The sequence below is a fragment of the Manis javanica genome, chromosome 3, assembly GCF_040802235.1.
Source record: "Manis javanica isolate MJ-LG chromosome 3, MJ_LKY, whole genome shotgun sequence".
NCBI lineage: Eukaryota > Metazoa > Chordata > Mammalia > Pholidota > Manidae > Manis > Manis javanica.
In genome coordinates this window covers 54,856,063-55,268,078 of record NC_133158.1, presented here as the reverse complement: position 1 = coordinate 55,268,078, position 412,016 = coordinate 54,856,063, and the positions used below count along the sequence as shown (strand labels likewise).

Genomic DNA, 412,016 nt, shown 5'->3' with positions numbered 1-412,016 from the left:
GATAATTAAAAGGACTATGAGTGGGCTTTATGATGCCCAACTTCTCCAACTCCTGTAGAGTTTCTCCAATTTCCTTGTGTCCCCCAGGCAACTTATACTGCTTAGTATTTGTCACCCACCAAGGTACAGGCATAGCTATAGGCAAGTGCTTAGCCCCGCAGAACTGCCTTTACCACATGTACCCTCAGTCTGAACTCACCTGCAGTGGTCTGTAACCACAGGCCCTACAGGATATCAATCCCAAATATATTCAGGGATGGGAGAAATGTACACAGTATACTCCTTTGGGTTAAACGCCCTATCCCCAATGGGATTTGGGCTTTCTTCACTCTGGTTGCCTTACTCCCATGGCCATGCATCACAGCAGGGGTCCCAGGGAAATGCTCAGGGTTGCCATGAATCAGAGGACACTCAGCTCCTGTGTCCAGGACACATTGTGCATTCATGGAAGACCAATGAATTGCTAAATCTATATGTGGCCTTTGGTACCCAGCACATCCCCCACAGTGGGGGCCTTGATCCGCCCTCAGTCCAACCACAATGCCCAGTTGTCTTCCTGTGGGGGTGAAGGCTGGAGTGGAGCCTGAGTTCTGTCCCCCAGGAAGTCCTGGAGAGACACAAGCTGGACATGGGGCTTTGCCTCCAGCTTTCGTGTCCTGGACCTCAGCGGTTGCAGCTTCTGCTCTGTCTTTAATTGGTTGACTTATTATCTCACCTAATCTAAATAAGTCATCTTAATGAGGACTATCCACTTACATGCTTTTCTGCTGTTTTTGGAAATTTTATGACCCTAGACAGTTATAAGCAAATTAGTATTATGATAGGAGACTCCTCACGTCTAAGAAATGCTGAAAATGTTGAATGTTTATGTTGTCTTTTGCTGTGCTATGTAAAGGATCATTAATCTGATTAATAATACAACTAATACTATGACCATTTCTTATCCTTAGGCACCTATACTCTTATACAGTAACAAAATTTTGTAATGTTGCTGTTTCCTGATATTGGGCCCCAAATTCAGAAGAATAAAATCAATTTGTGTCTTTTTGACTGCCAAATAACACTAAAGGCTTGCTCTGCCCCGTCATAACCCATGAGGGTTTTGCATGATCACCTCCCAAACAGTAGGTTGCTGTTTTCTTCTGTTGATGGTATCCTTTGCTGTGCACTCTCAAGCCCCTAAGATGTTAAAACATAGAGATATAACTAACATGCTCCATATTTTCTTCACCTGTTCAGCAGCATTGTAAGAGCTGTCCTATTTATTGGGCCCAGGTTGCAAGGTAAGCTGATAAATAAAACAGAGGATTTAATTTAGGTGTTATATAGGTAAAGGGATACCAGTAGGAATAGGGGTGGGGACAGTGAATAAGTTTTCCAGTGATTTCAATGCTTTTTGAGAGTGGGTAAAAGCACACTAGGATTCAAGTACAAGGCCGAACACAGACCGTCAACAGATTGACTTCCAGGAATATTTTATTCTTTGGTTTAAAACACTTCTGTCAGTTGGCAGCAATGGAGGCACACACTTTACATATCAGATGCATCATTGTTTTCACTGTCCATTAATACATTTTCTCCTCAGGTAAATTCCCTATTTCTACATACAGTTGTCTTCTTAATTTTAATTTAATTTAAATGATCTAATAAGGGGACTACATCAAACTAAATAGCTTCTGCACAGAAAAAGATACCATCAACAGAAGAAAACAGCAACCTACTGTTTGGGAGAATATTTTTGCAAATGATTTTTTTGATAAGGGGCTAATATCCAAAATACATAAAGAACTCATACAACTCAACACCAAAAAAAAAAAACAATTAAAAAATGAGCAGAAGACCTGAATAGACATTTTTCCAAAGAAGACATACAGATGACTAACAGACACATGAAAAGATGCTCCACATCACTAATTATCAGGGAAATGCAAATCAAAACTACAGTGAAATATGTCACACCTGTCAGAATAGCTTCTCGCCAAGAGACAACAAATAACAAATGTTGGTGAGGATGTGGGGAAAAGGGAACCCTCCTACACTGTTGGTGGGAATGTAAACTGGTCAAGTCAATGTAGAATACAATATGTAGGTTCCTCAAAAAACTAGAAATAGAAATATCATACCACCCAGCAATTACACTTCTGGGAATTTACCCAAAGAAAACAAAATCACTAATTCAATAAGGTATATGCACACCTATGTTCACTGCGGCACTATTTACAGCAGCTAAGATATGGAAGCAACCCAAGTGCCTGTCAACAGAGGAATAGATAAAGAAGATGTGGTACATATACACAACGGAATATTACTCAGCCATAAAAAAAGGAAATCTTGCCATTTGTGACAATGTGAATGGACCTAGGGGTTATCATGCTAAGCAGTAAGTCAGAAGAAGACAAATACCATATGATTTCACTTACATGCGGAACCTAAAGAACAAAACAAAACATAACAAGCAAACAAAAAGTAAACAAACCCATAAATACTGACAACAGACTGTTGGTTAGCATAAGGAAGGGGTGGGAGAATGGGTGAAATAGGTGAAGGGGATAAAGAGGTACAAACTCCAAATTATAAACGAAATTAGCCGTAGGAATGGAAGTACAACAGAGAGTATAACCAATAATATGGTAATACCTTGGTATGATAATGGGGTAACTACACATCCAACAGAGAGCATTTAGTAATATATTTAATTACCAAGTCACCATATCGTACATCTAAAACCAATATAACATTGTATATCAACCATATTCCAATAAAAAAATGAAAATGAATGACCTATTAAGCCTTCATGGAATTATGGGGACCCACGCACACATGTACCTCTCTCCCCTACATTCTGATAATGTTATTAGCTACTGTAATCAGTTAACCTGTCTTATCATCAACACATGGTTTCTCTGCTCCCTTCATTTTTGTGTGAAAGAGGTCCAGTTCATGAACTGTCTTTAAGCAACAAAATTCTCCCTAATTAAATTTCCTGTTTTCAGAGAGATTTGTTAACACAACCCATCAGCTCTACCTTCAAAATCGAATCTCAGGAGTCTAAGTCATCACCTCTCTTGCCTGGGCATTGCGATACCCTTCCAGCTGGCCCATGCTGTTACCAAGTCTAAGCTGGTAACTCACTACATGACAGGCGAATAAATCAAGGGACCAACTGTGGGGACAAGGAAAACAACTTTATTCAGAGAGCCAGCAGACTGAAAAGATGGTGGACTCAAATCCTAAAGAACCATAGAACCATATTAACTTTGGGTTGATTTCAAGCTTTTTTTTTATGCTAGGGAAGGGGGGACAGGAGAGGGAGCAGGTTAGGGGGTGACTCATTGCAGACATGTGGGCACCAGCTAGGTGCCAAGGAGAGCTGAGGAGTTCGGTGTCCTTGGGTAGTTGGTGCTCATAGACTTAGGTCTGATCATAATGTTCCTATAAATATTTGGCAGGGCAATCATTATTTTTATATGTATTTTCCTATCTCCTTGGGGGAGGCAAGCTTCAGGTAAAGGGCTGTTTGCAGAAATCTCAAACTGTAAGCAAAATTCCTTTTGATGACTAACAAGCCTGTGTGCAGGGCTGCAGGGCTAAGCAGAAGACTTTTACCTTTTTTTTTTTTAATACTTTCCTTTTGGCCCAAAGGTTAAAGCAGCAAAGAAGACAAATACAGTAAGGAGGTGAGCTAGGGCAGGTAAATGGGACAAGGGTCATGCCACTGTAAAATCTACTTAGCCTGTGAAAAAAGCCCAGTTTCTTCTTCTTTTTTTCTTTTAATTTTTTAAAATTTCGGTATCATTGATATACAATTACACGAGCAACATTGTGGTTACTAGATTCCCCCCATTATCAAGTCCCCACCACAGTCACTGTCCATTAGTGTAGTAAGATGCTATAGAATCACTACTTGTCTTCTCTGTGCTATACTGTTCCCCGTGTTCCCCACCCCAACATTATGTGTGCTGATCATAATGCCCCCTTTCTTTTTCCCCGCCCTTATCCCTCCCTTCCCACCCGTCCTCCCCAGTCCCTTTCCCTTTGGTAACTTAGTCCATTCTTGGGTTCTGTGAGTCTGCTGCTGTTTTGTTCCTTCAGTTTTTTCTTTTTTCTTATATTCCTCAGATGAGTGAAATCATTTGGTACTTGTTTTTCTCCACCTGGCTAATTTCACTGAGCCTAATACTCTCAATTATTTTTTATGATAAAGACAAGAACTCACTAACCTCCACTTCCGGTTCAGTGTCTTTGTCGCTTTGCTATTTCATTCAGCTTTCTAGTCTTAACACAATCCTTTTACTCTCTCCCTGTTTTCTCTCCCAGAAGGCAGCAGCAGCGGGAACCTCTGAGTCAGGAGGAGCTTGCATGTTCCCATCACCTGGGTGACCCAGACAGACTGCAGTCATCAGTCACATTCTTTAGCAGCCTGCCCCAAAATCTCCTTTCCTCGCTTTGCAAAGTTCTCAAAACAAAAACTCACTCCATCCAGTGCTCAGGAGCTCCCCCAAATTCTGGGGTGGCAGGATTATAATTCCTATGCTGTGCAGATCAAGTAGACACTGGACTCAGGTGTTGGCATAGGAGGTGCCCCATGCACAGCAGGAGTTCAGTGAACTTTCCCTTGCTCCCTCTGTTCTCCTTGCTCCTACTGCCTGCACAGCTGCTGACATTCCTACTATTTTCCTTTCTTGCTGGGACTCGTTTGACCTGACTGCAAATTCTTTCACAATCAGAGTCAAGAGCGCTCCCTCCTCAGGTCTGGGTTGAAGTTTTGCCCAGACTTCAGGGAGAGACCTCCCCAGATGCAGCTGCCCAGCAACAGAGGCAGGGACACCAAGCTTTTTCTGTTACAGTACCTCTTCTGCCCTTGACCTCAAATAGATTCTGCTTCAAATAGTAGCCAATAGAGCTCCCTTTAAAACTCAGATCACGGCTCTGCTCAGAACCCTCCATGTACTTCCCAGAGCAGAGGCCAAAGTCCTTCCTGTGGCCTTCAAGGCCCTCCCTGATCTGGACCCCCTAACCTTCTGACCACATTTCCTAATACCCAGCCCTTGCTCACTCCACGCCAGCCAGGCACCCCAGCCTCCTCGCTGTTCCTCTGACACACCTGCGACATTCTCGTCCTGGTTCTTGCTGCTTGCTGTTGTCTTTCCCGGGAATTCCCTGCCACAAATAGTCGCAGAGCTTGCTCCCTCCCTTCAAGGAGGCTTTTTTCCGTGGGTGCCCTCTGCCATTATCTAGGTGCCTGCAACTCCAACTGTCTCCTTAGGATAGATTCTTAACAGTTGGATTTTGGGTCAATGAATGTGAATATTTAAAACATCTTTTGCATAATTCACAAGATGCTTTCCAGGAAGTTTGTACATAAGTATACCACTGTTATGAGCATATCCATATTACAATACTAACACTATAATAAAATAGTAACAAAATAATTTATCCAATTTTATAGATGACAAATGATACCTTGACCTTTTAGTTTACATCTCCTTATTTTACTTATAAAATTATTTTTATACACCTTCAGTTCATTTTATTGTAGTTGCTTTGGGAATTGTCTTTTTACATCCTGCGCTTGTTGACATTTGATCCCGCAGGTTAAGGCCTCCACGCTCTGCCCTCCACCCCTCCTCCAGATGCCAGTCCCAAGGCCCAGGCTGTCCTTGTGCTCCTGACTCGCAGGCTGCAGACTGGAGGTTTCAACAAGCTTCCCTTTAGGTTTGATTGATTTGCTAGAGTGGCAGCCGGGTGAAGAGATACATAAGGCCAGCTCTCCTGGTGGAGCTTGGGGTCTGGCTCTGGGGTACCTGGAAGCATTCTGGTTTCCCCAAGGGTGGAAGTTCTCCCTGTCAAGACAGAGAGAGCCTGAGGCAGCAAGGTGCTCTTCTCCTGGGTTTTTGTGAGGGCTTCGCTGCATAGTCATGATTGACTAAGTCACTGGCCATTGGCTGATTCAACCTCCAGCTTCTTTGCCCTCTTCCCTCCCAGAGGGTGGGGACTGGGAGTTGGGGTGACAACCAGCCCCTACTCTTGGGTGGGGTCCAAGTGTCTTTATTAACAAAACAAGTACCCATTTGATTTTTTTTTTTTGAGATGGCATCTCTCGTATTTATTGATCAAATGGTTGTTAACAACAATAAAATTCTGTATAGGGGAGTCGATGCTCAATGCACAATCATTAATCCACCCCCAGCCTAATTTTCATCAGTCTCCAATCTTCTGAAGCATAACGAACAAGTTCTTACATGGTGAACAAATTCTTACATAGTGAATAAGTTCTTACATGGTGAACAGTACAGGGGCAGTCATCACAAAAACTTTCGTTTTTTTTTTTTTTGTAGATAATTATTTTTTATTGAAGGGTAGTTGACACACAGTATTACATTAGTTTCAGGTGTGCAACACAGTGATTCAACATTTATATATGATAATTCTAGGTACCAGCTACCACCATACCAAGTCGTTACAATATTTTGACTATGTTCCTTATGCTATACATTACATCCCGGTTACTTATTTATTTTACAATTGGAAGTGTGTACTTTTTATTTTTATTTTTTTTTGTGAGGGCATCTCTCCTATTTATTGATCAAATGGTTGTTAATGACAATAAAATTCTGTATAGGGAAGTCAATGCTCAATGCACAATCATTAATCCACCCCAAGCCTAATTCTCGTCAGTCTCCAATCTTCTGAAGCATAACAAACAAGTTCTTACATGGAGAACAAATTCTTACATAGTGAATAAGTTACATGGTGAACAGTACAAGGGCATTCATCACAGAAACTTTCGGTTTTGATCATGCATTATGAACTATAAACAATCAGTCCAAATATGAATATTCGTTTGATTTTTATACTTGATTTATATGTGAATCCCACATTTCTCCCTTTATTATTATTATTATTATTTTTTAATAAAATGCTGAAGTGGTAGGTAGATGCAAGATAAAGGTAGAAGACATAGTTTAGTGTTGTAAGACAGCAAATGTAGATGATCAGGTGTGTGCCTGTAGACTATGTGTTAATCCAAGCTAGACATGGGCAATAATACATCCATGGATGTAGAAGATTTCTCTCAAAACAGGCAGGGTGAGGTTCTAAGCCTCACCTCTGTTGATCACCAATTTCTCACCTGATGGCCCCCCTGCGACTGTGCCTGTCTTAGGTTGTTCCTCCCTTGAGGAATCTTACCCATCTCTGGCTAACCAGTCATCTTCCCGGGCCATACAGGGAGATGTAAAGTTGGTAAGTGAGAGAGAAGCCATATTGTTTGAAAAGCTTAGCTTTTTACTTCTTTGCATATTTATGCCCTGTGGCTTCTATGCCCAGCATTTGTCTTGAGGTATCTTTACCACTTGGAGGAGTTATGATACTTGGTGAATTCGATATGAGGCACGAATTCTATTTAAGGGTTGTAATTAGTAAGGAAGAAGAAAAGCTATAGAGGTAGCAGATGGAAGAAAACATGGGAAGATTGATTATTTCTTTGATATATCTTCTTGTAGAGTAACTTAAGCATGTATAGGTTTTAAACTCCTAATTAAATTGCACACACACAGTAACATAATAGGAATACAGTTACATAACCAAAGCAGATCTATAATTACCAGCTATCTCCAGTGAAGCCAAGAAAACTAGTTAGGCACCCTAGGCATTTGTGAAAATTTGTTTGTGATATAATGGATATTGTCTAACTGTACTTGAACAGTCTGAGAGAAATCAGACAAATTAAAACAACCCATTCCTGGGAACTGTTCACATCCCATATGTTCTTTTAACAGTAGATAGTCTGTAGTTGTAAGATTTTGGAGCGCTACAACTTGCACTTCTCCTAATTCTCGGTTGAGTTCCAACAGTATAGATCCAGTCAAATTTGTTGTTTTACTGTATGCACAGACCAGCTTAGATATCTCCTTCTTCATTCCCATGGCAAGTCCAGGAACCGGTGGGATGAATGCAGCTACAACTGCAGCATCACCTGGATCTTTGTTGAGGTTTTTTGATGATCATCTTCTGGTATGTCTCTTCCAGAGAGTGCTGAAGTTGGAAGTTCTTCTTCATATCGTATCTTAGTTCATTTTCTGGGTAGCCAAATTAGGCTTTGATCCTCTGTATAAACACAAACAGACCCTTTGCCCACACTTTGATATGCCCTTTATACCATTGTGTAGAACTCATTGGAGGTCACTGCACAGGAACTGCTGTTAGTCCATTTTTGGGTTCTGTAAATCCGCTGCTGTTTTGTTCCTTCAGTTTTTCCTTTGTTCTTATACTCCACAGATGAGTGAAATCATTTGGTATTTCTCTTTCTCCGCTTGGCTTACTTCACTGAGCATAATACCCTCCAGGTCCATCCATGTTGCTGCAAATGGTAGGATTTGCCCTCTTCTTATGGCTGAGTAGTATTCCATTGTGTATATGTACCACATCTTCTTTATCCATTCATCTACCGATGGACATTTAGGTTGCTTCCAATTCGTGACTATTGTAAATAGTGCTGCGATAAACATAGGGGTGCATCTGTCTTTCTCAAACTTGATTTCTGCGTTCTTAGGGTAAATTCTTAGGAGTGGAATTCTGGGGTCAAATGGTAAGTCTGTTTTGAGCATTTTGATGAACCTCCATACTGCTTTCCACAATGGTTGAACTAATTTACGTTCCCACCAGCATGTAGGAGGGTTCCCTTTTCTCCACAGCCTCGCCAACATTTGTTGTTTGTCTTTTGGATGGCAACCATCCTTTCTGGTGCAAGGTGATACCTCATTGTAGTTTTAATTTGCATTTCTCTGATAATTAGCGATGTGGAGCATCTTTTCATGTGTCTGTGGCCATCTGTATTTCTTTTTTGGAGAACTGTTCAGTTCCTCTGCCCATTTTTTAATTGGATTATTTGTTTTTTGTTTGTTGAGGCGTGTGAGCTCTTTATATATTTTGGACATCAAGCCTTTATCGGATCTGTCATTTACAAATATATTCTCCCATACTGTAGGGTTCCTTTTTGTTCTATTGATGGTGTCTTTTGCTGTACAGAAGCTTTTCAGCTTAATATAGTCCCACTTGTTCATTTTTGCTGTTGTTTTCCTTGCCTGGGGAGATATGTTCAAGAAGAGGTCACCCATGTTTATGTCTAAGAGGTTTTTGCCTATGTTTTTTTCCACGAGTTTAATGGTTTCATGACTTACATTCAGGTCTTTGATCCATTTTGAATTTACTTTTCCCATTTGATTTTTATGGCTCTAAAGCTTTTTCAGAGCTGTGGATGAAGACCAAATACAGCTGAGAAATATAACTCAGTCACCTGAATTATCAAATCTATATTTCTTATAGCTCATTATATCACAATACATAAACAAAATTTATTCTTTTAATCATTTTAAGGGTACAGTTCTGTGGCTTGTGAATTAAATACATTCATATGGTTATGCAACCTTTGCTACTATCCATTCCAGAACTTTTTCATCATCTCAAACAGCACCTGTTACCATTAGACAATAACTCCTCATTTCCCCGCTACAGAATATCAACCTGACTGACTTTTTGCTGCCTTTCTGCTCTTCCACCCTGCTTTCCTGCTCCCCACTGCCCAGTTCTGTGCTGGAGAAGTTTGGGACACCCTCAGCACCATGTTATACACTCTGTAAAGTCTAAAGTTCAGGGCTTTGGGCAATTAAGCTCAAGGCCTGTCTCTGGACTAGAGATGAACGCCCTGGAGGGCTCTTGTGGAAATAGCTTCAGGAAGCTGAGTCAGCCTCTGGGAGGCCGTTGCCCTCTGGGGGTCAGTGCCCTTCCCTCCACCTTAGGAGGTATGGGGCCCTGAGATTGCTGGATGTCTCATTGTCCTGTTCAAAGAATTGTACTTTAGGAGGAGCGTAAAACATGAAGAGGAATCTGCTTGACCCTTGGAAAATATTCTGAGGTATTTTGGGAGAAGAGGCGGGAGCCGCCTTGGAGGTGCTGTCAGGCCAGCCCGTCCAGGGAGATCCCCCACGTGCTAGGTGAGGCCTCAGCCTGGGAGAGGGTTCCTGGCTCTGGTGGGGAGCAAAGTCACCAGCCGGTGGAGAAGGTACAGAGAGTAGTTCAATGAATCAAAAGGAGGGCGGCTGGCCGGCGGGCTCCAGAGGTGGGCGGCCCGTGGGGCTCCGGTTGGTGGTCGTGTAGCTGGAGGTTAAGCAGGGGTGGAATGTTCATTAGGTTAGGTGACGTTTTCTCAAAATAGGGAGGGGATTTCAGGGGAGAAATAGGGCGTCACTTTCTTTTGTCCTTAGATGTCTGCCTTGGACCTGTTATGGCCCAGGGGGGTGATTTTGGTGTGCTAATGAGCATGTGATGGACTTTGAGGTGAAGTCAGGGTCATTTTCTCCTCCATGTTGGAACCAGCCAATTTTGACAGGTCTACAGCACTCCCCACATCCTGAAAGAACAGTTTACATGGAATGTTTAGAACATAAACAGGCATCAAATGAATGTACACACCAGCCGGAGTCTGCACCCCCCTCCCTGCTCGCGTCTGGCTGTCCACCCCCAAGAGCAGGACCGCATCACTGACCACTTCCCCTGGTTGTATCTACTCACTGGCCCAAATGAGGGAGCCTCCTCTGCCCTCTTGGAATTGACTCTCTTGGCCCTCTCATGGGCTCTTTTCTTACTATCAAAATTCTTCACCTAAACTTCAACAAAACTCCAACCCAGGTCTCTTCTGCCTCTCTCCACCTCCGTGGTGTTCTATCTGACCTAGTGTCATAACCCCTCTGAGCCTCAATTTCCTTATCTGTAAAATGAGAATAAAGATAGTATTTGCCTTAAAAAAGTGTCTGTGAGGTTTAAATGGATAAGAAACAGACTGCATTTCCTACAGCACGTCGTGCATCATAAATGCTCCATAAACACTTGTTGTTGCTATTGCTGGGATTTTCTTTAATCAGTCACGCAACCAACTCTCAGGAGCCCTTAGTATGTGTCAGGCTCTTTGCCAGGAACCTAGAGGCACTGTGCTTGGCCTCACATAGGTTTAAATCTATCTGGAGAGAGAAGAAATCACCAATCAACAAAACAGGTCATATAATTTGACACAGTTTTTCAACATCTGTCAAAATGCGCAGAAATCTCACTCAGCAACTCTGCCTCTTAAAAACAACTTCTCTCCCATTTGCTGCATCTTGGGATGCTCTGTGGCTGGATAAGCCTGTCATCATGATGTGGTGGCCTGGGCCCTGGGAGACCCACATCACCTCGTCTGGCTTTTCCAGCTAATCCTCCCTTCCACGCACCAAGCCAACAGCAATGACACAGTCAAGGTCTCAGCCCTGACTCTCATCTCCAAGGGCCAGAGCCTGAAATCCAGCCAGGTTCTGGGTGAGAGGGGACTGCTGATCAGGGGAACTGCCGAAGGATGTAGAACTTTGTCCCTGCCATTGCTCTCGAAGGCTCCCTGAGGGCCAGGGACAAGGGGTGGCCAAAGGCATTTGTGGGAGGGAGGCAGGAGAGACCACACCTAGGGACGGGAGGAGTCGGGAGCCAGGGAACTCAGCCAACCAAGAAGATCAAATTCCTCCAGGCTGAACTGTGAGGTAGGGTATAGGAACCTGTGGGTGCGGGAGTCCAGAGGAGAGAGACGCAGAGGGGAAGACAAAGCCACTCTGCCTACGCTGGCCTGCGTCCTCTAGGAAGGCTAGCAGGAAGCAGGGCCAGCGGGAGCTGCCACCTGCCTGCTCCTCAGTGCCTGCTGGCAAGGCCAGAGAGGAAGAGAAGACGATGGAGCCAGACAGGACTCAGATAAAGCTTGACCCCAGGTGAGTAGCAGCGCCATGCCCTGAGCCCAGAGCCTGTCACTAAGCAGCTGTGGCCCCTATCACTCTGGCCTGTCCCTTCCTCCCTCCCTGGGCCCTTTGGCTCCAGCATACAGAATGACATGGGACTGATAATGGCCTGGCTGTCCCCAAGGACCTCAGGGACTCCCTCAGAGACTTGGCTTTACTCCTGAACTGGGGAGATAAAGATCCCAAAGTTGGGGGATTCGGGGGATACACATAGAACCCTGACCAGCTGGGGCCCATCCCTGGGGCTAAGGGTCCACCCTGCTCTTCCTCCATGGCCAGCCCTTGGTGTTGCCCTAGTGGAAGTGGAGAAAATGGACTGCTTTTTAGGCCCTGCAGCCAGACCTCTCATGGCCTAAGTGGCAGCCTGCCTTATGCACTGGCCTGGGCCTAAGAATCAGGGCCTTGAGGGGAAATGGACAAGCTATTTGAACCCAGGAGTGTTTGAAGGCGTGTCCAGTAACTGGTGTCCAAACTGGTACCACCCCCTGCCCCAGGTTCCCATATTCTGAATGCAGGCTGGTGTCTTTCCAGGTACACAGCAGATCTTCTGGAGTTACTGAAAACCAATTACAACATCCCCTCTGCCTGCTTCTCTCATGCCCCCACTGCAGCTCAGCTTCTGAGAGGTGAGTCAGGGACCCTCCCCAGAGGGAACTAAAAGGAGGAAATGAGCATCCAAGCAGGAAGTCAGGAGAGCTGAGAGCATTGCCCAGCAATCCAATCCTGGCAGAGCTCTGTGGTGCTCCATGAGACCTCAACCCAGGAAAGGGTTCTTGACTCTGATGGAGAAAGAATTTGCCACCGGTGGAACACGTACAAGCAAAGAGTAGTTTAGCACAGCAAAGTGCACACTCAAGGAGGGAGTGTGGGCGTGCTCCAGAGGTGAGCAGCGGTGAGGTTCAGGTTGGGTGGTCTTATAACTAGAATTTAAGCAGGAGTGGAATATTCACTGGGTCAGGAGGCATTTTTCTGGCATAGGGAGGGGATTTCTGGGAAACAGGGTGCCACCCTCTTTTTGTCATTAGGTGGTCTGCCTTGGAACTGTCACGGTGCCAAGGGGTGTGATTTTTGGTATGCCAATGAATGTAATGTACTTCAAAGTGAAGTCAGGGTCTGCTTCTCCTCCGTGTGGTAACCAGTCAATCTTGATAGGTCTGTTATCTATACCCTCCCTCCCCACATCCTGAAAGAACAGTTTATCCTGAAACGAGTGTTTAGAACATAAAGAAGCATCTAACTGAATGTAAACACCGACCAAAGTCACCAGCCACCTCCCTGCACGTGTCTGGGGGTCCACCCACTGTAACAGAGCAGCTGAGGAGAGGTGGTCCTGAGCTGGCCAGCCTGCACAGCCTGGGAGGATGGCTGGCACAGTTTCTGTCTTTCATAGTCAAAGTGCTGGAGAAGAGAAACTCCTAGAGGAGCCAGGTGGCCAGCAGAGAAGCGTGACAAGCCAGCTTGGGAGACAAACGTCTTGTTGGGTTCCCACATAGCTTAGCCTCCAAGCCCATTCAAACTGGCCACACTGGCCGGGAGCATTTTTCAGCCAGAGCCACACAGAGACTCCAGATGGAGCCCAAGTGATCCATGCCCCACAGAAGCCCCTTGAAGCCTGCATAACAGCCTCCTTGAGAAAGGGTCTAGATCTTTCTAGAGGGCTGGTTATTATGAATAATGTTCTTAGAACTTAGGTGAAACAGTAAAAGTATTCTGACAGTGTTGACCACTAGAACTTATTACTGAGTTGCTTTTGAAAGTGAAAGGCAGCAATGGGATTCGGTTTATTCCCTGGACGTGTAAAACAGGGCCATCAAATGACTCTAGCATCTTCAAGCAAAAGCGGCTCACATCCACATTTTATTTTGTTTTCCAACTGGATGATTCGCATCCCAGACACTGATGGGCAGGAGGAGTCTGTGTGTCTGTGGTAGCCTCCTTCCTGACGCCGTCACCTCCAGCGCACGCTCTTCCTGAATGACAGGATGCAGTTAACGTGCATTAGGAGGCAGGCATGGGGATGTCCTGGGTGCAATGCTCGGTCTCTGAACCAAAGCGAATGCCAGCTGCCAGAGTGTCCAGAGAGGCCCTCTGTGCTTCACACCAGCAGGCAGCTGCCCCATCCAGTCCAAGAACATCTTGTTCAGAGAGTACAGTGGGTGGTACACATCTTCCCTTCTACCAGTGGTTGTCACTCAGAGGCAATTTTGTCCCCCAGGGGACTTTTGGCAGTGTCGAGAAGATGGTTTCAGTTGCCACAACAGAAAGTGCTACTGGCATCTCGTGGGTAGAGGCCAGGAACACTGGCCTGGAAACAAAGGGCGCCCCTGTAATAAAAAGCCATCTGGGCCAAAGCGTCACTTGCGCCTATGGAGGATCTGGTAGAACCCCATCCTCCTTTCTCAGAGACTGAGAAACCCTAGCTGACACAGTGAAAATGGGTCCCACGTTGCTTTGCTACAAAATGTGCAAATAGAAGTGGAAGGAGGTTCAAAGTAAGGAGACCATTCTGGGCCTGGGTCTGGGGAGCTGCCGTGGTCCAGGTGGAACTGTTGGAGATGGAGGCCAAAGGAGAGCGGAAGCAGCCGTTGGGCACCGTGGGGGTGGGGATGGAGACCGAAGGAGTGGAGGGTCCCCAGATGCTGAGGAGCTCAATGGGCAGGATTCAAGGTTACCGGTGGGAGGCACGGGCAACTGAGCGGGCGGGCGGGCGGGCAGTTGGGCAGGTGAGGTGGGGCGAGATCAGCGGCAGGCAGGGGAGCTGTCCTCAGTGCTGCAGACAGGAGCGCAGTTGAGCGCCCTGATCCTGGGAGAGGCTGCATGGTGCTTCAGGGATGTTAATCAGTAATCAGGATGGAGTCTTGAGAAGCAGGGACATAAATGGGAGGTTATTGCTCCAGCCCAGCATGAGTGACAGGCGACTGAGCCGCAGCAGTGTCAGGGAAAGGAAGGGAAGGTTGGGAAACAGAGGCAACCCAAAGAAGGAGCAGGCGAAAGTGTAAGTGAAGGAAAAAGAGACTCTAATACTGATGCTGGGAACCTGGGGAATTGGTGACACCAATAAATCAGGAGAGTCAGGAAGAGGCGCCTATGGAGGATCTGGTGGAACCCCATCCTCCTTCATCAACAAACGCTGTTGTTCCTTAATGTAAATGCCATTTAAGAAAGAGCAATCTTGGAAGAACTACTGAATCTTTCGATAATCTGTTTCTTAAATGCATGTGATATGACTGCAATTATAATCCCTACAGGATTTGCTTTTAATGGACTGATCCAAACATTTACATTCAAGAGTCAAGGGTCAAGAAAAGCCAAGACAATTTTGAAAAACTTTAAGGGGGTATTTGCTCTACCAGAGATTAAGGCTTATAATTAGACTGTAATAATTAAAGCAATGAATAATAACTTCAAGGGGCCTAGCAAGTAGAAAAATGGAATAGGACAGAGGGCCCAGAAATAGACCCAGCCTTTGTGGAGACTTGCTCTGTGAAAGGATGCTCCATACGTCAGAGGGGCAGGAGGGACTCTTTCAGAAGTGATGGATGCCGGACAACTGCCTGTGCCTGTGGCAAATAAATAAACATGAATGTAGCTCCAGCATAACTTTAATTCAGACAGATTAAACACCTAAATGTGAAACACAAACATTTTTACAAAAGAAAATATGGAAAGATATCTTTACCATTAGGAGTAGAGGATAATTTCTTTAATAAAACTCAAGAAAGCACAAATGATCATGGAGATTGACTATGGAAAGCAAACAGACTTCCATACAACTAAAAACACTATAAACAATGTCCAAAGCCAAACAATAGACCAGGAGAAGATATTTCCAAGCCTGTAACCAACAAAGGATGGGTAGTGAGGATAAAAAAAACTACCCAATAAAAATTGGATAAAATATAGGAATAGACAATTCATAAAAGAGGAAACCAAAGTGGCCAATAGATATACAAGATGACCTCTTTTTTAGGAATTAGGAAGCTGTGAATTAAACAATGAGATATTCACTAATCTCTTGTGGGCAAGAAGACAAACCCAGTAACCACCAAGGACAGTGAATTTGGGGTGGCTGTGAACTCTTTGAGGTTGCTGGTGGGGGTATAAATTGGTATAACCATTATGGAGAGTAATTACATATCTGTAACACTGAGGAGTCTCATTTCCTACAATCCAGCAATTCTAATTCTAGGTGTATGAATAGAGGACCTCTCCTAGGTGTGCCAAGGACACCTGCCCAAGCATGCTTATTGCAGCATTTGCTTGCCATAATAAAAATGAAAACAGTCAGGAAAACTTTTTGTGGGATGATGCCATTTATATTGTTTTTAAAAATGCAAAGCAGTACAGTTTGTTGAGTCTGTACATATGCTGTGAAAAATTAAAACATAAATGGGAAAGAAACACACCAACTTTGGAATAGTAGTTAGGCCTGGAGGTGAGGGAGAGAAGAGAAACAAAATTCAGGAGATACAGACAGGGGCCTTCAGATACATCTTTAATGTTTTATTCTTCTAAAAGTAACTTTTAGTATACATGTCAAAATTTATCAAGCTGTATACTAAGATTTGTGCATTTTATTGCATGCCCTTCAATCTAAAAGTAATTTTTGAAGCAAAATTGGCAACATTCTAATGCTGTATAAAATCGGTTATGGGGAGTGGGAGGGGCCAGAAAAATGGGTTTTGGGTATATGAATGTTTCCTCTATTATTCTCTTTATTTTTGGAATTTTTATAATTGTAAAAATAATTATAAAAAGGATTTTTGATAGAACGTGATGAAATGTTAGGTGAAGAACAGGATACAGTATTTATAGTAACTGTAGTAATATAATACGTATGCATTTTAACCAGGATATTTTTAAAGCTACTCTTTATTGAGCAAATACTACATGCCCCACATAGTGCTAAGAGGTTTAATGAGAGCATAAATAACCTGTCCAAGGTCATGCAGTAAGCAGTAAGTAGAATTTTACTTGGAACTCAGGAACCAAAGCCTATGCTCTCAACCTCTTAACCTCCATGGAAACAAACTGCAGAAATGAAAATAATTTTTGGTTAGGAACTTGCTAGGATTTTGGGTGATACTCTTTTTTCAAATTTTTAATGTTCTTATATTGTTTTCCTTATTTAAAAAAGCAATCTTTACTATTTTAGAGACAGCAGGAAACTTGCTAATTGCTAAAGGTATAAGTATTCAAAATGGTCACTTAGATAAGCATTTCCCAAAGTGGGTTCCTAGGCATACTATCAAGGAGCACTTCATGAAAACAGACTCTATAGAAAAATAAGCTTTATATTCTATAACTCCCTTTAGGAAATTAGCAATATAAATCAGATTAAAAACTTCAGAATGCTCTGCAGGAAGAAATATGTTTAACTTTATTTTTTTGTATTTAGAACATTATATTTTCTAAAATTTTGTCATCTTCACTTACAAGTGTAGGTCTATGATATATATATATTTTTAATTTTTAATTTTTAATTTTTAACTTTTTTTGAGAGGGTATCTCTCATATTTATTGATCAAATGGTTGTTAACTACAATAAAATTCTGTATAGGGGCCTCAATGCACAATCATTAATCAACCCCAAGCCTAATTCTCAACAGTCTCCAATCTTCTGAAGCATAACGAACAAGTTCTTACATGGTGAACAAGTTCTTACATAGTGAATAAGTTCTTACATGGTGAACAGTGCAAGGGCAGTCATATCACAGAAACTTTCAGTTTTGATCACGCATCATGAACTATAAATAATCAAGTCAGATGTGATTATTCATTTGATTTTTATACTTGATTTATATGTGAATCCCACATTTCTCCCTTATTATTATTATTATTATTATTTTTAAATAAAATGCTGAAGTGGTAGGTAGATGCAAGATAAAGGTAGAAAACATAATTTAGTGCCGTAAGAGGGCAAATGTAGATGATCAGGTCTGTGCCTATAGACTAAGTATTAATCCAAGCTAGACAAGGGTAACAAAACATCCACGGATGCAGAAGATTTCTCTCAAAACAGGGGGGGTGAGGTTCTAAGCCTCACCTCTGTTGATCCCCAGAAATATGTTTAACTTTTAATGCATCTTCAAAAATCCTTTGGCAATAGGACAGTTTTGTCTGTGATATCTATTAAGATGCAGAAAGATAAGGTAGGGGACAATTTTGAAGATAAATGAATTGGATGGAAAGCAGCAATGTCAGGCATGGATGCTAAGGAACTTCTCTTTTGGCTCTTGCCCTGTAGAAGTGGATACAAGAACCTCTAGATACTGCAAGTGTGACAAAGAATAGAACTGCAAGGCCTGTGGTTACAAGAAACTGCAAAAGCATTTCTGTATTGAATAGTTAGGATGTATTCCACTCCACCTTCATAAACGTAAACAACCTTTTAGGGTTGCATTTGATGATGTATATCACTCCACCTCCCTCCTGTGTCTATGTGAACACATACCAAGAGTCAGAGTGACTAATGGTTAAGAGTGTGGGCTTCACAGGGTTTAAATCCTAGTTCCTTCACTTCCAGGCTGTGACTGTGGACAAAGTTCTTAGCTCTCTCAGCCTAGTCTCCTGAAAAAGCCTAGAACCTCCTGCGGGTCACGCTTAGCCAGTCCAGCCTCTACTGGGAACCGGCGTGTTCTTGCACTGGTCACCCTGTAGCTGAATTACTTCTCCATATTCTGGATGCTCAGTTACAGTACCATGGCAGGCGAATTTCTTCTTAAATGCCTTCACTGGTTTCTTTTTATCATCACCATCAGCCATTCCCTGGACAGTGGCAAGGGTCTTCCTGCCGTTTCTCTGTTGAATTCTTTTTTTTTTTTTTTAGATAATTATTTTTTATTGAAGGGTAGTTGACACACAGTATTACATTAGTTTCAGGTGTACAACACAGTGATTGAACATTTATATACATGATAATTCTAGGTACCAGCTATCACCATACCAAGTTGTTACAATATTTTGACTATATTCCTTATGCTATACATTACATCCCAGTTACTTATTTATTTTACAATTGGAAGTGTGTACTTTTTTTTTTTTTTTTTTTTTTTGGTGAGGGCATCTCTCCTATTTATTGATCAAATGGTTGTTAACAACAATAAAATTCTGTATAGGGGAGTCAATGCTCAATGCACAATCATTAATCCACCCCAAGCCTAATTTTCGTTAGTCTCCAATCTTCTGAAGCATAACGAACAGGTTCTTACATGGAGAACAAATTCTTACATAGTGACTAAGTTACATGGTGAACAGTACAAGGGCAATCTTCACAGAAACTTTCAGTTTTGATTATGCATTATGAACTATAAACAGTTCAAATATGAATATTCGTTTGATTTTTATACTTGATTTATATGTGGATACTACATTTCCCTCTTTATTATTACTATTTTTAATAAAATGCTGAAGTGGTAGGTAGATACAAGATAAAGGTAGAAAACATAGTTTAGTGCTTTAAGAGGGCAAATGCAAATGATCAGGTGTGTGCCTATAGACTAAGTATTAATCCAAGCTAGACAAGGGCAACAAAACATCCATGGATGCAGAAGATTTCTCTCAGAACAGGGGGGGAGAGGTTCTAAGCCTCACCTCTGTTGATCCCCAATTTCTCACCTGATGGCCCCCCTGCGACTGTGCCTGTCTTAGGTTGTTCCTCCCTTGAGGAATCTTACCCGTCTCTGGCTAACCAGTCATCTTCCGGGGCCATACAGGGAAATGTAAAGTTGGTAAGTGAGAGAGAAGCCATATTGTTTGAAAAGGTTAGCTTTTTACTTCTTTGCAGATTTATGCCCTGTGGCTTCTATGCCCAGCACTTGTCTGGAGGTATCTTTACCGCTTGGTCTCTGTTGAATTCTTATATGAATATAATTCTCAATGCCAGCAAGAAGCAGATCATCACCTTTATTTGCATCAGCAGAGGGGCCAAAAGAGTGGAAGTTCTGGACCCCGGACATACCATATGATTCCTTTTTAGGGGGGATGAGGGGGCTCGAGGGAGAGGTGCTGAGTCCTCGGCAGCAGCTCACTGACTGGGCCCCCTGGTTTGATTTTTAAAGACTTCTCTCTTTAATCTATCTTGAATCATTTTGATATATGGAAGCGTTTATGTGGATTGTTTTGAATACTCATTTTTGTTATATAAGGGCAAGATTGTGTAAAAAAAAATTCTCTGTGATGTTATATTTTTAAATTTTCATGGAGGAAAAGTAAAGTCTCTTTTAAAGAAAGAACTGCAACCAGTTTTTTTCATGTTCCTAACTTGTCGGGCCTACCAGAGCAATACTTGGAGAGGTAATTGATGAATGGGTCATGGCTGCACTGATGGATCACATGTTCAGAAACACTTAGTGTGACTATGTTAACTTCTTCCTGTTAGCAATGGTGAGGCCAGAGTTGCTTCACCAGTGTTTGTCCAAATGTTTGTTAGCCTCAGTCAGCTAAACAGTAACAGCAATGCCCTGTCAGCCGAGGGCTGCATCCTAAGTGGAGGTGGGTAGGTGGGAAGAAAAATAGCAAGTCCTGCCTTCTGTGGCCTGTGGTAGAAAAGGTTTCTCTCTGACTTCTAAAGTCCAGCCTGGGAGCCGGAACCCAAGGGCCACCTTCCGCAGGTGGACCTAACTGAGGCCAGAGATGAGGGTCTTCCACTGGAGAAAGCAAACAGAAATAAACGTGTGCCATGACATAAGAGGAAGTAGGATCAACGGGACAGTTTTTGACTGATTTACATTTGTCCTGGCTGCTCTTGTGATGCCACCAGGTATGACCAATCCAGATGCCAGCAACTCAAGTCATTACTGTGGTTTGGTTTCTAGCTCTGCAGTACTAGCCCTGGGACTGGGCTAGTCACCAAAGCCTAGGGCGGGCCAGCCGGTCCCTCTTCCTACCTGACCGCCAGGGTTCTAGGGCCATGCACGGCCCCCACAGGCTCCTCTCCCCCTTCTTCCTCTAGCCGTCAGGAAGTGGGAAGGAAAGAGTCTGCCAACCAGCGAAGGCCTTAGATAAACGAGGGTCCAGGCTTAGTCCTTAAGGACACATAACCTTTTGTTTAAAACTAATTGTTGCACTGATGAATCACATGTCCAGAAACACATAGTGTGACTACGTCAACTTTTTTCTGTTAGCAGTGGTGAGGCCAGAGTCACTTGACGGGTGTTTGTCCAAGTGTTTGTTATCTCTGACTTTTACTAGGGGAGTTTGTTAAAAATGCAGATCACCGCCTGCTACTTCCATAGCTTTTCTTCTTTCTTCCTAATTACAACCCCTAAATAGAATTCGTGCCTCATATCGAATTTACCATGTATCACAATTCTTCCAAGTGGTAACCCGAAAGTTTCTGTGAAGACTGCCCTTGTACTGTTCACCATGTAACTTATTCACTATGTAAGAATTTGTTCTCCATGTAAGAACTTGTTCGTTATGCTTCAGAAGATTGGAGACTAACGAAAATTAGGCTTGGGGTGGATTAATGATTGTGCATTGAGCATTGACTCCCCTATACAGAATTTTATTGTTGTTAACAACCATTTGATCAGTAAATAGGAGAGATGCCCTCACAAAAAAAAAAAAAAAAAGTACACACTTCCAATTGTAAAATAAATAAGTAACTGGGATGTAATGTATAGCATAAGGAATATAGTCAAAATATTGTAACAACTTGGTATGGTGATAGGTGGTACCTAGAATTATCATGTATATAAATGTTCAATCACTGTGTTGTACACCTGAAACTAATGTAATACTGTGTGTCAACTACCCTTCAATAAAAAACAATAATCTAAAAAAAAAAAAAAATGCAGATCACTGGGCCCAGCCCGGAAATGCTGAAGCAGCTACTTTTTAACAACTTCTCAAATGATTCCAGTCAACACTAAGGAGAGTTACTGGACCACACTTAATGTAAGACTGAGTGTGAGGCCAACATGGGTCCAGTGCCCAGGGAATCTGTTTGTATCCATTTCTTTTTTGTTAAAATCCCTTTCTAATGTCCCAGTTTCATGACATACTTTTTGAAATCAAATTTAAACAGCTTCTAAAATATACCTTTAACTACATTCTGCTTCAATTATAATGTTAATTGGCCCATGTCTGCTACCAGGACATCAGGCACTGGAGGTAGACAAGTAGACAGGCCCTGCTGACCTCCTAATTCAGAATGTTTGCTAATTATTTACATTAGATACAAACTTGTTCGTTGTCTATACCCTGCTCTGGGTAAGCCTTACCATATCTAGAATTACCTGGTCTAGGCACCCATCCATGCAGAGGAAGGACTACTTCTTAGCCACATGTTAGATATTCTAGGTCTAGGAAAAAGCCATTCTTCTGCATGGCTAGAAGCCTAGACCAGATAATTCTAGACATGATTAAACCATTCAGATCTCAGCGAGGACGTTCACGTCTGCCCCTCAGTCCTGGGCTTCAGCTCCCTGGAGTCTGCCCTCTCTTCCCACCCCAGCCCTGGGCCCTGCGGAAGTCGCTCTCACAGTCCTCATGAGTTTGCTCGCGCTGGGCTCAGTCGCCATCTTCCTGGAGGATGCCGTCTACCTGTACAAGAACACCCGCTGCCCCATCAAGAGGAAGACTCTGCTCTGGAGCAGCTCTGCACCCACGGTGAGGAGGCAGCGGCCTTTCTGAGAAGTCCTCAAGGGCAACAACACAAGTCAGCAAAGGGTTGCCGGCCTCTACCACCTCAGGGTGTGTGCTTGCAATCTGACCTCCATTTACAGTGAGGACTCCATGTGTGGGAGGCCAACGGGCAGTGGGATGGAGTGTGTGAGCCACAGAGACAGCTGGAGAAACTGCACGGCCCTCCAGCAGCCCCACTCCCTACTCCCTGCATGGTTTTGCTGTTAAAAGCAAGCTCCCCGCCAAGCCCCCACTGTACAGGCAGGCAGCAGCTCCTTGGCATAGGAGGCAAGAATTTCCCCCCACCCAAAGGTCATGCAGCTCTCCCCTTACATTGTAGGCCATTGAAACTCATGCCCACAGTCGCTGTATGGGTCTTTGGCTTGCTCTCAGGCTGTACGATTGGACTTGTTTCCTTGTGGTGAGCTGTGTGTGTCTGTCAGGAGTGGAGAAGATAGCTCTGAGGTTCTTTCCTGCGGGACGACATCTGCCTGGGCCATCTCAAGTCATCAGAGATACTTTAATAATATGGGGTGTTGAAAAGGAAGGGATGGATCTTGATCTACTTACCGCTAAGGATGAACTTACCCACTCCTACCACAGGGCATAGGATGAGACAGTTTTCAAAAGAGCCCTGGACTCAAGGGGTCTCCCTGTCTTTAATCCTAGATATAGAAGAACTGACAGATGAATTTTAAAAAGTTTTTTTAGTTAATCATTTTTCTAGCTGGCCACTTTTAAGTCATGGCACCTCAAATGCTTGGGTTTCGCTTCCAGAGGGCAAGTAGCCTCCCTCCCTGCCTTCAGCTTCTTGCTCCTCTCCAAGCAGGTAGTGTCCGTGTTCTGCTGCTTTGGTCTCTGGATCCCGCGTTCCCTCCTGCTGGTGGAGATGGCCATAACCTCGTGAGCGTCCTGCCCTGCCCCCAGAGCTGGTATCCTCCTGGGGCCCCCTTCTGTTCCCCATGCACCCAGGACTCCAGCGTCCATGTCTCCTTCTATCCCCTGTCCCTCCCCAGCTTGCAAACCACATGATCAGGAATCTGGCCCTTTCCAACCTGTGCTAACTAACCTGGGTCTTTTGAGCTTCTGGTTCTGCTCATCCTCAGTCACCATTTTGTCCCCACAGCTCGAAAGTCCCCTCTTCCCAGGGCCCTGGACCCTGTCCCCCTCCCTCTCCCCCAGGGTCACACCTGTGGATGGTTGTCGGGGGTGGGCCCTGCACCTTCTGCCTCTCACCCCCCTCCACTGCCCCACAGGTTTTACGCGGCCTGCTTCTGCCTGCTGATGCAGGTCATGGTGAAGGGCTTCGGGGGACCGGAGGCCGTGCTGAGGGTGCTGGGGGGGGCAGCGCTGCCCACGGGCACAGGCCCCTGCTGCTGCTGCTGCCCCTGCTGCCCCCCACTCAGGCTCTCCAGGTGAGGGGGGGCAATAGGGGGAGCACTGGGGGGACTGGGGGGACAGCTTTATGGAGCAAAGCCAGTGGTGAAGGGTGGCGTTCCCCAGTCAGGACCCACATGGGGCACCCCCCGGGGTGAGAGGAGCAGAGGGAGGTGAGCCCCTGTGAACTCCAGCTCCACAGAGCAAACTGGACCTTGGGCTATTTACTTGCCCCTTCTGCCCGTTTTGGTTAATGAGATTGGGGTCAACATGCTGATGGTTCTTGCTCAAAAGGTAGCATTCTGGTCTGGGACTGAGGGGAAGGCAAAAAGGGGGGCTCCCAATGTTCTCAACACTCTGGCTTCTTCCTATGTCCCCATCTGTTCATCCACGCTGGTGTGTATCAGGGCAGCCAGGCCTCAGCCCAGGAGCCCCGTGAGGGAGCTGGAGGGAGTTTGTGGGGTGGGTAGTTTGTATATCCCAAGTCCTGCCCCTTTCTCCCCTCAGGAAGAAGCTTCAGCTGCTGATGTTGGGCCCATTCCAGTTTGCCTTCTTTAAGATAACCCTGAGCCTGGCGGGCCTGTTTCTCATCCCTGATGGCATCTATGACCCGGCAGATGTAAGCCAGGACTAAGGGGCAGCAAAGTCCAGGACTCGCTTGGGACTGCTGAGCTCTGGAAGAAATACCTGGAGCCAACGGCCCCCGGTTCAGGGCCCCAGGGCCCGGGGGCTACTGAAAAGTAGCGGCTTGGAGACTCTGGTGGGGAAAGGGAGACCAGCACAGACTATGGCTTTGGGGCTTTTTACTACCTTTCCCACAGTGGGAGAGGAGAAATAATGAGGATAGGGCTCCCTCCCTCACTGCCTACTTTCTGGTCTGCCCCAGATCTCCGAGGAGAGCACAGCTCTGTGGATCAACACGCTCCTTGGGGTGTCCACCCTGCTTGCCCTCTGGGCTCTGGCCATCGTCTTCCGTCAAGCCAAGCAGCACCTGGGCGAACAGAACATAGGAGCCAAATTTGCTCTGTTCCAGGTAACTATACCCTGGGAGAGAAAAGATGACTAATAACAGAGCTACAAATAATTTGGGTCAGGAGGTAAGAATAAAGGCTAAAAGCAGGTCTGAGAATTTTCTTTAGCCTTGGAAGCTTTGAGAAATGACTCTGCCCCTCCCCAGTTTCTCCTTTTCTGTGCTCTAATAGTTCCTAGAGCTGCTCTCACCAAATGCCACAAACTGGGTGGATGAAAACAACAGAAATTTATTGTCTCATAGTTCTGGAGGCTGGAAGTCCAAAACCAGGGTGTCAGCCGAGCCATGCTCCCTCTAAATCCTTTGGGGAGAATTCTTCCTTGCCTCTTCCTAGTGTCTGATGCTTTGCCAGCAACCCTTGGCACGCCCTGGCCTGCAGCCCCATTTCTGCCTGTCTTGCCCATGGCATTCTCTCATCTTATGTCTGTACCTTGCGTTTCTTTTCCTCTTCTTCTAAGGACACCCATCACATTGGAACAGGGACCCACCCTACTCCAGTGTGACCTCATCCTAGATAATCTCATCGAATTAACCAAAACCATGACACTCTTTCCCAGAGGCACATTCTGAGGCACTGGTGGTTAGGATTTCAATGTATCTTTTGGAGGGGACACAATTCAACCCCTCTCACATGTATTACCAAACCTTAAATTCTTCTACCTTTGCTTTTCTTTCCATTACTTCCTAAACCTTATAATTCATCACCACCAAAGCAGAAGCATGCTCATAGCTGTAACCATGAACTACCTACACTGTGTGCTAGGCTCTTATCATACATTTAATTTTCATAATTATCTCAGAAGTCATTATTATTTCTATTTTAGAAATGAGGAAACAGAGCCAGAGATGTTACAGGACTTCCTCAAAGGCACATAACCTAGGGGGCTAGAATATAAACCCAGATCTAACTGTTCATCCCTTATCACAGTGCCTCTTTATCTGCATACCTCTTCTGCAAATTCTCTCAAAGGCACATCTGTTCCTTTTCCATGTTCCTTTCTCTAAACCCAGAGATAACTTTTCCACCAAAAGCAATGACTTCTAGCCCAGTCTTGTTTTCCTTCACTCTCCATTCTATCTGTCTCCTTGCGGGGGCCTTCTCCTACCCTCAAGGCATAATGACTGCTTTACAGTTAGATGGATTTCACATAAATTCTCACTTGGTCTAAGCAGATGCCTCTGAAATGTGACTATCTAGGCACATGGTAAGTAGAATTGAAGGGACAACAGGAAGAGAGAAGAAGAGCTGAAATGGAGTCAGGGAGTGAAGGGGAAGACAGGGCCTGGGCCCGAGAAGCACTTAGGGTCAGGCCACAGGGAAAGAGCTGTGACTGCTGATCCTGTCCATGGCTACTGTGGGGAAGCCTGGACAAGCCCAGTCTGTCCTGAAGAGGCTGATGCCTCAGAAAGCACACCCAGGGCAGGCAAGTACCAAGAAGAATGCTGCTCCTGGGGCCTCTGGGCAGAGATTGTCTTAAAACTGTATGTAAAATATACATAAACTCTACCATTTTAACCATTTTTAAGTGTATAGTTCGGTGCATTCACATTGTTGTACAACCATCACCACTGTCCGTCTCCAGAACCTTTTCTCTTCCACACAGAAACTCCGTCCCCACTGAACACTAATTCCCCTTCCCCCAGCCACTGGCTTGGCAGAGATTTTTCAAAGGGTACCTTAATGGTTAATTGTCCATCATTCTAGAGGCAGGGATCCCAGGTACTTGAGCAAGATGGAATTACTCTTAATCATCCACCCTTCTCATCCATTAAGCACTCACGAGTAGCCATGGCTGAGAAAGGGAAATAAATGTGAATCCCCAATCACTTCCTTGTCAGAACTCAGAAAACACTGGGCAGAGGATGAGATTATAACTTTCTTAAAGATTAAAACCCCACAAAATTTTAGTCTAGTGTGTGAGTCCACCCTCTGTAGCTGCACACATCAAAGGTAAGTTGAGCGCATGGTGCAAGGACGAGCACAGCCGGGGCTCTCCTGGCCTCAGTGCCACAGACATCGGGCCCCCTGCCCTCACATCTCTTTTCTGTTCTGCAGGTGCTTCTCATCCTGACTGCCCTGCAGCCATCCATCTTTTCAGTCTTGGCCAATGGCGGGCAGATTGCTTGTTCACCTCCCTTTTCCTCTAAAGTCAGGTCTCAAGGTGAGCACACAGGGGCTCCTGTCCCATTCCAGGATGGGTGCGAGAGGGCCAGGGAAGGGAGGCCCTAAGAACAGAGGTTGGGCCGACCTGGTTTCTGCTCAGGATATTCAGAAAGGGATCGCCCAGAAATCCCAGCAAAGGTTTTAAGGAGACTATGACTTCTCTGAACACACAGAGGAGAGTTGCAATCCCACAGCCTGAGGCCAGCCCTGATGGCCAACCCAGGGAGTCATGCGCCTAGTCCTCAGCTACTGGGAGAGGAACAGGTGTGGTTAGGAAGCAGAAGGTCATACTCATAAATGCACAAAAGGAAGGGGGTTTAATGCTAACCTCAGACTGCAGAAGATAGAGAGCCAAGTTCTGTTCTGGCTCTGCCATTAACCTGCTATGTTACTTGTGACAACTTAGCATCTCTAGGTCTTGGTTTGATGATAAATTAGAGAAAATGCTGTTCTACTCCCTGGCAGGGCTGCTAATGGGATACGGACTCTCTAACTTAGCATAACCTCCATTACATTTCATCCCATGCTGCAGTGATGAATTGTCACCTCCTCATACTGGAGACTTTTCTCCTAACTGTGCTGACACGAATGTACTACCGAAAGAAAGACGACAAGGCTGGGTATGAACCTTTTCCTTCTCCAGACCTGGATCTGAGCCTCAAAACCTGAGCTGGATGGCTTGGACAATGAATGAGAGACACTGCACTCATTAGATGGGCACACGATTCCCTCACTGTCACTCAAACTTGACCTAGTAGAAATGGAGTCCATTGTCAGCATAAGCTGGCAGATTACATTTGACTATAAAGATGAAGGTGAATCATGCAGTAGGATGAAATTGTTTTGGACCTTGCCTGGGTAAGGTATTTTAGGTTTTATAATAAACAAACAGGATGAAATCTGAAATTCTGACTGGGCACATTGCCTCTGTGAGGGCCACCATTAGCTCTTAAAGTTGTATATTGAAAGCTCACACTGGGCTTTCCCAAAGTAAATGAAGAGTATATGGTAGTTTGTCTGCTATAAAAATGGGCAGAACTCAAGCCAGGTAAAATAGTCTGAGCCCAAAGTCTCAAAGAACAGATGGAAGATGTTTCCTTACAGATGATGTGTCATTAGGGCACTGAGGGCATCAGACCTAGGATCTGGACCAGCTTCACTTTGTGGGACAATGGTTTTCTGAGTTTTCTGTGCCAAGCTGCAAAAGGACTCCCCTGAGAATATGGTCATGGAGAGATTTTGAAGCGACAAATTAGAATGCAAAAGCAAAGGAACTGAGAGTACACGTAAAAGCCCCAAGTTCATAAAACATATCGTACATGTCTGCCAGGTCAAAAACAGCAAATGGGACATTAGGTAAAACCACTTTGCCTTTATTTGGCTAAAGGACAAAAGCCAATATAACTCTGAACAAATTAATAAAACTCATACAGGAAAATGATGTACTGAACAGCGATTGTGGGCACGGGCCCTGGCGTGGGGCTCCTGTGCATGCCACCACTCGCATTCCTTTCCAACACTGTTTCTTCTCAGGATCTTCAGCACAAAACAACCCAACCAATCAAGTCTCTGTGTTCAAAACAGTCAGTGCCTTCTTAAGAAAGGTGGGAAAGACCACTTTAAACCTAAAGGAACACTACCTGAGTCACCCTAATATTAAACCTAGCCCTTTTGTTTTCTATCCCAATCTGAGTACTAACATAAAACTTTGGCAGACAGAAAATGTTCCTTTTTTCTTTTGAAGAAAATGAATATTTAATATTATAATACCAAGAAAATGTTTTACTTATTTGGAAAAATAGAAGGTAGGGACCACTTTCTATCCCATGACAATCTATTCTGTGACAGGAAACAAGAACAATCATTATGTGACTTTGAAAAACATAACATTTAAAAATACTTATATTGGTAAGCTTAAAAAAAATACCATTAATCAAAAGCATTGTTAAGGGCTTTTTTTTCTTTTTCCTACCTGTACTGGTTCAACTTCTGATGACAGAGTGTGCTGACAGAATACAGGGAAGTTATGGCTTTTAGGGAATGAAAGAAAAGCAGCAAAATAGAATTTATTTGGGACGACTGTAAATACGGGATCTGGAACAGGGCTAAAAAGGCAATGAGCTCCAGAAAAGCAAAAGCTACCCTCGAATCAAGAAAACCCAGAAAGGGCAACGTCATGGAAGTGCTGGGGAGAGCCACAGCAGAGGAACACCCAGGGGCTGTGGGCCAGCTGTGTGCACACAGAGAGAAAAGACAGCTGTGACACAGGGGCTGCCTCAGAGCCACCACAGATCAGAAAAATCTCCTATTCAGGGTTTTCAACCTCTTCACATCCCCAACCTTCTCACCCAAACCTCAGCAAAATAATGGTCTCTGCTGATCGGAAGTAGCTGCAGCAGGGCAAATACTCCATTTCTATTCCTCTGAAGTTCTGACCTTTATTCATCACTATTACGCTGCTGAATGTAATGTAAAAAAAGAGCAAACCTGCCCAGCCCGCAGCAGGGCACCTGCTGGGTCAGCACCCCCTCAGCGCCAGCCACGGGGCATCTGTCTCCATTATCCGAGGCCCTGAGGCCAATCAGCTCTTAAGGCTCTCCTCTCATCTCTGCACATTTGGCCTATTAAGGCTGACTGCTTCGTGTATGGGGTTGAGGGAAACACCTAAGGAACATTAACATTAATATTAGATTTACAGAGCAAAGCTTGGTTGTGGTATGCAAACCTTTAGCCTCATTTAAGGAGCACAAATGACCAAACTGAGTCACCCCAATAGCTCCCTCCATCCACCCATCCTTGTTCAGCATCTAGGATCATATTTATCCCAAAGTATCTGACATCATTTAGTATCTAACTGAAGTATCAAAGTATTCCAAAGTACCTAATACACCACACCATGGAGTTTGTGATTTCACTCAATTCTCTGAAGATACACCAGTGTTAGGAGACAGGCCAAAAGGGGCGAGAGCTTATCAAGAACACGTGTGCACACTGGCCCGAGCAGCCTCACAGAGCTCGTCAGCCTGGAGGTCACATGCCAAGGGCATGGACAGAGCCGAGGAGCGCTCAAGTGTTTGGGACCCAGACAACATACTTGAGAGGCGTGACTGCAAGGAGGCAGACCACATTCTGGGCTTCTCCTTTTCCAAATGCACTTCGGTAACATGTGGGAACAAGTAGGTGGGCTTCAGTGGTGACTTCATTGTCTTTCTGTACCAGGGAGAATGAAAGAACTAGGCAGAATTCCCCAAGAGGGAAGACAAAGCAGAAAAGTTGACGTATATGATCACAGGAAGCTCAGTAATGTAGGAAAACATTAACTGTTTCAAAAAAGGATTCCAAGCCAAAGCTTTTGTAAACCAGATTTGACAGTAAAAATAGCACTTCATGAGAAGAATGTAGTTTTCAAAGGACATCAGGACAAAAAGAGGTTTTGCCCTCTTTGTGTCCCTACTCTGCCATGCTCTGCCTCTCTGGGTGATGTGAGTTTTAAGAACCTAGGCAATCCTGTGTGCAGGCAGGCAGTGATTCCAGCCTCTGCCCCTCAGGCAGGAGAGCAGGTTTTACAGACAGTGTTTCAGGTGGGGACTATGAGATACTCACAGCCCTAGCAGAGAGGCAAGAAAAGATAAAAATATGGTTTTCTTAGCTGAAAACACTAAAAGTCCACCCCCACAAGGGGTATTTATGAGTGACAGGGGGGCTGCAAGGGGCCTGCATATAAGCAATTTCCCCTGAACCCAACTACAGGATTACTGCTGAGGGCTGATCTGCTGGATCATGGAGCTGTTGGAGCTGGAGGTGTCAATGAGCTCAGTTCAACAGCAAGTGCTAAGGTTCAGCATCTCTGATGTGAAAGAAGTGGTGAATCTCCCCCGCCACCCCCAGCAACCTAACTGGGGAGGTGGGACCACAGCTACCAGGCACACTGGGGAGGAAGAAAACCTGCCCCACTCGGGCTCCATGAGCCTGTGCTCTGGCCTGGGGGAGGGAAGTCCCTGCAACTCTCAGAGGAAAAGAAACGCTATGTGGAGCAGTGGTTCTAGTTAAGAACATTCTTAAAAAGGGCAGAGGTCAAGATAAGGCTTAGAAAGGGGGGGTGTTTCCTTATGCTTTTGCACCTAGGTTCTATGCAATTCTCTCTAAATATTCAGTATAGCTATGAGCAACATGGATTAATATCATGGTCAAACTGTAGATGTTTACAAAATATCCTGTGTAAAAAGCTACGCAATAAGCACTGAAATAGGAGTAGCAGGCCAGGGACTTATTCTCAGAGGGAAAATACACCTAAATTGACTATGTATAGGATTGAACATTGTCCCGCTCCCCTCCTTAATCACAGTAAACCTGAAAATGATCCTTCTTTTTAGGGTAGATTACAGGAAAGAGACCAACAAGAGCTCCCAAATAACTGGGCAACAGAGTTTTCTGAGATGAACACAGCAGCAAAACCGCAGCTAATGCCATGTGGTCTGCTTCCATCCCCATCAGTGTCTTCATGGGCCCCACTGGGTCCAACAAGAAGCTCCTCAGGGAGTAAGAAGAGTTAGGCTCAGATCTCCTTCTTCTCACATGGACACATGTGCCAGCAGTACATTTAGATATTTGCAACTGTTACCCAGCTTTTAGCATTTTTTAAGGAAGCCAAAATTATGACATTTCCCCCCAAATCACCCATCAGCATGGGTCACTGCTTGAAGGACTTGGCAAGCTAGTTTGCCTCAGGACAGAGGGCAAACATCATAGTGTATCAGGAAGAAAAGTTCTCTGGGTATTATATATTTCCTTCTGCCCACTCCTCAGGGGCAAAAAAATTAGTTCTACTTATTACAATTGAAAGACTAACTTTTAGAAAATTAATAAAAATGACAATTTCCATGTAAAGAGCACATGAACATAAACAGTAAAGCAAAGTCTGTGGGGAGGGTAAATGGATGCAGAACAGGCCTCTAAGGTGTAGTCAGCGTCCTCCTAGGAGGGGCTGGGTGATGCCTCCTGGAGGACGGGCTGTCTGGTCCCATCCTAGGTCCTCTTGCCCCCAACTGTCTTTCCTTGGTAGCTGTCCTTAGGCTTAGTGTTGGCATCACAATTTAGAATTCAACAGACAGCTTCTTGAAGGTAACAGGACAGAGAGCGGGGAGAGGAAAAGAGGGATGAAAAATTAGTCGTCTTCATCCTCACTGATGTCATAGGCTGCAGCCTTGCGCCTATTGAGGTTTGCTGGGGAGGAAGGCGGGGATGTCTTGCCAGAGAAAGGCCATCGGAAAGATGGGGATGGGGAGCGTTCCCGAGTGGGGCTGCTGCTGGGACTCTGCTTTGGACTGATGGCCTGCAGCATCCGGCCTTTCCCCTCTTTCAGCATATGTTTCTGGAGAGACCGAAAGGAAGAGTTAGAAGAAACCTATGGATCCTACTAAATCACCACTAGAGGAACTGAGACTTCAAATTGCAATGAATGCACTTTGTAATGTCAAAGTGATCAAGTAAGTCAGAGGAGAGACATAACTTTAATTCTAAGCAATTTTCTCCCTAAAGTGGTCTTTGCTCCACTATTTATTTAAAGGCTCCCATCTGCTACCCACAGTCACCCAATCCTTGACTTCTATGTCAACGGTTTCCTAAAAAGGCTACTTGGTCTATAGTCAAAACTTGAGGCAGAAACAGAGGAACTGACTCTGACAAAAGGGTCCCTTATCCTAGTTTAGAGTTCTCTAAAAATGAAATCCCAGGTTCTCTCTGAATAATCTATTATGGTACCCAAACACCTCACAGCCAGATTCTCCCTGATATCCTAGGGCTCATTTACTGAACAGCTATGCATACACCTTTTATTTGGCTGGGAAAGGCCTTGCTATTCCTCAAAGACAGAATCCCCAACTAATCCAGCGATCCTGCAGCAGCTGTCAGTAGTGGAGGCAGCTTTCTTTTCACTGTTCCTTGTTCTTTCCTTTCCTTCTATCTAAAACTGCAAACTGGGCAAGGCTGCTTGCTTATCTTGTCACCAGATTTGGAGGTTTGATGGAGACCTGGCAAATTTAGCAGAATGTGTAATCTCTTTCTGTAGACTTCAAAGAACTTTTGGGGGACAGTTGAAATAGAGTTCTGCCCAATAAGAGGAAGAGATTTGATAACTTCTTTACATCAATGCCCCTTTCTGCTCAAGCATTCTATAATTCTTTCCACAGCATGAGAATCGCCTAAATTTTCCTGAAATTCCCTAAATTGTCCAGCAGGAAAGAACATACCAGTGCTCCTTCTGGACCAAACATCTCCAGGAAACTTCCAATGAATTCTCGGGATTTCTCTTCCCATTTCTGGATGAGGTCAATGCTTTTTTCCTCTACCTTCTGCACGAATTCCTTTGACTTTTCCTCCACATCTTTCACTTTCTTCTTTACTTTGTCAACCCGCTCCTGCAAGTGGTATTTCTTCTCCTAGGTAAAGAAATAACTGTTTTCAGAAATAATACTCACTCTGAACTTCCAAACCAAAAGGGAAGGAAAAAACATGGTGTGGCACTCTATTGACACTTTTCAGTCTTTAGAATTTCACTTTGCTTTAAACTATCCCACATTTCTAATATAATATTAGATAAGCTAAGCTCTGGATGGTTGTCTTATACAAAAGTATGATAAATTCTAACACTGTGGAAGCCTGGGACTAAATTGAATATATAGAGTAAGCCTAGTAACAGACTGGCATGGAGTTAAGTAAAGTCAAATTTTTTAAGACAAAACATAAACTTGGAACACAAACATAAACAGCCAAGAATAAGCCTACTATAATAGGGTGAAAATGGAATTAGCGGAACATTTACTTAATTTATTGTACTGCATTTTTTTCTCTCCATCACTGGTTTATTTTATGATTTTAGAATAGTTGTGTTATTTTTTAGTATTTGCAGGTCTGCTCATTCACAAAATTAAGACGATACTCTTTGATCCTGCAAGCTTTCCTAAAGGTAAGGGAAAATAGTATGAACCCTCTGGGTTAGGGGAGTCTTCGGCCCAATGAAAAGTATTCCCATAATTTCCAGATCATAAAGGGAAAAGGGAATATGTTTAGAATTTTAAAAACACTTAGGGAAAAAAAACACCTGAAAATAAAGATTCTGTATTTGGTGGCTAATAACAGCTAGGGTTTATCTGCATAGATACATCATGTTTAGATGAAACCACCGCACCTATTCATAATTTACAGAGCTAGGTGAACAGGTAAGGGAGTCTGGTTAACTACTTGTGTAGAAGATATAGTTAGCAGCTTTCTTTATTTTTCTTTCTCCTTCTTTTTAAAACAACTTTATTGAGGTATCATTTATATACAAAATGTGTAGCAGTTTGTTTCTAAAAGGCAATAAATGTTGCTTTCATAAACCAAATTTTAAAATGCAGGTCCATGTGCCCTGAGAAACTGCATGCAAATTGTGTGGCACTATTCCACACAGCTTTCACCAGATTTTACAAAAGACAATACAATAAAAAAAAAAAAGATTAAGAACCACTGCTTTAAATGTGCTTGATATAAATACTATACTATGTAAGTTACACATTCTTATTTGATGGTGGTGTGTCCTTACATCATTACATTGCTATTAGACCATAAAGACATAAAATGCCTCTGTTTTATTCTCTTTGTAAAGAGCTTGGCCTGGTGTTATTTGCAAAGAGGCATTCATTGAGCTTTTGGGGGGGATCATTACAGCAGACTGAAAAGCAAGTTCAACTCAGATGAAGTGGGAGGCACATGTGTCTTAACAGGCCAGGAAACTGGGATGGGGTTGGAACTCACGTTGATAAAGCTGACATTAAGCTCCTTTGCTGTGTAGCCCCTCTGTAGGTTCCGTCTGGCATACACATCATAGTCCCGGACAATTCGGGTGATGATGTCTGATGTGGAGATACCTTCCGTCCTCTGTGTCGGAGCAAACATGCCTAACCCAAGAGCACATACGAACACTGTGACATTCTGGTTAGCTCAGGCAGGAGGACTACATGGGACCTGGGAGCAGCACTTCTTTCCTTTCCTCAAAAAGCAAAATCTCTATTACTAAGTGAAGTCTAGAGACACTAATGTATAAAAGAAGGACTGAACCAAAGGCTAGAGCCTAAGAAATTAAGAGAAATATGAGGCTGAGGAAGGGGTTTCTGAAATTAAAAGAGATATCAAAAGCAGGTGTTTAGACTGAGATTTGATGGATGTCAGTACTATCCTCACCTTACCCTGTTATCCACCGTGTGACCTGAAAGTGGACGAATTTCTTATGTATCAGTTCTTCTGTGTAAAGCAGTGATGTGGTGGGATCTCCATCACTGCTTCTGAGATTCCATAAAGTGAGAATGCACATCAACTTACTCACCTGCTTCCTTGATGTGCTTATAAACATCATCACTCCCGGCAGATGAATAAGGGATGTCATCATGGGCTACAAAATCAATCTGAAAAAAAGGGCACATCATTTAAAACCCAGGATAGTTGCCATTCAGAAGGAACCAGTAAATAACTCTCAGGCCCAGAAAAAGGACAACAAGGAAAGGTCAGACGACCAATGACTTTTTCTTTTTATCTCTCTTTGGTTTGCTCATAAATTCCACAAGTCATTCACAAGTCCCCCAGTCTAATTAGTCATGGGTCATAAATGTGAAGTCAGCCAGTTTCTTTTTGTAGCTATTTCTCCTGGTCTAATGGGAGTGCTACCCTCACCCTGTATACCAGTCACCATGCTGTGGAAAACAGGGCTGGAGGATTTGCTGGTGTGCTAGTTAGTGAGTGCAGCTAACAAGGGAAGAGGAAAGGAAATTTCACCTTCCTCCTGGGTCTATCGAGACTGGTTCAATAAAAGTTCCCAGAAGTATGAGAAAGAGGTCACTTCTTTGTTAACTGGGTTCTCTCTCATTCCATAAGATGAGTGGGAATATAAAATTAGCACCCAAGAGCCCTTTCACTAGAGTAGATACTAGTACATCTGTACTCCTAAGAAATGTAGAACCTGAAGCCAAAAAAGACCTTTAGGTCTTAGGTACTATTTTACTACTATCAATACCTCTTGCAGCAATAGGAAGAAAGCAATGGTCCTGGGATCAATAATCTTTCTGAGACATGCTAACCCTCACTTATTTACTCCTTTGTGAATAGGCCATATGCCCTTTGCTAATGTAACCGCTAACACCACCATACCAAACTCCCAGAAGTCACTGTAGTGTGAAGCATGATCAGAACTGTGTCTGAGACTCATAGGCAGCAAACTGAGAATAGGAACCCTGGGCAAGCCAAACTTGCAATTGAGGATATACTCCTAACAAGGATAAAAGAGAAGTTACAAGTTCCTCTGACCTCTTCTGCCTGGGCCTGCCTGGCTGGGTTGCTGAGAATAATCTTATCACCTTTGGTACTACTGGCTGCTAAGTGTTGATGCAGAAGAGCTAGAGAACCGTAAATGGTCTGTCCTCATCCTAAATAGTTATAACAAATACCCCTTAGCTTCAGGCCTTCCTAAGCATTGCTTTTGAAGCTCTTTGGCTACCTTTGTTCTTTCCTACCTCATTGAACTATTCACCTTCAACACTCCACACACCCCTGTACAGAAATACAATATACTTTCTGGTTCCTAAAGCTTAAAGACCTCCAACCTGACCTAATAAATGCTTCTCTTACACATTTTTTGTAGGGAACTTGTTGCTTTAACATTGGAGAATTAAAAGGAAGTAGGACTGATGGACAGTGACTGCAGTGGGGTATGGAGCAGGACTCAAAAATATGGGTGAATGTAGTAACCACATTGTTTTTCATGTGAAACCTTCATAAAAGAAGGTGTATATCAATAATACCTTAATAAAACAAAAACTCAACAACTTACTTTAAAACTTCAAAAAAAAAAAAAGGAAGTAGGGTTTTATAAGACTCACTCACTGATAAAAGTGAGAAATCTCCCTGGTTTCTGATCCCACACAACTTCTGGCTAAAATCAAAGCCCTAAAATGAAATCTAAGTCAACACAAGAGAAATCTATGTTTACTGGTCTTATTTCTGGAATGTGAGCTCCTTGAGAGCATGGCTGGGGCTGTGTATTTCTAAAGCAACTGGTATGCTATAAGGATGGACACATCACAGTGCAGGAGGAAAATCACATAACTGAAGAGTTCCATTTCTTCCTGCCACAGCATGCTGAGGACTGGGTTGTTTGATATCTCTGGCCCTCTTCTCATATGTAAAGTAGAAGTAATAACCCCCCAGTGGCATTGCTAGGGAAGCAAATGAAATGCAATGGGTGTAAAAGTGTTTGTAAACCATCAAAGCCCCCCAGGTGTCAGGGATGACTGCTGTTTGTTAGGAATATCACTATCATCACTGCTGTGTGATATCTACATGAAGGCAGAAGTGAAGTAATGCTAGTGGAGAACAAGTCCAGTACCAGAAGCCTTGAGAGTTGAGGGAACTCCAAGCGGGGAATGGGGACAGACTCCTACCCGGTGCTCAGCCAGAAACTCCGGTGTCAGGGTCCAGGGGGCGTTCCTCACCACTTCGTCCACATAGCGGCAGTGCTGTACTGCATCATAGCGCTCGTTTTCATTCATCACCGTGAAGCCTTTGAAGTTGTGCGTCAGCTCATCACTGCAAACTGAGTTCACCACATCGTACAGGTGTGAGGCAGACGCCCCTTGGCTTAACCACTCGTCAGTCACCAACCTCTCCCATTTCCTACTACTGTAACCAAACTCCCCACCTGCAGAAGCTTCTGGTTGCAGCTTAGTCTGGGTTTCCTAATCCCAATTCCAGTACACCTTCAGGAGCAACACTCACTAAATATATTCACACTTTGGAGCAGAGGGGATACAACAGGGAACTAAGATCTTTGTCTCTGAACTAAAGCTGCTGTGCATTTCTGTATCAATTAAGGTTTTTAAAAATGTTTTTCTATTATATTTTTAAAACACTTGACAGGACCACATAACATTTGCTTACCGGACCTTTGCATTTCAGTTGATTCAAATGATAAACTGAAATCTAGAGTAAATGCTATTCTTAATTAGGCAGTAGGGGTCATTGTTGTTCCCAAGATGACAGAAACTCAGCTAAAACAGTAACATAAACAATGGACATCTCAGGTCAATGAGCTTGGAGCTTCTCTCTCCAGGTTTATATACTTCATGTGTTATACGTTTCATGTACTTCATATATGTCATGTGTTAGAGCACTGTACTATATTTCTCACTTAAAAACCAAAACAAAGCAAAACAGAAGGAACAAAATGGCAGTGGACTCATAGACAATGAGAAAGGTCTAGTGGTTACCAAGGGGGAAGGGGACAAAGGGGCACAATTAATTCGCTATCACAACATAACATAAATTGGTCATAAGGACGGTAGTACAGCATGGAGAATATAACCAATCGTTCTGTAACATCTTACTACATTGACAGAGAGTGACCACACTAGAGGGGGTGAGCATTGATAAGACTGTTATCAATGATACTTAAAAAAAAAAAAAAAAAAAAAGAGCCAATATACTCAGATTATAAAGACAGAAGAAAACGTTGTATTTTTTCCTGGACAGTACCTAAAGTTATCAGATGTTTTCTTACCTCCCACAATGAGGTATGTATTAGGGAAAAGGTTCTTTGCTTGCATCAGAGCCCGGGCATGTCCACAGTGAAATAAGTCAAATATGCCATCTGCATAAACTCTCACAGGCCGTTCGTCTAAATCCAAAGGAAAGAATTTATCACAGAAAAATATTGATTTAATTGATTCAGTACCACATATTTGACAAGTGGAAGTGGCACTGTGTAACTATTCCATCACTGCATATGCCTCTTAAGGTGTTCTCTGGATATCCACCCTAGTTTGGGTGTGAGTAGGGGTTGTGAGGAGTAACATCATTGACTTCCTGGGCTACAGAGACCCTCTTGACATCAGATACACTAAGTTTTTTTGCTAGCCTCATTATAACAAACTGCTCAGGAAATTGGATTTTATGATTGCTTTTTTCTTAAAGTTACTGTAGAAGTGGAAAGGAAGAGCTATATCTCTTTAACTTAAAAAAATCCTCACTGTCAGCCAATGTTTAAACGTTAGTTATGTTTAAATAGTATAAGTTCAGCCCTACTGTGACTGCTTGCTCTCTTGTTTTCAAGCTGGTAACGACTAAAGCTTTCCTTCAAAAATAAACCTCCCTACTGTTGCTCAGAAAGTAAGGAGTAATCCATAGGGGTGACATTTAGAAAGAGGGAAGGTAAGTGCCAGTCATCAGTTCATGGCTGCTCAGTTCCACATTCACCCTCACTACCCGCACTGTGATAACAGCAGGATTTCCTTCAAGCATTTCTCCTGCTAGTGAGCACAATGCTGCACTTTCTCAGTAGAGGGTGGTACACTAAGTGTTTGAAAAATCAAATATAAGTATTTTAGGACTTTTTTTAGAGCTTTTTCTCTTCTCCTCTCCACTCATGAGAATGATAGAGAATTGTTGTTCATTTGTTTTTAGTGGCAGTGGATCCTATGAAAGAAATGATCTTTTGGGGAACAGGTCTAATTCCAAAGCCAAATAAACATACTGAGAATGAAATCGATATAATGGTTCATCGTGCTTCAGATGATAAATCTAATGAGTTCTAGTAACATATTCCCATTATGTGAATATAGGAAGAGCTATTTTACTATATGACCAGCAGAAAATAACAGCAGGACAGCTACATTATTCTGGAAAAGAAGGGTCAGATCCTCATCAGATACACCATACTAAAGGTGGGGGGAGCGGGTAACATACATCTCTCTCTTGAAGACAGGAATCAAGGCAGAAGCAGCTAGTTTTCAGGAGGTTTATGGACTTTTCTTTCCAGATAGCTTTATCCACAAAAAGTAGCTTTTAAACTGAGCAGTCATAACATTGCTGATAGAAATCTAAACTGGCACAACTTGCAAGAAGGGTAATTAGGCAGTATCTATCAAAGGACTCACGACAAATGCTTTATACCCTTTGGCCCAGCTGTTCCAGGTCTAGGAAATTACCTCACAGATATATTTGTAAATATATATGTTACACATTACAGCACTGTTTATAATAGTGAAAGTTTAGAAACGATCTAAATTTCAATGGAAGACTGAATATAGCATGATACACCCACTAAAAGGGTGGGAGGATATGTACATTATTTGCTTAGAGAGCCCCAAGAAATTGGTGATACTGGTTGCCTGTAAGAGGGATACTGGATGGTGTGAGACAGTGGTGAGAGGAAGACATTCCACTCTATACCTTTTTGCATTTATGTACAACACATGGGAATGTGTTAATTTTATAATACAAGAAATCAAAATTTTAAATAAAATAAATACACCAATACAATGAAAAAAATATGAAGGGTTTAAGAGTCAGAAAGGTTATAGCTCAGGCTTGCCAACCAGCCTCCTTTCTTTGTAATCTTAACCTCTTTAGCCTCAGTTTCCTCATCTTTAAAACCAAGTCAACCAAAACAAAGTCTGAGGAGTATAATCTCTCTTCCACAGCCTTGACATTGTGACCATGAAGTAACTAGCATACTTCCATCTTTCCTAAAAAAGTCCAGAGTGGCTATGATTCCACCTTATTTGATCCTAAAAGACAACAGATAGAATACAAAAATTAAGAATATTTTGTCATTGTTTCTTTGCCATTAGTGTACAGCAAGGGCAAAGTGAGATGGGGAAATTTAGCTCAGCAAACATATTTCCTGTATGGTAGCAAGAGCATAGAATGCTGTTGATTGAGTTTGCCAGAATTAATCCTCCCCTATTAGGCCAAGTCACCACTGAACCCTTTCTCCAGCCAACCCCAGATGTGCCTCCCGCCCTCTTCAGTGTTTCCTCAGCCTCCCAACCTTTCAGCTCCCTGACTTAACCCCCAGTCTTTGGTTATATACTCAGGCTGCTATGTAACCAAATGGCCAGAGGGGACCACTGTTGAACTAGAAAATCTGGGGAGAAAGCACAAGTCATTGATTCTTTTACTAAGTGGTTATTGGCTAGGATACCCATTCCCTCTGATTTACATCTGTTGTCTCAACGTATGATTAAGAGCACCTGCTCCTTCATTTTCAAAATGGTCCTGATTTGGATTATAAATTACAGCTCTTGCACTATTGCTGGCTAAGTAACTAGGTGTTCTCCTTGAGGTAGAACAGAACTGGGCTTCAGTTTATTGTCTTTTGATATGTTCTCTCAAATACATATCACTGGAACATTTTGTCCCTAACACATTTCCACTGCCCTTCACACTCTGCCTTTTTCTTCCTTTCTCCAGGAGAGCATATTGGTGATTTTTTTTCATCTTCCAAAACAGATGATCTCTCTCAAGTCATATTTGTTTTTTTCTTTGGATAGCAAGTTTCTCTTAGATCATGAAACTTTTCCCTCTTTTACACCTTAACCTCCTTAGTGAAAACCTGGGGGCAGTGGGAGGGATGGGACCTTGTAACAGTTATTGGTTTAAAATTCACTATGGCATGTGTAGATTCTTTATTGATTTATTCCATGTTGGGCACTGGCATGAATATAGTCAGTTACTTGGTTATTTAACATAAAATTGAACAGAGTTAATTAAATATAGGAGAAAAACCAGAAGTCAAATTAGACTGGCAAACTTTGTTAACTTGTGACTATTTGTTCCACCTAAAATGCAATCAGTTTGCCAAAGGATTTTATTGTTTATAACTAGTGTCTACAAAGAGCAGCACTACTCAGGGGTGAAAAGAACATAAAGACAGAAAATCTAGATTTGAGCTTCAATTCTATCATAAACTATTTGTTTTACTGTAGGGGTGCTTTCACTTCTTCATTTCTAGGAACCTTGACTTCTTTGTGTATATAATCAAGAGACTGTAAACTAGGTAGTATCAAAAATGACTTGTAAAATTCTATTACCCCCAAATTTTTAAAAATTAGATTAGTGTTTAATAGTTATAAACTTCAACACTGAGGAATAATACGCTTATACATACATACATACATACATTTTATGTACCACAGATGGTATGTGGATAGGTTAGCAACAAGCTGGGTAATATAAGCCGCGTGATCAGATCTGAGTGTGTGCCATTAGAGTACGTGAAAAGTTCTTGCCCTCAACAGCCTCTACATCTGAATATGACCCTTGATCTGTAAGGTGGCACCTTGAAGTCTGACCTACCACCAGTACACCTATTACATATTGCCTGTTTCCCCTTGTCATTTTACCTTGCCTCACCTCCTCAAGTAAAAGGGAGCCAAACCCAGGTAAGTCACAGCATGAGTGAGAGGGGCTATGATCAACATTAGCTATATCTAAGCCCTTTTGCAAAAGAAAAGCATTCTCTGGAGTTTTGAGGACCCCAAACCATGCCCCATATAGCCGAGGGGTATAGGGATCCCTAGCCTCACACTGGCCAGCATTCATTTCTATTTGTATTTTGCTACTCCTCAGTTACAACAGAAAGCAACCATACTAACACAATTTAGAAGTAACCACAAATATCTTCTATATACTGGTAATGTACAGATGTGTGGCTATAATTGCCTCTTGTTCCCTAGTATTTGTCTGAATTTGAGTCCTATATTTAGAAAGAACACTTACCATAGTATTTGACAGAACTTAAAAAGGATTGTAAAACAAAGAATTGGAGAGTTTACAAGGTACTAAGGGCACCGCCTATAGGACTTTGTATTCATAACAACTCTCATGGAAGTTTCTATTTATGATGATCCCTAAACCCAATTACCCAGAGTATCTAGAATACATATTGACAATTATGTGGTCAAAAATTGCTAATTACTAATATCAGCTGGGCATACAAATAGAGTATGGGCTTTGAAAATAGTAAAGCCAAATTTTTTTTAAAAACCTGGAAAATTATTATATCAGTAAGTGGTGAGTATCTTCCTACTTAGGGTATTTTTGTCCTCCATCAATCAGCATCATAGCTAGAGTACTGAGTGACAGGAAGGAAGATTTGGGAGACAATTCTGAAGGGTATTAAAAATGTGATAGCCACACATTTTACTTGGACCTTCATAAAAATAGACAGATTATAACCTAGCTCAGGCTAATATCTTATCCTCTCTGCTCTGCTATATCTCATAGCTATGACAACATCCTGGGTAACAAGTGTATAACAAGAAGAAGTAATAAGAAAATAATAAGTTAGGAAATTTTGTGGAGTCAATTATCCTCCCAAATGGAACAACAAGGGAGATGGGAGGAGCCCTTCCCCTGACTAGCCTTTACAGGTAAATTGAGGGAAGAATGGCGAGAGTAGGTGTATATTTGATAAATACAATTGAATGCTAAAAACAACAGTAAAACAAAATAATTGAGCATTTACTTACAAGGAGTTCCTCTGCTGGCTTCTTCCATAGTTACCCTGACATAGGGCTTACTAAAGTCCACTTCAATTTCATCAGAAAAAGGAGCTGGCTGCTGTAAGCCCTTAACAAGAGGAAAGTGAAGGAAAAAGGTAACTTCAATGGCGCAAACTAAAATATTCAAAATATGTCAGCTTTAAAGAACTATCAGTTATTCAATATGCCATGACTAAAATTCCTCCTAAAATTTCATAACATAAAAAGGACAGAATATTTAAAAAATGACAAGTGGAAATTGTAACCTATTACTAAATGGGTAAATTGCTGGTGACTTCATGAACAAGGTGGCTGGGAATCTAAGCAGAATCCCAACTAACTGGGTCCAGAATAATGGCTCCTCTGTCCCATGGCAGAGCAGCTAACCCTGTTTATGTGGCAAAATTGCCAAGATTCATAAGTGGATTTTCATACCACTTCAACTAGGAGGCTGGAGAGGCAAACATATGTGTGCTTTATTAAGTATGATTATCTCTGTATAATGCTTTTACTGTAAATATGTTCTAATGCTCATAACAGCCCTATCAAGCAAGAAGTGGAAAATGAGGTTCAGAGAAGTTATATGAATTGTCTATAATTACTCAGAAGCAAAACTGAAATAAGAATGCATGTGTGCTCGTCTTCTATCCGTGAAATACTTACTTAATGGTTTTTGTTAAATTTATTCCTTAGTGTTTCATTCTATTTGTTGCTATTGTGAATGGACCTGTTTTCTTTATTTTATTTTGGATTATTCCTTGCCAGTATATTGAAATGCAATTGATTCGTAGATGTCTACTTCTGGAATTTCAGTTTGATTTTATACATTGATCTTATGTCCTCTAACTTTACTAAATTCAATTATTAGTTCTACCAGAATGTTTGATAGACTGGTAGATTCCTCAACCTTTTCTACATATGAGATCATGTTGTCTATGAATTAAGACAGTTTACTCCTTTCCAATCTGGATGTCTTTAACTTCATTATCCCTTATTGCACTAGCTGGAAGCTCTAGAACAATGGTGAATAGCAGTGGCAAGGCCAAATGTCCTTGCTTTGTTCGCAATCTTAGTGGGGAAGCATATAATCTTTTACCATTAACTATTATGTTAGCTGTAGGTTTTTAATAGATGCCCTCTATCAGGCTGAATATTCTCCCTTCTTTTTGTAGTTTGTTGAGTTTTTATAATGAATGGGTGTTGGATTTTGTCACATGATTTTTCTGCATTTATAAAACAATTACATTTTGGTTTTGTCTTTTATTTTATTAACTATGGTGTGTTAGATTAATTGGTTTTAGGACATTAAACCAAACTTGCATCCTGAGGGAAATCCCTCTTGGTCATGTTGTATAAATCATTTTATACATTCCTGGATTGAATTTGTCAAGGATTTTTGCTTTTAAGTTTGTGAGGGATTTTGAACTATAGTTTTCTTTTCTTGTGCTGTTTACGCCTGGCTTTGATATCTAGCCTCATAAAATGGGTTAGGAAGTGTTTCTTCTCCTCTATTTTCTTAAAATGTTGTATAGCATTGGTATTAATTCTTCCTTAAAGTATTTGCTAGAATTCACCAATGAAGCCATCTGAGCCTGAACTTGTCTTTGCAGAAGATTTTTTAAAACTAATTCAATTTTTTTACTTGGGATAGGTCTATTGGGATTTTCTATTTCATATTGGGTTAGTTTTAGTAATTTGTCTCTTTCTGGGAAATTGTTTGGAGTGAAGTTTTTCAAAATGTTCCCTTAAAATATTTTAAATTTATTTTGGCTGTAGTAATGTTCACTTAGAATTTTACATTCTAAACAGATCACATCATGATTGGGCTGCGACCAGAAACTGGGAAGACATTATTTTATAATCAGATAATGTAGATTTTTAACATTAGGTTTTTAAATGAAAACACTTACTTTTTAAAAAATACCTTATATAAAGTTAAGCTTAGTTTAAGATATGCTAAAGCTATAGATAAGCAAAAATATTCACTTTTAGGATGTGTGTGTGTGTTGTCCTTTTTTAGAACATTATTTTATAGAGAAGACTAGACCTAGGACCCAAATATACAATTTTCTGAAGTTATTAGACATTTCCCTACAGATTAAAGAAAACTTGTCCTCTAGAAGTTAGTACTCAAAGAGTTGCTTATCGGTAATTTGTGTTTTTAAAAGTACATGTTATTCACAAAATAATATATCTTTTATGATTCCATCTACATGAAGGTCAAAAACAGGCAAAGTCAATCTGTGGTGAAGTGAATAGAAGCCAGAGGACAAGGAGGAAAGCTGCAGAGAGAGGACACTGACAGCAGGGGCATGAGGGAGTCCTCTCCAAGTACTGGTGATTACATGGATGCATACATATGCAAACATGTGTTGAGCTGCATACTTAAGTCTTCTGCATTCTACTGTATGTAAGTTATACCTCATGAAACAAATGCCATTTGACCATAAAGTACTCACACATACTACAATGTGGATGAACCCTGAAAACATGCTAAGTGAAAGAAGCTAATCTCAAAAGACTACTTACTGTCTGATCTATTTATATGTAATGTTCAGAATAGGAAAATTTATAGACAGAAACTAGACTAGTAGTTATGTTGGGTTAGGAGGGTTGGGGAAAAAATGGGGAGTGACTGCTAATGGCTACAGGGTTTCTCTTTGGGACGGTGAAAATGTCCTAAAATGGGTTATGATGACGGTTGCACAAGTCTGTGAATATTCTAAAACCACTGAATTGTAAATGGATATGTGTCATTTGAATGTCCAAATGTCACTTTAAATGGATATATGAATTATAATGGTATCTGAGTTATATCTCAATAAAATCATTTATATACATATTTTATATTCATAAAATATTTTAAAAATATGAAACACATAGAAAAAATTATACTTAGTAACAATAGTACATGTAGATAAAAGACCAGCTTTACTGTCTGGTCTTAGAGTTATTATCAATGGTGTGCTGGAGTTGGTTGTTAAATATTCAGGAATTTTGTGGCCTGGTTATTAGATCATTGGTAGCTTGAAATCAGCCACGACATCAGCAAATACTATATATCAGAGTTTTTCCCCCCCTCAGTGAGCCAGTTTACCAGGACACCACTGGTTATTTTGCATAGTCAGAAAAATATCAGTTCAGAGGTTATTATGGGAAGAAAATATGGACTTAAGGATTTTTCCATTTAATGTTGCAGCAGGAATACAGTGACAGATTTTGTAAAGGAAGTACAGGTAAGACATGAAAAAGAAAAAAATATTGTCACTTGAGAAAGAGGAGTTTACAACTGAGTTTTTGAAGAAAATAAGATTGTGGTACCATTAGCAGGAATAGAGAAGTTTTTTAAAACAAGGAATTGAAATAGAAGAAAATGAGATCTGAGAAAAGCCTTCAAATCTGGACATTCAAATGACTATTAGAGACCTTCTGGAATATATTAGTAAAAGTTAGAACAACAGTGCCTGTAAGAAAATTGGAAGACAAGGAAACAGATTAGTGATAATGTCTCATTAGAGATGTGTGGCTATAAAAGGGAGTGAGAAAAACAGAAAGGTACTTAGAGGGAACAGAGGGATCAAGTGGCAGTTTTTTAAAAAAGTTGAGGCGATATGAACATATCTAAGACGGAGGAAAAGGAGCCAAAGAGAAGGAAAGTACTGAAAAAGGGAAGAACAGATAACTAAGGAGGGAACAGTCCAGAAGAATGTCAGGGAATGGCCTCAAAGGAGAGCAGGCAGAAGGTAGTAGCCCTAAAATAAGTAGGATCACATTTTTCTAAAAGCAGAAGAAAGGAAAAGTAGTAAAAGGGCAATGTTAGGTGTAAAGGAAGGAAGAAGTACGAACTTACATCTGATGCCCTCACTTTTCTCAGTTTAGCGGTGTTACCTATGAAGAACAGGAGGTTGGAATGACACTGAAAGCTTGAGGGAAGTAGAAAATATTTCGGATAGCTGTTGTGGGAAATGTACTAGACCATTAGCAAATAACTAACAGAACTACTGAGTACTATATTCAGCCCAGATCAAGCTAGAAACTTTTATCTTTAGAAGGCCAAGTTAATAGGTCCAGGCAGGGAATCAAAGATTTAACAGAAACTATGAAAGATTCAGGGTTAGGGCCTGGTGAATGGAAGGGAGGCAGAAGAGGGAAGTGAAGAGTTAAGGGGACAAAGGAATCTAGAAATTTCTCCAAATAAGATATACTAATGGGCAAAAAGCATATGAAAAGATGCTCAACAATATTAATATCAAAACCATGATGAGATACCATTTCACACCACTAGGATGGCTATAAGCAAAAAGGCCATAACAGTGATGGCAAGGATGTGGAGAAGCAGGCATTTTATACACTGCTGCTGTGGATGTAAACTGGTACACTGCTTTGGAAAACAGTTCTTCAAGATGTTAAACACAGAATACCATATGAACCACCTTGTTAGTCATGGGGGCACTGCAAATTACATGACAGTGTAAGAGTTCTTCACACGAATGAGAGTAGCTAAAATTGAGGGTAACAATAAAAGCTAAAATAAGAGAAAAATGACAATACCAAGTATTACAGAAGTTACACTACTAGGTATATAATCAAGAGAATGAAAAATTATTTTTTAAAAAAGTGTTCATGAATAATGTCCATACCAGAGCATTATTCATAATAGCCAAAAACAACCCAAATGTCTACCAAATGATGAACAGATAAACAAAATTATATGCCCATGTGAAATATTTCGAATATAAGAAGGAATGAAGTATTGATACATGCTACTGCCTGGACAGACCTTGAAAACATGCTAAATAAAAGACGCCAAACATAAAAGGTCACATATTGCATGATCCCATTTATAAGAAATGTCCAGAACAGGCAAATCCCTGGAGACAGAAAGCAGACTAGCAGCTGCCAGGGAGTAGAGGAAGAGGGTAATGTGGTATGATTGCTAATGGATGCAGAGTTCCTTTTGCAGTGATGAAAATGTTCTGGAATTAGATTGTGGTGACAGTTGCACAACATTGTAAATATACTAAAAATCAGTGAACTTTACACTTTAAAATGGTGAATTTTATGTTATGAGAATTTTATCTTAATTTGAAAAGATACATTAAGTTTCCTATCTTTCATAACTCTGTTTCTTCAGTCTTCCTTGCATACTGTGTATATTCCAAGGTAGAAGGCAAATGCAGCTGTCCCTTCTGGCTAGGGTTTATACTGAATCAATTCTTCCTAGTTATAGAGAATGAAACCCAAGGTTCTTCAGCTACAACAGATCAGCAAAATCTTTATCTAAGGTTGCCTCCAGTTAGATTAAGTAGTATTTTTTCAAATGCTCTCTTATTTTCTTCTCAATTAGGGAGCAGTGTCTCTAGGAGCTGAGGTTTATAAAAGTAGGACTAAGTATTTCTACCTGTAGCATACCTCCTTCATTTTAACATCAAGGGAATCCCACAGCATAATACTGCTTTCAAGTCTTTTGACTATCTGGTAGTGGTGTATAAATGAAAAGGCATGGGTTTAGGACTTGAAGAAACTTAGATCTAAATCCCAGCTCTCTTATTTAACAGTTGTAAAATCATAGCAAGCTTCTAAAGCTTTCATTTCATCTTCTATAACATGAAAGATAATAACATCTGCCCTACAAGGTTACTATGAAGATTAAATAAAGTAACATATATGAAGTAACCAGGACATTATTTCATACATAGTAGGCACTCAACAAATTCAGTTCATCAACAACATTAGCCTCATTTTCTCTTCCATTCTGTGGAACACAGGTTTCCTCATGCCAACAAAATGAACCAAATTGTATTAATATAAGAGGTGAGCTTCTAAATGCTATATAAAGTCTCTAAATCTATACAAATTATAATACCAAAAAATATAACTAATAATGATCTTCATCCCCCAAATTATAAATGACCTAAATGAAATACTACTTTCATAAAAACTTTTTTTCTGATTACATTCACATCATTAAGTCACTATTCTTCAAAGTTCTGGAGAAAGAGAAGAGATTTTGGTATCCTTATAATAGAGAAATGGAGATAATTCATATAATCTAAGACCAGAAATTAATATTGGCCTCCCAGTACTCTATTTCCAAGTATTCTTAATATTTTTCATCAAAAAGTTTCAGAATGCCACAGAGAAACATTTCACTTTTACCCAAACATTCTACACAAATGGTAACAGGTTCTCCTGAGATCCAAATTATTTCAGTAATGCCAGGGGAAAGGCTATACAGTCAAGAAGAAAACCATGTGGTGTGAGAAAGTAGGGAGAAGGAACAGGGCAGAAAGATTCCACCTACTGAGGATCTGTTAAAGAAAAGGAATTATTCTCCCTGACTCTTCCTGTCATTTCAATGCATCTAAACAATGAGCTTATCTACCCAACTACCACTTGGATGCCTACAGACCTTCTAAGCTGGGCTTGTACTAAATTAAACTTAGGACAGTCTTCCTTCTAAACCAGCTGTTCCTCCTGTATTTCTTAACTGAGTGTGAAGCGCTACATCTACACTAAGACTGAAACCAAGGAGTCATCTTTTTTTTTTCTCTGAAAGTTTAATTTTGCCATTAGCTTATGTTTTTTTTTAAATTTTTTATTAAGGTATGATTGATATACACTCTTATGAAGGTTTCACATGAAAAAACAATGTGGTTACTTTGTTATCAAGTCCCCACCCATACCCTAATGCAGTCACTGTCCATCAGTGCAGCAAGTTGCCAGAGATCCACTATGTCCCTCTCTGTGATACACTATTCTCCCCGTGATCCCCCACACCATGTGTACTAAACATAATACCCCTCAATCCCCTTCTCCCTCCCTCCCCACCCACCCTCCCACACCCCTCCCCTTTGGTAACCACTAGTTTGTTCTTGGAGTCTCTGAGTCTGCTACCATTTTGTTCCTTCACTTTTGCTTTATTGTTATACTCCAAAAATGAGGGAAATCATTTGGCATTTGTCTTTCTCCACCTGGCTTATTTCACGGAGCATAATGTCCTCCAGCTCCATCCATGTTGTTGCAAATGGTAGGATTTGTTTCTTTCTTATGGCTGAATAATATTCCATTGTGTATATGTACCACAGCTTCTTTATCCATTCATCTACTGATGGACACTTAGGTTGCTTCCATATCTTGGCTATTGTAAAAAGTGCTGCGATAAACATTGGGGTGCATATGTCTTTTTGAATCTGAGAAGTTGTATTCTTTGGGTATATTCCAAGGAGTGGGATTCCAGGGTCAAATGGTATTTCTATTTTTAGTTTTTTGAGGAACCTCCATATTGCTTTCCACAATGGTTGAACTAGCTTACATTCCAACCAGCAGTGTAGGAGGGTTCCTCTTTCCAAGGAGTCATCTTTAATACTTGTCATATCAGTATCCTGATAATTTCCAAAATTGTCTATTTGCCTCTTAAAAACTTAAAGTTTCTTCTAATCTGTGTATTTACTGTTTTGCCCTCATTAACTCCAACCTGGATCATTTGAACAATCTTACAACTAGTCCTTTGGCTTCTGTCTATTCCTACCCCACCCTTCCCAAAGCAAAAAGGACAACTGTCTAAATTGTAAATCTGGTTATACTACCTACAGAATAAAGTTCAAACTCAAACTTAGCACAGTATACAAGATCTGTGGTGATCAGGACCTTTTTTACCTTATCTATCATAGATTCTTATTCTGAATTTTAAACTCCATAACATTATGTACAGTTTGCTAACCACACTATTATTTCACACTTCTGAACTTGTACTCTTTCTCTTGTCCATTTCTTGAATTCCTATTTATCCTTCAAAGTTCAGCTGAGAAATAATCTCAGTGAAGCTTTTCCAAAACCACTGTCCCCCACCTCAGGTCAAATTATCTGGTGCTCCTCTAGATAGCCATTGTACCTCTAACTTCCTTCTATTTGGTCCTTTTTATTTTGTATTTTAATTATTTGTCTCTTTCCCCTATTTTAAGTTTCTTAAGGGCAAAGTCATCTTTTCATCTTTGCTGGTATCATAATAACTAGCACACAGAGATTCTCAATATATGCTAGATGAAATACGATTGTGAGATCTATCTCTATAGCAGAACATGGCCAATTTTCCCCAGAGTTCAGGTGCTTTGTGACTTACTCATACATATGATAAATATTAAGATAGACTACCTTATCCTTTGTAAATGTTTTTGTGGTCCTTTTGATTGTACCTTTAGGAACATTTGTATCAGTCAATTGCTTTTATTTATGGACAAACTAGCCATAAAGTTATCCCTTAATTTTTCCTCAACTCTTGTCTTCTATTCATTTCATTCTGACCCACAAACTCAGTTACCTAGTATTTGGTGGACCTTTCCTTTTCCTTACCCCACTTACAAGGAAAGCACTTTTGTAAGACAATGAATTCTGAGCTATAAGGCTATACATTATGCTCATTTCTCCCCAAGGGAAGATCTTGTTTATCTTTACACTCCTATTACCTACTGGCATGCTAGCACACTGTAAGAGTGTAATAAAATCTCATTTGCTCAATCCAAGTGTCAACAAATGAATGGACAAATAAAATCTGGGACGTGGTATATGATGGAATGCTATTTGTCCATAAAAAGAAATGAAGTACTGATACATACTACAACATTAATGAATCTTGAAAACATTGTCAGTGAAAAAAAGCTAGCCATGGAAGGCCACTTATTGTATGATGCCATTTGTATGTAATGTCCAGAATAGGCAAATCTATACAAACTGAAAATAGATTAGTGGTTTCCAGAGGCCAGGGAGGTTAGGAGGAAATGGAGAGTAATGGCTAATGCGTATGGGGCTTCTTTTTGGGGTGATAATATTCTAAAATTGGAAATCCTGCCATTTGTGACAACATGGATGTACCCAGATGGTATTATGCTCAGTGAAATAAGCCAGATGGAGAAAGATAAATACCATATGACTTTACTTATTTGTGGAATATAAAAACAAAACAAAACAAAATGGACAAAATAGCAGTAGACTCATAGACACTAGTAAGTGACTGGTGGTTGCCAAGGGGGAGGGGCTGGGGTGGATAAAGGGGCACAAAAATTCTCAATCATAGTATAAGTTGATCACAGGGATGATAGTATACCATGGAGAATTTAGCTAATGATCCTGTAACATCTTCCTATATTGACAGTAACTGCACTATTGGGGATAAGGACTTAATAATATGGGTAAACTGTTGAACCATTGTGTTGTATACTTGAAACTAATATGAGATTGTATATCAATTACCCCGAATAGCCAAAGCAATCCTGAGAAGGAAGAATAAAGCTGGGGGGATTATACTCCCCGACTTCAAGCTCTACTACAAAGCTACAGTAATCAAGACAATTTGGTACTGGCACAAGAATACACCCATAGACCAATGGAACTGACTAGAGAGCCCTGATATAAACTCAATCATATATGGTCAATTAATATATGATAAAGGAGCCATGGACATACAATGGGGAAATGACAGCCTCTTTAACAACTGGTGTTGGCAAAACTGGACAGCTACATGCAAGAGAATGAAACTGGATTATTGTCTATCCCCACACACAAAAGTAAACTCAAAATGGATCAAAGACCTGAATGTAAGTCATGAAACCATAAAACTCTTAGAAGACAACATAGGAAAAAATCTCCTGAATATAAACATTAGCAACTTCTTCCTGAATGCATCTCCTCAAGAAAGGAAAACAAAAGCAAAAATGAACACATGGGACTACATCAAATTAAAAAGCTTCTGTACAGAAAAGGACACTATCATCAGAACACAAAGGCATCCTACATCCCTGTATGGCCCCGGAAGATGACTGGTTAGCCAGAGACGGGTAAGATTCCTCAAGGGAGGAACAACCTAAGACAGGCACAGTCGCAGGGGGGCCATCAGGTGAGAAACTGGGGATCAACAGAGGTGAGGCTTAGAATCTCACCACCCCTGTTTTGAGAGAAATCTTCTGCATCCGTGGATGTTTTGTTGCCCTTGTCTAGCTTGGATTAATACTTAGTCTATAGGCACACACCTGATCATCTACATTTGCGCTCTTACAGCACTAAACTATGTTTTCTACCTTTATCTTGCATCTACCTACCACTTCAGCATTTTATTTAAAAATAATAATAATAATAATAATAAGGGAGAAATGTGGGATTCACATATAAATCAAGTATAAAAATCAAACGAATAATTATATTCGACCTGATTGTTTATAGTTCATGATGCGTGATCAAAACTGAAAGTTTCTGTGATATGACTGCCCTTACACTGTTCACCATGTAAGAACTTATTCACTATGTAAGAACTTGTTCACCATGTAAGAACTTGTTTGTTATGCTTCAGAAGATTGGAGACTGTTGAGAATTAGGCTTGGGGTTGATTAATGATTGTGCATTGAGTCCCCTATACAGAATTTTATTGTTGTTAACAACCGTTTGATCAATAAATATGAGAGATGCCCTCTCAAAAAAAAAAAATGCATCCTACAATATGGGAGAATATGTTTGTAAATGACATATCTGACAAGGGGTTAACATCCAAAATATATAAAGAACTCACATGCCTCAACACCCAAAAAGCAAATAACCTGATTAAAAAATGGGTGGAGGATATGAACAGACACTTCTCCAAAGAAGAAATTCAGATGGCCAACAGGCACATGAAAAGATGCTCCACATCACTAATTATCAGGGAAATGCAAATAAAAACCACAACAAGATATCACCTCACACCAGTTAGGATGGCCAGTATCAAAAAGGCTAAGAACAACAAATGCTGGCGAGGATGTGGAGAAAGGGGAACCCTCCTACACTGCTGATGGGAATGTAAGCTAGTTCAACCACTGTGGAAAGCAATATGGAGGTTCCTCTAAAAACTAAAAATAGAAATACCATTTGACCTGGGAATTCCATTCCTAGGAATTTACCCAAAGAATATAATTTCTCAGATTCAGAAAGACATATGCATCCTTATGTTTACTGCAGCACTATTTACAATAGCGAAGATATGGAAGCAACCTAAGTGTCCATCAGTAGATGAATGGATAAAGAAGATGTGGTACATATACACAATGGAATACTATTCAGCCATAAGAAAAAAACAAATACTATCATTTGCAACAACATGGATGGAGCCAGAGGACATTATGCTCAGTGAAATAAGCCAGGCAGAGAAAGACAAGTGCCAAATAATTTCCCTCATTTGTGGAGTATAACAATGAAGCAAAACTGAAGGAACAAAACAGCAACAGACTCAGACTCCGAGAAGGGACTAGCGGTTACCAAATGGGATGGTTATGGGAGGGCGGGTGGGCAGGGAGGGAGAAGGGGATTGAGGGGCATTATGATTGGCACACATGGTGTAGGGGAGATCCTGGGGAAGACAGTGTAGCACAGAAAAGGCAAATAGTGACTCTGTGGCATCTTACTATACTAATGGGCAGTGACTGCAATGGGGTATGGGGGGGACATAATAATATGGGTTAATATAGTAACCACATTGTTTTTTCATGTGAAACCTTCATAAGAGTGTACATCAATAATACCTTAATAAAAAAAATAAAAAATGATTGTCTATCACCTGTACTTCGATTAAAAGTTAATTAATTAAAAAATTCTAAAATTGGTTGTGGTGATGCTTGCACAACTCTGTGAATATATTAAAAACCACTGGATTGTACAGTTTAAATTGACTGATTATATAATAATAATAAAGCTGTTATAAAGAAAAAATCTTATTTGCTTTTGCTACAGACTTTAAAGGGGTTCAGACGTAGAAAGTACAGGTATACAGCAGAGATGACATTAGTAGATGCTCTACATTAGGGTCAGTCCAGCTTGTTGGGTGAGTGAATCTGTGACTATTAGCCCATGCTAAATAGCCAGTGTGTTCCAAAGAGGAATGTGAAATAGGCAGCAAGTCGCTCAACTGATTTGAAAACATGAAGCAAAATAATTTAAAGCATTGAGTTTCCTCAGCTCCCAAGACCAAGAAATTTAGGTCTACTCAGAACCCACTCCACTAAGACTGGCCTCCTTTGCTTATTCCTGGCTATGGTGACTGGCTGAGAGCATCACAGACTTGGTTATAACTTGTCCCTGCTCCAAGTGAGACTGCTGATTTGATGCCCACCACCATCTCTTTAACCTGAATTCTCTAAGAGACATTCAGAAAAGAATGAGGCCCTGTTTTGTTGACTGCTGAGTCATTACCTGAGTTTACTGGCTGTGGTATGCAAAGTAATGGACCCCTAAAGATGTCTGCATCTTATTCTCCAGAACCTGTCACTGTGTTGCCTAATAGGGCAAGAGAGGCTTTGCAGTTGTGATTAAATTAAAGGATTCTGAGATGGGGGGATTATCCTGTATTATTCAGGTATGTCCAGTGTAATCACAAGGGTCTTTAAAAGTGACTGAGAGAAGCAAGAGAAGCAGATCCAAGAGATGTGATGACAGAAGCAGCAGAGTGATGCAATTACTGGCTGGCACCATGAGCAAAGCAATGTGGGCTGCTTCTAGAAGCTGGAAAAGACAAGGAAACAGATTCTACCCTACAATCTCCAGTTGTGCCAACACTGTGATTTTAGCCCTCTGAGACCCACTTCAGACTTCTGGTCTTCAAAAATCTAATATAATTTATCTGTAGTGTTTTTAGGCCACTAAATTTGTGGTAATTTGTTACAACCACAGTAGGAAACTAATACCCTTGCCCTCACCAATATCATTAATATCAGGGCTGGAGCATATGCCTTCTATTTGTGAAGTCCAATTGCTTTTACTGCTGAAGATAGAGCAGTGGTTTGGAACAATTATTAGTTGTGTCAGAGTACAAATAAATGCTTTCCCCTTTGGGCTATGAGGCTCCAGAACTAACCAGTGGAAACTACAATTAAAGACTAAAGGTCAACATAGGCAAAGAAAATACAGAAGCCCACATTTCTGTCACTGGGATTTTAAAACATGGATTTCATAATACTATATATCAATAGCAACTTCAGTTGTGTACTAGTGTTCTTTGATGTGTTTTTTTAGGAGAAGCTTTAAGATGGGTACCAACCTGAGATAGGTGACCAGTCTGAAATGAGGTATTTCATCAACGGCTTGGCAGTAGTTAGAAAATACAAAGATAACATCCCAGAGATAAAGGAATGAAAGATAGGCTGTAATAGCAAAAGGTTTCCACCTAACACATAACCAGTAACAGAGTGGAAGAATGATAAAGGACAAAAGACATTAAGACATGGAAAACATGAGATAATAGCAAGATTGGATCACTCACTGCCTAGAGCCTCAATTTCTTTTTCTTTAGTTTGAATTTGATCTTTAGCCTAATATACACACAAACTCCAAATTTTCCTAACATTCTTTTTCTAATCTTAATACAAAGCTCTTACAACTGAGCTATGAACTATAATCTCAGAAGAAAGTATAAGATTTCTAGCAACTGTAAAAATAGTTACTAGTCACACTATTCTTTCTTTCCATGATTTAAAGAAGAATTGTAACACTGATATCATCAATTATGTATCAGTTTCTACCCTCCCCTTGCCAGGTTTAAGTGTTCAACAAATAAAACATTTCCTTACAACTGCACAGCGTGGCATTTTGGAATGAATTCCATCTTCCTCTGTTGCCCCATTAGGTCCAGGTGCCTCTTTCCTCCTCTTCCTTGTGTTGACTTTGGCTGAACTCTGTGCATCCATCTTCTTTCAACTGGCCATAGAAAGTGAAAAAGATTTTTTTTCTCACTGGGGGCAGGAAAAAAATCTGTCACCAGTATTTCAGAGATGTTAACAACAATGCACTCAACAAAAGATAGATTCTGTACGACACCTCTCACAAAGATGAGCCAGCTGAATCTGGCAAAAACAACAATAAACCACAAGTTCTAGTAGGAACACTGAAATGCTTCTTTGTGGAACAATGGCCACAATCAATCACCTGCCCTTGGAGATTACCCCTGACCAATGCAGCCTGTATTCTAACTGTTAATTCCATGTCTTGACCGCATGCAAAAGACTGGAATAACTTGGCAGAGAAAGTTAGTCATACAGACTTTACCACTACCCCTTGTGTCATGGGACACCCTGGAGGTATGACAGGTACAAGGAAATGTGAAAGGAATGTCTTCATTGCAAAATGAGACTTTGGGGAAAAAAGACTTTTTTATAGGGATGGCTATCACCAATTCCTGATTAAACCAAGCATGGATTCCTTAACTCTAAATATTCTGTTGATTTCAGAGATCACTTCACTAGGTTAAATTCATGAAAATTGTAAAGTGACTGCATCTTTTAAATGTCCTTCCTTATTTTTTCCAATACTCATTCCCCCTTTCTCTTTCAGAGTTGTAGCACCTTAAGCTTGTTCAGTCACCAACTGTCAAAACGCCACCCAAGCTTCTCCTACCCCAAAGAAAACTTAAAACTGTCTCATTTAGCAGAGTGCTTCTAGCAACTAGCTACCACAGGAAAGTTCTGAATATTTGTGATGTTAATGTTTAGATGTTGGTTTGTGCTACCCTGCAACCCCCCTCAAGGATATCTGCATTTTCCTAGGATAGCATAATTAGCACAAATAAATTTTTGATAATGATGAAATTTTAGGCATCAGCCAGAAACTGGGGTTAGTGGAACTTTAGTGATCAACTGCCATCTCTGTCCAAGATATGGTACAGTGAAAGGTGTAAAAAAGATCCTCAGAGAAGAGGTAGAAAACAAAACAAATGCCAGACAGATTGAGGACATTCTACTCTGTCTCACTGCCTCTAATAAGCCCTTCTGAATAAATGTTCATCTAAACTGCAATTGTGCCTTACTTTCTTCCCTCCAGCTAAATTCCAAGTGAGAATGTGACAAGATCTACAAGAAACATGTCCTAATTCTTAGAGAATGCAGGTGACACCCCATGAGTCATGGCTAAGTATTAGGCTGATATGAAAAAATGTCAGAATCTAAAGTGAAAGATGAATACTACCTAGAAATTCCCTTTCATCACAAATGCAAATTAAAATGGAAAAAGGGTACTATACATTTTAACCAAGTTTTTCCAGTGATGATCAGAGCTTTTCTTCATTATTATTATGAATTATTCTTTCAAAATATCTAGAGGTCAGTATTACTACTCTTATCTCACTGGTCTGAGAGGCCTGCTAAGAATGCCTAATCAATCCAACTAATTTATGACTGTTTCTAATTTGCATAAAACAGGACTTTGCTCTAAGTATCTGTTAAATTCTTCTAAGGACAGGAAGAAAAAATCCATTCCAAGAAATGTAATCATTTATCTGATGTCAGGCAGCTTAAGGTCAGGTTGTCAATAATATTGAGTACTTACTGTGTACAAAGTACTGTAACATAATTTTTAAAGGAAAAACTATTTTCCCAAGAAGGCTTCAATCAAGGTGAGGAAAGCACATGTTTTCAATATAAAAATGTTCCTGAGGTTCTAAAACCACTGGGGGAAAGTATATTTATGATATAAAAATGCTCTTAGGATTCTAAAATGATTGGGATTTTAAGTTTGTTGAGGAACAGGATATTTACACAGTTTTAAAATCTTTATAGATTACTTACTAATTACAAAGGGTAAAGAGTTACCTTTACAGTGAAAAACTCTCTAAGCTAAATTATCGAAGTTAATTAATATCATCAATGATGCCCCCTGATGAAAGGCACTGAGGATACATTACTTGCCAAAAATGCTTAACTGTGTGGATTTATAAGGAACACAGATAAACCTCATTTAAAGGACATTATACAAAACAACAGATCTGTATTCTTCAAAAAATGTCAATTATGAAAAGCAATGATCTGAGGGACTGTTGTTCTAGGTTAAAAAAGACCAAAGAAATGACAACTAAATGTAATACACAATTCTAGATTGGGGGAATATTTGTTATAAAGCATAGGCATTAGGACAATCAGTAAAATATGACTATGGATGATGTATCAGATAATAATAACCATCAATGTTAAAATAAACTTCCCAAATTTGATAATTACTCTGTTACGTAAAAGACTGTCCTTGTCTTTAGTAGATAAATGCTGAAGTATCTAGGGATAAAGGGTCCTGATCTCTGCAACTTTTGTTCAGGAAAAAAAAAATAATGTATATTATATTACATACAAAAAAGGTAAAGCAAATATGACAAAATATTACCAATGTATGAATCTAGGTAGGGCAAAAAGAAGTCATTTTAATATTCTTACAACTTTTCTATAGGTTTTTTTCTAAATAGAAACTTAAATTATTAAAATGCTCTGTAACAATTTTCTATACACTTAGGCCCTCATGTAAGATTGTTTTTTGGGGTCTCTAGAAATTTATATACATGATAAAAAACAAGAGTTTTAAGGACGTCATAATACAAAATCTCCTTCCTAACTCTTTGAATCAGTGTACATGATACATAAATTCCAGGAAGTATATTGTAGTAATCTCAATATCTTGCAAGGAAGTAAGTCATAGTAATGGCTATCCTTTTTGAATATTTACTATGTGCCAGACCAGTACCAGGCCCTTTATATACATTTTTCTCATTTAACCCACATAACTTGGGAAGCAGGTGTTATTAGTCTCAATTTACAAGTGAGAAAACTAAGGATCAAGAAGGTTAAGCAACCTACAAAAGAGATCATGTAGCAGTTAAGTGGGAGAACCAGGATTTAAATTCAAACTTATCTAATTCCAAAGTCCTTACCACTATAATCCTGCTGTCTTCCCAAAATCCAAGATTTTTAAACAGAAATTATCTCATCATGATCACTGTTGCTTCCTTCTGTCATGTGCATTCTCTCCATGGGATGGGTCCCTTAAGGTTTTGCAGGCTTTAGTCAGACCAGACTAACTCAACAATGGAATGAAAGGTCACAGTTATTTAAAGGTAAACAAGGTCCAAAGACCAATTAAATAGAATTGACGTGGCTATTGGCTTGATTTAGAGGATGCGAGATTTACCAGCTGTACAAATATGTAGATTTTCCTATCAGACAGTTTTTCCTATCAGATAGGATTTCCTGATAAGCTTTCAATTTAAGCAATAAAGAATTCTTTAATCTCTGCTTCTTCCTCTTCTGACATTACAAATAGGTGGTATTTTAAAGGCACCTCTACTTTTCATTCATGATATAAAACAGAATTTTAAGGGTGCCATAATAAATCAAGGGGATATCGTCATATCTTTACCAGTTATTTTCCATAACTTCAAGTTAAAACTCCTTGACGTTTAATGAAAAATACTTAACACATCCAAAGATATGTTTATAGGAACTTCTCAGAAGTCTGGGCTCTGCATATGTGGGGTATGTGTGCTATATTTTTACAGCTTTACAGAAGTACAGTTGACATACAGTAAATTATACATACTTAAAGTGTATAATTTAATGAGTTTTAACATCTCTGTATAACTGTGAAATCATCAAAATTAAGATAATGAATATATATATCACTCTCAAGTTCTCTCCCCATCCAACTTTGCTTTGCTTTTTTTTTTATGTTGTGGTAAAAAATATATAACATAAAATTTGCCTTGCCTTTTAACTGCTTACTTCTTGAAGTATGGAACCATCTTGTCATATAATTCTACCTAACCTACCAAACACATGGTGGATATTGTCATACTAAAAAGAAGCAAAGGCTCTCCTCCTAAGAGTTAAAATACTGCCAGTGTGGTTTTAAAATGTATTTTAAAGCCAAATTGATGTCTGGAGTCAACAGATTTTGTGACACTGGATCTATTCCACTACATTAAGAAATTATACAAAAAACATAAAATATCACAATGAGGACTCAAAGCAAGAGAAAGTTATCTGACTAGCTATTTAAAGCTAAAGTAAAATTCACAAACAGAAAGAATCAAGGCAACTTTTATTATCATTAACATGTTACAAAGCCCTTTCATAAATAATAGTAATACTAATATATTTTTTATCTGCATTTCAGATGAATATAACACTTTTCAACAAAATCTCTCCATTTGCCTTATATAAATACCTCTAATCAAATGTCTAAGGCAGCATTTCTAAATATTTTTATCCATGCTCCACTTTGAGAAATGTAAAAATCTTTAACCTCACTCCATCAGCATAGTGTAATAATAGGCCAGGTCCTAAAATGTGATTACCTACATATGAATCCCATCTCTACCACTAATTAGCTATGAGAACTTGGACAAATTCTTTAATCTCTCTAACTAGTAGTTGCATCTTCTAACAAATGAGGCTTAAATAGGGTAATCCATGTAAAGCCTTAGCTCAGTGCCTGTCACATTGAAAGTGTTCCTAAGTATTAGCTACTATTATTTTTAGTAACAGTAGTTGTCATCATCTGCCTTAAGCCTGTCTCCTGTGTTATGCACTTACCTAACACCTTTTTGCCCAAACACTGTAAATATATGAAAGCTCTTAACATTCACAACCCTTTAACATGTGTATTATTTTTATCACTATTTTACAGATGAGGAAACTGAAGCACAGAAGATAAGGTGACACTACTAGTAAGTGGTGAAGCTAAGAATCCAATTCAGTCTGCTTGGCTGCAGACTACACTCTCTTAACTACTATAGTATACAATACAGTACAGTACATTCTGCATTGTACAAGAAGGTACCTGATAACTATCTCTCAGTATTTGAATGCCTGTCATGTTGGATAAGGCAGACACTTTTTCTGTGAAAGTCTAGACAATAGAATATGGATCACTGCTTGAAGATGCAGACACAAATTTCAACTACATATAATAAAAACCTTTTCAGGAATAAGAGTTACCTGAAAAGGGACTAGGTTTCCTCAGAAGGCATTTCATTTTGGCACAGACAGGATATTCAATCAGTGGTTGTGTAGAGATACATTTATTAATTTTATTGGTTATAATGCTGTTACATCCTGTTATATAGTCCTGGGTGATCTTTTTGTTCTTATCTATTAAAATTATTTCAAATCTTGAATGCCATATATCATATTAGCTTTGAATCAAAATATTACACAATTTACAAACTTGAAAAGCATGGTTTTTATATCTCCATCCAAATCACTGCTGACAATATGAATCAGGATAGATATATGGCACCATACACTAATGTGACATACCACTAGAGATCTCTCTCCTCACTGAGATCCACCCTTAATACTCTTTAGATTAGTAAAATGTGAAACACAGTAGGGTTCATCTTTAGAAAGCAGAACAGAGAATATTATCTAGAATTCTTAATGAGTAGGGTCTTCAACCAGCTGTAAACCAGTTGCACTGCACTATCATACCACCCACATTTCTCTAACGTAGTTCAGTCTCAAAGATTATAATACTAATAATGCTAATAATTAGAGCTAACAGTTACACTACTTCCTATGTGCCAAGAAGTTATGTCTTTTGCATATATTAAATAATTTAATCCTCACAACATGAATTGTGTATGTTGAGTTAGGTAATACTATTATCCCTATTTTGCAGATGAGAAATTGAGGCACAGCTAGGTTAAATGATTTGACTAAGGTCACATACCTAAGACAGGGAAAAACAGGACCTGAACCCAGGCATTCTGGCTCTAGGATCTGTGTGCTCAATGACAACACTGTACTACCTTATATATAAAATGGTCAGATGTGAATTTAACCAAAACCACTAATTGCACTCTGGCCATGTGGTACACAGTGCCAGGCAGGAATAAAGATTGGGCTCCCTTCCCACAGGGCAAGTCAATGGCAGGCTCAGGGATTCCAGGGGCTTGTTCTAGTTTGGTCCAGAGCAGAGAGGGCCCTAGGCCAGGAATCATCATATAAACTGATTTAATTCTAGCTCTTCCCAGTACCCTAAGTCCCTTGCCCTTAAGAGTTTCTTCATGTGATTAAGGAAGGTCTTAATGAAATGTACTTAATTTCTAAGTCACAGTAAGGCTGAATTGAGAAATCAGACTATAACCTCCTTGATGCAGGGGATATTTGCTGTTTGTCTTCCTACTGTTCAATCTTCCTGCTGAAAAGAGGCCATTTTTTTTTTTGAGAGGGCATCTCTCATATTTATTGATCAAATGGTTGTTAACAACAATAAAATTCTGTATGGGGGGGTCAATGCTCAATGCACAATCATTAATCCATCTCAAGCCTAATTCTCGTCAGTCTCCAATCTTCTGAAGCATAATGTACAAGTTCTTACATGGTGAACGAATTCTTACATAGTGAATAAATTCTTACATGGTGAACAGTACAAGGGCATTCATCACAGAAACTTTCGGTTTTGATCACGCATTATGAACTATAAACAATCAGGTCAAACATGAATATTCGTTTGATTTTTATACTTGATTTATATGTGGATCCCACATTTCTCCCTTTATCATTATTATTTTTATTTTTCATAAAATGCTGAAGTGGTAGGTAGATGCAAGATAAAGGTAGAAAACATAGTTTAGTCCTGTAAGAGGGCAAATGTAGATGATCAGGTGTGTGCCTATAGACTAAGTATTAATCCAAGCTAGACAAGGGCAGCAAAACATCCACGGATGCAGAAGATTTCTTTCAAAACAGGGGGGCGGTGAGGTTCTGAGCCTCACCTCTGTTGATCCCCAATTTCTCACCTGATGGCCCCCCTGCGACTGTGCCTGTCTTAGGTTGTTCCTCCCTTGAGGAATATTACCCGTCTCTGGCTAACCAGTCATCTTCCGGGGCCATACAGGGAAATGTAAAGTTGGTAAGTGAGAGAGAAGCCATATTGTTTGAAAAGGTTAGCTTTTTACTTCTTTGCAGATTTATGCCCTGTGGCTTCTATGCCCAGCACTTGTCTCGAGGTATCTTTACCACCTGGAGGAATTATGATACTCGGTAAATTCGATATGAGGCACGAATTCTATTTAAGGGTTGTAATTAGGAAGGAAGAAGAAAAGCTATAGAGGTAGCATATGGAAGAAAACATGGGAGGATTAATTATTTCTTTGACATATCTTCTTGTAGAGTACCTTAAGCATGTATAGGTTTTAAACTAACTAACTTGCGTTCACATATTAACATAATAGGAATACGGTGACATAAACAAAGCAAATCTATAATTACCATCCATCTCCAGTGAAGCCAAGAAAACCATTTAGGCACCCTAGGCATTTGTGAAAATTTGTCTATGATATGATGGATATTGTCCAACTGTACTTGAACAGTCTGAGAGAAATCAGACAAATTAAAGCAACCCATTTCTGGGATCTGTTCACATCCCATATGTTCCTTTAACCGTAGATAGTCTATAGTCATAAGATTTTGGAGTGCTACAACTTGCACCCCTCCCAACTCCTGGTTGAGTTCCAACAGTACAGATCCGGTCAAATTCGTTGTCTCATTGTATGCACAAGCCAGCCTAGACATCTCCCTCTTCATTCCAATGGCACGGCCAGGAAATGGTGGGGTGGATGCAGCCACAACTGCACCATCGTCCGGATCCCTGTGGAGGCTTTTTGATGATCATCCCCCGAGGCCATTTTTATTTTAAGATTCACTTTCATTCGGTCTGTGTGAGTTCACTCTCAGCCCTATCATCAGGTTGAATGTGCCAAACCTAAACCAATCAGCATGTCACTCTCCCCTGGTCACGGACTGGGGAACGCGGGAGGAGGGAAGGACCGTGCTGGTAACCTAAGCTTGTCCAGTCAGCGAATCTCAGGACTGGCCAGATAGGAATGCTTGAGCAAAGGTTATCACTTCTTTCTTTGAATGGAGACATTGTTCTAGAAACCATCCAGTAACAACCTAGTGGCAATCCTATAATTAGGAGAATCTTTTTCAAAACAGTCAACAGAGAAAACAAAACCAATGATAGACAGAAACCAGATCCTGAGCTGTCTAACTGTGCCAACTAATACATTCCTCTTTTGGCTTAAGTCAGTTAAGACGGGTTTCTTATTACTTGCAACCACAAAAATCATAATTGATGGATCCAATACCTATCTAGAGCCCTGACACACAGTAGGCACTAAATCACAATTTGAATAAAAGTATTAAGTATAGAAAACTGCTTTAAAATTTGGAAATGCCCTATATACATTACTATTTGTTTTGATGGAAAGGGGTCAAGTACTTGTCAATTTGTAAGTATATCAAAGATAGGGCAACAAAGTGCCAATTCTATCAAAAGTATTTTTCCTTATCTTCTTATACAGTTCTTTTATTTTCTAAAGATGACTTTGTGTCTTACATTATACTTTACATTTTTATTTTAAACTGAACTTAATACATTAAACTTAAACTGAAGTCTTAAGATCTTTTGGATTTAAAACAAACACACCTAATAGTTTTTGGTTTTTAATGTAAAACACTTCTGTATCTTATCTACTTTCTTAGGAGATACAAAACACCAAGGTCAGAAACTCCATAATGATAATCCTGAAAGAATTGAGAAATCAGAAATTAACCCCCATGTCTTTCCTCTAGAACTACTACTAATTTTCAGTACCAATTTAAAAATTTTCACTTTACAGGTCTTTCAAGTTTTTTCATTTTTCACTGGCTCTTAGACTATCCATCCCCACATTCCCTCACACATACTAACTTATGCACCATGAAACATATAGATGAATTTTAACAATTAATGTCTAAAATGATGGAAAAATCACCCCCAGTTTCCCTAAAGTTCCAACAGATGCCTGCCAGGACACATCAGCTTTGCTACCAAGAAAAGCATGTGGGAGGATGAGAACATACTGAGGATATAAATGCATTTTCATTATACTGAAACTTGGCTGTACCTAAAACTGTACCACCTTTATAACATTCACAGTTGCCCAGTAACCACTGAATACCTCCAATGCTGAAGAACACCACTTCCCAAACCTCTCCTTTATGACAGCTGCACCAGTGTAATCAACCACCATTCAAGCAAAGGTGCAATGATGGATCTGGAAAAGGAGGTGGCTTTACATGCCTACACTCCAGAGGAGACAAAACCTACACACACAGGCTGCCTTAATATCTGTTTGTCCAGCAGGTGATGGGGCTGGGAAGGTGGAGGTGGGGAATCTGCCTTATACTTTGCAGACAGATCCTGGCTTCCACCAGAGCACCCACAGTAAGTAAGCTGAAATGAGTCAGAATGAAAGTAGTTGACAGAATAGCGAGCCCTCCTCATGAGCCTGTTAGCAAGAGCCAAAACTTCTTGTTTCTTTATGAGTTTATCCTCTAAAAAAGTTTGTCAAAAGAAGTTATAACAAGAGACAATGGGAGCTGGCAGCCAGAATGCAGCATGTGTAAGGCCTGACCTTCCCAACACTACCTATTCAGTCCCTGGTCAGTCATCTTAGTCACTCCAATTTCCCATTCAAGCACAGATTCTAAATATGGACATAACTGCCCACACCACTACCACCCCCACCCCCAACTGCCTATTTAATACACTATCAAGTATCTCCAAGTTGCTTGCAAGATACAGAATGTAGTGTCTGTGACTTTTACTCAGATTCACAAAATCTGACTCCGTTTCTACTGACTCACCTCCCAGTACACACTGCTTGCTTTGTTCTTCAGTGTCCCAATAGATGCTTACTTGGATGTATCAATTTTGCTACTAACGAAGTACAGAGAAGAGGTGGAAATGTGTGTGAGCAGGGAGAGGTGGTGATGAGGAGATACTGAGCATAAATCTAGTCAGGTGTTTTTCCAATATGACTGTCCTGAAGGAGACAGAAGCTGGGCACTGACATGCACATGCTTGTATTTTAAAGATGAGTGTCTCCTTTAAGAGACAAGAAATAACAAGTGTTAGTGAGGATATCCTTAAATAGACAGAATCTGGGCATTGGCATGCACATGCTTGTGTCTTAAAGATGGAAGTCTCCTTTAAAAGACAAGAAATAACAAGTGTTGGTGAAGATACAGAGAAAAGGGAACCCTCTACACTGCTGGTGGGAATGTAAATTGGTGCAGTCACTGTGGAAAGCAGTTTGGAGGTGCTAAAAATAGAAATACCATACAACCTAGTAATTTCACTTCTAGGAATTTACCTGAAGAAAACAAAATCCCTGATTCAAAAAGATATGCACCCCTATGTTTATCACCACATTATTTACAACAGCCAAGATATGGAAGCAATGAAAATGTCCATCAAGAGATGAATGGACAAAGAAGATGTGGTACACATACACATGAAATATTATTCAGCTGTAAAAAAGAAAGAAGTTCTGCAATTGCAACAACATGGATGGACCTAGAGGGTATTATGCTCAGTGAAATAAGCCAGGTGGAGAAAGACAAATACCAAATGATTTTACTTTTTTGCGGGATCTAAAAACAAAACAAAACGAATAAAATAGCAGTAGACCCACAGACCCTGAGAAGTGACTGGTGGTTACCATGGGGGTGGGGGTGGGGTGAGTGGGTGGAGCGGGTGAGGGGGATAACAAAAATTCTCAATCACAATACAAGTTGGGGATGGTAGTACAGCATGGAGAACATCTTTCTGTCTTGACAGACAGTAACTGCACTAGTTGGGGTGAGGATTTAATAATGTGGGTAACCATTGAACCACTGTGTTATATACTTGAAACTAGTATAAGATTGTATATTAACTATACTTTGATATGAAAAAAAAGAATAGAGAATATTGTCAATATTGTTATTAAATATTCACTCATTCTTCAATAAGATAGCTGTTTTAAAAAATATATTTTAAAAAAGAGAAAGAAAGGCTCCTTCAAGAGTAATTTGAGGGACTATTACCCAAATCCCTCTATTCTACTTCTTTATGGCTAGTATATCTTAGTAAGCACTCCAGGGTGAAAATGGAGATGGATTGCTTCCTAAACTAGACAACAACCTAAACAGTAGCAAGCTGCAGGCACATATACATTTAAGTTTCAAAAATCTAGTTCAAATTTCACTGAATACTATAGGAAGCTATCTGCAGAAAGTAGAGACGTGAGTGTTTCCTTTGCATTCTGTTCCTGCTTCCCCCATCTCTGGGCCTACATGATCTTCCTCAGTAGAATCATATGTTCAGTAATTCTTTCTTTTTTTTCATCTTAATTTTTAAAAAATATTATTTTGGTATCATTAATCTACAATTACATGAGGAACATTATGTTTACTAGATTCCCCCCTTCACCAAGTGCCCCCCACAACCCCTATTACAGTCACTGTCCATCAGTGTAGTAAGATGCTGTAGAATCACTACTTGTCTTCTCTGTGTTGCGCAGCCCTCCCTGTGCCTCCCCCCACATTATACATGCTAATCATAAGGCCCCCTTTCTTCCCCACCCCCCTTATCCCTCCCTTCCCACCCATCCTCCCCAGTCCCTTTCCCTTTGGTAACTGTTAGTCCATTCTTGGGTTCTGTGATTCTGCTGCTGTGTTGTTCCTTCAGTTTTTTCTTTGTTCTTATACTCCACATATGAATGAAATCATTTGGTACTTGTCTTTCTCCACCCGGCTTATTTCACTGAGCATAATACCCTCTAGCTCCATCCACGTTGTTGCAAATGGTAGGATTTGTTTTCATCTTATGGCTGAATAACATTCCATTGTGTATATGTACCACATCTTCTTCATCCATTCATCTACTGATGGACACTTAGGTTGCTTCCATTTCTTGGCTATTGTAAATAGTGCTGCGATAAACATAGAGGTGCATCTATCTTTTTCAAACTGGGCTGCTGTATTCTTAGGGTAAATTCGTAGAAGTGGAATTCCTGGGTCAAATGGTGGTGGGAGCCATGCTACTCAAGCTGTGTAGCGAAGCTCAGGCTGGAGGAAGACCCCTGCAAAGCAGGGGCCTTCACAGCTGGCTCCCCCTATTACCCACCTTGATTTTGTTATTCTCCATTATACTATTGGCTTCGCTTTTGCTTGCATTTTTGCCAAAGACTAAGCTAACCTTTGCTAAGCAGCACGGAAAGGAGGAGAACATAAACTTCTCAAAAGCTTTTCAGGACAGTGCTCCTGAAGAATAGAACACGCAGGGGTCAGATGGCGATCTTGGCATAGAATACCAAAACCTGCAGGTAGCTAGTCAAACATTGACTACCCCATCTCCACCTAAGTGGGAATGCCCCCTTTTTTGCAATGCTAGTGAAATTAGTGATGGAGAGTTTTATAGGAATAGAATTATGAGAGAATATTGAATAGAAAGCCCTTTCTGACACTTAATCAATCTTCTCATGTTTTCTTCCCTCTGCTACTTCTATAGTTTTTCTTCTTCCTTCCTAATTACAGCCCTTTACTAGAATTTGTGCCTTATATGTGAAATTACCAAATACCATAATTTTTCAAGAAGCAAAGATACCTCAAGACAAGTGCTGGGCCTGGAAGCCACAGGGCATAAATCTGCAAAGAAGTAAAAAACTAACATTTTCAAAGAATATTACTTCTCTCTCACTTAGCAGCTTTACATCTCCCTGTATGGCCCTGGAAGATGGCTGGTTAGCCAGAGATGGGTAAGATTCCTCACAGGAGGAACAACCTAAGACAGGCACAGTCACAGGGGGGCCATCAGGTGAGAAAATGGGGGCCAACAGAGGTGAGGCTTAGAACCTCACCCCCCAAGTTTTGAGAGAAATTGTCTACACCCGTGGATGTTTTGTTGCCCTTGTCCAGCTTGGATTAATACCTAGTCTATAGGCACAGACCTGATCATCTACACTTGCTCTCTTACAGCATTAAATCATGCTTTCTATCTTTATCTTGCATCTACCTATGATAGAATTAATATTATGAGAAAATAAAATGTACCCATTGCATTAGAAATATAGATGATGATACCTGCCTAGCTAATTGTGGTAGTGAGTGACCTGTATTTCACCCTGAGCTGACAGACTCTATAGTCACTGCTACATGCTGCACGTTTCTGTGGTCACATGCATTACTTAGAAACCGCTTTACATAGAAACAAGAAATACAATAGAGTACATGTTGCTAGGAAAAGTTTCAGTCAAGGAACAGAAAAAGATCACCAGTCTAACACTTGACCAACCATGAACAGATTAGAAAGAAAAAGAAAGAAAAAAGCTTGCCTATACCTATTAATCAACAGCCTATACCAATTAATCAACAGAATAAAAAAATTATCATAATTTCCCTGTATGGCCCCGGAAGATGACTGGTTAGCCAGAGACGGGTAAGATTCCTCAAGGGAGGAACAACCTAAGACAGGCACAGTCGCAGGGGGGCCATCAGGTGAGAATTTGGGGATCAACAGAGGTGAGGCTCAGAACCTCACCCCCCCTGCTTTGAGAGAAATCTTCTGCATCCGTGGATGTCTTGCTGCCCTTGTCTAGCCTGGATTAATACTTAGTCCATAGGCACACACCTGATCATCTGATCATCTACATTTGCCTTCTTACAGCACTAAACTATGTTTTCTACCTTTATCTTGCATCTACCTACCACTTCAGCATTTTATTAAAAATAAAAATAAAAATAATAATAGGAGAAATGTGGGATCAACATATAAATCAAGTACAAAAATCAAATGAATATTCATATTTGACCTGATGGTTTATAGGTCATATTGCATGATCAAAACCGAAAGTTTCTGTGATGAATGCCCTTGTACTGTTCACCATGTAAGAATTTATTCACTCTGTAAGAATTCGTTCACCATGTAAGAACTTGTTCGTTATGCTTCAGAAGATTGGAGACTGACGAGAATTAGGCTTGAGATGGATTAATGATTGTACATTGAGCATTGACCCCCCTATACTGAATTTTATTGTTGTTAACAACCATTTGATCAATAAATATGAGAGATGCCCTCTCAAAAAAAAAAAAAAAAAAAAAAGAATTAACTGACACAACTTGGATGGAGCCAGAGTCAAGGCACACAGGGCAATGGGCAGAGAAATGGGAGAGGATAACAGGGCCAAGAAAGCCAAGACTGCAGAAATGTTTTCTGAATGTATGAAAGGAAAAAAATCAAATATTTACATTTATGTATATTTAAATACATGGTTATAGTGTTTTATGTGAGCAGTAGCCTTGTTTCTTTTATACTTACTTGCTTACTCAAGTGTGTGTGTATGTAAAATAAATATTGGCTTTATTTTGTAAAAAAAAAAAAAAAAAAATATCCTTGTGCAAAATGGTATAAATAAAGCTGTCATCGGCACTTTGTCAAGAGACCACCTCCAACTGACTCCATGTCCTGTCTCTCTGTGCACCGACTCTCTCTCATCCTTTTGGGCTTCACCCCCCCCACCACCACCACTGAAGCTGGACTCCAGCAAAATGGTATGTCTATTTTGAGCTTTTTGAGGAACCTCCATACTGCTTTCCACAATGGTTGAACTAATTTACATTCCCACCAGCAGTGTAGGAGGGTTCCCTTTTCTCCACAACCTCACCAACATTTGTTGTTGTTTGTCTTTTCGATGGTGGCAATCCTTACTGGTGTGAGGTGATATCTCATTGTGGTTTTAATTTGCATTTCTCTGATAACTACCGAAGTGGAGCATCTTTTCATGTGTCTGTTGGCCATCTGAATTTCTTCTTTGGCGAACTGTTCAACTCCTCTGCCCATTTTTTAATTGGATTATTTGCTTTTTGTTTGTTGAGGTGTGTGAGCTCTTTATATATTTTGTATGTTCAGTAATTTTCTACTGGCATAGCAGTTAAGTGAGCAAGCATACTTAATATTTGGGATCTTTATTTGCTTCTTTCATTGTGGAGCTTAATAAAGTGGTGCTCTAAGAGGCAAGCTCTGTGAACTCCTAGATTAAAATGCATCTAATTCTCTTGACATTAATCATGTCATTTGCTGAACATTCAGGCCTTTTCCCAGAATACAGTGCATCACATTACCCCTTTTGTAAAGGCCTTTAAAGGTTGAGGGAGGATATGTCTAACCCACAGTGGTTAGGAGGGGCTGGATTCAAGAAGGAGCAGACCCCTTAGATCAGCATATAGCTCAGAGACCAAAAATGGCCCGCTACTTGTTTTTATAATTAGTTTTATTGAAACACAGCCATGCTCATTCATTCATGTATTGTCTATGGCTGCTTTTGTTCTACAATGCAAAGTTGAGTAGTTGCAACAGAGACTGTATGCCCTGAAAAGCTTAATATTTACTGTGTGGTCCTTTACAAAAAGCTTGTCAACTCCCAACCTAGATGAAGTTAAATCAATAATTTGGTAGCAAATTCTACCTAGACTATGCCAACAGTTCTAAAGTGGAAGACAGTGCTATGAATATGATTATTTCAAGAAACTGTATCATAATTTTTTGATATAGGATTACTGTAGTTCATGTCACCAGCTTGTATGTATCACCATACTATATAGAATATAAAAGAATGCCTGATTTGGAAATTATATATGTAAAGGCGATTTTCACATGACCTTCTCTGACAGATTGGTTTTAAACCAGAGCTCAATATACCCATCAATATATGAGGCCAGTAAGTTGCCACATCTAAGATCTTAGCTTTGAACTTCATCTCTTCCCTCTAATTTCTTCAGAAAAACTCTTATTCAACAAACACTGAGTGGGCACTTACTCTGTGTCAGACCCTGGGTTAGCCGTGGAACAAAATAAAGCTTATACTTGGGTCTAGCCACACAGTAGTAGGATATTTCAGGAAAAATACTAGCCTAAAATTCACAAAGGACACTTGTAATAGTTCTTACAGTTGAATGATTTTGCTCTACACTTTTTTACTAGAAGATCCAGTGAGTAAACCCTGTATTTAGCTTGCGCTCTTCCTAGTGTGGTTACGGAACTTACGCCTGTAAGGCAGGATCTATGATAGATTCATGGAGTCTTGGATTTGAAGAAAAAAATTGTATCTTTATTTTTACTAACCTCTGGCAAATTCACCATTTAAAAAAAATTATGAACATAAGCCACAATAGTAATAGTAGTCTTAGTAGAAAAACAGATTTTGTCACCAATAGGAACCATAGATATTTTCATTCATATTATACTTGTTACAAATATCTTGAAATGCTGTTTAAACACACGATCATTTAAAAATTATTAGTTTTAAGACCACTGATAATAAACACTATCTACTCTGCTAATAAAAGGCACATAGTGCTGTATCATACATTTAAAAAATATTTTGATAACTGCATTTCAACAATTTTTTTTCCTTTATAATTCTGTATATTTTACTTTTTGCATATACAAATACTATTCCAAAAAGTCCAAAGGAGTCCATGGCACAAAAAAGATTAAGATATCTGCTTTAGGGACAAAAAATAAACAAACAAACAATAATCACATCTAAGGTAATTCTCTGTAAATAAAAAACTACATGTTTTCTGTTAAGTGTCATACACTCATTTTGTTCTCTAGCATAAAGCAAAGACCATTTGTCACTGTGTTTAGCAGCCCTTACTTCAAAACTGGTTTGCAAATAGTTATGTGATATAACAGCCTAGCAGATCCATGGGTTCTCTTGGTTCACTGGAAGTCATTCTAGTCCAAACACAGAAAGCTTCAAATAGATATAATTTTCAACTTTCAGCAAGAGGATAACCAAAAAGGGAGAAAAAAAGAAAAAGAAAAGAAAAAGAGCTCTCATAGATCTATCTACTAACCTGGTTTTCAAACAGTAAAATACAGGCAATTCAATTATTTATATGAGATGATGTATGTAAACAAATCTAACACAGTGCCAAGTATAAATGAGAGACTCACAAATGGTTTCTTGTTTTTCTTCTGAATTATAGCTTTGGCATACTGAAAAACAGAGTATGTAAAAATATATATTCCCAGAATTTACTGACTAAATTGTACAAAGAGTTAGGATTTAAATTTTACCACAAATCATTCATAAAATAACAGATCACACTTCAAACACATATCCAGGTACCCATCTGACAGAAACGTTGTGAAAAAAGAAGTTTACGACTAGAAACAGAAAGGTTTAAGCTTGGGAAAGCGGAGGTGTTAGAAGTCACCCTCTGAGCAGATAAGCAGGAGGGTTGAGTGTAGAGCCCTAATCTCTTCACTCTGTCTTTCCTAAGTCATTTCCTAGACTGTTTTTTCTAATGTGACTGATGTCATGATAACATAAAGTATGTAGAAACAGTCACAATCTTGAGCAAAAAGGAATTCTCACAGTCCGCTGATGATTAGGAAGTTCTCTGACTTCAGGGTTTCCCTAACTGAAAAAATTCACCCCCAAATCATCTATTTTAGGGCAACACAAATGTTGGTATAAGAGAGACCTATTTCTGCTTGATTCAGAAGGGAGAATTATCTCTATTAATAATCTGACTCCAGAAGATCTGAATTCAGATCAGAGTTATGCAAATACTTGGGAAGAAAAGCATAAGAAAATTACAATTGTTACTAGCTAATTTGTTGTTAACCATCAGTAATAACAACAGCAAATTATTATGCTTTTCTATGAACATTTCACAAATTAATTCTTATCAGCATTTGTAACATGGAGAGGTTATTCAGCTTCCTAGGGAAATCATGTCTAACCTAGAGGTTAGACAGTTCCCTAAGGGAATCATGAATGGGTGGTGGTTTATAAACTCCATGAGACAGTATACAAAATCTGGTGAGTATGCATATATTCTAGATAATTAATGGGAAAGCAGAAAAGCAGTTACCTCTGCCATAGTTAGAAAATCTAGGACAGGAGAAAGCAACAATTCTTCCCATAGTCACAGAGTGAATCAGTACTAACATCAGATAAAGTAACCTGGGACTTCGGAATCCAAGGCTCTATGTGACTAGCTCATTCTCCTTGAGGGATCACATATCAAAAGGGGAGGTCCCCAAGAAAAATAAAACTTCATCTGCTTATGGGAGGTAAAAGTTGTAGGCTGAGGAAGGAATTAAGTTCATTCTTTATCAATCCATCCATTATACTGGTTTTTGAAGGGAATTTGCAAATCCAGGTAAGACAAAAAGAATCATTTCATTCAGGAAATACAAAGGACCCCAGAGGCAGTGCTGCAATCACAAGCCTACAAGTCTTCTCTCTACGTAAGCTACCTTGAAACATGTAGTCTGTTCTAGAAATAAATTCTTGAGTAGCTCCTTTTAGTTATGCAGAATGTTAGTAAATATCTAATGGTCTAGAAAAAGGTACAACTAGCCATTTTCTAGCTAAACAAAAACTATTACCATTCCCAACTCATTCCAATTCCATAATATTTCTGAACTCTCTTCCCCTATCACAAAGTGTATATGTGTGTGAGAGGTGGGGCTATTAGGTTAACTGATAAATACAGTGTCTGCTATGTTGTTTCTTCTATTAGATATCCTAAAAAATACATTGGGTGGCAAAATCAAGAGCACCTTCTACAAATGGCTGTAAGAGAAGAGGAGGTAGTGAGACTCACTTTAGTTCATTTCATCTGCATGGCTATCAGCTCTCATGAAAGGGAATTGGCAGGAAATAAAACCAGCAGCTAAAACATCATTTGAATTACCCACGGCATGGCATCAATCCCAATATGCCAGTATGGCCTCCAATGTACCTATAACTGAGCTGGTTAGTACACTACATGAAAGCTTCTCCCATGTGGCATTCTAGTTACCATTGTTGACTTTCCCAGGGTCATCCTTTCTTTCCCAAGATGGTCATCATCTGTTTACCCCTGATTACTGCACCAAATTGCATTCTCAAATATCTTTTTACTAGCAATTTTCTGTATTTTCAGGATCACTAAATATCAAGACTGAAAAAGATCCTGAAGGTCTATCTCTCTACTCCCATTTTATTCCTGGCAGAATATTTTCTGTCTCTATCTTCAGTTCCTTTCCGAAGTCTAGTTCCTACCCTTCTCAAAATCTTCCCCTTCCATAGTATCTATTCCTAGCAGCGGTTCCTATATAAACCCCTATATTCTCATCACCTCTCTAAGTATTACTGTCCTTATTTCAATATATAAGTTCTGGTTCTTCCAACTGAGATTCTGATTTTCAATTCTCAGTCACAAGAAGTCACCTGAGTTGTGTTTGGGAAGCCTTCTCCAGTTAAGTCCATCAGATAGAGCCTGTGCCCCATCCACAGATCCAGTCTTCCCAACTGCATCTTTGTACTTCCAAACAGTCCCCTAATCATAGAATCATGGCATTTTAAACACAAAAGAAAACTCAGAAGCAATCTGGTCCAGTGTTTCTCAAACTTTTTTACTACATTTTATTTGATATGTTTTAAGACACACGAAATCCATCTTACAGCTTAGTCTCATATACATAAAACTGAAACAAGTTTCACGAAACAATACTTACCCTTGCTATGTGAACACACTGAAAATTCTAATCTACTCCTTTTTTTCCCCCCAGTGCCATCTTCTAAACGGATTTCACAACCCAATTAACAGAATGGAACCCATAGTTTAGGAAACAGTAAGAACAAACTTCTCGTTCACTGAAGAAACTGTAGCTCAGTGATAACGTAAGTTTCCCAGCCACAAGAAGTTTGTCCACTTAATTAAACTCAGGTCTGTCGGGTAAGTCCCAGACCCGTGTTCTTTCCCCTAATAGACCTTCTCTGCCCAGTCACGGACTCTGAATCACACCCCATGCCCAAACACAGTCCTACAGTACCATGTCCGCCCACTGATCCCAGGCTCTTCTCCAGTTCAGACACTCGAAGTTACTAGTCATTGGTCAGAGTGCCCACGCAGCTGCTGCTTCATGTTCCCTTAGGTCAGAATCCCTCACTGTCACTATCCATAGAACAGAGTCTCCTCCGGGTCCCTGGCTCTCGATCAAGTCGCCTCGTGCTCTCCGAGGTCAGCGTCCTTTCGCATTCACGGCCCCTGCGTGGCAGTCTCCTCGTAAGCAGTTACGTTCTCTGTCACAGTCCCCTCACTGTCATCACCCCGGGTCACAGTAGTCTCGCAGCCTCTACCTCACACTCCCCTCGCTGTCACTGACCCACCTTTCTTTTCGTCAGACTCCTCGCGGCCCCAGCCCCACAGCTTCTTCTCTCAAAGACAGCCGCAAGGACTTGCACACACCCGGTCCTTACCTTCAGAGCTCTCCTTCCCCTGGCCCCTGGCCCGTAGGATTTCTTTTGGGCGCAGTCACAGACTACGGAAGTTGAAGAGGTTGCAGGGAGACGCCCGGGTAAGGCAGCTGACGGAACAGCGGGCCGGAAGTCCCGCCTACTACCCTCCCACTTGTCAATCCTACCACGACTTTTCCCTGAACACCGTGACCCCTGACACAGTAGTTCCGCCTCCACAGAGGCCCCGGGGGAAAGAGTAACTGAGCAGGAAATGCCGGAGGCAGGTGAAGTGGCTCAGGGAACTGAGTCCCAGGCGGAGCTGGACTGTACAGTGAAGACGCCTCCTCAAAACGAGTTCCGGAGTGCTCGCTGGCAGCTGGCACGACGCGTTAACCCCGCGGCTCCGCTTTGGCCCGTCCCGGCCTAAGTTCCTCTCTTGGGCGTTTGCCCGTGTCGGTCCTTTCCGCCCGGTCCCCGGCGCCTGGTGTGTGCCGGGAACTCGTACCAGGAGTGCCCCACACGGACGGCCGCGACGCGTTCCGCCGGAGGCCCTGGGTCGGCTTCTCTAGCGCCAACTTTTCCCTACTTGGTGACGCAGAGAATTCACGACCGTCAACCAAGTCCTGTGAAAACCTGCAGGGGCCCCAAACCCTCTTTCATCCTGGTTATTTCCGACCCAGGTTTATTTCTGGCCATAAAATATGATCACTAGGAGTCAAGTGGAGGTTAGCTGAGCCGGAGCGGACTCAAGGGAGGCCATGGGGAGGAAATCACATGTGGGGCAGGGTGTCTGCTGAAGAGAAACGCCGCCCTTTGCTGGAATGAAACTTTGAAGCGGTCCCTTTTGATTCCATTGATGTCAGGCAAGTAGATACCGATATTATGGAAGAAGTATGTAAAATAACTGTTTAGTGTATTTATTATTTTTTGTCTACATGCTTAACTTCAAACTGGATGAGAATGGGTGGACACACGCCTCCGCTGTGGAGCCTCCAGGGAGGAAAGGGATTTAAATCGCGACATTTTTCCTTTTGAGTTTCAAAGAGATACTTGAACACGGCAGATAGACTTAAGGTAATGGAGAAGCCATCCAGGACCCTAACGGGGAACATCACTGCTGAGATAGTGCGAGTAGGGATAGTAACCGAAATAATCTCAGAGCCTTAAGGGAGGGCTAATTTCATGAACAGCTTCGAAAGTCTCAGAACCCAGACACTGTAGACAAACCCTGGAAAAAATGAATGTGTGTTTAAGCTAATAAGCGGTGTAAGGTGTAGGGTGGCAATTTCTGAGCAAAAAGACTGGTGAGAGATGAAGGCAATTCAAAATACAGGAAAATATGAATTAATCAATGCACGAATGAATTCATATTAGTAATGGTGAAAAATTAGAAATAATCTGTCCTTCCAGGAAATGGCAAAAATAACCAATGGAATAAATACAGCTGTTAAATTATAGTTATAAAAATCATAATACAAATCAAATGACATAAAAACTGCACATGACATGAGAAGTGAAAAATTGGGGTACAAAACTGTATACATACTTTTTTTAACCTTGCAAATAAAAACACTGGTAGAAAATACACCAAAATATTTACAGTTGGTTATGTTTGAACAATTGAAATATGGATTTCCCCCAATTTCCAAATGTAAAAAGAACATATTATAACAAAATCAGAACACTTAAATAGAAGGCCTAACACTAACTCAACAGACTCAGTTGCCAAACTGCCAACTTATCTTTATTTTGTTAAGATATTTAACAATATAAAAAAGTTCATATTTCTTCAGGGTCATATCTTTTCCCAGCTTTTCAAAGATTCAATAGTAGAAACAGCCAAATGCTGCTACAACACAGAATAAACTGTCCTAAAAAATAAACAAAACCAACAACACAAATGCAGAGTGTTAGTACTAATAAACAACTAAGGCAGTACAGGCATTTGAAATTATCATCTCAGCCAATTTTCAATCTTAAAAGCTTTTTCCTTCTTCAACTAAAGGGTTTTCAGGGTCTGGCTATAAAGTTGCTTGCCTTGGGGTAACTACAAAATTGCTTGCTGAAGGGCAGGATAGGTAAAGAATTACGATGGGTAAAGAATTAGCTTTTCTTAATGCAGAAATAAAGATAAATGTAGAAATAAAATGCAAACTAATTAATTTTATATAATTCATATTCATAAAGTATTCTCATTTTTCCTGATTTATCACAGAAATAATGTAATATATGAAATGCTTTGAGTTTCTTGGAATAAATGCATTACCCAACCTAAGGAACTATATTACAGTATTACAAATAAAAGCAATAGCACCTTGTCATAAATTCTGGATAAGGGCAATGGTCTCTGGATGTGTATTAATTGATAAAATTCATTTATCCATTTTTTAGCCCAGAATCTCAAAAAGTTTTCCAGATCCCAGTTAAACTTATTAAAATACTTCTTAGGTACTTATTACAGGGCATCCACCTGCTTCAGCCCCTAACCCACCAACTTCACCTCCAGCCTGGTACAGTTGGAGAAAGACAATCTAAACTCAAGTACCTAATTATTAGCCAAAAACAAAATTCTTTGGTTAGCCCAGTTCCCTGGCCCCTTGGATGGTATAACTGTGAGCTGTATTCTATAGCAGTGCTATCTGTGGTGAGGAACTTGTTTTTGTTTTTATTTTAATTTCCATCCCTCATGGACTTCTGTAAAAATAAGTAGGAAAATTAAATGAAAAAAGAAATATACAAAATACAGCCTAAACATTTTACTATTAGATGTAATGGACATAAAATTACTCTGACAAATTCCTGTAAGAGCTTCTAAACCCTTACATTCAATTTATTTGTTTAACCTCGTCGAGGACCTGTAACAAGCAGCTCAGGGACTGGCATTTATCTTCGGATTCCCCTTTGATTGTCACCGCTCTACAGCGCCGCCCAATGTTCTCCGGCAGGATTAAGCCCTGGTTAGCGACAGCAATCATCAGCTCAATAGCATATGCTTTTCTCTCCCCTCTCATTTCCTCATCCTCTACTAGTGCTTTCTGGGATCTTCTCCCAAATAAATAAAGTGCTTTCAGCTCTGAAAGTAAAACCTAAGTAAACACTCCACTCAACAGTCTGAATTAACATACAGTAGACTGAGACAGCAACCTAGACCAGGCTCTCAAAAATGATTTTTACTAGATCTAATATCTGAATTCAGCAAAGTTGTGGGATACAAAATTAATACACAGAAATCTGTTGCATTCCTATACACTAACGATGAACTAGCAGAAAGAGAAATCAGGAAAACACTTCCATTCACAATTGCATCAAAAAGAATAAAATACCTAGGAATAAACCTAACCAAGGAAGTGAGAGACCTATACGCTGAAAACTATGGGACACTCTTAAAAGAAATTAAAGAGGATGCTAATAAATGGAAATTCATCCCATGCTCTTGGCTAGGAAGAATTAACATTGTCAAAATAACCATCCTGCCTAAAGCAATCGACAGATTCAATGCAATCCCTATCAAATACCTACAGCATTCTTCAATGAACTAGAGCAAATAGTTCTAAAATTCATATGGAACCTCAAAAGACCTTGAATAGCCAAAACAATCCTGAGAAGGAAGAATAAAGCAGGGGGAATTACACTCCTTGACTTCAAGCTCTACTACAAAGCCACAGTAATCAAGAAAGTTTGGTCCTGGCACAAGAACAGATCCACAGACCAGTGGAACAGACTAGAGAGTCCAGATATAAATTCAAGCATATATGGTCAATTAATATATGATAAAGGACCCATGGATATACAGTGGGGAAGTCACAGCCTCTTCAACAGCTGGTGTTGCCAAAACTGGACAGCTACATGTAAGAGAATGAAACTGGATTATTGTCTAACCCCATACACAAAAGTAAACTCAAAATGGATCAAAGACCTGAATGTAAGTCATGAAACCATAAAACTCTTAGAAAAAAATATAGGCAAAAATCTCTTGGACATAAACATGAGCAACTTCTTCATGAACATATCTCCCCAGGCAAGGGAAACAAAAGCAAAAATGAACAAGTGGGACTATTTCAAACTAAAAAGCTTCTGTACAGCAAAGGATACCATCAGTAGAACAAAAAGACATCCTACAGTATGGGAGAATATATTCATAAATGACAGATCCAATAAAGGGTTGACACCCAAAATATATAAAGAGCTCACACACCTCAACAAACAAAAAGCAAATAATCCAATAAAAAAAATGGGCAGAGGATCTGAACAGACACTTCTCCAAAGAAGAAATTCAGATGGCCAACAGACACATGAAAAGATGCTTCCCATTGCTAATCATCAGGGAAATGCAAGTTAAAACCACAATGAGATATCACCTCACACCAGTTAGGATGGTCACCATCCAAAAGACAACAACAAATGTTGGCGAGGATGTGGAGAAAGGGGAACCCTCCTACACTGCTGGTGGGAATGTAAATTAGCTCAACCATTGTGGGAAGCAGTATGGAGATTCCTCAAAAAACTCAAAATAGAAATACCATTTGACCCAGGAATTCCACTTCTAGGAATTTACTCTAAGAATGCAGGAGCCCAGTTTGAAAAAGACATATGCACCCCTATGTTTATTGCAACACTATTTACAGTAGCCAAGAAATGGAAGCAACCTAAGTCCATCAGTAGATGAATGGATAAAGAAGATGTGGTACATATACACAATGGAATATTGTTCAGCCATAAGAAAACATATCCTAACCATTTACAACAACATGGATGGAGCTAGAGGGTATTATGCTCAGTGAAATAAGCCAGGCAGAGAAAGACAAGTATCAAATGATTTCACTCATCTGTGGAGTATAACAACAATGAAAAAACTGAAGGAACAAAAAAACAGCTGACTCACAGAACCCAAGAATGGACTAACAGTTACCAAAGGGAAAGGGACTGGGGAGGATGGGTGGAAACGGAGGGATAAGGGGGAGTATGGGGCATTACAATTAGCACACATAATGTAGGGGGGTGGGGACATGGGGAAGGCAGTGTATACAGAGAAGACAAGTAATGATTCTATAGCATCTTACTATGCTGATGGACAGTGACTGTAATGGGGTATGTGAGGGGGACTTGGTAATAAGGGAGTCTAGTAACCATAATGTTGTTCAAGTAATTGTACATTAACAATATCAAAATAAAAAATAATAATAAAAAACAAAAGGTCCAAGAGAAAAAACCCCCACCAATCCTGTGTTCTCAAACTCGATCCTGATAAGTTTATTAATTAATAATTGGTAACTTAAATTTTAAATTATATTTGTTAATGTATTGTCCAGCCCTACTGATTTTATAAGCTCTCTGTAAAACCAGAAACCATGCCTGTCTTATTCATCATTTTATCCCTAGCACCTCTAGTACAGAGGCTGGCACATAATAGAAGCTCAGAATTAATTGTTGAATGAATGAATTATATTGTATAAGAACTCAGGGAATTTGCATTTTAACTCCAAAAAGCAGGAGAAACCATCACCTTAGCTAGTCCCTTCCCCTGAGAAAAGGAGATTTACATAGTTCTCACTGTTCGTCCCTTGATCCCTAGGGTAGTTGAGCAGAAAATGAAAGTTTGGTAGGACCACAGAATTTTAGGACTAAAAGGTATCTTAAGATCATCTGCCCAAACAGCTTCCAAACCTGGGAGTAAGGATATCATGTGGTGAACTTTTAAAAAAATTCAGAATCACTGATCCAACCTCTGACCTACTTGATCAGAATCTATTTGAACAGAGTCCCAGTTTCTGTACTTTAATCAAGTTTCCCAAATTATTCATAGGCAGCCACAATCAGTCTTTGGGAAAATCTAGTACAGCTTCCTCATGTTACTGATATAATCAGAGAAAAACCCAGTGACTTACCTAAGGTCATTCAGTTAAAAAGTTTCAGAACGGGAAATGGATCCCCTCTCCTAAATCATTCAATCCAGTTTCTGTGCTACTCTAATTCTGACTCTACTAAGAAAGGACTCACTTCTGGAAGTAAGTATAACATAGTAACATGCAATTAAAATATACAAAACATTTGTGCCAATAAGCTACCAATGTTTAAAGGAAACCTTAAGAAATTTTTCTCTTTATTTTTGCTTACTTTTGAGAAATAGCTTTAAGATAAAGTAAGTAATTTATTACTGAAAGAAAAATCACCTTTGCTCATGAAATCCCTGCCACCCAAATTTCTTTGCAGCTTAACAAAGTGCTCTATGTCTATTAGCATTAAACAATATGATATTCCCCAAATCAAACTTGTGAATAGTTACATCATCTGTACACAGACAAGTCTCTTTGCCTATAATCAGTACACTAGGTTTCACTTTAGGAACACAAGAAGGAATAGTAAAGTCATCTCAATCAGAAGGAGTATAAAAGACAAATGTCTAAAACTGAAGTGTCCTCACATCTTAGTAAATATTAAGTAATTTGATTTGGAGGGCGTACATGTCTTAAGAAAGGGAAAAAAAGGTTCCAAACATACTTACATTCATGAAAACATCATGTGTGTAGTTGTCAGTGTCAGCATCCCAGAAACAGCGAGCAGCCATGCTTTAAAGGCAAAGAATGAAAAATTATCAACAATATAACAAGAATTTGAACTATATATATCTGCCATGATGATGAAAGTTTTCCTTGATACACTATTATAGATCAGTGCTTCCAAACTTTTACAGGTTGGCACATAGAAAATCGTATTCACACAGCAGAGAATACTGGGTAAACTAAAATGGACTGGACTCAGGTGCTGCTTACAGCTGGAAGTGACCAGACAAGGGGCTTTCAGAGGAAATGATACCTGAGAGTTACAACTGAAACGGGAGTGATTCCTGTATAATAATATGGAAAAGCAGGTCTGGAAAGGATCCAATAGATTATTTAGTGCCACCAGATCATTTTGTGGAGGCCCAGGAAAGAAAGGGGCAAACTCTGAACTAGAATTCAATCTTCTAACAAGTTCTACAGCTAGTATTACCTCTACAGGATGTTATGCTACTCAAAACCCTCAGATTAGCCACCCTCCTTTCCCTAATTCTTCAGTAGGAAAAAAAGTCAAAATAAAAGCCATCTAAAAGATGGATACAACTTAAAGGCAAAATAGTACTGTATTGGTATATGAAGTTATGGCATTTCCTGGTAATAAAATTCTATGCAGCCTTTAAAGAGATTTTTTTTTAAGATTCAAGAATGTGCAAAGAGGTTCACAATACTGTTAAGTGAAAAAACTAATTATAAATGTTTTACATTTGTATTAAATATGCACATATGATTCATCATTAACATTTGTTGGGCACTTACTCAGCCAGGCCCTAGTCTAAGTGCTTTACGTGTATTAATTCACTTAACTCTATGAAATAGGTACTATTATTATACTCATTTAATAAACATGGAAACTGAGAGAAATTAAGTAAACTTAGTCAAGATCATAAAAATAGTAAGTGACAAAGCTTGGATTTGAACCTATGCAGTTCAGCTTCAAGTCTCTAGATACCTGGGAAAAAGTGCCTGGCACATGGTAGGTTTTCCCCTCAAGAAATGCTAAATTCTGAAGCTAAAAGCCAAGAGTGGTAGCAGGCAAAACAATGCACACCCCCACCCACAACAAATACATCTATGTTCTAATCTCCAGAACCTGTGAATATGTTACAATACTTGGCAAAAGGGGTTTCACAGATACATTATTAAATTAAGGATCCTGAGATGGATTACCCAGTTGGGCTCAATGTAACCTTAAGGGTCCTTATAAAAGAAAGAGGGAGGCAGGAGGGTCACGGTCAGAGAGAGATGTGAAGATGCCATGCTGGTGGCTTTGAAGATGGAGGAAGGGTTTCTGAGTTAAGGAATGCAGGCAGCCTCTGGACGCTGGAGCAGGCAAGGAAATGGATTCTCCCCTACAGCCTCCATACAAATGCGGCTGTGCCAACACCTTAATTTTAGCTCAGTGAAATGCATTTTGGACTTATGATCTCCAGAACTGTAAAATAATGTATTTGTGCTGTTTTAGGCCACTGTGTTTGTGATAATTTATTAGAGCAGCAATAGGAAATGAATACACTAAGGAAAAAGCCTCCGAAGAACAGTAGTTTTATGCTGAGGAGACAAGGACTAAAAGTCAGTCCCTGATGGGGTGGGGTCCTAATGAACACTCCAGGTTCTTAGCTGAAAGGTCCAGAGGGCTACATTTAAGAAATAAAAGTGAACTGAAGATAGAATCTAGAGCCTTATTAAAACTGCAACCCAACCTCAACTCTGCTTAGCACCTCATTGGGTTAAAGATTAGCAGCAGCCCACATTCTAACTTGAAGAGCAAAGGAAAGCTAAACCCTCCTGGAAGAAAACAGTATTACCTGGAGGCTCTATAGTTTTTTAATACAATGTGCAGGATTCAAACTGGGTATGCTGAGAGACAGATTATATGAAGGAGTATCAAGGAAAAATAATCAATGGTAGCAGATTCACATGATCCACATACTAGACTAAGCAGGCAATGACTAAAAAAATTGCTGTGACCAAGATGTAAAAAAGGAAAGAGAGAGGTGGGTTGGAGGACATAGATAAAAAAGTAAAGAATAGAAAAAAAATAGAGAATTGGAATCTGTAAAAAACAATTAAATGAAATTCTAGACCTGAAAATACAATAACTGATAATAAGAATTCAGTAGGTGGGTTAAACATTAGGCTACACCCAACAGGAAGAGGACTAGTCAACAGAAACAACAATAGAAAAATATCCAAACTGAAGCTTAGAAAAAACAAATTCAGAAAAGAGCATAAGAGACATATTGGAAGACCGTAAAAAGAACATCTAAATTCAAATACATGTAACTGGAGTCCAAAAAGGAGAGAAGAGAATAGAGCATAAGCAATATTTTAAAAGTTATTGGCCACACCTAGCACCCAGATATTAGTCCTGGGTGCCATGCTCCAGTGACATGAACCAAGGCTCCTTGGAGAAACTACTGCTTCAAGGGCTGGGGCAGGGAATGAACAAGATGGAACATGTTACAGTGCCAGTGGGTAAGGGAGTGCCCATAAACTCCACAGCAGTAGGGTATGTGAAAGGGACACAGGAATCAACTGAAAGGGCTCCTAATGCCAAAGCTGGAACAATTTGAATAATAAAGTAAGTAAGGTAGTACTAGATAATTATCCAAAGCATAAAAGTCTGTAAGTCCACACTGGAATAAATAAGTGACTGAATAAATAAATAAAGGGGATACAAACAGCAAATGCCAGAATGTAGGGAATTCTATAGAACAAACAACCCAATTTCTTCAACAAATCAATGGCAAGATGGGAAAAAAAAAGGAGAAAAGAGGAGGTGAAATGATAGATTACAAGAAATTTAAGAGATATATCAGCCAAATGTAATGCTATGTGTGGATTTGTGTGGATCCTGATCTGAACAAATCATAGAAAAAAAAATACATATATATACATACACACAATCGCAAATACATATATATACACACACATATGAAACAAGTGGGAATATTTGAACAGTGAATATAATATTAAGGATTGACAATATTTTAGATGTGAAGATATTATGTTAAAAAGAGTCCTTATAGGACAAGTACTAAATGATTTAACTCATATGTGGAGTATAAGAACAAAGGAAAACTGAAGGAACAAAGCAGCAGCAGAATCATAGAACCCAAGAATGGACTAATAGTTACCAAAGGGAAAGGGACTGGGGACAATGGGTGGGAAGGGAGGGATAAGGGTGGGGAAAAAGAAAGAGGGCGTTACGATTAGCATGTATAGTGCGTGGGGGGCATGGGGAGGGCTGTGCAACAGAGAAGACAAGTAGTGATTTTACAGCATCTTACTACGCAGATGGACAGTGACTGTGAAGGGGTATGTGGGGGGGACTTGGTGAAGGGGGAACCTAGTAAACATAATGTTCTTTCTGTAACTGTAGATTAATGATACAAAAAAAAAAAGAGTCCTTATATTTTAGAGGTAAATACTGTTGTATTTACAGATTAAATGGTATGATGACTGGAATTTGCTTCAAAATCTGGTGGGGGCAGGGGCAATAGGTAGTGGTATAAATGAAATATCAGTATATGTCAATAACTCTTGAAGCTAAGTAACAGAAGTATGAGAATTCCTTAGTCTCTGCACTTTTGCATGTGTTTGAAATTTTAGATGATTACAGTTTTAAAAAAGGAGAGCGGTGGTCTTGTATGCTGTGCTTTAGAGTTTGGCCCTGATCATGTTTAACAAAATCAATCAGAAGTATTTATACTTGATAGGGTTTGAAGTAAATTCTCTAGAGTACATGGAAATTAAGTGAGGTGTACTTCTGGAAGGTTGGTCTGGTATGCACGATGAATTGTAAAGGAGAGAGATCAGAGTCAGGAAATGCTGAAAAGGGCTGCTAAGTAACTCTGGCATCCAGATTACGGTGCATGCACTGGGAGAGAGTAATGGCTAAATAACATAAAAGAGGACTCTAAGGTTTTAAGCCTGAGTCAATGGAAACTTGGGAATGCTATAAGAGACAGATTAAATGGTTTTATCATGTAAAATGGCAGGCTGATTTAAGGAGAAGATGGGAAAAGAAATTCGGAACTCTTATTTGAACGTGTTGAATCTGAGGTGATAGAATCGTGAAGTGTTTCTTATAGTCTGAGGTGGGAGAATCTCCTGATGCTCTACCCATGGTAGAGGGCCAGTACTGTGCTGGGAGTCAGAGGTTGAGTTCTATTAGTAATCCTGACACCAGTCACACATCTAATTTGGGGCAAATCATGGTGATCCTCCTAAGCGTCATCTCCAAAATAAGGGAGCTGGACACTAGAAAACCTCTATAAGTCCCTCCAAATCTAACATTCTACAGTGCATTCTCAGTGATAATAAATACAAGGTATTTTTTAATTCACTCAACAAATATTTTAGTACTTTCTTACAAAATGCTGGTTTCTTACTAAGCACTGTTTGTATAAAAGGAAACAGGAGATTGACACTTGGGCATGGGAAAAAAACAGGAAATACAGATTGTAAACTCAACAATACATGAGTGAGTTTGAGGTCATGAGAATGAATGAGTTAATCATTGACAAAGCACTAAGAAGAGCAGGACAAGAACTAAGCCTTGAAGAAAACTCACAAGTGGGGATGTAGGGGAGAAAGAGGAACCAGTAAAGAGAACAGAATGATCAGTTAGCAAAACAGGAGAGAAACAAGTTAGGTAAGTAACATTAAGGTAAAATAAAAAAAGAGTGAATTTAAGAAAAGAAGCTCAGGCCAAGAACAAGAGTGAAGGGCTATTAGATATGCTAATAAGGTCTCAGACAATCTTAAAGAAATTAATTTATGAGAATAAGAGCAAAAACTGGGCAGCAAGGAATGTGGGAGTAAACATACATACATGATCCCACTCCCTCTTTGGGAGCATATATACATAAACCCTAAAAGACTTACTAGCCCACAGATACTTTGAAAAGTGAGTTACCTCATAGAGACACCCAGACTGTCAACCTTTCTGCTGAGAATCAGGATCTTTTTGGTTCACAGCTGCATTTGTTATACTGTCCTTTCCTCTTGCTTAAGCAAAGACACAATCTTAATGAATTGTCAAGAGGACAAATGAATACCAATAAGAAACATATAATAATAAAAACAAGAAGGAAAAACCAAACACTCACAGTACTCCTTCACCTCTTTGCTCTCCAATCACTACTTGCACCACCATTTTATATCGGTCAAAGCCCATTTCTAGGAAGAAAAAAATAAGAAAGTTATATATAAGCTAACATGTAGTAAAATTGCTTACTAAAGGCAAATTTGCCTAGATATTGACACAAGCACTTACTGAGTATGATGATCAGCTTGGGGTCAGAGACACCTGAAGACAAATCCTAGCAATTAAGCTTATTAAGTGTATAAGTTCAGACAAGTTATTTAACTTTGCAGTGTTAGTACCCTCTCATCTGTTATATGGGAGTATCATTACCTACCTCCTGCGGGGTTGGGAGTTGGTGAGGTTAGATGAGGAAAGACGTAGGAATATATAAAGCATCTATAAGAATAGTCTCTCAGCAGATCTTAGCTCCCTTTCTCCCCTCCTCTAAGTCAGGTGTTGAAATAGGCCCTCAAGATAGATAAATAAGACACTCTTCTTGCCTAAAAGTATTCATAGTAGTTGGGAAGGCAAACATGAAAAGTAAAATGAAAATGCAATATACTAATAATTCAAAAAGTGGGTGTATAAGAGCGCAGAGCTGGCAGCTCTTCCCTTTTGGCAGTGAGGAAGGGATTACCAGAGAAGACTTCTTGGAGGATGTGATATATATGAGCCTAGTGGTTACATACAATGTTTTATTTCACATCTTTATACTTCTCCACCATCTGCAAAAACTTAAATGAGTGAGAATTACCAAATAATTGAAAAGACTGGACATTGACAAAAAATTTGTCTTTAATGGAATCTACAGTTTATGGCTCTTGTTTAAGGATGGGGAAGGAGGCAAATGGGTAAAAGTAAATGAAGGGAACATGTTGTTTCTAGTTATCACCACGGTTACCTTTTAATTTATCTTTAATGTTTTCTGATAAACGTTTTGTGAGCTGGGGTATTTCTTCTGGAGAGTATTCAGCATTTGCCAGCTCCTCCTTGAGCACAGCATGGATGCAGTCTTTGACCAGAGAGGGTCTGAACCTAAATGAAGCAGTTTGAAACATCTAATTGGTAACTCCAAAACCCCAGCTTACCTTCACACATCAACCTCTCTCTGCTTTTGGTCATTAAAACCACTTAATTCTTCTTTTTCATATTTTTATTATAAAAGCAATATAAAGAAATTAAAAAAACAAGTCATACTCCAAATTTATATCTCCAGATAAGAGGTGACTGGATGTCTCCCTTAACTTCATATCACATATTCAACATATATATTCCGTCTGGATGTCTAGTAAGCAACTCAAGTTTCATTCAGCACTGACATTCTGCTCGCCTTATCTCCCCAAAACGAAGTCCTCCGGTAGCTGTCCCCATCTCAGTCAACTGCATCCTCCCATTTGCTCAAGCCAGAGGACGCCCGTCACGTCGTTTTAGTTCTGCCTTCCAGATAATCCGCCTCCAGGCCCGGCCCTCCCTCCCAGCTCTTCCCTCTAACTTTAGCATGGCCCCGCCCCCTCCCCGGACCCTCCTAGCCCCGCCTCTCCCCCCGCCGGTGCCCCATCCCACCCCCTCCACCCCGGGCGCTCCTTCCTGACGCCCCAGCTTCTAGGTGACTTCTGCCTGCCAGATCCAGCATTTCCCGAGTCGGCCCGGCACAACCCGTCCGCTACTCGCCTTTGCTGAAAAATGGGCCGCAGAATGTAGGTATTCTCGGTCTCCTCTGGATTCTTCTCGGTCTCAGGCAACCCGTCGGCCGCAGAGAAGGACGCACGGGTCGACGAGGCCATGGCTAGGGCTTCTCTGCCCGATGTACACCTTGCGATGAAGGCCTGGACAGTGACTGCCCAGAGCTGGGAACGGTCGCCAGGGCAACAGGGCCGCCCTGAACCCTGACGTCAGGCGGCCGCGCGCTCCGGAGAGCGCTCGTCCTCCTCTGCGGGTTCTTGCGGGCTTCCCGCGCGTGCGCACCCGCGGCTGGGCGGGACCTGGCTTCGCGGGGAGATGATAGTTTTCTGTGGTGTATAGCACCCCCACGCGCGTCCACACTTAATTAACCGCGCTACAATCTTAGGAAATTAACTGGAACCTGGACCTATAGAGGTCTAAGGACGCATAGCTATTGAGCGGCAGGGCCCTTCCACCTGTGGCCTACACCTCATCCAGCTTTCATTGTGTTTTGTACGACTTGTAAACAGGTTTTATATTTTTTAATTGAAAAAATCACCCACACCACTGCTTTAGTGCAAAAGTCAGAAAGGAACAGACTTTGGGGGCATTCCGTGCTTATAAACACCAGTCTCTGGTCCTGTTTTAGAAGGCTACAGTATCCTGGCCTCTGCCAGCTTCAAGAACTAAGAAAAGAAATTTCCTCAACATCAGCCCAGGCTTCCTTTGGTAACCTTCAATCTATTGGTTGGATTAACAAGTTCCCAAACTTGCTTCTGTAAGATGCAAAGTGGGTAGTTCTCTAAAAGCATACCTTTGCAAATTCCACTTGAATTTTCCAGGTTTTGGTTTACAAAGTGTTTTCTTGATATTAGACCTAGACTGGTCTCCCTGACTTCAGTAAATTACCCTCAATGTCACCTTCCCAGTCCACCCTTCACACTGTCCCCAGAATGGCTTGCCTTTTGTCACTGATCTGTTTGAAATCTTTTGATGGCACTTTATGGCTGTCCCCCACTACCAATCATACTTCTTTGCTTCAAATAAGAGCCTTGTGTTCTGGCTGGGTTGCTGAACCTTCCTCCTGGTACTGGCCAGCAGATTTGGCTCTGTGCAAGGGCTGCAGGGCCAGGTGTGCACCCAGTACTGCTCAGAGCTGCCTCACTGGTGCCTTCTTGAACTGCCCCTTGGCTAAGCAGCACCAGCCAGCCCCATCTTTGGAGGGGGTAGGGGTCATGCATCCACAGCATACTGTTCCCTGATGGCACAGAAGTTCAGTGTCTCCTAGGGACAGACTGTGTTTTCTCTCTGTTGTTTCACCACCCTTGAGAAATCATACCCCTAGGGTGCAGACTTTCCCTCAACTTTTCTGATTTCTTCACCTATGTTTCACCCTATCTACTGCAGTCCAATTAAAAATAAAACAGGAACATTCAGCATATGATTAAATTCAATAAACATTTTATTAGGTCATCTGTGCTAGGGGCTGGAGAAGTAAAAACAAGTAAAAGCTGGGCCTTGTGCTAAAAAGCGAACAGATTTGGCTGGGGAGCAGTGGGCTAAACTACTTATCACTAAATAGAGTGCCACTTGCTATTAAAAAAAGTCTGAAGGACAGCCCATTTCAAAGATGGGCCTCCTGTTCTCTGAGTGGGATTAGAAACAAGGCAGCATCCTCTTCATTCCAGGAAGATAGTCAATAAGGCACACAGGAAGAAAGGGACTTTTTTCTTAATAATGTTTATTTAACACTATCCTGATAAACAGATTAACATCCGTCCCTCTGCCCAAACCCTGAATGGAAGCTAAGCCAAGAGCCAGGTGTAGCTTTGGTTTGGGGAGCAAAAAACCAGGGTGGAAGCCTATTCTGGGTGTGAGTGTCCTGGGAGGCAGGTAGAAGGAAGGGGTGCAGATGCCCTCTGGAATCCCACAGAGGCAGCCAGAAGCCAAGTGTGGAGGACAATGAGGCTCATGGTAGAATGAACTCAGAACTCCTTCTTGCCCCTTCCTTCTCTCCCCTCCTGCCTTCTCTCCTCTCCTTTTCTTTCCCCATTGCCTCTCCAAGGTCCTTCTCCCTTTCCCCCACTTCTATGGCCCTAAATTGAATTGTGAAGAGAGAAGGTAAGTGTCACCTAGTTTATCTGTGGAATCAGGTACATTACACCTTCACCTGATGGGACGGACTGCACTTCATACTTGGAGAAGGGGCTGTGTTTGATTCCCAACTTCTGTTTTTGACCTTGAGTACCTTGAGATCTAGGAATGTCAGCAGGCAGCTGTAGGAGGGGCCACTCAAAATGCACAGAATTTGAAGAGACGATTGGCCTAGCTGAGGCAGAGGTTGGAGATGTCATCCTCTGAGGGCCTGTCAAGTTCTACAGTAATTTCAGTCTAGAGAACCTGAAGGATGGAGGAGGTGCAGGCAAGAAAGCCAGCTCTCCAGTGTTAATTGTCTTGGTGCCAAAGACTCACCTGTCTCACCTGCAGAGCCATCAAGGTAGGGCTTATCCAGGATGGGGACTGTGAGGGAGTGTGCATGCAGGCATATGAGTGTGTGCCTGACATGTCCAACAGTAGACAAAAAGTATCTTTTAATTCACCATTAATTATGTGGAGGTATCAGTGCTCTTGCTGGAGAAGCTTCTAGAGATGAGGCACATCCTAGCCATGACCCTAGCATTAGATCAGCAACGGGGAAGTGTGAGACAGACATGGCTGATGCTTCTCAGGTGCTGTATGTGGGTGTACGATGTGGTGTCTGCACCTTAGATCTTTCTGTCTGCTTCAGAGGCTGTGCCTCTTTCTGTCCTTGGCAGTTCTGTCTGTCCACCTGCCCTACCCTGGGCAGGCCTGTTGGGCTACAGCTCCCCAGAGGAAAGGGTGAGGTGGGGTTTGGAGAGATCTGACTCCCATGAGCTCTGCTCGTTTGGCTGCTGGCAGACAGAACCACGTGCCGAGTGCTGCTCATTAGCCTGGGAACCAAGGCATCGCTGTGCTCTGGAGGCTCCAGAGCATCAACGGCTCCTCCCTGGCCTGAGACAGTGCTGGGAAAGGACTGGGGCCCAGGGACAGTGGAAGGGATTCAGTAATCTTGGACCCCCAAATTCCCTTCCTGCCTTTGTCTAATCTGTGGCCCCAGAGTTCTCCAACTTGTTTCCTGGACCTGCACACGACCCCATCTCTCGCCTGTACCCATCTTCCCGGTGCTTCCCAGGCTGCTTCTGCCTGCTTCATCCTCCTCCCTGCTCATCAGACTCTCCCACCAGGATCTCCTTTGTCCCACTCCTGATTCTTCTCCCCGCCCAGCACCGCCCTTGGCCGAAGATGCAACGGCAGCAGACAGGGAGGTGCTCTGCTTCCATGCTCCACGTTTGAAGCAGCTGGGGCATCACTATTCTCCAGGCACGCCACCCCAGGTCCCCCTCCATGCCTTTGGGTGTGTTATTTCCTCTCCTGGGAAAGCCCTTCCTCTTTGCTGGGCTATTACAAGAAACAGCTCAGATACAACCGCAGCCTTCCTTGGTCTCTCAAGATCCTCTCCTTGGAGGTTCACTATTCCTCTGAGCTCTCCTTGCACCCAGAGTCGGTCTCTAACATGGCTCTTACTGTATGATTCTGAAATTAGTGGTAGATGTGTTTGTTTCCTTGATCTGACCATGAGCTCTTCATGGAACGGGCAGGTCCAAGATCATCTTTGGCTCTTTGGCATGCACAGCAGTGCCAGGCACACAGTAGGTACCCAGCATATACCACTTATTGAGCTGCACTGAACACTGGTGGATTCACCCACTCAGGATGCCGTAACAAAACAATAACAGATAGGATGGCAACAAATTTATTTTCTGGAGGCTGAAAGTCCAAGACAAGATGCCAATAAGATTGCTTTCTACTGAGGCCTCTCTCAAACATGGCTGGCCACCTTCTGGCCGTGTCCTCACATGCCCTTGTCCTTTATGCTCATGTAGAGAGAGAAATCTCATCCTCTTCTTATAAGAGTCCTACCCATGTGACCTCATTTAACCTTGATTAGCTTCTTAAAGACTCTATCTCCAAATAAAGTCACATTGGGGGTCAGGGCTTCATCCTATGAGTTCTGGAGGCACACGATTAGTCTGTAACAATTGATGAACTTGGATTTAGGAGACAGGGGCTCATGGACTAATTTTAACCTAGCTGAGAGCCTTTGGGCAGCAAGCCCTTATCCTGCAGGAGCCTCAGCTTCTCCATCTGTAACATGTGGCCAGTACATGGGGTGTTGAGAAGCTGAAATGAGATCATGGCTGGAGGGCATTTTATGGACTATAAGTTCCTACATGATAATAATGCCTTAATTATTCCTTTATCTTACAAGTATATCATCTTGCAGTTCACAATGTGATTTTAAATGTCTATCATTCAACATATGTGCAAGAAATCATTATTGTTATTATTGCTGAAGGAATACCTAAAGGGGAAGTTGGTTTATAATCCATACCCACTGCACTGCTTGCAGAAAGGATTTGAAGCAGCTGCTGATGCAAACTCCTGTGCATGAAAGGGCATTATCTCTCACTTCTCACAGAGGCTGCAGAAAAGGCCCAGGAAGGTGTTGATGAAAGAGATGACCACCAGGAGAATCTGGAGGAGGCTGATGCACAGAAGGGCAGTGAAGAAGGACACATGCCAAACAACAGCTTTAGAAGGCTCCAGGCAGACAGAGTTCCAGAGTGAATGATCATGCAAATAATTCCTATCCCAAAAAATAAAGAGACCAGAAGTTGAGGAGTAAGTAAGAAAAACCAAATAAGCAACCTCAGTAGAAAGCTGGGGCCTCCCTCAGCTCGGGTCATAGGCTCAGACTCCTGAGGGTGACCACTGTTGCTGCATTTGCAATTTTTTTTTTCTGAGCATCTAAGGAGTGAGATTCTAGAATGCATGACCAAAAGGAGTTTGTAGTCCACCCGTGCTTCTTTCTGTCTCTCCCTCTTTTGCTCTCTGAAAAGATTGCACATCCAAGTCTCCATCCATTTACCTGTTAGGAAGGTCTTTGAATGGGTACCCATGTTTCCAAGCTTGAGTCTGATTGAAGGATGCAACATCGAACATGCAAAAAGGACCATCTTTCAGGGCTACTCCAGAAGTGATAAAGCAAATCAAGGCTCCAAGCAAAGCCAGGCCACTTGACAACAGAGCAGTAAGCATCTGCAGAGGGAGAGAGGAAACAACCTGAGATGGGGTCATGATGGGGTGACTTGTGAGGCAATCTGGACGAGTCTAACTTCCCTGGTGCTCAGCCTTTGCCCATCACATCACATGGGAATAATCCTACCCATGGCACCTCCTTTAAAGCACATCCTGCTGGGTGGCTGATGTGGGGTCATTGGCTAAAACCAGGAAGAGATGGGAGAGAGAGAACTGAGTAGGGGAAACACTGGCACTTTACCCAGATCTCCCTGACTTGGCAGGCCCTTCGGAGTGTCTCAGCAGGTGGGCATCAAAACTATTAGGCTAAGACTGCAGTCACCCAGCTCTGGGTTAAAGAGTCAGACTGGTTATTGCATGCCCAAATCTAAGTCTTTTAAGGGAAAGTTGTACTTTCAAAAGTTCCAAGCTCCCATCCTTGCTTCTTTCTCAAATCAAGCATGGAAGGATGGAAGAGAGGAAGGATGGAAGGAGGTAGGGAAGGAGGGAGGGAGACGGAGACAGAGATTACAGTCAGCTCTGAAATGTAATGCTTTTCTAGTTTGTGCACCACTCACTTCCCTCCCAAAAGGTAATGAGTGTGTTTCCTTGGCGGGATTCTAGCTTGCTTCCCAGTTGGCTTCTTTCTCAGGATGCTAGATTTCCCCCTACACCCTTATCACATAAGAATACATATTTTTAAAATTTAAATATAATATGCATAAAGTTTTTATACAAATCATAGAGTCATTTTCCCAGTGATGTCAAGCCTGTTTGGAACTTGGAAGGGGCCAGAGAAAGGTGACTAGGAAGTCTTGACTCTAAACTGAAAGATTCAAGATGAGTAAGTCTGACGGAAGTCTAGGACACTGGTTCTCAAAATGAGGTTCCAGTCCCGGAGCATCAAATCACCTGGAAACTTGTTAGCAATGCCAATTTTCCTGCTTTACCCCAGACTGACTGAATCAGAAACTCTGAGGGTGGGGGCCCAGCAATCTGCATTTTTAACAAACCCTTCAGGGAATCTGACACACACTCAGGTCTGAGAAGCAGTGTCCAGATTTAATTTTTTAACATAATTCTGAATTAGTGGGGTTCCCAATACAGGGGCTGCAGAGATCAAAACAGGCTGCTGAGTTACTGTAAGGAGGCCACAATTCATGTGTCTGAGGCTGAATAAGCAGTATATCTGATACATATAGGTACTGAGATTTTTTTCAAATATATATAGATGCTGCTGTAATTAAATATAAATTTATTCTGGGCCTCAGTTTCATTATCTGTAAAATGGGGGAGTTGCACTAGAATCTAGTCATTAGATGATCTCTGGAAAAATCTTCCAGCTGTAAGGAGATTACGCAAAACAGCCAGGAAATTTTCCATCAATGACACCTGATTACAATGTAGATAACTCATGTTCATATTGTTCAATAGGGTAAAAAAATAAAAACAATTCTTCACATTTGTATAGACATTTCTGGTTCAATAAGGACTTATTCCCTTGACTTGATCCTGTTAACTCCCATTTTACAGATGAGGACCTGAGGCTTAGAAAGGTTAAGCAACTTGCCCAAGAGTTTAGGGTCATTAAGGGATATGATCAGGACCCGACTTCAAACCTGAGGACTGAAATTGCCTCTTTACCACTTTGCCTCTAAAGTAATAGAATGTGGGGACATTGTAGGATTAGAAGAGTGGAATCCCTTGCTTACGCTTCGGCAGGGCCCACTCTTACTGAAGCAGCCATATCTCCAGCCCATCAAGGAGATGAGGAGACCTGCAGTGAATACCTGGGAGAGGAGAGAAGAATGTTAAGAAGATGAATGGGCCAGTTACATTTCTAGCTTCCACCTGTGGCTGCTGAAATAGAGCGGTTGGCACCTCACACAGAGTTGATTATCCTGTCTTTCTCAGAGGGTTTCGCTTTGACTGCCAGGATCCAATTGTAGATGACTAGCTGATCTCTGTGGAAGGCAATGTTCACACCCTAGTCCCAAGCCAAATTCCAGCAACCCTTGACAAGTCTTAGAGTATTCTCCTATCCCTTTGAATTGCTATAGACCCAAGACCAGCTTATTAGATCAAACTTTTTTGCAAGGAATCAAAACAGTTCTCCCCTCACACATCCCTGCTCCATCTCTGGTGGGAGTTCATATCCAGGGAACCCCCAGACACTTACCATGAGGCCTCCTCCCCAGAGCCCAGAGCCCAGCATGGCATGCCTGCCAATGAGGCCCCTCAATAGGTAGGTCACATCCCAGTTAGGAAAGAGGAGCATCATGTTGGTCCCAGCAGCACACAGGGCTGTAGTCCCCAGGCTTAGCCCCAGGATGCGGGAGCAGGTACGTGAGCATGCCATCACACAGGGAGGGACAGTGGGCAGTGTCCTGCAACCAATGGAAGGAGGGTCATGGCAGGACCTGCTGGGAACATGGGGTGGGGAACCCCCATAGCATCACATAGGTGATACTGCCACCTCCCAGGGTCAGATCAAGAAGAGCCAAGGAACTTGCTTAGAAACTCTACCTCTTGTAAATATTCCACAATGGATAGGATCTATTTGCTCCATTTTCTGCCATTCCCCATTCACATACACACACATACTTCCCAACCCATCATATTTTGCTTGTACCTCTATTACAGCCAGTGATTATTTCTATCTGGTACAGAAAAACACAATTTTTAAAGGCATTATCCTTTCCCTTTAAAAGATATCATTTTAAAGATGTCCATTGTTACCACTCCCATTCAACATTGTACAGGAGTCCTATCCAGTGCAAAAAGAAAACAAAAGAAGCAAAAGCCATACACGCAGGAAAGAAAGAGGTAAGAATTGTCATTATTCACAGGTAACGTGATTATTTATGTAGAAAATACTAAGGAATCTATGAAAAAGTTACTAGAACTAATAGATAAGTTTTAAAAGGTAATTAAAAATTTAATATACAAAAATTCTATTGTATTTCTATATACAGGCAGTGGTAAATTATAAAAGTTAAAAACAATACACTTGCAATATAATAAAAACAGAAAATACTTTTGATAAATTTAGCAAAGTGTATGCAAGATATGTACACTCAAAATTATAAAACATTACTGAGAAAAACTGAAGAAGACCTAAATAAATGTTGAGATATGCCACATTGTTCATGGATCAAAAGACTCAATATCATTAACACATCATTGTCTTAAATTGGTGCATGGATTCAATGCAATCTCAGTCAAAACCTTAGCATGGTTTTGTGGTATAAATTGACCAGCTGAGTCTAAATTTATATGGAAATGCAAAGAACCTAGATTAACCAAAACAATTTTGAAAAAGAACAACAAAGTTGGAGGATTTACACCATGTGATTTCAAGACATTATAAAGTTACAGTAATACAGAAGTGAAGTAATGACATATAAAGTCATATAGACCACTGGAACAGACTAGAGAGTTCTGAAATAGACACATATATATGACCAGATGATTTTTGAAAAAGGTGTTCAGTGAGAAAAGGATAATCTCTTTAACAAATGGTGCTGAAACAATACATATGCAAAATGAAAAATACATACTTTGACTATTACTGAAAACCATATTCAATTAATTTGAAAGGGACCATAGGTCTAAACTTAATAAAAATGTCTAAAAGAAAGCAAAGAAAATCACTGGGATCTTGGGTTAGAAAAATATTTATTAACTGAAATACAAAAAGTACAACCCATAAAAATGGTAAATTAAGTTATTTCAGAATTGAAAATGTGCTCTTCAAAAGACACTATTAAGGAAAGAGGCAAACAACAGAGTGGGAGAAAATATTCACAGTATATATTTTGTGAATGTGAATACACAAACATCTGACAGATTTGGATCTAGAATATATAAAGAACTCTTAAATTAACTCTGTAATAAGAAGACAACTTGATGAAAAAATGGAAAAAAGATTAGAACAGACACCTCATTTCATCTAGCCAAAGGTTTGTGGATGATATCTAAGAACATGAAAACACCAGATATAAGGAAGTGCAAATTAAAACAAAAATAAGAGCCTACTATACACCCACTGGAATTGTTACAATGAAAAAATTGGACTATACCAAGTGTCGGTGAGGATGTGGAGCAACTGGAACTCTCATAGATAGCTGGTGGGAATGCAAACAGCACAACTTTGAAATCAACTTTGCAGGTTCTTGTAAAATTACACATTCATTTATTAAATAATCAAGTAATTCCACTTCTAGATATTTATTGAAGAGAAATGAAAACACATGGTCACACAAAGACTAGTACTTGAATGTCCACAACAGCTTTGTTCATAATAACTGAAAATTAGAAATATGGAACCAACCTAAGTGTCCACTAAGAGATGAATAGATAAATGTTGTCATAAATACATGTAATGGAATATTATTCAGCCATAAAAAGGAATGTAGTTCTAATATATGCTAAAACATGGATGAAACTTGAAAACATACTATATGAAATAAACGAGACACTAAAAGGACAAATATTGTGATTCCACTTATATGAAATATCCAGGCTGGGAAAATTCATAGAGAAAGGGGATGGGGAAATGGGGAATTACTATTAATGGTTACAGAGTTTCTATTTGGGGTGATGAAAAAGTTTTAGAAATAGATTGTGACAATGGTTACACACATTGTAAATTTAATTAATGCCTCTGTATTATACTCATTGAAAGTTAAAAATAATAAATTTTGTTATACATATTTTACCAAAATAGAAAATCAATTAAAAAATGAGAAAATGTTCATTAAAAGGTGAATAAATTGTGGTATATCTGTACCATTGAGTACTCCTACTACTAAGCAATACAAAAGGATAAACAACTGAGACATGCAGCAACATGGATGAATCTGAAAAGCACTATGCTATGTGAAAGAAGCCAGAAACAAAAACAACTCATTGTATGATTTTGTTCATATGAAATTCTAGAAAAACCAAAACTAGTGACAGAAAGCTGATCAGTGGTTACCAGGGGCTTGGAATGCGAGAGGGGATTAATATAAGGAGCATTAGGAAACTTCCTGAGGTGATGGGAATGTTCTATATCTAGATTCTAGTGGTGAATATACAACTGTATGTATTGACAAAATGCATTAAACTGTACTCTTTAAACTGGTGATTTTTTACTGTATCTTAATTGCATATAAATGAAATCATTAAAAAATTAAATATCATGTCTAGATAAGTTATAAAATGCCTCCTCCACTCCTTTACTTACAGTCATTTTTCCTTTTTGCATTTTAACTGATATATGAACTTATTATTTTTAAAAATATGAATTAGAACAGGATTAGTGAAATTTGGATAGACCATGTCAATATAAATCTGAAAAAAAAAATATCAGTGCCCTGACATCCTCAAGAAGTTGTTTCTTGCCACTTTGCAATTCAGTTACATATCTGTCTCACCTTAAGGCTCTTGACACCCCTGCTATACATTGCTTTCCACGCAATCAGAAAATATGTATGAATCAGAGCCACCCCCCTTACATCTAAGCGTACACATACATACATAATGAAATATTTCAGAGTTTAAAGAATTAAACAATGTGCAAAATAGATGTGTACTTGTAAGTTGTACGGAATAATTAAACAACACCCATGTAAATACAACCAGTTTACAAAATCCTCCTAACATTACTGAAACCCTAGATATGCCCTCTCTAATCCTACCACCTTCCTGGATTCCTTCCGAGGAATGACTATCCAAAAGTTTTATCTCTTTGTACCTTTTTAAAAAGCTTTATAACTTATAAACTCAATTTAAAAAAAACTTGATTAACCTAGCATTTTACATGTCCAGACTGGAGCTTATGGTAGAGACTGCTGCCAGACACACCACTGAGTAGGCCATTTGATTGGGGGTACTTTCTTGCCCCCCTCTCTCATTCCCCAGTCCCTGAAGACCTTGGTGACCTTTGCTTCCCCCACTCTCAGAGCCCATGTTCATCTCCTGTTCCTTCCGAAGATCCTGCTGCAATTGCTAATATTTTAGTGCGATGAGCTGCCTTCACTTTGTGTACTCTGCACACAGGGTACTGGCTCTCTAAGCAGTGTATCTCACAGTGAATAAAATTTGTGCCTTGGTGAAAGGAAGTTCAAGTCTTGGCGGGGGGGTGTACATGTTGGGGAGTTGGGGGGTAGGATATGAAGGAACAGCAGCCCTTCCCCCCAGGGTACAAGTGGCCTGGGGTAAGGGTGGGGATGGGGGATTAGGAGGGATGGTGTGTTCCCACCCCTCCTCTGCGCTCCCCAGGCTGACCCACCACAGGAGGCCTCTTTTTCTGAAGTAGGGTCCCTAGCAGGGCAGCTTCCTCCTCAGGTCCTCAGGGCAAGGAGCCTACCCTGCTGTTGGGAGGCAGGACATCTCTAGGAAAACAGCCCTCCCCCTACCTCCCCAGCTGGTCGGTAGTACTGACCTACCGTTGTGATGTCCTGATGCCAAGTGTGCAGTCTGGGCAGCCTCCCTCCCAAGACCAACCAACCACGTGCGCCTCTGTCTTGGAGCAAATTAACCAATTCGGGGTGTGAGCAACTAAATGACTTTCATCTGCACCCCTCCCAATGACTGATATTTTGTAAGGATTGGTGTGTGGTTGGACTTTGAAGCACATGCTCTAGACCACAGGCTAGTTTTTGTTCAGAAATGCTTTCAACCACTTTTGAATCATTCCACCCATGAGTAAGGCCTGTCTAGACACAGATCACCAAAATAATAATCTTTTCTATGGAAATTTTTCCTCTCAGGAAAGTTTAGAAGGGCAACTAAAAAATATGGACAGAGGGAAAACAGAAGTTGAGCATGGCTGTTGGATGAGTGGAATCAGAGAATCCTGGCTGTCCCACTCATCTACTAAAGGCACTTGCTGTGCTGCTCCATCTGGGAGAGCTGGAGCTTAACATGAATTTCACTTCCTCTCCCTGACTTTGTTCCCTAGAAATCACAGCATTCTGACCAATGTTTCCACAAATGTGAGCCAGGATATTAGCAAGTATCTAATTTGCTAATTGACATCTGAACAGACAAGCAGGGTCATAAGGCAAAACCATAAAACCAAGCTTCAGGCAAAGCTGTGTTCTCACCAGAGATCCTGGGTAGGTAAACATATCATTGGCTAGAAGTCTGGACAACAATCAAGTGATCTGCTAAGTCATATGGAAGAGATTGTGTCTACTTCACACCTCACCTAGTCAGGCTTTTCTTTCATTCCTTCTTCAAATATTTATTCAGTGATCACTTTCTGCCAGTCACTACACTAGGGGCTGGGGATGCAATGGTGAATCAGCGACAGTCTCTTCTCTTGAGGGATTTAAAGTTTAGTGGGGACAGGACAGGCAATAAGCAAGTGCCCTGCAGAGGTGTCTGACATGAGGTGTCATGGAAACACACAGAGGGTCACTTGATTGTGCTGTGTGGGAGAAGGCAAAACGACCCTGGTAAAGTGCTGTCCATGCTAAGAATTGACAAGAAGGCATTAGGCAAGTTGGGAAGACTGGAAGTTGACAGACTGAGGCAACGATTGGTTAAATGAATCGTCTTAAGTCAACACAGCTGCTCAGTGGCAGAGCCAGGGCTCAGTTTGAATTGGAACTTTGTGCTCTTAATTGTTAGACTAAACTCTTCCCTGGCCATCACCTCACTGGGTCCCTTTGCCTCTGCTTACCTGAATCTGGTGTAAGAGTCAGGATGGGAGAGAAAGGAGCTGGGGAAGGGCTCGTCTTCAGTGGGCCTGTGCTCCTGCAGCCTCAGCTGAGACTCCAGCAGGGCTGGACCTGAGGCTCCCCGCTCAGGACTCTGAGAGCCCAGGGAGGGTCTGTATATACGTAGAGGTCACCCAGGCGAGGCTGCGCGTGCCCCCACCCACTGCCCATGAGCCTCCATTGAAGGAGCTTTCCTCTTCCTGGAGAGCCCTCTCCTGATGACCCAACCTCTGCTCATTTTCATGTGACCCTAAGGAAGGAACTAGGAGGCAAGGCCTCGTGAGCTAAAATGTCTTCATGAGTCAGAGGACTGCCCATGAGAAATACCTTCTCCCCTCTTCTTTCCTGAGCAGCCACATTTTTTCCCTTTTTCTAAGCTGCCCGTATCTGTTTCACTCACTGCAGAATTTGGGCCTTTTAGCTTTTGGCTGTTCTTTTTATGTAATTTGTATAAATGGATCTTATCGTGTAAATGGAATTTTATGTAATTAGATCATACAGTGTGCACATTTTTATGTCTTGCTTTCTTCACTCAATATTATACTTGCAAGATTCATCCACCATGTAATGCATTTTTTAAGGCTGTTATGCCCTTGTTTGACTATATTACAACTTATTCTACTATTGATAGACATTTAGATTATTTTCAATTTTTTGCCCATTATAAATGCTGCTGCTATGAACACCCTTACACAATGTCTTTTGGGGGACCTATGCACTGATTTTTCTAGGGAATATAAGGAGTGGGACTGCTGCTTATTGTCACATAGTCACTCAAAGTGGTCCTATCAATTTATACTCCCACCAACAGTATGTGGATCTCAGTTGCTTCACATTATCACCAGCATTTTTATTTTAGGCATTCCAGTCGGTGTTGAGTAGGATCTCATTGTGGTTGTGATTTGTATTTTCTTGGTGAGTAAACACCTTTCCATACACTTATTGGCCATTTGGAAATCCTTTCTGGAGAAGTGCCTGCTCAAGTTGTTTGCCCAGTTTTTACTGGTTCTGTCTTTTTCTTACTGGTGTGTAGGTTTCTTTATAATTTCAGGTATGAGACTTTTGTCAGATACATGTTTTGAATGTTTTGTCCTATCTGTGGTTTGCCTTTTTACTCTGTTAATGACATCTTTTGCAAAATGAAGACAAGTTCTTCATTTTAATTAAATCCCATTTATCAGTTTTTTCCTTTATGGTCACTGCTTTTTGTGTCCTATTTAAAATATCTTTGCCCACTTCCAACTGCATTTTGACTTACTCCTATATTTATATGCCTCTTCCCCCACAACTGTGAGATCCTTGAGGGCAGAGGCTGTCTTATTCTGCTCTGTATACCCAAAACCTAGCACAGAGCCTGGAATATGATAGGAGTCCAGGAATCATTTAATGAATTAACCCAGGCACTGGATGAAGTTAACACACATAGTAGCAAACTCTGTGCACATTTTACTTCTAATGATGAAAACAACACTGAGAAAACCCTTGATGCATATATATGAGAAGGGATAATTATAACTGGCTATTACAATCTTTTAAACTGTATATGAGCTGCTTTCAATGGATGAAATTTCTATGTATGCAGATGTGTATGTGCCTGAAGCAAAAGCTGGGAAACAGCTACTGGGAAGTTCATTAAGTAGGTTCCAGTTTTCATTGTCATTGTAAAAGGGAATCATTTAGAGCCTAAATGAATTTGTGTCTTCCCAGAGAATTGGATTTTGATAGATGATTCTAGGTTAAGGATTCACAAAGCTTTATAATAAGAAAAAACATTAATTCACCTTATAAAACACACTTGCCAACTATCTCATTAGATCCTTTTACAACAGACCTAATGCAAGTAAAATAAATGTTAGGCTAGCGTTGTTCAGCAGAGATTATCACCCAGAGGAGGAACAGTAAGGTGGGGGTATGATCCCATGTCATCTGACTCCACACTGTACATACTCTCACACACTGATGCTGCAAATTTTTTTTCCTACCCAGATTCCACGTAACTTAAGATATTTCTTCTTGGAGGCAGTACTGTGGTGCTTTGGCTGCTTAGAGATCTAGGTCTCAATTTCTGCTGTGAAAACCTATTAGCTGCTACGTGAGCTTGGGTAGTTCACAGAGCCTCAGTAATGATCTGGGCCTCAGTTCTTCATTTATAAAATAATGCCTATCTCACAAGTATATTTTGAGAATTAAATAAGATGCAAGATGCCTGCAGTGGATAGTCCTCTCCTTCTGGTTTTGGATCTCAGCTTAGTAAAACGGAGTTTATATGTGGTGTGTTAAAACATCTTGTAATTAGGCAATTAGAATGATCTGATGGCTGACTGCCAGATTATCACTCAGATTTTTAGGTTATCTCTGTTCCCAACCCATTGGCTTATGTAACACCAGACACTGTCATATGAATATCATTAAAATGGTGCTTGTGCAGCAGAGAAAAGTGCTGGAATTTGCTTTAATGCCTTGAAGTGCCAAACGTAGTTGGAGCTGGTGATGGCAGCTGTCAGTCATTGTTCCTTAAGGTAGATGTGTAACAATTCAGTGATTAATCTTACGAACACTTCTTTTAGGAACTATACGTTTGTAATAAAGTTTTACTAAGTAAGGCCAGCTTTAGGTCAAGTTCATCACTTGCCTGTGGCAAGTAAGCTGTTTATGGTAAGAGGCCTGGTCACTGCCATGAAAGGACTGAAGTGTTACCTTTTTACATATGTGTTAGAAATCTTAGAATTTGTCTCTATTGGAGGCACAGGTAGTAGCTTATCACTACGTTGGTGATTATTTTTATGGAGAAGCAAAGGGAAGTCTAGGGAGGGCACAAATTAAGAATGGGGCCTGGGTGGAAAAATAATTTGTCTAATGCCATACAAGGCTTCCTGAGGTTGAAAGGCTTGGGAGAACAGGATAGACACATGTTCCATTCTCGGGGATATTGTGGGGTCAGGATGTGAGATTTGAGCAAGGGATAGAGGAAGTTGAGAAAATAGAATTCACTGGAGGAAGGGAAAGGGAAAAGATGATGACAATCACGCAAGTCTTCCCTCAAAAGAGACAGACTAATCAGCTTCCTTGTGGGAGGGTTCCAACCTCAACCAGTAGCTGACTAATTTAGAGAACATTCCCTTAATTGGAGGGTGATAAAGAAAGGAAGATAGGAGATGTTGAAAGAGTTGCTATTTATACCAGTCCACTGGGAACTTTTTTTTTCTTCATTAGTATAAAAACATTACAAACTTCAACCCACTCCAATTAGCCTTCCATCTTCAACATCACACTGAAACTCTTTCCGTCTCCCAAATACTTCTTGTATCTATTGAACCCTTTGCTGTCCTTTTTACCTGGTCCCTAGGTAGAATTAGATGTAGCTAGCCACTAGATCCTTCTTGAACATTCTCCTCTTGGTTCCCGTGACACCTCACTCTGGTGTTTCTCCTCCCTCCCTGCCTATACCTCCTTGACTGGCCTCAGTATGTTGGTGGGTTCTGGGCCTCTCTTAACTTGCTCTCTAGGTGATCTCAATTCTTCCCATGGGACCAAACTCCATCTATAATGCTGATGATTTCTCCAATCTCCTAGTCCAGTCCATGTCTCCTCTAAGCTCCAGACTCCTATGTCCAGCTTCCTATACTATACCTGCCCTTAAGTATCACAAAACATCCCAAATTATTTCTTCCCCACCAAGCTTGCTTATTCCACCAGTCTTCCCACCTCAGTAATGACATGGTTACCTACCCACTTCCAGAAACTTTAGTCATTCTTTATTTCTCTTTCCTTTGTTCCCCCACATCTAATCCAATAGTCTCTGAATTTCTACCTTAAAAATATATCTCTATCTCTGGTAACTTCCTGCACTGATGGACAGTAACTGCATTGGGGTATGGGTGGGGACTTGATAATGTGGGTGAATGTAGTAACCACATTGTTTTTCCATGTGAAACCTTCAGAAGAGTGTATATCAATCATATCTTAATAAAAAAAAATGTATCTCTAATCTATCACTACTTCTAAGTTCCATTGCCAGTATTCTGGTCCAGGCAAACCACCATTTACTACCTCAATCATTGCAATAGTCTCTATTGTTGCTCTTTTAATACACTCTATGTAATAATGACTTTCATACACTTGGAACACTATTTGAGCTCCTTATCAGGGCTTCATGAGGCTTTGCATGATCTGACTTACTCATTTTATGCCACTCCTTTTGTTCACTACATGCCAGACACACTGGATTTGTGTCAATACCTCAAATACATCAAAAACTTTCCTGCACCAGTCTCTGCACTTGTTGTTCTGCTTGGAAGTTTCTTCCTAGTCTTAGTGTGGGCCTTCTTTTGATCCTTCAGATCTCGGCCTAAATGTTAACTCATCATCTTATGTAAAGCAGAATTCTCTACCTGTTCCTTTTCTAGTTTTTTCCCACAGTATTTGAATCAAATCTGTATTTCTTCATGGTTATTGTCTATATTCCCAACGAAATAGAAAGTTTCTTGGGGGCAGGGGCTGTGTCTGTTTTGCTCATCACTGTATCTCTACTATTTGGAACACAGGCTAATTACAGCTAAGGATAGGCTGCCTGTGGCTGGAGAAATGGGAAAGGAACCCTATTGGCCCAGATTAAGTAGGATGCCCACTCTTTGGCGAGTCCACAGGCCAGCGAGACAAGATCTTTAAAGATGGTAGGTCCCATCAGTATATGTTGCTAAAGCATGAGGAATGAAATAGTTCCACAAGAGAAAGAGAAGCACAAACTTATCTCTGGGGTTACTGTGACCTAGGCAGTGGTCCCAATTTCTACTATCCAATATAATAATATCTCCTGGCTTTTCTCCCATTAATTGAGTAATGTTTTCCTCCTTCACTTGTTTAAGCTGAGTCATTAGTCATTATTGCTGGTCTGAAAGACTAGATGCTTGAATTGCCCAAATATGTCAAATACAGAATCCTACTTCCCTAACAACGGTAGCTAACCAAATGATTTCATGACAATTCAATATTTATAGAGTGCTTACCTTAAATGTTCAACATACTACTAGAAGCAGAGAAGCTAAGAGACATTACTCTTGACAATGGGACTATGAACTAACTTTTGTCAATAAATACAAGCGCCCTAAACATGAGGTATGAGAGCAAACTTCTGAAACCTGAACTGTATTAATAAAAGTAGTATCCAGAGAGTCTCACCTCACAAAAACAGTAACAAAAGAACTATACTGAAAAGTTTTTGCTTTTATTTCCAAGATCAAATATTACAACAGGACATTTACATGTATTTATAAAAAAATGCAGCAGTTGAATTTATAGATCAGAGGTTTCCTTGAGTTTGGTCCCTCTCTCAGCACAGTGAGCTGATGTCTTCAAAAGACTTATCGTCCCACTCCCCTTCCCTCCCCTCCCCCACCCCAATAACCCCTCCCCCCCTACGCAATTCAAGTTGCAGTATCAATATAAAGCAACTGGGTACAACACAGCAAGAATATTCACAATTTGGTACAGCCAAAACCAGAGGATCACCAACTGAAAGACCCTCATTTTAGAAATTATTTACCTATAGACTATGTGTATCTATAGATATATCACACCCAGTTATCTAAGATTTCCCCGGTTTTAGAGCAAGTGGAAGTTCCATTGAGTCTTAGCTAGCAGTTACAGCTCTGCTTTGTCTAATGGCATGTTTTTCTCCTCCTACAAGCTTAGATTTTCTATGGCCTCCATGTGTCTTCAAATTTATGGCTTTCCCTAGCACCTTTATTATCACTTACTAGATATACAGGAGGGTCTCTAGTGTGTCTTGAACAAAAAAATTTAGTGGATGATCCAGTTGCCTCTTGCTCACTGGTCCCAAAGCCTTCGTCCTATTTTTGAGAAGAGCTGCAGAAACAAGTATCTCCTAGCACCATGGGATTAAAAGCCCAGAAAACTGAGAACTACATGTGCATTCTAGGGAGCACTTGCCAGAAACACTAAACAGGCACTGTCTCTGTCCATTATCTTCCTGGATTCAATAACAGTTACACTACAGATTCAAATTAGAGCCTGTCCTGCAATAAGAATGCAAATTTCACTAAGACCACCACTTCGTCCAGAATATGTTGAGTACACAAACACCCCCAGGGAATCTCTAAATACTGTTAGGAACTGTTTGAGAAACACTTTAAAGCAATACCCCAAGTTGACTTCACTTAAGTCCCCAACCCACCCCCATCCCTATCCCCAAACAAATTTCATTCCTTGATTAACCTCTCTGAATAAGATGGGAAGTGAGGTTTGAAAAATAACACGAAAAATGTTTAAAAAACACAATTATTGAAGACATGCCAGAATCGGACATCTCAGATGATTTAAAACGCATGGTTCATACTGAACTCATACAAAGCATGCACAGAGCCTACAGACACTCCTGAGAGTTTCCATGGAACAATCAATACCTACTTGAAAAGGACTTTGTTTCTTAAAGGGTTAAACAAACAAACAAAAAAAGACAACAGATGTTTAGAAGGTAACAATCAAAAGGAAAACCATTCTAGAAAGATACTTAAAGTGAATAAAATTGTGTCTAACAGATTCATTCCAAAGCTTGGATGGAAGCCCCTCAAAGTCTAAGTATCATGTTAGCATCAACTGGTACTCATTTCTCTATATCTAAGACTAGAGGATTATCTCATAGCTTAACTGTCTGTTTCCCAACAAGTGTTTTAAATAGCCTTTGCAAACTGAAAGGACACTCCTAGTTAAGTAACATGGCCCAAGTCCCCAAATGGGTAAGATAAATAGCCCCTACTACAAACTTGCTACTCATTAACTGAAAAGTGAAGGTTACATGCTACTTTAATTCTAATTAGCAGGTAAAAGGGGATTTTCTGGTAGCAATTGTAACTCCATGTGACGCTTAACTAACAGGGCAATAAATTATCTAAAAGTTATATGATTAGTGTAAAAAACCTATTTATATTTTGAATCACACCACTTATTGATATTTTCCATTATTAAGAACACAGAAACTTTGAGAAAAGCGTACTATAAAACCATTTTGTTGAAAACAGCAAGATACCCAACTGAGAGTTAAATTCCAATGTCATAAGCTTGAAATAGATCCTGGTGACATGTACTCTAAAGCAAGTGACCTAAAAGCATTCTAAAAGCAGAATGGTAGGGAATGGTTCCAGAACAAGAATCTCTCCCTTATTAGTGAAGATGCCCATTTTGAGCTTCTGAAAGAGCAAATAAAAAAGATTTTAAGGAAGCGAGAATTCAATCCCAGTTCATAACTTCCCTAAGAATTTGAAATGCTTCCCATTGTATTTATTTACCATGTCTAGTAAATGAAAGATTGATGGTAGCTCAGTTAGGTTAGTAACTTCTTTTGATGGAAATAAAAGTTTTCCTATGTTTAGTACAATTTAACTTTAGTAGTCTTCCTATTTGAAAACTCAAGTGACCTTGCAAGAGATATAAAATCTTAGGGCCTTTGATCTCTACAGCAGAAACACCATTAAGCTCAATAAAACTTGCTGCTTGTTGCCACAGAATTAAGTACAACAAGGCAACTTACCACACTTATAAAATTAATCTGTGATTGTTCTTAGGCAAAATACTACTATTGGTAGTTTTATCTCTAATCCTACAAGTAAAGTAAATCTGGTTATCTTTTGAAAATACTTTACAGAAATGTTAAATTATGTTTCATTATAGTAGTTCACATTGGATTGCCCAACCCTACTTTGAGATCATATAGCAAAGAAAGGCCAGTACCAAAAATTATGATATATATGAGAATGACTGAGAATCTAAGCAGTCCAATAGCATTCTGTAAGCCGAAAGGGGGTGGGGAGGAGGACTCTCATGGAGCTAGCTGTTTTCATTTGAAATAAGAGAATTCTTAAGCAAGAGAAAATGAGCTCTAAGAACAATGTTTGCCTCAAATTCTTCCCTCACATATTAATTTATAAAAAAATGAAAAATGTTAACATATTACAACTTAGAAATGGAATTTCTTAAACATAGCCAATTTCATTAAACATGACATTTTCAGAGAATGGATGTCAAAAATCAAGAATAGAGAATGGAAAAGTTAGTTTTAGCAACCTAAGTGTCCATCAGTAGATGAATGGATAAAAAAGATGTAGTACATATACACAATGGAATATTATTCAGCCATAAGAAGAAAACAAATCCTAACATTTGCAACAACATGGATGGAGCTAGAGTGAAATATGCTCAGTGAAATAAGCCAGGTGGAGAAAGACAAGTATCAAATTATTTCACTCATATGTGGAGTATAAGAACAAGAAAAAAAACTCAAGGAACAAAACAGCAGTAGACTCACAGAACCCAAGAAAGGACTAACAGTTACCAAAGGGAAAGGGACTGCAGAGGATGGGTGGGAAGGGAGGGACAAGAAGGCATTACAATTAGCAGACATAATGTAGGGGGTGGGGGGCATGGGGAGGGCTGTACAACACAGAGAAGATGAGTAGTGATTCTATAGCATCTTACTACACTGATGGACAGTGACTGTAATGGGCTATGTGGTGGGGACTTGATGATGGGGGGAGTCTAGTAACCATAATGTCGCTCATGTAATTGTAGATTAATGATACAAAAAAAAAAAAAGAAAAAGAAAAGTTAGTTTTAGAAGATTTTCTAATTAAGGGGTCTCATCACCACATCTAATAACCATGAGTTCACTACCATGAGTTCACTTCATGGGAGAACTATCAAAGTCATCATATCTCTATTAAAAAAAAACCTCTTGATTCTAAGTTGTCTGTCTAAGCAGGATTGAGCCAAAGATCAAAATAACCATTACTGAAATAATCACATTTCTACATAACTGGAGAAATCAACATTTGGTTTGGTATTCTCTGCTGGTTATTTTCAGTACTACAGTGCATTCTTGCTACTATTCTAAAATGTGTATATTGCAATAGTAAGTTTAATGGCAAGACAACAAACTGAAATGCTATGTGAGTCAAATAAATGAAGCTGAATATTCAGAGTACATAGCTCTCTTTATGTACAAAGCCTTTTCATCAAAGTTTATAGTTATTAGAAAACTGCCATTCTTCTTACTCTCATTTGGTTTTGCATAAACGTTACTTATTCATCAACCTGCAACCCATGACTTACTATTGAGTAGTGAAATGAAAGAGGGCCAAAGAAAGGGAGAGGGTAGAGGAGGGGACATGGTTAATACAAATGGAGATACACTCTATAGGATAATAAATACTTCTAAAAGTCAGCCTAATTCAATCTTGAAAAGTTATTTCTGCCAAAACCAATTGTGAATTCTACAACTTAAGTCAATTTCCTAACAACTGCTCAGACAGTAATGTGCTTTGTTTAAGCACACAGGTAAAATAAAATTTAACTCTGGTGTTAGTGAAATATTGGCTATTAGTTACATTTTAGTCATGCTCAACACTAGGAACACAGCACTAAGTTTTTTAAATTAATGAATTGTGTTTAAAAGATCATTACTAGATCTTCAACTATTATACTCCCCTTTTTTGGAGATTTCAGTCATCACAGGTTAGATCAAGTTACAGGGCAAATGAAACCTCAACACAGAAAGAGCCAAGAAACTGATTAACAAGTATACTTTAAATTAGCCCAGAGATAATATGTAGTGAAGGGGAGAGACCAGAAGCATTAAGTTTTGGAGAAAGGACTTCAGCGATAATCTAATTCAGTGTCTATAATCTGTGGGTTCCTAGAGTTTTTATAGGGGCTCCAATTCCATATGCACTTAGATTTTTCCTATCTGTGGAATTAATGACATTAACATTTAAACCCCAAATTCCACACTCCTGTCAAATTTTGAAATTATGAGTCCTTTCACTTGAAAAGACTGAGAATGACTGATCTAGTCCAATTCATTCTTTGTTAATTAGCAGCAGAGCTGTTATACAAGTCCACATATACCTACATATAGTGCCCTTCTGCATATCATATATAATGTACTATACATTTCATTTGTACCTGGGTAGAAAAATTAAGTTTTTCTTCTACTTTTCAGTTGCTGGTGACTCCCTCTGGTAGTTTCCTAAGTGTCCAAGAGAGATCCCTGCTAGCTAAAATCTTTAGTCCTGGGATCAATATACCATCCCTGGTTGGGCACTAGGGATGCCTTACTGATAAATGACATGCTCCAAGTTTAGTAGTTACAAAAGGCAGAACTAAAGAGTACAGGTGAGTCAAAAGAAAATTTGAGCTACAGAGTTTGACACTTTTCAGTTTTATTCTTTTGTGAAGACTTTCCTAATTAAAGCCTACACTATTCTTTCCCTTTTCTAAAACTCTATTGTAATTACAGTTCAGGCCCAGAAAGGCAAGCATTTACATGTTCTCCAATTATATCATGTGTAGTGTAGTGTATCTCTCCAACTGGATAAAAAAGGCAGAGGACTAGATATCAGACTTCAAGATATTTCCTATTTTGATTAAAGGATTCAACAAATAATTGTTGACTTACAGAGTCAATGAAGTAGAATTTTATGGAAGATTTAAAAACATACAGAGGGTTCAATAATCTGGTATGCATGGGACACTGAAAAGATAACCTTCATCTTTTCTGAAAAATGGTTTTTTAAAAATTATTTTTTATCCTTCCATTTATGCTTGATAATGTCACATAGTTATTTTCCTTTCACATTTTTCATCACTGCATCATTTTTAAAAAGCAATAATCAGCCCCTCAAAAAAATGGCATAAATAAGAATTTTCAGGCATAGTGCAAATCTCACAAGCTTTAAGGAAACAAAACCAAATGATAATTCACAGAGCCAAACAGGAAGATAACCTTCTGAGTAAACTGATTCCCTTTTTGTAGGAGACTACAGGATAGCACGGGAGTAAAAAAATACATGGACTCTGAATGCCAATTTTGATTTGCCACTTAACTAGCTTTGATATCCTGAATAAGTTATCTGAACTTAAACCTCTTTCTTACCTATAAAATGGGGAAAAGAGGCATTTTGTAGAGTTCTTAAGATTAAAGGAGAAAATGCACATAAAAGTACCTAGTACATGCTAGTTACTCAAAATTAGTTCCCCATTCTTCTCATTTGGCTGTTCTTCCTTTCCTCTGGCTCATTCCTAAATCAAATTCAAAAGAGGTTCCTATCACTTTTTCCTCCAACTGTTTTCCATTTCATCTCCCTATATTTGTCTCTTGTCACTTACTATCAAGGTCTATGTTCTTTTCCTCCCTACCTTTTAAAATCTCTTTCAAGCTGTTTCCAATACCCTCACGGAATGACTATTTTTAACTAATCTTACTAATCTCACTTAATCTATTCAATAAAACCTCTCCTCCAAAGACAAAAGGAATGTGCAGAGGAAATGAGACAAACTAGAGGAAGCATATTCCCTAAATGGATTAAGTTCATAAGCAAAGTAATACTCCTTAAATACTCTTCCCATGTACAATCCATAATCTCTTCCCCATAGGTCTATCAAGCCCAAGATAATCACACTCCTGCCTCAAAACAAAATAAAATCCTTTGCACATCTTGTACTCTAATAACCTTAGCTGTATCTAAGTTGGATCAGTATTTCATGCCCTTTCTCTTTGATATAATTACTTAAATCACTTTATATGTACTTGGTCATTTCACAGTAATCCAAGTTGAAAAAGTCACTTTGGTTTCTCATAAATGGATATGCAAGGGCTGAGCTTGTCAAGAACTACATCCTATCATTACCATGTTACCTCAGGTTCTGTAGATATGTTTTGTAGAGAAGCTAACAGGTAGAAGAACAAAACAGCCCTAAAGGGAAAATTCTTTAACTTCACATTTTTGACAGATTTGGGCTTTAGCTGTGGCTTTGCTGAGAGTGGAGACAGGTGCCTTCACACCACCAAAGCTGGCATACCCTTAGTTCCTACCCTGTGCCTCCCTGCCTCCCTGAATTTTTAGATTTCTGACCTTACCTACTACCAACAATATTTTTACTTATACTGCACCTTTGATAGTACACAGCTCTATTCCTCAGATAGCAAGTAGATTTTCCAAGTTTAGAGATACAACTGAGGAATTAGCATGAAAACCACCTTTCCTCAATAAATCAGAAGCTGCTAGTTGCCTTGAGAGCCTATGAAGAAAATGCCAGTGGTATTCTCAGTCACCAATCTAAAGAGAGAACTTTGACTCAAGGTATAAATGAAATTGTAATTATATAAATATATTTATAAATATTTATACAATTATATACTTATACATAAGCACTTACACAGACTTAGAAAAAAATGTAAGAACATTAATTCAAAGCGACTCACTGAAGAATAAACAGTTTCCATGATGTCCTTGAGGAGATACATAACTCATTCCATAGGGAGGGCACCTCAAAATCCAACCATCAGAAACCATATTCTCTCACTGTGTACAAGCAACACATGACCACGTTTTTAAAAGTCCCCCAGTTGCCAAGAGAGGGATCTTAAAGTAGATGGGAATCTAAAGGTCTGTGAGCAATAGCAGTTCCTCAGGTAGAAGAATCATCTAAATCTCAAATTCTATGGTACAGCTTTATAACAAGTTAAAGTTCTGATTTTGCCACCAGAATCACTACTAAACCCTTGTAGAGATCTCTACTTAAAGCTCAAAATAAGAACTGAGTATATAGTGAAACTGGTAAGTCAAACAGTATTATACAGATTCAAGGTGGCCTTTTCTAAATAATACTGAAACCAACTACAATTTGAATGTTGCTTTTGTTGGCAGAAAAAACCCACATCACTTGAAGATTACTGTTAATCTTCCCCACCTGCCTTATTAAATGTTGTCTTATGAATTGAATTTAAAGGTCTTCCCTTGGAGAGAGAGGCTTTCAGTTTTGATGCCTTTTGCAAGAAAACAGCATGAGGAATTAAGCTCATTCAGTCACCAGAGCCTTTTAGAGACTGTTCCAACAAGGGGTAAAAAATGAATCAGTATTTCTCACCAAAGGAATATGGTTAGCAATTCTCAGCTGCACCTTCTTCTTTCTCCTCTGGGACATATGTAAGTATGCCTTAAAGCACATAGGACAATCAATAACCATAGTGGTTACAACTACAAGCTATTGTACTGCATTATTATTGAACAGCTGCCTTCCTATAGATCATTTGTGGACCCAACAATGGAAGGGCCAAAGGAACTAATATGCTGTACTGGCCGGAACAGCAAGCACCTTTCTATCCCGATCACCACAATATGCTGACTAACTGTCTGTTTCAGGACTAGCAGGATCACTACAGGTTACAGAGGACAAATGGACTAATGAAGAAAGCTGCCTCAGGCTAGGATACTGAAAGCCACCCCATGTTACTCGCCCTACATTTGACACTCATTCTACCAATAATGCATTTCATGGAAATAATTCTAGCTGAGAAGATGGGAATCCTTTGGAAAAAAATTTAAATATGATGAGTAATAATTTTAAAGTATGCTTTTTCCATGTAAACAAAAGCTTGGATATTTTTGTACATGATCTTTCTTACATGAATGATAAAACAAAACGTTTTAGAGAACTTCTCCCTACTAAAAATGGGACCTACAAAAGAGGGAGGCTGTTCCTATTCTGACTCTAGCCATTCCTTTACCAAAGGAGTCTGAGGAGTTAACAGCATTTGATCCTGAAAAAATGCCATGCAAGAGACCACTTATTGGAACGTACATTTCTTGCTGCCAGTACTAGGAGGTCTTGTCCTTACACTTCCATTTGGTCACCAGATTAGGCAAGAAAGAAAGAATAGTAGAAAAAAGAAGGAAACAGGAGAGGAGAGAAAAATAGGGGAAGGATGGTACGGGGGGCGGGGGCAGAATAAGACTGATTATAGGACAGAGCAAGAAATAAAAGAGAAGGCAGGTGACTTGCTTGCCCAACTTTGGCTCTATGATCCTATGAGCCAAAATGCATACTCAGTGACATGGTATCTCACAGGAAAAGGGAAAAAAGGGGTAAGCTGAGAGAGGTCAGACCATGATGTTAATTTCTTTCCTGTACGAAGACAGTCTCTTGAGGACAAAGGCCTGCCTCTTGTAATGTAATGTCATAGTCCAGATGAGAGAGTTTCCTTCGAGGGAAGTTGGTGAGAAGTTCAAAACGTTCATTTGGATATCCTTTGGACTGAACATGCTTCACCAAAGCCTATGAAAAATAAGTGAAAGACAAAGCTGTTAGATGGAAATAAAAAGAAAGTGCATATTGAAGAATTAAGCATCTAACAATCATTTTTATCACTATGAGATGAGATATAAAGTTATTTTTTCACATAACTGAAGCCTACCCTTAGGGAAAGGCCAATATAACTAACTCTTTAGATAATAAACCTGTATCCAATAATTTAGGGCCATTAAATGATCCTGAAATATACAGGGTTATTGTTATTTCCCCAGGAAACAAATCCAATTTCTATTTATAAAATAATTATCCTTGTTTTAAAACATTTTATCAGTTTGACTTCCTTCTATCAGGGAAGATAGGTCCTTCATTCTACTTACAGTGAATCCTGACACCTGTGCATTCTGAATCCCTTCTTGCCTCCTAGGAAACAATGCCACTACACAATGTCCCCTCTTTTCTAGGTATCTTCAACAACTCCCTCTCTACAGATGCTTCCTTCCCATCAGACTTAAGACACTCCATCTCTCCTTCAATGATTCTAACTTCACCGATTCCTGTCCACTTCCCTCTCTAGCTTCACAATCAAGTTTCTCAAAAAAGTGATCTATACTTGTTCTAGCCATTGTCTCATTTCCCATTCCCTTCTAAATTCTAGACCCAGAAACAGTCTGGGTAGCAGTATCAGCAGCCAGACTCTACTTGCATTACTGTCAGTCTTCAATAATCAGATTAACAATCTCCAGCTCCTGCAAATGGCCTGGTATGGACACCCGACCCAGAGGGAATTCATTCATAGGCTCAGCTAAGCTAATAAGACATATCCTCTCTTCCAGGAGCTGAAAAACACAAAAGAAAAGGCCCTCAGCTTCACTATGATGTACCATGCCATGTATAAACTGAGAGGTAAATAAAAGCCACCAGTATAAAGACAAAAGAATGGTATAAGGCAGAGAATCACAAGAAGAGATCAAGCAGTCCCCATGAGAGAAACATGCAGAAAAAATGCCCTTGGTTTTTAACAACTTTGTAGCTTTAGCTACTAGGAACCCCAGAAGCCACACTATAATCTTCAAATAACCTTATTCCCCTTTTCCAGATAATTTCATTGGGTTTCTATTCCATACAGTCATGGACTAGAAGAGCCTTGACTAGGTATGTGACTTTTCTAAGATAACTTAGGAAGGAAGTAAATTAATTAAATTAAGATTCACCGCAGCTAAATTTCCAGTTAGAGGTCAGACTAAATACCTAACACCTACTTCAAACAATCATCAAGCCAATTCCATCTATTATTTAGTTTTTCTGCTTCAAGCAAATTCTTCCAATTAGATATACTTACCAGCAGCTTAGCTTGCTCTGGAAGAGTGATCTGTTCCCTTTTCCCATCTGGATACCGCAACATCAGCTGTGCTTTTGGTCCTAAAGGAAAAGTTAAAAAAAAAAAAAAAAAATATTTAAGAGCTTAAAACAGAAATTTAAACAAATAAATCCCTTCAGTAATACACAAAAGTTTTAAATAAAGTCTAGAATATAACTCACCATTTACATCTATGCCCTCCACTATTCCATCTGATTTTTCAGGTGACATCTCCAATATTTCTGAATCCATGGCTGGCAATCCTTGGTGATTTGTGGCTGTTCCAGGCTCAGTTCTGGCTGGAGGCTCACTCAGTGGCCTTCTATTCTCCTCTTTCCTATGCCCCAAATCTTTGTGGGGAGACTTTCTGGACTTGGCAAGATTCTCTATCTCCTCTTCTTCATCAGAGCCACACACAGATATGAACTCCTCACTGCCAGAAAAAAGTTCAGATTCAGATTCTTCATCTGAGCGACTATCCTGTTTTGTCTGTGTTGAATCAAAATGTGTCTCTTGCAAGGAGGCTCTGATGGCAGCTTCTAGCTGGCTGTCTTCACTTGCATCTATAAGGCTCTCCTGCGAGATGCAGTCATAAAACATGGGTGGAAAGAAAAAGAAAACAGTTAAACCAAAAAATATAGTCAAGTCAAACAGGACATAAGAAATTAAACAGCTTGCCATTATTATTTTCTGCTGAAAATATCTCTTCTACTAAATTTTACATTATTTGAGAAGAACAACTTTGTCTTACACAGCCAAGTTGGGATGGATATTTTGAAAACAAAAATAAAAACTGTCCTTCACCTGGCATAATGATGTTGCAAGCACAGGGGTTTTTTTGCATCAAAATGAATAAAATCAAGAAAACAGCTTATTCCCTGCCCAGAAAAAGAGAAGAATTAAGGTTTTAAATATAAAGCCAAAACATTAGTCTTTAAAATGACTAAACACAGAGAAGGATATCTACCTTGCTCACCACTGTATTTTTCAACTAGCACTGGTTTGGCACATAAAGATAGCACTAAATAACCGAGTAATTATTATTTTGAAAAACAAAACAAAAAAACAGTACTATATGTCCCAATTTAATAGATCACTTACATTCAAAACAAAACAGAATACGACAAATAGGGAAAAACAACGACTACACTTCCCCAAGTGAAATTACAATGAAGATTTTCATTGTGATCATAAGAAATGCAAATTTAAATAGCTTTTCCTTTGGTTAAGTTCTAATGTCAAATTTCACTATACTGAGTCACAAAATATGGGTTATGTGAGTGGAACTTACTTAGATCCTGACTCAAACAAATTATATTTAAAAAATTTATAAGGTAACCAAAAATTAAACAGTGGGTATCTAATGATATTGAAGAATTATTATTAAATTTTTAAAGATGTATTATGTTTGTGTTTTAAAAAAGCAAAAACTCTTCACCTTTTAAAGATGCATGCCAAAGTATTAGCAAATGAAATAATGAATTCTGAGATTTCCTTCAATATAATGCAAACAGGATTAGGGTACAAAGAAAACAAGACTGGTTGCATGTTGATAATCACTGAAATTAGTTAATGAGTACATAGAAGCTCAATAAATTCCTTCAATATTTGAATACGCTTAAAATTTTCCACAATAAGGAGGTAAAAAAATGCATGCTAACGAAAAACTAAAGGAACCCCATTTTGGTTTCACAATCTGCCAATCATATAGCAGAAAGTAAGTATCAACTTAAGGCTCATTTACCACCAAAACCCACCAAGTATATGTGCCTATGTGACCAGCAACAGCTTTAGGTGGATTGTTGGTTCACACCAATGGCACTGTATAGCATGTAGCTTGGTTTTAAAGATGCGCCATAGCAGACACTGCTCGCTTCCTACCTAATATCCATTCTCCTCTAATTCCTTAATTATAGAATTATAATCATGTCTACAAAAGAAAACAGATTCTGCTAAAAAATTCCATTTACCACTTTCCCTTGCAATTAGAAAAAATTTGAGATATGGAGCTAAAGCAGCACTTAGACATTACAGAACTAAATGCATATCTTACAAAAGAAAGGTCTCAAATTAATGCCTGTTTCCATCTTAAACACCCACAATAAAAGTAAAATAAAATTAAACCCAAAGTAGTAAGATTCCTCAAGGGAGGAACAACCTAAGACAGGCATAGTTGCAGGGGGGCCATCAGGTGAGAAATTGGGGATCAACAGAGGAGAGGCTCAGAACCTCACCCCCCATTTTGAGAGAAATCTTCTGCATCTGTGGATGTTTTGCTGCCCTTGTCTAGCTTGGATTAATACTTAGTCCATAGGCACACACCTGATCATCTACACTTGCCCTCTTACAGCACTAAACTATGTTTTCTACCTTTATTTTGCATCTACCTACCACTTCAGCATTTTATTAAAAATAAAAATAATAATAATAATAAAGGGAGAAATGTGGGATCCACATATAAATCAAGTATAAAAATCAAACGAATATTCATATTTGACCTGATTGTTTATAGTTCATAATGCGTGATCAAAACCGAAAGTTTCTGTGATGAATGCCCTTGTACTGTTCACCATGTAAGGATTTATTCACTATGTAAGAATTCGTTCACCATGTAAGAACTTGTTCGTTATGCTTCAGAAGATTGGACACTGACGAGAATTAGGCTTGAGATGGATTAATGATTGTGCATTGAGCATTGACCCCCCTATACAGAATTTTATTGTTGTTAACAACCATTTGATCAATAAATATGAGAGATGCCCTCTCAAAAATTAAAATAAAAAATAAAAAAATTAAATTAAATTAAATTAAAAAAAAATTAAACCCAAAGTATAGAATCTACTCCAAAACTACAATACCTGAATTCAGCAAAGTTATGAAGAAATCTGTTGCATTCCTTTACACTAATGATGACAAGCAGAAAGAGAAATCAGGAAAACAATTACACTCATAATTGCATCAAAAAGAATACAATGCCTAGGAATAAATGTAACCAAGGAAGTGAAAGACCTGAAAACTACAAGACACTCTTAAGAGAAATTAAAGAGGATGCTAATAAATGGAAAATCATCCCAAGCTCTTGGGTAGGAAGAATTAATATTGTCAAAATGGCCATCCTGCCTAAAGCAATCTACAGATGCAATGCAATACCTATCAAAGTACCAACAGCATTATTCAATGAACTGGAACAAACAGTTCTAAAATTCATATGGAACCACAAAAGAACCCGAATAGCCAAAGCAATCCTGAGAAGGAATAAAGCAGGAGAAATCTCACTTTCCAACTTCAAGCTCTACTACAAAACCACAGTAATCAAGACAATTTGGTACTGGCACAAGAACAGACCCACAGACCAATGGAACAGACTAGAGAGTGCAGATATTAACCCAAGCATATATGGCACATATGGTCAATTAACATACGATAAAGGAGTCATGGATCTACAATGGGGAAATGACAGCCTCTTCAACAGTTGGTGTTGCCAAAACTGTACAGCCACATGTAAGAGAATGAAATTGATTACTAAATCCATACACAAAAGTAAACTAGAAATAGATCAAAGACCTGAATGTAAGTCATGAAACCATAAAACTCTTAGAAGAAAACGTAAGGCAAAACTCTCTTGAATATAAACATGAACAACTTCTTCATGAACATGACAAAAATGAACAAGTGGGACTATATCAGACTAAAAAGCTTCTGTACAGCAAAGGATACCATCAGTAGAACAAAAAGGCATTCTACAGTATGGGAGAATATATTCATAAATGACATATCCAATAAGGGGTTGACATCCAAAATATACAAAGAGCTCACGTACCTCAAGAAACAAAAAGCAAATAATCCAATTAAAAAATGGGCACAGGATCTGAACAGACACTTCCCCAAAAAAGAAATTCAGATGGCCAACAGGCACATGAAAAGATGCTCCATATCGCTAATCATCAGAGAAATGTAAATTAAAACCACAATGAGATATCACCTCATACCAGTTAGGATGGCCAACGTCCAAAAGACAAACAACAAATGTTGGCAAGGATGTGGAGAAAGGGGAACCCTCCTACACTGCTGCTGGGAATGTAAACTAGTTCAACCATTGTGGAAAGCAATATGGAGATTCCTCAAAAAACTAAAAAAAGAAATACCATTTGACCCAGGAATTCCTCTCCTAGGAATTTACCCTAAGAATGCAGCAGCCCAGTTTGAAAAAGACATACGCACCCCTATGTTTATCGCAGCACTATTTAAAATAGCAAAGATATGGAAGTAATCTAAGTGTCCATCATAGATGAATGGATAAAGAAGATGTACATAAACACAATGGAATATTATTCAGCCATAAGAAGAAAACAAATCCTACCATTTGCAACAACATGGATGGAGCTAGAGGGTATTGTGCTTAGTGAAATAAGCCAGGCAGAGAAAGACAAGTATCAGATGATTTCACTCATCTGTGGAGTATAAGAACAAAGCAAAAACTGAAGGAACAAAACAGCAGCAGACTCACAGAACCCAAGAATGGACTAACAGTTACCAAAGGGAAAGGAATTGGAGAGGATGGGTGGGAAGGGAGGGATATGGGGAAAAGGTGGCATTATGATTAGCACACACAAAGTGGGGAGGGGAGCATGGGGAAGGCAGTATAGCACAGAGAAGACACGTAGTGATTCTATAGCATCTTACTACACTGATAGACAGTGACTGTAATGGGGTATGTGATGGGGACTTGATAATGGGGGGAATCTAGTAACCACAGTGTTGCTCATGTAATTGTATATTAATGATTCAAAAAAAACACAACAACCCATAATACACAGAAAGAAGAGGAGAAAGGACAGATATCAATCAATGATCTAGAAAACAGAAGAAAACTCAATGAAACCAGAAGCTGATTTTTAAAAACTCAGTAAAACTAGTGAACTTCTAGACAGATTGTCAGGGGAAAAAAATCCACCAATTAATTACCAATAACAGGATGGAGAGATGGAACCTAACCACAGACACTACAGTCATTAAAGGAATAAGAAATAAAATGAATAACTTATATGTCAATTCAGTCAACCCCTTAGGTAAAAGGGACAAATCCCTAGAAAGATATAACCTACTTAAGTTCATTAAAGAATAGATACCTGAGTAGTCCCATGTCTATTAGTTAAATTGAGTTTGTAGTTTAAAATTTCCCACAAAGAACACTCGAGGCCCAGGTGGCTTCAATGGTAAATGTCATGAAAAATTAAGGAAGAAATAATACTAATTCTACACAAACTCTTCTAGAAAACTGAAGAGAAAGAAATACTTCCTAATTCATTGTGAAACCAGCATTAACCTGGTATCAAAATCAGACAAAATCATTACAAGATACTATAAGGAAAACAAAACATAAGATAGAAAACTAAAAACCAATTATTCCCCATGAACACAGACACAAAAATTCTTGACAAAAGTTTAGCAAACAAAACCCAATGACATATAAAAATGTAATGTATCATAAGCAAGTAGGTTTTAGCGTAGGAATGCAAGATTGGTTTAACATTAAAAAAAAAACCAATCAATGGAATTTACTAAAAAAGAAAACCATGGTTCTTTGAGAAAATAAACAAAATAGATAACCCCCTGGACAGACTTATCAAGAAAACGAGTGTACACACATAAACAAAATCAGAAATGAAGAAGGAATAATCACAATGGGTATTACAGAAATACAAAGATTAGAGAATATTATGAAAAATTATGGCAATAAATTGGATAACTTCGGAAAAATGGACAACTTCCTAGAAAATTACAATCTTCTAAGACTGACCCAAGAAGAAACAGAAAATCTGAATAGACCAACTACTGGCAATGAAATCGAACTGATAATTAAAAAACTCCCCCAAAACAAAACTCCAATTCCAGACACCATCACAGCCTAATTCTACCAATCATTTAAAGAAGAGCTAATACTCATCCCTGTTAAAGCATTCCAAAAAGTAGAAAAGGAAGGAATACTTCCAAACTCATTCTGTGAGGCCAGCATCACTCTAATACCAAAACCAGACAGACATCACAGAAACAGAAAATTACAAACCAATATCCCTGATGTACATAGAGGCAAAAATCCTCAAAAAAATATTAGCAAACTAAATCCAAAAATACATCAAAAAGATCATCCATCCAAAGATGCAAGGATGGTACAATATTCATAAATCAATCAATATCACACACCACATTAACAAAAAGGATAAAAAACACATGATCATCTCAATAGATGCTGAAAAAGCATTTGACAAAATTCAACATCCATTCATAAAACTCTCAACAAAATGGGTATAGAGGGTACCTCAACATAATAAAGGCTATATATGACAAACCTACAGCCAACATCATACTTAATAGTGAAAAGCTGAAAACTTTTCCTCTATGATCGGGAACAAGACAAGGATGCCCACTGTCAGTCTTTGTATTCAACATAGTACTTACCAGAGGTCTTAGCCATGGTAATCAAACACAGAGACATAAAAGGCATTCAAATTGGTAAGAAAGAAGTTAAATTTTCACTCTTTGCAGATGACATATTATACATATAAAACCTTAAGGAATCAACCAAAAAACTACTAGAATAATTGAATTCATCAAATTGGCAAGATACAAAATTAATACATAGAAATTTGTTGCATTCCTATATACCACTAACAATGAACTAGCAGAAAGAGAAATCAGGAAAACAACTCCATTTACAATTGCATCCAAAATTAAATACCTAGGAATAAACCTCACCAAGGAGGTGAAAGAACTATATTCTGAAAACTACAAGACACTCAAAAGAGAAATTAAAGAAGACAACAACAACAACAACAAAAAATCATGGATAGGAAGAATTATCAAAATGGCCACCCTGCCCAAAGCAATTTACAGATTCAGTACAATCCCTATCAAAACACTAACAGCATTCTTCAATGAACTACAACAAATAGTTCTAAAATTCATATGACCCCGAATAGCCAAAGCAATCCTGAGAAAGAACAACAAAGCTGGGGGGATTATGCTCCCTGACTTCAAGTTATAGTATAAAACTACAGTGATCAATACAACTTGGTACTGGCCCAAGAATAGACCCAGAGATCTGGAATAGAGAGCCCAGATTTAAACCCATGCATATATGGCCAACTAATACAGGAAAAAGGAGCCATGAATATAGAATGGGGAAGACAGCCTCTTCAACAACTGGTATTGACAAAACTGGACAGCTACATGTAAGAGAATGAAACTGAATTATTGTCTTACCTCCATATACAAAAGTAAACTTGAAATGGATCAAGACCTGAACAGAAGTTATGAAACCATAAAACTCTTAGAAGAAAACAGGCAAAAATCTCTTGAATATAAATATAAGCAACTTTTTCCTCGATATATCTCCTCAGGCAAGGGAAACAAAATCAGAAACGAACAAGTGGGACTACATCAAAACCCTGTACAGCAAAGGACACCATCAGCAGAACAAAAAGGCATCCTACAGTATGGGAAAATATATTCATAAATGACTCATCTGATCAGGGTTTAATATCCAAAATATATAAAGAACTCATATGCCTCAAAACCCAAAAAACAAACAACCCAATCAAAAAATGGGCAGAGGACCTGAACAGATACTTCTCCAAAGAAGAAATACAAATGGCCAACAAGCACATGAAAAGATGCTCCATATCACTCATCATCAGGGAAATGCAAATTAAAACCACAATGAGGTATCACCTCACACTAGGTAGAATGGTCACTATCCAAAAGACAAGAAACAACATATGCTGGCAAGGATATGCAGAAATAGAAACCTTCCTACACTGTTGGCTGGACCGCAAATTGGTGTAATTGCTGTAGAAAACAAGGTTCCTCAAAAAACTAAAAATATAAATACCATTTGACCCAGTAATTCCACTCCGAGGAATTCACCCAATGAAAACAAAATTCCTGTTTCAAAAAGATAAATACACCGTTATGTTTACTGCCACACTGTCTGCAATAGCCAAGCTATGGAAGCAACCTAAATGTCCATCGATAGATGAATGGATGAAGAAGATGTGGTACATATACATAATGGAATATTACTCAGCCATAAAAAGAAAAGAAACCCTGCCATTTGCAAGAACATGGATGGATCTAGAGGGTATTATACTCAGTGAAATAAACCAGGTGGTAAAAGACAAATACCAGATGATCTCACTTATTTGTGGAAAATAAAAACAAAGCAAAGCATAAGGAACAAAATAGCATTAGGGTCACAAACACTGAGAAGTGACTAGTGGTTACCAAGGGGGAGGACAGTAGGTAGGGGCAGGGGGGATGGAGGGGGACTGTTCAACTACTGTGATGTACATTTGATAATAAAGAAAATAATTATTAAAAAAAGAAAAAAGTAAACTATATAATCACCTCAACAAATTAATCATGATAAAATCCCCTCATGATAAAAAACTCAGCAAACTAGAAATAGAACTTCAACCTGATAAATTATAAGAAACATACAGCTAACATCGAACTTAATGGTGAAAGACTACTTTCACCCCAACACCAGTAACAAGTTAAGGATGTCCAATTTCCGTTCTATTTAACTTTGTACTAGAGGTCTTTGCTAAGAAAAAGAAATAAAAGACACAGAGACTGGAAAGGAAGAAGTGAAATAAGTCTTTATTTTCTCATAACATGACCATCTATAAAGAAAATTCTAAGAAACCTACAACAAGTAAGTGAATTTAGCAAGGCTGCAGCCTACAAGATCAATTTATAAAAACTACAAAACACTGCTGAGAGAAATTCAAGACTTAAATAAATAGAAAGATACATGCCATGCTCATAGATCTGAAGACTCAATATTGTTAAGATGTCATTCTCTCCAAAATGATCCATAGAGCCAATGCAACTTCAATGAAAGCCCCAGCAATTTTTTTTGTAGATAGTGACAATCTGATTCTAACACATATGGAAATACTAAACACCCAAAATAACCAAAGCAACTGTAGAGAATAAAGAACCTAGAGGACTTACACTAAGTGTTTCAAGACTTACAAAGCTACAGTAATCAAGACAGTGAAATACTGGTGTAAAGAAAGACATCAATCACTGGAAAGAACAGAGTCTGCAAATCCACTCATACGTGATCAATTTTCCACAAAGGTGTAAAAAGGCAATTCAATCGAGAAAGGATAATCTTTACAACTGGTGCAAACAGTAGCTAGAAACAAGTATAAAGCCAGCCATATGCAAACAAAAAACCCCGACTTGACCCTACCCTAACAGCATATACAAAAATTAATTTCAAGTGGATCACTGACTTAAGAGTTAAAATTATAAAAAACATGGGATAAAACCTTGGGGTAGGCTAGGATTTCTTAGATAAGACAAAAAGCACAAAGTATAAAAGAAGACGATACATTGGATTTCATCAAAATTTTGAAATATGCTCTTCAGAAGAAATGCATAAGCAAGCAACAAACTGGGAGAAAATTTCTGCAAACCACATATACAACAAAGGACTTATATCTGGAATATAAAAAGAACCTTTACAATCCAATAAAAAATGAGCCAGAGATCTGAAAAGACTTTCACCAAGAGGTAACAAAAAAAAACACATGAAAAGATGCCCTTAACAAAACTTGCAAAATTGCAAATTTAAGTAGGTTGTTTACTGCACATTACTTAACTTCAATACAGCTGTAAAATTTTTAAGATGAAAATAAACTTAAGCCTAATTTATCACACACACACAAAAGCAAACAGATGTACCCCATGACATGCAATGGCTTGGGTTGACTGCAGATAATAACAGTGTGTACCGTAAGCTCATTTTAAATAACACTATGAGGACACATTGCTCATTTCCTATTTCACACCCAATCTTCATTGCTTCCTTATCAACAGAACCTTAATTAATAGAACATAAAATCTCGTAAAAACTTCTGCAAGAAAATGTGCCTAGGTAAAATAAGCAGAACTCTTATCTGGAGCTATTTGCCTTCGTAACAGAAGCACCACCCCCTTCTTCTTTGTCCATGCTTGGATATGATACCTGGGAGCGCAGCACCTATACTGAAACTGTGAGGACATAAGCCAATACTCAGGATGGAAGGGGGGAAAAGAGGAAGAACCTGGTTTCCTTGACAATATCCTACACTGTTTGCCTCTGATCTTCTTGTTGAGAAAAGAAGATATCCTGTTTAAGCCATTACTTGTTGGTGTTTCTTTTACACAATTTGATCAAAATTTATAACATTCAAAGAACTTAGTATCAGAAGTAGGGATCTAAGGTACATTACCCAAATCATCCCTATGCATTTGTCCCGTTTTACAGTCTCACTCTTTTCCACCAAGTGCCTTAACTTTTACTGTAAGAGACCGGGCAAGATTGTAAAGACACTATATGTTATAATTCAGCAACTCAAACTCAGGCTCTAGTTTTTGACAGTATCAGCCTTATGTCTACAAGAGATAAGGAACTATCTTCCAGCAATTACAGGAACTCTCTGGCTTTTTTCATGCATTAAAAAAGAATTCTACACAACTAAAACTTCTTTGAGTAATGGAAAAAAAACCAAAACAAAGCAAAAAAACAATTGTGTCTATTGATAAAGATAAAACAATGTTTTAGTTTTGCACTGTGTCCACCTAAATAAAACTCTGAGTAATGGGGGGAAAAAAAAGAATTCTGTACCACACCTTGGCAAGTACCCATAGCCTTTAGTGTCCATGGGCACTTTATTCTAGGTGATAACTTAAGGAATAGTTTTATCACTGCATGATATGAGTTCCCAATGCCACATCTTCTAACTAAAACTAATTCTATTCTCATTGCCATCAAAACCAAACAGGTCCTACAACCAGTGTTGACATTCCTGTATCTTTGAAAGTTTCTCACATGCAACTAATCTTGATACCAATTATCAAATAGGTCTGCCTAGTAATAGCATATTACAGAAATTAAGTATAAATAATCTCTGGGTGGGCCAGAGAGCCAGGTCCCAAACACATATAACCAGCAATAATGCCCAACTATGCCATGAAAGATGTCTACCAAAATCAACATTTCCATTGCTGCTTAAACCTGGATATAAGTCCTAGCAATGCTGACTCTGAGAAGTGGATTCCTCTGTCACCAGGCTTGTCAGATCAGTCCTCCTGTTCACTGCTATATATTCATATTGTTTACTACTAAACACAGGTCTTAGGTCACATGCCTGTAACCTAGCCTCAAGGAAGATTGGAAAAATGAAGCTTACGATTTTACTGAGAAGATAGAACCATAGAACCATATTGAGAAGACAGCAGCCTCTTTTCATTGAGAAGATACAAACAATATCAAATTATCAAAACATGAGGGTATCCAAGATGTATGGCCACAAATTATAACTGTCCACTACTTGCAGTGTTATCTTTACCATCTTAACCTCAAATATTTTACAAAAGACACTTATATACAATCACACTTAACTGCCTATCACCACTTCTTAGTCATACTTACTGAACGGGCACATTTTTTCGGGGGACTGCTAGAAAGTCCATCCAGTTGCCCATGTTCACCCAGAAATCCTGTCACTTGGTCCAAGAAAGAAGATACGTCTAACTGGTGCCACTCTACTAGCTTCTGACCTGAAGATTAAAAACCAGCATATATAACAAAATCAACACCCTTTCTGAACATTCTCGTTTCTTTTCACATATATGAATAATTAAAATTTACTAGAAACACATATCCCCGCCCCTCGTTACATAGTGTCTTTTAACCTAAATGATAGATTAATTATAACCAACCTAAGAGATTCCCAGCTGTCATGATAAGGCAACTATTTTATCTGCTAATATCACTTAATGCCATTTAGGAAGAAGAGATTCAGGTAAAGCAATACCTATGTAAAACTCAATTAATAATAAAACCAGCTCTACCCTCTGCTTCTCTGGTAGGACTACAACCAGTACCTGAACAATCTTAATATATTAATAATAGACAACCTAAAGGGGTTCCTTACAAAATGAAAAGAATGGTAAACAATTATTCTTTGAAAGAACAGAACTGCACAAATAAACTGCCATTTCTCAAAGTTTTCAGAAACAGACTGCCTAAACACACACTTCAATAGATGTTTAATCTATGGGGCATGAAGAAGAAACCTTCATCTAAATTATAAACAATTCTGAAACTAGATTCAGTCAAATGTTAGGCAGCAATCATTTGGGTAACTGAAAGAAATGATAGATTAAAGGCTGTAAGCTGGTATAAATCTTACCTGTCCGCGGATCCAAGATGGAAACATAGGGGAAATCCCCTAGCTTATAAAACTGTATGTATCTCTGACCTTCCTCACTGTCATGATACACCTATAAACCATTAATACATTAAGAAAAACAAAAACAAAAACAAGAGTCAGCTTGTGAAAAAGTACCAATGATATCTTTGTTATACCAGTAGCGACCAATTCTCCAAATATACGTTTTGTGTATATTAGTATATCACTCACATGTTAAAGAGAAATTGAAAGTCATCTGATGTGAACTCCCTCAACTTCCTAGCCTCAGTCCCTTCTGGAAACTTATATATGTCATTCCTGACTCTCAATGATACACATGCTAATAAATCACAATCTATTAGACTGTTAAGCTTGAGTGCTTAGCACAGTGCTAAGCAAAGAAATGTTCAATCAATAGTTGCTGAATAAAACAGTTGCTGAAAAAATTTTTCAGAAAAAAATCAAAATCAACTTAGGGACCTATAAAACATGAACAGGCAAATTAATAACATTAATAGCTTATCTTATACAGAATTAAGTTCATTCAGAAGTTATTTTCTATAATTTTTCATTAAATAAAAAATTGGAGCAAGTTCATCTGACTGAGCTCAATAATTTATATAAAAAGAAACTACAGCCAGCAAAACTAAGTGATAAGTCTAAGGTAATATAGTCAAAGAGTATCAAACTCAAGCTAAAATTCAAGTAGTCAAACATTTTTCCTTACTCTAGGAACTTCCACATCTGTACTGTAAATTACAGTAGCCACTAGAACATGTGCTTCTGAAGCACTTGAATTATGGCTAGTCCAAACTGAGCTGTAATACAAGTATAAAATATACAACAGATCTTTGAAAACTTAACACCAAAACATGTCATTAATATTTTAATATTAGTTTTATATTAGATATGCTAGTTTTTAAAATATACTAAAATTAATTCCACATACTTCTTTTGACCTTTTTAAATGTGGCTACTAGAAAATTTTAAACTACATATGTGGCTCATTATATTTCTATTGAACAGTACAGCCATACATTATATTAAGACATTTAAACTCTTTTATATGGTTTACATGGCTTGGTTCTTTTTTCCTCCTTCCCTTGGGAGTTCTTTATTGCTGCCCTTACCTTCACTTGCCCTCACTATTTCAGCCACTATGGGTGATTTAATTTTTTTATATGTCATAATTTAACTCAGTCATTAATTTTTTACAGTTTATACCTTAATTCCTCCTTCCCAACAACCCATACTACAAAATAAAATACTACAAAAATTTTGACTAACATCTCCTTCGCACCTGCCAGAAAATGAAATGTTCCCGTATTATATTCTTCACAGCTTCATTGCTCCATACATCACGGTTGAGGCACTGGCATGCAAAGTCTTGTACATTTTGAATGTTTATCATCAGCCACTTATTCTGCATCTGGCCACACTCTTTCGCCTATGAGAGTAAAGTTACACAATATTTGTTAGAAACATGCTTTACTTGGCAACTGGTATGCTTCAGAATTCAGACTGTCCTCTTCTCCTAATTACTATGTTTTTTCCCTCAAGTATGACATCTAGAATTTTCAGTATCTATGTTATTTTATTAATTTGCATGTATGTATGTATTTATACTGTCCATTTTCAAGCATTTTTCAAATTTAAATAAACTTTACTTACTGTTATTTGTTCTAATGGTTGGATTTTTATTTTATAGTTGGCCCTTGAACAATGCAGGGGGTTAGGCGTGTTGACCCCCACATAGTTGAGAAACTGCTTATAACTTCTGACCCTCTAAAAACTTAGGCACTAATAGCCTACTGTTGACTGGAAGCCATACCAATAACATATATAGTCAATTAACACATAGTTTGTATGTTCTATATATTAGATACTGTAGTCTTAAAATAAGGTAAGATAGAGAAAACAGTTTTTCAAATTGTTGCAAATCTCCAAAAAATTTCCAATGTAGTTATTGAAAAAAATCCATGTATAAGTGAACCTGCACAGCTCAAACTCATGTTGTTTAAAGGTCAACTGTATATTTAAACATCTTTACCTGAAAAAAATTCCACAAACTTAAGGTAAGTCACATAATTCTTTTGCATTGTCTCTTCCAATCCCTATCCACAAACATACCTCCCCTTTTTAACAGAGGTAACACGTGTGTATGTATTATTTTATGTTGTTCATTTTTTTCAGTACTGTTTTCTATACACAGTTCCAAACGTTTATAGAATCACTCTAAACGTTTCAGTAAAAGCTGCTGAAGGTTTCTTTTCCTAGGGTTGTTTTCCCAGAAGTAGATTTCAAAAAATGATATTACAAGATCAAAGAATGTTTCTGAATGATCTCCAAGAGACTCCCTGATTTGTAGCACAATAGCAGTCATGAGTGTGTAACTCTTCACCTCACTAACATAAAAACCTAAGAAGTGCTGTTAAATATGAAAAGAATGGTAGAAGAGCAAATGAGCAAATGCTACCTCAAACCTTTGCATAGGAGCAATGATACAAAAGTCATAGTTTTGAATAATTTTGGACTGGAATAATATCCTTTTCCAAATCAGCTTGATATGGGAAAACCTTAAGAATCAATTAACTCAGCTTACTAACAACTGAAGAACATACATCACTTTGCAGGTATTAGAAACTGTAAGACTAAGAATATCTTGATTTAAGATTTACACAGTCTTACAAATACTATAATCCTATTTTTTGGTAGAAACTCCCAGAGAAAATGATTTTCTATATTCACTACTGATTCCACAGATGAGAACCTAAGTTCTAAATGGAAACTGCCATGTGTTAAGCCAGGAAGTTGTATTTAACTAGTCAAAGGCTTATTCTAATGTATACAAATAAAATAACTTCTTGCTCCTAGGAAGTGTACCACGGATACAGATTTAATAAACAGGTGATCAATGAGTAATTATACTGCCTTAATTGAAGAAAAAGTGTTTGAGAATAAAGAAAAAAATTAACACACATTCTAGAGAGGCAGATTAGAGTACATATCCCTATAAAAGTGTAAATATACATAAATTGGCCTCAACTACAACACTGACAAGAAAAAAATTTGTAACACTTAAAATAATAAAAGTCCAAAATTTTAAAATGATGGAATCATTTGCTTTTAACTTTAAAAATTAATTTATTCATTCATGCTTTCATTACTTCTGATTTCTTCATTCAACAAATACTGAGTATTTATCACATTTCAGGTACTGTTAGAGGTTGTTACAGTTGTAGCAGTTACGAAAACACAAAAATTTCTACCTTCATGAAGCTTACAGTGGGGAGAAACCTTATACCAGTATAAGAAAGTGAAGATGCTGTTTAAAAATTGCTACTAGAAAGGGCCCAAAGAAGATGTGAATTTCATGCAAACCAACGTTTAAGAGGGTCTTACACAATCTAAATATACTAATTACATAAGTCAAGTACTAGAGTTAACAGTGGGCCATGGGGCAAATGATGAACCTCCCCTGTTGTAATCTATTAGGCTGTTCTGAATTGACATTCAAAAGCCATTATAAGTAGACCCAAGGGCAAGTGTGGCCACACCAAATACAGAGGTATGTGATTAGAATTTATCCGTGACAAAGGGGAAACAGAGGGAGGCTAACATCTCTCAGTCCCAATCAGTTTAGGGAAATATGAAAAAGACAGAGTAAAAAATAATTTTTCAGTAACATGTCTACATAAAGTCAAGATGGAAATATATTAAAATATGCATAATACTTTTTAATGGAAATTATGATTTTATTTTCCCTATTAGCTTTCTAATTTTTCTCTAATTTTTGCCTAATTTGAATAAAATTATATAAGCTATATATAAACTTAATTCAGAAAAAAATGTTAAGTGATCGAGTCATTACATGTTTTGTTACGAGACTGGTTCTTTACATTTTTAACTAAAATATTTCCACTTGCATTAGTAGCAAGTACTTTTGAAATTAAAAAGCACTCTTGGATAATTAGGACTATGTGTGTACATAACTGAATGGCAACTTCAATAAGTAAATATGTATTTCTTAAGAAAATAAGGAATATTATGGAAATTGTCCTGATTCTTTGTATACTGTATAATCCAGATTACACCATTCAGTAATTTAACAAAGATTTAAAAGGGCCGATTATGTGCCAGAAGCTCTTTTAGGCACTGTGGATACACTCTAGTAAAAACAAAGTAACTATGTTCATGGAACTTACATGCTAGTGGGGAAAGAAGAAAGCTTAAGATGTTCCCTTGTCTATAGTCAGATCACTGATCCGAAGTGCCTTGCTCACTCTGCTCTGGCTACACTGGTTTTCTTGGCCATTCCAGAACTAAACTTCTTTCCACCCTCACTACCTTACACTTACTGTTTTATCTGCTCTTCCTCTGGACCTTCCGATGGGTCATATTCCCTCAATTAATCCAGGTTTCCACTCAAATCTCATCCTTTCAGAATCTTCCCTGATATCCTATCTAAAATGGTCCTCTCTCCTCACAATTTACAAACATATGTGAAACCTATGAAATTAACCTTGCTTTCAATTTACCTATAAGAATTAAGCACCTTGGATTCAAGGTGGTGGCGTGAGAGGTGAGATTGGAGAATTCCTCCCAAAACCACACATAGTATGAAAATGCAGTTAACTGATACAACTAACCCTAAAACAACAAGAAAGAAGGTTGAACCAGACTGCATACAGACCTCTTGAACAGGGCAGGCCTCACAAAACAGGGTAATGTACGAAAGCCATAATCAGGCGGGACCCAAGCCCTCCCTGACCCCAGCTCACCGGCGGGAGGAAGAGAAATGGAGCAGAGGAGGGGGTGGAAGCCTGGAACTGCTGAGCACCCAGCCCTGGAGGTCTGCTTTGGGAGCAGAAACCTACACTGTGTGGTGATCTGGACATTGGGAGTGTAGACAGGTGGAGTGATAGAGAGACAGATTCCGGCCATTTGTGGAGGAGGGGATCCACACCCGGCCGCTCTGGGACAAAGGAAAGGCAGGCGGTCTGAGAGGCATCCTAGCAGCGAGAGGGCTGCTGAAGGAGCGGAGTCTGCACAGAGCTTGCTGTGCAGGGGACGGGAGAAGTGGACAACGTTGTCTGGGCGTGCTCTGTCCAGCTGGTTGGGAACACTGAGGAGCTTCAGGCGCCCCATCCCCCTGGCTGCCTACTCAGCTCGGAGGCCCCCCACTGTGACACGCAGCCTGCTGTGCCTTCCTCCTGGCCTGCCAACACCAGTTCACAAACCTGCAGTCACTGTGCTGGCATCAAGCCAGTCAAGGGGGGGCCCTGCCTACAACAGCAAGAGAGGCAAAGCACAGAGGCTTTCACCTGTGTGCTCCACCCACTGGCTCTTGACATCGGAGACAGGCAATCCAGACGGGAATCAGGAAACAGATCTTTCCTCACCTCAGGCACTAGCTCTGCTCCCCTATGACCCCTACCCTCACTCTAGTGGCTGAGCAGCTCCAGAGACTGGAGCTTCTGGGCACTAGTGGGCACCACACAGAAATATGAAACGTCAAAAGAACATTGTGCAGACCAAAATCTCACAAACTCCAGAAAATGGGTCAAATGAAACTAAGCTCACCAATCTGCCTGAAAGAGAGTTCAAAATAAAAATCATAAACATGCTGATGGAACTACAGAAAAATATTCAAGAACTCAGGAATGAATTTAAGTCAGAGATTCAATCATTAAGAAATTCCATATCTGAAATGAAACATACAATGGAGGGATTTAAAAGCAGACTAGATGTAGTAGAAGAGACGTAAATGGGATAGAAATTACAGAAGAGGAATACAAAGAAGCTGAGGTACAAAGAGAAAAAAAAATCTCCAAGAATGAAAGAATATTGAGAGAACTGTGTGATGAATCCAAATGGAACAATATTCGTGCTGTAGTGGCACAAGAAGAAGAGAGAGAAAAAGGGATAGAAAGTGTCACTGAGGAGGTAATTGCTGAAAACTTCCCCAATCTGGGGAAGGAGATAGTATCTCAAGTCATGGAGGTGCACATATCTCCCAACACAAGGGACCCAAGGAAGACAACACCAAGACATATAATAATTAAAATGGCAAAGATCAAGGATAAAGACAGACTTTTAAAAGAACCTAGAGAGAGAAAAAAGATCACATATAAAGGAAAACCCATCAGGCTATCATCAGACTTCTTAACAGAAACCTTACAGGCTGAAAGGTAGTGGCAAGATACATTTAATGCAATGAGGCAGAAGAGCCTTGAACCAAGAATACTATAGCCGGCAAGGTTATCATTTAAATTTGGAGGAGGGATTAAACAATTTTCAGATAAGAAAAAGTTGGGAGAATTTACCTCCCATAAACCACCTCTACAGGGTGTTTTGGAGGAACTCCTATAGATGGAAGTATTCCTAAGGCTAAACAGATGGGATCCAAGGGATAGACAAAGAGAACACAATATGATTCATAACACAGAAAGAATGGATGAGGAAGAAAAAGGAGGTGAAAAAAAAAAAAGAGAACCTTTAGGTTGTGCTTGTAATAGCACACAAAGTGAGTTAAATTAGACTGTTAGAGAGTAAGGGAATTACCCTTGAACCTTTGGTAACCATGAATCTAAAGCTTGTAATGGCAATAACTACATACATATCGATAATCACCGTAAATGCAAATGGTCTGAATGCACCAATGAAAAGTCATAGTCACTGAATGGATTAAAAAAACAAGACCCATCTATATGCTGCTTACAAGAGACTCACTTCAAACCCAAAGACATACACAGACTGAAAGTAAAGGGATGGAAAAACATATTTCATGCAACTAAAAGGAAGAAAAAAGCAGCAGTTGCAGTTCTTGTATCAAACAAAATAGACTTCAAAACAAAGAAAGTAACAGAGACAAAGAAGGACATTACATAATGATGAAGGGGTCAGTCCAACAGGAGGATATAACTGTTATAAATATCTATGCACCCAACACAGGATCACCTACATATGTGAAATAAATACTAAGAGAATTTACAGGGGAAATAGAATGCAAGGCATTCATTTTAGGAGACTTCAACACACCACTCACTCCAAAGGACAGATCCACCAGACAGAAAATAAGTACAGAGACAGAGACACGGAACAACGTATTAGAACAGATGGAACTAACAGACATCTACAGAACACTCCATCCAAAAGCAACAGGATACACATTCTTCTCAAGTGCACATGGAACATTTTCAAGAATAGATCATATACTAGGCCACAAAAAGAACCTCAGTAAATTAAAAAAGACTGAACTTGTACCATCCAGTCTCACAGATCACAAAGGTATGAAACTAGAAATGAATTACACAAAGAAAACAAAAAAGCCCACAAACACATGGAGGCTTAATAACATGCTCCTAAGTAATCAGTGGATCAATGACCAAATAAAAACAGAAATCAAGCAATATATGGAGACAAATGACAACAATGATTCAACAACACAAAAATCTGTGGGACACAGTGAAGGCCATGCTGAGAGGGAAATATATTGCAATACAGGCCTACCTCCGTAAAGAAGAACAATCCTAAACGAACAGTCTAAATTCACAATTAATGAAACTAGAAAAGGAAGAACAAATGAGGCTAAAAGTCAGTAGGAGGAGGGACAAAATAAAGATTAAAGCAGACATAAATAAAATTGAGAAGACTAAACTAATAGAAAGAATTAATGAAAGCAGAAGCTGGTTATTTGAGAAAATCAATGAAATAGATAAACCCCTAGCCAGACATACCAAGAAAAAAAGAGAGTCTACACACATAAACAGAATCAGAAATGAGAAATGAGACAGAAAAGTCACTATGGACAACATAGAAATATAAAGAATTATGAGAGAACACTATGAAAAATAATATGGTAACAAACTGGATAACCTAGAAGAAATGAGTAACTTCTAGAAAAATACAATCTTCCAAGCCTGACAAAGAAACAGAAAATCTAAATGGACCAATTACCAGCAAAGAAATTGAATTGGTAATCAAAAAACTACCTACGAACAAAACGCCCGGACCAGATGGTTTGAATTTTTTTTTGGTGTCATTAATCTACACTTACATGAGGAACATTATGTTTACTAGGCTGCCCCCTTCACCAAGTCCCCACCACAAACCCCATTACAGTCACTGTCCATCAGTGTTAAGATGCTGTAGAGTCACTACTTGTCTTCTCTGTGTTGCACAGCCCTCCCGCCACATTGTACATGCAAAACATAATGTCTTCTTTTTCCCTCCACCCTTATCTCTCCCTTCCCAACCATCCTCCTTAGTCCCTTTCCCTTTGGTAACTGTTAGTCCATTCTTGGGTTCTGTGATTCTGCTGCTGTTTTGTTCCTTCAGGTTTTTTTGTTCTTATACTCCACATATGAGTGAAATCATTTGGTACTTGTCTTTCTCCACCTAGCTTATTTCACTGAGCATAATACTCTCTAGCTCCATCCATGTTGTTGTAAATGGTAGAATTTGTTTTCTTCTTATGGCGGAATAATATTTCATTGTGCATATGTACCACATCTTCTTTATCAATTCATCTACTGATGGACACGTAGGTTGCTTCCATTTCTTGGCTATTGTAAATAGAGCTGCGATGAACATAGGGGTGCATCTGTCATTTTCAAACTGGACTGCTGTATTCTTAGGGTAAATTCCTAAACGTGGAATTCCTGGGTCAAATGGTGTTTCTATTTTGAGCTTTTTCAGGAACCTCCATATTGCTTTCCACAATGGTTGAACTAACTGACATTCCCACCAGCAGTGTAGGAGGGTTACCCTTTCTGCATAACCTTGCCAACATTTGTTGTTGTTTGTCTTTTGGATGGTGGCCATCCTTACTGGTGTGAAGTGATATCTCATTGTGGTTTTAATTTGCATTTCTCTGATGACTAGCGATGTGGAGCATCTTCTCATGTGTCTGTTGGCCATCTGAATTTCTTCTTTGGAGAACTGTCTGTTCAGATCCTCTGCCCATTTTTTAATTGGATTATTTGCTTTTTGATTGTTGAGGTGTGTGAGCTCTTTACATATTTTGGATGTCAACCCTTTATTGGATCTGTCATTTATGAATATATTCTCCCATACTGTAGGATACCTTTTTCTTCTACTGATGGTGTCATTTCCTGTACATAAGCTTTTCAGCTTGATATAGTTCCACTTGCTCATTTTTGCTTTTGTTTCCCTTGCCTGGGGAGATATGTTCATGAAGAAGTCGCTCATGTTTATGTCCAAGAGATTTTTGCCTATATTTTTTTCTAAGAGTTTTATGGTTTCATGACTTACATTCAGGTCTTTGATCCATTTCGAATTTACTTTTGTGTACGAGATTAGACAATAATCGAGTTTCATTCTCTTACATGTAGCTGTCCAGTTTTGGCAACACCAGCTGTTGAAGAGGCTGTCATTTCTTCATTGTATATCCATAGCTCGTTTATCATATATTAATTGACCATATATGCTTGAGTTTATATCTGGCCTCTCTATTCTGTTTCACTGGTCTGTGGGTCTGTTCTTGTGCCAGTACCAAATTGTCTTGATTACTGTGGCTTTGTACTAGAACTTGAAGTCACGGAGCATAATTTGGCCTGCTTTCTTCTTCCTTCTAAGGATTGCTTTAGCTATTCGAGGTCTTTGGTGTTTCCATATGAATTTTTGAACTACTTGTCCAGTTCATTGAAGAAAGCTGTTGGTAATTTGAGAGGGATTGCATTGAATCTGCAGATTGCTTTAGGCAGGATGGCCATTTTGACAATATTAATTCTTCATATCCATGAGCACGTGATGAGTTTCCATTTGTTAGTGTATTCGTTAATTTCTCTTAAGAGTGTATTGTAGTTTTCAGGGTACAGGTTTTTCACTTCCTTGGTTAGGTTTATTCCTAGGTATTTTATTCTTTTTGATGCAATTGGGAATGGAATTGTTTCCCTGAATTCTTTCTGTTAGTTCATTGTTAGTGTATAGAAAAAGCCATAGATTTCTGTGTATTAATTTTATATCCTGCAACTTTGCTGAATTCAGATATTAGATCTAGTAGTTTTAGAGTGGATTCTTTAGTTTTTTTATATATAATATCATGTCATCTGCAAATAGTGACAGTTTGACTTCTTCTTTACCAATCTGGATTCCTTGTATTTCTTTGTTTTGTCTAATTCCCATGGCTAGGACCTCCAGTATTATGTTGAATAACAGTGGGGAGAGTGGGCATCCCTGTCTTGTTCCCATTCTTAGAGGAAAAGCTTTCAGCTTCTGTTCAGTATGATGTTGGCTGTGGGTTTTTCATATATGGCCTTTATTATGTTGAAATACTTGCCCTCTATGCCCATTTTGTTGAGAGTTTTTATCATGAATGGATGTTGAATTTTGTCAAATGCTTTTTCAGCATCTGTGGAGATGATCATGTGATTTCTGTCCTTTTTGTTGATGTGGTGGATGATGTTGATGGATTTTTGAATTTGTACCATCTTTGCATCCCTGAGATGAATCCCACTTGGTCATGGTATGTGATCCTCTTGATGTATTTTTTAATTCACTTTGCTAATATTTTCTTGAGTATTTTTGCATCTATGTTCATCAGGGATATTAGTCTGTAATTTTCTTTTTTGGTGGGGTCATTGCCTGGTTTTGGTATTAGGGTGATGCTGGCTTCATAGAATGAGTTTGGGTGTATTCTCTCCTCTTCTATTTTTCTTTAAGGAGAATGGGTATTATGTCTTCTCTGTATGTCTGATAAAATTCCGCAGTAAATTCACCTGGCCCGGGGGTTTTGCTCTTGGGTAGTTTTAAAATTACCACTTCAATTTCGTTGCTGGTAATTGGTCTGTTTAGATTTTCTATTTCTTCCTTGGTCAGTCTTAGAAGGTTGTATTTTTCTAGGAAGTTGTCCATTTCTTCTAGGTTTTCCAGCTTGTTAGCATGTAGGTATTCATAGTATTCTCTAATAATTCTTTGTATTTCTGTGGGGTCCATTGTGATTTCTCCTTTCTCGTTTCTGATTCTGCTGATGTGTGCTAACTCTCTTTTTCTCTTAGTAAGTCTGACTAGAGGCTTATCTATTTTGTTTATTTTTTGTTAAAGAAGCAGCTCTTGGTTGCATTTTTCCTATTGTTTTATTCTTCTCTTTTTTATTTATTTCTTCTCTGATCTTTATTATGTCCCTCCTTCTACTGACTTTATGCCTCATTTGTTCTTCTTTTTCCAATTTCAGTAATTGTGAAATTAGACTATTCATTTAGAATTGTTCTTTCTTCTTTAAATATGCCTGGATTGCTATATATTAAAACTGTTTGGCTGCGTCCCACAGAAGTTGGAGCTTTGTGTTGTTTTTATTTGTTTCCATATAATGCTTTATCTCTATTTTAATTTGGTCGTTGATACATTGATTATTTAGGAGCATGTTGTTAAGCCTCCATGTGTTCGTGAGCCTTTTTGATTTCTTTGTGCAATTTATTTCTACTTCTATACCTTTGTGGTCTCAGAAGTTGCTTGGAAGAATTTCAATCTTTTTAAATTTAGTGAGGCTCTTTTTGTGGCCTAGTATGTGGTCTATTCTGGAGAATGTTCCATGTGCACTTGAGAAGAATGTGTATCCTGTTGCTTTTGGATGTAGAGTTCTACAGATGTCTGTTAGGTCCATCTATTCTAGTGTGTTGTTCAGTACCTCTGTGTCCTTCCTTATTTTCTGTCTGGTGGATCTGTCCTTTGGAGTGAGTGGTGTGTTGAAGTCTCCTAAAATGAATGCCTTGCATTCTATTTCCCCTGTAAATTCTCTTAGTATTTATTTCACATATGTAGGTGATCCTGTGTTGGGTGCATAGACATTTATAACAGATATATCCTCTTGTTGGACTGACCCCTTTATCATTATGTAATGTCCTTCTTTGTCTCTGTTACTTTGTTTTGAAGTCAATTTTGTCTGATACAAGTACTGCAACACATGCTTTTTTCTCCCTGTTGTCTGCATGAAATACCTTTTGCCATCTCTCGACTTTTAGTCTGTGCATGTCTTTGGGTTTGAGGTGTGTCTCTTGTAAGCAGCATATAGATGGGTCTTGCATTTTTATCCATTCTATTATTCTGTGTCTTTTGATTGGTGCATTCAGTCCATTTACATTTATGGTGATTATTGAAAGATATGTACTTATTGCCATTGCAGTCTTTAGATTCATGGTTACCAAAGGTTCAAAGTTAGCTTCTTTACCATCTTAATGTCTAACTTAACTTGCTTATTGAGCTATTATAAACACAGTCTCATGATTCTTTATTTCTCTCCCTTCTTATTCCTCCTCCTCCATTCTTTGTATGATAGGTGTTTTATTTGGTGCTTTTTTGTGTTTCCTTTGACTGCTTTTGTGGGTAGTTGATTTCATTTTTTTTTCGTTTTGAGAGGGCATCTCTCATATTTATTGATCAAATGGTTGTTAACAATAAAATTCTGTATAGGGGAGTCAATGCTCAATGCACAATCATTAATCCACCCGCAGCCTAATTCTCATCAGTCTCCAATCTTCTGAAGCATACCGAACAAGTTCTTACATGGTGAACAAATTCTTACATAGTGAATAAGTTCTTACATGGTGAACAGTAAAAGGGCAGTCATCACAAAACCTTTCGGTTTTGATCACTCATTATGAACTATAAACAATCAGGTCAAATATGAATATTTGTTTGATTTTTATACTTGATTTATATGTGAATCCCACATTTCTCCCTTTATTATTATTATCATTATTTTTTTAAATAAAATGCTGAAGTGGTTAGGTAGATGCAAGATAAAGGTGGAAAACATAGTTTAGTGTTGTAAGAGAGCAAATGTAGATGATCAGGTCTGTGCCTGTAGACTGTGTGTTGATCCAAGCTAGACAAGGGCAATAAAACATCCACAGATGCAGAAGATTTATCTCAAAATAGGGGGGGTGAGGTTCTAAGCCTCACCTCTGTTGATCCCCAATTTCTCACCTGATGGCCCCCCTGCAACTGTGCCTGTCTTAGGTTGTTCCTCCCTTGAGGTATATTACCCGTCTCTGGCTAACCAGTCATCTTCCAGGGCCATATAGGGAAATGTAAAGTTGGTAAGTGAGAGAGAAGCCATATTGTTTGAAAAGGTTAGCTTTTTACTTCTTTGCAGATTTATACCCTGTGGCTTCTATGCCCAGCATGTCATGAGGTATCTTTACCACTTGGAGGAATTATGATACTCAGTGAATTCGATATGAGGCACAAATTCTATTTAAGGGTTGTAATTAGTAAGGAAGAAGAAAAGCTATAGAGGTAGCAGACGGAAGAAAACATGGGAAGATTATTTCTTTGACATATCTTCTTGTAGAGTAACTTAAGCATGTAAAGGTTTTAAACTACTAATTAAATTGCGCACACACATTAACATAATAGGAGTACAGTTACATAACCAAAGCATACCTATAATTACCAGCCATCTCCAGTGAAGTCAAGAAAATCAGTTAGGCACCCTAGGCATTTGTGAAAATTTGTATATGATATAATGGATATTGTCCAACTGAACTTGAACAGTCTGAGAGAAATCAGACAAATTAAAACAACCCATTCCTGGGAACTGTTCACATCCCATATGTTCTTTAAACAGTAGATAGTCTGCAGTCGTAAGATTTTGGAGCGCTACAACTTGCACTTCTCCTAATTCTTCGTTGAGTTCCAACAGTACAGATCCAGTCAAATTTGTTGTTTTACTGTATGCACAGCCCAGCTTAGATATCTCCTTCTTCATTCCAATGGCAAGTCCAGGAACCGGTGGGGTGAATGCAGCTACAACTGCAACATTGCCTGGATCTTAGCTGAGGTTTTTTGATGATCATCTTCTGGTATGACTCTTCCAGAGAGTGCTGATGTTGGAAGTTCTTCTTCATATCGTATCTTAGTTCATTTTCTGGGTAGTCAAATTAGGTTTCGATCCTCTGTATAAATACAAACAGACCCTTTGCCCACACTTTGATATGCCCTTTATACCACTGTGTAGAGCTCATTGCAGGTCACCACACAGGAACTGCTTTTTTTTTTTTTGTAAGAGAAAGGAATATTGTCAGAAAAGTGTACCTCCATAGCCGATCATCTGACATACTTTAAGTGATCAAAATTAAAGATATTTAAAGCATGCATTAATCGTTGGTTTACAATCACTTTTATCCTATCAGGGAGTAATCCCCCTTCTTTCTTTCTTTATTTTTTTTATCTTTAATCTACACTTACATGAAGAATATTGTTTACTAGGCTCTCCCCTATACCAGGTCCCTCCTATAAACCCCTTTACAGTCACTGTCCATCAGCATAGCAAAATGCTGTATAATCACTACTTGTCTTCTCTGTCTTGTATAGCCCTCCCCTTTCTCCGAACCCCCCATGTATGCTAATCTTAATACCCCTCTTCTTCCCCACCTCTTTACCCCTCCCTACCCACCCATCCTCCCCAGTCCCTTACCCTTTGGTACCTGTTAGTCCATTCTTGGGTTCTGTGATTCCACTGCTGTTTTGTTCCTTCAGTTTTTCCTTTGTTCTTATACTCCACAGATGAGTGAAATCATTTGGTATTTCTCTTTCTCCGCTTGGCTTATTTCACTGAGCATAATACCCTCCAGCTCCATCCATGTTGCTGCACATGGTAGGATTTGCCCTCTTCTTACGGCTGAGTAGTATTCCATTGTGTATATGTACCACATCTTCTTCATCCATTCATCTCCCGATGGACATTTAGGTTGCATCCAATTCTTGGCTATTGTAAATAGTGCTGTGATAAACATAGGGGTGCATATGTCTTTCTCAAACTTGATTGTTGCGTTCTTAGGGTAAATTCCTAGGAGTGGAATTCCTGGGTCAAATGGTAGGTCTGTTTTGAGCATTTTGATGAACCTCCATACGACTTTCCACAATGGTTGAACTAATTTACATTCCCACCAGCAGTGCAGGAGGGTTCCCCTTTCTCCACAGCCTCAGCAACATTTGTTGTTGTTTGTCTTTTGGATGGCAGCCATCCTTACTGGTGTGAGGTGCTACCTCACTGTAGTTTTAATTTGCATTTCTCTGATAATTAGTGATGTGGAGTATCTTTTCATGTGTCTGTTGGCCATCTGTATTTCTTTTTTGGAGATCTGTCTGTTCAGTTCCTCTGACCATATTTTATTTGGATTATTTGTTTTTTGTTTGTTGAGGCGTGTGAGCTGTTTATATATTTTGGACGTCATTGAAGAATGTTGCTGTTAATTTGATAGGGATTTCATCAAATCTGTGCTTTGGGCAGGATGGCCATTTTGACGATATTGATTCTTTGTAGCCACGAGCATGGGATGAGTTTCCATTTGTTAGTGTCCCCTTTAATTTCTCTTAAGAGTGACTTGTAGTTTTCAGAGTATAGGTCATTCACTTCTTTGGTTAGATTTATTCCTAGGCATTTTATTCTTTTTGATGCAATTGGGAATGGAATTGTTTTCCTGATTTCTCATTCTATTGGTTCATTGTTAGTGTAAAGGAAAGCTACAGATTTCTGTGTGTTAATTTTGTATCCTGCAACTTTGCTGTATTCCGATATCAGTTCTAGTAGTTTTGGGGTAGAGTCTTTAGGGTTTTTTTATGTACAATATCATGTCATCTGCAAATAGTGACAGTTTAACTTCTTTAGCAATCTGGATTCCTTGTATTTCTTTGTTTTGTCTGATTGCCGTGGTTAGGACCGCCAGTACTATGTTAAATAGCAGTGGGGAGAGTGGGTATCCCTGTCTAGTTCCCAATCTCAGAGGCAAAGCTTTCAGCTTCTCGCTGTTCAGTATGATGTTGGCTGTGGGTTTATCATATATGGCCTTTATTATGTTGAGGTACTTGGCCTCTATTCCCATTTTACTGAGAGTTTTTATCATGAATGGATGTTGAATTTTGTCAAATGCTTTTTCAGCGTCTGTGGAGATGATCATGTGGTTTTTGTCCTTCTTTTTGTTGATGTGGTGGATGATGTTGATGGATTTTCGAATGTTGTACCATCCTTGCATCCCTGGGATGAATCCCACTTGGTCATGGTGTATGATCCTTTCGATGTATTTTTGAATTCGGTTTGCTAACATTTTGTTGAGTATTTTTGCATCTACATTCATCAGGGATATTGGTCTGTAGTTTTCTTTTTTGGTGGTGTCTTTAACTGGTTTTGGTCTCATGGTGATGTTGGCTTCATAGAATGAGTTTGGGAGTATTCCCTCCTCTTCTCTTTTTTGGAAAACTTTAAGGAGAATCGGTATTATGTCTTCTCTGTATGTCTGATAAAATACTGAGATAAATCCATCTGGCCCGGGGGTTTTGTTCTTTGGTAGTTTTTTGACTACTGTTTCAATTTCCTTGCTGGTAACTGGTCTGTTTAGATTTTCTGTTTCTTTCTGGGTCAGTCTTGGAAGGTTGTATTTTTCTAGGAAGTTGTCCATTTCTCCTAGGTTTCCCAGCTTGTCAGCATATAGGTTTTCATAGTACTCACTAATAATTCTTTGTATTTCTCTGGGGTCCGTCGTGATTTTTCCATTCTCGTTTCTGATATTGTTGATTTGTGTTGACTCTCTTTTCCTCTTAATAAGTCTGGCTAGAGGCTTATCTATTTTGTTTATTTTCTCAAAGAACCAGCTCTTGGTTTCCTTGATTTTTGCTATTGTTTTATTCTTCTCAATTTTATTTATTTCTTCTCTGATCTTTATTATGTCCCTCCTTCTGCTGACCTTAGACCTCATTTGTTCTTCTTTTTCCAATTTTGATAATTGTGACATTACACCATTTATTTGGGATTGCTCTTCCTTTTTTAAATATGCCTGGATTGCTATATACTTTCCTCTTAGGACTGCTTTCGCTGCGTCCCACAGAAGTTGGGGCTTTGTGTTGTTGTTATTTGTTTCTATATATTCCTTGATCTCTATTTTAATTTGTTCATTGACCCATTGATTATTTAGGAGCATGTTGTTAAGCCTCCATGTGTTTGTGTGCCTTTTTGTTTTCTTTGTAGATTTTATTTCTACTTTTATACCTTTGTGGTCTGAAAAATTGGTTGGTAGAATTTCAATATTTTGGATTTTGCTGAGGCTCTTTTTGTGGGCTAGTATGTGGTCTATTCTGGAGAATGTTCCATGTGCACTTGAGAAGAATGTGTATCCTGTTGCTTTTGGATGGAGAGTTCTATAGATGTCTATTAGGTCCATCTGCTTTACTGTGTTGTTCAGTGCTTCCGTGTTCTTACTTATTTTCTGTCCGGTGGATCTATCCTTTGGGATGAGTGGTGTGTTGAAGTCCCCTAAAATGAATGCATTGCAGTCTATTTCCCCCTTTAGTTCTGTTAGTATTTGTTTCACATATGCTGGTGCTCCTGTGTTGGGTGCATATATATTTAGAATGGTTATATCCTCTTGTTGGACTGAGCCCTTTATCATTATGTAGTGTCCTTCTTTATCTCTTGTTACTTTCTTTGTTTTGAAGTCCATTTTGTCTGATATTAGTACTGCAACCCCTGCTTTCTTCTCGCTGTTGTTTGTCTGAAATATGTTTTTCCATCCGTTGACTTTTAGTCTGTACATGTCTTTGGGTTTCAGGTGAGTTTTTTGTAAGCAGCATATAGATGGGTCTTGCTTTTTTTATCCATTCTATTCCTCTGTGTCTTTTGATTGGTGCATTCAGTCCATTTACATTTAGGGTGACTATTGAAAGATATGTACTTATTGCAATTGCAGGCTTTAAATTTGTGGTTACAAAAGGTTCAAGGTTAGCCTCTTTAGTATCTTACTGCCTAACTTATCTCGCTTATTGAGCTGTTATATACACTGTCTGGAGAGTCTTTTCTTCTCTCCCTTCTTATTCCTCCTCCTCCATTCTTCATATGTTGGGTGTTTTGTTCTGTGCTCTTTCTAGGAGTGCTCCCATCTAGAGCAGTCCCTGTAAGATGCCCTGTAGAGGTGGTTTGTGGGACGCAAATTCCCTCAGCTTTTGCTTGTCTGGGAATTGTTTAATCCCGCCATCATATTTAAATGATAGTCGTGCTGGATACAGTACCCTTGGTTCAAGGCCCTTCTGTTTCATTGCATTAAATATATCATGACATTCTCTTCTGGCCTGTAGGGTTTCTGTCGAGAAGTCTGATGTTAACCTGATGGGTTTTCCTTTATAGGTGACCTTTTTCTCTCAAGCTGCCTTTAAAACTCTTTCCTTGTCCTTGATCCTTGCCATTTTAATTATTATGTGTCTTGGTGTTGTCCTCCTTGGATCCTTTCTGTGAGGGGTTCTGGGTGTTTCCATGGTCTGTTCAATTATTTCCTCCCCCAGTTTTGGGAAGTTTTCAGCAATTATTTCTTCCAAGATACTTTCCGTCCCTTTTCCTCTCTCTTCTTCTTCTGATACCCCTATAATACAGATATTGTTCCTTTTGAATTGGTCACACAGTTCTCTTAATACTGTTTCATTCCTGGAGATCCTTTTATCTCTCTCTATGTCAGCTTCTATGCATTCCTGTTCTCTGGCTTCTATTCCTTCAATGGACTCTTGCATCTTATCCATTCTGCTTATAAATCCTTCCAGAGTTTGTTTCATTTCTGTAATCTCCTTTCTGGCATCTGTGATCTCCCTCCGGACTTCATCCCATTTCTCTTGTGTATTTCTCTGCATCTCTGTCAGCATGTTAATGATTTTTATTTTGAATTTTTTGTCAGGAAGACTGGTTAGGTCTGTCTCCTTCTCTGGTGTCTCTGTGATCTTGGTTTGCCTGTAATTTTGTCTTTTCATGGTGGTAGGAATAGTTTGCAGAGCTGGGACTAGTGACGGCTGGAAAAACTTCCCTTCTTGTTGGTTTGTGGCCTTCCTCTCCCCCTTTGCGAGGCACTGGGTTCTCGCAGGTGTGGATGTGGTCTGGATGTTGTCCTGTGTCCTCTGGTCTTTATTCTAGGAAGAGTTGTCTTTGTTATATTTTCATAGATATATGTGGTTTTGGGAAGAGATTTCCGCTGCTCTACTCGTGCCGCCATCTTGCCTCCGTCCCAGTTGATTTCATTTTTTGCCTTTAGTATTTGGTTGGTCTGCTTTCTTTGTTGTGATTTTATTTTCTCTGGTGACATCTATTTATTCTTAGGAGTGTTCCATCTAGAGCAGTCCGTCTAAAATACCCTGTAGGGGTGGTTTGTGGGAGGTAAATTCCCTCAACTTTTGCTTGTCTGGTAATTGTTTAATCCCTCCTTCATATTTAAATGATAATGTGCTGGATACAGTATCCTTGGTTCAAGGCCCTTCTGTGTCATTGCATTAAATATATCATGCCATTCTCTTCTGGCCTGTAAGGTTTCTGTTGAGAAGTCTGATGACAGCCTGATGGGTTTTCCTTTGTGGGTGACCTTTTTTCTCTCTCTGGCTGCCTTTAATACTCTGTCCTTGTCCTTGATCTTTGCCATTTCAATTATTATGTATCTTGGTTTTGTCCTCCTTGGGTCCCTTCTGTTGGGAGTGCTGTGAGCTTCCATGGTCTGAGCAACTATTTCCTCCCCCAGTTTGGGGAAGTTTTCAGCAATTATTTCTTCAATTACACTTTCTATCCCTTTTTCTCTCTTCTTCTCCTTCTCGTACCCCTATAATGCGGATATTGTTCTGTTTGGATTGGTCACATTGTTCTCTTAATATTCTTTCGTTCCTGTAGATCCTTTTATCTCTCTCTGCCTCAGCTTCTCTGTGTTTCTGTTCTAATTTCTATTCCATTAATGGCCTCTTGCACCTCATCAATTGCTTTTAAGTCCTTCCAGAGATTGTTTTATTTCTTTATTCTCCTTCCCAACTTTATCCGTTAGCTCTTGCATTTTTCTCTGCAGCTCCATCAGCATGGTTATGACCTTTATTTTGAATTCTTTTTCAGGAAGATTGGTTAAATCTAACTCCCCAGGTTGCCTCTCAGAGGATGTCTGGGTTATTTTTGTCTGTATCAAATTCTTCTGTCTTTCCATGGCAATAGAGGTAGTTGTAGGCAGTTGGCACATGTGTCAGCTGGGAGAACAAAGTCCCTTCCTGCTTGCCTGTTGTCTTCCCTTCCTGTTAGACCGGTGACCCCTAGGCGGCTTGTGCTAGGCAGCTGCATGCTGACAGGGCCTCTGAGTCTGGCCTGTGCTGCTGTGGAGGATACTCTTTGTGGCTGCTGTGGCCGTGGCCAGTCTCAGGCTGCTGCTCCACTATGGTGAGGCCATGCTGAAGGGGGAATGGGTGGGAGGGTGTTTATCGTTATGAGAGTCCTCAGAGCTGCACTGCCTCCCAGGGGGTTAGGGTGCCTGGAGTTTCCTGGGATCCCCAGGTGCTGGGCTGACTGTGCCAGGACGCTTCCATCCAGCTGTGAGGCTCCTGTCTGTTTAAGACTTTTAGAGCCCTCGCTTTTCTTGTGTTCCAGGGGTGCCGGCTGCGGGGCTGCTTGCAGGATTTACTGTTTCGTTTCCCTAGTATCCAGCATACCACACACTGTGTGTCTCCACTTTTGGTGTGGATGACTAGGGCTGGGTATTTAGCAGTCCTGGGCTCCCACTCCCACCCCGCGCCTACTCCTCTCCTTCCGCTAGGGAGCTGGGGTGGGGGGAATGTTCGGGTCCCGCCGGGCCGTGGCTCATATCTTACCCCCTTCATGAGGTGCTGGGTTCTCGCAGGTGTAGATGTAGCCTGGCTGTTGTACTGTATCTACTGGTCTCTCTTTTAAGAATAGTTGTATTTGTTGTATTTTCAAAAATATATATGGTTTTGGGAGGAGTTTCCATTGCCCTACTCATGCCACCATCTTGGCTCCTCTCCACTGCTGAATTTTATCAAACATTTAGGGAAGACGTAATACCCATTCTCTTTAAAGTTTTCCAAAAAGTAGAAGAGGAGGGAATACTCCCAAAGTCATTCTACGAAGCCAACATCACTCTAGTACCAAAGCCAGGCAACAACACCACAAAAAAACAAAATTACAGACCAATATCCCTGATGAACAGAGATGCAAAAATACTCAACAAAATACTAGCAAACTGAATTCAAAAACATATCAAAAAGATCACCCACCATGATCAAGTGGGATTCATCCCAGGGATGCAAGGACGGTAAAACATTTGAAAATCTATCAACATAATCCACTACATCAACAAAAAAAAGGACAAAAACCACATGATCATCTCCACAAATGCTGCAAAAGCATTTGACAAAATAGAACACCCATTCATGATAAAAACTCTGAACAAAATGGGTATACAGGGCAGGTACCTCAACATAATAAAGGCCATATATGACAAACCTGCAACCAACATCATACTTAACAGCAAGAACCTGAAGCTTTTCACCTAAGATTGGGAACAAGACAGGGATTCCCACTCTCCCCACTGTTATTCAACATAGTATGGGAGATCCTAGCAACAGGAATCAAACAACACAAAGAAATAAAAGGCATCCAGACTGGTAAAGAAGAAGTCAAACTGTCCCTGTTTGCAGATGACATGATATTGTACATAAAAAACCCTAAGGAATCCACTCTAAAACTACTAGATCTAACTTCAGCAAAGTTGCAGGACACAAAATTAATACACAGAAATCTGTTGCATTCCTATATAGTAACGATGAACTAGCAGAAAGAGAAATCAGGGAAACAATTCCATTCACAATTGCATCAAAAAGAACAAAATACTTAGGAATAAACCTAACCATGGAAGTGAAAGACCTATACCCTGAAAACTATGGTACACTCTTAGAAGAAATTAAAGAGGACACTGATAAATGGAAATTCATCCCATGCTCTTGACTAGGAAGAATTAATATTGTCAAAATGGCTATCCTGACTAAAGTAATCTACAGATTCAATGCAATCCCTATCAAAATACCTACAGCATTTTTCAATGAATTAGAGCATATAATTCTAAAATTCATATGGAAAAACAAAAGACCCCAAATAGCCAAACCCATAGTGAGAAGGAAGAAGAAAGCAGGCCGAATTATGCTCCGTGACTTCAAGTTCTAGTACAAAGCCACAGTAATCAAGACAATTTGGTACTGGCACAAGAACGGACCCATAGACCAGTGGAACAGAATAGAGAGTCCAGATATAAACTCAAGCATATATGGTCAATTAATATATGATAAAGGAGCCATGGATATGCAATGGGGAAATCACAGCCTCTTCAACAGCTGGTGTTGCCAAAACTGGACAGCTACATGTAAAAGAATGAAACTCAATTATTGTCTAATCTTGTATACAAAAGTAAACTCAAAATGGATCAAAGACCTGAATGTAAGTCATGAAACCATAAAACTCTTAGAAAAAAATATAGGCAAAAATCTCTTGGACATAAACATGAGCAACTTCTTCATGAACATATCTCCCCGGGCAAGGGAAACAAAAGCAAAAATGAAGAAGTGGGACTATATCAAACTAAAAAGCTTCTGTATAGCAAAGGATACCATTAGTAGAACAAAAAGGTATCCTACAGTATGGGAGAATATATTCATAAATGACAGATCCAATAAAGGGTTGACATCCAAAATATGTAAAGAGCTCACACAACTCAACAAACAAAAAGCAAATAATCCAATTAAAAAATGGGCAGAGGATCTGAACAGACAGTTTTCCAAAGAAGAAATTCAGATGGCCAAAAGACACATGAAAAGATGCTCCACATCGCTAGTCATCAGAGAAATGCAAATTAAAACCACAATGAGATATCACTTCACACCAGTAAGGATGGCCACCATCCAAAAGACAAACAACAAATGTTGGCGAGTTGTGGAGAAAGGGTAACCCTCCTACACTGCTGGTGGGAAGGTAAACTAGTTCAACCATTGTGGAAAGTAGTATGGAGGTTCCTCAAAAAACTAAATATAGAAATACCATTTGACCCAGGCATTGCACTGCTAGAAATTTATCCTACGAATGCAGCATCCCAGTTTGAAAAATATATATGCACTCCTATGTTTATCGCAGCACTGTTTACAATAGCCGAGAAATGGAAGCAACCTACGTGTCCATCAGTAGATGAATGGATAAAGAAGATGTGGTACATATATGCAATGGAATATTATTCAGCCATAAGAAGAAAACAATTTCTACCATTTGCAACAACATGGATGGAGCTAAAGGGTATTATCCCTAGCGAAATAAGCCAGGCAGAGAAAGACAAGTATCTAATGATTTCACTTATCTGTGGAGTATAACAACAAAGAAAAAACTGAAGGAACAAAACAGCTGCAGACTCACAGAACTCAAGCATGGACTATGGACTAACAGTTACCAAAGGGAAAGGGACTGGGGAGGGCAGGTGGGAAGGAAGGGATAAGGGGGGAAATGAGGCATTACGATTAGCACACATAATGTAGCAGGGGAACATGGGAAAGGCAGTATATATAGAGAAGAGAAATAGTGATTCTGTAGCATCTTACTACGCTGATGGACAGTGACTGTAATGGGGTATGTTGGGGTGACTTGGTAATGGGGGAGTCTAGTAACCATAATGTTGTTGAAGTAATTGTACATTAATGATATCAAAATAAAAAAAGAAAAAGTATATAAGAACCTTGGTGGCCCCCCAAAAAACAGAAAAAAATGCCTTTCCCTTATTTTGTTTTTTCTCCCAGCAACTAGTATAACCTGCAATTTCTCTCTCTCTCTCTCTCTATATATATATACACACACACACACACACACACACACACACATATACACATCAACATATATAAAATATATATACACTAATGCATGTTATGCATATATATTGTTTTTGTTTTTTGTTTATAGTCTATATCCCTCTAGATTATAAACTCTGTGATGGCAAGAACTTCTATAGTTTGTTTACCACTATCTCCCTGTGGCACAAACTGTTTATAGGTACCAAACACACATTTTCCCCTTTTTCCTCTTAGTTACAGAACCTTCAAATTCTGTCAATCTATGAAGCTAACTATCTGGATTTCCTAGTGTCTCTTGCAGCTTGGTGTGGCCAGATTGCTAAAAACTGTGGTCATAGGATGTGAGCAGAAGCGATTTGTACAACTTCTAGTTGTGCTTTTAAAGGGAAAAGGAGTTTTCTTCTCAGCTTCTTCCTTCCTTAATGGTGACTGAAAAGCAAACCCTATGTAAGCCATCTTAAATAGAATAGACAAGGGCAAGCAAGACCCAGGGAACAGCAGAAGAAGACATAAAATACTGCACTCCCATTAACTTCATATGGCAGAATCACTCTAATAGCCTGGACTTCTATCTTTTTTAAGCTACTGTTTATTTCCTTCCTGGTCTCTCTCACATGGAAGTCAAACATTTATCCAACAAATAACAGCCCTCATCACGTAGAGCAAGGCCTTGCAAGAGAAGGCCTTGATACATTATTTACTGAAGAACAAGTGAATTAATCAGTCTCTTGATTAGCATGAGCCAGAACCCTCAAACATGGTCTACATCTAATTACACTAACAAAGTCTAGTTTCTGAATCTGTAAAACTATAGCTAAGCTCTACATCTAATACGGTGCCCAAACCTATGGCCCTGTCTGAACAGCCAAAGAGTGTCCCTCTGATTTTTAATGTTCACCTCTCTAAGCTTCAATGACTTAATTTCAATGACAACTTTGCATATGACCTCCCCAGTTTTGATAACAGATATATCTTTAGTCATATTGAAATGTCTACTTTTTTTGGATGTGTATGGTATATAAGGACTTGTAAATGATAAACTTCAGTATTATCAGTGAAAAAATGATATTGTTGCAAACAATACAAGTCTTGAAATATAAAGAAAACAAGATGATATAACTTAACAAAATGAATCAAGTCAGATGACAGTATCAAAAAATATTTAGATTTTCCCTCAATAGACAAGCAGCAGAGTAACTGACCAAATTAAACGAGCTCAGAGTTTATTTCATTAAACCTTAGAGCAACTTAGAAGCTAAAAAAAACAGACAACACAGATATTTTTTGTCAAAACAAACTCAGATTCTTTTTGTCTTTCATACTGCTATTCTCACTCACTGGCTGTATTATCACCAGGACCGTAGAAAAGACAGTTATATAACTGCCTGGACACCAGAAAAAATAGGCAGTTGCCGTAGTAAGATCAAGAGGGAAAGATGAAAACTGAGGAAACATCTAACCTGACATCTTTAATCTGAGGAATGAACACCACAGACTACTTCAACTCTAGACTTACCTACATGACAAAAAGAAACCTTTGTTGGATCAAATTACCATTCTTTGGATTTTTCATTACATGCAGCCAAATATTTTCAGGTATTATAATTCAGAAAATTATTATTTTCTGAAAAAGATTACAGTTATATTTCTTATCCTAAATATTTCATGTAGCCTAGGATAAGGATATGTCAAGGGATAAAATTTTTTTGACAGTCATAATTCACTTCCAAATATGTAACTACTAATAGCATTTTGGGTCTACTTTACCCCAACAGATAAGACTTACCTGAAATTTAAGTCATTTACATCTGTGTAAATATATGGAAATTTATGCAAAGATCATTAACATGCTAATCAACACACAAAAGCAAACTGTTTTGAGCGCCTCAAGAAAAGAATTTTTAAAAATCCTAACTCAATTCATTCATTGAACAAATACTATGTTCTTATTAAATTCCACAGACTGTGTCCCAAGGATTACCAAAATAAAATGAAACATGTTTCCCGTACTCTCATTAAGCTTGCAATTTAGCAGACTATCAAATAAATCTGCTCCGGAGAGTTTTTCTTTGGCTTTAGCAAAGTTAAACCAAGAACAGAGGGAGAAGGTATTCTGTAACTACAGAAACATATTTTTTAAAACACACTAGGATCCCCATAGAAATATGGGCAAAAGATACCTAACAAACAATCCACAAATGGCTAAACACACGTACATACTATTCGCAGTAGTAATCAGATACGTGAACTAAAAAAAGATAAATAAATATATATTGAAATGGCAAAGATTCTAAAGCAATACCACACAAGGCTAATAAAAGGATTTTCTCAAGCAATTACATACGCTGCTGGTAGAAATATAAATCAATGTAACCTTTTTAAGTATCTCATACTTATATCATACTTACAGAAATGCCAATTCTCTGTATGTTGAAAACTCTTTTTATTTTTATTAAAGTGCCATTAATATACAATCTCATGTTGGTTTCAAATGTGTATCACAGTGGTTCAACAGTACTCATGATCAACATATTGTGATTTCAAATGCCCCTTTATCCCTTTCCCCCCATTGTACCCACCCCAACTCTTCCCCCTTTGTAACCACTAGTCACTTCTCAGTGTCTATAAGTCTACTGATGTTCTGTTCCTTCTGAAACTCTTTTTCTTTGCTCTTAGAAAAAACTGGCATTAAAAATGCAAAAGAATTCATAGCTAAGGCTTAGAATCTCCAACAACTTACTGTTTCAAAGCTGCCTTTATGCATCAAATCAATGGGTGGCCGGAATAGATCTGCAAGGGTAGTTAGTTTCTTATCTATTGCTCCTCCATTTCTTAATTCCTGTTCTTGTCGAACTGCACAACAGGAGGATGAGAAAATTTAAATTAGCCATAAAATAAGTCGTGAATCTAGCATCATAAAAAACATATATCATCAGCAAGAATTCCTGAATGACATGCTGACTTCAAATGCAAACATAAATATATAATGCTGACTCTGCAAAAAAAAACCCCACAAAAAACAAAACAAAAAAAGCAGGGCAGAGAGGAAGTCTTAAGAGGGTGGTGCTCTCTATCCAGCAGAAAATTGTATTAGAGTCACCCACCAAAATATTTCCTTCACATATTCAGAACTAACTTTATTATAGGAGGAAGCTTTTATTTCCATTTATCTAGTTCTGAAAGTGATCCTTATTTATCTGTTCTTTCTAGCTACATTCCTAATCTTTAAAGATTCTGGCAATGACCACAATTGTCACTTTCTCCTGGAAGGGCACAGGCTTCCCTGATGACCCTTCAACTCTCTCCAAAGTTACAAGATCTCTCTGTGCTTCAATGAGCTCATTACAAATCAATACAAAATCAAGCATGGTCCAAGAGTTTCTCATATATTCTCTAAACATAATTGTCCTTTACGATTCCACCTCTAATCGGTACTAAATCCTCTAAAAATATAAGGCCAAGATTCTTGTTCTAGTAGATTCTCATTTCATAAAAAGAGAAAAACCAATTCCAAACAACTGTAGCCAAAATATTAATAGTGACTGTTTTTGGTAGTGTTGCTTTTTCTTGTCTATTTTTTAAAAATCTCCTATAATACCCATTTTCATTGTGGTCATTTCTTTGAAAGATTTTAGGATCTTGAGGGAAATCAGTTCCTTATTTTATTATATATCCAGCATTTAAGTAATCATTCAAAAGCTGCTTAAGTTCATAAATTACCAGATTTCTTATATTATCTCCATCTCTTATTATTCTTCTGGCACTAAATACGTTACAATTTGGAATAATTCAGCTCAAGGAGGAATCAGTAATAATCATAGACTGAATCATAATTTCACGTTTAAAGTGATTCTCAAAGTAATTAGGCCTAAGATTAACTGCCTTTTTCTTAAAAAAAAAAGTACATTAAACAAATTAAGATCTTGACCTATAGGGTGCTTGTGTAAGGCTGCTTTTCCAATTTGTGGTTTATATGTGGGACGGGGGGAGGAGGGGAGAGAGAAAGACAAGGAGGAAGAGAGAGAAAGATGATAAACTGGTTCATAGATACCTACTAGTTTCAGTTTGAAAGTCCCGGAAACCATCAAATATTGAGCGTGCAGGCCGTCGTCTTTTAGGAGCTTTAGGGGTTAAAAAAAAAAAAAAGAATTGATACAAAAATTTAAGCCTAAGTTTTTAAACAATTCTGTAAACTTCCTTATCTGTAAGTATTTCTCATTTTTAAACACTCAGATTCATAATGGTTCCTGCCTTCAAAAAATAAAATATTTTAAAAGCCTGCAAGTCATTCATATACAATTAACTCAACCATCTTCATCCAAACCATTCTGTTTTACAAAAAGAAAACTAAGGCCCAGTTAAGAAACTTTTGTTAAAATACCCAAAGAAAAGATTTTGAGGATGACTTCCCATGGAAATAAAGCTACACACATGCTGCACATGTCTAATTCCAAGTAGGCTAGGGTATCTGACTACTCTTGGTACAACACTTGAGTAATCACAATTAACCAAGTTCTAAATCATAATGTTTAAGAACTACTTCTTAGTGGTTGGATAAATGGAAGAATGAAGAGAACCATGTCTTCTGATATCCCTGAATAGTTTCTATTATGCAATCCTTAGGTGCTTTTATAGATGAAGTCTAAAAAGAAATAATCAAAATATTTTCCTATATGTATGTGTTCTTAAATCTAAAAAACAATTAGATCATTTATATACATTACAATAATTAAGAACATGTAAGACTCAGGGCAAGATGGCAAAATAGGAAAATCCTGAGAGCTTGCCTCCTCCCATGGACATTGCTAGGTTACAATTGCATATAAAGTAACTCACTGAGAGAGACCTGAAGACTAGCAGAACAGCTCTTCCAGAGCTAAATATATGTAAAAAAAAAAAAAAGCCACATCAAGAAGGATAGGCAGGGCACCATGTGGTTGGTAACCAACCCCACAGTGTGGCAACCTATAAGCGGGGGAGGGATATCACAGGTGTAGAGACCCTCTCTATAAAGCAAGGAATCCAAGCCCCATATCAGGTACTCCTCCACCGCCATCCTGGTAATCTGCACTGAGAAGTACAGCTGCTAAATGTCTGGCTCTGAAAACGACCAGCAGGGCTTCACTCCAGGAGAGCCAGAGGGCTAAAGGAAACCAAGACACTGCTCTTAAAGGGCCTTCGCACAGTATCACTCAATGCAAGATTTAACACCTTACTTACATCAATAAGCATTCACACAGAATGCGTTCACACAGACAGAGCATTCACACAGAAAATGGGTAAGGAAATACTGACTTACATTAGACCAACAGACTTAACAGGTAGATACAGAACAGTTCATCCAAAACCAGCAAAATACAAATTCTTTTCAAATGAACATGGAGCACTCTCTAAGACAGATCATGTTAAGCCACAAAACAAGCCTCAATAAATTTAAGAACAATGAAAGCATATTAAGCATCTTTTCAACCATGACAGTAGGAAACTAGAAATCACTTACAAGAAAAAAACTGGAAAAACCCACAAACACCAGGAGGCTAAACAACATGCTATTAAACAACCAGTGGGTCAATAAAGACATCAAAGAAGAAATAAAAATATATACCTCGAGACAAAATGAAAATGGAAATAGAACATTCCAAAATCTTCAGGATGCAGCAAAAACAGTTCTAAGAGGGAAGTTTATAGTGATCACACTTATCTCAAGAAATAAGAAAAATCTTAAATAATCTAGAAAAAGAATACCTCAAAACACTAGAAAAAGAACAAAGAGGAAGGAAGGAAGGAAGGAAGGAGGGAGGGAGGGAGGGAGGGAGGGAAGGAAGGAAGGGAGGGAGGGAGGGAATAATAAGGGTCAGAGTGGGAATAAATTAAATAGAGAAAAATAAAACAAAAGATCAATGAAAAGATAGACTTTGAAAAGATAACAGACAGAACTCGTTCTTTGAAAAGATAAAATTGATAACCCTTCAGAGTAACTCATTAAAAGAAAAAAGAGAGGACTCAAATAAATGAAATCAGATGAAAGAGAAGTTACAGCCAACGCCACAGTTATACAAAGGATTCTAAGAGACTACGAAGGATTACTACTACAAAAAATTATACACTAACAAATTGGACAATCTAAAAGAAATGGATAAATTCTTAGAAATATATTATCCTCCAATACTGAATCAGGAAGAAGAGAAAAGCTGAAGAAATTGATTACTAGTAATGATATCAAATCAGTAATCAGAAAATCAAAACAAAGAAAAGTCCAGGACCAAATGGATTCACAGATGAATTCTACCAGATATTTAAAGTTTAGTTAATACCTACTCTTCTCAAACTATTTCAAAAAATTAGAGGAAGGAATGCCTCCACATTTGTTAGCAGATATCAAAGCATTATTCTGATACCAAAACCAGACAGACAGTACAAAAAAAGAAAAACAGAGGCCACTATTCCTGATAAACACAGATGCAAAAATTCTCAGCAAAACTCTCAACAAAGTCAGTATTAGAGGAAACATACCTTAACATAAAAGCCAGATATGCCAAACCCACAGCTGACATCATACTCAACGGTGTAAAGCTGAAAGTTTTTCCTCTAAAACCTGAAACAATCAGATATGAACAACCACTCTTGACACTTTTATTCAACACAGTACCGGAAGTCCTAGCCACAGCAATCAGACAAGAAAGAGAAATAAAAGGTATCTGAACTGAATAAAGAAGTAAAATTTGAGAAGATCTAAAAACTCTACCAAAAAACTATTAGAACTAATAAATGAATTCAGTAAAGATGCAGGATACAAAATTAGTATGCCAAAATCTGTTGTGTTTCTACACTCTATTAATGAATTAGCAGAAAGAGAAATCAAGAGAACAATCCCATTTACTATTCCCATCAAAAAGAATAAAATCCCTAAGAATAAATCTAACCAAGGAGGTGACAAGACCTGTACTCTGAAAAGAATAACACACTGAAGAAATTGAAGATGAACAAATAAACAGAAATATATTTCATGCTAATGGATTAGAAGAATTAATATTGTTAAAATGTTCATACTACCTAAAGCAAGCTAGAGATTTGATGCAATCCCTATCAAAATACCAGTGTTTTTTTTCACAGAACTAAAGCAAATAATCCTAACATTGTATGGAACCACACAAGACCCCAATTAGCCAAACAATCTTGAGAAAGAACAACAAGCTGCAGGTATCAAAATCCTGGATTTCAAACTATACTACAAAGCTACAGTAATCAAAACAGTATATAGTAATCAAAACAGTAGCTATAGTGGCACAAAAGCAGACACATAGGTCAATGGAACAGGATAGAAAGCCCAGAAATAAACCCACATTTATACAGTCAAGTAATCTATGATAAAGGGGATATGAATATACAAAGAGGAAGACAGTTTCTTCAATAAATGGTGTTAGGAAAACTGGACAGCTACATGCAAAAGAATGAAACTGGAACACTTTCTTATACCATTCACAAAAATAAACTGGAAATGGATTAGAGACATAAATATAAGCCCTGACCATCAAACTCCTGAACAAAATCATAGGTAGTAAACTGGATATCAGTTTTAGCAATATTTTTTTTGGATCCGTCTCCTCAGACTAGTGCAATAAAAGCAAAAATAAACAATTGGGATTACATCAAATTAAAAAGTTTTGCACAGTAAAGGAAACCACTAACAGAATGAAAAGTTAACCTACTATATGGAAGAATATTATTTGCAAATGATACCAACCAACAAGGGGTTAATATCCAAAATATATTTTAAAAACTCATACAATTCAACAAAAAGGCAAATAATCTGATTAAAAAATGGGCAGAGGATCTGAATAGACATTTTCCTAAAGAAGACATACTGATGGCCAGCAGACACACAAAAAGATGATGCTCAACATCACTAATCACTAGGGAAATGCAAATCAAAACCACAGTGAGATTATCACCTTACAGTAATCAGAATGGCTACTATCAAAAAGAAAAGTAACAAGTGTTAGTGAGAATGTGGAGAACACTTTCATGACTGTTCATGGGAATGTAAACTGGTGCAGCCACTACACAAAACTATGAAGTTTCCTCAAAAAATTAAAAATAGAAATATATGACCCAGTAATTCCACTTCTGGGTATTTACCGAAAGGAAAAAAAAAAGCATGTATTTGAAAAGACACATGCACCCCTTTGTTTATTGCAGAACTATTTACAACAAAGATATGGAGGAACCTAAGTGTCTACCGACAGATGAACAGATAAAGATATGGCACATATATACAATGAATATTAAATTACTCAGGCATAAAAAAGAATGAAATCTTGCAATCTGTAACATGGATAGACCTAAAGGGTATCATGCTAAGTGAAATAAGATATGCAGAGAAAGAGAAATACCATATGATTTCACATATGTGGAATGTAAAAAATAAACAAAACAAAACAAAACAGAAACAGAAACAGATTCATAAATACACAGAACAAACCGTAGTTGTCAGGGCTGAGATGCAAAATAATGAAGGAGATAAAGAGGTAAAAAGTTTCAGTTAGAGAATAAATAAATCATGGGGAGTTAATGTACAGAACAAGGAATATGGTCAATAACACTGTAATAATTTGTATGGTGACAGATGGTAACTACAGTTATTGTGGTGACCATTTCAAAATGTATATAAATGACAAACCACTATGTTGTACACCTGAAACTAATACAATATTGTATGTCAACTACACTTCAATTAGAAACAAATAAATAAAATGTTAGTCCTAAAAAAAAAAAAAAGATATTTAATGATTCTTTCAATATGGGTAACAGTTATTAAGATGGCTGATAGCACACCTGGTCAGTATGTAACCAGAACAATATGCCATGCTAATAAATGAAGATTAGCAGTAAGAGTAAACAGAAAGTATAAAAGTCTCCCATCCTGTATCTCGTCCAAACAGTCTATTTTCCATTAGGTAGGATAATTCTTTCTACCCAAGAACTATTGAGTAAAGACCAAAAAAACCCCAAAAATAAACAACATAAAATGAAGGACTACATGTAAAAAACCTCATTTATAAAGCATTATCTTTCTGTATATTATTTATGTACTTACGTATATCACTATTTTCAAGAATCATATTATCTCTAGGCAAAGGGATTTGTTTTTAAAAAAATTCACATTTTAGTTCTGTGTTGAATTTTTAAATTTAGTTTTATTTGTACTGAATTTAGCTAAATTAAAATGTAAATATTATATTACTTTTTTCTCCTTTCCTTTATAAAGAAACAAGAAATGTTATTTAATATTTAAACTATTTTTCATCAAGAGTTCCTATTCCAAATGTGTATGTTCTAGGAGAAATAATACAGCCTCTCAAAATAATGCCTTCTTAAAACTTGTTATCACATACTTTTTAACCATAACAATTAAGAAAGTAAGAGTATCTTAGGATGAAATGGAATAGCTGCCTAAGAAAGCCATGTTATTATTGAGGGGGTAGTATATGAAAGTTAGTTTCCTTTTACTTTGAAATTTCAAGAGGCAAGCCAGTCAATATTCTACGTTATTTCACACACACACACACACACTCTCTCTCTCTCTCTCACACTCCCTTTCTCTCTCTCTCTTTTCCCAATTTAGTCTTTCTCTTTTGAGCAGTTGATCTCCTGGGGATTCTTACTCATTTGTTTCTCTTATTGATAGCCTTCTACCCAACTTCTTTTATTTCTAGGGCCCATAGCCTGCTCATAGCCTGATCCTAAGTCTAACCAAGAACCTCTCCACGGGACTCAACACCTCTAGCTCTAGGACCATTATTATTTCTGCCTGCTTCTTCAATATGTCATTTCCTGACTCTTCCTAGCCATCTTCTATCCTCTGTACTTTCACTCTACTACTCGCATAATAGGAATGCTGGTCACTGAGGTCAAAGAGGTTAAGCTACAACAAGCTAAAAGAGATTCAAAAGGAGTTACACAGTCAGAATAGGGGAGTGGGACAGGCCAAGAAAGAAATGTAATGAAAAGAGTGACACTGTTTCACATTCCCACATATCTTTGTTAACAGCTGGCAAGAGAAGACACCAGGATTTTCAGATCTGCTTCTGCACTCAACTTGCTACTATTCCTTTAAGTACATGGAGAAAATTAAAATCCAACCTCAGGGGAACCCTCCTACACTGTTGGTGGGAATTTAAAGTAGTTTAACCATTGTGGAAAGAAATATGGAGGTTCCTCAAAAAACTAAAAATAGAAATACCATTTGACTCAGGAATTCCACTGAAGAAAAGAAAATCCCAGATTCAAAAAGACGTATGCACCCCTATGTTTATCCACAGCACTATTTACAATAGCCAAGATATGGAAGCAACCTAAGTGTCCATCAGTAGATGATGGATAAAGATGTGGTACATATACACAATGGAATATTATTCATCTGTAAGAAGAAAACAAATTCTACCTTTTGCAACAGCATGGACAGAGCTAGAGGGTATTATGCTCAGTGAAATAAGCCAGGCAGAGAAAGACAAGTACCAAATGATTTCACTCATTTGTGCAGTATAGCAACAAAGCAAAACTGAAGGAACAAAAGAGCAGCAGAATCACAGACTCCAAGAAGGAACCTAGCAGTTACCAAAGGGAAGAGGGTGGGGAAGGTGGGTGGGGAGGGAGGGAGAAGGGGATTAAGGGGCATTATGATTAGCACACAGGGAAGGCAGTATAGCATAGAAAAGACAAGTAGTGACTCTATAGCATCTTACTACGCTGATGGACAGTGATTGCAATGGGGTGTGTGGGGGGACTTGATAATATGGGTGAATGTAGTAACCATAATGTTGATCATGTGAAACTTTCGTAAGATTGTATATCAGTGAATCTTAATAAAAAAAAATTCAATCTCAGACATGTAGCTGTAAAAGGGAGGATTACTTTAATAGTTTTTAAAGATAACTGTGAATATTGTCCTTTGATACTACATCAAAACTCAACAACTAGTAGTTTATTAAGGGTTAGTTGTAACATAGAATCTGAAATCTTTTATCAATAAACTTTTCATACTCTGCTCCATTAAAATCCATTGGTTTCTGTGGTAGGCAGGCTCTCAGACGGTCTCAGTTATGCCTATCAAGATCTTGGTATTCATAACCTGTGTGTGATTATCTTGAATATGGGCAGGATCAAAAAGAATGTGGCAGAGGTGATGGGCTGGGTTGTCGCTTCAAGATTAGATACAAGAAGATGGTAGCTTCCATCTTAGGCTGCCTACTCAAGCTCTCTCATTTGCTCTGTGGTAAGGAACTAATGTCTCCAGTTAACCAACAGTCACGAGAGTGAGCCTGAAAGGAAATCCTCCTCTTCAAGCTTTGAGATGACTGTAGCCCTAGCTGACACTTTGATTATAACCTTGTGAGACACCCTAAGAAAAAGTACTCAGCTAGGCTACATCCTGACCCACATAAACTGTGAGATAACAAATGTTTGTTTGAGGAAACTAAATTTTGGAACAACTTGTTACACAGCAATAGCTATCTAATCTACATTTATATGAATCCATCTGTCTTTAACTTATGCACAATTTTGTAATATTGTACACTGGTCATTGAAAATACTTCAGAGTTTTACAAACATTTCAAATATTGCCCATTCATTATGCAATATATATTTTAAAATCACCATCTGTTAATGTTACCACTAATCTCACCAGAAACCCTTTAAGTATTAGAAGCTATCCAGCTCACAACTGTGGATAAAAACTTTCTAAAATTCTACTTTCTTCCTGAAAGCTCTTTTTCTTTTTTGTTACTCACTGGTAACAAATAACATCAGTTGTTTCCTTTGAAGCAGTAAAGGCTTTTGTTCATATTAAAAACCATCTGCCAAATGTGTAAGTCAAAATAACTATAATTTGTTAGCAATCTCTCAAGTAAAAAAACTGTTCCCTGAAAAAAGCAGCTAGTTTAGTTCACAACTCAAACTGTACAAGTGCTCTTCCTTCAAGTAACCACAGAATGCATTATGCAGAAGTGTTCTGTACACACATATTTCATCAGTTTAAAAATTTATACCCAAGGTTTAAGATTTAATGAAATTAATTTTATTGCTTTATCAAGAACATTATTAAATAAAATTGGCTTTTTTTAAAAAACTGTATTAGTGTGTAGCAGTGAAGAATTCAGTAGGTAGTAGTAGTATGGTACCATTGCCCTGATTCAATTAAGATGTACCAGCTTGACCCAGCTTTGCTTCTGAACCATCAGCCCAAATGTCAACACAGTGAAAAAGGAAAATAACTTCTTAGCATTATTTTGAAAATAATTTTGACCTTACAGAATTCCTGAAAGGCTATCCAAGACCACACTTTCAGAATTACACTTCAAATCAATACTGTCCTAAGAAGAAAAGAGTTCTCCAAAGACTTTTCTCAAGCTATAACAAGGTCTAATGATGAAAGTCAGACTGACTTTCTAACTGTATAAAGTCATTCTCATCCCCCTCTACATCAAATTAGAGGTAAAAGGAGGAACGTGGGGTTTCAAATGTGAACTCTTTGCCTCTGTTTAACAGTAAAACAACACAAAATCTACTTCCTGTAGTCTTCCTCACTCGAAGATCCTGTCTTATTTCTTATAATAAAGAAAAGATAAAGCTTCTGAGGGCACTGCTGCTCAGCTCCAAAATCTATCTATTCATGATATTTATATGAAAAAAAAGTATGAACAATGCTTTATTATTTCTGGTATATCAACAGCATAATGACTGGCTGAATCAAACAGTCCAGAAAGTGCCTATTATACTTCAGTATTCAGATCTTGTAGTTTTCCTCCTCCCATCTTTATTCTTTAATCTAGACAGTATATTCTTCTATTTCTTGTTACAGTAAACTCCAAAGCTGCCAAGTTAAAGATTGATCTTTAAAAAACTCAATTAAGGTGCTCTTTCAAATCAAAAGATATGGTTTGTATAATTTTCTTAAACGTATTTCTGCTCCTTTATTCTAGTTTACTACAAGACTTTTTACAGGCCTATGTCTCTGCATTAGTGTTCTCAAGATGTATAATATACACTTCTATGTCTTTGGCCAACCAGATTATAACTTTATCTTCTAATTTTTAATATGCTTATTAATGCCTAAAATATTTGGCTCACAAAAGGTAAATAAGTGCTTATTAAACTAAAACTAAATTTCCTTTAGATCAATTAAATGTCTCATTTTCTACCATCTTCTCTATGCATCCAGATTGTATCACAATTTTTTGCATACCTTAGGTATTACTCTCACTTTTAGAAAATAAGACGAATGAAGGTATCGAGACAGTAAGGATATGGCAGTAACTTAAGTATCGAGAAAACAAAAAATAATGGGGAGTCTTTTTAATTAATGATAGATTGGTTTCCATTATAAGGCAGATTTTCTTTCTGTTAATTTTCCTCCTTTTGGTCTTCTGCAACATATTTCAACTTTTTGTTTCACTTCTTGGAAGAACCAACTGCGCAATTCTCCTAAGAAGAGTACAGAATTACATGATAATAGCTGACTATATTTGAAATAACAATCGCTGAGCAAGCCTCACTTTTGTTAGCTTCATTAAAATCCTAAATAATTAAGTAAAATAAAGCGAAGGAAAAAGGGTAAACTTACCACCAAACAAAGGTTCTGGTTCCACCAATATTTCTTGCTTTTGAGGAATTGGGGCACGAACTTCTTCTCTATTAAAAAATAAAGTGGGAAAATATCAAAAGGAAACTGTTTTCTTCTACCTGTTCTCTCTGTAATTTGTGAATGCATTCAAATTAACAAGTAAAATAAACACCAGTCTTAGTGGCTTTTAGGAGTCACAGTGCTAAATGACTGTTAGGTGGTTTCCATACTGGAATAAAGCACCTGGCATAGATAGCTCAAACAGTTTATAAAGAAAGAGAACAAGCAAACAAAAAAATATTCCCCTTTCCTCTAAAGTTCCCTACTCTAAATTCTTTCAGGAAAAAAAAAATGACAATAGGAGTAAAACCAACCAACAAAACAAAGAGGCAAAAATTAATGGAAAAATATAGGCTCAATTAAAGCAATATTACATTACCACTGTATCAAGTAATAGATAATTAAATCACAGATATATTAAAATAAGCTAAACAAACATGCAGTGAATTTTATGCTAGTTACAAAGATGGCTAACATAACTATTACCTTGGATTATTTATGAACTAGACCCTAATATATACAGAAGAGAAAAAAATAATTACCCATCTTTTAAAAGCCTATAAACTCTTCAAAGTTCACTTCCAGAGGATTTACTAATAATCTGTATTTTCCAGTAAAAAATATTCATTTAGATATATTGTAAAAATGGTGTAAAAATGGAAGTATCAGTTTTACTATTTTGTAGTTGTAACTCAAATATTAAACTCTGCTGATTAATGTTCGTAGCAAGGAACAGTAAATTCCAAATTTATTGCCTCCCTGCTTATAATAAATGTTAATCTAAATTAGGCCTAATGTTTTCCAGTCAGGTGTTTCTAACAGTAATATCTAAGCTTAAAGCCCTGTTTTTGGTATCTAAAAGTTGGAACTACAAAACATATTTACAAAATTAAGTATGAATACTCATTTGTCAACAAGAGCTAACAACCTGTAACCAAAGAACTAGCTGGACAGGGGAGCCTAGTAAACACAATGTTCTTCAATAAAAAATAAAAAAAAAAAAGAACTAGCTAGACAAAGAAATCTACAATAAGCCAAGTGACTAAAAGATAAAGGACAATTCACAATTATATTAAGTATTCTTTCCTACTAGATATCAGTCACTGACAGAATTTCAATAACCTTAAGAATAAGATGATATATCTGTAAGGGGAAGCTCTATTAGTCATCTTTCATCAAAAAGAAATAGGCCATTATCTTAAGAAAACTAAGACTTTAAAAGGCATGTTTTACCTAAATCTTTCCATTATATCAGTATATCAGTATATATATATATATATATATATATATAGCATATTACATTTTACAGCATATGTATATATTACCCCAAGACAATATAATTACTCAAAAAACAAGTCTTACAAATATAAATTAAAAAAAACTTCTGAATATAAAAACAAATAAGTCTTAATCTGATGAAATACTTCAGTTAGGGAGATAGATTGAAAGTAGCTCCTATACACAAAGACTTAATTATTCAATATTTGAGGTTATCTGTTCCAAGAGTATTAGCTACTTAACAAAATGGAAGAATGGAACAGAAAAAAGGTGAATTGTAAAGTGAGAATTATAGTTTAGGAATTAGAAGGCACTATCAAATCAGTTACCAATACAATCTAAGTCAAATTGGAATGTAATTCAGTAGGAAAAAGCATTCGTTAATCAAAATAATTTTTTAACAGAATTAAGAAAACATGTTTTGTACAGTGAGAGGCAATGGGTTCCCCCAAATCAGTGGTGAATATTTGTTATTCAAGTTTCTGCAAACTAAATCATGCTTTTATATTGATTCCCATGAAAACGTTGCACTATGTTGTAGGGGATTGGGATATCAACACCCAAAATACACAGCCAACACTGACAGGAAAAACTTCATAAAATATTAATTCATACAATATAAATATAAATATTTGTTATACACACATACATAAAATTTATGTTACTGGAAAGTTCATTCTTCATGCAGAAACAATACTACTCTAGAATCTGGAACTAAATCAACAAAAGAGGCAATTACGTCCTGAATGTTATTTGGCTTTTTAAATCTATCTCTAATCAGTTAAAAAAAAAAAATCAATTTTTTTTTGCCTATTCTATTCCCTTCAACAGGAAATTCCTCTTGTTTAGAGAGTCATAAAGGCTATGAGTATTAAAGTCTTACTTAAGGATCTTTTTAATTTTTCAGTGGTTTTCCTTTGAGTAGCATTCATCTCTAATATTTTCCAAAGGCTGGAATTCCACCCAAAAGGTTTTCATTTCAAACTCTCATTGGTATCAAGGGCTAAAAACACTGAATCTGTTCACCAATTTATTATTATTTTCTATCCAGTACAGCTCCATATGCTGAAGGTGCTTCTAGTGATTACATCTTAGTTATGTGCAAAGGACTAGAAGTATTTTTCAAACATTTTTCATGGCAGGTCAGACTTTCCTGGGACAATGTAGGAAAATCTATAATTGGGAAATCTGAGCTTTTTACGCTTTACTTTCCTGTTACTTAATTGCTGTGTAACGTGGGAAAATGGCTATGCCTCTGCTTCCTCATCTGTAAAATATGGATAATAATGCTATTCTATAAGGGTTCTCTTGAGGATTAGATATGACAGTTCTCTAAAGAATTAGAAGTATGTAAGTATAAAAGTTTCCACTTGACACTTTCAGATGTTTTCAACTTTTTTCAAAAACAGAGAAATAATACAACTGATAAAAAAGCAACTGCTCAAATTAGGCAGGGAGTAGCTCTTAACAATAAATAATAAATTCATACTCTGTGTGTGGTCTGACAGTAGAGACACTTGCTGAACTGGTACTAGGCTCTTCAGCGATTCCTCCACCATCCAAAAACATAGTGACTGCCATCTCCAGGTTATTGTTGCAGGCTTCAAGCATATGTTTCCCAACACTTTCACTTGCCCCTGAAATAGCAAAAAGACAAGACAAAACTTTAAAAGAGACATCTTACATTCAGATTATATTAGAATACAGAATTCCCAGGCAAATTAACAGTATTTTTTCCCTCTGAGATGGAATTACTTTTTTAAGAGAACCTTTGCACTTACTTCTACAATGTTGGCTTATTAGTGTGAAATACACAGAGATAGAAAAGAAAGTAGCAACATTAAAATAGTCTTCCTCCATAATAAAATTAAACTAAATGAAGTATTTTTTTTGCCATTTCTTTAAATGGACTAACTATATATTTTTTAAAAAACTGAAAAAAGATAAAAATTAAACATTATATTCTAGAAAGTTACAAATACTGTTAGAAAGAATGCACTTCAGTTAGCATTCCTGTCTCTATTAAAAAGAAGATATTTTTGGTATCGATGGGAGAGAAGTGAGATGGGACATTTTTGTCAAAAATGTGATTAAGCCAAAATCTGGTAAGAAATGTCAATCTTCATCATTTAAAACTGGCCTTAGGAGGCGGAGCCAAGATGGCGGCATGAGTGTAGGACAGTGGGAATCTCCTCCCAAAAACATACATATTTTTGAAAATACAACAAATACAACTAATCCTAAAAGAGAGACCAGAAGACACAGGACAACAGCCAGACTACATCCACATGCAAGAACCCAGCGCCTCGCAAAGGGGGTAAGATACAAGCCCCGGCCCGGCGGGACCCGAGCGCCCCTCACCCTAGCTCCCAGCAGGAGGAGAGGAGTCAGAGCAGGGAGGGAGAGGGAGCCCAGGACTGCTAAACACCCAGCCCTAGCCATCCGCACCAGAGCGCAGACACAGTGCATGCGTGGGGTGCTGGAAACTAAGGAAGCAGGACAGTAAGACCTGTGAGCGGGTCCCAAAACTGGCGCCCCTGTGACAAAGAAAAGCAAGTGCTTTTTGAAAGTCTTAAAGGGACAGGGACCCCACAGCTGGACAGAAGCATCCCGGGTCACAGTCCAGCAGCTGGAAATTCCAGGGAACTCCGGGCGCACTAACCCCTGGGCAACAGCTCTGAGACCCCTCACGGAGGTAAACAGCCAAACAACGCCCCATCCATTACCCCTCCGGGGCCCCGCCATAGCAGAGCAGGAGCCTGAGGCTGGCGACGCCCTCACCAAGGGAGGTTCCTCCATATCAGCCAGGCAAGATACAAAGACCGAGTCTATACGCAATTGCCCAACACAAGCCACTAGGGGTCCCAGTTGTCCCAGTAAAGAAAGGCCAGGAGCCAAGTGGAAAAAGGCTTGACTCTCCCAGCTGATAGACGCATCAATAGCACTCCAATGCACCTATCAACATGAAAAGGTAAAAAAATTTGATCCAGACAAGACTAAGCCAGACAGCTTCGACATCTTCTACATCTTCCCCTGAGAAGGAACCTGGGGAGATAGATTTAACCAGTCTTCCTGAAAAAGAATTCAAAACAAAAGTCATAACCATGCTGATGGACTTGCAGAGAAATACACAATAACTAAAGAGGGAGAACACAAAAATAAAACAAGCTCTGGAAGGACTTCAAAAGAGAATGGATGAGATGCAAGAGACCATTAATGGACTAGAAAACAGAGAACAGGAACGTAGAGAAGCTGATGCAGAGAGAGATAAAAGGATCTCCAGGAATGAAAGGATTTTAAGAGAACTGAGTGACCAATAGAAATGGAACAATATCTGCATTATAGGGGTACCAGAAGAAGAAGAGAGAGAAAAAGGGATAGAAAGTGTCTTTGAAGAAATAATTGCTGAAAACCTCCCCAAACTAGGGAAAGAAATGGCCTCTCAGACCACAGAGGTACACAGAACTCCCATGACAAGGGGATCTAAGGGGGGCAACACCAAGACACATAATAATTAAAATGGCAAAGATCAAAGACAAGGACAAAGTATTAAAGGCAACCAGAGAGAAAAAAAAGGTCACCTACAAAGGAAAACCCATCAGGCCATCATCAGACTTCTCAACAGAAACCCTACAGGCCAGAAGAGAATGGCACGATATACTTAATGCAATGAAACAGAAGGGCCTTGAACCAAGACTACTGTATCCAGCACGAATATCATTTAAATATGAAGGAGGGATTAAACAATTCCCAGACAAGCAAAAGTTGAGGGAATTTGCCTCCCACAAACCACCTCTACAGGGTATCCTACAGGGACTGCTCTAGATGGGAGCACTCCTAAAATGAGCACAGAACAGAACACCCAACATATGAAGAAGGGAGGAGGAGGAATAAGAAGGGAGAGAAATAAAGAATCATCAGACCGTGTTTATAATAGCTCAACAAGCAAGTTAAGTTAGATAGTAAGATAGTAAAGAAGCTAACCCTGAACATTTGGTAACCACAAACTTAAAGCCTGCAATGGCAATAAGTTCATACCTCTGAATACTCACCCTAAATGTAAATGGACTGAATGCACCAATCAAAAGACAAAGAGAAATAGAATGGATAAAAAAGCAAGATCCATCCATATGCTGCTTACAAGAGACTCACCTCAAACCCAAAGACATACACAGACTTAAAGTCAAGGGATGGAAAAAGATATTTCATGCAAATAACAGAGAAGAAAGCAGGTGTTGCAATTCTGGTATCAGACAAAACAGACTTCAAAATAAAGAAAGTAACAAAAGACAAAGAAGGACATTACATAATGACAAAGGGCTCAGTCCAACAAGAGGACATAACCATTATAAATATATATGCACCCAATACAGGAGCACCAACATACCCGAAACAAATACTAACAGAACTAAAGGAGGAAATACACTGCAATGCATTCATTCTGGGAGACTTCAACACACCACTCACTCCAAAGGACAGATCCACCAGACAGAAAATAAGTAAGGACACAGAGGCACTGAACAACACAGTAGAACAGATGGACCTAACAGACATCTACAGAACTCTACATCCAAAAGCAACAGGATACACATTCTTCTCAAGTGCACATGGAACATTCTCCAGAATAGACCACATACTGGGCCACAAAAAGAGCCTCAGTAAATTCCAAAAGATTAAAATCCTACCAACCAACTTTTCAGACCACAAAGGCATAAAACTAGAATTAACTATACAAAGAAAGCAAAAAGCCTCACAAACACATGGAGGTGTAACAACACGCTCCTAAATAATCAATGGATCAATGACCAAATCAAAATGGAGATCCAGCAATATATGGAAACAAACGACAACAACAACACTAAGCCCCAACTACTGCGGGACACAGCAAAAGCAGTCTTAAGAGGAAAGTATATAGCAATCCAGGCATATTTAAAAAAGGAAGAACAATCCCAAATAAATGGTGTAATGTCACAATTATCAAAATTGGAAAAAGAAGAACAAATGAGGCCTAAGGTCAGCAGAAGGAGGGACATAATAAAGATCAGAGAAGAAATAAATAAAATTGAGAAGAATAAAACAATAGCAAAAATCAATGAAACCAAGAGCTGGTTCTTCGAGAAAATAAACAAAGTAGATAAGCCTCTAGCCAGACTTATTAAAGGGAAAAGAGAGTCAACACAAATCAACAGTATCAGAAACGAGAAAGGAAAAATCACGACGGACCCCACAGAAATACAAAGAATTATTAGTGAGTACTATGAAAACCTATATGCTAACAAGCTGGGAAACCTAGGAGAAATGGACAACTTCCTAGAAAAATACAACTTTCCAAGAGTGACCCAGAGAGAAACAGAAAATCTAAACAGACCAATTACCAGCAAGGAAATTGAAACAGTAATAAAAAAACTACCAAAGAACAAAACCCCCGGGCCAGATGGATTCACCTCGGAATTTTATCAGACATACAGGGAAGACATAATACTCATTCTTCTTCAAGTTTTCCAAAAAATAGAAGAGGAGGGAATACTCCCAAACTCATTCTATGAAGCTAACATCACCCTAATACCAAAACCAGGCAAAGACCCCACCAAAAAAGAAAACAACAGACCAATATCCCTGATGAACATAGATGCAAAAATACTCAAGAAAATATTAGCAAACCAAATTCAAAAATACATCGAAAGGATCATACACCATGACCAAGTGGGATTCATCCCAGGAATGCAAGGATGGTACAACATTCAAAAATCCATCAACGTCATCCACCACATCAACAAAAAGGACAAAAACCACATGATCATCTCCACAGACACTGAAAAAGCATTTGACAAAATTCAACATCCATTCATGATAAAAACTCTCAACAAAATGGGTATAGAGGGCAAGTACCTCAACATAATAAAGGCCATATATGATAAACCCACAGCCAACATCGTACTGAACAGCGAGAAGCTGAAAGCTTTTCCTCTGAGATCGAGAAAAAGACAGGGATGCCCACTCTCCCCACTGTTATTCAACATAGTACTGGAGGTTCTAGCCACAGCAATTAGACAAAACAAAGAAATACAAGGAATCCAGATTGGTAAAGAAGAAGTTAAACTGTCACTATTTGCAGATGACATGATATTGTACATAAAAAACCCTAAAGACTCCACTCCAAAACTACTAGAGCTAATATCGGAATTCAGCAAAGTTGCAGCATACAAAATTAACACACAGAAATCTGTGGCTTTCCTATACACTAACAATGAACCAACAGAAAGAGAAACCAGGAAAACAACTCCACTCACAATAGCATCAAAAAGAATAAAATACCTAGGAATAAACCTAACCAAGGAAGTGAAAGACCTATACCCTGAAAACTATAAGACACTCCTTAGAGAAATTAAAGAGGTCACTAACAAATGGAAACTCATCCCATGCTCCTGGCTAGGAAGAATTAATATTGTCAAAATGGCCATCCTACCCAAAGCAATATACAGATTTTATGCAATCCCTATCAAACTACCAACAGCATTCTTCAATGAACTGGCACAAATAGTTCAAAAATTCATATGGAAACACCAAAGATCCCGAATAGCTAAAGCAATCCTGATAAGGAAGAATAAAGTGGGGGGGATCTCACTCCCCAACTTCAAGCTCTACTACAAAGCCACAGTAATCAAGACAATTTGGTACTGGCACAAGAACAGAGACACAGACCAATGGAACAGAATAGAGACTCCAAACATTAACCCAAACATATATGGTCAACTAATATTCGATAAAGGGGCCATGGACATACAATGGGGAAATGACAGTCTCTTCAACAGATGGTGCTGGCAAAACTGGACAGCTACATGTAAGAGAATGAAACTGGATCACTGTCTAACCCCATATACAAAAGTAAATTCAAAATGGATCAAAGACCTGAATGTAAGTCATGAAACCATAAAACTCTTAGAAAAAAACATAGGCAAAAATCTCTTGGACATAAACATGAGTGACCTCTTCTTGAATATATCTCCCCGGGCAAGAGAAACAAATGCAAAAATGAACAAATGGGACTATATCAAGCTGAAAAGCTTCTGTACAGCAAAGGACACCATCAATAGAACAAAAAGGTATCCTACAGTATGGGAGAATATATTCGTAAATGACAGATCCGATAAAGGGTTGACATCCAAAATATATAGAGCTCACGCACCTCAACAAACAAAAAGCAAATAATCCAATTAAAAAATGGGTAGAGGAGGTGAATAGACAGTTCTCTAAAGAAGAAATTCAGATGGCCAACAGATACATGAAAAGATGCTCCACATCGCTTGTCATCAGAGAAATGCAAATTAAAACCACAATGCCACAATGAGATATCATCTCACACCAGTAAGGATGGCTACCATCCAAAAGACAAACAACAACAAATGTTGGTGAGGTTGTGGAGAAAGGGGAACCCTTCTACACTGCTGGTGGGAATGTAAATTAGTTCAACCATTGTGGAAAGCAGTATGGAGGTTCCTCAAAATGCTCAAAATAGAAATACCATTTGACCCAGGAATTCCACTTCTAGGAATTTACCCCAAAAATGCAGCACTCAGTTTGAAAAAGACAGATGCACCCATGTTTATCGCTGCACTATTTACAATAGCCAAGAATTGGAAGCAACCTAAATGTCCATTAGTAGATGAATGGATAAAGATGTGGTACATATACACAACGGAATATTACTCAGCCATAAGAAAAAAACAAATCCTACCATTTGCAACAACATGGATGAAGCTAGAGGGTATTATGTTCAGTGAAATAAGCCAGGCGGAGAAAGACAAGTACCAAAGGACTTCACTCATATGTGGAGTATAAGAACAAAAGAAAACTGAAGGAACAAAACAGCAGCAGCAGCACAGAACCCAAGAATGGACTAATAGTTACCAAAGGGAAAGGGACTGGGGAGGACGGGTGGGAAGGGAGGGATAAGGGCGGGAAAAAAAGAAAGGGGGCATTACGATTAGCATGTATCGTGTGCGGGGGGCATGGGGAGGGCTGTGCAACACAGAGAAGACAAGTAGTGATGTTACAGCATCTTACTATGTTGATGGACAGTGACTGTGAACAGGGATGTGGGGGGGACTTGGTGAAGCGGGGAGCCTAGTAAACATAATGTCCTTCATGTAATTGTAGATTAATGATACCAAAATAAAATTTAGAAAAAAAACAACAAACTGGCGTTACCACACACTTAATTGTAACGTAAAGCCAGTTAGATAGTCTGTTAGATGAATGTTAACTTTATAAGACTGTTTACCAAAACAACTTTATGACATGCATCAAGGAATATAAAAATATTCCCTTTTGACACAGTAATTTGGTATTCTAGTCAAAAACCTTATTATTTTACTTATTCTGTGTAAAATACTACATGCATAAACATGTCCAGTATAGTTTCAGTTAATACTGAAAAACTGGAAACAACACAGTATTCAAGAGTAATCATCTAAATTGTAGAATCTACTTGATGGAATATTTTGTGACCATTAAAAAGCATCTCAGGCTTTCCATTTGGTATGACTTTTCTCCTACCAAAATTACCAAAATCAGGTCCCTTAAAATCTCCTTGTAAGGGATCTGCTGTGTGTGTGTGTGTGTGTGTGTGTGTGTTTATTTTGCAGCCATGAAAGGATATTCTATTTAAAGGCTAACTGCTATTTTTTCTTAGTAAACTGAGGACAGCATTCCAATGTCCTCTGGTTTCTGTTGTTCCTACTGGGAAATCAGTTGCCAGATTAAACAAAAACATTTTCATAGCAATCTGTTGTTTCTCTCTAGTTGCTTTTACACTCTTCTCTGTCTTTGGTCTTGTGCAGTTTCACTCTGATTTGTCTGGTCTGATTTTATTTATCCTCCTTGGTTTTCAAATGGACTTCCACCATGTAAGGGTTGTTACCTTTTATCAATTCAGAAAAAATTCTCAGCCATTTCTATTTAACAATCATTTGACTCTTCCTTTCACACTTACTTGCGCCTGGAACACCAATCTGATGAATGTCACTACCTCACTCTATGCAGTACAATCTGTTTTTTTTTAATATAAACCTGTTAGCTGAGCTTTTAATTTCAGTTAATTTTTGTAACCAGAAATTCTGTTTTTGTTTTTTTCCTAATTTTCCTGGTCATGTTTCAGAGACCCTTATGTCTTACTCCTATTTTCAATCCTCTCATTTCTGCAAACATGTTAATCAAACTTAATGGAATTAATAAGACAAAAATATAAACTTCCTGCAGTTGCTAGGGGTCACTGTCTCTTGTTTCTGCTGGCTTTTGCTTAACTGCATTTTGTGATTGTGTGTGTGTGTGTGTGTGTGTGTGCACCTTGGAATTTTAATCTGTAGGTTTTTGAAGCCTGCGTTGAAGGTACACTTTTCCTAAGAGGATTCGATCTGACAGATTTTGTAAGGCAACTGTGGGCACTACCAAACAAGAACCACTTTACATACATTCTTGACTTGAAGTTGTACAAAACCACATAGGCATTGCAACCCTGTAAAGACCCTTGTTATAAATTCTGAGTGAAGATTCTCAACTGCCAAGGCTGAAAGCGAAGAAGTCTTAGCTTCATAAAGGGGAGGAGGTCTCCTTTTAGACTCCTCTCCTTAGGAAGCCTGAAGGCTTTGTTTCCTATTTTCTGTGCCCTGAGAGACTATCAAAAGGTAAGAAAGCCATCCAGTTTGGGCAGATTCCACCAGGGTGAAGGCTTGTTTTAAATCTAGCTAACATGCACTCCCAATTTCATTTCATTGCATTTTTAACCTCTGAGTATTCCTTAACTTCTTGCTAGCCCAATAATGAATTTTGAAAAAATTTCTTAAATGCACATTTTATTCAGGATTTTTTCTCAGTGTGTGTGTGGTGGGGTGGGGAGAGGGCAGAAGGGGTGATTTATAGACTTACTAGTTTAGCCTTCCTGCCAGAAAGTTATGAATCTACTCATAATAGATTCATTTGTTTTCTCTACTACTACCTCTAAGGCTTTAAATCAAGCCCTTAATAGTTCTTCCCTGGATTACTACAATAGACTCCTAACTGATCATCATTTTATCTTCTACCTTCGTGCTAACGGAATGTTTCCAAATATAATTCTGATTTTATCATCCCCTGGTTTAAGTCTTTCATGGCTCTTTGACACAGTATAAATTCCACACTCTATGATTTAGAAAGTCCTCTGAGATCACGCCCCAGCTTATCTCTCTGCCTTTGCCTCTCCTCTTCCCCATCCTACATAATTCAGTATAGTCATATCAACTACAGGTTTGGAATATCCGTATCCTCCTCTTCTCTCCATTCATTTGGTTCATGCATGCTCAAAAATCACCCTAAGTGTAACTCTGTCAGTTTGTGTGCTAAGCATTCTCTACATTATGTCCCCACTCCCACCCTGTGATACTCTTCTGTTACACACATGTATGTACTACTGAGCAGTAAATGTTGGTTTACCTTCTGGCTCCTCTGAAAGAGCAGATGGTCTGTGAACACAGGCATTGGTTTTTGTCTTATATCCCCTACCCCCAGCACTGTGTTTGCTTGCATGTGTCCAGTGTCTAATAAACTGACTTAGAACTATCTCACAGTACTTCAGCTCACCAGTTTGTACACCAGGGAAAGAAGGGCCAAGCTTCAGCCAAAACAACCCTTTTATATCTTAGGAATTTTATACTGTGTGCATATATTTATGTTTTAATTTTTATTTATACAGCAATATGGTCACATTGTGGAAATCAGAAAGAGCAAATGGGTATTTAGGATAACTGAACTTAAGATAAAATTTCCAACGAGACAAAAGGCTTTCGAAGATGGCGGTGTGAGTAGAGCAGTGGAAATCTCCTCCCAAAAACACATAGAGCTATGAAAATATAACAAAGAAAAATCTTCCTAAAATAGAGACCACAGGACACAGGACAACATCCAGACCACATCCACACCTGCAAGGAACCAGCGCCTTGCGAAGGGGGTAAGATACAAGCCCCGGCCCGGCGGGACCCGAGCGCCCCTCCCCCCGGCTCCTGGCGGGTGGAGAGAAACCAGAGCGGTTTTTTTTTTTTTTTTGGCGAGCGCTTTTTGGAAGCCTTAGAGGGACGGGCCCCCGTTGCTGGGGAGGCAGGGTGGTGGGACCGGTGAGCAGGTGCCTGGGAACGGCGCCGGAGGACAAAGAATATCCCGCGTTTCTCCCTGCGGGACCGGCGGGCGGGTGCCTGAGACCGGTGCCTGAGGACGGAGGAGGTCGCGCGTTTTTCCCCCCCCTTTTTTTTTTTTTTTCTCTTTTTGGCGAGTGCTTTTTGGAAGCCTTGAAGGGACGGGGAACCCAGTGCTAGGGAGGCAGGGTGGCGGGACTGGTGAGCGGGTGCCTGGGACCGGCGCCTGAGGACAAAGAATATCCCACGTTTTTCCCTGCGGGACCGGTGGGCGGGTGCCTGAGACCGGCACTTGAGGACAGAGGAAATCACGCGTTTTCCCCCCTTTTTTTTTCTCTTTTCTGCGAGTGCTTTTTGGAAGCCTAAAAGGGACAGGGACCCCGGTGCTAGGGAGGCAGGGCGGCGGGACTGGTGAGCGCGTGCCTGGGACCGGCACCTGAGGACAAAGAATATCCCGCGTTTTTCCCTGTGGGACCGGTGGGTGGGTGCCTGAGACCGGCACCTGAGGACGGAAGAAATCGCGCATTTTTCCCCTTTTTTTCTCTCTTTTTGGCGAGTGCTTTTTGGAAGCCTTGAAGGGACAGGGACCCCGGTGCTAGGGAGGCAGGGCGGCGGGACTGGTGAGCGGGTGCCTGGGACCAGTGCCTGAGGACAAAGAATATCGAGCGTTCCTTCCCTGCGGGACCGGTGGGTGGGTGCTTTTTGGAAGCCTTGAAAGGACAGGGACCCTGGTGCTAGGGAGACAGGGCAGCAGGACCAGTGAGCGGGTGCCTGGGACCGGCACCTGAGGACAAAAAAAAAAAAAAAAATCGCTTGTTTTTTCCTTTTTTTTTTTTTTCTTTCTTTCTGTTCCCTCTCTCATTGTTGCTGTTGCTGTTTTGGTTTGGAGAGTGCTTTTTGGAAGTCTTAAAGGGGCAGGACAGGTCACTTAGACCAGAGGCAGGGAATCTGGGGATCTCTGGGCACTCTAACCTCCTGGGCAGCAGGGAGCACAGAGGCCCCTTACGGAGATAAATAGCCTCCTGGCCGCTCCCCCTCCAACGGGGCTCCACCATTTTGGAGGAACAGCCCCAGCCAGGCCAAGCCCACAGCAACAGCGGAGATAAACCCCAAAGCAACTGGGCAGGAAGCAGAAGCCCTGTCTGCGCACAGCTGCCCAGCACAAGCAAATAGAGGTCGCTATTCTCGCAGGAAAAGGCTACAAACCAACAAGAAGGGAAGCTCTTCCAGCGGTCACTTGTACCAGCTCTGCAAACTATCTCTATCACCATGAAAAGGCAAAACTACAGGCAGACAAAGATCACAGAGACAACACCTGAGAAGGAGACAGACCTAACTAGTCCTCCTGAAAAAGAATTCAAAATAAAAATCATGAACATGCTGACAGAGATGCAGAAAAAAATGCAAGAGCAATGGGATGAGATGCAGAGAAAAATGCAAGAGCAGTGGGATGAGATGCAGAGAAAAATGCAAGAGCAGTGGGATGAAGTCCGGAAGGAGATCACAGATGTCAGGAAAGAGATCACAGAAGTGAAACAATCCCTGGAAGGATTTATAAGCAGAATGGATAAGATGCAAGAGGCCATTGAAGGAATAGAAGCCAGAGAACAGGAACGTATAGAAGCTGACATAGAGAGAGATAAAAGGATCTCCAGGAATGAAACAACACTAAGAGAAATATGTGACCAATACAAAAGGAAAAACATTCGTATTATAGGGATACCAGAAGAGGAAGAAAGAGGAAAAGGGATAGAAAGTGTCTTTGAAGAAATAATTGCTGAAAACTTCCCCAAACTGGGGGAGGAAATAATCGAACAGACCATGGAATTACACAGAACCCCCAACAGAAAGGATCCAAGGAGAACAACACCAAGATACATAATAATTAAAATGGCAAGGATCAAGGACAAGGAAAGAGTTTTAAAGGCAGCTAGAGAGAAAAAGGTCACCTATAAAGGAAAACCAATCAGGCTAACATCAGACTTCTCAACAGAAACCCTACAGGCCAGAAGAGAATGGCATGATATACTTAATGCAATGAAACAGAAGGGCCTTGAACCAAGGATACTGTATCCAGCACGACTATCATTTAAATATGATGGTGGGATCAAACAATTCCCAGACAAGCAAAAGCTGAGGGAATTTGCGTCCCACAAACCACCTCTACAGGGCATCCTACAGGGACTGCTCTAGATGGGAGCACCCCTAAAAAGAGCACAGAACAAAACACACAACATATGAAGAATGGAGGAGGAGGAATAAGAAGGGAGAGAAGAAAAGAATCTCCAGACAGTGTATATAACAGCTCAATAAGCGAGCTAAGTTAGGCAGAAAGAAGCCTAACTAAAGAAGCTAACCTTGAACCTTTGGTAACCACGAATCTAAAGCCTGCAATGGCAATAAGTACATATCTTTCAATAGTCACCCTAAATGTAAATGGACTTAATGCACCAATCAAAAGACATAGAGTACTAGAATGGATGAAAAAGCAAGACCCATCTATATGCTGCTTACAAGAAACTCACCTTAAACCCAAAGATAAGCATAGACTAAAAGTCAAGGGATGGAAAAACATATTTCAGGCAAACAACAGTGAGAAGAAAGCAGGGGTTGCAGTACTAATATCAGACAAAATAGACTTCAAAACAAAGAAAGTAACAAGAGATAAAGAAGGCCACTACATAATGATAAAGGGCTCAGTCCAACAAGAGGATATAACCATTCTAAATATATATGCACCCAATACAGGAGCACCAGCATATGTGAAGCAAATACTAACAGAACTAAAGAGGGAAATAGACTGCAATGCATTCATTGTAGGAGACTTCAACACACCACTCACCCCAAAGGATAGATCCACCAGGCAGAAAATAAGTAAGGACACAGAGGCACTGAACAACACCCTAGAACAGATGGACCTAATAGACATCTATAGAACTTTACATCCAAAAGCAACAGGATATACGTTCTTCTCAAGTGCACATGGAACATTCTCCAGAATAGACCACATACTAGCTCACAAAAAGAGCCTCAGTAAATTCCACAATATTGAAATTCTACCAACCAATTTTTCAGACCACAAAGGTATGAAAGTAGAAATAAATTCTACAAAGAAAACAAAAAGGCTCACAAACACATGGAGGCTTAACAACATGCTACTAAATAATCAATGGATCAATGAACAAATCAAAATAGAGATCAAGGAATATATAGAAACAAATGACAACAACAACACTAAGCCCCAACTTCTGTGGGATGCAGCGAAAGCAGTCTTAAGAGGAAAGTATATAGCAATCCAGGCACACTTGAAGAAGGAAGAACAATCCCAAATGAATAGTCTAACATCACAATTATTAAAACTGGAAAAAGAAGAACAAATGAGGCCTAAAGTCAGCAGAAGGAGGGACATAATAAAGATCAGAGAAGAAATAAACAAAATTGAGAAGAATAAAACAATAGCAAAAATCAACGAAACCAAGAGCTGGTTCTTTGAGAAAATAAACAAAATAGATAAGTCTCTAGCCCAACTTATTAAGAGAAAAAGAGAGTCAACACAAATCAACATAATCAGAAATGAGAATGGAAAAATCACGACAGACTCCACAGAAATACAAAGAATTATTAAAGACTACTATGAAAACCTATATGCCAAAAAGCTGGAAAACCTAGAAGAAATGGACAACTTCCTAGAAAAATACAACCTCCCAAGACTGACCAAGGAAGAAACACAAAAGTTAAACAAACCAATTACAAGCAAAGAAATTGAAACAGTAATCAAAAAACTACCCAAGAACAAAACCCCGGGGCCGGACGGATTTACCTCGGAATTTTATCAGACACACAGAGAAGACATAATACCCATTCTCCTTAAAGTGTTCCACAAAATAGAAGAAGAGGGAATACTCCCAAACTCATTCTATGAGGCCAACATCACCCTAATACCAAAACCAGGAAAAGACCCCACCAAAAAAGAAAATTACAGACCAATATCCCTGATGAATGTAGATGCAAAAATACTCAATAAAATATTAGCAAACAGAATTCAACAGTATATCAAAAGGATCATACACCATGACCAAGTGGGGTTCATCCCAGGGATGCAAGGATGGTACAACATTCGAAAATCCATCAACATCATCCACCACATCAACAAAAAGAAAGACAAAAACCACATGATCATCTCCATAGATGCTGAAAAAGCATTTGACAAAATTCAACATCCATTCATGATAAAAACTCTCAGCAAAATGGGAATAGAGGGCAAGTACCTCAACACAATAAAGGCCATATATGATAAACCCACAGCCAGCATTATACTGAACAGCGAGAAGCTGAAAGCATTTCCACTGAGATCGGGAACCAGACAGGGATGCCCACTCTCCCCACTGTTATTTAACATAGTACTGGAGGTCCTAGCCACGGCAATCAGACAAAACAAAGAAATACAAGGAATCCAGATTGGTAAAGAAGAAGTTAAATTGTCACTATTTGCAGATGATATGATACTGTACATAAAAAACCCTAAAGACTCCACTCCAAAACTACTAGAACTGATATCGGAATACAGCAAAGTTGCAGGATACAAAATTAACACACAGAAATCTGTAGCTTTCCTATACACTAACAACGAATCAATAGAAAGATAAATCAGGAAAACAATTCCATTCACCATTGCATCAAAAAGAATAAAATACCTAGGAATAAACCTAACCAAAGAAGTGAAAGACTTATACTCTGAAAACTACAAGTCACTCTTAAGAGAAATTAAAGGGGACACTAATAAATGGAAACTCATCCCATGCTCATGGCTAGGAAGAATTAATATCGTCAAAATGGCCATCCTGCCGAAAGCAATATACAAATTTGATGCAATCCCTCTCAAATTACCAGCAACATTCTTCAATGAATTGGAACAAATAATTCAAAAATTCATATGGAAACACCAAAGACCCCGAATAGCCAAAGCAATCCTGAAAAAGAAGAATAAAGTAGGGGGGATCTCACTCCCCAACTTCAAGCTCTACTACAAAGCCATAGTAATCAAGACAATTTGGTACTGGCACAAGAACAGAGCCACAGACCAGTGGAACAGATTAGAGACCCCAGAAATTAACCCAAACATATATGGTCAATTAATATTTGATAAAGGAGCCATGGACATACAATGGCAAAATGACAGTCTCTTCAACAGATGGTGCTGGCAAAACTGGACAGCTACATGTAGGAGAATGAAACTGGACCATTGTCTAACCCCATATACAAAGGTAAACTCAAAATGGATCAAAGACCTGAATGTAAGTCACGAAACCATTAAACTCTTGGAAAAAAACATAGGCAAAAACCTCTTAGACATAAACATGAGTGATCTCTTCTTGAACATATCTCCCCGGGCAAGGAAAACAACAGCAAAAATGAGCAAGTGGGACTACATTAAGCTGAAAAGCTTCTGTACAGCGAAAGACACCATCAATAGAACAAAAAGGAACCCTACAGTATGGGAGAATATATTTGAAAATGACAGATCTTATAAAGGCTTGACGTCCAGAATATATAAAGAGCTCACACGCCTCAACAAACAAAAAACAAATAACCCAATTAAAAAATGGGCAGAGGAACTGAACAGACAGTTCTCCAAAAAAGAAATACAGATGGCCAAGAGACACATGAAAAGATGCTCCACATCGCTAATTATCAGAGAAATGCAAATTAAAACTACAATGAGGTATCACCTCACACCAGTAAGGATAGCTGCCATCCAAAAGACAAACAACAACAAATGTTGGCGAGGCTGTGGAGAAAGGGGAACCCTCCTACACTGCTGGTGGGAATGTAAATTAGTTCAACCATTGTGGAAAGCAGTATGGAGGTGCATCAAAATGCTCAAAACAGACCTACCATTTGACCCAGGAATTCCACTCCTAGGAATTTACCCTAAGAATGCAGCAATCAAGTTTGAGAAAGACAGATACACCCCTATGTTTATCGCAGCACTATTTACAATAGCCAAGAATTGGAAGCAACCTAAATGTCCATCTGTAGATGAATGGATAAAGAAGATGTGGTACATATACACAATGGAATACTACTCAGCCATAAGAAGTGGAAAAATCCAACCATTTGTAGCAACATGGATGGAGCTGGAGAGTATTATGCTCAGTGAAATAAGCCAAGCGGAGAAAGAGAAATACCAAATGATTTCACTCATCTGAGGAGTATAGGAACAAAGGAAAAACTGAAGGAACAAAACAGCAGCAGAATTACAGAACCCAAAAATGGACTAACAGGTACCAAAGGGAAAGGAACTGGGGAGGATGGGTGGGCAGGGAGGGATAAGGGGGGGGAAGAAGAAGGGGGGTATTAAGATTAGCATGCATGGGGGGGAGGGAGAAAGGGGAGGGTGGGCTGCACAACACAGAGAGGACAAGTAGTGACTCTACCACATTTTGCTAAGCTGATGGACAGTAACCGTAATGTGGTTGTTAGGGGGGACCTGATATAGGGGAGAGCATAGTAAACATAGTATTCTTCAGGTAAGTGTAGATTAAAAATTTAAAAAAAAAAAAAAAAAAGAAAGAAAGAAAGAAAAGGGGGATTACTCCTTAAGAGGATAAAACTATTGGTAAATCAAAGATCAACGCATGCTTTAAATATCCTTAATGTTGATCACTTAAAGGGTGTCAGATGATCAGCTATGGAGGTACTCTTTTCTGATAATATTCCTTTCTCTTAATTAAAAAAAAAAAAAAAAAAGCAGTTACTGTGTGCTGACCTCCAATGAGTTCTGCACAGTGGTATAGAGGGCATGTCAAAGTGTGGGCAAAGGGTCTGTTTGTTTCTACGCAGAAGATCAAGGCCTAGCTTGGATACCCAGAAAATGAACTAAGATACGATATGAGGAGGAGCTTCCGGCATCAGCACTCTCTGGAGGACTCGTGCCGGGGGATGATCATCAAAAAGCCTCCACAGGGATCCGGACGATGCTGCGGTTGTGGCTGCATCCAGCCCACCGTCTCCTGGACTTGCCATAAGAAGGAGGAGGGAGATGTCTAGGCTGGCATGTGCATACAGTGAGACAACGAATTTGACTGGATCTGTACTGTTGGAACTCAACCAGGAGTTGGGAGGGGTGCAAGTTGTAGCACCCCAAAATCTCATGACTATAGACTATCTATGGTTAAAAGAACATATGGGATGTGAACAGATCCCAGAAATGGGCTGCTTTAATTTGTCTGATGGTTCAAGTACAGTTGGAAAATATCCATCATATCATAGATAAATTTTCACAAATGCCTAGGGTGCCTAAATGGTTTTCTTGGCTTCACTGGAGATGGCTGGTAATTATAGATTTGCTTTGTTTATGTCACCGTATTCCTATTATGTCAATATGTGTGTGCAAATTAGTTAGTAGTTTAAAACCTATACATACTTAAGGTACTATACAAGAAGATATGTCAAAGAAATAATCAATCCTCCCAAGTTTCCTTCATATGCTACATCTATAGCTTTTCTTCTTCCTTCCTAATTACAAACTTTAAATAGAATTCGTGCCTCATATCGAATTTACCGAGTATCATAATTCCTCCAGGTGGTAAAGATACCTCGAGACAAGTGCTGGGCATAGAAGCCACAGGGCATAAATCTGCAAAGAAGTAAAAAGCTAACCTTTGCAAACAATATGGCTTCTCTCTCACTTACCAACTTTACATTTCCCTGTATGGCCCCGGAAGAGGACTGGTTAGCCAGAGACGGGTAAGATTCCTCAAGGGAGGAACAACCTAAGACAGGCACAGTCGCAGGGGGGCCATCAGGTGAGAATTTGGGGATCAACAGAGGTGAGGCTCAAAACCTCACCCCCCCTGCTTTGAGAGAAATCTTCTGCATCTGTGGATGTCTTGCTGCCCTTGTCTAGCCTGGATTAATACTTAGTCCATAGGCACACACCTGATCATCTGATCATCTACATTTGCCTTCTTACAGCACTAAACTATGTTTTCTACCTTTATCTTGCATCTACCTACCACTTCAGCATTTTATCAAAAATAAAAATAATAATAATAATAGGAGAAATGTGGGATCAACATATAAATCAAGTACAAAAATCAAATGAATATTCATATTTGACCTGATGGTTTATAGGTCATATTGCATGATCAAAACCGAAAGTTTCTGTGATGAATGCCCTTGTACTGTTCACCATGTAAGAATTTATTCACTCTGTAAGAATTCGTTCACCATGTAAGAACTTGTTCGTTATGCTTCAGAAGATTGGAGACTGACGAGAATTAGGCTTGAGATGGATTAATGATTGTACATTGAGCATTGACCCCCCTATACTGAATTTTATTGTTGTTAACAACCATTTGATCAATAAATATGAGAGATGCCCTCTCAAAAAAAAAAAAAGATCTGTAAAAAAAAAAAAAAAAAAAAAAAAATGGGCAGAGGAACTGAACAGACAGTTCTCCAAAAAAGAAATACAGATGGCCAAGAGACACATGAAAAGATGCTCCACATCGCTAATTATCAGAGAAATGCAAATTAAAACTACAATGAGGTATCACCTCACACCAGTAAGGATAGCTGCCATCCAAAAGACAAACAACAACAAATGTTGGCGAGGCTGTGGAGAAAGGGGAACCCTCCTACACTGCTGGTGGGAATGTAAATTAGTTCAACCATTGTGGAAAGCAGTATGGAGGTGCATCAAAATGCTCAAAACAGACCTACCATTTGACCCAGGAATTCCACTCCTAGGAATTTACCCTAAGAACGCAGCAATCAAGTTTGAGAAAGACAGATGCACTCCTATGTTTATTGCAGCACTATTTACAATAGCCAAGAATTGGAAGCAACCTAAATGTCCATCGGTAGATGAATGGATAAAGAAGATGTGGTACATATACACAATGGAATACTACTCAGCCATAAGAAGTGGAAAAATCCAACCATTTGCAGCAACATGGATGGAGCTGGAGAGTATTATGCTCAGTGAAATAAGCCAAGCGGAGAAAGAGAAATACCAAATGATGTCACTCATCTGAGGAGTATAGGAACAAAGGAAAAACTGAAGGAACAAAACAGCAGTGGAATTACAGAACCCAAAAATGGACTAACAGGTACCAAAGGGAAAGGAACTGGGGAGGATGGGTGGGCAGGGAGGGATAAGGGGGGGGAATAAGAAGGGGGTATTAAGATTAGCATGCATGGGGGGGAGGGAGCAAGGGGAGGGTGGGCTGCACAACACAGAGAGGACAAGTAGTGACTCTACAACATTTTGCTAAGCTGATGGACAGTAACCGTAATGTGGTTGTTAGGGGGGACCCTGATATAGGGGAGAGCATAGTAAACATAGTATTCTTCATGTAAGTGTAGATTAAAAATTTAAAAAAAAAAAAAAAAAGAAAGAAAGAAAGAAGGAAAAGGGGGATTACTCCTTAACAGGATAAAACTATTGGTAAATCAAAGATCAACGCATGCTTTAAATATCCTTAATGTTGATCACTTAAAGGGTGTCAGATAATCAGCTATGGAGGTACTCTTTTCTAATATTCCTTTCTCTTAATTAAAAAAAAAAAAAAAAAAAAGCAGTTACTGTGTGCTGACCTCCAATGAGTTCTGCACAGTGGTATAGAGGGCATGTCAAAGTGTGGGCAAAGGGTCTGTTTGTTTCTATGCAGGAGATCAAGGCCTAGCTTGGATACCCAGAAAATGAACTAAGATACGATATGAGGAGGAGCTTCCGGCATCAGCACTCTCTGGAGGACTTGTGCCGGGGGATGATCATCAAAAAGCCTCCACAGGGATCCGGACGATGCTGCGGTTGTGGCTGCATCCAGCCCACCATCTCCTGGACTTGCCATAAGAATGAGGAGGGAGATGTCTAGGCTGGCAGGTGCATACAGTGAGACAACTAATTTGACCGGATCTGTACTGTTGGAACTCAACCAGGAGTTGGGAGGGGTGCAAGTTGTAGCACTCCAAAATCTCATGACTATAGACTACCTATGGTTAAAAGAACATATGGGATGTGAACAGATCCCAGAAATGGGTTGCTTTAATTTGTCTGATGGTTCAAGTGCAGTTGGACAATATCCATCATATCATAGATAAATTTTCACAAATGCCTAGGGTGCCTAAATGGTTTTCTTGGCTTCACTGGAGATGGATGGTAATTATAGATTTGCTTTGTTTATGTCACCGTATTCCTATTATGTTAATATATGTGTGCAAATTAGTTAGTAGTTTAAAACCTATACATACTTAAGGTACTATACAAGAAGATATGTCAAAGAAATAATCAATCCTCCCAAGTTTCCTTCATATGCTACATCTATAGCTTTTCTTCTTCCTTCCTAATTACAACCCTTAAATAGAATTCGTGCCTCATATCGAATTTACCGAGTATCATAATTCCTCCAGGTGGTAAAGATACCTCGAGACAAGTGCTGGGCATAGAAACCACAGGGCATAAATCTGCAAAGAAGTAAAAAGCCAACCTTTGCAAACAATATGGCTTCTCTCTCACTTACCAACTTTACATTTCCCTGTATGGCCCCGGAAGATGACTGGTTAGCCAGAGACGGGTAAGATTCCTCAAGGGAGGAACAACCTAAGACAGGCACAGTCGCAGGGGGGCCATCAGGTGAGAATTTGGGGATCAACAGAGGTGAGGCTCAGAACCTCACCCCCCCTGCTTTGAGAGAAATCTTCTGCATCCGTGGATGTCTTGATGCCCTTGTCTAGCCTGGATTAATACTTAGTCCATAGGCACACACCTGATCATCTGATCATCTACATTTGCCTTCTTACAGCACTAAACTATGTTTTCTACCTTTATCTTGCATCTACCTACCACTTCAGCATTTTATTAAAAATAAAAATAATAATAATAATAGAAATGTGGGATCAACATATAAATCAAGTACAAAAATCAAACGAATATTCATATTTGACCTGATTGTTTATAGGTCATATTGCATGATCAAAACCGAAAGTTTCTGTGATGACTGCCCTTCTACTGTTCACCATGTAAGAATTTATTCACTATGTAAGAATTCGTTCACCATGTAAGAACTTGTTCGTTATGCTTCAGAAGATTGGAGACTGACAAGAATTAGGCTTGAGATGGATTAATGATTGTACATTGAGCATTGACCCCCCTATACTGAATTTTATTGTTGTTAACAACCATTTGATCAATAAATATGAGAGATGCCCTCTCAAAAAAAAAATTTCCAACGAGAGAATTATAAACAAATTTTAAAAGCACTCTATCTCAAACAATGTAAAGTGAAATCACATGCTCCAAAAAACTGTCAGATGACAGAGTAGATATAGCTTTGTCACATAGCTGACAGACATATCTACAATGCTAATGAAAAAAACTGAACAAAATTATTTCATGAAACATGAGTGCAAAAAAGCACTAATGTAAAAAAAAAGCATTAATATGCATTATGATTAATGTTCACTCAATTACCTTTTATTTGGGGTTTGCCTTATAAATGGATATATCTAAGGTAATGTTAGTTACACAAGACCAGGTAGTTTTTTTCCTTTAAAAAGGCTTCATATATCACTCAATTTGATAAACTTTCAACTCTTCTCTCCTTCAACTGCAAACATCCCGTCAACCAACAAATCCTATAGTTTCCATCCAACTAATACCACTCCTATCCATCCTGTTCTGTGGCACTGATATAATCTTAGTTCAAGCCTTCAAAATCTCTGACATGAACTACCCCACCTTTTTAGAGGTCATGCTCCATTTGATATATCTTTTACACTGCAAAATAATGCAAACTTGATTGTCTCACTTGTTTCAACAGTTCTGCACTGTTGACTGGAAAAGTTTTCATCTCTCTTGAGCTGCATGTAAGATTTGATTCTTATTTTCTATTTCCATTTATACCTCTCTGCTCTCATATCACCTCTATGTCATTCTCTCTAGCCACACAAGTCTGCGTAAAGACTAGGCATATCCTTGGTGGTATTTCATGATGCCATGCTTTGCATGACAGGTATGGTGATATCATCCGTCAAATCAGTCCCATTTTTCTTGACAACATACCAAATACCTACCTTTCTGTTAAGTTTTGGAGTCTGCCTGTCCCTCCTTACCTTGAAGTAAATATACAGGAAAAGATAAGTACTTTCCCATGGGGTCTTAAGTCTCTATTATTGTCTCTGCTAGCTTTTCTACCTTGCAAACTTTAAAAACTCACTAAATCAGCCCACTTCTCACTTTTCTCATACCAGTTACTGCTCCCTAAGTTCTTGGTCAAGCTGAACCAGAAGTTCTCAAGTTCTAGTCTGTACAAATTTACATTTTCACCATTAGAAAACATGACTTCAAAAAAAATGAAATCTCAAAACAAAGCAAATTCAACTTTTTGTGGGAAGGAGGAATTCAAATACCTCAGTAGCCAACCTTAGGTAATTAAGTACAAACCCCTGGGAGAAAAACAGCAGAACTTTCATGAACAATTTTAAGACTTATGTTTCCATATTATTTCTCAAAACCTGAGGATTTGTTTCAGTGCTTTCCTAATATTCTTACATTGTGACCAGTAATGTTGTACTGTATTCTTCTTCTTAAATACTAGTCCAAAAGTTCATTGTCTATTGTACTCTGCCATTTTAATTTACCTATCTACACAGAAGTCTCTGAAAGTTAAAAGGTTCTATAGATAGACTACTATGGCTGCTTATTCTAGTGGAAAGATGCCTGAACTGTTACATCTGCCACATAAAGACCCCTAAAACCAGCTTTACAAGACAGCTACTGATCTGGTTCTTTTCAGGGAATTTAATGGCTGAGTTCCAACCATTTTGGCTCTTGTCTCTCTAGGTGCTCACATTGCACTAAAGCACCACAAAAAACACAAAGAATATGCTGATTGGAGAGTGAAACTCCCTTCTGCCATAATGACAGCTGATGCTGGCTGCTTTCACCCCTTTTGAATTTTATTTGTGCATAAGGAAATTCAACTTGAAGATGACCTCTGCATACAAATAACTTGTCATCCTTTCTACCAACCTCCAACTATTAGAACACTGCTGCCCCTGACATGGGAACCATTTAGAGAATTTGTGAAAACTCAAGTAAAATACAAGATGCTATGAAAACCAGGAACTTGTTAAGTCAATCCTCAGGCAAGCTGACCCATCAACAATATGGACTGCCTATCTCAAAAGTCTTTCCCTAACTGCCTAACTTTTTTTTTCACTTCACTTTATTATGCTGCCTAAAATGCTACCATTTAATAGATTAACTTGGGTAAACAAACATCCTTTTTGAAACTATAAACACCTATTGAAAAGTTGACATCATATCAACTATTTCACAATGTGAATTAATTAAATCCCATTGCTTCCCCTTAATGCCCAATAACCATAAATTCTAGGTTAAGATAAAAGATTACAGAGGTTGTTCAGAAACAAAGGGATGCAGGTAACTTTAGCATCCCAAATGCCTTGGAGAAGAGGTAAGAAAGGCCCCTGTGAAGTGCCACATAGCGGCGGGAGTAACTTAGAGCACCAAAAAGACACTGGGAACCTAAATCTTAGAATGAAGGTATCAAATTTTTTCCTTTGGCCAGTCCTATACCCACCAATGAAGAAGAAAACATTCTTCATGTTCCCTTGTGTTCTCAGGCTAGGGAGAATTATTAAGAGTCTAGGTACTACTCAAATAAACTTAAGTTTAACTCCTAGTCCTATCGTTCACTAGCTGTGTGATTTTGAGCCAATTTCTCTAGTCCTCAGTTTCCTCAGTCACAAAATGGGGATATCAGCAACTTCATGAAGCATGTGTGTGGATTAAACAACCTGACACAGCATCTTGTTGGCAAATACTTGGCTATTAATAAAAAGACTGTTCCCAGTTGTACGGTACTTAAGGTATACATCAATGACAAACGAAAAATACTGGAAGTATGAAGTGTGAATATTTATATATAGCTTATGGAGAACCACACTTTGCCAGATAGCAAATAGTTTTCTTTTGCTTACTCATCTGATGCTATGAACATGTGTTTCACTCATGTTAAGCCCTTTTTTTTAAAAAAAAAAAAGTGTAATAAAGGAAAAAAATGAATGTTATGAAGAACAGGAAGTGAATGTTACAAAGAATAATATAAAGAATTTTATATAGAAGCAACCTAAGTGTCTGTCCACAGACGAATGGATAAAGAAGATGTGGTATACAGACACAATGGAGTATTATTATTCAGTCATAAAAAGAAATGACATGATGAACCTAGAAGGTATTATTCTAAGTGAAATAAGCCAGGCAGGAAAAGACAAATATTATATGATTTCAGTTATTTGTGGACTATAAAAACAAAACAAAATGAATAGCAGTAGACTCATAGACACTGGTAAGTGGTGGTTACCATGGAAGTTAGGTTGGGGCAGGTGGGTGGGGAGGGTGATAAAAGGGCACAAAAATTTCAATCATAATATAAGTTAGTCACTGGGATGGTAGTACAACATGGAGAATATAGTCAATGATTCTGTAACACCTTCCTATGTTGAAAGACAGTGGAGGTGAGGATTTAGGAATATGGGTAACTGTTGAACCACTGTGTTGTACACCTGAAATCAATATAAAATTGGGTATCAATGGTACTTTAATTTAAAAAAAAAAGAATATCATAAAGAATAAAACAACACATGGGTCTGCACCAAAGGAATCTGTAACAAACTAAGCAACATTCCAGTGTGATTGAATAGTAGCATGGAGAGCTGATGAAGAGGCAGTAGGAAACTTAATATTAAGTATAGGCAAGTATTCCAAATTTTCCAAGATTGATAGGTCTTATTAAACTATAAATTAAAAATAGTATTAAAAGGGATTCTACAGGAAATGACTTTAAGACATGAAAATAAAGCTATAAAAAAGGAAATAGTAACTATGATATTCTGGGGGCAGATGGCATCAACACTTGAGGCCCAGAATTGCCATCCCATCTTTAATCCCTGTTCAACCATTTAATGCTGGAATCTAATCTATAGGCAACATATCCCCCCAGAGGTGATCATATCTCTGCTGACGATCTGACAGGATAACTTCCATTATTGGAGCTTATAAGAACAGTGACCTGTAAAAGCTTTCAAAAAAAGGGCCTCTACCTATGAACTTTTTTTAAAAGGAAGCATATGCTAAATCTTGGCAAGACTGAAGAAAGTGGTAGTACAGTTGACCTTTGAAAAACATGGGTTTGAACTGCACAGGTCCACCTACACGCATATTTTTTCCAATAAATACATTAGAAAAGATTTTGGAGATGTAACAATCTGAAAAAACATTTTCTTTTCTCTAGCTTAGAGAAATTGTAAGAATAGATATAAAAATACAATATACAAAATATTTGTTAATTGTTTATGTTATCAGTGAGGCATTCTAGTCATCATTAGGCTATTAGTAAAGTTTTTGGAGAGTCAAAAGTTATACATGGATTTTTGACTGGACAGGGGGTCACCACCAACCCCCATGTTGTTCAAGGATCAACTGTATTAAAGGAGCCCAAGAAGCAAAGAATACCATTCACTTTCTTAAATAAAGCCAACTTACTTCAGTCATCTGTGCTTGTATCTTTCTTAGTGTATAACTTGTTGCATCACTTAGTGTATCATTTCAGAAACAGAAGATAACTTAAAGATAAAGGTTTCAGTGGTTCTTGACGTCAGGAAGTAGTACAGACACTTTGTAGTATGAGAGACTGTTTTTGGTATTTCATGATGTTGAGTAGAGGGCCCCACGGCATTCAGTAGAGAGAAGCAGGAGTGCTCTAATAGGTTGAAAAACACCCCTCCTCCCTCAAAAACTGCTCACATCTTTATTTCAGACTTCTGGCCTCCAGAACTGTGAAAGAGTAAATGTGCATCAAGCCATGCAGCTTGTAGTAATTTGTTACAGCAGCCACAGGAAACTAATACGTTGTAAATCTTCTGCAATGGGTAGGACAGTCCTACACAATAAAAAACTGTCCTAGTCAAAATGTCAATTAACATTCCCACTGAGCTACACAGAGGAATATGAGAAAGTAAAGGTTAACTGAGAGGGCAGAGGAAAAGTAAGGAGGGCTAAATGGTAGAGAGGAAAGGAATAGTGGTAACAAGTTTTACCTTTATCTTCAGAGGTAATAACAATTTTTGATGGGTCAGCTGTAAAAAATTTGGACTATCTTATTTATATTAGAATAAAGAGTATGTCTTTTTCTCAAAGAGGAGGAGCTAATAAAACAAGTTTGCAGATTTAAACTATCTGTAACTTGTTTAAATGGGTTTAATAGCTATTGAGGTCCCAGTATTATAGTTAGCAGCAGGATAGCTTAATCTAACCCAGTGTCTTAGTTTGTTCAGGCTGCTATCACAAAAATACCATAGACTGGCTGGCTTAAACAACAAACATTTATTTCTCACAGTTGTGGAAGCTGGTTTAAACCTCCTCATCAGTCTCCCATTCTGGAATGTTTTAAAAATTAAAAATTAAAAAAAATTTATACAAAGAAAATTAAATTCAGTAAGTACAACAGAAATGAAATGATAAAGTCAGGGAACAGATAAACAAAGGTAATTTTTATTGGATCAACAAAAACAAACTACAGTGAGGGAAGCAGTAAGGTGGTAGAAAATGCATGGGCCTAGGAGTTCCAGTTCCTCTTCTGCAGCTACCTCGAACAGTGTATCCAAAGTGTGACAAGATAAAAATAGAAATTCTAATGTAAGCATTTAGAAACTTTTATAGCACTTTTATAGTATGATTTTATGTCTTTTGAATCTAATAATTAAAAATTGGGAATTGAAATATTTATGGATGGCAAATTATCATATGAAAAAGTGCTTAATATCATTAGTCATTAGGACAATGCAAGTTGAAACCACAATACCATACCATTACACACTATTAAAATGGCTACAAAAATTAAAAATAACAAAGGGGCTACTGGAACTCTCTCTCATACACTGCGGATGGGAATGCAGAAGGGTATAGTGACTTTAGAAGGCTTTTAGCAATTTCTTAAAGTTACACATTTATGATCCAATAATCCCATTCCTAGGTACTTATCCAAGAGAAATGAAAACTTATATTCACATACTTGCACACCAATGTTTTTAGCAGTTTATAATCCTCCAAACTGCAAATACAATTATCCATTCATTCAGTAAATGGACAAAATGAAGTATATCCATACAATGGTATTCTACTCATCAATAAAAAGGAAGGACCTACTCATATCACCACAACATGAGGGAATATCAAACGCAGCGTACTCACTGCAAGAAGCTAGACTCAGAAAGCTATATACTGTTGAGTCCAATTATGACATTCTGGGAAAGGGAAAGGGAAGGAAAAGGAAAATAGACAAAAAGGTTACACTGTAAGCGTGGGGAGGGGTTGACTACAAAGGGGCAGGAGGAAATTTTTGAGGCTAGCACTGTTTTGCATCTTGCTGTGGTTACACAGTTGTACACTATTCAAACTCTTTACTACTACACTAAAAAGCGTAGAGTTTTCTGTTTGCAAATTATACTTAGGTGTTTAAAAGAATTTGAGTTTATATTTTGAGTATGTTCTCATCTTTATTTTATTTTTCAAGCAATTAACTTTTATTTAATGAAAGTACTAGTCCATGAAGACTGGAAATTTTTTTTAGAAGGTCCCTTCCTTCAAGTAAGTTTGTGAAGCACTGACCTAGACAACTCTAAGTCACTTTACTTCTCTGAGCCTTCAAATTCTCATTGAACTCATAAATGGGTCAAGATGGTTTCTAAAGTATCTTCCAGCCCTAAACAAGATGATCTATAAATATTCAATAATTTCTGGTTTCCTGAAGTGCCCACATAATATCTGAGGTATTACAGTACTCCTGATTTTGGAAGTACCATTACACTCTCCTGGTTTTCCTCCTTCCTACGTATTAGTTTCTCCTGAGTCTTCTCTGCAATCTGCCAGACGTTAGTGTTCCTTCAGCTCTGTGTCCTGGAGCCTACTATTTTCTCACTCTACATTATCCTCTGCAAGATGCCATACACTTTAACAGCTTCAACTGCCATCAGTATGACTCCTCAGTTGTCACTCTTCTTGCCAGACCCAAATATTCATTTGCTTATTGAACAGCCCCACTTCAAAGTCCCACACACAGCAACTTATCTAAAATTGAACTGATCACCTTCTCCCCAAACCTCTTCTAGTATCCCATACCTTCACAAAATAACATGATTATATATCTAGATGTCCAAAATAGAATCCTAAGCTTCATTCTGACTTTGTGACTTCTCTCTGTGTCTCTCAGAGTCTCCATCTCTGCCACTAACTTACTTCAGGACACCAGTGCTTTTCTTTGGTTAATGCGATGGTCTTCTACCAATCTTTATACCTACCTTTTCTCCCTTTTACCCAAATCTGATTATGTCAATCCCCTAATCTAAAACTTTTCATTGACTTCCCACTATACTAACAATAAAGCCAAGATTTCTTAATATTGGTCACAAGCCCTTCCACTTCTCTCCTCAGCTCCATTTACTGAATCTCACACTAACATGCTCTACTAATTTGGAATTATCAATAGCCTAAATGTATTGTCTCTCTTAACTCTGTATGTATTACCTGCCCCTTTCTCCTTCAGGCCTCTGCATATGTTCCTCCTGCCAGAAACATCTCTCTGATTTTAGCTAAGAAATTATTTCTTCTGAGAAGCCTTTCTTGATCTCCCCGTTTTGTGCTCCCAAAATAGCTGGCTACCATTCTCTCACTGTATTATAGTACCTAATGTGTCTGTGTTTCAGTTAACCTTTAAGTTTTTTAATGACACAAGGTCTTGTTCACAGTATATCCCCAAGATCTGAATCATGCTTGGTACTTACTTGATCAATCGATAAAGAGAGAGAATTCATAGGATTCCACTCAGAACTCAAAAAAAAATTATTAGGCCCCTAAATTTCTGCTTAAATATCATTATCACTTTTTGGAATAGTTCCTAAAACTCAAAGGGTTTTCTTTTGATATCTGGAATACCTGTGACCACCTTTCCTGATAGTATTAAAATGTGTTTAAGTCTTCTCTAACCCAAAAGAAATGTACTGTAGAAAAGAATGAGTGGAAGTTGCAATACACAGCACTTTCTAATTTCTATAACAAATATGCACTCATTCAACAACTTTACAGAAAGATTAAAGTCTCTTCTATAATTGAGATTCTATAATTTCATTAAGTATGTGAATATCTGAAATGCATAAAGCTTTATGGAATGTTGTACTAGCAAACTCTTGTACTCTCAGCAGCTTCTACTTTCTATTCCCTCACATTTTGTTCTTACCTTCTGATGTCTGTTTTTTATTTATTTTTTATCACAGCATCATAATACAGAAATCCTACATTGTTTCAAATATACAACACAGTGGTTCAAGTTATCCATATTATTAAACCCTCATCCCCTCTAGTGCGGTTACTATCTGTCAACATAGTAGACATTACAGAATCATTGGATTGTCTGTTTATTTTTACCTATTTTAGAGCATCTATGGATCCCTCAGCTCATGAATTATTATGATTACATCTATGCATTATGTTTTGGGTTGGATGTTAGTCTAAGCTGGTGTTAATGGAATATTGCCATGGTTCAAAATATTTTTAAAAACTGTTCTTTTGGAATTACCTTCAAGTCTAGCAGTACATTCTTACCTCACATTTAGAGAATTGATATGACTGTGAAAGCAGTCAGCCATCATTCAAAGCCATGTACGATGAGTATCAAGGGAGATCAAACTGAGTAATACTGCAAAATGTGGTAGACTATAAAATAACAGGACTGGTTTTCTATGTAGCTTCAAATGACCTAACACCAGTAATGGTAAAGATACATAACTTCTCAATGTGATTATTTCAAGACCATTATCTCCCTTGACTACTTGCTTGTCAAAGGGTTTGATCATGGAAAAAAATGTTTATGATATATTGTTGACTGAAAATTTCAGAATTCTAAACTATGTATACCATGACCACAAAGTAAAAATAAGAAAATAAGTATGTAAACAAGATTTGGAATATGTAAAATTATATTGCTGTTGTAAGCATGGATTTGTTCTTCTTTTTCAAAATTACTTCATGTTATCCTTTCAATTATTAAAAAATCAGTTATTACTTCATACTCCCATATCATAGAGAGATTTGTTCCATTCAGTGAGAAATAGTAGTTAAAATTCTTCAATTTTCCAGTCCATTTCTAAATGCCACAGTAAAGGCACCACTAACATATTTGAAAATGCACTGCTTTAACCAAAAATGCTGTGGTTCCAGATAAGTAAAACCTTCTTCAATCAGGGCATAAGTTCTCAATGTAAGTTTAATTTATCCAGCAATTAATAAATATCAAATACCTTTTAATTGTATATACTACAACTTAAAATATATGTGGACAGAACCCCCAAACTTCTTTTTAAGATACAGGAAAGACTAAAGGTGTCAATATGTTTCTGATAGCTAATCACTATCTTGTAAAAAAAAAAAAAAAAAGAATCCCAAAAATTAATAGAAATTTTTAATACTTTAAGAACAATCTAAGGTATTTTCCCTTTTGTAGACTTCCAAATACTATCATCTACTGAGGGTCTCCAACTTGATTCAGGAACATAAAGGCCTATGACCAGGAAACAAGCATGTAGACTAGCAGACAGAAACAAAATTAAAGCAATTAAGAGGGTTACTTCATCTCACCACACTTTGGGTTTGTTTGGGTTTTGTTCGTATCCAACAAAAATGTTCCATCAGAAGAAAAAACGTGGGGTTAAACAATCTTAGTTCCTGAGGAGGTGGTGGCAGCATAAAAAACTGTAATTAAATAGGTGGGTTCTTAAACCACCTCTAGGAAATCTAAAGAAAATATTAATAATAATCATTTCTATATCTGACTCATTGCAAATAATTCTTCTATATAAACACAATGCAGCAAGATTAACTTATTTACACAATTTTCTAAATTTCCCCAGTAACAATGATGTTTAGACATTGGGAAATGCATTACATTGTTAACATAATAATCCAATGCCAAACGTTTAAAAATATTAAGAGAAGTTATTACATTCCTCATCTCAATTTTTTATTACAAATTTACCAACTTGGACATGACTGTTTCATGGCCACAAGCTAGGTAATGCATCAAACATCTAGTTATCATTGCAGAGCAAAAGATAAAATAAAACTAGCTTTAATTATAAAACGGTAACTTGCATACAACCGTAGTGGTTAAAACAATATAAAATTTTACTTAACCAGATCTTGCACATCATACTTTATAGATACATTAACAGTGGAAACGACCTTCTGAATTTAACAAATTACCAGATAAAGTGTAGATCTGCTAAAGGAGGGAACTAACATTCTGACCTCCTTCCAAAATGACAATCTAGAACGGCAAAATTACACTCAGGCACATGGAGTACTCTTCTCTCAAATCACTCCACAGAGAACTTCATCATTTGCTCCGCCCTCTAATAACTCATGCAAAAAAAGTTCAGCACCATCAGAGAGAAACAAGACACACAGAATTCATAGAATGGCTTAGGGCCTTTCCTCCAGGTAGTAAGAGGATCTCCATGTGCCCTTTGCAGGGGTCTAAAGGAAAAGAAAAACCGAGGGTTTGGGGGATAATGACACCCAGAAACTGACTTTCTCTCGAAGAAGTTTCTGCCGCCATCCCTGTTTTATCAGCAGGAGGCTCCGGCGCCATCGCCTCAGTCTCTATGATTTTATTATGGGGAGGTGGGTAACGCTACCAAGCATTCTTTCAGGCCTTCTTTATTCAGGCTGAGGGGGGTTCCCCCCATTCTTCTCAGAAAGCCTCAGTCTTGAGGGTACTCATCAGCACCCGCCTGTCAGACAGCCTACCTCCCGGGATCGGTAAAGAAGCTGGCGAGCCCACCATCCTCGCCGTTGAGGCGGGAGGGCCCGAGCACACCAGGGCCACGGAGGAGGCTCCGAGGGGCCCAGAAAGGGGAAGGGCAGGGCAGGGACAGGGGGGCAATGGCCCGGCCCAGGAAGAAAGGAAAAAGGGGCGAGGGGATGCACTGCACCCCGACGCTGCACAGAGAAGAGAGGATGAAGGAGGAGGAGGAGGGCGGTGGCCCGGGTGCGGCCCCCCACCTCTCCCGCCCCCAGGTCCCTGGGCCGGCGGGGGCGGATGGGCTCGGCTCGTTCTCGGGGTCTGGACTGACGAGGACTGGGGGAGTCTCCCGCCACACTGCGAGGAGACCGAGGACGAGGACATGGGGTGCGCGGGGGGGCTGACTCCCGCCTGAACCCGGAGACCCGACGCCGTCGTCGCCTCTCCTCAGGAGGGAGGACGGGAGCTGTGGGGAAAGCCCGAGGGAGGAATGCATGAAGGTGAGGCGAAGCCTGGGGCTGACCGGCTGCCCGCTCCAGACCCCACTCTCCACCTTCCGGTAACCGCGTCTCTTACCGGTGATGGCGGTGAACTGCTGAATTAACCCTTTCAGTGCCGAGGACGCCGCGGAGCCCCCGTGGGCAGCCATCTTGCCGCCGCCGCCGCTGCCGCCGCCGCGGAACAACAACACAGACACACACAGACCGCCCTCCCCCACCTCGCGCGCGGTTTGCGCAGGCGCATTGACCGCCCCCAAGCTCCGCCCCTCCCTCCCGCCCCCGGAGGTGGCCGGCGCAGGCGCACTTCCAGACCGGTCGGGGCGCGCGCTCTGCTTTCCGGGTTGGCTTCTCCGTTGCTGCGTGCTTGCCGCATCCTTCTTTGCAAAGCTGAGGTGCCTTCTTCTCCCAAGCTCCAAGGCCCCTCTCATAGACCTGGTATCGGTTCCTGGTTTCCGAAGGAAGCTTCGGGCTCGGGGCTCGGAAGGTAGTAGGCGTTCCAGCTTCACAAACTTTATTGATAGACCCTGTAAGAAAATAGTAATTTATCCTCCATTTGCCCCATGGTCCCAAACACATAAGCCGGTGAGAATTATGCCTGGGCTTGCCTGGGGCTTGCCTGGGTTTACCCCGCCTTATCTCTAAACATCCCGACCCTCCCCCAAAGCAACAGGCCGAGCGGATCCGCCACAATAAAAGGCACCACGCTGCTGCCCTCTCTCTGTCTCTCTCTGTCTCTCTGTCTCTGTCCCCCTGCTCTCCCTCGCTCGCTCGCGCTCGCTCTCTCTCTCTCTCTCTCTCTCTCTTTCTCTCTCTCTCTCTCTCTCTCTCCCCACCCCCGTCTGGGGCAGCCACTCTCCTTCAGATAATAAAGCCTCTTGCGTGGGCCCGTGTCTCCTGAGTCGTTCTGGGTAAGGAGGGTAGCGGCGAGATACCCTTTCAGACCCAACTGCCGATGACACCTTTTTCTGTTTTTGCAGTTCCGTAGCCCTCTGCTAGGTTGCCTGCAGCTCTCGTCAAAATACAAACCCTACATAATCGCATTGAGGCGACTTTTGCACCTGTCCCCAACCTCCAAACTAATTCCTTAGCTAACCTAGTGCGGCAACTCATCCAACAGAAGTAAAATACCAGACCCCTTCGCGCCAATGAAGAACTGGGCATAGTCTGGCATAAAGTAGGTTTTAATAAACGGTTATTCAGTCTGCTTGCCTGCAATTTGTCAACACATGTCTTCTCTCAAGGTCTCAGTTTCCAGACCTATAAAACCAGAAAGTGTCATTTATGTAAAAAAGTGCATATATGTATACATAGTAGAAGAGAACAGTGTGTAGAAAGGGCCCTCAAAACAATAGGTGTCCTCAAAACCATACTGGTTATCCCTAGATAGGGCAGCGATAAGGGGGATGGTGAAAGGGAACTTTAAGTGTATTTTTAGCCTTTATTTTAAAACAAAGATAATATTGGTATGTTACCTATATAACTTGAGATACTTTAAAGAACAGTTATAACTGCACTCATATCTGATGATGTCCCCACCATGAGAGTAAAGTTAAAAGGATTCAATTTAGGTTCTAACATCCCACCTCCCACCCACATATTTTGCATCTACATAGGAAAATGGCCCAATAAAAGATGGATGATTCATCTGGAGAATTGACCGATCATCAGTCTGTAAATGTGCTCTTGGGATGACTTAAGAAATAACCAAGTCAAATCAAGGTAACTGTAGGGTTATAGTTTCCAGAAGATATGACTGGTGCTTAAGAAAGCAGCCTCCTGATCAAGAGTATTGTCGACTGAATGACAAAGATTGGTCCTGGTACTACCGCCCAGGTTGCTGCAGTTCTCTGGGTAATTGAAGAAGCCCAGAGACTAGTCATGGATTTCAGAAGTGACTTAGTTCACATCAACACAGAGGTACCAAATAAAAGGAGAGAAAAACCAGAGAAACAGTGTGTCTTGCCAATGGATTTTAGCCCAGGGGAAGTTGAGTATGTATTCAATGTGACCAAAGAAATGACGGTAGAACGTTCTTGGGGTGAAAGGATTATACCCAACTTTATTTCCATGGTGGCAGGTCAATCACTGGAAACCCATTCACTTAGAGCGAGTCTGCCTGCAGCAAGCCAGTCTCTGCCTCTGGGTTTCTTTACCGCACGCTGTCTCAGTTTCTGTCCTAGGTACTGCCACCATTCCAGCCTCTGCTCTGCTCTCCTGCAGCCTTGCAGCTGTGCCACCGTGTCACACAGAGCACTAGACATATTGCCCACAGGTGTATAGTGAGCTGGCCGACCAGGGCCAGGTGAGAATCCTGGCCTCAGGAACTTTTACTATATCCACACAGTGTGACTTCTTCCTTCCTAAAGGCCTAATCCTACAGGTGGTGTCACTGTAGCCAATCATGGAAAACTGAGCTCCAAATAAAACAGTTTAACACCATTGACTACAAACACTCCATGCAGTTATTACTGCTCTTCAGTGGAAAGATCTGTAGATTTATTTCCAAGGTCTTAGAATTCAGATAATAGTGCTGTGATTTTTTAACTAATCTTGTGAAAAAGTGGTAAATATTGTGGTGTTCACAACTCTAGAAAAGATTTTGTAGAAATTAAAATATAAGCTAAAAGAAAAGGAGGCAGGAAATTAATAATACAACCTTGAAAAGCTTTTTTGGATTATTAAAGAATATGATTGTGGATAAAGTGAAGGTTCCTGTGGCCAGGATTTTCACCTGGCCCTGGTCAGCTAGTTCACTACACATGTGTGGGCAATGCACTGTTATTGACTCTATATAAAGAGCTCTGCCCAGTGCCACCCACGGTGGCATGGCTGCAAGCCTGCAGGAGAACAGAACAGAGGCTGGAGTGGTGACAGTGCCTAGGACAGAGACTAAGATGGCCTCTCAGGTAGAGAGGGGCCCAGAGGCAGAGACCAGCTTGCTGCATGCAGACTTGCTCTGAGTGGGTGGGTTTTCAGTGATTATAAAGTTGGTTATAACCTTTTCACCCCAAGAATGTTCTACTGTCATTTCTTTGGTCACATTGAATCCATAGTCAACTTGCCCAGGGCTGAAACCCACTGGCAAGATGATGATCTTTAGAATCACAACAAAATATATGTAAATACATCCCCCAAATCAGGAAATACATTTTTGAAAAATATGGATTATCCTCAGAAAAGAAATTAAACTGCAAAAATATTATGTATTAAATAATGGAAGATAAAAGTTTTCAGTGACAGAGAGCAAATATCCCAAAGCTAAACATCAGTTACTATTTGAATTATTTTACCATATTACACTAGGATTTTGTTTTTAATTTTAGGTTTGGTTTTAAGACTTCCTGTCTCAAAACAGTTTGTAACATGTTACTGTAATTTACTGGAATGACAGGTAAATGAGCTAGAAGGGATAATCTAATTCAACGCTTGCATTTTATCATGACTCTTCTGAGATTCACAGAGTTTCAGAGAGTTATTCAAGATCACACAATGATAGGGAAGATCCTGGAATCCAAATCTTTTGAATCCTAGATAATGTACTTTTTGTTGTAAATTATACTTTGTAAATTTAAATGGCAACATTTCTTTTGTTTAAAAAACAGATGATTAGATACCATTAAAAAAATCCAACTATATATTCTACTGACACAGACATAACTAAAATACAAGGATAAAGAGAAGTTGAAGGGGAAAGTAAAAAAATATATGCAGTTTACCTGAAGAAAACAAAATCCCTGATCCAAAAAGATATATGCACCCCTATGTTTATGGCTGCACTGTATGCAGTAGCCAAGATACGGAAGCAACATGAGTGTCCAGCAATAGATGAATGGATAAAGAAGATGTACATTTACACAATGGAATATTATTCAGCCATAAAAAGAACAAATCCTTCCATTTGCAACAACATGGATGGATCTAAAGGGCATTATGCTCAGTGAAATAAGCCAGGCAGAGAAAGACAGATATCATATCATTTCACTTATTTGTGGAATATAAAAACAAAGAGGCCAGAATAAAGATGGTGGCGTGAGAGGTGAGACAGAGGCTTCCTCCTAAAACTGCATGTAATATGAAAATATAATTAATACCACTAATCCTGAGAGAGCAACAGGAAAGAGGATGGTGTCAGACTGCATAAACCTGGAGAAAGGAGCAGACCTCACGGAACAGGGTAACGTACCAAAGCTGTGGCCGGGTGGGACCCAAGCCCTTCCCCCACCCCAATTCACTGACAGGAGGAAGAGAAAGAGAGCAGGAAGGGAGTGGAGGCCTGGGACTGCTGAATACCTAACCCTGGAAATCTGTTCTGGGAGCACAAACCTACATTTCATGGTGCTTTCATGATACTCTTGTGGTTACAGGGCTGGAAAGCTAAGACAGGCAGAAGTCCTGGAGAGATGGAGATTCCAGCTGCTTGTGGAAAGCAGGGATCCATATACACTTCTCTGGGACAAAAGCTTATATCTGTGTGCTTGGCCACTGGTTCAGGCAGTGGAGACAGGCATAGCAGCTGGGAAGCAGTAATCAGCTCTTTCCTCCCCCCAGGCACCAATACCACTCCCCTGCCACCCCCGACATTGCTTCAGGGGCTGAGCAGCTCCACAGAGAGAGGTTCTGGACACTAGAGGGCACCATACGCCAAAGGAACCTGGTTCAGAGTAAAATTAATATAACCCCTGAGAAAGATGACATGGACCTCATGACAGTTCCTGAAAGGGAGTTCAAAATAAAAATCATTAAGATGCTAATGGAGGTACAGAAAGATTCAAGAACTCAGGAATGAATTCCGGTCAGAGATCCAATTGTGGAAGAGCACAATGGAGGGTATTACAAGCAGATTGGATATGGTGGAGGACAATGAAATAGAAAGTAGAGAAGAGGAATACAAAGAAGTTGAGGCACAGAGAGAAAAAAAGATCTCTAAGAATGAAAGAATATTGAGAGAACTGTGTGACCAATCCAAACAACAATATTCACATTATAGGAGTGCAAGAAGAGGAAGAGAGATAGGGATAGAAAGTGTCTTTGAGGAGGTAATTGCTGAAAACTTCCCCAATCTGGGGAAGGAGATAGTCCAGGCCATGGAGACCCACAGATCTCCCAACACAAGGGACCCAAGGAGGACAACACCAAGACATACAGTAATTAAAATAGCAAAGATCAAGGATAAGGACAGATTTTTAAAAGCAGCCAGAGAAGAAATAATATCATATACAAAGGAAAGCCCATCAGGCTAACATCAGACTTCTCAGCAGAAACCTTACAGACCAGAAGGGAGTGCTATGATGTATTTAATACAATGAAGCAGAAGGGCCTGGAACCAAGATTACTTTATCTGGCAAGATTATCATTTAAATTTGAAGGAGGGATTAAACAATTTCCAGATAAGCAAAAGCTGAGAGAATTTACCTCCCACAAACCATCTCTACAGTCTATTTTGGAGGGACTACTATAGATGGAAGTGTTCCTAAGGTTTAATAGCTGTCACCAGAGGTAATAAAACCACAGTAAAGAAAGTAGAACAGCTAATTACTAAGCAAATGCAAAATAAATTTAACTATCCCCAAACTCAATCAAGGGATAGAAAAAGAGTACAGAATATGATACCTCATATATAAAGAATGGAGGAGGAAGAAAAAGGAGGAGAAAAAGAAAAGAACCCTTAGATCGTGTTCATAATAGCATATTAAGTTAGACTCTTGGATATTAAGGAAGTTAACCTTGAACCTTTGGTAACCACGAATCTAAAGTCTGCAATGGCAATAAGTACATACCTATTGATAATCACCCTAAATGTACATGGACTGAATGCACCAATCAAAATACATAGAATCACTGAATGGATAAGAAATCAAGACCCATGTATATGCTGCCTACAAGAGACTCAATTCAAACCCAAAGACATACACAGACTAAAAGTAAAGGGTTGGAAAAAGATATTTCATGCAACTAATAGAGAGAAAAAAACAGGAGTTGCAGTACTTGTATCAGACAAAATAGACTTCAAAACAAAGAAAGTCACAAGAGACAAAGAAGGACATTACATAATGATAAAGGGGTCAATCCAACAAGAAGATATAACCATTATAAATATCTATGCTTCCAACACAGGAGCACCTACATATATGAAACAAATACTAACTGAATTAAAAGGGGAAATAGAATGCAGTGCATTCATTCTAGGAGACTTCAACACTCCACTCACTCTGAAGGACACATCAACCAGACAGAAAATAAGTAAGGACACAGAGGCACTGAACAACACATTAGAATAGATGTACCTAACAGACATCTACAGAACTCTACACCCAAAAGCAGCAGAATACACATTCTTCTCAAGTGCATTTGAGAACGGAACATTTTCAAGAACAGATCATAAGCTAGGCCACAAAAAAAGCCTCAGTAAATTAAAAAAGATGGAAATTGTACCAACCAGTTTCTCAGACCACAAAGGTATGAAACTAGAAATAAATTATGCAAAGAAAATGAAAAATCCCACAAACACATGGAGGCTTCACAACATGCTCCTAAATAACCAATGGATCAATGACCACATAAAAACAGAGATCAAGCAATATATGGAGACAAATGACAACAATAATTCAACACCGCAAAATCTGTGGGATGCAGCCAAGGCCATGCTAAGAGGAAAGTATGTTGCAATACAGGCCTACCTCAGAAAAGAACAATCCCATATAAGCAGTCTAAACTCACAATTAATGACTAGAAAAAGAAGAACAGATGAGGCCCAAAGTCAGTAGAAGGAGGGACATACTAAAGATTAAAGTGAAAATAAATAAAATTGAGAAGAATAAAACAATAAAAATCAATGCAAGCAAGAGCTCATTCTTTGAGAAAAATGACAAAATAGATAAACCCCTAGACAGACTTATCAAGAAAAAAAAAGTCTACACACATAAACAGAATCAGAAATGAGAAAGGAAAAATCACTATGGACACTGCAGAAATACAAAGAATTATTAGAGAATACAATGAAAAATTATATGCTAACAAATTGGATAACGTAGAAGAAATGGATAACTTTCTTGAAAAATAAAACCTGACACAGAAAGAAACAGAAAATCTGAAGAGACCAATTACCAGCAAGGAAATCGAACTGGTAATCAAAAAACTACCTAAGAACAAAACATCTGGAACAGATGGCTTCACCATTGAATTTTATCAAACATTTAGTGAACACCTAATACCCATCCTCCTTAAAGTTTTCCAAAGAGTAGAAGAGGAGGGAATACTCCCAAACTCATTCGACAAGGCCAACATCACTCTAATACCCAAACCAGGCAAAGACCCCACCAAAAAAGAAAATTTCAGACCAGTATCCCTGATGAACATAGATGCAAAAATATTCAACAAAATATTAGCAAACCGTAACCTTTGCAAACAATATGGCTTCTCTCTCACTTACCAACTTTACATTTCCCTGTATGGCCCCGGAAGATGACTGGTTAGCCAGAGACGGGTAAGATTCCTCAAGGGAGGAACAACCTAAGACAGGCACAGTCGCAGGGGGGCCATCAGGTGAGAATTTGGGGATCAACAGAGGTGAGGCTCAGAACCTCACCCCCCCCTGCTTTGAGAGAAATCTTCTGCATCCGTGGATGTCTTGCTGCCCTTGTCTAGCCTGGATTAATACTTAGTCCATAGGCACACACCTGATCATCTGATCATCTATATTTGCCTTCTTACAGCACTAAACTATGTTTTCTACCTTTATCTTGCATCTACCTACCACTTCAGCATTTTATTAAAAATAAAAATAATAATAATAATAGGAGAAATGTGGGATCAACATATAAATCAAGTACAAAAATCAAATGAATATTCATATTTGACCTGATGGTTTATAGGTCATATTGCATGATCAAAACCGAAAGTTTCTGTGATGAATGCCCTTGTACTGTTCACCATGTAAGAATTTATTCACTCTGTAAGAATTCGTTCACCATGTAAGAACTTGTTCGTTATGCTTCAGAAGATTGGAGACTGACGAGAATTAGGCTTGAGATGGATTAATGATTGTACATTGAGCATTGACCCCCCTATACTGAATTTTATTGTTGTTAACAACCATTTGATCAATAAATATGAGAGATGCCCTCTCAAAAAAAAAAAAAAAATATTAGCAAACCGAATTCAAAAATACATCAAGACCATGAACACACAATGGGGAAATGACAGCCTCTTCAACAGTTGGTGTTGGCAAAACAGGACAGCTACATGTAAGAGAATGAAACTGGATCATTGTCTAACCCCATACACAAAAGTAAATTTGAAATGGACCAAAGACCTGAATGTAAGTCATGAAACCATAAAACTCTTAGAAAAAACAGATAGTATTAAGGAAATGAAAGCTGGAGTACCTATATTAATTTCAGAGAAAATAGACTTTAAAGCAAAATATATTATTAGAGATAGGGAGTATATGTACAATGGCATATTATTCATTCATAAGAAAATAAAGTTATCTTGCCATTTGCAACAACATGGATGGACCTAGAGTGTATTATGTACTTCGAGTGAAATAAGCCAGGAGGAGAAAGACAAATGCCATATGATTTCACTTATATGTGGAATCTAAAACAACAGAATGAGACAAAACAAACAAACAAAACAGAAATAGACTCATGGACACTGAGGAGAAACAGGTGGTCATCATGGGGTAGAGGTTGAGGGTAGGTGGGTGAAACAGGTGATGGGGATAAAGAGGCATAAAATCTCTGTTATAATATAAATTAATCATGGGGATGAAAGTACAGCATAGAAAACACAGTCAATAATAACTGTATTATCTTTCTATGATGACAGATAGTAACTATATTAATTAGGGTGAGGATTTAATAATGTAGATAACTGTCGAGTCACTGTGTTGTGTACTTGAAACTAATACTGTATATCAACTACTTCACTTTTAAAAAAAGAGATAAAGAGGGTCACTATATAATGTCAAAAAACAAATCACTAGGAAGATAAAATAATTCTATGCCTGTATGCATCTAATAACATGGTTTCAAGTGTTTATAAAAAATTAATGTTAAAAGAAGAAATTTAACAAATATACAATTATACAACCCCTTCATCTCTGGCAAAAGTAGTGAAGATATAAAAAATACTCATTCTATTCAAATACATGTGGAACAAAATAAAAATTGTCCACAAAGCTAGTCTCAACAAATGTCAAAGGATCATTTATTTCTAATTATTATGTGTACAATCTATTATACATTTATTACACTGTCCCTAATTATAGATGAGTTAAATTAGAAATTGGTTTAAAAAGAATAACTTAAAAAAGAAACTTGTATACTTGGAAAGTTAAAAACAAACTTCTAAATAACTCATGGACCAAATACAAAATAAAAACAGTGTATCATTCAGGGTCCTAACAGGTAACATTTGGTCACTCAAATAATTTATAAAGGAACAAATTTTAAAGGTGTGATCAGGATATATGGGAATAAAGGGACAGTGGAGGATCTGGGACTAGCAGCAGCATTTCACAACCTCTAGGTCTAAAGGGACAAGAAGAGAGAGGAGTTATTAGAATTCCAAAGGAGAAAGAATATTATTTGTAGAGCAGGACACCTCTTAAGCAGCAGGGAGCTTCTGTCAAGGGATATAATCAGCTTTAGGCAACCTCACAGAGAAGAGACCAAGGAAATTAGTACCCTCACCTGACTCTCTTCTTCCATCGCCTGCCAGGAATTCCCACTGGTGGAACCCAACCAAACCAGAGAGCCCAGCAGAACACTGATACAGTCTGTACAGGCAGCTAGTGGGGCAGAGAGCAGAGTAGAAGAGGGAGGAGGTTCTGGAGAGGCAAAAGGAAATTGATAGGCACAACTGGAAAGTGGAAAATACTGAAATATTGAAATACATATCAAAATCTGTGGAATGCAGTTTTAACAATACCTAAAGGAAAAATGTGTAACCTTAAATGCTGATAGTACAGAACACTAGAAAATGAGTAGCTCAACATCTAATCAAGGAGTTAATAAAGGAACAGCAGAGTAAACCCGGAGAAATTTGAAGGGGAAAATACAAACATAGATTCAAGAAAACAAAGTACAAAAGAGAGTATCCACAGAACCAAAAGTTGGTTTTCTGAAATAATAAGTAAAATTTAAATCCTTTGATAAATTAGATTAAGAAAAAAACCAAACAATATTAAGAATGAAAATAAGGGTCATAGAAGATACAGCAGGGATTTTAAAAATAAGAGAATATTATGAACAATTTTATGCCTATGAATTAGGAAATAGATATATGGCAGTTTCCTGGAAAAATAGAATTTACAAAAACTGACTCAACTATGAGTAGACTTATGACGATGAATGAAATTGAATCCACCACACAAATAACCAGACCCAGACAATTTTATATGTGATTTCTAGCAAAAAAGTTAAGAAACAGTTAATCCCAAACTTATGTAAATTATTACAGAGAAAGAAACAAAGGACACAAATAGCTCTTCCTATGAAGCTAGAATAACCTTAATATCAAAATCAAACAAAACAGTAAATAAAAGCTCAGTCTCATGAAAAGTTACTGAAACAAAAATATTAAACTAAACCAAAATTTAAAGATCCACGCCCCCAACACACACACAGACACAGTCATACATGTATAGATTTACTTTTTAAATTGGATTTATCTCAGGAATGTAAGAATAATTTTACAATAAAAAGATCTTCCAATGTAACTCACAGTAGTAGACCAAATTAAATAAGAGAAACTGTCTGATCTATTTGATCAAATACAGAAAAATCATCACTGTAAGTCAATATCCCTTAACAAAACAAAGAAATCCTTAATGATCTAGGTAGAGAAATTTTCTTAATATATTTACCCAAAACACAAAGCAAACAGCATTATACTTAATAATAAAACATTTAAAGCCAAGAACAAGTTAGGTATGCACTTTGTCACAATTTCTATACAGTAATATATGATAAGTCCCAGCCTTAGCAGTAAGACAAGAATATATAAAAGAATTTTAGAAGAAGGAAAAATTTATTGTAGAGTATATAGTAATTTCATAGAAGATCTAAGAGAACCAACAGGCAAATTTTAGAGCCAACAAAAGAGTTCAGGTACATTTCTGGATATAAAACCAATATAAATATTTTAAAAATGTATTCCTAAACATGAACAGTTTGAAACTGCAATTGAAAAATGTCCCATTCACAATAGCAACTAAAAATGTAAAGTACTAAAGCATAGATTTAACAAAAAATGTACAAGGTCTTGTGATGAAAATGATAAAACTTTATTGATAGGCATTAAATGAAGAAATCTATATTCTTGTATGGGTAAACTCAGTATCATAAAGATGCCAATTTTCTATATATTAATGAATTCAATGTAATTCTAATCAAAATCTCACAGACTTTGTGGAATCTGGGAAATCCCTCCTTTACTCTGATTCTACCTTCACCTAGAATCCTTTTGGCAATACCTAACCTTTCCAGGTTCCTTGATACCAGTAAACACTTGAATTTCTCAAGTATTTTAATAAGATGATTTTAAAATTCAAGAACAAGGATCAACAATAATCAGGACACTTTTGAAGTAGAAGAACAAGGTGGAAGTTTTGTCCTAGTAGAAGAATTATTATAAAGGTATAGTAACTAAGTCCGGGTGACATTGGTGGACAATAAACAAATAGAGTACAGAATAGAGTCCAGAAACAGACACAAGCATGTGGACACTGACAGATACGACATTACAAGGCAGTGGAGGAAAGGATGGGCTAACCAATCCATGACCCTGGAACCAAATAAAATTGGATCCCAATCCCATATCAAGTACAAAAATAAATTGTAAATTTATTAAAGGTTGAAATAAGAACAGCAAAACTTACAACTTTCAGAAGAGAGAGAGAGAGTATAGGAGTGTATCCTGCTGACTTCAAGTAGAGCTGTTTTGCAGGACTTAAGGGGAATGCTGTGCAATTTGTGCTCTAGGGGGCGCCATTTCACATAGACCTCAAGGCGAGTGGCAAGCCCTTGAAGTGGATCACTAAAGTCCTGATGAAGGAAGGAAAAGATATCCTAAAGAAGACACAAAATCACAAACCATCAAGGCAAAAAGTAATGAATTTGACTACATTAAAATTAAAAATGTCTGAAAGGTAAGGGGTGAGCTGGGATTTGAACCAAAACAAAAATGAACTGACAAAAATGTTGAGGAGTGGTGTACACAGCAACTATAAAAAGAAAATCCAAAGAATTAAAAACATCTTGTTATTATTTCAGCATCTTTCATGTGGGCTCAATATTACTGCCATTAAAAAGGTATATTATTTTGTGGAACAGGCATCGAGTGGCTTAAGGTGTCATGTATTATATTGGGAAACCCCAATAACTGACTTTGGTAATAAGTAAAATTAGGGAAGACCTATGCCCAGTACCACAGGGCTCCGGCCCTGCCTCTCTCTTGACTTTCCCTCATCTAAGTTTTAGTCCTAAGCCACTAGCAGGCTGACTAACGCAGTTCCAAGCATCACTTTCAGATACAATAACATCCAGAGGAAGAGCCAATGTATCCCTTCTGCCTATTTTTTTTTAAAGGAAACATTTTTAGAAGTCCCTTCAAAATACATCTGTTCTGTTCCTAAAGCTGTCTCTCCCAAGGAATGTGAGATAAACATAACTGGTTTAGTAAAGCATATGGCTTTGTGGAGGAAGGTGGATACCTCCCTGAAGTCAAAGGAAGGGAGTGAGTGTTAATGAGACAGTCACCAGAATCTAAGCTGCTCCATTCATAAAGCTTCATTCTGAGCATGATGAAATATCCCTCCATTTCCCTTTGCTCTGATTCTACCTTCACCCAGAATCCTTCTGAGTTATACTTAACCTTTCCAGGTTCCTTGATACAAGGAAAGTGGTTAAGAGTATGTTGGTAACTGGAAATGTCTATCTCTGAATATGAGATTTAAAAATTGGTATTTTGGTTTAGAGTTAGAATTTTCTGTTCCTGTGGTTTTTGCTCTTTCCAGGATGTCATATAAATAGAATTATACAGAATGTACCCTTTCGAGTCTGACTTCTTGCACTTAGCATAATGCAATTAAGATTCATCCATGTCAGGAACTGTATCAGTATTTTCTTCCTTTTTACTGCTGAGTAGGATTCTATTGTAAGGATGTACCAAAGTTTATATTTATCCATTCACCAGTTGAGGGACATTTGAGCTGTTTCTGTTTAGCTGTAATTATGAATAAAGCTGCTATAAACTCATGTACTGTTTTTGTGTGAACCTAAGTTTTCACTTCTCTTGGGAAAATACCTAGGTGTAGAAATACCCTTGGGTTGTATAGTGAATGCATGTTTGACTTTATAAGAAGGTGATAAACTGTGCAGGAACTTTTACATTTCAATTTTGGGAAGATGTCTGGCAATCATCACCATAACCAAGTATTCAAACTTAATATTACTAAGAATGGGACAACTGATATTTTGAATTCCTGTTGTGATGTGTTTGTTAGGAGATACACAGTATCATTTATGACATATTCTTGGCAAAATTCCTACCCTGAACTGAATCTAATCAAGCTTCTAGGCCTAATTTCCTGACTGCCAAAAAAGAAACTATGAGGAAGCACTCAGCAAATCCAGAATATGGGCATTTCCAAGAAAACTGTCCTGGTCTCTTCAAAAAGTCAATGTCACGGGCAGGGCAGGGCTTTGGTGGGGGGAAGGGGAGGCAGGGGGACTGAGATAAAAATAGAATAAAAAGACATTACAACCAAATGCAACACTTTGATTGGATTCTAGTTGTAAAAACAGAAACAAAAACCAGCTATAAAAAATATTTTTGGGCAAACTGAAAATTTTAATGTGGACTCAGTATAAGATGACATTAGGAAATTATTAATTTTCTTAGATGTGATAATGACATTATAGTTGTGAAGAGTGTCCTTATTTCTCAGAACTGCATTCTAACCTATTTAGGGATAAATTATCATGTCTTTTATTTACTTTTATATGGTTCAGCAAATTAAAAATATATAAAATAGCTATGATAAAATGTTAACAATGTTTGAATCTAGGTAGTACCATATGGGTGTTCATTATACTGTTTCAGCTTTTCTGTATGTCTGAAGTTTGTTTTTATTTCTATAAATTCTATTTCCAATCTGGTTAGTTTTTTATTTTTTTTTTGAGAGGGCATCTCTCATATTTATTGATCAAATGGTTGTTAACAACAATAAAATTCAGTGTAGGGGGGTCAATGCTCAATGTACAATCATTAATCCATCTCAAGTCTAATTCTCGTCAGTCTCCAATCTTCTGAAGCATAACGAACAAGTTCTTACATGGTGAACGAATTTTTACATAGTGAATAAATTCTTACATGGTGAACAGTACAAGGGCATTCATCACAGAAACTTTCGGTTTTGATCACGCATTATGACCTATAAACAATCAGGTCAAATATGAATATTCGTTTGATTTTTGTACTTGACTTATATGTTGATTCCACATTTCTCCCTTTATTATTATTATTTTTATTTTTAATAAAATGCTGAAGTGGTAGGTAGATGCAAGATAAAGGTAGAAAACATAGTTTAGTGCTGTAATAGGGCAAATGTAGATGATCAGATGATCAGGTGTGTGCCTATGGACTAAGTATTAATCCAGGCTAGACAAGGGCAGCAAAACATCCACGGATGCAGAAGATTTCTCTCAAAGCAGGGGGGGTGAGGTTCTGAGCCTCACCTCTGTTGATCCCCAAATTCTCACCTGATGGCCCCCCTGCGACTGTGCCTGTCTTAGGTTGTTCCTCCCTTGAGGAATCTTACCCGTCTCTGGCTAACCAGTCCTCTTCCGGGGCCATACAGGGAAATGTAAAGTTGGTAAGTGAGAGAGAAGCCATATTGTTTGAAAAGGTTAGCTTTTTACTTCTTTGCAGATTTATGCCCTGTGGCTTCTATGCCCAGCACTTGTCTCGAGTGGTTAGTTATTTTTTAAAAAACAATTTCTTGTTCCTTGCAGATGCTTTCAGGCTCATAGTTTACTTTGTTAAACATGGTAGTCATAGTTATTTTTAATCCGTGTCTGATAATTCCAATATCTTGAAGTCTTTGCCCATCCTTTCATTCGGTCTGTTGTTTATATTGCTTCTCATACATGGGGCCTGGGTTTCTGTGTGTGTGCTTAGTTTATTTTTTTACTATGAGGGGCTTATTTTTTGCAAAATTATTTATGGGCATTCTTTGAGGTCTAAGATGAAGGCATATTTCTCTAGAGGGGATTTACTTTTGTTCCTGCCAACCATTTAGGGGCACTACCATGCTGGGACCAATTTAAACTAAACTCACAACCTGAAGCTTTCTGAACCACACAGGTGGTATGAATTTGGGCTGCAAATCAACATGTGGGAATTGGCCTGGGGCTACAGCTTCACAGAACCAGCTCCCCACTCCCCTTTACCATCATCAAGGTAATTTTTCATGCAGCCCCATCTGACAGGGGGTAGAAGGATTATTTACTTCTGGTTCCGTCTCCCTTACCAGAGGGGTCCTAGTGTTATGGGGAATGTTTCATATTATATTTCTTTTATGGGCTGATTTATGTCCTCCTCGCTGCCAAATTCATATGTTGAAGTTCTAACCCTTAGTACCTCAGAATGTGACTGTATTTGGAGAAAGGGCCTCTAAAGAGGTGATGTCTTGCTAATGGGTTTCAGCCCCAGGCAAGTTCACTATGGATTTAATGAGACCAAGGAATGACAATAGAGTATTCTTGGGGTGAAAGGGTTTATACCCAACTTTATCCCCATGGTGGCAAGTCAATCACTAGAATCCCATCCACTCAGAGCGAATCTGCATGCAGCAAGCCAGTCTCTGCCTCTGAGCCTCTCTGCCCCACAGCTGTCTTAGTCTCTGTCCTTGGCACTGCCACCACTCCAGTCTCTGCTCTCCTGCAGCCTTGCAGCTGTGCCACCGTATTGCCCAGGGCACTGGGAAGAGCTCTTTATATAGAGTCAATACCAATGTATTGCCCACATGTGTGTGGTGAGCTAGCCAACCAGGGCCAGGTGAGAATCCTGGCCACAGGAACCTTCACTTTCTCTACAGGTGAGTGAGGTGAATTGAGGCCCTTAGAGGGGGCTGGAATCTGATCTGACTGGTGAAAGAAACTGTAGACACAAAGGGGGCCACATGCACAGAGTAAAGGCCATATGAGGACACAGCAAAGGGGAAGCCATCTACAAGTCCAGGAGAGAGGTCTCCAAAGAAACCATCCACACCAACATCTTGACCTTTGCCTTCTAGCCTTCAGAATCTGAGACAATACATTTCTGCTTTTGAATTCTGCTGTGTCTGTGGTATTTTGTTACGGCAGGTGGAGCAAACTAGTAGAGCTCCCCACCTTGCACAGCCTGCCTTTGGCTTCCTTACTCCATGCCCTAAGGGACTCTGAAAATGGTAGCTCAAGTCCGCCACATCTGGCATATGTCCTCAAAGGAGACTTCAGCACTTCCTCTCTGTTTCTGAGATTCCACATTCTCTTTGACCTTGGCCCAGCAATTCCCTATCTTCTGTCAGCTCTTCCATGGTTTTAAGAAGTCTTGGTGGTTTTAAAATAGAATCCAGCATTAGTAGTTGTTTTCTGTGGGGCCATCTATCCAGGCACCTCCCTCCACAGGTCAGCTGCAGTTCCAGTGTGGGGAGGAGTTTATGTACTAAAAGGCATCGACAGTCCCAGTAATGGAAGGAATTCAAGAAGGAAAGGAGGAAGGAGGGGAGAGAGAGAGGGAGAGAGGGAGAAAGAGAAGGAGAGGGAGGTGGGGGAGAAAGAGCAAGAAGAAAGAAAAGCCAAGACATTACAGATCAGATACAGGAGATGAAGAAGGAAAAGTGAAGGACAGCCTCAAGTCTTCAAGCCTTGGGGGAGAAAGAGTGATAGCTTCAATCACGAAGTCTAGAGGAAAGAGAATTTTCAGAGAATGACCATGAGTGCTGTTCAGAGTGACAGTGAGAGGACAAAGGGTTAAGACAAGAATAGCACTTGGAGGTAAAGGAGAGCTACCACATCGTAAGTATAAGTCTTAGTGCACAAACTCATTTACAAGAAATACAATTTTCCTTTTACATAACCTAATTTAACTTCTCTTATTTTCAGGTAACCTGGTTATTAGTCATCAGTTAATCTCCCAAATCCACAATCCTTACCCTGAGGTTTTTTGTTTTTGTTTACTGCCTTGAAGCCGAGTTTTTAAAAATCAGAAGTTAAGAATTGACTCCTTTTCTTTTTCTTGCTTTCTGCTATGTCATTGGCATTAATTAGAAATGGTTTTGGCTGTCAATAACAGAAAGCTTGAATACCAGTGGCTTAAATAACAGGGAGTTGTTTCCTTACATAAGATGTCCACAGGTGGGAGGCTAATACTGGTTCAGTGAGGTCCGGGTTGATAACCCTTGAGGTCTTTTGTTCATGTTTGCAAGATAGCTTTCGCAGCTCCAGCCATCACACCTATGTCTGAAGCAGGAAGAAAGGGGAAAGGCAAAGCAAAAATTGTCCCAGAAACCCCCAGTCTGCATTTTTCTCACTGGCCATGATTATTGTAAAGGGCTTAACTGTAAGAAAATAACTACTCATTCAGAAGTCCCTGACTTTCCTGATGATGGTACCCAGATATGTGTCCCAAATTAGATTCCACAGGACAGAAACTCCCTTTTATAAAAAGCTGCTCAGGGCTGTGTTCATGATACTATCTGTGGCAATTAAAAAAAACTACCTACAAATTATTTGACATGCCTCCATTCAAAAAATGGCACCTAACTTCTCCTTTCTGTAGTGTGGGCCAGATTTAATGACTTGCTTTTAATGAAAAGAATATGGTAGAAATGACAGCATGAGAGCACCCAGACTACGTTATAAAAGGCCCTGCTCCCTCTTGGATCACTTTCTATGAGGAAAACCAGCTGCCATGTCATGAGGACACTCAAGCAGCTCTGTGGGGAGACCCATATGGCAAGGACCCAAGGCCTCCTACCAACAGCCAGCACTGGCTTGCCGGCCTCAATCAAGTTTTTGGATGACTGTAGCCCCAGCTGTCATCTTGACTGTGACCTGATGCAAGCTGTAGCCAGAACCACAGAGCTAATCTGCTCCAGAATTCTTGACCCACAGAAACAATGTGAGACAATAAATGTTTCCTGTCATTTTAAATCACTAAGTTTCAGATTAATTTGTTACATGGCAATTGACAATTCATGCATTGTCTCTGGGCTCCTTGGTTGTTATGCAAGCCTGGATCTAGGGTGATCTATTCATCTGTATCCCTTGGGATGATACCTCTTTGTTATCCCCTCAGGAGTGTTCCTACTGGAATATGGATCCCATTCCCTCCACTCCCTTCCTCTGGGGAGTGTGAATCCTCTCATGGGCCTTGTAAACCTAGAAGGAAGAGGGAAGCCACTGCTTCAGGTTACAGGCATTTGAAGCCTAATATTTCAGCCATGCTATCTGCCATCTTCCTTCTCAGACAAGATAGTTCAGTTTCGGGGCCTTGGCTATCTACCTAAGAGGGAAAATGGGTACCAACCAAACTACATACTGTGGGGACTCTAGTATTTTCTGGCTTCTGAGACAATGTTTTCCCCTAGATCGACTTAGCCTCTGCATTAATAGCTGTGACTTCTCTTTGTGAATTTAGGAATTGTCCATTTTTACCACAAAGTAGTAGTGAGAGATGCTTGTACTTCCCTAAACTCTTATCAGCAATCTTAAAATCTTAATTCCTCCCCTGGGTGGTAGGAGCTGGAGAGTGCTTTAGGGACCAGCCTCATCCTACAAACTCAGTTTCTCCCCTTGTATCCGGGTCACCATTTTTACAGCAGATTAAGAGGTGTGCCAGTTTTTGAAGGGTTTTGAGATTCTCTGTTCTGACTGCTGCAGATTACACATCCTGTATCTATCTAGGAAATCTGATTATTCTGTAGGAACCTTTCATCTTGTTCCCATCACGAGCAAAGACTTTTGAGGGGTCACATCAGCTCTACACACTGAATTTACAACCAGATCACAGCCTTTAGTCTCAGGATGATTTGGCTCTAATCCTAGTCTAGGGTGAGTAATCAGTCTTCAAGCAGGTAAGGATTGAATTCTAAGACATCCTAAATGAGCCCCACAAATAGCCAATACTGACCATGAACCTGTAGTTGTACAATAGCTTTCCTCTTCTATAAGGCAATTGAATTTCTACTGTGAGCCCCTGTCATCTGGGGTGGCAAAATTTAGTTTCAAAGTTGGTTTCCTCATGCTTTACCTGAGTCATGCCTAAGTTCTAGGGGGGCCTTGCATTAGAGCCTTAGGGAATGAATGTGGTCCTTGGTTATCTCTGCACACCAGCATGTTTGAGATGTCAGCCTATCTGGGGCTTAGTGTCCCCATCCTGCCTCCCCACCAGACATAGCGGGACTCTCCCTTGTTCTCATCTGCAGAATTTCTTTGGGCCCAAAGCCCCTGTGGCCTACATATCTGTGTTACTCCTGAGCATACCAGAAATGTTTTACTGTTTGCATCCCATAGTGGGGCAAGGGAAGCTCTAAGGTTGTCTCTCTGTTTCCCTGTTGTTCTGAACATGTTTCTGAGATACGCAGAGGTCTGGGGTATAGGGTCTCCCTCTCTAAGGACACATACTGTACCTGAACTTGTAATGCTCCTTTTTCTTCCTACCCTACCAGTCCAGAGTTTCTTTATTTGGTCTGAGAACAGGGAATCCTGCTTTACTCATGTAGGGGAGCAGACAACCTTTTTTTCTCTATCCTTTTAGTTTGGGTACTGGGGCTGTGCAAATTAAACTGACAAAAGACAGAGTAACAAGGAAAAACTAGTTTATTTATATGTGCAATGGAACTCAGTGATGAGTAATTTAAGCAGGGTTTAGAATTTGGGGCTTACATACCATCCATCTTCATAGGTAAATGGGAGTGGAGAGAAAGGCACCTTTAGGCAGATAAAGGACTTTTTAGAAAGATTTTTAAAATTGGGTTTTCAAGAGAACAAACAGGAGATAAGAAAAGTTGTAATGTGTGTCTGCACAGGTATGATTGGTCTTCCTGTCTCCTTCAAGGTCATAACATTCCCCTGAGAAGGAAGGTTTTATTCATGCTCTCCCTTCTTACAGTAAATCTACCCTGAAGAGATATTTATGGCAGCTTATTTCCTAGACATTGTTGCTTTTAGTTATATAAGGAAGCTCTGAGAAGGCTGATTTTCTGTACTTGTGGTTAATCTTAAAAATAAAAATTATTTACCAGCAAAAATGGGTTTATTCAGGAATAGAAGAGATTTGCAATCCGGGACATGCAAGGTACAGCAGAACCATAGGCATGTCCAGAGAACAAAGGAGAGGAACACTCTTTTTTGAAGGAAAATGGCTGATAATTAGGAGGGCTGATCTAAACAGAAAGTCCATTGGAGGAAACTGGGAGTCCCACATGTTGTGGCTTTTCATTGGCTGAGTGTAACTGTCTCTTATTGGCTGGGCTGTAGTGGGAGGTGGGAGGTGGAAGCTGCCTTCTACCTGCTTGGTGGTAAAGTGGTTGAAACAGTGTGGTGTCCCTCTCTTCTGGTGGGATCTGTGTTTTACAAAGAGTGGTGGGCATGAGAGCTTCTTCTGTAGGCTTCCAGAGGCCATGTCAGTGAGCTTTCCCTTAACTAATTTTCACACTGATTTTAAAGGTCCTAAAGATCTTGAAGATCTTAAAGGTCTTCAGCTTAAAATAATCTTTATACTAAGTGTATATTTCAGGAGGGATATCTCAATCCCCTTCACTCAACATCAGGCATTCTTTCAGATCTATTGTCTTGTGTTGGATTCTCTCTGGGGGCTAGAGGTTGAGACTCAAAAAGCCTAAAACTAACTTTTTTTCCTGTGCTTTTTTTGTAGGTGAACCTTTGCTGACAGAATAAACCTCAAATAGCCAGCTAGTTAAATGTGGGAAGGACCAAGTAATGCAAGGACAGGGTAAAATATTGGTTAATATTTCAAAAACATATGCTGCCACACATATGTCATATCATTTCATCTTTTCAACAACTCTGTGAAGAAGATATTTTTGTCTCTGTTTTAACAGTTGAGGAAACACTCAGAGAGGCTGGGACTACATATCTAGAAGCCACATCTATCTGATTCTAGAACCCTATTCTTGCCATCTTACCATACACTATAGGCACGTGGAAGTGTAACCTTCAATGCTCCAGGCCTTGTCAGCCTGTGGGTAAATGGATTACATTAGCACTTGCCCAAAAGTTTGCTGGCAGGTCCCTCTGTTAGAGTAGGGAGAGCCAGGCAGAAGCAGGGAGAGGGAGGGGGGCTTCAGCTGGCGTTTCATTTGGCTAGACACTTGCTTACATTCTACACATTCCATACAAGCTGTTCTCATGGGATGTGGGGGGTGAGAATACAGATAACAGAGCAGCCAAACCCAGCTGGTTCCAACATGGAGGGGAATTTGACCCAAACTTCACCCCAAAATGCATTACACACTCTTTAACATAGTAAAAATCACACCTCTCCATGCCAAGACGGTTCCAAGGAGAACCAAATATAGCCAAAAAATTCCCACCCCGACTTGAAGGTGGAACAAGCCCAAACTCTGAAAAAACTCCACCTGTTCCATTTGAAATCTAGCCCCACTTAGTGAATATTCATCTCATTTTGTATAAAAAAAGGCTTCCTATTCTGCCCACACCCCAACTCTTCGGCATGTACTTTTGTCTTTCTCTGATCTTTTATTCCCCAAATAAACTTTTAATGCTCAACTGCTTTTTGTGTCTATTGTTGAATTCTTTCTTGCAGTGAGACCAAGGCCCCATCTCCAATGACAATCCCTCACTTGTTCATACAAGATCTCAGCTCCCTTCAAAATGTCTCCCAAGAAGATTCTTACAGACGTTCAAGAACAAGTTTACCTTATTTATTAAGTATTGGTGCTCTCTTGTCTCTTCTTGGCAAGCAGAATGGACATAGAAATGATGCTACGGCTTCCTGTTGTTCCATGAATAATAAGGTCCTTTTTCTCTGACCCAGGAATCTCAGGTCTTCTGCCGCATCCATGAAACAGTAATAGGTTAACTTTTTAGCTCCTAAGTAGGGTAAAGTCATACCCCGGACTTGGCACCTGGCACAGACTTGAGGTCACACACTGTGTTGTGGCCATCACCTTAAGCTGTCCAGAGCTCAGGCAGAACTGGCTGCTGTAGCAGCGGCAAGAATAAGAGGCAGGTAAAGCCAAGAGAATGCAGAGAGGTGATGCAGTGTCCCTACTATGCTTCTCTCTCAGATCTTGTACAGCCACCCTCCCTGCTCACTCTCAACTAAGAATGGGAAAACCGGAAACATCAGGCAAGAGCTCCACTGGCCCATAGACACTAAACCACAAATCTACACAAGGCCCCTCTCATCTTGCTCCCTCTTTCCCTGTCATGACAGAAAGGCCATTCTTCTCCTATGCAAACCCTATCCCTTGTTTTGCTGGGTGTGTATATGAAAATGTTCTTTCACAACTGGACCCTCTCTAGTGACACTTTAATATGCCCATGTTCTCCCCTTCCCACAAAAGCTGCATACTAATCTCTCCTACCTCCTCTTGAAACCAAACTTCTACAGTGTTGACCACTTCTCCTAGGTCAAGTCACCAAACTGGGGCTTAATGATCAATCTAACTGCAGTTTCAGACTCTCCCAGAAGTGAGATTTTAAACCAATCAGTCTGGAATTTCTAATCACTTGTGAGGTAACCTTCATAAGACCTCCTGGCTCTACCTCCTAAGGGAAGGTGATCTAACCCGAAATAATGCTTAATCTTTTCTTCTTTTCCTAATAACTTTTTGCCCCACCTTCCTGTCCATAAAATCTTTCATTTGGCACAATCCCTCAGAGCATTTCTGTACTTGATAGACAGGATGCTGCCAGAATCATGAATTGCTTAATAAAACCAACTAGATCTTCAAATTTACAGGGTTGAGTTTGTTTTTTAACACAACTGTTTTCCATTTTCTCACTTCAGAACCCACCTGTAACTCCAGGGGGAAAATCCTGGGGCAAAATACCTTTGAAACCGAAATCAAAGGGAGAAACAAAGTGGGAGAAACCTGTTTATTGCTTACAAGCAATTGCCCACTTCTGCTCACCGTGTCTCCCGCCACCTGGCTGCAGCAAAAATGGGGCCCCACCCAACCTCTCAGGTTCAGATATGCCTTCGCTGGCCTTTGTAATCACCCACTGATATGGAGATAAACTACTTCACCCCACCCCATGGAAACACCAATTGATATGGAGATGCACTAAGGCCAGGCAAGAGCATGGAAATATTGCAATTTTACCCATAGCCCACCACTCCAGAAATCTTGCCTCACAATCTACTCATTCCTCATCTTCTGCAATGACCCCTGTGTGAGAAAACTGGAGCACTGTATCCAGACTAATAACATACAATAGCAAGAGCAATAAAATCATCTAATCCTCAAGCCTGAAGATTCAACTAGGTTCAAAGTCCTATTCAGATTAAGTCCATAGTGACTATACCACAGGCAGTCAGTAGCTGAACAGGTAGGGTGTTCAAAGCAATCATCACGTGGCAGCTGCAGCCAGGGGGCAGGTCCAAGCCATAAGAATGGTAGAAGAAAATAACCTGAAAGGCAATAAGATAGATGTCTTAATGACACCAGCATAGGCAAATCTTGTCCATCAGGTAGGATGCATGCAAGAAAGTGGTCCTCTGGTAGAACAGTGGCAGGAATGGGATCTCATCCCAGTCTAGTTTACCAGACTTTCATCCTATCCCTGTGGGAATTACAGATGGGTCAATATATGGGGCTATGGGAGGTACATGCACTGGCCATAAAAATAAAACAAAATTTCCTGATAAGATGCTCTTATCTCCTGGATGTTCTGGGTACACTACCATGATCATTGGGGGCCACTCTACTGTTACTCCAGGAATACACAGGAGGAAAGCTTCAAGGCCTTTCCCCATGTGTCAAAATGTCCAGGGCCACATCCACTCAACAGAGTCTTCAGGGTTTAATGCAGTTGGGGCTGGCAGCAGGATGTGGCTCTGCTGCCCATATCCTGGCTTCAATAGCTCCTCTTTGGTTTGCACATACAGTTGTATAGGAGAGGCAGCAATGTGTGTTAGCATGTCCACAGGGCTCAAGGCTCCTTTTCAGGGCTTCTCATTCAAACATCATAGCACTGTCCATAAATGAACTGACAAGCCCTGTAGATTATTGGTGTCTGATTTCAGCTGGATTTTGACAAACCATTGGACCTCTCTATCATGCCTGCCCCAGTAGGTTTATATGGTACATGAAACTTCCACTTTATTCCTAATTGCTGCACCCATCCTTATAATGCATGCCCAGTAATGCCTTGATCTCTCTCAGTTACCTGCGGCTGCACCATAGGCTGCAAAGAGATGCTCTAGGCACCTTTTGGGGGTTTGCTGATCTGCACAATGTGCAGGAACAGTAATCAGCAGTCCAGTAGCCATGTCCACATAAGTCATGGCATACCAATACCCTTCTGATATGGGCAGAGGCCCAATACAGTCTATCTACCACTTGACAAGGGATATTGGCCCCTTTACTATTGTTCCATGTTGCTGTGGGACTTGGTGAAAGTCCCTCTTAGAGCACACAAGGCACTCCTTCTAGGCTCTGCTGACTACTTCAAAGGTCAACAGCAAGCCCTATCAACAGGCTACAGCCCACATTGTCTTTTGCCCTGCATGCAACAAATGCTGATGTAACCATTGGGCTACATCAGAGGCAGGCTTCCCTTCTAGCCACTGTACCTGGGCCAGTGTGTCTGCTTCCTCATTCCCTGGGGATGCCAAAGGCAAATGGCCAGTCACATGATATATGGTAATGGTATTAGTCTTAACAGAGGCCCATAGATCTTCCCACAGCTCTTGCCCTCAAAGGGGCTGGTGACCAACCATCCAGTTGGCACAATACAATGTTGGTAGTCACAGGGTCAAGCCCCAATAGATGGCCCAGCTGTCAGTGCAGACAACTATGGGGGAAGGCTCCTGGGTGATCACGAGCCATACTGCCCACAACTCAGCCCATTGACTGCTCTTTCCCTCTCCATCCTCCATTCATATTGTCTCAGTCTTAGGATGGAAAGCCACAGCCCTCCACTTTTGGGGCTGCCCACAGCTGGAGCTATCTGTGTACCAAGCATCTTCAGGTATAGAGGCTTTTCTCTCCTGATAAGGACTCTCGGATACCAATGGCTCAAAAGCAAGTTCTTCATGCTTTCCACTGGTATATGTCACTGGCCTCAATAAGCATTGGAGTTCTCCACGTAAGGGCTTAGTAGAGAGGCCGCTACACTGCTGTAAATATGTACCCCATTTGGTCAGTGTAGGCGTCTGTGCCATGCCACTCTGTGGCCTTTGGGTCCAGTCTCACACCCAGCCCAGAATGGGACAGGTGGTTATGACCTTGGTCGGAACTGTTCTGGTGATGGGCTCTGTAGCCAGCAAGACAGTACACAGCAGCCAGTTCCTCTCTATTAAGGTGTACCAGACCTCTCTGCTCCTTTTCATAGTTGTGACCAGAATCCAATAGGTTGGAGTGTTCATTCAAGCCACTGCTAAGACCCCATCCATAACCATCTTTGGTGATATGAACATCCAGCTCACAGGACCTAGATGAGTCCATTACACACAAGGCCTGTATGGCCTTGACTGTTCACTTAGCAGCAGTAAAAGCAGCTGCACATACCTTATCCCAATCCCACCTGACACCCTTTCATACCAACCAGTATAAGGGCTTCAGAATTTGTGCCAAGTGAGGGATAAACACTCTCCAGTAGCCCAAAAGACCCAAAAACTCTTGTAATACTGCCACAGTGGTAGGGGTGGGGAAAGCCTGGACTTGTCTATGACTGTTTCAGGAATAACTCTTGTTTTACCTGACCAGACAACCCCCAAGAAATATTTTTTTTCTGTCTTCCTGTTCTGTCTTGTATCTTTTTTTTTTGGTACCATTAATCTACAATTATATGAGCAACATTATGGTTACTAGACTTCCCCCATCATCAAGTCCACCCCACATACCCCATTACAGTCACTGTCCATCAGCATAGTAAGACGCTATAGAATCACTACTTGTCTTCTCTGTGTTGTAAAGCCCTCCCTGTTTCCCCTCCCTACATTATGTCTGCTAATAGTAATGCCCCCTTTTTTCCCCTTATATGTCCCTTCCCACCCATCCTCCCCAGTTCCTTTCCCTTTGGTAACTGTTAGTCCATTCTTGGGTTCTGTGAGTCTGCTGCTGTTTGTTTTTTTTCCCTTTGTATCATTAATCTATAATTATATGAGGAACATTATGTTTGCTAGACTCCCCCCCCACTACCAAGTCCCCCCCACATACCCCATTACTGTCTCTGTCCATCAGTGTAGTAACATGCTGTAGAATCACTACTTGTCTTCTCTGTGTTGTACAGCCCTCCCTGTGCACCCCCCTCATTATACATGCTAATCATAATGTCCCCTTTCTCACCCCCTTACCCTCCCTTTCCACTCATCCTCCCCAGTCCCTTTCCCTTTGGTAACTGTTAGTCCATTCTTGGGTTCTGTGACTCTGCTGCTGTTTCGTTCCTTCAGTTTTTTCTTTGTTCTTATACTCCACAGATGAGTAAAATCACTTGATACTTGTCTTTCTCCACCTGGCATATTTCACTGAGCATAATGCCCTCCACCTCCAACCATGTTGTTGCAAATGGTAGGATTTGTTTTCTTCTTATGGCTGAATAATATTCCATTGTGTATATGTACCATATCTTCTTTACCCATTCCTCTACTGATGGACACTTAGGTTGCTTCAATTTCTTGGCTATTATAAATAGTGCTGTGATAAACACCGGGGTGCATATGTCTTTTTGAAACTGAGCTGCTGCATTCTTAGGGTAAATTCCTAGAAGTGGAATTCCTGGGTCAAATGGTATTTGTATTTTTAGTTTTTTGAGGAATCTCCATACTGCTTTCCACAATGGTTGAACTAATTTACATTCTCACCGGCAGTGTAGGAGGGTTCCCCTTTCTCCACAAACTCGCCAACATTTGTTATTATTTGTGTTTTGGATGGTGGCCATCCTTACTGGTATGTGGTGATATCTCACTGTGGTTTTAATTCGCATTTCTCTGATGATTAGCGATGTGGAGCATATTTTTATGTATCTGTTGGCCATCTGAATTTCTTCTTTAGAGAAGTGTCTGTTCAGATCTGTGCCCATTTTTTTAAATAAATTTATTTTGTTGTCATTAATCTGCAATTACATGAAGAATATTATGTTTACTAGGGTCCCTTCACCAAATCCCCCCGACAAACCCCATTACAGTACTGTCCATCAGCATAGTAAGATGCTGTAGAATCACTACTTGTATTCTCTGTGTTGCACAGCCCTCCCCATGCCACCCCCACAATTTATACATGCTAATCATAATGCTCCCTTTCTTTTTCCCCACCTTTATCCCTCCCTTCCCTCCCTCTCTCCCCAGTCCCTTTCCCTTTGGTAACTGTTAGTCCATTCTTAGGTTCTATGATTCTGCTGCTGTTTTGTTCCTTCAGTCTTTCTTTGTTCCTATAGTCTTTGGCTTTGAGGTGAGTCTCTTGTAAGCAGCATAGAGATGGGTCTTGCTTTTTTATCTATTCTATTATTCTGTGTCTTTTGATTGGTGCATTTGGTCCATTTACATTTAAGGTGATTATTGAAAGATATGTACTTATTGCCATTGCAGGCTTTAGATTTGTGGTTGCCAAAGGTTCAAGGTTAGCTTCTTTAGTATCTTACTGTTAAACTTAACTCACTTATTGAGCTATTTTAAACATTGTCTGGTCATTCATTATTTTTCTCCCTTCTTATTCCTCCTCCTCCATTCTTTATGTGTTGGTTGTTTTATTCTGTGCTCATTTGTGCTTCCTTTAACTGCTTTTGTGGGTAATTGATTTTATTTTTTGCCTTTAGTTAGTATTTGGTTGGTCTGCTTTCTTTGCTGTGATTTTATTTTCTCTGGTGACATCTATTTAGTCTTAGGAGTGCTCCCATCTAGAGCAGTCCTTCTAAAATACCATGTAGAGGTGGTTTGTGGGAGGCAAATATTCTCAACTTTTGCTTGTCTGGGAATTATTTAATCCCACCATCATATTTAAATGATAGTCGTGCTGGATACAGTATTCTTGGTTCAAGGCCCTTCTCTTTCATTGCATCAAATATATCATGCCATTCCTTCTGGCCTGTAAGGTTTCTGTTGAGAAGTCTGATGATAGCCTGATGGGTTTTCCTTTGTAGGTGACCTTTTTCCTCTCTCTAGCTGCCTTTAAAACTCTGTCCTTGTCTTTGACCTTTGCTATTTTAATTATGTGTCTTGGTGGTGTCCTCCTTGGGTTCTTTCTGTTGGGAGTTCTGTACACTTCCATGGTCTGATCGATTATTTCCTCCTGCAGTTTGGGGAAGTTTTCAGCAATTATTTCTTCAAATATACTTTCTATCCCTTTCTCTCTCTTTTCTTCTTCTGGTACCCCTATAATGCAGATATTGTTCCTTTTGGATTTGTCACACAGTTCTCTTAATATTGTTTCATTCCTGGAGATCCTTTTATCTCTCTCTGCGTCCGCTCCTATGCATTCCTGTTCTCTGGTTTCTATTCCATCAATGGCCTCTTGCATCTTATCCATTCTGTTTACAAATCCTTCCAGAGATTGTCTCATTTCTGTAATGTCCTTCCGGACATCATCCCTTAGCTCTTGCATATTTCTCTGCAGCTCCATCAGCATGGTTATGAGCTTTATTTTTAATTCTTTTTCAGGAAGACTGGTTAGGTCTATCTCCTTCTCAGGGTTTGCCTCTGTGATCTTGGTCTGTATCAATTTCTTCTGCCTTTTCATGGTGATAGATATATTTGTGGGGAGCTGGCGCGTGTGTTGGGTAAGAGAAAGTCCCTTCTTGCCAGTTTGTGGCCTTCCTCTCCTGGGGGAACAGCAGCCTCTAGTGGCTTGTGCTGGGCAGCTGCATGCAGATGGGGCTTCTGGTCTTGCCCGGCCGCTATGGAGTTTATTTCGCTCTGCAGTTGCTGTGGGCACGGCCTGCCTCAGGCTGCTTCTCCAATATGGCGGAGCTGCGTCAGAGGGGGAACAGGCAGGAGGCTGTTTATCACAGTGAGGGGCCTCCGAGCTCTGCTGTAGGGGTTTGGGCACCCAGAGTTCCCCGGGATTCCCAGCTGCTAGGCTAAGTGTCCCGGGGCACTTCTGTCCAGCTGTGGGGTCCCTGTCCCTTTAAGACTTTCAAATAGCACTCGCTTTTCTTTGTCCCGGGTGCGCTGGCTGCGGGGACCCGCTCACAGGTCTTACTGTCCTGTTTCCCTAGTTTCCAGCACCCCACACACACACTGTGTGTCTGCGCTCCGGTGCGGATGGCTGGGGCTGGGTGATTAGCAGTCCTGGGCTCTTTCTCCCTCCCTGTTGGGACTCCTCTCCTCCTGCTGGGAGCTGGGGTGAGGGGTGCTCAGGTCCCGTCGGGCTGGGGTTTGTATCTTACCCCCTTCGCAAGGCGCTGGGTTCTCGCAGGTGTGGATGTAGTCTGGCTGTTGTCCTGTGTCTTCTGGTCTCTCTTTTAGGATTAGTTGTATTTGTTGTATTTTCAAAAATATGTATGGTTTTGGGAGGAGATTTCCGCTGCTCTACTCACATGGCTATCTTGGTTCTCTCTGTGCCCATTTTTTAACTGGATTATTTGCTTTTCGTTTATTGAGGTGCATGAGCTCTTTATATATTTTGGATGTCAACCCTTTATCGGATCCATCATTTATGAATATATTCTCCCATATTGTAGGATGCTTTTTGGTTCTATTGATGGTGCCCTTTGCTGTACAGAACCTTTCCAGCTTGATATAGTTCCACTTGTTCATTTTTGCTTTTGTTTTCCTTGCCAAGGGAGATATGTTCATAAAGAAGTTGCTTATGTTTATGTCCAAGAGATTTTTGCCTATGTTTTTTTCTAAGAGTTTTATGGTTTCACAACTTACCTTCAGGTCTTTGATCCATTTCAAATTTACTTTTGTGTATGGGGTTAGACAATGATTCAGTTTCATTCTCTTACATGTAGCTGTCCAGTTTTGCCAACACCAGCTGTTGAAGAGGCTGTCATTTCCCCATTGTATGTCCATGGCTCCTTTATTGTATGTTAATTGACTAGACATGTTTGGATTAATATCTGGACTCTCTATTCTGTTCCACTGGTTTATGGGTCTGTTCTTGTGCCAGTACCAAATTGTCTTGATTATTGTGGCTTTGTAGTAGAACTTGAAGTTGGGAAGCAAGATCCCCCCTGCTTTATTCTTCTTTCTCAGGATTGCTTTGGCTATTCAAGGTCTTTTGTGGTTCCAAATGAATTTTAGAACTATGGGTTGCAGTTCGTTGAAGAATGCTGTTGGTATTTTATCAGGGATTGCATTGAATCTGTAGATTGCTTTAGGCAGGATGGCCATTTTGACAATATTAATTCTTCCTAGCCAAGAGCATGGGATGAATTTCCATTTGTTAGTGTCCTCTTTAATTTCTCTTAAGAGTGTCTTGTAGTTTTCAGGGTATAGGTCTTTCACTTCCTTGGTTAGGTTTATTCCTAGGTATTTTCTTCTTTTTGATGCATTTGTGAGTGGAATTGTTTTCCTGATTTCTCTTTCTGCTAGTTCATCATTAGTGTATAGGAAAGCAACAGATTTCTGTGTATTAGTTTTGTATCTTGCAACTTTGCTGAATTCAGATATTAGATCTAGTACTTTTGGAGTGGATTCTTTAGGGTTTTTATGTACAATATCATGTCATCTGCAAATAGGGACAGTTGGACTTCCTCCTTACCAATCTCGATGTCTTGTATTTCTTTGTTTTGTCTGATTGCTGTGGCTAGGACCTCCAGTACTATGTTGAATAAAGTGGGGAGAGTGGGCATCCTTGTCTTGTTCCTGATCTTAGGGGGAAAACTTTCAGCTTCTCACTGTTCAGTATGATGTTAGCTGTGGGTTTGTCATAAATGGCGTTTATTATGTTGAGCTACTTGCCCTCCATACCCATTCTATTGAGAGTTTTTTATCATGAATGAATGTTGAATTTTGTCAAATGCTTTTTCAGCATCTATGCAGATGACCATGTGTTTTTTATTTTTTATTTTTTATTTTGGTATCATTAATCTACAATTACATGAAGAACATTATATTTACTAGGCTCCCCCCTTCACCAAGTTCCCCCCACATACCCCTTCACAGTCACTGTCCATCTGTGTAGTAAGATGCTGTAAAATCACTACTTGTCTTATCTGTTTTGCACAGCCCTCCTCATGCCCCCCATGCACTATAGATGCTAATCATAAAGCCCTCTTTCTTTTTCCCCGTCCGCATCCCTCCCTTCCCACCCATCCTCCACAGTCCCTTTCCCTTTGGTAACTGTTAGTCCATTCTTGGGTTCTGTGACTCTGCTGCTGTTTTGTTCCTTCAGTTTTCCTTTGTTCTTATACTCCACATGTGAGTGAAATCATTTGGTACTTTTCTTTCTCCACCTGGCTTATTTCCCTGAGCATAATACCCTCTAGCTCCATCCATGTTGTTGCAAATAGTAGGATCTGTTTTTTTCTTATGGCTGAGTAATATTGCATTGTGTATATGTACCACATCTTCTTTATCCATTCATCTACTGATGGACATTTAGGTTGCTTCCATATCTTGGCTATTGTAAATAGTGCAGCAATAAACATAGGGGTGCATCTGTCTTTTTCAAACTGGAGTGCTGCATTCTTAGGGTAAATTCCTAGAAGTGGAATTCCTGGGTCAACTAGTATTTCTATTTTGAGCATTCTGAGGAACCTCCATATTGCTTTCCACAATGGTTGAACTAATTTACATTCCCACCAGCAGTGTAGGAGGGTTCTCCTTTCTCCTCAATCTTGCCAACATTTGTTATTGTTTATCTTTTTGATGATGGTAATCCTTACTGGTGTGAGGTGATATCTCATTGTGGTTTTAATTTGCATTTCTCTGATGATTAGCAGTGTGGAGCATCTTTTCATGTGCCTATTGGCCATCTGGCTTTCTTCTTTAGAGAACTGTCTATTCAGCTCCTCTGCCCATTTTTTAATTGGATTATTTGCTTTTTGTTTGTTGAGGTGTGTGAGCTCTTTATATATTTTGGATGTCAATCCTTTATCGGATCTGTCATTTATGAATATATTCTCCCATAATGTAGGATACCTTTTTGTTCTATTGATGGTGTCCTTTTTAGCTTGATATAGTCCCACTTGTTCATTTTTGCCTTTGTTTCCCTTGCCTGGGGAGATATATTCATGAAGAAGTCACTCATGTTTATGTCCAAGAGATTTTTGCCTATGTTTTTTTCTAAGAGTTTTATAGTTTCATGACTTACATTCAGGTCTTTGATCCATTTCGAATTTACTTTTGTATATGGGGTTAGACAGTGATCCAGTTTCATTCTCTTACATGTAGCTGTCCAGTTTTGCCAGCACCATCTGTTGAAGAGACTGTCATTTCCCCATTGTATGTCCATAGCTCCTTTATCGTATATTAATTGGCCATATATGTTTGGGTTAATGTCTGGAGTCTCTATTCTGTTCCACCTGTCTGTGGCTCTGTTCTTGTGCCAGTACCAAATTGTCTTGATTACTGTGGCTTTGTAGTAGAGTTTGAAGTTGGGGAGCGAGATCCCCCCCCACTTTATTCTTCCTTCTCAGGATTGCTTTGGCTATTCTGGGTCTTTGGCGGTTCCATATGAATTTTTGAACTATTTGTGCCAGTTCATTGAAGAATACTGTTGGTAATTTGATAGGGATTGCATCGAATCTGTATATTGCTTTGGGAAGGATGGCCATTTTGACGATATTAATTCTTCCTAGCCAGGAGCATGGGATGAGTTTCCATTTGTTAGTGACCTCTTTAATTTCTCTTAAGAGTGTCTTGTAGTTTTCAGGGTATAGGTCTTTCACTTCCTTGGTTAGGTTTATTCCTAGGTATTTTATTGTTTTTGATGCTATTGTGAATGGAACTGTTTTCCTGATTTCTCTTTCTATTAGTTCATTTTTAGTGTACAGGAAAGCTACAGATTTCTGTGTGTTAATTTTGTATCCTGCAACTTTGCTGAATTCCGTTTTTAGTTCTAGTAGTTTTGCAGTGGAGTCTTTAGGATTTTTTATGTACAATGTCATGTTTTCTGCAAATAGTGACAGTTTAACTTCTTCTTTACCAATCTGGATTCCTTGTATTTCTTTGTTTTGTCTAATTGCTGTGGTTAGGACCTCCAGTATTATGTTGGATAACAGTGGGGAGAGTGGGCATCCCTGTCTTTTTCTCGATCTCAGAGGAAAAGCTTTCATCCTCTTGCTGCTCAGTATGATGTTGGCTGTGGGTTTATCTTATATGGCCTTTATTATGTTGAGGTAGTTGCCCTCTATGCCCATTTTGTTGAGAGTTTTTATCATGAATGGATGTTGAATTTTGTCGAATGCTTTTTCAGCATCTATGGAGATGATCATGTGGTTTTTGTCCTTCTTTTTGTTGATGTGGTGGATGATGTTGATGGATTTTTTAATGTTGTACCATTCTTGCATTCCTGAGATGAATCCCACTTGGGCATGGTGTATGATCCTCGTGATGTATTTTTGAATTCAGCCTGCTAATATTTTGTTGAGTATTTTTGCATGTATGTTCATCAGGGATATTGGTCTGTAATTTTCTTTTTTGGTGTGGTCTTTGCCTGGTTTTGGTATTAGGGTGATGCTGGCTTCATAGAATGAGTTTGAATGTATTCCCTCCCTTTCTGTTTTTTAGAAAACTTTATGGAGAATGGGTATTATGTCTTCTCTATATGTCTGATGAAATTCAGTGGTGAATCCATCTGGCCCAGACCCCCAAGAATTTCCAGACAAACCAGGTCCCTGAACCTTGGTGCTATTCTCAGCCCATCCTTTCTCCTGTAGATGTTGCTGCAGTCTCAAAACTGCCCCTTCTAAATCTGAAAGAGAATCAGATGTGACCATAATATCATCAGCGTAGTAATACAACTACACCGTTTGTGGTTTCTTCCATGTGGCCAAGTCCTGGGCTACAAGTTCATGACAGACGGTGGGACTGTGGAGGTATCCCTGTGGAAGGATAGTAAATGTCCACTTCTGGCCTTCTCACATGAAGGCAACCTGTTCCTCCCTTCTCTGTGCTATGTCAATATAGAAGAAAGCATTAGCAGGGTCCGCAGCATAATGATCCATCCCTAGTTCATGACTGATTCTTTCCATAAGAGCTGCTCTAGAGGGGATAAAGGCATGCAAAGGAGGTGTGACTTTATTCAATTTCCTGTAATCCACAGTCATACACCAGGAGCTGTCTGGCTTTTTCACTGGTCACAGTGGGGGATTAAAAGGAGTATGAGTGGGCTTTATTATGTCCACCTTCTCCAACTCCTGTAGAGTTTCTCCAATTTCCGTGTCCCCCAGGGATTTATACTGCTTAGTATTTGTCACCTGCTGAGGTACAGGAAGAGCTACAGGTGGATACTGAGCATGTCCCCTCAGAACAACCTTTGCCACACATAACCTCAGTCTGAACTCAGCAGCAGTGGTCTGTAACCAGAGGCCCTTCAGGACATCTACTTTCAAAATATATCCTGGAATGGGAGAAATGTACATAGTATACTCCTTTGGGGGTAAACACCCTATCCCCAATGGGATTTGGGCTTTCTTCACTCTAACTGTCTCACCCCCATAGCCATCTATCACAGCAGGGGTCCCAGGGAAATGCTCAGGGTTGCCATAATTCAGAGAACATTCAGCAGCTGTGTCCACATGTTCTAGGATACATTGTACATTTTGGGGGACTGATGAATTGCTAATTCTACATGTGACCTCTGGTCCCCACGGTGGGGGCCTTGACCCTCCCTTCAGTCAAACTGCATCTCCCAATCATCCTCCTGTGGGGGTGAGGGCCCAGGCAGAGCCTGAGTACTGTCCCCAGGAAGCCTTACAGAGACACAGGCTGGACATGGGGTTTTGCCTCGTTTCCGTGTCCTGGACCTCAGCAGCTGGAACTGCTTGCTCTGTCTTTAATTGGTGCCACAGTTCTAATAAGATCCTATCGGATTGCCCATTAAGTTTTTCTTTCACTACCCCGGCTTCTATCAAACCAACCCACATCTGGGTCCTCAAGACCTTCACAGGGCCTTTTGCACCTTTCCTTTCAGTCATAGCCCATACTAAGTCCTCTCTGTGCCCCATTGTTTCTGGGTGGCCCACCAAGTATTTGTTCCAAATATTCCGTGCTCTTATTGCTTCAACCTCCCCCAGGTCTGCTAAAGTATGAGTAGCCTCACTTATGGGTTATGAGTATATGAGCCTCACTCATTATGTGGGGGGCAAGAATAGTCACTAGGGACCCAAAGAGAGATGGGGGAGGCGTATGAAGCACCAGGTTTCTCTTTCTTACAGTGAACAACTCCTCATCGTGGCCCTAGGGGGCCATATTATAGATGGAATTTTTCATGCCCAGCTTCTGTAACACCTGCTGGAGCTCTGCATATGTTTTCCAACTAGTGGATAAGTATGGTAAATCACTCTGATTAGGCCAAAGTGCCCTGATGGCAAGTGTCAGCCAATCCAGAAATGCCCAATTCTCTGAGGTGTGATGGGCACTTTGCAACTGCTGCTGGAGGGAAGGGTGAGTCATCAGGAAAGCCAATCTACCCATTTCATACCTCAACATAACAATGTTTTCCACCCCTATCTTCCAGAGATGCAAAAGCCACGTAGGCAGAGGTTCCACTGGCAGCCAAAAGTGGATGCTCATGTCCACCAGCTCATCCTGGGTATAGGACCAGAGCATGGAGTGCTGCACAACTTGGGGAGGGGGTGGCTTCTCCCCCTGAGTTTTTAATTACAATTGGGTGGGCCTTTAATATGGGAGAGGCTGGTGCTTTGGGCGGTGGCCTTGGCAACAGATCAGCTGAGGGCCCCACCCCTTCATCCTCTCCCAACATCTCCTCTATCATCCCCAGGGCTGAGGGCACTGCTTTTTCCTCCCCCTCCCCCATGGCCTCCTGCAATGTAGCTTTTCCTGCTGCCTCCGCCCTCACTGCTAATATATCTTCCAGGAGCTTGTCCTGTCTTCTCAATAACTGTTTCTCTTTCTTAAGGGCATCCCGTAGGTCATTGCCCAGCTCTTCCTGGCAATGCCAAAGTGTCTTTCTATCCTGGCAAAGTTTCTTTCTCTCCTCGGTAACCCTTTCCACCATCTTTGAGGAAAAGACATCCCACAATCCCAGCAGCTACATGGCCACTCAGGGCCTCTAAGCAGTCTTCTATTTCACAGAGGTCTAATTCCACAGCTTCTGGTGTCGCCACTCTTCCCCAGTTCTGGGGAAGGCCCCACCCATCTAGGAGGTACTTAACCCTAGGCCAGTTTCCCACTAGGGGCCTCCCCAATTGGAAGCCCCACAGATAGGGTGCTCCTGGGTGAAGCTGTACCCTCTACCACTGCAGCCACTGGGGCCTCCCCACCATCTCTAGAGGTAGCTTGGCCAAGGGTAGTACCCATGTGACACATTTCAGGTTCAGAAGTCCTGCCAACTATGGCCAGATGTAACTCCAGGGGAAAATCCCGGGGCAAAATAGCTGTGAAACCGAAATCAGTCAAAGGGAGAAATAAAGTGGGAGAGAACTGTTCACTGCTTACAAGCAGTTATCTACCTCTGCTTGCCATGTCTCTCGCCACCTGGCTGCAGCAAAAAAGGGGCCCAACCCAACCTCTCAGGTCCAGATATGCCCTTGCTGGCCCTTGTAATACCTATTGATATGGAGATGGACTACTTCTTTCCACCCCTTGGAAACACCTACTGATATGGAGATACACACTAAGGCCAGGTGAGAGTCTGGAAATATTGCAATTTTACCCACATTGACTAATGTCCAAGTTATAAAAGACCAATACATGTAAAACATCACAGAAGAAAGTGTCTTTCTGCCGTGATGCTGCTCCCATCCCTCCATAGGGGCTAAGGGAGGCTGCCCCAGCATGTGCCACTGTGGCGGGCAGGTTATGTTAGAGTGGAAAACAATCAAGGACTAAGGTAGAGGAACTGATCCAGGAGATCTGTCACCCCAGATAACTATGGACTAAGGTAGGGGAACTGATCCAGGAGATCTGTCACCCCAGATAACTATGGACTAAGGTAGGGGAACTGATCCAGGAGATCTGTCACCCCAGATAACTGTGCTACAATGTGAAGGAGATGTGGGAGCCAGGGAAGGATGTGGCTAAGTCCTCTCTGTGCCCCATTGTTTTTGTGTGGTCCATCAAGTATTACTAATATTTACTCTCATATTCCAGTGAATTTTCTTCCCTTTTCCTTTCAAGTCTCGGTCCCCTAGCCTTTCTCCTTAGTTCAGGATGACATGTGTACCTCACTTTCCCTGTCTTTGGAGTCTATGTCTATAAATTCCTTGTACGTAGGTAATTAAACCTTGGTTGTTTTTTTTCCTCCTGTTAATCTGTCTCATGTCAATTGAGTCTTAGCCCAGCTACAAGAACCTCAAGGGGTAGAAGAAAATTCTTCCTTCCAATACTTCTTTACCGTGGAGGGTTGAGGGGCAATATGTGGTATACTGGTTAGTAAGTTTAAGGAAAGAGTAGCAAGACCTCTTGTGAGAAGGTTTTTTGGGGGTGGCCATTCATGGGGACGAAAGGCCATTTTCAAGCTCAGCAGTTTCTCAGTCCCTGCCATCTGACCTTAGTTAACTATTGATGCATAACCCTGTGATCCTAGGGTCTTCAAACAACACAAATGTATTATTGCACGGTCAGGATTCTGGGCACAGCTTAACTCCATTTTCTGTTTAGAATCTCACAAGCTGCAATCAAGGGTTGGCCAGGGCTGGATTCTCCTTCGGAGGCTCCACGGGGGAAGGATCCGCTCCTTGCTTTCATGGTTACTGGCAGCGTTCAATTCCCTGCAGCAAAACTTCAGTTTTTGGCCGGCTCTTGGTTGGAGACTGCCCTCAGCTTCTAGAAGCCATTTATAGCTCCTTGCTAAGTGAGGCTCCCCAACGTGGCTTCAAACACTCTTTACTAGAACAAGCAACCTGGGCAGCCAAAGAGGACGTAGTAGGGATGAAGGGAAGTATCAAAGGATCCCCACAGTGGCCAATCTCAGAAAAACATCAGCAAGCTTTTGTCTTCAGAAGGCTAGGGTCCCACTCTCTGTGGAACTCCTGTGAACAGATCTGAGAGCAAGTACAGCTGGGCATAAGTGCTGGAGGGGGCGTCAGGGGGCAAGTAGAGAGGAAAGGTGAGGAAATGATAGAAGCTCAGTGATGGCAAATGAGAGGGGATCCCTTTTGAAAGCAGAGCAGTTACCCCTTGGTAGCAGCCACTGGTGATGAAGGGAAGGAAATGGCTGGAGGTAAGAGACTTTCAGAAACAGAATGGGGTTCTGGTTTATATAGAAAAATAACAATAGCCAGCATATTGTGAGAAAAAAAGAGCAAAGAGGGGTAACTTGCTTGTCATAAACTTCAGTCATTAAGTGGGCTATTAATGCATGAATGCATAGCATGCCAATGGACCAGAATAGGAAATCCAGATATAGAACCTTATATGTATAGGAATTTAATATATAATAAGTAGGCATCTGAGATTAGTGGCAATTACGCACTTTCTAAAAAATGCTGTTTTCCATAAACAATGGGAAAAGAGCCAGGCCATATCTTATTCCTTATGCCAGGTTAAACATCAAATGAGTCAAATATTGAAATATAAAAAATAAAACGACACACATATTGGGGGCAGGGGACAAGGGCGACACCTTTATAGTTGTGGAGAAAATCCTAACAAAAAATTTCAAAACTCATTTTTAAAAATTATTGCAAAATCAGTATGGCAAGACGAAAAGCCTCATAACCAAAGTTAAATGACAAATGACAAGCTGGTATCAAAGTATGAGATCAGCAGTCAATAACTGAGGCCCCAAATCTGAGTTTAGTGCTTATGTGAAGGGCAGGTATGCTGGTGGTCATGTGATCAGCCTTGCACAAAGCAAACTGATCTTACATAGGGAGGTATTAAGGTATTGTTTTGGAAGTGTGTTTAGTGGCTTGAGACAACTACTGATTAGCAGACTTTCAGACCAAACTCATTGGTTGGTTTTCACAGGTATGTTTAATGAACCACATTGTCATTGATTGATTAGACAAGTTTATAACCTGTTCTGGTGGATACTTATTACCATGGCTACAAAACAATCTTTTCCTTGGAGTGTAGGGTCTCTTTTATTCCCGTGGGGAAATTTTTTTTGTAACATATTACAAAGAAGGGGTCAATTTTCCTAATATATAAAGAGCCCCTAGGGTGGAGCCAAGATGGCAGCATGAATAGGACAGTAGGAATCTCCTCCTAAAACCATATATATTTTTGAAAACACAACAAATACAACTAATCCTAAAAGAGAGACCAGAAGACACAGGACAACAGCCAGACTACATCCACACCTGCGAGAACCCAGTGCCTGGTGAAAGGGGTAAGATACAAGCCCCGGCCCGGCGGAACCCAAGCGCCTCTCACCCCAGCTCCTGGTGGGAGGAGAGGAGTCGGAGCGGGGAGGGAGAGGGAGCCCAGGACTGCTAAACACCCAGCCCTAGCCATCCGCACCAGAGCGCAGACACAGTGCATGCATGGGGTGCTGGAAACTACGGAAGCAGGACAGTAAGACCTGTGAGCGGGTCCCAAAGCTGGTGACCCTGTGACAAAGAAAAGCGAGTGCTTTTTGAAAGTCTTACCTAAAGGGACAGGGACCCCACAGCTGGACAGAAGCATCCCAGGTCACAGTCCAGCAGCTAGTAATTCCAGGGAACTCCGGGCGCACAAACCACCTGGGCAACAGCTCTGAGACCCCTCACAGAGGTAAACAGCCAAACAGCCCCCCATCCATTACCCCTCCGGGGCCCCACCATAGCAGAGCAGAAGCCTGAGGCTGGCCATGCCCACAGCAAGGGAGCTTCCACCATACTGGCCAGGCAAGATACAAAGACCCAGTCTACACGCAATTGCCCAACACAAGCCAATAGGGGTCGCAGTTGTCCCAGTAAAGAGGCCAGGAGCAAGTGGAAAGCCTTAGCTCTCCCACATGACAGAAAGCCAATAGCTCACCACCTATCAACATGAAAAGGCAAAAAATTTGATCCAGACAAGACTACCCCAGACAGCTTTGACATATTCTACATCTTCCCCTGAAAAGGAACCCGGGAAGATAGATTTAACCAGTCTTCCTGAAAAAGAATTCAAAACAAGTCATAACCATGCTGATGGACTTGCAAAGAAATATGCAAGAACTAAGGAGGGAGAACACAGAAATAAAACAAGCTCTGGAAGGACTTCAAAACAGAATGGACGAGATGCAAGAGACCATTAATGGACTAGAAAACAGAGAACAGGAACGCAGAGAAGCTGATGCAGCGAGAGATAAAAGGATCTCCAGGAATGAAAGGATTTTAAGAGAACTGAGTGACCAATCAAAATGGAACAATATCCGCATTATAGGGGTACCAGAAGAAGAAGAGAGAAAAAGGGATAGAAAGTGTCTTTGAAGAAATAATCGCTGAAAACTTCCCCAAACTAGGGGAGGAAATGGCCTCTCAGGCCACAGAGGTACACAGAACTCTCATGACAAGGGATCCAAGGAGGGCAACACCAAGACACATAATAATTAAAATGGCAAAGATCAAAGACAAGGACAAAGTATTAAAGGCAGCCAGAGAGAAAATGAAGGTCACCTACAAAGGAAAACCCATCAGGCTATCATCAGACTTCTCAACAGAAACCCTACAGGACAGAAGAGAATGGCATGATATACTTAATGCAATGAAACAGAAGGGCCTCAAACCAAGATTACTGTATCCAGCACGACTATCATTTAAATATGATGGTGGGATTAAACAATTTCCAGACAAGCAAAAGTTGAGGGAATTTGCCTCCCACAAACCACCTCTACAGGGCATCCTACAGGGACTGCTCTAGATGGGAGCACTCCGAAAAAGAGCACAGAACAAAACACCCAACATATGAAGAAGGGAGGAGGAGGAATAAGAAGGGAGAGAAATAAAGAATCATCAGACCGTGTTTATAATAGCTCAATAAGCGAGTTAAGTTAGACAGTAAGATAGTAAAGAAGCTAACCTTGAACATTTGGTAACCACAAACTTAAAGCCTGCAATGGCAATAAGTACATACCTTTCAATAATGACCCTAAATGTAAATGGACTGAATGCACTGATCAAAAGACACAGAGTAATAGAATGGATAAAGAAGGAAGACCCATCCATATGCGGCTTACAAGAGACTCACCTCAAACCCAAAGACATGCAAAGACTTAAAGTCAAGGGATGGAAAAAGATATTTCATGCAAACCACAGAGAGAAAAAAGCAGGTGTTGCAATACTAGTATCAGACAAAATAGACTTCAAAATAAAGTAACAAAAGATAAAGAAGGACATTACATAATGATAAAGGGCTCAGTCCAACAAGAGGATATAACCATTATAAATATATATGCACCCAATATAGGAACACCAAAATATGTGAAACAAATACTAACAGAATTAAAGGAGGAAATAGAATGCAATGCATTCATTCTGGGAGACTTCAACACACCACTCACTCCAAAGGACAGATCCACAGACAGAAAATAAGTAAGGACACAGAGGCACTGAACAACACACTAGAACAGATGGACCTAATAGACATCTACAGAACTCTACATCCAAAAGCAACAGGATACACATTCTTCTCAAGTGCACATGGAACATTCTCCAGAATAGACCACATACTGGGCCACAAAAAGAGCCTCAGTAAATTTCAAAAGATTGAAATCCTACCAACTAACTTTTCAGACCACAAAGGCATAAAACTAGAAATAAGCTGTACAAAGAAAGTAAAAAGGCTCACAAACACATGGAGGCTTAACAACACGCTCCTAAATAATCAATGGATCAATGACCAAATCAAAATGCGGATCTAGCAATATATGGAAACAAACGACAACAACACAAACCCCCTGTACTGTGGAATACAACAAAAGCAGTCTTAAGAGGAAAGTATATAGCAATCCATGCATATTTAAAGAAGGAAGAATAATCCCAAATGAATGGTCTAATGTCACAATTATCGAAATTGGAAAAAGAAGAACAAAAGAGGCCTAAGGTCAGCAGAAGGAGGGACATAATAAAGATCAGAGAAGAAATAAATAAAATTGAGAAGAATAAAACAATAGCAAAAATCAACGAAACCAAGAGCTGGTACTTCGAGAAAATAAACAAAATAGATAAGCCTCTAGCCAGACTTATTAAGAGGAAAAGAGAGTCAACACACATTAACAGAATCAGAAAGGAGAAAGGAAAAAATCACGACGGACCCCACAGAAATACAAAGAACTGTAAGAGAGTACTATGAAAACCTATATGCTAACAAGCTGGGAAATCTAGGAGAAATGGACAACTTCCTAGAAAAATACAACTTTCCAAGAGTGACCCAGAGAGAAACAGAAAATCTAAACAGACCAATTACCAGCAAGGAAATTGAAACAGTAATAAAAAAACTACCAAAGAACAAAACCCCCTGGGCCAGATGGATTTACCTCAGAATTTTATCAGACATACAGAGAAGACATAATACCCATTCTCCTAAAAGTTTTCCAAAAAACAGAAGAGGAGGGAATACTCCCAAACTCACACTATGAAGCCAACATCACCCTAATACCAAAACCAGGCAAAGACCCCACCAAAAAAGAAAACTACAGACCAATATCCCTGATGAATGTAGATGCAAAAATACTCAACAAAATGTTAGCAAACCGAATTCAAAAATACATCGAAAGGATCATACACCATGACCAAGTGGGATTCATCCCAGGGATGCAAGGATGGTACAACATTCAAAAATCCATCAACATCATCCACCACATCAACAAAACGGACAAAAACCACATGATCATCTCCACAGACGCTGAAAAAGCATTCGATAAAATTCAACATCCATTCATGATAAAAACTCTCAACAAAATGGGTATAGAGGGCAAGTACCTCAACATAATAAAGGCCATATATGACAAACCCACAGCTAACATCATACTGAACAGCGAGAAGCTGAAAGCTTTTCCTCTGAGATCGGGAAGAAGAGAGGGATGCCCACTCTCCCCACTGTTATTCAACATAGTACTGGAGGTTCTAGCCACAGCAATTAGACAAAACAAAGAAATACAAGGAATCCAGATTGGTAAAGAAGAAGTTAAACTGTCACTATTTGCAGATGACATGATCTTGTACATAAAAACCCTAAAGACTCCACTCCAAAACTACTAGAGCTAATATCAGAATTCAGCAAAGTTGCAGGATGCAAAATTAACACACAGAAATCTGTGGCTTTCCTATACACTAACAATGAACTAATAGAAAGAGAAATCAGGAAGACAATTCCATTCACAATAGCATCAAAAACAATAAAATACCTAGGAATAAACCTAACCAAGGAAGTGAAAGACTTATACCCTGAAAACTATAAGACACTCTTAAGAGAAATTAAAGAGGTCACTAACAAATGGAAACTCATCCCATGCTCCTGGCTAGGAAGAATTAATATCGTCAAAATGGCCATTCTTCCCAAAGCAATATATAGATTCGATGCAATCCCTATCAAATTACCAACAGCTTTCTTCAATGAACTGGAACAAATAGTTAAAAAATTCATATGGAAACACCAAAGACCTCGAATAGCTAAAGCAATCTTGAGAAGGAAGAATAAAGCGTGTGGGGGGGAATCTCGCTCCCCAACTTCAAGCTCTACTACAAAGCCACAGTAATCAAAACAATTTAGTACTGGCACAAGAACAGAGACACAGACCAATGGAACAGAATAGAGACTCCAAACATTAACCCAAACATATATGGTCAACTAATATTCGATAAAGGGGCCATGGACATACAATGGGGAAATGACGGTCTCTTCAACAGATGGTGCTGGCAAAACTGGACAGCTACATGTAAGAGAATGAAACTGGATCACTGTCTAACCCCTTACACAAAAGTTAAATTCGAAATGGATCTAAGACTTGAATTAAGTCTTGAAACCATAAAACTCTTAGAAAAAAACATAGGCAAAAATCTCTTAGACATAAACATGAATGACCTCTTCTTGAACATATCTCCCCGGGCAAGGGAAACAAATGTAAAAATGAACAAATGGGACTATATCAAGCTGAAAAGCTTCTGTACAGCAAAGGACACTGTCAATAGAACAAAAAGGTATCCTACAGTATAGGAGAATATATTCGTAAATGACAGATCCGATAAAGGGTTGACATCCAAAAAAGAGCTCACACACCTCAACAAACAAAAAGCAAATAATCCAATTAAAAAATGGGCAGAGGAGCTGAATAGACAGTTCTCTAAAGAAGAAATTCAGATGGCCAACAGACACATGAAAAGATGCTCCACATCGCTTGTCATCAGAGAAATGCAAATTAAAACCACAATGAGATATCATCTCACACCAGTAAGGATGGCTACCATCCAAAAGACAAATAACACCAAATGTTGGCGAGGTTGTGGAGAAAGTGGAACCCTCCTACACTGCTGGTGGGAATGTAAATTAGTTCAACCATTGTGGAAAGCAGTACGGAGGTTCCTCAAAATAGAAATACCATTTGACCCAGGAATTCCACTTCTAGGAATTTACCCCAAAAATGCGGCACTCAGTTTGAAAAAGACAGATGCACCCCTATGTTTATCACTGCACTGTTTACAATAGCCAAGATAGGAAAGCAACCTAAATGTCCATCAGTAGATGAATGGATAAAGAAGATGTGGTACATATACACAATGGAATATTACTCAGCCATAAGAAAAAAACAAATCCTACTATTTGCAACAACATGGATGGAGCTAGAGGATATTATGCTCAGTGAAATAAGCCAGGTGGAGAAAGACAAGTACCAAATGATTTCAGTCATGTGGAGTATAAGAAAAGAAAACTGAAGGAACAAAATAGCAGCAGAAGCACAGAACCCAAGAATGGACTAACAATTACCAAAGGGAAAGGGACTAGGAAGGACGGGTGGGGAGGGATAAGGGTGGGAAAAGAAAGGGGGCATTACGATTAGCATGTATAGTGTTAGGGGGGCACAGGGTGGGCTGTGCAACACAGAGAAGACAAGTAGTGATTTTACAGCATCTTACTATGTTGAAGGATAGTGAGTGTGAACAGGGATGTGAGGGGGACTTGGTGAAGGGGGGGAGCCTAGTAAACATAATGTCGTTCATGTAATTGTAGATTAACGATACCAAAATAAAAAAAAATAAAAATAAAAAGAGCCCCTAGAAGTTGGGAAGAAAGCCTAACAACTCCACAGAAGAATACGCAAATAATGCAAACAGAAAAATAAATACAAAATAGGCCTAGAACTTTGAGAGAAAAAAATCCCATGACCTCATTAAAAGTAAATTTTCTGTAGTAATTGCTCTCAAAAGACCCTGCAAAAAACCGCAAACCACATTCCATAGAGTTAAGGTAAAATGTCAAAATTACTCTGATATTTAAAGATAATTTAATGAAAAAGGCCCCAAATTTAGAATAATGTTTCAGAAAAATACATGATACATATATATTTTTAAGCTAAAGAAAATAGGTATGGTTTGGTCTGCTCTCATCATTGTGGTGGCTTTTCCTATTATGCAACATTAAAATTGTCCCTTCTTCCCTTCTAAAGACCCAAGTCTTAGGCAATTAAACCTTTTATCAATGCTGAAGGAATTTTCTTTTGAAAATGAACTAGGTAGTGTAATTTTGAGCTTTAAATATTTTCTAAGCATTTTCCAATATAAAGAATCAAGTAATTTTTTTGTTTACAAGGTACTTTCCCAAACAACTATTCTTGAGATCCTGAGTAGTTGTATAAATCACAATACTTTAAGTTCTTTGGGAGTGAAAAGATTCTCACGTTAAAACCAAATTGATTTAGTATAATCAGTGCCTCTTGGTAAAATTATTATGCAATTCTTCTGTCATTTGATTTTCTGCAATAGGCTTGCTCTGGAGTTACTATGATCTATTTCACTCACTCAAATGTCTTCCTTTAAATCTTATCATGGTGTTCTATTATTTCTGAGGCGCACCCTCCTAAGAGCTCAGGGAATTTAGTGATGCCCAAGACCTGGATGTTCTACAGAAAATTCAGAGTCTGGTACTTGGCATCCCTGTAGGTGAGGAATTGTTAAGCTGGTAGGGATTCGGTACAATGGTGGTGGCTTTAGGTGATTGTGTATGGTGTGGCAGACACAAACCTTACTGTCTAATCATTGCTCTGGTCAAGCTGGGGACACTTGGATAGAATCAGGGCAACAGAAATCAAATAACCAGGAGGGCTCTCCAGTTTTCCTCTATGGCTCCTTAGTGAGGTTTTACCTCTCCTGGGCATTTGTGTTTAAGCCGATATTTTGCATTTTTTCCCTCCTCCTGAGCTCATTCTAGTAACCCAAACCGAGCTTGTTCCCCAGCTTTGAGGGTGGCAATCAGTTCCTGCAGTTATCTTTGTGCTCAGGGTTCCTTTTGCTCCAAAACCTAATCAATTACCCATACAGTATACCCTCTGTTGAAATTCCTATTGTGGTTTTTGTTTTCTTATTTGGATCTCAAGCAATACATCCAGTATAACCTACCTTTTCTAGTATAAACTGAGCAGAGGGTGAGGTCTCATCCCGATCCTGGGACTCAGCAAAGTCCATGGTCAGTCAGCCTAACCTCCAGGAAAAAAAGAGACACCCAACCTTTTTTTTGGTCTTAAGAGATATGGAGGGATACAAAAAGTGGACACTCACTTTATGATCCCCAACTGGAGAAAGTTTTCTGAATTGAACTAGTTTCGCAGATAGAGCCTAACTGGAGCTGCCAGGGACCACAAAAGCCAAGGTGAAGGAGAATGTGAAGTAAGGAAACTATGTTGAACTCAGGGTCCATGTTCTCCAAACCCTATCAAGACAAGGCAAAACATTCTGGGGTTGGGGGGTGGGGGGTAAAAAGCCAGGCTCAAAATTTTAAGTCGTATTTATTAAGATTTCTACTCAGTAAAAAGAAATGGCTAAACATATGGCAGTAGCTCAACTGCCATCTTTTTAATCTCCTGAAGTTATTAGCATTTTATACCCCATTATGCATACCAAATAAGGCAGCCACAAAGTACTCCCTAAGAACTGGTTTCCTCTAGGGACAAGGTCTCCTGTGACACAGGGAGCTGTGGACACATCTAGCAGAAGTGAGTGGAGTCTTCATCAGTAGACAAAAGATAACTGCAATTCCTTGGATGCCATATCTAGGGACTCACGGGAGCACAGTCACTGGATGGAGGGAGACTCTTCCCAAAGTGGGAATGGTGGAGGCGGGGTGAAGAACAGTCAGGGGAAGGAACTTATGAAGGTTCTTTTTTGAGTCAGGGCCTATGTCAGGTCCTCTATAATACTTAACTCTTGACAGTAACTTGGTTACATGACTCCCATTCATAAATTAAGAAAGCAAGGTAATGAAAGCCCAACTAAGGTCATACAGGTAGAAACCAAGGTTAAGGACGGAATTCTCTTCCCTCCTGCACTGTATACCCTTGGTCCAAACTCATGCACAAATTACTAGTTCCAAATTAAATTCCTTATGGATTAAATATTTGTGAACTAAGGAATCTAAAAGCCATTTAAAACTATTCTTTAATCACAGGCTCTATAGAAACAGGTGGCATGTGGTGCTGGCCACTGGGATATAGTTCACAGATGCAGGGCTGGGGCTCTCAACGGACGCCTTGGTGTGTTCCACGGGCCTCCTGCCCCTGCTAGGGCCTGAACTCTAGTCTTCTGTCTTCACCAGCATTGTTGAGTCTGAAGACATCTTTCTGCTTTTCAAGCTTTTAGGCTCTGCCTTGACCAGTTTCAAAGTTCTGCAATTATCTTGATGGGAAAGCCAGCTCTGTGTTTGATGACCTTCAAGTTCCAATATTGTCACTCCAGCTTCATGAGGCCAAGTGCTCTGCCAGTTTCTGTTCATCAGCAGCAGCTCTAATCCTTGTCCTGGATTCAGAACAGGAACATGCTACCAGCAAAACCACCTTTCAGTTGCAAACATCAGTTCACCTCTTAATTCTCCCTTCTCTAGAATCTTAGCTCCTAAATTTAGTCCTCATTATTTCAGTAATTCTCTGATGCTTTTAAGTAGACAATTTTACATTTTTATCTGGCTTTTCTCATTGTTCTCAGCAGGATTGTAGGTCTGCTGCAATGCTACCTGAAAGGCATAATTTTTGCTTTCAAATAAATTTAAAAAATAGTATAAAGCTAAATAAATTCAGTCATTCACAATGCTATTCCCAAAAATTCACAATGCTATTTTTTTCACACTGAAAAAGCATTTCTGAATTAAAATTTAAAGGCAAAGAAAGACCATCTAGAGTGTTGTTGGCTGAGATGCATAAGCTTCCCTTATCCTGCAATACTTTTAAGATCATTTAAAGTTTGACTAGATGATATACTGAGTATGATTGGAAAGTTCAGAAAGTATAAAATAGTAGATACTCATTCTTCCACTCCTATCTCCCAGCCACCCAGGTTCTCTCCACAGCAATGCCTGTTTCTTTCCAGAGATAATTTACGCAAATATATACACATATATATTTTTGACAAATAGTTGCACACTATATATGCTATTCTACATCTTGTATTTTTAATTCTGTATCTTCTAGTTCTTTTCATACCCATAAAGTGGTTTTTTTTGTTTAATCACTGTATAGTGTTCCACTGTATCATTTATCTAGTGTCTATTGATGCATTAAGGTTGTTGCTAAGCTTATTACAAAAAATGCCACACAAACATGTTCTGCACATACCAGTCTAAACACATGTGAAGACAGCTTTAAGAAATTTCTAGAGATATAGTTACCAAGTTTAACTCCATTGGAATTTTTAATTTTGTATTCATATACCAAGCAACATGAGTGCCAATTTCCCCACATTCTTGCCAAGGAAAAAATCCCACACATATACACACAAAAACAAAAGCACCTTCCTCTTTACGAATGGTAGAAAAATACTAGCATTAATGTAAGTGATATTCATATTTTTGCATATTTAAGAGCCATTTATCTTTCCTGAGAACTGTTTCTTTGGGAACATAAGCTTTTCTAATTTTCCTTGTTTGTTACCATTTTTTAATGTATCAGCAGTAACTTTACATAAAGGAAATTTAGCTCTTTGTGAATTGCATCTATTTCCTCTCCAGTTTGCCAAGTCCTCCAATTTTCCTTTGATCGTTATATAGAACTTTTAATTTTTATTTTTAATTGTGGTAAAATATAAATGTCCACTTTATTTCTTATGATTATTTTACTTTTCAGATTCTAAACCTCTGCAGTTTTAGTACTTCCTGTGAAACAAAATACTCATACCCCTTCCACAACAATGAGAAGAAAAAGTAAAACATCCTAATGACCAACATAGAACATCAGTTTCTAATGAAAAGGCATACATACATGGCAGGACTACCAGAAAGCCTAACAGAGAAATTAAAATTTACCTTAAAACCAACTTTAGTCAGGAAGACGTCTTCACAGACGAATCAGTGGTTAAATATATAAATCCTAAATTGTCACACTATTTTCCCCCCTTTTTGGTCATGGGCTATTCCAGGAAGATTTAATTACATAACTTTTAATTTGAGGAGTTCTGGCAATGTCTACCCTAAAACGTAAAGTGAAATTGCTCTTAGAAAAATACTACTTTGATGATAATAGATTTTAGTTTATTTTAGACAGATTTGGTTAGTTTCTGACTACACTTCATTACAGTTATTACTCAGAAGGCAATCACCTTTTTTTTAAAAAGGGCAAACTAGGGCATAGAAGCCACAGGGCATAAATCTGCAAAAGCTAACCTTTTCAAAGAATATTGCTTTCCTCTCACCAAATTTACATTTCCCTGTATGGCCCGGGAAGATGGCTGGTTAGCTAGAGACGGGTAAGATTCCTCAAGGGAGGAACAACCTAAGACAGGCACAGTCACAGGGGGTCCATCAGGTGAGAAATTGGGGGTCAACAGAGGTGAGGCTTAGAACCTCACCTCCCCCGCCCACCCCCGGTTTTGAGAGAAATCTTCTGCATCCGTGGATGTTTTGCTGCCCTTGTCTAGCTTGGTTTAATACTTAGTCTATAGGCACACACCTGATCATCTACACTTGCCTTCTTATAGTACTAACTTATGCTTTCTATCTTTATCTTGCATCTACCTACCACTTCAGCATTTTATTTAAAAGAAATAATAAAATAAAATAAGGGAGAAATATGGGATTCATATATAAATCAAGTATAAAAATCAAATGAATAATCATATCTGACTTGATTGTTTATAGTTCATGATGCGTGATCAAAACCGAAAGTTTCTGTGATATGACTGCCCTGGCACTGTTCAACATGTAAGAACTTATTCACTATGTAAGAACTTGTTCACCATGTAAGAACTTGTTCGTTATGCTTCAGAAGATTGGAGACTGTTGAGAATTAGGCTTGGGGTTGATTAATGATTGTGCATTGAGTCCCCTATACAGAATTTTATTGTTGTAAACAACCATTTGATCAATAAATATGAGAGGTGCCCTCTCAAAAAAAAAAGGGCGAACTAAATTTTAAGTTAGCATCAAAATTCCACCCATAATTACCCAATATTGAAATAGATACCATCAAATATGCAAAGATTAACAGAATTTCAGTTATAAGAAATTTGGAGGGGAAAAAAACCTCAATAATGTATAAAAATTTTGACAAATTTAAGCTAGCATTTTCTGTAGGACATTTTATTGTATTTTTACCTTAAAAGGATGGATAATAGACAACAGAAATGCTGTTAAAACTGTTATTGTTTGCTCAGTTATTCATATTAATAAAACAAAAGATTAATAGTCAAATTTCACGAAAGGACGTCATTGCCTTCTGATTTAACTTTCAAGGGTAAGACAGGGCAAAACCCAAGTATTATACTTTTAATTTTTGTCCATCAATACAAGTAAGTCAGTATCAGTACAACTGATGACATGGAAATAAACATGGTTAAGTCTCAAGTTCCACAACATAGGGTATTGTGATATAACTCTCCTACAGTAAATTCCAATTTTATTTTTTATGGAAGAGCAGATTAACAGAAATGTGCATCTTCAAAATTTCAAGTAATTCAGTAACTAATTTTGATGGTGACACTAGAAACTATGGTGTGAAAGCTGTAAAACCCAAATGTTTTGTGTCATTGTTTTAGCTAAGAAAGGACGAGAGAGATTGCTCTGCCAAACTACACCTGCTACTCCATCCTGGCCCGAGTTTCTGATCAGTCACTCAGTCCATGCTTCCCAACTGTCAATCTACCCAACCCAGCCTCATCCCAACTCTTTAACTCCTTTTGCATCAAGCATCTAGTTTCCTGTTAATAATATATTCATAACTTTTGTGATTTCATGTTCATCTAACCCATTTGAAATCAAAGAAAATGCTATAATGCTCAAAATAACTGAAAAAGATGGAAACTGGATTACTTTAGTGTTAGGGAAGATGAATTTCAAGTATATGGAAAAATAGCAAGAAAACTTAGATTTCAAACCCTGCCTGGATTCCTTAACTACTTGGTATAATGTAATATTGCTTTAATTACTAGTCAGGACAAAAGGTGAGCAAAGGCCATAAAACATGCACTTTGAGGAAAGAGAATGGCACTTCAAAGATTTCTTGGGAGTTGGCCAAAGCATTTTATACCCGTAAGGTATGGCATATCAGTTATCATGAAGGAAATGGTTGGCACTCTTTATGACTGAGTTAGTAGAAGCATATTTCTATATTCCTCCCTTACAACCCCACAGTCCTTTAATTAAGGACAAGAAATGTGTCCAGAGAGGAATTAATGAAAAATTTATAGATTCAATGATAGAAAGGAGTTTCCCAATCCTACTTTACCAGAGTATAGAACACCCATCTTTTACCCATGCATTACTTTGTGTACCTCTGAAACATCTGAAAAATACTTTTCTGTGACTTATTAGGCTGTAGGGAACGAGTATTTTTAGATACACTACAATTATCTCTAGTAGAATTTGGCATCTTTCTTCCACCAACATCAACCGAATGTTTCAACTGAACCTTAAAAGAAGGTTGCCAATTCTCATTTTTTGAGCCTCTGTGAGGTTTTGGATCCTCTGTATCAGTTTGCCTTTTGAAGTTCCTATCTTCGGAATTCTTCCTCTGTCCATTTTGCACTTTGCTTGGAGGTGAGGACGTAGGACGCAACTGATACTGACCTGGGGATCCTTTTTGCCGGTTTGGCGTCACTTGTTCTTTATCTACCTCTTTCTGAAGCTGCAATGCTAATAACCTGTCCTGTTCTTCTTGTTTATGTCTCTCAAAAAGCAAATGTTCCAAATCTATCAGTTTTTGGGCAAAATTCATTTCTGTTTCCTCTTGGTCTGAGGAAGCTTTGGGGATTGTTTTCTTTCTTTTTGCAGAAAAGCATGGATCCCCGACTCCTTCAAACGAAGATTCCTGGTTTTTTCTTTTGGAAATATCTTTACTGATTAGTAGGTGAGACCCTTCATTTTCTGTTTCAACTGTGTTATTTCCAATTACCTGAGTTATACCTGATATAGTACACCCATTCTCTGTTTTGTCATAATTATTAACTGCAGCTTCTCCAGAGCAGGGAACTCTGGCTTTAGGTCCCACATGATCTACGACACATAACTCTTCATCATGATTGCTTAGACTTGTTTTGAGTTTTCCTTCAAGGCACCATTCTGTACCAGTCGCATATACCTGAGGCAAAGGGGACTCTATTGAAGACTTTGCACCTTGTTCTGGAATTTCAGGGTGCATTTGCAGAGAAAGTGTTGGCATATCTTCTTCAATTTCTATGTCTTGCCATGTAGGGCTTTTTACGTCATTACCGTCAGTTTCCTGAAGAAAACAGAAAAAGAGTGGGTGAACCAGGGGAAAACATCATGTCATAATATTTAAGTCGAATTATACTGGTGTCATAGTTGAGTGGTCACCTTAAGGTGTTAGTATTACTACTAAGGTTATTAATTCTTAATACTGTTTTTATTCTGTGTGTCAATTTAGATTAAAGTATTTCTTCATTTTCACTCCCAGGAAAATCTACAGATTTAAAATCCACAAGCTAGATTCTACACATGGCTAATACATATGGTCAATTCTACATATGGAGAGGCACCAGGGCCTGAACTCTCTTTCACCTTATGAACTTCCTCTAGTCCAGGTGTTAACTCTTTTTTGTGGCATGGACTCTCCTCCTTTCAGCATTTTGGCGAAGCTTACAGACCTCTTCTGAGAATATTTTTAAATATGAAAATAAATACATGGAATTACAAAGGCAATAATTTATATTGCAACAATTATTAAAATATTAAAATGTATGATGTAATAATGTGTATCAATACACTGAAGGTAAGATCTAGTGGAAAATCTAGTAACCTGTAATATTGAAGTAGGATGGGCATAAATGATATTTCAAGAAATCTGCGACAAACATAATGCATGAACAACCTGTGCTCTCCTAGGACGACAGAGTCACAGGGCACTGGCAACAGTACCATGGTTTGCTGTCTATGTTCATAACTAAAGGACACACGAAAATAAGTAGTTAGGTCAAAGTAGAGATCTACAACTTCTTCCATCTAGTTCATATGTACTCCCTGGATTCTAACCATGCACCTTAGGTGAAGAATCCTTGCTTTTGCCAGTATAGTTCTTCTCATTTATAGGTTTTAGGTAAGTCAAAATCTAAGATTATTTTTGACCATGAAAAAGCCTTAAGAAGAAAGGCTTCAATGAATCTTCCTGAGAACAAAAATTAATCCTTGTTGGATATCTTAAATCTGTTCTTTTACCTACTTTGCTTCATTTATCATTCCTAGTAGTATTTCTTATGAACCAGTGTGGTTTACATTGGACAAATTCTAGGTTGCTTACCTAGCTTTGCTGTGAATTTGTGAACACCAGGGTAGGAAGAATATCACAGCCCTATGATGCCTTTCCCACCAACCGTCAGTTCCTGTATGAGCCAGATCATCTGGATTTGAATCTTCCCTTTATTATCTCTACTTAAGGGACTTTGGGCAAGTCTCTTATTTGTGTGCCTCAGCTTTCTCAACTGTAAAATGGGCACAAGGATAGCTTAAAGAGTGGGTGGTTGTCATGACGATTAAAGATACATAATTTGGCACATAATGTCCATTAAATGATAGGTGCTATATAAAACTACCTTGTTAAACTAGAAAAATTTTAAGAACCTGTGAGTAAAGAGTTAATGAAACCTCTATATAACTTGTATGCAGGCAACAGACCTTGGTGTCAGGTCACCTTTCCTAGTTTTGTTTTCCTGGAAACATGACAAAATGGAATGACACCTGTGTTACCAGGTCATATAACTTATGGTAAAAGTGACCCTCATTGGTCAACTGCATCTACACTAGGAGAACTCTGAGTGATCTATGAACATCTAGCGGGAAGACAAAGCTTAGGGCTTCCATAAGTGACCTGCAACTCTTTTGACTGGGTGTGATTCTTACCAGGACCCCTGGAAGCTACACCCATGGGTTATTAAAACAAATAATTGACTCTTATGGGTCCTGGGGCTTGTAGGCCAGAGTGGTTACCACCCTTATTGGCACGTATTCATTTCCAGGTTGCCACTTGGGAGCTCTGCAATGGGGACTCTTGCAGAACAGACATGGCTGTGCCATCCTACTGGCATGCTTTGTTTCCTATCTGGTAATCTTTTCAATCAATCAATCAATCAATCAATCAGTCAATCAATCAATCATTCACTCATTCATTCATTTTTATTTATTTATTCATTCATTCATTTATTAAATTAATTGATTTATTTATTTTGTTGTCATTAATCTACAATTACATGAAGAATATTATATTTACTAGGGTCCCCCCTTCACCTAACCCCATTACAGTACTGTCCATCAGTGTAGTAAGATGCTGTAGAATCACTACTTGTCTTTTGTGTTACACAGCCCTCCCCATAGCCCCCCCCACATTATACATGCTAATCATAATGTCCCCTTTCTTTTTCCCCACCCTTATCCCTCCCTTTCTCCCCAGTCCCTTTCCCTTTGGTAACTGTTAGTCCATTCTTAGGTTCTATGATTCTGCTGCTGTTTTGTTCCTTCAGTCTTTCATTGTTCCTATAGTCTTCGGGTATGAGGTGAGTCTCTTGTAAGTGGCATAGATGTGGGTCTTGCTTTTTTATCCATCCTATTATTCTGTGTCTTTTGATTGGTGCATTCAGTCCATTTACATTTAGGGTGATTATTGAAAGATATGTACTTATTGTCATTGCAGGCTTTAGATTCGTGGTTGCCAAAGGTTCAAGGTTGGCTTCTTTAGTATCTTACTGTCTAACTTAACTCACTTATTGAGCTATTTTAAACACTGTCAGGTCATTCTTGATTTTTCTCCCTTCTTATTCCTCCTCCTCCATTCTTTATATGTTGGTTGTTTTATTCTGTGCTCTTTTGTGCTTCCTTTAACTGCTTTTGTGGGTAGTTGATTTTACTTTTAGCCTTTAGTTAGTATTTGCTTGGTCTGCTTTCTTTGCTGTGATTTTATTTTCTCTGGTGACATCTATTTACTCTTAGGAGTGCTCCCATCTAGAGTAGTCCCTCTAAAATACCCTGTAGAGGTGGTTTGTGGGAGGCAAATTCCCTCAACTTTTGCTTGTCTGGGAATTGTTTAATCCCTCCTTCATATTTAAATGAGAGTCGTGCTGGATACAGTATTCTTGGTTCAAGGCCCTTTTCTTTCATTGCATTAAATATATCATGCCATTCTCTTCTGGCCTGTAAGGTTTCTGTTGAGAAGTCTGATGATAGCCTGATGGGTTTTCCTTTGTAGGTGACCTTTTTCCTCTCTCTAGCTGCCTTTAAAACTCTGTCCTTGTCCTTGATCTTTGCCATTTTAATTATTATGTGTCTTGGTGTTGTCCTCCTTGGGTCCTTTCTGTTGGGAGTTTCTGTACACTTCCATGGTTTGATCGATGATTTGCTCCCCCAGTTTGGGGAAGTTTTCAGCAATTATTTCTTTTCTTTTTTTTTTTACATTTTTATTATTTTTATTTTGGTATCATTAATCTACAATTACAGAAAGAACATTATGTTTACTAGGTTCCCCCCTTCACCAAAGCAATTATTTCTTCAAATACACTTTCTATCCCTTTTTCTCTCTCTTCTTCTTCTGGTACTCCTCTAATGCAGATATTGTTCCTTTTGGATTTGTCACACAGTTCTCTTAATATTGTTTCATTCCTGGAGATCCTTTTATCTCTCTCTGCGTCCGCTCCTATGTGTTCCTGTTCTCTGGTTTCTATTCCATCAATGGCCTCTTGCATCTTATCCATTCTGTTTATAAATCCTTCCAGAGATTGTCTCATTTCTGTAATGTCCTTCCGGACATCATCCCTTAGCTCTTGCATATTTCTCTGCAGCTCCATCAGCATGGTTATGAGCTTTATTTTTAATTCTTTTTCAGGAAGACTGGTTAGGTCTATCTCCTTCTCAGGGTTTGCCTCTGTGATCTTGGTCTGTATCAATTTCTTCTGCCTTTTCATGGTGATAGATATATTTGTGGGGAGCTGGCATGTGTGTTGGGTAAGAGAAAGTCCCTTCTTGCCAGTTTGTGGCCTTCCTCTCCTGGGAGAACAGTGGCCTCTAGCGGCTTGTGCTGGGCAGCTGTGTGCAGATGGGGCTTCTGATCTTGCCTGGCCGCTATGGAGTTTATTTAGCTCTGCAGTTGCTGTGGGCATGGCCTGCCTCAGGCTGCTTCTCCAATATGGCAGAGCCGCATTGGAGGGGGAACAGGAGGGAGGCTGTTTATCGCGGTGAGGGGCCTCCAAGCTGTGCTGCGGGGGTTCGGGCACCCAGAGTTCCCCGGGATTCCCAGCTGCTGGGCTAAGTGTCCCGGGGCACTTCTGTCCAGCTGTGGGGTCCCTGTCCCTTTAAGACTTTCAAAAAGCACTCACTTTTCTTTGTCCCGGGTGCGCCGGCTGCAGGGATCTGCTCACAGGTATTACTGTCCTGTTTCCCTAGTTTCCAGCACCCCACGCACGCACTGTGTGTCTGCGCTCCAGTGCGGATGGCTAGTGCTGCGTGTTCAGCAGTCCTGGGCTCTCTCTCCCTCCCTGCTCCGACTCCTATCCTCCTGCTGGGAGCTGGGGTGAGGGGCACTCGGTTCCTGCCGGGCTGGGGCTTGTATCTTACCCCCTTCGCGAGGCGCTGGGTTCTCGCAGGTGTGGATGTAGTCTGGCTGTTGTCCTGTGTCTTCTGGTCTCTCTTTTAGGATTAGTTGTATTTGCTGTATTTTCAAAAATATATATGGTTTTGGGAGGAGATTTCCGCTGCTCTACTCATGCTGCCATCTTGGTTTACTTTCATCCGGTAGTCTTTTAAGTGAAGCTTGTACTATTGAGTTTTACGAGTTTGATTATTTAGGCTAGGGATCCACAAACTATGGCCATGCACCAAATTCAGCCTGCTGCTTGTTTATGTAAATAGCTTTACTGGAACAAAGATAAGCTCATTTGTTTACACATAGTTTATGGATACTTTCTTACATGACAACAGCATGGCTGAAGAGTTGTGACAGAGACCATAAGGGCTGCAAAGCCTGAAGTATTTACTATCTGGCTTTTTAAAGAAAAAGTTTGCTGACTTGTAATCTAGGTGAGCTTAAGATGACTAAGAAATGGTGTTCCATTACTATAGAGACTTAAAAAAAAAAAGGTTAGGAAACTACTATTAGTAATCTAAAGCATTAATAAATTTGCCAAAGGAAGAACATTCTTTAGCATCCACATACCTTAGACATGGAGTTTTTCTTGCCTTCTTGTTCAACTTCAGGCTGTGATGGTGACCGAAACTGAGATAGAGGTGACAAATACCTTAACAAAAAAAAGTTTACCAAAGCTTGAGTGCTTTGAAAGAAAGTGGTATGCACCCAATATTACGAAGCCAGATTAACTGTTCATGCCAAAGGTTGTCTGGTTTGCTGCTTGGCTGATTTATCAGAAATAGTATATTCCATCTCCTTGTCTCAAGTATTTTGGCTTAATTCCAGGGCAAAATTTAAAAGCTGTCCTAATATTTCAATGAAAAACAGCATAAAAGAAAGAAAAAAAAATCACATCTAAGTATTTCTTAATTTTTAAAAGAAGTAAAAATGGTAGATAGCACCAAGACAATGCAAGACTGTATAGTCTTCCCAAAAGTAATGGAAGTGACATTTTAAATCAGGAGAGAGGATATGTTAACTCTGGCTGTTTACTATACAATACATCATGGTTAGTGGGAGTAGGAGGGATTCCAACTAGGAAAGGGCACAAGTGAACAGAAATAATTCTGCACCTTAATCTGGAAGGTGGTTTACACACAGGTAAAAATTCACCAAAAAGTACACTTAAAGTTAGTGCACTTTAATATGTGTATGTTATACTTTAAAAAAGTTTACAACTACATCATCATGGAAACACTTATTCTTATCAGAAAAAAAATCTCGGATTTTTATTAAAATCCCTGAAGGAGCCTCTTGTCTCCCATTTCAGAGACACTGACTATCCTGAGTTTCTGACCTTACGTTTAAAAATAGTTCTACCATGTATTTATATCCTAAACACTTAATTGCCTAGTATTGCATCATGCTGAACTTTATGGATATGAAGTCATACTATTATATGTATTCTTCCAGAGCCCTTTTCTTCATCTATTTTCTTGAACCATGGATGTTTTCCTTAGCTAGAATTCACTTTCAATGCAGGAGAGTATTCAGTCCTACTGTTGGACATTTGGGTGCTTGTGCTCTTTGGTATTACATATAGTGCTGCTGAGAACATTCCTGGCCATCTTCTGGGGTTTCTTTAGTGGCTACAATACTCAAGAATCAGAGTATTAACCTTTACACTCCTAACCAAGTTTGTTAAGTGTTCCTTGTCCTTTACAACACTTAGTATTGCTAAAGAGTTTAATTTTTCCAATAGGGTATGAAATGTTACCTCAATGTAATTTTACTTTGTTTTTTTCCATGATTACTAATAAAGTTAAGTATTATTAGTACTTTTTCACATATGCATTGCCTTTATGTTTAATTTTCTATGGAGCCAAAGTTTTTTGCCTATTTTTCTACTGATCTTTTTCTTATTTGTAGGTGAGGAATATTCTTTAATAGTAATTTTTTTGAGTTAGTTAAAATATCTTCTTGAAGATACTTATCTTTTCATTCTCTAAGAGCATTTTGATAAAGACATCCTTTCTTCTTATAGTTTTAGGTACATTTTGCTCTTTTAAAACATCCTCCCAAAAGATAGTCTCCTTATCTTCTTAAAGTTTTATGGTTGTGTCTTTTAATACAGGTCTTTAATTTACCTACATTTTTATAGATATTACAAGTAGAGATCCAAGCTCATTTAACCCCCATAAAATCAACTGTCCCAGCAGAACTTATTGAAAAGCTTGTCCTTTCCCCCAAACCAGAAATGACAACTACCATATTAGTTACCCAAAGTACCCCAAAACTTAGTGGCTTGAAACAGCAAACATTATCTCACATAGCTGCTGAGGGTCAGGAATCTAAGAGGAGCTTAGCTGGTTAGTTGAGGCTTGGATATTGAATGAGGGTCCAGTCAAGATGTTGGTCAGTCAGTCATCTGAGGGCTGTACTGGGGTTAGAGTATCACCTTCCAAGAAGGCTCATTCACGAAGGCTTTCTGGAGTTCTCATTTCTTTACTGGCTGGTGGCAGAAGCCCTCAGGTCCCTATCATGTGGGCTTCTCCATAAGGCTGCTCACAACATGACAGCTAACTTTCCCAGAGCAAGTAATCCAAAAAAGAAAACTCGCAGTGCCTTGTAGGACTTGGTCTCTGAAGTGTACAATGTCACTTCAAGTAATTCTATATACTTAAATCCAGCCCACATTCAAGGAGAAGGGAAGTGGGCTCCATTTTTTAAAGGGAGGAATATCAAGGAATTTGTAAGCATATTTTACAAACACTAAAGCTGTCACAAAGGCTTGAAACTTGTGGTGCGCTTCTAAGGTTATCTATAACATTGCCTCAATCATTTGATCTATCCCTAAGCCATTACATGTTTACTTACTATAAATTTGAATCATCTAACCTTTCATCACACATTTTATTTTTCTTCAGGAGTACCTGAAGGCCCTTTCTCTTCCATATACATTTTCAAATTAGTATGTCAAGTCAAAAAAGTTGGGATTCTGATTTCAACTGCACTGAATCTTTCATCAGTTTGGGGAGACCTGACAATTACCAATATTATAATATTAGGCATCTTCCAATCCACAAATACTTTATACATTTCTTTAGTAAAAAATTATAATGTTATCCATAAGCTCTTATGGATTTTTCAAAATATTCATTTCTAAGTATTTGTTACTTTCTGATGCTATTACAAAGAATACTTAAGTTACATTTGCAATAGACTTTGTACAGATTTTCTATCAAACTTTCTCAACTCTTAATTCTAAAAATGTATCTCTGAACTAAAGGATTTCCTGTATAATTATTCCATCTCTAGTAACAATAGCTTTTTTCTTTCCTTTCCAAGTTCATATATTTTATTTCCTTCTATTGTCTTACTGTGCCGACTGAAATCTCCAGCAGAACATTAGAACATAACAGTAGTACAACATAAGTGGTAAATAGCAGGCCACCCTTGTATTTTCCTGGACTTAAAAAGGATTATTTCAATGATCTACTATAAGGTATAACATCTGATTAAATGTTTTTAGTAGATAACATTTAACAGGTTAAGTTTCTTTCTATTCCTATTTTAAGAATCATCATTACCATGCTTTCCATGTTTAAACAGTTAGTAGGTTAACTTGTACTGATTTATTTTCTAATACTCAGCCAATAATGTATTCCTGGGATTGTCATTTGAAATATATTTTCAGCCTTTCTTCTTTTTCTGATATGGCACTTAAAAGCCTTCTAAATATCACCTTTAGCCACATTCCAGAAGCTTAATGCCTAACATTTTCAGTTCTATATTTCCATCAATTCTTTAACAAATGAGCTTCTTAGTAGTTTTTCTTAATTTTCAAGAACTTCCGTAATCATCTCATTAAATTTTAAATTTGAGATTAAATTCAGTAACATAAAATTAACCATTTGTAAGTGTACAGTTAGGCAGCATTCATAATTTCACAAAGTTGTGCAACCATCACCTCTATTATTCCAAAACATTTTCATCATCCCCAAAGAAGGCTTTGTATATATTAAGCAGTTAATTCCAATACCTACCAGCAACAACTAATCTGCTTTCTGTCTCTATATATTTACCTATTCTAGCTATGTCACATAAATGAAATCATATAATAACCCTTTGTCTGACTTTCACTAGTCTATGCCTGAGGTTTATCTAGGTTATAGCACATCTCAGTATGGCATTTCATTTTTAGGGCTGACTATTCCATTGTATGGACATACCAAATTATGTGTATCCATTCATCCTTCATTTAGGTTGTCTCTACCTTTTGGCTACTTAAAGTACTGACACAAATACTTGTGTTCAGGTATTTGCTTTAATAACTGTTTTCAATTCTTTTAGGTGATAGTGCTGACTCAGATGATAATTTGGTTTAACTTCCTAAGAACTGCCAAACTGTTTTACACAGTGGCTGCACCATTGTACATTCTCACCAGCAATGTACAAGATCCCATTTCTCCATATCCTTGCCACCAAAACTTATTTTCCCCTTTTTTGGATTACAGACATCCTAGAAGGACTTAAGTGGTATCGCATTGTGGTTTTTATTTGTATTTCCCTAAGGACTAATGATGTTGAGCATCTTTTCATGTGCTTCTTGGGTATTCATTCATCTTTGGAGATCTACTCAAGCCATTTGCCCATTTTTAAATTCAGTTGATTGCATTTTTTTGAGTTATGAGAGAATTCTTTATATATTCTGCATGATTTGATCTTAACCTATTTTTAACTTTATTTTAATTTTAATACATTAGTTTCACTAATTTCTCAATTTCTTTTAAATTCATTGTTTATTCTTTTAGTGCTGGCAATTTAAAAATTTTTTATTGAAGTATATAGTTTATATATAATCTTATATTAGTTTCAAGTATAGAACACAGTGGTTAACCAGTTACCTGTGTTATTAAATCCTCATTCCAACTAGTGCGGTTACTGTCAACATAGAAAGATGGCACACAACTATTGGCTATATTTTCCATGCTGTACTACCATCCCTGTGAAAAACTTGTATTATCATTAAGAAATTTTGTGTCCCATTATCCTCCATGTATCCAAACCCATCCTCTTCAGTAACTGCCAGTCACCTCTCAGTGTCTGAGTCTACTGCAATTTTGTTTTCTTTTGATTTTAGATTCCACAAGTAAGTGAAATCATGTGGTATTTATCTTACTTTGCCTGACTTATTTCACTTAGTATAATACCCTCTAAGTGAAGGGCCCCCACCCGTAAGATGGCGAACTCCCTGCTTCTCTTCAGGGTCCTCGGATCCCGCCGATGCCACCTGAAGCCCAATCACCTCTCTCCCCTCTCCCAATCCCAGCACCTAGCCAATAGCCACCAGCCCCGTAGAAGTAATACCACAATCACCTCATGCCCCTTCCTATATAACCCAGCACCTTTCCCTAATAAAGCGGAATTCTCTGGTGAATTGCTACTGTGTGTCGCTCCTTCCTTTCATTGGTGCCAAAACCTGGGAGACGGGACACCCCAACTGGGACCGGTCTTCCCCCCGACACCAGCAACAGCTTGCCCTCATCCTCTTTTTCCGGCACTGGCTCCACACTCACCACTCCTCTTTGGCCTATGGGAAAGTTTTCCCCCAGAGTGGGCCGCTCTTCCCTGAGCTATTGCAGCGCCATTGACCGTGATCGTCCAGCAAGGCCCTGATGCTCAGGGACGAGGAGGGAACTCTCCCCACCTCAGGCCTTCACGGCTGTGGCGGACCCTCAGGCCCCTCCTCCAACAGCCATACATGAGGTGGCGCCTTTGCGGATGAGAATGCTCCCTTTTCCCCCTCCTCCTTCCGTTCCTTCCGCCAAAAATTCCTAGTACTAGGCTCCTCGTGACTCCGGCACTCTGCCTTCTTAGAGAAGTCTGGGTGACGACCCACACTTCCTAAGAAATTCTGACTCGTATACGAGTTTCTGCAGACCACCAAGGATCATCGGGGACGCCCTTTGTCTCCCTGTGGTCTGCTCCCAGTCCGAGGATCTCCTTTCGTCTTTCCCTGTTCATCTCCTTCTCTGTCCTTTAGCCATGGGAGCCTCCTCATCCCTCCCTAAAGATTCACCTCTTGAATGCCTGCTCAAGCATCTAGCTACCCTCTCCCTGACACCTGATATAAAACCAAAACTTCTCCGTAAATATTGCTCCCAAGATTGGCCAACATACCCACTAGACAATAACAACCAATGGCCTGCAGGGGGAACTCTTGATCCTAACATCACTCACGATCTTTTTAACTACTGCCAGCGCCTGAAAAAATGGAAGGAGATTCCCTATATCGAAGCTTTTTGCCTCCTAGCTCAAAATCCCAGCCTCTGCACCACCTGTTCCCTGCCCCAAGTTCTAGCCTGCAAGCCATCTCCCTCCCCTCCACACACTCCCAGTCCCACTTCAATTAACTTTGACCCAGCCGAGGAGCCTCCACCATACAGGCTTCCTCCTTCAGCACCTCCCCCTCCTACAACCCCTCCCCCCTCTACCGCCGTTGCCACTGCTTCCACCTCCTCCCCGGCAGAAGCCTCCCGTCCTCTCCTACAACAGCCCCTCCCCCTTCCTCTACTACCTATGTTGCCGCCTCTACCCCCCCCACAGAAGCCTCCCATCCTTTCCCTTCCCCCTCCTCTCCTTCCTCCACCACCATCTCCTCCCCCACCTCACACCCTCCGCCTTCATCCCCCTAACCCCCACACGCAGATCGAGCCTGAGCCTTTCAGCCTCCCTAAGTCCCAGGAGCCTCCTCCGTCTTTGCCCCCTCCGACTCAGTCCCAAGGGCCTCCCAAAATTATCGCGTCTTTGCCCCCATCACCTGTTTCCTCCCCACAGACTGAGCCAGAATGCTTCAGTCCCCCTCAGACTCAGTCCCGAGGGCCTCCCAAAATTATCGCCCCCCTCCGGGAGGTAGCAGGATCCGAAGGCATCGTGCACGTTCACGTCCCTTTCTCCTTAGGAGATTTAGCCCAACTTCGGAAATGCCTAGGTTCCTTTTCCACTGATCCCACAACATATATCAGGGAGTTTCAATGGACCCTCCAGTCTTACAGCCTCACACATCATGACATTTTCATGCTCCTGGCCAATACCCTCCTCCATGAAGAGCATAGATGAGTTTGGGACTTCGCCCAAACGCACGCTACCGAAACCCACAGGACTGACCCCACCTATCCCCCTGGCCCCACTGCTGTCCCCGAACAAGACCCACACTGGGATTATAACACCGCCGTGAGTCTCCACTCTCGAGATATTTTTGCCTCCTGCTTAATAGCAGGTCTGAAAAAGGCAGCTCGTAAAGTAGTCAATTTTCAAAAGCTCCAAGACATAATTCAAAGGGAGGAGAAAACTCCCTACGAGTTCTTAGACAGACTCACTCAAGCCCTATTACAGTACACCAGCCTGGACCCAGAAACGCCTGACGGAAGACACGTCCTTATGACATACTTCCTAGCTCAAAGCTACCCCGACATTAAAGCTAAACTCAAAAAGTTAGAACAGGGCCCCACTACCCCACAGACAGATCCTAACAGTGGCCTTTAAAGTCTTCCAGAACTGGGAGGAGGAGAAAAGACGCTGTAAACAAAAGGCTGATCAGGCCCACTTCCAAATGTTGGCCCAGCTGATAAAACCACACCCCGGAGCTTGTTTCAAGTGCGGAAAAGAAGGACATTGGTCAAGGGTATGCCCCTCCCACAGATCTCCTAACACCCCATGCCCCAGACGCCACAAAAAGGGCCACTGGGGGGGTCTGATTGTCCAATCACCCGAAGGGAAGAGTGGACAAACAACCCCCATCCTAAGCCCGCTGTAGTGGGACTGGCAGAAGAAAATTGACGGGGCCCGGGGGCTTCTCGCCCGACCATTTCCATCACCAGACAGGAGCACAGGGTTACTTTAATAGTAGACGGTTGCCCCATCTCCTTCCTCCTAGATACAGGAGCCACCTTCTCAGTCTTGCGAGAATACCAGGGCCTTACCATGCCTGCCATTACTCCTATAGTCGGGGTAGGAGGTAAACAGATTTTCCCATTAAACCCCCCCCCTTTTAGGCACAATCCAAGACAATCCCATACCTTTCTCCCACTCCTTCCTGGTTATGCCCCAGTGTCCCATCCCTTTACTAGGACGGGACGTCCTTTCTCTCCTCCACGTTTCCATAACTATGTCCAGTCCCACAGCCCCCAGTACTTCCTTTCTGATGGCCCTCATAGCCGATGACCCCACTCTACCCAATGAAAGCTCCAGTTCTGCCCTCATACACCCTGTAAATCCCAAAGTTTGGGACATTACCAGCCCCTCTGTGGCTCTATGTCCTCCTGCCTCTATCAAATTACGTGACCCCTCTCAGTATATCTGCCAGGCCAAATACCCGCTAACCACTTCAGCCCTCATAGGCCTTCAACCCATCATTCAAGATCTTTTAAACAAAAATTAACTCAGACCCACTCACTCCCTGTTTAACACCCCCATATTAGCTGTTAAAAAAACCAACAGATCTTTCCACCTTGTCCAAGACCTTCGCCTCATCAACATGGCCGTCATCCCTATCCATCCCTTAGTTCCAAATCTGTACACCCTTTTATCGCGAATCCCTGCCTCAGCCTCCCACTTCTCAGTCCTAGATCTCAAGGATGCATTTTTTTCTATCCCTCTGGACCCCTCCTCCCAAGATTTTTTCACCTTCACCTGGACGGACCCATACACAAGACATTCTGAACAACTCACTTGGACAGTTTTGCCACAAGGCTTCCGAGATAGTCCCCATATTTTTGGACAGGTCCTAGCTCAGGACCTCAAACAGTTTCATCATGATCACTCCGAGTCCACCTTATTACAATATGTGGACGATCTTCTACTCTGCAGTCCCTCGTGGGAACAGTCTCAACTTGACACTGCCTCCCTACTTAACTTTCTAGCTTCCAGACATTACTGGGTATCCCCCGTCAAAGCTCAAATCTCTTCCCCTTCTGTCACTTACCTCGGATTCCTCCTATCTCAAAGAAAATCCATTACCTTAGACAGAAAACGGCTCCTCTCTGACCTGCCCGTTCCCAAAACCAAGACAGAAATCCTTTCCTTTCTAGGCCTGGCTGGGTATTTTAGAGCATGGGTCCCTAACTTCTCCCTGTTGGTAAGACCCCTATACGACCTCAGCAAAGGGCCCCCTGAAGAACCATTATCCTCCTCACCCTGACACTCCTTCATTAAGCTCCGTCAAGCCCTTGGGGAAGCCCCAGCTCTCCATCTTCCTGATTTGTCGAAGCCCTTCTCATTATACATCCATGAAAGGTCTGTTCAAGCACTAGGAGTCCTAGGCCAATACTATGGCCCATCCTTTGCCCCAGTAGCTTCTCTCTCCAAGCAATTAGACCCCACAGTTCGGGGATGGGCCTCCTGCCTACGGGGATTAGCCGCTGGGCAGCTCTTGCATAAAGAAGCTCATAAACTAACATTCGAGGTGCCCCTTACCATTCTGTCCCCACATCACCTAAAGGACCTCTTAACCTACAAAAGCTTACAGAATCTCCCTCCCTCCAGACTCCTGACCTTACTATCCTCTTTCCTCCAAAATCCAGACATTTCTTTCCTCCCCTGCCAGCCCCTGAATCCGGCTACTCTTCTTCCTCTACCCTACTCTCCCCATACTCCCTCACATGATTGCCTGGAAGCCCTTCACAACTTCCTTCCATGCCACTCCATGATCTCCGAAGGAGCCCTCTCACACTCCGACCTCATCTGGTTTACTGATGGGTCCTCCTTTAAACATGAGGGCACCCACTACGCAGGATACTCAGTAGTCTCCCTCGAGGACGTCATCGAGGCACGAGCCCTACCCCCCGGTACAACCAATCAACAGGCCGAACTCATTGCAGCCACCAGAGCTTGCACTCTGGCCCGGGACATGTCTTTCACACTGTACACTGACTCCAAATATGTATTCCACATTCTCTTCTCTCATGCAGTAGTATGGAAAGAATGAGGCCTCCTCACCACAAAAGGAAATTGCATCACTAATTCAGCCTTAAAAACTAGACTCCTAGAGGCTTCACAACTCCCACACCGACTGGGCATAGTCCACTGCAAGTCACATCAAAAGGATGACTCCCCCATTGCAAGAGGTAACAACAAAGGTGACAGAGTAGCCTGGTCAGTTGCCCTATTAGAAGACACACCAGACAACAAACTGTCTGCCCTTGTAGTTTTAGCCTTATCACAAGACACCCTCTGTTCCCAGGACAAAGAGTCTCTCTTCCACTTCTTATACGATCTGTTCCATCCTAGCCCCCAATCCCTGATGCATTTTTTACAATCCTTTTTTTCTCTCTCTTCTGAAGACAAAACCCTACTTGACCAAATCACACACAAGTGCAGCATCTGCCAACGGACTAACCCTAATACCCCCCTCAAGGCCCGACCCTTCCCGGCTCATGAAGCAAGGGGTAATGTCCCCGCTGCAGATTGGCAAATAGACTTCACTAACATTCCCCCCATACGGCGTACCAGATACCTGCTCGTGTTAGTAGATACATTTTCAGAATGGGTCGAAGCTTTCCCCACCACTAACAAACGAGCGTCCGCGGTTGCCTCTATCCTCCTCATCCAGATCTTTCCTAGGTTCAGGATGCCCACTTCCCTCCAATCAGATAACGGCCCTGAGTTCACTGCCCAAATTATGCAGAACCTCTCCAAGTCGCTCTTGCTCCCCTGGCATTTACATTGTCCTTATCGACCACAGGCTTCGGGAAAAGTAGAAAGAACCAATAGGACTCTAAAGGACATCCTGACCAAACTATCTCTAGAACTACACCTTGACTGGGTTCGCTTACTCCCCTTAGCTCTACTCCACATTCGGGCCCTCCCAAAGAAACCTTCCTTCTTGTCGCCCTTTGAGATCATGTACAGCCGCCCGATTCTACCCTCGGGGCTCCCTTCCCACAAAGGACCAATTCCTCCCAATATAGCCCTTCCGCTACTCTCTCTCCTCCACACTGAATTGTGAAAATATCAGAATTGGCTCCTTCCTGATCCATCCACCTCCCAAAATCCTCCTGTCTTACAGCCTGGTCAACTAGTGTTTTATAAGTCGCCAGAGGATCGGCCCTCTCTCACCCCAAAATGGGAAGGTCCACACCCAGTCATTCTCTGCACCCCCTCGGCCGCCAAGCTCTTAATGCCTGATAACTCTGTCACCCCTTGGATTCATATCTCCAGGTTGAAACCAAACACCCAGGACCCACCTTCTCTGGACACCCAAGACCCATGAGTCACAATCCAGAGTCCTTTGGATACAGCCCAAGATGCTGTCTACTCTACCACACCTCAACCCTCTGATCCCTTGAAACGCCGCATCTCCCGTTCACCCCCTTTGCCATCATACCCGAATTATGATTTTTTCCTCCTTTACTGCTCTCTCACTTTTTTTCCTCATTCCTATTGTCTTTCCTGCCACCCCAGCCTCCTTTGTATGGCGATTCAAAGTCAGACAGACTTATACACAGCATCAATCAAGAGTTACTGCCCTCATTGCCACATTAGACTGCCCTCTAAAAGGCTGCTCCGGGCCTTTATACCTCCACTTTCCTCCCTCCACCGAAGTGTTCACTAGTAGCTACCTTTATTCTCCCTACCTCTGCTTCCTCTATGACCAAAGACAAGCCTATTGCAGGCGATGGCAAGACACCTACCGGGGATGTCCCTACTGGTGTTGCACCATTCACTACATGGGTAACTCCCGGTACCCACAGTATTACTCCTCCAACCGTTTCATGAAATATCCCAATGGCTCATTCTCCTTATCAATCCCAGATCCCTGGGACTCTCGATGGGCCGCCGGAGTCACAGCCTCAGTTTACTACGGGGGGTCCTCAACCTCCCACGGTACCTTCCATATCTCTCGAGAGTATGTTCCCTCTAATTCCCAGATCTCTCAAGTTGAATCCGATACCGAACGTTCCGAAAAAGTCATTATCCAAACTCTTGATGGCGCCTCTTCATCTTCTCACCCCCGCCCCTCTTCCAATTCCTCCTACTCTTGGTTACAGCTCATTCAGGACACCACCATCTTTCTCAACTACACCCTTAACACCACCAATTGTTTCTTGTGCACATCACTACAGCGCCCACTGCTAACCGCCATGCCTCTTAACATTTCCAATTACTCCTTTCACGCAGAAGGACAACCCTTCCGCCCCCTGGCAGACATACCCCTATGGGAACCAGAATATGCAAACAATCGCACCATCCACCACTGTGTAGGCCCAACCCCTACCCCCTCCAGCGCACTTCACTGTCTCTCTATCCACACCCCTACCTCCGGCTCTAAGACTTTTATGCAGCCGGGACACTTCTTTTGGTGTAATGACAGTCTTTTTAACTCACTGCCTCCCAACTCCAGCACACCCTGAATTCTCGTCACCCTAATCCCACAGCTTACACTTGACAGCGTGGCAGAATTCCTTGAGCTTCAACCTCCTTTGCCCTTGTGCACAAGAAGGGCTGCTTTCCTTCCCATTATGGTGGGTATTTCCCTAGCCACCTCAGACATTGCGGCAGGATTTTCAGGGGGAGCCTTGGGTCACTCTCTATGGGCAATTAGAGATCTCAACGCCAAACTTGAGGGAGCCCTGACATCCACTGCTGATTCCCTGGCCTCTCTCCAAAGACAGGTCACTTCGCTAGCTAAGGTCACCCTTCAAAACCGGAGGGCCTTAGATCTGCTTACAGCCGAAAAGGGCGGCACCTGCGTCTTCCTTTGAGAAGAGTGCTGCTATTACATCAATGAATCCAGCATTGTAGAAACTGACATTACCAAACTCACCGACCTTGCCTCCAGCCTCCACTCTGCTTCCAATTCCAACCCATTCTCTTCAATACTAACAAACCCCCTCCTTACCTGGCTCTGGCCCATTGCAGGCCCCATAATAATCATTCTTCTCACCTGTCTCTTCTTACCCTGTATAATAAAGTTCATCAAATCCCAAGTTGGAAAAATCTCTAATCAAACTTTCAACCAGCTTTTACTCAGGAACTACCAGCTTTTAGCCACAGAAGATCCCTCACCCTCACGTAACCTCCTCGCCACATGCTGAGATGGACCCCTCTTTCCGCTGGAAACTGTTCCTGGAAACAATAACCGCAGACGCCTGGCTTCTGGCACCCGTATCCTCTTGGCACCATTGGAATCAAGAAGTCCTCGACCTATGGTTACAGGGAACCTTCATTGATTTCCAACCTGAAGAAGTCCACATCTACTCGTCCTTACTGTGGGGAGTCCTATCAACCCTTTCCTCCCAATCCTCAAGCCCTCACTCCCTTCTCCGCCCCTGTTCAGCAGGAAGCAGTCAGGGAGAAAGCAATGTCCACAACCCCATAGAGGAGAAAGGGGGGAATGAAGGGCCCCCACCTGTAAGATGGTGAATTTCCTGCTTCTCTTCCGGGTCCTCGGTTCCCACTGGCGCCACCTGAAGCCCAATCACCTCTCTACCCCCTCCCAATCCCAGCACCTAGCCAATAGCCACCAGCCCCATAGAAGTAACACCACAATCACCTCATGCCTCTTCCTATATAACCCAGCACCTTTCCCTAATAAAGCGGAATTCTCCGGTGAATTGCTGCTGTGTGTCGCTCCTTCCTTTCACTAAGTCCATCCATTTTGTTGCAAACGGCAATATTTCTTTCTTTCTAATGGCTGAATTATATTTCATCATTTTTTGTACCACATCTTCTTTACCCATTCATCTATTCATGGACATGTAGTTTGCTTTTCTATCTTGGCAATTCTAAATAATGTGGTGATAATCACAGGGGTGCATATATTTTGATTCAGGTATATTTTTAGAAGTGTAGTTACTGGATCAAATGGTATTTCTATTTTTAGTTTTTTGAGGAACCTCCATCCTACTTTCCACAGCAGTTGTACCAATTTGCATCCCCACCAATAGTGCAGGAGGGTTTCCTTTTCTCCCTATCATTGCCAACACTTGTTATTTGTCTTTTGAATAATAGCCATTATAACTAGTATGAGATGGTATTTGTAGTTTTAATGTAGTTTTAATGTGCACTTCCCTGATGATTAGTGACGTGGAACATTTTTTCATGTGCCTGTTGTCATTTTTATTTCTTCTTTGGAGAAATGTCTGATCATTAGGTCCCCTGAACATTTTTTTTTTTTGAGAGGGCATCTCTCATATTTATTGATCAAATGGTTGTTAACAACAATAAAATTCAGTATAGGGGGGTCAATGCTCAATGTACAATCATTAATCCATCTCAAGCCTAATTCTCGTCAGTCTCCAATCTTCTGAAGCATAACGAACAAGTTCTTACATGGTGAACGAATTCTTACATAGTGAATAAATTCTTACATGGTGAACAGTACAAGGGCATTCATCACAGAAACTTTCGGTTTTGATCACGCATTATGAACTATAAACAATCGGGTCAAATATGAATATTCATTTGATTTTTATACTTGATTTATATGTTGATCCCACATTTCTCCCTTTATTATTATTATTATTTTTATTTTTCATAAAATGCTGAAGTGGTAGGTAGATGCAAGATAAAGATAGAAAACATAGTTTAGTGTTGTAAGAGAGCAATTGTAGATGATCAGGTGTGTGCCTGTAGACTATGTGTTAATCCGAGCTAGACAAGGGCAATAAAACATCCACGGATGCAGAAGATTTCTCTCAAAGCATGGGGGATGAGGTTCTGAGCCTCACCTCTGTTGATCCCCAATTTCTCACCTGATGGCCCCCCTGTGACTGTGCCTGTCTTAGGTTGTTCCTCCCTTGAGGAATCTTACCTGTCTCTGGCTAACCAGTCATCACCCTGAACATTTTTTAATTGTGTTATTTGTTTTTGGGTGTTAAGGCATATGACTTCTTTATGTATTTTGGATGTTAACCCCTTATCAGAAGAACCATTTACAAGTATATTCTCCTATTCCATAGGTTGTTTTGTTCTGCTGATGGTGTCCTCTGCTGTACAGCTTTTTAGTTTGATGTGGTCGCACTTGTTCATTTTTTGTTTCCTTTGCCCAAGGAGATGTGTCCAGGAAAAAATTGCCAATATTTATGTTCAAGAAATTTTTGCCTATGATTTCTTCTAAGAGTTTTATGTTTTCATGACTTACATTCAGGCCTTTGATTCATTTCAAATTTACTTTTGTGTATGGAGTTGACAGTAATCCAGTTTCATTCTCCTGTATATAGCTACCCAGTTTTCCCAAAACCAGTTACTGAAGAGGCTGTCTTTCCCCCACTATATATTCATGGTTCCTTTATTGTATATTAACTGACCACATACACATGGGTTTATGTCTGGGCTCTCTCTTCTGTTCCATTGATCTATGGGTCTGTTCTTGCGCCAGTACTATATACTGCTTTGGTTACTGTAGTTTTGTAGTATAGCTGTAAGTCAAGAAGCATAATACCCCCAATACTTTTTTCTCAGGATTGCTTTCACTATTTGGGGTTTTTTGTGGTTCCATATGAATTTTAGAATTATTTGCTCTAGTTCATTGAAAAATGCTGGTGGTATTTGATAGGGATTGCACTGAATCTGTAAACTGTTTTGGGCAGGATGGCCATTTTGACAATACTAATTCTTCCTATCCATGAGCATGGGATAGATTTCCATTTTTTGTGTCTTTTTTAATCTCTCTCATGAGTGTCTTACAGTTTTCAGCAATTATTTCTTCAAAGCCACTCTCAAATCTCTGACTTCCTGACCCAAATCTGCACCACCACAAATCCAAAATTTCTATGAATCTTGGAAGAAGGTAAATTACCTGCACATATTTACTCAGTTGAAACAAAAGCCCTTATATAACTTTCACATCTACACTGTGGTTCTTAAACTTTTCCAACTATTCATTACTATGTAAAAGCTTATTTCCTCAAAAAGTCATCAATTCTACCTGTTGCATGTCAGAGGTGTACTGGGTAAGCTAAATCACTCCATTGTTGAATACCTGCATCAAGCTTTTTGTATAGTACAGAAGAAATATAACAAAAACTGAGAAGAGGGTGAGGGAATGATCTAGATGCCAAATTGTAAATTCCTTCAGTAAGGATGCCCTTACATGGGATCAACTTTTCTTACTGGAATCTAAACCAAGAGAAAAATGAATCTAACAGGCTAATTTTGAGAAAATGGGAACAACATGGAAATTCTCAGCAATCAAGATAAAAAAAAAGACTTCTTATCTTTATTTACTTAGCCAGGAATCTATGCTATGTGAGTAGCTCCCTTATTTTCACTTTACATTAATCTCAGACTACCTGGAGGGACCTCAGGATCAAATTTTGATAATTAGTGGACTACATGAACAAAAATCACTGGCATACAGTAGGTGGTGAGTAAATAATTAATAGTCACATTCACTTACTTCTGAATATCTCCAGCATTTGTTTGTTTGTTCTTACTTTTATTTTGTGAGCTGGGTGTGACTGGACCAGATTTTCTGGAATTCAAGGGAGATGTCAAGATCCTTCCATCACAGTTCTTCAACAACAGAAAAGGCATAAAAGACATTATTAAAAAGAATTTTATAATAAAATAAGCTATGTATTTGATGAATTCAGAATTCAGAAACAGAATTTTTCAGGAATTACACTCACATTAAAATTCTACATATCTGAATAATATAATGCAGACATTAGTACACATAAGATTAAGCCCATCCAAAGGGTTCTAGTTACATTTTTAAACGTCACATTATAAAGCAAATATGGCATAATCATACTTATCTTAATAGCTGATAATTTGATTTTTCTTGTGAACAGTTTCACATAACTACTTTTATCTACTGGGGGAATTTAAAGGACTATGGATATACCTGGAATAAAAGTTAGTTTTATATAAAAACAATTCAATTTGGGGATTTAGGGCATATCAATAAATATAATTAGTATTTACCTGCTGTACCAGTCTCATGTCTCTCACTATACTCTTGGAAAAATTAAAATAATTGGTGGTAGTAGACATTTGGTCTTGGACCACTAAACTTTCACCAGTGAAACAATTCTAAAATGTCATTAGATCTATTTTTATAACCCCTGTGAAAACAAGAAGTAGAACAACTTGTGAAGATAAAGATGACTCCAGATTTTCCTCTGATGTATTTTCTTTCCTATTCCATTTGTTATTCTATTGGCCAATGTCTTTTAATGTTCTGATTATATACCTTTCCAAAGCTATTCTACTTAAATTTTAAAAAGAATATATTAAAAAGGACAAAGAATCTATAACTTGGTTATACTGGTAGGCCTCTCATAAAAAAGGAAAAAAAACCTCTATTTTGGATATACAGTTCACCCTTGAAAACATGAGATTTTTTGCACAGGTGCACATATATATATATATGTGTGTGTGTGTGTGTGTATATATATATATATATACATATATGTGAAAACTTTTCAATAAATGTATTAGAAAACTTTTTGGAGATTTGTGAGAATTTGAAAAAACATTTTCTTTTGTCTAGTTTACTGTAAGAATACAGCATATAGTACATATACGTAGTATATGCCAAAGAACTGTTAATTTTATCAGTAAGGTTTCTGGTCAACAGTAGGCTATTAGTAAAGTTTCTGGGAAGTCAAATGTATTTTCTACTGTGCAGGGGGTCAGCACCTGTAACCCACACACTGTTCAAGGGTAAAGTGTACTTCATTTTGGTAATTATATTGTAAGTTATTTTTTGTTTGAAATCAGAGGAATTGTTTCTCAAGGCTCTCAAACCTGAATATACATCAGACTTCTCTAGATGCCTCTGAGAATAGTATTCCCTAAATTCCATCCCCAGAGATTTTGATTCAGCAGATTTACAACAGGTATGGGAATTTATATTTTAAAAGAACCCCAGGTGATTCTGTTAGGTTCTTACAAATCACTGGGTCCCACTGATTCCTTGGTTTTAAAATATATTGTTTAAAGTATACATATTTTATCACTCATTATTCCCTAGGCAGTAATTCAACTATAGCAATATAATAAAATCCAGGTTTAATATGTTACTTCAGAATTTAGTGTACTCCACTTTCAAAAAGTGATATGCATCCTTATAATGGAATACTATGTCACTCTTAAAAAGAATTACATAGACTATATGTAGTAATATGAAAAATGTCTTTAGATGTATCATGTAAAAAAACAGCAAGGAAAAAAACCATGAGTGATACATCCTTTTTAGGTGAATAAGAAAAAAGTTATGAGAAACTGTTAACAGTGCTAATCTTTGGGGAAAGAGAGACTGCTGCAACAGAATAGGAATTGGAGTGGGGAGATGGAAGGGGGAACAGAAGCTTTCACTTTTCACTGAATAACTTTCTTGCATAACCTGAATTTACTAACATACGAAAAATTTTGTTAAAGTATACCTGGATTAAAGAAAATGTGTAATAATAATAATATGCAACAAAAATTGTTTTAAGTAGAGCAAGTATGTCAGAAATCAATTCTGGTTATGGTGAACACTTCTTCAGATCTTTGAAAACCACTCAGTCAAAGCAAGAGAATGTTAATACTTCAAAGTTATCCCCTAAAACGTACAATATTAATGCTTAACTTTCTTGCCAATTCTTCATCACTTTTCAGTTGTTCTTCCATCTCTCTTCGCCTTTTTTCTGCTTGTTCTTTTTCCTCTTCCTGCTCCTCTGCCAGTAATCTCTGTATGTATTCTTGACTGGCTTTGTTTTCTTCTTCCTCATTGGCTCGTCGCTCTGCCTCCACCTTAGGCATGATTAAAGAAGAAGAATCTTTCACTGAACTTTTTAGTATACTTGCAAGATTTCTTAAGAATAGCAGAAGTTTAAAAAAGAACACAATGGCAGGAATTAATATTTCAAATGAAGTAAAAATCTGAAGAGGCAAATTCCTGCACAACAGTCATCAAGAAGTCTCTCTCAGGAAGCCTCTCCCTGTCAGGTCAATAAATCTTTGATTAAAGCCTCATCCTTCCTCCCCTCAGTCACATATTCTATACAGTTAGATTGTGGCAGTGTTTTTGGGCAATATTATCCCTCAGCAGCATGCCATGTGCTGACCACTTAGGCCTAGGTTTCTGAGCTAAACACTATCAAAGTGGATGGAGAGATAAAAATGAGAGACTACTCAGGGCCTTTCCCTTGAAGGTAGGATGAGTCCCCAAACAGTGGGCAGAAGTGGAGCAACTGCTGAATAAATAACCACAATGGTCAGTATATGATTTATAAATGGAAAGAAAAAAAGATTCAGAAAAGCAAATAACTTTCCTAGATCAGTTAGTGGCAGAGTAGAGACTCAAACTCAGATTCCAGGACTTAATGCCACACCTGTAGTCATTTAAACCACACTTCCTGAAAGAAATAATTGAAGGACCATTTTTAGAAATTCAAAGGATTTGACTCAAGAGTTAAGTCTTTGATCCAACTGAAGTGAAGGTGAAATGAGAGAAAGTTCATTAAAGAACTTTCAAATTTTCTTGCTCATAAAGGAATGCCATAAAGGAAAGAGACTGCTTCTTCCTCCTCTGCCATGTTGTATATGCACCTGAGGTTTGAAACTGCAGTGATCTTGCTATAAGCCTGAGGACAGAGCCAGCTGACAAAGTTAGCCAAGAAACGGAGCTAGAATTCAGGATGAAACCAGCCCTTAAGCCCCCAGTCCCTCTGGAATTCCAGTTAATTAAATTTTTTAAGTTGTTCTAAGGTAACTTAAGTTGGGCTTTGTTTTATTTGTGAAAACCATTCAACATGTTGAGACCTATTCTTACTATATTTTTGTAACGATTGAATTATTCCTGTGAAACCTTTACTTAAGAACACTGCTTAGATAATATGCTAACAATTAACTATCATAAGTAGCAGTTTTTACAGAGCTTGCATAGTCCAATATAGTAGCCACTAGATGCTTGTGACTATCAAGCAGTTGAAATGTGACTAGTCCAAATTGATATGTATTATAAAAGGATTTTAAAGACTAAGAAAAATAATGTAAATCTCTCATAATTAATTTTTACATATAACTTTTTGAAATTAAGACTGGATAAATGAAGGTTCCTATGGCCAGGATTCTCACCTGGCCCTGGTTGGTTAGCTCACTAAACACGTGTGGGTAGTGCGTCATTATCGACTCTATATAAAGAGCCCCTGCCCAGTGCTCTGGGCAACATGGTGGCACAGCTGCAAGGCTGCAGGAGGGCAGAGCAGAGGCTGGAGTGGTGGCAGTGCTGAGGACAGAAACTGGGACAGCTGTGCAGAGAGGCCCAGAGGCAGAGACCAGCTTGCTGCATGCAGACTCACTCTGAGTGGATGGGATTCTAGTGATTGACCTGCCACGGTGGAAATAAAGTTGGGTATAAACCCTTTCACTCCAAGAATGTTCTACTGTCATTTCTTTGGTCACACTGAATCCACTGTGAACTTGCCCAGGGCTAAACCCACTGGCAACACAATTGGCATAGTTGGCAGGATTTATTGTTGACCAAGGAATAGAAAAGGCCCTCATGGAAGGAGTGTTTCAGCAGGCTGTACCTATGGACAGGGAGGCATTCCAGTGTCCCCCACTGGATATGTTGTACTGTGAAGGGGTGGAGGACTGGGGTCCACCCCAAAAAGAAAGAAAATTTGTTGCTGACTGAAATGACGTCACTATGAAGTGGCATGGAAATAGTAAAAGATGTCATGGCAGCCTGAGAGGAAGCGGCCGGAGAAGAAGCAACACGAGAGCGCAGGATGCCAGGTGCTGTGGGGCAGGTGAACAATGTAGTGGAGCCGTCAGCCCCAGAAATAGAGGTTTGACGAACAGGTGGGGGTGCAGGCCCTACCGGTGCCAGAGGCACTGGCCCCTCCTTGGTTGAAACCCCACCTGGTTGAAAGCTGCTGGTGGAAAGCCCGAAGGACGTGGCAACTGTGGGTTCTTTCAGGAGAGGTGCAGCCCCCTCCTCAGGTTGTGGAGCACTCCATGATCTGCTTCTATCCTCAGGTTCAAGTACAAAAGGAATTATGGTCTGCTTCTCAAAGCAAGAATTTAATGGGCTGAGGAGGAGCCAAGATGGCGGCGTGAGTAGAGCAGCAGAAATCTCCTCCCAAAACCACATATATCTATGAAAATATAACAAAGACAACACTTCCTAAAATAGAGACCAGAGGACACAGGACAACATCCAGACCACATCCACACCTGCGAGAACCCAGCGCCTCGCGAAGGGGGTAAGATACAAGCCGTGGCCTGGCAGGACCTGAGCGTCCCTCCCCCCAGCTCCCGGCGGGAGGAGAGGAGTCAGCAGGGAGGGAGAAGGAGCCCAAGACTGCTGAACACCCAGTCCCAGCCATCCAGACCAGAGCACAGACACAGTGCATGCGTGGGCACCTGGATACTAGGGAAACAGGGCGGCAGGACCGGTGAGCGGGTGCCAGAGGCTGACGCCAAAGAACAAAGAAACGGGAGTGGCCATTTTTTTTTTCAGTGAGTGCTTTTTGGAAGTCTTAAAGGGACAGGGACCCCAATACTAGGGAAACAGGGAAGCAAGACCGGTGAGCAGGTGCCTGAGATGGGCGCCTGAGGACAAAGAAAATCGTGCATTTTCCTTTTCTCTTCTTTCTTTTTAAATTATTTACAAAATTTTTATTTTTGTTGTTGTTGCTTTGGATTGGAGAGTGCTTTTTGGAAGTCTAAATGGGCAGGGCAGGACACTTAGTCCAGAGGCAGGGAATCTGGGGATCTCTGGGCACTCTAACCACCTGGGCAGCAGGGAGCACAGAGGCCCCTTATGGAGATAAATAGCCTCCCGGCCACTCCCCCTCCAACAGGGCTCCACCATTTTGGAGCAGCAGCCTGAGCGAGGCCAAGCCCACAGCAACAGTGGAGATAAACTCCATAGGAGCCTGGCAGGAAGCAGAAGCGCTGTTGCGCACAGCTGCCAGCACAAGCCACTAGAGGTCGCTATTCTCCCAGGAGAGGAAGGCCACAAACCAACAAGAAGGAAAGCTCTTCCAGCTGTCACTCGTACCAGCTCTGCAAACTATCTCTATCACCATGAAAAGGCAAAACTACGGGCAGACAAAGATCACAGAGACAACACCTGAGAAGGAGACAGACCTAAGCAGTCTTCCTGAAAAAGAATTCAAAATAAAAATCATGAACATGCTGACGGAGATGCAGAGAAAAATGCAAGAGCAATGGGATGAAGTCCGGAGGGAGATCACAGATATCAGGAAGGAGATCACAGAAGTGAAACAAACCCTGGAAGGATTTATAAGCAGAATGGATAAGATGCAAGAGGCCATTGAAGGAATAGAAACCAGAGAACAGGAACGTATAGAAGTTGACAGAGAGAGATAAAAGGATCTCCAGGAACGAAACAATACTAAGAGAACTATATGATCAATCCAAAAGGAACAATATCCATATTACAGGGGTACCAGAAGAAGAAGAGAGAGGAAAAGGGATAGAAAGTGTCTTTGAAGAAATAATTGCTGAAAACTTCCCCAAACTGGGGGAGGAAATAATCGAACAGACCACAGAAATACACAGAACCCCCAACAGAAAGGATCCAAGGAGAACAACACCAAGACACATAATAATTAAAATGGCAAGGATCAAGGACAAGGAAAGAGTTTTAAAGGCAGCTAGAGAGAAAAAGGTCACCTATAAAGGAAAACCCATCAGGCTAACATCAGGCTTCTCGACAGAAACCCTACAGGCCAGAAGAGAATGGCATGATATATTTAATGCAATGAAACAGAAGGGCCCTGAACCAAGGATACTGTATCCAGCACGACTATCATTTAAATTTGATGGCGGGATTACACAATTTCCAGACAAGCAAAAGCTGAGGGAATTTGCTTCCCACAAACAACCTCTACAGGGCATCTTACAGGGACTGCTCTAGATGGGAGCACTCCTAAAAAGAGCACAGAACACAACACCCAACATATGAAGAATGGAGGAGGAGGAATAAGACGGGAGAGAAAAGAATCTCCAGACAGTGTATATAACAGCTCAATAAACGAGCTAAGTTAGGCAGTAAGATACTAAAAAGGCTAACCTTGAACCTTTGGTAACCACGAATTTAAAGCCTGCAATGGCAATAAGTACATATCTCTCAATAGTCACCCTAAATGTAAATGGACTTAGTGCACCAATCAAAAGACACAGAGTAATAGAAAGGATAAAAAAGCAAGACCCATCTATATGCTGCTTACAAGAAACTCACCTCAAACCCAAAGACATGCACAGACTAAAAGTCAAGGGATGGAAAAACAAATTTCAGGCAAACAACAGTGAGAAGAAAGCTGGGGTAGCAGTACTAATATCAGACAAAATAGACTTCAAAACAAAGAAAGTAACAAGAGATAAAGAAGGTCACTACATAATGATAAAGGGCTCAGTCCAACAAGAGGATATAACCATTCTAAATATATATGCACCCAACACAGGAGCACCAGCATATGTGAAACAAATACTAACAGAACTAAAGAGGGAAATAGACTGCAATGCATTCATTTTAGGAGACTTCAACACACCACTCACCCCAAAGGATAGATCCAGTGGGCAGAAAATAAGTAAGGACACACAGGAACTGAAGAACACACTAGAACAGATGGACCTAACAGACATCTATAGAACTCTACATCCAAAAGCAACAGGATATACATTCTTCTCAAGTGCACATGGAACATTCTCCAGAATAAACCACATAGTAGCTCACAAAAAGAGCCTCAGTAAATTCCAAAATATTGAAATTCTACCAACCAATTTTTCAGACCACAAAGGTATAAAACTAGAAATAAATTCTACAAAGAAAACAAAAAGGCTCACAAACACATGGAGGCTTAACAACAGGCTTCTAAATAACCAATGGATCAATGAACAAATCAAAATAGAGATCAAGGAATATATAGAAACAAATAACAACAACACAAAGCCCCAACTTCTGTGGGACGCAGCAAATGCACTCTTAAGAGGAAAGTATATAGCGATCCAGGCACACTTGAAGAAGGAAGAACAATCCCAAATGAATAGTCTAAAACATCACAATTATTGAAACTGGAAAAAAAAGAACAAATGAGGCCTAAAGTCAGCAGAAAGAGGGACATAATAAAGATCAAAGAAGAAATAAACAAAATTGAGAAGAATAAAACAATAGCAAAAATCAACAAAACCAAGAGCTGGTTCTTTGAGAAAATAAACAAAATAGATAAGCCTCTAGCCAAACTTATTAAGAGAAAAAGAGAATCAACACAAATCAACAGAATCAGAAATGACAATGGAAAAATCATGACAGACTCCACAGAAATACAAAGAATTATTAAAGACTACTATGAAAACCTATATGCCAACAAGCTGGAAAACCTAGAAGAAATGGACAACTTCCTAGAAAAATACAACCTCCCAAGACTGACCAAGGAAGAAACACAAAAGTTAAACAAACCAATTACGTGCAAAGAAATTGAAACGGTAATCAAAAAACTACCCAAGAACAAAACCCCGGGGCCGGACGGACTTACCTCGGAATTTTATCAGACACACAGAGAAGACATAATATCCATTCTCCTTAAAGTGTTCCAAAAAATAGAAGAGGAGGGAATACTCCCAAACTCATTATATGAAGCCAAAATCACCCTAATACCAAAACGAGGCAAAGACCCCACTGAAAAAGAAAATTAGAGACCAATATCCCTGATGAACATAGATGCAAAAATACTCAATAAAATATTAGCAAACAGAATTCAACAGCATATCAAAAGAGTCATACACCATGACCAAGTGGGATTCATCCTAGGGATGCAAGGATGGTACAACATTCAAAAATCCATCAACATCATCCACCACATCAACAAAAAGGACAAAAACCATGTTATAGTCTTCACAGATGCTGAAAAAGCATTCAATAAAATTCAACATCCATTCATGATAAAAACTCTCAACAAAATGGGCATAGAGGGCAAGTACCTCAACATAATAAAGGCCATATATGATAAACCTACAGCCAACATTATACTGTACAGCGAGAAGCTGAAAGCACTTCCTCTGAGATCGGGAAGTAGACAGGGATGCCCACTCTCCCCATTTTTATTTAACATAGTACTAGAGGTCCTAGCCACGGTAATCAGGCAAAACAAAGAAATACAAGGAATCCAGAGTGGTAAAGAAGAAGTTAAACTGTCCCTATTTGCAGATGATATGATATTGTACATAAAAAACCCTAAAGACTCCACTCCAAAACTACTAGAACTGATATCGGAACAGAGCAAAGTTGCAGGATACAAAATTAACACACAGAAATCTGTACCTTTCCTATACACTAACAATGAACCAATAGAAAGAGAAATCAGGAAAACAATTCCATTCACCATTGCATCAAAAAGAATAAAATACCTAGGAATAAACCTAACCAAAGAAGTGAAAGACCTATACCCTGAAAACTACAAGTCACTCTTAAGAGAAATTAAAGGGGACACTAACAAATGGAAACTCATCCCATGCTCATGGCTAGGAAGAACTAATATCATCAAAATGGCCATCCTGCCCAAAGCAACATACAGATTTGATGCAATCCCTATCAAATTACCAGCAACATTCTTCAATGAACTGGAACAAATAGTTCAAAAATTCATATGGAAACACCAAGGACCCCGAATAGCCAAAGCAATTCTGAGAAAGAAGAATAAAGTAGGGGAGATCTCACTCCCCAACTTCAAGCTCTACTACAAAGCCATAGTAATCAAGACAATCTGGTACTGGCACAAGAACAGAGCCACAGACCAGTGGAACAGATTAGAGACTCCAGACATTAACCCAAACATATATGGTCAATTAATATTTGATAAAGGAGCCATGGACGTACAATGGCGAAATGACAGTCTCTTCAACAGATGGTGCTGGCAAAACTGGACATCTACATGTGGGAGAATGAATCTAGACCATTGTCTAACCCCATACACAAAAGTAAATTCAAACTAGATCAAAGACCTGAATGTAAGTCATGAAACCATAAATGTCTTAGAAAAAAACATAGGCAAAAACCTTTTAGACATAAACAGGAGTGACCTCTTCTGGAACATATCTCTCCGGGCAAGGAAAACAACAGCAAAAATGAAAAAGTGGGACTATATTAAGCTGAAACGCTTCTGTACAGCAAAAGACACCATCAATAGAACAAAAAGGAACCCTACAGTATGGGAGAATATATTTGAAAATGACAGATCCAATAAAGGCTTGACGTTCAGAATATATAAAGAGCTCACACGTCTCAACAAACAAAAAACAAATAACCCAATTAAAAAATGGGCAGAGGAACTGATCAGACAGTTCTCCAAAAAAGAAATACAGATGGCCAACAGACACATGAAAAGATGCTCCACATTGCTAATTATCAGAGAAATGCAAATTAAAACTACAATGAGGTATCACCTCACACCAGTAAGGATGGCTGCCATCCAAAAGACAAACAACAACAAATGTTAGTGAGGCTGTGGAGAAAGGGGAACCCTCCTACACTGCTGGTGGGAATGTAAATTAGTTCAACCATTGTGGAAAGCAGTATGGAGGTTCCTCAAAATGCTCAAAACAGACTTACCATTTGATCCAGGAATTCCACTCCTAGGAATTAACCCTAAGAACGGAGCAATCAAGTTTGAGAAAGACAGATGCACCCCTATGTTTATCGCAGCACTATTTACAATAGCCAAGAATTGGAAGCAACCTAAATGTGCATCGGTAGATGAATGGATAAAGAAGATGTGGTACATATACACAATGGACTACGACTCAGCCATATGAAGAGGGCAAATCCTACCATTTGCAGCAACATGGATGGAGCTGGAGGGTATTATGCTCAGTGAAATAAGCCAAGCGGAGAAAGAGAAATACCAAATGATTTCACTCATCTGTGGAGTATAAGAACAAAGGAAAAACTGAAGGAACAAAACAGCAGCGGATTTACAGAACCCAAAAATGGACTAACAGTAGTTCCTGTGCGGTGACCTCCAATGAGTTCTACACAATGGTATAAAGGGCATATCAAAGTGTGGGCAAAGGGTCTGTTTGTGTTTATACAGAGGATCAAAGCCTAATTTGGCTACCCAGAAAATGAACTAAGATACGATATGAAGAAGAACTTCCAACATCAGCACTCTCTGGAAGAGTCATACCAGAAGATGATCATCAAAAAACCTCAACAAAGATCCAGGTGATGCTGCAGTTGTAGCTGCATCCATCCCACCATTTCCTGGACTTGCCATTGGAATGAAGAAGGAGATATCTAAGCTGGGCTGTGCATACAGTAAAACAACAAATTTGACTGGATCTATACTGTTGGAACTTAACGAAGAATTAGCAGAAGTGCAAGGTGTAGCGCTCCAAAATCTTACGACTACAGACTATCTACTGTTAAAAGAACATATGGAATGTGAACAGTTCCCAGGAATGGGTTGTTATAATTTGTCTGATTTCTCTCAGACTGTTCAAGTACAGTTGGACAATATCCATTATATCACAGACAAATTTTCACAAATCCCTAGGGTGCCTAACTGGTTTTCTTGGCTTCACTGGAGATGGCTGGTAATTAAAGATCTGCTTTGGTTATGTAACTGTATTCCTATTATATTAATGTGTGTGTGCAATTTAGTTAGTAGTTTAAAACCTATACATGCTTAAGTTACTCTACAAGAAGATATGTCAAAGAAATAATCTTCCCATGTTTTCTTCCGTCTGCTACCTCTATAGCTTTTCTTCTTCCTTCCTAATTACAACCCTTAAATAGAATTCGTGCCTCATGTCAAATTTACCAAGTATCATAATTCCTCCAAGTGGTAAAGATACCTCAAGACAAATGCTGGGCATAGAAGCCACAGGGCATAAATCTGCAAAGAAGTAAAAAGCTAAGCTTTTCAAACAATATGGCTTCTCTATCACTTATCAAATTTATATCTCCCTGTATGGACCCGGAAGATGATTGGTTAGCCAGAGACGGGTAAGATTCCTCAAGGGAGGATCAACCCTAAGACAGGCACAGTTGCAGGGGGGCCATCAGGTGAGAAATTGGGGATCAACAGTGGTGAGGCTTAGAACCTCACCCCCCATTTTGAGAGAAATCTTCTGCATCTGTGGATGTTTTAATGCCCTTGTCTAGCTTGGATTAACACATAGTCTACAGGCACACACCTGATCATCTACATTTGCTCTTTTACAACACTAAACTATGTTTTCTACCTTTATCTTGCATCTAACTACCACTTTAGCATTTTATTAAAAATAAAATAATAATAATAATAAAGGGAGAATTGTGGGATCCACATATAAATCAAGTATAAAAATAAAACGAATATTCATATTTGACCTTATTGTTTATAGTTCATAATGCGTGATCAAAACCGAAAGTTTCTGTGATGACTGCCCTTGTACTGTTCACCATGTAACTTATTCACTATGTAAGAATTGGTTCTCCATGTAAGAACTTGTTTGTTATGCTTCAGAAGATTGGAGACTGATGAAAATTAGGCGGGGGTGGATTAATGATTGTGCATTGAGCATTGACTCCCTTATACAGAATTTTATTGTTGTTAACAACCATTTGATCAATAAATATGAGAGATGCCTTTTCAGAAAAAAAAAAGAAAAAAAATTATCAAGAGCAGTTTGAACAGTGAAAAAAAAAAAAAAAGAATTTAATGGGCCCCATGAAGGTCATGAGGATTCAGGTGTGGGTTGGTTTGAAAAGGCAGAAGCAGATGTAAAGAAATTGGATGACTGGAGTGTGGCAGTGACTGGTACGGGAGTGGTGGTTCCGGCTGCTGAGGACAAAGCAGAAGGCAGAGATAAAGCAACAAGATCGGCCTGTGTGTCTGTAAGACTTTTTGCTGGAGAGGCTGGAGAAAGTGGGTATTGTAAGGCCCACCCATGGTCTTTTTGGTTAACTCATTTGAGTAGAACTGGTTTGAAGACAGCCAAGATGATCACTTGGTAGCAGTGGATCTCCTCAGGCTTGAGGATTATTATAATTTGTTGTAATTTTTTTATTTGTGCATTATCGTAGATTATGGAATTGGAATACAATGTTCCTTGCACAGGGACCATTGCAGAGGATTGAGGGTACATAGACTGAGAGGCGAGAATCCTGAAGGGGTGGAATGTGGATAAAATTAAGGTTCTTGTGGCCAGGATTCTAACATGGCCCTGGTTGGCTAGTTCCCTACACACAGTTGGGCAATGCTTTGTTACTGACTTTATACATAAAGAGCCCTGCCCAGTGCTCTGGGGGACATGGGGGCATTGCTGCAAGGCTGCAGGAGAGCAGAGGAGAGGCTGGATTGGTGGCAGTACCAAGGACAGAGACTGGGATGGCTGTGCAGGCAGAGAGGTCCAGTGGATGGCTGTGTGGGCAGAGGCCCAGAAGACAGCTGCCCAGAGGATGGTTGTGCAGGTAGAGAAGCCCAGAGAATGGCTGTGCAGGCAGAGGGGCCCAGAGGCAGAGAACAGCTTGCTGCAGACAGACTTGCTCTGAGTGGACAGGATTCTAGTGATTGAACCGCCACCATGGAAATAAACTTGGTTATAAACCCTTTCGCCCCAAGAATGTTTTATTGTCATTTCTTTGGTCATATTGAATCCACAGTGAAGTTGCCCAGAGCTGAAACTCATTGGCAAGACAAAGACCTAATTATATAATCTGACATATAACTTTAATTTTACATAATACTCTCTATATTGACTACATAGAATATTTTAGATATTTTGGGTTAAAAATATGTATTAAAATTAATTTTATTTGTTTAAAAAAATCCTTTTAAAAGATGTGACTACTAGAAAAATTTAAATTATATATGGGCTCACATTGTATTTCTTTGGATAATAGGGCTCTATAACTAAGCAGGTAGTAGGAGGAATAGGAACACGAGCTCTCCCAGGATTAGTGAAATTCAAAGGCTCTTCTGTAAGCACTACTTCCTCTCTTCCTATTTAGATACTTCACAATTAGCCCTTCGTGCCCTCCTCACTAAACCTCACTGATTTGACCCCCAAATTCACATGTTGAAGCCCCAATCCCCAATGTGATGTTATTTAGATAGGACCTTTATGAGGTAACTGGTCATGAGGGTGGAGTCCTCATGAAAGGGATTAGTACCCTTACAAGGGAGAATGACCTCTGTCTCTCTCTCTTTCTCTCTGCCATAGGAGGATACAGCAAGGAGGCAGTTGTCTATAAGCCAGAAAGCAGGCCCTCACCAACCCCAGATCTGTAAGAGCCTTAATCTTGGACTTCCCAGACCCAGAACTGTGAGAAATTTTTAGTCACTTCCATCTATGGTATGTATTTTTGTTACAGCAACCCAAAAGGACTAAGACACCCATAATTTACAATGCTTTTTTTTATTCTTTAAGCTCAAACCTTCAGGGAAATGAAGAGCACCAATTATGTATAAATAAATTAAAGCTAATTTGTAACTTTTTAACACATGTAAAAAATGGAGCCTTTTTAAAGTATATTAAAATTATTTACATTTCAACACAGTATACTATACATATGAGCACATAAAACTGTAAACTCTGGAACTGAAAACAAAGCACAGAATTTTCCCCAAAAAAACAGCTTAGTATCTACCTTGCTTATCTCCTCTTCATATTCTCTTCTCAATTCCCCAGGTTTACATAATAGTCGAACTGGCTGACAGTCATCAACTGTTTAAGATCAAGAAAGATAATAATATTATAGACAACGTAAGACTTTTATGGCTAGCTTCTTCTATTAAATCTAGTAATATATAAACATGTGAAACTAAAATAAATGTACAATTACTAATAGCTACAGCACTATCTTCTTTATGGAATTCCATTTTAAAAGAATGTTTTCTGGTTCAAAATGGCGTATAAATACATATGTTTAGCTCTTTCTCCAGAATCCACTAAAATAATAGTAGCAGACTTAAAAAAAGTAATCCTACAGTAGCAAGGTGATTAGGGGAAGTGTCAATCAATAAACAAGAGAGTTCAGAGTAAGTGTGGGATAGTGAATTCAAAGTTTATGATTTGTTAGATCAGGACACTTGGCTGGTAGGCATTTCTTCCTACAAATGTGTGTAAACACACATATGCACATTTGAAAGGTTATTTTTTTAAAGAAACCAAATTATACAGAGAAAGCCAGTGCAGTTAATATGAGAGGTGGAGATACAGAACAAAGCCCACTGAAATCTGGTATGAAATAATGGCCAAGCTTAACCTCACTGTTTGCCAGGCTCCAGTGACTATACATGTACACAACGTTTTTTTGAAGTCTCAGTTTTAAATATGAAAGCAAAACCAAGGACCACCAGATGTTTGGAACAAATCTACAGGATTAAGGAGAAACACTAAGGGGATTAAAGATGGCGGCATGAGAGGTGAGACAGAGACCTCCTCCTAAAACCATATTATAATACAAAAATATTATTAATACAACTAATCCAGAAAGAGCAATGGGAAAGAAGGCTGCACCAGACAGCATACACCAGGAGAAAAGACCAGACCATATGGAACAGGGTAAGGTACCAAAGCTACAACCCACCAGGACCCAAGCCCTTCCCCCACCCCACCTCACCAGCGGGAGGAAGAGAAACAGAGCAGGCAGGGAATGGAGGCCTGGAACTGCTGAAGACCTAGCTCTGGAGATCTCCTCTGGGAGCATGGTGTCCTGGTGATTAGTGGGGTTGGAAAGCTAAGACAGGCGGGATACTTGCAGAGACTGAGTTCCAGTTGCTTGTGGAAAACAGATGCATATCTGCCTGATCTGGGTGGGCGGTATGAGACTTCCTAAAAGCGAGAAGGCTGCTAAAGGGGCAAGGATTGCATAGAGGGTACTGCTCAGGAGAAAGGACAGGTAGACAAAATTGGCTGGGTGCACTCTGCCCAGCAGGCTGGGAACTTTCACAGGCTTCAAGCACTCCATCCCCCTGGCTGGCTATGCAGCACCAAGGCCTCCCACTGTGATATGCAGCCTGCTGCACCTTCCTCCTGGCCAGCCCATTCCTGGTTCGCAAACCAGCAAACCCTCCCGTGGCAACAGGCAGGACAGAGGGAGGCCCCGCCTACAACAGCTATAAACACAAAGCATAGAAGGTTACACCTGTGTTTGGCACAGTGGTTCTGGCAGTGGAGACAGGCATAGCAGTTAGGAAGGAGGAAACAGCTCTTTCCTCCCCACAGGCTGCAGAACCACTCCTGTGCGACCTCCAACATCGCTCCAGGGGCTGAGCAGCTCCAGGAAGTAGAGCTTCTGGGCCCTAGAGGGCGCCATATACAAATATGAAATGTCAAAGGAACCTGGTTCAAAGCAAAATCCTCAAGAACAGAAAAAGGGTGGAGTGAGACTAAACTAATCAATCTTCCTGAAAGAGATTTCAAAATAACAATCATAAGTATGCTCATGGAAGCACAGAAAAATATTCAAGAACTCAGGAACGATTTTATGATGGGGATCCAATCATTGAGTAATACAATGGAGGGTATTAAAAGCAGATTAGATACAGTGGAGGAGATGACAAATGAAATAGAAATTAGAGAAGAGGAATACAAAGAAGTTGATGCACAGAGAGAAAAAAGGATCTCTAGGAATGAAAGAATACTGAGAGAACTGTGTGACTGATCCAAACAGAACAATGTTCATATTACATGGGTACCAGAAGAAGAAGAGAGAGAAAGGGGGATAGAAAGTGTCTTTGAGGAAGTAATTGTTGAAAACTCCCCCAATCTGGAGAAGGAGATAGTCTCTCAGGCCATGAAGGTGCACAGATCTCCCAACACAAGGGACCCAAGGAGGATAACACCAAGACATATAATAATTACAATAGCAAAGATCAAGGATAAAGACAGACAGTTAAAAGCCCCCAGAGAGATAAAAAAAAATTCACATACAAAGGCAAACCCATCAGGCTATCATCAGACTTCTCAGCAGAAACCTTACAGGCCAGAAGGGAGTGGCATGATATATTTAATGCAATGAAGCAGAAGGGCCTCAAACCAAGAATACTCTGTCCAGCAAGATTATCATTTAAATTTGAAGGAGGGATTGAACAATTTCCAGATAAGCAAAAGCAGAAAGAATTTACCTCCCACAAAGCATCTCTACAGTGTATTTTGGAAGGACTGCTATAGATGGAAGTGTTCCTAAGGTTAAAAAACTGTCACCAGAGGTAATAAAAAGGGATAGACAAAGAGTACAGAATATAATACCCAATATATAAGAATGGATAAGAAAAAAAGGAGAGGAAATAAAATAACCTTTAGATTGTGTTTGTAATAGCATACTATGTGAGTTAAGTTAGACTCTTAGATAGTAAGAAAGTTACCTTTGAAGTAAGAAAGTTACTTTTGAACTTTTGGTAACCATAAGTCTAAAGCCTGCAATGGCAATAAGTACATACCTATTGATAATCACCCTAAAGGTAAATGATCTGAAAGCACCAATCAAAAAACAATGAGTCACTGAATGGATAAAAAAACAAGACCCAACTACATGCTGCCTGTGACAGACTCACCTCAAGCCCAAAGAGATACACAGACTAAACATGAAGGGATGGAAAAAGGTATTTCATGCAATTAATATGGAGAAAAATTGCAGTACTTGTATCAGACAAAATAGACCTCAAAACAAAGAAACTCACAAGAGACAATGACGGACATTACATAAAGGGATCAATCCAACAAGAGGACATGACCATTATAATTAACTATGCACCCAACACAAGAGCACCTACATATGTGAAATAAATACTAAAAGAATTAAAAGGGGAAGTAGAATGCAATGCAATCATTCTAGGAGACTTCAACACTCCACTCACTCCAAAGGACAGATCAACCAGACAGAAAATAAGGAGACAGAGGCACTGAACAACACATTAAAACAGACAGACCTAACTGACATCTACAGAACACTCCACCCAAAAGCAGCAGGATACAGATTCTTCTCAGGTGCACATGGAACATTTTCAAAAATAGATCATACACTAGGCCACAAAAAATGCCTCAGTAAATTAAAAAAGATTAAAATTGTACCAACCAGCTTCTCAGACCACAAAGGTATGAAACTAGAAAAAAATTACGCAAAGAAAATGAAAAAGCCCACAAATGCATGGAGGCTTAACAACATGCTCCTAAATAATCAATGGATCAATGACCGAATAAAAACACAGAATCTGTGGGACGCAGTGAAGGCCATGCTAAGAGGGAAGAATACTACAATACAAGCCTACCTCAGGAAAGAACAATCCCATATGAAAAGTCTAAACTCTCAATTAACGAAACTAGAAAAAGAACAAATGAGGCCCCAAATCAGTAGAAGGACGGGCATAATAGAGATTGGAGCGGAAACAAATAAAATAGAGAAGAATAAAACAATAGAAAGAATAAATGAAAGTAGGACCTGGTTCTTCGAGAAAATAAACAAAATAGATAAATCCCTAGCCAGACTTATCAAGAAAAAAAGAGAGTTTACACACATAAACAGAATCAGAAATGAGAAAGGAAAAATCATGATGGACACCACAGAAATACAAAGAATTATTAGAGAATTTGCTCTAATAATTATATGCTAACAAACTGGATAACCTAGAAGAAATGGACAACTTTCTAGAAAAATACAACCTTCCAAGACTGACACAGAAAGAAACAGAAAATCTGAACAGACCAATTACCAGCAATGAAATTGAACTGGTAATCAAAAAACGACCTAAGAAAAAAACCCCTGGACAAGACTCACTGCTGAATTTTATCAAACGTTTAGTGAAGACCTAATACCCATACTCCTTAAAGTTTTCCAAAGAGTAGAAGAAGAGGGAATACTTCCAAACTCATTCTATGAACCCAGCATCACTCTAATATCAAAACCAGGCAAAGAGAACAGAAAAAAAAGAAAATTACAGACCAATATCCCTGATGAAAATAGATATAAAAATACTCAACAAAATATTAGCAAACTGAATTCAAAAATATATAAAAAAGATCATCCATATCATGATCAAGTGGGAATCATCACGGGGATGCAAGGATGGTACATTAGAAAACCCATCAACATCATCCACTACATCAACAAAAAGAAGGACAAAAACCACATGATCATCTCCATAGACACTGAAAAAGCATTTGACAAAATTCAACATACATTCATGATAAATACTCTCAACAAAATGGGTATAGAGGGCAAGAATCTCAACATAATAAAGGCCATACATGACAAACCCACAGCCAACATTATACTTAGCGAGAAGCTGAAAGCTTTTCCTTTAAGATCGGGAACAAGACAAGGATGCCCACTCTCCCCACCTCTATTCAACATAGTACTGGAGGTTCTAGCCACGACCATCAGACAACACAAAGAAATAAAAGGCATCCAGATTGGCTAGGAAAAAGTTAGACTGTCCCTGTTTGCAGATGACATGATATTGTACATAAAAAACCCCTAAAGAATCCACTCCAAAACTACTAGATCTAGTATCTGAATTCAGCAAAGTTGCAGGATACAAAACTAATACACAGAAATCTGTTGTATTCCTATACACTAACAATGAACTAGCAGAGAGAGAAATCAGAAAAACAATTTCCATTTACAGTTGCATCAAAAAGAATAAAATACCTAGGAATAAATCTAACCAAGAAAGTGAAAGACCTGTACCCTGAAAACTATAACACACTCATGAGAGAAATTAAAGAAGATACCAATAAATGGAAACACATCCTGTGCTCATGGATAGGAAGAATTAATATTGTTAAAATGGCCATCCTCGGAAGATGACTGGTTAGCCAGAGACGGGTAAGATTCCTCAAGGGAGGAACAACCTAAGACAGGCACAGTTGCAGGGGAGCCATCAGGTGAGAAATTGGGGATCAACAGAGGTGAGGCTTAGAACCTCAACCCCCCTGTTTTGAGAGAAATCTTCTGCATCTGTGGATATATTATTGCCCTTGTCTAGCTTGGATTAACACTTCGTCTACAGGCACACACCTGATCATCTACATTTGCTCTCTTACAACACTAAACTATGTTTTCTACCTTTATCTTGCATCTACCTACCACTTCAGCATTTTATTAAAAGTAATAATAATAACAATAATAAGGGAGAAATGTGGGATTCACATATAAATCAAGTATAAAAATCAAACGAATAATCATATCTGAATTGATTGTTTATAGTTCATGATGCGTGATCAAAACTGAAAGTTTCTGTGATATGACTGCCCTTGCACTGTTCACCATGTAAGAACTTATTCACTATGTAAGACCTTGTTCACCATGTAAGAACTTGTTTGTTATGCTTCAGAAGATTGGAAACTGTTGAGATATAGGCTTGGGGTTGATTAATGACTGTGCATTGAGTCCCCTATACAGAATTTTATTGTTAACAACCATTTGATCAATAAATGAGAGATGCCCTCTCCAAAAAAATAAATAAATAAAATAAAATAAAATGGCCATCCTGCCTAAAGCAATCTACAGATTCAATGCAATTTCAATCAAAATACCAACAGCACTTCAACAAACTAGAGAAAATCTAAAATTCATATGGAATCACAAAAGACTTCAAATACCCAAAGCAATCCTTAGAAGGAAGAATAAAGCGGGGCAGATTATGCTCCCCAACTTCAAGCTCTACTACAAAGCCATAGTAATCAAGACAATTTGGTACTGGCAAAAAAACAGACCCATAGACCAGTGGAACAGACTAGAGAGCCCTGATATAAACCCAACCGTATATGGTCAATTAATATATGATAAAGGAGCCATGGATATACAATGGGGAAATGACAGCCTCTTCAACAGCTGGTGTTGGCAAAACTGGACAGCTACATGCAAGAGAATGTAACTGGATTACTGTTTAATCCCATACACAAAAGTAAACTCGAAATGGATCAGAACTGAATGTGTCGTGAAACCATAAAACTCTTAGAAGACAACATAGGCAAAAGTCTCCTGAATATAAGCATGAACAACTTCTTCCTGAACGCATCTCCTCAAGCAAGGGAAACAAAAGCAAAAACGAACTCATGTGACCACATCAAATTAAAACGCTTCTGTATGGCAAAGGACACCATAGCAGAACAAAAGGCACCCTACAGTATGGGAGAATATATTTGTAAGTGACATCTAAAATATATAAAGAACTCTGATGCCTAAACACCCAAAAAGCAAATGGGCAGAGGATATGAAGAGACAGTTTTCCAAAGAAGAAATTCAGATGGCCAACAGACACATGAAAAGATGCTCCACATCCTAATTATCAGGGAAATGCAAATTAAAACCACAATGAGATATCGCCTCACACCAGTTAGGATGGCCAACATAGAAAAGACTAAGAACAACAAATGCTGGCGAGGATGCGGAGAAAGTGGAACCCTCCTACACTGCTGCTGCGAATGTAAACCAGTTCAACCATTACAGAAAGCAGTATGGAGGTTCCTCAAAAAACTAAAAATAGAAATACCATTTGACCCCGGAGTTCCACTCCTTGGAATTTACCCAAAGAATACAACTTCTCAGATTCAAGAAGACATATGCACCCCTATGTTTATTGCAGCACTTTTTACAATGGCCAAGATAGGGAAGCAACCTAAGTGTCCATCAGTAGATGAATGGATAAAGAAGATGTGGTACATATACACAATGGAATACTATTTGGCCATAAGAAAGAAACAAATCCTACCATTTGCAACAGCATGGATGGAGCTGGAGGACATTATGCTCAGTGAAATAAGTCAGGCGGAGAAAGACAAGTGCGAACTGATTTCCCTCATTTGTGGAGTATAACAATGAAGCAAAACTGAAGGAACAAAATAGTGGCAGACTCACACTCTAAGAAGGGACTAATGATTACCAAAGGGGAGGAGTGGGGGAGGGTGGGTGGGGAGGGAGGGAGAAGGGGATTGAGAGGTATTATGTTTAGTACACATGGTGTGGGGGATCACGGGGAGAACAGTGTAGCACTGAGAAGGCAAATAGTAAATCTGTGGCATCTTACTACACTGATGGACAGTCCCTGCATTGGGGTATGGGTGGGGACTTGATAATATGGGTAAATGTAGTAACCACATTGCTTTTTTCATGTGAAACCTTCATATGAGTGTATATCAATAATACCTTAATAAAAAATTAAGAAAAAATAGTTAAAATGGTAAATTTTATGTATATTTTACTACACACATAAAGCTCTAAAAAGTACCTCCCATTACATATTATATATAATAAAAAATAGCTAACATAATTTACAAAATAATAAACTTACTATATTAGTTTCAAAACATGAAATTAATCAAAACTCAATTAAGAATGTGTGGTACTGACACAAATATCAAGAGATTTAAAAAATAGAAAGACTAAAAACAGCCCTGGAATATAGGCATTTGATTAGGGAAACAGCATAAAATGAAGACGTATCATTCACCAAGCAGTGTGGTTATAATTGGCAATCCCTGAGGGAAAGAAACTAAGATGCCTGCCTCATACAACATTCAAATTGTAGGCGAATTAAAAATTGTTTTTACAGAAACAAACTGCCAATGACTGAAAGGAAAGTATGGGAGAGAAATTCAAAATCTTAAAACAGGATGGATTTCCTGAATAACAGAAGCAATCCAAACAATCAAAACCTCTATATGGTAGAAAAGATCATAAAGTTAAAAACAAACAACAATCTGGGAGAAGTTATTTACAAGCACATAAATTAATAGAGAATGAATGTCCAGAATATAACAAGAACTTCTACAGATTAAGAAAATCACACTAAGATAATGGGCAGAGGAAAGGAACTGGAGATTTATAGGAGATACTTAAGTATAGTAGGATGAGAATTTTTTAAAAACATGGAACTACTAAAAATCTTAAAGTTTACTTATTGTACACAAGGTAAATCTAAACTAAGATTAATTACTTTTTCAGCCAAAGACACAACAAATTAAAATTGTCTTAAAATACTTCCAATATCTAGGTGCAATAATTATTTGCTCTTCTTAAACAATTTCTAAGTGTATGAAGAATTTGAACAACATCAGTCTTGTAGACTAAATATGACTATGACAGTAAACTTCCTCCAACTGTTGGAAACAATTCTCAACACTGCTCAATTTTGGTCAACTCTAAAGTTTCTGTTAGGGATTGAGTTTATTCTCTTGGTTCTTGTCCCTGCTGCAACAAATAATTGAAAGGCAGAAACACAGTAGCAAAGCAGAATGAAAATTTTGTTTGAATACACTCCAAGTTTTATTTGAATACACTCCAAGGGAGGAGCATGCTAGAGTCAAGGTAGACAAAGGCAAGAAAGGGAAGCTTATTTAACTCCTGCTCAGCATTGGGCAAATCCCTTGCCAACTTCTAAAGCCAGGGTTATCTGGCATCCAGTGTCTGCTTGAATCTGGACAATATGGGAACTAAGTGCTTACCATCCCAGGACTTGGGGGAGCCACAGAGAGCACTGAATGGAGTGAGACTATGTTCTGAGAACTTCCCAAAGCAAAGAAAGGAGATTTTCAGGCAGGCTACTAAAAAGCATTACTGTACAGTTACAGTCCTGTCTGGGTCACTCAGGCAACGGGAACTTGCAAGCCCAAATCAGAGCTCTTAGTAGACCCTCCCTACTTATCTGGAGTAGAACAGAGAAGAAAGGGGACTACAGGCAACCTCAGAGAGGAGGTGCACTTAAGGGTTTAGGGTCTGGGGTTCATAGAGCCTTTTTGGGTAGGAGTTAGCATAAGGCATGATGTATACAGGTGATTCATAATTCCTTTGAAGTTTTGCCTTAAGAATAAGGTTATTTAGGTGACTGTGTTAGACTGGACTTCAGCATTTGTTGTCCACATAGGTTTACTTACACTTCAGAGGTCTGTCTCCTGCCCTGGTTACAGAGTTACTTAATTAAGTGACTGGAAGAAGAGGAAGAACAGCATATAGGTTAAGTTAAAGAATAAGCTGGGTCTTTTTCACAGGCTAAACAGATTTTACAATGGCGAGATCTAATTGGTACAATGAAGACATGGACTGCACTCAGATGATTTCTTTATCTAGGGAATATCTGGACATTCCAAGTTGTTCCTAGCCTTTGGAACTTCAACTAATTAACCTATTAACTCTTGTGTGTCCTTTTTGGCTCTCCAGTTTTATCTGGTTTAACTTTCTGAGCCCCTTTAGTGGGCTATACTGGCTTTATTCTTTCCCCACCCTAATCATGTCTGTTTTTCTGCCTAACATTCCCACTGTACTTAATACTGCTTTTTTTTTTTTACCATAGGTGTTCTTCCGCAGCAGCCAGGATTCACTAAAAGTTTATTCCCATTAAATAAATAGATAAATAGATAAAGTTTATTCTCACACTTTTAATTTTATTCTGAAGGATAAATCCAAGTTAAAGAATTGAATGTCCAATACTGAACTAAAAGTGAAAATAGAACCTAACTTGAACAAATAAAATTATTCTTCCATCACTCAACTTGACTCTACCTGCATCTTCATGGAAATAAACAGTTTTCTTCTCCCAGTTACATTTGCTCAGCAGCACCAAGATCCCTCTGAAACCTGTAGAGGAATCCTCCTTCACTCTTCCTAGCTTCTAGTTTTGGTGTTCCTTGGCTGTCTTCACATAATGTTCTCACTGTGTATCTTTATACCATCTTCCTTCAGTGTGTGTCTCTATGTCCAAATTTCCCCCATACAAGCAATCATAATGAATTAGTGATTAACTTGATTACCTCAATAAACGTCCTATTTCCAAGAAAGGTCACATTCTGAAAAGTATTCGGGGTCAGGACTCCAACATATCTTTTTGGGGAGACACAATTTAACATGTAACAATGTATAGTATGTCCTCACTACATTGTACACACATTACTGAGAGAAATTAAAGAAGACCTAAGTAAATGGAGATAGATAGTATTTTCACTGGTGTGAGGTCTCTATATTGCTAAGATGTCAATTCTCCCCAGACTGATCTATGGTTTCAACACAACCCCACATTTCTACCAGACTTTCAGTAGAAATAGACAGGTTGATTAAAACATTTATATGGAAATAGAAAGGACCTAGAATAAATACCAAAACCAACATGAAAAATAAAATTGGAAAACTATCACTATGTGCCTTCAAGACTTACTATAAAACTACAGTAATCAAGAGTGTGATTTTAACAATGGAATCAACAAATCAGTGAGAATAGAACAGATCCATACTAACAAGAAAAACCTTTTTAACAAAGGTGCAGGAATAAATGATATCCATATAGGAAAAAATTAACCCTAATTCCTTTCTCACACACCATTAAAAAATCAACTTGAAATGGACCACAGATCTAAACATAAAAGCTGAAACAATACAGCTTTTAGAAAAAAACAGCTAAGTTATATTCCTATGGGATAAGTAAAGCTTCTTAGATAGGACACAGAAAGTAATAACTGTAAAAGTTTATGAAGTAGACTTCATGAAAATGAAAAATTTCAGTTCATCAAAAGACACCATTAAGAAAATAAGTAGCAAGCCACAGACTATAAGAAATTATTCACAAAACATATCTGGTAAAGTACTGCTATCCAAGAACTACTACAAGGATAAACAACTCAAGGGGCAAAAGACTGAAACAGATAATTCACAATGGAAGATGCACAAATGGCCAGTAAACAATAAAAAAAGACTCAACTTCATTAGTCGCCTGGAAAATGGAAATCAAAATTATGATGAGATACTATAATAAACCCATCAGAACAGTTAAAATTAAAAAGATAGCACCTAATGTTGGTGAGGATGTTGTAAGTGAACTGAATGTGTCCTTCAAAATTTGGTTGAAAATCTACTTCAATATGAGGTGGGATCTCGGGAAGTAATTAGGTCATGAGGGTAGAGCCCTCATAATTGGGATTAGTTCCCTTATAAAAGACCAGAGAGCTATAAGTAGCTCTACACCATGTGAGGATATAACCAGGAGGAGGCCCAACAAGAGACCAGGCTGGCCAGCACATCTGATCTTTAGATTTCTCCCAGACTCCAGAACTGTGGGACATAAATTACTATTGTTTAAGCCCAGTCTAAGGTATACCTTGTTTTATTGCACTTTATAGATAACTGTTTTTTTACAAATTGGAGGTTTGTGGCAACCCTGCGTTGTTTATCAGCACCATTTTCCCAACAGCATTTGCTCACTTCATATCTCTGTGTCACATTTTAGTACTACTCACAACATTCCAAACTATTTTTTTTTTGAGTTAAGCTTAGTGAGGAAGGCACATCAAAAGCTGAGACAGGCTGAAAGCCAGTAGACTTGTGATTTGTACACTTTCATAGGTATTTTATACTTCAGTAAAATTTACATGAAACACAGTGAGGAGGAACAACTTTCAGAATGGTAGAGTGAGGAGATCTGCAAACCTATTTTTCAACAAAACCACCATCACTGTAGAAAGGTATAAAAAACTGGTTCCCTGGAAATTGCCCTTTGGAGTATATACAGCAAATGCAGTATTTCACCCACAAAATCTACTAAAAAGCGGCACTTGGGCCACAATTTGTTCCCTACCACCCAGCTAAACCAAAGGAAAGCTCCACTCCAAGTGAGCATGGCCAAGACAGGGATTCCCGTTTCCTCAGCTCCCAATCAAGAATTACAGCATCCCTCCGGGAAGAGCAGACTGTCAGCATTTCTTATCCCTTCCAGTCCAGTGTTGCAGAGGCACCATAGGTGAGTGGAGCTGACAGTCTGTGGGCTTCCTTCCTCAATCCATTTCCCACTCATAGAATGGAAGTCTTACCCCAGGCACAGCAGGCAAAAAATGTGAGGTGGCCCATCACCCTCATCACAGCTCACTCTTAAGGCAAAGGTTTTAGGAGAGGCAAGCCAATAAGACCAGAGGTTACCATGCCTGCCCACCAATCTGCTCATAAAGAGAAAAAGGAAGCCATTGTCTCTGCCTGTAGCTCCAGAGATTTTGCCCAGGGAAAGAGGCAGGCCCTAAGAACTGAAGGCTTCAAAGAAACTGACTTATTTAGAAAAGAATGTGGAGAAGTTCTAGCATAAGGGCACTCTTGAACACAATGGCAATTTTAGTGGTAAGTACTTAAGAGGAGGCTAGTGGGTGATGTCAGCAAAATGGCAGAGAAGGCAGCTCCAAGCTCTAACTTCTCCACAGAAACTATCAGAGTCAACATTGTCAGAACTCGGGAAAATAATCAAAGGTTTACAGAAACAAGAAAATGATGAATCAAGAAAAAGACCAGGAGGAGAAAGACAAATGCCATATGGTTTCACTTCTATGTGGAATCAAAAACAAACAAAAAGCACAAAACACCAGTAGACTCACAGATACTGAGAATGACTTGGTGGTTACCATGGGTGAGGGGTTGGGGCAAGGGAACGGGGACAGAGAGGCATAAAAACTTCAATCATAATATAAGTTATTCACAGGGATGGAAGTGCAGCATGGAGAATATAGTCACGGGTTCTGTAACTTCTTCCTATGTTGACAGATAGCAACTGTACTAGTTAAGGTGAGGATTTGATAATGTGTGTAATTGTTCAATTACTATGTTGTATACGTGATAATACTGTATGTCAACTATACTTGAGTAAAAAAATGAATTAAAAAGAAAAAGGCAACTTCAAAACAGTTAAGAACGTTTTGTGGTATTTGTGCTTGCTTTTACTCTACCTCCTCCTCAGTCTTAAACAGGGAAACCCATGTTCTCAGAGGGGGACACCGGCCCCTGGTTCTAGAGGGAGCAGAACAGACCCAGAGTAAGGCACATTCTCAGAAAATACCCAAGAAGACCCAAAGCTTTCACCTTGGGCTGATCCACAGGCTAGGTGCAAGCCTGGATAAGTGCTGAAGGACAGCCTTGGCACAGAACCAAAGTGCCATGACAGAAAGGTAGTTTCTTGTTTTGTTTCTTTTTGCTATTGTTTTTCAGCTCCTGACATTCAAGGAAATCTGTCAAAACACTAACTCTACACAAGGTAAGGCACAGAGCCTCAGTGACCACACACAAGAAGGAACACAGTTTTTGCAAAAAAAAAAAAAGGTTGGGAAAGTCAGTAAACAAATTACATTACAGCCTTCAAAAAAAAAAGGTTCTTTCCCAAAGAAAGGGAAGAATCTGATTTCCAGGGTTCCCACATTAAAATATTCAAATGTTCAATTTTCCCCCAAAACAACAAGGCACACAAAGAAACAAGAAAGCATGGACAATTCAAAGGAACAAAATAAATGAATAGAAACAATCCCTGAGGAAGTCCAGACATCAGACTTAGTAGACAAAAACTTTAAAATAGCAATGTCTTATGAACAAATGATACTGGGAAAACTGAATATCCACATGAAAAGAATGAAGTTGGATCCTTATCTTACACTATATACAAAAATTAATACAATCAATTAAAGACTTAAATACAAGACCTGAAATTATAAAGCTGTTGGAAGAAAATAGGGAAAAATCTTATGCCATTGGATTAAGCAGTGATTTCTTAGACATGACACCAAAAAGCATAAGCAATAAAAGCAAAGAGACAAATGGAACAAATTCTGACACCTGCTACACGTCGATGAATCTTGAAGACATAATGGTAAGTGTAATAAGCGAGAGACAAAAGGACAAATACATATTATGATTCTGCTTATATGACTTATCTAAAGGAGTCAAATTTATAGAGACAGAAAATAGAATGGTGATTGCCACGGACTGGAGGGAGAAGGAACTGAGCAGTTATTATTTAATGGGCATAGAGTTTCAGTTTGGGAAGATCAAAGAGTTCTGTAGATGATGGATGGTTGCACACTGACGTAATGTACTTAATGCCATTGAATTGTATGCTTAAAGTGGTTGAAACAGTAAATTTTGTTACGTATACTTTACCACAATAAAAAAACTACACTCCAAGATACCATTTCACACCTACTAGGATAGCTATATTTAAAAACAAAACAGAAAATAACAAGAATTGGTGAGGATATGGAGAAAGTGGAACCTTTATATAATGCTGGTGGGAATGTAAAATGGTGTGGCCTTGTAGAAAAGTTTGGCAGGTTCTCAAAAAGCTAAACATAGAATTATCACACGATTCGGCAATTCCTGGGTACATATATAAAAGAACTGAAAACACATTCAAACAAATAATTGAAAGCTGAATGCTCATCATCATCATTATTCAAAGAGCAAAAGGGTGGAAGCAACCCAAGTCAATTAATGGATAAAGGATTAAACAAAATATAATACATCCAAAAGAGGATCAGCCTAAAAGGAAATGAAGTACTGATACATGCTACAAGCATGTATAAAACTTGGAAACATGCTGAGTGAAAGAAGGCAGACAACACAAAAGATCACATACTGTATGAATACATTATGTGAGATATCTATAACAAGTAAATTCATACGGACAAAGTAGATTAGAAACTTGGGAACATGCTTAATGGTTAAAGAATTTGGGATGATGAAAACGTTGTGGAAATAGTAGTGATGGCCACACCACTCTGTACATGTAATTAATGCCACTGAAATGTACTCTTCAAAAAGGTTAAAATGGGAAATTCTATGAGTTTTGAAAAAAAAAAGTTAAATACCAAAACCATTGAATCATACTTTAAATATATCAACTGTATGCAATATTTCAATAAAACACTTAATAAAATGTAACTACTGTTAAAAAAATAAAATGGCAAGTTTTGTAATACACATATACAATAAAAAAATTTTTTTTAAAAAGGCCAGCACACCAGAGCAGTTACCACATTCAAAGCACTCACAAGAAATACTGAATGGCTTACTGATCAAGCTGCTAGGATCAAGAGTTCAGTTCTGGGCAGACTGATCAATAACTCACCACAGTGGAGAACTTTAAATAAAAATGACTGAATTAGTCCTAGGAGCCAAGATGGTGGCGGGAGTAGGGCTGCAGAAATCTCCTCCCAAAACCACATATATATTTGAAAATACAACAAATACAACTACTCCTAAAAGAGACACCAGAAGATACAGTACAACAGCCAGGCTACATCTACACGTGTGAGAACCCAGCGCCTCACGAACGGGGTAAGATATAAGCCATGGCCTGGCAGGCCCCGAGTGCATCCCCCACTCAACCTCCCCAGCGGAAGGAGAGGAGTTGGAGCAGGGAGGGAGAGGGAGCCCAGGACTGCTAAACACCCAGCCCTAGCCATCTGCACTGGGAGTGCAGACACACAGTGCATGGCGTGCTGGAGACTAGGGAAACGGAACAGTAAAACCTGTGAGCGGGTTCCCAGAGCCAGCACCCCTGGAACAAAAGAAAAGCAAGTGCTTTCTGAAAGTCTTAAAGGGACAGGAGCCTCACAGCTAGAAGGAAGCATCCCAGGACACTCAGCAGGGCAGCTGGAATCCCGGGGAACTCCGGGTGCCTTAAACCCCTGGCGGCAGTGCAGCTCTGAGGACACTCACGGCAATAAACAGCCTCCTGCTTGTCCCCCTCCAGCATGCCCCGCCATAATGGAGCAGAAGCCTGAGACTGGCCACGCCCACAGCAGCCATGCAGAACATCCTCTGCAGCCACCCGGGCCAGACTCAGAGGCCCTGTCAGCGTGCAGTTGCCCATCACAAGCTGCTAGGGGTCGCCGTTCTCAAAGGAAGGGAAGGCGACAGGCAAACAGGAAAGGACTTTCTTCTCCCAGCTGACACATGCGCCAACTGCCTACGAATACCTCTATTGCCATGAAAATGCAGAATAATTTGATACAGACAAGAATAACCCAGACATCCCTGAGAGGGAACCTGGGGAGATAAGATTTAACCAATCTTCCTGAAAAAGAATTCAAATTAAAGGTCATAACCATGCTGATGGAGCTGCAGAGAAAAATGCAAGAGCTAACACATAAAGTTGGGAGACAGAATACAGAAATAAAACAATCTCTGGAAGGACTTAAAAGCAGAATGGACGAGGTGCAAGAGGCCGTTAATGGAAAAGAAATCAGACAACAGGAATGCAGAGAAGCTGAGGCAGAGAGAGATAAAAGGATCCCCAGGAATGAAAGAATATTAAGAGAACTGTGTGACTAACCCAAACAGAACAATATCCGCATTATACGGGTACCAGAAAAAAGAGAGAGAAAAAGGGATAGAAAGTATATTTGAAGAAATAATTGCTGAAAACTTACCCAAACTGGGGGAGGAAATAGTTGCTCAGACCACAGAAGCCCACAGAACTCCCAACAGAAGGAAGCCAAGGAGGACATCACCAAGACATATAATAACTGAAATGGCAAAGATCATGGACAAGGACAGAGTATTAAAGGAAGCCAGAGAGAAGAAAAAGGTCACATACAAAGGAAAACCCATCAGGCTATCATTAGACTTCTCAACAGAAACCTTACAGGCCAGAAGAGAATGGCATGATATATTTAATGCAATGAAACAGAAGGGCCTTGAACCGAGGATACTGTATCCAGCACGATTATCATTTAAATAAAAAGGCGGGATTAAATAATTCCCAGACAAGCAAAAATTGAGGTATTTTGCATCCACAAACCACCTCTACAGGGTATTTTAGAGGGACTGCTCTAGATTGGAGCACTCCTAAGGCTAAATAGATGTCACTAGAGAAAATAAAATCACAGAAAAGAAAGCACACCTATCAAATACTAAATAAATGCACAAAATAAAATCAACTACCCACAAAAGCAGTCAAAGGAAACACAAAAGAGCACAAAATAAAACACCCAACATATAAAGAATGGAGGAGGAGGAATAAGAAGGGAGAGAAATAAAGAAACATCAGACTGTGTTTATAAGAGCTCGATAAATGAGTTAAGTTAGACAGTAAGATAGTAAAGAAGCTAACCTTGAATCTTTGGTAACCACGAATCTAAAGCCTGCAATGGCAATAAGTACATATCTTTCAATAATCACCCTAAATGCAAATGGACTGAATGCACCAATCAAAAGACACAGAGTAATAGAATGGATAAAAAAGCAAGTGCCATCTATATGCTGCTTACAAAAGACTCACCTCAAACCCAAAGACATGCACAGATTAAAAGACAAGGGATGGAAAAAGATATTTCATGCAAACAACAGGGAGAAAAAAGCAGGTGTTGCAATACTAGTATCAGCATATATGTTTTCATAGTATTCTCTAACAATTCTTCAAAACAAAGAAAGTAACAAGATAAAGAAGGACATTACATAATGACCAAGGGCTCAGTTCACCAATAGGATATAACCATTATAAACATACATGCACCCAATACAGGAGCACCAACATATGTGAAACAAATACTAACAGAACTAAAGGAGGAAATAGAATGCAATGCATTCATTTTGGGAGACTTCAACACACCATTCACTCCAAAGGACAGATCCACCAGACACAAAATAAGTAAGGACACAGAGGCACTGAACAACACACTAGAACAGATGGACCTAACAGACATCTACAGAACTCTACACCCAAAAGCAGCAGGATACACATTCTTCTCAAGTGCACATGGAACATTCTCTAGAATAGACCACATACTAGGCCACAAAAAGAGCCTGAGTAAATTTAAAAAGACTGAAATTCTACCAACCAGCTTTTCAGACCATAAAGGTCTAAAACTAGAAATAAATTGCACAAAGAAAGCAAAAAGGCTCACAAACACATGAAGGCTTAATAACATGCTCCTAAGTAATCAATGGGTGAATGACCAAGTGAAAACAGAGATCAAGCAATATATGGAGACAAATAACAACAACAGCACAAAGCCCCAACTTCTGTGGGATGCGGCGAAGGCAGTTCAAAGAGGAAAGTATATAGCAATCCAGGCATATTTAAAGAAGGAAGAACAATCGCAAATGAATAGTCTAAAGTCACAATTATCCAAACTGGAAAAAGAACAAATGAGGCCTAAAGTCAGCAGAAAGAGGGACATAATAAAGATCAGAGAAGAAATAAATAAAATAGAGAAGAATAAAACAATAGAAAAAAACCAATGAAAGAAGAGCTGGTTCTTTGAGAAAATAAACAAAATAGATAAGCCTCTAGCCAGACTTATTAAGAGAAAAAGACAATCAACACACATCAACAGAACCAGAAACGAGGGAGGAAAAATCACAACAGACCCCAGAGAAGTACAAAGAATTGTTAGAGAATACTATAAAAACCTATATGCCAACAAGTTGGAAAACCTAGAAGAAATGGACAACTTCCTAGAAAAATACAACCTTCCAAGTCTAACCAAGGAAGAAACAGGAAATCTAAACAGACTAATTACCAGTAATGAAATGGAAGCAGTAATCAAAAAACCACCCAAGAGCAAACCCCCAGGCCAGATGGATTTACTGCGGAATTTTATCAGACATACAGGAAAGACATAATACCCATTCTCCTTAAAGTTTTCCAAAAAATGGAACAGGAGGGAATACTCCCAAACTCATTCTATGAAGCAAGCATTACCCTAATACCAACACCAGGCAAACACCCCACCAAAAAGAAAATTATAGACCAATAACCCTGATGAACATAGATGCAAAAATACTCAACAAAATATTAGCGAATCGAATTCAAAAATACATCAAGAGGATCATACACCATGACCAAGTGGGATTCATCTCAGGGATGCAAGGATAGTACAACATTAGAAAATCCATCAACATCATGATCACATGATCATCTCCATAGATGCTGAAAAAGCATTTGACAAAATTCAACATCCATTCATGATAAAAACTCTCAACAAAGTTGGTATAGAGGGCAAGTACCTCAACATAATAAAGGCCATATATGATAAACCCACAGCCAACATCATACTGAACAGTGAGAAGCTGAAAGCTTTCCCTCTAAGAACGGGAACAAGACAGGGATGCCCACTCCCCCCACTGTTATTCAACATAGTACTGGAGGTCCTAGCCATGGCAATTAGACAAAACAAAGAAATACAAGGAATCCAGATTGGTAAAGAATAATTCAAAGTGTTAGTACTTGCAGATGACATGATATTGTACATAAAAAACCCTGAAGACTCCACTCCAAAAACTACTAGAACTAATATCAGAATTCAGCAGGGTTGCAGGATACAAAATTAATACACAGAAATCTGTGGCTTTACTATACACTAACAATGAACTAACAGAAAGAGAAATCAGGAAAACAATTCCATTCACAATTACATCAAAAAGAATAAAAAAGCTAGGAATAAACCTAACCAAGGAAGTGAAAGACCTAAACACTGAAAACTACAAGACACTCTTAAGAGAAATTAAAGAGGACACTAACAAATGGAAACTCATCCCATGCTCTTGGCTAGGAAGAATTAATATCATCAAAATGGCCATCCTGCCTAAAGCAATCTACAGATTCAATGCTATCCCTATCAAATTACCAACAGCATTCTTCAACAAAGTGTAACAAATAGTTAAAAAATTCATATGAAACCACCAAAGACCCCGAATAGCCACAGCAATCCTGAGAAGGAAGAATAAAGTAGGAAGGGAATCTCGCTCCCCAACTTCAAGTTCTACTACAAAGCCACAGTAATCAAGACAATTTGGTACTGGCATAAGAACAGAGCCACAGACCAGTGGAACAGATTAGAGACTCCAGACATTAACCCAAACATATATGGTCAATTAATATATGATAAAGGAGCCATGGACATACAATGGGAAAATGACAGCCTCTTCAACAGTTGGTGTTGGCAAAACTGGACAGTTACATGTAAGAGAATGAAACTGGATCACTGTCTAACCCCACACACAAAAGTAAATTTGAAATGGATCAAAGACCTGAATGTAAGTCATGAAACCATAAAACTCTTAGAAAAAAAACATAGGCAAAAATCTCTTGGACATAAACATGAGCGACTTCTTCATGAACATATCTCCCCGGGCAAGGGAAACAAAAGCAAAAATGAACAAGTGGGACTGTATCAAGCTGAAAAGCTTCTGTAGAGCAAAGACACCACCAATAGAACAGAAAGGCATCCTACAGTATGGGAGAATATATTTGTAAATGACATATCGGACAAGGGGTTAACATCCAAAATATATAAAGAACTTAAACACCTCAACACCCAAAAAGCAAATAACCCAATTAAAAAATGGGCAGAGTATATGAAGAGACAGTTCTTCAAAGAAGAAATTCAGATGGCCAACAGACACATGCGAAGATGCTCCACATCACTAATCACAAGGGAAATGCAAATTAAAACCACAATGAGATATCACCTCACACCAGTAAGGATGGCCAGCATCGAAAAGACTAAGAACAACAAATGCTGGCGAGGATGCCAAGAAAGGGGAACCCTCCTCCACTGCTGGTGGGAATGTAAGCTAGTTCAACCATTGTGGAAAGCAGTATGGAGGGTCCTCAAAAAAACTAAAAATAGAAATGCCATTTGACCCTGGAATCCCACTCCTTGAAATATACCCAAGTAATACAACTTCTCAGATTCCAAAAGACATGTGCACCCCTACATTTATTGCAGCACTTTTTACAACAGCCAAGATATGGAAGCAACCTAAGTGTCCATCTGTAGACGAATGGATAAAGAAGATGTGGTACATATACACAATGGAATACTATTCAGCCATAAGAAAGAAATCCTACCATTTGCAACAACATGGATGGAGCTGGAGGACATTATGCTCAGTGAAATAAGCCAAGCGGAGAAAGACAAATGCCAAATGATTTCCCTCATTTGTGGAATATAACAATGAAGCAAAACTGAAGGAACAAAATAGCAGGAGACTCACAGACTCCAAGAATGTACTAGTGGTTACCAAAGGGGAGGGGTGAGGGAGAGCGGGTTGGGTGGGAGGGAGAAGGGGACTGAGGGGTATTATGTTTAGTACACATGGTATGGGGTATCACAGGGAGAACAGTGTATCACAGAGAAGGAACATACTGGATCTCTCGCAACTTGCTGCACTGATGGACAATGACTGCATTGGGGTATGGGTGTGGGGACTTGATAACATGGGTAAATGTAGTAACCACATTGTTCTTTCATGTGAAACCTTCATAAGAGTGTATATCAATCATATCTTTAAAAAAAAAAGAAAACATAGGCAAAACTCTCTTGGACATAAACATGAGCGACTTTTTCATGAACATATCTCCCTGGGCCAGGGAAACAAAAGCAAAGATGAGCACATGGGACTACATCAAACTAAAAAGCTTCTGTACATCAAGGGACACCATCAATAGAACAAAAAGGCATCCTACAGTATGGGAGAATATATTCATAAATGACATCTGATAAGGGTTGACACCCAAAATATATAAAGAGCTCATGTGCCGCAACACCCAAAAAGCAAATAACCCTATTAAAAAATGGGCATAGGATATGAACAGACAATTCTCTAAAGAAGAAATTCAGATGGCCAACAGACACATGAAAAGATGCTTCACATAGCTAATCATCAGGGAAATGCAAATTAAAACCACAATGAGATATCACCTCACACTAGTTAGGACTGTCAACATCCAAAAGACAAAGAACAAGAAATGCTGGCGAGGATGCAGAGAAAGGGGAAACCTCCTATACTGCTGGTGGGAATGTAAATTAGTTCAACCATTGTGGAAAGCAATATGGGGGTTCCTCAAAAAACTAAAAATAGAAATACCATTTGACCCAGGAATTCCACTTCTAGGAATTTACCCTAAGAATACAGGATCCCAGATTGAAAAAGACATATGCACCCCTATGTTTATTGCAGCACTATTTACAATAGCCAAGAAATGGAAGCAACTTAAGTGTCCATCAGTAGATGAATGGATAAAGAAGATGTGGTACACATACACAATGGAATATTATTCAACCATAAGAAGAAAACAAAGCCTACCATTTGCAACAACATGGATGGAGCTAGAGGGTATTATGCTCAGTGAAATAAGCCAGGTGGAGAAAGACAAGTACCAAATGATTTCACTCATATGTGGAGTATAAGAACAAAGAAAAACTGAAGGAACAAAACAGCAGCAGAATCACAGAACCCAAGAATGGACTAACAGTTACCAAAGGGAAAGGGACTGCGCAGGTGGGGTGGGAAAGGAGGGAAAAGAGCAGGGAAAAAGAAAGGGAGCCTTACAATTAGCATGTACAATGTGGGGAGGGCATAGGGAGGGATGTGCAACACAGAGAAGACAAGTAGTGAGTCTACAGCATCTTACTATGCTGATGGACAGTGACTGTAATGGGGTTTGTGGGGGGGTCTTGGTGAAGGGGGGAGTCTAGTAACCATAATGTTCATGTAATTGTAGATTAATGATAATAAAATTTAAAAAAAAAAGCATACAGGATCCCAGACTGAAAAAGACATAGGCACCCCTACGTTTATTGCAGCACTATTTACAATAGTCAAGAAATGGAAGCAACCTAAGTGTCTATCAATAGATAGGCACCCCTACGTTTATTGCAGCACTATTTACAATAGTCAAGAAATGGAAGCAACCTAAGTGTCTATCAATAGATGAATGGATAAAGATGTGGTACACATATGCAATGGAATATTATTCAGCCATAAGAAGAAAACAAATCCTACCATTTGTAACAACATGGATGAGCTAGAGGGTAGTATGCTCAGTGAAATAAGTCAGTTGGAGAAAGACAAGTACCAGATGATTTCACTCATCTGTGGAGCATAAGAACAAAGCAAAAACTGAAGGAAAAAAACAGCAGCAGAATCACAGAACCCAAGAATGGACTAACAGTTACCAAAGGGAAAGGGACTGGGCAGGATGGGTGGGAAGGGAGGGATAAGAGGAAAAAGGGGTATTATGATTAGCACACATAATGTAGTGGGTGCGGCAGGGGAAAGGCAGTATAGCACAGAGAAGACAAGTAGTGATTCTACAGCATCTTATTATGCTGATGGACAGTGACTGTAATGGGGTATGTGGTGGGGACTTGTTAATGGGGGGAATCTAATAACCACAATGTTGCTCATGTAATTGTGTACCAATGATGCCTTAATAAAAAAAAAAAGACTTAACTAGATGGAATTAGCTTCAGAAAACGATTTGAGGCTGCTTGAATGCTTAAGAATTAAATGGAGATGTAGAAGCAAGCAAGTTACTTAAAGTAATTTAAAGTAAAACATTAACACAGGAATCCAGTCACTTCCTTACTAGTGGTGTTGCTGTACTATGCATATTACTCATTGGTGAATATTTATGTAACTTTTCATATGACTGAAGGCTCTATGCAGGCAATTCTTGTGGGTTTTTTTTCTTCCCTTTTCTCTTCTTTAACCCAACAACCACCAACTGAACACAGCCTGGGCATTGTAACAATTAAGAATATTTTGCCATTGACCTTAATCGATATTTTGGGGTAGGTAAAACCCAAACCCCCGAGAAAAATCCAGACGAATACTAACTGGGCGTTTTCTTTCATCCTTTTAAGAAATGGACTAGTGCCGATTCACTTTTTTAAAGGGTATTGTTTTTTTAGCCAACAAACACATTGGGTTTTTACTCACCGATTTCCTCTGATTCCTGCCCAGAGGCTCTAAGCTTGCATTCCTTTGGATAGTGTTTTTGAATTATCTCCCACAGTTCCATATTAACAAGAGAATTTCTGCGGGTATGGTACCGGGTCCAGGAAGAGACCCGGCGGCGACAGAAGGGACAGCATAAACTTGCCTTTTCGACAGTCGATTGGAAGCATGGATTACAGAGCGTGTGGTTACAAGGGAGTGTTACGGGCTCGATTAGGATTTCCACACAGATCCCGCACTGGCATTCCGACAAGGAAGGGATGGAGTCTTTGCGCGCAGCCATTTTAATATGGTAATGAGGCACAGTCTACATCAGCACCTGAAAAGAACCGTATTTCTGGCCCAACTCCAGAGAATGCAAATTCCCAGTTTTGTGTTTAATTATGCCCAGCAGCGTATCAGAATTCAGAGACTGGGAACATCAAAGACGTCTCGAAGCAAAAAGGTGCTCTGCCGGCCCGGTAAACAATCCTATATCCTAGGAGGCGGTGACTTTGTCCATGTTTAAGACAAACGTCAGTTAAAACAAACATTTCGGTCGGGAGACCTTGGCTGCTCTGAAGCATCACATAACTGGTGCAGTAGGGCGCGTGGTGGGCTCTGGCTTTGAGGTGCGGCGGGAGGCCTGCGCCAAATGCCAGCCCTTGCTCTTACCAGGTGAGGATGCTTCCTTCGCCCGGGCTGCAAAGCCCGAGGCTCCGCGTAGCCTCAGCAGCAAGAAGAACGCTATTTCCGCCGGGACGCCGGGCTCTGATGGTGCAAGACTTACGTTTCCCGTTGCCTGGGGACAGCGCACGAGCTTAAGTGGTCCAGCGGTCCGGCGCCTTCGCTGTCTCACTGCGCTCCGAGCCGCTTGGTCCCCTCTCTTCAGTCTGCTAATGAGCCCGATCATGAACGAAGCGCAGTAGCAACCCGTTCAGGGGTAGTGACGCCATGACTGCCCGCCAAAAAATGGCCCCACCCCCAAAGAACAGCCTATGGGCAGAGACGTCAAGCGTTCGGCAGCGGTGGACTTCCGAGGCGGTGCGCGCTCTGGCCCCGCCCCTAGCCTGGGAGTCGCTGTCCCTCCGCCTGCGGAGAGAGCGGAGCCGAATCTTACCGTTTCCAGCTGTCAGAGGCTTCGGAACCCCGAGTGTCGCGGGATTAGTCTTTACGCTAATAAGGGAAACCTCAAAACAAATGGAAACACTGAACAGTTATTTCTTAAATTCTTCCTCTGGTACGCCTCAGAGTACTTTTCTGTGTCTGTTAATTTGTAGCTAAACCTCTTAAGTCGCTTTCCAAAGTTGGCTAGGAAATGATGGGGATTAAGTAAAGACTGTGATCCCTAGTACTTAAGAACCAAGCCTCAGAGCCAGGAAGTAGTATGGTAGTTCCCAGGGACTGGGAGAGTTACTGTGTTGTGGGTATAGTTTCAGTTTTCAGATGGAGGTGGTGATGGTTGCACAATATTATGAATGTACTTAACACCACTTAACTGTACACTTAGAAATGGTTAAGATGGTAAATTTTACGTATATTTTACAATAAAAAAGGTTTTTGGAAAAAAAAAGAACGACGCCTGAGTTTTTTGAGGAAATGTTTCCTCTGCCTAGGGCTGCAGTTGCATTTCTGGAATCTCTGGCTTTTCCTTCCACTTCTGGACTTCCGTGAAACATTGTACTGAACAGTACCGGCGCCGGCTTCCCAGTGGCTGCTGGGAGGGCTAAGATAATGCATCCTGGAAATACTATGATGGAGTCACTCGCCATGGGGCAAACTTTGGCCAAGTGAAAACAGTAGACTGAGCAATGTGAGCACAACAGAGAAATTCTCTGTTCTCCTTCTTTCCAACGCATGGTTTCTCCATTGTGTCTGGAGAAGGACAAGAGTCAGTATAAGTATCTACCGAGCAAGCTGCTGTGTCTCACAGGTTATTCTCAACGAGGGACCAGCAAGGTGCATCATTTTGTATTACTTCCCATCCTTCTCTACGTCATATCCTCTAGAGTGTTTATTTGTACCTCCCAAATAAAGCATCAGCACTTAACTTTTACCTGAAGGACAAGGTACACATTTTAAAATATTTCTGTTATCCATAGCACCTAGATAATGGCATTCGGTGTTCAATAAGTATTATAAACATATGGTCAATGTGTGAGAGTTCCCTTTCTAATATAAATAGCTTTTACTAGAGAGCAGATGCATGTCAACATACAATACATATTAGGTGTTTTTAAATGTTTTGTCTTTAGGTAATACATATATATGGTTTGAAATTCAGAATGGATTAACAATGAAAAGAGCTCCTCCTACCTTTGACCCCTAGCCTCTTAAGTTTTCTTCTTAAGGCAACCAGTGTTATCACTTTATTATGTATCTCTCCAGAAGTTTATGAGGTTTATAGGTATATTTGCATATATAGGTGTGTGTGTGTGTGTGTGTAACACACAGACACGTTTGCTTTTGCCTTTTTTCCACTTAACAATATATATTGAAAACAAATACTTTAAAACACATTTTGGTGGTAACTGTATTTCATTGTATAGTTATACAAAGAATGTCTTCATTCTCTTATATTGCTACACAGAGTACATCCATTGTATTATCATAATTTGTTTAAAAGGCCCCTCACTTTTGCTAAAAACAATAAAACTGCAATAAATTATACATACATATTGTTTCCCATTTGCAAGATAAACTACTAGACGTGGAATCTCTGGGTCCCAGGGGAACAGGTTAATTTTTGACTGATGGTATCATCTCTTTTAGGGATGACTTTTGCTCTTCTGGGGCTCTTACTGCTTTCCCCTTCTCAATGACCTGAACTGCTCTCAGCAAACCATCCTGCAGAGCCTGGTGCTTTACCATGTTAGTGATCAAGAAAGTGATATCCCTGATGTACATCTGCCTCACTTTAGCAATGTAGTGTTCTGCCTTGTTACCATGTGCAATAAAGAAGGTACAAAGTGCTGTGATATCTCCTTCTTGCAGCCCATACTCCTCCAGGACAGACTCCCATACAACTCTAATGCGCTTGTTCTTGACTTTTCGTCTAAGGACAGAGGCTAAGGTGGGAAGACCTCTCATCAGGTCTGGCAGCTTCTCAAGCACACGGGTGTGCAAGCAGATGAGTACTTCAATGACGCAGCTATATAAAATACTCAATTCCATTGAAGTGAACCTATAAAAAATACAGACAGCTTCTTAAGCAGCAGAACTTTCTATGTGCAAACATAAAATGAATTCTATTAGGATAAGTCAGAGAAGTACAAACCTGCTAGGAGAACCAGTTGTATTTCAGAAAATACTTCAGATATAGGGCCTACTCTAAACCACTCATAGTTCTCAGGCCACTCATAAGTTTCTCAGTGGCAGAGGGGTTAACATTATCTATCGCTGTGTAAGTTAAGATTTTAGCAAATCAGAGATTGTAACTGAGATATTTACTACAATGCTGGCATAAAAATAGGTGCTCAAATTAATCTTTTTTGATTGAAAAAACTAAGAAAATATTGTTTCTTCACAATCCATTGTTGGAATCGTATTAAAAAATTCAGTTTTAGAATGACCACTGAGAGCTTTCAGAAAGCCATGAAAGTCCACTGATGTCTCATTAGATACTCACCTGAGTGCCAGAACTGCTGTCCACAGCTCATCTTGAGCTATCTGGCTTGCCAAAGTCTTGCTATGCTGTTCAAATTTCTGTGTCAGATTATCCTTGCTGAAATCCAATTCTTTAAATTGTACTTCTAAAGCTTGGAGTTTGTGGTCTACTCTATAGGATAAAATAATCAGTTAGTTTAGGTCAGGGGATAAAACCAAAGTTTTGCCTTAAGAGAAGGCTCGAGTACATTGTTTACAACCACTACCAAACTTGGATAGCTATTTAAATGTAACATTATGAACAGATATTCCCATTTGCCATCCTCTAGCTATCATCCTAGTTCCTGTATTCCTTTTACTGTACTTTTGGATTGTCTAGTTACTTTAATTATCTGCCACACCTTGTCTTTTATACTGTACTTTGTACTTTGTACTTGAAAAGCACTTCATACAAGCATTACTTTGATTCTCACAACTATAAGAAGTGATGCAGTCATTTTTATTATTTTACAGAAACAAATAGAGACCTAATATCATGTAAACAGCTAGTGCTATCTCTACCTTAATTCTGACACCCAAATCCTATCCTTCCTCCACTGATAAACTATAATTCCACTGCCTGCTTGAATACCTCAGCCTTTCAACCTGGTGATCTCCTCCCTACCCACTTCATTCTCACAGGACTGCCTTTACCACCTGTCATTCCCCCACTCTTGCTTTCAGAGTTGGCTTTTCATGAACGAAATTGTAAGCTCTTGGATGGAGGGGATCAGAGACTAGTCCTTGGACATCTTTATACTGCCCCCAATACCTAGTAGAGGCTTTACAAATAAGTAATAAAAGGCATATTGCATGATTGACATCTGTGATACAAATGAGAGGCTGAACTGTGTAACCCAACGTGGGGATTTCAGTAGCCCTGAACAATGTTAATCATCATGGGGCACTGTGGCACCGGAATTACATTTCACTGAACCAGAGAGAACTGGAACAACTACACAACTCACTCGCTTGATCACACTGTATTTCATGAAGGAAGTGATACACAAAACACATACCATTTCCCTGAACTTTTATGTTGTCAGTGACCTGAATATCTGTGTGGTGTCAAGGTTCTGTCCTGATCATCTTCTCTTCTCAGTTCTTACTTTCTTCCAAGGCTAATTCAGCTTCAGGTACCACCTCTCTCCTAAGCTCTAGAACTGTATCTTCAACTCTGTTTTGTACATTTCCACTTGGATGGAGATGTCAAACTCAACTGTCCTAAACTAAACCTACTAATTATACTCATCACTGACTCCCTCTTCAGAAATCACTGCTGTGGAATTATCTCACTGCTTTGGATTCTATTTAAGACATAGATAAGTCTCAGTATGAAATATTTTTGCAGGAGTAGAAGCCTGCATGACCTAATATGCTGGCAATCTCTGTTTACACATCAAAACAATGTCTGACATACTGTTTGCACTAACTTTTAGACCTCTAAGACTATACTGCATATAGGTCATCTCTATCTTGATTTCCAGAGGAACTCTGGCTTTTCAGTCAGTTTAAAATTTTACAATTGCAGTTCTTTAGAATTCCCTCACTAAAAGGCATTCCCAGACCATTCCAAATACATCCTAAACAACATGTCTGCAAATCTGAGTCTGTTTTCTCCTACAGTTCCCCAGCTATTCATGACATCACCATCTGTTCAATTGCTGGAAGTAGACATCTCAGAATAATTCTCACCTTTTCTTTCTTCCTCCGCCATTAAGTCTCTAATCTCTCCCTTCTTCTCCATCTCCACTAAATCAGTTAATTACCATCTCTGACCTAGACCTAGGATTACAGTAGCCTAGCTGGATCTCTGCTTTCAGTTCTGCGACCACGAATCCATCTTCCAGAAATGTGCTTCTGAAACACAATTCTGAGCCTGTCATTCAACTAGTTAGATACGCTTTGTGTTGCCCTGACTTGCCCAGTGATATTGTTAGTGCTGAGGTGAATCTCCTCATCAGGAAGCATAAGCCCTTCATCTATTGCTCCCATCGTTTTCCAGTTCTCTCACATACTAGTCACTGATCACATGAGATAGCTAGCTGCCAAATGAAAGTAGTATGCAATTTCAAGCTTCTATAGCTTACATCTACTGTTTCCTCAATCTAGAATTCCCGTATTTTTCTTTTTCATAAAGTCCTATTCACACTAGAATCCACCTTAAACGTCCCTCTATGAAGGGCTTTTTCCTAGTGTCAAAGGTAAAATTGCTTGATCCTCTCTGTGTTCTCACAGCCCTTGAGGAACGCTACCGTTAAAAGGTCGATCATAGTAAGTTGTATTTTTGAATACTTCTGATAGCCCTACAGGCTGTAAGCCCCTTGAAGACAGAAACCACATTTTATTTATTTTTGCATACCTAGCATTTAGCACATGCATTAATTGAATGAGATTACAGCACCTAGGAGTACATTTGTCTTTATTATTAATTTACATTATTTTCTTGGAAGACCTAAATCAATTGAACAGAAACAGAATTTTAATTAGCATGTCTGTAATTCTTTGCCTATTTTTACTCTTCATTCTTCTCTTGCCCATCTTCCCATAAAAGCAGACCTATGCTTGCTCCCTCCCTGTAGCCCTTATCAACCTTTTCATTGCCTCCTTTAAGGATATCAGGGTTGTGGTTTCATTGTTCATCTTCTTAAGAGAAAAAGATAAGAAACAAAACAAGCAAAACAAAAACCCAATAGAAGTTTGAATCCAGTACTTCTTGCGGTCTTCCACTCAGCAACAGGCAACAGCAGCATGAGTATTCTATCTAAATTCTGTCGGGAAGGTCACTCAGTACCAGAAGCTTTTAATAGCTTGTACATCCAAATATAGTTCCAAAGAACTGATTGTGTGAACACAGGTGTCCTGAATTGCACTATAATATTTGCCTTTGACAAACGAGCCATAGTACGTCAACACAGCAGAACCTGATGTAATTGTGGTTTTTTGTACATTCTGGTAAATGTATATACAATAAATATATACATATACTAGGATTGAATTTGATGAAAAGATTACTCTCAAATTTTAACAGCTTAATTATTCAACTATAATCTAAGTTAGGTTTGAAGAGAGCCCCGGACCTTTTATGATACATCTATACTAAAAAATCTAAATATCCTTAGAAACTAACAAATATTTATTGAGAGCTTCTAGTATTAGATTAGTATTGGAAATAACAGACATGAAACTGAATTCCTGAATTCAGGGAGGTTAAACTAACTGGAGAGATAGGGCATATACTTAAAAAGAAAATGTATATAAAGTGTTGTGTGAAAAATAGGTACAGATTGTAAGAATCACAGAAAATGAGACAGTATGTCACTGAAGACTTGGGTAATTGAGAAATACTTACATGGAAGGTAGGATTTGGGATTGGCCTGAAGGAAATGTAGGTCTTTGATTATTAGAGAAGACAGGAAAGTATTACAAACTGGAGAAATTGTGTGAGCAAAATCACAGAGGTGGCAAGGTATGTGATCCATTGGGGAATAATGAGTGGGTATGTCTTAAGGAAAAGATTCATGTGAGGAAAAGAAAAACAACATTTAAACGGGTCAGAGCCAGGTCATGGGTTTATTCATTTCTTGAATAATTTATTCACTTATTCAATATTTACTGAACACCATAAATATCAGTTAAATGGATAAAACCTATGAATGAATGGTATTGAGAAGACAATGATGCCCTAAGGAGTATACTAGCAAGGAGATAGAAAACAAGGAATTACAAAAGAGTAGAAGGTTCTGGATAGCCTGGTAAGAAGCTTGCACATATGTGAACTCTTGGTTCTGTAAAGTTAATCTAGCAGTGGTGTTTAGGATGGATCCAAGTGGGAATAAAACCGTAGGTAGAGAAGCCCCTCAGGAGATGACCATCACAATCAGAAGTAGGATGTTAAGGGTCTAGATCACAATATTGGTCCTAGGAGTAGAAAGACAAAGGGACAAATCTAAGACACATTATAACTCCCCCAAGGACTCCTGGAGTTGGAGTCTCCTGTGAACCTTTTGGTGTTCTGACTAAGTCCTTTCTTGACTCAGTGGTAAAACATTCCAAGGGTCTTTGTGTTCCACCCATTACCCATCTTTCCCAACCCCCCTGCCTGCTGCTTTTATCTCATTAACAGAATACAAATTTTGTTAAATAGTAGGCAACCATGTGCTCTGGGGGGCTTGGCCCCTCCCCAGTCACAGGGGGCAAATCTTAATTTGACTAAACCAATCATAGTAATTTTATTATTGTTGTCATTATCATTGGTTTAGGAATGAGCAGGTGGCAGAATTCTGGCCTATGAAATGTGAGAGGAGTCTACTGAGGGGCTTCTGAGAAAAATTTTCTTAATGTGAAAAAATATACCTAACAAAATTTACCATTTTTGTGGGGGTATGTGTGAAACAGATAAAGGTAGTACATACCCATTTTGTCCCAAAAGGTAGAAATTTCCAGTTATAAAGTTGTGGATAAAATGAGAGTTCCTGTGGCCAGGATTCTCACCTGGTCCTGGTTGACTAGCTCACTGCACACCTGTGGGCAATACATGGCTGTTGACTCTATAGAAAGAGCTCCGCCCAGTGCTCTGGGCGCGACATGGTGGCAGGGCTGCAAGGCTGCAGGTGAGCAGAGAGAGTGGTGGCAGCACCAAGGACTGAGGCCCAGAGGATGGCGGTGCAGGACGACTGTGCAGAGAGGCCCAGAGGATGGTGGTGCAGGACGACTGTGCAGAGAAGCCCAGAGGACAGCTGTGTGGACAGAGGGGCGCAGAAGCAGAGACTGGCTTGCTGCATACAGACTCGCTCTGAGTGAATGGGATTACAGTGATTGACCTGCCACCTAGAAATAAAGTTGGGTATAACCCTTTCACTCCAAAGAAAGTTTTGTTGTTGATTTCCTTGGTCACACTGAATCCATAGTGAACTTGCCTGGAGCTGAAACCCATTGGCAAGACAAAAGTACATAAGCACTGGGGATGTAATGAACAGTATGGAGACTATAGCATATAACTGTATTATATATTTGTAAGTTGCTAAGAGAGTAGATCTTAAAAATTCTCATCATAGGAAAAAAATTTGTAACTGTGTGGTGATGAATGTTAACCAGACTTCACAATATATACTTTTACTGAATCATTACATTGTACATCTGAAACTAGTATAATGTTTTTATTTATTTTATTTTATTTTATTTTACTTTATTTTATTTTATATTTTATTTTGGTATCATTAATCTACAGTTACAGAAAGAACATTATGTTTACTAGGTTCCCCCCTTCACCAAGCCCCCGCCTACATACCCCTTCACAGTCACTGTCCATCTGCATAGTAAGATGCTGTAAAATCACTACTTGTCTTCTCTGTGTTGTGCAGCCCTCCCTGCGTCCCCCACGCACTATACATGCTAATCGTAATGCCCTCTTTCTTTTTCCTCGCCTTTATCCCTCCCTTCCCACCCATCATCCCCAGTCCCTTTCCCTTTGGTAACTATTAGTTCGTTCTTGGGTTCTGAGAGTCTGCTGCTGTTTTATTCCTTCAGTTTTTGCTTTGTCTTATGGATGAGTGAAATCATTTGGTACTTGTCTTTCTCTGCTTGGCTTATTTCACTGAGCATAATACCCTCTAGCTCCACCCATGTTGTTGTGAATGGTAGGATTTGTTTTCTTCTTATGACTGAATAATATCCCATTGTTTATATGTACCACATCTTCTTTATCCATTCATCTACTGATGGACACTTAGGTTGCTTCCATTTCTTGGCTATTGTAAATAGTGCTGCAATAAACATAGGGGTGCATATGTCTTTTTGAGACTGGACTCCTGCATTCTTAGGGTAAATTCCTAGAAGTGGAATTCCTGGGTCAAATGGTATTTCTATTTTTAGTTTTTTGAGGAACCTCCATATTGCTTTCCACAATGGTTGAACTAGTTTACACTCCCACCAGCAGTGTAGGAGGGTTCCCCTTTCTCTGCATCCTCACCAGCATTTGTTGTTCCTAGTCTTTTGGATGTTGGCCATTCTAACTGGTGTGAGGTGATATCTCATTGTGGTTTTAATTTGCATTTCTCTGATGATTAGCTATGTGGAGCATGTTTGCATGTGCCTGTTGGCCATCTGAATTTCTTCTTTGGAGAATTGTCTGTTCATATTCTATGTCTATTTTTTAATAGGGTTATTTGCTTTTTGGGTGTTGAGGCACATGAGTTTGATATACAATCTTATGAAGGTTTCACATGAGTAACATTATGGTTTCAATATTCAACTATATTATCAAGTGCCCCCCGACACCCCACTGCAATCACTGTCCATCAGTATAGTAAAATGTTATATAGAGTCACTACTTGTCTTCTCTGCTATACTGCCTTCCCAGTGACCCACCTATATTATGTGTGCTAATTATAATGCCCTTAATCCCTTTCTTCCTCCTTCCCCACCCACCTTCCCCAACCTTTGGTAACATCTAGTCCCTTCTTGGAGTCTGTAAGTCTGCTGCTGTTTTGTTCCTTCAGTTTTGCTTTGTTGTTTTACTCCACAAATGAGTGAAATCATTTGGTATTTGTCTTTCTGTGCCTGGCTTACTTCACTGAGCATAATACCCTCTAGCTCCATCCATGTTGTTGCAAATGGTAGGATTTGTTTTCTTCTTATGGCTGAATAACATTTCATTGTGTAAATGTACCACATCTTCTTTATCCATTCATCTACTGATAAAATAGCACCGGGTTTTTATTGTTTTTGTAGAACTGAATGAAGTACTAACAGTCGACTACTTTGAGTACTACTTTGAGTGCTGAACTCAAAGTACAGACACAAATAGAGTTAATGTTATTTCCAGAGGTCTCTGATCCAGGGATAAGTTATGGGAGTTTTTGCCAGAGATTAGGTTACCATTAGTAAACTTACTACTAATGGACACCTTGACCTTAGGAGTTCTTGTAACAGTTGCACATGTGGACAGAAATAGGATTTGTTGAAAGGATACTTTGACAGGGGAACTGCCAACCTGGTTTTGCCCATTTTGACTTTCCCTGCAGTGCAATCTTCAACAAGATGCATTCAATCCAGATAGTTTTCTATATCAATATGAAAGGGGTCATCTTCCTAATTAAAGACTATAAAACAATTCATTTAGAATGTCTGCTAATATTCTAGAAAGAGAATTCCATACATTTTATGAGTTCCATCACCAGACTCAAACTTGCACTCAGCCCAAAGCAGAATCTCAACAACAGTGCCAATTCTAGGCAATCACTCCATTTGCTTGCAAACTGCTTTGTTTGTTTGCTCCTCCCTCATTTCTAGATTTCATTTTCTAAAATCTTGTTTGGTGTCCTTCAGACCAAAATATTCCTGGGCTCTGATCAGTTTGGCACATGTTCTTGTTAGTTCTGTGAGCTTGTCAAGCAGGTTACTTAATATGTCTCAGCCCCTGTTTCTATACTTGTAAAATAGGGATCATAGTATTATCAAAAGAATGTTAGAGGGATTTAGCCTTAGTTGCCCACAGAAGGAACCTACTGGTTAATGTACTTTGTGCTAGCTTTCTCGCTTCTCTGTCTCACTTTCCTACCTCTGTACTATAGGTACTTCCTGGAAATACTGCCTCACCTATCTGGAATTCTCATCTCAGTTCTGCTCTGGAGTAAACCAAATTAAGACTACATCCCCACTGTCTGTGTGACAGTTCTTTTTCAAACCTTAACCTCAAAGAACTTCAGTAGACCTTACCAGCTAGGTCATCTATTGACCCCCAAAATGTGTGTGTGTTCGTTTCAATTTTATTTTACATATATACGCATATTCGTAGACAGTGGGACTCTTATGGAAGGAACTAGTGAAAAACATAAAAATGGTTTTACCTACTTAAAACCTGCCGAACTAATAAAAACAATAAGTTTTTAAAAAATCGAAGTATAACACAAAAAGCTACTTGATGACTGCCTATAGTCACAAAAGCTTATGTGACTATAACACATAAGCTTGATGACTGTGATGTTGTGATATGATAATAAATATATATTTGGTCTTTGTCCCAGTGCTTGGCACAGAGTTTCTAAAACTCTTGTAACTTCCTAAGTGATAAGAACCAGAGGAACATCTTTTGTCAAAAATGTTTTTTGTCCCTGGCTCCTGAAACAGGTAAAAGGAGTACCTTCTAATTTTACTGTTTTTTATCCCTAGTTACTGAAATAGCTCTGGAGTGATAAAAGTGAAAGTAATGCCCTTCATTATTAATAGAAGCCTTTTCAACCACCCAGAGTTTTATGTCGACCAATTTTTAGAAAGCCCCTAGGATGTGGGGCTGGTTGCCCGGAAAACTGACTGTGTGATCAGAGAGCTGGAACTTTTAGCCCCACCCTATGCCCTCTGGAGAGGGAGGAAAGACTGAAGGTCACAGTAATCACTAATGGCCAACAGTTTAATCAATCATGCTGTATTGAAGCCTCCGAAAAATCCTAACTAAAGCGGTTTGGAGAGCTTCAGGTTTGGTGAACATGAACACATCCATATCCCAACAGGGTGGTGTACCCCAAACTCCACTGGGACAGAGGTTCCTATGCTTGGGACCTTTCTGGACCTTACACTATGTATCTCTTCATCTGGTTATTCATTTTTAATCTTTAATATATCCTTGGTAATAAATCACTAAGTAAACTTCGCCTGGGTTTTATGAGTCAGCCTAGAAATTTGAAACTTGAGGAGGGGGTCATGGGAATCCCTGGTTTATAACTAGTCAGTCAGAATACAGGTGACATCTTGGGACTTTTGATTGACATCTGAAGTGGGGACAGCCTTGTGCGACGAAAACCTTTACCTGTGGGGTCAGCACTAACTCCAGGCAGTTAGTTTTAGAATTGAGTTAAATTATAGAACACTTTGCTGGTGTGGAAACACATTGCTTGGTGTGGAAAACCCCCACACATCTGGTGTCAGAGGTATTGAGTGCAGGGAGCAAACAGTGTTTTTCCTTTCAATGATTTATGACAAAGTGAACACACTCACGTAACATTAACCGAAATAAAGAAATAGAATTATTGCCAACATGCCTCATGGCCTTTCACAGTTACTGCTCTCCTCTCCCTCTCTTCCCAAAACATTACCAGTATGTCTTCTTATGGTTTATTTTGCCTGTTTTTGAACTCTTTGTAAATGAAATAATACAGTATATATTTTAAACAGCTTTATTTATATAATTCATATACCATATACTCGACTCCTCTTAAATATACAATTCAAGAGTGTTTGGCATATTCATAGAGTTGTGCAACCATCACAACAATTAATCAATTTTGAACATTTACATCACCACAGAAACCCTGTACCCATTAGCAGTCAGTCCCCATTCCTTCCAAATCCTCTTTCTTCTTCCCTCAGCACTAGCAACTATTAATTTCCTTCCTGTTTCTACAGATTTGCCAACTTTATATAGTTCATATAAATGGAATCAAGTAATATGTAGTCTTTTGCCGGAGACCAAAAGGGCCCACACCCACAAGATGGCGGATTTCCTGCTTCTTTTCCGGGTTTGCTATTCCCGCCAGTGCCCTCCGAGACCCAATCACTTTTGTACACACTCCTGCCAGCACCACCTGGTGTCCAATCATCTTCCGACCCTCCCCTTCCTTGCTGATCTGTATAAATTAAGCCTGCTGCAAATAAACTGCGCCAGCTTGATCAGACACCCTGTCTTGCTGGTCGTTCTTTGTGTCCCTTGCTTGTTCATTTCTGCAGGCGTCTCCGGCTACACTCCACGTTAATCCCGCGGGTCGGGACAACTGGCGCCCAACGTGGGGCCCCCCGGGACTCCTGCTGAAACGTCTGCTCGGAAGCCCTGGCCAGGCATTCATTTGAGTCACCGCACGGGTATTGACCTGATGTCGACTCTGCATGGAGAAGGATCACTGCGGCTCACCCGTCCGTAACACAGATCCTTGAGAGGTGAGTAGACGAATTCCCCAAGCAAGATTTCAGACAACCTCTTGGGTGTTCAGCAGTCCATTTGATCTTATCACTTCCCTCCAGTTTGCTGCCGCGATTTATTCCTTGTTTTGTTCACTGGCCGTTCCTCTCTGAAAACCTTGTGTTTACTTTGGGCTAAAGGTCGTCCACCTCGAAGGCATACCCAGGGGACTCCGACTCCAGAGTCCCTGCCCTAGAGGGTCCGAGCAGGCGGATTGTACCTGCCGACTGTCCTACGTAAACAAGGGCTCGTCAGAGCTGACGAGAGTGGCTCCAGTGTTTCAGGACATTGATGTAGTTGCGGCTACATTGGAGGAAAAGATTCAAATTTATACAGTGCAAGGGTTGCGGCCACAGTGATGGGCAACTCTCTGAACTCCCATGAGGTTTTCCTTACTGGACTCAAGGAGTCCCTCAGGACACGAGGAATTAGGGTTAAAAGAAAAGACCTTAGGTATTTTTTTACTTTTATCCATGAGACTTGTCCATGGTTTCCCCTAGAGGGCACTATTGATCACAAACAGTGGAAAAGAGTTGGTGATGCCCTTCAAGATTTTTATCGGACCTTTGGCCCTGAAAAGGTTCCCGTCTCAGCATTTTCATATTGGAACCTTATTCATGACGTCCTTGAAGTTCATTCACAAGATCCTGACATTAAAACTATAATCAAAACAGGAGAAAAAGCTCTCAGAGAGGACTCCCGACCGCCCTCTGCCTGCCCTTCTGTAGCCGTAGATATTCCTGATGAACCCATAACCCATACTGACAAATCCCCCGAATCTCAACCAGACACAGAATCTCCAAATACCCATGATAAAATTGATACCCAGGACATAGCTGATCCCCCTAAGATTCCAAATATTTATCCTGCACTTACGTCCTTTAAATCGCAAACTGAAGAACCCCTAGAAAATCAGACCGTCCCTTGCCAGGCTGAAAGAGACCCCTGGCGCCCTACAGCGCCACCCTTTTATAATACCACCTACATAGGTTATAGACCCCCTCCGTATAATCCCATTCTTCCAAAAGGCGCCCCCATACCTCAAAATCCTACTCTAGAAGTACTTCATAACTTATCTTCTTCCACTGACCCCATCAGGCAAGTAAAACTTTCTCTAATTAAAGAAGTCTCTTCGCTTAAAGAGATACTACAACAAAAGCGTGAACATGTTCAGCTCGTTAAAGAGATTAAAGCCCTTGACTCAGAGCTCACTTCACTACATTCTGCGCATGCTTCGTCGCTTCCTAAAAAACCCACGAAGAATGCGAAACCTAAGAACCCAGTTTTAGCCTTTCCAGTCACCCGCGGCCGCCCGCTCGTCCGTGGTCGCCGCCCAGAAACCCCCCCAGAAGTCGTAGGAGAGAGTGAGGATGAAAATGCCCCCGATTCTCAAGATCCAGATATTTCAGACCAGGAACAAAACCCCGAGGGAGAGCCCTCAGACCATGAAGAGCCCAATACCAACATAAGAGATCCAGTTAAAGCCCAAAAATATCGCCGCCTGAATCTTAAACATTTAAAAGACTTAAAGGCAGCCGTCACCAATTACGGCCCCGCAGCTCCTTTCACATTAGCATTAATTGAAAGCCTGAGTGATCGGTGGCTAATCCCTAATGACTGGCTTTCCCTAGCCCGAGCTGCTTTGTCAGGAGGAGAGTATGTCTTATGGCGTACTGATTTTGTTGAGAACTGCCGTGAGACCGCGCAGCGCAATAGTGAAAGTAAAACCTCCCGCTCATGGACAAGAGATAAGCTTCTCGGCCGAAGTCCCTATGAAACAAACGAAGCCCAAGCAGCCTTCCCCCCAGGTCTCCTAGCTCAGGTCCAAAATGCAGCCCTTAAGGCATGGCGACGCCTCCCTCCTAAAGGCTCCGCCACTACCTCCCTAGCAAAAATCCGCCAAGGACCTGATGAACCTTACAGTGATTTCATTAGTCGCCTAACTGATGCTGCCGAGCGGCTACTTGGGGGAGGAGAAACAGAAAGTGCCTTTGTTAAACACCTAGCTTATGAAAATGCTAATCCGTCCTGCCAAGAAACCATAAGACCCCATCGCTGTGGCAGTCTCACTGATTATATTAAACTCTGTTCAGGCATAGGTACCTCCCATGCAATTGGATTAGCCATAGGAATGGCACTTAAAGACATCAAAATAGATAATAATAAACAAAAAACCTGCTTTAATTGTAAACAACCAGGACATTTTGCTCGCCAATGCCAGGCAGAGACTCAGCCTCACCCACCTCGCACTTCCCTGCCTCATACACCCCTGCCTCGTGCTCCCCCCAAAACCCTATGCCCTCGATGTCGGCGTGGTTTCCATTGGGCTAATGAATGCTGCTCTAAAACGACTATTGAAGGTACCCCCCTTCCACCACTCCAGGGAAACTCCCAAAGGGGCCAGCCCCTGGCCCCATCACTGAATACGAACCAAGGGGCTATCAGGTTCGTTCCCCAAGCTCAACAACAGCAAATCCTCCCTGCGCAAGCATCAGCTCCCTCTCCCGTGCCACCCCAGGAAGCGCAGGCTTGGACCTCTGTTCCGCCACCAACACAATATTAGTACCCGATCAAGGTATCCAGTTGCTCCCCACAGAAACCTATGGGCCCTTACCCTCCAACACCTTTGGTCTAATATTAGGACGGGGGAGCTCTACATTAGCTGGCCTTCATATTGTACCAGGAGTTATTGATAATGATTATACAGGACAAATTACCCTCCTAGCTTCTGCTCCGACAGGCCCAATATCTATTTACAAAGGAAAAAGAATAGCTCAACTCCTATTGCTCCCATTAGACTTAACAAACAAAAGTTACAATAAAAATTTCAGATTGAATGCTGCCTTTGGTTCCTCTGATGCTTATTGGGTGCAACAAATTACCACTGAACGGCCATTGTTAACCCTACAATTGGATGGCAAGTCCTTCGAAGGTTTAGTTGATACAGGAGCAGATGCTACAGTAATATCAGCCCAACAGTGGCCTCCCAGTTGGCCCTGCAGTACGTCCATAACCCATCTCAAAGGCATTGGCCAATCTACTAACCCAAAGCAAAGTTCTAAGATCTTAAGTTGGAAGGATAAGGAGGGAAATTCAGGACAAGTCCAACCTTACATAGTCGCTGGATTGCCCATTAATCTATGGGGCCGTGACATTCTATCTCAATTGAAGCTCGTCATGGCCAGCCCAAATGACATAATTGCCCGACAAATGCTTAATCAAGGCTATCTCCCTGGCCAAGGTTTAGGAAAATACAGTCAAGGCATAAAAGAACCCCTTACTGTTATACCCAAGAATGACCGTTTAGGATTAGGGAACAACAATTTTCCATGAGGGCCATTGACCTTCCTGTACCCCATGCAGACAAAATAAAATGGAAATCAGATTCGCCTGTTTGGGTGGATCAATGGCCCTTGAATCAAGAAAAACTCACAGCAGCTACTAAGTTAGTACAGGAACAATTAGCTGCTGGACACTTAGAACCCACTACTTCTCCTTGGAATACGCCAATATTTGTAATTAAGAAAAAATCAGGAACATGGAGACTCCTCCAAGACCTCAGAGAAATCAACAAAACCATGTTCTCAATGGGGGCCCTTCAACCCGGTCTCCCCTCTCCTATAGCCATCCCAGCCAATTATTTCAAGATCATCATTGATCTTAAAGATTGTTTCTTTACCATTCCTCTCCATCCCCAAGATAGAGAGCGCTTTGCCTTTAGTATTCCTGTCACCAATTTTAAAGGACCCATGCACCGCTACCAATGGAAAGTACTCCCTCAAGGTATGGCAAATAGCCCCACACTGTGTCAAAAATTTGTAGCCCAAGCCGTAGATCCCCTCCGAACCCGATGGCCTTCCATCTATATCATTCATTATATGGATGATATCCTTCTAGCCGGAGCCTCCCGCACTCAAGTCCTAACATGCAGTCAAGAACTGACCACCCATCTCACCCTTTTTGGTCTTCAAATTGCCCCAGATAAAATTCAATTAACAGATCCCTATTACTACCTTGGGTTTGAATTGACTTGGAACAAAATTACCACCCAGAAAATTCAATTACGAACGTCACACTTACATACACTGAATGACTTCCAAAAGTTCTTAGGGGACATTAATTGGCTCAGACCCTATCTTAAATTAACCACTGGAGAGTTAAAACCTCTTTTTGATATACTACAAGGAGACCCCGATCCCTCATCCCCTCGGAAACTGTCCACCGAAGCAAAAGAAACTTTAAACATTGTTGAAATAGCTATACAACAACAACAAATTACGTTCCTATCCTATGACAGGCCCTTCGCTCTCATCATTTGTAATACACCGCATACTCCTACTGGGGTCTTATGGCAGAATAATCCCCTATTATGGATTCATTTGCCCTCTTCCCCATCTAAAGTCCTCATTACATACCCTTTGCTAGTTGCAAAAATCATAAGGATGGGCAGAGAAAAGAGCCGTCAGTATTTTGGCAGAGATCCTGATCAGCTTATCATCCCCTACACTAAAGAGCAAATAGATTGGCTTCTCCAAAATGAAGATGATTGGATTATAGCCCTTACTTCTTTCCAAGGTAAAATAGATAATCATTATCCCTCACACAAACTCCTACAATTTTCACGATTACATCCTTTTATTTTCCCAAAAATAACCTCATCCACTCCCTTAGACAACGCCCCTTTAGTTTTCTCTGATGGCTCCTCCTCGGGTATAGCTGCCTATGTTATTGATTCACAGAGTCACAGCATTCAATCACCTTTCAAATCAGCTCAGCTTGTAGAATTATTTGCTATCCTACAAATTTTCACAGTGTTGAGTCAAGTTCCTTTTAACCTGTATACTGACAGTGCTTATATAGCATATTCAGTTCCGATTCTAGAAACAGTCCCTCACATTAAGCCTTCTACCAATGCTGTTTCCCTCTTCCAACAACTCCAAACCTTTATATTACGCAGACAAGCCCCTTTCTATATTGGACACCTACGAGCCCACACCGACCTTCCTGGTCCCCTCTCCCAAGGCAATGCCCTTGCAGATCAAAATACCCGCTTCACATATTCTGTTACAACCGATGCAGTTACCAAAGCTAGTCAATATCATGCTCTTCACCATGTGAATGCTCACACTCTTCGGCTTTTATTTAAACTTACTAGAGAACAAGCTAGGCAGATTGTTAAAGACTGTTCAGGGTGTGTTACCTCACTGCCCCTCCCCCATTTAGGAGTCAACCCGAGAGGTTTACTCCCTAATGAGATCTGGCAAATGGATGTTACCCATATTCCTGAATTTGGAGCTCTTAAATATACCCATGTAACTATTGATACTTACAGTGGTTTTATATTTGCCACCCTTCACAGTGGAGAGGCCACTAAGAATGTCATAGCCCATGTTCTTCAATGCATTACAGTTATTGGTAAGCCTCAGACTATTAAGACAGACAATGGACCTGGATACACTTCGCAAGCATTCCAAAATTTTTGTCATCAATTTCAAATTAAGCATATCACCGGTATCCCGTACAACCCCCAAGGACAAGGAATAGTCGAGCGGGCCCATCAGACAATAAAGAGTACAATTAACAAACTTAAAACCAACACAGCGTACCCTATAAGAGGCTCTCCAAAAAACCTCCTTAATCATGCTTTATTTACACTCAATTTCTTACAATTAGATAGCCACAATAAGTCAGCCGCCGACAGGTTGTGGCACCAAGAAACAAAAACCCAATTTGCAGAAGTCCTATGGAAAGATCCTTTAACTTTTAAATGGCATGGTCCAGACCCAGTCCTTATCTGGGGTAGAGGTCACGCCTGTGTATATGATACGCAAGGAAATGGACCTCGATGGTTACCCGAACGCCTTGTTAAGCCCGTCAATACTTCTTCAAAACAAAATTGTAATAACTTAATACATTCCAGGGAGGAGAATCCACCCTGAGAACAGTTTTTCCTTACCTTTCAGGAAGAAGATAAGTGTTCATCATCACTAGACAAGGTAAGCCCACCTGACCTTTGTTAGCACAGTTGTAAGCCCACTACCAGTAATCTTGCCTATTTTCATTAAACCCTAAAACATCATCATGTCCACTACCCAATCCCTTATCGTTACTGTAATAGTCACTGTTGTCCTAGGAGGATTTGGGCCCCCCCCAACTAAAGAAGAACTCTACATTCAGTTGTTTGGAAGCCCTTGTGATTGTAAGGGAGGAGTAATGGATTTAGACCCTAGTCTGGGAGGACATAAACAAATAACATCTCAAGGGGAAAAACTAATAGCTGGACCTCAGCTTACCACCAGAGGACCTATAGACTGCCAAGGTAAAATAGCATACCTCACAGCAGATATCTCTGCAGGCGGATTTTCATCTGGAAGAGGTTGGCAGCCCCAGTCTTGGAAATGTGTAAAAAAGCCCAAAATTATACCTACAATTAATGGCAAACCAGGGCCTTGCCCCGACCCCTGCCAAAAAGCCACTGAATTACACTCTACCTGTTATCGCACTGTCCAACTGTGCACTGGTGCCGATGGCAAAAAATATCTAACAGCCATCTTACAAAATGGTTATACTGGTTCCTTTGGAGGCGAGTATGATTATAGCAATCCCCGAGGACATTCTAAATATGCACAAGCCTCCTGCCATGGCTAAAGCAAGGCGGTGATAATGAACTTGTATGGGTTTTGCTACGAGGGAGTCAATTTGCTGTTTGATTAACATTGTAAGTTTTTGAAAGGCCCAGGGGCCGAAAGAAAGTACTAGTAGTAATCCTAAAAGGGGGCCTAATATAGGAAGGAGGTACGGGAGGAGTCCATTTAGTCCTGTCCAAAGAGGGTTGTTCTGAAGTTCTTTCCTTCTTCTCTCGAGATCTTCTTGGAGAATCTTTATTTTATCTCGAACAATGCCGGACTTATTGGCATAGAAGCAGCATTTTTCCTGTAAGGCTAAACAGATACCTCCCTGCTCTGCTGTGAGAAGATCTAAACCCCTACGATTTTGCAAAACTACTTCTGCGAGTGAATCAATTTGGTCTTGGAGATCATTGATTGTCCCTGAAAGAGTCTGAACATCATTAATTAACTGATGGGACAGCTTATGGTAGGAATGTATGGCTATTCCTGCTCCTGCTGTTCCTGTGGCCACTGCAGTAGTAATCCCGAGGCCTACTAGGAGCGGAATAAGCTGGATGGCTCTTTTATAGCGGGGATGCCCTGCAATATACTCAAGGCTGGGTATGGGGATAGGTTCTTCTCCTGGGATAATATCAATATCTGGGAGAATACTGGCTTGTACACATAACCCAGTCCAATTTGAGGGTAAGGCAGTGAAGGCTAGGTTTCCTCCACAAACAAAAACTTGTCCAATAGCGGGGCAGAGAGCAGAGGAATAATTGGAAACTTGGGAGCAGTTTGTGAAAGCGGCAAATCCTACATTCACGTCATCACCATTATTCTGGGGCTGCTTTTGTATGCATAGGGATGTGTTAAATCCTACAGGCTGTACTCTAAAGGGTGAGTTAAGAGTACAATTCTGTTCTGGCAGTGTAGTGGTAGCGTTAGTGGGAATTGCGAGGGGCATAGGTGTACCAAGGGTCATGCATAGCCAGCAATTTTCAGCAAGGCTGGGATTAGTAGCGTTTAGTGCGCTATGGGTGGCTTTTAGAATATCAGCAGTCTGGGTGTCAAGATCTATGCCACGAGACTTGGGCAAGGCTAGAGGGTGATACTCTAGGGGAGGGTATATTTCCTTGATAATTTCTTCAATTTTCTTTTGAACTTGGGTTTCTCTTACTTTGTCTGTTGGTCCACCGCCAGTCTTTTGTGATTGGCTTCTTTTACTTAGCATAATGTTTCCAAGGTTCATCCATATTACAGCATGTATCTGTATTCCATTCCTTTCTACGGCCAAAATTTATTTCATTATACGGTGCTGTGGACTGAATTGTGCTGCTCCTAAATTCATATGATGAAGCCTTAACCTCCAAAGTGACTGTATTTGGAAATAGGTACTTTAAGGAGATAATTAAGCTTATATGAGGTCATAATGGTGGAACCTTAATCCAATATAACTAGTATCTTTATAAGAAGAGACACCAGGGATGTGTATGCATGAGAAAAGGCTACATGAGGACTGTAAGTCCAGGGAGAAGAAATCCCAGGGCAAAATGCCTCTAAAAACCGAAATCAGTCAAAGGGAGAAATAAAGTTTAAAACCCATTTATTGCTTACAAACTGCAGTCCAGAGCCATCTCTTCTCTGCTCCTGAATAAGCCAGCCCCTCCCTTTAAAGTCTCAGGTTCAGACACACCCTCGGTTGCCCAGGTAATTACCCATTGATATGGAGATGAACTTCTCTCCATCCGTGAGGACATACACATGCACTAAAGCCAGGCGAGATACTCTAGAAATGTTACCATTTTACCCACAAGGACACAGCAAGAAGGTGGCCATCTGCAAGCCATGGAGAGAGGTACGAGGAGAAACCAAACCTACCAACACCTTTGTAAGTCTGGGGAGAGGAAATTCCGGGGCAAAATACCTCTAAGAACCGAAATCAGTCAAAGGGAGAAATACAGTTTAAAATCCATTTATTTCTTACAAACTGCAGTCTGGGGCTGTTTCTCTCTTTCCTGCTCCAGCAAAAGCAAAACTGGCCCTCCTCTCTCCTCTCTGGTACAGATAAGCTTTCCTTGCCCATTGATATGGAGATGAACTTCTCTCCATCCTTGAGGAATAATGCAAATGCACTAAAAGCCGTACTTCTTTCCATGTCTGAATGCCTACTGATATGCAGATGTACTAAAGCCAGGCAAGACATTCTGAAAATGTTATAATTTTACCCACATCTTTATCATGGACTTCCAGACTCCAGAACTATAACAGATAAAGTTCTGTTGTTTCCATCCAGTCTGCGGTATTCTGTTATGGCAACCCTAATAGACAAACACAAGAACCAAATGGAAATTCTAGAGCTGAAAATGTAACATCCTAAACTAAAAATTCACTGGATAAATTAGGCACTGGAGACGAAAAGATCAATGAATCTGAAGTCAGGGTAATACAAACTCTAAACTGAGAATAACGCTGAAAAATAGTAACAGAGCCTCAGTAATTTGGGAGACAATATCAAGAGTTCTGATTCGTGTTTTGGAGTTCCAACACTCCAGGCTGGCAGTAAAAATGTCTGATGATGGAAATGTTTCCAAATTTGATGACATATAATTTCAAGAAGTTCAAAGAAGCCCAAGGAAAATAAACATAAGGCAAAGCATACCTGAAAGGAAAGGAGCGACCACATAGCAGCAATTCACCAGAGAGTTCCGCTTTATTAGGGAAAGGTGCTGGGTTATATAGGAAGGGGCATGAATTGATTGAGGTGTCACTTCTACAGGGCTGGTGGCTGTTGGCTAGGTGCTGGGATTGGGAGGGGGGCGAGAGGTGATTGGGCTTCAGGTGGCGCAGGCGGGAACTGAGGACCCCGAAGAGAAGCCGGAAGTTTGCCATCTTACTGGTGGGGACCCTTCATTCCCCCCTTTCTCCTCTATGGGTTTGTGGATGTTGCTTTCTCTCTGGCTGCTTCCTGCTGAACAGGGGCAGAGAAGGGAGTGAGGGCTTGAGGATTGGGAGGAAAGGGTTGATAGGACTCCCCGCAGTAAGGACGAGTAGATGTGGACTTCTTCACGTTTGGAAATCAATGAAGGTTCCCTGTAACTATAGGTTGAGGACCTGTTGATTCCAATGGTGCCAAGAGGATATGGGTGTCAGGAGCCAGGCGTCTGCGGCCATTGTTTCCAGGAACAGTTTCCAGTGGAGAGAGGGGTCCATCTCAGCGTGTGGTGAGGAGGTCACGTGAGGGTGAGGGATCTTCTGTGGCCAGAAGCTGGTAGTTCCTGAGTAAAAGCTGGTTGAAAGCTTGATTAGAGATTTTTCCGACTTGGGATTTGATAAACTTTATTATACAAGGTAAGAAGAGACAGGCGAGAAGAATGATTATTATGGGGCCTGCAATGGGCCAGAGCTAGGTGAGGGGGTTTGTTAGTATTGAAGAGAATGGGTTGGAATTGGAAGCAGAGTGGAGGCTGGAGGCAAGGTCAGTGAGTTTGGTAATGTTAGTTTCTACAATGCCGGATTTGTTGATGTAATAGCAGCACTATTCCCAGAGGAAGACGCAGGTGCCGCCCTTCTCGGCTGTAAGCAGATCTAGGGCCCGCTGGTTTTGAAGGGTGACCTTAGCTAGTGAAGTGACCTGTCTTTGGAGAGAGGCTAGGGAATCAGCAGTGGATGTCAGGGCTCCCTCAAGTTTGGCGTTGAGATCTCTAACTGCCTATAGAGAGTGACCCAAGGCTTCTCCCGAAAACCCTGCCCCAATGGCTGAGGTGATCAAAGAGATACTGACCATGATGGGAAGGAAAGCAGACCTTTTTGTGTGCGAGGGCAAGGGAGGTTGGAGCTCAAGGAATTCTGCCATGCTGTCAAGTGTAAGTGTGGGATTAGGGTGACGAGAATGCAGGGTGTATCGGAGTTGAGAGGCACTGAGTTGAAAAGACTGTCATTACACTAAAAGAAGTGTCCCGGTTGCGTAAAAGTCTTAGAGCCGGAGGTAGGGGTGTAGATAGAGAGGCAGTGAAGTGCGCTGGAGGGGGGTGGAGTTGGGCCTACACAGTGGTGGATGGTGAGATTATCTGGTATTCTGGTTCTCATAGGAGTATGTCTGCCAGGGGGCAGAGGGGTTGTTTTTCTGCATGGAAGGAGTAGTTGGAAATATTAAGGGGCATGGTGGCCAGCAGTGGGCGCTGTAGTGATGCGCACAAGAAACAATTCGCTGTGTTAAGGGTGTGGTTGAGAAAGATGGTGGTGTCCTGAATGAGCTGTAATGAAGAGTAGGAGAAATGGGAAGAGGGGCGGGGATAAGAAGATGAAGAGGCGCCGTCAAGAGTTTGGATAATGACTTTTTCGGAATGTTTGATATCTGATGCAACTTGAGAGATCTGGGAATGAGAGGGAACATACTTTTGAGAGATATGAAGGGTACCGTGGGGGTTGAGGACTCCCCCATAGTAAACTGAGGCTGTGACTCTGGCAGCTCATCGAGAGTCCCAGGGATCTGGGATTGATAAGGAGAATGAGCCATTAGGATATTTTATGAAACGGTTGGAGGAGTAATACTGTGGGTACCGGGAGTTACTCATGTAGTGAATGGCACAAGACCAGTAAGTAGGGACATCTCCTGTAGGTGTCTGGCTATCGCCTGCAATAGGCTTGTTTTTGGTCATAGAGGAAGCAGAGGTAGGGAGAATAAGGGTAGCTGCTAGTGAACACTTCGGTGTAGGGAGGAAAGTGGAGGTATAAAGGCTCAGAGCAGCTTTTCAGAGGGCAGTCTGGTGTGGCAATGAGGGCAGTAACTTTTGTTTGATGCTGTGTGTAAGTCTCTCTGACTTTTGAATCGCTATACAAAGGAGGCTAGGGTGGTGGGGAAGACAATAGGAATGAGGAAAAAAAGCAAGAGAGCAGTAAAGGAGGAAAAAGTTATGATTCAGGTATGGATGGCAAAGGGGGTGAACGGGATTTTGGAGGAAAGAGGACAGTAAGGTCAGGAGTCTGGAGGGAGGGAGAATCTGTAAACTTTTGTAGGTTAAGAGATTTTTTAGGTGATGTGGGGACAGAATGGTAAGGGGCGCCCTGAATGTCAGTTTATGAGCTTCTTTCTGCAAGAGCTGTCTAGCGGCTAATGCTTGTACGCAGGGGGCTCATCTCCGAACTGTGGGGTCTAATTGCTTGGAGAGATAAGCTACTGGGGCAAAGGATGGGCCATAATATTGGCTTAGGACTCTTAGAGCTTGACTGGACCTCTCATGAATGTATAATGAGAAGGGCTTCAACAAATCAGGAAGATGGAGAGCTGGGGCTTCTACAAGGGCTTGATGGAGCTTAATGAAGGAGTGTCGGGGTGAGGAGGATAATGGTTTTTTAGGGGGGCTTTTGCTGAGGTCGTATAGGGGTCTTGCCAACAGGGAGCAGGGAGAAGTTAGGGATCTATGCTCTAAAATATCTAGCTAGGCTTAGAAAGGAAAGGATTTCTGTCTTGGCTTTGGGAATGGGCAGGTCAGAGAGGAGCTATTTTCTGTCTAAGGTAATGGACTTTCTTTGTTGAGATAAAAGGAATCTGAGGTAAGTGACAGAAGGGGAAGAGATTTGAGCTTTGACGGGGGATACTCGGTAACTTCTGGAAGCTAGAAGGTTAAGTAGGGAGGCAGTGTCAAGTTGAGACTGTTCCCACGAGAGACTGCAGAGTAGAAGATTGTCTATGTATTATAAGGTGGACTTGGAGTGATCATGATGAAACTGTTTGAGGTCCTGAGCTAGGACCTGTCTAAAAATACGGGGACTATCTCGGAAGCTTTGTGGCAAAACTGTCCAAGTGAGTTGTTCAGAATGTCTTGTGTATGGGTCCGTCTAGGTGCAGATGAAAAAATCTTGGGAGCAGGGGTCTAGAGGGATAGAAAAATGGGTCCTTGAGATCTAGGACTGAGAAGTGGGAAGCCGAGGCAGGGATCTGCGATAAAAGGCTGTATGGATTTGGAACTAAGGGATGGATAGGGACAACGGCTATGTTGATGAGGCGAAGGTCTTGGACAAGGAGGAAAGATCTGTTGGTTTTTTTAACAGCTAATATGGGGGTATTAAATGGGGAGTGAGTGGGTCTGAGGTAATTTTTGTTTAAGAGATCTTGAATGATGGGTTGGAGGCCTATGAGGGCTGAAGTGGTTAGGGGGTATTGGGCCTGACAGATATACTGAGAGGGGTCACGTAATTTGATAGAGGCAGGGGGACATAGGGCCACGGAGGGGCTTGTAATGTCCTAAACTTGGGGATTTACAGGGTGTATGAGGGCAGAACCGGAGCTTTCATTTGGTAGAGGGGGGTTGTTGGCTATGAGGGCCATCAGAAAGGGAGTACTGGGGGCTGTGGGAGTGGATATAGTTATGGAAACGTGGAGGAGGGAAAGGATGTCCCATCTTAGTAAAGGGATGGGACACTGGGGCATAACCAGGAAGGAGTGGGAGAAAGGTATGGGATTGTCTTGGATTGTGCAAAAAGGGGGGGGGGTTTAATGGAAAATCTGTTTACCTCTTACCCTGACTATAGGAGTAATGGCAGGCAGGGTAGGGCCCCGGTATTCTCGCAAGACTGAGAAGGTGGCTCCTGTGTCTAGGAGGAAGGAGATGGGGCGACCGTCTACTGTTAAAGTAACCCTGGGCTCCTGTTTGGTGATGGAAATGGTCGGGCGAGAAGCCCCCGGGCCCCATCAATTTTCTTCTGCCAGCCCCACTACGGCGGGCTTAGGATGTTGGTTGTTCGTCCAGCCTCCCCTTCGGGTGGTTGGGCAATCAGACCCCCAGTGGCCCTTTTTGTGGCATCTGGGGCATGGGGTGGTAGGAGATCTGGGGGAGGGGCACGCCCTTGACCAATGTCCCTCTTTTCCACACTTGAAACAAGCTCCTGGGGGGGGGGCTTGTTTGTAGAGGGGCACCCAGGTTGTGGTTTTATCAGCTGGGCCAACATTTGGAAATTGGCCTGATCAGCCTTTTGTTTACGGCGTTCTTTCTCCTCTTCCCGCTTATGGAAGACTTTAAAGGCCACTGTTAGGATCTCAGTCTGTGGGGTAGTGGGGCCCTGTTCTAACTTTTTGAGTTTAGCTTTAATGTCGGGGTAGCCTTGAGCTAGGAAGTATGTCATAAGGACATGTCTTCCTTCAGGTGTTTCTGGGTCCAGGCTGGTATACTGTAATAGGGCTTGAGTGAGTCTGTCTAAGAACTCGGAGGGGGTTTCGTCTCTCTTTTGAATTATGTCTTGGAGCTTTTGAAAATTGACTACTTTACGAGCTGCCTTTTTCAGACCTGCTATTAAGCAGGAGGCAAAAATATCTTGAGAGCTGAGATTCATGGCGGTGTTATAATCTCAGTGTGGGTCTTGTTTCGGGACAGCAGTGGGGCCAGGGGGATAGGTGGGATCAGTCCTGTGGGTTTCGGTAGCGTGTGTTTGGGCGAAGTCCCAAACTCGTCTATGCTCTTCAGGGAGGAGGGTATTGGCTAGGAGCATGAAAATGTCATGATGTGTGAGGCTGTAAGACTGGAGGGTCCATTGAAACTCCCTGATGTATGTCGTGGGATCAGTGGAAAAGGAACTTAGGCATTTCTCTAGTTGGGCTAAATCTCTTAAGGAGAAAGGGATGTGAACGCGCACGATGCCTTCGCATCTTGCTACTTCTCAGAGGGGGGCGATAATTTTGGGAGACCTTCGGGACTGAGTCTGAGGGGGACTGAAGGGTTCTGGCTCAGTCTGTGGGGGAGTGGCGCGGTCTAGCCATGCCTAGTCGAGCAGGACCTGAAGTGCAGAAGGGGGGCAAAGAAAATAAAGAAAGATAGAATCAGACCCACATGTTGCCAGCCTGCAGCCCAGTTGCTTGCCTCTGCTGCTCTAGTTGGGCTTGAACTCATGACTCTGAGGTTAAGAGTCCCATGCTCTACTAACTGAGCTACAGCAGGGCTCCGGTTAATTGCTTATGGAATACGTAAACAGAATGTTCTTTGTTCTCTATTCCTACTACATCGGCAAGTGGGGGAAGGGCATACTTAGAAGCAGGGGCGGTGTTTCTACACATCTTCAAGGTCTCCCTATTTTCAGAGTGAGGAGTCTTGGCAAGATATGTTTTCGTGGGCAGATAACTTCTAAGGACTGCACCGGTTGTTCTCTAGCTTGTGCTTTCCCATGCTGCGTTCAGACATGGGGGAAGGTTCTTTAAAGGGGGGCTGAAAGGCTCAGGCTTAATCTGCGGGGGACGAAGGCAGAGGAGGTGAGATGGGGGAGGAGATGGTGGGGGAGGAAGGGAGAAGGGCTGTTGTGGGAGAAGAAGGGGAAGGGAGTGAAGGGGAGGCTTCTGCGGGGGCGGCGGCTTGCAGGCTAGGAGAACTTGGGAGGGGGCTGGGGGAGGAGGCGCGGAAAGCTTCGATATAGGGAATCTCCTTCCATTTTTTCAGGTGCTGGCAGTAGTTAAAGAGATCGTGAGTGATGTTAGGATCAAGAGTTCCCCCTGCGGGCTATTGGTTGTTATTGTCTAGGGGGTATGTCGGCCAATCTTGGGAGCAGTATTTACAGAGAAGTTTTGGTTTTATATCAGGTGTCAGGGAGAGGGTAGCCAGATGCTTAAGCAGGCATTCAAGAGGTGAACCTTCAGGGAGGGATGAGGAGGCTCCCATGGCTAAAGGACAGAGAAGGAGACAAACAGGGGAAGACAAACAGAAATCCTCGGACTGGAGGCAGACAGCAAGGAGACAAAGGGCGTCTCCGATGATCCTTGGTGGTCTGCGGAAACTCCTATACGAGTCGGAATTTCTTGGGAAGTGTGGGTCGTCACCCAGACTTCCCTAAGAAGGCAGAGTGCCGGAGTCACGAGGTACCTAGCGCTAGGCGTTTTCGGCGGACGGAGCAGAAGGAGGAGGGGGCGAAAAGGGAGCGTTCTCATCCACAAAGGAGTCACCTCGTTTATGGCTGTTGGAGGGGGATGCCTGAGAGTCGGCTGCAGCCGTGAAGGCCTGAGGCGGGGATTTATGACTGTCGGAGGAGGGGCCTGAGCGTCCGCCGCAGCCGTAAAGGCTTGAGGTGGGGATTTATGGCTGTTGGAGGAGGGGCCTGAGGGTCTGCCGCAGCCGTGAAGGCCTGAGGCAGGGAGAGTTCCCTCCTCATCCCCAAGCGTCAGGGCCTTGCCGGACGATCATGGTCAATGGCACTGCGATAGCTCGGGGAAGAGTGGCCCACTCTGGGGGGAAAACTTACCTAAAGGCCAGAGAGGAGTGGTGAGTGTGAGGAGCTAGCGCCGGAAAAAGAGGACGAGGGCAAGCTGCTGCTGGTGTCGGGGGGAAGATGGGGCCCAGTTGGGGTGTCCCGTCTCCCGGGTTTCGGCACCAATGAAAGGAAAGGAGCGACACATAGCAGCAATTCACCGGAGAGTTCCGCTTTATTAGGGAAAGGTGCTGGGTTATATAGGAAGGGGCATGAATTGATTGAGGTGTCACTTCTATGGGGCTGGTGGCTGTTGGCTAGGTGCTGGGATTGGGAGGGGGGTGCGAGGTGATTGGGCTTCAAGTGGCGCCGGCGGGAACTGAGGACCCCGAAGAGAAGCCGGAAGTTTGCCATCTTACTGGTGGGGACCCTTCAATACCAATGGTGATTGTAGTTGATAACACTATATGTAACTGAATTTTGCTAAGACAGTGGAACTTAAATGTTCTCACCAAAAAAAAAAAAAAAAGGTAAATATGTAAGGTGATGGATGTAACAATTAACTAGATTGGGGAAATCCTTTCACAATGTATGTTTACATCAAACCATCACATTGTGCACTTTAAATATCTTATGACTTTATTTGTCAATAAAGCTGGAAAAAAATTATACCAAAGCACATCAAAATCAAATTTTTGAAAAACAGTGATGAAGAGAACATCTTAAAGGCACCAGAGAAAAAAGATGTATTAAATACAGAGAAATAAAAATAGACATTACTGCTGATTTCTCATCAGAAACAATAATAAACCAGGTGAAATTAGATTATCATCCTGAATGATGAAACAAAACAAAAACAAGGGGGAAAAAACTATAGAACCCACCATTCTCTACCCAGTAAAAGTATTCTTCAAATTGAAGGTAAAATAAAGACATCTGTAAACAAAAAAATCATGTGGAGTAGGATGGGCCATTAATCCAATATTACTGTGTTGTATTAGTTCCTTTGGGTTGCTATAAAAAGTCACAAATTGGGTAGCATAGAGACAACAGAAATTTATTTCTCACAGTTCTGTGGGCTGGGAAGTCCAAAATCAAGGCACCAGCATTGTTGCCTTCTGAAGATGGCTCTCTTCCTGTTAAATAGTAGGCAACTTCTTGCTGAGTCCTCATATAGTGGAAGGGGTAGGATTTCTCTGGGGCTTGTATTGTAAGGCACCAATCCTTTTTATGAGGCTTTCACATTTATAACCTAAGCATATTCCAAAGGCCCCACCTCTCAATACCTTTAGGGTTAGGCTTCAACATATGAATTTTTTGGAAGACACATTCAGATCAATCAAGTGTCTTCCTTTATAAGAGGTGAAGAGACACACAGACACAAACAGGGGCACTGCTATGTGACAGCAAAGGTAGACTGTAGCTCTAGACCTGCAAGCCCAGGAATGCCAGGGCTAGCTAGAAAACCACCAGAAGCTAGGAAGAGGCAAGGAAGGATTCTTCCCTAGAGGTCTGAAGCCCTGGTGACACATTTTAGCCTCTAGATTATTCTTAAGACATATTGTTTTATGTCTTAAGCCACCCAGTTTATGGTACTTTGTTATGACAGTCCTAAGAAATTAGATTATGTGACACTTGAGAAATGAAAATGTATACCACAAAAAGATTTATATATGAATATTTATAACAGTTTTACGCATAGTAGCCTGAATTAGAGCTGTAGGCAGTTAGATAGACATGAGCAGGAAGGGAGAAAGGAGGACGGAAGACCACCCAATCTCTAACCAGTCTCCACCTAGTCTCTGTTTAGAGACTGCCCTGTCTCTCTTAGACCAACCCCTTTTACAGTTCAGCACAAACTGGTAAGCGAAATATATGGGTCCTGGGACCTTCCTGATTGTGGCACATATGTACTTAAGGAAGACCTTGTTGCTAACGACACTGAGGCCATTACAATATCATTATTATATCATTTACACTGCGGTTGTGAGTTTTACTTGGATGCTCATGGGAAAATGATGAACACAAACTTGTGCAAAGAGGCTGAAGGGGTGGAACCAGGAGGTTCTAAAGGATGATGTAAGAATGACAAAATAGGAGGGAGAAAACAAATAACTCCCCCATAAAAAGACACAATGTAAAACCTGGTGGGCTGCTACTCACCCTCAGGGTCAGCCACTCTGTTTTTGGAGCATATTTTCCTTTCAATTTGCTTAATTAAAAAAGCCCTTTGCAGTGTCAACTATCAGGACTCTTGACTGAATTCTTTCCTTCAGGAAGACAAAAACTGAGGAATTCCACAATCCCAGTAACAGAGGAATCCCACAATCCACTGCCCAGTAACATATTCAATCCAAGTTTCCATCAATAGGTGAATGGGTTGACAAGTTGTAGTATAGTCATACAATGGAATACTATTCAGCATTAAAATGGAATATAGTATGGATAAATACAACATGTACAAATCTCAAAAACATTAAGCTGAGGCAAAAAAGAAGCTATATTGTAAGATTCTATTTGCTTAAAGTTTGAGGATAGGCAAAACTAATCTGCAGTGAGAGAGCAGTTTTGTGATAAGTTACACAGATAAGTGGCTGTAAACATTTGTCAAAGTTCATTGAGCTGTATACTTAAATTTTTATTTATGTAAATTGTACTCAATGTAGTTGATCAAAAATATATACTGCAAAAAGTTGAAAGGAATATTCATGGCAGCATTATTCATAATAGCCAAGAAGTTGAAACAATTCAAATGTCTATCAATTTGTAGGTAGATGAATAAAATGTGGCACAGCGATATGTATTAATCTTCTTAGGCTACCATAACAGAATACTAAAAATTGGATGGCTTATGCAACCGAAAATTATTTTCTCACAGTTCTTGAGTCTGGAAGTCCAAGATTAAGGGGTTGGCAGGTTTGGTTTCTCCTCATACCTCTCCCTATGGTTTGTAAATGGCTCCCTTCTTGCTGTGTCTTCACGTGGCTTTTCTTCTTGTGCATACAGAGCCCTGGTGTTTCTTCTTAGGACACTAGCCATATTGAATTAGGGTCCCACTCTGGTGATTTCATTTTATGTTAATTACCTCTTTAAAGTCCCTATCTCCAAATACAGCCACACTGGCAGTTAAGAGCTTCAACATACGAATTTGGAGGGGACAGAGTTCAGTGCATGACAATTTTTTTTCAGTTTTCATTTCTTTCCCTTTTGCTCATGTTTTCCTGACATCCTTGAAAATATTTATAAGAGTTCCTTTAAAAGTTGACTTTGTCATTTAATTTCATCATCTGTGTCATATATATAGTTCTGTATCTCCTGACTGATATTTCTCTTGATTAATAGGTCACATTTTGCTGACTTTCAATATCTAGGATATTTTTTAGAAAGTTCACCCATTTTAAGTGACGATTCAGTGGTATTTAGTTGATTGACATATTTGAGCAACCATCACCACAATCTGATTTTTAGGACATTTTCATTTACCATAAAGAAATCCCATGCCCTTTAGCAGTCACTCCCCATTCCTCTCGCGCTCCCAGCCCTAGTCAAACGATAATCTACTTCTCGTCTTCTATAGATTTGCCTATTCTTGCTGTCGTCTAGTAATTTCGATTGGATGTTGGGTCGTGGTGGACGAGCGTGGGTCCGGCTGTGCGCAGGACCCGGAGCCGGCTCTAACCAACGGGAGGTGTGTAGCTGTGGAAAGGTGGTGCCACCAAGCGGCCAAGCTCGGGGTTGGCTGACCTCTGCGGAGTGGGAAACCCCGGTCCGGCTGAGCACTACTTACTGCACAGAAGGTTCATTTGGGCTGTGGACCCCCTCTGTTCCTGTAACACCAGGTTTCTTGGCTGCACGGACAAATCAATTTTCAAACGGATGGAGCCTGGGAATTCCAACGCCAGGCAACCCGTGACCTACGAACCGCTCCAGCGCCGAAGCCTAGGGGAAGTGGGATAGCGCCCTCCTCCCCGACCAGCCCCAGCGTGGCGCATGCGGGCCGCTGTCCGCGGAAGCTGCTTCCCAGCGGACGGGTGAGTCCCGGAATGAGGCGGACCATTGAGACTTCTTGGCTCTACTACGTTCTCAGTCACAGAGTTTTTATTCTATCCCCAATGGCATGTCCCAGTTGCTGCCACTGTCAGAAGTATAGCCTGCACTGTCAAGGAATGGTCCATGAAAGTAACACATTGGTAAATTCGAACATGTGTAGGAATCATTCGGGGATGTTGATTTAATGCAGCTCCGAATTCGGTAGTAGGGGCTGGGGGTCCCATATTCTGCGTTCCTGGTATGTCACCACGCAACACGGATACTGCTGGTTCCTGACTGACAAGAGTAGTAAGGCAGCAGGGGGAGGTGATCGTGGATGGTGGCTGTGGTGACTTAGGAAGGGCCATGTGCATGCACCGAAATTTATCACTGTAGTAAAAGGTCAGGTTGAAGGTGACTCAAACCTGAGAGCAATTAGAAATGTTTTTCTTCACAATTTATACACAATTTGTTTTTTTTGTCTTTGTTACATATTCATTTTAGAAATCTTGTAAGTTTTTGTGTAGGCACTGATACTCATTGGTTTCAGGTATTATTGCTGACTTCCAGTTTTTTCTTTTACAAAATATTAGTACATAGCTCTTCATAGTCGCACCTTCTACGTGGTGTTTATGAGCATTCTTCAATGTCATTAAATATTTTTTCTCCCAACTTTTCTGAACAACTTCAAGCATACAGAAAAGTTGAGAGAATTTTACAGTGAAGCAGTGAAGGAATCTCAAGGGGGCGATGATTTTGCTCCTCTGGATACTGGTAATGTCTGAAGACGTTTGGGATTGTTATACCGGGAGGGCTGTTCTGGCATCTACTGAATAGAGCCATTATCCATTGGTTTTTTGTTTTTTTTTCCTGCTGTTCAACTTCCTACAGTGCGGATACCCTGCAACAAAGAATTCACTAGTCCAAATGTTCTTGGTGCTGAGGTTATCATACAACTCAGACCTTTAACATTTTATTCTACCAGCTTCGTCATGTATTTAATCCATCCATCAGTCTATCTATTTTGATGCATTTCAAAGTAAACTGCAGACATAAGCATTCTTTCCCTAAGTATGTCAACATGTGTAACATTAGGATTCAGATTGGTTAGTTTTTCTTTTGAGGTAAAAATGAAATACACATCTTAAATGTGTATTTGCTGAGTTTTCACAAAGGCATATACCTGTGTAATTCCAAACCCTATTAAGTTATAAACATTACCAACACTCCAGAAAGTTCTTTCATGCTCCTTTCCAGTCAGTCCCCACCCAAACCCACAGACGTAACTACTGTTGAATTTTTTCCCTTCATAATTAGTTTTGCCTGTTCTAGAACATGATATGGATGGAATTATACAGTAGGTAAATTTGTGTAAGTCTTCTTTCAGTATAGTATTTTAAAGATCCATCCTTGTTCTTGTATGAGTTTCTTTTTATTGCTTAGTAGTATTCTACTGTATGACTATACCACTTTTTCTATTCTTTTAATGGAAACGTGGACTGTTTTCACTTTTTTGGCTATAATAAGTAGGGCTGCTATGAACATACAGCATTTCATTTCTAATGACTGTATTTCTTCAATAAGTATTTATTAAGCACTTACCATGTTCCAGATGTTTCTACGTTGTAGATATACAGTCATGAACAAGACAAAGATGTCCCATCTCTCAAACAGCTTACATTTGCACATTTCTGTGTATGAATGGAGGCTGGAGGAAGGGGAAGGAGATAAATATATAGGTAAATATGAAAGAAAAATACCAGACAGTGATAATTCTTGGGCAGAGAAGTAAAATAAGGTAATGTGAGTGAGCAGGTGGCTCTGTAACCTACTTTGGGTGTGAACAGAATTACAATTAAGATACCAACCACGAAGGATCAAGGGGAAAATTATTCTATGCAGGGGAAGCACGTATTATAGTGACCTTAAGGCTGTGTTTTAGAGAATAGAAAAAAAAAGTGTGCCGAGTGAAGAAAGCTTAGTGAAAAAGCTTTTACAAATTATTGTATCAGCAGTAAAAGCAGGAGAGCCACTTTCCTCCCCATTTAACCATTGTTACTCTCGCCAATTCAACAGGTTAGGAAGCTACTTTAGATCTTATTAACAAGGACAAACATTTCTTTTTATGTTTTATGGCCAATTGGTCGTTTTATTGTGAATTACCTGTTTAAATTCCTTGCAGTTTTTCTATTGGCACCTGTATCCCCTTTTTTTTCCTTGCCATTACTGTATCTTCTCTGTAAGACTGGACTCCAGGCGGCGAGTATTTACTTCATAGCGGGCTTGGAGCTTTTTTGGCATTTAGAGTTTGACCGAATAAACAGTAAATATTTGAAAATTTCACCCTCCGTTGATAAGGTTAGTTCAAGAACATTTACGAACTCAACTTTATAAGTCGACAAGGCAGAACTAGGGGAACTGCATTAAATTTATATGTTCCCTCCTTACCAGCCTTCACATGTAATGTGTTTGAGTAAGGTAACCATCCAGGGGTCTCCGACCTTTGATCACCACCAGATACCATACTTTGGGAGCATTAAATAACCTCACTGTTAACATGCGAACGTGGAAAACTCATTAATAAACTCCTCGCCGCTGTTGCGTCCAGACTTCCTGCGCGAGCAGAGCGCAGGCGCCTATTTACTAGCGTCAATGCCGCGGGACGCTGGGTCCAAAGCCACTCCCCATAATGCCGCGTACCGGAAGTTGTTGCTTTTAAGGGGTCACGCTGGGTTTTGCTCCGTCGCTCTCTATTCGTCAGCCGGAGGAGGACGCAGTTGGCTGCCCAGCCCAAGGGCTCATTTGGGAATGCAGTTATGGGTGCTGTCGCCGTGGGTGAGTTCTGGTCTTACTGACTCTCATTTTACCTGCGCGCCGAGACGCTGAATTTCCTGACCCGACCTGGTTCCCTTCTCGAAGGTCCCTCTTTCTCAAGCACGTTACCTGGCCTCTGCGGGGTACCGCGTTTTTATTGGCTTCATGTCCTGTCAGTTCTAGGAGTTGGCCAATTGAGTTGGTGCTTGCGCCTCTCTTGACCCCGCGGACCCCGAGGTTCTCTGGTGGGGGCAGAGCAGTTTGGAAGGGAAAGGGAGGTGTGGCTGGGGCCGCGCGACTAGGGGTACAGTGCGGCTCGGGGCTGAGTTCCTGCCCAGTCCATGTGGTGGTTAATAGGAAGAGCAGGATCTGTCACCCAACCGGTTCAGTGCCCTAGGGTAGGTCAGATTTACGCAAAACTTGAAAGCCACGTCTAAGACCCGCTGACAAAGTTTTCCAAATGCTTCCATTTTTAATGAAACCGAGAGGATATGGGAAGACTGGAGGTGGGTAGGGGGGCAGAGAGGGAAGAGAACTGGATTAAAGGGAGCTTTGATTTAAATTTTGTGTGGAGTCCTGCAAAGAGTACTTTGGCTAAGAAGCTAATTCTCATCTGAGGACTTGTCTGAAAAGCTTAATAGGTTTACTATGGTTTTTAGCTGATGGTACTCTCAGTACTCTTCTCACGACTCATTAGGTGCTTTCATAGTTGCCGAAAATTTATTGGAGCGCTTTCCACAGCGTTGAAGTGACTCCCTACTGTCTTCTGCCTGCAGCAATTACAGTTCGTCTGTCAAGTTTTCCTTTGGAGTGTGGGCTGCTGCATTTCTCAAAGATTTGCTAGTGCCGTCTTCACTGCTGAAGACTCCTCCATTCTATACTTTTCTCTTTTTCGCTGGAACTTGTTTGCTTCATTCTTATGTATCTGCCTTTGCACCTTAAAATCATCCTTTATGCCTCAGGTACTATTCTCTTTGTCTATTTAAATATAAGAAGTATTTCTTGAGGACCTGCTAGTACTCACACAATGTTAGATGCTATAGGCAATTCAGAAGTGAGGCTTGAAACCATTTCTTCTCCTAGAACTTTAGATTCCAGTTAGAGAAATAGCACATGTCCAGGTTAAAGATTTAAGAAGCAGCCCACTATAGTATCTGATTAGGGAACAGAATCAATAGTGCTCAGTATCAAGGCTGGGGAAGTTTCTTTTGAGAGGTTAGGGTAGAATGGTTGCCTAAGGTTTCCTTGAAATTAGAATCTTGGAGGATTGGTAAAAATGGAAAGAAATCAAAGGCATAGAGGTTGGGGGTAAGGTGTTTTGGAGTGGAGGATACTGGAGAGACTGGCTTGATTGGAGTGGAAAGAGTGGTGGTTTTAGAACCCAAAGATCTGCCATTTAGCTCTCTCTCTGCCACCTGTGATCTTTCATCATTTAGTTTCTGCGTTTCCTCCTTTAGGGAAATGCCCTATTTGAAGGGTTGTGAATGAGAAAACTTTTTATTAAAGGGCTTGGAAGATCAAAAGTACCATATAATTAAACTTTAGTGATTCTTTGAGAAATAATGAGTCAGGATTACTAGAATGGATAATTTATAAAAGACCATGAAGACACAACTCAAAAGTGTGGCTGGAAAACTGTTAAATGCTTTTAATTAGGAGAGTGATGTGATAAAAATGGCATTAGAAGATACATCTCATGCCAGAATGCGGCATAAATTAGAGGGAAGAATTTAGGTGTTATTTTTTCCCCTCATATCTACAGTTCTAAATAAGATAAATCATGCTACTTTAGGATGAGAAAAAGTACATAAAACATACCCTTGTTTTATATGTACTCATATGCTTGGTGTTGTTAGTTGTTAATTCATTTATTCTGTAAACATGGAACCTTGTTACATTTTAGATTATCCTTGGAAAAGGTAGCAGTTACTCAATTACTAGATGTGGCACTCATCTTTTATATAAACCTTTTTGAATTATGTTTAATTACTCTAACCCATTAAGTCCAAAAGAGGAACACTTCTAAGACTAAGTCTGGGCAGGATGACAGTTAAGTATTAGAATTAATTGGGAAGTGTTTCCAAAACATATGTCCTAGGTCCTACTTTCCACTTATGTAATCAGAATTTAATAAGCATCCCAGGTAAAATAACTATTATAACTATTTAATTGATTTTTTGGTACTAAGTTGTTCTACTGTATGTAAAATACAATTTCTCAAAATCACTAAAGTTAGGTAGTCCTGTATATACTTTCAGCACTTTTCATGTTTTCTAATTGTCAGTTGTTGACTAAAAAGGTGAAGATTTAGTCTGCAGCTAGTTTGTCATAGTTTTCCAAACTGATTTTGGTAGTAATACAATAAATAGTTGAGAATGCAGTTGTAATCAATTCTCAGCTCATATCCATAGGAAATCCTGATGTTGAAAATGCCAAAGTTGTCACTTTATATTTGGCTTTGATACTGTTTTGTAAGTTTTCTGACCCCCTTAGGAGACTGTTTTTGGCACTAAATTTTTCTTACAGCAATTATCAATTTAATTTGCATAGATTGCAGTGCTAAGAAAAGCTGAGAAGGAAGGGAAATTATCTTAAATTTCAAAATGCCAGCAACATTCCATAACTTATGTAGTGAGAAAATTTGTAATAGTGTAAGGTGCTGAGGCTTTTCAAGAGCTCTATAAGAAGACATAGGTTCTTTCCTGACCTTTGCACTTACTGAAAACTTCTTACCCTTTCTAAGAATCAGTTTCCTAAGCTATGAAAAACAGGGTAATAACTATCCTATTTGCTTCGGAGTTCTTACTGAAAACTAGAAGATATATGTGAATGGTCTTTGTAAATTATAAAGTGTGGTGGACATGCAAAATATATATGGCTTAGTTACATTATTTCCTAGAGAAATATAAAACATACTTTCTTTTTGTCAAGCTAACTTTATCTTGTTTTCTAGATTGTTATTTTGTGTCAGTAAATAATCCATAAAGTGCCAGCATGGGAAAGAAACGGACAAAGGGCAAAACTGTTCCAATTGATGAATCTTCTGAATTTTTAGGTATATTTCACCAATGGAATCTTTAAAGTCATGTTTATATCTATATATTTGTATATGTAAATATGGTATCAAAGTGTACATTATTCTGTAATTTGCATTTTGACCTAATGTTTATATCTACGTCATTTAATAATGTTTACAGTATTTTTAATGGCATGATATTCCAATGATGACCCAGGGTGCATATTGCTCAGTGTATTTAGGTACTCTGTTTTTCCAATGTTATGAATGGAGTGATAGTTAACATTTTTGTACCTAAACCTGTGCATATCCAGTTATCTTCTTAGTACAGATTTTAAAAGTAGAATTGCTGAATTAAATGGCATAAATATTTTCAAATCTTTTTTGGTTCAATTGTCAAATTGCCTTCCAAAAATGTTTTACTAATTTATAGGCCCCCTAGGCAGTGTAATAAAGGGCGCTCATTTTCTTGAACCAACACTGGTTGGTGTCATTTAAAAGAAATCTCTGCTGATTTGCTTGTTGAAAAAGGTTGCTTGTTGAAAAAGGTATCTTCTTTTTTAAATTTGTGATTGTTGTTTGTTTACTAGGAGTTAGTAGTTTTTCACATGATCCCATTTTTGCATTTCTTTTCTTTTGGTGCAAGTTCATTGTACATAAAGCTAAATGTGCCAGTTGGCTACTTTCTAAACATTGAGGGTCGCTGAGATCACTGAAGCCCTTTAGAGTGGCTGGTGAAGAAGCTCTTTACTGATTTGGCCCTAACAGGGTTTTCAGTCTCAGGCCCAGCTACTTGATTTTATGCCAGTCTGAGGAGGAAGCATGCCCTTTGCCCTTTGAGACCTCCATGTCTTTGCTCCTGGGATATGGCCTTTTCAGTTGTTCTTTACTTTCTGGGGTCATAGTTTAAAGTGTGAGCTTTGAAATCAAAATTATTTGAATCCAAATTCTGGCATAATCCCTCAGTGGTTATATTACCTTGGGCACTAAATCTTTGTGTTCTCATCTGTTACTGGGGATAGTAGTGTCTTTTTTCTGGGGTGGTTGGGAGGATTAAATGAGATAATGTCGGCAGAACATTTAGCACAGTGTCCAGGCTCATAATAAGTGCTTAGTCAATACCAGAACATTTTATTACTCTTAGTATCTTTGCAGACTGTACAGATGTTATCTTCCCTGTGAAACTTTCATTGGCTTTAGCCTTCTCTTCTTGTACTACTGTAGCATGTTTTGGAGATTTTTACAAATTTATTTATTTATCTGCCTCTCCTTCCAGAATGAGAACCACTCAAAGAGAAGAGCTATAACTTGGTTGCCTTTGGGGTCCCTGGGCTCTCCCATGGAGCTGGGCCTGTGATAGTTGTATTGTTGACTGAATGAAGGACCTTCTGCAGAAGCCTTTTAAGATAAAAGAGAACAATACTTATGATAAAAGGCCTTAATTTAAAGGAAATAAATAGATTGAAGTGAATTTGGGGTGGTGGTGGTAATACCTAGGACTTCAAACAAGCGAAGTTTCAAATTTGTATAAAATCTCTTGCTCACCTAATCATCTCATATATTTAAATATAAAAAACTTAAGTTTCCATATTATCTAACCTTTTGTTCAGAGTAAATTTATTTTTGAAGTTCAAATGAAGGGTAAGTTTTGAGATTAATTGAAGGCATGTTTTACCTCATTACTCCTTTATTATTTGTTTTAATAGAACCTATGTGCAGACACATTAGAAAAGGATTGGAACAAGGTAATTTGAAAAGGGCTTTATTGAATGTAGAATGGAATATTTGTCAAGACTGTAAGACGGACAATAAAGTAAAAGATAAATCTGAAGAAGAAACGGAAGAAACCCCTTCAGTTTGGCTATGTCTTAAATGTGGCCATCAGGTATGCTTAGATTTTGATCAATACGGGATTTTAAAAAATTCTTTGGATTTATTTTAGAAGGTATTATCTAAAAACATAGTGTAGGTAATTAGGAAGCCAGCTGGCACAGATCATGTTCCCTGGGACAGTTTCTGAGATTGGTGTTCAGCTGGCTTATTGGGAAGTGTTCTCAGGTCCCACACCAAGAAAAGAGTGAGGGAAGCAGGATTAGGCAGAGGGACGTTGAACTGAGAGGCAGTGCTATAGGCCTCAGTTGATTTTACGATGAACTCTGGCCTTCAGAGGTGTTTTGAATTGAGGCAAGGGGCCAGACCTTTGTATGATGCGTAGACCAGTCATTGGATTGGGGTGCCCCTAGGGAGTGGGCCTAACCTTGGGTAAGGTAGCTGCTTTCCACTAAGGATAATTCCTGGGGATGGACAGACAACCTGTGAGCTGTCAGCAGGCCACATTCCGGCATCTGGGAAAATGAGTTCCTTGGTCTTGGGAGTGGGAGTTTTCTGAGTGGCAGAACAGCTCATAGGTATTTCCATGGTACTAAAGGTCAGGGCCTCTTAGTCACCCTTAGGGGTGGCAAGTTAAGTTTATATGTTAGGAGCCTGGACTACGAGGCAGTCCTGTCATAAAACTTCACAAGGAGGCTGAGAGTTACTTTTTTGCTTTTGCTTTTTTCTAAATTGAAATTCTCATTGAGGTCATTATAGATTCACTTGCAGTATAAAAAATAATACATAAATATCCCTGACGCGATCCGGCCGTGCCTAGTCGAGCAGGTCCTGAAGTGCGGAAGGAGGGGCAAAGAAAATAAAGAATGACAGAAAGAACTGGGAGGGCTGACGCTCCCGCGCGTCGCCAGCAAAACTTTATTGAAGGTCCAGGGTTTATATAATGCAGTGGGGTTACATGATTCCAGGACATAGCATTATCCAATAGACAATTAAGCACAGTATTGACGTCAGCAGTAGCCGGTCAAAGGTAGGCACAGCAGGGCTCCTTCAGTTGCTCCTGGAATGCGTGAACAGGATGTTCTTTGTTCTCCATTCCCGCCACATCAGCAAGTGGGGGAAGGGCATAGCCCGCTCCTCACATATCCCTGTAACTTTGCTCAGTTTCCTCTGGTGGGAACATTTTATAAAACTATGGTATAATATCACAATTAAGATATTAACATTAGTAGTCTACAGTCTTAATCAGATCTCCCCAGTTTTACTTCTCTGCATTTGTGTATATGTGTGCTGTGCATCGTTTATGTGTATATTTAAGTTCTTTACGGGTTTATCACCTATGTAGATTGGTGTATCCACCACAGTCAGTATACTGAATAATTCCCATCACATGGATCTCTCATGTTGCCCTTTTAAAATCATACCCACCCTACTGCCATCCCTCCCTCTAGCCATTGGCAGTGACTAATCTGTTCTCTATTTCTAAAGTTTTGTTATTTGAAAAATGCTGTGTAAGTGGAATCATACAGTGTACAACATTTTGGGATGGGCTTTTTTCACTTGGCATAATCACCTGGAGATTGATCAAAGTTTATCCGTAGTTTTGCAGAGTACTATTTCATGCTGCAGGTGTACACAGTTGAACTGTTTACCTGTTGTAGGACATCTGGGCTGATCCCATTTTTTGGTGATTATGAATAAAGGTGCTATGAACGTATTTTGTACAAGTTTTTGTGTGAACTTGAGATTTCATTTCTCTGTGAAAAATGTCCAGAAGCTGCAATTGCTGGGTATTATGATAGTTGCTGTTTAGTTTTTAAGAAACTGACATTGTTTCCCAGAGTAGCTGTACCATTTTATATTCCTATCAGCAATACATGAGTGATCCACTTTCTCTGCATCCTTGTCAGCATTTAGTATTGTCACAGCTTTTTATTTTAACCATTCTGATAAATAGTGTTATCTCATTGTGGTCAGACAATTTTAAAAAATGTGTATTTTACAAAAGAATATTTATTTGTATTGGAAAGGTTTTTTTTGGACTTCTTGAATACATATGGTGAGCATGAAGATATTTTGTTACTTCAGATTTTCCAGAATACATTTCCTACTGTGAATTTTATTTATTTTGCTACCTTTTTAATTCCTAAGGTCAAGACAGTGTCAATATTGTTAACTTTCATACCACTGTAGTTGTCTTTTGCACTGTTAGCAAGTGATCCTTCATTGTTGTTAGAGGATAACTCATTTCATTCTGTTTCAAATGATATCAAATGGTGTTATAATTGTCAAAATGAATATCAAATTTTAATTCATTGATTTTAGAATTGTGTGGGAATTAAGTCAGTAGGGTTTGATATTATAGTTAAAAGATTAGAAGCCATTAATAAGTATTTCCCCACCAGAGTATATTTTTAGTTATTATAGAAACAGGACCACTTGCTGTAATGCAATGCAAGGGAGTTGGTGGCCTGGTTCAAATAGATACACAGTGAAGATACATTTCTTAGCAGTGATAAAACCAGCTGGAGGCAGAAAATGTGGTCATGTTCTTTTATGAATAAGCCTAACATCTTGCAGGTGAAAATCTGTTTACTTGTTCAGTTAATGCTGATTGACCTCCTGCCATTTGCTAGAATTTTTTGTAACAGAAAGATTAATTCAGTTTTTTGTGCCTTGAGGATTTATTGTCCAGGAGAGAAAGGATATAAACATTAACAACTTTCATATAGGGCAGAACATAAGGAATGTTACCAGGAATCTACACCATGTTTTGTAGGAATTTGTTTACAGGAAGAATACAGTGTTTTCTCATCTGGGAGGATAAGCAAAGGCTTCTGAGAGGAGGTGGCCTTTGAGCAAGATGCTGAAGACTGAGTGGGATTTGATCAGTGGTGTAATGGTAAAGGATTCCAAGACAAATGGAATAATGTGAACAAAATTGTATTGTGAAAGCGCTAAGTGTGGCTTTTGCTAGTAGATGGAATGTGAATATAGGAGTTGACCCTGGAAAGGTAGGTTGGAGTCAGAGGATATTAGTTTTGTTGATTGGAGTTTAAGAGCAATTCATAATTTTTGAATTGAGTATATGAAGAGAGTTTTGTTTTAGGGAAACATTAAACTGTAAAAATATTTATTTAAAGAAAGAGTTTGAAGTTAGGAAAGTATTTAGGAAGCTGTTAAATAGTCCCAACTGGACCAGTGAATGCCTTCATTAGCATGGTTTAGTTGGGACTGGAAAGAACAAGCTGAGATGAAGAGTACTTTCAGGGCATGGTGTCTAATTACCTTTGTCTTTACATGTCCTCATGAGTAAGCTTTAACAAAATCTGGCCCCTCTCTGAATATTATTTCAGAATTTTAAGAATGTTAAACTTTCTCAAGCCACTTCCTTGTTCATCATAGATTATGAATTGTCTCTTTTTTGGTGAATTTTTATGGCTTTAAGTTTATGATTATGATTCTCTAGGGCTGTGGCAGAAATTCTCAGGAGCAGCATGCCTTGAAGCACTATATGACACCAAGATCTGAACCTCATTGTCTGGTTCTTAGTTTGGACAACTGGAGTGTATGGTGAGTTTTAACTCCTGTGCTGTTTGACTGGAAATCATTTCAGATATTGGAGGTGTTTGAAATGTTTAAGGAGCAAGAAAGTTCGAATGTTTATAGTTCAGTTGAGCTGAACAACATGGGTTTAAACTGCATCCATTTATATGTGGATTAAAAAAAAATGCAGCATCTGTAATTGGATGTAAGGCAGTAGATTCCATGGGTGATGTGGTGGATGAAAATGGACAAATATCGTATATAATGGCCAGAACAGGGATCAGACCCTCCACCTGGGTGTTATTAGTGCTATGCTGTAACAAAATGAGGTGACTGGCCACTATAGAGACTAGATAGAAACATCCGAGAGGAGCAGAGATGGCAGAGGCCCTGGTCAGGCAACTCAGAGGAAGGAGGAGGGAAGTGCGCCCCTCCCAGCCGGGGTCTTACCTATTTGCAGACAGGTGTCAACCCTGGCAGGGACCAGTAGAGCAGCTAGTACACCCTTTGCTTGCTCTCTTTTTCTTTTGGATCCCACAACCCTACCATTTCTTTCTCCTGTTCTCCTCTGTTGCACCTGAAGTGAATTGATCCATTTTATATACAGTAGACTATTAGTAGTTTTGGGGAGTCAAAAGTTAAATGCAGTTTTGACTCTGGGAGTCGGCACTCCTAATCCCTTTTGCATTGTTCAGAGGTCAGCTCTATTTGTTTAAATACCAGCACCTTCAGAAGGCTGGAGAAATAATGTTATAAGAAGCTTTTGTTTTCTATTGTACAAACACAGAAGTTGTGGCATATAGAAGACTTAGGCATCTACCCTTTTATTTTTCTAGCTTGTAATATTGTAAAACATATATGGTGGGTTGTTTTTAGTTTAAAAATTGAGACACTAAACAAATCTCAGGTGATCTGAGAATATAGTAAGATTTTGTCAGTGGATTTGCATGAATATTAATGTCAGGCTGATTTGTGTATTTCCTAGTTTTTAACATCATTAGAACACATTTTCACATCTTCAGAAACATTTATTTACACAGTAGTGTTCATTAAGCATCATCTGTCAGTTGTATAATTTGTTAATTTTGATAGTATAGGACTGTAGATTGAAATATGTGTAGGAACAATTTCTGACTTTGACTTATAAATAGTGATTTCAGTAAAATGTTGGAGTTTTTTCATTGTCTTTGTATGTAGGCATCATTTGGACTAATCTTATTAATAGTAAGCCAGAGTTAATATGGATAATCTTTCAAGAAAACATAGGCTTTTTATTTTAATTTCTCTAATAGAATAATTTGGTGGTTACCAATAACTTTGGGTCCCAGGAATTAAAATTTGTCTTCTGTTTTTTTGGTTGCCAGTTTGTCACTTTTCTTCTCTGTGATCTTTTGGGACACAGGTGTTACCTATGTGATGATGAAGTCCAGTATTGTAGTTCTAACCGATTGGGTCAGGTGGTTGATTATGTTAGAAAACAAGCTGGTATTACAACTCCAAAATCAGGTAAAATCACTTAAAAAAAAGTGTTGATTTATATATCTGCTGATATTTAGATTAATTTACTTTACTATCCAGCATTAGATATAACTGAGTAACATGAATGATTATGGTTTCCTTTAAACTATGAAACTTTTTGGTTAAGAATGTAAGACAGTGAGGATATAGATAATTATAAGTTGTTAGAATTAGAAGGGAATCTGAGAAACAATCTAGTCAGATGTGATGAGGTCTGGACTAAGTAATGAGCAGTACCATTCTGCTCCATGCCCTGGCCCAGGCTTGATGTAGTCCTGCCTTATGCTGAATTTACTTTGTTACACTTGTTTGGATAATACAAAAGTAAAGTGCTTCTAGCACTTTCAAAAGGTCAGATAGTTCTCAGGTTTTTCATGCATAATTCAGTTAATTGGATTGGAACTCATCATCTGCTTTAAGGTCTTTTAGATTTTTATCGTCACAGAAGTATCTTTGACAGCTAGAATTGTTGGTTCCTAATTTTGAGATTTGTATTTGACCCATGGGATTCATTTGAAAATTTATTTCATGTCCACATTCTTTACTTGATTGTTTAAACTCTAATTTCACAAGGTAAGATGTACTCATTTGTAAAAAACTTATTTGCAATAAAAAAGGAATAAAAAAGGAAGGTTTATACTGAAGCACGTACTGCGTGGTTTCATTTGTCACAGTAAAGCTTATATCACTTCTGAATATTTTTTGATTGTTAGGTTTTCTTTCTCTATGGTGATTTATTTATATTTATTACAGACTAAAATCAGACATGTGGCAAATAAAGATATGTGGTAATATTTCCGAATTTGATTACACTGTCCTAAGTATAAATTTGCATTTGGTATGGCTGTATTACATATTTTGCTAAACTTTTTTTTTTTTTTGCCTTTTTTTTAAAGCAGCAAAAGAAAATGGTAACATTGAACTTGAAAATAAAAAATTAGAAAAGGAGAGTAAAAATGAACAAGAGAGGGAAAAAAAGGACAACATGGCTAAAGAAAATCCTTCTATGAATTCTAGTTCTCAAATAACCGTGAAAGGACTCAGTAATTTGGGAAATACCTGTTTCTTCAATGCAGTTATGCAGGTGCCAGGATTAATTTTTTCTCCCTTTAAAAAAATCTGATGTTTTCCTCATAAGATTTTTTGGATATTTGTAATCTATAGTATTGACTATTTCCCCACTGAGCAATTTATTTCTGTGTTTTCAAAGAAAGCTCAAGGAAATGTTTACATGGCAGCAAGACACTGCTGAACACCGCTGTGGAATAGGGTTCTGTTCTCATGGAACTTGCAGTGGGATGGGAGAAGCACAGGATAACTTAGCAGAGAAACAGTTAAAAGTGCTGGTGACTGCTGCTCCTCGTGGTGGTGGTGGGATAGCTGCTTCTCACTGGGTGGTGGGAGAATCACCTATTGAGGTGATTCTGATTTCTGAACTAAAGTCTGTATGAGCCAAATAGAGTGGGGTTCAGAAGAGCATGCCATTACTTTTTGTTTCCAAGATAGATACAATAAATGATTGCAGTGTTGATATTGATTTTCTGTTTCGACAGAACAGACACTTAAAACTTGAATGAATTGATTTGCCATTAAATAATTTTTCTTTCTACCCCACATTCCAGAATTTGTCACAAACACCAGTGCTTAGAGAACTACTAAAAGAAGTAAAAATGTCTGGAACAATTGTAAAAATTGAGCCACCTGATTTGGCACTAACAGTATGTACTTAAAATTTTTCTTTCTAATTAGTAGTTTTCTTCTCTGAATATTTACACTCGATTTTAAAGAATTGATGCTCACTTTTACCTTTTTTGTTTGATTTGGTTTTAGGCTACCAAGTTAAACATTTTCAGGGTAAAAGAAATTATAAGGGGCTTTGCATTTATTTGATCTGTGTATGCCATGTTCTGCTGTGCTCTAGTGTTTGTCTTCCTTCTTAGGAATGTTGTTGGCATTTATGAACTCTGAGGCATGCATTATTATCTTTAACATTTTTTAAGATGACTTAAATACTGTGTAGCCAAATGAATTTTACCTTATCCATTTTTATTAATTACATTTGTGCTGTGGTTCTTTTGGTTCCACAGTAAACAATTCTTCACAAAACAGAAACTACACCTTTGGGTGTGCATTTTGAACTTTTAAATGGGACAGCTCTGTCAGGAACACTGGCGATGTAGACTACATTTTGGTAAAATAAATGATTCCAAAATTTGACTGAAGACAGTAATTTTTATTCCCACATTCAGGAACCCTTAGAAATAAACCTTGAGCCTCCAGGCCCTCTTACTTTAGCCATGAGCCATTTTCTTAATGAGATGCAAGAGACCAAAAAGGGAATCGTGACACCTAAAGAACTCTTTTCTCAGGTCTGTAAAAAGTGAGTATCTGCTTTGATTATGCTTTCCGTGCATCAGTAAGATGCTGAGAAACAATATGAAAAAATTTATATCATTAGAGGCAACCCAGTACATATATTAAAGCATGGTTTATTTCACTTGGATTAAAAAATGTGAACTTTATGTGAAGATTAAATCTGCCAAGGGTGGTGTTGAACTAAACAGAAATTTTGAGAAACTAGAATATGCTGAGATTTGGAATATGATCCTAAGATTTTGTACAAATTGTTTCATATTTAGTAGACTCATCATCACTTTTCTTTCTTTGATTTCTTTCTTTCCTTTTTTCCTGTAGAGCAGTGCGGTTTAAAGGCTATCAGCAACAAGACAGCCAGGAGCTACTTCGCTATTTACTGGATGGAATGAGAGCAGAAGAACACCAAGTTAGCATATTTTGACCAGTGTATTTTCTAATCTCATCTTCATTAGCTTGTCTGTCATTTGATGTCTTTAAGGGCTTTTAAAGCAATGAAAACTAGTTATTGAGGCCATCATATTTTAAACCTTTTTTCTATACTGGCCTTTTATATTTTAATCATTAGAATGAAGAGAATTAGAAATGATTCTCCTTTTCTTGATGCTCTATTTACTTAATATTTATAGCATTATTATCCTTAAAGAGTTTATTGCCTCTACCAGGAGAGCTAAAAAGTACTGGAAAATGTTTCTTCCCAAACTATTCCTGGTTGCAGGGCACCCTTAAATTCTTGGAGTTTGATTTAACACAGCTGTTTGAATCTGGGAAGTATTTTCATTTTTGAGTCCGGGGACATTTGTTGCATTTTTAACAAATTAACAAATTTTTTGTTAGTTGCTGGGATGTAATGTGTTTGGGGATATGAATATAATTAATAATAGTAATAACTGATAAAAACTAATACTTATTTTGCTCTTATTTTATGTCAAGCACTGTTCTCAGTATTGTATATGAATTACCCTACTTAGTCCTCAGGACCAGTTTATGAGGTTGATGATGTTACCATTTTCTTACACCATAGATTCTGCATCTAGGGTGTAGAGAAATTCAGCACGTGGGTCATGGTCACCCAGTAGTGATGTCCCTATAGCTCTCATTTAACCATTCTGTTTCTAGGACATATTTCAGGGGTCTTTCAAAGGAGGTGGGCATGTTCTGAAAAGCTCTCGTTTGAATAGGTTAAAATCTTGAAATGATAAGACAGTGCGTTCATTTAAAAGGTAGTGATTGATTTATAAGTGTAGTTCTTTTTAACTCCTTGAATTAATTTTGAAAATGTGATTTTAGAAATAATAACTTAAATTAAAAGTTTGGGGAGCTCATTCTTAATGGCTTTCTTGACTTTATTAGATTTTTTCTAAGGAAAATAACTGTAAAATTTAAGATTCAATAATATATATATCAATTTTATTACTTTTAGAGAGTGAGTAAAGGAATTCTGAAAGCATTTGGTAATTCTACTGAAAAATTGGATGAAGAACTAAAAAATAAAGTTAAAGGTAATGTCTGGCTTTTTGAACTAAAACACTATACTTGAATTCTGCTGTACCTTAGCACAAATTGCTGGCATATGTATTTCAAATCCATAGTTACTAACATATAATTTCTTTTTATCACTGCTGACTTAAAAAAATTATTCACAACTCCAAAGGTGGACAGGTTAGAAAAAATGACCTGTAGTTGGGTTCTTTTTATGCAATATTGTGAAATTTGTAAAGATGTAAGATGACATCACAATTTTTCAAAAGCTTGTATTTCTAATTAACAGTGATAGTATGTGAATGACACTTGTCTGTGTGAGTTGTCAGTAGCTGATTTATTAATCTTAGAGCCAACTGTTATTTTGTATAGCATTTAAAAACTTAGTACAGTTTTGTCCAATACTTTCTGTGATGATGGAACTCTTCTATATCTGTGCTGTCCAATATAGTCACCACTAGCCACATCTGGCTATTGAGTCCTTGAAATGTGACTGGTCCAACTGAGGGGCTAATTTTTATTTTTATTAAATTTAAGTGGCCACAAGTGACTAGTGACTACTCTATTTTGAAGCAGAGTTTAGAATCAACACATAGCAGCTGTTTGCCTCCTTGGTGTCCTTGAGGGTCTGGCCAGTAACAGAGATCATGCGTGCTGGCACTTTGTGTTATAAAATGTGTTTCTGTATAAATGGACACCTATCATTTGAGTAAGGCTTATAAATTTCATGTATTTAGAAAACTGGGTGACCAGCTGGCAAAGTTACATCACTTTATTCTAAACTTGCCAAGATTATTTTTGGGAACATAGAAAAATAAAAGGAGGATTTTTATCTGAAATGTTTTCCTGAGGTTTTTTTTGGTTTGGTTTTGATTTTAAATAGAGTTTAGTCTTAAGAGTTCATAAAACAAGTTACATGCAGTCTCTCCCTGTTGCTAAATATTAGAATGTTAGAGCTAGAAGTGAGCTAGAATATCATCCAGCCTAGCTCAATCTGCTCATTTAAAAGTGGAGATACTGATATATAGAAAGTCTCACTGACTTGCACGATTTACTTTCCACTGACTAGAGCTTGGATAAGAACTTTTTTCTGTTTTCTAAGATGTGATTATGTTACATTATGTTATGCTCAAAAGTGTTATATATACTGCTGACTGTATAGCATAAACGTAAGAGTATGGTAATTATGAATAGTGGAGAACAAGTCTATGGGATAGGAAATTAAAAATAAAATTTTAGGGTGAGGTAAGTAGTTTTAACTTACTTAACTAATTATATAAAGGTAATTGGTCAACTTTTTTTCTCCTTATAGATTATGAAAAAAAAAAAGCAGTACCAAGTTTTGTGGACCGCATCTTTGGTGGTGAACTAACTAGTACAATAATGTGTGATGAATGCAGAACTGTAAGTAGATGTAGTGTGGACTGGATTTATTCATTGATATTAATGGTGTATAGTTTATCAATTGTTTCTTTCAAAAACAAATGTCTATTTTTATAAGATGGTCTTTGCAAACATGCAAATATGCATAATTATTCTCTTGAATTGTGATCACTTCATATACCTGGACAAAGTTACTTTAACATTTTAATTTATTTTCCCAAAGTTCTCAATACTGTGTAATTTTTCATTTTCTTAAGACTTTATTTTAAACCTTAGTTTCCCCCTGCTCCACTATGCTGATTGTACCATATAATGTTTAAAGTGAATCTTTTACTTCCTCTTACATTTTCTTTTTTGGTTGGTTAAGGTCTCCTTGGTTCATGAATCTTTCCTTGATTTGTCTCTGCCAGTTTTAGATGATCAGGTAAGACTTACGGAGTTTATTTTATTTAAGTAGGTTTTTTTTCCCCAGTGTTAGATTTTATGGAGGAAGCCTGTCACCTTTCTCAAATTTGTATATTACTAGCCCTTGGAGAAGTTTTTCTTAATGTATTTGAGATAAAAGAATTTTAAAGATTTGAGTAAAGAATAGGGTAATTGCTTTTTTTTTTTTTTTAAAAAAAGAGGATGGTGTATCTGGAATTCTTTATAATTAACTTCATTAGTATACATTCAGGAAAGTATTTTCTTCATATTTAAAGTTACTATTCATTTTCATTACTTAAGACTAACCACAAATCCCTTGCAGTCTTAAGTTCATAAATGTTAATATAGATTCTCTTAGTTTTAAGCCACACTAATCTGGTCCCTATCAAATAGTAATAGAAAAAAAGAACGTGTTACGGATATTGAATAGGCCATTATTATGAATTAGGGTCCTTTAATCATTGTTACTTACTGATTAAAGTCTCACCAAACTTACTTTATTACCTCTTTCTCTACAACTATCATTTACATGCAAAGAAAGAAGAATAAACAGGATACCTGTAGTAGAACATTCCCATGTAAATGACTTGCAAAAAGAAAGTGCATTTAGAAATGGACATAATTAAAGCACGATATAGCATGTATCTAATACAGTTGATTATATTCCCATCTATGATACTTGCATGTGAAGTTGTCTTCTTTACTGTTTTGTTTGTTTGTTTGCTTGTTTTCTCAATATGTGAAGATTGCTTGCTAGTATTTGAGCTGAATTAATTTATCCTGGATACATTTTCAAACATTGTAGAAAATAAATTTAGTGTAAAACAGGAGTAGAAAAATATTTTGGTAACATGAAATCTCTTCACCAAGCAGCAGTTGTAAAACTTTATTTTGGGCCTATATTTTCTCCATGTTTTAAGAGTGGTAAGAAAAGTATTAATGATAAAAATCTGAAAAAGTCAATGGAGGATGAAGATAAAGACAGTGAGGAAGAAAATGATAACGACAGGTACATAAAAGAGAGAAATGATATTCCTTCAGGAACGAGTAAGCACTTACAGAAAAAAGCCAAGAAGCAAGCCAAGAAGCAAGCGAAGGTGAGCAGACAGGAAGAATGCCATGCTCCCTGATGTGTAGTTTCTGTTGTTGAGTTTGAAGTTGGAACCATTGGTATGTGTGTCTGTGACTTTGCATAAAAAAAACTTTCCTTTCGCAGTTAGAGACCTAGCTCACTTGTCTGCAGGGAAATTGCTTTAAGTAAATGCGAAAAAAAGGTGCTTTTTCCCCCAGTCCTGCATACTTACAACAACTTAAAAAAAAAAAGTTTCATTGATATACAATCTTATGAAGGTTTCAGATGAACAGCATTCACCCATATTATCAAGTTCTCACCCCGCCCCCATTGCACTCACTATCTATCAGTGCAGTAAGATGCTATAGAGTCATTACTTGTCTTCTCTGTGCTGTACTGTCTTCCCCGTGACCTAACCTATGTTGTGTTTGCTGATTATGTTGCCCCTTAATCCCCTTATCCTTCCGTCCCCACCCACACTTGCCACCCACTTTCCCTTTGGTAACCATTAGTCCCTTCTTGGAGTCTGTGAGTCTGTGGCTGTTTGAACCTTCAGTTTTGCTTTGTTGTTATGTGCCACAAATGAGTGAAATCATTTGGTGTTTGTCTTTCTTAACCTGGCTTATTTCACTGAGCATAATACCCTCTAGCTCCCATGTTGTTGCAAATGATAGGATTTGTTTTCTTTTTATGGCTGAATAATATTTCATTGTGTATATGTATCACATCTTCTTTATCCATTCATCTATTATTGATGGACACTTAGGTTGCTTCCATATCTTGGCTGCATATGGCTGCATATGTCTTTTTGAATCTGGGATCTTGTTTTCTTTGGGTAAATTCCTAGGAGTGGAATTCCTGGGTCAAATGGTATTTCTACTTTTGGTTTTTTGAGGAACCTCCATACTGATTTCCACAATGATTGAACTAATTTACATTCTCACCAACAGTGTAGGAAGGTTCCCCTTTCTCCACATCCTCTCCAGCATTTGTTGTTGCTTGTCTGTTGGATGTTGGCCATCCTAACTGGTGTGAGGTGATACCTCATTGTGGTTTTAACTTGTATTTCTCTGATGATCACTGATGTGGAGCATCTTTTCATGTGCCTGTTGGCCATTTGAATTTCTTCTTTGGAGAAGTGTCTGTTCAGATCCTCTGCCCATTTTTTAATTGGCTTATTTGTGTCTTGGGGTTGAGGTATGTGAGTTCTTTATACATTTTTGATGTTAACACCTTATTGGATAAGTTATCTACAAAAATATTCTCCCATACTGTAGGATGTTGTTTTGTTCTGCTGATGGTGTCCTTTGCTGTACAGAAGCTTTTTAGCTTGATGTAGTCCCATTTCTTCAGTTTTTATTTTATTTCCCTTGCCTGAGGAGATGCATTCAGGAAAAAGTTGCTCATATTTATATTCAAGAGATTTTTGCCTATGTTGTCTTCTAACAGTTTTATGGTTTCATGACTTACATTCAGGTCTTTGATCCATTTCAAATTTACTTTTGTGTGTGGGGTTAGACAGTAATCTAGTTTCATTCTCTTGCATGTAGCTGTCCAGTTTTGCCAACACCAGTTGTTGAAGAGGCTGTCATTTCCCCATTGTATGTCCATGGCTCCTTTATTGTACATTAATTAAACATATATCAGTGGGTTTATATCTGGATTTTCTATTCTGTTCCATTGATTTATGGGTCTGTTCTTGTGCCAGTACCAAATTGTCTTGATTACTGTGGCTCTGTAGTAGAGCTTTAAGTTATAGTGCATAATCCCCCCAGCTTTATTCTTCCATCTTAGGATTGCTTTGGCTATTTGGGGTCTTTTGTGGTTTCATATGAATTTTAGAACTACTTGTTCTAGTTTGTTGAAGAATGCTGTTGGTATTTTCATAGGGATTGTTTTGAATCTGTACATTGCTTTAGGCAGGATGGCCATTTTGACAATGTTAATTATTCCTATCCATGAGCATGGGATGTATTTCCATTTATCAGTGTCTTCTTTAAATTCTCTCATGAGTGTTTTATAGTTTTCAGAGTATAGTCTTTCACCACCTTGGTTAGGTTTATTCCTAGGTATATTATTCTTTTTGAGGCAATTGTAGATGGAGTTGTTTTCCTGATTTCTCTTTCTGCTGGTTCATTGTTAGTATGTAGAAATGCAGCAGATTTCTGTGTATTAATTTTTATCATGCAACTTTGCTGAATTTAATTATTACTTTTAGTAGTCTTTTGGTGGATTCTTTAGGGTTTTCTGTGTACAATATCATGTCATATACAAACAGTGATAGTTTAACTTCTTCCTTACGAATCTGGATGCCTTTTATTTTTTGTGTTGTCTCATTGCTGTAGCTAGGACCTCCAATACTATGTTGAATAACAGTGGTGATAGTGGGCATTCCTTGTCTTGTTCCTGATCTTAGAGGAAAAGCTTTCAGCTTCTTGCTGTTAAGTATGATGTTGGCTGTGGGTTTGTCATATGTGGCCTTTATTATGTTGAGGTACTTGCCCTCTGTACCCATTTTGTTGCGAGGTTTGATCATGAATGTTGTTGAATTTTGTCAAATGCTTTTTCAGCTTCTATGGAGACGACCATATGATTTTTGTCCTTTTTGTTGATGTGATGTATGATGTTGATGGATTTTTGAATATTGTACCATCGTTGCATCCCTTAAATCCCACTTGGTCATGATGGATGATCTTTTTGCTGTATTTTTGAATTCAGTTTGCTAGTATTTTGCTCAGTATTTTTGCATCTATGTTCATGAGGGATATTGGTCTCTAGTTTTCTTTTTTTTGTGGTGTCTTTGCCAGGTTTTGGTATTAGAGTGATGCTGGCCTCATAGAATGAGTTTGGAAGTATTCCCTTCTCTTCTGCTTTTTGGAAAACTTTTGAGGATAGGTATTAGCTCCTCTTTAAATGTTTGATAAAATTTAGCAGTGAAATCGTCTGGTCCAGGAGTTTTGTTCTTAGGTAGTTTTTTTATTACCGGTTTGATATCATTGCCGGTAATTGGTCTGTTCAGATTTTCTGTTTCCTCCTCGGTCAGTCTTGGAAGGTTGTATTTTTCTAGAAAGTTTTCCATTTCTTGTAGGTTATCCAATTTCTTGGCATATAATTTTTATAGTATTCTCTAATAATTTTTATATTTCTGTGGTGTCTGTAGTGATTCTTCCTTTTTCATTTCTGATTCTGTTTATTTGTATAGACTTTTTTTCTTGGTAAGTCTGGCTAGGGGTTTCTCTCTTATATGTTCTCAAGGAACCAGCTCCTGGTTTCATTTGTCCTTTTGATTGTTTTATTCTTTTCAATTTCATTTATTTCTGCTCTGATTTTTATTATGTCCCTACTTCTACTGACTTTGGGCCTCACTTGTTGTTTTTCTAGTTTCATTAATTGTGAGTTTAGAGTGTTGGAGATTGTTCTTGTTTCTTGAGGTAAGCCTGTACTGCTGTATACTTTCCTCTTAGAACTGCCTTCACTGTATTCCACAGGTTTTGGGCTGTTGTTTTTATTTGTCTCCATATATTGCTTGATTTTTTGTTTTAATTTGTTCATCGATCCATTGATTATTTAGGTGCATGTTGTTAAGCCTCCATGTGTATGTGAGCTTTTTTTTCCTTGCATAATTTGTTTCTAGTTTCATATCTTTGTGGCCTGAGAAGCTGTTTGGTATAATTTCAATCTTTTTAAATTTATTGAGGCTCTTTTTGTGGCCTAGTATGTGATCTATTCTGGAAAATGTTTTATGTGCACTTGAGAAGAATGTATCCTGTTGTTTTTGAGGGGAGTGTTCTGTAGACATTTATTAGGTCCATCTGTTCTAATACATTGTCAGTGCCTCTGTCTCCTTATCTATTTTGTGTCTGGTTGATATATCTTTTGGTGTGAATGGTGTGTTGAATTCTCCTAAGATGAATGTGTTGCATTCTATTTCCTCCTTTAATTCTGTTAGTATTTGTTTTGCATGTTTAGGTGATCCTATATTGGGTGCATAGGTATTTATAATGGTTATATCCTTTTGTTGGACCCCTTTATCATTCTGGAATGTCCCCCTTTGTTTTGAAATCTATTTTGTCTGACTTAAATACTGCTACTCCTGCTTTTTTCTCCCTATTATTTGCACGAAATACCTTTTTCCATCCCTTCACTTTTATTTTGTGTATGTCTTTGGGTTTGAAGTGAGTCTCTTATAGGAAGCATATAGATAGGTATTGTTTTTTTAATCCATTCTCTTACTCTGTGTCTTTTGATTGGTGCATTCAGTCCATTTAGGGTGATTATCAATAGGTAAGTACTTTTTCCAATTGTAGGTTTTAGATTTGTGGTTACCAGAGGTTCAAGGGCACCTTCCTTACTATTTAACATTTTGTCTTAACTTGCCTAGTACGGTATTTCAAACACAATCTAAAGGTTCTTTTTTTTTTCCTCCCTTGTTTTTCTTCCTTGTCCATACTTTATATATTAGGTGTCCTATCCTGTACTTTGTGTATTCCTTGACTAACTTTGTGAGTAGTTGATTTAATTTTGTATTTGTTTAGTAATTAATTGGTCTAGTTCCTTTACTGTCATTTATGGTGGCAGCTACTAGGCCTTAAGAGCACTTCTGTCTAGAGCAGCCCCTTTAAGATATACTATCGAGAAAGGTTGGTAGTGGTGAAATCCCTCAACTTTTGCTTAGCTGGAAATTGTTTAATGCCTGCTTCAGATTTAAATGGGAATATTTTCAGGTGGAATATTGATTGGAGGTACTTCTGTTTCATTGCATTAAATATATCATGCCACTCCCTTCTGGCCTGTAAGGTTTCTGCTGAGAAGTCTGCTAATAGCCTGATAGGGTTTTCTTTTTAAGTGATCTTTTTTTCTCTCTTTGGCTTCTTTGAATATTTTCTCCTTGTACTTGATCTTTGCCATTTTAATTATTATATGTCTTGGTATTGTCTTCCGAGGGTCGCTTGTGTTGGAAGATCTGTGTGCTTCTATGGTCTGAGAGACTTATTTCCTTCCCCAGATTGGGATGTTTTCAATAATTATTTCCTCACAGAGACTTTCTATCCCTTTATCTCTCTCTCCTTCTTCTGGAACCCTAATAATACAAATAGTGTTCTGTTTGGATTGGTTACATAGCAATCTTTTTATTCTTTCATTCCTAGAGATTCTTTTTTCTCTCTGTCCCTCAGCTTCTTTGTATTCCTGTTCTCTAATTTCTATTTCTTTTACTGTCTCCTCTACTTCATCTAATCTGCTTTTAAATCCCTCCATTGTATGTTTCATTTCAGATACTGTAATTTTCAAAGTTTCTCTTTGTTGATGTCCTCCCTGAGATCTTGAATATTTTTCTGTAGCTCTGTGAGCATGCTTATGACTTTTAATATGACATCTTTATCTAAAAGTTTGGTGATTTCAGTTTCACCAAGCCCTCTTTCTGGTGTTTTTTCTTGTAATTTTGTTTGGACCAAATGCCTTTGCTGCTTTATTTTTTTAGTGTTTCCTATGGAGTAATAACTTTGTGTAGGCAGTGCTCTCTAGGGTGCAGAAGCTCTACTCTCTGGGACTGCCATGTGCCTGTGGCAATGGCGTGGGTCATAGTTGAGTGGAACTGGGACCTGTCAGTAGAAAAGAGCTCAGCTGGGAGGGTTTCCTGCCTTCTCAGCTGTAATGCCTGCCTCCACTGCCAGGCTATTTGCTGTGTGCACAGGGAAGAGCCTCTGTGCTATACTCCTGTAAGCTGCCTTGGGTGGGGCCACTCTCTGGCTGCTCTGATGCAATGAGGGGGTGGCAGGTGAGTGGGAGGGCGACTGCTGGAAGCAGCAGAAGGCTGTGTACCACAGTGGGGGACCTCAAGGCTGTGTTGCCAGCTAGGGGAGTGGAGCGTCTGAAGCTCCTGAGTGTTCCCAACCTACTGGGCTGAGCATGTTGGATAGGTTTCTCCTGAGCAGTGAGCTCTGTGTAATCTTTGTCCCTTTAGTGTCCCTATAACTGCTGGGAAGTCCTTCAAACTGCCCACCTTTCTTTTGTCCCAGCGTGGCTGGTTGTGTGCATACCTGTTCTCTACAAGCGGCTAGAATCTCAGTCTGAGTGTTCTGCCTGTCATTGCTTTCCAACCCCACTAATCTCCAGAGCATCCTGTAATGTGGGTTCATGCTCCTGGAGCAGATCTTCAAGGCTGGGTGTTCAGCATTCCTTGGCTTCTCTTACTTACGCACTTTGTTTTTCTTCTTGCCTGTGGGCTGGGGCAGCGAGAGAGCTTGGGTCCCACCGGATTTTGGCTTTGCTACTTTACCTTTTTCTGTGCGGTCTTCTTTTTTTCTCTTGATGTAGGCAGTCTGTTCTGCAGTCTTCAGTTGCTTTTTCAGGATTAGTTGTATTTGCTATATTTTTGTGTGGAAGTTTCTGTTTTTCTCATGCTGCTGTCTTTTTTCCGAGTCTACTTACAACAACTTAATTTAAAAAAGTTCATTTTTAACAATGTTTTGAGTTATTAATATGTTGACATTCAAAAAGTCAAAAATATGTAAAGTAGTACAGTAAAACTCCCCCTCCACTCCTTTTTATGATATAGACAATCACTTTCATTAGGCTCTTATATGTTCTGTTGGAATTTCTTTTGGAAAATATGACCAAATACAAATATGGGGTCTTGTTTTTCCTTCCTTTTAAAAATTATACAGTGTTCTGTGGCTTTTTTGTTTTTTCTGTTTCTAGTTAGATTCTTGGAGATTTTTCTGTTTTAGGACACAAGAATTCTTTTTTTAACAGCTGTATAGTAATCTGTTCTATAGATGTACCATGGTTTATTTAAGCATTTTTCTATTGGTTTAAGTGGTTTGTAGTCTTTCACTATAATGGCAGTGAATAACCCTATACATATGTCATACATAGGGTACATTTTGAGAAGAGGGGCATTTGAAGTTTTAATAAATATCACCTAATTGCCCTCCACAAAGATTGTACCAATTCATATTCCCACCAGTAACACAGGAGACTTCCTATTTCTCCTTATCCTTGACAGCAGTGTGTTATCAAGCTTGGGGATTTCTGGATGGAAAATATGTCAGTGCGACTTTATTTTCCATTTATTTCAATGTAAGTGAAATAAACATGTTTTAGTGTTTAAGAGCCATTTATATTTCTTTTTGAAGTATTTACTTATAACCTTTCTCCACTTTTCTTATACATGTACCTCTATTTTTATCTTTAACACATCATAAGATTTGTGTCTTGTGTTCTGTATACTGTCCTCAGCTTTCTGGTATTACAGATTAGCCTCACCAGGGACTCTCCTTTCAATTACAAAAACAATGCTAATCCCTTGAGTCTTAAAGCATTACAGTAACAGGAATCTTGATGAAATGCATTTTTCTCTTCTACTTGGAAATAGGCTGCAAAGGGCAAAGAAGGCAACTTTACGGGAAAAAAATCCTTCACTGTCATGTATTTGTGTTGCTTCTTTGTTTCTGCTCTGATCTTTGGACATTTGTTTCCTGAAATATTTTGCTCTATCCCTCTGTCCAAAGCAGTTCTATATTTTGCATTCTTGAGTTTTCCATTTGTTTTCTCCTCTGGGACCCACTAATGGTAACTCACATGGACACACCCCTTCCTAGTGCATGTGTAGTCAGTCTCATCTCATGTGTAGTGCTTGGCTGCTTGGGTCCAGTAGTCTTACTTTCTCCCTTGGTCACATCTCTTAGAACGGAGACCATGTCTTGCACATTTTTATTTGCTCCAGTGTGGTAATTTGATGATTGGTTATTGGTTTATTCCTGCTAATCTGTTGTATAGATGTACCATCGTTTATTTAAGCATTTTTCTATTGGTTTTATTTAATTAAAAGAGAATTAACTCTCTTATAATTTATTTCATCTTTGATAGTTAAAAGAACTTTTAGGAAGAGAATTCTTGGGAGTATATTCTTCCTTATTAACATACTTATTTTTTACTGAAAAGCAAGAAAACATGATGTGGTATATGTACACTCTTTCTCTTTTTTTTTTTTTAACACAGAACCAACGAAGGCAACAAAAAATTCAAGGAAAAGTTCTTCATTTAAATGATATCTGTACCATTGACCATCCTGAAGATAATGAATATGAGGTTGAAATGTCACTTCAGGGAGAAGGGGATATTAAATCCAACCATAGTTTACAAGAGGAAGTTATACATAAAGAATATTGTGTTATTAATCAGAGGGATTTGAATGGCCGAGAAAAAATGATAGAAACTGTAAATGACAATCAAAAATCCACAGAGGAAGTAGATATGAAAAATGTCAATATAGATAATAATTTGGAGGTTTTGGCATTTTTTCCCACTGAATGTACTCAGAATTTAAATGGCACCTACTTGAAGGAAGGGAACAATGGAGAAGTGGACATTTCCAGTGGTTTCAAAAACCTTAACTTGAATGCTGTTCTTCAACCTGATGAAATAGATATAGAGATTCTGAGTGACAGTCATACTCCTGGGACCAAGTCATATGAGGTTGTAAATGAGGACCCAGAAACTGCTTTCTGTACTCTTGCAAACAGGGAAGATTTCAATACTGATGAGTGTTCGGTACAACATTGTTTATATCAGTTCACCCGAAATGAGAAACTTCGAGATGCAAATAAACTGCTTTGTGAAGTATGCACCCGGAGACAGTGTAATGGACCAAAGGCAAATATAAAAGGTATTTAGATTCTCTTACAGAAAGTATGTAAAATGTTCAGGGGCATATTTTGCTCCGCATAGGTGGAGTACTCCTATTTTAATTGTATCTGGATTTGGACAGCATCAGTAAGTTCCCTCTTTTGTATAAATATTTTAATAGATAAGCAGTACTTCATTCAAGTGGCTAGTAAGTACTGTGGAATCCCAACAGCAGTTAAAGTGGGACATCTTGCTCTCCAACACCTCTCCCTGTGGGTAAAGCACCCTCCTAGGATGTTATCACTGCAGGGTCCTTCCACATAGTGGCTGTTACTTTGTATCCTCAATTTCCTATCATCATTTGTGATGGCTCTCATCTCCTCTGCACCCAGGAAGCCACAAAAATTCATCAGTGTATTAAGGTGACATGGCTGTCACAAAGTATTGGGAGGACAGGGTTTTCTTAAAGTCTCCCCTCAGATATGGAACAGAAAGATACTGATAATTCCATTCTCCCCCTTTTTCTTTTGTGGTTGGGTAAGTGGGACAGGGAGAGATCATGGATTCCTAAGGATTCTTACTAGAATTGTTAAAACATTTAAAAAGTCTAGCTTTTTATTTACATGTTGAAATAAAAAGTGAATTGTGTCGATTTTATAACAATCCTGTTGGCTTTAGAGCAGGCATAAACCTATGGTCTACAGCCCAAATTTGGCTTGTTGCTACCTGTTTCTGCATGATCTTTGAGCTAAAAATGTTTATTGGTGAATATTCAAAAATGATTTGATGGTAGAGAATACTAACTTTGAATCCCAGTTATTAGGTGTTATCTTGAAAATAATACCATATTTCTCTTCAGTATACTACAGTCATATTCAATTATTATATATTTTGAATTAAGTCAGTAAAAATTTCCAATACCTACAAAATATCCTTGATTTTTTCCTGTTGGTCCACAGAGCCTAAAATATTCATCTCGTTCTTTGTAGAAAATTTACTGGTCCTTGCTTTAGATGTTTGAAATGATTTTATAGCAAATCTCAGTGCTTTAGAGGTCTAAAATGATTTTCACATTGCTAAAATTTCTTCTTTTAGGTGAAAGAAAACATGTTTACACCAATGCCAAAAAGCAGATGCTAATTTCTCTTGCTCCTCCTGTTCTCACTCTTCATTTTAAGAGATTTCAGCAGGTACCCCCTTGTTTGTTACCCAAAATTTAAGTATTTAACACCTGTTTTATATGTTAATTATGCCAACATATTACTGTATTTCTTTGATTTTCTGTTGTATCTTAATTCTAACTTGAGAGTAGAAAAGTGAAGAAATGTTTATAGGTAAGAGAAAAGATTTGATGGAGAAGGTGGAAGAGAAATTAAGGCACAATCCTTCTTTAGTTGTACTAGTATTCATGTTAATCTTTTTAGTAATATTAGCAATCTTACTTTAATCTTTATTTCAGGTGATAAAAAAGACCAGTTTACTAGCTGTATCTCACACTTAAGAAATTTAGTGATGTTTTTGTTTTGTGTGTATTATCTTATTTTTATTGATATAAAGACATTGATACCTTGGATTTTCATCATTTTGTTGACCCTGTCTTGAAGACTTTTGCTATAAGCTGGGCAAGTTTTAAACTCAGTTCCAAATTTCATTTCCAAAGTACCTTTAGAATGCTTTTCTGCCTTTGGTCGGTATGGGCTTGTCTAATTGGGTGGGTCTCTATGCACAATTCACTAAGCTCCAGTAGGGAGTGAGGCAGTGTGCTTCACAGAAGCTATTTTGCTATAGCATGTTTTAAGCACTCAAAACCTGTGGTCTAATCTGGCCTTTCTGGGTAGCTAAAGCAGAAAGACTGAGAATTTTCTCACGGGAGCAGCTTTCTTAATGTGTTAGTACATGTGTTGTGCATGGACTTAGCAAAAACAAACCAACTTGGAGTCAGTGACCACGAAGAATACAAAGATTGAACTAGGATTTGGATGTTAATGTTCTTTTGGGCATTGGAGTAAGACCACAGTTTACCTAATGTGTACAGCTTTTCCAGGAAAAGAACTCAATCCATTATCTTTCTTTTTCAGGCCGGTTTTAATCTACGCAAAGTTAACAGACACATAAAGTTTCCAGAAGTCTTAGATTTGGCTCCTTTTTGTACCCTGAAATGTAAGGTATGTGAAAGTGGTCTTTTTGGGAAAGTCCCTTTTAAAGGGAAATTATAGTTTACCAAATACTTCAGTAGCTGCTTACTGAAGTATGAAGTTGTTAAGTACTGAGTAGAGTGGGTTTTTGATCTTTGTTCCCCATCCTTTCAAGGTCTGATGAATAATTTTGAACATTAGGTTATTTCAGTTCAGCATTTTTTTAGACCCTATCATTGTTCAGACATTGTCTTGGTTGGTGAGAGTACCTAACTAAAGGTAAGCAGATATGTTATGGATAATCTTAATTTAGTATGGGTGAGTTTTAATCTTGGTATGCACAGAGCTTGAGTGGTATGCACTTAACCCAGTATGTTGGTGGTTCAGGGAAGCTCCGTGAAGTAGAGCTGCTTCCACTACCAGTTAAAGCAGTAAGTGTTAATGTGATGAGTCAAGAGGAAATGAGTTAGTATATTACCTAGGATACTTGCTGAAGTATACAGGCTGGATTTTAGGAGGAAAAGACTAGTTGTAGAGAAACTAGTTAAAAAGCTATTGAATTCAGTCAACAGATGATGATGGTTTCAACTAGAGCAGGACCAGGGGAGACTGAAAGAATATTCCAGGAGGTAAAATTAACGAGAGTGATAACAGTTGGTTCTGGAAAATGAGGCAGAAGCCTTGAAATGGATTGATGATGGCACAGAAAGAGTTCAACATGATTCCTGGGGTCTGGCTTGAGTGAGTAGGCAGATGGTAGATGAGAGCGCCATAAATTGCGGTAGTAAATACAGGAAGAACAAGTTGGGCAGAGGAGAAAGGACAATGAGTTTCGCTTTGGATACATTGCATTTCAGATATTTTTGAAATATTCATGTGGCTATGTATAAAGTATTTTGATGTACATATGTGAGACCCAGGTTAGGCCTGGAGGTGAAGATTTAGAAGTTAATATGTAAGTGGAGGTTGAAACTATGAGAGGGTAAGAGCCTGTGTGGAGAGCAGGGAAGAGAAAGAGAAGAGATGGTTAATGAGAACTCTGGCGAGTGTCTGGGTAGAAGTGTAGGTAGAAGAGGACACCACCGAGAATCTAATGAATTCCCATGTTGAGGAATTTGGAGAATCAGAGAAGCTATACTGTTGTACTATACTCAGATTTAAAATACTTCATCATGAACATACTGTTATACTTCATGTACAAAATTTGAAATGATGGAAATTCTCCCTACCTCTGAATTAAAAATTCTCCAGGAAGGGTATTTCAGAGCTGGTGGATAGAGTGAATTACTTTTAGGTTATCACAATAGGGTAGGGCCACTTTTGTTGGTAAACAGAAATACCTTTGGTTGGATTAGTTTGAATACAGGGTCATCAAGAATCCATCTTTTGCTTAAAATGCCATTGCCCTGTGTTTAAGCTTCAAGGAAAAGACAAAGCTGCCTCTGTCAGACTGTCAGAGAAAAAGACTACAAAGTATTTTAATGAATTAGACAATATAAAAGACATGGCAAAATTTTCAAGAAATGTTGGTAACTTCAGTGAAGAAATGAAGCTGAGAAAAATGAATGAGAGTATTGGAAATAAAGCATGTAGATATGTTAGAGGCTTTGTTGAAAGGGAAAAGTGGTGGATCATGCAAGGTTTTTTTTAAAAGTCTGGGTTGTCTACAAATCTAAAAGTAGCCTACAAACTCTAAAGGAAATCTCTAAGTTGAAAATATGAAAAAGAGAGATAATTGAGCAAGACCGTGGAGAAGGCTGGAAGGGCTGGGATGAAGACTTAAGTGGAGAATCATCTCTGAACAAGGAGAAGGTGCTTCACCTTCCTGACAGTGGGCAACTTGTAGTTGGGTACGTTGTGTATTTGTCTTAACTTCCTGAAGTGGGAGTTGGTCATCTATAGGAAATAAAGAGTTGGGGGATAAGGACAGGCTAGACGAGTGGTGAAGTTTGGGCCAGTTGCTGTGAAGGACATCTATGGAAGAGGCAGCTAAGAACAAGTTACAAGATGATGCTAACAACAGAGGATTCAGATGACTCAATGAATTACTGATTGGCAGGGTTACATAATTTTGTTTCCTAGCAATAGTGGTAGTCTGGGTGTGGGCTTGGGAATTCAGTGGGGTTCTGTGATGAATTCGATGTGGTGGTAAGGCTGGTGATAGGTGTGAGATTACTTGTAAAAGTGATACATGTCGTCAGGGTTCTCAGCTTCCATGTGCATATGAATCACTGGGGATCAGTAGGTCTGGGTGGGGGCCTGGGATTCTGTGTGTGTAATAAACACTCAGGTAATGCTGCTGTAGCTGTTCCACTATTTTGAATAGTGAAGATAAAAGACTTCATGTGAGAATGGGGCCAGAAGAGGCTTTGTAGGAGGCTGGGAGAAAATGAGGATTGGAGGATTCTGTTAGATGAAAGAGTATAGCTGAGATGAGAATTGGAAGAATAGAAGAATTGTGGACTGAGACTAGAAAATTAGTAAGATTTCTGAGTCAAACAGTTCTGAGTCATGACCAAATCCAGAATATAGTACTGGTTGTGAATTGGCTCTCATGGAATGGCAGTGATATTCCTGTGAAGCTCACTGATGGAAAGTGAAATCCCTAAGAAAGTGGACAGTGATGCCCATTCGGGAAGACTTTTTATAAGAGAACATAAATAGAAGAGTCTGAAGTGGCCCCCAACTTGGAGAATGCCTTTCCCCATTGCCAACCAGCGCTATAGCATATGGGACCTTAAAAGAATAAGCATTCTCCACTCGAGGTGGTTGAGAGCTTACATGTGCTTCTCACCAAATTCTTTGGGGGTTATTTGGAAATGTTAAGGGGTAGTTTTTGGCATGTCTTAATGCTGTACCCTTGCTGTTACAAGCTTACGTTCTGGGCAGGAACTAGAATGTTGTAGTAGTTGAGCTACTTTGGAATTGTTTGATCCCAAGACTCCCAAAGAAACCGGCAAGTTTAGATCCCAATATTCCCAAAGAAACTGCAAGTTTAGTTCATTGATTTAAGTATCTGGGCCAGGAAGCTGATTACGGCAAGTGGCTGCTGGCTTACGGTTCTTCTAGCAGATAAATGGCAGTGGTGACTTTCCAATGAAAACCTAAGTGTGACACTGCTCAGGCTGAGAAGAGCAGTCTAGTTCAGACTCATGATTTCCACATTCTCAGAGTAAAGGTTAGAGACACCCTTTGCATAGTTTAAAATTACCTTGCCAATGGCATTTGTATAAATGGGACTAGAACTAACCTCTGACTTCTATTCCTTTTCAAAGAATGTTGCTGAAGAAAATACAAGGGTACTATATTCCCTGTATGGAGTTGTTGAGCACAGTGGCACCATGAGGTCAGGGCATTATACTGCCTACGCAAAGACAAGAACTGCAAATAGTCATCTCTTTAATCTTGTTCTCCATGGTGATATTCCACAAGGTAGGATGTCTTGGAAAGTACTGGTATTCCGATTATGGCAAAATCAAAAAATAATGACTTTGAATCTTCATTTATATTTAATTTTACATGGTCTCTTGACAGATTTTGAAATGCAGTCAACCAAAGGGCAGTGGTTTCACATCAGCGATTCCCATGTGCAAGCTGTACCTACAACTCAAGTCCTGAATTCACAAGCGTACCTCCTATTTTATGAGAGAATACTATAACAATTTCAAAAAGTACTTTCTCTAGAAACATGTTAATGGCTTTTATAATGGCTGTAATAATAATAATAAAGAGGTAAAGACTAAATCATGTTCACTTAAAATTAAGTACCTGCCAGAAGAAATCATGTTTATTGAAATACTGAAGGAAAAATATACAGTGGTTTTGTACTGTCGTAGTGGTTTTTATTCCTGCTTTCAGTTTCTGGAAAGGATTCTGAATTACTTAAGTCCTCTGTGCTTAAATATGTCTGGGTGGTGGTTCACAACACAACAATAAACTGACTTACCCCCAAAACTTGTTTTCTTACTTGAAGATTTAAAGTTGCATTGACTTAACCCTCCGGTAGGTAACATTTTAGTTTCAGACTGGCTGTGTTAATGTAAAAAGCATAGGTATTTGCTGTTGACAGCAGTATATAATTGAGAGAAACACACATATTAGTAATTCTTCTGATGCCATACAGTATGCATAAGCTGGAGTGTAGGCTTAGCTCTTCACTTACTATATATAGTGATGACCCAAGGTAGATACTCCTGGGACTCCGTAAATATTAGCTACCAGGTCTCCTTAATACCAGCATGCCAGAGAAAGCCTGTGAACTGTCACTAGTAAGTTCGCCAGCCAGTATTTCTGAGCCATATGCGACCCTAAGAGCCTTGGGGAGTCCAAGCCTGTCTAAATTTCCTGTAAGGGTCTCTATTGTAATTTCTCTGACATACAATGGACCACACCATTCTTGCTATGCAGCCAGGAGAGAGGTATCACTCTTAATACTTGAGTTTCTAACATGCAGGCAGCCCCACTGCTCCAAAATTCCTTTGAAATACCAGGAACATAAAAATTTCAGTGTTTAAGCACCTTATATAACCAACATATAGTAGCACCATGTCCTATAAATCTGTAAATTTAACCTTATACAATATTCTTTGCTTTTTCAAAACTGATCTAATTTATGCATATTGTGTCATTTTTGCAGTTGTATTCCAAGTATCTATCTCTGTATTTAGCTACTAGAATGTAAGTATTTTCAATCAGCCATTCAAATCATTCACTGCTATTAAAACAAGTATCAAAATCTCAGGATTTCCAGAGCTGTGAAAAAAACAAAACAAAAAACCCCCCTCAAAATCTAGTCCAGGGATTGACACATTTATTGTAAACAGTCAGAGAATGAATAATGTATACGTTGCAGGCCACTTGGTCTCTATCACAGCTACTCAATGCTGCCATTTCTTATAGAAAGCAGCCACTGGAAATATGTTAATATATGAATATGGCTGTGTTCTAAAAACATTTATGTATAAAAATACACTGTAGGCCAGATAAATATTAGAATAGGTCCCTAATTACTGAAGTGACTTGCCTTAGGTCCCACAGCTAATTTCGTTAACAAGGTTGACACAAAAAGGCCATTTAGATCCATTAACAGTGGTCATCAATGAGGCTTTAATATTAACAATATGTTTACTGTATCATCCAACTGTGGAAACAAACATAAAACAATTCTTAATTTAAGAATATGGAAACAGGTAATTCCTAGACTATTGCTATAAACATAGCCTTCACCTACAGTAATATCAAGCCACTCAATCATTTTGGTCATCATCCCAGTCTTTCTTCCCACTTGGAGGCTTGGGCCCACCACCTGGTTTTGCCATGATGATCTGTGAAACAAAAACCACAGGAGTATACTTACAAACTCAACCTTTAAAATGAAGAGAAAGAGTATTTTTCTCTAAGACTGATTCAAAATTAAGCAATCACCTCAATATAAGAAATATGTTATACACTGCATATGAACTACTAACACAAAGCTCGTCAGTGTCCTTGTTCTGTGGAAATTAACAGCAACAAAATTCACACATTAGTGAAGGGCATTCTAAGACATGCATATTAATAACCCACTGAGTCGAATGTGAAAAATACTTGCAGGAATCACTGGCATAAATCAATCAGTTTGGCACCTGATTTACTACTTATAAGATTCTTCTTGCCAACCACCTTTATCCCAATTTCCTTGAGGTTTAGGAGCTTTAGGTCCACCTGCCAGTTTTGCCATTATAATCTAAAGTGATTGATATATAAATACATGTAATATATATTCAAAGTTTGATACTGAAATTTTCTAGTACCTGTAAGTGGGAATCATTCCAGTGGCAGCAAATGTGTGTTCATAAACAAAAACTCAAGTACCTACTGCTCTGGTAACTTACATACAATCGAAGACTGTAATTTATCTAGAATAAACTACTCAACACTTGCAAATGTTAATGATCTAGCTTTCTTAAAGGATTTACGTTTGGGGAATAAAAGGGTGACTGTGAGCTTTGGGCTCAAATTTGGTAGATGCTGAATTTTATAAACTAAATTAGTTGGCTTTTCTCAAAGTACAACTCAAATTCTTAACTATACTTTCTGAATCTCAAAATTGGAAATTGCATTCATTGCTTCCTAACTATATATGATTAAGAACATACACTACAGAACCATATGAACATTAGTATATTTAAATATCACAATTTCACTTTTACTCACCTGATCCACTCTAAGTACAGTGACAGCAGCATTAGTAGCCAGTTTGATAGCCCAGTATTTTCCCAGGTAAGTGTCTATAATACCAGCTTCCAACATGTCCTTTACAGCAGGAACTTCAGCCTGTCAACACAAAACAATTTCATTCTTTCACTTTAAATTCTTTTATGTGAACATCTTTATACTCAGTAATAAAACACATGGCTCCTTAGGTACTACTAGAAAGTAATCCGGCAATAGTAGCACTCTATACATAGCCCTATATGTACTACAGGTTATGAAAAACTGAAGGAAAACAAGTCTCCATCAGATAAACCATGTAAGAGCTAATTGCTATGAAAATCATTTGCTTACAAATCACAACATTTTCTTATTGTCTTTTCCTTTAAACTTACTACTTCTATTTTTAGGTTGTACATTCACAAAATACGACTTAAGTTCAGTTTTTTTTTCTTCCAAGTACCTCAATATCTAATCCAACATTTTTATTTCCTTCTTGATGTACAGCATAAAGTTTAGAGATTACTTCATTGGCCTTAACTCCAGAATTCTCTGCCAGTGCCCGGGGAATAGCTTCAAATGCCTCAGCAAACTTCTTAATGGCATATTGTTCAAGTCCAGGACATGTCTAGAACAAAAATGTGTTTACTATTGTACTTTATTCAAGCAATGAGAAGAATGTCATTTTAGACAGAAAAAGCTGTACCTCTCCATATGATGTGATCCGCTTGGCTAACTCAATTTCTGTTGCTCCACCTCCAGGTACAAGACGTTTATCCTATAATATGTAATAGAAGAAAAAAATCACCAAGAAGCAGTTTTCGGTTTTCTAGTTTTCTCAGATTCCAGTACTCCGCCAGACTAGAGTTTTAAATCAGACATTGTTACTCAAATTCTAATTAGAGATTTTATAAAAATGAAGTGATTTGGGTAAATTATTTCACTGTACAGTGATATATAAACCAAATGGGAACAACTTACCTGCATTTCCACAGGTATGGCACTAAGAATAGCACTTAAGCAAATGAAGGTACATTATTGAAAACTATAATCTTTCCCTTTGAACAGCTGAAAAACAACCCTTGCTTTGCTCTTCATTTGTTTGCATAATCACTTTAAAATATAGTAATATTCAAATGCAACGGACACTTTATAGTCTTAAGCAAAAAAGGTGCTTGGCTTTAAACAAGTCACTCATTTTGGAAGTTTTCAGGATGTTCAGTAGACTGCCAATTGTTTTTGAGGCCTTAAAAATTACTACATCAAGACTGCAGCTAATACTAACCCTTGTGAGAACTTTGAAAGTATTAACACCATCATCTACAGCCCTTTCTATATCATCCATCAGATTGTCTGTAGAGCCACGAAGCACTATGGTAGAAATGGCACCGTCTTCCTTTTCTGTCAATAAATTTAAATATATTAACATTTTAATAAAAGAATGAACACTCTACACTTAACATAAACATACTTTACCATAACTACATACATACCATGCTTAAAAACTACCACCTGTGTGTCTCCAACTTCTGAGAGGTAAACTCTGTCACAACGTCCCATTTCCTCAGGGACAGGAGCAGTCTGTAAGAAAGTGACTGTTTTAATAAAAATTATTCAAAGAGGTTCAACTACCTTTTAATGTTGTCCAAAATACATACCAATCTAGGAAGCGCTGTAGCACCAACTGTTTTACATAGCCTTCTGAGATCCCATTTTGAGTTCAGCCTTAAAAAAAAAACCTTCATAGTTTAATTTCATCAGGTATAATAAAAGGCTGAGATTAAACAGGAAATATATGAGCCCACAAGTCACACACTTTGATCCTGAAGGTTCAAGCTCAGAATAGGTCTGGACTATACTACCCAATCCAGACACAGGCATTTATTGCATTATTTTAGATTGGGGAGAGTTCAAGTCTCCTTTGGATGCCAAAGTTTATAGTTCTAAAACACTAGGGAAGCCCTGGTATATAGAAAACTTTTGCTTTATTTCAGGCAATTCTGTGAGGAAGAGAACAGTGATTTATTCTGCACATTAGGTGCTAGGAGAGGTGGGAATGGGCAGGTAAATTGTCTTGTACCCCATAAATGAGATAAGGGATTAAAAGTTATGTTTCTGACCCCTCACTCTAGGTGTACAGCTTTGTGCCTGGTCTCTTAAGCTGTTCCTTTTGCCTGGAATACTTTTCCCTCTGCCTCTTCAAATAACATGTTAATTGTTCCTTTGGCTCAAAGCTTAAAGTTTTCTGAGATGTTTACTATTCTCCTAAATCCAATCGAGTCCTTCTGCTTTTTGGTCCAGTACCTTTGTATTTGCCTTTTTCAAACAGTCTTCACAGTGTGCTGAATTAATATTTCATCACCAAAAAACAATTTACCATACAGATTAATAGAATGCAGCTCTCACTTACCTCACCAACATGATATTGTACTTGTTTGCATAATGAAGAGCCATGTCCGCCACTCTGCCACCTGTTACTATGACATTTGCACCAGTACCAGCTATAGCTTTGACTTGTATATCCATGAGATTTTCTTCTCCCTTACTAAAATTCATCAATTCTTCAGCAGTCTTTATCAATACTGTTCCCTAGCAAAACAAGCAAGCACCCTCTTTAAAATCATTTTATTACTTTGGTGTTCAAAGTCATAGAGGTTCATCTTATTGAAGAAATAAATGGGAGAAAATATAAAGATAAAAATGGATGCATTATGAAGCAGTATACAAAATCTGTGTGAGTCAGCTTGCTTAGAAACCCCACACTCAAAACCGATGCATTTGCTCTTTTTTTTTTTTTTTTTTGTTGAGAGGGCATCTCTCATATTTATTCATCAAATGGTTAACAACAATAAAATTCTGTATAGGGGACTCAATGCACAATCATTAATCAACCCCAAGCCTAATTCTCAACAGTCTCCAATCTTCTGAAGCATAACGAACAAGTTCTTACATGGTGAACAAATTCTTACATAGTGAATAAGTTCTTACATGGTGAACAGTGCAAGGGCAGTCATCACAGAAACTTTCGGTTTTGATCAAGCATTATGAACTATAAACAATCAGGTCAAATGTGAATATTCGTTTGATTTTTATACTTGATTTATATGTGAATCACACATTTCTCCATTATTATTTTTTTAATAAAATGCTGAAGTGGTAGGTAGATGCAAGATAAAGGTAGAAAACAGTTTAGTGCTGTTAAGAGGGGAAATTGCATTTGCTCTTTTGATAGGCACTTTGGTAGAAAAGTTGGAGAAACACTACAATTTTAGGCATGTTGGGCAGATGACTTGGCATTTGTCTTGACAGACATCTGCCTGTGTACCAAAACAAACGTTGTGGTTTTCAAACTTTTTCTAAAATGTTGACTAGATGACCTACTGCCCTCCCGACTCCCCCAAATCTGTGAAATTTTTAAAAACACCAACAACCCAGATTTTAAGAATTTAGGGATGAAGTCAGCAGTGACCTATAAACATAAACTTCGTAACCGTGTATTTTTAAAAACAAACATCAATTTTAAATTACCATATTTTTTGTTTCAGGATGCTACAGAATCTCAACATTTTAAAGAATATTTTAATAAAGAGCACACAGGTACTCACATTCTCTTCAATGAGTATTTTACTTGCTGCGTAGAAGTCAAGAGCTGTATATTAGAATTATCAACAATACTGCCCCACCTAATGTTTCAAATGTAGTATATGAATTAGGTATTCAAAGAATGTAAATCTGACTTTAAAAAAGATACATTCTTGCAGTTTTCAGTAACTATGAGTAATTCACTGGATTAAGAACAAAGTTTTTATCTATATCCCTCATAAAATATTAATCCAAAAGGGCATTCTCAAATTTTTACCTTTAAGGTTTTCAAATCTACATACCTTAGTTTCTGTTATCATGCCATCAAAAGGACAAGAGTACACTGCGATTTTTGCACCTTTGACAGATGTTACATCACCTTCGGTTTCTTTCTTAAAAACTATGCCATGAAATACTGAAGAGGAATAGATACCAGAGCCCTATGGAGTTGAATACCAACATCATCAGTGTGCTCATGGAAATGACATTAGGGCTAAGTAGTTGAATATGAATATACCAAAAATATCCTTTTCTAACTAAAGTAATACACCAAAGCAGTGACTCCTAGAGTAAGGAGTGGGGAGGTAGCGTGAAACACACCAGGCTGCTCAAGGTAGGCATCACTGTGGGAATGAGCAACTGTGATGAAGGGGTGGGGAGGCTTCAGTGTATTGGGAGAACCAAAGGCAGAGGACACCTGGTCTAAGCCTGTCACCCAGTCATTGACCAAATACTTAGTGCCAATATACCAGGCAAAGTTGTCAGTACTGGGGACAGAATAGGGAACAATGCAAAGTTTCTGTTCTCACAAGCTTATAGTTTAATGGGGGAACGGAGTGGGCAGTACATGAATCAGAAAACACAGTTAGCAAATAGACTTACATAAGATAAACAACTACAACTACAGGTTTTACTGTATCTCGCACCAAGTCGTTAATCAAAAATACACTTTTATTTCAATACTACCATTAAAGTATGAGTTTTGTTACTATAGAGCAACAGGACAACTTCTATTAAGAACTGGCTTCTAAGCTTATTGTTATAATTAAGCACCTATGAAGAAAGCAAAAAATCAGTATTTTTGTTTATGCACTATTCTCAATCTTTCAAGCTGTCATGGAAAAATGATGACATTACAAGAGATAATATGTCAATACCCACTTAAATATAATAGCCAGTAATATCACAGGATAGCAATATAAAATGTTAGAAATGATGCCTCAAAAGGTAGGAAGCTGGAGGTAAAATTTAGGTTTAGATCAACAGTTTCTTTTTCTTTTTGGGAAAATAAAGCTGACCTATCTAGATAACATTAATGCATTTTCTAAACTTACCAGAATCTTACAAACTCTGATGTTATCAACATTGAAATGGCCAGATTCAGGAAAAATAGATACTGTTAAGAAAATGAGACATATCATCAAAAGATATTCTAGGACAAAAGATAAAATAGCTTAAGTCACAGTAAGACATTTTTACTTTGATTCTTTTCATTTACTGATATTTACTCACCACACGCCTGAGCAATAAGTTTGGCCAGAAACACTTCATTACCATACTGTTTACTCATAATGGAGGTACAAAGTAGAGATGACACTTCCTCAACATCTCGAAGATTTTTTGCAGAACAACATACCAAATCAGGAAGAATCTCATGGGCTTTTCTGCAGGCTGTTTCATAACCCTGTATAACCTTAATGTAAAGAGCAAAAACATTTCTTCAAAAGATTTAATTTTGACATAATGTAGAAAGGAGCTTAATTTTGATAACCTGATATGGATATTTTTTTAATACAAAATGACAAAGTATACTTCTAGAATAGTATTCATGGCAGAGTCCCCTACTTTTTGATGATTTTTTCATTTTCTTAAAGTGGAATATAGTTGATAGATAATACTATATTAGTTTCCAGTTACAAGATATTGAGCAAGATTTTTGTAAGTTTCACTTTCCTCCTCTAAAATGGGATTAATTTTGAAAGGCCTCATTTATAGGATATTCTATCCTTGTGACATAGAATGAGAAATTGCAATGTGAACCTTATGTATTACAATGCATGGTACAGAGTAAACTGCTCAATGTTAGCTATTACTATAATGATTCCTTTTTAAGTTTGAAGCAAAAGGTATATACACACACATACAAACGTATATATAGGCAGAAATTAAACAGGAGTACATTATAAAATGGACACTCACCTCTGAAACTGACAGGCCAATTCTCAAAAGCTCTTCAGCTAATTCCAGAAGGGCTCCCGCAAATACCAGAACAAAGTTTGTGCCGTCTCCAACTTCTTGCTCTTGCATGTGAGAGGCCATTACAATCATTTTTGCAGCAGGATGCTGTACCTGGGTTTGAATTTAACTATCAAGTTAAAACACATGACCCTTAAAGCAATATAAAATAATTTCCATTTTTTCTTCAATTAACAAACTCCCATCTTCCTTTGGGCCAGCAAACTCCATTTGATTACACTGTTTTAAACTTATAATGTGGTCCTAAGCATACAAAGTGAAATTGAAAAGACAAGTTAAAAAACAAGATAATTCCAACCATCAAACCAAGGCATTTTAAAAAAAGGCATCGAGAGCTAAAATAGATGCCATTTAATTTGGTCATTAGTCTTTATTTCTATATATTGTAAGGAGTATTGCTTGTGGTCTTTAAAAAAGGGACTATGTTTCTTAAAAATTACATCAAAATTTTAAGTGCTTTTTCTGTAGGATTTAGGTGTTTATAAACAAGCACTAACAACTGACAAGTGAAAATACTGCAAAGCTGACACTATCGTTTTATTAAGACAGCATTCCCATCATGCTTCAGTAACTCCTGAGATCATAGTGTACCAAAACTAACATTCACAATTAGACCCTCCACAAATATCTTACAGAAATGTTTTGTTCAATACAAAGCAGTTAGAGAAAAGTTAACATATCTCTGTAAGAGTTTTGTTTAAGAGGATTAAGTTCTGGTTCTTTAAGAGTTAAGTTCAGGAAATTTCCCAGTTTAAAATTTCCTTCAACTACAAACATCTGGATGAAGAATGGCTATACTGTTTCGGTGCCAGACTTTCCTCATAGTTCCTGCTGGAGTTGTCTATTACACAGGCTAGTACCAAACCTGCACGTAGCAAAAGCAAAGACACCGACTGTTTTTTTCACAAAGCTTAATGAATGGTTTCTTGAATGGTTTCTTTTAAACCACTGTTATTTATCAGTTGTTTCTGCATTATGGAATCATTCACTTCAGTGCCATACTCTATAGAATGAGACAACATACTCAATTTGATATGGTTATTAGGAAATTAACATTTATTACAAAAAATCCATAAATTTTTAAGTCAGGAAATTTTAAAATTTGAGTGTTAAACCTAAAGAGAATTTTGTAATTAGAAATATCTGTATAATAAATTTTCAAGTTAGAAGAAAAAGGCCCTTTTTACCCAATCTGAATGCTAATATACTTAATTTTTTTTTATTAAGGTATTATTGATATACATTCTTATAAAGGTTTCACATGAAAAAACAATGTGGTTACTACATTCACCCATATTATCAAGTCCCCCCATACCCCATTGAAATCACTGTTCATCAGTGTAGTAAGATGCCACAGAGTCACTATTTGTCTTCTCTGTGCTAGTCTTCCCTGTGACCCCCCACACACCATGTGTATACTTAATTTTTAATGTCACCAAAACTTTTTTTTAAAAAAAGAAATGTAAACTTACTTCTAGCTCTCTTAAAATAGTAGCTGCATCATTTGTCACAAACAACTTCTCCAGGTGGTTGATAACCATTTTGTTCATTCCTCAGAAGTAATAGTTAGAAAAAGAAATCCATTATTAATCAAATCTTTCTCTAAATACCCAGGAAAATCTAGTCAAGTAATATAACCTTGCATCCATTTCCTAAAATGACTTTGTAAGAACTCAACATGTACTATCTATTCTTTAAAACTATCTTATGGCCCCATGGCTTTCCCTGACTGCATGCCCATATTGTTTTTCCTTTTCTAATCTCCTGTATTGTTTACTAGAGAAGATGCCAATCGTGTCACATTTTCAATAACTGTAAATTATATTAACATGTACAAAGACCAAAAGACCAAAAATAATCTACTTTAAAGTCTATTTAGTTTTTTGTTTATTCCATAAGTCTGTTATCCATTAACATTGGTTCATGGTAAATGACAGGAGAGAATTTCCTCCCTTCAACGATAATGTCACAATGAACTTTAGGTACTATATTAATGGCAAAGCACCGTAATTTTTCAATCCTCCCAGTAGGATAAAAAGTAACATTCTGATTTCTATTTTCCTAAAGTGATTCGAGTTGCTGATTAAAAATTGGTTAATAATGTACTGTGTTACTATGAAATCTTTCCAAGCCATACTGTATTATGACAAAACTCAACTTACATATACTTCTCAGAACAAGTCTGAAAAAGCCAGTATGCCAAATTCTGTTACTGTATCTTTTAAAATATGAACTAAAAAATTACCATTTGGTCCATATGCTGTCCGGGTCGTTTGGGCAAGCTCCTTGCAAGCCTGTATGTTCTTGTACACAGCCTCTTCTAATCCTGAAAAATGCTGTGAAAATAAATTTCTGGTTAGACTGACAGTCAAACAAGTATTTTCTTCATCTGTAAAATTTGGGGGGTGGGGCAGTAATAATACCTGCCTCACAGGATTGTTGAGACAACCAAGCAAGGTTTATGTATGTAAAGTATGATGCTTGGTAATCGTAAGTGATCCATACATTTGCTCACGAGTTGAATAATTAAAGCATGATGTTTTTACAGACCACAGGTACCTACCTACACATCAAAGCATAAGGCCTATAATTTTTTTTTAATGTAGTGAAAAGGGCAGGGAAGAGCACTAAGACTGGTTAGAGAAAGCATATGAATTAGGTCAGGTAAAAATACCGTTTCACAGTTTATCAGTGCTTTCTGACTAAAAGCTGAAATGTGGTATGTATTTTTTTATTATGTTAGAGCCTAATAATTATGAAGGCAAAAACTTTTAGTATACAGACTTTGCAACATTCTCTTCAATTTTAATACAATTCCAGTGTGTACAAACTGAAAAACTGAATCGTTTGCAGTACTAAAATTCTCAAATTTTCACTAGACATCTTTTTAGTGTTGGGTTTTACATGTGGCCTCAGGTCTCATAAGCTTGCTCTTTGTTCATGTCAAAATTTTTCTAGAGCTGCTATGCTCAATTTAGTAGTCATTAAGTATACAAAGCTATTTAAATTTTAAGTAATTAAGAAAATTTTTCTCAATTGCACTAGCCACAGTTTAAGTGCCCCATAGCTACACACGGCTTGTAGATAGGGTAATGGACAGCACTGATTTAGAATATTTCCATCACTGCAACAAGTCCTATTTTAGAATATAAGGCATGGCTTTTGTAATATTCATAAAAGGAACTATTATCCAAACAAGATTAATAACTATTATTTTAGAAGTAGTGTCTTCAGAGTCTAGAGCTAGCTGGACTCCTCTTACACCAGCATTTAGTCTCACTTCCAAGGCTTACATGCCTGCTTCTTCCACTTACCCATTCTCTGAGTAACGGCCATCTGATCACAAATCAGATCCCATCAAACCCTTCAGTGGTTTCCCATCACTCTTGGGATAAAATGTAAATTCCTCCTCAGGCTACCAGGCTCTACATGTACTGGCCCTTGCCTACAGCTCCTCTAAAATTCATCCTTTCCCATTTTTGCCTTCCCTTGGCGAGCTTCAGCCCACCACCTTTCTTAGTGTTTTAACAGGTTAAACTCATTCCATCCTCATGGGCTTTGTACTTACTGGTCTCTCATCCTGGAACATGTCCCTCTTTAATCTCGGCTGGTTCTTTCTCACTCAGCACTGAGCTGAGTTCTTCAACATCTTTTTCTTTTCTTTTTTTTTTTATACCTATCCCTGATCATTTCTTTGGGGGTAGACTTCCTGTCTTTCTCTACTACAGTACTGTTTTATGTATCCCCAAAGTGCCTCCTGCCAACAAGAACCTAGTTTCTAAACTGTTATTGTTAATTTAACTACACTTATCTGTATTTCTTGAATTAAGCACAGGAAATTTGGGGGACAAATAAAGGACCACCACTATTTGAAGAGACAAATTTATCAGCAATTCATTAAGATATTAAAAAAATACTACACTCTTGAAATTACGTTCAAGATATAGCCATAAAACTAAGCAATTTTATTTAGGTCAGGGTGTCACCTATGTAACCTGCGGGTTACATACATCTGACAGTTACAGCTCAAGGTACCATCTTTCGGTCCAATCTCAACTTAAAGATCAGGAAAGCAAGCCCCAGAGGGGTAAATTTTACATCAAGCTAGCTAACCTAAATTGGGACCAAAACCCATTTGGATTGTAAGTAATGTTTGTCCTACTGTAACACACTATTTCTGCAAACTAAATGGAGAGCCGCCTGTTTCTCCTTTAGAAGAAAGCTGTGAAGAACTGGCCCTTGTCCCTTTCCGATCACCCGCTCCTTGACACGTGCATCAATCGGTTTCACAACTTCACCTACGTTATTCGACTTCACCTTCACAATAAATATCCTTAAATGGTGGACAGCCAAACCAGCCCCGTTTTACGGACAGAGGGAAAATGCACGAGCGGCTTCACGCCTGTGCCCCAAGGAAGCATAGAACACGAATCCTGCGGCCTTGCCCCTCACTGGCCGCCTCTGCCTCTTCGACCCTCCCCGGGGTCGGGTGAGAATGGAAATGTCAGCGGGCTTCGGTGGCCGACCCCTCCCGACAGTGCCTCTTTCTGGAATCTTCTCTCCCTCCGACCGCTGTGCCGGCGGAGCACGCCCGGCCGTAAGTAGGCCTTTTTTCGCTGCGGCTGCCGCAGCCCTACGCCGACTGTCCCACCTCACTCCCGCTTCTCAATTTCTTACCTTCGCTCCCTCCTTAAGCATCTGGGCAAAGCCCGGGGCCTTGGGAACGTGAAGCGCCATAGCAGTCTACGGGGAGACGTTCACGCGCTTGGTCAGAAGATCCCGGCGGATGCGAGGGTCACGCACAGCCCCCTGGGAGCGCGACGTGAACCGACCTCACGCTCCTCCTCTCTTACCAGCGGGGCCCGCCCTTTCCCTCGCCGCCTCGTGTGAAGCCTCGCGAGAAAGAGCAGTTCCCGCAGTCATATCTGCGTTGAGGATTCTAGATCACGTCGAACGATCGGGCTGATCGCAGTTTCCGGGACGACGCACGCGCGGGCTGCCAGACCGTTGCGTTTGGCTGAGAGTCTACTCTCGGGACGTTTATTTTTGCCATTTTTGTTTTGGAAGTCACGCCTCCTAAGGTTAACTTCTACATCATCTTCTAGATCCACCCGCAACATCAGGACTGATGTGCCCTTTTTTCCCGACGCAGACTATCTGCCGTCGTCCCGAAACATCTTTTGCCGCACATCTGCTCTGTCTCGGGCACTGTAGGTAGAAGCTCTGGGGACTTGAAGGTGATAATTAAAATCTGTAATAACTTACACACTGAGCGCCCATATGTGCCATACTCTGTGTTATTTGCTTTACGTGCAGTTATCTGCCAATGGTCAGTCTTACGCGTTAGCTATTATCAGCTACATCTTACAGGAGAGCAACTGAAGTTTACAAACCGTAATTTGCCGAAGATCACAGCGCTAGTAACGTCAAAGCTAGGATTCCTACCCAGGTCAGACTGACTGCAAAAAGCGCATTCTTAACCACCATCTACATTCCACTTTTCTGCTTTTTCCTGGAAATATAAACCCCTTTTACTCTCCCAGAGTCTTTAAAAACCCGATCTCAATGTCTTCCCACATCAACACAGCTGATTTCAAAAAGACTGAATGGTAATAGAGTACTTTTAATAATAATTTCACACAGTGAAAGTAATCCACTCTACTTGTAAAAAAAACAGGAAACCTGAAGCATAATGTTTGGGCTCGGTTTTTGTTCTTTCACTTGGATGTTTGCAAATTACTTTTCTTTATATTGGGACATTTAGTGTGCCTTCAGGAATAATCACATGTCAAGTGTAACATCAGTTACAACTTTTCTAATAAGCACCTAAAATGCATCATTATTAAAATAAAATAGTTTTTTGTCTCCTCAAATCAAATAGTATGTGAGCCAACTATGAAATAAAGGAAAGCTGATCACCGTACTAGGGAGCACCAAAAAGATTTCTAAGGCCTAAGTATTGAAAGTTTCATTAACTCTGGGAGTCTCAAATGACCATACTTGAAAAATTAAACTTCCTAACTCTATAATGCCATCTGTTAATTAAAACCAAGTTAAGAGCTAAACAAAGTATGTATCAGCACTTCTGTTCTCCCTTGCTGTACAGATTTGTGCTCAAGGATTTAAGCAAGAACACTTGCCCTTTCTCTTAATTCCCTTTGGTGCCAAGATGGATATTAAACCCTAACCTTTTTTTTCTTTTAGCAGTTCGTATTTTATTGAAATGGATGTATCCCTTTTGAAATTCTGTCTTTCTTGATTATCTCCATGAAGATACAAAAACCTTTGTATGACTTGGACTCCTTGAAACATCTCTCCTATTCCTGGGAGTTAATGTTTCTGAGCTTGTGAATCCTCTGCCAAGCTCACTTAAACTCTATCTTTATTTCAAGGTGACTCAAATGAATTTTTTGTCGACACACCTGTTGGGAAACATAACAGGAGATCAGCAGTTCTCAAAGTGTAGCCTAGCGATGCTAAGACATTTCCTCTCATTCTTCTGCTGGGGAGTTTTCTAGAGACTACACCATGTATGTGATTAAATCAGTTTGAACGTAAAGGGTATGGGAAGCTAGTTGTCTTCCATTAAGCCAGATATAAAGGAAATTTTTCAAAATGTAGAACAATGCTACTCTAATTTTCTTGTTTTGAAAAATAGAGTTATAAGAATATGTAGTTAACATGCAGTTTTAATTTATAATGCAACAAATATAAATAGTACACTCCACATAAACAAAAGCTCTTTGATAATCATTTTTAAAAGTAAAGAGTCCTGAGATTGAGAATTTAAAGAACCATTGCAATCAATCAGTCCTGAACAATAGAACAGCTTGAGATTGTCTCATGGATTGACTGAGAAATAACTGTTATTCATCTGGATTCAAAGACAGCATTCCTTATAATCATAACCAACATTAAACTTGAAGGGCTTAATAGGGACACTTGGTGAAATTTTGTTAAAAATGGCAAAGGAATCAAATTTTGATAAGGACCATGGAAAATTAAACTTGAAGACAAAACTATTGATGAATCAAGTTTCCATGGAAAGTTTATAATAAAATCAATCTTTCATTAATTTTAGTAAATTAAAAGGAAATGAAAAGAATTGAAAATCAGTTCAAATCTTCTGTATGCTAATTTATCAAGGAATTAAATTGATTTAATTGCCAAGAAGAATGCTTTTTAAATGAAAATTCATTGATTTTGTATTATTTGGGGTAAGCTATATATTGATAATTACAGAATCAAACCATCAACGGCAAAATTTACACTGAATCCAAATAATAGGTCTAATATTTCTCACCCAGAATAGAAAATAAACACAGATTCTTAATGTGGCTTCAAAGCCTAGGTTCCTGTCCCTGCTTATCTCACTTGTACCTTCTCCCTCTTGGCCTTCCTTTCTGTCTTCTGGCCTTAACAGCCTGAATAGTTAATCTTGTCTGTTCTTCCTACCTAGGATGCTCTTCCATTCCCTTTTGGTTGAATGAATTCTACTTCAGTAAACAGATACTTAACCTTAGAAAGCCTTCCATGATTGCCAAGTTATTTCCTGTTATTCTTAGAGCTTCTGTGCTTCTCCTTCATAGCACTTACACAGTTGTAATAACGAAATTAGTTGTAATCTTTCCTGTCCAGTAGATAGGGACTAGTAGTGGGTTGATAGTATCATTGAGCATTGCATGAGGTAGAGACGTAATGGATGACCCAATGGGTGTCTAGGAAAGACGACCAAAGAATTGGGAGATGAAATCTCTATTTGTTCCATCCAGATGTACATGCTGTAAAACCAAAGAGTAACACAGAGCAATCAAGAGGGTTTGCTTGGGAGTTTGCAAAAGCCGAGGAGATTGTAGGTTTCTGTGTTTTTGCTACTGGTCAACTTTGTTCTCCTTGGTTCTTGCCCCACAGAAACAAAGGATTGAAAGGCAGAGACACAATAGTGAAGCACAGTGAAAGTTTTATTTGAATACACCTCAAGGGAGGAGTGGGCCAGAGTCAAGGTAGGCAAAGGCCCGCCCATCCTTTAGGCAGGAGGCCTTTTAATTACATTTGGGCTAGAAGGCACCTCTTCCATTGACAAAGTGGGGTCATTTGATTGATAGGTCCACTTATATAGCCAGCCCTCTCTGTGTGATGTCCTTTCCCAGAATACACACAGAAAAGCCCATGGGGGGAGAAAAATGACAATTTTATTTTAATGAGATTATGAAGTGTGGTTTGGGTGGTTCTTAGTTTTGTTTGATTGTGCCTGCACTGTGATCTGGTTGGGACTGGTTTGGCCTGGTCCCATAGGCCAAGAAATTATCTCCCTGCAAAGCCTTTGTTGTCTTCAAGTGTACCCCCTCCACCCCGCCCTCCGCAACTGGGTGTTTTTTCCTTGAACTTATCTTCCCCTTCCCTGGCTGCACATGTTTATCTTTCTACCTTACATTAAAAAAAAAAATTAAGGTATCATTGATATACACTCTTATGAAGGTTTCACATGAGAAACATTGTGGTTACTACATTTACCCATATTATCAAGTCCCCGCCATACCCCAATGCAGTCACTGCCCATCAGTATAGTAAGATGCCCCAGAGTCACTACTTGTCTTCTCTATGCTACACTGTCTTCCCCATGAGCCCCCCCATACCATGTGTACTAATCATAATACCCCTCAATCCCCTTCTCCCTCCCTCCCCACCCGCCCTCCCACACCCCTCCCCTTTGGTAACCCACTAGTCCCTTCTTGGAGTCTCTGAGTCTGCTGCTATTTTGTTCCTTCAGCTTTGCTTCATTGTTATACTCCACAGATGAGGGAAATCATTTGTTACTTGTCTTTCTCCCCCTGGTTTATTTCACTGAGCATAATATCCTCCAGCTCCATCCATGTTGTTGCAAATGGTAGGATTTGTTTTCTTCTTATGGCTGAATAGTATTCCATTGTGTATATGAACCACATCTTCTTTATCCATTCATCTACTGATGGACACTTAGGTTGCTTCCATATCTTGGCTATTGTAAATAGTGCTGCAGTAAACATAGGGGTGCATATGTCTTTTTGAATCTGAGAACTTGTTTCTTTGAGTAAATTCCTAGGAGTGGAATTCCTGGGTCAAATGGTATTTCTATTTTTAGTGTTTTGAGGAATCTCCATATTGCTTTCCATTTTTACCTAACATTTTAATTTAAGAGCCTAGGCCCTTCAAGTTAGGTGCCAACTAAAAACATGGCCTCTAGCATTCAGGAGACAGCTGAACATGTCTGCAAGTCCTTGAGGATCTGGGGTCCCTTCCCTTCAAGTCCGTGTTTTGGAGGAACTCCACCTTTAGCCTGGGGATGATTAAGCCAACTCAGAACTCTGATTAGGGCTCAGGTCACCATTTGTTTTCAGTGAATTTGTTTCTATTTTTTCCTCTTTCTTTTGTTTGCCCGAAGTTTTACACTGGGTACTTCAGAATTGTCTTAATGTTTTTGCCTTGTCTATATCTTTTCATTTTGGGGGTATTCTTGTTTAAATTACCAATTCCCATTAAGTCTTTAATCTTCTGGCTTTTATTCCCCCATTTCTCCCTACTTGTACTATTTATTTCATGTTATTAAATCATCTTATTTTTCACAAGTTTTATAGTTAATGCCTTCTATTTGGTTTTAGATTTTATAACTTGTTTTGTGTTGGTTTATTATTTTACTTCAGTATCTTTTTTGTTAAAAAGCTCTTAATTTTCCTTCATAAACTTAAGTATTTGTTTTTCTTTTAGTCAAATTACTTTGGGCCTAAGGGAACCCCTATTCCCTCTCTGAGTTTGGAAATAATCATGTGGGCATCAGGCAGCTGGATTCAGAGTATCACTAGATTTTGGAGCACATGGCTTAGTGTGTAAGGCCAGACATGCTTGTTTATGACTGCTGTTTTGCACTGAACTGGAGTGGAGAAGCGGAAAACAGGACATAAACTTTTAATAAGCTAATTCCATGTAGCCCATAGGTGGCCCCATGTCAGTCACCCACCAGACTGGATAACTCCCTCCAATCATGGACACTAAGGAGTGAAGCAGGAGGCCAGGGGGATTGGGGGGAGCCAGAGGAGTGAGAAGAAGCACCCTCCTCTTAATATAATTGTTACTCTTACGTCAGAATCCTGTAAACCTCCCATTGCCAGCGTTTTATCTATAGGGTGGGCATGAGGTTGGAGGGAGATTGGGCCTCAGACCACCGTGTGGATCCCACAGCTTCACTAGTTTCTGTCAAACTCATATGAGACCAGGTAAGGTCAAGGCCAAGTTCTGACTGATTGGACTGGTAATAATACAATGAGCTGCTGTTAGAATCAGACAGTTTATTACTTACATCGACAATAAAAGGAGGATCAGCTAAAGGTGGCAGCTCCTTGAGGCCATTGTCCCACAGGTCAAAAAGAATGATGCTGAAACCAGGGAGACAGGACTGGAATGCAAGTCGTGGGATGCACCCCGCCCTCAGCTATAGAGGAGCTGACTGGGCTGTAGCTAACAAACTGTGTGCCTGCCCCTCTATTCTTTACTGTGTGGTATAGGATGATCCACACTTCATCAGAGCACTGGTGTTGATGAGAAACTGCCTAATGATAGCTTCCTAGGTGCGATAGGGGAATATTGAGATAATTTTCTAAGCCCAAGATGGAATTGCTTCTGCCCGGGGCACCACATCAGCAAACTGAAACGTACATAACTTTCCTGTCCTTGTAAATAAATACTCTGCCTGGCTAGAAACACAGTATATCTAGGCAGACAATCCTTAAATGCCAAGACAACGCTGGGCCTCCTCACTCCAAACAAAGTTGACTATGTGACCCCAGCCAATTAGGTGTTTTCTACTTGTCTCTTCCTTGTTTATTCTGTATCCTATAAAAGCTGCTTCTGCCATTTGTAGTTCTCTGAAGGTGATTGTGTGCTTCATGAAGTGTTGAAAATTCATTTGTATCACCTACATTGTCTTCTTTAATAATTTTTTTTAACAGATGTGAGAGGAAAATGGCTTCTGAGAAGCTCTTCACAGACCTCCCATCCTCTTGTGTTCCAGGGGGCTCATGAGGCAGTCTGCCAAGACTTATATTAACTTGGGGTGAACCTTTGCTTGTTCGGTCTATCTGGGTATTGATCCTGGAACAATGCGGGGCTGGAGGGTGGAGAACTGACTCCTGTGCATTTGAAAATCTGAGTATAACTTTTGACTCCTGAAAAATTTAACTCTAATAACCTACTGCTAATGTATAACATGGTTGATTAATATGTTTTATATATTATATGCATTGGATACTGTGTTCTTACAAGAAAGTAAGCTAGAGAAAGGAAAATGTTATTGAGAAAATTATAAGGAAGAGAAAATACATTTACAGCACTGTCCTTTATCAGTATGGAAAGTTTGTGTTGTCTGTTTACAAGATTAATCATCTGACAATACCTCAGCAATATCTTAAATGATACAAAGCACTGTAGATGTTATGCATATTACTAACACTAGATATCAATAAATGAAAAGACAATGTGAAAAATAAATTCATATTATTTATAGGTATAATGACTTGTGTTGATAATGAAGAAGCAGAAATATGATTACTTTATGGTGGTCTAGTATAATTGATACCACTGCTTCAATGTAGCCTACCCATTACACTAATCTATCAATCATTATGAAATTTTATGGCATACAGTATTACAGTCATATTCATAATGCTGTATTGGACATACCTAAGATTTTCTTAATATTTTTGACATTTCTAAGCTACTGTTTGCAAGTTTTTTTGAATTCCACAAATCTCCAAAAATTGTTTCCAATATGTTTATTGAAAAAAATCCACATATAAATGGACCTATGGAGTTCAAACCCATGTTGGTCAAGGGTCAACTGTATACATGTAAAGTTGCCATGGTGCCATGGCAGGCCGAGCAATTCCCGTCGAGTTTCTTGGCACTGTTTCTCCTGTGACTGTCCTCAGAGGCTCACTCCAGCATTACGGTTTGGGTACTTACCCTTCCTGCCCATTCTTCTGAACTAACACTTCTCTAACCTCATGTTGTGAGAGATCTCGTGCCCTTTGTTTACCCTTGATTATTTCCTGATGCCTATATAGATACTGGCTTTCTAAAGTATCACCAAGACAACTTGTTAATGAGACAAAACTGAGTTTATTGTACTGCAGTCAGGGAGAGTACTACTTTGACCCTCCTAGTAGCTCCTCAGTTGGGGGAGGTGGTACAAAGTTAGGATGTTTATGAGGTTTTGAAGTCTGGCTAAGGAAGGTCTTTCAATGTAGGGGCTTGGGTAGGTTTGAGCAAGGATTATGATAAAGGATTGGAGGGTACATCAAATTTTGAGATGAGGCAAAAGGTTCAAATAGTCTTGGGGTGTAAACTGTCATTTGGTGCTTTCTATTGAAGAATTGATGGATCTTTCAGGAACTTTGTGGAATGAACAATAAAATTATTTCCAACTTTTATCTTCCTGGGTAGGTTTTTCCTGGAATAAAATTATGTTGATGAAAACATTAGAATAGTAAAGTCTTGCTGATGTGGATAGCAAATGTGTGGGTGTAGATGGTTTTGGTTGTCACTCCTGACAGTTTTTCTAGTGACAGTCAAGGAGGATCTTCTCCAGATGATTGGATTTCCTGTGAGCTCAGCATCCGAAATCCATCATCCTGCATTTCCTTTGCTCCAAATGATGGTGGCAGATGCCATGTTTGGATTCAGAAGAGGGAGCTAGATTGATGCCGAGGACATACAGGCAAAGGTAGCACTTCCTGGTATCAACCTTCAAGCCATAACCAGTATATCTGATCTCTATTTTTTGTTGTTTAGCAGCAGGTTGCTTCTCTTCCAATGCATAAGATTCTTCTACTAGAATATGGCAGAGTTGGGATCTTAAGATAAAGTTTCTACATTACCTTATTTCAGAAGCCTCAAGCAAACTTATTGTTTCTTTTCTGGCTATGTTAATCATTTGACTATGGGAGGCCTTAAATACAAGGTTTTAGGTCCCTCTTTTCCTAGTTACAAGGGATAAAACACTTTCACAGAGGTGAGGATGTGCTAGTTATGCTCATGTTTTTCAAACTTACGAGGGGCATAGGGGTGATGGCTCCCAAACTCTCTTAGTCAACTCAGGCTGCTGTAACAAAATAACCATAGACCGGATGGCTTATGCAACAGAAATTAATTCTTACAGTTTTTGAGGTTGGGAAGTCCAAGATCAAGGCTTGATTCTGACGGCAAAGTACATGGTATCCTTTTTATATGACCTGTGGGGAAAACTGATCTCATCACCCAAGCATTCTTTTTATTTTATGGTCTCCATAAATGTTATAACTTTTTGGTTTCTCCCTTAAGTTGTTAAAATTTTTGAGCCAAATGTGTAGCCCAGCTCTACAAACTATATAGGACAATACAACTAAATTACCACTTGGTTTTGTTTTTTTCTTGCTTCTTTTTTTTTTTTTTCCTAGAATGTCTCAACTTAAAAAAATGTCCTTATTGATTTTGGTTGTTTTTATAAGCTACCTCAAATCCTTTATGCAATGAGGTAGGGTATAAATATATTTTTAAAAGTGCTAGTTTATGGATTTACAGATGGTTTGGGAATGATTAAAGGAGGTAGAAGCCTTTTTTACTAATTTAGAGAAAGAAATTCACAGTTTTTGTTAGAAACACAACCACACTGTAAGTAACACAAAACTGAAGTATTAGAAAAGTCTGAGACCTTATATTACCATACATAGATTCCATTAAAAACAATAAGGGGAGGTAAAGGGTATTGTAGAATTTCTTTCCTAAGGTATACACACTAATTGATTGGTATAAGATGGTCTCTGATTTGTTTTAGTTACTTAGTCAGGGAGCTAGTACTTATTTTTGTGGCTGCATTAGTAAGGATGTTCAGTGGTTCAAATGCTTATCAGACATCGTCATGCTCATTTGTCCTATTCTTAATCTTTCAGTTATTTTTATTACTAGGATTTGCATTAGGGTTCAGTCTCAGGGGAATAAAATTAAGAAAGGATCTATGCATCTATTTATGGTATGGTTGGCTAAAGCAATTACATTTTCTCATTGTAATTTGATTTAGCTGTTTTCTGTTCCTTAACAAGTATTCACTCTTCTAGTGGGGCCAAATTGCACCACTGAGGTGATAGTTAAATCACATCAGGAATCCTGGTGAAGAAGGGAGGGTAATGGTTATGAAAAATATCTTTGAATAGAGCTCTTTATCCTCCTATATCAGCACATGGGGATTTTGACAACTTAGAAAAGTATAGTCTAATAACGGTAAGAAATTATCTTTCTGAGATAAATAAGATAATTTATTTAGAAGTGAAGGATACAAGAGAGTATGTTTAGAAAATGTAATAATACATAGTCTCTTATTTGGGGATGATTCTCAGACTGCCAAAAAATTACAAAGGGGAAAAGAAAAAAAACATTAGCAAAGAAAATGCTTGTCTTCAAGTCCATGCACTTCCTTCTCATTTGAGACATGGAATGACACTTTGGACTTAATCTGGAGGCTTTTGAACTGAGAATGGTTGTAAAATAATGCCACGCATTTCCATAAGCTTTATAGTCTGTTTTTTTACACAGAGCAAATGAGAACAGGTGTGGGAATGCACGAGATGACAGCTACTGATACTAGCAAGAAGTGACAAATAATAGCCAGACAGGCAAGGTCTTGACATACTTAATGGAGACTTGAAGAACCAGAAAAGCCTAGTTGGAGCTATTCAGTGAAGTCATTGCATGTGTCAGCCTATTGCACTTAAAGTGATCATAGGCATAAACGAAATAAATAATGATTCTTGTACCTTGGATAAGTGGTTGTTAATTATGTAAAATGCATTTAAAATCTATCAAAAATGATGAAAAATTTAAAGCAGCCTTTGGTTCTAGATTGGGGGATCTTCACTTTTTTGGGAAATTCATTTAAGTAGAAAACCTCATTCCCCTGATATTATATATGAATGAAATGTTACTATATTTAACATTATTTGAATGCCAATAATATGGTTAGTGTGTTGCTTGAAGCAAGGTTGTGACTGCTTTGATGCAGGATTGTAACTCCTTATTACTCTTCGAGTAGGGCAACTTGAGTAAATTATTTCCATCAAAGAGACCAGGTGGTTCAGATCACTGCACCTTCAGTACTTATGTGGGATGTGGTGACAGATCTTAATGGTTTGCCAGCCCTCCTCCAACCCCTTCCCATAAATGTCAGCTGTAGTCTTGTTTTCATTGAAAATAGGGTGGGAAAAACATAGAAAAGCAGCAGAGAGAAACAACATTGGCTGTTTCTTAGCCATCCATTACGGTCGGCAATATCTGGGCAGTCGCCTGTTTGTTGAGGTGCTGATTGAAGCTCTGGGACACCAGTTCTTTCCCTTAATACAAACCCAATTTTGAGCCAAGTCATTTAAGACCTTTTGAATCTGATTCTAAAATAGCATGTGATATCTGGAGGAAAAAATAAACTATGATTTAGTAAAGTAAATGATCCACGGAGTGAGGATTGCTTTATATGGTGTTCTCACAGAAAGGGAAGGTGCAGGTGATTGAGGGTGTCTGGGAAAAAACATGCACCGAAGTGAGTCCCAATTTGAAATGGACTTCTTCATCTTCCCAGTCCAGTGTTTGCTGTCCACCAGCTCTTGGAAGTGTGTGGAAGGATTCTCACCGAGCCTCGGAAATGGGAAGTCCACTTACCCACTGATGCTTTAGGAGAAATTAAGGAATGTTTAAGTCATTTCATGGTGATTGTGGCTTTAGTATTGCTCCTTCAGATTGATTTTGCCATAGGCAAGTTGCCATTTCATTCCAGATGGCAAAATCAAGGCTGGTGAACAGTGTTGGCCTGAGATTTTACTTTAATTTAATGGATGATAATGATGATGAGAAAGATAATGCAGTAAAATGTGCCCCACAATAATGAGAATCTGGTTTTCTGGTGATGGGCAATTGATTCCCATTCTTTGCTCAGGCCTTGTTCTCACTTTATTAATCTTGCAATAACTTGATCCTGAATTTTATAAGAATGAACATTTTGGACCTCACATTTGGACTCACAGTATTGTGTCAGGGTTAATCGTATAACGATGATGACAGTGGTGTCACCTCTTGTAGAATGCTCACTCTGCACCATGCATATGTTGCACTGAGCCCCTCACTTGTTATTTCACAACCACCCCGACAACCCTCTAATGACTTCCCACTGGCCTTCAAATAGAAACCAAGCTCGATACCAGGGCCTCCAAGGACCAGCATGATCCTGCCCTCATCTATGTCTTGTCCTGCTCTTCTCTACTCACTCTGCCTCATTTTGTTCTTGGAACCTGCCAAGCCCCTTCCCTCCTCAGAGTTTTTCCACCAGCTGTTCCCTCTGCCTGGACTGCTCTTCTCTGACAGCATGGATGACTCTTCGTTGTCATTCAGGTCCCAGATTAAACCTCACTTCCCAGAGAGGGTTTCCGTGGCATCTCTGTCTGCAGAAACTCCTCCAGACCTCCTTTACATCACTGTTTTATTTTCATCATGGCACCTAATACTTCTGAAAATTTTCATGTAAATACATTTTAAAAACTCTTCACCAATGGGAATGTAATCTTCCTGAGAATTTGGACCAAACACGTTCTTTATTATTATGTTCCCAGCTGCTAGAATAGTGCTTGGGACATAGTAGGTATTCAATAAATGAATGAAATCAAATTTTTGGAACAGAAAGCTGAAGCACAGGGAGGTTAAGATATCTGTCTTAACAGAGAAAGACAAATAATGATTTCACTTATATGTGGAATCTAAAAAACAAAATGGAAATAGACTCATAAACATAGAAAAAATTGGTGGTTTCCATAAGTGGGGTGATGGCTGAAATAGGTGAAGGGGAAAAAGATTTGTGAGAATATTTGCTATTTTACTCTGGGTGATGGTTACATGAGTATATACACATGTCAAAATTCATCAAGCTGTTGCTAAGATTTATGCATTTTATTGTACTTACCTCAAGAAAAAAAGAAGATATCTGTCTTAGGTCATACAACTTCTAAAGGTGTACGTAGGATTTATCTGGGCTTCATTACAAAGCCAATTTTCTTAACCACCATGCTATAAGACACGGATTAAGAGATCTCTTTACATCAAACCTGGACTCATGTAAGGTTATAATGAAAACTGAACTTAGATGCCCAAGAAGGGAATTTTGGTTGTGTTTTTATTTACTAAATTAATTGAGTGGATAAGAGGTTCTTTACTGAACTACTGTGCATTAAATAGTGCCCGTATTTCTCAAAAGTGCCAAATTTCAAGACTGTGTACTCTATGGAGAGATCAGAGCTGTGGAAATATTTCATTTATGTTCTAATACCTCTGATGAAGATAGATGCTTTCATTTTTTTCAGCAGATTATTTATTGAGAAGTAAAGTTTAAACAGACACACAATTTTGGCCATTCTAAATATTCTTGATTAAGAAGTTTAAATGTAAACATAAGAAACAGCAACTAATAAATGCTATTGCTTTCTGTTTTCCTGCAAGTGTTTATTTTAAAATATGTAATCCATGTTTGACAAAAAGTACACGTTTTCAGGTCTGCATTATATTTTCATCATGTTTTGAATTATGTGAGGAATAAATATAATTTCTGGATTCTTCCAAGCTCCTTCTCATAAGCTCTCCTTAAGTTATTTTACAACCTGCGAAGTTTAATTTAACCATGTTAGTTTTATTTGATAGGTTAAAAGGAATTAAATTGGTTTTACAATAAATTATGCTGCAAATAATAAAAATGCTAATAGGCAATATATTCCATAACAGTAACGCTATATTTCTTGAGGCTTCTGAAGCCCAATTATTATTATCATATGAAATGTATGAAATGAATTTCGGTGACTGAGGAAAGAGTGTGTGTGTGTGTGTGTGTGTGTGTGTGTGTGTGTTAGTGTGTATGTGTGTGTAAGAAGGCAGGGACAGTCTATGTTCCATGAGTCTGCCTTATATGATCTCATGATGGTGAGAAAATGTGTTTCCTTTGTGTCCACTTTGGAAATCTTGGGGAGTGATTGCCCCAGTGAGGTAACTTCCTTTTTTGACAACATAGAAAGCTCACAAGATACTTGTGCTGGGGGGATCTGACATGGGTCTCCTGCATGTATGTCTCATCTCTAATCAAGAAGCTGGGGAAGGCTGCTCATGCTTCCTGGGGCAAAGAGGATGCGCTCCTGAGACCCCAAGTTGGGTCTTATGTCTGTCTTTTCCCATAAAAACACCATTTTATATTACTGTTTTGTCAAGTAGATATAATGGGGTTATTAGTAGTCTGTCTCACAGGCATAAGTTAATGTGTACGTGTATATTTGGAAACTTGCCCAGTAAGAAATGAGAAGGTTTCCAGTGCTAAACAACTAGCCTACAAACTGCCTTTGGGAAAATAACCCTTTCCTAAGTTGAGCGCTGCTTATCATTATGTACTTGACACTATCACCTTTGTTGCTGGTGAATGTTTGTGGTCTTTTTATTTCTTGACCTTGTCTGTGAGGTTTGGCTTAGAGACATGAACAAAGCATTGACCTCATAAAGAAATCGTATAGAACTAAGCAGCATACATCTCTAAGTTGAATTTGAGCTTGTGGCTTCTGTCTTTACATAGTATTTCTAAAAACGGTGTGTCTGAGCTGTTCAAAGGATGAAAGAAAGGAAAAGATGGAAGGAAGCAAGGAAGGGAAACAAGAAGGAAGGAATGAGGGCAGGAGGGAAGACAAGAAGAAAGGAGTGACATATCTAGTAATAGCTTCCACATTATCTAACCTCTTTCCATTATTATTGAATCCACAGTAAGAACTGTCAGAGCAATAACGTGAAGTGTGACTCATTTGTTCATTTATTCATTCTACATTATTTTTTGAGACTCCCTGCGCTGATTTTCCTTTTAAAATATTACTAAGTAGCCTACAGAGGGAGCACTTTCCTTAGTTTAGGTCTTCCCAAGTACTTACTGACCAAAAGAGAACAAATTTTGTAAGATTAAAACTTGTTACCCAGTGAAAAGGGGAAAGGGAGATACAACTTCTTTTTTCTTTCCTCTACCAATTGTTACAAAAGGGAATATGTAAAAGGTAGAGGGAATGCAGTCTCTTCTAGTTGTTTTGCTAAAAGAAAAATGAATCTTGAGGACTTCCTTTTTTTATGTGGAGCTTGGATAGTCAAACCTGTGTTCTTCATGAACTAAGGTTTTTTTCGGTTTGCTACATCCCCAAAAGTTCCTTTTTTCCTAACTTCTGTGTGTGTGTGTGTGTGTGTGTGTGTGTGTGTGTGTGTATTTGTTTCCTTTTTTATACCAGTGTTTTCCAACAGAAATGTAATGCAAGCTGCATGTGTAATTTAAGTTTTTGTAGTCACATTAAAAAATAATAAGGAAACAGGTAAAAATAATTTTTAGGTCTATTTTCTTCAATTTATCCAGTTTTTATCACTTTAATGTACAATTAATATAAAATATTAATAAGGTATCGTACATTCCTTTATTGGTACTAAGGCTTTTTACCCTTATGGCACATCTTAACTTGGACTAGTCACATTTTGACTGCTCAACAGTCCCACATGACCAGTGGCTACTGTACTGGTCAGCACAGCTGTATATTTTCCTTCTCTTAGTCACAATTTCCCCATCCCTAACTAAACTAGCAGAAAACAGTGTATTACAAAATGGTGCTATGTACTCAGGGACCCTTTATGTCTAATTATCTATTAGTTTGGATTATGCAGGAAACATGAGAAATGACTTGTGTCCCTTTGACATACAATATTCTATTGGTTTCACATGTACAACACAGTGATTCAACCATTATATACATTACTAAATGCTTACCACAAATGTAGTTAGCATTTGTCACAATACAAAGATATTACAATATTATTGACTATATTTCCTATGCTGTACTTTCATCCCAGTGACTAATTTATTTTTTAATTGGAAGTTTGTTCCTCTTTATCCCCTTCACCCATTTCCCCCATCCTCCCATCCCTCTCCCCTGTGGCAACCACCAGACTGTTCTCCGTGTTTATAATCTGCTTTTGTTTTGTTTTGTAGATTCCACCTATAAGTCAAAATACATGGTATTTGTCTTTCTGTCTTACTTATTTCACTTAGCATAATACCTTCTAAGGCCATCCATACCATTGCAAATGGCAAGATTTCATTATTTTTTATGGCTAATATTCCGTTGTATATTCATACCACATCTTCTTTATCCATTCATCTATTTTGAACACTCAGGTTGCTTCCATATTTGGTCTATTGTAAATAATGTTGCAATAAACACAGGAGTGCATACATCATTTTGAATGAGTGATGTTGATTACTTTGAATAAATTTCCAGAAATGGAATTACTGGGTGATTGTATGATATTTCTATTTGTAGTTTGTTGAGAAACCTCCACACTGCTTTCCACAGTGGTTGCACCAATTTACATTCCTACAAACAGTGTAGGAGGGTTTCCATTTCTCTACATCCTTGCCACTTGTTCTTTCCTTCCTTCCTTCCTTCCTTCCTTCCTTCCTTCCTTCCTTCCTTCCTTCCTTCCTTCCTTCCTTCCTTCCTTCCTTCCTTCCCTCCTTCCTTCCTTCCCTCCTTCCTTCCTTCCTCCCACTCTCCCTTCTTTCCTTCTTTCCTTCTTTCCTTCCTTCCTGCCTTCCTGCCTATGCTAGCCATTTTGACAGGCATCACCTCTGTTTTAAAATGAGGAAGCTGAGGATGAGAAGAGTTAGGGAGTTGTCTAATGTGACCCTTCTAGAATACAGCAGACCTGGGATTTCATGCTGGGTCTGAACGACTCCAAGTCCCCGCTTCCTTAACTTTATGCTTGGTGTTCTCTAAGTTGTGGTATATTAATTGCAAGATTTGGCTGTTGGTAAAGAGTAGGAGTAGAATTCTACTGGTGGAAGAAATCCTGGAGTTCTTATAATCAGACCTCTCTGTTTTATTTATTTTTTTTAGTATCTTTTTATTTTTATTGAAGTATCATTGATGTACAATCTTACATTGGTTTTAGATATACAACACAGTGGTTCAACTGTTATCCATATAATTAAATCCTTACTTACTCTAGTGTGGTTATCTGTCAACATAGAAAGATGTTACAGAATCATTGACTGTATTCTCCATGCTGTACTACTATCCCCATAGACAACTTATATTATGATTGAGAATTTTTG

General features: G+C 39.5%; 9 protein-coding genes and 2 long non-coding RNA genes across 24 annotated transcripts; 3 read left to right on the top strand and 8 right to left on the bottom strand.

The window, feature by feature from the left end:
• The first annotated feature begins 11,568 nt into the window (after positions 1 to 11,568).
• SLC51A (solute carrier family 51 member A) lies at positions 11,569 to 28,236 on the top strand. 2 transcript variants are annotated; one of them, XM_017640540.3, is made up of 9 exons: positions 11,569 to 11,789; positions 12,348 to 12,442; positions 22,276 to 22,430; positions 23,275 to 23,348; positions 23,702 to 23,860; positions 24,330 to 24,441; positions 24,709 to 24,855; positions 26,909 to 27,014; positions 27,549 to 28,236. In XM_017640540.3, the coding sequence occupies exons 1-9, from the start codon at positions 11,752 to 11,754 to the stop codon at positions 27,683 to 27,685; spliced, it is 1,023 nt and encodes a 340-aa protein (XP_017496029.2). In that variant the 5' UTR covers positions 11,569 to 11,751; the 3' UTR covers positions 27,686 to 28,236. The 2 variants fall into 2 exon arrangements, with proteins under 2 accessions (XP_017496029.2, XP_036868973.1); XM_037013078.2 differs by lacking the exon at positions 22,276 to 22,430 and having other exon boundaries at positions 23,275 to 23,377.
• Positions 28,237 to 28,373: 137 nt separating this feature from the next.
• Positions 28,374 to 77,400, bottom strand: PCYT1A (phosphate cytidylyltransferase 1A, choline). Of its 3 annotated transcripts, none has more exons than XM_037013080.2 (9): positions 77,267 to 77,400; positions 56,946 to 57,072; positions 43,351 to 43,450; positions 38,598 to 38,714; positions 37,483 to 37,634; positions 35,376 to 35,454; positions 34,808 to 34,950; positions 33,265 to 33,453; positions 28,374 to 32,387 (listed from the first exon to the last, which is right to left on the bottom strand). In XM_037013080.2, the coding sequence occupies exons 2-9, from the start codon at positions 57,060 to 57,062 to the stop codon at positions 32,181 to 32,183; spliced, it is 1,104 nt and encodes a 367-aa protein (XP_036868975.1). In that variant the 5' UTR covers positions 57,063 to 57,072; positions 77,267 to 77,400; the 3' UTR covers positions 28,374 to 32,180. The 3 variants fall into 3 exon arrangements, with proteins under 3 accessions (XP_036868975.1, XP_036868974.1, XP_036868977.1); XM_037013079.2 differs by having other exon boundaries at positions 56,946 to 57,107; positions 77,267 to 77,388; XM_037013082.2 differs by lacking the exon at positions 77,267 to 77,400 and adding an exon at positions 77,177 to 77,195.
• Positions 77,401 to 78,971: 1,571 nt separating this feature from the next.
• Positions 78,972 to 90,847, bottom strand: DYNLT2B (dynein light chain Tctex-type 2B). Of its 2 annotated transcripts, XM_037013083.2 has the most exons (6): positions 90,566 to 90,847; positions 89,796 to 89,929; positions 88,917 to 88,986; positions 83,748 to 83,811; positions 80,069 to 80,199; positions 78,972 to 79,116 (listed from the first exon to the last, which is right to left on the bottom strand). In XM_037013083.2, the coding sequence occupies exons 1-5, from the start codon at positions 90,676 to 90,678 to the stop codon at positions 80,071 to 80,073; spliced, it is 510 nt and encodes a 169-aa protein (XP_036868978.1). In that variant the 5' UTR covers positions 90,679 to 90,847; the 3' UTR covers positions 78,972 to 79,116; positions 80,069 to 80,070. The 2 variants fall into 2 exon arrangements, with proteins under 2 accessions (XP_036868978.1, XP_036868980.1); XM_037013085.2 differs by lacking the exon at positions 80,069 to 80,199 and having other exon boundaries at positions 90,566 to 90,845.
• Positions 90,848 to 92,097: 1,250 nt separating this feature from the next.
• On the bottom strand, positions 92,098 to 108,488 carry TM4SF19 (transmembrane 4 L six family member 19). Its single transcript, XM_017669873.3, has 5 exons — positions 103,392 to 108,488; positions 97,896 to 98,103; positions 97,429 to 97,506; positions 95,568 to 95,737; positions 92,098 to 95,285 (listed from the first exon to the last, which is right to left on the bottom strand). Exons 2-5 carry the CDS (start codon positions 98,073 to 98,075, stop codon positions 95,105 to 95,107), a joined length of 609 nt encoding a protein of 202 aa, XP_017525362.3. The 5' UTR covers positions 98,076 to 98,103; positions 103,392 to 108,488; the 3' UTR covers positions 92,098 to 95,104.
• Positions 108,489 to 108,636: 148 nt separating this feature from the next.
• UBXN7 (UBX domain protein 7) lies at positions 108,637 to 203,520 on the bottom strand. The gene is made up of 11 exons (XM_037013112.2): positions 203,364 to 203,520; positions 171,228 to 171,375; positions 168,401 to 168,468; positions 158,832 to 158,897; positions 157,517 to 157,629; positions 132,440 to 132,586; positions 131,140 to 131,230; positions 130,377 to 130,504; positions 119,071 to 119,464; positions 118,871 to 118,950; positions 108,637 to 117,555 (listed from the first exon to the last, which is right to left on the bottom strand). The coding sequence occupies exons 1-11, from the start codon at positions 203,434 to 203,436 to the stop codon at positions 117,394 to 117,396; spliced, it is 1,470 nt and encodes a 489-aa protein (XP_036869007.1). The 5' UTR covers positions 203,437 to 203,520; the 3' UTR covers positions 108,637 to 117,393.
• A 17,251-nt stretch (positions 203,521 to 220,771) lies between these two features.
• RNF168 (ring finger protein 168) lies at positions 220,772 to 317,083 on the bottom strand. Of its 5 annotated transcripts, none has more exons than XM_037013172.2 (6): positions 315,823 to 317,076; positions 291,328 to 291,404; positions 279,294 to 279,473; positions 277,129 to 277,244; positions 261,315 to 261,396; positions 250,451 to 256,382 (listed from the first exon to the last, which is right to left on the bottom strand). In XM_037013172.2, exons 1-6 carry the CDS (start codon positions 316,058 to 316,060, stop codon positions 255,423 to 255,425), a joined length of 1,653 nt encoding a protein of 550 aa, XP_036869067.1. In that variant the 5' UTR covers positions 316,061 to 317,076; the 3' UTR covers positions 250,451 to 255,422. The 5 variants fall into 5 exon arrangements, with proteins under 5 accessions (XP_073087545.1, XP_036869067.1, XP_036869066.2 ...); XM_037013171.2 differs by having other exon boundaries at positions 315,151 to 316,021; XM_073231444.1 differs by lacking the exons at positions 250,451 to 256,382; positions 261,315 to 261,396 and adding an exon at positions 220,772 to 226,960 and having other exon boundaries at positions 315,151 to 316,021.
• A 579-nt stretch (positions 317,084 to 317,662) lies between these two features.
• SMCO1 (single-pass membrane protein with coiled-coil domains 1) lies at positions 317,663 to 321,568 on the bottom strand. Its single transcript, XM_017643545.3, has 3 exons — positions 321,386 to 321,568; positions 318,776 to 318,925; positions 317,663 to 318,331 (listed from the first exon to the last, which is right to left on the bottom strand). Exons 1-3 carry the CDS (start codon positions 321,433 to 321,435, stop codon positions 317,887 to 317,889), a joined length of 645 nt encoding a protein of 214 aa, XP_017499034.1. The 5' UTR covers positions 321,436 to 321,568; the 3' UTR covers positions 317,663 to 317,886.
• Positions 321,569 to 327,957: 6,389 nt separating this feature from the next.
• LOC140848384 (uncharacterized) lies at positions 327,958 to 335,947 on the top strand. Its single transcript, XR_012129164.1, has 2 exons — positions 327,958 to 328,722; positions 334,708 to 335,947. It is a non-coding gene; the product is annotated as an uncharacterized lncRNA (long non-coding RNA).
• A 246-nt stretch (positions 335,948 to 336,193) lies between these two features.
• Positions 336,194 to 351,202, bottom strand: LOC108409457 (uncharacterized). The gene is made up of 3 exons (XR_012129163.1): positions 350,713 to 351,202; positions 350,152 to 350,257; positions 336,194 to 338,641 (listed from the first exon to the last, which is right to left on the bottom strand). It is a non-coding gene; the product is annotated as an uncharacterized lncRNA (long non-coding RNA).
• Positions 348,182 to 382,726, top strand: USP16 (ubiquitin specific peptidase 16). Of its 6 annotated transcripts, XM_017680036.3 has the most exons (19): positions 351,267 to 351,384; positions 352,140 to 352,325; positions 354,317 to 354,418; positions 356,086 to 356,264; positions 359,679 to 359,782; positions 361,158 to 361,261; positions 362,170 to 362,357; positions 362,896 to 362,991; positions 363,523 to 363,653; positions 363,968 to 364,055; positions 365,070 to 365,148; positions 366,441 to 366,532; positions 366,879 to 366,935; positions 367,858 to 368,034; positions 376,011 to 376,677; positions 377,733 to 377,827; positions 378,716 to 378,802; positions 382,048 to 382,204; positions 382,307 to 382,726. In XM_017680036.3, exons 3-19 carry the CDS (start codon positions 354,358 to 354,360, stop codon positions 382,429 to 382,431), a joined length of 2,487 nt encoding a protein of 828 aa, XP_017535525.3. In that variant the 5' UTR covers positions 351,267 to 351,384; positions 352,140 to 352,325; positions 354,317 to 354,357; the 3' UTR covers positions 382,432 to 382,726. The 6 variants fall into 6 exon arrangements, with proteins under 6 accessions (XP_017535529.3, XP_017535527.3, XP_017535523.3 ...); XM_017680038.3 differs by lacking the exon at positions 352,140 to 352,325 and having other exon boundaries at positions 351,248 to 351,384; positions 362,173 to 362,357; XM_017680034.3 differs by lacking the exon at positions 352,140 to 352,325 and having other exon boundaries at positions 351,248 to 351,384.
• Positions 382,727 to 383,854: 1,128 nt separating this feature from the next.
• Positions 383,855 to 395,659, bottom strand: CCT8 (chaperonin containing TCP1 subunit 8). Its single transcript, XM_037013173.2, has 15 exons — positions 395,480 to 395,659; positions 393,048 to 393,138; positions 392,275 to 392,354; positions 390,746 to 390,895; positions 390,059 to 390,239; positions 389,881 to 389,942; positions 388,849 to 388,986; positions 387,375 to 387,553; positions 386,623 to 386,689; positions 386,458 to 386,545; positions 386,250 to 386,365; positions 385,671 to 385,742; positions 385,428 to 385,592; positions 384,968 to 385,087; positions 383,855 to 384,096 (listed from the first exon to the last, which is right to left on the bottom strand). The coding sequence occupies exons 1-15, from the start codon at positions 395,537 to 395,539 to the stop codon at positions 384,019 to 384,021; spliced, it is 1,647 nt and encodes a 548-aa protein (XP_036869068.2). The 5' UTR covers positions 395,540 to 395,659; the 3' UTR covers positions 383,855 to 384,018.
• Positions 395,660 to 412,016: the final 16,357 nt, after the last annotated feature.

Bases quoted from the DNA above. Each gene is read 5' to 3' on its own strand.
- TM4SF19 (XM_017669873.3), bottom strand. From the start codon at position 98,075: ATGGCATGCTCACGTACCTGCTCCCGCATCCTGGGGCTAAGCCTGGGG. The intron at 95,738-97,428 runs GTAAGCAAGGGA...CTCCCTCTGCAG, and splicing joins AGAGTGGGCCCTGCCGAAGC to ATGCTTACTGCTCTGTTGTC. The intron at 95,286-95,567 runs GTAAATGGATGG...TTTTTGGGATAG, and splicing joins TTCAAAGACCTTCCTAACAG to GAATTATTTGCATGATCATT.
- DYNLT2B (XM_037013083.2), bottom strand. From the start codon at position 90,678: ATGGCCTCGTCGACCCGTGCGTCCTTCTCTGCGGCCGACGGGTTGCCT. The intron at 88,987-89,795 runs GTAACCGTGGTG...TTTTCTTCCTAG, and splicing joins CATTAAAGATAAATTAAAAG to AAATGGGCTTTGACCGATAT. The intron at 83,812-88,916 runs GTGAGTGTTTGG...TTGCCTTTAAAG, and splicing joins CAAAGAGGTGAAGGAGTACT to CATGGCTGCTCGCTGTTTCT.
- SLC51A (XM_017640540.3), top strand. From the start codon at position 11,752: ATGGAGCCAGACAGGACTCAGATAAAGCTTGACCCCAG. The intron at 23,349-23,701 runs GTGAGCGTCCTG...ACTGCCCCACAG, and splicing joins GTGGAGATGGCCATAACCTC to GTTTTACGCGGCCTGCTTCT. The intron at 27,015-27,548 runs GTGAGCACACAG...CCCATGCTGCAG, and splicing joins CTCTAAAGTCAGGTCTCAAG to TGATGAATTGTCACCTCCTC.
- SMCO1 (XM_017643545.3), bottom strand. From the start codon at position 321,435: ATGAACAATGAAACCACAACCCTGATATCCTTAAAGGAGGCAATGAAA. The intron at 318,926-321,385 runs GTTGATAAGGGC...TTTATCCTATAG, and splicing joins TTAAAGGAGGCAATGAAAAG to AGTAGACCACAAACTCCAAG. The intron at 318,332-318,775 runs GTGAGTATCTAA...TATTTTTTATAG, and splicing joins ACAGCAGTTCTGGCACTCAG to GTTCACTTCAATGGAATTGA.
- RNF168 (XM_037013171.2), bottom strand. From the start codon at position 315,451: ATGGCTGCGCGCAAAGACTCCATCCCTTCCTTGTCGGAATGCCAGTGC. The intron at 291,405-315,150 runs GTGAGTAAAAAC...GATCTTAAACAG, and splicing joins GCAGGAATCAGAGGAAATCG to TTGATGACTGTCAGCCAGTT. The intron at 279,474-291,327 runs GTAGATACTAAG...ATCATGCCTAAG, and splicing joins ATGAAGAGGAGATAAGCAAG to GTGGAGGCAGAGCGACGAGC.
- USP16 (XM_017680034.3), top strand. From the start codon at position 354,358: ATGGGAAAGAAACGGACAAAGGGCAAAACTGTTCCAATTGATGAATCT. The intron at 359,783-361,157 runs GTGAGTTTTAAC...TTTGGGACACAG, and splicing joins TTGGACAACTGGAGTGTATG to GTGTTACCTATGTGATGATG. The intron at 361,262-362,169 runs GTAAAATCACTT...TTTTTTTTAAAG, and splicing joins TATTACAACTCCAAAATCAG to CAGCAAAAGAAAATGGTAAC.
- UBXN7 (XM_037013112.2), bottom strand. From the start codon at position 203,436: ATGGCTGCCCACGGGGGCTCCGCGGCGTCCTCGGCACTGAAAGGGTTA. The intron at 168,469-171,227 runs GTATGAATTTAT...ATTTTTTAATAG, and splicing joins ACTGTCAGACCACACACAGA to AGAAGAAGTTCGTGCCCCAA. The intron at 119,465-130,376 runs GTAAGTATGACT...TGCATCTCGCAG, and splicing joins CGAAAAAATGTGCCCGTTCA to GAGAGCCTTATAGATGCAAG.
- CCT8 (XM_037013173.2), bottom strand. From the start codon at position 395,539: ATGGCGCTTCACGTTCCCAAGGCCCCGGGCTTTGCCCAGATGCTTAAG. The intron at 387,554-388,848 runs GTATGTAGATTT...TTGTTTTGCTAG, and splicing joins GCATGATAACAGAAACTAAG to GGAACAGTATTGATAAAGAC. The intron at 386,366-386,457 runs GTATGTATGTAG...ATTTATTGACAG, and splicing joins GGTGGTAGTTTTTAAGCATG to AAAAGGAAGACGGTGCCATT.
- PCYT1A (XM_037013080.2), bottom strand. From the start codon at position 57,062: ATGGATGCACAGAGTTCAGCCAAAGTCAACACAAGGAAGAGGAGGAAA. The intron at 38,715-43,350 runs GTAAGTAAATGC...CTTTGGATTTAG, and splicing joins AGCCAGCAGAGGAACTCCTT to ACGAACGGCCTGTGAGAGTT. The intron at 32,388-33,264 runs GTATGTTCTTTC...CGGTCTCTCCAG, and splicing joins TTGGTCCAGAAGGAGCACTG to AAACATATGCTGAAAGAGGG.